This window comes from Acipenser ruthenus, chromosome 4, assembly GCF_902713425.1.
Source record: "Acipenser ruthenus chromosome 4, fAciRut3.2 maternal haplotype, whole genome shotgun sequence".
Classification (NCBI taxonomy): Eukaryota; Metazoa; Chordata; class Actinopteri; order Acipenseriformes; family Acipenseridae; genus Acipenser; species Acipenser ruthenus.
In genome coordinates this window covers 56,991,378-57,512,229 of record NC_081192.1, presented here as the reverse complement: position 1 = coordinate 57,512,229, position 520,852 = coordinate 56,991,378, and the positions used below count along the sequence as shown (strand labels likewise).

Sequence of the window (520,852 nt, the reverse complement as noted above, 5' to 3'; positions counted from 1 at the left end):
GACAAGACAACCTCGAAAAACAGGTTCAGTTCTTTCACACCTGAATATGTTGAGGTGTTGTTCAGAAACAATTCTACAAATTATAAGACACGTTCCCACTGGAGCCTTTTATAATTGCGCTGAGAGTGTAAATCTCACACTCAGAATGTCGATGACAAAGCATTGTAAACGTTTAAACCACAACAGGTTCTATATAAAATATTAAGTACTTTAATGACTTTCATCTGTTTTATTTAGTTTTAATGACTTATATGTTTATAAGTGTTTGGTAGCTACTAATCAAGTTGAGAGTGTACTTTCTCTTGCACTCTTTGTATTACAGACCCGTTTCGTCAATCAATTTGATACTTGGTATTTGCTAAGTAGGTCAACTGAGACAAAAATGAATCCTTCTGTTTTAATGCAGAGACAAAAATATAACACTCCCACCTCAGATTTTAATAAATTATGAATGATAATGAAGGGCCATTAACTCACAACTTCTTGGCTATAATGAGTCTCTCCTGAACAAGATTCACATCAATTTTGATAGCGGCTGATTTCATCTACTTGACATCATTCCAAATAAGACCTACACGGAAGCCAGAGCAATTTTTTTCTTAACCCACTGTCAGAGCCCTTTGTTAGAACAATATGGCATCTCTTACACTTTGCCACCCAGCTCCTCCAAGTCTTTCCAGGCTTGTCAAAATTACATCCTGCCTTATTGTTGGCCCAATGCTTTTGAGTATCTAAAAATAGAAATTGTAACTCCTTACTAAGACATTAAAAGATTATAATCTGCAACAAGCTATGTCCGCAGATTAAACAAAATGCTAATTTGAGTGAAAGTCATTCAGGTTGAGTGGCCAGATAACATGACTATCTGATTATCTTGTGATTTTAAATGTGAAAAAAGCTCACCACTTAGGTGTAAAAATGCCAAAGTAAACTATATTCTATTAGGGACTATCATGTATGCTGTCTATAACAGTGAGAGTTTGTTGTTTTCTCAGAAGCTAAAAAAATAAATAGGATCAATAGACCCCAGCAGCCCATCACCTTTAAAGATCAGAGATGCTGTGACCGAGCTGTTGTTGAGTGGTGTGTAGGTGGTGACGTCACGGACCAGGAAGTAACAGAAACCAAACAATGAATGGCTGATGTGAAACTGAGCACTACGGCGCTCAGCTATTTTATTAAATAAACAAAATAAACAAAACACCAACACTAAACAAAAGGGCACGTTGGCCAAACAAATAAATAAACAATAACGGAAACAAGTATATTTATATATAGCAATTGTTTCTTTCTTTTGCTCGCGCTCTCTGTCTACAAAACCCGTCTCGCTTCTGACATTCTCCACCTTGAGTCGAGAGAGTGGGTCTTTTATATTCTGGCCGAGGGGTTAACTAGCTGTTAATTAATTATTACCCCTCAGCCACAGTCTGCACGAGTTTAGTAAGGATGCGTGACTGTCAGCTAGTTAAATAATCAGTCGCTGATCAGTCACGCATCCTCACAAGGTTTTTAAAATACAAAAACAATAACAGATAATGGTGGCGGCTTTTATCCGCGCCGCAAACAATAATACAAATAATAATAAAACACTGCACATATATATATAGGGACGGGACACTCCGCCACACATGCCCCCCCTGGTGCGCAGCACACATGGCCTCAAAAGGCCACCTCCCCCCTTAGTCCCCAGTCCCGGTTTACAGTCCCGGCCCAGGAACGGGCAGCAACGGGCCAAAGGTGACGGCCACAGTGGAAGGTCCTCCTCAGACCCCAACAGCAGTAGCTGCCAGGCTGACAGCCGTAAGGGTGGTCTCCTTACCTTCCCCCCTACTCTCTGTAGCCGGCAGCTCCCTCTTCTGGGGCTCCGGCCACCGAATTTCCTGCAGCGAAAGTGCTGCGGGGGAAGGCGATCTCCTGACCTCCCCTCCCCTTCTTCATGGCCAGCAGCTTCCCAGGCGAAGCAGAGCCGGTGGTGACCCCATGCGGCGATGGCAGCAGCGGACCCTCGGGAGGCGACGGCAGCAGCGGACCATCGGGAGGCGACGGCAGCAACGGACCCTCGGGAGGAGACGGCTGCAGCGGACCCTTGGGAGGCGACGGCAGCAGCAGACCCTCGGGAGGCGAACTCGGGAGGGGAGCCCCTGGCCATGAAGGCGGCAGCAGGACCCTGCAACTGGTGGCTTCACAGGCAATGCGGAGCAGCAGACAACCCCAGGCGATGCGGAGCAGCAGGCAACCCCAGGCGATTCGGAGCAACAGGGAGCCCCAGGCGATGCGGAGCAGCAGGCAGCCCCAGGCGATGCGGAGCAGCAGGCAACCCCAGGTGATGCGGACAAGCAGGCAACCCCAGGCGATCCAGACGTGGTATCCCTGAGCAGAGAGGGCATGGCATCCCTGAGCGGAGCGGGCGTGGTATCCCTGAGCGGTGCAAGGCAGGCATCCCTGGGTGGTGCAAGGCAGGCATCCTTGGATGGTGCAATGCAGGCATCCTTGGGCGGTGCAAGGCAGGCATCCCTGGGCGTTGCAAGGCAGACATCCCTGGGCGTTGCAAGGCTGGCATCCCTGGGCGGTGCAAGGCTGGCATCCCTGGGTGGTGCAAAGCTGGCATCCCTGGGCGGTGCAAGGCCGGCATCCCTGGGCGGTGCAAGGCTGGCATCCCTGGGCGATGGCGAACTGGCATCCCAAGGCGATGGTGAACTGGCATCCCCAGGCGATGCACAACAGGGCAGTGGTGGTCCCTCAGGAGGCGACGGTGACAGCGGACCCTCGGGAGGCGATTGCAGGAGGGGAGCCAGGACCAGCGGTGGTGCTGGGGTTGGCCCTCTTAACAGCCGCTGCGACCCGCCAGTTTTCCCCCTTGCTCGGCTCAGCAGCCTATGCAAGGGTGGCTGCGGACCGTCAGCCTCCTGTCCCGGTCCGTCCTGTCTTGAAGGAAGAGGCAGCTCCTGCTCCTCTCCCTCGGGTGGTGGTGGAGGCAGAGGCAGCTCCTGCTGCTCTGCTCCTGGCGAAGGCGGCAGGGGCTCCTCCCCTTCTAGCTGCAAAGGCGGCAGGGGCTCCTCCCCTTCTGGTGGCAAAGATGGCAGAGGCTCCTCCCCTTCTGGCAGCAAAGGCGCCAGGGGCTCCTCCCCTTCTGGTGGCAAAGGCGGCAGGGGCTCCTCCCCTTCTGGCGGCGAAGGCGGCAGGGGCTCCTCCCCTTCTGGCTGCAGCGGGGGAACCAGCAGGCATGCTCCCTATGCTGGCAGAGGTGGGAGCAATACACAGTCCTCCCACGGCGGAGGAGGCGGCATCAGTAGGTATTCTCCCTCTGCTGGTCGAGGGGGGAGCGACAAACAGTCCTCCCAGGGCGGTGGAGATGGCACCAGCAGGTATTGTCCCTCTGCTGGTGGAGGTGGGAGCGACACACAGTCCTCCCACGGAGGTGGAGGTGGCACCAGCAGGTATTCTCCCTCTGCTGGTGGAGGCAGGAGCGACAAACAGCCCTCCCAGGGCGATGGAGGTGGAACCAGCAGGTATTCTCCCTCTGCTGGTGGATACCTGGGCTGTGGACGTTCGGCCTTCCCCCTCTTGGGCTGTGGATGCACCGACTCCCCCCTCTTGGACTGTGGACGCACCAACTCCCCTCTCTTTGGCTGTGGACGCACCGACTCCCCCATCTTGGGCTGTGGACATTCAGGGTTCTTCCCACTCAGGCGCAAGACGTTCAGGCTCCTCCCACTCAGGCACAAGACATTCAGGCTCCTCCCACTCAGGCACAGGACGTTCAGGCTCCTCCCACTCAGGCGTAGGACGTTCAGGCTCCTCTCTCTTGGGTGCTGGAGATGGCCGGGTCTGGTCTACTGTCCAGAACCACTCTGCAGCGTCCCCCACCAGACCCTGATTCCATGCCTCTTCATACTGGGGGTCCCCGTAAGGCGCTGCACATAGGAGCCCCCTCCTTCCTGCACTGCTCCTGTTCAGCTGCCCAGTCCGGAGGTCCAAATTGAGTTGGCACCCGGGACCACCACCTCTTGCTCAGCTGCTGCTGCTGTTATTGTTGCAGCTCTCTGCAGCTCTTCCTCCTTCCCATACTCCATTTTCCTCCCATCCTTCTTCACAAGTATTAGAAAAAAAACCGAAAAAAAATCTGCAGTACCCTACTCTGACCTGAGTCCAGGAGGCGCTGGTGATCCCACGGTGAACACCACGTGCGACAGGGTGGCTGGGCAGTGACGTCAGGTCAGAAGCAGGAACCAAACAAAACTGACACCAAGTACTGCAGATTCAAAACAAAAAGACACGGCGGCGCTGTGTATTCAAATACAAAAATAAAATAAAAGGTTTAAACAAAAACACTTGTTCACGAAGCAAAATAAAAGGTTTAAACAAAACAAAATCACAAACACAAAACAAAACAAAACACAGGTCAGGCTGGGCAATTGCTGTCACTGTTCCTGTATTACTATTTTTACTTTTAAGTTTCGTTCTCTCTCTCTCTCTCTCTCTCTCTCTCTCTCTCTCTCTCTCTCTCTCTCTCTCTCTCTCTCTCTCTCTCTCTCTCCTCCTCCTCTTGAACACCCACCATGAGTGCAGTGAGCTGCAGGCTTTTATGCAGGTGATCATCTCCTAGCAACAAATGAATCACTTAATATTAATTTGGGAGATGGCCACCTTCTACACAAGGTTTTTAATTTGAATGGGGCTTCCCATCCACGCTGCTAAACAATACAATAACATAACATTTGGCTACGCCGTCAAAACAATAACAAAACAACGATGCGGCTACACCGTCATATACATAATAAATAAATCATAATACAAAACAATAAATTACACAGGTGGAGGGGGAGACCCCATTTTAAAAATAAATAAACAAAATCCATGTACAGGGCTCCTCGTCCTGTTACATAAACAAAATAAACAAAACACCAACACTAAACAAAAGGGCACGTTGGCCAAACAAATAAATAAACAATAACGGAAACAAGTATACTTATATATAGCAATTGTTTCTTTCTTTTGCTCGCGCGTTCTCTCTATAAAACACGTCTCGTCTCTAACATTCTCCACCTTGAGTCGAGAGAGTGTGTCTTTTATATGCTGGCCGAGAGGTTAACTAGCTGTTAATTATCTTATTACCCCTCGGCCACAGTCTGCACGAGTTTAGTAAGGATGCGTGACTGTCAGCTAGTTAAATAATCAGTAGCTGATCAGTCACGCATCCTCACGAGGTTTTATAAATACAAAAACTATAACAGATAATGGCGGCGGCTTTTATCCGCGTCGCAAACAATAATACAAATAATAATAAAACAGTGCACATATACATAGGGGTTCCACAGGCAATGCGGAGCAGCAGACAACCCCAGGCGATGCGGAGCAGCAGGCAACCCCAGGCGATGCGGAGCAACAGGGAGCCCCAGGCGATGCGGAGCAGCAGGCAACCCCAGGTGATGTGGACATGCAGGCAACCCCAGGCGATCCAGACGTGGTATCCCTGAGCAGAGAGGGCATGGCATCCCTGAGCGGAGCGGGCGTGGCATCCCTGAGCGGTGCAAGGCAGGTATCCCTGGGCGGTGCAAGGCAGGCATCCTTGGATGGTGCAATGCAGGCATCCTTGGGCGGTGCAAGGCAGGCATCCCTGGGCGTTGCAAGGCAGACATCCCTGGGCGTTGCAAGGCTGGCATCCCTGGGCGTTGCAAGGCTGGCATCCCTGGGTGGTGCAAAGCTGGCATCCCTGGGCGGTGCAAGGCCGGCATCCCTGGGCGGTGCAAGGCTGGCATCCCTGGGCGATGACGAACTGGCATCCCAAGGCGATGGCGAACTGGCATCCCCAGGCGATGCACAACAGGGCAGCGGTGGTCCCTCAGGAGGCGACGGCGGCAGCGGACCCTCGGGAGGCAATTGCAGGAGGGGAGCCAGGACCAGCGGTGGTGCTGGGGTTGGCCCTCTTAACAGCCGCTGCGACCCGCCAGTTTTCCCCCTTGCTCGGCTCAGCAGCCTATGCAAGGGTGGCTGCGGACCGTCAGCCTCCTGTCCCGGTCCGTCCTGTCTTGAAGGAAGAGGCAGCTCCTGCTCCTCTCCCTCGGGTGGTGGTGGAGGCAGAGGCAGCTCCTGCTGCTCTGCTCCTGGCGAAGGCGGCAGGGGCTCCTCCCCTTCTAGCTGCAATACCTGCGACAAACAACTCCAATGTAACTAATCAGATAAACTAGATTTCCTATCACTGGGTTTACACAATCATTTGTTCTCATTAAATTGGAGACTCATTACATTTGTATATTCCAATACTAATTGTATGTTAGTGTCAGTGACATGCCTACTCCATGACCAAAAACAAGCAATAAAAGGCTTTGAGTTGTTATACTGATTGTCACAAAGACGGCCGGAGTGGGTGGCATCAGACCAGAGCCAGGAAATAAAATGACAGAGGTGTGGTTTGGTGGAGCTGAGCGAATGGTTTTGCTCAGCATTTAATAAATAAACAGAACAGCAAAATAAAAAGGTTGTAAACACAAAACAGGACACGGCACTTGCGCCAAAATAAATAGACAAACAAAACGTACTAAACACTTAACAAACGGTGCACGGAGACAAACAAACACGGTGAGTACAAAACACTTATTATTATTATTACTTATTTTAACTCCTTTCTCTCTCCCGTTCTCCACTCTCGAACCCCCAAACCCCGAGTGAGTGAAAACATGCTGCTTTTATGCAGTTGTACCGAGACTCGACTGCTAATCAATCATTCAATTGGAGTCGCGGTACAACTGCACGTGAATCAATAAAGTGCAATTCCCCGTGCTCACATATTACATTTTACTTGCACGTGAAGTGCTGTGCCACCCTCGTGCCTAAATACAAATATACATTTTAAACACTCGTGTTACACAGACCCGTTTATATCCCGTGTACCAATAACTATACACCAACATTTAACACACCACACGCAACATATAACAGAAAATACACACGGGGGGGGCACTTCGTCACATATACCCCGCCCTGTGCAAAGCACACATGGCCTCAACGGCCACCTCCCCCCTTAAAAACCCAGCAGTCCGGGCTGGGAACGGAGGCTTCAGTGGGCCCATGGCTGGCAATGCTGTCAGCACCTCTGCCGGTAGTGGCACGGCTGACAGCATGCTGGTCCACTCCTGCAGCGAAATTGCTGCGGGGGATGCTGGTCTCCTGACCTCTCCCCCTTTCTTCGTAGCCAGTAGCTCCCCTTTGTGGGGCTCCGACCACAGTACTTCCGGCAGCGAAGAAGCTGCAGTGGGAGCAGGTCTCCGGACCTTCCCCACGATCTCCGGCAGCGAAACTGCTGCAGTGGAAGCAGGTCTCCTGACCTCCCCCACGATCTCCGGCAGTGTAACTGCTGCAGTGGGAGCAGGTCTCCTGACCTCACCCACGATCTCCGGCAGCGAAACTGCTGCAGTGGAAGCAGGTCTCCTGACCTCCCCCACGATCTCCGGCAGTGAAACTGCTGCAGTGGGAGCAGGTCTCCTGACCTCACCCACGATCTCCGGCAGCGAAACTGCTGCAGTGGGAGCAGGTCTCCTAACCTCCCCCACGATCTCCGGCAGCGAAACTGCTGCAGTGGGAGCAGGTCTCCTGACCTCCCCCACCTTCTTCGTGGCCGGCAGCTCCCCTTGGTGGGGTTCCGGCCACAGTACTTCCTGCTGCGATACGGAGCAACTGGCAGCCCCAGGCGATGCGGAGCGGCTGGCAACCCCAGGCGATGCGGAGTGGCTGGCAACCCCAGGCGATGCGGAGCAGCTGGCAACCCCAGGCGATGCGGAGTGGCTGGCAACCCCAGGCGATGCGGAGCGGCTGGCAGCCCCAGGCGATGCGGAGCGACAGGCAGCCCCAGGCGATGCGGAGCGACAGGCAGCCCTAGGCGATGCCAGACAGGCATCCTTGGGCGAAGCGTGGCAAGCATCCTTGGGCGAAGCGTGGCAGGCATCCTTGAGCAAAGCGAGGCAGGGAGTCAGGACAAACTGGGGTGCGGGTGTTGGCCCTCTTCTCGACCTCTGCGCCCGGGCGGTTCTTCCCTGTGCTTCCCTCAGCAGCCTATGCAAGGGCTGCTGAGGACCGCCAGCATCTAGTCCTGATCCTTCTGGTGAAGGGAGAGGCAGCTCCTGCTCCTCTCCCCCTGATGGTGATGGAGGCAGAGTCAGCTCCCGCTCCTCTCCTCGTGATGGTGGGGAAAGTGATACCAGCAGGCATTCATCCTCTGCTGGTAGGGGAAGTGATACCAGCAGGCATTCATCCTCTGCTGGTGGAAAGGGACCCAGCAGGTATTCACCCTGTGCTGGTGGACGGGAACCCAGCAGGCATTCACCCTCTGCTGGTGGACAGGGACCCAGCAGGCATTCACCCTCTGCTGGTGGACAGGGACCCAGCAGGCATTCACCCTCTGCTGGTGGACATGGCGGAGGCAGAGGCAGCTCCTGCTGCTCTGCTCCTGCCGGTGGAGGTGGTGGAGGCAGAGGCAGCTCCTGCTGCTCTGCTCCTGCCGGTGGAGGTGGCGGAGGCAGAGGCAGCTCCTGCTGCTCTGCTCCTGCCAGTGAAGGTGGCGGAGGTAGAGGCAGCTCCTGCCGCTCTGCTCCTGCCGGTGAAGGTGGGAGCAGCGTGTAGTCTCCTGGCGACGAAGGTGGGAGCAGCGTGTAGTCTCCTGGCGATGGAGGTGGGAGCAGCGTGTAGTCTCCCTCTTTTGTAGGGGACTGGTGCTGCTCTGCCTCTCTTGCAGGGGACTGGTGCGGCTCTGCGTTTCTTGCAGGGGACTGGTGCGGCTCTGCCTCGGAAGGGGAAACCAGCAGGCATTCTTCCTCTGCTGGCGGAGATGGGGACAGCAGGCATTCTCCCTCTGCTGGTGGACATGGGGACAGCAGGCATTCTTCCTCTGCTGGTGGAGGTGAAACCAGCAGGCATTCTCCCTCTGCTGGCAGCTTGGGTCCTAGGGCTGTGGAAGCCCCAACTTCCCTCTCTTTGGGCTGTGGACGCACCGACTCCTCCCTTTTGGGCTGTGGACGCACCGACTCCTCCCTTTTGGGCTGTGGATGCACCGACTCCTCCCTCTTGGGCTGTGGACGCACCGACTCCTCCCTCTTGGGCTGTGGACGCACCGACTCCCCCCTCTTGGGCTGTGGACGCTCGGGCTCCCCCCACTCAGGCGTAGGACGTTCGGGCTCCTCCCACTCAGGCGTAGGACGTTCGGGCTCCTCCCACTCAGGCGTAGGACGCTCTGGCTCCTCCCACTCAGGCGTAGGACGCTCGGGCTCCTCCCGCTTGGGCTGTGGACGCTCAGGCTCCTCCCGCTTGGGCTGTGGACGCTCAGGCTCCTCCCCTTCAGGCATAGGACGTGGCAGCAAGGGCTCCTCTTCTTCATCCTGCATGGGGCATAGGGCCAACGTGTGCCCATATGCCCCACAGCCAGGGCACCACTCCCCCCATCCCAGTCTTTGGGCCATTGCCTGAAGGGTCCTGTGGACAGAGCAGGGTATGGTGGTGTGGCTAGTTTGGCCACAGTCGAAACACCACAGCCCTGCTTCCGCCTTTCTCCCTTTGCCCTCCTGTGCTCCTCTCCAGCCTCTTCTCCCCATTTATTTTCCTTTTGTTTTTTTTTGTTTTTTTCAACAAAAAAAAACTGCGGTTCCAGCTCTGGCCTGAGTCCTGGAGGCGCTGTAGATCCCACGCAGGACACCACGTGTCACAAAGACGGCCGGAGTGGGTGGCGTCAGACCAGAGCCAGGAAATAAAATGACAGAGAGGTGTGGTTTGGTGGAGCTGAGCGAATGGTTTTGCTCAGCATTTAATAAATAAACAGAACAGCAAAATAAAAAGGTTGTAAACACAAAACAGGACACGGCACTTGCGCCAAAATAAATAGACAAACAAAACGTACTAAACACTTAACAAACGGTGCACGGAGACAAACAAACACGGTGAGTACAAAACACTTATTATTATTATTACTTATTTGAACTCCTTTCTCTCTCCCGTTCTCCACTCTCGAACCCCCAAACTCTGAGTGAGTGAAAACATGCTGCTTTTATGCAGTTGTACCGAGACTCGACTGCTAATCAATCATTCAATTGGAGTCGCGGTACAACTGCACGTGAATCAATAAAGTGCAATTCCCCGTGCTCACATATTACATTTTACTTGCACGTGAAGTGCTGTGCCATCCTCGTGCCTAAATACAAATATACATTTTAAACACTCGTGTTACACAGACTCGTTTATATCCCGTGAACCAATAACTATACACCAACATTTAACACACCACACGCAACATATAACAGAAAATACACACAGGGGCGGGCACTTCGTCACACTGATATAGACACATTGAGTCACCTACTACTGTAGACAGATTACAAAAAAATGGTGTGCATGTACCCCCCCAACATTACAACCCCATAAACAATTTAAGAAAACAATCCAGTTTTACTTCCATTTTCTGGTACATTTTTGTACTAACCTAATAAGAGGTAAATAGTACACAGAACAAACCAAAAAATAAATTGGCAACACTTTACTGTTATATTTGTATGCATTTAAATGTTAATTACTTGTTATTTGGTCTTGTCGCAGTTATATAAAGATGTTTTGTTATGTTGTGTCTACCATAGTGAATGGTACAGTATGTCATTTATCAAGCCAAAACTACCAGGAGCACCAATTCTCGTCATACCACTTTTTATCACACATAAAAAATAATTCAAGCATGACAACATAGTGCATTTGGGGGAGGGAACGTACCATTTTGGCATTCTAAAAGTTTTTGTAAATATAACCAGTATTTACTGTATTTATAATTGCAGGTAATACAACATAGAATAGTGTATTAGTTTGATGAGGCTGTTTTACAGGCAAAATGATTATGTGCAGTTGTACTTTCAAAGATGCAATCAATGTTTTTTAATTGGGATGTCATTGTTGTTTGCAAAAAAATCTGCAGTGATGGGATGATTGTTTAATTACTGCTATTACACAGCCTAGGATGAGTCTTAACTGACATTTCTAAACACAATTCTAATTATTTTTATAATTGTATTCACACATAATGGATCATAACTCACCTACAGAATTTGTTCCCACAATATGTTACTCATTTAAATCAGCGCAGCAGTTTCCATGGCACCTTTTTCTCACTCTGTTTTGGTAGTATTTTTGGGTTGTGTGTGTTTCCATGTAGTTTTCTTTTTCTGCAGAGAAATCTACGACCCAACGTGATTTAACCCATTAAATGCAAGGCTACTTATTCAATGTAGATACATAAAGAGCAAATAAGAAGCTGAGTGATTGGCATATGTAGCATGTTTGCCCACTGTTCAGCCCCAGTAAACCACGTTGGGCCGGGTTAAATACATGTGTAGTTTGCAGTGGGGATGCCCCTCGCCAGGTATCTGCAGAGAAATCAGCGGCCCGACGTGATTTAACCTGTTAAATGCGAGGCTACTTATTCGACGTAGATACATAAAGAGTGAATAAGAAGCTGAGCGATTGGCATATTTACCCGCTGTTCTTCCTCAGTAAACCACGTTGGGCCGGGCTAAATACAAGTGGAGCTTGCAGGAGGGTTGCCCCTCTTCAGGTACCTGCAGAGAAATTGGCGGCCCAACGTGATTTAACCCGTTAAATGCAAGGCTACTTATTCAACATAGATACATAAAGAGTGAATAAGAAGCTGAGCAATTGGCATATGTAGCAAGTGTACCCTCTGTTCTTCCCCAGTAAACCACATTGGGCCGGGCTACAGACGTGCTCAAATTTGTTGGTACCCTTACAGCTCATTGAAATAATGCTTCATTCCTTCTGAAAAGTGATGAAATTAAAAGCTATTTTATCGTGTATACTTGCATACCTTTGGTATGTCATAGAATAAAGCAAAGAAGCTGTGAAAAGAGATGAATTATTGCTTATTCTACAAAGATATTCTAAAATGGCCTGGACACATTTGTTGGTACCCCTTAGAAAAGATAATAAATAATTGGATTATAGAGATATTTCAAACTAATTAGTTTCTTTAATTAGTATCAAACATGTCTCCAATCTTGTAATCAGTCATTCAGCCTATTTAAATGGAGAAAAGTAGTCACTGTGCTGTTTGGTACCATTGTGTGCACCACACTGAACATGGACCAGAGAAAGCAAAGGAGAGAGTTGTCTGAGGAGATCAGGAAGAAAATAATAGACGAGCATGGTAAAGGTAAAGGCTACAAGACCATCTCCAAGCAGCTTGATGTTCCTGTGACAACAGTTGCAAATATTATTAAGAAGTTTAAGGTCCATGGAACTGTAGCCAACCTCCCTGGGCGCGGCCGCAAGAGGAAAATCGAACCCAGAGTGAACAGAAGGATAGTGCGAATGGTAGAAAAAGAACCAAGGATAACTGCCAAAGAGATACAAGCTGAACTCCAAGGTGAAGGTACGTCAGTTTCTGATCGCACCATCCATCGCTTTTTGAGCGAAAGTGGGCTCCATGGAAGAAGACCCAGGAGGACTCCAGTTTTGAAAGAAAAACATAAAAAAGCCAGACTGGAATTTGCTAAAATGCATATTGACAAGCCACAATCCTTCTAGGAGAATGTCCTTTGGACAGATGAGTCAAAATTGGAGCTTTTTGGCAAGTCACATCAGCTCTATGTTCACAGACGAAAAAATGACGCTTTCAAAGAAAAGAACACCATACCTACAGTGAAACATGGAGGAGGCTCGGTTATGTTTTGGGGCTGCTTTGCTGCGCCTGGCACAGGGTGTCTTGAATCTGTGCAGGGCACAATGAAATCTCAAGACTATCAAGGCATTCTGGAGCAAAACGTACTGCCCAGTGTCAGAAAGCTTTGTCTCAGTCGCAGGTCATGGGTCCTCCAACAGGATAATGACCCAAAACACACAGCTAAAAGCACCCAAGAATGGATAAGAACAAAACATTGGACTATTCTGAAGTGGCCTTCTATGAGTCCTGATCTGAATCCTATTGAACATCTATGGAAAGAGCTGAAACCTGCAGTCTGGAGAAGGCACCCATCAAACCTGAGACAGCTGGAGCAGTTTGCTCAGGAAGAGTGGGCCAAACTACCTGTTAACAGGTGCAGAAGTCTCATTGAGAGCTACAGAAAACGTTTGATTGCAGTGATTGCCTCTAAAGGTTGTGCAACAAAATATTAGGTTAGCGGTCCCATCATTTTTGTCCATGCCATTTTCATTTGTTTTCTTATTTACAATATTATGTTGAATAAAAAATCAAAAGCAAAGTCTGTTTTCTATTAAATATGGAATAAACAATGGTGAATGCCAATTACTTTTGTTAGTTCCAAGTTATTTCAGAGAAAATTGTGCATTCTTCGTTTTTTGTGGAGGGGTACCAACAAATTTGAGCACGTCTGTAAATACAGGTGTAGCTTGCAGAGGGGGTGCCCCTCGCTGGGTGCCTGCAGAGAAATCAGAGATCCAACGTGATTTAACCCGTTAAATGCAAGGCTACTTATTCAACATAGATACATAAAGAGTGAACCAGAGGCTGAGCGATTGACAGTTGTAGCAAGTGTACCCGCTGTTCTGCCCCAGTAAACCACGTTGGGCCTTGATAAATACAGGTGTAGCTTGCAGGGGGGGGTGCCGCTTGCTGGGTAACTGCAGAGAAATCATCGGCCCAACGTGATGCTTTTTCCAGTGAAGAAGCTGTGCAATTGGCATATGTGGCATGTTTGCCCTCTGTTCTGCCGCAGTATACCACGTTGGGCCGGGCTAAATACAAGTGGGACTTGCAGGAGGGTTGCCCCTCGCCAGGTATCTGCAGAGAAATCAACGGCCCGACGTGATTTAACCCATTAAATGCAAGGCTACCTATTAAACATAGATACATACAGCGAATAAGAAGCTGAGCGATTGGTATATGTAGCAAGTGTACCCGCTGTTCTGCCCCAGTAAACTACATTGGGTCAGGCTAAATACAGGTGTAGCTTGCAGAGGGGGTGCCCCTCGCTGGGTACCTGCAGAGAAATCAGCGATCCAACATGATTTAACCCATTAAATGCAAAGCTACTTATTCAACGTAAATATATAAAAAGCGAGTAAGAAGCTGAGCGATTGGCATATGTGGCATATTTACCTGCTGTTCTTCCCCAGTAAACCACGTTGGGCCGGGGTAACTACAAGTGGGGCTTGTAGGAGGGTTGCCCCTTGTCAGGTACCGGCAGAGAAATCGGCGGCCCAAAGTGATTGAACCCTTTAAATGCAAGGCTCTTTCCAGCGAAGAAGCTGTGCAATTGGCATATGTGGCATGTTTGCCCTCTGTTCTGCCCCAGTAAACCACGTTGGGCTGGGCTAAATACAAGTGGGGCTTGCAGGAGGGTTGCCCCTCTTCAGGTACCTGCAGAGAAATCGGCGGCCCAAAGTGATTTAACCCTTTAAATGCAAGGTTACTTCTTCAATGTAGAGAAATACATTTATGCACTTAAAAGCTTGCGAATAAGAAGCTGGCGAATAAGAAGCTGGCGAATAAGCCAACTTCAGCCTCGTGTTTTACAGTGTAAATGTATGAAAAGATGACAGACGTAGCCATAATACAGTCACATTTAATGTCACGTCTGTTAATGTCACACTCTGCTTATTCTCATCAAATTGAAATGTCCCGGCCCGAATATAATACATGCTGTGACTCTGATGTTTTGTTTTTAAAATGTATTAATGTTCAATGCATTGCTGAGTTTGTTGCGCTCACGTATCAGGTGGTGTCTGGAATGATCCAAATGCATTTAAAACAGCGGGTGGAGGCGTGAAATAAATATATTTATAACTTCTCTTATGCAATTATTTCAATAGCGATGAATACCCTTTGCGGTCCATTTCAATAAATTAAAAGTAAATCAGCTCATTTTTGCTGTTTAATCTACTATTTGTTAATAATACAAGTAAAACTTAAAAGAAAAGTTTGAAGTATCTAGTATTGCCAGGCAGTCTCCCATCCAAGTACCAACCAAACACGCATATTATTATTTTTACACAACAAAGACAAACCAAGAGTGTCGAAACTGCAACAAGATGCACGATTATTATTATTATTTATTTCAGTACAACAGCTGTGTCCCCCACTTTGGATTGAACCCTCGATCCTCCGGTCAAGAGTCCAAAGCCCTAACCACTACTCCACACTGCTGCCCATGCTGGCCTTCAACAAATAACTAGTTTTCTGCTCACGGGCCAGATAATTTTGTGTGTTTCTGTGTGAGTGTGTGTTTCTATGTGTGTGTTTCTATGTGTGTGTGCGCGTGTCCGTGTGCTTGTGAGTGTGAGTGTGTGCACGTGCGTGTGTGTGTGTTTGTGTGCTCGCGCGCGTGAGAGAGCATGCTTGCGTGCGAGTCGTATATAATTTAGTGTGTGTAAAGAAAAACGGTTTTGTCACTTGCACTAAACCCTGTTTTTAACATTTTGTTTTTCAGTCAGCATAACGCTATACAACACAGTCCGTTTAATTACTGTATGAACATATCATACAAGTTTTAAATGTTTACAAAACTCGACAGTGTTGCCGAATTTGACATTCAAACTTGTTTTGTTTTAATCACTTTTGTCTGCTTGTTACTTTTTTAAGCTAACACATTCAAATGACCCTTGTTTGTTACATTTTAAAAGATTGATTTAAACGTTACAATGTAAATCTTGACTCAGTAGCTACCATTAAATGTTTCGGTGACTTTCTTTGATGCGCTATTAATTTTAGGTAACTTGCAATATATATATATATATATATATATATATATATATATATATATATATATATATATATATATATATATAATATATATATATATATATATATGTTTTTTTTACATGAAACTTGTTCTTTTATGTAGGTATATAAATGTCAATTGTTGTGGATAAGCATCAGCCAAATCAATTAATATGACGTAGTTTTCTAGCTTGCTATCTATTAATTTATTTATACATTGATAATATAAACATGTATTCATTTCTACATTTATTTAAAAATATTTATTTATAAATGTATTTATTCCTCTATGCATTTATTTAAATCATTTATTTATTTCTACCAAATAAATTATTCCTTTATTTATTTTTAATTAAACGAGGAACTACAATTTATCAGAGTTCAGAGATTTAGACAAGGAAGCTACATGACACTCTTGTGTGCAATTCAATTCTATGCCTATGGTATCTACCAAACTAGAAATTTTCAAACAGGAAATCGAGTGTTTCTAGAATCGAGCACCACCTTCAGGTTTTCAGCGAAAGCTGGTCAGGCTTGGATGTGTAAGGTTAAAAAATGAAGGTATTTCAACAACTGCTCGTTGCGCAGCGGCCTAAGGTCATGTGCTCTTCAAAAACATCATGGTTTAAGTTCAAACCACGGTATTTTTTTCTCCTGTGCGATATATGCTGTTTTAAAACATAAGTAATTTGTTTAATATAAATGGTGTGGATATCAAACTGCTTGCACACCCGGTATGTTTTGACGTTAACCAACATGTGGAATCACATGATTGGTAGATGTCTAGTTATTTAGCTTTTCTGTTTGAATAGTCACTACACACCGTTAAAAAGTCGACGGAAGAGGAAGAGGAAGAACAACAACAACAACAATTTTACCTTAGTTTGACGACTTACATCTCATTGTGTATGAGGTATGTACGTTTTTTTCACATTTGAGGTAAGAAAGTTTCAGACTTTTGATACTGATACAGATGGTAATTCTAAGTGATTTCGTTTTGCCGCTGCAACATGGTAAAAACAGCTAAACTCTTTGAGCTGTATAGAGACACTCGATAGTTTCAAACAAGTTTTTCTAACTTGTACGAGGAACTACCGTTCCTCTCAACATTTCTGTCTGAGTTCCTTGATATCGTACAGCTTTCTTAAACTGGGTTTCCACTAACTTTTTAGGTTGTGTTGAAGCACTGCAAGTGCAGCTTCTCTTTGTTGGCCACCAAAAACCGAGATAGCACTACACAAATACAAAAAACACTAGAGTTGCGAGCAACTTTACGGCTTCCAAGCAGTTAGCGTGAAAGTTAAGCGCTGGTTGTTACAGATGAAACGTTATCATCACAAATCATTTTGGACACAGCTGACTGTGTCAATTTTGGCAAAAATATTGTAATCACTGGTTAGTAGCAAATTAAAATGCTATTTGGATGCAAACAGTATTCTAACTAGCTTTTACAGTGAAATGCATTTAAGCAATCAGCTTCATTCAATTGCAGGCATTAGTTCCCTGAGGCTTGCACAACTCAGAAGTTTGAAGAATTTATATGCAGCGGTGTTTGTGTTACAGACAGTGCAAACATTTGGATAAAACATCTCTATGTCCATTATGTGACCAATGAGCACTATCTAGTGGTCATTTTTTGATAGAGCATATAAGTGTTTTTATATTTGCATATATCTGAAATCTTTATGGAGTAATAAGCATGTTTTAAAATTGAACTTTAGTAGAGGTCAAAGGTCATGGTCATTGAAACTTTTTGATAGAGCATAGATGTGTTCCTATATGTCTTCCATACCAAGCATGACTTTATCTACATTCTCTGAGCAGTTATTGTCCAGTTTTACATTTGACCTTTAGGAGAGGTCAGAGGTCACAGGCAACAACATTTTTTTTATAGAGCATATATGGGTTCCTATGTGTTACATAACAATCATGACTCTATCTGCAATCAATAAGCAGTTAGACCTTTTTATAACCAGTTGCGTATTCTGATGTTCCGACATGGCCATCATGTTTTTCACAGTAGCAGCTTCCCTTGATCAAGCATAACAGATGACCATAGTGAGATGTTTTACTCCCGTACAACCCTGTGAAATTTGAAGTGTTTATGTGTAATGGTGCTAGTGTTATGAAATGCGCAAAATGTGGCCAAAACATCAGTATGTCCATCATCCATGTGACCAATCAACTCCATTTAGTGGTGGAGATTACTTCCCATAGGGCTCTAGAACTGTGTAGAGTTTCAATGCAACAGTGTTCTTGTTATGTAATACGCAAAATGTGGGCGAAACGTCAATATGGCCGCCAACCATGTGACCAGTCAGCTTCATTAAGTTACTGACATTACTTCTCATAGTCCTCTACTATTATGCATATAGTATTATAGTTTCATAAGTCTACTGCATTGTACCATTGACATATACTGCAATATGTGCAAAATGATCAATGCTGAAATCTCATTGGCTCACAGCAGCCATGTTTTTTACTGTAGCAACTTCCCTTGAACAACCGTAAAAGATAATCATACTTAGATCATTTATGCTCATTTTTGCTTCAATCGGATAAGCGGTTTCTGAGAAGAAGATGTTTGTGTTATTGATGGTACGCAACATGGCTGCCATACCACGCAACCAATCAGCTTCTGATGCACGTGCCCCAATCTTGGACTATCCTTTAACATGTATAGCGAACTCTGCATGTTATACAACAACCATCTGCAGTCAATAAGAAATTATGGGAAGTTTCACAGCCAGCTTTAAATTTGACCTTTAGCAGAACTTAACCATACTATATAAACCTATTTTTGCATTACACATTCCACTACTTGCATTACCTATAGTGCTCATATAAACACACCAGTTTTTGTAAAACAACAAAAGTCAGATCTAATAAATCACAAACATACAAACCTTGCAATTCTATTCAATCCACAACGAATCAAAACCAATTTATATCAACAAACATCCTATATTAAATAATAAAACATAAACACATTATATAAATAGTTTGTATATAAACTATTTATATAATAATTATATATAAATTTGAGAGACAGTCTTATTAAACTCTGTAGGTATTGCGCGATCACTTCTAGAATTTATTTCAAAAGCATTGTCTGGGTTTGGTCTGTGGAAAAGCATACAGTTCTGTATATGCCTGCATGTCCACGAGGTTATTTTAAGTAAACAAACAACATTATGGCAGAAAATCTGATCAGCTCCAATTATACTAAAATGTCTGCTTTTTGGGGTGATTCTCTGTGAATAACCGTGCGATCTTCACAGTTACAATTGTATTTCATAGAGCAAGCAATTCTGAAGATTTCTGTCTATACTTTCCATTACCCAAAATAATTAGTTCAATGAAAGATACGCTCCCAAAGCTGCAACCCCTCTCATGCGTCTTTTAAATGGGTTACACGTGCAGCTTCATTGCAACACATTCAGGTTTTGTGATTGTTGTTTTACCAGTTCAGTCGTAAAAATAATTATATAACGATTTTTAAGCAAACTGTATTCGTGTGACTTGAAAAGACCACCTGGAAGTTGGTTACTTATTCCCGGTTCCTTATTCGTGGTATAGTTGACAAAGCAGTGTGTCCTTTTTTCTGTGTGTTTTAAATCATATACTTATTGCTCAATTAATATATTGCTACTATTTATAAAATAATCGCTCGATAATAATCGAAAAAAAAAAAAGATGACTATTAATAACAAATCTGTATCAGCAGCTTAGCGGTACCCTATATTACCCGCTTGTTTTGCCCGATTTACCCACTTAGAGGCTATCGACTCCTCTTTGCAAAAACACTAACGATTTTAGTGAGCAAGCCATACCCCACGAGCAGAAGCACCCCAAAGTGTAGCCCATTATAACCAATACAGATCGCATGGGGTCACGTCTTTTGATGCCCCATTTACCCCCTTAGACGCCTTGCTCACTAAATATCGAGGTATCCCTAAATAGGTTGTAGCCTCCTCTTTGCAAAACCACTAAATATTTTACTGAGCAAGCCGTACCCCATGAACAACAGCACCCCAAAATGTAGCCTATTATAAACAATACAGAACGCATGGGGCACGTCTTTGGATGCCCCATGTACCCCCTTAGACGCCTTGTTCACTAAATATCGAGGTATCCCTAGATAGGTAATCAGCCCCTCTTTGCAAAAACACTGGAAAGTTTAGTGAGCAAGCCGTACCCCACGAGTAGCAGCACCCCAAAGTGTAACCAATAAAAATGCATAGGAATCCCTTTGCTCTTACTTGTTGTTAAACAGGGTCCAAAGTATAATGCTGAAGTTGTCTTCTTATTTGCTAACTTCTTATTCAGCCAGCTTCTTATTCGCATTCCAGCTTCTTATTTGCATCCCGCAAATGTAACACAAATTGAATAAGTAACTGGTGTATTTCGGGGGTTAAATCGTTCTGGGTCACTTATTTCAAAGTTGATTCACACAGAGGGGGAACCCCTCTACATCACCCATTTGTATTTATCCTGGCCCAAAACAGATTTCCATACAAAAACAGCAAAAAGTAAAACAGTAATCCGGTAGGTCATCATTTGCAAAGACATTGACTCACTAAGAGTTTCTGCGCTCATCCAGTCTGTACTAATGAGGTGTGAACTCAAAACATGTCATATTGGTGCTCCAGAGTGGCGCATCCAGTAAAGGCGCTCCACGTGGTGCAGGATGCGCTCTATAGTCTGGACATCGCGAGTTCAATTCCAGGCTATTCCTTTGCCCACCAAGGACGGGAGCTTCCAGGGGGCGGCGCTCAATTGGCCATGCCAAGCTGAGGACACCCTGGCCGAGCCTAAAAATATAATTGGTGATTCCAAATTGGGAGAAAATAATAAAAATAATTGGCAACGACTAAATTTAAAAAAAAACATGTCTTATAGTAAGAAAATAAAATGAAATAACCTCGTGTACTTTTATTTCACATATAAGGCATTAAAACAATGACCTTTTCAACACAAGTTCTTCGGGTTAAGGCCTGGATCAAATCAAAACTTTGACCCACCCGCAAATCACAAATTACAAGCCCAGTACTAACGACGGCTTCCCTCTGGGGTAGAGTGGCAGCAGTGTGGAGTAGTGGTTAGGGCTCTGGACTCTTGACCGGAGGGTCGTGGGTTCAATCCCAGATGGGGGACACTGCTGCTGTACCCTTGAGCAAGGTACTTACCTAGATTGCTCCAGTAAAAACCCAACTATATAAATGGGTAATTGTAAATAAAAATAATGTGATATCTTGTAACTGTGCCCCCCTTGATAAGGGCGTCTGCTAATATTTAATAATAAAAGAAGCAATATCCCTCAGACAAGCAAAAGAGTCGCCATCAGTACCAGGTTTGTAAATTACGATTAGCGGTTGGGTCAAAGTTTAGATTTGGTCCCAGCCTAAGTTTGTCAAAGAGTTTGGAGTTTTCTTTCAATGAAAATGTTTCCTCACTCGGTTTAATAATATTTTATGCACGGAGAGTGTCTAGAAGGCCACTGCGAGCTCTAGCTGATCTGATCTCCCATATAAAATACCTAATGTAAATAAAAAGATTCAATGTGCATTTTACTGTTGTCTTGTCATGCTGCCTAGCAGTAATTAAGCAACAATATCAATTTGACAAAGGTTTAACACTTACTTTACAGATTCATTTACGGCTTGTTCACTAAAATCTTTTCTGTTTTTGCAAAGAGGGGGTGATAACCTATCTAGGGATATTTAGTGAACAAGATGTCTAAGGGGGTACATGGGGCATCCAAAGACGTGCCCCCATGTGTTCTGTATTGGTTATAATGGGCTATCTGACTCTTGCGACTCCAGACACGCAACACTACTCGCCATGATTTTATTCTGCTCTTTCTCAAACTCATTACTGTTTTTTAATTTATGCGCATTGTCCTGACAGAAAGTCATTTTCTTCTGTAGGACTTTCACCATACCCTGTTGACCTAATAAAACAGTAGTCAATCTGCCTTTTTTGATTTAGGTACCCTTTCACTAGTTTCAAACTGTTCTTTGCCCCATGTAATAGGGTATTTCTGCTTTTCTATACCTTCAAACGGGTCTTCTCGCGGCCCATGCTTTGCAATGAACTTCTCCACAAGTTCATCCATTGTACACACTCTAACTACAGCGTTCACCTAGTGGTTCACAGTAGTACTTTTTGTTACAGCGATTCCCTAGACTAATGGCTGCTTAAAAAAAATAGAGAAATCAGAGCCCTGCCTTACCCAATTACGCTAGGTGTACAGGAAATAAAAACAACGACCCAGTTCTACCAAGCCTGGTTTCATTCAAAAAGAAAACCAATACTGCCTGAATACTCAATTTCGTCTGAGATTACAGCAAATTAAACCAACAGCATTTACATAGTCTAGTTACATCAAAAAGAAAAAGATACTGCCCGAATACTCAATTTCGTCTTGAGATTACATTAAATTAAAAATCAAGTTTCCAGTCGGTACTGCTAGATTAAAAAAATAAGAGGAAAATAAAATAAAATGCATGATCTGTAACAGATGACTACAATCCATCCCACTCAATGTATACTGCAAGTCAAGAGTATTATCAGTCTCCAATAATCTATTCACTCAGGCATAAATGAAGTGATTAGTTTCAAAATATCCTGGTCCGTTTTTATCAATTTCCTAATTGTTTTTTGTTCTTTTAAAACGAGAAGAATCTGCCTAACTTTCCCTTGTCTTACGTCTTACAATCAACATTAATTTGCTTAATACGGGACCATCCCGATTTCTCTCCCTTTCTAAGCCAGAAAAACAATTTTAAATACACTCACCATTAATAGTATCATTCAGGAGTAGAAAACGACTGGACCTAATGGAATCCCTCCTGACCCTGTAGCAGTCTGCGACCCCCCCCCCCCCCCCCCACAGATGAGAATCTCGAGTCTACCCGGAGATTTCAGTTTCGTTCTCGTTATCCTGGACGAGCCCCCAACTGTAAGGAAAAATTGATACTGATAAACAGTATTAGTTGTCAATTATATATGTTTATTGGTACAGCGTAGAATAGACAATTGTATTGAACAGATTCGCGTCACTCTGGGCTGCAGTGAGATTGATAGAACTAAGCCCCACACAATGCATTCACTTCAGTTTTGTAGATTCCAAAACACACCCTTTTAATGATGTCATTTTAGACCCCTCCCCACTATTACCTGTGTACATGGCAAGTTTCCAAGCCTCACAAACATTCCTTTGCATCTGTTATCTCTAAGATTCTCCCATCCCCCCCCCATGCAACCAAACAGAGCAGAACAGAGGACCCCCTTCACAAATGCCCATAAATGGTCATATTTGCTCTCCCTCTAGTCAACCTGCAATTTATTGAGACAGATCCTGCATTCCAAAATACCCCACCTAAACTCTGGGCTCAATATCTCTCCATTGAAAGTACCATACATTCCAAATATTCTAACAGTATGAATATGGACTATCAAATTTGATATATATATATATATATGTGTGTGTGTCTATATATATATATATATATATATATATATATATATATATATATATACACACAGTGCCTTGCAAAAGTATTCAGACCCCTGACCAATTCTCTCATATTACTGAATTACAAATGGTACATTGAAATTTCGTTCTGTTTGATATTTTATTTTAAAACACTGAAACTCAAAATCAATTATTGTAAGGTGACATTGGTTTTATGCTGGGAAATATTTTTAAGAAAAATAAAAAACTGAAATATCTTGCACTGTGTATATGTATGTATAAAAAAAATACAAACTTTATCAAAAGTAGTGATTCATAAGGAATTGATTTAAGATTGAATTTAATCCCAGCGACAAGCTTCTGTCTTAGGTTGTGTAGATGCATTCTAGATCTTACCCGTCTTTGAATACCTGCCATCGATAGGGTTATTAAATCAATAATTCCTATAATAAACAACTCCTTAAGAAGTTTCTTTGTGCAAATTCGAATTATTTCACCATAATACTTGTGAATCATTCGACGAAGATATATAAACATCATCAGTGTTATTACAAAAATAGTTAAACTCAAAGTTATAGCACCCTTAAACAGATAATCCTAGTATGTATTCTTGTACAGAAATTCCAAATTTCCTTCATGTATGAATTCATCAATTTTGTCTTGATGAGCGTCCAACCTATATTTCTTTAACCTGTATTTCTGCTAAATGTACCTTTATCCCTTCTTCCTCTCCCAGTAGTTGTTTCAATCTATCTGTAATTTCTGGAAAGGGATTTACTTGAAGCTTATTGAAATCATAGATGTCAGCAGCATGAATAATCATTCTATTTGGCATAGAGGGAAAAATCATATTTCCCATGTACAGATGTTTAACAGGTGTAACACAAAAAGAAGCATTCTTAATCATACAAACTTGAGTGTCTATTACATAGTTCTTCAGATTTAGTAGTAAAACAATATTTACCATTACCTTGGTAAGCATAATTCAATACTGAACCATAATTCATTCTTTGGACAGTTATAATACAATTACCTTCCGTAGAGTTAACATGCGTATTAGACATGATACATCCTGGCAGAAATGCATTCACATTCACCACTGAACAAGTACACAGATATTGACCCTTCTTAATCACACAACAATCCAATCGTTCCACCTGTACCATGGTACCATCATTTTTCCTTATTATTTTTGATGGCATCTGAGTGTGTGTATATAAGATCCCATCTATCTAGAATCCAATATTCTGAACCATTTCATCTTTACCATGCACATCAGATTGATTAAAAACAGGGATGGATAACAAGAAAGCTATGGATTGATTAGATCCATGTTCAATAGGTATAGTTTCTGCTAAACTGACTATCAAGTTGTAGGGTAGTGGCAGCAGATCACAAGGGCCATTATCTCTCCATTGTGTGCACACACACACGTTTTAAAGGTATGTTCTGCTGGGTAGCACCTTAACCCACCCCCTGCTGTAGTTATCTTGTCACACCAGTGAGTTTGATTTTTCACACTCGGGCAAGAACATAACTCGCCTCAGGTTCAGCTACTTGTGATATAGTTCCATTTGAATAGTAAAAAATATGTCTTTGTAGTTGCAAAGTAAAGGTTAGGAACATTTTCCTTTCAAGAGATCACTCATCACATCGGACACTGTACTTGCCATATGCTGTCCTATCATATCACATGCTTGCTTAGCTGAACTTTGTTCGATGTAATTCATCAGCGTTGTCACAATTCATTCACTAGCATTTACCATATGGATCTGTTTAATCACATTTCTAATGAAACTATCCTGATCTTTCATTCCTGTTCCCAATCTCTCTTTTAATTTTACCAGGTATCTTTTAACTTCTTCAATCTGAAATGTATTATACAAAGAATTTCCTGACCCAAACATTCCCATAATGTCACCTAGTAGTTCTCTCTTCTTTCTTTGACTTTGATGTTGCTCATTGAAAAACATGCCTATTATATTCTTTTAACTGTCTCTGAATCAAGTCTTTGTATACACCTGTATCAACAAAAAAACTTTCACACAGTTTCTGATGTCCAATGTTCCATGAGGTGAAGTCCAACACCACTGGAATTCAAATCCATAATCGGTCGTCTGGGATCATCTGAGCTGAAGACCAAACCATTCTCCGGTCGCGGAGATTCAATAGGACAACTTCCAATCGCATTTCCCAGGATTCCCAGGAAACAGAGTAGTGTCTGCATTCTCGTTTACCTGCGAAGACAAGTGCAGTATCAGTTCTTTGTTAACATCTTTTCACCCCTATACCTTTCCTCTTCACCTGGATGATGTCTGCCCACATGATGCAGTCTGTGCGAGAGAAGAAATGTGTGTTTCTTTTATTTCAATTATCTGTTTCATCATAATAATTATGATTATAAATTCGCAAGATCTCTATTGAAACATACAAAGTGCAAATCCTCCCTTTATCTCTACACAAACAAATATCTTATTGTAAGCAGAACATCACCCAGAGTTGAAAAAGAAAACAAGTCGCAATACTTTTCCTGAATTAAAAATCTATTGCAATTGCAAGAATCACCACTAGATGTCAGTGCATAACATGTATTGTATACACACATGAAAAGCTTAGTTTTCACCAAACCCCTTTTTTTATGTCAAACAGAGTACTTTTATTCCACAGGCCTGTTGCCTATTCCAGTTCAAATGTCTTTTTTTCTTGGTACGCCCTTCAGCTGATCTACATGAAACCATTTGTCAGTTGGTTTCCTTCCTTTATCCTCTAGTCTCACTTTGTATATAGTACTCCCACAGGTATCTACTACAAAGTATGGGCCCTTCCAATTTACAGACCAAGGTCCTTTTTTATCATAATTCTTGACCATCACTTGTTCTCCAATTTGGAACTACGTTTCTTTTACAGTTCTATCGTAGTACATCTTGTTCTGCTGTTGAGATAATCCTATGCGTTTAGCTGTGTCTGCATAAATTTGAGGTAGTATCTTTTGTATTCTCTCTAAATACTCAGTGCGGTTCCACCCCTCTATCATAGGTCTACAAACCTCTAACCATAAATGTTTTGTTAATCTCATTAGTCTACCAGTCATAATTTCATAGGGACTGTAACCTGTCATTTTATATTGAACCCCCCTGATCATCATCAGAATAGCAGGTAAATGCCTAATCCAATCAGAACCTTGTTCTAATACCATTTTTTGTATTGCCATGTTCAAAGTGCGATTTCCTCTCTCAGCATTCTCAGAACTTTGAGGATGATGAGCTATGTGTAACAGATGTTGTATACCTAGCAAGTTCCCTGTGTACATGCCCCACAAAGTGTGTACCCCTATCACTCTCTACTGATATGGGAAGACCCCATCTGCAATATATCTGTTCCCACATTACTCTTGCTGTTGCAGCATCTGTACTGTTTTCAATTGGAAACATTTCAATCCACTTTGAGAATGTATCTATCACTACCAGTATGTATTGGTACTCCCCTTGTCCTTTAGGAAATGGCCCTACATAATCAATTTGTAAATTGGTCCATGGTCCTTCAGATAAACAAACAGATTTAAGCTTTCCTTTTTTCTTAACTGGTGATGGGTTCATTTGTAGACATACCACGCAGTTAACACAATAATATTCTACATCACTTCTCATCCCTGGCCATGATGTACTCACTCAAAAGGTTTCTCAAAATCCATATGCCCCCCCCCCTGGTTGTGGGCAAAATATAGACTATCAGTGTGCAACCCACTAGGTGGTACTAGGGTAAGGGCCCTCTGGTGAGGAGTATAGTAGTACACCATCGTTAACAATCAGATGCTGGTGATAGTCAGCATAAAGACCAATAGGTGAATATACCCCACAATCTGTTGGTCTTGTTGCTGAGCCGTTTTAAGATCTACTGGAGTGAGAGGTTGGAGCACATCTATAGGAGACGTTGGAGTGTTTTGTTCATGCCCCGGAGTATAAACATTACCATTTATAGCAGCTTGTTTTGCTAACAGATCTACTGTACAATTACCCTGTGCTTGAGGAGAAACTTTAGACTTCTGATGAGCTCTAACCTTTACAATGGCTACTTTAGTCCCTGGATCCCTCTTCTGCATTAAGTATATATATAACTGTATTACCTTTAATGGTCCTTCTTGCGCTAGAGGTTGACCATCAGCACTCACATATCCCCTTTTATGCCAAATATGAAGATACTCAGTGAGAATTCACTACAAAGGCTGAATCAGAATAGATGTTCAGGCTCATAGAGGGAAAGAGTGTAAGAGTTTGTAAGAGCCACAATTTCTGCTTTTTGTGCTGAATAAAGAGATGGACACTGATAAAGGTAGTTATCCTCTTCAGTATGGATAAGTGGGTTGGGGAATTTGCATACCACCAACGGTGAAAGCAAACTTGTACTGGCTATCAGGATGCACAGGTATGGACCAGAATCCATTAGATATGTCCAATGCTGTGTAAACCTTCGCCGTGGAAGACAATGCAGCCATTACATCAGGTGCTGAGGCAACTATCGGTGCACAGATGGTAGTGTATTTGTTCAATACCCTGTAATCAATAGTTAATCTCCATGAACCATCTGGTTTGCGGACTGGCCATATAGGAGCATTAACAGGAGATGAACAAGGTTTGATCACATGATGGAGAAGTGAGTCAATGGTAGTTTGTATGTGTGAGATCGCCTCTCTTGGGTAATTATACTGGCGCTGTGGAGGTGGATCCTTGCCGTGCACTACAATCTGTATGTTGTGAGAGCCCATGTTTCCAGAGTAGTCTTTGTGTGTTGCAAAAACTGCTTGTCTTTGCTGCAGTATACTGGAAAGATTTAAATTGTCACTATGTAACAATGTGTCTAAATCATATCCCTCAACCTTCTTAATTGCAAACACTGCGTGTGCATCTGATACATATGCTGTTTTCCCAGTGGTCCCACTAGTGTCCTGCCATATATACCTGTTGCAATAATCAATGATATAATTACGTTTCCCCATTATGTCAGAACCCAGTATGTTCCTGCCATCCCCTGTGGGACTTTCTCTTTAAATTAATGCCAATTTGAAACGATAACAACAAGGTTTTTGTTGCCAAAGATACTTTACCATTGAACCCCTCAAGTGCAATAGTATCTTCTCCTTCATCAGGAGGTGACGTGTTATGTTGAATAGTGAGGGAGGCCCCAGTGTCTACTAACCATGTGTTACAGTGGCCTCCTACTGTAACTTTGACAACTGGACGGCTCCACTCATCCCTACTCAATGGTGCCGCTGGCTTGATTGAGGCCAAACATCCCTATGCAGAGGCAACTCCTTTGGGTGCCCCTTTTGCTTCCAACTTCAAAATCTGCTCCTTCAAATCCTGAAGCTGTTTAACCAGGTCTTTGTAAGGACTAAACTGCCCCTTCTTTTCCTCCCCTTTTCCCTTTCCTCCCCACAAAAATAACATTTCACATCATCCATATTAAAAGGCGGCAGTCTTTCTCCTTTACGCTGTTTAACATCATCAGGCCTGTACTCCTAATTTTTCCACTTATCTGATTGAATCGCCAATACAGGCTTCTTTTTACTGCCTATGCCTGTCGGGGTATGAGCATTAAAAAGACGTGTCAATCCGTCCAACGCATTATCATAAACTGCAGTTGTTGGCAGTTGAGCTACCAGCTGTGCTCTAAAAGGGCCTGACATTAATTAACAGAGACACTAGCGCCTGATCATTTTTCTGTGGATTAGCAATGCCACTATAGGTCTTGTACACATTAAACAATGTAGAGGCATAGGCAGCAGGGTGCTCTCCTTGTGACACAATCGAAATGATTTTATTGCAATCGGTAGTTCTACACCCCATCAAAGTAATCAAATCATCTTTCCTGTTTGCTTTAGTAGCAGTTCCCCATTTAATCCTATTCGGTAAACTCACCGCTAGAGGCCCTGTACAAACAGTCATGAGCATGCATATAGCCTTATCAGACAAATGGTGTATATTACTATGCAACTCCAGACAACTCAAAAACTCAAAGGGCTCTTTTAATAGGATCAAAGGTTCCTATTTTAGATAGACTCAATCTCAGCCATGAATAGAGGTTGTTCAGTAGTAACTTCCTCCGTCCCTTGGTCCGCTCCTGCCGCGTCTCTAATTTGTTTATGCCTCCATGCAACTGGAGCCATTGGTGCAGAAGGCCCCACCCTTACGTTAGCTTTCCCGCCGTTATGCCAATTCCACTCCTCCTCTACGAGGCTGGGCTCATCCCCATTCTCTTCGGCCTGATCTGAGTTGTCATCTGTGTCGTCATCCATCATACCCTGTGGTAGAGGAACGCCCACAGCTGCAATGTGTCCCTCAAACACATTTTCTGTTTAAGTTTATCAATGTCGGTACTATCCAATCTGCTCTGAAAAGAGGGTGTATTGACACACTTTCTCACTAAACAATCATACACATTTTGCACTTTCTGCAGCTGCTCTTTCAAATCCCTATTTTCCATTTTGATTATTTACAATTGCTCTCCAGTAACTCCTCTCTCCTTACGCATCTGAAGCTGAAAGTCAGCGGCCAGCGCCCCTTGCGACTCCAGACATGCAACACTATTCGCCATGATTTTATTCTGCTCATTACTGTTTTTGAATTTACGCGCATTGTCCTGACAGAAAGTCATTTTCTTCTGTAGGACTTTCACCATACCCTGTTGACCTAATAAAACGGTAGTCAATCTGCCTTTTTTTGATTTAGGTACCCTTTCACTAGTTTCAAACTGTTCTTTACCCCATGTAATAGGGTATTTCTGCTTTTCTATACCTTCAAACGGGTCTTCTCGCGGCCCATGCTTTGCAATGAACTTCTCCACAAGTTCATCCATTGTACATACTCTAACTACAGCGTTCACCTAGTGGTTCACAGTAGTACTTTTTGTTACAGCGATTCCCTAGACTAATGGCTGCTTAAAAAAAATAGAGAAATCAGAGCCCTGCCTTACCCAATTACGCTAGGTGTACAGGAAATAAAAACAACGACCCAGTTCTACCAAGCCTGGTTTCATTCAAAAAGAAAACCAATACTGCCTGAATACTCAATTTCGTCTGAGATTACAGCAAATTAAACCAACAGCATTTACATAGTCTAGTTACATCAAAAAGAAAAAGATACTGCCCGAATACTCAATTTCGTCTTGAGATTACAGTAAATTAAAAATCAAGTTTCCAGTCGGTACTGCTAGATAAAAAAAAAATAAGAGGAAAATAAAATAAAATGCAAGATCTGTAACAGATGACTACAATCCATCCCACTCAATGTATACTGCAAGTCAAGAGTATTATCCGTCTCCAATAATCTATTCACTCAGGCATAAATGAAGTGATTAGTTTCAAAATATCCTGGTCCGTTTTTATCAATTTCCTAATTGTTTTTTGTTCTTTTAAAACGAGAAGAATCTGCCTAACTTTCCCTTGTCTTACGTCTTACAATCAACATTCATTTGCTTAATACGGGACCATCCCGATTTCTCTCCCTTTCTAAGCCAGAAAAACAATTTTAAATACACTCACCATTAATAGTATCATTCAGGAGTAGAAAACGACTGGACCTAATGGAATCCCTCCTGACCCTGTAGCAGTCTGCGACCCCCCCCCCCCACAGATGAGAATCTCGAGTCTACCCGGAGATTTCAGTTTCGTTCTTGTTATCCTGGACGAGCCCCCAACTGTAAGGAAAAATTGATACTGATAAACAATATTAGTTGTCAATTATATATGTTTATTGGTACAGTGTAAAATAGACAATTGTATTGAACAGAGTCATGTCACTCTGGGCTGCAGTGAGATTGATAGAACTAAGCCCCACACAATGCATTCACTTCAGTTTTGTAGATTCCAAAACACACCCTTTTAATGATGTCATTTAAGACCACTCCCCACTATACCTGTGTACGTGGCAAGTTTCCAAGCCTCACAAACATTCCTTTGCATCTGTTATCTCTGAGATTCTCTCATCCCCCCCCATGCAACCGAACAGAGGACCCCCTTAACAAATGCCCATAAATGGTCACATTTGCTCTCCATCTAGTCAACCTGCAATTTATTGAGACAGACCCTGCTTTCCAAAATACCCCACCTAAACTCTGTGCTCAATATCTCTCCATTGAAAGTACCATACATTCCAAATATTCTAACAATATGAATATGGGCTATCAAATTTCCTTACACCACCACCAGAGGGAGACTACGTGCAGCTCCCACCTCCACCACCACAGGGAGACTACCTGCCGCTCACATCTTTTTTAGTTTTTTTAAGATGCTGGGTATAGTGTTAACGGGGACTCCTCAGATCACTAGTGTCCAATTGAAACTGGTGGCTGAGGTAACTTCCCCCCTGTGTGTCTCTTAAAACATTTACCGTGAAAAAAGTATTATAAAAGAAAAAAATAATTACATTATTTTTGAAATCTGCACAGCTTCACAATACATTTCCAAGCATGCTCTCCCTGGGAAAAAAGCAGCCGCTCTACGATCAGCAAATAAACGTAAAACATATATGCCCCTTCTTATGTAGGTTTGTGACATAAATATTCTGGTTCTGGTTGTAAATCTCCCTCCCGACCTGTGAGGGCGCTAAGTAGCGAAAGGGAAAGTCTTTGGACGGGCTGGCCTAATAGTTCATTTCCTGGGTCGGCAAGTTAGTCAGCCTGGAAGAAGGCGAGACTCCATTGCAGGAACATACTGACCCGGAAGGTAAACGAGGTAGCAGCTGCAGGCAATAGAGACAGCTGAAATAGTTTACCAAGGGGTCATGCGTGAAAACATAAAGGGACCAGAGAATCGTAAATCTTTTCCTTTGCTTGGTTTAGAGATACGAGGAACTGGAAGGACCGGGAGATTTCCCTGAATAAGAAAGGAAGAGTTTGTGAGTGTTTTGTTTGTTTTGTCTGTTTAGTAACTGTCTGTGTTTTTGTTATATAGCACTAGACAGCTAAACACAAATCCAGAGCTGTTGCCAAGGGCCAGCACAAAACCTTATCAACACTGCACTACAGTCACAATTAACATTATCAGCACTTGTTCACAAGCATAGCACGTATTATATTGTACTTCACCACAAGCACTGAGAGCACTCACTTTGGACTTGTGATCGTGTGTGTGTCTAATTGTGCATGTTAGTACTGTGCTTATTGTTTACGGGACTGCAACCCTTTTTACTACTGTGCAATACACATTGTTGTGTATTTATTGCCAGCTCATTATTATTATTTGCTGGCTGGTCATCAGACCATTGGATTAATAATCCAACTAGATTTCCAGAAAGCTTTTGACAAAGTCCCGCATAAAAGATTAATTCTCAAACTGAACGCAGTAGGGATTCAAGGAAATGCATGCACATGGATTAGGGAGTGGTTAACAGGTAGAAAACAGAAAGTACTGATTAGAGGAGAAACCTCGAAATGGAGTGAGGTAACCAGTGGTGTACCACAGGGATCAGTATTAGGTCCTCTGCTATTCCTAATCTACATTAATGATTTAGACTCTGATATAGTAAGCAAACTCATTAAATTTGCAGACGACACAAAAATAGGAGGAGTGGCAGACACTGTTGAAGCAGCAAAGGTCATTCAAAATGATCTAGACAGCATTCAAAATTGGGCAGACACATGGCAAATTTAATAGAGAAAAGTGTAAAGTATTGCATGCGGGCAGTAAAAATGTGCATTATAAATATCATATGGGAGATAGTGAAATTGAAGAAGGGAACTATGAAAAAGACCTAGGAGTTTATGTTGACTCAGAAATGTCTTCATCTAGACAATGTGGGGAAGCTATAAAAAAAGGCTAACAAGATGCTTGGATATATTGTGAGAAGTGTTGAATTTAAATCAAGGGAAGTAATGTTAAAACTCTACAATGCATTAGTAAGACCTCACCTAGAATATTGTGTTCAGTTCTGGTCACCTCGTTACAAAAAAGATATTGCTGCTCTAGAAAGAGTGCAAAGAAGAGCAACCAGAATTATCCCAGGTTTAAAAGGCATGTCGTATGCAGACAGGCTAAAAGAATTGAATCTATTCAGTCTTGAACAAAGAAGACTACGCGGCGATCTGATTCAAACATTCAAAATCCTAAAAGGTATAGACAATGTCAACCCGGGGGACTTCTTTGACTTGAAAAAAGAAAAAAGGACCAGGGGTCATAAATGGAGATTAGATAAAGGGGCATTCAGAACAGAAAATAGGAGGCACTTTTTTACACAGAGAATTGTGAGGGTCTGGAACCAACTCCCCAGTAATGTTGTTGAAGCTGACACCCTGGGATCCTTCAAGAAGCTGCTTGATGAGATTCTGGGATCAATAAGCTACTAACAACCAAACGAGCAAGATGGGCTGAATGGCCTCCTCTCGTTTGTAAACTTTCTTATGTTCTTATGTTCTTATTAAACCAACCATTTCACCCGTACTTTGTCTGTTTTTTCTTGGGATTACTGCATCTGCATCACACCTGCTACTAATTACCACTTTGCCACAAGGTTACATTCATGAAATCATACAAAAAAGACTACTGTATATATTTATAAAAGAAAAAAGAATGAATTATTTTTTAAATCTACACAGAACAGCTTCACAATACATTCCTAAGCACCAATGTCCCTGGAAAAAGCAGCCGCTCTATGTTCAGCAAATAAAGAAAAAAAATCCCAGTAAACATCATAACGCTGGCTTTAGGTCGAATCAGTTGGTGTTGGTTGGCGTCAGCAAACTAACCAAATGCCGACGCTAGCCCAACACAAAATTTTGATCTCGTGCTCTCCTCTTAAGAAACGTTAACTAAACCCCTCAGTTCCAGAAAAAAATCTTTTGAGGGGGTGATTTGAGACGCTCTTATTGTGTTTTACTCATTATATCTATAAAGTACAGTGTGTGTATATATAATATATATATAATATATATATTGTAACAGATCCAGTAGTGTAGTGCTACTGATCACTGGTTTCCTGCTCCCACCACTGGCACAGACTCAATATGTTTGCAGGCAAGTATATTTTATTTACAATATTTACACAATAAGCAAGTTCTGCCAAAGGCTAATGCCCTGTACGGGCCACTGACTGACTCACTTCTTCAACCCTCTCTAAGCTACTTCAAGACTACTACACTTCTACAGGCTTTGGCCTGTGTACGATCCACTTAGATGGGACCGAGTCCACTGGAGCGAACCACACTGGCCACTGTAGACGTGGAGACAGGAGAGTAGTACAGAGAGTCCTTCCGCCAAAGTGAGTCAGTCCACAGGTAAGAACAGGGCCAGCTCTCTTCCTTTGAGCTGTCCTGGATCACAGGTAAGTACAGGATGGGCTCCTTCTGCTGGAGTAGTCCTGTAACACAGGTGAACACAGAGCTGGCTCCCCCTTGCTGGAGTAACTCTGCAACACAGGTAAGTATAAGACAGACTCCCTCTGCTGGAGTAGTTCCGCCACACAGGTAAGTATACAACAGACTCAAACACCAATGTAAAGTCACTTAATCGGGTGTTGGGCCACTATGGTATCCCGCTCTGTGGAGTTCTCGGTGGACTGTTTTTGATGAAACTGTCTGCTCGCGCCCCAGAATGAAATTTGCTGTCAATTGATCTGCAGTTGCTCGCCTGTTTTGCCTTGCACTTAATTCACGGATATCACGATCCTGGAGTATGCGCTTCCGCCCACTGTTGCCTTTGCTGATTATGTCTTTCCCTTGGAGTTCCATGCCGACATCACCTTAGACACCGTTGCTCGTGAAACATCAGCAAGTTGAGCTGTCTTGGTCACTGAAGCTCCTACCAAACGCGCCCCAACAATCACCCCTCTTTCAATCACCCTCTTCTGAGGTCTCCTTTTGCAGCCATGCTAGCCATAATTCTAGGCACCCAGCCCTGTCCAGCATTTTTATACATGACCCTAAGAAAGCTGGGATGTTATTTGCTTAACGCATGAGCCACACCTGTGTGGAAGCCCTTGCTTTCAATATACTTGGTGTCCCTCATTTACCCAGGTGTTCATTTTTTTGTACACTACCTATATATACAGTGCCTATAGAAAGTATACACCTTGAATTTTTTTCACATTTTGTTGTCAGTGAGTTTCATGCATTTAAATGATGATTTTCCCCACTTATCTACACACCATCCTCCACACTGTTAAGGGGAAAAAAGTTTTTATTGAGAAAAAAATTATATATTAAATACAAAACTGAAAGATCATAATTGGATAAGTCTCCACCTCCCTGAGTTAATACTTGGTGGAAGCACCTTTGGCAGCAAATACAGCTGTGAGTCTGTTGGGATAGGTCTCTACCAACTTTGTACACCCAGATTTGGCAATATTTGACCATTCTTCTTTACAAAACTGTTCAAGCTCTGTCATGTTCCCTGGGAAGCATTGATGGACAGCAATCTTCAAGTCATGCCACAAATTTTTGATTGGATTTAGGTTGGGGCTCTGACTGGGCCGCTCAAGGACATTACCTTTTTGTTCCTTAACCACTCCAGTGTAGCTTTGGCTGTGTGCTTTGGGTCGTTGTCATGCTGAAAGGTGAACTTCTATCCCAGTTTCAACTTTCTGTCAGAGTACAGCAGGTTTTCCTCAAGGACTTCTCTGTACTTTGCTCCATTCATATTACACATTCCCACCACTGGGGACAGCTGTTGCCATGAAAAACTGAGCACAGGCTTGGAAAAAAATATTTCTTAAAGCAGCCATTTTTTGCTGGTGTCTCGCAAGAACAGTTTAATTAACTCATGTAACTTATTACACTGTAATTACACTGGAAAGGCTGATATTATTTTACACACACACACAGTACAGTATACAAAGACACATACTGTAAACTAAGAAAACATTATTGTGAAGAACTGTTGCAGCTGTAACGACGTGAAACAAAAACAGCACCATGCTTTTTAAAACAGAAGACAATTGAAACAATAAAATGTATAATACATGAGCTTTACAAGTCACACGGATACAGTTTCTTTAAAAATCGGAATAAAATTATTTTTATGAGTGAACTGTGGTAAAACAACAATCACAAATCTTGAATGTGTTGCAACGAAGCTGCGCGTGTAAACCATTCAAAAGACGCATGGGGGGTGCAACTTTGGAAGTGTATCTTTCATTTAACTAATTGTTTTAGGTAATGAAAAGTATAGACATGACTCTTCAGAATCGCTTGCTGTATGAGATACAATTGTAAAGGTGAAGATCGCACGGTTATTCACAGAGAATCCACCCAAAAAGCTGACATTTTAGTATAATTGGAGTAACTTTTTATGGTCTTGTCCCTCCCTTTTCTCTGGTGTTGAGTAGCTTACTGTTTCAACCATAATCTTATACCTATTGCACCTTATCTTTTTATCTGTAGTATCCTGGGGTTCCGGGTGGTGGCAGCTATGCTATTGGTTAGTGATCCAGTGCAGTGGTTCTCCTACCATTCTACAGGCCCGGCGGGTCAAAAAAGGTAGCCTACAAAATTGGGGAAAAAAAAATTCATAATTGTGCGTGTGAAGTTAGTTTTCAGGATTGTTTTAGTGGAACAGGCTATGCAAGACTCCTGCGCCGCCTCGCCTCCCACAAGCGCCAAATTTAACTAGTATACAGTGCCATGAAAAAGTATTTGCTCTTTGTCTGATTTTCTGCATTGGCGACGTCACGTGACCCCTTCCATTAAAGGGGCAGGACAACTTTGCCCTGCCACATATCCTCCCCCTTGTGTGAACGCACGCTTGGCCCCAACGGCCACCTCCCCCCTCAGTCTCAAAGTCCCGGAAGAGGGGGAAGCAAGGTGTTTCTGGGGGCGGCCATGGTGGAATGTCCTCCACCCCCCACTTCTTTGTGGCTAGCTCCCTCTTCTGGGGCTTCAGCCACACTATCTCCTGCCGCGAAAGTGCGGCTGGGGGAGCTGGTCTCCTGACCTCCCCCCCCCCCTTCTTCATGGCCGGCAGTTCCCCTTTGTGGGGCTCCGGCCACCATACTTCCTGCCACGAAAGTGCGGCTGGGGGAGCTGGTCTCCTGACCTCCCCCCCTTTCTTCCTGGCCGGAATCTCCCCTTTTTGGGGCTCCGGCCACCCGATATCTGGCAGGGAAACTGCTGCGGGGGGAGCTGGTCTCCTGACCTCTCCCCCCTTCTTCGTGGCTGGCAGCTCCCTTTTCATGGGACTCCAGCCACAGTAGCGACCCCTGGCGAAGCAGGCGACAGGTAGCGACCCCAGGCGAAGCAGAGCCCCCGGCGACCCCAGGCAAAGCAGGACCCTCGGGAGGCGGCGACGGCAGCAGCAGCGGACCCTAGGCAGCGGTGATGGGGCTGATGCTGGCCACTCAGAGGGAGGCTGTGGCGGTGTTGGCTCCCTCTGCTGTGGCGGCTGGGCTGGTGTGCCCCGTGCTCCCTTCAGCAGCATAAATAGTGGCTGCTGGGGGACACCAGCATCCTGCCCTTCTCCCCCCCCAGAAAAATTCAGGGGGTTGAGTCTGTAACTCCTCCCCTTCTGGCCCTGGAGACTGCATTAATGGCTCCTCCCCCTCTAGCTCTTGGGACGGCAGCGATGGCTCCTCCCCCTCTAGCTCTGTGTTGCTCTCTTGCTGCGGGTGCCGCCATTGTGGTTGCTGTGGCCGGACCTTTCTTTGTTTTCTTCCCATTTTTTTTTTCTTTTTTTTTTTCCCTTGCCTGTGGTTGTTTTCCAGTACAGCGGGGCCGCTACATCCTACTTCTGACAACCATATGTGACAGGATGGCAGAGGATACTGGCGTTCTCAAGACTCAGAGGCAGAGTATTTTAGCAAATGGGGGTTTATTTCTAATAAACCAAAACATAAATAAAACAAAGAAATGCCACGGCAAAATAAAGGGCACAATGGCCAAAACAAAGATTTAAACAAAACAGAAATATCTTAAACTAAACATACAAAACTCACAGTCATGAAAACAGCAAACACACAGCCCCCAGCACTTCAGTGTTTCTCCTTTGTTCTCCCTCCCCCATGCTGAAGCATGGCCCGCTTTATATTGGCCAGCTTGGCCAATTAAACAATTAATGATATAATCCCCCACAGTCAAACAGGTTTAAAAGGCCCTGCACATCAACAAAGCACTCACTAGGCATCTCCAGCCCCGCCCCACCCTTTCGTTCGCTATAGCTTTCACATATGCTAAGAAATAAATAATAATAATATAATAGTCGTACATACCGATCAATCATCTCCTGATCACTCGTTTTATCACCAAACGCCTCAATAATGCGATCCAAGTCATTATTTTATTACTATAACATCTGAAAAAAGCTCTGCAAATGTCAGTGATATTCTCTGACCGCTGATGCAGTCACAGTCAGCTTGTTTCCTTATGGCCTCTGTTATCAGATGTCAGGGGCAAGTATGACTATTCATGACATGCCTTTTAACCACAAAGGGTTAAAAGGCATGTCATATGCAGACAGGCTAAAAGAATTGAATCTATTCAGTCTTGAACAAAGACTACGCGGTGATCTGATGCATTCAAAATTCTAAAAGGTATTGACAATGTTGACCCAGGAGACTTTTTCGACCTGAAAAAAGAAACAAGGACCAGGGGTCACAAATGGAGATTAGGTAAAGGGGCATTCAGAACAGAAAATAGGAGGCACTTTTTTACACAGAGAATTATGAGGGTCTGGAAGTTGTCGAAGCTGCTTGATGAGATTCTGGGATCAATAAGCTACTAACAATCAAACGAGCAAGATGGGCAAATGGCCTCCTCTCATTTGTAAACGTTCTTATGTTCTAATGTTCTTTTTCTTATGAATATATTAGCATTTCCACCCCATTTCTTCCAATCAGGATGGATCCACCCTACTATCACACACCTTCAACACATCTGGTAAGGGGAGAAACTCACCCAAATCTATCACATTCTATAGTGTGTTGCGTTTAAGCATTTTACAAGCTTAACCTAATCTGTTCTTTGTTTGTGGTGTTCTGTTTTCACACTGTGTCCACACATCTTGATTAGACTCCTGCTAACTTTGGCTATCTGCTCAGATGCCAAGATACAAGAGACTATAAATGTCTTGCTAGTTACACATGCTTTAAGCTATATCAAATATGAAATTAACATAGAAGTAAAGAAACTTATAATCAAATATATATTTAATACTTTATGCAGAATGTCATCTCCTACAAGGGTAAGCACGAAACTTCAATATTATAATGAGATTCATACATTTGCGTATGAAAGTAGCTGGAAATATATATATTATATATATATATATATATATTGTAACAGACCGTCAGTGATGAGCACACGAGGAAGGTATCAGAAACGTGGGGATTCTGATATCTTGCCCCTGAGCTCAAAACTAGAAAGACGGGTGTTACTGTGGTAGGGCGGTATTATACATTTAAAGAAACTTCAACTCCCATGATCCCGGTGGTCAATGGTCAGATGACCTGTCCGCGGGAATCCAAGGGGTTTTAAAAAGCAGGCAAGCAATTAGAGAGGGGACGTAATTGTGAAAGGTACTCTGTGTATAGCAGCAACTCTGAACTACCGAGCGGTGTTGTCGGTTTGTTTCGCTATTATAGCTGAGTATGGGTTGTACAGCAACTATTTTATTGGTGTGTGTATCAGTGGAACAGAGACAAGGGCAGCCATGCTTCGTTGGGCAGAAATACAGGAACAAAGAGATTAAAAGGGCGACAATGTGTGTGAGAACAGACTACATTATTCCAGAACCAAAGGTACCTGTGTGGAGGGACTGCAAAATATAAAGCGAGTAGGGCTTGTATTTTGGTCTTGCCAGAGGAAGCTGCAATGTGTCTGCAGTCAGTCACCCTCGGGAGGTACTCTCTCATGCTCTCACCAGCCAGTCCCACATCTTCTACAACCCCCAGCTGCTCCCCTGTCGTATTGTTGGGCAGGGGTACAGGGTATTCCGGCCGTGGCAACTGTGGCACTGGTGGTGGCAGTGCTTCTCCTGTGGTGCTGGAGCTTGTCCCGGCTTCTTCCAGGGATGGACGCTCCTCCGCTTTTTCCTCTTCAGTACAGGTGGCTGAAGGGGCCCGTGTATGAGGCCGCACACGGTGGAGCGCCCGGCCCGATTTGAAGTTTTCAAAAAGAGGATAGCTTCCAGGGAGCATTGGCCAATGAATATGATAATAATGAATATGATAATAATACATGAACGTGTATTAGAGATGTAACTGGATTCATTAATGAAACTGTGTGTTTTGAGAAACAGGGCAAACTGCTGTGTCTGGAGAAGGGGGCCTCAGGCTTGCAGACATACTGAACTATGTGACCTACTGATTAGAGGACCGGCGCCTGAACTGGATTAGGTTAAGCGGACAGTTGAATTATGTACAGATAATTCACACGTGCAACAACAATAGTTTTGATGCAAGGAAGACATAAACTAGTGATGTCCCAGTGGAAAAAGACATTAAAACATCAAAGGACTGGGAGTTTAAAGAGGCAAGATACACAAATGACCTCATGAAAGTAGCTACTCAGCAGAGTGAAAAAGACTATAAATATTCAAGCAAAACTAAACATTTTGCGCTCCACATCGAATGCTAAACAAGGTGCTTTCACTCTACTAAGCAAAGCTGCAACTCCGGGACTAAAAAAGACCCAAGAAGAGGAAGCAAGCTGCAAGCAAGTCAACGACCACAAGAAACGAGACAGAGGCCCGGCTGGAGGATGGCAGTAAAACTTACAGCGACTTATCAGACAAACCAGTCTGGGTCTGTTGTACACCTAAAACCACAGTATCCAAAAGAAACTGTGCTCTACTTCCTGCGTAGCTAAAGATTCAGCGAAGAGGACAGAGCGGACGGACGCTGTTGTGGATCCTATACTGAGGACTGAAGACTTTGTTGCAGCTGTTTGTTGATTCTATCAAGAATTGAAAGCTGTGTTGCCGAGTTTTATCAAATGTGGGATTGAAGACTTTGTTGCTGAGAGGAGAGCTTTTGTACTGGACACTTAAACATATTGAGTTTCCAAACCAGCGGACCAAAAGTCTAAGCTTCAAGGAACCGTTGAGTATAATTCCAGTTGCATTTTCCTTTCATGGAACTAAATTAATTAATTGTAACACATGCACATAGAATTGAACTGTTAATTATTTAGTTTGCCACTTTGTGTGTGAATTAACTTTTAGTGAAACTTGATGAATGTAACTATAAGTAATCCACCTCATATTGTTGTATGAAGAATTTTTCTAAATATAAACTTGCCATATACTTAATCTATATACCATTAATAAGCTTAATGTGATATATTCTAAGATTGTCTGCATCATTTCAGTTAGGCTGGGTGCGTGCAGTGTGTGGGTGTGGGTGTATGTGTGTGAGCAAGATACTAGCTACGTCACAGCCTGCTTGCTGTTGAAGTTGATGCCTTGTGTGTGAGGAGATAGGTGGTGTCATATTTCAATTGCCTGCTAGCCAGCATGAGTGCAGTGAAAGTTTTAAATTGTGTTTTGTGCTTAGAGATTAAGAGATTTACTTTCTGACTTTTCTGATTTCTGTTTATTATTTGTGTACTTTAATAAAATACTACTATTGATTAAACATTTCTTGTGTCTGTGTGTTCATAGTAAATCCTCGATCTTTGTAACACATCAATTAAATATTATTAATAAGATAACTAATCAACCCAGATAAACATTAAATGATTAATTATTGAATTGTTCCTACACAGTGGACTACAGCTTGCTTAACAAAAGCACTCCAGCAGCCGCCCAGTGGTAAGAGACACACCTACCGTACTATCCAGTGTACCTCCTGATGCTACCGAATTCTCTGTATTGGACATTTCTAACGGGTTTTGGAGTGTGCCATTGAAAGAGGACTGTAAGTACAAGTTTGCATTTACCTTTGAGGAGAAACAGTAAACTTGGACTCTGTTGCCATAGGGGTTTCATAACTCACCTACCATATTCCACAAATGAGTGGCTGCTGCCATACAAGGATTCAGCAAGCCAGACGCTTTGCTACAATATGTAGATGATCTGCTCCTGGCAACAGAAACACAGGAGGAGCATGATGAACTCTTGCCCAAGCTTCTGAAACCTGTGACACAGGTGGGGTTAAAGGTCAAACCCAAGAAAGCGCAAATAGCGCAACAGTCTGTCAGTTTCCTGGGTGTTACAAATTTGAAGGGAGGACGCATGCCAGACAAAGAAAAGATCAAACTAATCACACGCATACCACTACCTGTCACCAAGAGCGCTCTCCATGTCTTTTGGGTCTCATCAACTACCAGAGGGACTGTATGACCTCACTAAAAAGAGATCCCAGGTGACAAGTTACCATGGACACACTGCTGCCATGGAGGTTCTGAAAACAGCGGTAGCACAAGCAACATCCCTCATCACTCCCGATCCTTCAGCACTGTTTCACTTGGAGGTGACAGCAACTGCATGTGCAATATCGGCTGTCCTGTCACAAGAAAGATGGCAAGACCTATCGCCTTTGCATCCAGAGCTACAAGGGCCTGAATCCAAATACACAGCCTGAAAACTACATCTAAATGCCACCTGCTTGACTGTACAACACTTTACATGGGTGGTAGGCCTGAACCCTCTTGTAGTGCATACACCCCATACACCTTTCTAAGTGTTGCTTAACCAAAGCACCACTCAATTGTCATCCCAACGCCTTAGTCGATGGAGCCTAATGCTCATGTAAAAGGACGCGAGTGTCAACACACGAAACATCACTTTACTCGCTGCTACTCTCATAACAGAATGCACCCCCCACACCTGTCCCTTACCTCTTCCTCCCCTTCCCCCAAACCCTTTATTGATCCAACTCCTTCCCAATGTACATTGATGGCTCCTGTTATTATAGATATACTGGATTCTCAGTGGTTACCCCCACAGACACTCAAGAGGCACTCATCTCAATCAGCAGAAGTGTGTGTCTTAATGTACACCTTGCAAAATGTTTCCGGACCACTGCAGATATTTTCAGACAGTGTGTATGTAATCAACACTGCCAAGGCACTACCTCTCTACGCAGCCAATGGTTTTAGCCCCTCCAGAGGCGATGCACTGATTCATTGCTCATTGTGGGGTCAGGTGTGGGATTTACTCCAGCATCAAGAATGTAGCGATTGCCTAGGTAAAAGCACACACTCAAGTACAGGGTAATGAGCAGGCTGATGCTGCCGCAAACAAAGGTCCCATTTGGGAAATTCTGCGTGGTGTACCTGTATCAGGGGCTAAAGACAAAGAGCTACCAGACCTAGTTTCACCCCAGAGACAGTATGGCCCATATAATATTATTCTAGAATGGCATGCCATTCTGATCAACAGGGGGCACACTTACTGTTTTGGAAGTCACCAGATCTTCTGGGTCACTCCTTTTGTGTAAACCCAGAACACAAATAGCTGTTTGAGCTCTACCATATACACCCTACAGCTGGCCATTATTACACGGTTACTACTTTACAAAGGATGTTTAAGGTTGTTTGTTTGGTGGCCCTCTACAACTCAGGACATTGAGGGACGCACCAGACGTTGTATACCCTGCTTACAAACTAACCCCTCTTCCTTTTCTAACAAAGCTCCTTTATGTTTTGCTCCCCCAGCACAGGGCTCATGGACTTACATTCAGGTTGGTGAGGGGAGGAAAGAAACTTTGAACTACTGCACAATGCAAATTAGGTATCTTTCCTGTGTAGATAGTTTATTTTTTTCATTCCTTCGCCTTCCTGTGTGCAATGCACTTAGGCAAAAACAAAATTGTAGAGAAATGTAATTTTAAAAAAAAATAATACTCCAAAGCGGTTAACTTTCTTGTTTACTGTTCAGATGACAACGACGTTTTAATCAACCTATCAGGGCGTCTGTACTGGCTTTTCTGTGACCTGCTGTACTGTACGTAGCAGGTGGGGCAAATTCAGTGCTGCATTGTTATGATTTAGGTTGCTAAAATCTAGTTTTCAGCATTAGATGTAAAATACAAAAAATGGACGACAAAGCAAAACAAGCAAAGTATATTTCAGCTGAGGGTCGTGTCAAGAAATTTCCCAAAGAAACTGTACATACAGATGGAGGTAATTGTTTTGCACACCTTGTAATGTGACTTAAAGAAAATACAATTGATCGCTATAACTTCAGACTCGCACATTAAATAAAAGGCTACTACAGAGGCTTCTGAACAGAACGCAAAACAAACAACGGCTTTCAGAAAACAAACTGGAAAGTCAGCGCAGACAAAAAAGTATTCCAGTGTTGGTTGTACCCAAGTTAAATCAGCACTACAGGTACAATCAAGCACAGCTACCTCGGTTCAAACAACCTGCTGTTTACTTTTTAAATGCAGTTACAATTTTAGACAAGAATAGGCATGTTTTCTTTGTTTTGACTCGGTACTGATAAAATAAATCTATAACAAAAACATTGTCAATGTAAAAAAAAAACAAGTTAGAAAAACACAACAGCCATTTGAAGGGGTGACATCAAACACAAAAGTCTAAGTTAGGTGAAGCAATTAGGCCAATCTTGTCAAGCATCAAGCAAATAGGCACAATTGGAAAGGTGCTGGGGCCCAACATTCACACAATTCTTGCTTCTAACTTGGCACCTTTTTTTGATCGCTTCCCTCAACTTGAAATGCTCTTTGTATAACTTGAAGTGACCGAGACACACACACTCTGAGACACACACACATAAACTGACACACACATACACAGAGACACACACACACACTGACACAGAAACACACACAATGAGACACAAACACTGTGAAACACACACAGTCTCAGTGTGTGTGTGTGTCTCTCAGTGTGTGTCTGTGACAAAGAGCGAATGAATCTGAATCAGCAATCTCCCTCTCGACCTGTGAGAGCACTGTACAGCAGGAATTGTGTGCCCCGTACTGAATATTTCGTCAGTTTATTCCGGGGGCCATTCAGGAAAGGGATTGCGTCACGGTACCAGGAGTCCCCACCCTAGTACGGTAAGCAAAGTTTCATTCATGAATTGGAGGAGACGTGATTGAACTAGCTATCGGAGGGGGCGGGGCTGAGGGTACTTTAGGGGGACATGATGCCATAATCGGTTCCTTTGGTGTGGTTGATGGGAGGAAACGAGGACTGTTTGGTGCGAGAGTTAAGTGTTTTTTTGTTTGTTTTGCAACCGTGTGTCTTTTGTCATTGCCAGAATAATTAAGCACGGATCCGGGAGCTGCAGCCTGGGGCCAGCGATTCACCCGGACTTCACCGCACCTGCACTTAACGAAGCATCACTGTTTCCAGCACCGCACCTGCACTAAGAGCACGCACTGTCCGGAGACGTGTCTGTGTTTGAGGTTTTTGTAATTATTATTTCAGGACTGCAACCCCTTGTTTTGACGCTGGCAATACCCATTGCTGGGAAGAGCCAGCTATATTATTTGAGCCCGGTTTTGTGCTGGCAATACCTATTGCTGGTAGAGACAGCTTTATTATTTAAACATTTGGTCAAAAAATAAAAGGAACTTGAACCGTGAACTGTGTGTTTGTCCTTGTCTGGAGCACCTGCATCAGCCTTTCACTATGCAGTACAACCCACACGTTCACAGTGTCTCAGTCACTTCAAGTCATACAAAGAGCATTTCAAGTGGAGTTATAAAGTGGAGCGAAGCGTTCAAAAAAAGGCGCCAAGTTGTGAATCTTGGGCCCCAGCACCTTTCCAATTGTGCCTATTTGCTTGATGCTTGACAAGATTGGCCTAATTGCATCTCTTAACTTGGACATTTGTGTTTCATATCACCCCTTTAAATGGCTGTTGTGTTTTTCTAACTTGTTTTTTTTAAATGTGTTTTTGTTATAGATATCACTTCTTTTTTTTACTTCATAAAATAATAAATAAAGCGAGGGAAAGATATTCGAGAATGTGTATGGTAAATAGACAGACAGACATTACAAGAGAGTAATAAGTACAGTAATATAAGACAAATGAGAAAAGATTTGAAGGTAAAATAATGGTAGAAGGGACTTTTCGACAGTATTGAAAGTGTAAACATTGTATTTTTATAGTTGCATGAGTGGTGAAAATAATATGTCTATTTTGGTAGGTATTGATATTTACGTAGGTACAAAACTACAATGTTATGACTGGTTCAAAAGGTACATATGCATGTCCGTGCTAAAGGGTAGTATACTAACACATTTTAATGCTGGAAAAAAAACATTATTCTCCTTGATATAGTGGTCTTATGAACTTAGGCTAAGGCATTTGTAAAGCATTAGATCTCTTCATAAAAGGACACATACATTTTGTTTGCATTTCTTGACCATGGTTTGACTTCAATAAGTGCATCATTTGCATGCACCCATTTTCCAGTAGCACCCACACCTAGAACAGACACATTGTGTCCTGAAGTAACACACTGTCCTTGGTGTATGATAATGTGCCACTTTGTAATGGTTTGGTTTCCCAAAACGCAAGTTGGACTGCAGTCAGTCTCTCTGCTGATTGAATAAGTTCACGTTTCATGACTGGAGAAGTTTTGCATTGCCTACATTTGCTACCAGGAATCATTGCCCATTTGTCATTTCTATAAATGAGCTTTTCCAAACACATGGAATCTGTACCAGCAGGTACATGTAGAGGATAAACATGCAACACCTCTCGGTTTGATGAGCAGTAGTTACATGTAGTCCATAGAATGGCATGACTTATTGTGACTGAAACCATGCGAGATACTTCAGGACAAATTTCAGACAATTTGGTGAGAAACTCTGTAACATGTTGCTGCTCACATCTATTGAAAGGTTCTCCTAAGAAGTGACAAATATCCACAGTAGTTAGAGACGCAGTGGATGGCAAGTGATCCTATTTGTGAACAAAGCTCCTGATAGCCTCTTGTTGACTGTGTTTTAATGAGTCCTTCAGAGGTTGCAAGTGAAGAAGGCACTGCAATGTTGCATTTGCATAGCATGAGGTGAAATTGGGGTTGCTCAAGCCTCTGAATGGATGTGTAAGTGCAATGTTCTCTTAGAAGACTGAGGCTTTTGCTGTTCCTGAACATCAATGATGGCTCAGTGAATGAAATTCGCATGTTTTACCTTGTGTCCCTTGTGCGTGTTCGTCTCCTTCAAGCTTTTCAACTTCGGACAACAAATCCCTCTGAGCCGATGGTACTCTTCAACTGCAGTTTGACATGCGTAGATGCAGGTGGGGTCAAAGTTGATAAGGTGGATACCGCTTAAGGAAGTAAATGTGGAAAGTGCAACAAAACTTTGTCCATAGGAGAAAATGGAGTTACCACGATCCATCCTAACTGTTTTTAGAGTCATCCCCTGGCATTTGTGAATGGTGGTTGCATGAGCACCAATGACTGGGAACTGATCTCGAACAATGTAGACTCTATCCATGATTTCAAACTTTGAGTATAAATGTTGAAAGGTATGGATGACTCCATTGTTAGATTTGATGGTTATGGTTTTGAGCATACGTGTGTTTTCCAGATAGTAGGAAATTGATGAGACCAGTGGCAATGTCAATGTTCTTGCAAATTTGCTTAATACAAATGCAAATGTGATACATTTACTACCAAACTAAATACAAATGCAAATATGTGACAAATGCTAAAAGGACTTCAAATACTTTCCCATACAACAAATGTTAATTTATTAACATGAATTTGGCAGAGGCCTTTATCCAAGGTGACATACAAGGAAAGCAGTTTATATAATAACAACATAAACACAGTAATCATGTAGTTCATAATAATTAACAGGTATGTACCAATATATGAAGCAAGTTACATAAAACAGTGTTTCCCAGTCTTGGTCCTGAGGACCCAGTGTTTGCTGATTTATGTTCCAACTGAGCTTTAAATTACAAATTGAACCATCAATTTAATGAATAAAATGTCTAATCAGAGCATTTGAATTATTTGTAGAAATGGCTGGCTGCACAGGCCTCAATTAGCACTAATCTAGGACTGCCTAATGTTAACTCAGGTAAGGTAGTCCAAGATTAGTGCTGATCAGGGTTTGTGAAAGCAGCCAAAAGAGTTGGATATTTCAAGTTATTTCTAACATTGCATGAAGTCATTAATTATTAGTTCAATTGTGGGATCAATTTAATAATTGAGAACTCAGTTGGAACACAAACAGCAGACACAGTGGGCCCACAGGACCAGGTTTGTGAAAAACTGACATAAATAATGAGATATATGTATATATTTATATATGTGTGCATTGCACAATTATTATTTTTATGTGTTTTGATTGTTATGTTTAATAAACATGAAGTTCTCAAAAGTGTCCTTTTAGTTTGCATCTTTCAGGTTAATCAACTTTACCAGCAATACTGAAAAGTCTCTCTACTTTATTATGAGCATTGTTACTGAAAAGTGTATTTTTGAAGCTTTCCCATGATTTGAAATTCAAATGCAAATTCTTATATTTCAGAATATACAAATACCAAGTCAAATGCAAATAGTTCAGCAGATTGCATTTAAATTATTATTTATTTTTTAGCAGACACCCTTATCCTGGGCAACTTACAATTATCACAATTATATCACATTATGTTCACATACAATTATCAATTTATCCAGTTGTTTGTACTGAATCTAGGAAAATACCTTGCTCAAGGGTACAACAGCAGTGTCCCTCACCCGGGACTGAACCCACAACCCTCCGGTCAAGTCCAGGTATAATGAGGTATAAATGCAGCTGTTTAGGAATAGAGCACATGTGGTTTTACAGACGATGCTGAAGTTGGCCTCTTATTCGCCAGCTTCTTATTTAGCAGCTTCGCATTTGCCCAGCTTTTTATTCGCAGGCTTTTAATGCATAAATGTATTTGTCTCGGCCCAACGTGGTTTACTGGGGCAGAACAGAGGGCAAACATGCCACATATGCCAATTGCACAGCTTCTTCACTGGAAAAAGCCTTGCATTTAAAGGGTTAAATCACTTTGGGCACCGATTTCTCTACTTATTCAACATACACTGAACAAAAATATAAACACAACATGTAAAGTGTTGGTCCCACGTTTCATGTGCTGAAATAAAAGATCCCAGAAATTTTCCATACTCACAAAAAGCTTATTTCTCTCAAATTTTGTGCACAAATTTGTTTACATCCCTGTTAGTGAGCATTTCTCCTTTGCCAAGATAATCCATCCACCTGACAGGTGTGGCATATCAAGAAGCTGATTAAACAGCATGATCATTACACAGGTGCACCTTGTGCTGGGGACAATAAAAGGCCACTAAAAAATGTGCAGTTTTGTCACCCAACACAATGCCACAGATGTCTCAAGTTTTGAGGGAGCGTGCAATTGGCATGCTGACTGAAGGAATGTCCACCAGAGCTGTTGCCAGAGAATTGAATGTTCATTTCTCTACCATAAGCTGCCTCCAACGTCATTTTAGAGAATTTGGCAGTACGTCAAACCGGCCTCACAACCGCAGACCACGTGTAACCACGCCAGCCCAGGACCTCCACATCCAGCTTCTTCACCTGCGGGATCGTCTGAGACCAGCCACTCTGACAGCTGATGAAACTGTGGGTTTGCACAACCGAAGGGAAGCTCATCTGCATGCTCGTCGTCCTCACCAGGGTCTTGACCTGACTGCAGTTCGGCGTCGTGACCGACTTCAGTGGGCAAATGCTCACCTTCGATGGCCATTGGCATGCTGGAGAAGTGTGCTTTTCACGGATGAATCCCAGTTTCAACTGTACCGGGCAGATGGCAGACAGCGTGTATGGCGTTGTGTGGGTGAGCGGTTTGCTGATGTCAACGTTGTGAACAGAGTGCCCAAATGGTGGCGGTGGGGTTATGGTATGGGCAGGCATAAGCTACGGACAACGAACATAAATGCATTTTATCGATGGCAATTTGAATGCACACAGATACCGTGACGAGATCCTGAGGCCCATTGTCGTGCCATTCATCCGCCGCCATCACCTCATGTTTCAGCATGATAATGCACGGCCCCATGTCGCAAGGATCTGTACACAATTCCTGGAAGCTGAAAATGTCCCAGTTCTTCCATGGCCTGCATACTCACCAGACATGTCACCCATTGAGCATGTTTGGGATGCTCTGGATCGACGTGTACGACAACGTGTTCCAGTTTCCGCCAATATCCAGCAACTTCGCACAGCCATTGAAGAGGAGTGGGACAACATTCCACAGGCCACAGTCAACAGCCTGATCAACTCTATGTGAAGGAAATGTGTCGCGCTGCATGAGGGAAATGATGGTCACACCAGATACTGACTGCTTTTCTGGCTTGCAGAGGGGTTGCCTCTTGTCAGGTACCGGCAGAGAAATCGGCGGATCAGAGTGATTTAACCCTTAAATGCAAGGCTTTTTCCAGCGAAGAAGCTGAGCGATTGGCATATGTGGCATGTTTGCCCTCTGTTCTGCCCCAGTAAACCACGTTGGGCCGGGCTAAATACAAGTGGAGCTTACAGAGGTGGTGTCCCTCACTGGGTACCTGCAGAGAAATCAGCGGCCAGACGTGATTTAACCTATTAAATGCAAGGCTACTTATGCAACGTAGATACATAAAGAGCAAATAAGAAGCTGAGCGATTGGCATATGTGGCATATTTACCCGCTGTTCTTCCCCAGTAAACCACATTGGGCCGGGCGAAATACAAGTGGGGCTTGCAGGAGGGCTGCCCCTCTTCAGGTACCTGCAGAGAAATCAGTGGCCCAATGTGATTTAACCTGTTAAATGCAAGGCTACTTATTCAACATAGATACATAAAGAGCGAAGATGAAGCTGAGCGATTGGCATATGTAGCAAGTGTAACCGCTGTTCTGCCCCATTAAACTATGTTGGGCCGAGCTAAATACAGGCGTAGCTTGCAGAGGGGGTGTCCCTCACTAGGTACCTGCAGAGAAATCAGCGGCCCGATATGATTTAACCCGTTAAATTCAAGGCTACTTAGTTAACGTAGATACATAAAGAGCAAATAAGAAGCTGTGCAATTGGCATATGTGGCATGTTTGCCCTCTGTTCTTCCCCAGTAAACCACATTGGGCCGGGCTAAATACAAGTGGGGCTTGCAGGAGGGTTGCCCCTCCAGGTACCTGCAGAGAAATTGGCGGCCCAAAGTGATTTAACCCTTTAAATGCAAGGCTACTTCTTCAATGTAGACAAATACATTTATGCACTAAAAGATAGCAAAGAAGAAGCTGGGCGAATAAGAAGCTGGCGTATAAGAAGCCAACTTCAGCCTCACAATACAATCACATTTAATGTCATTTCTGTTAATGTCACACTCTGCTTATTCTCATCAAATTGAAATGTCCCGGCCCGAATATAATACATGCTGTGACTTTGATGTTTTGTTTTTAAAATGTATTAATGATCAATGCATTGCTGAGTTTGTTGCGCTCACGTATCAGGTGGTGTCTGGAATGATCCAAATGCATTTAAAACAGCGGGTGGAGGCGTGAAATAAATATATTTATAACTTCTCTTATGCAATTATTTCAATAGCGATGAATACCCTTTGCGGTCCATTTCAATAAATTAAAAGTAAATCAGCTCATTTTTGCTGTTTAATCTACTATTTGTTAGTAATACAAGTAAAACTTCAAAGAAAAGTTTGAAGTACCAACCAAACACGCATATTATTATTATTATTATTATTATTATTATTATTATTATATTTTTTTTAGCAGACACACTTATCCAGGCTAACTTACAATTGTGACATAAAATTACCCATTTATACAGTCGGTATGCAAGCGACGGATCACTAGTGTCTCGTTGTATAAGGCCACGGAAAATTCACGATTTCACGAATTTCAAGGAAATAGTGTATTTGACTGCCTACCGTGAAAAATGTCAAAATTGTTGATTTCTGGGTGAGGTATGAAATCAGATTCCTAAACAAAATTTGCACGCTGTTTTTTGTCAATTCCACCAAACACTCTGGATGCAGAACGAGTCGTTTCTGCATCTGGACAGACACCACAAAGACAAACCATGAGTGTTGAAACTGCAACAAGATGCATAATTATGATTGTTTATTTCAGTACAGCAGCAGTGTCTCCCACCTGGGATTGAACCCACGACCCTGCGGTCAAGAGTCCTGAGCCCTAACCAATACTCCACACTGCTGCCCATGCTGGTTTTTAACAAATAGCTAGTTTTCTGCTCACGGGCCAGATAATTTTGTGTGTGCCTGCTTGCGTGCGCACAACACGCTAGATGGCTAAAAAGTCGCATACGATTTCTTCTTGTTTTTCCTGTTCTTGTTCTTCAGATTATTTTGTATAGGTTGATTCGCTCAAGTAGCACGATGTTATGAGGTTTAAAACGTCATATATAATTTAGTGTGTGTAAAGAAAAACACCAACAAATTTGAGAACGTCTGTGTATATATATATATATATATATATATATATATATATATATATATATATATATATATCTATATATATATATATATATACAGACGTCCTCAAATTTGTTGGTACCCTTACAGCTCATTGAAATAATGCTTCATTCCTCCTGAAAAGTGATGAAATTAAAAGCTATTTTATCATGTATACTTGCATGCCTTTGGTATGTCATAGAATAAAGCAAAGAAGTTGTGAAAAGAGATGAATTATTGCTTATTCTACAAAATTATTCTAAAATGGCCTGGACACATTTGTTGGTACCCCTTAGAAAAAATTGGATTATAGTGATGTTTCAAACTAATTAGTTTCTTTAATTAGTATCACACATGTCTCCAATCTTGTAATCAGTCATTCAGCCTATTTAAATGGAGAAAAGTAGTCACTGTGCTGTTTGGTATCATTGTGTGCACCACACTGAACATGGACCAGAGAAAGCAAAGGAGAGAGTTGTCTGAGGAGATCAGAAAGAAAATAATAGACAAGGTAAAGGTAAAGGCTACAAGACCATCTCCAAGCAGCTTGATGTTCCTGTGACAACAGTTGCAAATATTATTAAGAAGTTTAAGGTCCATGGAACTGTAGCCAACCTCCCTGGGCGCGGCCGCAAGAGGAAAATCGACCCCAGATTGAACAGAAGGATAGTGCGAATGGTAGAAAAAGAACCAAGGATAACTGCCAAAGAGATACAAGCTGAACTCCAAGGTGAAGGTACGTCAGTTTCTGATCACACCATCCGTCGCTTTTTGAGCGAAAGTGGGCTCCATGGAAGAAGACCCAGGAGGACTCCACTTTTGAAAGAAAAACATAAAAAAGCCAGACTGGAATTTGCTAAAATGCATATTGACAAGCCACAATCCTTCTGGGAGAATGTCCTTTGGACAGATGAGTCAAAACTGGAGCTTTTTGGCAAGTCACATCAGCTCTATGTTCACAGACGAAAAAATGAAGCTTTCAAAGCAAAGAACACCATACCTACAGTGAAACATGTAGGAGGCTCGGTTATGTTTTGGGGCTGCTTTGCTGCGCCTGGCACAGGGTGCCTTGAATCTGTGCAGGGCACAATGAAATCTCAAGACTATCAAGGCATTCTGGAGCGAAACGTACTGCCCAGTGTCAGAAAGCTCTGTCTCAGTCGCAGGTCATGGGTCCTCCAACAGGATAATGACCCAAAACACACAGCTAAAAGCACCCAAGAATGGATAAGAACAAAACATTGGACTATTCTGAAGTGGCCTTCTATGAGTCCTGATCTGAATCCTATCGAACATCTATGGAAAGAGCTGAAACTTGCAGTCTGGAGAAGGCACCCATCAAACCTGAGACAGCTGGAGCAGTTTGCTCAGGAAGAGTGGGCCAAACTACCTGTTAACAGGTGCAGAAGTCTCATTGAGAGCTACAGAAAACATTTGATTGCAGTGATTGCCTCTAAAGGTTGTGCAACAAAATATTAGGTTAGCGGTCCCATCATTTTTGTCCATGCCATTTTCATTTGTTTTCTTATTTACAATATTATGTTGAATAAAAAATCAAAAGCAAAGTCTGATTTCTATTAAATATGGAATAAACAATGGTGGATGCCAATTACTTTTGTCAGTTTCAAGTTATTTCAAAGAAAATTGTGCATTCTTCGTTTTTTGTGGAGAGGTACCAACAAATTTGAGCACGTCTGTATATATATATATATATATATATATATATATATATATATATATATATATATATATATATTTACATGAAACTTGTACTTTTTATATAGGTATACAAATGTCAATTGCTGTGGATAAACGCATCAGCCAAATCAATTAATATGACATGTAGTTTTCTAGCTTGCTATTTATTAATTAATTTATACATTTATAATATAAACATGTATTCATTTCTACATTTATTTCTTTCAAAATATTTATTTCTAAATGTATTTGTTGAAATAATTTATTTATTGCTATCACATAAATTATTCCTTTATTTATTTTTAATTAAACAAATAACTACAATTTATCAGAGATCAGAGATTTAGACAAGGAAGCTACATGCCACTCTTCTGTACAATTCCATTCTATGCTATCTACCAAACAAACAGGAAATTAGAAATTTTCAAACAGGAAATTGAAAATTTCTAGAACCGAGCAGAACCTTCAGGTTTTCAGCGAAAGCTGGTCAGGCTTGGATGTAAGCTTAAAAAATAAACGCATTTTAACAACTGTGCAGCGGCGCAGCGGGTTAAGGTCGTGTTCTCTCAAGAACGTCATGTTGCAAGTTCAAACCATGGTCATTTTTTTTTCCCTGCGATATGTGCTGTTTTAAAACATAAATAAATTGTTTAATATATATTGAAATATTGAAATTGTTTAAAATAAATCAAACTGCTTGCATACCCTGGTTTGTTTTGACATTGACCAACATGTGCAATCACATGATTGGTAGATGTCCAGTTATTTAGCTTTTCTGTTTGAATAGTCACTACACACCCTTAAAAAGTAGACGGAAGAAGAAGAAGAAGAAGAAGAAGAAGAAGAAGAATAACAATTTTACCTTAGTTTGATGACTTACATCTCATTGTGTATAAGAGGTATGTACGTTTTTTTTCACATTTTATCTAAGAAAGTTTCAGACTTTTGATACTGGTACAGATGGTAATTCTAAATGATTTAGTTTTGCCGCTGCAACATGGTGAAAACAGCTAAACTCTTTGAGCTGTATAGAGACTCTCGGTAGTTTCAAACAAGTTTTTCTAACTTGTACGAGGAACTACCGTTCCTCTCAATTCCTGGATGGGACAAATAGCATGACAACAAACGTGCTTGACTTGACCATGGGCATATGATTGAATCCATTTTTTTCCTCCCCACTGAGTTTGGTACTCGTCTTTTTTGCTTTTTATTGACAAGCTCGTCAACACCAGCCATCATGACACTTTGCCAGTAAAACTGGACGCACAGACGCAAGCACCAAGAAAAACCTATGACTGCAGGTTAAGGTGATTGGATAGCCGCATAGATGCAATGCAAACAACTCACTCAAACAACACACCCTAAACCAGTAGAGTATGCTGTTGCACCGTGAGACAGTACAGCAGCCACATATACGAAATTTCCCAATGAGAAAATAAAAATTTCACATTTTACGCCTTGGCTTTCAACGTTTACTCTAAAAATCGGGACAAATGGTGTCCCGACAGTACCTCAATCGGGACGCGGGACAAGGCCCCTAATATCGTGATGATCGGGATGATTTATCGGGAAATCTGGTCATCCTATCTGCCACAGACAGCAGGGGGATACAGGTACTGCCTAGTTATTATGGATAAATTCACAAAATGCACTGAGACATTTCCATGGAAACATAACACTGCAGCCAAGGCAGCTAAAATTATGGTTAAGGAAGTGTTTTCTAGGTGGGGACTGTATAGAAATAGATGCTGACTAAGGCACACGCTTCATTGGACACGCTTTTCAGAATGCTATTTCCAAAATGCTAGGAATAAAGCATGGATTACACATAGCTCACCATGCACAATCAGAGATGGTGGAATGCACAAATCGGAAATGTCATAGTGAACATCCTCGCAGGTGGGCAGAAATGCTGCCACAGGTCCTGATGGCCATCATGTCAACACCGCACAGCACTACTGAGATAACGCCATATGATGCAATGACTGGTAGGGTAATGAAGATGCAAAGACATTTATTGTGACCACAAGCAACACCACTGGTACAAGCGGCAATGACTGACAAATGGTTGGAACTCATATTCAGACAGTCAACCAGTTTGTCGCGCAAAACATAGGTTTGAGTAAGAAGCAAATAATAAAAAAAGTACTTTGATTTGAAAGTAAGGCCCCGCCATACAATGTTGGAGATGTAGTCATGGTAAAGTATTACAGGGACAAATCACATTCCTTGGTGGGCATTGGAGGGGACCTTTTCTCCCTATGGACAGAATAGGTACAGTGGTATATATGCTCAAGGTCCCTGCCCGAAAAGGGCAATAATGTTGCAATAATTCAGGACAATCGTGTATCATATTCAAATAATGTTAAGCATGCCTGTTTGTATGCACCTCAGAATGACTTGCCCCTCACTGGTGGAATGTAGGATGTATTTCAATGACAGATAAGACCTGGGTCATCACCTAGGCAACCTAAGACAGATGCATCGCCATTAGGTGTATACGTGTAGTGCAGCAACAAGACAAAATAACGACTGTAGGTGATCTGACCTAATTGCAAGAAGCAATGGGCCTTCAAGGTCACAGAGAAAGTTTATTGGCTATGCATGGTGGGTGCAGATGGGGGTGCAGCAGAACAAAGTTTGGAACAAAGAAACTCCTACTGGGAATTCATTGCATAGCTCATACCATAATAAAGCAAAGGTTAATAATACTGAATTGAACCATATAGCCATTTTGTGACAAATCCAAATGATTGAAGCACAAATGGTAAACTGTGTAGCGGGACTGCAAATTGAGCTACTGTTGCTCCACCTACTGGCTGTTAGACTACACCAACCTCTAAGATTGATTTTATTCTATTGGGATAGAAAGAAACCCTATATACGCAATACATACAATATACAAATATTACCAGATTCCCAACAGGCCCACTCAATTAAATGAGAGTCTACAGACAATAATGCAGTTTAAAAGTTTTTATTGCAAAATATGGACTAAAGCCATGTGGCAAAGTGGTAATTAGTAGCAGGTGTATAGCAGGTGCAGTGCGGATGCATTCCAAATAACAAACAGACAACAAAGTACGGGTGAAATGAGGGTTTTAATGATTTTGAAATCCAATTGTCTGATGACCAGCCAGAAAATAATAATGAGCTGGCAATACACAGCAATGTGTATTGCACAGTAATGAAAAAGGGTTGCAGTCTCGCAAACAATAAACACGGTACAAAACACTCACAATTAGACACACACGATCACAGGTCTAAAGTGAGTGCTCTCAGTGCTTGTGGTGAAGTACAATATATTATGTGCTATTGGTGAAAACAAGTGCTGTGGTGGTCCGGCTTTGTGCTGGCCCCTGGCGACAGCTCCGGATTTGTGTTTCGCCATCTAGTGCTATTTAACAAAAACAAACACAGACAGTTACTAAACAGAAAACACCAACACAAAACTCACAAACTCTTTATTTTATTTTGGGGATGTCTCCCAGTCCTTCCAGTCTCCTCATATCTGTGAAACCCAAGCGAAGGAAAAGATTTACAATTCTCCGGCCCCTTTTATGCGTTTATGCATGACCCCTTGGTAAACGATTACAGCTGACTCTATTGTTTGCAGCTGCTACCTTGTTTACCTTACAGGTCAATACGTTCCCGCATTGGAGTCTCGTCTTTTTCCAGGCTGACTGACCACCCGACCCAGGGAATAAACTGTCAGAACAACCTGTCCAAAGCCTTTCCCTTTCGCTACTTAGTACCCTCACAGGTCGAGAGGGAGATTTACAACCAGAACTCATTATATTTCCGTCACAAGCCATTAACAAAAATCATTGATCAAAGAAATAAAGTTTTTACAAATAATGCAATGCAGTACTAAGAACTCTCCACTAGGGCGAATGCAGTCAAAGCATCAAGTACAGACTTTTGCTTGAATATATGTGTTGTTGCAAGTAGGGGGTGAGTTTTTTTTAGGTTACATGTGGAACCTTATGTGAAGCTCAGCACAGTTGGAAAATGCAGGAGAGGGCAAACACAGGTAGTTGCCCAGGGTTAATAGATAAGTATTTTACTTTATGTTGCTCTGTATCAGGGCTAATTTATAAACCACAGTAGTAGTGGATTTCTCTGTATAATTGTACCTGTATGTTGATAATAAAACCTGATTACTGTGATTTGAAATTGTTAGTTAGTTTATTTTATTCACATATGATATTCCTTGTTTTAGTTTGAACAGCACATTTAGTTGGAGGACACTATTGGTCTGGGCCAGCTGTTTCTTGGATACATGGGGCTGTCCCTCATATGTCCTGCACAGGCTGAGTGTATGTGTGTATGCTTCTATTCTTTTTAATTGATTAAATAAAGACTGGCTATTTTCTAACTGCTCTCTAGAGTCTCTATCTTCTTCCACCCCACTGGTCGGTTTTCCTGTGTAGCTCTGTTTAGGGACTTCTTACCAGACCTTCCTGGTTCTCAAACATGGTCGCAGCTCACACCTACTGGGTTCACATACCCATACAAAATCCAATGAGTCTGTAGTTTAGACGGTTGTTTATTACAATAGTAATGATTCATTTTTACAATGCGTTTTAACAATATTGCCAAGTAAATATATACTGAGACCATAGTAAAGTTTTAACAAATATTTAAAAACCTTGACACTAAGCGTTAACTACCAATAAAACATGACAAACCTTTGTATCTATGCACAATGTTTATCCAGATTTCAGATTTCCTGTTTAAGAGTTTGGATTTCCTGAGTTCCTGTGCTTTAGCTCCCAGATCCTGTCCACTGTAATGGTTTTTGTTCTGTTCACATGGTCTATTTTTCCTGTATTTCTTTGGACACATTCTGCAGTAAATTGACTTTTTTCACATTCTTTTGGATAAAATAACGTGCAAAATGAAAGCAATATGATGCCTCTTGGAGTAAATTTGGGATGTTATAATACACTTCTAGCTTTTGATTTACTGAATAAAGTACAGTGTAGGGTTCAAATTGAAGGTTGTAAATGATAATAATTATTTTACCTTTCAACTGCTTTTGATCGGCTTGTTTATATATTCTGAGTCATATTTATAAAACGGATCCTATTGACAAAGTGCTGTTATCTCTTTAAAAATCTGTTTCCTGTTAGTTTATTTATTTATGGCATTTATATAGCACTTTTCATACAAAAGTATCACAAAGCACTGTACAGTACATTGCAAAAAGCATTTACATTTACACAGTACAACTAATGTGTATAAAGATCCCCATGCATGTCACATACACACAACTGGTACATATTCAATAGCATAACAGTATATTTAAAAAAATAATGTTAAAAAACAGCAATTTAAAAGTTACATAAAACCCACTAAGATAAGAAAACCATTTTATAAAAGTCTATTGTTTATTTTCAGTCTTGACTTAAAAACTGTCACAGTCCCAGCTTCCCTGATGAAAGAAGGGAGGGCATTCCATTAGGGGCTCTGCATGAAAAAGCCCTTCCTCCCGTGTTAATTTTGTTGACCCAAGGTATAAACAGTAGCCCCTCATCCTGTGATCTAAGAGTGTGATTTGGATGACACGGGGTCAGTAACTCCTGCAAATAACTAGGTGCTAATTTATTTAAGGCTTTATACGTTAACAGCAAAATCTTAAAAGCAAATCTATACTGCACAGGGAGCCAGTGTAAGGAGGCTAAAACAGGGGTAATATGTTCACTTTTCCTGATTTTAGTCAGAATTCTAGCAGCGGTATTCTGAATGAGTTGTAAGCGAGACAGCACACCTTTTAGGATAGCAGAGAGAAGTGTGTTACAATAATCAATTATAGGTAAAACAAAGGCATGCATTAGTCTCTCAGCATCAGATACAGAAATAATTGGTCTAAGTTTGACTATATTGGTAAAAAGATACTTTTGTAACTTCCCTAATATAAGTCTCAAATGATAGATCAGGATCAAAGATGACCCCCCCACATTTTTCATTTTTAGTTTAAGATTTAATGAGAGATTACTAAGGTAGAGCTCATGTAATCCCACATTTTTTAGTTGGTTCTTAGCAGCCATTAGCATAACCTCTGTTTTATCTGAATTTAGCATTAAATAATTCTGAGACATCCAACACTTGATGTCTGCAAGACTAGCAGCAAGTAACCCCCCAACATAAGTATTTCCTGGCTTTAGGGACAGATATAGCTGGGTATCATCTGCATAGCAAAGGACATCGTGTGTGAGGATAATATCACTTAATGGTAGCATGTATAATGAAAATAACAAGGGACCTAGAATAGAGCCTTGTGGAACACCGCAGACAACTTCAGACCTTTCAGATTTTGCCTCCTCAATAGACAAACTGACATCTATCGGAAAGATAAGATTTGAGCAAGGACAGGACAAGGTCAGATAGTCATACTGGAGGCTGTGTGGTCCAATGGTTAAAGAAAAGGGCTTATAACCAGGAGGTCCCCAGTTCAAATCCCACCTCAGCCACTGACTCATTGTGTGAACCTGAGCAAGTCACTTAACCTCTTTGTGCTTTGTCTTTCGGGTGAGACGTAATTGTAAGTGACTCTGCAGCTGCTGCATAGTTCACACACCCTAGTCTCTGTAAGTCGCCTTGGATAAAGGCGTCTACTAAATAAACAAATAATAATAATAATAATAATGATTCAATAAGATGGAGTGGTCTACAGTATCAAAGGCAGCACATAGATCCAAGACCCCCATTCACACTACTATGCCAGCCCAGCCACGTCACATTTACGTCACATTTCTCACACTTGCGGTTTAAGGAGCCTTTGCGTGTTCAGATATGTTACTGAAAAGCAGACCTTAAAGGTGGTAAATTGTTTATTTATTTATTTATTTAAATGGAACCATAGCCTGCACACAGAATGGAAGTGCTACCGGGGTACAGCAGGCAGAGGAGCAAGGGGGGTCGGAGGGGCTGTAACACCCGAGAGCCCAAGCAGAGGGTGTTGGACAGGCGAGGGAGTGCAGGGAGATCCGTGTTGTGCCTGCATCAGAGTGGCGAGCGCAGCAGGAGGGAGACCAGGATCTAGCACTGGTCTTCCAGTGGCTGCGGGAAAACCAACGGCCGGTCTAGGAGGACGTAGCTGCTTATTCTGAAGTCACCAAGGGGCTCTGGTCACAATGGGACAGCGTGGCGCTTCGGGAAGGAGTGCTGCAGAGACGCTGGGTCACACCAGCATCAGGAGAGACAAGGTGGCAACTTGTGGTTCCTGAAGCCCTCCAGTCGGAGATCCTGCGGGCTGTCCATAGGAGCCCTGGAGTGGGGCACTCTGGAGTGAACAAGACCCTGCAACGCCTGCGGCAGAGTTACTACTGGAGCCGATGTCGGAGGGACGTCGAAGACCATTGCCGCAGGTGCGACCAGTGTGCTGCCCGCAAGGGTCCTCGGAGCAGTCCCATGCCCCCCTGCAGCAATGTCCAGTGGGCGGCCCAATGCAACGAGTGGGAGTGGACATCCTTGGGCCACTACCTGTGTCTGACAAGGGCAATAAGTATGTGCTGGTGGCAATGGATTATTTTTCAGATCAAGAGGCAAGCATGGTAGCAGAGGCTCTTATTGAAGGCTTCTTCTCAAGGTTCGGGGTCCCTCAGGAGCTCCAGATCAGGGCTGAAACTTAGAATCCCGGATCTTTGCGGAGATGTGCCGTCGCCTAGGGATAAAGAAAACCCGCACCACCCCTCTCCACCCCTCTCCACCCCCAGAGCGATGGCCTCGTGGAGCGCTTCAATAGGACCCTCTCAGCGCAACTTGGGTCTACAGACCCAAACGGAAGAAGGGCCATTGCTCCAAGCTGGACAGCCCCTGGGTGGGGCCCTGCCGGATTCTGGAGCAGCTAGGCAAGGTGGTGTACTGGGTCCAAATACACCTCAAAGGACGGCGTCTGGTCCTGCACCAGGACCGTCTCGTCCCCTACCGGGGAGACCAGGTACCCATCGCTGCCGCTGAACTAACCTCCCGCTTGGAACCCACAGCACGCTCAGTGCTACAATTATATATATATATATATATATATATATATATATATATATATATATATATATATATATATATATATATATTTACAGCTGTGCTGGGATTCAATTACTAATTAATCCCAGCACGTGAACTAATTTGTGCAATCCCCGCGCCCACATACAAATACACACTTTACTCTGCATGTGAAGTGATTGTGCCACCCTCGTGTCTAAATAAAATTATACATTTTAAATCACTTGCACCAATTTTATATCCCATACACCAATATATCTACATATAACAGACAACATGAAACACGCCACTTACAACATAAAACACAAAATACGCAAATGGCTAACAGTGTTTCAGTGGTTACCTTTTCGCAGGTTTGCGGAGTTGTTTCTGCTTATCAGACGGCAATCTTATTGCTTCCGCATCACAGCGTTGTGTGACTTGTTTAGGCTTGCCGATTTTTTGCACGCCCTTTTCCTACGCTACAAGCTATTCAGTGCTGCTTGTAATTGAGTTTTGGAGTAGTTGTGTGGCGTATAAACCGACATTTCTTAACAGATGGATACAAGAAGATTTCCAAGCATTTGAGTTTCTATATGTTTCTATTATCAAGAAGTACAAGACTCATAGTACTGTCACAACGCTCCCTTGGTCTGGAAGAAAGAAGATTCTTTCACCAAGAACAAGTAGAAGAATTGTGAGGAAGGTTAATAACAGTCCAAGATTGACTGCCAAAGATATTCAAAGTGAATTGGTTGCAAGTGGGACTGGGGTTTCCATTTCAACCATAGGTCAAGTATTGCATGGTGAAGGTCTCAATGGTCGCAGAACAAGGAAAAAGCCAATCAGGAAAACGTCACAAGGACAATCACTTAAAGTTTGCAAAACTGCATTTGAATGATGAATATGAGTTTTAGGTTTTGGGGAGTGATGAAACAAAAATTGAGCTATTTGGTCATGCTGATAGTCATTACGTTTGGAAAAAGTCTGGTGAGGCGTACAAAGAAAAGAACACCATACCTACTGTCAAGCATGGAGGTGGTAATATCCTTCTATGGGGCTGATTTTCTAATGGCACAGGAACTTTAGTTTCAATACATGGTAAAATGGATTCAATAGCATACCAAAAGATATTGGCCAATCATCTGAAACCATCCGCAACAAAACTTGGTTTAAAGCGCACTGAACGTTCCAACATGACAACGATCCAAAGCACACATCAAAATCTACTTCAGAATGGTTAAAGAAGAATAAAATCAAGGTTCTGGAATGGCCTAGTCAAAGTCCCGATCTAAATCCAATTGAGAATCTTTGGTATGAGTTGAAGAAGTCCTTGGAATTTGAATGAACTGGAACAATTTTTCATTGAAGATTGGTCAAAAATCACTAAAGAATCATGCGAAAATCTCATTGACAAATATCCTAATTGTATAAAAGTGGTTATTATTGCTAAAGGTGCCTCAACTAGCTATTAATTTTACTTTCCTTATCAGGGTATGAATACTTTTGAATTAACATTTTTGGAGTTTTGCAAAAAAGAAAAATGCTGAAATAAATAATTGTAGATAAATAATTGTATTATCTATTTCTTGTAATTTTTTCTTCATTCACAAAAGCAAAGCTTTTGCTACAAAAGATTTTTCCTATAATTACATGTTTTTGAGAAATTTCTAGAATTACAATTACATTTCCATAGGGGTATGTAAACTTTTGACTACAACTGTATGTGTGTGTGTGTGTGTGTACCCCCCACCCCACCCAGTACATAATTACAGTAATTGTTAGTTTTAAGTAAGTTTACGTTTAAGGAAGTAAACAAAAAACATGAAAAAATTGGGCCTTTTTTCGTACTTTTAAATTTGTACTTTGTCAAGACAGTTTACTCCATTCAAGACTGACAAGTTGGCTTAAACCTTTACCTAGGTAATTCCCTTAAGGTGACTGGTAAGACATGAGGTCCTCATCTTCTAGACTTTCAAGCTTTTCTTCAAAGGATTCTTTATGGAACTGATAAGAGGAAAGTAATTAATAACACTTATATGACTGGTGTATGATTCCCTTATGAATATTACAGTAATTGCACTAGGACACTAAAAGAGTATTTAAGTTATATAATGCATTTTTAACTCTTATTAGCACCATCAACTTCACCCCCCCCCCCTTCCATTATAAAGTATAGCTTTAGCAGCACCACCAACTTTGGTTTAATTTAGGTCATGGTTAGAAAATGGTCCTGGAATGGAATAGACTGAAAGAGCCACATTTCAGTACAAATGCTATTGATAAAGAGTTTCTGTTGCTTCCTAGTAGTACTTAATTACTTCATGTGTTTTAGTTTAAACTAACTCCAGTTGTCTACCTGCAATCAGACTGTACAACAAAGGTATAGGATGCAGCCATTTCTCTATAGAGTTTTATTTTATTTGCATATCCTGAATTAAGTAAGAAATCTTTCACTTTTTATATAGCCCTACTGTATGAAATTATTGTTTTCGGTTAATTTCCCCAAAAAAATTTTCTGTCACAATATGTATAGTAACTTGTGGCGGAGTGTCCCGCCCCTATTTATTATTATTTGTATTATTGTTTGCGGCGCGGATAACAGCGCTGCGTATTTCTTATTATTTATAATTTAAAACCCGTGAGGATGCGTGACTGATCAGCTACTGATTATTTAACTAGCTGACAGTCACGCATCCTTACCAAACGCGTGCAGACTGTGGCCTGAGGGGTAATAAGATAATTAACAGCTAGTTAACCCCTCGGCCAGAGTATAAGAACCTCCAGCTGTCCGTGCTGCAGGGTGGGTGTACAGAGAGGAGGTACGGGGAGATAGAGAGGAGACAGAAAATAACAATTGCTAAAACGTGCTGGATTAGCCAGCACGACACTTACTTGTTTGTCTGTTTATTCGTTTGGCCCTTGCGCCCTTTTGTTTCTGTTTTGTTGTTTGTTTAAATATTTTATTTTTGTTTTGTTTATTAATAAATCAGCTGAACACCGTTGCGTTCAGTTTCACCCGCCCATCCATTGTTGTGATTCAGTTACTTCCTGGTCCGTGACGTCACCACTGCAAGCCATCCTGCCACATATTGTGTCAGAGTGGGATAAACGGGGCTCCCGTTGCGTTCAGTTTCACCCGCCCAAAAAAAAAACAAAAAAAAACTTCCTTTCCTTTCCTGGTCCGGCTCCTGGAGGCGTTGTTTATCCCACTTCTTTTTTTTTTCTTCTTTTTTTTTTTTAAAAATTTAGTCGTTGCCAATCAGTTTTTATTATTTTCTCCCCAATTTGAAATGCCCAATTATTTTTAGGCTCAGCTCACCGCTACCACCCCTGCGCTGACTCGGGAGGGGCGAAGACAAACACACGCTGTCCTCCGAAGCGTGTGCCGTCAGCCGCCCGCTTCTTTACACACTGCGAACTCACCGTACAGCCGCCTCAGAGCTACAGCGTCGGAGGACAATGCAGCTCTGGGCAGCTTACAGGCAAGCCCGCAGGCGCCAGACTACAGGGGTCGCTGGTGCGCGGTGAGCCGAGGACACCCTGGCCGACCTAACCCTCCCGCCCCCCGGACGACGCTCGGCCAATTGAGCGCCGCCCCCTCGGAGCTCCCGTCCACGGTCGGCTGTGGAATAGCCTGGACTCAAACCGGCGACGTCCAGGCTATAGAGCACATCCTGCACTCTGGTGAGTGCTTTTACTGGATGCACCACTCGGGAGCCCCGTTTATCCCACTCTGACACAATATGTGGCAGGATGGCTTGCAGTGGTGAGGTGTGGTGACGTCACGGACCAGGAAGTAACTGAATCACAACAATGGATGGGCGGGTGAAACTGAACGCAACGGTGTTCAGCTGATTTATTAATAAACAAAACAAAAATAAAAGATTTAAACAAACAACAAAACAGAAACAAAAGGGCACGAGGGCCAAACGAATAAACAGACAAACAAGTAAGTGTCGTGCTGGCTAATCCAGCACGTTTTAGCAATTGTTATTTTCTGTCTCCTCTCTATCTCACCGTACCTTCTCTCTGTACACCCACCCTGCAGCTCGGACAGCTGCAGGTTCTAATACTCTGACCGAGGGGTTAACTAGCTGTTAATTATCTTATTACCCCTCGGCCACAGTCTGCACACGTTTGGTAAGGATGCGTGACTGTCAGCTAGTTAAATAATCAGTAGCTGATCAGTCACGCATCCTCACAGGTTTTAAATTATAAATAATAAGAAATATGCGGCGCTGTTATCTGCGCCGCAAACAATAATACAAATAATAATAAATAGGGGCGGGACACTCCGCCACATAACTCGACAGTACTTGCAGACTTCAGTTGTTCCTTCTTTTCTTTGCTGTCTTCCACAACGAAATCCTTATGGTCTCGGGCATATTCTTCTGGGTTTTTTGTGTCTTTAGGCATTTTTTACATTTCGCCACAATTTGCAATTCTGTTTAAAATTTCACGAGCATGTAAATACTCCTTATCATTTATGACTTTAAATAGCTTTCACCTCCAGAACTATTGGCACCCTTGATAAAGATGAGCAAAAATAAATAATACCAGTACTGAGCCATATTTTCTTAATGGAATCAACCAAAACTACACATGTCTCAAATTATAAATTTATTTCCAAAAAAATGAAATTTCACAATTATTGGCACCCTTGTTTTCAATACTTTGTGCACCCTCCCCTTGCAAGGATAACGGCACTGAGTCTTTTTCTATAATGTTTAATGAGATTGGAGAACACATTGGGAGGGATCTTAGACCATTCCTCCATACAGAATCTTTCCAGATCCTTGATATCCTTCGGTCTGCGCTTATGGACTGCCCTCTTCAATTGAAACCACAGATTTTCAATGGGGTTCAAGTCCAGAGACTGAGTTGGCCATTGCAACAAGTTTCAGCCTCCTGGCAGAGGCAACCAGGTTTTTGGCTAAAATGTCCTGGTACTGGGTAGAGTTCATGATGCCGTTGACCTTAACAAGGGCCCCAGGACCAGTGGAAACAAAACAGTCCCATAACATCAAAGATCCACCACCATATTTTACAGTAGGTATGAGGTTCTTTTCTGCACACGCATCCTTCTTTCGAAGCCAAACCCACCGCTGGTGTGCGTGGCCAAAGAGCTCTATTTTCGTCTCATCTGACCATAGCACCCGGTTCCAATCGAAGTGCCAATGCCGTTTAGCAAACTCCAGGCGCTTAAGTTTGTTGGGTGCTCTCAATAAAGGCTTTTTTTCTGGCAACCTTTCCAAATACCCTATTGGCATGAAGGTGGCATCTAATTGTAAATTTGGAGACTTGGTGACCCCAGTGTTTTCGCCAGACATAATGGGGCCTATGTCGGCCAAAAAGTTCCACTTTTGACTCATCTGTCCATAGAACATTATTCCAGAACTCTTGAGGATCATCCAGGTGCTTTTTGGCAAACTTGAGACGAGCATTCATGTTCTTCTTAGTGAGCAATGGTTTCCGCTTTGCTATTCTGCCATGAATCCCATTTTTGCCCAGTGTCTTTCTGATGGTGCAGTGTGGTCGAGCAGCAGTTGAGTGACGTGTGTATGGTGACGTCACGGACCAGAAAGTACCAGAAACAAAACAATAGATGGGCGGGTGAAGCTGAACGCAACGACGCTCAGCGTATTTATTAAATAATAAACAAAAGATTTAAACAAACAACACAAAACACAACAAACAAAAAGGTGCGTTGGCCAAACAAATAAATATCGTGCTGGTGTAAACCAGCAGACTTAGCAGTTATTTGTAAGGTAAGTTTCGTTTCGTTTTCACTCTCTCCCCGCTCTCACACCTAATACACTCTCCTCTGTACACTCTCCGCAGCACGGACAGCTGCAGGTTCTTATACTCTGGCCGAGGGGTTAACTAGCTTAATTATCTTATTACCCCCCGGCCACAGTCTGCACGAATTTAGTAAGGATGCGTGACTGATAGCTAGTTAAATAACACCGTGTAACAATTTATTTTTATTTTTTTTGGTTCCTGGGTAGTAAGTGTTATTTCCTAATTGCTTATGCCTCAAAAGTATAGAAAATGGCTATTATTCCCCACAAACTTTGCTTTTGTGACCAGGACAGTGATATTTTGAAATTTACCCATTTTCCAGAACATTCCAGATAGATTCAGTGCTGAGTAAACTTGGAGTAACTTCTAGAACTTTCTAGAACTTTCCAGTAATATAAATAGTAGTATACATACAGGGGCCTTAAGCCCACCAGTTCAGTTTAGTTCCAGCTGCCTAAATGGATACATATCAAGACCTTGCTGGACGCCTTGAAGTATGATGAGTACGGCTGGGAGGTCATAGGAGACTTCAAAATGGTGGCATTCCTGATGGGTCTCCAAGGCGGTTTTACCAAGTTTCCCTGCTATCTTTGCCTTTGGGACAGCAGGGACACCAAGGCGCACTACCACAGGCGGGACTGGCCACAGCGGACCGAGTTCTCTGTGGGGAGGAACAACGTCAAGTGGGAGCCACTGGTGGACCCCCGGAAGGTGCTGATGCCACCACTGCACATCAAATTGGGCCTTATGAAACAATTTGTCAGAGCTCTAGATAAGGAGTCGGCAGCCTTCAAGTACCTTCAAGACTTCTTCCCTAAGCTGTCTGAGGCAAAGGTCAAAGCGGGTGTCTTCGTCGGACCACAGATAAAGAAGATCCTGGAGTGCAATGAATTCCCCAAGAAGCTCACTAGTAAGGAGAAAGCGGCTTGGAACAGCTTTGTCACAGTGGTTCGGGGCTTCCTGGGCAATCACAAGGCCGAAAACTATGTGGAACTGGTTGAGACTCTGGTGAAGAACTACGGCACAATGGGCTGTAGGATGTCCCTCAAAGTCCATATCCTTGATGCTCATCTTGATAAATTCAAGGAGAACATGGGAGTGTACTTGGAGGAGCAAGGCGAGCGCTTCCACCAAGATATACTGGACTTTGAACGTCGCTACCAAGGACAGTATAACGAGAACATGATGGGAGACTACATTTGGGGGCTGATTCGTGAAAGTGATTTACAGTATAATCGTAAATCTCGAAAAACTACTCACTTCTAAATCTTTTGTAGTCATTTTTGTATTACTTTAGTATAAATACATGTTAATTTGGATTCATATGTTGTTTTTTTCTGACTTTATGTGAACGAAAAGACACAAATTCACCCGTTTTCTCATTGGAAATAGGTCAATTTCAAAATATCACTGTCCTGGTCACAAAAGCAAAGTTTGTGGGGAATAATAGCCATTTTCTATACTTTTGAGGCATAAGCAATTAGGAAATAACACTTAATACCCAGGAACAAAAATTGTGTTACATAGTGTAATCAGTAGCTGATCCGCCACGCATCCTCACAAGGTTTTTAAAATATAAAAACAATAACAAATACGCGGCGCTTTGACCTGCGCCGCAAACAAAAATACAAATAATAATACAAATACATATAGGGGCGGGACACTCTGCCACATGGAGTCATGAACACTTACCTTAGCCGAGGCGAGAGAGGCCTGCAGATCCCTGGATGTTGTTTTAGGGTTCTTTGTGACTTCTTGGACGATTTTACACCTTGCTCTTGGAGAGATTTTGGCAGGACGGCCACTCCTGGGAAGATTCACTACTGTCCCAAACTTACTCCATTTGGACAATATGGTTCTGACTGTGGTTCGGTGGAGCCTCAGAGCCTTAGAAATGGCTTTGTAACCCTTTCCATACTGATAGGCATCAACAACTTTTTTACGGAGGTCTTCAGGAATTTCTTTTGTTCGTGGCATGATGTGCCTCTAGAACCTGTGTGCTGACAACTTCACTCTGATGGTAAGGGCCAAAGTTAGTCAGGTTTATATTGGGCAGGGCTGGCCCAAATCAGGCCTGGTTGTTAACCAAAGTACTCAAACAGCTGACCCTAATTATCCCTTTAATTGGGTTGAGTTAACTAGCGGAGGCAATAACTTTTTCACACCTGAAGATTGCATGTTTGATTACTTTGCACACCAAACAAATGAAAGAAGCACCAAACTTTGGTGTCATTTTTTCTCTCAGACTCCCTCTATATGCTACTACAACCCACAAAAATATCTGACCAAATACAATGTGAAATAAATATATATATATATATATATATATATATATATATATATATATATATATATATATATATATATATATTATAATGCGTGGCAAGGAATGAGTTTAGTTGAGTTGCCACCACTCTATCTAAAGCGTTTGATAAGAAGGGGAGATTAGAAATGGGCTGAAAATTATTAAGAACTGCTGGATCCAAAGCAGGTTTTTTAAGCAGTGGTTTTACTACGACAACTCTACGACAATGTTCAGGCAGAAGAAGCCAGTACATCTCTGGCTGCAGAAACTGGCATTTGCAAAAAACTTTTGGCCTTCAAGCAACGGCAGTAAGACAAATGTTACCTGTGTGAAATGCAGAAAGTATCTGTATTTTATTTTAAGCATTTTATTTTGCATACAAAGCTTCATGCATACAAAGCTACATAAATACCTTGGGTTATATTGACCCCAACTTAGGAAGAGTCAAAAAATATTATAGGGTGAAATAGAAGTTACATTTAAGGTCAATGGAAACCAGCATGAGGTCAAATAGACCCAAAACATAATAGGAGGTTTAAGTACGTAGTATCTTACATATAAATAAGCAATATCAAAATAATGCATCTAGCGTTTAAAATTGATAAAATGCATTTCTGTCTATATATTTTCTATTAAATATTATATTTTATCATATACTGTATGGTACTTGTATGTGAACAATAAAGGGACATAAATAATATATGATCATATATTTAAAAATATATGCCCTGCTACTAAGTATATATTATTTCCATACATTACAACTATACGGATCATCTGTATGGAAAACACAATCCAGTATTGTAAAATCAAATGTATGGATTTGTAAAATCAAATGGATTTAAATTAAATATTGTGTAATAGATTATAAATTAATTGTATTTGATTTTAATTGTTACAAAACATTATAAAACATGTCTTATTCTCAAGGGGGTTGGTAAATTGAGTAAAAGGGACAAAACAGTATAGGTATACAATAAAAAAGGTAATAGAAATATATAATAATTGTTGTTATTGCCTGCAATACAAGCTGCTGACCTCATTTTAATTCACAATTACTGGTGTCAAGAACAGACCCGCTACAATGTTTTGCCTGTAGACTACACACTTGCAACATTGAAGCAGCAGAAATCAGTTTGTATTATCATTGAATGAAGTTAATGTTTACGTTATGGTGCAAGCAAATGTCATCAGCCTTCCGTGTGCATTAAAATATAGGACTGCACATTTCAAGACATTACAAATAATCAGTCACGAATCACAAGATATTGACAAAAAAAGAAATTACAAAAAAATGATAAATTGGTTACCACACATCATTATTTGCTTGACTGTTTGTAATAAAACATCAATTAAAGACACATGTGATAGATGCTCTTAATAATAAACACCTGCATGTAACCAAACACCCCATGCTGGCACATACTGGTTAGGTTCAAGCTTGTTATTGTAAGGTAGATTTCATTCCACAGAAACATCTTACCACTGTATATTTCATAATTTGGGCCAAAGCCAAATTGCCTTATAGAATTAAAGAAAATTGTGCTCAACTACAGTTTGGTATCTTAAATCACACACAGATGCAGAAAAAAATGCAGCCAGGCACCGAAAGACTGTTAATTGATACCAAGGCCAAAAGAGAATAGTGTTATTTCATTTGCAATGTCCATACTTGCCAACATTTGGCAACTGTTCAGCGGGACGCTCGTCTCCTGGGGGGGTGGGGGTGGTATACGCATCATACACATGGGAGGGGTCATACGCAAAAAAAAACAGTATCATGTAATAGACGTATCCCCTCAACTCAACACCACACGACCAGCATAACAGTAAACATAGACACAATGAAGCGTTCTTACCTTTGTATACGGGTAAGTTAGTTATCAGCAGATGTGTCAGTCGCACGAAGAGCACAGCGTGAGGTTTTCACTAACTCTACTGTGCAGAATAAATATCGGGACTTTATTCCTATGCATCGGGACGCGGGACATTTGCTAGGAAATCGGGACTGTCTCGACCATATAGGGACTGTTGGCATGTATGAATGTCTGGTGGTAGATCCATTATCTATTCCAAACATAGTTGGGAGTGTTACAAAGAAAATGAAAAGCCTTTTAAAAAATGTAAATGTACTTTTCTTCCCTTACATCTATTTCGGAGAGAATCCAACTTAGTACAACATGATAAGCGTAGCAAGATTCTCGTGAAACAAATAAGTCACGCCATTCAAAACTGGTTATGCAAAATTATATGTCATACATTTCTACTAAATAAAAACAGGATGGAATGGCTGAGGTCCCTGGCAATAGACAGCAGCAGATGGCTGAGAGAAATATAGGGCAATGCGGTTTCTTGAACGAATAACAAAACCAGGCAATCTCCAGAGAAGGACGAGAGGCAGAGGGTGAGCTCCTGTGAAAGAGCCAAATGACTGACCTGATTGGTGGGGCGAACGTTTTGTTTATGTGTTGGGCATGCGCAGTGCTCTTCCTTGTTTGTCCCGGTGACTTACTGTGGGTGAGAGAGTCAGCTCTGTCATTCTTGAGACCGTCAAGATAGAAGCGAGGAAAAAAAAACTGAGGAAAGAAAGGAAAACATTGGAAGCAGTTAGATACAATTTAGAGACCAACCCAACACCCAAAAACATTGGGAGGCGGAATGAGAACGTATACTGTTCTGACGTGAAGCTTGTGTTCGTGGAGCTAATTAAACCGCTGTGCTTGTGTGGAAACAACAAAATTAAACGAGACAGAGAAAAAAGAAGGCGAAATTGAGTGAGTGGAAATCGCACTACCAAGCGTGGCTCTTTGAAAATAAGTCTTTTTTTTTTTTTATAAGAAATCCAGAGGGAAAAAACGTTGTTTTTTTTGCAAGACAGAAAATCAGGTCCTCAACCACACGTATATATATATATTTTTAATGATTTAGACATCTTTTTTTTTCTTTCCATCCGTTGTTTTGGTTCTGTAGTAAAGGATGCCGGATCAGATCTCGGTGTCCGAGTTTCTTTCCGAGACTACGGATGATTACAACTCCCCGACCACATCGAGCTTCACCACTCGTCTACAGAGCTGCAGGAACACCGTCAGTGTGCTGGAAGAGGTAAGGACTCATCGTTTGGCTGTGGGGTGGGCTTGTAGAATTCACTGATAATGTACAGCGACCAGTGTGGAGTTACTATTTTAACAATTGTACTCTCTGAAAGGGAGTTTTCATTAAACTATGTAGGATCTATCTATCTATCTATCTATCTATCTATCTATCTATCTATCTATCTATCTATCTATCTATATATATATATATATATATATATATATATATAAATATCTATATATATCTATATAATATATATATATATATATATATATATATATATATATATCTCTGTATAAGTATTTCTGTATGCGATCCAACACCATACTCATTCAGCAAGTGGAAAGGAGCGAATGCATGCCAGTTTGCACAGAAAGTGTTAGAATTGTGATGAGTCTGCGTGGGAGCGTCCTGTCGAGAGGGAAAACAAATCGATTTGTATTATCCGCTGCATTTTTTGTGGTTGGAAAGAGTTGCAGGTCTGAACAATATACTGTGTACATCAAGCATGAGGGGGAGGCACACTGTGTTTCGTTTCTATTTTGCAATTCTACATTACGCAGTGAGATTGGCACAAGTCTGTGATGAGAATCAAATAAAAACCCAATGAAACCTACAGACTAAAACCCGTTACGATTTAATGTCAAGGTCAGTTTGATTGGTGTCATAGTGGGGCCATATTTTGGTTTTGATTTAAAAGAATGACGATATTCTGAACTAAAGCCTTTTCAGATGACATAGATATATGATGGATTACATGCAACGAAAACAAACGAAAATTAATAGAAAAAATTACAATGAAACTGTGAATTTTACAGGCAAACATGATTCTGCACGGTCTTAACATATTTAAATGCAGTACTGTATAAAGTGTTTTATACTTAGTGAGCAACTTCAACTGAGCATCTTTTTCAAATGTAATATACTGTTTTTTTTAACTACGTACTTATTTCCTAATGCAAAAGGCAGTTCATATTTTTGTATTTGTTATTTTAATGTCACACTGTACTTGTTTTCTCTGGGGTTTGCAGTTGTTATTTGATTGCTGTCAACGTTTGTCGATATTATGTAAGTTGTGACTGTTTCCCTGCTCCGGGGACACTGAGGCCGCGCCTATATATCACTCTCAGAACAAACACGAACATGGCTTTACTCGGAGGATTGCAGGAGGCAAATGTGGAATCTTGGGATTTGAAGTGCACAGACAGGGCTGCAGCACCACACATCCAATGAGTGGTTGTGGCGGCTGCTCGTTCATTGTTTTTGCATCTGTATGACCTCATCATGTTATTTCTGAATCACTGGAGCCACTAAATGTTTTACGGGAATCCTCTGCTTTTTAATCTAGTTTCATAGACCTCGATTAGCACTAATATTGGACTACTTTACCTCACGTAAGATAATGCAGTTTCAGTGCTTATCAGGGTTTGTGGAACCAAAGTGTACGTATTCTGCTATATCCTATGAACTCATTTTAACACCTACATCAGTTGGCTTCATTATCCTCCACGGTCCCCAATGCTAATTAGACATGGACATTAATTATGTTTTTCATTAAGGAATTCTACAATGTGTTTCCTCCACTTTATTGCATTCTAGGTTCCAGACCAGCACCAAAAACCTATTGTGCATTTTTTATAATCCATTGAATGTACACAGTGACTGAGGAGGATAAAGTGAGCATGGATGTCATGGGCACAAGTAGACAGTATAGGTAACAAATGTTTAAAGCCCCTTTCACACTGGCATGCTCTACCCAGGTCAGAACCTACCTAGGTCAGGACCCGGTGTCATGCGGGTCGTGTACGTGATTTCACACTGCTTTTGATAAAGCAGAGTTGATTTGGGTGACAGACGCAGGTAAACAATACGCGTATCAATGCCCTGGAACAGCTTGTTACGGACGCTTACATCCAAGCTTCCCTGGATTGAACCGTCGGCTCAAATGTTGATTAGAGCAAATGTTTCTTCATCCCTGCTGCAGTCTGGCTCATGCTGTGTCTCATTCAACAAAAATATGGCTAAACAGAAATGTTCCTTGCAGAAGTAAAACCTTCACGCAGGTGTGGCTCTTTGTTATTCCATCGGCTCACGAACGGCCGTCATGCATTTTTGTCTCGCTCAACCCGGGTCAAAGCGTGTCAACCCACATCCTGAGGTGGTTCGCCGGGACCTGGGTACAACCCATGTATGTGGTTTCACACTACGCAAGCTTGTGACCCGGGTAGCCAGAACCTGAGTCCGGACTGGATAGGAGTGCCAGTGTGAAAGGGGCTTAAGATAGAATACACATCAAAGAACCATTATTAATTAGGACTTTGCTTTTGATTTAAAATAATTTTGCAGCTACCATCCAAAGATGACATAATTTAACTTTAGATGCCACTGGCTAAAAATAATGCTTTCATAATACCAGAATTGAAGTTATATGTAAAAAAATAACAATTAGGCCTATTGTACTAATTTACAATTGTTCAATAGTTATGTTTATTAACTGGAAGTGTTATACAAGTACAGTATACATAAAGCCCAACTTATGCATAATTTCCAAACAGCAATTAAGGCAACATAATCAAGTACATATTGTAATGAATGAATACATTACTCAAATTTGAGGACCTTTATGGTGACTTAAATACTTACACTTATACACAAGCCAGCACTCAAATCCTAATTAAAAAATAAAGTTTTTTTTTTACTTTCATTAATTGAAGTGTTTTACAAACAGACATTTATTTACCAGCTAGTTTGTTATACGAAAAAAAGAATAAAAAAAATGTAACTACAATCTTTTCCTGCATTGTTATGCATCATGAAAACCAAACAAACAATATAAACTGTATATAATGTAGCATGACATAAGACACATTTGCACTCGAAGTAATGCATAAACAACTTACTGTGAGTTGTCGAGACACATCAGGATTAGCTCAGGGAAGCTTATTCTCAATTAATATGCAGTAGAGTCCTTTTTAATGTTTGTAAATCCAGTTCTATGGTTTGGTGAAAATATACCAATATGTTTTTTTATGTGATATTTATAGTTCTTGGATTTTGTTTTAAAAAAAAAAACAGTCCATGGCCATGATTGATTGATTGAAATTCAAAGTGTATAATAATAATAATAAATAAAAAAAAATGTAAATAAAAAAGTAAAAAACTTTTTTTTGTAAAGACGATGAAACTTCCCTTTTTTGAGTATTTGTGAAAGCGTTCACGTCATACACCGATGTTACAGGCAACACATATGTGTGGTCCAGTGGTTAAACTGGACACACACCCTAGTCTCTGTAAGTCGCCTTGGATAAAGGCGTCTTCTAAATAAACAAATAATAATAATAATATGTATGTTGTTGTTGTTCGCTTTACTTTGTGATCGCTGCCAACTGTGCAGTCTTTCTCTAGCTGACGTTTCTTGCCAGAAGACGTTTTGGTTATTTCCGACTTTGCTAGCTTACATCCAGAACACACTGGGATCGGAGCAACTTTCTCATTATCATGCACATTTTTGCAGAAGTCCTCAATAAGTGAGGCTAAAAATGTCCTTCTGCTGATCAGGGGCAAGTGTACAGCACTCGCCATCTGTTGGCGTGCCTTGAACAGGATGTTTTCAGAACTATTTAGCAGCAACCTGTTGATCACATTGAAAAAGATTTTAAAGTACCACTTATACAATCTTCTTTCATTCTCATAAGAGTAAATCTTCTGGTCTGCGAAATCCAAGCCTCCCATTTTCCGACTGTACATTTCAACAAACTTGGGTACGGTAACATCTTTGCCTGCACGTCACACTTTTACCTCAGTTGCTATGTTCCTGGTGCTAGCAAGAGAACTGGCTTCTTGTGGCTTGTCTTTTGTCTGAAAGCAGTATACAGCAAACTCCCAGACCTGTAAACCACCTGTTCACCAACTATGCATTTTGGAACCGAAGGCAAGTATTTTCTGTTGCCACACTGTTCCGACAAGCTGGGTTTTGTGCTGATAGGTAAGAGCTGAAGCGAGTGGTACAGACGTGCAGAAGTTCACTCTTCTGTGTAGGTACTGCGTAAGAGATGTTCGGTTTTTCAATCCTACCAGGCTTTGATTGATTGAAACAAATTCATTTAGAACACAGTACTTTGTAAGAAGAGACTCCACTTCATCAAGTACTGGTCACTCTTTGAATAAACTGTCATAACCAGGTTTGCCTTTCTTTTTTTGCTTTCTGTTGTCATTCAAGTGCAGGTTTGCAAGACAAAATAGAAACTTGTCGCGGGACATTATTTGCGCGAATCCTGGCGTTGCTTGCAGTGTATCTTTCGTATTCCAGTATTCTTTCATGTCGGGCTTCCACACTAACCCCATATTCAGCCACAAACCTAAAAAACCACCATGAAAAAAGCCTCTCGTACATTTTGGATTTAGCATTTTTTTCTGTACTTTTTGTTAATTCAAGATACACAAAAGGTTCCTTGTGACCCCACCTCACCTCAATAAATGTATAATATACTTTAAGTGCCTTTCAGTCCAGTTTGGAACACATTTGTAGTAAATTTAAGTAACATACATATATCTAGCTTCTCCTGTTTTGGAGTCATTTTTAAGTACTGTATTAAAAATATATGTCTCGCTGCTGTTTTATTTCTTTCGTTTTCCACCTTCTGTGGAATTTTCCTTTGACTCATCGTTATATGAACAATATTCTTCTATTATAGAAATAGAATGCTAATTCTGTGTTGTGGATATAATCACTGGACAATGATGAACAATCAATCAAAAATGAATGAATGCCTGCTGACACCTTGTTGAGACTGAGTGCGAGCAATTACATCACATAGCAATTGTCGCCGACTTCATTCCAGATCTGGGTTAGATTAGAAAATATTTATTTATTTATTTATTTTTAAATTTAGTAATCGGCTGACTCAGGAGCGTCTAAGACAAGCACACACTGTCCTCAGAAGCGTGTGCTGTCAGCCGACCGCTTTTTTTTCACACTGCAGACTTACCGTGCAGCCACCTCAGAGCTACAGCATCGGAGGACAATGCAGCTCTGGGGAGCTTACAGGCAAGCCCACAGGCGCCCGGCCAGACTACAGGGGTCGCTGGTGCACAGTGAGCCGAGGACACTGGCTGACCTAAGCCAAGACTGGGAGCTCCCGTCTACGGTCGGCAATAGAATAGCCTGGACTCGATTGCATATTATTGCTGATTTAAGGAACAGTCTCAAATGTGTCATGGAAAGAGATGTAAATAATTAACTGTTTTTAATCTGTGAAAATAACAAAGATGAATTGGATTGTAACGCACATTCTTATGCTAAGCCTTCCAAGATGCATTTCTTTCTGTAAAAAAATCAAGATGAGTTACTTTATTTATTTTGAACTGGAGCAAAAAAATGACTGCCTAAGTGACACTCTAAAGCTGTGGTTCTCAGACTGAGGGCACGCCCCTTAAGCAGGGTTTTCAATTACTTTTAAAGTATGTGGTAATTACAAGGTAGTCGGGGTCACCCAGCGAAGCGTGAATGGGGGAGAATAGTCTTTTTAGAATCTATTCAAGGTTTTTTTTTTTTTGCACTTTGAAAAACTAAAAATTGAACTGCTTATTTACTAGGGATGTGCTTTTGGTACATTTTTATGAACGTTTAAATGCTGTGCAGGTGTCAGCGTTTAAACCATATCTATGTAGTGAATTAGGTATACAATTTATTTAAATATAAATTAGTCTCTAGGTGCCCTGTTTAAATACGTCCAAATGTTAATAACTGAGACATACCATAATAGTTTGGCTTGATCATGTAGAACCTTAGACAATAACCGACATTCACACAACGTGTCAGAAATATAAAACAAGAGTTTATTTAAGAATAAAAAGGGGTGCACAACTAATCTAATATTACAGAAAGGAAAGGTTCTTGTTTATCTGTCTTAATCTGTTTTTAAATGGCCATTTAAAGAAATACACTCAAGTCAAGTCATTTTTTAACAAGAAGATTAAAGATTAATTCTCAAACTGAACGCAGTAGGGATTCAAGGAAATGCATGCACATGGATTAGGGAGTGGTTAACATGTAGAAAACAGAAAGTACTGATTAGAGGAGAAACCTCAAAATAGAGCGCGGTAACCAGTGGTGTACCACAGGGATCAGTATTAGGTCCTCTGCTATTCCTAATCTACATTAATGATTTAGATTCTGGTATAGTAAGCAAACTTGTTAAATTTGCAGACGACACAAAAATAGGAGGAATGGCAAACACTGTTGCAGCAGCAAAGGTCATTCAAAATGATCTAGACAGCATTCAGAACTTGGCAGACACATGGAGGATGTGTGGTCCAGTGGTTAAAGAAAAGGGCTTGTAACCAGGAGGTCCGCGGTTCAAATCCCACCTCAGCCACTTACTCGTTGGGTGACCCTGAGCAAGTCACTTAACCTCCTTGTGCTCCGTCTTTCGGGTGAGACGTAATTGTAAGTGACTCTGCAGCTGATGCATAGTTCACACACCCTAGTCTCCGTAAGTCGCCTTGAATAAAAGCATCTGCTAAATAAACAAATAATAAATAATAATAATAATGGCAAATGACATTTAATAGAGAAAATTGTAAAGTATTGCATGCAGGCAATAAAAATGTGCATTATAAATATCATATGGGAGATACTGAAATTGAAGAAGGAATCTATGAAAAAGACCTTGGAGTTTATGTTGACTCAGAAATGTCTTCATCTAGACAATGTGGGGAAGCTATAAAAAAGGCCAACAAGATGCTCGGATATATTGTGAAAAGTGGTGAATTTAAATAAAGGGAAGTAATGTTAAAACTTTACAATGCGTTAGTAAGACCTCACCTAGAATATTGTGTTCAGTTCTGGTCACCTCGTTACAAAAAGGATATTGCTGCTCTAGAAAGAGTGCAAAGAAGAGCAACCAGAATTATCCTGGGTTTAAAAGGTATGTCGTATGCAGACAGGCTAAAAGAATTGAATCTATTCAGTCTTGAACAAAGAAGACTACGCGGCGATCTGATTCAAACATTCAAAATCCTAAAAGATATTGACAGTGTCGACCCAGGGGACTTTTTGGACCTGAAAAAAGAAACAAGGACCAGGGGTCACAAATGGAGATCAGATAAAGGGGCATTCAGAACAGAAAATAGGAGGCACTTTTTTACACAGAGAATTGTGAGGGTCTGGAACCAACTCCCCAGTAATGTTGTTGAAGCTGACACCCTGGGATCCTTCAGGAAGCTGCTTGATGAGATTCTGGGATCAATAAGCTACTAACAACCAAACGAGCAAGATGGGCTGAATGGCCTCCTCTCGTTTGTAAACTTTCTTATGTTCTTAAGTTGCAGTTTTTTGGTTAGCATACTAGGCATTATTCTTTCTTTTACCAGTCTTGAGTCCAGTGACAGTCTTTTTTTGTTTGTTTTAACAACAAACCTTAAAAGGTCGACTGTAATACTACTTCTACTTAATATTAAAGTTAATAGATGATGTTGCTAATAAAATAATAATAGAAGGATTGGTATATTTTCAGAGAATAAAAAAGGGGGTTTCAATGAGGCGTTTCACTGTATGCTTTCGACATATAGGCGGCTGACTCAGAGCAAAACCCCAACATGCTTTCCCATGTTTTGCCGAGCTTATTGTCAACGGTAATTGCAATCAAGGCTGAATTGCATACATTACCTACATTTTAACACTTGTAAGCACAGTGCGCCTACCTTTGCTTCTGTGGGTGAGTAGTAGTAGTAGTAGTAGTAGTATGTGAAAAGAATCACTACTTCTGGTTTTCCATGCAGCACCAGGCTCTCGTCTACTGTCAGTGAGAGAGGGATTTCACTGATTTCCTCTCTGATTCGCTGTTGTTTCCCGCGTCAAAAAATCTCTAAGTATTTCTCATATATTGAGCCAGGTATAGTAGTGCTTCGGGACAGTGCCCTCTGAATGCATTTCAGTGGGGCCATCGGTCTGGTTTAATGGCACTCCAGCTTCACACAAGGCTCAGCAAAATGTATGTGGAATATCAGCCTGCATTTTGCGTACTCTAGTTATTGTGATGCAGAGATACTTTGTCATGCATTCATCTCCTCTCCACTCGACTCCTGCAACTCTCTCTATGATGGTCTTCCGTCATGCGCCATAAACTGATTGCAGCTGGTTCAAAATGCCGCTACTAGGATCCTTACCAGATGTAAAAAACATGATCACATTACCCCCTGTCTTGCCCAGCTGCACTGGCAACCTGTAAAGTTCAGGATTACTTTCAAAATTCTCTTGCTTGCCTACAAGGCCCTTCTTCACACAGGTCCAGAGTATCTGTCCAACCTGCTGATCCGCTATGTCCCTGCACGTAAGCTGAGGTCCTCTGACTCAGGCTTGCTTGTTATACCCAAGCAAAAGTGCACCACACTCGGAGAGCTCTCTTTTAGCTTCATGGCCCCGACTCTCTGGAACTCTCTCCCACTTTAGTGCGTGCAGCTCCCACAATCGCTCACTTCAAATCAACTCTCAAGACCCACAAGCTCTCACTTGCTTTCAATGCTCTTTAAGCCTGATATCTGTTATTAGCTGTTGTCTAAATTGCTATTTCAGGTTTTTCACTCCATCTTATTCGTATGATTATGTATGACACACACATCCACAATGTTTAGAATTCACATCCTGGCTCTGTATTTAATGTAACATGCCTGTATTTAATGTTTTTGCATTGTAATATGCCTGTATTTAATGTATTTGCATTGTTTTTTTACTATGTGTATTTAATGTACTATGCCCTGTTTTTCACTTTATTGAATGTATTATGCATTTTTCCTCACTATCTTGTGAAGCGCTTTGTGATGGTGGTCCACTATGAAAGGCGCTATATAAAATAAAGATTGATAGATTGACTGATTGTACACTGACACATTGTCGGTTGCTGTATTCTGTAGGGCTGCAACGAAGGGTACATTTTGACCTTCGAAGGTTCGGAACACATTACCGAAGGAAGGTTTGAAGGTTCAATGGTATTAATTTGCATAATTTATTGGTCACCATAGCAACTAGTTTAGATGTGATTGAAAATCCTATTATTTTACAGATAATCCATATAAATGGAATAAAACATTCACATGTAGTTTACAAATACTTGTGTGAGTGGTTGAGGGGTAGTGGAAACGTGGTTGGGAGTGACTGACTTGGAGTGCATGCTAGGAGCAGGAGGCAGGGTGTAGGGCAGGTATTTATTGATAAAAAACCAGAAACCTAAATCATAATATGCAAAACTTTTTTTTCATCTTCTTTTATTGGATGTCGATGGTATAAGCCATCTGTTAATTAATTATTTTTAATTTAATTTATTTATTTATTTATTTGTTTGTTTGTTTTAGACTGTTTTGCTGGTATGGAAAATACACTTGTCTAGGTGTTAGGGTAATTATCTTTATTATGGTTGCCGTAATGGACAGCAAAAAAAAAAAAAAAAAAAAAAAAAATATATATATATATATATATCTATATATATATATATATATATATATATATATATATATATATATATATATATATATATATATACACACTGTATATACAGTGCCTTGCAAAAGTATTCAGACCCCTGACCAATTCTCTCATATTACTGAATTACAAATGGTACATTGAAATTTCGTTCTGTTTGATATTTTATTTTAAAACACTGAAACTTAAAATCAATTATTGTAAGGTGACATTGGTTTTATGTTGGGAAATATTTTAAAGAAAAATAAAAAACTGAAATATCTTGCTTGCATAAGTATTCAACCCCCACACATGAATATTTGGTAGAGCCACCTTTCGCTGCAATAACAGCTTTAAGTCTTTTGGGGTAAGTATGTACCAGCTTTGCACACAGTGTCGGGGTGATTTTGGCCCATTCTTCTTGGCAGATTTGCTCCAGGTTGTTCAGGTTGGTTGGACGATGCTTGTGGACCGCAATTTTCAAATAGTGCCACAGATTCTCAATGGGATTGAGATCAGGACTTTGACTGGGCCACTGTAGGACATTCACCTTTTTGTTCTTGAGCCACTCCAGTGTTGCTTTGGCCTTGTGCTTGGGATCATTGTCCTGCTGAAAGGTGAATTTCCTCCCAAGCTTCAGTTTTTTAGTGGACTGAAGCAGGTTCTCTTGCAGTATTTCCCTGTATTATGCTCCATCCATTCTTCCTTCAATTTTAACAAGATGCCCAGTCCCTGCTGATGAGAAGCATCCCCACAGCATGATGCTGCCACCACCATACTTCACTGTAGGGATGGTGTGTCTTGAGGCATGGGCAGTGTTAGGTTTGCGCCACACATAGCGCTTTGAGTTTTGGCTAAAAAGCTCTATCTTGGTCTCATCTGACCACAAAACCTTTTCCCACATTGCAGCTGGGTCACTCTCATGCTTTCTGGCAAACTCCAGACGTGCTTTCAGATGGTTTCTTGCCACCCTCCCATACAGGCTAGTGTTATGCAGAGCTCTTGATATGGTTGACTGGTGCACCATTACTCCACTCCCAGCCACTGAACTCTGTAGCTCCTTCAAAGTGATTGTTGGCCTCTCTGTGGCTTCTCTCACAAGTCTCCTTCTTGTTTGAGTGCTGAGTTTTGAGGGACGGCCTTTTCTTGGCAGTGCATGGGTGGTGTGATGCAGCTTCCACTTCCTGATTATTGATCCAACTGTGCTCACTGGGATATCTAAACACTTGGATATTATGTTGTACCCTTTCCCTAATCTATTCATTTGTATTACTTTATCTCTAACATCTGTAGAATGCTCTTTGGTCTTCATTTTCCTTCAGATTCACAGCCTGACCAATGATCCTTCAACAGTGGGGTTTTTATCCAGAAAATGTGACAGCAACTTTAATGGTTCACAGGTGGAGGCCAATGGTAAGGTAACTGTGTCCTTGTTAGGGCAATTTCTTTCATCGGTGTAAACTGGGAGCTTCCACAGCACAGGGGTTGAATACTTATGCAAGCAAGATATTTCAGTTTTTTATTTTTCCTAAAAATATTTCCCAGCATAAAACCAGTGTCACCTTACAATAATTGATTTAGAGTTTCAGTGTTTTAAAATAAAATATCAAACAGAATGAAATTTCAATGTACCATTTGTAATTCAGTAATATGAGAGAATTGGTCAGGGGTCTGAATACTTTTGCAAGGCACTGTATGTATGTATGTATGTGTGTGTGTGTGTGTATATATATATATATATATATATATATATATATGTATATATATATATATATATATATATATATATATATATATATATATATATATATATATATATATAAATTATTATTATATATAAATTATTATTATTATTATTTTTTTAAGTGTAATTGGAGGTATGGAAGTACAGTAAATACTAAAAGTAGAGCTATTTTTTTTTAGGTGGCAATTATGATAATACAGTAGTTGCCTGATAACCTAGTAGGAGTGTTTTTTTACATTACTTGAAGAAGTTTTAGTAGTTGTGCTATAGTATATAGTTTTTTTCATGAGGGAAAGAAATAGTAGGTATTAGTCCCCATAGATTAAACTGGCAAATCCTTTACTTTATTATTTTACTGACAGATGTTTTTACAGGTTTCTAAACATATCTGTTGGAAGGTTTAGTTGTAACTGGGGAATGCCATAAATAACCTTTGTTTTCAAAGAACTGTACAGTAGTAGAATCACATGTGCTATGCAAAAATAATGGACCACATTAAAATGTTTTATTATGTGCTAGCGACTCCATTGTGTACTTTTTTCAACATCACTAGTGTTTTGTGCAGGATTGAAGGAGGACAGGGTATTGTCTTGTTGAAAGACAATACTGTTTGCCGAAAGGGGCAACAAGCCAGGGTGGGAAGTGCAGAGGGGGCATTTTCCCTTTTAAATTTCACATTTTTTTTTATTCACTCCTAGGGACTTACAACAGTATGTAAAATAAGTTATTCTGCACAAAGCAATACAAACTGTTTAAACGAATGTGCTTGTGTTTGAAAATATACATACAATGGTCCAGATCAATTTCTTACAGATCAGGAGTGACATAAATCAGTTTCAGGGCAGCAGAAAAAAATGCCAGGTTTGAGTGCCCTTCTATTAGAGAGAACACAGAAATAAACACCAGGTTTGAATGCCCTTCTATTAGAGAGAACACTGAGAAATAAACACCAGGTTTGAGTGCCCTTCTATTACAGAGAACACTGAGAAATAAACACCAGTGTCGTAGGAAATAAGTTGATCGCGCAAGCGCAGTAAGGCGGGCCTACAGTTTGGCTTTTTATTTTTATCTGGCCGTTTTATTTACTAGACTGTGTATGTTGGTGCGTGTTGGTGCGTGTTTGTGCCACTGTCTTTTCGTATGAACTTTAAAATGTGTGATCGACGACTCTTTATATGGTAAAATGTTTTAAATCCCTGTCTTTTTATGTTTCTATAACATCGTTGTCAATCAGATGTAGTTTATGTGTGATCGCGGAGATTTATTTATAAATTAAATGATTTTACACGTCAAAATGTTGTCAATCTTTAATCAAAATTAAAATGTTTCAGTAATATAATCTGATGACATGCTGCATCCATCATATTAATATGACAAGGTCGTATTTTTACATTTTAATATTAGTATAGCTGTAACTTTACTACGGTTTAGACGTGGCAAAACGTAGGCCTACCACTGCCAGTTAAAAAAAAAAAATGAATCGTATATATAGTACCTTGATTTGTCTGCATGTCTTAAGCATTAACGTTTATTGTTACACATACTACTATGTTTATTTAAAAAAGGTTCTAGGTTTAGGGTTGCGGTTTTTAAATTGGGATAGGGTGAAGAAAATTAACAACAAATAGCCAGATGAAAATTCTTTTTAGAAAGGAATTGTGTCGTGTACTCAGGTTGGAATTTAAAAAAAAAATCTCTCATGTTGTTTGCACACAATACATTAACATAAATGCCATATTCTTCGTAAACGTGAAAATTGTATTCCTTGCAGTAATATATGGTATTACTAAGGGATAAGATTTGTACTATGTAAAAAAAAAAAAAAAAAAAGTACCCTGTCAAATCCTCTTGATAGGACAAATACAGAAATGAAAAACATATGCCTCGTTATGTCTTATGGTTGTTGCACTACAGGAATTTATAATGAGGAATAGAGATATATAAAAAAGACATATATAATGAGGAAGAGAGATACCGTATATATGTGTATATCTACATGATTTTAAATCGTGATAATTCACTTTAATTCAATATACTGTATCTCTTTCTCGTTATGTATGTCTTATTGGTTGTTGCACTACAGGGATTTACCATTTTAAAATGATGCTGATATACAGTAGCCTACATATACTGTATGATTCCTCTCTCAACACAAAATCTTGGTTGGTATTGAACTACAGGTATTTACCACGGTTTAGCAAAGACGTTACTCTTTAGTTTTTAATTAATTAATGTATTGTTTCTTCCCAAACTTGTAATTGAAATACATGCACTATAATAACCAGTCTCCTGTTCGTTTTCTGTCCTAATTATACAAAGTACTGCAAGTAAAAAATAAATGAAAGAACAAATATAAAATAATAATACTGTATAAGCAACGTTTTTCAAGTACATCATGTAATTGATGTGCACTGTGGCCTAGTTAGTAATCGCAGCATGGAGCTTAATTTTTTCCACGATTGAAACTCATGCTTTAACTTTTGGACAATCACTCGCATACCTTCTGTCTATACTGTAGTGCTTCCCAAAACAAAAACACCTCCAGAAATGCAAAATAACGTTAATACGTAACACATTTCGCTAGTTAACGTTTGTTACACAAACAGAAACACAACCAGAAATGTACAATCATACAATTCATTTTAAATTATTTATTTGCTGCTAATATATATTACAGCGATATTCACATTCCCTTATCTAGAGTAATACTGTCGAATATATCCGATCTACATGTTAATGTAAATTATACGTACAAAAGTCATTTTAAATTATGCGTTTGTTAGGCTAATATATCAGATCTAAAGCGATATTCACATCATCTTATCTAGCAGCATACTGCCGAATAAATCCGATCTACTAATTGATATAAATTATGCTTACAAAATTAATTTTAAATTACTTATTGTTCATTAATATATCTGATCAACTTATTTCCTGGCTCGATCTACTTATTTCCTAGCCTAGGCTCGTTTACATTAGAAACAATGGAACCTCCCTTTTAAATTCTAGAGCTTGATCAAATGGTGATCTTCGTTGATGTTAATGGAGTTTCAGAAGCATAAATCGTCATCTCTTGTTGGATTAAGGTTTCCTTGGAAGTAGTGTTGTTGCTGTCCACGAAGTAACAATTCCATTGCTTGTTCGGTCTTCATTTTCTTTTTAACAGGTACGTCCTCTGTGCTGCACTCATTTGTACAGGCACAGTTTCCGTCATTTTTGAAGTCCTCCACAAGCCTCACTAGTTTGGAAGACAGTGCTTCAGACACATGGGCTTTGGCCTGTTCGTATAGGAAATCCAGATGGCGAAATCGTGGGGTCAAGAAATGACACAAAACGCAGCATTCCTTGGGTCATTCAGCTGATGTAAACAAAATCGCAGAGACAAATTACGCACTAGCTTATCTCTCAAACCGTTTTAACTGGAATTAGCAAATCAGTTGAATTTGAAGAAGAGGGTGTCTCTCCTTCATCAGGAACTTCAGTCAGTCTGTGTTTTATCCCTGTTGCAAGTGGGTACAAAGAACTAGCCATAAAGTTTTTCTCTGCACTCAAAAGTACTGTAGCCAGTTTGAATGGCTGTAGTAGAGGTAGTATCTCAGCCATTAGCTTTGTGAGATCTAAAGTAGCTGCGTCAGACATTTTGGTCAAATCTGGGTTTGACAAAACAGTAATAACTGGCCATTTTAATTCAAGATGGCGTTCAAACATATAACAAACCGTGTTCCACCTTGTTTGTACGTGCTGTATTAACTTGAGAGGTGCTTTTTTCTGTGTTCAACATTTCTGTTTGTTTCCTATTTAAAGCGCTTGTTGCCATCTCACTCTTTTTAAAATGTGCAACCAGTCTCCTTGCTGCTGCCACTAATGTATGGACTTGTTGTACATCCTCCAAGCTTTTCTGAATGCAGAGATTTATATTGTGCCCTGCACAGCTCACACTTGTCACACTACCAAAAAGTAACACAGCACTCTCTTGCAGAAAGCAAAGATATTGCTCTGCAGATGTTGGCTGCGTTGTCATGAACACAAGCTATTACTTTTGTAGCCACTTCAAACTCTGTGTTTATCTGATTGATCGCTTCTGCTAAATTCACAGCTGTGTGTCTCGTGTAATTTTCGTGTCGCTAATACTTTTGACCCGAGTTCCCAGTTTTGCTTAATGTAATGGCAGGTGACTGTTAAAAACGCTTCTTGTGTCATGCTTGTCCATACATCGGTAGTGATGGACATTGAATTACACTCCTGACTTAAATCCTGGCTAAGCTTTTCCTTTGCACGTTCATGATCCAGTGTAATGAATTTGGAGATTGTCTTTCGACAGGGCATTTCATAGCCCGGAGCAAGATTCGAAATTTTTAAACGCAGCTCCCTCTACTATACTAACAGGTCTGATATCTTGTGTGACAACATCCACTATCGGGCCTGTTACTTGTTTTGCTCTGACACTTTTTGGATCAACTTTCTTTCCAAAATAAGCTGTCACTGAAGACGTTGCTTCCTTTTGTTTTTTACTTGTGTTCATGCTGTCGTATTCTGTTGGGTGCTGTCTTACTAAATGATCCCGCAGGTTGGTGGTTTTGGCACAGAAGTTCATTAAAACTCCTCAAACAGCGCATTTTACCTTTCCATTTTGTTCTTTTTGTAAAAAAAAACACTTCCAAACATCTGACAGCTATTTAAAATGGAATTAAATTAAAAATTTAACTAGCAACATCTAATCCTGAAATGCAGCCTACCTCTAGTCTCTTCTCTAGGTTTATTTATTTATTTATTTATTTATTTATTTATTTATTTTTGCCACGCTTATTACTCTGAAAACGTACGTGCTGCATAGTGGGCAGGGAGGTTTTTTTTGGTTATTATTTAAAGGAACCAAAGGAAAGGCAAGGAATAAGAGTGTAGATTTAAATTTTGCCGGTCCTAATAAAAAACGGTCCTATTAATGAACTGATAGATGTGCTTTTTTTTCAACGATCGATGGTTATTCCAACGATTCGATGCATTGTCCCAGCCCTAATATATATATATATATATATATATATATATTTTTTTTTTGTGCAATGTGTTTCTATGGTGGAGCGCACGCTTGCAGATACTGGCAGCATGTTGTAGCTTTTGAGTTTTGAGTGTCCTGGGTCGTACTTTTAAAGGGGCAACGAACCCAAGTGAGTGCAATCTTTTTACAGTATGTATATATGTATGTATGACACGTGACACACTGTCAAAATGAAAGCATTGCAAAGTTAGTATCGGGTATGACCTCCCTGAGAATTAACACAATCCTGGCAGCGTTGACGCATAGACCTGATCAGCCTCTGGATAGACTGCTGTGGGATGTTCTGCCACTCTTCTTGTGCAGCTGCAGCCAACTGGCAAAGGTTGGCGGTCGCAGTTGTCTCCTGTGGATGGCACTGGCGATTTGGTCTCACAGATGTTCTATTGGACTCGGTCAGGAGAAAAAGCTGGCCATGGCAAGACCTCAACATTGTTGTCTTGAAGTCATGCAATTGTAATCCTAGCACTGTGTGGTCTTGCATTGTCCTGCTGGAAAATCGACACTTCCAGATTGGCTTGCAGGAACGGAAAAACTGTTGCCCCAAGGACTTTGTCAATATTTCGATGAGCAGTAAGGTTGCCCTCAGTCTGCACCAAAGGCGTTCTTGTGTTAACCCTTTGCAGTCCATTTATTAAGTGCGTGCCAGGCGCGTCAGGTCCAATTTATTTTCACACGCGCACTTAATTTTAGACGCGCTGTTTAAAAGTATTTTTTTTCCACAGACGAACGGGTTTAAAAGGCCCTGCATATCAACAAAGCACTCACTAGGCATCTCCAGCCCCGCCCCACCCTTTCGTTCGCTATAGCTTTCACATATGCTAATAAATAAATAAATAATAATAATAATAATAGTCGTACATACCGATCAATCATCTCCTGATCACTCGTTTTATCACCAAATATCTCAATAATGCGATCCAAGTCATTATTTTATTACTATAACATCTGAAAAAAGCTCTGCAAATGTCTGTGATATTCTCTGAGCGCTGCTGCAGTCACAGCCAGCTTGTTTCCTTATGGCCTCCGTTATCAGATGCCAGGGGCAAGTATGACTATTCATGAGATATGCCCCTTTTTTTTCGGCTTGTCTCGGCTCCTGTTGCTCCGACATTGGACCGGATAGGAATAATTGCAATGTCGGACCAGGTCCGACATAGGACCGCAAAGGCTTAAAAGAGATTCCTCCCCCCACCCAACAGTCAGCATAACGGTCCTGGGCCGGTGTGGTGACCCTCTGCCTTCCAGGACGTGGCCTGTCCCTCACAGAGCCGGTTTCCTGATTTCTCTGGACTAATCTGCTGATTGTTGAATCAGAACATCTCATTCTCCGGGCAACTTCTCTCACAGACAGGCCACCTTCATTCATGCTGATAGCAACCAGGTGATCTTCAATACTCAAGCGGGGCATGGTTGAATCTTTCGCTGTTTTTGCATTAATTAAAATCACGTCTTGTTTAATGGCTATTTATACAGATTTAATCAACTAATTTTGGCAATTTTAACTTAACTCAATTAACAAACGCAAAGCACCTGCCGTTTTTATGAAATCACATGACTTGAGCTCAGTATTTTGTTATCCCAAGGAACAATACTACACAAACAATCAACAAACCTATCTGTTCACTATTTAAAATGTAAATAACATTATGTACAGACGTGCTCAAATTTGTTGGTACCCATACAGCTCATTGAAATAATGCTTCATTCCTCCTGAAAAGTGATGAAATTAAAAGCTATTTTATCATGTATACTTGCATGCCTTTGGTATGTCATAGAATAAAGCAAAGAAGCTGTGAAAAGAGATGAATTATTGCTTATTCTACAAAGATATTCTAAAATGGCCTGGACACATTTGTTGGTACCCCTTAGAAAAGATAATAAATAATTGGATTATAGTGATATTTCAAACTAATTAGTTTCTTTAATTAGTATCACACATGTCTCCAATCTTGTAATCAGTCATTCAGCCTATTTAAATGGAGAAACGTAGTCACTGTGCTGTTTGGTATCATTGTGTGCACCACACTGAACATGGACCAGAGAAAGCAAAGGAGAGAGTTGTCTGAGGAGATCAGAAAGAAAATAGACAAGCATGGTAAAGGTAAAGGCTACAAGACCATCTCCAAGCAGCTTGATGTTCCTGTGACAACAGTTGCAAATATTATTAAGAAGTTTAAGGTCCATGGAACTGTAGCCAACCTCCCTGGGTGCGGCCGCAAGAGGAAAATCGACCCCAGATTGAACAGAAGGATAGTGCGAATGGTAGAAAAAGAACCAAGGATAACTGCCAAAGAGATACAAGCTGAACTCCAAGGTGAAGGTACGTCAGTTTCTGATCGCACCATCTGTCGCTTTTTGAGCGAAAGTGGGCCCCATGGAAGAAGACCCAGGAGGACTCCACTTTTGACAGAAAAACATAAAAAAGCCAGACTGGAATTTGCTAAAATGCATATTGACAAGCCACAATCCTTCTAGGAGAATGTCCTTTGGACAGATGAGTCAAAACTGGAGCTTTTTGGCAAGTCACATCAGCTCTATGTTCACAGACGAAAAAATGAAGCTTTCAAAGAAAAGAACACCATACCTACAGTGAACCATGGAGGCGGCTCGGTTATGTTTTGGGGCTGCTTTGCTGCGCCTGGCACAGGGTGCCTTGAATCTGTGCAGGGCACAATGAAATCTCAAGACTATCAAGGCATTCTGGAGCGAAACGTACTGCCCAGTGTCAGAAAGCTTTGTCTCAGACACAGGTTATGGGTCCTCCAACAGGATAATAACCCAAAACACACAGCTAAAAGCACCCAAGAATGGATAAGAACAAAACATTGGACTATTCTGAAGTGGCCTTCTATGAGTCCTGATCTGAATCCTATCGAACATCTATGGAAAGAGCTGAAACTTGCAGTCTGGAGAAGGCACCCATCAAACCTGAGACAGCTGGAGCAGTTTGCTCAGGAAGAGTGGGCCAAACTACCTGTTAACAGGTGCAGAAGTCTCATTGAGAGCTACAGAAAACATTTGATTGCAGTGATTGCCTCTAAAGGTTGTGCAACAAAATATTAGGTTAGCGGTCCCATCATTTTTGTCAATGCCATTTTCATTTGTTTTCTTATTTACAATATTATGTTGAATAAAAAATCAAAAGCAATGTCTGATTTCTATTAAATATGGAATAAACAATGGTGGATGCCAATTACTTTTGTCAGTTTCAAGTTATTTCAGAGAAAATTGTGCATTTTTCGTTTTTTGTGGAGGGGTACCAACAAATTTGAGCACGTCTGTATGTGCCCAATGAGCTATTGATGAAACTGTTGTGTTTTCATTGTGCATCAGTATGTATGTGTGTATATATCTCTCCCAATTTGGAATGCCCAATCGCTTTTCCCCTCAATTCAGCAATTCCCCACATGGCTCAGGAGACCCAAAGGTTCAGTGGATGTCCTCCGATCCCACGACCAATCCAGCTTCCTTTTTCACCCAGGAACTCGGGAGCAGATGTCAGCGAGCTACCGACCTCTGGAGGACAAAGACCAGCTCTGTCTGCTCTTAGCTCAGTCCCTGCCGGTTTTACCTCCCAAACCCACGGGAGCGCCAGAGCCAATGTGACACTCCCTTCAGAGTCCCCAGCAAAAACCGGCATACTTCAGCTAAAAGATATTTAGATAAAATCTACACTACCGTTTTTTTTTTTTACTGTTAAAGCGGAAAAGTTAATAATCTACCATTCTCAGTAAAACATTGACAAACTTGATTTTGGAAAACCAAAAAATAAACCTATTCTTACTCAGGGCTTTAAATTGGCAAAAAAAAGGGCAAGGCCAAAATGGCCTTCAGTTCAGTAAATTTGCAGAGGGCACCAAGGCCACTAAACCTAAAGTCAAGGCCAAAGTGTAGGGTGTTGTGTAATTTTGCTTAGGATTCATATATAAAGCTAATTATTGGCTACAGAAAAAAACTACGATATGAAAGTTGTATATCAATATCGTGCACATATTTCGATATCAATATTGATAATATTGAAGTCTTCCAAAACACAGAATAATATAATAACACAAATGCAATATCAAATAGACGTTAACAGACATTTACATAAGGAAAGCAATAACTTACTTTAACTTAGTGGTGCTTTGCTTCACATTTCTATACTTCACTGCACACAGACTAGGCAATCCGGAAGTAATTTAATCTTCTCTACGTGCTGACACAGCACCTCAAAAAGTATTACGTACGGTGTCATGCTGAATGTTGCATTATTTTCAGATGTGTTTTGATATTTTAAAAGTACATCTAATTTATAATACAGAAAGTTCACATTTTAAAAATACATTAATATTAGTGTAAGTAATCACATGGACAAAATGCAATGAATAACCAATAGTGCTTAGTGCAGCATTGTGGAAGGGTGTGGGTATTCACTGACACAGGAGAGAGAAGTGTATTTGACAACACTGCACAGATGCCCAGTTTTATTTATTACTTTTGTTTTTTGTTTCTTAGTTTAGCCCGCAGAGGGCGCTGTTGTCCGTGGCCTGAATACCAGCGATGGTAGACAGGACCACAGGTAAATAGACCCGCTGGTGCACTCACAGGTGCTCTCAAATAATAATAATTATTATTATTATTTATTTCTTAGCAGACGCCCTTATCCAGGGCGACTTACAATTGTTATAAGATATCACATTATTTCACATTGTACACATTATACATTATTTCACATTATACAGATATCATATATATATATATTTTACATACAATTACCCATTTATACAGTTGGGTTTTTACTGGAGCAATCTAGGTAAAGTACCTTGCTCAAGGGTACAGAGCAGTGTCCCCCAGCTGGGATTGAACCCACGACCCTCTGGTCAAGAGTCCAGAGCCCTAACCACTACTCCACACTGCTAATAATAACAAAAGGTGAAATCAAAAAGAGAAAATAAAACGCAGTAATCAAAACTACAAAGAAAAGGTGCTGCACTCGGCAGCGTTACCCCGACCGTCGCTACCCGCATGGCTCGGGTCCCCGTCCTACACTTGACCGCTCCCTCAGCCTGCTTCCTATACACTTATGGGGTCTGCCCAAGGTTTCCCCGCTATTGATATTTTTCTTTTCTTTGGGTTCTTTTGTTTCTTTTCCCGGCCGTTCTGGTCTTGGAACAGAGCTTCTGCTAGCTCGTTGTTTCGTCTTACAGGGTCAGAGCTGAGGGAACGTTATTTTATAGGGCCAGCAATCCATCCCCCCCCCCCCCCCCCCGCCCAAGGCCCGCCTCTCAGCCACTCAGAAAGAGGGGAAGCCCACACATCCTCTCTCACACCTCTCTGTGTCACTGCCATGACTGACTGACGGGCTGCCCTCTTCCTGCAGCACTATGAAGAGTCAGCACAGATCTCCCCCCTGTTACAAGCATACAAATAGCGTTTGGTATCTTGTGAGCACGTTCTGAATGGAAGAAAAAAATAAAAAATAAAAGTAATATATATATATATATATATATATATATATATATATATATATATATATATATATACAGTACTGAAGAAAAGTTTTAGGCAGGTGTGAAAAAATGCTGTAAAGTAAGAATGCTTTCAAAAATAGACATGTTAATAGTTTATATTTATCAATTAACAAAATGCAAAGTGAGTGAACAGAAGAAAAATCTACATCAAATCAATATTTGGTGTGACCACCCTTTGCCTTCAAAACAGCATCAATTCTTCTAGGTACACTTGCACACAGTTTTTGAAGGAACTCGGCAGGTAGGTTGGCCCAAACATCTTGGAGAGCAAACCACAGTTCTTCTGTGGATTTAGGCAGCCTCAGTTGCTTTTCTCTTCATGTAATCCCAGACAGACTCGATGATGTTGAGATCAGGGCTCTGTGGGGGCCATACCATCACTTCCAGGACTCCTTGTTCTTCTTTACGCTGAAGATAGTTTTAATGACTTTCTCTGTATGTTTGGGGTCGTTGTCATGCTGCAGAATAAATTTGGGGCCAATCAGATGCCTCCCTGATGGTATTGCATGATGAATAAGTATTTGCCTGTACTTTTCAGCATTGAGGAGACCATTAATTCTAACCAAATCCCCAACTCCATTTGCAGAAATGCAGCCCCAAACTTGCAAGGAACCTCCATCATGCTTCACTGTTGCCTGCAGACACTCATTCGTGTACCGCTTTCCAGCCCTTCGTTGAACAAACTGCCTTCTGCTACAGCCAAATATTTTAAATTTTAACTCATCAGTCCAGAGCACCTGCTGCCATTTTTCTGCACCCCAGTTCCTGTGTTTTCGTGCATAGTTGAGTCGCTTGGCCTTGTTTCCACGTCGGAGGTATGGCTTTTTGGCCGCAAGTCTTCCATGAAGGCCACTTCTGACCAGACTTCTCCGGACAGTAGATGGGTGTACCAGGGTCCCACTGTTTTCTGCCAATTCTGAGCTGATGGCACTGCTGGACATCTTCCGATTGCGAAGGGAAGTAAGCATGATGTGTCTTTCATCTGCTGCAGTAAGTTTCCTTGGCCGACCACTGCGTCTACGGTCCTCAACGTTGCCCGTTTCTTTGTGCTTCTTCAAAAGAGCTTGGACAGCACATCTGGAAACCCCTGTCTGCCTTGAAATTTCTGCCTGGGAGAGACCTTGCTGATGCAGTATAACTACCTTGTGTCTTGTTGCTGTGCTCAGTCTTGCCATGGTGTATGACTTTTGACAGTAAACTGTCTTCAGCAACCTCACCTTGTTAGCTGAGTTTGGCTGTTCCTCACCCAGTTTTATTCCTCCTACACATCTGTTTCTGTTTCAGTTAATGATTGTGTTTCAACCTGCATATTGAATTGATAATCATTAGCACCTGTTTGGTATAATTGTTTAATCATACACCTGACTATATGCCTACAAAATCCCTGACTTTGTGCAAGTGTACCTAGAAGAATTGATGCTGTTTTGAAGGCAAAGGGTGGTCACACCAAATATTGATTTGATTTAGATTTTTCTTCTGTTCACTCACTTTGCATTTAGTTAATTGATAAATATAATCTATTAACATGTCTATTTTTGAAAGCATTCTTACTTTACAGCATTTTTTCACACCTGCCTAAAACTTTTGCACAGTACTGTGTGTGTGTATATATATATATATATATATATATATATATATATATATATATATATATATATATATATATATAGATGTGTACATGTATATGTATATGTATAATCAAATTATTTCCTGTTTATTATGCTTTTTTTTAAAGTTTGTTTTTAGGTGTGTATCCATTTTAAAAAAGACGATCCAGTTTCTTAATTTGTTGATGCACGCATTTTTTTTTGGAAAACAGAATATAATTTCCGATAAGGGATTGGCCGGTGAGAGGAAACAGGAGTAGAGCATTCGAGAGAGGGTACACAGGTTGTGGATTTGTAGTTTTTCTTGATTTATAGGCATTGAATGTTTGAAATACATTTGTTACTCGGGTTCTTAGAAAAAGAAAAACACCTATCAATGGAACTAAGTGGTTAAATAATACTGATTATTTAATGTGTGGTGTTTCCCTACGAGACTAACAATGATTGGTATGCATTGGGTTTGTTGTATCTTAATATAAAATATAACAACAAAAACTATGGACATTATCGATATGGATATCATATCAAAATATTTATATTGGTGCCAACCCCTATTAATAACTATTTATTTATTCAAAAAATACATTTTTTTTTTGTCAACCAGCAGCTTAGACAGGGCTCCAGACTAACTTTTTACCCATAGGAGCCAATGGCTTCTAGACCAAAAAAAAATTGGTCGCCAAATCCAATTGTTGGGTGCCACTTTAAGAGCAAGCTGGTTGCTACCATATTTAACTGCTTAAAATATAACATCTTGTTTAGACACTAAGGTGATAGTAAAACAGTAACTTATGTTGGTACTCACTTGTTTGTTGCCTCATTCTGTTGAATAGGTAATCTGTGCAGCTGATGACTGCAATGAACTCGGCATTTTATACTTGAGATATTTTACAAGTGTTGTGTAGGGAATTGGTGTCCGCATCTTTATTTGTGTCCAGTTGTATGGGAAATGGCATGCTGCAGCTCGCATGCTCAGTGTAGTGGAGTCCTGCTCTGACAGCATGTAACACAGCCAGCTGCCATGTTTTTTACTGTGGTATGTAACCATTGTTTCAGTAAAACAAGTTTCAGAGAGTTTGTTCTGTTATTTATAATACTAGATACACCACAGTAAACACAGTATTGTATATTTTAGATATTTCCAAACTATACTTTTTCATTGTCACAATCTGAAAGCTATGTTTAATGAATGGCAGTTTGTCTACTGCAATCAAGTAATTTGCAGTACATTTAATTTAATTTGTTAAATGTTTTATTTATTTATTTATTTATTTATTTATTTATTTTCAGCAGTACACTTCCTAATTGGCACCATACATAATTTAGGCACCATACGATTTGAGTGCGAAAGACAACATTGGTTTATTGGAGTTCACAAAGATAACTTTTTTCGATAACGAAATACGATAACCTTTTCACTTCTGTTTTTTTGTTTAATGTACCTTTTATTGCGTTTCAGCCCTTCATTATAATAATTTTTCAGGGCATTTTGTTAATGACACGTGTGTGTTTTGTTTTTTGTTCTTGTTCTTGTTGTTCTACATTTAAGTGCAACATTTCATTTTAAACTAATGTAGCCTACTCACACATTTGGTCACCAACACAACTGCTGCATGAACCTGGGGTTACTGTATTCTGCTGGTGTTAATACAGTACCTCTGGACTTCCAAGTATTTGTGTTTGATCAGACTGCTATCATCCCTCTCAGGCTTCAGTTTGAAACATAACTTATTTTTCCTTTACAGACTGACGTCATGGCAAATTCTTAAGTATTGACACTTGTTGTGTATGGAATTGGTGCAACATAACCACGTAATCATGTTGCTGTTTGGATACAAACAATACCTAATACAGGCGTCTCTCTAGTTGCTGTAGAGGAAAGGGCCCTGCGGCCATAATGGCAGTGAATAGACATACATTTTGAGGGGCATTGCGACAATTGATACTGGCACCCACGGCAATTGCCGCATGGCCGACATTAATTTCGAGCCTTGCTTACAATTAGAAGCTGATTTATTACTTTGATTCGACTTCAATTTTGTAATGGCTCCAAATCATGTCTGTATCGTGTAAGACCCCCACCCCGCACATACTGTGTGTTTGTGTGTGTGTGTGTGTGTGTGTGTGTGTGTGTGTGTGTGTGTGTGTGTGTGTGTAGTAATGTAAAATGGTCTGCCGGTTTCTTAGTAAGGAATCCCAGATTGCCTCAAAGGGACTACAACTCCTAGCCAGCAGTCTGAAAAAGATGCCAAATGTTTCTGCCTCTCTGTTCAGGGAATGTAAACAAAATAAACAATACAGAATGTTGTTCTTTTGATTCAATAAGGTTTTATTACAGTGATTCAGAGATGGCCTTGTGTATTCTCTTTGTACTCCACAGACATTCCAGTACTAGAACTGCAACTAGACCAATTATAGGAAAAGTGAAACACAAACCTAATTTGGCGATGCTCTTTGGTAGATGGCAAAATGTGTGGATTTTGTTTACCTTCTACAGATAATTTTCTTTATTTAAAATTGAAGTTTAAGTTTTACTTTATGGGGATTCTGTTTAAGAGTTTCAGAAATCTGTGTAAACTAAAAACATCTGTTGGAAATTTGCCAGTAGCTATTTTAGAAACTGAGTAAAAGGGTCAGAAGACTTGATGCGCCGTTTGAGTAACAACCTGGTTTTTGGTAAACCAATTATAAAAAGTAAATTTTAGTTTTTAACCATTCAGCGACAGTGGTTTATTTAGATTTCCAGAAAGCTTTTGACAAAGTCCTGCATAAAAGATTAATTCTCAAACTGAATGCAGTAGGGATTCAAGGAAATGCATGCACATGGATTAGGGAGTGGTTAACATGTAGAAAACAGAAAGTACTGATTAGAGGAGAAACCTCAAAATGGAGCGAGGTAACCAGTGGTGTACCTCTTGGATCAGTATTAGGTCCTCTGCTATTCCTAATCTACATTAATGATTTAGATTCTGGTATAGTAAGGAAACTTGTTAAATTTTCAGACGACACAAAAATAGGAGGAGTGGCAAACACTGTTGCAGCAGCAAAGGTCATTCAAAATGATCTAGACAGCATTCAGAACTGGGCAGACACATGGCAAATGACATTTAATAGAGACAAGTGTAAAGTATTGCATGCGGGCAATAAAAATGTGCATTATAAATATCATATGGGAGATACTGAAATTGAAGAAGGGAACTATGAAAAAGATCTAGGAGTTTATGTTGACTCAGAAATGTCTTCATCTAGACAATGTGGGGAAGCGATAAAAAAGGCCAACAAGATGCTCGGATATATTGTGAGAAGTGTTGAATTTAAATCAAGGGAAGTAATGTTAAAACTTTACAATGCATTAGTAAGACCTCACCTAGAATATTGTGTTCAGTTCTGGTCACCTCTTTACAAAAAGGATATTGCTGCTCTAGAAAGAGTGCAAAGAAGAGCAACCAGAATTATCCCGGGTTTAAAAGGCATGTCATATGCAGACAGGCTAAAAGAATTGAATCTATTCAGTCTTGAACAAAGAAGACTACGCGGTGATCTGATTCAAGCATTCAAAATCCTAAAAGGTATTGCCAATGTCGACCCAGGGGACTTTTTTGACCTGAAAAAAGAAACAAGGACCAGGGGTCACAAATGGAGATTAGATAAAGGGGCATTCAGAACAGAAAATAGGAGGCACTTTTTTACACAGAGAATTGAGGGTCTGGAACCAACTCCCCAGTAATGTTGTTGAAACTGACACCCTGGGGTCCTTCAAGAAGCTGCTTGATGAGATTCTGGGATCAATAAGCTACTAACAACCAAACGAGCAAGATGGGCTGAATGGCCTCCTCTCGTTTGTAAACTTTCTTATGTTCTTAATAGCACTTCTGGATCACATTAAGCAAACTGCAAACATAGCTCTGCTGAATACTTTGCATGAAATTGGTATGTTCCCTTTTAAGTACGAAATGTAACCCTTACCATATGGGTGTTTACCACCTAAAGAACCCAAAACCTGGTGTGTGTGTGTGTTTTTTTTCTTTCTTTTTTTTATTTTACCAAAGCCACTCAGCCGAGCCTGTGATGCAGTCTTGCCCACCCCTGAAGGTATAAAGGACTGCATACACAGATCTCGGCGCCATTTTTTCTTTCACCTGACCTGACAGGAGGAGCCTAGTATCGGTATCTGTTGCTTCTGACTGTATAATTTTCGCTAATTATTGTTTTTATGATAATATTTATTTATATATTTATTTTCATAAATTTAGTCGTTGCCAATTATTTTTTTATTATTTTCTCCCAATTTAGAATGGTCAATTATTTTTTAAGCTCAGCTCACCGCTACCACCCCTGCGCTGACTCGGGAGGGCGAAGACGAACACACACTGTCCTCCGAAGCGTATGTCGTCAGCCGACCGCTTTTTTTCACACTACGGACTCACCATGCAGCCACCCAAGAGCTACAGTGTCGGAGGACAACACAGCTCTCGGGCAGCTTAGAAGCAAGCCCGCAGGCGCCCGGCCAGACTACAGGGGTCGCTGGTGCGCGGTGAGCCGAGGACACCCTGGCTGACCTAACCCTCCCTCCCCCCGGGCAATGCTCGGCCAATTGTGTGCCGCCCCCTGGGGGCTCCCGTCCATGGTCGGCTGTGGAATAGCCTGGACTCAAACTCACGACGTCCAGACTATAGAGCGCATCCTGCACTCCATGTGGAGTGCCTTTACTGGATGCGCCACTCGGGAACCCCCGATAATATTTATTTATGCTGTAATAATTCAAACAAGAAAATTAATTGGTATATTGTGCCTGACTTGTGTTCTTTTCACAGGCTGCTTTGCTCCGGCTGGAGTTAAATTAAAATTCTCGTTTTAAGTTATGAGATGTTTATATTCTATGTTGTGTTATTAGTGTTTTCTGTGGAGAAATATTTTCTCTTGTTGTATTACCTGTGTTTTATTTACAGAAATACACGCACAGCTGCTGCTGGTGGAGTGGTGGCTGCGTCCTCATTCCATGGCTCTGTGTCAAGGGAGAGCGGACGATGCCCCTGGGAAAGTAGCCCATGCAGGAAGCTGTCTTCACAGTCTTCCTCATCCTCCTCTGCATCTCCTTCTCCCCCAAGAAAGGAGAGGAAGAAGAAGACGAAGAGCCGCCATTCCAAGTGATTGGCAGACTCAAAGCAGATGGATAAGCTCTGGGCAGCAGTTTCCCACCAAGGAATGGTGCTCGTAGAGTTACTGCGTGAACGTTCGTTGCGTACTACCTGCCCCGCCTGTCCCCTTGGGGTCCCAGAGGGCTACGAGCACAGATTGGCAACAGGATGAGTACGTCGAGTCAGACAGAGCTTCTACCACTGATCAAGAGGGCCACTGCAGTCTTGCAAGTGCCCGGGCCTACAGTAGGTGGGACAAGACAGTCCATCTTTGATGATGAGCCTATCACCTCTCCTGTGTCCCCCGTCCCCCCCCAGTGCACCCAGACTTTCTTTTTGAGATCCAGTTGACCTGGGGTCACCCAGCTACAGCTTCTGCTGTTTCCCGTTCTATGGACACCCTATATAGGGTACACAATGCGGAGAAGCTGGGCCTGGCCCAATTTCTGCTGGTAGAGGGTTCAATTGCCACGCTGGTACAGGCGCCTAATTTCAGCCATTGTGTTCGCCGCGCGGCTGGGCAACTTAATAGAATTCTGGTAGCCTACCAGTCCTATTTGCTGAGGTCTCTCTTTGACAGTCACAGGCCATCACCACAACAGCTGGATGAGCTGCGCCTGGTTAATAAGAACCTGCTCCGTCTGTCAAAACAGAACGGGCAAGCTGTAGGTAGAAACCTGGCTGTGCTGGTAGCTGCATGCAGGCAGCTTTGGCTTTCCCAGGATATTGTCCATTTGAGCCTTTGCATTCATCTGAGCCGAAATTTTTATCGTGCAGAGTGGCTTTCTTGCTTGCAATCACCTCCGCAAAACGGGTGAGTGAGATGCAGGCATTTTCAATTGCGAAAGCTTGCTTAATTTATGCAGAAGCCAAGACAAAGGTTACGCTCCGTAAAAATCCTGCTTTTTTGCTGAAGACTATCTTGGCATTTCATGTCAACCAACTGGAGGCTTTCCATCCACCTCCTTTCCAGTCTGACAGAGAGCGGCAGCTCCATATGCTCTGTCCAGTGCGGGCTCTGGCGTACTACGTTGACAGGATGAAAAGGTGGAGGCAGTCTGATTTTTTTTTAAAAAAATATTTATTTTTTGTCTGTTATGGGATGAAGTCCCATGGCCGAGCCCTGTCTGAACAGAGGCTGTCCAAATGGATAGCAGATAGTCAGGATGGCCTATGAGAGTGCCAACTTGTCCATAAGCTCACTGCCCATTCCACCAGGAGCATGGCAACTTCGTGGGCTTTATTCCAGGGTGCATCTGTCAAAGACATATGCAATGCAGCGGTCTGGACTACTCCCCATACCTTCACTAGGTTCTACAGACTGAATGTCAGGAAGCCTCAAAACCCTGGCTATGGAACTAGAATGTTAAGGGAGGCTTCCGAGTCGACCCTTATAACACAGGCAAAGAGTTGAGTTTCTCCCTCAAGCATGACTGCGTCAGAAACTCGGCTGAGCGGCTCTGGTATAAAATATTCAGGTTCAGGGATCTTTAGCAGGTAATCACCCATCCCGTTTAGGAGGTAAACACTCATTTCTATTTCAGTGAACCAGGGTTATGATAATAACCTAACGTTTTCCAGCTTGTGTGTCTGCAGTTGCAGTTGCAGCTGCATCTAGCAACAAGTGGAAATCTAGTTTTCTAAATTCTGAATTGATTCAAGCCACAGAAATCACCAGTGTATATGGTGGTGTTTCAATCATGACTCAACACAAACATGTGAAGTGTTACTTTTGTTTCAGAACATTATTTTTAAACGCCCCCAATATCTTTTCTTTTTTTTCTTCATAAAGTTGCATTGTTAAATCCAAACCTACGTTTTTCAAATAGGCCAGGGTCCTGGACTGCAAATTTTGCCATTGGTCTCTCCTCACTCAAGACTGCCCGTATTGTTTAGCCACCCAAAAGTACCAGCTACTAAAGGAAGTATTGCTTATGCTGGTATTAATAAAGTTCTTGGAAAAGGTATTTCTGTGTTTCCTTTGAATATCCATTTAAAAAATAAAGGAATATGACTTACTTAAAAACTTATACTAAGTACTTTAATTTACTTTGTGTGAATTTTAGCAACGCAAGACCACTTTTAATGATCAGTACTAGATACAGTAAGTTTATGTATCAATGTCAGTTAATTCATTAACTGTATTTTGAACCTACGTAATTAGGCTACAGCTGGATTTGTGGAACATAAAATGTTTAATTATCAGACTATTGATCACTTTTTTTATTACAATATATTTAATAACAGTCTCTGCCACCAGGTGGTGTTTCACCATTTTGTTAGGGCACCTGCCATTTGCCTTTTTTTAATTATATTTAAACAGATAAGTAAAATTGAATGGGTGTGGCGTAACAGTGTAGGATTCCCGTTGTGTCGTGTAGTCAACTTTAGTTATAAATGGCCATGAGCTTGTGAGAACTGCATGGGACACAGTAAACATGGATCTCTGTTTTCCGTTGGAAAGGTTAAGTGGAACAGTTGAAAAGAAGCTGGATAAATTTGGGGATATCATCTATGCATATGGAAGCGAGAGGTTTGGAGTTGAAGAAAGGAAGGAAAAAGTACAAACTATTCCTGGAAAGTCTAGACGGCAGCAGGAGATTGAACGCTTAGTTAGAGAAAGAAGACAGCTGAGGAAGCAATGGAGAAAAGCAGAACAAAGTCAGAAGGAGGGACTCGCAGTTTACAAAGGGTCATAAAAGACAAGCTTGCAACATTGCACAGAGCTGAGCATCTAGGGAAACGCTACAAAAAGGAGCGTGCGAGAACTAACTTTTATGAAGACCCATTCAAATTTGTAAAGTTATTCACCAGAAAAATGGCACACTAAAAGCATCTAAGTTTGAGCTGCAGAGATATCTGGAGGTAACACATACAGATTCAAAAAGGCAGTAGCCTGTGTCAATTCCTTCAGACATCCCACCTATCAATCCACCAGAATACCAAATGGAGGACTGTGCACCTGAGTGGAAAGAAGTAGAGCAAGCTATGAAAAAAGCAAGGGCTTCATCATCACCAGGGCCTAATGGAGTTCCGTACAGAGTGTACAAGAGTGCTTCAGGAGTTCTACGAATCCTGTGGAAATTGATGAAAGTGGCATGGGAAAAACAGGTTGTACCAAGAGCATGGCGCCGAGCAGGTGGAGTCTTTATACCAAAAGAAAAAGATTCTACAAGCATCAGTCAGTTTCGCCCTATTAAAAGTAGAAGGCAAGGTTTTCTTCAGCATTATTGCTCAGATTGTCAACTTACCTATTAAAGAACTGCTTCATTGACACTTCAGTACAAAAAGCGGGCATTCCAGGTTTCCCAGGATGCTTAGAACACATCAATGTGATCTGGCAACAAATTCAATCAGCTAAAAAGGAGAGGAAGGAGCTCCATGTGACATTCCTGGATTTGGCTAATACATATGGTTCAGTGCAACATGAACTTCTTTGGGCAGCATTTGATTTTTTCAGTGTACCGATGACAATAACAAATTTAGTGAAAGCCTACTTTGGACATTTGCATTTTAGTTTTTCAACTTCAGAATTCAGCACTACATGGCAATGCCTAGAAGTTGGAATAATGGCAGGATGCGCCATTTCTCCACCGACTTTTACCATGGCAATGGAAGTAATTATTAGGGCATCAAAATGGGTAGTAGAAGGAGAGCGCTTGGCTTCTGGAATGTGACTGCCACCAATTCAAGCATACATGGATGATATGACTACCATGACTAGGACAGTAACCTGCACTAATTGGGCAAATTATACAATAACATTGAATGGGCACGAATACAATTCAAGCCCACTAAATCAAGGAGCATCTCTATAATTAAAACCACACACCTTCAGAGACCTGTCATTGGCCTCAGGATGGCTGCTGTAGTACACTTCCTGATGCGGCTGTGCTTGGCTCGAGTTGAGGACTGGCAGGAAAACATTCGGAGGATAAGGGCAAGACAGAGAAGACCCTGCGTATTCAATCCCAGGGTCACTTTGTTTGGGTTGGATTGTCCTCTCTGTTTGCCTCTCAAGTGGTGTCTGATTTGATGTGGATGGCTGTCCTCCTGTTCCTGTTTCATGCCTGTGCTGGGTTGCGAGTTTCGCTTTTGGTTGCCTCCCCAGGTTCTGCCACCTTTTCATCACCTGGTTGACTGTCCTGTCCGACAGCATTGACTTTCTCCAACGCATGCGCCAGATAGTCAGCACAGACCTCCCCTGTTAAACTGACCTTCATGGATTTTCATGTTAATGTGCAGCGTATCAGACTATTAGATGGAAAAAAAGACAATATTGTGAATTTCTTGAGAAATTATAATTTCTCAGTATATGATGATATGTGGTCTTACAGTATATAACCATAATGTGTTAAAATTAAATCTACAGGGCCATATTCTCAAAGCATTGACTCAAGTCTTCAATTATTTCCAGCCAAACAATTAATTAAGATCTCTTAAGCACTCTGTGTGTTTATCATTTTGTAACATTTATGTGATTTATTTTATCCTTTCAAAAAACAGGAATTAAAGGCTTGCAAAAAATATAATCCATGTTACCATTAAAAGGTGTACAATTATGTTTTTGTGAATTTACCATAGATTCATGACAAAAAAACTTTGTTCAAAAAGAGTAATGATTTGAGCTTGAAGTTAGGAATTTCTTTTAAAAATAGGTCTGCCAATTAAATTAACTTAAACGGTGCAGCTTGAAGCCACAAAAGTCAGGAAATGCCGTACCACCCGTAACTGAGCTGCATCCAGGTTAGACTTTTAACAGAGGCACTGAGATGTGAAGAGCAGGGCAGCATTCAGTGATAAGGGGAGCAGTGAAATTGCAGAGGCAAGAAAATACATTTTAAAACCTTAGCAACAGTAACTTTAACAAGGAAAGGTTCCAGTTAACAATGGTAAGGGTAGCAGTGAAAATGGCAGAGGTAAGAATATTTATTTTAAAACATTAGCAACACCTTGAACAAAGAAAAGTCCCATTAATCAGTGTCACTAATGGCAAGTACTGTATCTCCTGATGTATTTAAATAGCACTAATTCAAGCACCAATGGTATTAACGGCAAAAAAAAAAAAAATCTAGCCCAAAGTGTTTATGTTCCAAACGATATCACTTTAACCCAGGGCTTCTCAAACTCGGTCCTGGTGACCCCCCTGTGTTTGCTGGTTTTCATTCCAACCGAACTCTCAATTACTTAACTATACCCTTAATTAAACTGATAATTTGCTTAATTAGACCTTTTTACTTATTTTCAGTTCTTGAACAGTTGCATATTTCAAGTTTGCGGTAACATTTTATAAATAACTTGAACTGCAACTGAAAACAAGTATAACGGTCTAATTAAGCAAATTATCAGTTTGTTAACCACTTCAACTCCAGATGTAAAAATGAAACCCCTTCCCAGGTACTAGATTTTGAAAATAATAATAATAATGTTTTCAAACCTGTAATTGCTATAAAATGTAAACACAAATAAATGACTTAAACTGTGTTTTTCATTAACCCTTTATGCTGCTGTGTACTACATACCCATATTCTATATAGAGATAAAAAAGTTTTTTGGTTTTTTTTTTTAACAATGGAAACAAAAACGCTGCTAATAACAATAATAATCAGTAAACATTAATTATCAAATAAAAATCAAACAACATCAAAACGTGTGCCAGTATCTGTGCCATTTATTGAAATGTTCAATACAACAGAACCCGGGATTGCCTTCGCAACCACTGCACATTTTTCTTGTGTATTTTCTTTTGTTTTCATTTTTGTAGCAGACCCTGCACCTTTTTTACGGTGTCTGCTTCACGTGTTTGGAGGGATAGTCACAAATTTGTGTATACAGCTACTTTGCGCAGGCATTGTGATGGATCTGGCTGCCACATTGCCTGTACCCAGTGCTGTGTTTTGATAGTATTTCGTCACAGCACTGCCATTTCAAACCAGACAGATTCCCGTTTGCAGCTGGCCTTACCTGTAAAGTAGCTGCATGCTCTCCTGTTTGTACAGTTTGTATTGTTCTTGGCTCCACATCCTCTTCATCATAATCGCTGAGTGATAAGTCAGCATTACTGTCGCTGGTATCGAAATCCTCTGAACCAACTTCACTCCAGTTGCTCATTATAGAAAGACCACATATGTTGCCATGTTTAGCTTTCGCTAAAAACTATATAAACTATAAACAAGTAAAACTAATAATAAAACAAAAAATAATAATTTAAAACACTATATATATACTTGTAAAAGCTGAATGGCTTCCTGCAATATATCTCAGCCTTCTAAACGCCCACAGTTAGATTGGAATCGCAACATGACACGCAATTGGATAAAAATGTCACCTGACCCTCCCCCAACTTTCATTAAGAACATAAGTACATAAGAAAGTTTACAAACGAGAGGAGGCCATTCAGCCCATCTTGCTCGTTTGGTTGTTAGTAGCTTATTGATCCCAGAATCTCATCAAGCAGCTTCTTGAAGGATCCCAGGGTGTCAGCTTCAACAACATTACTGGGGAGTTGGTTCCAGACCCTCACAATTCTCTGTGTAAAAAAGTGCCTCCTATTTTCTGTTCTGAATGCCCCTTTATCTATTCTCCATTTGTGACCCCTGGTCCTTGTTTCTTTTTTCAGGTCCAAAAAGTCCCCTGGGTCGACATTGTCAATACCTTTTAGGATTTTGAATGTTTGAATCAGATCGCCGCGTAGTCTTCTTTGTTCAAGAGTGAATAGATTCAGATCTTTTAGCCTGTCTGCATACGGCATGCCTTTTAAACCCAGGGTAATTCTGGTTGCTCTTCATTGCACTCTTTCTAGAGCAGCAATATCCTTTTTGTAACGAGGTGACCAGAACTGAACACAAGAGGGGAATTTTCAAATAACTATGTAACTTGGTGTCCGGCTGACATATTTCTCAAAACAAATTTATTTCCTATTGAAAATTTATATATTTTTAGAAAGGTAACATTTTAATCTACGCTGCACAATAACTTATTAATACATTTAAAATATGTTTTTGCCTTTTTTTGTACTTTAATATTTTGAATCTCATAACCGACCTCTGTCCCAGAGTTCGATTTTTAAGTTTCAGAGTGAAATGTTATACATTTAATTATTATAATGTTATGTTTTTATACAAAAATCTGAAAGAAGTATTTAAGTTGTTTCAAAAACATATGTTAAATATGAGAAAAGCTATGTCATTTTCTATTTATACACCATTCTATGCATGTCCCAGAGTTTTGCACACAAAATCTCATAACCGACACCCGCTGACTTTTTGTGTTGAAATGATAACAAACAAGGTGAATAAGAGTGCAGAAAGGCCTTCTGTATCTGGAGCAGGCCAGGTCCAAACACATAAGTCACAGTGCATCTCTAGAAGAAGTCTTGGGAAGGGAAGACAAATAGAAGAGAATACTTCCAAAGAAGAAAGACTATAAAGGCCACAGAAAAAGCAAAGTTCCTTGAGGAAAAGATAAGAAAGCTGGAAAGACAAACTGAAAAATACAAATTCTGATGTAGACTTGCTTGTGTGTTTCGGATCATTGTCTTGCTGCATGACCCAGCTGCGCTTCAGCTAAGGGACGGATGGCCTGACGTTCTCCTGTAGAATTCTCTGATACAGAGCAGAATTCATGGTTCCTTCAATAATGGCAAGGGATCCAGGTCCTGATGCAGCCAAGCATCCCCAAACCATTTCACTACCACCACCATGCTTGACCGTTGGTATGAGGTTCTTACTGTGGAATGCAGTGTTTGGTTTTCGCCAGACATAACAGGGCCCATGTCGGCCAAAAAGTTCCACTTTTGACTCGTCTGTCCATAGAACATTGTTCCAGAACTCTTGAGGATCATCCAGGTGCTTTCTGGCAAACTTGAGACGAGCATTTATGTTCTTCTTAGTGAGCAATGGTTTCCACCATGCAACTCTGCTATGAATCCCATTTTTGCCCAGTGTCTTTCTGATGGTGGAGTCATGAACACTGACCTTAGCCGAGGCGAGAGAGGCCTGCAGATCCCTGGATGTTGTTCTAGGGTTCTATGTGACTTCCTGGACGATTTTATGCCTTGCTCTTGGAGAGATTTTGGCAGGACAGCCACTCCTGGGAAGATTCACTACTGTCCCAAACTTTCTCCATTTGGACAATATGGCTCTGACTGTGGTTTGGTGGAGCCCCAGAGCCTTAGCAATGGCTTTGTAACCCTTTCCAGACTGATAGGCATCAACAACTTTTTTCCGGAGGTCTTCAGGAATTTCTTTTGTTCGTGACATGATGTGCCTCTAGAACCTGTGTGCTGACAACTTCACTCTGATGGTAAGGGCCAAAGTTAGTCAGATTTATATTGGGCAGGGCTGGCCCAAATCAGGCCTGGTTGTTAACCAAACAGCTGACCCTAATTATCCCTTTAATTGGGTTGAGTTAACTAGGGAGGGCAATAACTTTTTTACACCTGAAGATTAGGCTATGTTTGATTACCTTGCACACCAAACAAATGAAAGAAGCACCAAACTTTGGGGTCATTTTTTCTCTCAGACTCCCTCTATATACTACTACAACCCACAAAAAAATCTGACCAAATACAATGTGAAAAATGTGCAAAAATGCAGAAAATCAGACAGGGGGCAAATACTTTTTACGGAACTGTATATAGTTTTTAAATGTATTTAAATAAAGGGCTCAAAGGGTACCATGTCAACTGGAATATGATATAGAAGGACGGCCTGCAGTCTGTAACCCTTTCTTCTGATGTTTTAATGAATTGCACCCAAGGATTTAGCTATAAGATGAAGTGCTGAGAAAGAAACTCATAACCAACACAGAGTTTTCATAACCGACACCCCACACTCATAACCAACATTGTAATTAAAATTAGAATTTAAAGAAATATGAAATAAACGTTTAAAAAACAAATGCTATAGTTGTTTTCTATTTGCAAAACACTCCACATCTGTCTAAGTACTGTTTGCTTAGGATTTAATTTTTCTTCAGGAAAAAAACTTTTATGAAAATGTTATTTAACAGAGTGTCGGTTATGAGGTAGAAATTTATATAATTTAAATTAAAAACAATAAGTTTGTAATTATTGGGTGAAATATATATAACAAAAAAATTACAATTCTAGAAATACCACTTTTATAAACCTATCTAACAACAATGTTCAGTTTTAACAAGTTTTCAATTGGGTGTCGGTTATGAGATTTTGAGGGGTCATGACAGAAAATTAAGAAAAAAATACAAAGAAATGAAAAATATTAACTGTGCCAATAGTAGGAAACAAAACTTCAAAGATTGCTGATTGAGTACAGGTTTAAAAAAACACATAACAGCAATGTTTTTATATCAACTTTTTATCAGTCCAAGTTACATAGTTATTTGAAAATTCCCCAATATTCTAGGTGAGGTCTTACTAATGCATTGTAAAGTTTTAACATTACTTCCCTTGATTTAAATTCAACACTTCTCACAATATATCCGAGCATCTTGTTGGCCTTTTTTTATAGCTTCCCCACATTGTCTAGATGAAGACATTTCTGAGTCAACATAAACTCCAAGGTCTTTTTCATAGTTCCCTTCTTCAATTTCACTATCTCCCATATGATATTTATAATGCACATTTTTTTTGCCTGCATGCAATACTTTACACTTTTCTCTATGAAATGTCATTTGCCATGTGTCTGCCCAGTTCTGAATGCTGTCTAGATCATTTTGAATGACATTTGCTGCTGCAACAGTGTTTGCCACTCCTCCTATTTTTGTGTCGTCTGCAAATTTAACAAGTTTGCTTACTATACCAGAATCTAAATCATTAATGTAGATTAGAAATAGCAGAGGACCTAATACTGATCCCTGTGGTACACCACTGGTTACCTCGCTCCATTTTGAGGTTTCTCCTCTAATCGGTACTTTTCTGTTTTCTACATGTTAACCACTCCCTAATCCATATGCATGCATTTCCTTGAATCCCTACTGTGTTCAGTTTGAGAATTAATCTTTTATGCGGGACTTTGTCAAAAGCTTTCAGGAAATCTAAATAAACCATGTCGTATGCTTTGCAATTATCCATTGTCAATGTTGCATCCTCAAGAAAGTCAAGCAGGTTAGTTAGACACGATCTCCCTTTCCAAAAACCATGCTGACTGTCTCCCAGGATATTGTTACCATATAGGTAATTTTCCATTTTGGATCTTATTATAGTTTCCATAAGTTTACATATAATAGAAGTCAGGCTTATTGGTCTGTAGTTACCTGGTTCGGTTTTGTCTCCCTTTTTGTGGATCGGTATTACGTTTGCAGTTGCACATTCCACAGTACTAGCACTGCTTTAGAGAATGAAACCTGAAACGCTAGACTGAGAAACCGATCATAGAATAGAACGGGAAACTTGACATACGGCATGGTACTGTAAGCAGGTTTTCAATTGACGTACGTGCGTACGTCATGGTGTTGAAGTGGTCAGGGGTTCAGTTAAGTAATTGAGAGGTTGGAATGAAAACCAGCAGACACGGGGTCCCCAGGACCGAGTTTGAGAAGCCCTGCTTTAACCCCTTCTATTGCCCAGATATTAATGGTTGAAAATCAGAGTGTAACATGAAAATGAAGTGTCGCCATAATGTTTTTTTATAAGATAAAACCTACAGTAGCACATCATACACATTTTTGGGAAAAGCAGAAGCAAAAGAAATACATGTTTTATAGTACTCCACTCCAAAGTACTTCAGATAGTAAAGCATTGAAGAAAAGTTATTTTTTTTAAAATGTTTTTATTGCTGATTTCCAGTACTATAGTAGTAGAAAACATTTAGACCTACAACATTGTTTGTTGTAAAGTAGAATTGAATCTATTTAGTCTTGAACAAAGAAGACTATGCAGTGATCTGATTCAAGCATTCAAAATCCTAAAAGGTATAGACAATGTCGACCCAGGGGACTTTTTTGACCTGAAAAAAGAAACAAGGACCAGGGGTCACAAATGGAGATTAGATAAAGGGCATTCAGAACAGAGAATAGGAGGTACTTTTTTACAAAGAGAATTGTGAGGGTCTGGAACCAACTCCCCAGTAATGTTGTTGAGCTGACACCCTGGGATCCTTCATTAAGCTGCTTGATGAGATTCTGGGATCAATAAGCTAGTAACAACCAAACGAGCAAGATGGGCTAAATGGCCTCCTCTCGTTTGTAAACTTTCTTATGTTTTTACACATTTAAAGTTTCATTCAAGTTTTACCAGTCGGGTGTTTTATTCATAAAAAGTAAATCCATACAGTATTTTTCATGCACACTGGAGTTGTTCCCGTATCGATATGAAACCCAGTCAAGAGCAAGTTTCATAAGATTCTCAACTGCCTTTACTTCCGTCATGCTTGTTTTATTAATGTGTTATTTTTTTTAGATATTTACAGATAAGTTACAGTAGTAAATTATTGAAGTTAAAATTTGAATCAGTGTTTAAAAACCAAAAACATATAAAAATGAACGGCTAATACCAATAAATCCAAGTGTTATAATTTCACATGTCTACACTGTACTGTGTGAAACGCTCATCTGTTTTCTGTGCATGCACCATCTCTGGTACTGCATTGAGAAAAGTGCATTTTTTGTATAAATTAGTGTGTCATCATTACTACCGGTTATATTTTTTGTCAAGACACCCTGGGCAAGAGTAAAATAGACTTCAGAAGTTTTTTATATTTTTAAACATTGATAAAATAAGCTCAAAGCAGCTCAATCTGACACTGCTCCATTGACTGTCAATAGAAAATCTTCTCCTGAGCTCTCTATGTCCCACAACCCTTTGCGTGCAGTGTGACAGATGTCCCATTGAGAATCAGTGGGGTTGAGTATCTTGGTGTAATACAGAGTATCTTTTGGAAGTGTATCGATATAAACCAGGTTAACACTAGAACCGCCAGATTTTTTTGAACTGCACTGTGTGTGACCCATACATTTTTAAACTGCTTTGTTATGAAAATTAAAGACACAGTATCGGATACAACTGAAAAGTTTTATTCATGAACATCATATCTAACATTTGCATCGTAGAAACACTGTATTTAAATGGAAAATTAAACAGAAAGGCTTTATTTTTAAAATGAGCGCACATACAGCACGACTACAAACAGTGAAAAAATATAATAAAATATACATTTCAAAAGAAACGGGTATGTACATATACCGTGTACAGGTGTAAACGGGTATATGTACACACAAAACTGTAAAACTGAAATAATTGTTTCTAATACTACATAAAAAGAAAATATAACACTACTTCCGGTATGACGGCTGCATTGTACTCTGTGGAGGAGCGTACGAGTCTGCCAGCTGACTGTGCCTGTATCCAGGAGCTGTGCTATAAATACAGACGCAGTTCCATTGAACACTATTGTGTAAACACGTGTAAACTGGTACATACAAACCTGTAAAACCATAATGTTTTTTTTTCTAATAGTAATATAAAAAAAAGAATAAATAACATATTTCATATTAGGCACATAAGTTGTTATCCTACCTGTCATTTCAGTTTGCTGTATGCATCTGAGTGCAGCTTGCCATATTCCAATCAAAATGACTACTTTCAAGATTAAATATTTCCTTCTGATATATTCTCAGTTGCATTTGTGGAACAAAATGAAGAATGGTTGTCTCCAGGTACATTGAAAAATAAGCAACTAGGCTTTCACTGAGTTTGCATCTTGACAAATCCACAGTCATAGCAATCTCTGTCTCATAGTCAGACTACAAACAAAGAAAGGCTTGAAATAAAGTGTGCTAGGAGGAGGGGGTGTGTCTTGTTTGCTGCATTTACAAAAAAAAAAGAATATCTTATGTTATATTAAAAAAAGACATGTATTGTAATGCATGGGTCACTGTGGCGGCGTGTCCCGCCCCTATGTATTATTATTTGTATTTTTGTTTGCGGCGCGGATAAAAGCGCCACGTCTTTTATTATAATATTTAAAAACCTTGTGAGGATGCGTGGCTGATCAGCTACTGATTATTTAACTAGCTGACAGTCATGCATCCTTACCAAACGCGTGCAGACTCTGGCTGAGGGGTAATAAGATAATTAACAACTAGTTAATCCCTCGGCCAGAGTATATAAACCTGCAGCTCTCTGCACTCGGGGTTTTGAGTGTAGAGAGGAGAGTACGGGAGAGCGGGGAGAGAGAGAGAGCGCGAGGAGAATAATACTACAGAATTAACAATTGCTAAAACGTGCTGGATTAGCCAGCACGACACTTACTTGTTTGTTTATTCGTTTGGCCCTCGTGCCCTTTGGTTTCTGTTTTGTTTGCTAAAATCTTTTGTTTGTTTATTAATAAATCCACGCTGAATGCCGCTGCATTCAGCTTCACCCGCCCATCCACTGTTTTGACTCAGTTACTTCCTGGTCCGTGACGTCACCACTGCAAGCCAGCCTGTCACATATGGTGTCCTGCGTGGGACAAAACAAACGCCTCCAACAGTCGGACCAGGAAGGATAAGAACGTTTTTTTTTTTTTTTTTTTTTTTGTCAGCTAGTTAAATAATCAGTAGCTGATCAGCCATGCATCCTCACGGGGTTTTTAAATATAATAATAAAAGACGCTGAGCTTTTATCCGCGCCACAAACAAGAATACAAATAATAATAAATAGGGGCGGGACACTCCGCCACAGTCACATTGACCCACGTGGCGGTTCTAGGTAGAACTGTTTGTTTATAACGTCATAATTTTTGCGATTCTGGCTATCAAACTCAGTCTGGATATTTAATTAACATTTTTAATCCAAAATGGGCCAAATTGACCCGCATGGCAGTTCTAGTGTTAAATGTGGACAGGTATATCTCAAGAGTATCAGTTTTGTACTTGTGTTGAAAAGTGAGTTAGGACAGAAAGTGGTATCGTAGCGGTATATTCAAAACTGAAACTCATTTTACCAGTATCGTTCTGATACAAGTATGAACAGGGTATTAGTTCTCCCATCGAAGTACTGACCAGGCCCAATCTCTTATGAGACTCCAGATGGAGTGGCTGTAAACTTATTAAGAATTTAGTCTCTTGTAAAATAGTATGTTTTCTTGTAACTAGACAAAAAGCCCCTCCCCCAAATCTAAGGCAGCGGTCCTACCTACTTTTGACTTGAATCCAACTTCCCCTGGATGTTTACGAAATAATGGCAGGCCAATAAATCCTTTCAAAGTGTAAAAATGAGTAATAGTCATGAAATTAAAATAATTCCCATATGGTATTTTAGGAGTATTGTGGTCGCATGTATTTGCCCTGAGATTATTGAATTACACCACAAAGGATATGGGTTGTTATATTTTAAATCACTGTTTTAAAGTGCTAGTTTAGTTCATATTTTTTTATATTATGGTACCAAGGTTTATTCTTATAGGCTTGGTTTACATGCAGTTTACAGACTCCAAATACTACATCCGTTGTCATAAGAATGTGACGTACATATCACATACATTCCTCACGCTGTAGCAAGTGCGCAGCAAAAACGGAATGGCTAAAACTGATGTTTCTTTTGCATGGCAACAAGTTCAAAAGCACTACCATTCAGCAGTGAAGATCCCATTTTCTATATCACTATAACTAAAGGCTGTATATTTTTTGTTATATCATAAACTTCAGGTATTGGATTTTAGCTCTGTTTGTAGACTACCATAAGGATCAGCATTGCTGAAGCTACCCTTCTGTATATATTAAATATGTATATGTGGTATTTATGTACATAAATTTATGTACATTTTTTTTATATTGGTGTAACACTATGTCTGGGTTTTTGTTTTGTTTCCCTTGGTTTTTTATGTTATTTATTTAGTGGTCAAAGAAGGCAGACTGCACTTGCGGTTCATAAATACATCCTACAAACTTCTTGTAAAGTAAGTTTAAGAAAACTGCACAATAGTGATACAAGTTGGACCGCACTAAACTGGTCCGGTTCTATACCGTCCCCGTACCGTGGTTCATATTGTACCAGCCTTGGAGAGTAAAAAAAAACCCCAAAAAACAACGGATTGCATTTCTGCATCAGTGGTCCATACCGGTGTTTCTCTATTGAGGTGTCCAGGGCAGGGCGGCCGTAAACCCCGGATCGGGGGCAGGTGTGACGGCAGAAAATTCCTCTCGTTAAAAATGCATCCCTCGGTCACATGAGCATGAGCAATAGCTCTGCCGCTCAGATGGGCATGTGCAATACCTGTTTTGGTAGTCCCGCCAGCTTATTGTTTGCATCCCTGTTCATTAAACTAACGATATTACTTTGAAATAGTTGAACTATATTCTGCTGTAGGATAGGATCATTTTCAATTATTTCTGTCAAGTTTTCTTATGTGATAGCTTTGCTAGATTATTGTGTTAACCTGTGCAATGTCTCTCCATGCTCTCAAGTAGATAGGGTCTGCCTGGAAACAGGGCAACTTTTTAAATTTATTATTTTGTATTTGTGAACTAACACCACACTGGATTAAAAACAAAATGGAATCATGCTGGACCACCAAGTATAATATAACAATAACATGTTTCAGTGGACCACATGAAGGCATGTGATTTCATGTCAATATAAATTCATATCATGTCCTGGTTATAATTGTGGAGGGGGCGTATTTCTATGTAATGTTTGTTACGTAAATAAATGAACTTTGCATAATAGTATGAGGGTGCATTTTCCAACGGGGATGCAAAATGTCATACATCAGAACAGGATGCATATTCTTGAGCTCAGTTTCGGGTCAGGATCTGGTCCTGTTCGGATCTCGCGTCGGAGTCGGATCAGAGCTTGATTAAATAAATATTGAAATTGACAAAGGCTTATTCGCAGACTGTAAGACGAGAGCTGGTATTTTGTGACTGGCAAAAGCCTCATCGGGTTTATTGGGTTATAGGTTGCTGCAATCCTTTTTTTGTTTAAAATACATAAATAAATGCTCTGGGTAATATAACATACAGTAAACTGAAACAGGATAAAACAGAATAGCTCTTCTTTTTTTATGCAGTAGATGTTTGCATGTCCTGTTGCAGATTAGGCCTGTTGTAATATTCATTTTCATGTTTTTAAAAAGTAGTTTCAGCTGCCATCCACGTGGTGTTTCAAAAGATGCAAATGTAGCTTGAACCTCAAGCTTCAGTGTAAATGTAAACAACACCAAGCTACAGCTATTGAGTTCCAAGCTTTAAACATATTCACGTTTACAGGTTACAGCTCAAATTGATTATGAAAATATTGTGTTATGTTTCTGGCAACATATTACGATAATGTTTGTTATGGTAATTGTTTACTAGTTTAAACATGTTTAGTAAAACGTGACCTAGAGTTCTTGGAACATTGATAAACTTTCATGAATGAAATTCAGATAGAGATGTGAGAGTCTGCAATGAATTTAAACACTATATCAATGTATAGTATAGGGATGGGAATTTTAAACGTTTAAACATATAAATTTCACCAAATGCATATTTTTTAATATATACATTTTAGTAATTTATCATCATATACAGCAGTCCGTCGCGTATCCTACTGCTGTGGTGCCAGAGTAAGGGCAGATATTATAAAAAGGAAGGGGTTTAGCAATTGCCTCTAAGTAGCTTTTCTAATTGGTGCAACAAAAAGATTGACATTGGGGTGGGTTTTATTCTCAGTCGATCTGGCGCTTCATTGGTGCACTCTGTTTTTCATACTGTAATGGGCGTGGTATGATATCAACTCCACGGTGTATTAAAGTTAATGACAAGCATTTTTTTCTGCAGTTTGTTATATATTTTTAAACAAAGGAACAAAACAAAGCCCAGTTTTGGAATTATTTTGAGGAACCGGACGAGAAAACCGTGGTATGTAAATAATTATGCCAAACAAAATTGACGTACCACAAAAACACGTTAAATGCTTCACCACTTGAAATGAAAACATTCAGAAATGACTGTGGATGGAGTTACTGATGGCAGTAAAAAGCAAACATCCATAATAAACAGAACGATCTAGGTGGTGACCTGACATTTTATTTAGCCCTTACATCCCTGTGAAATAGGTATAACGTGATTTCAAAAGGGCGTTTTTTTTTTTCAATATTAATTCAGAGAACGCATATTTCTAAATAATGTATAGGCTTTAATTTTACCCTTTTACTTTTTTACATAAAAGTACACTTTTATGAAAATTGTTTGTTTAAAAATAAATGCCCTTTAACAAGGTACTTTGTCAACAGAAGGGGATATTAAAATATATATATATATATATATATATATATATATATATATATATATGGATGAAGGCTATATCTGCATCCTGAGCCAATTCGAAAAAAAGGCATATTCGTCTAGAAGATTATACTTGACCTTTGACCCATATTTGATTCCAGTGCACCCCAAGACCACTTTCAAATGTCTCGTTTTCAATCACTCGACAAACCCACAATTCGTGTTTTTTAGGCACTTTTAACAAATCTGTTTCTGTGAAGATTTACAATCATCATCCAACAACGGGAGCAACAAACAAGCGAGCGAGACAAATAATCTTCGACTCTGACAACGATCTAAGAAGAAAAAAAAAAAACATATCCCATTGAAACACCTTTTCCTTAAATACATTATTTTTTGCAGTTCATTAACTACCCAGTTTAATTAACCGTTCCTGAATTATCAAAAAGAAAATTATATTTAAGATTCATTAATATTGACCTAATTTTATGTTGTTATTATTCGTTTTATTGTCTTTTTTTACTAAAATACATGTATTCTGTATTATTTTCCTGTATGAGTTACAGGACAATAATTCCATCTCGGGTTTCTGTGACTGGTTTATAAACTACTCGACCTAACTGTAAACCCTAGATGGAATTATTGTCCTGTAACTCACTGAAGCCCATCTATTATTATATAGTTTATTTTATTCACTTTGTGCCCACAGGGCCAGCACAGGTACATCTCAGTACAAAGACCGACATTTACTAAGATAAAAATAATCCAAATGCTTTTAAAAAGACCAAATTCCCATTTTTTTGTGATCAATTGTTTTTATTTTCAAAACAGCTTTTACAAAAGATCTTGAGAGAATCCGTACAGTTACAAATAAAGCAAAACAAAACATAAAATAACATCAAATAAAATGAACTATATACATTGGTGTCTCAGAGCGTGCGATAAAATAATCATAAAGAAAAAAAATATATATATATAATTATAAAAAAGTAAACAAAAGTACTATACTAAAATTATGCCATTGAGATGTTGGGAAAGTGCAGAGAGGGTCAGACCCCAAGCATGAAGTGTGGAAGCACTAGCTTTGTTAATGTGAGCTGTAGTGTTATTCCAACCTGACAATGTCCCTAAACATGCCCAGCCACATCTGCTGTGGTGCAGCATTAGGAGAGACCCAGTAGCAGACTACAGCTTTTTTTGCAGCTGTCAGCCCTGCAAGTAGAACTTTCCGTTGAGATGTGGTGAGAGAAAGAGAAGAGTCGTCATTTAAAAGTAGTAACGATGGGACATTAGGTATGTCAGATTCTAGAATGCGAGCCAGTGTACTGCATACATGGGACAAAAGTCTAGCTAGTACAGGACACTCCGAAAACATATGCAGCATGTTACTGTACCAGACCTACAGTTTGTGCAGGAGGGGTCTGAGATACGTTGCTGGGTTTTTAGAGGACATAAAAGTATTTTCCCATATTGTGTGCCAGTCAGGAGAACATCCTAGGTCCCTCAGTTCCTGCTCTCATAACTTACAAGCCCCAAGGATATTACATTTTTGGCATATAAGACGAACATAAATGTTGGACACAACACCACGTTAAGGTTGATCATGCTTTCACCACGTTGCCATGGGGTGCGAAGAAAGCTCTATATTCCGCGGCACTCCATGTGCTCGTAGTGCTGACCTAAGTCGAAGTATGAAAAACCTGGAGGGAGTAGTTATCTTTAAGATCCTGGAATGTGTGAAGGCCAGTGTCATTAAATATATCATTAAGAGTGTGAATACCCCTAGTGGACCAGGCTGTGTAAACAAAAGACTGATGATTAGTTAACAATTTATAATTATTCCAAACTGGAGATGATTTAGAGAAAGAAGGAATACCTAATATGTTTCTATATGATGGACCATATTCTTAATGAGTTGGCTATGATAGGACCAAATCTAAGGGTAGCTGTTTTAAGTTTAATGTAGGGCAGATCTTGCAATCTCTGTGGCTTCACTAATCTTTCCATCTGTCTCCAAGGTACTAAGGAGTTATAGTCCAACCAGGTTTTCAGTGCCTTCATCTGAAAAGCCCAATAGTACAGCTTCATATTAGGAAGAGACAAACCTCCAAGATGTTTGGGACGCTGAAGAGTAGTGAGACGAATATGAGGCCATCTACCTCCCCATATGAACCTGGTTAACATTGAGTTAATTTCCTCAAAAAAGTTTTTTGAAGGAGGTGGGATAGGAAGCGTAAAAAAACAAAAAGTTTAGACGAGGTAGGACATTCATTTTAACTATAGAAATGTTCCCTTGTATAGAGATTTGGAGTGAGGACCATCTCTGTAAGTCTGCACCTATTTTCTGTTTGAGCTTGGAGTAGTTGCTTTTACAGATTTGTGAAAGGTTAGGGACATGTCTATGCCCAGGTAAGTAAATCCAGTTGGATTCCAGTTTAAAGGTAACAAGGAGGGTAATGCCAAGCTTCTGGCTGCTGAGTTCAGAGGCAAAAGTGCAGATTTTGACCAATTAATTTTGTAGCCAGAAAATCTTCCAAAATGACTAAACAAATCCATAATTTGAGGATTTGAATTTGGAATGTCAGAGAGGTACAACAAAATGTCATCCGCATAAAGTAGGATATGATGCTTGGTCCCTTTGATGTTTATTGGAGATATTCTAGACTCTTTCGTGATGGCTTGTGCTAAGGGTTCCCCTGTCTAGTCCCTCTCTTTAGAGGGAATGGATGATTATGTCGATCCCCAGTTTGAATCACTGCCATGGGAGTGATGTATAATGTTTTAATCATATTAATAAAGTCAAGGCCAAATCCAAAGTGTTGAAGAACCACCCATAAGTAATCCCATTCCACTCGATCAAAAGCCTTCTCGGCATCCAAAGAAAACACAGCAGAAGGTTCATGATCCAATTCAGCAGCGGCAACTATGTGGAGTAAATGTCTAATGTTATCTGAGGCCAAACGGCATTTCAGAAATCCAGTTTGATCAAAACCAATCAAAGCGCCTACAATAGTTTCTAATCTCGCAGTCAGAGCTTTGGCATATAATTTAAGATCAGTGTTAATGAGGTTTATGGGCCGGTACGATGCGGTTTCTAGAGGGTCTTTACCTTTTTTAATTAGGAGAGATATCAATGCTGTCTGGTCTTTGTGGAACGAGCCTGTTTTCAGAGCATAATTAAATTCGTCAATGTTGTTGAAGCTGACACCCTGGGATCCTTCAATAAGCTGCTTGATGAGATTCTGGGATCAATAAGCTACTAACAACCAAATGAGCAAGATGGGCTGAATGGCCTCCTCTCATTTGTAAACCTTGTTATGTTCTTAAATGAGTCTCTAATGAGGGGGCCGACCGTGTCCCAAATTACCACCAGGAGTTCAGGTGGAAGTCCATCCACTTATCTACACACCATACTCCACACTGTTAAGGGGAAAAAAGTTTTTACTGAGAAAAAAATTATATATTAAAAATACAAAACTGAAAGATCATAATTGGATATGTCTCCACCCCCCTGAGTTAATACTTGGTGGAAACACCTTTGGCAGCAATTACAGCTGTGAGTCTGTTGGGATAGGTCTCTACCAACTTTGCACACCTAGATTTGGCAATATTTGACCACAATTTATATTACTGGAAAGTTCTAGAAAGTTCTAGAAGTTACTCCAAGTTTACTCAGCACTGAATCTATCTGGAATGTTCTGGAAAATAGGTAAATTTCAAAATATCACTGTCCTGGTCACAAAAGCAAAGTTTGTGGGGAATAATAGCCATTTTCTATACTTTTGAGGCATAAGCAATTAGGAAATAACACTTACTACCCAGGAACAAAAATTGTGTTACATAGTGCCATTATTATTATTATTTTTTTTTTTTTAAATTTAGTCGTCGCCAGTTTTTTACCCCGGTTTTCTCCCCAATTTAGTATGCCCAATTATTATCTGTATCCTCGGCTCACCGCTCGCAACCCCCCCCCCCCGCCGACTCGGGAAACGGCGGCTGGAACACGCGTCCTCCGAAACGTGCTCCTGCCAAGCCATCATTTTTCGCACTGCAGATCCACAGCAATGCCACCAGACCTATAGTGCCGGAGGACAACACAGATCTGGCGGCTCCACTGCAGAACCACAGGCGCCCTATCGGCCACAGGGGTCGCTGATGCGCGGTGAGCCGTGGATTCCCCTGCCGACCTAAGCCCTCCCTACCCGGGCAGCGCTTAGCCAATTGTGCGCCGCCCCCTAGGAACTCCCGGTCACGGTCGGCTGTGACATAGCCTGGATTCGAACCTGCGATCTCCAGGCTATAGGGCACATCCGCGTGGAGCGCCTTTACTGGATGCGCCACTCGGGAGCCCAACTTGACCATTCTTCTTTACAAAACTGTTCAAGATCTGTCTAGTTCCTTGGGGAGCGTTGATGGACAGCGTTGATTTTCGATTGGATTTAGGTCGGGGCTGTGACTGGGCCACTCAAGGACATTTACCTTTTTGTTCCTTAGCCACTCCAGTGTAGCTTTGGCTGTGTGCTTTGGGTCGTTGTCATGCTGAAAGGTGAACTTCCGCCCCAGTTTCAGCTTTCTTGCAGAGGGCAGCAGGTTTTCCTCAAGGACTTCGCTGTACTTTGCTCCATTCATTTTCCCTTCTATCCTGACAAGTGCCCCAGTCCCTGCCGATGAGAAACATCCCCATAACATGATGCTGACACCACCATGCTTCACAGTAGGTATGGTGTTCTTTGGGTGATGTGCTGTGTTGGGTTTGCGCCAAACAACACTTTGCATTTAGGCCAAAAAGTTCCATTTTAGTTTTGTCAGACCACAAAACTTTTTGCCACATGGCTACAGAATCTCCTGAGTGTTTTTTTGCATACTTCAAACGGGATTCAGGTGGGCTTTCTTGAGTAATGGCTTCCTTCTTGCCACCCTACCATACAGGCCAGATTTTTGGAGTGCTTGGGATATTGTTGTCACATGCACACTTTGACCAGTCTTGGCCATAAAAGCCTGTAGCTCTTGCAAAGTTGCCATTGGCCTCTTGGTAGCCTCTCTGATCAGTCTCCTTCTTGCTCGGTCATCCAGTTTGGAGGGGTGGCCTGATCTAGGCAGGGTCTTGGTGGTGCCATACACCTTCAACTTCTTAATAATCGTCTTGACCGTGCTCCAAGGGATAACCACTACTCCACACTGTTGATATATAACATTTCCGTCGGTTTTCAGTCATGGTATATCTGCAATACCTGTGTTGGTCCGATTCATTTTATATGTCTGAGTTCATTTTTAATTAATGAGTCGTCAGATAAATTAGTTGAAACCGGATTCAATACTAACAACAAGCCAACCCACCTGACATTTGAAAAACAATTTGGTCAAGAGCAGTAAAACACATTATAACCAAGCAGGCACAGGGTATTTTGCTTTACTAAAGCAGCTTAGATTCACTCGTGTACCAGTTCTCTGCACATGGAAACCACATTTTCACAAAATGTCATTAGTAATCTTCAAAAACAGCATGAGTACTTTACGCATAGCTAATTTACATATCAACCCCCACCTTTCTCATTCATTTGCATGACATCGGCATCGGGTGAAAAGCCGGTTTACTCGAGTAAAATAAACTGAGCGAATTGAAACCCAAAAAAGCATTTACACGAGACATTTTTCTCGTGTAAATGTCTCGAGTTTAAAAAAAACAAAAAACAAAAAAACAACTTGCATGGAAACCCCATGATTGTCAATGCTACCAGAAATCGACTGCTCCCAGAGACTCTTCATAGGCCACAGTACAAGTGTATGTGAAGTTCATGTGGTAGTTGCCACTGGAAAATACTTCTCAGAACAAGGAAGTATAATGAGAGTCTGCAGTAAAAACACATTTGGGGGAACATAAATAAACACATTATGGGGTTTTGCTGTATCAGCATCCTGTTGTATAATCTCGTTTACACACTAGAGATTTTGTATGCATTTTTTATTTTCTTTTTTTTACGCTTTTTTATTTTCTCTTTTTAAGCTTTTCAGAAAGTTAATGCATAAGGCTTCTGGAGTGTGCAGTGTTTTAAACACTGTGAATGTTTCTGACATTGCCTTTGTTTCAACCACTTTAAAACACAGAGAGAAAAAAGCCAGAAGGTGGACCAGCCACATACTGGTCAACTGTTTGGACCAGTCTTCCATAGATTTGGATCTGACCACTCATGGTGTCCAGTACACATTGCTTCTGCACAGAATCGCGCAAGGCCAAATTGGAACACTGACAGAAATGTAAGAAATAACCCACGACAGGGTGTGCAGTAAGACCATTCTTACCGCACGCCCTGGGTGCGTTGTGAGGCACGAGGCCACAGGCCGAGTACATTCAACCACCCAGGAAGTGCGGTAAGAATTGTCTTACTGCACACCCAGGAGTGGGTTATTTTGCTTATAAAATGGCTACATTTTCTTTTTTTAACAATTCCACAAACTAGCTTTTTTATGGAAAGAAATAGTTTAAAAGCCTAGCGGTTGTATCAGCAGAGAGCAGGAGATATTTTAATTTAGTTTTAAATGTTTCTGAAACTGGAGGGTAGTGGTGAGATGTATCTGTGTCGAGTTTAAACATTGCATACTCATTAGTCAGTTTCATAAGGTGATATTTAGTTTTAATAAGTACCTGCTGCTACTGCATATACAGTATATTAGATGCTGAGTGAGACTTGCATGGTGATTTCTCAGTTGGATTTTGAATAGTGTTACTGCTACTGCTTGCCTCAGAGTTCTCTTTGTTCTGTTCCTAAATAAATACCACAGTATATTTGCCAATTTTTCTGTAATTCTTAGTGGCAGAGATGAAAAAAAAAGATTGTTGAGTGATTTAAAATGCTGTTTTAGTTGTGTGTTGACATTTTTGCCTACAGAAACACTGTTTAGATAATTGTTACTTTTAAGACATAGTAATATTAATAGATTAGGTAAGTAAGTTGGTCTATGATGTCATAGCTGGGCGGTAAGATAATTATTACTGCACGGTCATGTGATCTTGTTTAGCCAGTCACAGCACTTAATTTATCCAAGCCATTTTATGAATTTAAATATAACCTCCCATATTTTAACATTAATTAGGCTATTTGAATTTTGAAGGAGAATTTTTCTCCCTGAAAGAAAACGACATGGAAACCCACATTACCCGAAAGGTACTACCAAAATAGCATGACAAAAAGCTGAGACTTATTTAAATTTTTTCATGTAAACCAAGCCATAGTTAATGCAGTTCCTTTCAGGGATGGATTTATCCACTACAATTTCTCACTGTATAGTTGTCATTAGGCAGTAAGAACTTTGTATCATTATCTGGTCAACAAATACTGATTGGTATGTCAATTTAAGCCACTTCTTGCTGTTAATCAATAGAAGAATGTAGTACAGGGTTTTACTTTTTTAACTGAAGTAGAATGTTTACCAAATTCAGTGGAACTGTTTAGTAATGCATTGAAGAACAAGTAAACACCTGATTTATATTCAAGAATAAAAGCTGTTGGGACTTGCCCTGTTTTCTGTTTCTTGTTGTTGTTGTTGTTATTGTTGTTTTTTTGTTTTGTTTTACTTTAATAAGTTTGTTATTTGCTCTATGTTTATATATATATATATATATATATATATATATATATATATATATATATAGACACAGACACACACACACACAGCAACAGAAAATTATTTAAGCTCTTGATGCAGCTTTTAATCTTGTCCTTGGACTAACATTGCACAGACAATGCGAAAATATCAATACAGGATAACTTGTGGCGACATTCCTGGCATTAATGTCCCTGATTTTATTCTGCTTGGGCTGCCACTACAATTTAGAAATCTCAAGAGGATTTAAGCCTTTAGCTACATCCCTAGAACTCATATGTTGTCCTAATATTACTGCTGGTTTGTGTATTAAAAACTAAAAATCATTATTTTCCACAAGTTTAATGGTAAAGTACTGTACAGATGTGATGAATGCTTATTCTAATTCATGCTTCTGTTTTGTTTTTGTGTTTGCAGTATATAGATTTTTTTTTATTTAATTTAGCATCACATTCTGTGTAATGTTTTTATCACTGTTTAAATACTGCTAAAATATTGCATGTTATTTTTAAAATGAGCTTATACTGTGTTTTTTTAATTTGTTTTAATTCTAAACTCTTGAAAACCTAGCAATCCCATGAGTGTTGTGCTTAAAGTGGATTTTATTACACTCTCTAATAGTATGTTTACACTTACAACTCAGACCTGAACTGGCTTCTGTTCGATCAGATTAAAGGATTCTTATCATTTGAGCCACCCGCTTACACTTAAGCACAGACCTAGGCTGGCACTGGCCCTGTATGAGCGCTCGTAGCCCCTGAACTGTAGTGCGTGCCCGATGATGTCATAACAACCACCCCTGCATGAAGACATTTCCCCTCCCCAAAGTCGGAAGTCTTTAAATCAACAACAGGCCATTTGTGTCCCTTGTGTGTTTCTACTTCAGGGTGGTCATTCCATGCAAATTAAGATTGAATTTAGAAATGGAGCGAAGCATTAAAAACATTTAAAGAAACAGGTGTTATTGTTTACATTTGCACAGCAGTGTGACGATGTTGTATGTAAGTGTAAACAATAACTCCTTTTGTTTAATAGCTTAAAAAAACATCTGTGACTGAATTGTGTATGTTCTCCCCCCAGAACTCAAGTTTATTTACTGTATACTAACACCGTGGTTTTTATTAGCATTTGGCAAAATCAGTTGTTTTCAGTTATTAAAAATAAAGACCACTGAAACCCATCAATTTTCAGTTTCTGTAATAAATTCCATGAATTTTAGGATTGAGACATAATAAAACAAAAGAAAACTATATTAACATAATTTAGATATTTTATTTAATGTCAGGTAATCAAAGAAACTACAAAATCATGTCATAAAAGTCTGCCGGCAGACATAGTACAGTGTTTCATGTTAGATTTAAAAATGTCATTTTTATATTTTTGTCAAAGCGGTATGTAATTAAATATGTTGACGTAATTTTATGTCTTCACACTGCCTGCCTTCTGAATGTCGTTTTCTTTATGTAGAAAAAGTGCATTATTTGACATTATTTAAAATATATTGCCAAAACCCAGATTTATCGGTTTAGAAAAAATCAAAACGTAATTTTCTAAATAAGTCTTTGGGGGTGCTTTTTCAGTTATCGGTTAAAACTGAAAACTTCAAGCACTAAACATATATTCACATGTAGGGTTACCAGATTTCCAGAGTGAAAAACTGGGATGTTTTTTTTTTTTTTTCTTCAATTCTCTGACACCGTTAAAAAACAGTATAATACAACATAATCATAATTTAAAAAATGTAACATTCAGTGTATTTATTGCAGATCATAACAACTCATTATTTTCTTTGCATTGTTATCTAATCAAAACATATTAATTGTACCAAAAAACAGATTAAAAAAATAGATCCACTATTACCATTTAAACATGTGATATACACATAATCAGAATTAATAAACATATAATGCAGAAGATTGTTTCTTGCCTCGTATGATGAACTCCACACAATGTGAACTCCTGGTCTCCATGTTGTTTGGGTCAGGAGAAAGAACCAGATCTCTTTCCCAGAGGTCATTGTTATAATCCTTGTTGGCGCCACGTACACGCTCCTCCTCCATAAAACCCACACACGTAACCAAGCCCAGTTCTCCAAATGCGTATGCCTGGGTAAGGACTAGTTTGTTTCGCTTACCGCTTTGCTGTTTTTGTTAAAAAAAACAAACAAAAAAGCTACTTTTTCTTCTATTTGTTCTAAGTGTGGCTGTGTGGTCCAGTGGTTAAAGAAAAAGGCTTATAGGAGGCTGTGTGGTCCAGTGGTTAAAGAAAAGGGCTTGTAACCAGGAGGTCTCTGGTTCAAATCCCACCTCAGCCACTGACTCATTTGTGTGACCCTGAGCAAGTCACAACCTCCTTGTGCTCCGTCTTTCGGGTGAGACGTAATTGTAAGTGACTCTGCAGCTGATGCATAGTTCACACACCCTTGTCTCTGTAAGTCGCCTTGGATAAAGGCGTCTGCTAAATAAACAAATACATATCTTGTGTCTCTTGCTATTTTTTTAATTTTGTTTTTCAACTGAGTTTGCTTGTAATTCTAGCCATTCTACTGTCATGCCTCCGAAAAGATCAAATGTGACGAAAGGAATGTAACTCCTTTTTAAAAACTTTAAAAGACCTCTCACAACAATGTTTATTGATAATTTGTTAATTGAACTGTGCTAAGGCAAAAATAAGTTCCTCCATTCATTGTACTATTTAACTGCAGGGTGTAAAAAATCCTCAACAGCCAATCAGCATGCAGCATCCGAGCATTCTGTTTTATGAATGAAGATTATACTAGCTAGAGATTCGCAGCTCCGACTGTGGTGCTACCTCATGGATCACAGATTATTAATTCACATAAATCAATTTCTGTTGTAATTATCACTTCAAAAATAAGTCAGTTTTTTCCCACCTCTTGCCAAATTTGTGTTAATGAAAAGTGTTAATGAAAAGTAAACTAAAACTCAAATTTTAAAATAACTTTGCTCACAGAAACTGGCCCACCCATTGCATTAAAACAAAGAAAGGTAAGTCTACGGTTACTCTTAGTATTATAGTGATTTTTTTTTTATGTGCTTATTTTTCAGTCAACTACACGTTTGTTTGTTTGTTTATTGTGTGGTCCGCCGAGATAAAAAAATAAATTGAGATGGTCCGTGAACAAAAAAGTTTTGAGAACCACAGGTCTAGATCATTGTCAGAGATGCTTTATAACTGTCTGTGATATAGCGTGATATGTTGTTTCTATTCATTGCCCAAGAGCAAACAACTAACCTTGTGGGACAAACCACAACACTGGACTTTTTGTAAAACTGCAGGGTAGATCTGTTTAATACAATAAACAGTACAAAATAAGAGGTCTGATAATCTGACTACTTGGAGCCCCTGTCATCTAAGACAGTGTTTCCTAAACTTTGAACATAGGAATAATGAACCCACGACCCACAACCCATAACGGGACTGCAGCCGATCGCACACATGAATTTGCAGGAGAGGCCCCATAGGGATTAATGGACTATGTGGGTGCACTGAGAGAATGCGGTGATGGGACGGGAATGCGTGCCTGTGGTTGGGGGAGCGCACGACACAGCGAAATGTAAGCCTGGAAGAGGCAGGGGCTGGGTGAAGAGTGTGAGTTTTGGAGCTGTGGGTTAAAACCTGCTGGTTTTTTTTTTTTTTTTTTTAAGTTACCGAGTCAGACACACAGAGACTTAGTTTTGTGTGTGTTACCTGACTGTTTGTTTATTAAACCCTTTTATTTATCCTGTGTTCATTATTGTTTATTGCATTTCAGTGGCAGCTCATGACTTTTTTGACAGGTGAGGCACAAATCACAAAATAGTTACTACCACCTCCACTCAATGGCTAACGCACTAAAAGTAAATGTACTTTGTTCAGCTGATTGCATATATGCCTCCACTGAGAGCATTTTAATGCATTCAAATAATAGACTGCAGTCGCTATGTAAAATATACCCCTGTGACAGGATGGCTGAGCAGTGACATCAGGCCAGATGCTTGAAGGAAAAACACTGACACCAGGCAGTATTGCAGTTCAAAGATGCGGCGCTTCGTTTATTTAAATACAAAAATAAAATAAATATTTAAACAAAAACACTTGCTCACAGAGCAAAATAAAACGGTCAAACAAAACAAAATCACGAACACAAAAATACAAACTGAATAGGTCAGACTGGGTTATCACCTTCACTGTTCCTATACGTTTTAATATTTTAAGTTTTGTTTCTCTCTCGCTCCTCTCGCTCTCTCCGCTTTCACTTCTAACACCCACCCAGAGTGCAGAGAGCTGCAGGCTTTTATGCAGGTGATGCAGGTAATCACTTAATTAATTCGGGAGATGGCCACCTTCTGCACGAGGTCTTTAAATTACTGTGGATGGGAAGCTCATCCACACTACCAAACAAAAACAAACAAACAAACAAACAAACAAACATTCGGCTGCGCCGTCAATACAATAACTAAACACGACTCTCGTCGTCATATATCTATACATAAATACAAATAAACAATAACAAAACACTGAAGGACGGCACCTCGCTCGTCCTATATAACAATAAACAAACAAATACAAAATAACACCGGGGCGGAGGGGGAGACCCCGTTCTAAAAATAAATAAATAATACATTTTACAGGGCTCCTCGCCCTGTTACAACCCCCAGCAATTAAAAAAACAAAGGACTGTAAACAACACACAATTTACAGAATTGAGGATACAAGTTTTTATAATCATTTGGCAAAGCAGACCCTTAAACCACGTAGTACTGTATAACAGGAATTTTTTGCGGGGAATTCATTTTGGCTTTATTGGCGGTTTTGATTAGATCGCCAATAATTCTTCCACCAATCAGAGTGTGGCATACAGCGCTGGGCAAGGGAAAGAATGTGTCAGATGTCAAAGTGAAGAATGAGAATGGCAGTGTGGTGAAGCCAATTTGCTTGAAAAAATTAAAAGCAGAACGGACATTTACATCAATGGATTTAGGAAATCTGGAATTTATGATGAAATCAGGAACTCCGAGACAGTGTAAACTGTACCTGCTGCTGTGGTACCTGTACGACTGTTCTTTTTTATGTTAAGCAGTTTTGTGGTATTTTTTTTTACAAGCGGTTAATTAAGTATGGTAACAGCCAAAATAGTTTTGTACGGTACCTGTTGTACGGTATTTAGTTCAACACGTCATTATGTGACACCAGCGTGGAACATTCGCTATAAGACACAAATACAGTATCAAAAAATCATTGATTCAAAACGAACAAGGCAGCTTGTCATGTCCTGGCAAGAAATGGACAGTTTTACTCCATTTAAAGAGATGTATCCTTGTCTTATTTAGTTGAAAGAAGGAAACATGGACAACAATAGTTTGTTCACAGCACTGCTTTCCATTTTAGGAACTTCATACCGTGTTCAGTCAACTTCTTTCTTCAAAATCTCCAGTGCTTGTGTTATTCTGCTGTCCTTAACAATTTTGAATGTCTCTCTTCTTGGGATTGTATTGTAAAATCTATGTTCCTCAGGTCGCATATATCAGATTCAACTAAAGCCATTGTTGAACAAATTAAAATCGTACAAATTCTAACTGCTCCAAATCCAGTAGGTGCCTCATCAAGCTGTGGTTACCATAGCAACGCCTTCAGAAAGGGACTTCCCGCCGTAGTGAGTTGCCATGGTAACAAGCAGCTTTGTAAGGCACTCAAGGTTTGTGCATCACGTGGCAGTGCGGTAGCACTACATTGTTCCAGCTTTCTGGTGTTGTGCTTTCGCTACTGGTGAAAGCGTGTTGAGACTTTTCAATAATGCCACTAGCGCTTCTGTGGACTTAAATGTATTTACTATGTTTTAAATGTGTTTTAATTTTCTCAATTAAATAATAAAAATATGCAAAATGTTTTTTTTAGCCATTGGGAGTTATTGGTGAGACCATGCCCCACTTTCCTCGGCTGACGACCCGCCACTGTTGCATTTATTTTATTGAACTGCTCTTTCTTGTAAAATAAACCGTGCATTTGAGACCAGAATACTTGCCTGGATTGCTTCCTTTACCTCCACATTACAATAGCAATTTAAAATTGTGTTGCAACATAATGAATACCAGTTTTAATTGTCAATTCAACATCAAGCATTACAAACATACCGACAACAGTCAGTTGTGCAGTTTTTAGTTTTTTGCAATATGCATTGTAACCAGGTAGGATACATTCATCTCCTTCTCCTGAGACAGTGACTGATTTTTTAAGAACGTCTTGCTGTTTAGTTAATTGATCAGCTTTCTTCTGGAAAAAAACGTGTTGTTTCCCAACGCAATGAGGATGCCATGCCTCAAGATGCTGACGGCTTAAGGCTTTCATGAGCCAGTACTTCACAACAAATGACACATGAGGACACGGATCATCCTCGTCACCAATGTTAGAAAAACTGAAGTTATTTGGTAATTGCCAGTTTTTTTTGTTGTTTCTTTGAGCTGCAAGTAGCATTAGACATTTTTTTGTTTTGCGTCTATTTTTCAAAATCCCAAGTAACCGCACATAAAATGTCACTTTGTACTTTATTTTTTTGGTTCATATTTAAAGCAGAAGACTGGTGATTAAACAATACATTCTTTACATAATTACTGCTAATGATTTGTATGCAAATTATATTTATATAATAAGCAGTTTTATAGTGAAACAAAATCTTAACAGTGTGCACCAGACGTCATATTTTTTTAGATTGTTTGGCGACCCATCAGAAACGTTGCCGCGATGACCCTCACTTTGGCAATGCTCTCTTTGCAAATCAAACATATTTTGTCTTTATTCTGAACACAAAAGTACTCTCCACTTTCTAGTAAATGCAGCACTCTGAATCTTTTTTCTCTTTCTTTGAAAGGGCCTGTGACAGGGTAGCGCCACGGCCCAGGCTGGTTACCGGCAGGAATTCGACCCAGAGGCAGAAAGCTGCAGTTGTAAAGCACTTTATTAAACAAAACAAAAAAACAGGAACAAACAAATTATATTAGCCTTCACTATCAAGTTACGAAACAATACAAAAATCACAGCACCGCACCCCCACCCATGTGCACTTTTCGGCAGTGGTGGAGGAAGAAAAATAACTTATTGTTCCCAAACTTTACTATGTTTATCAACATAAAACAACAAGTGTTCAGTGTACTATTTAATTCTCAGAATGTTAGCATGCATGACATAGCATAGGCCTACATGTAATAAGAAAGGTTTCTATCACCTACTTGCATTGCATTTAGCGTGCGTCTTACACCCAACACTACACTATTTTTAATCACAAGCTAAGTTTAATCACCAGTCCCTTCAAGGAAACTCAGTTTAAGTCAGTGAAGCAGTAGAACCCGAAGAGGGCCTTATCGTTTGGTAAGGCCTGCCTTGTGTTGTTAAATGTCCCGAGCCGAAGGCGAGGGCTGGCATTTAACATAATCAGATGATAAAGCCCTCTTTATGAGGGTTCTAGTGCTATTAGGAAATAGATACGTTAAAAAAAAAAAAAAAAGATATTCTGTTATTTTTTTTTCGTGATTTTATGCAGCACTCGTTGTTGCTAATGAATACAACATTTTCCTCATTGTTCTGTAAGCAATGTGGCTTCCTCAGAATTCCATCGGAGGTTTCGTAGGCCTGGCCTTCGGGCTTTATCCCATCCCTTATCTGCAGTATGTGTTAATCCTGATCATGTTTATCCCATCCCTTATCTGCAGTATGTGTTAATCCTGATCATGTTTATCCCATCCCTTATCTGCAGTATGTGTTAATCCTGATCATGTTTATCCCATCCCTTATCTGCAGTATGTGTTAATCCTGATCATGTTTATCCCATCCCTTATCTGCAGTATGTGTTAATCCTGATCATGTTTATCCCATCCCTTATCTGCAGTATGTGTTAATCCTGATCATGTTTATCCCATCCCTTATCTGCAGTATGTGTTAATCCTGATCATGTTTATCCCATCCCTTATCTGCAGTATGTGTTAATCCTGATCATGTTTATCCCATCCCTTATCTGCAGTATGTGTTAATCCTGATCGTGTTTATCCCATCCCTTATCTGCAGAATGTGTTAATCCTGATCGTGTTTATCCCATCCCTTATCTGCAGTATGTGTTAATCCTGATCGTGTTTATCCCATCCCTTATCTGCAGTATGTGTTGATCCTGATCATGTTTATCCCATCCCTTATCTGCAGTATGTGTTAATCCTGATCATGTTTATCCCATCCCTTATCTGCAGTATGTGTTAATCCTGATCATGTTTATCCCATCCCTTATCTGCAGTATGTGTTAATCCTGATCATGTTTATCCCATCCCTTATCTGCAGTATGTGTTAATCCTGATCGTGTTTATCCCATCCCTTATCTGCAGTATGTGTTAATCCTGATCGTGTTTATCCCATCCCTTATCTGCAGTATGTGTTAATCCTGATCGTGTTTATCCCATCCCTTATCTGCAGTATGTGTTGATCCTGATCATGTTTATCCCATCCCTTATCTGCAGTATGTGTTAATCCTGATCGTGTTTGATTGCAATATGCAGCCGACAACTGCTACCCGTGTACATCACCTGTATTTTACCTCAGACACGAGCAAAAGAAAAATTAGACGTGCCTGTGGGACAATCTCATTTTACACATGCGCAATGCACCAGGGGATACAGGTTTCTGAGGGGGTACTGAATTGGTTACAACACCTGTTAACTCACGATGGAACTCAGAAATGACTTAAGCTAAAACTTGCACCAATTCATAAATTTGCATAAATTCCCCTTGCCTCTGAATTAATCTAAATTTACATTTGATACATGAATTTAATATTTAATGCTAGTATTTATTATTTGGTGCTAAAATTCAACATTCAATACTTGCTTAAATTTAACATTTAATGAGTTGTCATTCATTATTTAATTTTTGTTACTTTCACCTCCCATAGGCGCTGCTTGTAAAAATTATATATATAAAAAAAAAGGCATGCAAACGGGAACATTCCTGACATGTTTTTAAAAAATTTGTACAGACAAATGATCAGAATCATGTACCGAAAGATGTAGCCCCAGGAATACCAGTGACCCACCCATGTACACACAACTAAAATATGACCGTGATAGTCACGGGGAGGTGAAACAGTCATGGTTTTAAACAACCCTCTGGTCCCAAACACGCAGCTTCAAAAGAGCACAGTTTGTTGTTGTTTTTTTATATCTCTTTTAAAATGTGCTGAAATATATTTTGGAAATAGTAGGAAGATTCAGAAGAGGAACAATTAATAAAATAATAAATACATTTATTATTTTAAAAAGAAGGATTCGTCTCACTATGATTTATTGAGTTTTAAAGTCTCGCCTTCTTCCAGGCTGACTGACTTCCCGACCCAGGAAATGACCTGTCAGGCCAGCCCGTCCAAAGACTTCCCCTGTCGCTACTTAGCGCCCTCACAGGTCGGGAGGGAGATTTATAACCAGAACTCATTATATTTCTGTCACACTATCTAAATTCCATTTTTAAGAAGTTCAAGTCAAATGGAAATGTATGTTCAAACGTATGTACAGTACGAATCTCTTCTTCCTCCTCTTCTGTTGATGTCACACTTTCCATGTCTTCCCAAAACACAGCCATATTTTCTTTGTATGTTAGGCAAGAGCAACAGTTGGCGGAGGGAGGGTATTTTTGCGCTAAATGCAATACTATAAAGTATTTTTTTTTTATCCGGGAAAGGGAACTGGCTCTTGGGTATAGACGCACTGGTGTGGCACTGTCTAAAAAAATAAAAAGCAAAGTGAAGCGACGCGAAGGCCAGGTGTGTCCTGGCCCTTTAGGGCAGTAAAAGGCATGGTGCAAACATAGGTATACAGTATAGAAATGTAGGCATTAGTGAATGGGTTAACTCTGCGTTTGCTTTCACTTTTTACTTTTTACTCCTACGCACTCACCAGCTGTGTAGTTGGCTCATCGATCTGAGTGCCTGTCATGGCGACACGTTCTGGCAAAACTGAGCTACAACAGTATTACGTTGAAAGTCTTAAATAGAGTGGGTACGTGTACCTTTTAAGCCCACCAAAATCTAAGTTGAGGCATTTTAAAGATACAGTGCCTTGCGAAAGTATTCGGCCCCCTTGAACTTTGTGACCTTTTGCCACATTTCAGGCTTCAAACATAAAGATATGAAACTGTAATTTTTTGTGAAGAATCAACAACAAGTGGGACACAATCATGAAGTGGAACGAAATTTATTGGATATTTCAAACTTTTTTAACAAATAAAAAACTGAAAAATTGGGCGTGCAAAATTATTCAGCCCCTTTACTTTCAGTGCAGCAAACTCTCTCCAGAAGTTCAGTGAGGATCTCTGAATGATCCAATGTTGACCTAAATGACTAATGATGATAAATAGAATCTACCTGTGTGTAATCAAGTCTCCGTATAAATGCACCTGCACTGTGATAGTCTCAGAGGTCCGTTTAAAGCGCAGAGAGCATCATGAAGAACAAGGAACACACCAGGCAGGTCCGAGATACTGTTGTGGAGAAGTTTAAAGCCGGATTTGGATACAAAAAGATTTCCCAAGCTTTAAACATCCCAAGGAGCACTGTGCAAGCGATAATATTGAAATGGAAGGAGTATCAGACCACTGCAAATCTACCAAGACCTGGCCGTCCCTCTAAACTTTCAGCTCATACAAGGAGAAGACTGATCAGAGATGCAGCCAAGAGGCCCATGATCACTCTGGATGAACTGCAGAGATCTACAGCTGAGGTGGGAGACTCTGTCCATAGGACAACAATCAGTCGTATACTGCACAAATCTGGCCTTTATGGAAGAGTGGCAAGAAGAAAGCCATTTCTTAAAGATATCCATAAAAAGTGTCATTTACAGTTTGCCACAAGCCACCTGGGAGACACACCAAACATGTGGAAGAAGGTGCTCTGGTCAGATGAAACCAAAATCGAACTTTTTGGCAACAATGCAAAACGTTATGTTTGGAGTAAAAGCAACACAGCTCATCACCCTGAACACACCATCCCCACTGTCAAACATGGTGGTGGCAGCATCATGGTTTGGGCCTGCTTTTCTTCAGCAGGGACAGGGAAGATGGTTAAAATTGATGGGAAGATGGATGGAGCCAAATACAGGACCATTCTGGAAGAAAACCTGATGGAGTCTGCAAAAGACCTGAGACTGGGACGGAGATTTGTCTTCCAACAAGACAATGATCCAAAACATAAAGCAAAATCTACAATGGAATGGTTCACAAATAAACATATCCAGGTGTTAGAATGGCCAAGTCAAAGTCCAGACCTGAATCCAATCGAGAATCTGTGGAAAGAACTGAAAACTGCTGTTCACAAATGCTCTCCATCCAACCTCACTGAGCTCGAGCTGTTTTGCAAGGAGGAATGGGCAATAATTTCAGTCTCTCGATGTGCAAAACTGATAGAGACATACCCCAAGCGACTTACAGCTGTAATCGCAGCAAAAGGTGGCGCTACAAAGTATTAACTTAAGGGGGCTGAATAATTTTGCACGCCCAATTTTTCAGTTTTTTATTTGTTAAAAAAGTTTGAAATATCCAATAAATTTCGTTCCACTTCATGATTGTGTCCCACTTGTTGTTGATTCTTCACAAAAAATTACAGTTTCATATCTTTATGTTTGAAGCCTGAAATGTGGCAAAAGGTCGCAAAGTTCAAGGGGGCCGAATACTTTCGCAAGGCACTGTATAATTCACTGTTTTCTGGAAGAGAGGTGATGAGAAAATGAAAGATTAATCTCTCATGTGAAGTTATATTAATCCATTTTTATATTTTCTAAATAAAAAATAGATATATTAGTGAAAATGTGAAAAGTCCCGACTGGGCTTAATGGGTACCTGATTTATTTATTTATTTATTTATTTATTTATTTATATTTATAGTTATATAGCGCCTTTGACCAAGGCGCTTTACAATTATTAGACTAAGCGGTACAATCAAGAGAAATGGCGGAAGGAAAAAGGTATGTTTATTGGGCAAGGGTGAGGAAATAAAGAGTGGTGCTACTGTGAGAACAGAGGCTAGGGCAGCGTTGGGCAAGCAAGCAGGGTCCTGACCGGGGGTTAGGGGCTAGGGCACGCAGTGGGATAGGCTAGGGTGAAAAGATATGTTTTAAGGGAGGAGCGAAAACTGCGTAGTGTAGGTGACTGTTTTATATGGAGTGGGAGTTTATTCCAATGAAGGGGAGCCAGGAGGGAGAAGGAACGGAAACGGATTGGGCACAGGGCGAGGGTGGGACCGAAAGGGACAACAGAGTTTGAGAGCGTAAGGGATGGGGGGGGAGCATAGTAAGAGATAAGTGCAGCCAGGTAGGGTGGGGCGAGACCATGGAGGGATTTATAGACTAGAGTAAGGAATTTGAATAAGCAGCGATAGTAAACAGGGAGCCAGTGTAGCTGAAGGAGAAGAAGGGAGGTATGAGAGGAGCGGGGGAGGTTGAAAATGATGCGGGCAGAGGCATTTTGAATTTGCTGTAGTAGTGTGAAGGCGTAGGAGGGAAGGCCAACGAGGAGGGAGTTGCAGTAATCGAGGCGGGAGAAGATGAGAGCATGAACCAGAAGTTTAGCGGCAGAGATTTAAGCCCATGTATGTTCCAAATAAGCCCACTACATGATTTTTGTCAATAAATCTATTTTAATTAATTAATTAATTAATTAATTAATTAATTAATTAATATGTCTAAAACATTAAAACGTCTATTGAATACATTTCCTTCACAGGAAAACAGTGTTAACATAAAAGTAATTTCAATTCATCATGCAAGCGGCCCACACCATTTCAAATGGTCATCATACAAAACACAGGTTTGCAACATCTTATAACATGTTAGTGTAGTCCAAACCAGTGAAAAAGAACAAGGTTAATCTAAAAAGTTTGATAGCCTACATTTTAAAACATAGACCCAAAATAACAGGTTCAGTAGAGTAACATTAAACTTTAATTATTCTTGGCCTACCAAGTATTCGATTCAATTTTGCCCACTTTTGTTTTGTCCGTCTTCTCTCAATTCAATCAGTCCCTTACTTCTGTTTCAGAATCATTTTGTGTTTTTCTACATCCTTCTTTGAAGGACTATACAGTTTTAAACAAACTTTAAAACTACAGTATATCACAATATGTCTAACAGTAGGCAGGCTTTGAAGTCACCTATCATTTAGACTACAGTCATTCTTTATCATTTGCACTACAGCATGTCTGCTTTTGTGGCAGCTTTTATTAGCATTGACTTGCCATTCTAGGCTACATCTTGACTTGCTCTATTTCATTGCTTTAAGCATATTTCTGTAGTGACTTTCAATCTCATGATGGTTCTTCAAGCCGAATGGTCCAGCACCCTCCAGTTCTGCCTTGCAGAGTATGAATCTTCTCTTCACATCTTCAATTTTGTCCCTTGGAGGCATAAAATATGTGTTGTCTGGCCCTTTGTTAAGAAACTTCATCACATATCTTTCTCCCTCGGGGTTGTGGACTCATTAATGGATCTTCCAATGTAGTAAGCTGCAGGTGATGTAAACATTACAGCATAGTATACATCTTTTTTGATGGTGAAGGGGGGGATCGTCATGTGATTTTGCATCTTCATTGCTGCCATCCTCAGTTGGTTCAACTGGTTTTGGCCCATCTCCTTTTTTCTGTGTTGTCGTCTTTCCTTTCTTCACCTCTTCTTTTTTTAAATTTTTTTTACCATTCTCTTCTTTTATTCTCAGCAAGCCTGGCCATGGATTGAATATTTTTAGAAACTTAAAATATGGGGCTCCCAAGTGGCGCATCCAGTAAAGGCAAGATACACAAAGGATCTCATGAAAGTGGCTGTTGAGCAGAGTATATATTGAGCAGAGTATATATATATATATATTATAGAAAGACTATAAATATCATATTTAGTGGTATAGCTTTAATAAAAAAAAAAAAAAAAAACATATGCAAAAGCCTTCACACATACTTGCCAACATTTGGAAACTGTTCAGCGGGATGCTCGTCTCCAGGGGGGAGGGAGGTTCATATGCGCCTGTGACAGGATGGCTGACGAGGTGACGTCAGGCCAGAAGCAGTAAGGAAACCAAACACGTACTGCAGGGCAAAAGACAAGGCGTGCACCGTTTATTTTTAAATGACAAAAATAAATAAAATATTTTAACAAAAACACTGCTCTCAGAGCCAAATAAAACAGGTATACAAAAACAAAATCACAAACACAAAATACCAACACACAGGTCAGGCTGGGCAGATCGCTTCACTGATCCTATGTTGATTTTTTTTAAATTATTTTCTCCTTTTTCTCCTCGCTCTCTCGCGTTCTCTCCTCTGAACACCCACTCCGAGTGCAGAGAGCTGCAGGCTTATATGAATTAACTCAGGAGATAGTCACCTTTTGCTCGAGGTTTTCTACTGCAGATGGAGCTTCCCATCCACGCTGTAAAACAATAACAAAATATACGGCTCTGCCGTCACATTTATAAAACAATAAGAAAACAACACGCTGTCATATTTATAAATAAATAAATTGTAATAATAATAATAATAATAATAATAATAATAATAATAATAATAATACAACAAAACAAATACAAAATAATAAATTGCACAGGGGTGGATGGGTACCCTGTTCTAAAAATAAATAATACATTTATGGCAGGGCTTTGCCTCGCCCCCTTTTCATGTGCAGGGCTTCTCGTCCTGCCACAGCATCATACACATGGGAGGAGTCATACGCAAAAAACACTCATTATCATATAATAGACTTATCCCGCTAACTCAATACGACCATCATGACAGTAAAAATAGACATAATTAAGCATTTCTTACCTTTGTATAAGTTAGTGTCAGCTGCACGAAGAGCACAGTGTGTGGTTTTCACTAACTTTACTGTGCAGAATAAATGATTTTTTTTTTATATGGGTAAATATCGGTTTGCAGCGGTGAACCGGGATAAAAATAATAATTGGGCATTCCAAACTGGGGAGAAAATCGGGGTAAAAACCATTGGCGACGACTAAATAAAAAATAAAAAAAAACTTAAAATATGGCTTGTTTTTGTTTTGTTTTTTGTATAAAATGCAAAGGAAAAAAATGGAAAGCAAAATGCAGCTTATGGCTTACCTTTTCTGTATTCAAATTTACTACCAATTAATACTGCTTCTTATCGTCTTTAACATAGAAATTGCTTCACATTTTTTCTCTTCTGTCTCACTTGGTATTATGGTATCTATATAACGTGACTTTTTTTTTTTTTGTGCCTGAAATATAATTTCTCTGTTTCATTGGTGTCTGGTTCTGTCTTTCTTTCATCACTTTCTTCTGTGTGTAATTATTGCATAACCAAACAGAGTTTGCTTAAATATGTGGACATTACTTACTTTGAAATTTATTGTGTGCCAAGACAAGTTTGTGGTTTTAAAATTCTAATATAGCCTAAATACATTATTTTGTAATTACTTTTCATAGACACAAGTAACTTTTACTTGCTCTTTAAATCTCGCCTAAAATCATAAAAATATGAACAAAGTTATACACTTATTTTGAATTTTGGGTCCCTATAAGGTACATATTTAGGCCCAGGATATGCAGAATTTAGACCCCTGCAAAACCCTAAAATTTGTTTTCGGTGGGGGGCGTTGCCACTTGCACCAGCGCTGGGGGAGGACTCCCTTACACCCCTGCCTTCTACTTGGGATTTCTAACCTCCTACTTTAAATAAAAAATGAAAAGACTGCATACAGGACCTCATTCACTACAGCGGGAAATGACCAGAATTACCGCTGGCAGGGGGAAGCCACACCGCGCGCAAAAATGAACCAGTGGTAGTTCTATTCACTAAGCTAATTATATGCACAAATAATGCAAGCTAAATGATTAATTAGCAAGTTGTCACATGACATGGAATTATGCACAAGGTTACACACACTTTTATTATGGTATATAAGGATGCTCGAAAGAAAAGGCAAGTACGGTTCTAAGCAGGGTTGTAAAAGTCACCAAAATTGGGACTCAAGTTTATTCACGGGGTTAAGACTCGAGTCGAGTCACTAATCTGGCTCGAATCAGTTCGAGTCATTAGTTCTGACTAGTGCTTAGTTTGTAAAGAAAGAAGATCAATGACAATAATACCATCCTTAAGAACCGCACATTCAAAATCATAACACGTTTATTTGAAATATTGAGTATTGTACGTACTAGTGTTAGATATTTACATTCATGTATTCTACATCATATACAAAGTATTAGTGCGTGCAGAAAAATTAATTAAAGGCACCCGCAGGACAAATAAATAAATTTAAAAAAAGCCTGTATACATGTTTTGTTATGGTTTTGCATTTAAATGGTTTAAAAAACAAAGGACGACATTGATTAAAAAAAAAAAAAGAAATACGCACCTGTGGCAACGTGCCCCGCCCCTGTGTGCATTTGTGTGTTATATGTTGTATGTTGCGTGTGTTAATGTTGGAGTATAGAGATGGCTGCACGGGATATAAATGGGTGTTTGCAGCACGAGTTATTTAAGATGTAGAATTGTATTTAGGTACGAGGGTGGCACATCACTTCACGTGCATTTAAAGTATTTAATATGTGAGCACGAGGTTGCACCTAATTAATTCACGTGCTGGGATTCAAGTGAATAATTAATTAGTAATTGAATCCCGGCTTAACAGTGTATATTTAGATGCACGTTTTACTCACTCGGGGTTGTGTGTTCAGGGCGAAAGAACGGGAGAGAGTAAAAGTAAGCAATTGCTATGTGGTGCTGGAGGACCAGCACGGTACGTGTTTGTTTAGTGTTCGTCCCTGTTTGTTAGTGTCTGTTCGTTTTGTTTGTCTGTTTATTTTGGCCGCAAGTGCCGTGTCCTGTGTTTTGTTCAAACCTTTTATTTTACAATAAACTGGCGCAAGCAAGCGTCTTCATCATTTCACCTCATCTGTCCTGTCTCTGTGTATTCATTTCCTGGTTCTGACGTCACCACTCAGCCAGCCGTGTGACATATGGTGTCCTGCGTGGGATAACGGCGCCTCCAAGCGTCAGACCAGGAGAGATGTTTTTGTGAAAAAAAAAAAATTAATAATTATTCTTTCCCCTTTTGAAAAAAAAAAAAAAGGGGAAATGGAAGGCTGGAGAGAACCTGGAGGACCTCCTCGGGGGCCTCGAGGACCAAGGCTGGTGCCTTGCCTGTGGGGTCTATGGACACACAGTGAAGATCTGCCCCTTCCAAGAGGAGGAGGAGGAGGAAACAGGCCAGGTAGGGAGGAGGAGTAAGAAGAGAAGGGGGAAAGGAAAGCTGCAGCAGCAACAACAGCAACCGCAGCAACAGCAGGTGTGGAGAGAGGTCCCGGAGCATCCACTCCCAGGAGGGAGGAGACAGAGCCTTTCCCATCCTCTGAGGAGATGCTGGACTGGGTGTCGGACCCAGAGTGGAACTGGGAGGACATCCCAAAGGTTGTTGACCTGCTGTGGGCCAGAGATGGGGAACATTGGGAACACTGGGAACAACACTACTACCCAGTGCCCTTTGTGAACCCGGCACCCGTGGTAATCAACTACTTGGCTGCCGATATGGGACTTCCCCAGCAGGTTGACTTCCAAGTAGGAGGAGCCACACCTACCTGCACCCTCACTGGGCTCGAGGGAAAATGCCTGCTGTCCCCATCTCCACCAGCAGAGGGAAAATGCCTGCTGTCCCCATCTCAACCAGCAGAAGAAGAATGCCTGCTGGTTTCCCCATCACAACCAGCAGAGGAAGAATGCCTGCTGGTTTCCCCTTCCGAGACAGAGCCGCACCAGTCCCCTGCAATAGGGGGAGAGCTGCACCAGTCCCCTGCAATAGGGGGAGCGCCGCACCAGTCCCCTGCAATAGGGGGAGACTACACGCTGCTCCCACCTTCGTCGCCAGGAGACTACACGCTGCTCCCACCTTCACCGGCAGGAGCAGAGCAGCCGGAGCTGCCTCTACCTCCTCCACCGCCAGGAGCAGAGCAGCAGGAGCTGCCTCTACCTCCGCCATTTCCACCAGCAGAGGGTGAATGCCTACTGGGTCGACTTCCACCAGCAGAGGGTCAATGCCTGCTGGGTCCACTGCCACCAGCAGAGGGTAAATGCCTGCTGGTATCACTTCCCCGACCGCCATCTTCACCCCCAAGAGGAGAGGAGCAGGAGTTATCTCTGCCTCCATCACCACCAGGGGAAGAGGTGCAGGAGCTGCCTCTCCCTTCACAAGAAAAAGTACCAGGACTTGATGCTGGCATTCCTCAGCAATCACTGCATAGTCTGCTGAGGGGAGCACAGCGGAAAACAGCCCGGCCGCAGCGGCTACGAAGAGGGCTAGCACCGCCGCAGCCACTGCCACAGTGGCCAACCACAGCACCACGACTGGTCTTGACTCCGGCACCGCCCAAGGATGCCAGCCTCGCTTCGCCCAAGGATGCCAGCCTCGCGTCACCCAAGGATGCCAGCCTCGCTTCGCCCAAGGATGCCAGCCTCGCTTCGCCCAAGGATGCCAGCCTCGCTTCGCCCAAGGATGCCAGCCTCGCTTCGCCCAAGGATGCCAGCCTCGCTTCGCCCAAGGATGCCAGCCTCGCTTCGCCCAAGGATGCCTGGATGCTTGCCTTGCATAGCCTGGGGCTGCCTGTTGCTCCGCATCGCCTGGGGCTGCCTGTTGCACCGCATCGCAGCAGGAAGTACTGTGGCCGGAACCCCACCAAGGGGAGCTGCCGGCCACGAAGAAGGGGGAGGAGGTCTGGAGACCACCAACCCCAGCAGCAGTTTCGCTGCCGGAGATCGTGGGGGAGGTCAGGAGACCTGCTCCCACTGCATCACTTTTGCTGCCGGAAGTACTGTGGCCGGAGCCCCACCAAGGGGAGCTGCCGGCTTTGAAGAAGGGGGAGGAGGTCCGGAGACCACCAACCCCAGCAGCAGTTTCGCTGCCGGAGATCATGGGGGAGGTCAGGAGACCTGCTCCCACTGCAGCACGTGCGCTGCAGGAAGTACTGTGGCCGGAGCCCCACAAAAGGGAGCTGCCGGCTACGAAGAAGGGGGGAGGTCAGGAGACCACCCCCCAAGCAGCCTTTCCGCTGCCAGGACTGCCCCGGCTGAAGGAGTCAGTCTGGGAGCTGTCAGCACGTCTGCTGACAGCATTGCCAGGAGCAACCTGGCTACTGGCAACATTGCCGCCCATGAACCCCTTGAAGTCCCTGTTCTTGGCCCAGGACTTTGAGCAAAACTTTGGGGATTTTAAGGGGGGAGGTGGCCATTGAGGCCATGTGTGCTGCGCACAAGGGGGGGGGGGGTATATGTGGCAATGTGCCCCGCCCCTGTGTGCATTTGTGTGTTATATGTTGTATGTTGCGTGTGTTAATGTTGGTGTATAGAGATGGCTGCACGGGATATAAATGGGTGTGTGCAGCACAAGTTATTTAAGATGTAGAATTGTATTTAGGCACGAGGATGGCACATCACTTCACGTGCATTTAAAGTATTTAATATGTGAGCACGAGGTTGCACATAATTAATTCACGTGCTAGGGTTCAAGTGAATAATTAATTAGTAATTGAATCCTGGCTTAACAGTATATATAGATGCACGTTTTACTCACTCTGGGTTGTGTGTTCAGGGCGAAAGAACGGGAGAGAGTGAGGAGAAAGTAAAAAGTAAGCAATTGCTACGTGGTGCTGGAGGACCAGCACGGTACGTGTTTGTTTAGTGTTCGTCCCTGTTTGTTAGTGTCTGTTCGTTTTGTTTGTCTGTTTATTTTGGCTAAAGTGCCGTGTCCGGTGTTTTGTTGAAACCTTTTTATTTATAATAAACCGGCACAAGCAAGCGTCTTCATCATTTCATTTCATCTGTCCTTTGTGTTATTCATTTCCTGGATCTGACAGCACCACTTAGCCAGCCGTGTGACAGCACCCCAACATGAACATTGGTTTGACCCACGGTCTGCACTATTACACTATGTAACACAATTTTTGTTCCTGGGTAGTAAGTGTTATTTCCTAATTGCTTATGCCTCAAAAGTATAGAAAATGGCTATTATTCCCCACAAACTTTGCTTTTGTGACCAGGACAGTGATATTTTGAAATGTACCTATTTCCAATGAGAAAACGGGCGAATTTGTGTCTTTTCGTTCACATAAAGTCAGAAAAAAACAACATATGAATCCAAATTAACATGTATTTATACTAAAGTAATACAAAAATCATGTTCTCGTTATACTGTCCTTCATTGACAGCTCATCCAGGAGCCTCAAAGCCGTGCTGCTCCATAATGGTAACAAGTACCCGTCTCTTCCCCTGGCTCACTCGGTGCACCTCAAAGAGGATTACAACAGCATCAAGACCTTGCTGGACGCCTTGAAGTATGATGAGTACGGCTGGGACCCCCGGAAGGTGCTGATGCCACCACTGCACATCAACTTGGGCCTTATGAAACAATTTGTCAGAGCTCTAGATAAGGAGTCGGCAGCCTTCAAGTACCTTCAAGACTTCTTCCCTAAGCTGTCTGAGGCAAAGGTCAAAGCTGGTATCTTCGTCGGACCACAGATAAAGAAGATCCTGGAGTGCAATGAATTCCCCAAGAAGCTAACTAGTAAGGAGAAAGCGGCTTGGAACAGCTTTGTCGCAGTGGTTCGGGGCTTCCTGGGCAATCACAGGGCCGAAAACTATGTGGAGCTGGTTGAGACTCTGGTGAAGAACTATGGCACAATGGGCTGTAGGATGTCCCTCAAAGTCCATATCCTTGATGCTCATCTTGATAAATTCAAGGAGAACATGGGAGCGTACTCGGAGGAGCAAGGCGAGCGCTTCCACCAGGATATACTGGACTTTGAACGCCGCTACCAAGGACAGTATAACGAGAACATGATGGGAGACTACATTTGGGGGCTGATTCGTGAAAGTGATTTACAGTATAATCGTAAATCTCGAAAAACTACTCACTTCTAAATCTTTTGTAGTCATTTTTGTATTACTTTAGTATAAATACATGTTAATTTGGATTCATATGTTGTTTTTTTCTGACTTTATGTGAACGAAAAGACACAAATTCGCGCGTTTTCTCATTGGAAATAGGTACATTTCTAAATATCACTGTCCTGGTCACAAAAGCAAAGTTTGTTGGGAATAATAGCCATTTTCTATACTTTTGAGGCATAAGCAATTAGGAAATAACACTTACTACCCAGGAACCAAAAGAAATTGTTACACGGTGTTATCAGTGATGTGTATGCAACAGAAGCCACTGGTAGATTACAAAAACGATTAATTAAACTTAGGCTAGGTAGTTGTTATCTTAGTATGTTTTTATTCTCTCTTAAATTATATTCATTAAAAAAGGCAAGAGAGAACCAGATCGCTATTATTATTATTTTTTTATTATTTTGGTTTAATATAATATAGCAGGCTAATGTTCCTATTGAAGTAGGCTACAATTTTTTTTTTCATTAAAAAGTTGTCATTGTTCTTTGTTGAAATTATTGTTCAGCTTTCATATTTTGTTCTGTACTACTCATTTAATCAAACCAAGTAGTGTAAGAAGTTGCTTGTATCGTTCATGACGTTTTTCAAATCAAGTAAGCTTATTTGTGTATAAAAAACGACAATAGATTTGCAGCCAGTGTCATCTTAATTAAAGACACTCAAGCTGAAATTGTAATTTAAAGTAGGCTACAAACGTGGCAGCGGACTGTCTCTCTTTAGCGTGTGCAAGAACTTGCAGAGTTAATGCAACTGTGTTGAGATTTTAAAATGAAAGCATTTTATGAGATTTTTAACTAGAGGCACCGGAATATGACTCTGCATCCAGAGGTTCCGGGGCTCTGCCCCGGCGTAGTACGCTCAAAACACTCACGCAAAAAAACACTATGGGGAGTGTTTTCAACATATGTTCAAAACTATGGAAGGCCATCTGGGTCAAAAACGTGTGCTGTTAGTACACGTTTCAAATAAATTACTACGTGTAATACTGTGATACACTACGTGTTCTATTTTGTTAACTACACATACTGTTTTTACTACACGTACAAATTGGGACCAATCAGTTCTTTAGAAATGAAGTACGAGTCAGTGAATTTAAAGAAAATTGTACGTGTACTAAATGATCCATTGAAAAGTCGCATCACATTTTCCATGCTCTTCCAAAAGTGATCAGGGAATCTGAGCGTTTGAATATTTTTAAAAACCTTCTCAAAACCATACTTTTTTAAACTTGCCTTTCCAATTTTGTAACTTCTGTTTGTACAATGTTTTTTTTTTTATATGCCTTTACTTTTCCTGTATTATGTTTTTTTTTATTTCTGTCATCATAAAACTTCCAATAATCGGCGGGTCTTTTTTAAATGGCGAGTTATAAATAATAATACAATGCGCGTGTCACAAAGACGGCCGGAGTGGGTGGCGTCAGACCAGAAGCAGGAAATAAACAGACAGAGAGGTGTGGTTTGGTGAAGCTGAGCGAATGCTTTCGCTCAGCATTTAATAAACAGAACAGAAAATGAAAGGTTTGAACAGACAAAACACAGGGCACGGCACTTGAGGCCAAAATAAATAGACGAACAAAACGGACTAGACAGACAAACAAACACGGTGAGCAGATACTGTAACTATTCACTTTTATAATTCACAATTACCTCTGTCTCCAATCCCGTTCTCCACTCACCGAACACCCAACGCCGAGTGAAAGAAATGTGCATCTATATATACTGTTGTGCTGGGATTCAATTACTAATTAATTATTCACTTGAATCCCAGCACGTGAATTAATTCTGTGCAACCCCGTGCTCACATACTATACTTTAAATGCACGTGCAGTGATGTGCAATCCCGTGCCTAAATACAAATCTACATTTTTAAATACACGTGAAACACAGACCCGTTTATATCCCGTGTACCAATGACTATACACCAACATTAACACACGCACGCAACATACAACACATAATATGCACACAGGGGCGGGGCACATTGCCACAGCGCGTCATACTGGATGTGGTCTTTTTTGTGGATTTTATTATTTTTATTATTATTATTAACAGTGGTAGATGCAATTCAGTTCAGTGCAAATTCGTTCTTCTGCTTGTTCATTTTCTACCATTTTGTATATCCTTGTTTACTTTCACTTATACTTTGGGGTGTACAATACAGCACTGCATTGTTATGAAATAAAACTGTTACTTAATACCCACTGACACAACCTTTTCACAATGTTGTTGGAATGTTGCAATTTAGTTATGTTAATGCTATGTGGTTGTATCATGTTAGTGGCTTCTCTGTGATTGCATCTGAAATATTTGAAGATGTTAGTGATGTTACATAATAAACGCTGGGTCTCAATAGTTGGCGGGGCTTCTGGCAAATATTGTAAAGCAACGCCCCCGGCGCTATACAAAATATTATTATTATTATTATTATTATTATTATTATTATTATTATTATTATTATTATTATTATTATTAATAATAATAATAATAATAATAATAATAATAATAATAATAATAATAGATTGAGATGACCCTTACTATTTTTGACAGTAAAGCAGGAGACAGAGATAACAATTATCAACAAATGTGTACTTGATAATAAACAAGGGCCTGTATACATCAAGCGTTTTCCGCAAATTCGGTGTTAGCATTATTTTTTCTGAAGGCTACAAATGTCCACATAAGACATTAAATATTTCAATAACGATTTGCTCATACACATCATCTATAAAATAAACCACATGCGCCGTGACTTACTGTATTTTAACTTTCGTTTGTATTTTATTCCATGTAGAAAAAGTGTCGGAAACAGTGAATTTCCGTAAAACGCTTGATGAATATAGGCCACATTTTCTTATTTTGAATTGATGTCTTCTTGTCTAAATGATACACCAAAGGTTATTGGCTACTGTGCCAATTACATTCTGAATAAGAAGCGATTACAAGCGAATACGTAGTCATAACAAGCCACTAATGTAAAAAGACTAGACACCAACGTAGGAAATACGTAGCTTGTGTCATTTTTTTAGAACACGTACCAGTTAAAATTGGTACATGTAGTCATTTCTGTTGTAAAAATAAAATCTATAGTGGGTTTTGAAAATACCAGTAGAATATCTGAAGGGGAGACAGGTTGAAATTAAAGATTAATATAATCTTTATCATATACCCCAAAATACTTTTTTTAGCTTTCTCAAAGCTACACCTCAGGGGTGGGAGAGTTCTGTCTATAGACAGTTTTCCATCTTAAAAATATTTTGGGAACTGTGAAAAATCAGTGTGTGTTTGGAATGTGTACTGTAGCAATGGCGGGCGTTGACGAGCCGAGAGCTGATTCCGTAAGCATAAACGAAAAGTTGTTTTCAGCTTCTTGCAATTTACCGTGAAAAATATGCATTTTATTTTTCTTACAACATTTTACACTGTGAAATCATACTTTTATTAGAGCTGTGCATTTGGGTACTATGGCAAAAGGGTCAAACAAATACCGACTTCATGATTGGTGTTCGAGTTATACTTATACTAGTCTGGTCATTGGCCTAGCGAATCAGTGGCATATATGATGTTACAATTTACTAATAATTTGAAGGTATCTGTGGTTTTAAAACTTCATAATTATTTCTACAAAATATTAGAAATGTTAAGAAAAATACAAAAACTTTGTCATTTAAGGTTTCCCTTCCATGTATACGATTTATTGATTTGAAGGGAGCAAAATATGGAAATTGCACGTTCCTTTTCAATAGTATATAGTAATACCTTTTAAAAGGTTTACAAAACTTGAAAATGTCGACGAATTTGCCACTCAAGGTCATTTTAAAAAAAAATCTGTTTTTGTCTGCTTGTTACGTTTTTTTGCAGCCAGCATATTTATAGAACATTGATACATTTTTTAAAGATTGTTTCAATAGCAACTTGAGTTTCAATGATTGAATGCCGTTTGACCTTTGACGTAGCGCAAATACTTGCAAGGTTAGCTCAAAGATATTCTATTTAATATAATAGAAATAAATAGAATATCTTTGGTTAGCTGTATCTGAGAAAATGTAGTATGTAGATATGAATCTGAAAATGCAGTGTAAGATTCTATTAACTATGTTTTTTTTTTGTTTGTTTTTTCTTCCCAGGCATTGGATCAAGACAGAACTGCACTACAGAAGGTGAAGAAGTCGGTTAAAGCAATATTCAATTCAGGGCAAGGTAAATACTGTACAATGCTTAATCGGGATAATATTTATCACACATGCTGCCTTCAGTGTCACTGTTCTTTCAACTGAATTTGTTTTATCAGTTGCTCCAAGGTTAGGAAAGCAATAACTAGGCTTGCTACTATTTGATTTTAATTTTTTTGCCAAATCGACGATTAATATCGACGTTTATTTTAGAAAGAATTTACCGTTTTTCGATCTTTATTTTTCAATTTAAACAGAGAATGTGTGAAATCGACCGTTATGCTTTAACCCCCCCCCCCAAAAAACAGACTTTTTATGCCATTGAAAAGCGTCCAATTTAGTGAAATCCTATTATCATATTCAACATGCAACAAAACCATGGTTACCAACATTCTAATTGAAATAAGGTTTGGTTACAGCGGAGCTATAACTTGTAAACATAAAGATCCTACACAAATTTAAAAAATGGTCTCAAATAAACCGTGGAAAACGCAGCATATAAAAGTGTATTACACAGGCTTTTATAGCATACATTTACGATTAAAAATATGCACAGAACAAAACATTAGATAGTTGAATAGAACTAACTTCCACTTATTGTTCTGAGCTCCACCCCTCTCCTGCTTCAGCACAACTCGACTCGGCCAGGGTATAGTGCACAATATTCGTTAAGTGTTTTTCTCTTGCGCCCCATTTTCAAATCAAACTAGTAACTGTCACTGTATACTTAAAGCAAAAGCTTACGTACACCTTACCGGCTAATTTCAAAGTAGGCGCTTTAAATGACAGGCGCTGTAGCTGGCAAATGAAAGTGCACAGTTGGTGCAGGTCTTGATGATTGACAGTCATTTAAACAAATGAGAGCATTCTAGCACTGCTTCAGGCAACAGGCTCTGTCAGAACAGGATGAAACTACAGTACTAACGGACCACTGAGATGACTGACAGCGACCCCCAGTCATTCAGAGTGGAACGGAGACTGGACAGACAGCAAGTATAAAAACTACACAAACTAGAGATAGGATTTCTAAATTATTATTTTTGGTAAGAAAATAAAAAATAGCGAGTGGTTTTACTGACGTTTATCCTATATAAATGTATTTCAGTTGAACTCATATTTTTGGGGAATTCGACTTTTAACGAGCTTTACCGATTTAATATCGGAAAGTAGCAAGCCCAGCAATAACACATTGTGTGTTCCGTACGCCTGGGTTGTTGTCAGCCTAGGCCTGCAGATTTAGGACCTTATTTGAACACCCACCAATGTATTACTGCACTTATAAAATTGCATCTCCACCCCTGCGCAGGTTGCAGTATCTGACAATTTTGCATGCAGAATCATCATGCTTAATGAATAAAACGACTATGTATTGAATGGATATTAAGTAAAGTTAATCTTAATGGATTTAATTGTTTTTACTTTTCATATTGTCTTAAATAAGTGTTTAATTATGCTTAGTGCACCCTGTTTACTGTGTATATTTGTGCATTGGTACCACTTCACTGAAAGTATTCTCAAAAAAAAAAAAAAACGTGTAATCCCATTTTAGTTTACAACTTAATGCCAATAAGTGAAAAGCTAAACAAGACACACCTAGTGCACAGGCCAGGTTCATATTTTTCCTTTTTACTTTATTATCCACTGCTGGGAATGTTCCCTTGCATACATACTGCTCTTTTTATAAGTTTTACTACTGTCTGTAGACAGCTTATCCAATTGTGATAAAACTTAGTTACAACATTTTTTACCATAAGTTTATTAAGAGTAGTTGAATCTCAGGATATATGGAGGAGCCTGTCCATCAACCCCTCCACAAATATTTATACAGCACTTTTTACACATACTGTAAGTGCTGAACGGTGGAAGTAGGACATGGTGAATTTTCATGATACAGCAGTCTCCACGTATAAGAACACCTCCTAACAGACATTTTTCCCATTGTAAATTTTCCGGCTAAAGGAACAGGAATTTCGCTTAAAAGAACACCTTCTTGGCACCGATAGCTATTCATTCACAACGGATACAGTACTGTTTCGTAACCTGATAACTCATCGTCATCAAACTTAAAATGATTTTTTCAGTCTTTTCAATAACGACTTGTCATCGCGAGAGTGTCTTGAGGCACACTGATTGGTTTATTAAATCCTTCCAGAACCGCCGTCATATCATTGACTCATTTTGTATTCTGATTTCCACGAGTGCAGCTCATCGCTACACAATGGCATGTAAACAAACGGCGAAATGCACCGCTGTTTCTCTTGCTACAAAAAGTTGGAAATTGTTCAAGCTGTTGAAAAAAACCTGAATCAGACAGAAGTCGCCAAGCAATTTGGTGTTTCCCGCCTTTTTACATATCCGCCCTTACTCGGGTCCCATTGCAGTCGGATATGTTTCGTATTACTGTACTTTATTACATTCATAGGTTTTAATTCATCTTTTTCATTAGTGTAATGAGTGTCTTAATAAAGATTTTTAACCGCGTACATGCTTGTTTGTTTTGATTACTGTACTGGTGATTGGGGGACATTTTGAATGTCAGGTTATTGTGTGGGAGTTTATACTGTACATCGCACAAACACGCCCGTTCTAAGTGGTGGCAACTGTAGTCAATATTAATGTCTTAATATATATATATATATATATATATATATATATATATATATATATATATATATATATATATATTATTTATTATTATTATTTATTTCTTAGCAGACGCCCTTATCCAGGGCGACTTACAATCGTAAGCAAATACATTTCAAGTGTTACAATACAAGTAATACAATAAGAGCAAGAAATACAATAACTTTTGTTCAAGCAAAGTACAAGTGTGACAAACCAAAATTCAATAATACAGCAGATAATAGTGATAGTTACTGCTCCCACCTTCGTCGCCAGTAGGCTACATGCTGCCTCTGCCTCCGCCACCTCCACCGCCATGAGCAGAGCAGCAGGAGCTGCCTCTGCCTCCACCATCTCCACCGGCAGGAGCAGAGCAGCAGGAGCTGCCTCTATCTCCGCCACCACCAGGAGCAGAGCAGCAGGAGCTGCCTCTGCCTGGGGCTGCCTGCTGCTCCGCTTCGCCTGGGGCTGCCTGCTGCTCCGCTTCGCCTGGGGTCGCTGCCAGCTCTGCATCGCCTGGGGTCGCTGCCAGCTCTGCATCGCCTGGGGTCGCTGCCAGCCCTGCATGGCAGCAGGAAGTACTGTGGTCGGAACCCCAGCAAGGGGAGCTGCCGGCCACGAAGAAGGGGGGGGAGGTCCGGACACCACCAACCCCAGCAGCCTTTCCGCTGCCAGGGGTACAGCGGGACGAGAAACTTGCCCCGCTGTCAGCACGTCTGCTGACAGCATTGCCAGTGGCAGCCTGGCTACTGGAAACATTGCCACCCATGAACTTGAAGTCCCTGTTCTTGACCCGGGACTTTGAGCGAGACTTTGGGGATTTTAAGGGGGCAGGTGGCTGTTGAGGCCATGTGTGCTGTGCACAAGAGGGAGGATATGTGGCAGTGTGTCCCGCCCCTGCGTGTATTTGTGTTAAATGTTGCATGTTGGTGTTAATGTTGGTGTATTATAGTTACTGCACGGGATATAAATGGGTCTGTGTAGCACGAGTTATTTAAAATATATTGTTGTATTTAGGCACGGGGATTGCACAAACACTTCACGTGCATTTAAAGTATGTAATAATCTGTGAGCACGGGATTGCACAAATTAGTTCACATGCTGGGATTCAAGTGAATAATTAATTAATAATTGAATCCCGGCACAACAGTATATATAGATGCACAAAGCACTCACTCAGGTTTGTATGTTCAGGGCAAAGGAACAGGAGAGAGTGAGGAGATAAAAATAGTTATAAGAAGAAGAGGCAGCAATTGCTACGTGGTGCTGAAGGACCAGCACGGTACTTGTTTGTTTAGTGTTTGTCCCTGTGTGTTAGTGTCTGTTTGTTTTGGTTATCTGCCTGTTTATTTTGGCGTTAAGTGCTGTGTGCTGTTTTTTGTTGAAATCTTTTATTTTTTTCATTAAACATACTGAGTGCCGCAGTGTCTCAGTTTCAACCACAGTACTGCCAGTCTGTGTTTGTGTTTAGTTCTGGCCTGACGTCACCCCTACAGCCAGCCTGTTCACAGCCCCCTTTACAAGCGAAGGCTCTCTGATTATTTCATGACAAGATGAGTCCGGATCCAAGAGTCAAAGAGAACAAGTTCACGCTTGTTTTTCTTTAAATATAGCACCCAAAGAGGAGTTTACTTTAGTTGTCCAATCAGTTCTGGGTAAAACAGGAAGCTAATCCCTGACCGAAATCAGTCCTTTCATTGGCTTACAGCATTTGAATGACGCTTCCTTTTACACAAGCAATGTGTGTCATTAACACAGGCAGCGTCCCCTCCTCCATAGAGAGATAGCAGTAAAAAACAGTAACATTTATGGAACAAAACTTCATATTGCTTTAACTTTAGTTATATTGATCTTAAGGATAAACATTTCAGTTTCATTCTCCTAACTAAATTAACGTTACAAGCATGGTTTAAAAAAAAAAGTAAGAATTATTTTCACTTTAAACTTCATTAAAACGAAATAAACATTTCAGTTTTATTGGGAAAACATACTTAAACAACTCTAAATTAATTATTCTAAAACCAATATAAATTGGTTAAGTTCTTACTTGTTATGTTTCAGTCTACTAGTTTTAGTAAACCTAAAACCCTGAGATTTTGTTAAACAAGTTAATATTATACCCTCGTAAAGGTATGTTTTTCTAATTAACTATTAGAATAAGGAAATTAGTCATTTCTATTCACTTAAACGTTCCATGTTTCATGGTAACAATTAATTTCATGGGAGAAAGTCATGGCACCTTGTATCCACCAGGTGTCATACTAATTAACAATTTAGAGGAAGAAAATGGTATATTGGTATTTTGGACAGACATTCTTAATTATTAGATAAGAATCAGCTTTGTTTGTTTAGACCAGTCTGTAAAGATCAGCACAGCAGGTAATCTTAACTATTCCCCAATTTAAATATTTATGCGCCTCTGTTACTAATATCTAGTCCTTTTGAAGTAGATCTAGAGAATGTTATGGGGGAAGGAAGGGGAAATACAAACTTAATTAACATCACAGCACCTCAAGTTTAAGATTTGAAATGTCATTTTTAAAGTACATTCAATTACAACTACAAATTTATCCTACACTAAAGAAGGGGAAAAAAGGCAGTTGATTTTCGACGAAGAGCCTACCGCCACTCCCGGATCCCCCCCAGTTCACCCGGATTTTCTTTTTAAATCCAGTCTTCTTGGGACCATCCGGCAACAGCTCTGGCTGTTTCCCAGTCGATGGATGCCCTATATAGGGTGCATGATGCAGAGAAGCTGGGTCTGGCTTCCATTGCTGCCTTGGTCCAGGCGCCCAATTTAGCGATGCTATCCAAGGACGCTACCTGCCCTAACAAGCAGTGCCGGGTCTCTGAGGTAATCCTCAAGAGAGTCTATTCAGCCAGTGCGTTTGCCGCATGGCTAGGGAACTACAACAGCATCCTCGTAGCCTAACAGTCACATTTGCTGCAGTCCCTTTCTGAGAACCACAGGCCCTCACAGGATTTGCTCCAGGACTTGCGACTGAGGGTCAGTGTGGCCCCCACTCTAAATTTTAGGGGGACACTTTCTTCAGTGAGGGGGTCAATATGTTTGATAATTCAGAACCAACCACCATTTCTTATTTTTGTTTGCTTTTAAATATACCAGCTGTTTATACTGACTTTTTGTTTCTCAAAAACAAAAAATAAAACTGTAAAGCTGTAGCTACAACCAAGTTGTCTCTACAATACTGTCACTTTTGGGGAAAATATTGGTTAATGTGTCACAGTGATGCTGGTGTCTCACTGAGTAGAGGACATTCATTGTACCAAATCACATTAGAATAGGGGTTTTCAATATTTTTAAGCTGCATGCCCCTTTCCAAAAAACGTAGTCCACCGCGTACCCCCATCTGAGATACAGTCATTATAAAATTAAAACAGAAAAAACGGTTTGTACAATAACATGATACAACAAAACACAAGCCTTGGAGTGTGTGATGGATACAATTATAAAAGTTACAGTATTATAATGGGAAAAATATATATTATATTTACTTTTGGATAAAACTCAGTCACTCAGAAATGAGACAGGACTATTCCATGATAGCAAATGGCAAATCATGTATTTTTATTGATAATAAAATTACAGAAAAGGCGGCAAAGAAAAGTTCACTGTCCACGCATCTCTACAGCTGATCTCATTACGAAAACTTATTGGCATTTTTTAATTCTTGGTGACTAAAACGTACAGTACTGATGCTAATTAAAAAACAATAATAAAACACTTACCTAGTTATCAGTGTGATGGATGTCCCTGCTTGTTACCACACAAATCACTGATGATGGCAGGGAAATTGGACAGAGCTTCAGTCGCAAGACATTTTTGGCGTTTTTAACGTTACCGTAGGCTACTTTTTTTTTTAATCGATGCGGTTTTTGTTTCACAAATCTACTGCACTTCATCTATAAACTGTATTTTAGTACGCACAAATTTAAATTTCTCCCATTCACTTGCTAGATCACTCCATATCTCCAAACAGACAGATATTTTGTCTAGCAAATAGATAAGTTAACAGCGGATGAATTTCACAGTATTTTTAAGCACAAATACAGTGCCTTGCATAAGTATTCACCCCCCTTGGACTTTTCCACATTTTGTAGTGTTACAACCTGGAATTAAAATGGATTTAATTAGGATTTTTTGTCACTAATCTACACAAAATAGTCCATATTGTCGAAGTGGGGAAAAAAATCTACATATTTTTCAAAATTATTTACAAATAAAGAACTGAAAAGTCTTGATTGCATAAGTGTTCACCCCCTTTGCTGTGACACCCCTAAATAAGCTCTGGTGCAACCAATTGCCTTCAGAAGTCACATAATTAGTTGAATGGAGTCCACCTGTGTGCAATTAAAGTGTCACATGACCTCAGATTAAATACACGCGTTTCTGGAGTTTGTTAGAGAGAGCATATCTAAACAAACAGCATCATGAAGACCTTGGAGCTATCAAAACAAGTCCAGGATAAAGTTCTGGAGAAGCACCAATCAGGGTTGGGTTATAAAAAAATATCCCAAACTTTGAACATCCCCCGGAGCACCGTTAAATCCATTATTAAAAAATGGAAAGAATATGGCACAACCGCGACTCTGCCTAGAGAAGGCCGTCCACCAAAACTCAATGACCAGGTAAGGAGGGCATTAGTCAGAGAAGCAACCAAGAGGCCAATGGTAACTCTGAAGGAGCTGGAGAGATCCACAGCTGAGATGGGAGAAACCGTCCATGGGACAACTATAACCCGGACGCTCCACAAAGCTGGGCTTTATGGAAGAGTGGCGAGAAGAAAGCCATTGCTGAAAAAAACCCATATCAAATCCTGTTTGGATTTTGCCAAAAGGCATGTGGGAGACACAGCAAACATGTGGAAAAAGGTTCTCTGGTCTGATGAGACCAAAATTGAACTTTTTGGCCTTAGTGCAAAACGCTATGTGTGGCGCAAAGCCAACACTGCTCATCACCCTGAGAACACCATCCCCACGGTGAAGCATGGTGGTGGCAGCATCATGTTATGGGGATGCTTTTCATCGGCAGGGACTGATCAGGATTGAGGGCAAGATGGATGGAGCCAAATACAGGGAAATTCTAGAGGAAAACCTGTTTCAGTCTGCAAGAGACCTGGGACTGGGGTGGAGATTCACCTTCCAGCAGGACAATGACCCTAAACACACAGCCAAAGCTACACTGGAGTGGTTTAAAAACAAGAACCTGAATGTGTTAGAATGGCCCAGTCAAAGCCCAGACCTCAATCCGATTGAGAATCTGTGGCAAGACTTGAAAATTGCTGTTCACCAACGGTCCCCATCCAACTTGACAGAGCTTGAGCAATTTTGCCAAGAAGAATGGGCAAAAATTGCAGGATCCAGATGTGCAAAGCTGGCAGAGACTTACCCAAAAAGACTCACAACTGTAATTGCTGCCAAAGGTGCTTCTACCAAGTATTGACTCAGGGGGGTGAATACTTATGCAACCAACAAATGTCTTTTTTTTGTTTAATTAACTTTTGTTAATATTTTGCACCTTCAAAGTGTTAAGTATGTTGTGTAAATCAAATGGTAAAAATCCCAATTAAATCCATTTTAATTCCAGGTTGTAACACTTCAAAATGTGGAAAAGACCAAGGGGGGTGAATACTTGTGCAAGGCACTGTATAATAGCCTACATTTCAACAGTCACTTCCGAAGCTGATTACTTATTCTTCCAGAAGTAATGGTCGGGTGTAACAGGGATACAAGGTTATATTTGCGTCGGGCCATGTTGTTAACAAGCCTGATGTCGTCCAGGCTTTACTGTGAAACTCACTGTAACCAGGGAGGGTGCTTGAGCATTCTACTGGACTGAAGAAAAAGCACGGGGGTTTAATTATGAAAACGCAAGTGTAAACAAACAAGTAAAAAAGATTAGCCTGTCGTCAGACATGTCATGTGAATTCAAAATGCATTAAATTACTGCATTTTGGTATTGCGTTTCATCTGGGAAGGGGGACATATGGGTGCTTTAAGAGAAATTCAGCGGGACATTTTTTTATTTCAGGGGGGCATTGGCGCAATGGCGCAGCCTAGCGTGAACACTGTCTCACCACAACAGCTGAATGAGCTGCACTTGGTTAACAAGAACCTGCTCCGTGTGTACAAGCTAAACGGACAGACTGTAGGTAGAAACCTGGCTGCGCTGGTAGCTGCACGTAGACACAATGATACAATTTCTGATTGCCATTTAATAATACAAAGCAAAGAGGAGTAATTATCGGAAGAAGATAAATAATAGTAAACTGTAAATGTTATGGAGTGTACTGACGCGAATGAGAATGAATGTGCAATGAGTGTGACTGAATTCTAGTTTAATGATTGAGGGTAGCTTACATACAGAGTGAGCTGTAAACAAGGAATGAGAAGGGTTATTACCATATAAAGTGCAGTGAACATTTGTTCCTGTGTTATGGTGTGTTGCCAATAAATATCGCTTGTTAGGGGACACAAATAGCCAGTATATAGCGGCGACATTTCAAATGTGCTTATCTGCAACAAGCATTTCTAATAACAGCTGACCAGGGCTGCCAGTTACTTTTACAAAAACCCACCATAATAAAAAATTAAAAAGCATGGCCCCAGGACTGTATTTATCACTGCTGTGTTGTGCAGCTGGATGTCATTAAGATCGGTGCAAGCAATCCACAGTGGAAATGGAGGTGTGATTTGCCACTAGAAACGCTAGTTTCAATTCCTTCTCTTTTTGTCGCTAACCTCCAACATGGGTGCTACTTGAAAACAGTTTGTTATTTTATTCAAGGCAGAATGTGGAGCAGTATTGTTAATATGTTTCGTTGTTTTTTGCATGTCTTATTGCAACTCAGCAATATTTACAGAAGCCATTGGCTTTGTCTCCTGGATCAGCAATTAGCCATCCTAACAAAAAAAAAAAAAAACTTTACTGAGCTATTTACTTTCATTGTTTAAAGATCGCTCTATTAAATTACTTATTTTCAAATACAATGGAAACTGAAATAAATATTTATTTGCAAATGAGCCATTTATAAGAGCGATCCTTTTAATTATGCTACATTTTAAGGGTTAATTTTTTTTTTCATTAACTGTGAACAAGTAGCTTTCTAATATATTAAATATTTCCCTTTTAGGGGTTAGTAAATATAACTTGAATATTATTATTATATTTAGGGTTGCTATTTTTCTGTGTTTTTTCCCCTGATGTTTTCTTCCTCGTTATGAATTCGAGTGATCCCTGCTAGCCATTAGTAGTAACATTGGTTTAATGTACGTGTTTTGGTGTGTGCAGAACAAAGAAACTGTATGCAAACGAGGGTGCAACATTTTAATAAGTGATGAATCTATAATTTAAAAAGAATAAATGCTGTACACACTTTATTATTCGTAGTTGTATTAACATTAATACAGATTAGTCATTTATTAAAATGTTGCGCTGTAGTTTTAGTGTTCTTCATTCTGCATTTAATGAGAGTAAAGACTTGGACAATTAAAAGCCTATTTAGTTGTTTCACATTAAAACCCGTAAATTAAAGTGATTTTACTGTGTGTGTGTGTGTGTGTGTGTGGGAGTGTTATGTTAATCATGTTGTGTCAGTCATGGCAGAGATTTCATGTATAAAAAACAACAAAAAAACCTGCAGCATTTTGCTAAAACGCCCAAAAATAGAACACGCAAAAACTGCCCAGTTGGAAGCACTGCAGCTGACATTCCACAGGCCAGACGGAAGGCTCTAGCGGGCCAGGATTGGCCCGCGGGCTGCCAATTGAAGAACGATGTTTCATACCATAGTGCTGCATTTGATACTGTTAACCATGATATTCTTTTTGGAAAGTTTTGTTGGTATTTCCGGCACTGCTTTTAGTTGGTTCAGATCCTATCTGTCTGTTAGAAAGAAATTTGTGACAATGGGATGTTTCAAGTCCAATAATTCTTTGGTTTCTTCTGGTTCCTCAGGGCTCTATTTGGGGTCTCTTTTATTTAGCTACCATTTGGCCAGATAATTATCGTCATGGTGTCACTATATATTTTTATGATGATGGTACTCAAATTTACCTGCAGACTAAACCTGACACTCACTGTCTTTGTAATTACAAATTTATTGACAGAAATTAAACTATGGATGGGCAGATGATACCCAGCTGTACCTGTCTTTATAAGCCAGGAAATACTTCTGCGGGGGTGTTACTTGCTGCTTGCCTTGTAGATATCAAGTGCTGGATGTCTCAAAATATTTTAAATGTTGAATATATATATATATATATATATATATATATATATATATATATATATATATATATATATATATATATACACTCTAAGCCCACTCTTAAACTTAGGGGAGATGTTTAGGAGGACATAAAGATGTTTCGGACTCCTGTAAGTGGTTCGTTCGTGCACTTTGCTTGCAACGTATCCAGATGACTTTTAATAACAAGAAATTCACACAGACTCATTCAATTTGAAGTTTTAATGAATCAGAGTAGTATTAGTACCCCGTCGGTTTATTGAATGCTTAAAATGGATTGAGTAGTTACAGACTGTCTCATCCTATCTGACAGGCATAATAGCATTAATACTTAAATTTATGGTTACAACATGTTTTGCCCTAAGGCTACGCATGCATAAAGCTAAAAATGCCCACTGCTAAGTCCTAAAACATCCAATATGTCAATCTCATATACTAAAACATAAGTCATATACCTTATAGCAATGCATCAATATAAAATAGATTTAGATTCAAATTATATGCTTACCTTCCAGTATATGGAAGTGTAGAATATAATGTAAGGACAGAAACTGTCTTCAAAGGCAACGACACCAACAGCAATCAGCTCGATCAGAGATCTTCAGAGCATGGATCACATCAGCTTGTAGTTAGCAAGTTGAGTGACACTTGACTAAGATTTTACTTCGGTTTTTATAGAGTTTTTGCTTCGCTTTTTACGTCAGAAGTCATAATTAAATCTTAAACATTAATATGCTTTGACAGCTCATGTCCTTCAAGTAAATAACATTTTCAAAACACCCAGTAACTCCTTCTATAAGATTAATTAACCATTATCCCATAGTCCACCTCCCCTATATTTCCTAAATATGTAAGGTGAACTTTTGAACTGATGTTGTTCTTTTTTGGTACCAGGGAGATCCTGAATACAGCGTGCATGTGAATACAGTGCGAGTATAGAAGAATACATATAAAGAGATATGTTCAATATGTAACACCTACTTTGGTGTAATTATCCCAATCCTGGGTCAATATATATATATATATATATATATATTGTAACACAGCAGGGAGGGGGTTAATCCTCCCTGCATGAAGAAAAACATGTGAGAATGCACATTTGTTTGATTGTTGGTTAATTGGTTTATTGTTAATGATCCCCTGCACCTGGTAGTTATTGTTAAATTAGGACCAGGTGCAGGGTATTTAAGAGAGGCAGCTAGTCTGCTCATTGCTGCTGAGTAGAAGGAGGCAGATGGTGTGCTCTGTCTCCGAGCAGTCATACAAAAGTTAAGTTCTGTGTCAAACCTGTGTGGTGTTAATTTGTTGGGTTTTTGTTTGGTGGGGAAACGGCTTAGCCGTCCTACTTATAGACAGGGTGTTCCTGAGTCTTAGTTAGCGCTCCGAAGGAGCTAGGTCTTTGTTTTGTTTTGTATTTTGTTTATTGTGTGTATTATTAAAAGTGTGCATAAGCGCTGAACCCCCAATTTTCTGTGTCTGGGTCTATTTGTAAAGGGGCAACGAACCAAAAGTGGTGCAAGTTATCACAATATATAATAAGTCCCTTTTAACATCAAAAGATGTTCTCCTTATTTAGTTGGCTTCATTACATATATAGATGTGGTTTAACAATTAACTAAAACATATTGGATAGGGGCTGGTAGAAGGCTCATAGCAAACTTCTATGCATGCAACTATATATCCAAGTATTCTCACTTAAATCCATTCTATCAGGAACATAGTCAAAATGTAACAGTTTTTCTCTTACAAAAATCCTGTTCAGGCAAGTTCCACCTGCTTCTCTGTCAAGGTCATCCATCATTAGTAGAAGAGTCTTCTGTAAGCATTTTCTCAGACGTATGGCATACCATGGGCCTATGCTATGGCTCCACCTCACTTGTTTTTACCAGGTCTTCATTATTTTTTATGATTTAGTGAAGCCATATATAGTTCACCACTGACTCCCCTTTGTTGTACCAAGAGGTATTTCTTATATGTAAAAGATCACTCATTATAGAAACCTTGGATATCAAACACCCAAAACATTAAAACTCTGTCTGGTACTGCAAACAAGCAAAGGTTACCAAGATGAATTGCCTTCTCTTTGGCAAGCCTACTGTATGCCTGACACAGACTGGTACCATTCTGTTTTGACTGCCGTTTTAACTTTAAGTTAATTTCTGCACTATATTCTCTTATTTTCAAACTTAACAATTATTCTGTTTAAATAAAACATTTATACTTCTAGAATACCTGTGTTTAGCTTAAAGACTACTTTCAGATCAAGCTAAATAAGAAACTTGACTGTGAACATTTTAGTTAATTAAATGAGATTCTCATTTCTGCCTTTCTACTCAAGGTTATAAACCTTGGCACCAGTAGCTCAGACAAAGACAAGCTTAGCTCATTTCACAGGTGTTTTTTGGTCAGTGTGACCCCAACCTAGCTTCCTTTTTACTCAGACTTAAAGATACAATAATATTTTTACTGTTATAACAGAATAAACAGGAATATAGACTGATCTAACATAACTATATGTCAATGCAGAGCATATTATAACTTTTTATATGAACAGTGTGTTTTAACAATTTGTTTAGTATTTCTACTGGCTTTATATTCTTTAAAACACAGTACAGTTATTACAATATTTGTACAAAGTTCAATTCGTATCCCAAAGATCAGCATGCTTCCAGCAGCTGTCACAGTCTTGGGTCAGTTTCTGCTCTCAGTGAGTCTGTCAAAGCCACCCCAGGTGTGTCTTTAAAAGCCTGATACCTGCAAAAACTTCAATCTTGTTAGCAGAGCTTCCATCCCTACATTCTCATTCCCATGATCAGTGGGAAGACTTCAAATAAATTAAATTGTTTCTATCAAAGAGACATCTATCTCTGCCGCATACACCTTTCACTCAAAAAAGGTGATCGCACCTTGTACAAGGGAAGACAGGTTTTAGATTTATTTGTGACAATACCATTTTCTATGTTACAACTATACACAATTAGAGGTGCCGTCACCAATTCCAGACACAGCACAATATTTAAAATATAAGCATGCTGAGCTCATTGCAGTCATCAGTGTATAATTCACAAATTAAAGTTTGTTATCTGACTTCTCTCCTTCGTGCATCCATAAGTAGAAATAATTGCGATTCTGAACTAGGTTGTAGATTTCAATTTTTTTTTTTTATTAGATACAGTAGAGCAGCTGGGTACTCTGTTTTCATTAAGCACACGTTATAATAGAATCAACAAGACAATATAATGTTTGAATTTATAGGCTTCCCTTGTGACATCACCCCTTTTTTCTTAACCTATCAGAAAGGACAATTACATACTGATGCAAGTTTTACAAGCCTCCTATCAACCAATAATATTTTTAGGTGTTTCACTCACGAGGCAATAAAACTAAGGGAGGAAGAAAGAATATTTGAAAATTTTAAGTTTAAACTGTGGGAAAGGAATGTTTAGCTAAAGGTGTCACTTCCCTAAGAATACAGAATATAGTGCAATCACCCTTTGTCATAACATTTAGGAACACATAAGCTTTCCTGCCATCTGGCTGCTTCACTTAGCATTGAAACCAAATTGCCTTCATACTAGTTGTCTATGTAACCTAGCTAACTTTTAAACTATCCAGTTTCTCTAAAGTATATGTTCATCCAACAGTAACGCTACATCAATATTATTCCTGCGCAGGAGATCCAGGACCATGCACGTTTATGTGGCGAATTCAACCCTCTAACATTAAGGGACAATACTGTAATATTAGCCATTATCAAAACACCCCGAGCAGAGTGAGAGAATCTGAACCCAGGCACCGCATGAGACGAGAGTTTCCCAGCACTTAAAACTGCAAAGACATTTAAGGTCAAACAAGAAAAAACCAAAGGCCCATGTATCTACTCCCCCCCCCCCCCCCCCCCTTCCAAAGTTCCACCTGCCCCCCCAATGCCTCCCAAATCCCCCTCGCTGTTGCAAACATCTGTGACAAGCACAATGCGATGTCAAGTATTAAACATTAAACACCTGCAACCCCCCTAAAATAAAATAGCAAGAATAAGGTAACCTTCCTTTTTAGTTCCAAGATAATACAATAGGTGAAGAAGCGCAATGAAGAAAGTAATTAAATGACCTTGGAGAAGATTACATATCCTGTAGTGTTGCGTTCATGTCACTTCAACAATGCAATAACAGGTCCCTTTGCTCTAGAATAACATGGGTAAATACAGCCAAAGCAAAAAAAGGAGCATTTAAGGGATCTGTACTGTTATCTTTTATATATATATATATATATATATATATATATATATATATATATATATATATATATATATATATATATATGTGTGTGTGTGTATATATATATATATATACAGACGTGCTCAAATTTGTTGGTACCCTTACAGCTCATTGAAATAATGCTTCATTCCTCCTGAAAAGTGATGAAATTAAAAGCTATTTTATCATGTATACTTGCATGCCTTTGGTATGTCATAGAATAAAGCAAATAAGCTGTGAAAAGAGATGAATTATTGCTTATTCTACAAAAGATATTCTAAAATGGCCTGGACACATTTGTTGGTACCCCTTAGAAAATATAATAAATAATTGGATTATAGTGATATTTCAAACTAATTAGTTTCTTTAATTAGTATCACACATGTCTCCAATCTTGTAATCAGTCATTCAGCCTATTTAAATGGAGAAAAGTAGTCACTGTGCTGTTTGGTATCATTGTGTGCACCACACTGAACATGGACCAGAGAAAGCAAAGGAGAGAGTTGTCTGAGGAGATCAGAAAGAAAATAATAGACAAGCATGGTAAAGGTAAAGGCTACAAGACCATCTCCAAGCAGCTTGATGTTCCTGTGACAACAGTTGCAAATATTATTAAGAAGTTTAAGGTCCATGGAACTGTAGCCACCTCCCTGGGCGCGGCCGCAAGAGGAAAATCGACCCCAGATTGAACAGAAGGATAGTGGGAATGGTAGAAAAAGAACCAAGGATAACTGCCAAAGAGATACAAGCTGAACTCCAAGGTGAAGGTACGTCAGTTTCTGATCGCACCATCCGTCTGTCTCAGTCGCAGGTCATGGGTCCTCCAACAGGATAATGACCCAAAACACACAGCTAAAAGCACCCAAGAATGGATAAGAACAAAACATTGGACTATTCTGAAGTGGCCTTCTATGAGTCCTGATCTGAATCCTATCGAACATCTATGGAAAGAACTGAAACTTGCAGTCTGGAGAAGGCACCCATCAAACCTGAGACAGCTGGAGCAGTTTGCTCGGGAAGAGTGGGCCAAACTACCTGTTAACAGGTGCAGAAGTCTCATTGAGAGCTACAGAAAACGTTTGATTGCAGTGATTGCCTCTAAAGGTTGTGCAACAAAATATTAGGTTAGCGGTCCCATCATTTTTGTCCATGCCATTTTCATTTGATTTATTATTTACAATATTATGTTGAATAAAAAATCAAAAGCGAAGTCTGATTTCTATTAAATATGGAATAAACAATGATGGATGCCAATTACTTTTGTCAGTTTCAAGTTATTTCAGAGAAAATTGTGCATTCTTCGTTTTTTGTGGAGGGGTACCAACAAATTTGAGCACGTCTGTATATATATATATATATATATATATATATATATATATATATATAAATTTAATCTCTTTGCTTTGGAAACAACAAGACCTTTAGCATTATAATATTAAAAGAACAGAAACACAGTACTCGGCTATTTTTAAAATAACACGATTTGTTGTATTATTAATAAACAAGACCATGTTTGCCCTCGGGGAGTTTTGAGAGGGGACGCTGAATTATTTTTGTGCACTGCCATCAGTAGAAAGGGATTAGACAATGTAGTAAATGCAATTAAGCAAATCATTTATAAGATTCACTAAAGTGGGTAACAGACAGCCTGATGTAGCGCGACCATCTTGCTACACTTGTCACCAGAAGTCCTAGTCTCTCTTTACTTAAGTATTTTTTGCGTTACTCTAAAATGCAAATAATATTTGGTCAGTTTACTGCAGTTGAAGTATTTATTTGGAGTACAAGAAAAGACAATGGCAAAACAATAAAAAAATTGGAATTATTTGTGTAGTTTGATCCTGACTAACAAAGGAGGGAAATGAATACTATCCTTTCAAAACTAAATGAATAAAGAAATAATAAACCCACTTAAAATAAACAAGAAAAAAAATATAAGAATATGAAGTGAATGCCAATTGATTTGAAACAGACTTTTTCAAAGAATACTAAAGATTTATTTTATTAGTGAACACATTCCAGCTGTTAGAACACTCAAAGCACAACTCACTGAAACCACTTGACTTAACTGCCCATAACATACAGAATCCTCAGCCAATCACAGCCCTCTAGGTTCATGCTTCCTTATCTAAGCACGCTTGCATCCTTAATTTTCAGCACAGTGCATACCTAGGAAATGCAGCTCTTTACTGAAATTCACATAATGACTCACTCAATTCTTCATTCACCAGAGCGGCGACTTAAATGATAATTTTAATCACCAAGAGTTTCTTTTCGGTCAGAGTGTCTTTTCTTGGTGACCTTGGTGATGGTCTTTTTCATATATTTCACACAAATTTCCATGCACATTTTAATGTCATCTAGCATCTTGCAGAGCAGTTAATAAAATAATTCTTAAATGCAGTAATTATATTTTAAAATTGGTCATCAGGCCACCTGCTGGCTTTAACAGACAGTGGCACATGTTAGGAAAAAAGGGGGGATAGATGACCTAATAATGTTATTGTGCCAGGGGAATTCAATTAAATCCATATGAGGTTGGAAAATGAAAGACAACTGTATCTTCACATTCTTCACAGTTGTTTGTCATATGATACAATTATGAAATGGAAAATGTGAAACTATGTCACTATGTTTGAGTCAGGATATTTAATTAAAAACAGATGACCTGTTTTATTTATTTCACAAGTTTTTCAGCTGATAGCATACAACTATTTTTCAATGTTTGGAGTGTCTACATGAAATAAATCAGCACAATGCTTTAAAATATATTTTGAATAGTAGTTATTTTTTAGCCATGACTGTAAATAAAACAAGATGTGATGTGACCCTTCCTTCCCTCCCACAATGAAGTTTCTACCAGTTTTTTTTTATATTTCCTAGCCTTAAGAGTATCCTCAATTGTCATCCTAGTAGCTCCTGTTTCTTTAATCAAAGTATATTTGTTAGCAGAAGATGATAGTGTCTTCTATTAAAACCACATTCTTGATGACTTTTGAAGCTTGTTGTGTCAGTTTTCAGTGGAGCAATGGTTCAGTTATCATCTTTTTAAAATGTTGCATTAAATGTTTTTGTTTTACAGATCACGTTCAAAATGAGGAGAACTATGCACAAGCTCTTGATAAATTTGGTAGTAATTTTATAAGCCGTGACAACCCGGATCTTGGCACAGCTTTTGTAAAATTTTCATCTCTTACCAAGGAGTTATCAACTCTACTGAAAAATCTGGTAAGTGTTAAAACTCTGATACACCTATATGTTAAAACTCTGATACATCTATATAACTATAACTATATATATATATATATATATATATATATATATATATATATATATATATAGATATATATAGATATATATATATAGTGCCTATAGAAAGTCTACACCCCTTTTAACTTTTTTCACATTTTGTTGTGTCAGTGCCTCAGAGTTTCATGCATTTTAATGAGGATTTGTTTCCACTTGTTAAGGGGAAAAAGTTTTTATTGAGAAAAAAAATTATATATTAAAAATACAAAACTGAAAGATCATAATTGGATAAGTCTCCACCCCCCTGAGTTAATACTTGGTGGAAGCAGCTTTGGCAGCAATTACAGCTGTGAGTCTGTTGGGATAGGTCTCTACCAACTTTGCACACCTAGATTTGGCAATATTTGACCATTCTTCTTTACAAAACTGTTCAAGATCTGTCAAGTTCCTTGGGGAGCGTTGATGGACAGCAATCTTCAAGTCATGCCACAGATTTTCGATTGGATTCAAGTCAGGACTTTCAAGAACATTAATTCTCTTCTTGTTCAATTACTCCAGTGTGGCTTTGGCTTTGTGCTTCAGGTCATTGTCCTGCTGAAATGTGAATTTCCTCCCCAGTTTCAGGGTCTTGGCTGACTCAAACATGTTTTTCTCAAGGATTCGTCTGTACTTTGCACCATCTATTCTCCCGTCTATCCTGATAAGCTTCCCAGTCCCTGCTGAAGAAAAGCATCACCATAACATGATGCTGCCACCACCATGCTTGACAGTTGGGATGGTGTTGACTGGGTGATGTGCAGTGTTGGGCTTGCGCCAGACGTAACGCTTGGAATTTAGACCAAAAAGTTAAATTTTTGTCTCTTCTGACCACAAAACCTTTTTCCACATGTATGCAGTATCATCTACATGCTTTTTCACAAACTCCATACGTGCTTTAAGATGAGGCTTTTTGAGTAATGGCTTCTTTCTTGCCACCCGTCCATACAGGCCAGCTTTGTGTAGGGACCGGCTTATTGTTGATGTGTGAACACTGACTCCCATCTGAGACACAGAACTTTGCAGCTCTCTCAAGGTCATTGTTGGCCTCAGAGTGACATCCCGAACCAGTTTCCTGCTTGCCCAGCTGCTCAGTTTGGGAGGGCGACCTGATCTGGGTAGTGTCTGGGTGGTATGATGCATCCTTCACTTTGCTGAGAGGGATAATCTGTGCCTGCAGTGGGCTGCAGTAGCAAAGGGGTTGAATACTTATGCAACTGAGATTAATCTGTTTTTCTGTGTAAATCTTATTTATTTATATTATATATGCATTTTTTTACTTTATCAATGTAGAGTAGTTTGTGTAGATTCTACATGTAAAGTCTAATTTGAAAGCGTCGTCGAGTACGCTCAGGTGCCAACAAAATGTGAAAAATTGGCAGGTCTTCACATTGCAAACCATTGTGTGTGTAAAGTATATGTAAATATATATACTGTATGTATGTGTGTGTATATATATATATATATATATATATATATATATATATATATATATATATATATATATGTGTGTGTATATATAGTGTTTTAGATCTGGATAAGACTGTGTGTCAAATTCTGACTCCCTGTTTTAAATTAAATTTATAATATTTTATTATTTCAGTGGCTTGGTTTAAATGCACAAATAAAACTAAGTTTCACCTTTTTGCCATGTTATTTCTGTAGTACCTTTTGGCAATTTTGAGTTTACATGTAGTTTTCTTTTAGCAGGAGAAATTCTCCTTCAAAAATCCTAATTAATATGTGAGAGTATGTGGCAGGGCAAAAGCCCTAAAATGTAAATAGTGTGGGAATGTAAGGTTTGCAGGGATGGGGTTAAATCAGTCCCTACCAACAATCACAAGTGTGGCCATTCTCCAATTAGGTAATTCAGTGCTAATTGTGGAGTGGCCAAAAAAAAGGGGGGGTGGGGGTGGGGGGGTTTGTGCTATGATTTTTGTATTGTTTCGTAACTTGATAGTGAAGGCTAATGCCCAGCCTACAAGTTTTTTGTTATTTAGTTTTCTTACTAGGTTTAATATTGTGTTGAAGAACTACAAGTGCAGCCTGCTTTGTCACAAAAAAAATTATAATACTGTAGCGACCCGGTCAGTTGAGGTTAGCAGGACTTCTGTTTTGTCTTGTTTTGTTTATCTTGTTTCGTCTGGTCCTGCGGCTTCACATTATCTGTATTGTTCCGGGGAGGGACCATACCACTAGTTTTGGTAGTGTGTGTGCATGTGTGTGTGTGTGTTGTGAGCGCTGTTGGGTGTGGACCATGTCATCTAGAGCCTCTCCCACCTAGACTACTGCAACTCCCTCCTGGCTGGCCTCCCTGCGTCCGCCACCCATCCGCTCCAGCTCATCCAGAACTCCGCTGCTCGCCTGGTGTTCTCTCTGCCTCACTTCTCCCACGCAACTCCACTGCTCTGCTCACTCCACTGGCTCCCAATCACTGCTCGCATCCAGTTCAAGACTCTTGTACTAGCCTACAGATGCCTTGACCAGACTGCACCCAGCTACCTGCAGACCCTCATCTCTCCGTACACCCCCACTCGACCTCTCCGCTCCTCCTGCACTAGAAGACTGGCTCTACCTCCTTTACGCTCCCCTGCCTCCAGAGCCCACTCCTTCTCCACCCTCACCCCGCAGTGATGGAATGACCTTCCTACAGATGTCAGGACTGCCCAGTCCCTGACCACCTTCCGGCGCCTCCTCAAGACTCACCTCTTCAGACAGCACCTGTAGAACTCCTCTGTTCTTCCCCCTGGACACTAAACACTCTTCCTTAAATGCGCTTTACTTGCTCTTATCTGCCCCCTATTTTACTGCATTTAATCCTGTACTTTAGATTACTGTAATCTGTCAAGTGTTATTTAATCTGTAGTATTTTGTATTTAATTATATCCTGATGCAACTATCACTGACACTTATCTGCTCCATTATTTAATCGTATTTTGTCATACTTGTACTTGCTAGAACCAAAAGTCATTGTATTTATCTTGCTCTTAATTGTATTATTACTTGTACTGTGATTCTTGAAATGTATTTGTTTACGACTGTAAATCGCTCTGGATAAGGGCGTCTGCTAAGAAATAAAATAATAATAGAGCCCTTGCTCTGCCCCCATGAGAGTAGTGGTCGGCTCTGTGTGTGGGAGGGGACTAAAGACAGCTGGAGCCTTCATGGGTATGTGGTGTTTAGAGGGAGAGAGTGTGCGAGTTTGCAGGATAGTGACAGGAGAAAAGATTGATTGTTTTATTTTGTTCGGACCAGACTTTTTTAACAGGTCTGTAAGCGGGGCCGCAACGCTTGAGAACTCGGGAACAAATCTCCTATAGTATCCCGCCAACCCCAGGAAAGCTCGTACCTGTTTTTTTTCCTTTGGGGTTGGCCAATTGTCAATGGCCTCTACTTTGCCTATCTGTGGTTTTACTTCCCCCCCCCCCACTATAAACCCTAAATATTTAGCTAGGCCTACAAAACATTTATCAGGGTTTGCTGTGAGGGACGCCTGTCTCAACGCTTGTACCACCGCCTCAACTTTTTGTAAATGGTTCTCCCACCCTTGCGTAAAAATCACTATGTCGTCGATATAGGCGGCGACGTATGCTTCATGTGGCTTCAACACCCGGTCCATCAGACGTTGGAAAGACGCCGGTGCACCATGCAACCCGAACGGCATGACCTTATATTGAAATAAGCCCCGTGGGGTGGAGAACGCAGTTTTTTCTTTAGCCTCTTTGGTCAAAGGGATTTGCCAGTATCCCTTTGTGAGGTCAAGTGTCGTGATGTAATTGGCCTGTCCTAACTGCTCAATTAACTCATCTACCCTGGGCATGGGGTAGGCGTCAAACTTGGATATATTATTGAGTTGTCGGAAGTCATTACAAAACCTCCACGTGCCGTCCGGTTTTGTAACCATAACAATGGGGCTACTCCAAGAACTATTAGACTCTTCCATTACTCCTAATTTTAACATTTTATCTAGTTCCTTGTGAACATCTGCTTTTTTTGCTTCTGGTATCCTATACGGTCGTACTCTAACGCGTTCCCCTGGGGCCGTTATTATGTCGTGACAAATGACCGATGTCCTCCCCGGCACAAATCGGAAAAAACGTCTTGGTTGGAACGGACCAAATCACAGACTTCCTGAACTTGACGCTCATTTAGTTCAGGTCCTATATTTACCATATGTTCCTCAATCCCTATTTCTGCTAGAGCATTTTCAGCCTCCCGATCCACCCACGGTTTTAATAAATTAATATGGTAAAGTTGCTCGGGCTTTCTCCGATTGGGCTGATGTACTTTATAATTAACCTCCCCAACCTGTTCTAATATCTCATACGGCCCCTGCCAATGGGCAAAAAGCTTACTTTCCGGGGTAGGGACCAAGACCATCACGCGATCCCCTGGGCTGAAGGTTCTAACCCTGGCGGTTTTGTTATATTGGTATGCCTGGTTCTCTTGTGCATCGGTGTGACGGAATCGATTCGGTCCTGTAACTGGAGTATATGCTCGCCCACATTACGGCCCCTAAGTCCCTGGTCTTCCCACGTTTCTTTCGTGAGGTCCAAAATGCCTCGGGGGTGGCGCCCGTATAATAATTCGAACGGGGAGAACCCCGTAGACGATTGTGGGACCTCACGAATGGCGAACATGAGAAAGAGCAGCAGCAGGTCCCAATCCCTGCCTTCCTTGTCAGCTACCTTCCTCAACATGGACTTTAAGGTTTTGTTGAATCTCTCAACTAGTCCATCGGTCTGAGGGTGATAAATGGAGGTGCGTAATGCAGCGATGCGTAGAGTTTTACATAAGTCTTTCATGAGTTTGCTGACGAACGGGGGCCCTTGATCTGTTAAGACCTCTTTTGGGATACCCACTCGGGATATTACCTGAATTAGTTCTTTTATTATGGTTTTGGAGGCCATATTACGTAAGGGAATGGCTTCCGGGTACCTGGTTGCGTAGTCCATAATTACGAGTATATACTCATGACCCGCGCTGACTTAGTGAGTGGCCCCACTATATCCATGGCGATACGTTCAAATTGAATATCTATAATAGGTAGGGGCATTAAGGGCGCCCTTAAGGAGGGCCTTGGGCTAGCAAGCTGGCACTCAGGACAAGATCTGCAATACCGCTCTACAGCCTTTCGAATGCCTACCCAATAAAACCGTCTTAATATTCTCTGTAAGGTTTTCTCTACCCCTAGGTGAGCTCCGAACAGATGGGTGTGTGCCAGTCGCAATACTGTATTTTGATATACTTTGGGTACTAAAAGTTGTTCAACTGGGGTTCCCTCTAGCGGTGCACATCGGTATAGCAAATCATTTTTTATTATAAAATGTTCAAGGGGGTTTATTACCACATTTTCTACCGCTACCCCATTCACCTCGGTCACTCTGGTTTTGATATTAGCTAAGGTGGGGTCGTTAGCCTGTTCAGTGGCAAATCGGGTCCCCTCTGGACTAAATGATGTGGCCCAATCCTCCGATCTATCTACAGGATCAATGGAGGTGGGGGTGTCATCAGTTTCCCCCCAGATTTCTGCTTCCGAGCACTGAGTGGCAACCCCTTTCCTTTGTCGTTTATCCGATCCCCCTATTAATGCTATCTGGATGGGAGCCCCTCGCTGTTTGTCTGCCCTCTTTTGTTTCCTTGACTTCCGTATTTTCTCAGACGGTGTTTCACAGACCTCTAAATGAGTAAATGGGAAACCTTCGGTTGGGCTCTCTGTGGGCTCCATATTCACCCTTAATTTTGTTGCGGGGGTTTTCAACTCCCTTTTGTTTTGTACCAGGGTTTTAAACCCTGGGAAGTCTCTACCCAGGATTACCTCATGGGGTAGTTTAGGTACCACCCCGACTCGGAGGGTAATAGACTGAGCATCAAGGGTGAATTTAACCCTCGCTGTGGGGTAATATTTATTATCCCCATGGATACAGGTAATCCCGGTCTTGAGACTATAGTTCAATTGGTTGGGCCGCACAAAGTTGGGTGTCACCAGTGTTAATGCGCTACCTGAATCCATTAGGGCCTCAGCATTTTTCCCATTTACCCTAACCTGCATCAAGTATGGGTATTTATTCTCCCCCAACCGTTTAACAATAATGCTGCCAACAAATGTTTCACTCAGGCTACAGTCCATGTCCTCGGGCTGTTTACAATACTTGGCTATATGGCCTATTTTGTTACATTTATAACACCTAAAGCCTATTGGTTCCCCAATCCCAGGACTAGGTACAAATTCTTTATACTGTCCCTTCACGGTCGGAGACCGCTCTTCACCCCCTCCCAGCATCGCCGGTTTCTTACCCACCCGTTGCGCCGGTCGTGGTCTCCATGTATTCTGGGGGGGGGCTCCGGGATGCTGTTGTGGTGGGAGTGGGACGAGCTAGTTCTTCCGCGGCCAGCTGTCGTTCCACGAGGTCTATGAAATCATTAACTGTGGTGGGGTTTCCTTGCTCCACCCACTTCCGCAGGGGTGCTGGTAGGGCCCGAAGATACCGGTCCATAACCAACAGCTCCACTACTTTCTCTGCAGGGTTCACATCGGGCCGCAACCACCTGGTTGCCAGATGAATTAAGTCAAACATTTGGGAGCGAGGTGGAGTTCCAGCCTTGTACTCCCAAGCGTGGTACTTTTGTGCCCGGACGGCTGCTGTTACCCCAGCTCTGGCCAGAATTTCCGCTTTGAAGTGGGTATAGTCGTCTGCCACGTCAGCGGCCAGGTCGTGATACGCCTTCTGTGCTTCACCTAGAAGGAAAGGCGCCAAAATTCCTGCCCACTTCTCTGCGGGCCAGCCCCCCCGGGTGGCGGTTCGCTCAAAGGCCAGGAGAAAGGCTTCCGCGTCATCCTCCTTTGTCATTTTTTGGAGAACATGTGTGGACCTGATTGCGTAGGTGGGAGTCGGGGTGGTGGCCATCTTCTCTAGACGCTGAAAGATGGCGGTCCGCTCTTCTCTTGCGGCCTCAAATTGCTGTGCCTGTAGTCGGTTGGTCTCCCGCTGTTCAGCGGTGGCGGTTACCAGAGCCATCAAGAGTTCACTCAGGTCTGCCATGTTGTTGTTGTTTTTGTTTTAAGTGGGTGGGTTGAGTTTCCTGATCAATCCCATCATCCCACTTCTGACACCATATGTGACAGACAAGTAAGTGGGAGAGACCCAAAAACCGGAGATCCAGACAGGAGTTTCTCAAAGAATGGACTGTGTGGACCAGGTAAGTTTTATTATTTACACAAAAATAAACAAACAAACAAAAATAATATGCCTAGCCCTGTTCGGGCCTAACTGACTTTCTTCTTTGTCCCTCACTACACAGTGAAATCAACAAACACCGCTCCACAAGGTCCAAGACTTCCTGCGTTGCCGAGATGACCGTTCCAGACCTCCCAGATGTGAAGAAAGCGGGGTTTCTGGTTTCCCCACCAGAAATAGTGTTCAACAACATAAAGTTTCTTTTTTTAAAGTCTCTCACGTGTCCGTGTGGTTATTTTTATATTCAATCACAAAGTCACATGCCTTCGGGTTTACCTCTCACTCCCAGGATCCCTATTTGGCTGGCTATATTAGTTTAACTTTCCCACACTGTAGCAAATTAACATTGGCGATTTCATTCACCCGCCAATTTAACTAAATGAAAAGAAAAACACATTGCATAAACTGCAGCAGTCCTGAATCACATACCCCTTTCAAGCTTGCAACAGGCTGTGGTATTCCAGTTTTATTCCAAGCAAACTGGAGTCTGGAGTCTGTTCCCTGCGGCAACCTCCCACGAACTGCCCAGACTCCCTCCTGTCTCTGCCACGGAGGCTCCTGGGACATGTAGTTTTTTTTTTTTTTTTTTTTTTTTTACTCTCGGACAGCCATTTTAAAAAGCGACAAAGTCTAGCTTCATCACAATATATATATATATATATATATATATATATATATATATATATATATATATATATATATATATATATATACACATACACACACACACACAAACTAAGCTTTATTAATAATATATTAAAGTTGTTATAATAATGGAAAACACTAGTGGAGCCTTTGAGTAAGTTGTTGATGGTCATAACATCGATATATATTGTAACTCCTGAATGTGTCTAAGACTTTTGCACAACAGTGTGTGTGTGTGTGTGTGTGTGTGTGTGTGTGTGTGTGTGTGTATATATATATATATATATATATATATATATATATATATATATATATATATATATATATACACACACACACACACAGTCACCTCCAAAATGATTGCCACCCTTGATAAAGATGAGCAAAAAAGACTGTATAAAATAAATAATACCAGTACTGAGCTATATTGTAATTTTCCAACATGTGGAATATATTTGACTTTATTAATGATTCAATGGAATCAACCAAAATTACACATTTCTCAAATTATAAATTTATTTCCAAAAAAATGAAGTGTCACAGTTATTGGCACCCTTGTTTTCAGTACTTTGTGCACCCTCCCCTTGCAAGGATAACGGCACTGAGTATTTTTCTATAATGTTTAATGAGATTGGAGAACACATTGGGAGGGATCTTAGACCATTCCTCCATACAGAATCTTTCGAGATCCTTGATATCCTTCGGTCAGCGCTTATGGACTGCCCTCTTCAATTGAAACCACAGGTTTTCAATGGGGTTCAAGTCTGGAGACTGAGATGGCCATTGCAAAATGTTGCTTTTGTGGTCAATTAACCATTTCTTTGTGGATTTTGATGTGTGCTTGGGGTCATTGTCTTGCCTCCTGGCAGAGACAACCAAAAATGTCCTGGTACTGGGTAGAGTTCATGATGCCGTTGACCTTAACAAGGGCCCCAGGACTAGTGGAAGCAAAACAGCCCCATAACATCAAAGATCCACCACCATATTTTACAGTAGGTATGAGGTTCTTTTCTGCACACGCATCCTTCTTTCGACGCCAAACCCACCGCTGGTGTGCATGGCCAAAGAGCTCTATTTTCATCTCATCTGACCATAGCACCCGGTTCCAATCAAAGTGCCAATGCCGTTTAGCAAACTCCAGGTCCTTACATTTGTTGGTTGCTCTCAATAAAGTTTTTTTTTCTGGCAACCCTTCCAAATAGCCTATTGGCATGGGGGTGGCGTCTAATTGTAGATTTGGAGACTTGGTGATCCCAAGATGCAACCAAATTCTGTAATTCTCCAACTGTGGCCCTTGGATTTCCCTTTGTTTCCCGAACCATCTGCCTCACTTTGTGTGTGGTCACGATACACTTGCGTCCTCTACCAGGCAAGTTTACCACTGTTCCAGTGGTTTTGAACTTCTTAATTATTGCCCTAATAGTGGTAAGTGGTATATTTAGTTTTTTAGCTATTGTTTTGTACCCTTTGCCTGATTTATGAAGGTCAACAACTATTTGTCTCTCTTCATTTATGAGTTCTTTGCCTTTCCCCATGGTGATGGATGACAAATGGATTTCATATGCGTGTTACCTCATTTTTATACCTCAGTGAAACAGGAAGCCATGGAAGACCAGAATTCAGTTCCTTAAGACTGAGATGAACTTAAAGAAATATTATTATTATTATTATTATTATTATTATTATTATTATTATTATTATTATTATTTATTTCTTAGCAGACGCCCTTATCCAGATTTAATTTTGTTTGATTTTATTTATGAGAATCTTTAGGGGTGCCAATAATTCTGACATCTATCCGTTTGGGAAAATGTTTTATTACTTGTTAATAAAAAACTTTTTCTCTGAGCAATTGTATCAGAATAAAAGAATATGTTTTTCCCATATATTTGAGCATAAAATATAGCTCATTACCTGTGTTTATTTTAATAAATAACACAGGGAAGTGTTAAGGTTTAAGTACGAAAAAAATGTAATTGTAATAATCAATTAATCTCTAAAAATAAACATTCTTAACATTCACATGAAGTTATAAGTTTGTTTTTTGGGCAGTTTTATACGTCATGTCCATACGTGTTTCTTTAGTGGGAGTTTCGATCTGTATCACTGACCAAACCCTCACTTCTAATTGGCTACCGAGCAGCAATGATGTCACCGATTTAGTATGAACCGCTCTTATTGATAAACTAACAAAATATTGTCTTAAGTACGTGTGGTGCAACTGAAATAAGTTATAAACTAACTAGTAACAACTAAGGACTTAGAGACTTTACGTTCTTATTTAGGAATTAACTTACACATAGCTGATGCAACCCAGCCCGGGTCCTTATTGCAGCCAGGTCCTAAATTTAGTTAATTGCCTCTTAGAAGCTTCAATTAACTACATTAGAACCTGCTTGTTGTAAAAACCTGGACTGGATTGGATCTCGAGGGCCAGAGTTGAGTACCACTGCCCAGAAGAATGTGCCCATGCCCATAAGGATTTCGTTGTGGAAGACACAAAAGGAAAGAAGGTACTAGTGTGCAAGTAATGTCAAGTTACTATACATATTCTGACAGGAAAAAACAAATTTCGGAAAGTAACCGAAAATAACAATCTCATACAGTATATAAAAAACCTGTCAGGGTTTCTACATAAAACTTGAAAATAGCTAAAAAATAAACACAAAAACAGCAGCCATTGTTAAAGTAGAAAGTTGCGCAAGGTTACGCCACAAATGGGACCTTCACCGCTGAAGTCTAGTAAACATAGTTGATTTACCCACCCTTTTAGCCGTACCCTGTTTTGGTAGCACACTTTCTATAGCTTGAGGAATGGGCATGGTATTTGCATGCTAAATCATATTCTTATGACCAATGGATAGAAAATTTGAAATTTGAACTGTGAAAGCCAAAAAAAATGCTCCAGCCCAGTATACATATGTAAACCTGTTAAGTCTACTGAAATGATGCCAGTATTAATAAGAAGATGCTGGTTTAAACACATTTATGTTTTTCATTATGAGCTTCATTATGGCAAAAAATAAATGTAAATTGAGCTACAACAAATGTAGTACATTTTATGTGCAGTATTACTGCGAAATGGGGTGAAGGTGTATTACAAGGTTCACATGCCTACAGAACTCCACAGTAGGCAAACATTGACAATCAAGAGGTTACAGTTCTCTGACTTGTTAACGATCATAGAGTGTCTCTGAAGCATGGAATACAGTCTCCCTCACTATGTCACGATCCAGTCATTCAGAAATTTGGGTAATTCACAGTAAGGCCATGTTGACAGTAAATTATTGTATACTGTACATAGACCCTTCGTTAATTCACTTATTTCAGAATGTCATGAATTTTTTATTTGCAATTGAGAGTGTGAAAAAGGAGAAAGCACTGTATACAGTTTAGTTAACTTTCAGCCTGTACAGATCTAGGAACAATCACCACTCAAAACACACAACAGCTATGATCAAAAGTTTAGCATCGCCTAGAATTTTAGGATTGAGAGATAATAATAATAATAATAATAATAATAATAATAATAATAATAATAATAATAAAGATAATAATAATAATAATAATAATAATAATAATAATAAATAATAATAATAATAATACAAAAAAAACTATATGAAAATAATTTCGATATTTTATTTAACATTGTACAATGAAAGAAACTATAAATGATATTGCAAATGTCTACCGGATGCTATAATAGTAGTACAGCATTTCATGTTAGATTTCGAAATGTCACAGTTTTTCAATTTTTGACAGTTTTTTGTTAAGTATATGTGTCTTAATGTAACATTATTCAGCAGGTTTCATTCGACTTCATGAAGCAAAATGTGTTAATTCTATAGGGTGATGCAAAACCTTTGGCCATAGCTGTGGTAGTATTGGAAAGATAAATCCACACAAAACAGCAAACCAATAAACTACTGAAATATGTACAGTATATCTGCCATTTTATAATGACCATGTATTTCCTAACAATAATGATGTTTTTTTCTTTTTACTAGCTTCAGAGTTTGAGCCACAATGTCATCTTTATCTTGGATTCTCTGTTAAAAGGAGATCTGAAAGGAGTCAAAGGGGTAAGTTTCAAAAACATTCGTTTTGTCTTGTCGTTTGTGGGGTTGTGCTGTCAAAACATAGCCTGATCTATTCTATTTCATTCCACAATAGTATATGACTCAGAACTGTTTACTCAAGGTTGTAAATCTTTATGAAGTAAACTCATTTTCCTGTAGATTGCAAAAATTGTTTCCATGAAAGGCACTGTTGACCACCGGAGGGAGAAGAAACATCAGGAGATCAGATTGGAAGAAAAGAAAACGGCCCTTATTTTTTAAATAAATGTTTGAACAAAATGAAAAGTCCAGGGTTTTTCTTTTTTAAGGATGAAAATAAGCCAGATTGATATTTACAATATTTATTTACAATGCTAAAGACAGTTTGGAGCCAGTATTTAACTCGTAGCAGGTACAGGTCTATTCAGCTCGCTTCAATAGACAGGCGTTTCTTAGCGTTTCCCTGACTCTCAGCCTTCCCTTTTATCCCTGCAGTCCCCACTCAAGCAATCAGTTATCTCCCAATGAGAAGTGTACAATGGCTTCTGAACAGTGAACACAGCTGTGTGCTGTTTAAAGCTTGATTACTTGAGCGGGCATGTAGAGACGGGCTGAGAGTGCCCTGCATAAAAATGGTGGATCTTAAAGCGATCTTGCGCATTTTCATGCATGCAAGGCCAGCAAAGCAGCTGCTTAAAGTGCTTCCTTGTGTCGGGAGGGTGGCTTTATGCTCCTGTAGAGCATACTCGCTTTGTCATGAATACTAAAATGGTTAAGGCAGTCAGTCATTTCATTTTGCATCTCGTAGTAAAATGTTTGGTTACTATGTGTGTGTTAAACTTTACATTTTTGTTTCTCCTATGTGTACAACCAAAGTCTAAGCCAAATATGGAAGAATGCTGCAGTTTATATTTCAATGATTAGAACCTTTTTTTTTTTTTTAGGATATAAAGAAACCGTTTGACAAGGCTTGGAAGGATTATGAGGCTAAGATGTAAGTTTTATTATATTTGTAATAATACAAATTTAGTTTGTTTAGTAATTTTTTTTTTTCATCAATATTGCCAACTAAGGTATAAGTGCTCTTGAAATATACAGTACTTAAGAGTTGGGTGTAAAATTGGAAACACCTAACACTTGCAATCTGTCACTGGGCCGTCCATCCCTGGTTAACTTTAATTCAAACTAATTGAAACCTGAAACCTGAATCTCCCTAAAAGTCAGCTTTAGTCATGGTGGCTTTCTCCGGGAGACGAGGCGCTTCAATTTTGCTTCAGCCCCGCTCCGGCAGCCGAACCTCGGGCGAGCCCATTCCCTCTTCCCCTCTCCCGACCTCCCGACCCGCTCTCCTTCTTGCACTTAGTTTGCTTGTCTGTTGCGTCGAACTGAACTCCTCCCAACCGCCGTTTAGCGAGGCTATTTATAGTTTAAAAACTGCTAATTAAAATGATCCATGAGTGGGAATGTTGCCTTTTTTTTTACATGCTTGATGCTTGATGCATGGTTAATTCACGTAAAGTTACATTTTTGCTTCACTATATGTGCATTATAGAGAGGGAGTTATTTTATTTTGTATTTTAGTTAGTTGTGTGTTATGTGTCCCCGCGGCAACCCCTCCCCCTCCCTCTCCCCCATTTATAATGCTCATATTGTGTGTGTCCGGAGACTCGCGTTATAGCGAGGGAGCACTGTACTTAACAAAAAAAATGTGACATTTGGTAATCTAACATGAAATACTGTACTACTATTATGGCTTCCAGTAGAAATTTGCAATATCATTTTGTAGTTTCTTTGATTGCATGATGTTAAATAAAGTGTCTAAATTATGTTCATATATATTTCATTCTTTTAATTCTGTCTCAATCTTAAAATTGTAGGTGATGCACAACTTTTGGCCATAGCTGTAGAGAATAGATACAGAGACAACCTGGTTCAACATATAGATAATTTGTTACTCTGATTTATATCCACTTAAGTTCAAATAATGGAAAAGTTTTGCAGTGTGTTTTTCTGAATATTTTATAGTACAAAAATTGAAAAGGAGAAACGAGAGCATGCCAAACAACACGGCATGATTCGAACAGAGATTACAGGAGCAGAAATAGCCGAAGAGATGGAGAAGGAAAGACGGCTATTTCAGCTTCAGATGTGTGAGGTAAGAGATGTTTTTCCAGAAGTATTTTAAAATATTTAGAGAATGAATGCCAGACACTTGTATCACAACATTTCAATGGGGTTTAGGTCATTCCAAAACTTTAAATTTCTTGTTCTTCAACCATTCTGATGTAGACGTGTGTTTCGGATCATTGTCTTGCTGCATGACCCAGCTGCGCTTCAGCTTCAGCTCATGGACGGATGGCCTGACGAGCATTCATGTTCTTCTTAGTGAGCAATGGTTTCCGCCTTGCTGCTCTGCCATGACTCCCATTTTTGCCCAGTGTCTTTCTGATGGTGGAGTCATGAACACTGACCTTAGCCGAGGCGAGAGAGGCCTGCAGATTCCTGGATGTTGTTCTAGGGTTCTTTGTAACTTCCTGGAGAGAGTGGAGAGATTTTGGCAGGACAGCCACTCCTGGCTAATTGGGAATAATTGGTCCAATTAAGTAATTTAGGGCTAAGTTGTAACAAAAGCCAGGAGCGACACCGGCCCTCCAGGACCGGAATTGCCCACCGTGCTCTATATAGTACTACAACCCACAAAAAAATCTGACCAAATACAATGTGAAAAATGTGCAAGAATGCAGAAAATCAGACGGGGCAAATACTTTTTCACGGCACTGTATTATTCATTCTCTCTCTCTCTCTCTCTCTCTCTCTCTCTCTCTCTCTCTCTCTCTCTCTCTCTCTCTCTCTCTCTCTCTCTCTCTCTCTCTCTCTCTCTCTCTCTCTCTCTCTCTCTCTCTCTCTCTCTCTCTCTCTCTCTCTCTCTCTCTCTCTCTCTCTCTCTCATATATCAGGGCTAGAAGTTAACTTTATAAGGCAGTAGTGACGGTGTGCTACCTGCCTGGAAAGTAGGTAGCAAAATGGTCTTATTCGCTACAGGTTAATTCGACTAATAATTATATATATATATATATATATATAAACACCTACCTATTGTTTTAAGTAGACTGAATATCCCAAACTGTCACATAGTAGACCTATATTTAAATCAGAAAGTATTTATTGAAACCACCTTGTGCTCAACTAAGTAATGGAACTCGTGCAATTCCTTGTCAAAATGTATTTTGTTTTATCCTCAAGTTCTACAAGAATGCAATCGTATCTGTCATCTAAGCATTTGATAGGCCATCAGTATGGTTAAGCAGGTTATGTTTCATCGGTGCAAATTAAGTGGTACGAAATTATCCTCTTATCTGTTTTCAGTTGTTGACTGAGATTTCGTTAATCATACACAACTATAAAGACAACGATTAAAACAAATATGTATACTCGCACCTTGTCTTTTCACTGCATTTTTGCTATGTGTGTAAGTTATGGTTTGACAGTGCAATATATATATATATATATATATATATATATATATATATATATATATATATATATATATATATATATATACAGTCAAACCTGTTCATGTGACCACCTTTATTAAAAGATCACCTGGCCTAAGTGACTACTTTAAATTCCTCCCAGTGATATCTGTGCTTTTAAATGTACCTGTATTAAGAGACCACCTGTCTAACGTGACCAGTGACCACAATTCTCTTACCCAGCAATGTACTCAAACCTGTATTAAGAAACCATTTTAGCGGGCTTTTATCTGTAATCAATAAAACTATTAAAACAACACTTTCTTGTAAAGGAAGAGAAAAAACACAGAGAAACAAAAGGTCCTCCTCACCCTAGATGACAGAATTAAAGTTACTGAACTTGGAGACAGAGTAGTAGAAGAATTGATGAAAAATTTGGCGTTGGAAAGACGCAGATACAGAAACATTTTGAAACGGAAAGTAGAACTGGGCATATTCATTGCTTAGACAAAATCATTTATTTGTAAATGCGTTATTATCTAAATAAATGTAATTCAATGACAGTAATTCCTTTTGTTCACATTCCATCTTGGAGTCTTTTACAGTATATTTTAAACATACAAACAGAATTACAGGAAGGCTTGTCAGGGACACATATAAAATGTATGGGCCCTCTTTTAAGAGACCACCTGTGTGACTGTCACATAAGTGGTCTCTGAATACAGGTTTGTGTGTGTGTGTGTATATATATATATATATATATATATATATATATATATATACATACACACACACACACAAGGCTCAAAGTTAACATATTTGGTAGTATTTTGCTACCCAAAACTCTTAATTTGCTACTAGTTCCCTTTCAAGTAGGGAGTATTAACCATTACAAATGGGTGTTTCCCCTGTAAGACGCCTGAACCTGAATACCAAAGACACTCATCAGAGAAGGGTGTCGTAGTGCTGCCCCGCCCCCGCGAGCATAAAACTCACTACTCACCCTGACTATCGCCATTTTCCTTTTCAGCCTAACCTGATTAACATCAGAGAGTTGATAATCCTCCTGTGTATTTTCACGCTCCTTTTTAGCAATTGCTTAAAGTGCAGAATTATTAAAGAATCGCTATAATAATTTTTTATTATTTCTAGTGTGTTTTCTGTATATTTTCTGTGTATTTTCAGTATATTCTGTTTTCAGCTAGCGCTGGTTAAGTCCCAATGCAGCCTTGTGTGTTGTGGGAAGCCTGCGGCTCTATTGCCATCCCTACCGGGATCTTAGCGCACCAAGTCCATAACTTGTTCAGCTGAATTGTATATATTTTAGAATATTTTGAAAATATATTATTATTTAGTAATTGTCTAATTATTAATTTACAGTATTATTTACAGTGTGTTTTTGCTTTGCGTTTACTTTCGATAGGTTATTGCTGTTTTAGTGCAGCTATCCAAGCTACTATTACAAAGGCTTGTTCACAAGCAGGCTATTTCTAGTCTTGTGTTTACTGACTAAGAAATTAGCCAGTGGCTTGTGCAGGTGGGCATCCCTGCTACTTACTAGCGACTTGTCGCCCCCCGATCCTAAGGGACTGAGGTTTCTGTTCCAGTGCAGGCTGCTGCTAGTCTTGTGTTTGTACTGACTAGTAGTTTAGACAGTGGCTGACTTGCAGGTGGGCATCCCTGCTAACGTGCCACTAGCAGTGACTGCATTTATCGCTCCTGTTCTCGCTTGCGAGTTCGAGGTTACTGCTTCGGTACCGAGGGTTGGTTCTGAGGCTCCGTGTCAGTACTGAGTGAACTGGGTCTGTACCAAGTGCCGGTACCGAGTGCAACCGGGTCAGTACCAAGTGGTGGTCCCCAGTCCTGTGTAGGTACCGAGGGTTGGTACCAAGTGCACTCAGTGTCAGTACCTAGTGTCGGTTCTCAGCACATAGAGTGTAAATACTCCACAGTGTGGTTTATACACTGTTGTGAACACAGCACTATTAAATTGTCTGGGTTCCATACATGTGTCTCTTGCAAAGCTAAACTGCCTGCAAGTGACGGACACGAAAAATGCACTGTCTGTCTAGGCCGCGAGCATGCGCATAGCACCTTGACTAACATCACTTTTTGTGATTTGTGTGCTCCATTCTCCAAGCGTATGCTAGAGAACCGGGTAGCACTCAAAGAAGCATTCCTCCACGCCTGCGCGCCATTCAGCGTCACTGATCAGTGAGGCTGGACCCTCCCCCCAAGGTTCTGGGCCGGATGGATAAGATCTGGGCAGTTGTGTCATGCCAGCAGACAATTTCAACTGAGCTACTACAAGAGCGCTCAGTCCCACCAGTAATACCGGTTCCTCCAGCACCTACTCCCCCTGCACCCTTGCAGGCAGTAGCTAGTGGGCTAAAGAGTGACATACTGTCTATCGCCACCTCCGAGGAGGTTGACAATCAGGACATGGGGCTCCTTTTGGATGATGCAGTTACACAGCTTCCGCTGTCGTCAGTTGCTATGCCCTTAATGCAGCAAGCTCCTGCGGCGTTACAGGTTCCTTGGCCTGAAACAAGGGACGAGAGGCGCTCAATTTATGACGAGCAGCCCTCTATCACTCCTGCTGACCCTCCAGTTCACCCGGATTTTCTGTTCAAGCTGCAGTCTACTTGGGCTCACCCAGCTACGGCTGTGGCAGTTTCCCGTTCTGTAGACTCACTGTACAGAGTGTTCGAAGCGGACAAGTTGGGTCTCACCAACTTTCCGCCAGTAGAGGCCCCCATTGCTGCGCTTGTTCAGCCTACCAACCTGTCCTTGCTGGCCAAGGACACAGCATACCCAAATAAGCAGTGCAGAGTGACGGAAGTCATCTTAAAGAAAGCATATGCAGTTAATGCATTTACCCCACGCCTGGCTAACTACAATAGCATACTTGTAGCTTACCAGGCTCAACTTATGGGGGCCCTCTCTTAGAACCATAGGCATTCGTCTCAGCAACTGGGAGAGCTGCACCTAATTTCCAGGAACCTGCTTGTCCAAGCTTGTCCAAGCTTGTCCAAGCTTAGCGGACAAGCAATAGGCAGAAACCTGGCAGCATTGTTGGCTGTGCGCAGACAGCTCTGGCTCCTTCAAGCACGCGTGCTTGATGCTGACTAAACGGCACTGCTGGACGCTCCGGTCACTTCAGGCCACACATTTGGTCCCGCGGTAGATGGGATGCTACAGCAATCTCACCGCTCAAGGGAGTCCACCAAGGAATTGGTGCGTCTCCTCCCTAAGAGACCACCTCCACCATGTAAGCCTACAGACCAAACCTCAATTTCAGAGGAAACCAGTACAACAGGGTGATCCCACCTCAGGTGGCACCGCCAGGAGGCAGCCCGCAACCGCGTTCCACGGAGGCAAGCGTCCTTTCAAGCACCCTATGCCTAGGCACCAAGTGCAGGCTGTGCCTCAAGCGAAGCAGCAGCCCGAGGACATTGCTGCCACAAGCCCAGGGCTCCTTCTCCAAAAGTCAATTTGACTACTGGAAACAGTGCACCACAGACCCCTAGGTGCTCAATACTGTGCAAACTGGTTACTCTCTCCAGTTCCACCACGGCCTCCCTCCTTTCCAGGGCGTGACAAATACATGTCACAGACCTGCAATCCCCTGCTCAGGTGGCTCAGGAGGTAGCAGCTCTTCTACATTTGCATAGTAGACCCCCCTAGCAAGAACGGAGGGTTCTACTCCAGGTATTTTCTGGTGCTAAAACAGGATGACGGCCTCAGACCGATCCTCGATCTCAGGCAGGTGAGCCTGTATCCGAGTCGGAGACTGTTCAAGATACTGACTTCGCAACGACTGTTGCAGTCCATCAGGCTAGGTGACTGCTTCACCACGGTGGACCTGAAGGACGTCTATTTCCACATCCCAGTAAAACCAGCGCACAGGAAATACCTTAGGTTTGCCTTTCAGGGAACAGTGTCCAGTTCTGTGTTATACCATTCGGTCACTCTCTAACCCCACGCGTTTTTACAAAATGCATGGAGGCTATACTAGCCCCATTGAGACCGAGTCCTCAACTATCTGGACGACCTGGCTCATTTGCTCAGAGTCTCCAGCAAGGGTGCACAAACACTTAGAGCTAGTCACCAACCAATTACATCGGTTAGGGTTGAAGGTAAACCATAAAAAGATCCAGCTAGCACCCACCCAGATGGTGACCTATCTGGGGGTGTGCCTGGATTCGGACGACAGAGTGCTGAGAGTAACCGTCTGCTTGGAGCTCGGCAGGGCACTACCAGTAGTGGTCTTCCATAGGCAGCAGCAGCATCAAACACCCTCCCACCTTTGCATATGCGCCCTCTGCAGGTTTAGTTTAACAGCATGGCTTGTTAGCCGGTGTTGAACTGCAACCTCCTATTGACAGTATCTCGACACTGTCTACAGGCGCTGTCTTGGTGGAAACAGCCAGCTCATCTACGCCTAGGCGTAGCGCTGGGCAGCGTCACCAGGAGAGAGGTCATCACCACAGATGCGTCCAACATGGGTTGGGATGGAGTGTGGTATGGCCGAGGCGTACAGGTTGTGTGGCAGCCCCCGTGGGAGGGTCGCCACATCAGACCGATCCTCGACCTTAGACATCTCAATCTGTACTTGAGAGTACAAAAGTTCAAGATGCTGTCAACAACTCTCTTGGTGGAGACAGCTGGCCCATCTACGCCTGCGAGGAGTGACTAACTGCGCTGCGGACCTCCTCTCGAGGGGGGTCCCCAGCGGCATGGAGAGGAGACTCCATCCCGAGGTCGTGAGCCTCATTTGGGAGAGAGAATTTTTGCCTCTCAGGAGTCAACATATTGTCCCCTGTGGGGGACCTCTAGGGATAGATGCACTAGCACACCTGTGGGCAGCTCGTCTACTCTGTGTTTCTGCTGCTACCTCTGTGTTTAGAGAAGATCAGACAGGATCGGGTCAGGGTGCTCTTAATAGCTCCATACAGGCCCAGGAGAGTTTGGTTCTCCCCTCTGATACAGCTCCTGAGCAGCCAGCTGTGGGAGCTGCCGATGTGCCACGACCTGCTCAGTCAGGTGCAGGGTACCCTGTGGCACCCCAACCTATCGAGCCTACAGCTCTGGGTCTGGCCCTTGAACAACTGCATTTGAGCCGTCTGGGGTTATCAAACAGGGTGACTGACAACTTGGCAAAACGCCAGGGCAGCCTCTACTCGTTCCCAGTATGGTTACAAGTGGGGTGTGTTCCAGACGTGGTGTTTGACTCGTGGGTTTCAACCCACAACATGCCCTATGGCAGTTATACTGCAATTTTGTTGAGGGAAATCTCCCTCTACTCTAAAGGTCTATTTGGCAGCCATCTCGGTGTGCCATATAAAAATCTCCCCAGGAGCTCACTTCCTGGCCGGGGCAACCACTGGAGGTTAAATGTGGTGCTTAATGCACTAACAAAACCTTCATTTGAGCCCATGCATTCAGCAGAGTTCAAATTTGTGTCTTTCAAGACAGCTTTCTTGCTTGCAATCACCTCTGCTAAGCGGGTGAGTGAGATGCAAGCATTTTCAATATCAAAAGCTTGTCCAATTTTTTCAGAGGCCAGAATGAAGGTTACACTTCATAGTAACCCGGCTTTTCTGCCTAAAACAATCTCGGCTTTCCGTATTAACCAGTCGGTGGAATTGGAGGCTTTCCATCCCCCTCCTTTCCAATCTGACAGGGAGCGCCAGCTCCATACGCTTTGCCCAGTGCGTGCATTAGCGTATTATGTGGACAGAACTAAAAGCTGGAGGCAGCCGGAACACTATTTTGTCTGTTACGGAGCGAAGTCTCAGAGACAGGCTCTGTCTAAACAGCGTCTATCCAAATGCAACACAGACTGCTTATGAACTTGCCAATCTGCCCCCGCCTGAGAAGCTCACCACCCATTCCACCAGGGGTCAGATGACTTCATGGGCTTTGTTAAAGGGTGCATCTATTCAGGAGATATGCAGTGCAGCAGGGCTTCTTCCCATACATTTGCCAGGTTCTATCGGCTGAACGTCGTGGACCCACAGAATCCTGAATTTGGCACGAAAATATATAGAGGGTGGCTTCCCAGGCCATCCTCGCGATAGAAAATTAGAGGCGAGTCCTTCTAATGTTTTCAGTTGTAGCTCAAGCAGCTTTGCTTGGCTTGTAACTCAGTGTTGTAAACCATGTCTTGTGACAGTTATGTATACTCATATACAGTAAGATGGGACCTTACTTGTTTTATTCCACCTATTCTGATAATTAATTCAGGCACAAGGTGGTTCAGCTTGTCCTCTGCAGTTGTGTTATGTATGCTTCATGTCCTTGCGACAGCTTGGGTATACTCACCCATTTTGTAATGGTTAATATTCCCTACTTGAAAGGGAACGTTAGGTTATTATCATAACCCTGAAATGTTCCCTGAAATAGGAATATTAACCATTGACTTTGAGGTTGCGGCGTCCTTGGTCGCAGTTCTCGAAGGAAAATGACGATGCTGTCAGGGTGAGTAGTGAGTTTTATGCTCGCGGCGGTGGAGCAGCACTACGTCACCCTCCTCTGACGAGTGTCTTTGGTATAAAGTTTTCAGGTTCGGGTGTCTTAAAGGGGAACACCCATTTGTAATGGTTAATATTCCTATTTCAGGGAACTTTTTTTATGCAGTAGCATTTTTCTGATACCTTATGCTGCAATTTATATGACCGACCCAGAGAGAACACGTACATAATTACCAATATTAGTTTTTTTAAACACGTACATTATTAGTAGCTTTCATAAAGCGGGAAACCATTGCTAATACAGCTTCCCGATTTGTAGATGACTGAGTTTTGTACCGCCCCATGCAAATCGTATTGGACAGTGGAGTACAAATACCTACAGTACAGAACAATGTGGATACAATTTCAAGTTATTACGTTTTTTTATAGACCAAAAGTACAATTAAATAACTGTTGAAAACATTACGATTTTATAAGATAACAGGCAGTGACCTAACAATATATTACATTTATTCATGGTCTATAAAATGCTAATTTAATCTGTCATGGAGAATGGCATGGAATTTGTTATAATGTTAACCCTGGTTTCACCCACACTAAAAATAAACACACAATAGGTAGATAATTATTACTTTATCAAAATTCTGACTTCGAAAAAAAAGGAGCAAATAGCTATCTACAACGTTACCATTATGCAAGTAACAGCTTCCTTGTTTTATCAGTACGAATAATAGACGAAATGCAATCTTGAGATAACATTCATGTATCTATCTGTTTTCTTTTTATAATAATTTTTACTACCTCGCATACTTTTCCTGTTTAACTGTGCTTTAACACAACATTTAATATATGTATTGCACCGTCAAACTATAACTTGCACACATAGCTAACTAATGTCACTCTTTAATTAGTCCCCACGGAAATCCGCTGTAATTTCCTAAAATCTGCAAAGAAAAAAGTGTTTTCTGCAAAATTCTGCGGCAATGACTGTTTAATGAAAAACAGTGTTAATGATTATAAATAAATAAGAACAAGTAAGTTACAATTAGTTAAATTATTTTTTTTATTAAATTTTATTTTAACTAAAATCTGAACAAACATGTTTGCCATATTTTATGGAAATCAAAGAAGAAAAAAAAAACCCACAAACACAACAAAGCAAAGAGAGTTCATAGAATATAACAATTGTTAAATAAACTGTTATACATTTATTAAATACATTTATGGCCAAAACATTTGTCTGTATTTAATCATATTAGTAATAATAACATTTGCCTAGCAGAATAAGATTGTAGTGGTGCACTGGGATTCAGATTCGCATTGGTACATTTTACAAATGTTTTACAAATGTGTACCAGGCTTGGAGCATTTTTGTACAAATGTAACACTGTATTTTTAGAAACATGTGTTGTTCACCTAAATGTTGTAATTTTAAAATGTATCCACATCAAGACAGCATATAGAAATAGTTTGGAATCTGTGACAAGTGCTTGGAAACAGTGACAGGCAACACTTTTTTATTTCTTTGACCAAGGACACAATGTTAAAGTGCTGCTATCACATACCATCACATATTATTAATAATCACATACCATTACATATTATTATTATTAATAATAATAATAATAATAATAATAATAATAATAATCTTACCTTATTTCGTTCTTGAGTCGCCACTGTTTGTCCATCCATGGTCATTGACACAGTCTTCTGCCATTAACAGACGCTATGACGGTGAGCTATTGGAAATACTGGACTTGCGTTTTGCATTTGTGCCGTATCTTTTGTCATTATATTCGTCTTTCTGGAGCTCACAGAGGGTCTTAGGAATCTCTCCATGGCTGAACTAAAGCTCGCACTGAAACCCCGCCACACTTCTCACTATACAAATAGCGTGTATGCGCTCCAGTGACATGTACAGTGATAGTAGGGAGCAAATGTTTTATTTTTTATTTTTTTTTTGCAAAAAAATGAAATTCAGCGAGAGAGCAAATTCCGTAACTATTTCCCGCAGTCGAGGAATCTTGGAGGGACAATTTAATAAAACAAACCCAGTGTTTTTTTGTTTTTTTTTTTCTTGATTGATATCCCTTGTTCTGTTATTGCTTCTTAGTTAATTTCTTCAAACTTGTACAGCATTTAAAAATGCAGTGAAAAGGCAGGGTGCGAGCATACATATTTATGAGCAAACCAGTTACTATAACTAGGGCTGCAACGAAGGGTGCATTTTGACCTTCAAAAGGTTTTTGAACACATTACTGAAGGAAGGTTCGAACCTTTGATGGTACTAATTTGCATAATTTACTGGTGATGTCACCATAGCTACTTGTTTATATTTGATTGAAAATCCTATTATTTTACAGGTAATCCATATAAATGGAATACAATGTTATATATATATAGAACAATAATAATGTTTTTATAATTTTAAATAAAAATACATGTTGTTTATTTACATGTAATTAAGGCTGCTTGCGATATATTCAGTAAGCTTGCATTGCAGCAGCACGAACTGCAGCGGACTTAGGCAAAACAAAGTTTTATTTAACAGTCACCTTTCCAAGCAGGTTATCAGTCACATTTTACTACTAATAAAAATATTAATAATACTAATAATAATATGAACTTACGCTTGTCAAGCAGAGGGCTTCAACGCTTTGCTGTCAAGATGGCGAATGAAGAAATTAAAGATTTGCCTCTGGATAACACGAGCTGGAGGGGGAGGGGCAGACGGTGCTCAGTTTTCGAAATTAAAATTATTAGTGTTAGCATATGTTTCAAACATATTCTACCATAGCACTTATCTTACTCTGTCTTGTACACTAGGTACTCAGTACATATTTTATTGAAGCAATACAGCCACTAGAGGTACCTGCCCACTGCTTTGGATACTATACCCTGCTCGTAGAGGATTTTAATGACAACTTTATTTACATAATATGCATTATAGAAATCAAAAGATCTAATTTTGCATGTGGGTGACATTTAATGTGTGATTTATAGTATTCACACACTGTCAAACAGTTTCTGTTAACAGGAAGAAACAAAAACACATACAGTGTGAATGGCGTCTGACGAGACTTCGAAGGCTTAAAACAATCTTCCAATCCCTGGCTAGCGAACAAACCTCAAACCTTGGGACACAGCCCTATAACACATTGCATGCATCTTTTAAATGTAGCGGTACCATGCTGGAATGAGCTTTCATTATCAAAATTATACTTTATAAGGTCATACAATGCAGGATTCAGCGATAATGTGGCACATGTTACTTTTTTTAATCGCTGTCTTTGTAGGTGTGTTTGATTTGTTAGTTACCTAAATTTCAGTCACCAACTTAAGACAGATAAGAGGATAATTTCGTAACACTTAATTTGCACCGATGAAACATAACCTGGTTAACCATACTGATGGCATATCAAATGCTTAGATGACACATATAGTTGCATTCTTGTAGAACTTAAGGATAAAACAAAATACATTTCAACAAGGAATTGCATTAGTTCCATTACTTAGTTGAGCACAAGGTGGTCTCAATAAATACTTTCTGATTTAAATATAGGCCTACTGTGTGATAGTGTGGGATATTCGTCTATTTAAAACAGCAGGTAGGTGTTTATTTAAATATATATATATATTATTAGTCAAATAAACTGCTACTTTCCAGGCAGTTGAAATTGGGATACTTAAATGCTTGGAAATTTTGTATCCTTCTCCAACTTTATGACAATAAATAATTTTCTGCCTAAGGTCTTCAGATAACTCTTTACTTTTCCCCATATTGACTTATTGGTAATGACAGCAATCATCCTATGCCTAACCCTTTTATACTCTCTAAGAATGTTCACCTACAATCCAGCATTTTGTAGACTTTTCTTGAATTAGGTTCTGCATCATACATTTCTAGCACCTTGTAGACAATACATAGCATCAAAGGGTATGAATACTTTTTAATTAGCATTTTTGGAGTTTTGCAAAACAAATGCTAAAATAAATAATTGTAGACATCGATTTCTTGTAATTTCTGTAAATTATAAATTTCCATTGGGGTATGTAAACTTTTGATTACAACTGTATGTATGTATGTATGTATGTATGTATGTATGTGTGTGTGTGTATATATATATATATATATATATATATATATATATATATATATATATATATATATATATACAGCTCTGGAAAAAATTAAGAGACCACTGCAAAATTATCAGTTTCTCTGGTTTTACTATTTATAGGTATGTGTTTGGGTAAAATGAACTACTGACAACATTTCTCCCAAATTCCAAATAAAAATATTGTCATTTAGAGCATTTATTTGCAGAAAATGACAGCTGGTCAAAATAACAAAAAAGATGCAGTGTTGTCAGACCTCGAATAATGCAAAGAAAATAAGTTAATATTCATTTACAAGGTTGTCCTGGTAGAAAACTTGCTTCCTTCTGCTCTGACAATGTTCCCCAACTCTGAGGATTGGTTTTTCCAGCAGGACAATGCTCCATGCCACACAGCCAGGTCAATCAAGGTGTGGATGGAGGACCACCAGATCAAGACCCTGTCATGGCCAGCCCAATCTCCAGACCTGAACCCCATTGAAAACCTCTGGAATGTGATCAAGAGGAAGACTGATGGTCACAAGCCATCAAACAAAGCCGAGCTGCTTGAATTTTTGCGCCAGGAGTGGCATAAAGTCACCCAACATCAATGTGAAAGACTGGTGGAGAGCATGCCAAGACGCATGAAAGCTGTGCTTGAAAATCAGGGTTATTCCACCAAATATTGATTTCTGAACTCTACCTAAGTTAAAACATTAGTATTGTGTTGTTTAAAAATGAATATGAACTTATTTTCTTTGCATTATTCAAGGTCGACAACACTGCATCTTTTTTGTTATTTTGACCAGTTGTCATTTTCTGCAAATAAATGCTCTAAATGACAATATTTTTATTTGGAATTTGGGAGAAATGTCAGTAGTTTATAGAATAAAACAAAAATGTTCATTTTACCCAAACACATACCTATAAATAATAAAACCAGAGAAACTGATAATTTTGCAGTGGTATCTTAATTTTTTCCAGAGCTGTATATATATTTCCATAGAATTTTGATAAAGTAATAATTATCTACATATTATGTGTTCATTTTTAGCACGGGTGAAACCAGGGTTAACATTATAACAAAACCGGAGCCGCCATTCTCCATAGACACTGAATAAACACAATATCCTGTTCGGTCATTGTCTGTTATCTTATAAAATCGTAATGTTTTTAACAGTTATTTAATTTTACTTTTGGTCTCTAAAGTAAACTTCATACCTTTTAAATTGTATCCACATTGTTCTGTACTGTAGGTACAGTATTTCTACTCCACTGTCCAATACAATTTGCATTGTGGGCCTCGCACGTATCTACATGGGGTGCTACAAACCTCAGTCATCTACAAATCGGGAAGCTGCTTTAGCAATAGTTTGCTGCTTTATGAAAGATACTAATAATGTACGTGTTTAAAAAAATGAATACCGGTAATTATGTACGTGTTCACTCAGGGTCAGTCATATAAACTGCAGCAAAAGGTATCAGAAAAATGCTTCTGCATAAAAAATTAAAAATTTTTATTCGAGGCACTGCTTAGGCAGGTCTAGTAGGAGACAGATACGTAATAGTGGCACCAACAACACAGTGTACATGTATGAATTCCACTGCCATGGTCAGTGTCTAGTGTGGCATCCACATGTTTGATGTGATGTCAGTTTGTTTGGTGGGTGTGGGGAGGTGGATATGTATGGCCGATCGCAAGACACAGGTGCATGACAGGAGGACTACCAACAGTGCTATAATATGGATCTCTCTCTCTCTCTATAATATATATATATATATACATATACACAGTTAGAACCTCAGTTACAAACACCTTGGGAATGGAGGTTGTTCATAAGTCTGAAATGTTTGTAAATCTGAAAACTGAATTTTCAATGGTTTTATTAAATGTGGAAACCTGCTGTCTACACCCTCAATCTGAAGAATAATACAATGATACAGCACAGTAATGCAATACTCATATTGTTATGGTTCTAAAGTCTTTAAAACAGTACTGTAAATGGAAATAAGGCTACATTTAAGTTACCATTGAAAATGTAACTGTAGACATAGTGCTTGTTTTAAACAAAATGCATTCATGCAGCTTGTCTCCTATGGCTTGAAAAAAAAAAAAAACTGTGCTTTGTTTAAAACTAAAATGTTCCCAGTAAAATTGCCCGTACTTGCTTTGAAATCTGCTTCACCTTTCTGGATACATTTGTTGGTACAGTAATTTTTGCCTTCTCCGTGACCAGCATGCGGCTTATACGAGCGCCTACGTGGTTGCATTGCACTCAAGTGGTTGAGTGGTTGTGTACTTCCGGTTGAAAGTGGGGTGTTCGGTAGACCGGTCAGGTCGTAACTTTGGTGTTCGTAACTCTGGGGTTCTACTGTGTGTGTGTGTGTGTGTGTGTGTGTGTGTGTGTGTGTACAGTGTTTTGCAGAAGTATTCACCCCCCTGCAAAGTAATCACATTTTGTTGGTACCTGAGCATACTCCACGAATTTAAAATTACACTTTACATGTAGAATCTACACAAACTCCACATTGATAAAGTTAAAAAATGCACATAGCATATAAATAAGTAAGATTTACAGAGAAAAACAGATTAATCTCAGTTGCATAAGTATTCAACCCCTTTGCTGCTGCAGCCCTAAATCAGTGAATGGTTTCAGTCTGTGTGTACTCAAAGTGTATATAAAGACTTTCAAGCTGCAACTCACATAGTGATCCAACAAAGCAACCATGAAGACCAAGGAGTTTTCGAAACAAGTCAGGGATAAAGTGGTAGAGAGGGACAGAGCAGGAGGCGCTGATTATCCCTCTCAGCACAGTGAAGTCCATCATTAAGAAGTGGAAGATGCATCATACCACCCTGACACTAGCCAGATCAGGTCGCCCTCCCAAACTGAGCAGCCGAGCAAGCAAGAAACTGGTTCGGGATGTCACTCTGAAGCCAACAATGACCTTGAGAGATCTGCCAAGTTCTGTGTCTGAGATGGGAAACAGTGTTCACACATCCACAACAAGCCGGTCCCTTCACAAAGCTGGCCTGTATGGACGGGTGGCAAGAAAGAAGCCATTACTCAAAAAGCCTCATCTTAAAGCACATATGGAGTTTGCAAAAAAGCACATAGATGATACTGCATACATGTGGAAAAAGGTTTTGTGGTCAGACGAGACAAAAATTTAACTTTTCTGTCTAAATTCCAAGCGTTACGTCTGGCGCAAGCCCAACACTGCACATCACCCAGTCAACACCATCACAACTGTCAAGCATGGTGGGTGCAGCATCATGTTATAGGGATGTTTCTCTCCATAGAGGGGAGAATGGATGGTGCAAGTACAGGCAAATCCTTGAGGAAAATCTGTTTGAGTCAGCCAAGACTCAAACTGGGGAGGAAATTCACATTTCAACAGGACAATGACCCGAAGCACAAAGCCAAAGCCACACTGGAGTGTTTGAACAAGAAGAGAATTAATGTTCTTGAGTGGCCCAGTCAAAGTCCTGACTTGAATCCAGTCGAAAATTTATGGCGAGACTTAAAGATTGCAGTCCATCGACGATCCCCAACAAACTTAACAGAACGGGAGCAATTTTCCTATTAAGAAGGGTAAAAAATGTCACCATCCTACTGTGCAAAGCTAGTATTATTATTTATTTCTTAGCAGACGCCCTTATCCAGGGTGACTTGCAATTGTTACAAGATATCACATTATACATTATTTCACATTATACAGATATCACTTTTTTTTTTTTTTTTTTTTTTTTTTTAATACATACAATAACCCATTTTTACAGTTGGGTTTTTACTGGAGCAATCTAGGTAAAGTACCTGGTCCGACATTGCAATTTTCCCTTTCCGGTCCAATGTTGGACCCTGTCCGACATCATCAAAAAGACGCAAAAAACAGGTCTCTAGTTGTTTTTTCTCCGGAAAAAGCCGAGAAAACCATTCAATGGCCGAGTGAGACCGATAGGAGCCGAGAGAAGCCGAAAAAAAAAGGGGCGGATCTGAGCAATACACTTAGACCCGGCACCACAGAGATAACACGGACATAAACAAACAAGATAGCTGCTTCTGCATATACATATATATACACACACTGCTGTGTAAAAGTCTTAGACATGTTGCATTTTTCTACTCTGATGCATTGTGAGCATCAACAATTTACTCAACGCCTCCACAAGTGTTTTCTACTATAATAACAACCTTGACTTGCATAAAGCATCACTCAATTTTCAAGGTGTGGAATCCGAAGCATAATCAAGTACAGAGAAACATCACCTGTAATTGACAAACCCAGGACTGGAAGACACAAAAAGTTGCCCAACAAGGATGAACAATACTTGAAGATAATATCCTTAAGGAATAGAAAGAAGACAAGCGTTCAATTGACAACAGAACTGGCAGAAGGCACAGGTGATGTTGTCCAAAAAAACAAAAGTACGAAGGTCACTCTTGAAATCAGGACTTAAAGGATGTGTTGCAGTAAGAATACCTCTGTTAAGAAAGGGGAACAAGACTAAAAGGCTAACATATGCACAAGAACACAGAAATTGGGCTATGGAACAATGGTCAAAGGTGCTTTGGACTATTGATGGATTTTTTTTTTTTTTTTAACAGGCCGTTCAATTTATATCCGATTTTTGTCTCTTCAATATTTGTTGGTACGATTTTCTAGGAAATACACAATATTTTGATTAAAATGCTCTTTTATTTTGACTCTGACATTGTAATAAGCAGCCCTACACTGTATCCTAGGATACAGCAGACATTTAGATGTCAGAGGATCAAATAACGTTCAAACGTAGCTCTCTGTAACTTCAGAAACACATTATCACCTGATTATGTTGACCAATCAAAGTCTGATTATTGTGGCAATTGCAGGGTGTGGTAACTACTAGCTTGATCAAAAACTAAATTGAAATGCTTACACGAAAATATAATATTTTTAGTGGTTGAGGAATGGGGAGAAAACGTAAATCAGTTTATGAATATTTAAAAGAAAATATAAAAGTATACAAAAAGAAAAATAACAGAGGTGGGTCAGATGAGGCAGAAGACGCATATCACTGCAAATACTGTTGCATTGAGGTAGATGTTCGCGCTGACAATAAAAGAAAATACAGAAAAATAAGCAACACATTAAACTAAAACAATAAAGTGAACTGAGAGACACGCAATCAGTTAATGAAGCTTTTACACACGCTTTAATAAAAAGAGAGCGCAGAATGACTGTATTAATGAGTTTGTCAGAGCGCTGTGCTTTGCTGAACAGCCACTGTTTATTGCAGACTGCAGAGAGGTATGTATTGGTGACTTCGTGTGACGGTACTGTCCATCAGCTAAAACACTGTCTAACAATGCCAGTCTTAATCGTAAATATTTGACAAAAGATGGTGATGCTTTAGTTGGTAAACCTTTGGAACGATTTGATGGAAATGTCCAGTGTGATTTTTGACTCATCTCCCGATGGCTTGCACCGCCCAGTTCTGTCAATATACTTTTATTTTTATGATTTCAAGGTGAATAAACCTGGCTTGTTTTGTGCTGATGTCATGTTCGTACCTTCTGTAGATACTATTTCTGTCAGCACAGCGATTGCCTAAACATTCACAAAGTACCAGCTAACATCGGAAAATGCATTTGGCCTTGACTTGCAGATTCTGCTTCATCATACATGCCAGGGACATTAAACTTAATCAGAAACTAGAACTGCTACGCATCATATTCCACGTGTAAAGTGTGTATACTGAGATTTTTCCCCCCCGATTTGTTTAAATGATTTTATCCCTATTTTAATATATGTAAAATATTAAATGTTGCAGTCAATCAGGCCAGGCGACTGGTTCACCATGGTGGACCTCAAAGAAGCCTATTTCCATATCCACATAAAAACCGGCACACTTAAGTTCCTGCGGTTCACTTTCAGGGAACAGCGTATGAGTTCATGTTTTGCCGTTCGCCTCTCTCTAGCTCCCCATGCCCTTTTGAGGTGCTTGGAAGCTATGCTGGCCCCACTGAGACTCAAAGGTATCAGAGTACTCTGTTATTAGAGGACTGGTTAATTGTGCCCAGTCTCCACCTTCTACAGTTAGGGCTTACGGTGAATCATGCAAAGAGCCAGCTCACACTTTCTCAGACAGCCTCCTATCTAGGAGTGTGCTTGGACTCCGGGTCCATGCTGTCCACTGTTTCGGATGGCAGAGTGCAGAGAATGGCACTCCACATTATGGTTTGGAAGTGCAGGCAGTTTAACTGGCCTTGTAGCATTGTTGCAGAGGGTTCGAGGGTTTAACTGGCCTTGTAGCATTGTTGCAGAGGCATATGCTTGTCCATGCAGTTACGATTGTATTTCATAGAGCAAGCGATTCAGAAGAGTTCTGTCTATACTTTTCATTAAACCCTGCAACCCCTCTCATGCGTCTTTTAAATGGGTTACACGCGCGGCTTCGTTGCAACACATTCAGGATTTGTGATTGTTTTTTTTACCACAGTTCAGTCATAGAAATAACTTTATTCTGATTTTTAAACAAACTGTATTCGTGTGACTTGTAAAGCTCATGTGTTATACATTTTATTGTTTCAATTGTCTTCTGGTTTAAAAAGCATTGGTGCACTTTGTGTGTGGAGTTCACCATCCTACGAAGAAACCATATTACGGGTAATTTTCGTATTCTTATTATTTTCCACAAAAAAACACTTTAAACCCTAGATTTACCTTGAACTTGTAATGATTTGTTGGGTAGCCTTCCCTGAGAATTTTTTTAGGAAAATAGTCCCAAAAATATTCATAAAGGATCACTGTGGACAGGATGGTTGAGTGGTGATGTCACAGACCAGGAAGTAACCACACACAGCAAGGTACTATGTGGCAAGTCGCAAATGTGTGTGTTTTACTTTTATTATAAATAAAATATTTAAACAAAAACAAAACACTACACAAAACAAAATGGCACAGTGGCCACAATAAACAGACAGTAAATCAAACAGAACAAGTACCGTGCTGGTCAAAATCCAGCACGAGTAGCAATTGTATTTATATTTTCAGTTCTTACTTCTTAAGTTCCACCTCTGAACAACCCCAACCCCGGTCAGCAAAAGCTGCTCGTTTTTATAGGGATTAACTGACTATCAATTTATCCCTCGACTACGTTCTGCACGGGGTTCTCATATGTGTGGTCAACAGCCAGTTTGTTAATAAATCATTAGTTGCCGACCACGCTTTCTCATGAGTTTAGCTGGATGGGGAATTTAACCCAATCCATGCTGTATAACAACAATAACAAAACATTGTTTAAAACAAACACAAAACAGTACATAATAATAATAATAATAATAATAATGAAAAAAATAATACAAAATAAACACAGGGGTGGGGTATACTCCATCACATCACATACATAATTAGAGAAAAAAACAAATTACTTTATTAAACAACTAACTTTTTACTTGTCAGTGGTGCTCAGTTATCTGTGACTGGCGTGGTGGGTCATACTGGGGTGCAATTCCGGTCAGTTACCTTTTCTTAAAATCATGCATCAACTGCATTTGTGAAAAATCCCCTGAAGAACCACCAGGCAGCGCGTTTACAAATAAGTTCAACAAATCATAAAATCAGTTTATATGCAGATTATATCCTACTTTTTCTTTAACAACCAAAAGTAAAAACTTGTCAACCACTGTGGCCAACTTTCAGGCATAAGATTAACTGGTCTAAATCTGAAGTTCTGCCTCTATTCCACTTCAACTATGATGTTACAGCCAAGGCATCCCTCTGAGATGGTCCTCAAAAAGGCATCGATTATTGCTCATCTGTCCTTAAATTTCCAGAGCTTCGATTACATATTGGTGAATCGATGCATCAAATTAGAACCCAATTTGCAGTCTCCTGTTGCTGGTTTTCATTAAAACCTTGAGTATGTGAGAGTGCGCTTGTTTTTGTGCTAGTACGGTAGGTTAGCGCATTGCTAGGATACACACTTAGGCCTCTACATTCGAGTTGGACAAACCAAATCAAAAGCAGGCCTATTGTATTCACGTTTTCTTGATTAAAAAATTACGGCAATACATTTGTTTGTTTGTTAAATCTGTTAAATCTACTGATTTACCTTCTTTTGTTTCAAGCATGTTGTGTTTGGATTATATGGCAATATTATATAAAAAGAAGCTGAATTTAGTACGATAGTCAAATTAGTCAGGATTTGTGAGATTAATTCAAATGTTTTCCTTTGATTTTGGATATAAAATGTTAACAGTAATGAACAGCCATAGTTCAGATTGAAATTACTTGTATTAAAATATAGTATTTATTATTATAACAATGTTAAAGGGACATCTGATGCAGACGCATGCATAGTCTTTTCAGTTGTTAAACTCAAGTCATTTGTATTTTTTTTTTTTTATAATTGGAAGTGTTCTAATTTGAATATGTTATGCCTTAAAAATAAAACGTCAGATTATTGTTGATAAATGTCTGTACGATAATCGAATATGAAATTAGGGTGCCGATTGCACCTTTAATATATTTGCAAGTCATTTATACTCCTGTCTAGCCTTTCATTTTTATTCTCCAATTCCTTGTATTTCTGGTCCTTTTCAGAATCAATCGATTAGTTTCATTCACCTCTCTTCCAAGATGCACATTCTTCTGTCTGTCAGTCAATTTTTTTATTTATATTCCTGATGCTTGTGTGAAAGATGCCCTCCCGAGGGCACCGTATTTCTGGCAGAAACTGGACGTGTAATTACACCGGTGAGTAACTTTATTAAAATACAAAACAAGCTTTGTTTCCCACCACCCAATGAACATGCCCTGTACGGGCCTCTAACTGTCTCACTTTGCTTCCCTGTCTAGGCCTACCCCAGGAAGATACTTCGTCGTGCTGGAACAGTCTTAGTATGCTTTCCTGTCTGCTGTCCCTTGGTGAAGCAGTGCTCCTCCTAATGGAGTACCTGGTACAGGTAAGTAAGATCGTGGGCAACGGCTCCCTCTGCTGGCACACGGTATGCCCACAGGTAAGTATGCTGGAACTGGCTCCCTCTGCTGGAGCATGGCGAGCACACAGGTAAGTATACTGGAACTGGCTCCCTCTGCTGGAGCACGGAAACAGTACAATAGCTGCTGCTATCGTAGAACAGTCAGTAAGTAAGGCAAGGTGACTGGGAGCATGGTAACAATACGATAGCTCCTGCTATCGTAGCGAAACTGTATCCCAGGTAAGTAAACTGGAGTGCGTTGAAACAGAACAATAGCTCCTGCTATCAAGGTGAACTGTATTCAAGGTAAGTAACTATTGAAATAATACGATAGCTCCTGATATCGTGGTGCAGTGGTAACAACAGTAATAAAACTGGTGTGTGTTTAAACATTAAACAAAGATCCAAAAACGTTGTCCCGTTGTCTGTGTATTTTGTTTGTCCAGTTCCGCATAGTACACAAACCCAAATAAACGTTTATAAATTCTGTCCAGTTGGCTGAGTGTTTTGTTTGCCAAATTCCAGACAGTACACTTTAACAAAAATCAAACGTGTCCCGTCTCTAAACTGTATCACAGGCGCCGGCCCCGCCAGGATCAGAGATGGGTTCTGTGTACTTTCTAATATGCAGAGTTTATACTCACTCTCTGCTACAACTGAACAAATAAAGCGGCATGTTTTCACAATATTAAACAGTACTACTGCAGTGCATCGAAAACAGCAAATAAATTAAACTGGTTCTTTTTTTTTTTTTTTTTTTTTTTTTTAATTTAGTCGTCGCCAATTATTTTTACCCCGGTTTTCACCCAAATTTAGCATGCCCAATTATTATCTGTATCCCCGGCTCACCGCTCGCAACCCCCCCGCCGACTCAGGAAACGGAGGCTGAAACACGCGTCCTCCGAAACGTGCTCCTTCCAAGCCGTCATTTTTCTTACTGCAGATCCACAGCAATGCTACCAGACCTATAGTGCCGGAGGACAACACAGATCTGGCGGCTCCGCTGCAGAGCCACAGGCGCCCTATCGGCCACAGGGGTCGCTGATGCGCGGTGAGCCGTGGATTCCCCTGCCGACCTAAGCCCTCCCTACCCGGGCAGCGCTCAGCCAATTGTGCGCCGCCCCCTAGGAACTCTCGGTCACGGTCAGCTGTGACATAGCCTGGATTCGAACCAGCGATCTCCAGGCTATAGGGCACATCCTGCGAGGAGCGCCTTTACTGGATGCGCCACTCGGGAGCCCCTAGTTAAACTGGTTCTTAACATAAGAGACTTACTTTTTATAACAAGCGAATTAGCAAGAAAACTTCCAACAACGAAAACCTTTCACGCTGGGATTTTCAGAAGGCTGTAGATCTCTCTCTCTGGTGGTGTATACCCCACTGTTACCCACCACGAGTGATCTGCTGGCTTCCTTATATGTCAGCAGACTCCTCCCTTAATTCATTAACCCCAGGGCTTCTGGGAAACGTAGTCTTTGAAGCCCGACAGCCATTTCTTAAAGGTCCTACGCCCTATAATCACACTTGTTTTACTAAGTTTCTCTGTAGTCCTATTTAGCTCTTTCTTTATTTTTAAAATTTCAACTTCTGCATCATACAACTTCAGCCCTCTTTCCTTACTTTCATCGTAAACCCTCTATTTTGTAACAGCTAAATCTGTGCATTGCAAGGTCATGTCTTCCCATATTGGCACAATCAGATCAACTGTGAATTGTATCGATGCTACTAGCCCTGTGACTCAGTGTCTGCACTGTCTGAGAAGTCCTGTGACGTTTGACCAGTCATACAGTCTCTGTCACTGTCAATTACTCGTTGCTTGCCAGGGGTGAAGTAAAAAACGTGTTTTTAAAATATAACCCGCATATTCTTTGGAGTTTTTACACACATTACATTTTAATTATATACTGTATTTACTCGAATTTAAGTCGCACTTTTGTGGCCAAAATAAAAGTTCAAATTTGGGGGGAGCGACTTGGATTCAAGGTTTTTAGTTAGGGTGCCAATTTACATTTGCGCATATCAATTATTCTGGTACGCTTGAACAAGACCAACTGTACACAGTACTGCCCACTACAGTAATTACTCTTGGTACAGTACCGGTATATTAAAATGGCTGCACAGCGAACTACATGAACATTTTTTTAATGCAGCTTTTAAAAGAAATGTAATTTTGTTTGCTGAGAAAAAAAGAGAAACTGCGGCATCTGAGACTTGTCAGAAGATAGAGACGCAATCGAAAGGCTATGCAATACTATAATATTACCAGTATAGTACTTGTTGAAATGATCAACGCGGGGTCTGGCTTCAGAATGAACAATCATTTATTTATATACATATATCTTTCTTTCTCTATCTGGAGGAGCACAAGAAACAGGAACACTAAGGTATGTACTGCTTAATGGCGGATTCTCCATCGCTCTCTGATTCTCTTACTCACTGTTATTATGTTCTGTGCCTGGTTTAACTACGGGAACTCCACTAGTGAAAACTCCAAAGTCCTAACTCAAACCTAAAATGAACTACACATTTCTGTCTTGAACCTATTTTGCCTTCGAACGTGACGGAGTCACGTTGGCCAAATTAAACAAACGAGGAAAATAAAGCAGACTGAAATAAAGTTCAAGGTAATTTAACCTTTCCCAGTTACCATCAACTGCAATGACTGTCGTTCAATACTGAAAGTACTGTACTCTGTACATATTTTCTTTTCTCATTTGCATTTGTAATATAGTAGGTGACGTACTCGGATGCTTTAATGTACAGTAATACAGTGTTCCCTGCTGGCACCTAGAAATTAAAAAGTAATTTAAACGTTAATTATTGTGTTTTTTCCATTGAGTTAAATGTGACTTGCATTCAGTTTTCTTTTTTTGGTGTCCGTATTTGGGGGTGCGACTTGAATTCAGGGGCGACTTAAATTCGAGTAAACACGGTATATAAGCATATAACACGTTTTGAAATACTGTTCTTCCTCCAAAAGAACTGAGTTACGATTTAAGATGTTATAGACTGCAAGGCATACACATAGGTCCTCATCCCATTTGTTAATAATGACACGTCTAGTTTAACTTTTGATTTGTCTGTATTTTTGTCCTTAAGATCAATTCCTAATTCTGCACAAAAAGCAAATTGCTGCTTCCCCCACTATTTGGCGCCTTCTCAACACTAACAATCGCACTCCGCTCGCATTGTCTCAGAGCAGAGAATGAACTTGACTTGAAACCTCCAGTGCGCACCACTTAATCCAACCTCTATATCTCATAAAACCTCACAGGATAGGAAAAGAATGAAAAGAGGGATGTCTTCCTGACACATAGCACTAACCAATAATGGACTTTTTTGTCGATTGGTAGGTGGTTCTAGCTACAAATTACCACCTCAAAATATTTAAATTACTTTTAATGTTCTGCGTGTCAGAGTTGCTGCCAGTCAGGTCTGCAGATAGCACATGACGATATTAATAGTGTTACGTGATTTAAAAGCATTTTGTATGTGTACTATGAAGTGGGCCATGAGGCCAGGTCAACCGAGAATGGCAGTGCCACATACATGGCGATGCGGCAGTCACAAAATTGACTGTGACGCTTATCTGAAAAACAAACTGTTATATCATTAAAACCACTTAAAACAATTATAATTTTTTGTGCCGAATGTAATTTAGGTGAACAGTACAATCAAAAGAACGATATTTTGTGAGATTGATATTATATTTTGAGAAATGTATTATACTATTAATATAACAGGTTTTGTTGTTTTTTACGATTTGTAACGATTTTAGAGCTCTGTTGAACATATAACCACACAAACATACTTAAATGTGTTAGGAAAGATGTGTAGCAGACAAAGGGCAGCATTCTGATCACAGCACAAATGTGAGTGCAAGCGTGAACAGCGCCTGCCCCCGATTCTGTGGTGCATAAATAGAGGAAAGATGTAAAAAAAAAAAAAAAAAAGAAAGAAAGAAAAAAACCCACTGCGCTGAAATGGTAATTTGTAGACATGTAATGTGCCGTTATAGAGCGCCTGCCCCATTGCCACGGGTCGGCACCAATTCAGGGCATGTTATCATTAACATATTCGCCGAAGCAATTCTGATGATAGCGCAACGGGGTCCCAAATAGACCTGCTGAAACCAGATTATTTAGTGGCGCAATCAGAAACTTTAACAATTGAATACACTATAAAAAGCAAAGTAGTCATAAGTTGCAACTGCGTTTGGACTGACAGAGGAAATCAAAGAAAGAAAAATAAAAGAAAAGAAACGACAAAATGTAAGAAACTAACAATATTATTAGTAAATTAACAATAAACAAATATATGAATTAAACATTGTTTGCTGTCAGTGGCAATACAGTAACCACAATACCATAGCAACTATAATACTATACTATAGTCTCCGGTTTGAATGTCGAGTTGAAATCAAACACCTGCATGCAGTCTGATTAGTTTGAACAACTTTATTTAAGCATATCACAGTTGGGCTCCTGGAAATATTCCATGAGAATTTAAGCCCTGGTTATATTGAAACTCTGGTACATTACAAGCTCATACGTGATGCTGCTCTTCATGTCCTGCTAGAAAATTAATCAGCTGCTGCTACTGGTAGCAGGTCAGGGAGGGTAATAAGTATTTTACACTTTACATGTAGTAATGTCAATGCCATGAAATAATGTACCTTGTATAATTATTATAAATAATACATTATTGCCCTACGTGCCTCTACCTGTTCTATTAATATAGCAATCTCCGGTGTCGTGAAGGGTGATTTATGTATTCTCTCGGCGAGTGACCTGCCACTTGCCGTTGTGACTTGCACTGGTTGTTCTTGCTCTGTGCTACTGCCACTCGACATCGACATGATCGCTACTTCTACATTCAAAATCAGAGCCTTGCGGTGACACAAGCACATTCTGTCTCTTAAAAGGATTGTTGCCTGGCCCTGATTGGATAGCAGATTCCCCAACCTACTCAGCATTGATTGGCTGGGCACTGTCAATGCGCCACAAAACGCGCTTGCGCTGGGTTTTTAATTTCATCAGAATCACACTTTTGGAGGAGCCGCTCCCTGCGGGGCAGACGCGATTGACTTTCACCACTGCATTTGCGATTCCATTCATTTCATCAGAATAGATGAATATATGAATATTTATATGTTTTGCGATTGATTACTTGGATAATCTTACATCGATTTCAAAACTGCTGCATTGACGATACGCACACTGTCCTTCTCATAGGGGATGAAACTGATCATGCTCTGTTAGCCCACCCTACTATCTATCAATCTACATATGTATGTATGTATCTGTCTATTTTTTAATGTAGTAATTTTTGTATTTGTTTGTTTTCAATATTAAGTTTGATATTTGTAACCATTATTATAATCATCTTATTATAGATTGTGTACTTGGATTTTACAGCAGGAGGGTTGGGATGAAGGGTGGGATTTATTTGTTTATATGTAATAAAAAAATACATAATTATATTAAAAAAAACAATATAGTTAATCACAGGAAGATTTCTTCAAAATCAACACTGTAAATATATATTTTTAGCATTTTATTTCGACATATTAAGAGTCTGACATATATTTTTCAAGTAGCTGCTGTATCTAGCATTATAAGCTGAATTGTACCAATACAGGACACAGCCCAGGCAGTGTTGAAGGAAATTTATGATGCAGAAACATTACATAACATAAAGTAGGACAGTTTACCAAGAGAAGAGCAACGCTGGAAAAACATCACACGTACCCTGATATACAGTAACTCTTAATGTAGGCCATATGGTATGTGGTTGTAATTAAAGGCTTGCTTCAAATGCAGTACTGTTTTTAAAATTCCTGAGACTTTTGGGAACTTGATTAAAAAATCTCTTTAATCAAGGAACACACTAATTAAATGGTACTACCTTTATATAATGCAAAATAAATGTGAATACATTATTATTTTTATTATTTGTTTGTTTTTTTAATAATTCTTCAAAGGCCACTAGTATTAGCAGTGTACAATGTAATAAAACTGCTTGTTTCAATTTGCCTAATTCTGCAGTTCTTACTTAATGATTACTTAAGTGTATTTTTTTTATATTAATATTATTATTTGTCTTCCATCTAATACATATTTTCAATGGTATGTTATGTATTTCTGTCCATAGTATCTGATTAAAGTGAACGAAATCAAGACAAAAAAGGGGGTGGACCTTCTGCAAAACCTCATAAAGTATTACCATGCACAATGCAAGTGAGTAAAATGTTTATATTCATGTGCATAGTATTTTAAGGTATTATATGGCACCTGTCTTAAATCCCTTTAATCTCTTTCCTCTCCTTCCATGATATTTCAAACATTTTAAACAGTAAGTAAATTATAATTTTCCTCTGTTAGAAAAGTTAAAAAACGTCCTCTAATACAACATCCTTGCTTTGAGTTTACAGTATAATATTTCAATAACCATGACATATTTGAAATCAACTTGTTGTCTCTTGGGCTACTGTAACTAGAACATTTATTTTCAGGTTAAACAGAACAAGTTCAGTAAGAATTCATAATGAACAATGAAAGGGCCACCGGCTTTGATGTTACACTGAAACAACAGTCACTAAATTACCTTATTTATTTGCCAGCTGTCATCTTCAATTAATACTTTTTTAATTATAAAAATGTAAGTCACTACCAAAACGTGTGTATGTGTGTGTGTGTGTGTGTGTGTGTTTTGTTGCTTTTTTCAGTAGCAGTTACCAATTTTAATTAGCATCATTTCCCATGAGTTCAGGAAGAGATATTTGTGAGAGAATTTAAACAGCAAGCTTGTAGTCTGTAAATGGTATATGGTTGATTGTAAATTACCAGTGCTTCCTATTCTCTGTTGAAGAGGTGTTCAAAACGTTCAAACTTCATGTTGTGGTATGTAACGGAAGCTTAATATGTTAAAACCTCATATGCATTTTTGATCAAGAAAAAAAACACAGTGTGAAACATTTGATTCTCCATGAATATTCAGGTGCGGTATATATCTGCTTTCAGCTTTAGTGCCAAGGAAGACGATACATCTTGAGAAGTACAATATACACTGTTTCCACAATTGCATTTCTACGCAGGCGGAACAGTAAGAGATTCACTTGGGGATATAGATGTAGTGTCATGATCCCTGGTTGGTCAAGTGGTAGGAATAAGCAAGCTAGATTTAGATCCTCATGTACTGTAACATTCTGGGATCTGCAGAAAGGAGGCATTGTTACTACTGTTTTATAGGCTTAACATGAACATTCTATGGGGAGGGGGTGGGGGGTGGTGTGGTACAGTCATAAGGTGCAGTACTTATCTGCTTTATATGAATAAAAGGTCCAAATGGATAACCAACATAGTACATATGTTTTACCCAACTATTGGAATGTATCTGTACTCCTTTTGCATCTATTGTAATTCAAACCCATTGTACATATTATAATTGTGCTGATCTTGTCCAACAAGCAGATTATAAATGACGCCTATTCTGGGTTACATTATTTGGAGACCCTTTGTATATTTATGATTTCTTTTTTTTTGGTACATAATTATATTTTTATATTTAGTAATATTTCAGATTTTTACATGTACTGTAAATACATACATTTAGGTCATGTACCATGGTTGTTCTTTTTCATGAAACTGATGGCTCTAATCTTGTCTTAAAATTGAATGTGGGCGTTTTTTAATATAACCCCAGTTTGTTTGAGAATGCCCCTTGGATTTCAGTGCACCAAACTGAAAATAGCCTGCTCCAAATAGTGTTTGTATCCTAAATTAGCATGTAGGGTAGCGGAAGATAGTATTTTTTTTTTAGTACAGTCGGAGACAAATGTATTGACACCCTACACTTAATATAGGATAATTAAAAAAAAAAAAACATGTTAAATACAAGCATTTAGTGAACATCAGCCACTAATTAATATGACAAAGACCAAAATACACAATTTCTAGTAGTTTAACAAACAATAAACGCTTAAGTCATTTCAAACATTTGTTCATGACAAGTATTGGCATCGTTACATTAGAAGTCTGTAAAAAATGAATAGAAGTAATAAAAATATATATATTGATTTAAAACCATTACACTGTAATTACAAATTAGCCAGAAAAGTGGTAATTATTTCCAACATCTGTTGAAGAACATTTTTGCAAAACAGGAGATGATGGTCAAGATAAAGGAGTTGGATTCACGTTTGAGAAAAGCACTCGTAGCAAACTACATCAAAGGAAATGGCTGCAGAACAGTCAAAGAAATATGGGATACCAAAATCCATGATCAGAGCAATAATCAAGAAGTATCACAGAACAAATGTGATGGAAACGCTTAAAAGAAGTGGAAGTCCAAAAAGAATTACGGGTAGGTAGCAGGTAGGAGAATCGTTCGAGCAACTAAAAGGCAGATGTAGAAGCATCAGGCGTAATAGTGGACGAAAGAACTGTACAAAGGTACCTCAACACAGAACAGTTGTGTGCAAATTTGCCAAGAAATATGAACAGGAATCTGAAGCATTCTTCAGCAAAATTCCAATAAGACTAAAATAGAAGTATTCCCCAAATGGACCACAGTATGTTTGGAGAAAAAAATGGGAAGTCTTCAATGAAGAAAACCTTGTACCTACAGTTAAAATTTCTGGGATCCCAGTAACAATGTTGGATGTCTAAATAAAAGCACAACGTTTTGATGTTATGGTACACATTTTTTTTCTTCATTTATTAAAGTGTTGTCCAATTTTAAACAATAAGAAACAAACACTAAAAGGAAAATCTAAATTCCATAAAGATCAAAGCACAACCAACTGTAGGAACAATTCAATAATTGATAATGTAACGTTTGTCTGGGTTGATTAGTTGTCTTATTAATAATATTTAATTGACATGTTACCAAAATCGAGGATTTACTATGAACACACATTCACGCGCAGACACAAGTAATGGTTAATCAAGAGTAGTATTTTAAGTATAAAAATAATAAACAGAAATCAGAAAAGTCAGAAAGTAAATATCTTAGTCTCTAAGCACAAAACACAATTAAAAAACTCTCACTGCCTCAACTTGATTAGCAGGCAACTGAAATATGACACCGCCTGTCTCCTCACACACCAGCAGCACTCGAGCAAGCAAGAAGCAGGCTGTGACGTAGCAGCTTGCTCAAAAACACACACGCCCACATCCAAGCACACAGCCTCAACTGAGATGATGCAGACAATCTGAGAATATATCACATTAAGCTTATTAATGGTTGTGACAGGGTGGCTGGGCGGTGACGTCAGGACAGAAGCAGGAAGGAAACTGACACCAGTACTGTAGTTAAAATAAATGACACGGCGCGCCGTTTTATTTTTAAATATCAAAAATAAATAAAAGGTTTAAACAGAAAACACTGTGCTCACAGAGCAAAAATAAAAGGTTTAAATAAAACAAATCTTGAACAAAAAATGATAAATACAGGTCAGGCTGGGCAGTCGCTGTCACTGTTCCTGTATATTTTAAAGTTTAAGTTTCGTTTTCTCTCTAATCTCCCGATTAGCAAGAAATGAATCACTTAATTCATTCGGGAAATGACCACCTTCTGCACGAGGTTTTTAATTATTCCTGGCAGAGGACGAGTACCCACTCTCGCCTCTGCCAAAACACACTTTAAATAAAACAATAAACAAACAAAACGCACGGCTACACCGTCATATTTAAATACAATAATAAATGACACGGTGCTTCGCCGTCATATAAATACAATAAAATAAATCATAACAAATACAACAAAACAAATACAAAATACTGAAGGACGGCACCTTGCTCGTCCTCTATAATAAATACATAAATCATAAAACAAATACAAAGTAACACGGGCGGAGGGGGAGACCCTGTTCTAAAAATAAATAAATAAATAAATACATTTTACAGGGCTCCTTGCCCTGTTACACTGGTATATGATTAAGTATATGGCAAGTTTAAAAGAAGTTTTAAAGAAATTCTTCATACAACAATATGAGGTAGATTACTTATAGTTACTTTATCAAGTTTCACTAAAAGTTATTTCACATGCAAATAATTCAATTCAACAGCTCAATTCTAAGTGAATGTGTTACAATTAATTAATTTAGTTCCATGAAAGGAAAATGCAATTGGAATTCTACTCAACGGTTCCTTGAAGCTTAGACTTTTGGTCTGCTGGCTTGGAAACTCAATCTGTTGAAGTGTCCAGTACAAAAACTCTCCTCTCCGCAAAAATGTCTTCAATTCTACACTGAATCAAACTCGACAACAAAGCTTTCAATTCTCGATAGACTCAACAAACAGCTGCAACAAAGTTTTCAGTCCTAGGATCCACAAGAGCGCCCGTCCGCTCTGTCCTCTTCGCTGAATCTTTTAGCTACGCAGGTAGCAGGGCACAGTTTCTTTTGGATACTGTGGTTGTAGGTGTACAGCAGACCCAGACTGGTTTGTCTGATAACAGTCTATGTAAGTATTATGGCCGTCCTTCAGCTGGGCCTCAGTCTCATTGCTTGTGGTCGTTGACTCGCTTGCAGCTTGCTTCCTCATCTTGGGGTCTGTTTTCAGGCAGAGTCCCGGAGTTGCAGCTTTGCTTAGCAGAGTGACAGCACCTTGTTTAGCATTCGATGTGGAGCGCAAAATGTTCAGTTTGCTTAGATATTTATAGTCTTTTTCACTCTGCTAACTAGCCACTTTCATGAGATCATTTGTGTATCTTGTCTTTTTTTTAAACTCACAGTCCTTTAATATCCTTTTCCACGGGACATCACTAGTTCATGTCTTCCTTGCGTCAAAACGATTGTTGTTGCACGTGTGAATTATCTGTACATAATTAAACTGTCCGCTCAGCCTAATCCAGTTCAGGCGCCGGTCCTCTAATCAGTAGGTCATGTAGTTCAGTATGTCTGCGAGAAACCAAGGGCCCCCTTCTCAAGACACAGCAGTTTTATTAATTAATCCAATTACATTTCTAATACATGTTCATGTATTATCATATTCAGGGAATATGTCCCACACAACCATTCTACTCAACCGGGTATCCACCACTGCTTTCAATATTAAAGGAGACCAAATGCTCCAGAACTATCAATAAGGCTGTATTTTATCACGGTTATCACAGATTTCATGATTTCTGTGAAATGTACCCATTGCCGAGTAATATGCAGTTCCTTGTGAAAATTCCCATTTCTGAAAAAATAAAATATACATATGTCTTATCATTAACCCTTTGCGGTCCTATGTCGGACCAGTTCCGACATTACAATTTTCTCTTTTCGGGTCCGACATCATCAAAACGACGTCAAGCACAGGTCTCTAGTCATTTTTTCTCCGGAAAAAGCAGAGAAAACCGTTCAATGGCCGATAGGAGCCGAGAGAAGATGAAAAGAAAAAAAAGGGGGCGGATCTGAGCAATACACAGTCCCTGCACCACAGACATAACACAGACATAAACAAACAAGACATCTGCTTCCACATCCAGCGCCCAAAGAATATCACAGACATTTGCCAAGCTTTTTGAGATGTTATAGTAATAAAATAATGACTTGGATCGCATTATTGAGGTTGGTGATAAAACAAGTGATCAGGAGATGATTTATCAGTATTATTATTATTATTATTATTTATTTATTTCTTAGCAGACGCCCTTATCCAGGGCGACTTACAATCGTAAGCAAATACATTTCAAGTGTTACAATACAAGTAATACAATAAGAGCAAGAAATACAATAACTTTTGTTCAAGCAAAGTACAAGTGTGACAAACCACAATTCAATAATACAGCAGATAATAGTGATAGTTACATCAGGATATGATTAAATAGTGATAGTTACATCAGGATATGATTAAATACAAAGTACTACAGGTTAAACACTTGGCATATTACAGTATTCTGAAGTACAGGATTAAATGCAGTAAAATAGGGGGCAGATAAGAGCAAAATAAAGCACATTTACATGAAGGGTGATAGTGTCCCAGGATACAAACAGAAGAGTTCTACAGGTGCTGTTTGAAGAGATGAGTCTTAAGGAGGCGCCGGAATGTGGTCAGGGACTGGGCAGTCCTGACATCTGTAGGAAGGTCATTCCACCACTGCGGAGCAAGGGTGGAGAAGGAGCGGGCTCTGGAGGCAGGGGAGCGTAGCGGAGGTAGAGCTAGTCTTCTAGTGCAGGCGGAGCGGAGAGGTCGAGTGGGGGTGTAGGGAGAGATGAGGGTCTGGAGGTAGCTGGGTGCAGTCTGGTCAAGGCATCTGTAGGCTAGTACAAGAGTCTTGAACTGGATGTGAGCGGTGATCGGGAGCCAGTGGAGCAAGCCAGGAGGCCAGCCAGGAGGGAGTTGCAGTAGTCTAGGCGGGAGAGTACCAGGGCCTGGACCAGGAGCTGGGTAGCATAGTTGGTGAAGAAGGGTCGGATTCTTCGGATGTTGCTCTGGAAGAATCGGCAAGTGTGTGCCAGAGTGGAGATGTGTTGGGAATAAGAGAGGCAGGGGTCCAGGGTGACTCCAAGGTTCTTAGCTGAGGAAGAGGGAGAGAGTGTGGTAGATTCCAGAGGAACAGAGATAGAGAGATCAGAGGAGGGGGAGGAGGAGGGAAAGAAAAGGAGGTCAGATTTAGAGAGGTTGAGTTTGAGGTGATGCGAGTGCATCCAGGAGGAAATAGCAGACAGACAGGTAGAGATACGGGAGGAGATGGTGGAGTCAGAGGTGGGGAAGGAGAGGAAAATCTGAGCAGCATCAGCATTGAAATGGTATGAGAAACCATAGGATACGATGAGGGGCCTAGGGAGCGGGTGTAGAGAGAGAACAGGAGAGGACCCAAGACTGACCCTTGGGGGACTCCAGTTAAGAGAGGGTGAGGTGTGGAGGTTGCTCCACGCCAGGTTACCTGGTAAGTGCGGTTGGAGAGGTAGGAGGAGAACCAGGCCAGAGCAGTGCCAGAGATCCCCAGGTCAGCAAGAGATAATAGTAAAATAGAGTGATCAACAGTGTCAAAGGCAGCAGAGAGGTCAAGGAGAATTAGGACAGAGGAGAGAGAGGCAGCTCTGGCACACTTAAGTGAGTTGGTGACAGACAGGAGGGCAGTTTCAGTGGAGTGGGCAGAGCGGAAGCCAGATTGGAGAGGGTCAAGCAGAGAGCTGGCGGTGTACAGTCCGCTCGAGGGTTTTGGAGAGGAAGGGTAGGAGGGAGACAGGACGGTAGCGCTCGAGGGAGGTGGGGTCGAGGGTAGGTTTTTTGAGGAGGGGAGTGATAGATGCTTTTTTGAAGGCAGAGGGAAAGATACCAGAAAGTAGAGAGGTGTTGAGGAGGGAGGAGATGAAGGGGAGTAGAGCAGGAGCAGCAGCTTGAAAGAGGTGAGTGGGGAGGGGGTCCAAGGCACACGTGGTGGGTTTGTGACCCTAGAGCAGGGAGGAGAGGTCAGAGTCTGAGAGGGGCAAGAAGGTGGAGAAGGAGGGCGAGTTAGTAGGGGATGGAGTGGGTGTAGGGGTTGGAGCAGGAGGGGGTGCGGGGGAGGGAGAGGTGTTAAAGAGTTTGCGGATATCTGAGATTTTAGAAGAAAAGAAGGAGGCAAAGTCATCAGGGGAGATAGAGGAGGGAGGAGGAGGGGGGGAGGGTTTAGGAGGGAGGAGAAAGTAGAGAATAGTTTACGTGGGTCATGCACGACTATGAAGAGGTATGTGATAAATACAGTGAACAAGGGGTGGGGCGGGGCTGGAGATGCAGTACTGAGTGTCCTGTTGATATGCAGTGCCTTTTAAACCTGTATTACTTTGAATAAAATTACTTTTAAACATCATGTGTAAAATAAACAGCGTGTGTGAAAATAAATTGGACCTGACACGCCTGACAGGTGCTGAATAAATGGACCACAAAGGGTTAAAAAATAAATACAGCAAACGTTTGCCTTATTAGAACATAAGAACATAAGAAAGTTTACAAATGAGAGGAGACCATTCAGCCCATCTTGCTCGTTTTGTTGTTAGTAACTTATTGATCCCAGAATCTCATCAAGCAGCTTCTTGAAGGATCCCAGGGTGTCAGCTTCAACAACATTACTGGGGAGTTGGTTCCAGACCCTCACAATTCTCTGTGTAAAAAAGTGCCTCCTATTTTCTGTTCTGAATGCCCCTTTATCTAATCTCCATTTGTGACCCCTGGTCCTTGTTTCTTTTTTCAGGTCAAAAAAGTCCCCTGGCTCGACACTGTCTATACCTTTTAGGATTTTGAATGTTTGAATCAGATCGCTGCGTAGTCTTCTTTGTTCAAGACTGAATAGATTCAATTCTTTTAGCCTGTCTGCATACGACATACCTTTTAAACCCGGGATAATTCTGGTTGCTCTTCTTTGCACTCTTTCTAGAGCAGCAATATCCTTTTTGTAACAAGGTGACCAGAACTGAACACAATATTCTAGGTGAGGTCTTACTAATGCATTGTAAAGTTTTAACATTACTTCCCTTAATTTAAATTCAACACTCCTCACAATATATCCGAGCATCTTATTGGCCTTTTTTATAGCTTCCCCACATTGTCTAGATGAAGACATTTCTGAGTCAACATAAACTCCAAGGTCTTTTTCATAGATTCCGTCTTCAATTTCAGTATCTCCCATATGATATTTATAATGCACATTTTTATTGCCTGCATGCAATACTTTACACTTCTCTATTAAATTTCATTTGCCATGTGTCTGCCCAGTTCTGAATGCTGTCTAGATCATTTTGAATGACCTTTGCTGCTGCAACAGTGTTTGCTACTCCTCCAGTGTTTGCTACTCCTCCTATTGTCGTCTGCAAATTTATCGAGTTTGCTTACTATACCAGAATCTAAATCATTAATGTAGATTAGGAATAGCAGAGGACCTAATACTGATCCCTGTGGTACCCCACTGGTTACCTCGCTCCGTTTTGAGGTTTCTCTTCTAATCAGTACTTTCTGTTTTCTACATGTTAACCACTCCCTAATCCATGTGCATGCATTTCCTTGAATCCCTACTGCGTATAGTTTGAGAATTAATCTTTTATGCGGGACTTTGTCAAAAGCTTTCTGGAAATCTAAATAAACCATGTCGTATGCTTTGCAGTTATCCATTTTCAATGTTGCATCCTCAAAAAAGTCAAGTAGGTTAGTTAGACACGATCTCCCTTTCCTAAAACCATGCTGACTGTCTCCCAGGATATTGTTACCATATAGGTAATTTTCCATTTTGGATCTTATTATAGTTTCCATAAGTTTACATATAATAGAAGTCAGGCTTATTGGTCTGTAGTTACCTGGTTCGGTTTTGTCTCCCTTTTTGTGGATCAGTATTACGTTTACAATGTTCCACTCTGTCGGTACATCCCCTGTGTCAAGAGACTGTTGCATGATCTTGGTTAGCGGTTTGTAAATAACTTCTTTCATTTCTTTGAGTACTATTGGGAGGATCTCATCCGGCCCGGGGGATTTGTTTATTTTAAGAGCTCCTAGTCCCTTTAACACTTCTGCCTCTGTTATGCTAAAGTTATTTAAAATTGGATTGGAACAGGTCAACATGTGGGGCATGTTGTTCGTGTCCTCCTTTGTAAAAACCTGTAAAAAGTAATCATTTAATATATTTGCTATTTTTTTTTCTTCATCTATGATTTTGCCATTTGTGTCTCTTAGACATTTAGCCTCCTCTTTGAATGTTCTCTTGCTGTTATAATATTGGAAGAACATTTTGGAATTGGTTTTAGCCCACTTAGCAATGTTAATTTCTATCTCTCTCTTGGCCTTACTAACTTCCTTTTTGACTTGTGTTTGCAGTTCCAAGTAATCTTTCTGTGTACTTTATTTTTGGTCCCTTTTAAACGCTCTGTAAAGTGCCTTTTTTCGCTGAGTATTTTTTTAAATTGATCTATTAATCCATTTTGGCCATTTTGTTTTAGATTTAGATTTGTCTACTTTTGGGATGTAATAAGGAGACGCTCTCCCTATTACTGTACACTGCATTTAGGAACCTGGCAGTCGGTTTAGTTTGCTTCCAGTAAATGATTGAACACACTGCATAGAGCTGCACAACTTCTTTCAAATGCCTTCAACAAAAGAGACACCAGCTGCATCAAAGATTGAAAATATTTCTAATAAAGCTTGCTCTGTCCAGTACATGACAAGACCTAACACATGCACGCAGTGCTTAATTTGTAAAGAGGTGCCGGGACGCAAGCAATGACAATAATACCGACCCTAAGAAGAGCATATTCAAAATCATAACATGTTTATTTGAAAGAGTATTGTACGTACTTGTGTTAGATGTTTACAATCACATATTCTACATTAAAAATAAAAAAAGTCCAGAAGGACGATTTTGACGAAAAAACGCACCCCAACACGAACATTGGTTTGACCCACGGGTTGCACTGTTATCAGCGATGTGTAAGCAACAGAAGCTGCTGGTAGATTACAGAAACGATTAATTAAACTTAGTATGTTTTATTCTCTAATAATTAAATTATATTCATTGAAAAAGGCAAGAGAACCAGATTGTTATTATTTTTATTGATTTGGTTTAATATAATATAGCAGGCTAATGTTCCTATTGAAGTAGGCTACAATATATATTTTTTCATTAAAAAGTTGCCGTTGTTCTTTGTTGAAATTAATGTTGAGCTTTCATATTTTGTTGTATACTAAAACCAAGTAGTGTAAGTATCGTTCATGACGTTTTTCAAATCAAGTAAGCTTATTTGTGTATAAAAAACGAGAATAGAGTTGCAGCCAGTGTCATCTTACTTAAAGGCACTCAAGCTGAAATCGTAAAGTAATTTAAAGTAGGCTACAATTAACATGGCAGCGGACTGTCTTTCTTTAACGCGCACGCAAGAATTTGCAGACTTAATGCAACTGTGTTGAGATTTTAAAAAGAAAGCATTTTATGAGATTTTTAACTATAGGTACCGGCACTATGACTCAAGCTCAGGCACAAATTAAGCACTACGCTATAGTGACAAGGCATGTTGACTTTGAAACCACACCCACTATAGCGCTTCAGTGACGGTATAGCCTTTCACACAGGCAGTTATGACGGTTCAGTGCCGTCTCTGAACTACCTCGCGAGGTGGTTCAGAGACAGTATAAAATATGACGGTTCTGTGGCGGTATAAGCAATTCACACAGACCTATAAGCCGCTACAGTGGCGGTTCTGAACCGTCATAACTCCTCTGTGTGAAAGCACCTTTTGATATGTACTGTTTTTCAAGTGAGAATTTAAATATTTAGAAACATTTTGTTAAATATATAACCCGAAAGTAGATGACGGTACTTACCGTGTTCATGTTTTCCAGTTCTCCACAGCAGGAACTACAAATGACGTTGAGGCCTGTGTGCGCAGTAAATTTATGTCCTCAGGGGCGGGCCATGCGTCTCAGGTTTGTTGAGCAGTTTTGATATAAATGATTCAGGTTTCCGGGTCTTTAGGAGGTAAATACTCATGCAGTAATGGTTACATTTCTATTTCAGGGAACCAGGGATATGATAATAACCTATTGTTTTGTTGGCGGGTGCATGCGTACCTGTGGGTTTGCAGGAACCCTTTACCCGGTGTCCCTGCTGTCACTACAGGGGTTTTTAGCAGCTTGGGTTGCTTCGGTGTGTTCATGGCTTGTTTGGTGCTTCCAGGGGAAAGAAGGTTCACCACCTTGACGTGGTTGGATAGAAAAGGGTGCTCAAAAATAAAATACTCTGGTGGATAGATCTGTAACTGTGCCAGCCTCTTCAATGGTAATCGCCGAGCTACTCACAGTATGACTCTGATTTACGAATTAAACGTACACCACACTTAGGAGACAGTGAACAATTCATGTATTTATTTTTCTTTTTAAAACTGGTGAATTGAATAATAATAATAATAGCAACAACAACTATAATAATGCCATACTATAATTATTGAAATTCAAACTCAAACTGAGTCATTATAAATATTATTTACAGTAAACACTCTTGGTCCACCATGCTTATGCTCCCAATGTCACCTCTCCACCATCCTGAAAGAACAACTACAAGAACTGATAAAGCAACTCTCCTCTTTGACTGGTCAGCATCAAAAGAACTTGGGAACTAGACCCCGCCTGGATACCCCTTGAGAGTTATTTCAACAAAACTATTAACACAGAACTGGCAAATCACCTTCTGCCACCATGAGACCCACTTTCAGGTCTTACTGCTATCGCTGTTTACTGGATGGGCATATAATAAGGGGATGTGTCAACTCTGGGAATGCCAACCTGGTTGCTGAGTTCCTACAAATTCTTTAAGGAAAGCAGACAGAAAACCTAGAGGGACCCAGTGAAGGAGTGTCCTGGGCCCCGGCGTTTCAACAATTGCTCCAAGCTGATGAAGAACGTAAACATGAAAAATGCTATGACGGGAAATACACAGGCAGAATCTATACCTACTGCCTTGTATGGCCCTAAAACTGAGATAACAGTGAAGTTGGAAGGTGAATCCTGCTCTGCAATTCTTGACACTGGCTCACAGGTGACAGTGATATTTGAGCAATATTATATGCAACATCTTTTGCATTTGCCCCTGCAACCCCTTTCCACTCTACCTGTGTGGTGATACGGACAGTACCTGTATCTGTGATACATTATGGTGTGTCCGGAAATTCCCGAAGACGCTGTAGGAGTCTGACACCAGTTCTCCCAGCGAGAGCCCATGTTTTATTGGGACTAATTCGGATTGTAAGCACGCCTCTGTCATGATCTTGCTTTGAGTACTCCAAAACATTGAGAATTCACAATTTGTGTTTAGAAGCATAGAGCAAAAAGTAGAAGGAGCTCTCATGTTAAGTCCTGGAAGGACCTATTGGAGCCATTCAGCTGACTGGAACACAGCCTGTGGTTATAAACCCACAGTACAGCTTGTGGGATGTAGAGCAAGAGTTTCCGAGGGAAAAAAAAGTGATTTTGGTTGAAACACCAGAGAATGCCTTGTGGTGTCTTTGTGAAAACAGTTGCTACAACATCCCATAAGACAACTGCACACTCCACACCAACTAGGAGATGCCTATCTGTTGAATTTTGGTGACTCTGCTGGCGGTCTGGAAAGAACGACTCAAGAGCTGAGCTGAGAAGTTTTTTCCACTTGTGAATGGGATGTGTTTAAGGGGTAGAGCATTGCATACGCCTGAGGGACAATCCCCCTTTCTAGGCAAGGTCTATACACCTTGTCCCTGCCAATGTTGAAGACTTGAAAAGAACTGGGATTATACAAGAATCCAGGAACCCAAATACATTGCCGATAGTGGTGGCTCGAAAGAAGAATGTGGATATCAGAATGTGCATTGACTACCGCACACTAAATAAGGGGACAGTGCCTGACCAATACACCAGTCCAGACAATATGAAGAATACAGACTTCATATGCCCTCTCGGGTTCTGTGAATTCAACAGTGAACTTCCGGAGCTCCTGCAACCTTTCAAAGTTTAATGAAAAGGACTGTTGGGGATATGACTCTTCTGCAGGTTTTAGTCTATCTAGACAGTCTCATAGTGTTTGGAAAGACAATGGATGAGTATGAGGAGTGTCTGCTAAACGTGCAAGACCGTTTGAGGGAGCAGGATTTAAAGCTATCATTGGATAAGTAAAAGTGCAAGACTGTTTGAGGGAGCAGGGTTTAAAGCTATCATTGGATAACTACCAATTCTGCCAAAGCAATGTAAACTATATAAGTGACATAGTCTCTCAACAGGGCATTGCAACGCACCCATGTATAATTCAAGCGCTTACCACTTGGGCTTGGCCCAACATTAAAGGTGTTGCAAAGCTTTTGGGGGTATTGTGGGTATTTATAGGCAATTTGTACTGGGCTACTCTTCCATCTGTAGACCCTGAAATGATGTGACGAAATGCTATCCACCTGCCAGAAGAGACAAAGTCCACATCCCACTCATGACTTACTTCAAGATCACTGTTGGTGCACTCTGGACAGAGGCGTCTGAACAAGCTTTTAAGACCAAGACAGAGAAGCTCATCAACACCTCAGTTTTAGCATTCACTGATGTTCTACACTAGATGTCTTTATGGAGGGACTTGGAGCTGTGTTATATCCAGAACACACTGAAGGAGTGAGACCTGTAGCCTATGCGAGTAGGAGCCTTTCCACTTCGGAGAATAACTACCCGGTCCGTAAAGTGATGTTTTTGGCACTTAAGTGGGAAGTAGTGGACCATCTGCATGATAATCTGTATGGAGTAATGTTCACCATATGCACAGATAGCAACCCCCTGAGCAATATCCTGAAGTCAGGTCAATTGGATGCAACCAGGCATACATTGTTTGCAATGCTAACTATATACATGCCCTTTCAAATACGAAATGTAACCATTACCTAATGGGATTTTACCTCCTAAAGACCCCGAAACCTGAATAGATATACCAAAGCTGCTCGGCCGAGCCTGTGACGCAGTCATGCCCGCCCCCGAGGGTATAAAAGGACTGCATGCACAGATCTCGGCGCCATTTTTCCTTTCAAGATCTGACCTGACAGGGAAGCCTGGTATCAGATAAGTACTTGTTGCTTATGACTGTATAATTTTCACACATTATTGTGTTTTTCATAATTTATGCTAGATTTTATTTACGTTTTATAGTTGTTTTTTTTTTTAATTAATTATGGGTGTATTGTGCACTACAGCCTGTTGTTTGTTACGTCCAGCAGTAGCCTTGTGCCCTGCGTGAAGCCAGTGGATTGAGTCACTCCTTCTCAGGGATCAAGCAACGTAAGTCAGCTGACTTCTGCTTTCCTCACATGCTGCTTAGCTCTGGCTGGAGTTAAATTAAAATTCTCGTTTTAAGTTACGAGATGTTTATATTCTGAACTGTAATTGTGCTATTACTGTTTTCTGTGGAGTTCTTTTACAGAAATCCACACACAGCTGCTCGGCATCGAGATACATGCTTTGGATTGATGTTGCTTGCAGTCTCATTCCACAATATCTCACTGCCGTTTTGGTGACCTGTTTTGCATCACCATTACAAGGGCTGTTAGTACCTCTAACAAGCAGGCTTCCCTCAGTTTTGTGTGAGTACTGACTGTGTGGTTTTGGCAGTAGCTTGTACAGATGGGCATCCCTGTACAGGGATACCCACGGTAACTGCGAACCGGTGGACCCGTACCGTACCAGTACCGAGGTCACCGACCTGTACCGAACCGGCACAGAGGTTACTGCACCGGTACCGTACCATACCTACCCAGTGCTAAAATCACCAAACTGGTACGGAACTGTCCCTGTTCCAACCCGATACCATACCGTATTGACCCGGTGCCAAGCCGGTCTTGTTCGGGTCTTGTCTATAAGCTGACTGAGGCGGCACCTGTACATTGTTTACTGTACACTGCATTGCTACTTGCATAGTGCCTGGGTTTTATCTCTGTGACACATTGTCACAAAGACGGCCGGAGTGGGTGGCGTCAGACCAGAAGCAGGAAATAAACAGACAGAGATTTGGGGTTTGGTGAAGCTGGGCGCGTGATCGCGCTCAGCATTTAATAAACAGAACAGAAAATAAAAGGTTTGAACAGAACACAAAACAGGACACGGCACTTCACGCCAAAATAAAGAGACAAACAAAACGGACTACACAGACAAACAAACACGGTGAGCAGATACTCTAACTATTTACTTTTACAATTTACAATTACCTCCGTCTCCAATCCCGTTCTCCACTCACCGAACACCTAACCCCGACTGCAAGAAATGTGCATCTATATATACACTATTGTGCTGGGATTCAATTACTAATTAATTATTCACTTGAATCCCAGCACGTGAATTAATTCTGTGCAACCCCGTGCTCACATATTACATTTAACCAGCACGTGAAGTGATTTGTGCTCTCCTCGTGCCTAAATACAAATCTACACTTTTTACACACACGTGAAACACAGACCCGCTTATATCCTGTGTACCAATCTATACACCGACATTAACACACGCAACATACAACACATAACACACAAATGCACACAGGGGCGGGGCGCATTGCCACATATACCCCCCCTTGTGCGCAGCACACATGGCCTCAACGGCCACCTCCCCCCTTAAAAATCGAGCAGTCCAGGACAAAGTCTCGGGCTGGGAAGGGAGGCTTCCGTGGGCCCATGGCTGGCCATGCTGTCAGCACCCCTGCCGGTAATGGCACGACTGACAGGATGCTGGTCCATTCCTGCAGCGAAATTGCTGCGGGGGATGCTGGTCTCCTGACCTCTCCCCCTGTCTTTGTAGCCGGTAGCTCCCTTTGGTGGGGCTCCGACCACAGTACTTCCGGCAGCGAAGAAGCTGCAATGGGAGCAGGTCTCCGGACCTCCCCCACGATCTCCGGCAGCAAAACTGCTGCAGTGGGAGCAGGTCTCCAGACCTCCTCCCCTTTCTTCATGGCCGACAGCTCCCCTTTTTGGGGCTCCGGCCACCGTACTCCCTGTGGTGGAGGTACGGGAAGCAGAGACAGTTCCTGCTGTTCTGCTTCTGGCAGTGGCAGAGGCAGAGGCAGCTCCTGCTCCTCTGCTCCTGGAAGTGGCAGAGGCAGCTCCTGCTCCTCTGCTCCTGGAAGTGGCAGAGGCAGCTCCTGCTCCTCTGCTCCTGCCGGTGTAGGTGGCGGAGGCAGAGGCAGCTCCGGCTGCTCTGCTCCTGCCGGTGAAGGTGGGAGCAGCGTGTAGTCTCCTGCCGATGGAGGTGGGAGCAGCGTGTAGTCTCCCCCTTTTCCAGGGGGCTGGTGCTGCTCTGCCTCTCTTGCAGGGAACTGGTGCGGCTCCGCTCCTATTGCAGGGGACTGGTGCGGCTCTGCCTCTGAAGGGAAAACCAGCAGGCATTCTTCCTCTGCTGGTTGTGCTGGGGAAACCAGCAGGCATTCTTCCTCTGCTGGTTGTGCTGGGGAAACCAGCAGGCATTCTTCCTCTGCTGGTTGTGATGGGGAAACCAGCAGGCATTCTTGCTCTGCTGGTGAAGGTGGGAACAGCTGCCTCTCAGGCTTCGGATTCCTGCGGTCCCCCCGTCTGGGCGCTGGACGCTCGCGGTCCCCCCGTCTGGGCGCTAGTTCCTCCTCTTCATACTGGGTGGGGCATATGGCTAACGTGTGCCCATAAGCCCCACAGCCAGGGCATAACTCTGCCGCGAGATTCTTTAAAAAAACCTCCCAGCCATCATCCCCGACCTCCCCCCTTTTGGGCTGTGGACGTTCGGGCTCCTCCCACTCAGGCGTAGGAAGTTCGGGCTCCTCCCGCTTGGGCTGTGGACGCTCAGGCTCCTCCCGCTTGGGCTGTGGATGCTCTGGCTCCTCCCGCTTGGGCTGTGGACGCTCAGGCTCCTCCCGCTTGGGCTGTGGACGCTCAGGCTCCTCCCGCTTGGGCTGTGGACGCTCAGGCTCCTCCCGCTCGGGCTGTGGACGCTCAGGCTCCTCCCGCTCGGGCTGTGGACGCTCAGGCTCCTCCCGCTCGGGCTGTGGACGCTCAGGCTCCTCCCGCTCGGGTACTGGCGAGCTGGCATAGGGGCATCCCGACCAGTCGTGTCCCCCTTCCTCACATCGCCCGCACCAGCTTGGTGGCACCTCGGAGCAGTCCCTCCAGCGGTGATCCACCTCTCTGCACCAGGTGCACCAGGGGAACAGGTTCTCTGGCTCCTCTGGCCGCTGTTGCAGTTGTGGTTGGGGCGGTGGGAGCAGCAGTCTACCCCCCCCTGCTGGTGGTGGAGACTGAGGCGACCCCTGCTCCTCCCTCTCCTGATGGACAGGGCAGTGGGCCACGAAGTGCTCACCTCTGCAGATGGGGCATAGTTGGGGTAGCTGTCCGAGGGGGTACCAGGGGCAGTTGGTGCTGGAATGCCCAGGCACAGCGCAGCAGTAACATCCGGGCTGTTGTTCCTCCGGCTGGTGTTGTGGTTGCTGTTGCTGCTGCAGCTTTCCTTTCCCCCTTCTCTTCTTACTCCTCCTCCCCACCTTCCTCTCCTGGGCCGGTTCCTCCTCCTCACCTTGGAAGGGGCAGATTGCCATCGTGTGTCCGTAGACTCCACAGGCCATGCACCAGCCTTGGTCCTCGAGGCCCCCGAGGAGGTCCCCCAGGTCCCGGCAGCCGTCTCTCCAGCCTTCCATTTTCACTTTTTTTTTTTTTTTTTTTTTTTTTTTTTTTTTTGAAAAACAGTCCTGTGTTTTTTTTTTTTTAAAACACAATATGCGGTTCCTGCTCTGGCCTGAGTCCTGGAGGCGCTGTAAATCCCACGCAGGACACCACGTGTCACAAAGACGGCCGGAGTGGGTGGCGTCAGACCAGAAGCAGGAAATAAACAGACAGAGATTTGGGGTTTGGTGAAGCTGGGCGCGTGATCGCGCTCAGCATTTAATAAACAGAACAGAAAATAAAAGGTTTGAACAGAACACAAAACAGGACACGGCACTTCACGCCAAAATAAAGAGACAAACAAAACGGACTACACAGACAAACAAACACGGTGAGCAGATACTCTAACTATTTACTTTTACAATTTACAATTACCTCCGTCTCCAATCCCGTTCTCCACTCACCGAACACCTAACCCCGACTGCAAGAAATGTGCATCTATATATACACTATTGTGCTGGGATTCAATTACTAATTAATTATTCACTTGAATCCCAGCACGTGAATTAATTCTGTGCAACCCCGTGCTCACATATTACATTTAACCAGCACGTGAAGTGATTTGTGCTCTCCTCGTGCCTAAATACAAATCTACACTTTTTATACACACGTGAAACACAGACCCGCTTATATCCCGTGTACCAATCTATAACCGACATTAACACACGCAACATACAACACATAACACACAAATGCACACAGGGGCGGGGCGCATTGCCACACACATCCAAGGCCAGTCTGCCTGTTGAAGACAAGCACGGCAGATGCTCTTCCTTCCTGGGACCAGAGCATGCCAAGGAGGAACTGACTAACCACAGTTTCTGTGAGTTTTGTCTCTCCTGCGTCTCTACAGAGCGTTCTGCTTCCCTTACGCCTGCACAGCACTCTTTCACCCAGGAAAGTAGCCCATGCAGGAGGCCGTCTTCACGTTCTTCCTCGTCATGCTCTGCCTCTCCTACTCCCCAAGGAAGGAGAAGAAGAGTTGCCATTCCAAGTGATCGGTGGACTCGGAGCAGATGGAGAAGCTCTGGGCAGCTGTTTCCCACCAAGGAACGGTGCTTGCAGAGTTAATGCATGAATGTTTGGCACTGCATGCCCCACCTGTCCCCTTGGGGCCTCATGGGGCTATGAGCAAAGATTGGTGAGGAGGTGGGCAAACAGGAGCTGGCATTCCCGTCTGAGGACCTGAAGTCAGAAAGCACATCCCCTGAGATTGAGCTCTCCCTGTTGGCAGAGCTTCTACCGCTGATCAAGAGGGCCATTGCAGTCTTGCAAGTGCCCTGGCCTACAGAAGGTTGGACAAGACTGTCCATCTTTGATGATGAGCCTATCACCTCTCCCAAACTGGTGCCCTAGGCCCCAATAGCCTCACATCCAGCTACACCTGCTGGCAGAGGTGGTGATCAGAACCGGCCCGCGGCTATAATAGGTTCCACCACCTGGCGCAGAGACAGAAGCCTCAGGCCAAGCCATAAGCCCTGCAGCAGCCCTAGTTTGCTGCCACAGGCCGAGGACATCTTTTCAGGGAGCCATCTGGAGTATTGGCGTCAGTGCACCTTGGACATCTGGGTGCTTACTACTGTTCAGACCGGATACTCGCTGCGGTTCAAGCATGGTCCCCCTCCCTTTTGGTGTGTGAATGTAACAGCAGTCACGGACCCTCAGGACGCTGCGGTGGTGTCAGGTAGCAGCTTGCTGCAAAAAAATGTGCATAGACTGTTGGAGGCAGGTTCTACTCCAGGTACTTCCTAGTGCCCAAGCGGGATGGCGGCCTCAGACCAATACTCGACCTCAGACAAGTCAACCTGTGTCTAGCCGAAGGCAGTTTAAGATGTTGACAATGCAACGGCTGTTGCAGTCAATCAGACCAGGCTGCCATGGTGGACCGCAAAGATGTCTGTTTCCACATCCCCATAAAACCAGCGCACAGGAAGTACCTGCGGTTTGCCTTTCAGGGAACAGCGTACAAGTTCCGTGTCTTGGTCTCTCCCTAGCTCCCCGTACCTTCTTGAAGTGCATGGAAGCTATCTTTGCCACACTGAGACTCAAAGGCATCAGAGAACTCAATTATCTGGACGACTGACTAATTTGTGCCCAGTCTTCAGCACAGGCAGAGGCCCACACGGAACTTGTCAGCTCACGCCTTTCTTATCTTGGAGTGTGCTTGGACTCTGGGACCATGCTGTCCACTCTGTTGGACAGCAGAGTGCACAGAATAGCCGCCTGTTTGGAGCTTTCTCACTGTAGTAACGCTCCAGAAACTTCTGGGCCTGGTGGCAGCAGCTTCTCAGACCCTTCCATTGGGTCTCCTGTGCATGCGCCCTCTGCAGGCCTGGTTCAACAGCAGGGTTTTTCAGCCCATGTTAAACTGCGACCGTCTATTGTCCCACCACTGCCTAAAGGCACTCTCTTGGTGAAAACGGTCGGCCCATCTATGCCTAGGCATAGCGCTGAGCAACGTACGTCCAGCCTGGGCTGGGACGCTGTGTGGAATGGCAGGGCTGCGCAAGGTGTGTGGAACCCCCCTTGGCAGGGTCTCCACATCAACACTTTAAATCTGCAAGCAGTTTACCTGGCCTTGCAGAATTTTGAGTAGGAAGTCCGAGGGAGACACGTGCTTATTCGTACAGACAACACAACAGTGGTGGATTACATTAACCACCAGCTCAGGTCGCACAGTCTCTATCGTGTGGCCCGCAAGCTTTTCCTCTGGGTTCACAAGAACTTCCTCTTACTGTGGACGTTACATTTCTGTATATAATAGAAGAAAACCGAGACTTAACACAGCTTTTTTTAAACTAAAGGGTTGGGATGGCAAAGCTGTTTCTCCAACAAAAAACAGTCTTTACTTTGAACCACACTGGACAGCTACATTGTTTACCGGTCACACACATTTACTTAAGGTATAAACACACAATACCTTTTTCTTTGACACACAGTATTCCTTGGCTGAACACACACTATCAGCTCCCTGGCATCCTCTTCCTAATGGAGCTTCAAGTTCTCTTTTTAATCTCTATCTTATTTGGGAACAGCCACATTCTCACATATTTCGCAGGGCTAGGGATTAACCCCATCCCTGCCAACCACCACCAAAACACACAAACCAACACTTTTTTTTTTACAGGCAGTGCTCTGCCCTGCCACAATGCTTAACCACCAGTGCAGCCTCATTGTTGATAAGACGAAAAGTTGGAGACAATCCGAACATTTTTTTTTTTTCAAGTCCCATGGCCAAGCCCTGTCTAAGCAGCAGCTGTCCAAGTGGAGAGCAGACATGGTCAAGACTGCATATTAGAACATAAGAACATAAGAACATAAGAAGGTTTACAAACTAGAGGAGGCCGTTTGGCCCATCTTGCTCGTTTGGTTGTTAGTAGCTTATTGATCCCAGAATCTCATCAAGCAGCTTCTTGAAGGATCCCAGGGTGCCAGCTTCAACAACATTACTGGGGAGATGGTTCCAGACCCTCACAATTCTCTGTGTAAAAAAGTGCCTCCTATTTTCTGTTCTGAATGCCCCTTTATCTAATCTCCATTTGTGACCCCTGGTCCTTGTTTCTTTTTTCAGGTCAAAGAAGTCCCCTGGGTTGACATTGTCTATACCTTTTAGGATTTTGAATGTTTGAATCAGATCGCCGCGTAGTCTTTTTTGTTCAAGACTGAATAGATTCAATTCTTTTAGCCTGTCTGCATACGACATGCCTTTTAAACCCGGGTAAATTCTGGTCGCTCGCCTTTGCACTCTTTCTAGAGCAGCAATATCCTTTTTGTAACGAGATGACCAGAACTGAACACAATATTCTAGGTGAGGTCTTACTAATGCATTGTAGAGTTTTAACATTACTTCCCTTGATTTAAATTCAACACTTCTCACAATATATCCGAGCATCTTGTTAGCCTTTTTTTATAGCTTCCCCACATTGTCTAGATGAAGACATTTCTGAGTCAACATAAACTCCTAGGTCTTTTTCATAGTTCTCCCATATGATATTTATAATGCACATTTTTATTGCCCACATGCAATACTTTACAATGTCATTTGCCATGTGTCTGCCCAGTTCTGAATGCTGTCTAGATCATTTTGAATGACCTTTGCTGCTTCAAAGTGTTTGCCACTCCTCCTATTTTTTGTGTTGTCTGCAAATTTAACAAGTTTGCTTACTATACCAGAATCTAAATCATTAATGTAGATTAAGAATAGCAGAGGACCTGATACTGATTCCTGTGGTACACCACTGGTTACCTCGCTCCATTTTGAGGTTTCTCCTCTAATCAGTACTTTCTGTTTCCTACATGTTAACCACTCCCTAATCCATGTGCATGCATTTCCTTGAATCCCTACTGCGTTCAGTTTGAGAATTAATCTTTTATGCAGGACTTTGTCAAAAGCTTTCTGGAAATCTAAATAAACCATGTCGTATGCTTTGCAATTATCCATTGTCAATGTTGCATCCTCGAAAAAATCAAGCAGGTTAGTTAGACACGATCTCCCTTTCCTAAAACCATGCTGACTGTCTCCAAGGATATTGTTACCATATAGGTAATATATGATGGTCAACTTGCCCCCTCCAGAAAAGCTCACTGTCCATTCCACCAGGGGCATGGCAACTTCGTGGGCTTTATTCCAGGGTACATCTGTCAGAGACATTTGTATTGCAGCAGTGTGGGCTACTCCCCATACCTTTACTAGGTTCTACAGACTTAACGGTGTGGATCCTCAATACCTTGGTTTTGGAATTAGTGTTAAGGTCGGCTTCTCAGTCGACCCCTACAACACAGGCATAGAGGTGAAACCCTCCCGCAAATGTTTTCAACCATTTTAGCAGCAGAAGCTGTGTGCGTAATACACCACATGTAATTCATCATGTGATTACAGGTGCGTTCGGTTGATTAGACAGTATGGTTGATCAAAGTTCAGATAATTAACTCTATTTTCAAATGATGATTAAAGATCGCTTTTCAGAGCAAGACGGGCCTGTTTCATAAAAGCGATTTGTGCTGAATTACAGTCACAAGCACCTTGCAGATTAAAATTAGTGTTTCATAAAACATTCGCAGGCTGCACCAGACAGCAGCCGCAAGTAGCAATTTTCATCGCAAATCCTGATTTAGGACATACCGTGGCGCTCATACTACTAGCTGGCCATGGATATGACAGAGAAATCAGTGAGGAAAGTATTTAGGGACCCGTCACATTTTTTTATGCATATACAGACTCAGAATTCATATCAAAGTACCAAGAAGGGAGATAATTAATCTTAAGGTGGTCAAACCTTAGATTGAAACAGAAAACAATTTAAATTGATTTTATTAATCAGTTTTAATCTGATTAACTTAGATAAAAAAAATAAATAAATAAACTTAAATTTAAAAAAGTATTTTATTGCCAGAAAATCAGCTCATTATTAACCTGGAAGTCTATCTTGAATTTAAGATGCACGCTAAACTTACTAAGTTTCAATAGTAAAAAAATATATAAATATTATATTAAATTAACATCACAGTTTAAATAAAAAAAAATGTACATGTGCTGCATTTTGTAATCTGCGTGATTTATTAGATCAAGAAATTTGTCATAGATGGATCTCAAATACCAATTTTGCTCCCTGCTGTGAAAGAGCATCTGTACATATGCAGGAAAGGTTTTAATTCTGTTCATATTCAAGCCATCTCAGATGCCAAAATGTCTGTGCCCTGGGAGTACAAATGGCAGTTTCATTTGGTCAACCCAGTGGAGATATTGGTGATGGATGGCTTTTGGGTAAGATAATAATAATTATAATTCATTTTATTAACAAGTTGTGTAACTTTATCTATTTTCATTATTGCTTACTTAGATGGACAACGACATGTTTACTTATGTTGGGTTAAGCAGCAGAAAGCTTCGCTATCTGCTTTGCTTTTTTTTTTTTTTGCTTATTCCAATCCTCTCTCAATACCAGCGACAGCTATTTCACCAATTATATTTAGACAATGTTTTCCTCTTGTTTGAGGTCTTTTTCATCTCCCTTCTTCTTTTCCATTCTTTAAATTTTGTTCTGCTCACTAGATCTATCCATTTATTTCTACTGTTCTCTGCTGCACCCTGACAGTTTACTGCGTCCGTGATCATCTGCCACTTTTTTCTTTGTGACTAAACGTGCTGACAACTTGCCTAATACAAATTGCCTAATTTGAACAAATTTGTGTTGACCAACCATTTCAATAATTGTATCAATTTATTCTTTCGAAAAATTGGCTTTCCTTGGCATACCTGCCATTGTATGTAATTACAGAATCGATTACTGAGTTACGCATTTTTCTCAACACAGATTCAAAAGAGTGATTGCAAGCGACAGCAGTTGCTATGTGTTTTATGAAACGCTCACAGCGACAACCTCTGTGTCCTCGCAAGCATATCGCAAGCACATCGCAATCGCAGGATACAGTGAAGAAAGCCCCCAAACTTGATGGTATTAATTACACGTTCTCCAGAGCTCTGTGTTTGATGGAAACTTATGAGGGCCATCTGGAGGATAGCAAATGTACAAGGATGATTAGCAGAAGTCAAATATTGAGTAAAAAAATATGCTTTGTGGAAACTCAGGAGAGCTGTGTGGATGACAAGAAATGTACAGGATGTTAGGAGGCAGATGGCTGCTTTTTGCCAAAGGAAACAAGTTTACTGTTTTTCAATACTGGTTTTTGGTGCATATTCCATACATTAGCATACTATTATGGATATCTCTTAGTAATTACATATTGGCTGATATAAGACTTACAGTAATGCAGCATGCAACTTATTTCCTGTGGGAGACTTTTTTGCATCTCAAAAAATATGCATCGCAGAGCAATGGAATTCAGCAGAACCTATTTTTACTGCAGTGGACCACGAGGGGAGGCGGTACAGTTGCCGCCTTTTGTTATAAGGGGGACTTAATTTTAGTATAAAGAAATAAAATGTAAATGGTCTTTTTGGAGAAGAAATACTGACAAAAATAAGTATGACCTACTTAGTCATCTGTCCCTATTAGGGCATGTATTATGTGTGGAGTTATTTGGACAAACTTGCTTTTTTTTTGTAAGTTTTTTATAGTATTGTGATTTTACAATGTAGACCTGTAGCTGTATAATATAATACATTCAGAACGTAAAATATATAAATACCAAGTGTATTTTTATCAAATACAGTATGTGTAGTTTAACCACATAATCTGTTAAATATAGATTTACAAAATGTCAGGCAGGCATACCTCTATTAAAAAATGATCAATTAACCTATTTATGTTTTTAGTTTTTTTCAGGATGGATTGAAAACGGCAGACAAACTCAAACAGTACATAGAAAAACTGGCTGCTGACCTTTACAATGTAAGTAAAACAACAGAAAACTTTACAAACGTTCTCAGTGGTTCTGATTTGCTAAGCTATTGAAGGCTATGAACCATATTTTCAAATGCAAAGATTATACTGTATGCTTTATAATTTAGTTATATAATTTAGTTAATTTAGTATTTCTGGGTTATAGAAATCTCTTGGGCAAAATCAATTGGTACCCTAGATGGCTACCATATTGTCTAAAAATAATTTTCAACAAACATGGTAATACTGTTACAAATGCTTTCTGTCTATACAATTGGGTATAACTGCTGTATGCAAAAACTAATTATTAATTATTCCCTCCAGAAAAAATGTGGTTCCACAATTTCAGAAAAAACACTGAATAAGCCTGTATTTGCAGAATTGTTAATGCATAGTACTGCTATTAGGTGCCACTAGAGTAGCGGGTTAACACTATCTGCAGCGCAGAAATGTATTTGCTTGCGATTGTAAGTCGCCCTGGATAAGGGCGTCTGCTAAGAAATAAATAATATAAAAGTGTGGCGGGATTCAATGTAAGCTTAGCGGGAAGCAACTTATTATATAGGCCGTACAACCTCAAATCAGTAAAGTTATAAAATGGCTTGGATAAATGAAATGCTGTGATTGGCTCAATAAGATCACAAGACCGAGCAGAAAGATTTGTCTAAAAATCGTTGATCTCTTTGGACACGGCGAAAGCTTCTGAAAAGCCTCGGGCTTAAGTACTAAATTCCACCGGTCTGCAGCATCTATAATCAGGGTGGAGATCGGATGCATTGGATCTTAACAACGGAGGCATGGCATATGTCAAAAGAAAACAAAAAAAACAGGTTCATATTTTCAGGATTATGGTATAAAAAGTGACATACATTCGGGTAATGGCAGACATCAGTGTGTAATATAATGGTGTGAGCAGTTTTGTTCAGATTGACTGACAGTCTGGGAGATTCTGGAGAGGTTAAACTAGTGTTCAGAAGAGACGCAGGCAGCGTGTTTGGAGGAATAAAATAAATGTGCAGCGCATGATTATTATACTAAGGCAAGGGTGCCCAAAGCACAGCCTGACAACCCCTTTAATGTGGCCCGCAGCGTCTCTCCTTTTGAACCTTATATGTGGCCCGCAATGAACTGAGCAGCTACCAAGCACTTGATTTACAGCAGCCTTTACAGCAGAGGTGCCCAAAGCGGTTTGTTGATATTAAGCAGCATGTAGACAGGAGAGCATTCAGAAAAGAAAATAGGAGGCACTTTTTTATACAGAGAATTGTGAGGGTCTGGAACCAACTCCTCAGTAATGTTGTTGAAGCTGGCACCCTGGGATCCTTCAAGAAGCTGCTTGATGAGATTCTGGGATCAGTAAGCTACTAACAACCAAACGAGCAAGATGGGCTGAATGGCCTCCTCTCATTTGTAAACTTTCTTATGTTCTTATGTTCTTATGTTCTTATGTACAGTTTATTAGTGCACAGTGGTGAAGTGTTGTCCAGGATGGTGCTGGCCTTAAGCGACAGCTCCCGGTACGTGTTAGCCGTTTATAAGAACAGAAAAGTACAATTAGAAACGACTAAACAAACAAACACTAAACACTCACGGTTACTTTTTATTTTGCTTCAGAGGTTCTCTCTCAACCATAACAAAGGAACAGATCGCTTAGCCACGTCCCCTTTTGTACCGTCAGTCACAGCGCCTTGGTTAGCGAGTGCAACCATTTTTCCTCTAATCCGCGGTTGCCACATCACTTCCCGTCTGGAGCAATGACTTGGTGTACCGTGGCTTCACCCCCTTTCTAGATGGTCGACTTGCACCTTTCCCTGGAATGAATTGTCAGACCATCCAGTCCGGGGCACACTGTTCACTTTACACAGCGTCCTCACAGATCGGGAGCGAGATTTTATAACCAAGATTCATTCTTTCTCTGTCACACTGACGCAACAGTTTTTATGTGCAAGCCAGTTTGTGAGATAGTGAACTCTGCTACGCAAAGTGGCAGCAGCAGGAAATAAACGAGAAAGTGCAAGAAGAGTTTTGATCATTTCAGGACCAATGGACAGAAAAATATTTTGTAAATGAGAAGGAGGACAAATCTATAATGTTAAACGCCACTACAAAACAGAACACGCAGCATATGCTCAATGCGTGGGTGAGCAGAGGAAAAGGTGGGCTGGGAGTCTGCAAAGAATTAACAACGCAGCAATATTTTATTCTGAAATAATGACATAATTTACTCTCCTTTAAAGTGTAAGATACAATTGATTATTGTTGTGGGTATAACATTGTTTATTTGAGATTAACTCAACCCTAGCCAGAGACAATTTACTTGACTGGAAATGTAGAATACCCATCGCCTCAATAGTAATCGATTGAAGATTAAAGGAGCATAAAAAACTTTTTTTTTTTTAGTCCACCCCACGTACCTTCGACATTCCCAATTATTTTATTATGCTCAGCTCACCGCTACCACCCCTGCGCTGACTTGGGAGGGGCGAAGATGAACACACGCTGTCCTCCGAAGCGTGTGCCGTCTGCCGCCCGCTTCTTTAGACACTGTGAACTCACCGTGCAGCTGCCTCAGAGCTACAGTGTCGGAGGACAACGCAGCTCTGGGCAGCTTACAGGCAAGCCCGCAGGCGCCCGGCCAGACTACAGGGGTCGCTGGTGCACGGTGAGCCGAGGACACCCTGGCCGACCTAACCCTTCCCTCCCCCCGGGCGACGCTCGGCCAATTGAGCGCCGCCCCCTGGAAGCTCCAGTCCACGGTCGGCTGTGGAATAGCCTGGACTCGAACTCGCGACGTCCAGGCTATAGAGCGCATCCTGCACTCTAGCGAGTGCTTTTACTGGATGCGCCACTCGGGAGCCCCCTTACCTTCAACATTCTTAACAATATACTGAAGTGTTATAGTCACTGACAACATGAATAAATGCGAATCATTTTAATTTACAATTTATTAAATTGGCTGTTACTGTCATTAGCATTGTTAATAAATGCCAAGAATGTTTTTGTATGCATTCAATTAACTCAAGCGACTCGACCTGCTTGGTATGTGGATTCTGATGCTGTTTGCAGTTAGATGGGACAAAACTAAATAGTGATCGTTGATTCAAGTGACTCGACCTGCTTGGTACGAAACTAAATAGTGATCAGTAAGTAAATCAAAATGCTAGTTTGGTAATGTAACTACATCAGCTGGTTGAGGTAATTAATTTTCTAAAGTGTTTAGAGCTGTGGTAGATTGAAGTGAATTTTGATAGTGTGTAAACTGGACCAGCTCTAGACCTGCAGTACAGTATAAATTGGCAAACAGTATCTTAGAACATTTTGTTCTAAGGGCCACACGTCCAAGGGCAGTCTGAGCTGTGGCAGTCAGAGCGAGGACCTTTTCCAAATCTCTCCCAATGGCTACTAGAGGCCTCATTTCTACTCTGACACCAAACGTGTGGATCCCCTGGACAAAATGTTTTCACTCTTTCTCCCCTCCTAGAATAAACACTGGTAAGTACTTGCTTCAGATACCACTACTAACTCCCTCTCCCCCTACACTGCCTGTTACAAATTTAAAAATCTCCTTTTTCAATAAGCATACTCTGACTAACAAATCTCTGCTTCTCAGCGAACTTATAACTGATGCCAATCTTGGTCTTCTATGTCTAGCTGAAACCTGGCACTCTGTAAACGACATGCACTCGCTGCATCTAGGCACCCCAAATGGCTATTACCTCCTTGACAAGCCTCCTTGACAAGCCTCGTCTCACTGGCACTGCTGTTATTGCAAATTCTGTGCTCGCTTCCACAGTTGTTCCTTTTGCCAGCCTTTTCTTCATTTGAGCATCTCGTTCGTCAAGCTCCCCTCTCCCATATCCCTCACCCTTGCTGTTATCTTCCATACACCAAAGAATAACTAAGCTTGTATTGCTGAGTTTTCAGAATTCCTCTCCCTCGTCTGCACTCCTACTGACAAAATCCTACTCCCAGGTGACTTCAACATTCATGTTGACTTGCCTTCTTCCCCCCTAGTGACCGACTTCAACACGCTCCTGGACTGTCTTGGGCTCTCTCAATCTGTCAATGTCCCCACTCACACCCGAGGACACACCCTGGATCTGCTCATCACCAGGGGTCTTGACCCCTCAAATTTCTCCATCTCAGATATCTCTCTCTGACCATTTCTTAATCACTGCTAATGTTAATCTTCCTGAAGTATTTCTCTGAAATCATAACTATGGGACACGGTAAGCCCAATATTCTCTTTAAGACCATTGTCCAAATCCTACATCCAGCCACCGATAGATCCACCTCCCGTTCATACTCCTCTCTTACCTGTCATGATTTCTCCTCTTTCTTTCGGAGCAAAATTGACAAAATCTATTCTACGCTCTCCTGCCACAAACCCTGTTTACTACGTGACCACCTTGACTCTCATCCGGTTGCCCCTCCTGCTCTCTCCTCTTTCCTCTCTCCAGTACAGATGTCTCCGGCCTACTGTTGAAATCAACTACTGCCATGTGCCCCTTGGACTCCTGGCCGACTAATCTTGTCCGTCTCTGTACCAGTGATATTGAGAGCTAGTTCAGAATGCCACCGCAAGGATACTTACCAGAAATGTGAACACATCACCCCTCTTGCCCAGGTGCACTGGCTACCTGTGAAGTTCAGGATTACTTTCAAAATGTTCCTGCTCACCTACAATGCCATTCATCACACAGGTCCTGAGCACCTCTTCAACCTGTTGACCCGTTATGTCCCTGCTCGCAAACTGAGGTCCTCTGACTCTGGCCTGTTTGTTATCCCCAAGCAAAATTGCATCACATTTGGAGACCAACTCTCTGGAACTCTCTCCCAGCTTTGGTGCATGATGCTCCCACCGTCACTCGCTTTAAATCATCTCTCAAGACCCACTTGTTCTCTCTTGCTTTACATGTTCTTTAATCCTGATATCAGTTATTAGCTGTTGTGTCTTTGCTACTTCTGATCTTTCACTGTATCGTCTTATGATTCTGTATGACATACACATCCACAATGTTTTAGATTTTTCACACACTAGCCTTGTACTTAATGTATTATGCATTGCTTTCCACTGTATTTAATGTTGTAACAGGGCAAGGTCTGTGCTGGCTGTCTGACGCAGGCACGATTCTGCAGGGGGAGATCGGGAGCCCCGTAGGACCCGACCTGTCAATCATGGCAGTGACACGGAGAGGTTGGGTGAGGGTGTGTTGTCTCTCCTTCTCTCTGAGTGGTTGGGAGGCGGGCGACCTATAAAATAAACACTTTGCTATTCCCTCTGGCTGCCCTTCCAGATGAAACACAGTGGTGCTGGGTTTAAAAATAAAAGGCCGGTGTAAATAATCCCGAAATTGAATGCCAGCGGCTGGAGCAAAAGAACGAGCCAGGAAAACCAGGCTGAGGAAAGCAGCCGATACAAAAATAAAAAAAATATGTATATTTATTATTACGTACCCGAAGGGGACGTGTAGGTAACGGGGACGAACCTGGGCACCCTGACAGTATAGTGAGGGAATAGCAAAGCTTAGGCTGAAGACCCGAGCCTTAAGGGTAGCGGAGGTTGTGTGATGCTGCATAGGGAAGCCTTTTGTTTGTAGTTTTAGTACTGTGTTTTATTTTCCCTTTTTCTTTTGCTTTCTGTTTTGATTATTATTTCAGCACCTGCGCGTGCTTCATAGCGCAGCTGAACCGAGGAAGCTTACCATCGTTGGTATTGTTCTTCCACGGTGCAACAGTGCCCTCTTGTGTGTGCAGGGAAAATAAAAATTGGACGCCAGTGAGTTGGTCTCAAAAATAAACTTTCTGTGTTCCGTGTCAGTGAATAGCCCACACCCTCCCACAAATGTATTATGGATTATTACTGTATCTTGTAAAGCGCTTTGTGATGGTGGTCCACTTGAAAGGTGCTATATAAAATAAAGATTGATTGATTGATTGATTGATTGATTGGTTATCAACAATAGTAATATAGTCAATTATTTGATACTTTTCATTTATTGAATTGAGTGTTATTGTCACTGGCAACAGGAATACATGCTAATGTCATGGGTTAATGTTTTTACAAATTATTGACAGAGAGAGTAAATACTAAGAAATGGTTTACATTTCTTAAGTTTGTGATTTATTAAGCTGAAATATTGAAATGGCTAGCAACACAAATACAGACCTGTCAACTCTCCCTTATTTGCTGGGACTCTCCCATTTTGTTAACACTTTTCCTGGACAACTCCCGGGACAGATTTTCTCCCATATGTTGCTGAAATCTCTACCTGTGTCAGCAAACCTTTAATTTCTGCAACAGTCATGTACGGTCTGCAGTTACTGCAATCCCTGTCTGTACCTAGCAGGGTTTAGGACCCAGGAGAGCCCTGTGGCAAGCATGCATTCAATGCACGAGGCAAGCTCATATATTATACCTTAGGATGTGGGTCTACACATGTTGACCCGGGTTGAGCGAGACAATGCAATAACAAACAGGCACGCCTGCGTGAAGGTTTCACTTCCGCAAGGAACATTTCTGTTTTTTCTGTTTAGCCATATTCTTGTTGCTTGAGACACACCATGAGCCAGATTGCAGCAGGGACATTTGCTGTAATCAAAATTTGGGCCTACGGTTCAATCCAGAGAAGCTTGGATGGAAGCTTCAGTAACAAGCTGCTTCCGGGGCATTGATACACACATTGTGTACTTGTGTCTGTCATCCAGATCAACCCTGCTTTATCAAAAGCAGTGTGAAATCGTGTAGCTGACCCTCATGACACAGGGTCCTGACCCAGGTAGGTTCTGACCCGTGTAGAGCATGTCAGTGTGAAAGGGGCTTACGATGGCTGCGTATGCGATCAGCCCCCCCGATTTAAATTTTTTAAAAAAAAAAAAAGGCAAATATTGATGCAAATTTCAAGTTTATTGGACAACAACATATTCTCACATAATCCTAAGCATGACACAAATAGTGAAAGGCATTTCTATTACAATTTCAGCATCAACATTGCTTTAGAAGTTCAGATTGATTGATAACATGTTGTTTATATACAGCAATAGTGTGTGCATTTAAAATTAAAGATAGTTGACAATTAAATGTTATTCACAGTGGTATTATTGATCTGCCACATATGTGCAGTGTAATGAATAACGTTATATTTTAATATATTTTTTTTTATGATGGACTTGTTGATTTTAGAGGTTTTTTTATTTTTTCTTGTTATAAAGTAGGTGCCATAGCTCATCCTTTAGGTTTGTTTTGTGATGAAAGTAACAACGGCAACTGTGTATGCTTTGCTGTCGTTCAAAAGCAACTATAGTTGACCTGTTTACAAAGTATTGGCTACTGCCAAATCAGCCACCTACAACTACAGCACAATAAGAACCACAGGGGCCAAGAGAGAATTGGATTGTGAGGCATGTCACGGTTGTTTTTCTGTTTTGATATTTTTCCTTTTTAAAAGCAATTAGAAGGAGCACCTTATCACAGTCTATCATTCCACCAAGTAATAAAGTGGAATAGTTGTATGTCTTATGTAAATGTAAATATTCACTTCAATTCTGGCCACTAAGATTTCAGTTTACAAACGCTCCCTTATTTTGAAAAGGTACTTGAAATTTGCAATCCATGCAATTTGGTCATATTGCAGCCAATGGTCCCACAGTAGCCTTACTATGCGGCCCTCTGCTCTGTAAACTTTGGGCACCCCTGTACTAAGGAAACAGTGATGTCAAATGTCAACTTTACTTACCAAAGTGTATAAATAAGCAGTTATATTTTTTTGTTTTTCAAGCTGCACTTAAAAAAAACAGCCTTGAATATCTAAAAATAATAATCCAAAAAGATGAAAAATTACTCAGCAGAAATAAGTTTTTCCAGAAAATATGTATCTTCTAAAGACAAAGTATAGGAACTATTTTGCACTGGCTGAAGGATACATTACATAAAACATAAAACTTAGTTTAAAATGTTGTTTTTTCTGTTTTCTTTTTATAAGTACAATAAACTACTCCACGGTGTGCGGTAAGACGTATCTTACAATGGTCCAGTGGTTAAAGTCCAGGGCTTGCAACCAGAAGGTCACCGGTTCAAATCCCACCTCTGCCACTGACTGACTCACTTGTGTGACCCTGAGCAAGTCACTTAACCTCCTTGTGCTCCATCCTGAGGATGAGATATTAAATCAACATCCTATTTTAAGTGACTCTGCATAAAATGCACAGTTCACAGCCTACCTCTGTAAAGCGCTTTGTGATGGTGGTCCACAATGAAAGGTGCTATATAAAAATAAAGATATTATTATTATTATTATTATATTACACTTCTGGGTGGTTGAAGGCGTACATAAGATAGGCCTATGTCTTACCGCACACCCTGTCTTGGGTTATTGCTACTTAACTAACTGTGACTTGCTTTTTCTTATTTATTAATACTCATTAATACTATTTTCCATTGAAAAGCCGTTTCCACAGATTTGGAGAAGTTCTTTGGAGAAAATAAATTTTCTCTTTGCAGATTTTAGGAAATTTTACTGCAGATTTCCATGGGGACTAATTCATTGTCTACCCTGTTCAGTAAATAAAACAAAGCTGTAAAATGCCATTACATAAATACATGCATCACATTCATCATTCGATTGATTTAAGGTGTTGAAAGTTAGGACTTTCATTGTATTAATTTTTATTTAACAGGTTTTAGTGAATTTTAACAAATTTTTCAAGTAAACAGTTCTTGTCGCACAGGTAGCTTCCCTCTGAAACTAACAGAGCTTTAGTTAGTGTATAATTACACATGCTGTTTAAAAGTAATTTTATTCACAGTAAAACGGGTTTAAAAGGCACTGCATATCAAAAGGACACCCAGTACTGCATCCCCTGCCCCACTCCTTGTTCGCTGTATTTATCACATATCTCTCCATGGTAGTGCATACTAATAAATCATCTCCTGATCACTCGATTCATTACCAAACTCCTCTATAATGCTATCCAAGTCGTTATTTTATTACTGTAACATCTCTAAAAGCTTGGCAAATGTCTGCTGGATGCAGAAGCAGCTATCTTGTTTGTTTATGTCTGTGTTATGTCTGTGGTGAAGGGTCTGTGTATTGCTCAGATCAGCCTCTGTTTTTTTTTCAGCTTTTTTCGGCCTCTCAACCATTGAAAGCTTTTCTGTTTTTCCAGAGAAAAAACGACTTGGGACCTATGATTTATGCCTTTTTGATGGACCAGAAAGGAAAAATTGTAATGTCGGACCTGGTCCGACATAGGACCACAAAGGGTTAATAGCGCAGTGTCATTGGTGTACTTAGAATTTCACCAATATCCCATATATATTTGCATGATTTGGGGCGAATAAGAACATAAGAAAGTTTACAAACAAGAGGAGGCCATTCGGCCCATCTTGCTCGTTTGGTTGTTAGTAGCTTATTGATCCCAGAATCTCATCAAGCAGCTTCTTGAAGAATCCCAGGGTGTCAGCTTCAACAACATTGCTGGGGAGTTGGTTCCAGACCCTCACAATTATCTGTGTAAAAAAGTGCCTCCTATTTTCTGTTCTGAATGCCCCTTTATCTAATCTCCATTTGTGACCCCTGGTCCTTGTTTCTTTTTTTCAGGTAGAAATGCCATGGCCATGGCTGTGCCTTGGATTTGTAAATAGTATTTGTCATTAAATGAGAAATTATTTGAACCCAATATTAACTTCCAAAAGGAAATCCATGGGAAGATCATTTAGCTTTGCTTCAAAATAAAATGACATTGCCTCTAAACCAGCTTCATGTGGTCTGATAGTATGCAGATTCTTCACACTTTAGATGGAAATGTATATTGGGAAAGAAGCTTGATCACGTCATGAGTTTCTGATAAAAAAATGCTCTCGCCAGGTGGAGCTGTAAATAACTACGTCATCAATATACGCTGCTGCATATTCATGATATGGGTGTAAAACCTTGTCCATCAGTCTCTGAAAGGCAGCGGGCGCACCATGTAGCCCAGACGGCATGGTTTTAAAGTGATACAGCCCTTCTGGTGTTGAAAATGAGGTTTTCTCTCTAGAACTGCAAGTTAAGGGGATCTGCCAGTATCCCTTTGTCAGGTCCAGAGTAGAGATAAACCTTGCCTTTCTCAGTCTATCTAAAAGTTTGTCGACCCAAGGGATAGGATACGCATCGAACTTGGCAATAGCGTTTACCTTCTGGAAGTCTACACAGAAGCGGTAGGTGCCGTCTTTCTTGGCCACTATGATAATAGGACTGCACCACTCGCTCCTGGAAGGTTCAGTCACCCCAAGCTCGAGCATGTCCCATACCTCTTTGCGAAGGCCACTTCAGATCCGATAGGGTCTCTCTCGCACTGTGACACATGGTGGAGAGATAATGTCATATTCAACCAAGTTAGTTCTGCCGGGCAAGTCAGAAAAAACATTGCTGAACTCCTCAATAAGCTTACGCAGCTCCCGTTGCTGATCTGGAACCAATTGTTCCCCCATTGAAATTATTTGTGTGCTAGGAGTCTCTGGACAGGGGCCTAAATCATCCTCTATATTGCCTGGGGCTATAAACAAGACCTCCCTTGCCTGCCAGGGCTTTAATAAATTTACATGACAAATTTCACGTTCATTACGGCGATTGGGCTGTCTAATTTCATAATTCACCTTCCCTGTAGCCCGAATCACTTCACATGGCCCCTGCCATTTAGCACACAATTTCGATTCTGATGAGGGAAGTAGCAGCATTACCTTGTCTCCTGGTCGAAAGGTTCAAATTAATGCATTTTTGTTGTAATGCTGCTGATGTCAGTGCTGAGCCGATTTGAGGTTGTCCTGGGCCAAACGACCAACCAAATCTAGGCAATCTCTTAGTAGGAGCACATGCTTCACTACATTTTTGGACAAGCCTTTGTGCGCCTCCCACCCCTCTCTCAACAGATCGAGTATGCCGCGAGGCTGTCGGCCGTACAAGAGCTCGAAGGGGGAGAACCCTGTTGAACTCTGCGGCACCTCTCTCACTGCAAAAAGGAGGTAGGGAAGAAGCGATGCCCAATGTTTTTGCTCTTGTGTTACAAATCGTCTCAGCATCGACTTCAAGGTCTGATTAAAGCGTTCCACCAAACCGTCTGTCTGTGGATGATAAACAGACGTCCTGATGGGATGTATTTTTAATATTTTATATACCTGCTGTAACATGTTAGACAAAAAGTTGGTCCCATGATCAGTCAAAATCTCCTTGGGGATCCCTACTCCAGCCATAGTCTGTACTAACTGGCTATTGCAGCGGCACTAGTGGACCTCAATGGAACTGCCTCTGGGTATCGCTTTGCATAATCTACCACTATTAATATATGCGTATACCCAGAGTCAGAAGGTAGCAAAGGGCCCACTATGTCCATTGTAATGCATTCAAAGGGAGTGGAAATAATCGGCAGTGGAACCAAAGGGGCGGGGCGCACTCGACCCGGCGCTACTCGCTGGCAGTCTGGGCATGTGGCTACATATTTCGACACATCAGTATGAAGACCTACCCAATAGAATAAAGCCAATATCCATTTCCTTGTCTTGTCAGCTCCGAGGTGCCCCGCAAAAGGGAAATTGTGTGCCAGCCTCATGACCTCGGTCCGACAAGACGGGGGAACCAATAATTGTGTTACAGGCTGTCCTGTGCCCGCGGCTAGATTTACCCGATACAGTAATTGCCCCTTGATATGAAGTGTGGATATACTAGCGCCCCAGCTCCATCAACATCCTTACCTTCAATAGACCGGACCTGCCCCCAAGCGTGCACTAGTGACGGGTCATTATGTTGGCCCCACACTATGTCCGCACTTGAGTACCACATGTCCGGTATATTGAGAGGGGCTGGAGTAGCATCTGCCCCGGATGGCCCAGTAACCACGCCCTCTCTGTCACAATTGCATTCCGACTCCTTTTGACTGGCGTTTGTTAACATTCAAACATTCTCCCACCAGACCCCAGCCTTGTCTCAGGGATGCTCCCTCCCATTTTGCAGTCCGTCTCTCCTTATTTGTCTTTCTAGGACGGAAAATAGGAGAAAACATTTCAGCTTGAAAAGGAAACACATCACCAATTCGTTCCCTTTTCTGTTCTTCTGCCACATTTACGTGTGTGGTTGAGACTGCCATTATTTGCATTAATTCTTTAAATTTTGGCCAGTGTCGGCCCAGAATAACAGCTATATATAAGAAATAGTCTTGAAGCCCAGGTGTTAAATCTGGACGAAGGAAACAATGCCTAATCAACTTGGTCAGAATAATGGAAAAAAATTCAAAGGGCATGATAATAGGAGCATGCTATAGACCGCCAAATTCAGACGCCATGCAAAATAATCTGTTCTACACTGACATTAGAAATGTGTGTAGCAAAGGAGAAGCGATTTTAATGGGGGATTTCAACTTCCCCCATATAAAATGGGAAAACCCGGTGGGAGCACGATGGACGAAATTAAAATGGTGGAAATGACAGATGACTGCTTCCTAATGCAGTTTGTCAAGGCACCGACTAGAGGGGAGGCATGCCTTGATTTAGTCTTTTCAAATAACGAAAACAGAATAACTAAAACAGAGGTCAGAGAAACATTGGCAAACTCAGACCACAACATTGTCTCATTTGAAGTGATTTTTAAAACCCAAAAAGTAATGATGAAAGCTAAGGTGTACAATTTTAGAAAAGCAAACTATTAAGGTAGAAACAGAGACTAACATAAGTAGATTGGAGTAAAATAGAGAAAACACCCACAGAAAAAGGATGGCTGTTTTTTAAAAATGTAGTACTACAGGCGCAAAACAATTACATCTCAAAAGTAGACAAATCTAAATCTCAAACAAAATGGCCAAAATGGTTTCATAGATCAATTAAAAAAATATTCAGCGGAAAAAGGCACTTTACAGAGCGTTTAAAAGGGACCAAAAACAAAGTACACAGAAAGAGTACTTGGAACTGCAAACGCAAGTCAAAAAGGAAGTTAGAAAGGCCAAGAGAGAGAGATAGAAATGAACATAGCTAAGTGGGCTAAAACCAATTCCAAAATGTTCTTCCAATATTATAACAGCAAGAGAACATTCAAAGAGGAGGTTAAATGTCTAAGAGACACAAATGGCAAAATCATAGACGAAGAAAAAAAAAATAGCAAATATATTAAATGATTACTTTTCACAAGTTTTTACAAAGGAGGATATGGACAACATGCCCCACATGTCAGCCTGTTACTATCCAGTTTTATATAACTTTAGCATAACCGAGGCAGAAGTGTTAAAGGGACTAAGAGCTCTTAAAATAAACAAATCCCCTGGGCCGGATGAGATCCTCCCAATAGTACTCAAAGAAATGAAAGAAGTTATTTACAAACCGCTAACCAAGATCATGCAACAGTCTCTTGATACAGGTGTTGTACCGACAGACTGGAAAATAGCAAACGTAATACCGAGCCACAAAAAGGGAAGTAAAATTGAACCAGGTAACTACAGACCAATAAGCTTGACTTCTATTATATGTAAACTTATGGAAACTATAATAAGATCCAAAATGGAAAATTACCTATATGGTAACAGTATCCTGGGAGACAGTCAGCATGGTTTTAGGAAAGGGAGATCGTGTCTAACTAACTTGCTTGATTTTTTTGACATGGACAATGGATAATTGCAAAGCATATGACATGGTTTATTTAGATTTCCAGAAAGCTTTTGACAAAGTCCTGCATAAAAAGATTAATTCTCAAACTGAACGCAGTAGGGATTCAAGGAAATGCATGCACATGGATTAGGGAGTGGTTAACATGTAGAAAACAGAAAGTACTGATTAGAGGAGAAACCTCAAAATGGAGCGAGGTAACCAGTGGAGTACCACAGGAATCAGTATTAGGTCCTCTGCTATCCCTAATCTACATTAATGATTTAGATTCTGATATAGTAAGCAAACTTGTTAAATTTGCAGATGATACAAAAATAGGAGTGCCAAATACTGTTGCAGCAGCAAAGGTCATTCAAAATGATCTAGACAGCATTCAGAACTGGGCAGACACATGCCAAATGAGATTTAATAGAGAAAAGTGTAAAGTACTGCACGCAGGCAATAAAAATGTACATTATAAATATTATATGGGAGATACCGAAATTGAAGAAGGAATCTATGAAAAAGACCTAGGAGTTTATGTTGACTCAGAAATGTCTTCCTCTAGACAATGTGGGGAAGCTTTAAAAAAGGCCAACAAGATGCTCGGATATATTGTGAAAAGCATTTTATTTAAATCAAGGGAAGTAATGTTAAAACTTTACAATGCATTAGTAAGACCTCATCTAGAATATTGTGTTCAGTTCTGTTCACCTCGTTACAAAAAGGATATTGCTGCTCTAGAAAGAGTGCAAAGAAGAGCAACCAGAATTATCCTGGGTTTAAAAGGCATGTCGTACGCAAACAGGCTAAAAGAATGGAATCTATTCAGTCTTGAATAAAGAAGACTACGCGGTGATCTGATTCAAGCATTCCAAATCCTAAAAGGTATTGACAATGTCGACCCAGGGGACTTTTTCGACCTGAAAAAAGAAACACGGACCAAGGGTCACAAATGGAGATTAGATAAAGGGGCATTCAGAACAGAAAATAGGAGGCACTTTTTTACACAGAGAATTGTGAGGGTCTGGAACCAACTCCCCAGTTATGTTGTTGAAGCTGACACCCTGGGATCATTCAAGAAGCTGCTTGATGAGATTCTGGGATCAATGAGCTACAAACAACGAAACAAGCAAGATGGGCCGAATGGCCTCCTCTCGTTTGTAAACTTTCTTATGTTCTTATATGTGTGTGTATGTGTGTATTTCTCTCTCTCTCTCTCTCTCTCTCTCTCTCTCTCTCTCTCTCTCTCTCTCTCTCTCTATATATATATATATATATATATATATATATATATATATGTATGTATAGATAGATAGATAGATAGATATACACAGTCAAACCTGTATTAAGAGACCACTCAAGGGACAGTCTAATAGTGACCTCTTAACACATGTGGTCTCTTTTAAAGAGGGCCCATAACTTATGAATTTTCTGTTTGTCTCTGACATGCTTTCCTGTAATTATGTATGTCTTACATACACTGTAAAAGCCAGAAGATGTAATATGAACAAAAGGAAGTATGTAATCTAATAACATTGATTTAGATAATGCATTTACAAAACAAAAAAAAATTTGTGAAAGTAGTGAATGCTTGCCTGTCTCAGGTCACACAAAATGTTTTAAATTATTTGCAAATTTCAATGCCTGTGTCTGCCTTTCAGGTATGTGTTGATTAATTGCATCCTGAAACCAACACCAGCTAAGCATAAGATATTTTTGGATTACCGCGCACATTGTTTTCATACTCTTATAAGTATGGCTTGAATTTTTCAGTGTTTATTTTCTTTTTAACGGTTTGCCTTTAAGTCTTAAGCCGCTACATCCTAATTATAAGAACATTCTGTTAAATTAGCGGGAAAGAACAACACAACACGAAACGGACATATTGGAAGCTACCTAGTTCCCAGGCAAGTGTGAGAATGAAATGCAAGATAAAGTAGCACCTGGGGGAAGCGATTAATGTCATTGATTGCTCGTGTTCGAATAATGAAGAAGGTGAAACAGAATCAGCAAGTCAATCAGGACATCAAGGTAAAAAGAAGGGACTTTGTTTAGTAATTAACAGTAATTAAAATGGTTACCGTATTCCTTTGAATTTAGGATGTACCATTTAAAACGATAGGTTGCGGATGCAACCCCGGTTCCCTGAAAGAGAAAATAACCATCAAGGTATGGGACATTGCAGTAGGGATTGGCTGAGCTTTATGTCAAAGCTGCCGATAGGCCTCCGCGCAAGCTGCCGTGTAAGCCCGCCCCCCTGGGAGCTTACTATATGCAGCGCGCGGAGAGTCACTTCCTCTTTTGCCCTTCAGGCCGTGAAGGCCTCCAGAGCGACCTCGCGGCTTGATGGTTATTTTCTCTTTCAGGGAACCGGGGTTGCATCCGCAACCTATCGTTCCCTTTCAAGTCGAAAATAACCATCAAGGTATGGGAACAGTGTACCCAAGCCGTCGCGAGGGAGGATTCTCGGCAGTAGGACAGCCTTACATCATAACGCAACTGCGTAGGCAGTACATCTACACATATGCGGAGCTGCGCCTCAGCGTCTATGCTCGCAATGACACCTGTCCCAAGGTGGAATAGTCCATGAATCATATGCTAACTGAATAGCATCCACTATCCAATGAGAAAGGCGTTGCTTAGACAACGGCTGACCCAAAGTTTTAGAACCATGGCATATGAACAGCTGTTCTGTTTGCCTCACAGTCTTTGTGCGATCAGTATAACACCTCAATGCCCGCACAGGGCAGAGCATGTGTAACCGCTCTTCCTCTGGGGAAGAAAAAGGAGGAGGATGGAACGCCATCAACTCGACTGGTTGGTTCATGTGAAACGGGGATATGACCTTGGGTAAAAAGGCCGGATTTGGACGCATGGGGACCTTAGAACCGTCTCCTGTGAAACGAGTACATGATGGATGCACCGAAAATGCATGTAACTCGCCCACACGTTTTGCTGATACCACTGACAGCAAAAACGCAGTCTTAATAGACACAAACTTCATATCCACACTGTGGAGAGGCTCGAACGGTGCCTTGGTAAGGGCTTCTAGCACCACATCAAGGCTCCATGACGGTAAACTGGTCGACCTTGGAGGCCGCAAACGTCTTGCGCCCTTTAGGAACTGAGACGCCAGGAAATGGCAACCAGGTGATAACCCGTCAATGCGTACATGGCAAGCCGAAATAGCGGCCAAATACACCTTAAGTGTAGAGGGAAACTTTCCCTCATCTAACAGCTTCTGCAGAAACTGTAATATCACTGCCATAGGGCAGGAGACCGAGTCATGGCCCTCAGCCAGACACCAACTCTGAAACAATTGCCACTTATACGCATATTGCGACCCAGTAGAGGGCGCTCTCGCACTGAATGGTGGATATAACCGCCGTCGAAAGCCCTAAGGCTGACAGGCGCTCCCGTTCAGGGGCCAAGCCCATAACTGCATGAGTTTGGGGTTTGGGTGCCATAGCCCTCCTTGGGCCTGGGACAACAGGTCCGCTCGCAGAGGGAGCTCCCTCGGGCGACCGTGCAACAACTGCACTAGACTCGGGAACCATATCCTCCGAGGCCACCGAGGAGCGATCAGGATCACTGTCGCTTGCTCTACCCTGACCTTCTCCAAGAAGGCAGGGAGCATCGAAATTGGTGGAAATGCGTACAGGAGCCCAGGCGGCCATTCGTGAGCCAGTGCATAGACTCCTAGGGGGCTGTCGAGGTCCTTCACCGAGAACCATAGGGGACAGTGCGTGGTCTCTCGCGAAGCGAAGAGATCGACTTGCGCTGTGCCGAACCAGTCCCAAATGCGCTCCACCACCCGAGGGTGAAGACGCCATTCGCCTGCAAGAGGACCTCCTCTGGACAGGAGGTCCGCTGCATAATTGACTCTGCCCGGTAGGTGAACCGCCCGCAGAGAGGCTAAACGCGGTTGAGCCCAAAGCAACAGCCGTGTTACCATCCGGTGAAGACCGGGGGACCGCAAGCCGCCCTGGCGGTTGATATACGCCACTACCGTGGTGTTGTCTGACCGCACTAACACGTGCTTGCCTAGAAGCAATTGCAAGAAGTGCCGAAGGGCGAGGTCCACCGCTCTGAGTTCCGAGCATTGATGTGGGCCGACCTCCAGGGTCCTGACCACACTCCGCGAGTCCCCGATCCGTTCCAGACTGCTCCCCAACCCTGGTTGGAAGCGTCGGTCATAATAACCTCCCTTCGGAAGATGGGACCCAAGCGTACGCCCTGGCGGATGTTCGACGGAACTTTCCACCAGTGCAGTGCTTCCCAGCAGGTTCGGGATACCCTCAACCTGCGGTGTTTGTCTCTACGCGGATGCAACGCGAAGGCATTGAACCAGGCCTGCAGAGGTCTCTGGTGTAGTAAGCCCAAAGGAAGGGCTTGCGAGGCGGCAGCCATCAACCCCAGCATGCGCTGACACAGCTCCATGCTGACTGTTTCTCTCAACCTGAATAGGGAGAGACACCGCTCCAGTGAGGCAACTCTTTGTGTCGACAGGGTCGCTTCCATGGACACAGAGTCCAGATGCAGACCCAAGAATTCGGTCTGTTGGCAGGACACAAAACTCGTAGACCCTGCTCTGAAATGCGAATCGTAGGTACTTCCTGTGACCCGGACAGATGGGAACGTGAAAGTATGCATCTGTGAGGTCTACGGTGGTAAACCAGTCGCCCTGCCGGACAGACTGGACAATGTGCCTGTGCGTAAGCATCTTGAACGACAACACCCGTAGGTATTTGTTCAGTAGTCGCAGATCTAAAATAGGGCGGAGCCCGCCGTCCTTTTTTGGCACTAGGAAGTACTTGGAGGAAGTACTTGGAGTAGAACCCCTGGTCGGGGGGGGGGGGGGGGGGGGGGGTTTAACCGGAATTGAAGGGTGTACCCGGTGAGTATAGTTTTGCGCACCCAAATGTCGTTGGTGCATTGTTGCCAGAACAGGAGCTGTGGAACAGTGTAGGGGTGGGTTAACGGCTGCCGGGGTTTCTCAGGGCTGCTTAGGCTGCACTCGCTCACGAGGGGCCTGGCCAGAGCCACGAGGACGTGGTCTGCTACCTCCTCTGGGGCGCCACCCTCCGCGCTGCGGTCTTGCAAACGCGGGTTGGCTGCGTGCTGAAACCCCCAAAAGGGCGGTTTTACTGCCCTGTGGGTGCGCTTGCTGCTGCGGCGGTGCCCTGCGCCATTGGCGCTCCTGCGGCCGCCTTGGCTGGAAGGGCTTGCTTGGCCACATCTTAGCCAACTGCTGCGACGCCTCACGCACCTTGATGGAGCGTTGCAGCATCTCCTCCACCGCTGGGCCAAACGTGTGCCCCGGGGATATAGGAGCATCTAGCAATGGGGCCTTATCAGGCTCCTGTACCCTGGCCTGTGAGAGCCAGAGCTGCCTCCTTGCCACCACAAGGGAAGCAATGCTCCTGCCCTGTGCTCGCGCATTCAGCTGAGCCAGAACCAAAAGCTGCGCAACTGCACCCAGCTCGGTTCTAAGTCCGACGGATGGGGACTCAGGCAGATCGCGAATCAGCGCCGCCTGGTAGACTGTCAGGAGGCTGGCCACGTTAGACAGCCTAACTGCCTCTGTAGCCGTGGCATAACCCTTTTTCAGGTTGGCTTCCGTAGTCCTACACTGCCTGTTAGGGCAGGAAGGGTCCTTAGCCAGCCCCGATAATGTCGGCGCCTTTACTAGCGCGGCGAACGCGGCGCCCACTGGCGGAAAAGACGCTAACCCAGCTTCGCTCGCCCTGTGCATGGTGAAAAACGAAGCCTTGCGAGAAGTCGCAGGGGCGGAGGCCGGGGCTCCCCAGGTGGACTGCACCTCCTTAATAAAATCCGGGAATGCCGGGAGCATCCTGGACTGAAGGGGCCTAAGTGACGGGCTGCCCTCTCCACCACTGACCAGATAGGGTCATTAGTATCCAGCACTTCAGGGTCGTCCTGCCCAGAGTGCTGGGATGCCACCTCAGGCTCTGTGTCTTCAAAGAGCGGGTCTGCGTCAGATGCGTCCCTTGAGACAGCATCGGCGTCCCACTCTACTTCCTGGGGCACTGGTGGAGGAACCATCGGCTGACAAGCGCTGGGTCCGGTTACTAGCTCTGGGGCCCGAGGCGCCACATTTGCTAGGGTCATGAGGAGGGATTGTTGTCCCATCATGAGCTCCATAAACTGTGACATCTTGGAGGTGAGCTCAGCCACCCCAGATGTGTCCTGATAACGCCTACCCTTTCGAGGGGAGCGAGAGTGCCTTCTCCGGCGAGGCGATCGAGACCTGGATCGAGACTCCCGACGGGGGCGAGCCCCGCGAGAGGAGAGACTGCGGGAACGTTCCCGAGCACGTCTGACTGGAGACCTCTGACCAGCTGTAAGCTGGGAAGATGGGCTCAGAGGGAGCTGAGACGTCGCCGGCAGCGACACGACAGATGACGGTGGGGCCGAGATGGTGTGGGACGAGCCCGAGGATGGGGAACGACCTCCAACCGCCTTCCTAGCTCTCTGGCGAAGGGTGCGTGTCTGAAACCCCGCACATAGCTGGCAGTATGCCCTAGCTGCCAGGGCAGATGCGGCATGGTCCGACCCCAAGCATGCGACGCAGTCCTCATGAGGGTCGCTGGCAGGCAACTTGGCCTGGCAGGTCACGCAACGGTGGAACCCAGACATGGTAGAACGCCGAAGCGTCTAGAATTGACGGCAAGCACCAAAGAGCTTGCTTCGAGCACTGTCGCGTCAAACGCCGAGGTGCGCGCGTCGAACGCCGAAGCTTCGGACACCAAGCGTCGAGCACCTGAAGTGCGTGTGTCGAGCGCCTCCGCGTCAAGCGCCGAGGTGCGTGCGTCGAGCGTCGAGGGTGCGTGCGTCGAGCACCGAGCGCCGAAGCGTCAAGCACCGAGGTGCGTGCGTCGAGCGTCGAGGCGCCGAAGCGTCGAGCACCAAGCGTCGAGCGCCGAGCGTCGAGCACCGAGGTGCGTGCGTCGAGGGTGCGTGCATCGAGGCGCCTAAGCGTCGAGCGTCGAGCACCGAAGCGCGGAGCACCGAAGCGCGGAGCACCGAGGTGCGTGCGTCGAGCGTCGAGGGTGCGTGCGCCGAGGCGCCAAGCATCGAGCGTCGAGCACCGAGCGTCGAGCACCGAGCGTCGAGCACCGAGCACCAAGCACTGATGGAACGTGCACCGAGCGTCGAGCACCGAGCGCCGAAGCGTCGAGCACTGAGCCCCAAGTGCAGAAGCACTAAGCACCGAGCGCAGAAGCGCTGCACAAAGCGCCGAAGCGCGAACGCCGAAGCGCGAGTACCGAGCGTGGAACGCTAGCACAGACGCCTAAACGTCAGCTGACCCGCCAAGCGGAGACGCTAAATGCTGGTACGGCATCTGATGCTGTGCAATACCTACCTGATGGTGCTGGGGATTTTGCACGTTGGTGGTTGTCTTCCTCTGTATAGTGAAGGGAAAATGTATTTATTTTTTTCAGGACGCTACAGAAGGTAAGAGGGTGTAGTACAATACCATGTGGTGGGACGCGCCGCGGTGGGGAGGAACACTGCAGAGCAGACTACACGCACATACACGGTCTAGCCTAAGCTAGACCGAGGATGCAAAATGCACGTGGGCCAAGGCCAACGCAACACGCGTCCGAACAAAATAATAACAATATATATATAACAATATATATACACACACAATAATATACAAAAACCCAACAATATAATAATAGAACAGAGGAAAGACGGAGAGACCACGAAGAAACGCGATGCCGAAGCAAAGCGAGAAGGAAATATATAATGTAAAAACAATATATAATCCTAAAATAATAATAATAATAACAATAATAATAATAATAATAATAATAATTACTCCGAAGAGTATAACTGAAATGAAAACTCGGAGAAGGGGATAAACCAGCTTCTCAAGCCTAAGCTTATTGAGTACAATCAGTTTAAGAGCTCTAAGTCCTACCGCTACTGAGGCTGAAGGCAAAAGAGGAAGTGACTCTCCACGCGCTGCGTATAGTAAGCTCCCAGGGGGGCGGGCTTACACGCCAGCTTGCGCGGAGGCCTATCGGCAGCTTTGACATAAAGCTCAGCCAATCCCTACTGCCTGACGGCAATGTCCCATACCTTGATGGTTATTTTCGACTTGAAAGGGAACCATATTTTTATTATAACAATAGCCCTGTGTAAGGGTGCTTAAAACAGGTTTGAGTGCATTGCGGGGTAAGAGAATTGTGGTTGCTGGTCGCGTTTAGACAGGTGGTCACTTAATACAGATAAATAAAAGCACAAATATCATTGGGGGGATTTAAAGTGGTCACTTAGACCAGGTGGTCGCTAAATAAAGGTGGTCGCATGAGCAGGTTTCACTGTGTATATATATATATATATATATATATAGAGAGAGAGAGAGAGAATACATATAGAGAGATGTTTTCCAATATACAACACCCACTTTGTTTAATCATTCCAACCCAGGTTTTTAAAATATATTTCCCCCCATAGGTTGGATTTGCTTCATGTATAGATGTGTGTCAACTAAATAAAATGGGATAAAGTCTTAAAAGGTTCATGACAAACCTCAAAGTCTGCAATTGTTGATCCAATTATTATCATTTAAATGAACCTGGCTTATAATGAACCTGTTAAATATAATAGTCTCATATCACTGTACCATGCTTGGACTAAGCCTGACCTCTCTCTGTTTCTAAAAAATCCCCTGTGCAAGCAGGTTTCAGACACACCGTTTACCTGCCAAGGCTAGTTTTTTAATTAATATGAAACTCCACTGTAAGCACTTTTCCAAATTCACCGCATGAAGTCATTTTTTGGCCGGATTCAAGAGACGCCTCAGACCGGTATCTTTTCAAATAAAAAAAAAAAGCTTACATCCTAATTTTCTATAACTAAGCTCTCATTATTTTCTTAATATAATGAGGTACATACTCCTGTTTTTCTTAAAGCACCTTCCATTGGTTATCATTCAAGGTTGTTTTAAGAGCCAACAACAAAACCCTGCTTTGAGGTGCCAAAGACTAAGCCTTATCTCTTGAAGGTCTAATGTCCTTCCAGAAGTATACTGTGTACTACAGTCTACAGTCTCTCTGTAAATAGACACCTCTGTTTATTACTGCAGTAAAACAAAAAAATAAATGCAACACTTTGTTTTTAAGTTTTTAAATGTAATTCTGTCCAACAGTTGCTTTTTCTTTTGTAATACAAAAGCCTCTGTATTTTTTGATTCACAAACATCATCCCAATTAACCCTTTCCGGTACGATGTCGGAACCTGTCCGACATCATCAAAAAGATGTCAAGCACAGGTCTCTAGTCGTTTTTTCTCTGGAAAAAGCAGAGAAAACCTTTCTATGGCTGAGTGAGACCGATAGGAGCCGAGAGATGCCGGAAAAAAAGAGGGGGGGGGGGGCGGATCTGAGCAATACACACAGTCCCTGCACAACAGACCTAACCCAGACATAAACAAACAAGATAGCTGCTTCCGCATCCAGCGCTCAAAGAATATCAAAGACATTTGCCACGCTTTTGGAGATGTTATAGTAATAAAATAATCACTTGGATCGCATTATTGAGGAGGTGATAAAACTAGTGATCAGGAGATGATTTATCAGTATGCACGACTATGAGGAGGTATGTGATAAATACAGCGAACAAGGGGTGGGGCAGGGCTGGAGATGCAGTACTGAGTGTCCTGTTGATATGCAGTGCCTTTTAAACCTGTTTAACTTTTAATGAAATTACTTTTAAACAGCACATGTAAAATAAACAGCGAGTAAATTGGACCTGACACGCCTGAGATGTACTGAATAAATGGACCACTAAGGGTTAAAGTCGCTACCTTCCTGAAAAGAACTGATACTGTAGACAACTTTTCTAATTTAAATTAAATGCTCGCTTCAGCTGCCAAGTTTTCATTACTATCTATAATAAAGAGAACAGACATTACACCATAATACACTCCCTTATTCTGTTACAATGGAAGGGTGGTGGGTAATTCACTGACACAGGGGAGACAGAAAGGTGAACTTGAAACACTGCACAGGTGCCCAGGTTTATTAATGGTGGGTGCTACCACATTTTAGCCCGCAGAGGGCGCTGTTGACCGTAGTCTGCCTACCAACGATGGTAGACAGGACCACAGTAATACCAGAGACGGTACAAAGTTCAAGGGCGGGCGCACTCACAGGTGCTCAAAAGAATAAACAAAAGGCGAAAGAAAAAAGGAAAATAAAACACAGTAATCAAACTACAAATAAAAGGTGCTGCACTCGGCAGCGTAACGCCCATCGGCGCTACCCGCACGGCCCGGGTCTCCGTCCCACACTCGCTGCTCCCTCAGCCTGCTGTAAAAATACTTATGGGGTCTGCCAAAGGTTTTCGCCGCTACCGCTACTTTTTTTTTGTTTTCTATTCTTTTGGATTTTTTTCCCGGCCGTTCTCGGTCCTGGACCAGAGCTTCCGCACGCTCAGCACGTCTCAGAGGGCAGAGCTGAGGGAACAACAGAATGTTATTTTATAGGGCCAGCAATCACCCCAAGACCCGCCTCTCAGCCACTCAGAGAGAGGGAAAGCCCACACACCCTCTCTCCCACCTCTCTGTGTCACTGCCATGACCAACAGGCGGATATTGAACAGCTGCTGCCCTCTTCCTGCAGCACTATGAATACACCAGAAGAGTCAGCACAGATCTTCCCGTTACAGCTACCTAAAGGTATTTCGTTAGTTCATTTTTACAATGATTGCACATTATAGAAAGACCTTGAATTTAAACTGCTGACAACCAGCGAGTCTTGCTTCAACTGCCAAACAGCATGTTCCATGCCCAGCACCGCTCTGCTACAAGCAGGTAAAGAGGAAGTCACTTTCCATGCCCAGCACTGCTCTGCTACAAGTAGGTAAAGGCTTGCTCACCAATTTAATTATATTTCTTTAGTAGGTCCACTGTATACTACAGTTATTAAATCCAGTTTACACTTTATTGACCTATATTCAAACTTAACAGTTCCTCTGTTATAATAAAACATTTACACTTATACTAGATTAAAATACTTGTGTTTAGCTTAGAGACTACTTTCAGATCAAGCTTACTTCTTTTCTAAGTAAGAAGCTTGACTATGAATACACTCTCAAGCAAAGCAGATACTCGGTTCCTTTCTTTTTTTACTTGTTACAATAAAACTCAAATAGATGCAATACTGTTTAAAATATAGTCATGTCAAAAGGGTTGCTTTTTTCTTTTACTATACTAAAATGCTCTGTGTTTAGTTCTTTAAAAACTATGGCTTCATCTTCAAGTTAATTAAATGAGATGCCTGCTTCGGCAAGGTTACAGGCTTTTGTGTGCGATAGTCTTCATTAATTTAAAGATAGGGGAAGCCTTATTTTTGAGTCTGACCAGCTTCCAAGAGAGTATGCACTCTAATAACAAAGGCACACAGGCAAGCTTTTTTTCTAATATTAACATTTGTTCAGTTCTATCAATTCAAATTGTGTTATCCTGCTCATAATGTGCTACAATAGTATTTCTACTGGTTTTATATTCTTTAAAACATAGTACAGTTATTACAATATTCTGACATTGTCAGTACTGAACTCTCTTATTTTTAACTGTAATGTTCTTTCAACAATAATTATTTTATTTATATAACAGTTTAACTTTAAATTATTTTATAACACATTTCTAATTCAGATTCTTCAATATATCAGTCTCTTTTATAAATTGTAATTTTATCTTACTCCGTTGATAACACAGAAGGCAAGAGGTTCATTTTAATTAGGCACCTGCTTGGTGGCAAATCAAACACTGAATATTAAAACTTAGGACTGCTAGACTTGGATACAGACTAACATCCTCATGCATTTACTAAAGTTATTATATTAAGTTTCTTATTTTAAAATCTCACAGTTTTCTATTTATTTAAATATTTTTTTTTTTCTTACTATAGTAGAACCACAAACCTATTTTATTCTGGCATATTAACTGTGCTCCATAGAGTTTGCCATTCTGTTCTCACTGGATCTAATTAAAAAATATGCTTTTTGCCTGATAAGGGAGGTTTGGAACTTTAAGCAGGTTGACCTGACCTTTTGATACACAAGGAGCCCTCTTTTCAGACCTCACATTCACTAATAATATTCTTCTACTGTTATACTAGAATAAACAGGAATATAAAACCCTACAATGTTATCATAGACTAATACAGAGTACATTATAATTTTTTTTCTGAATAGTGAGTTTTAACAATTTGTTTAATATTTCTGCTGACTTTATATTCTTTAAAATACATTACAGTCATTACAATATTTGTTGCAGTTTCACAAATATTCAATTTGTATCCCAAAGATCAGCCTGCTTCCAGTAGCTGTAAGAGTCTTGGGTCAGTTTCTGCTCTCAGTGAGTCTGTCAAAGCCACCACAGGTGTGGGTGACAGTCTTTAAACCTACCTGCAAAAAACTTAAATCTTGTTAGCTGGGCTCCCATCTCTAAATTCCCATTCCCATCATCAGTGGGAAGACTTCAAATAAATTAAGCTGTTTCTATCAAAGAGCCATACATCTCTGCTGCATTCACCTTTCATTCAAAAAAGGTGCTCGCACCTTGTACAAGGGAAGATGGGTTTTAGGGTCACTCGTGACAGACAGAAGCAACGAATGTGCAGTATTTACGTAAATAATATTAGTACGTAGAGCCCATCAAGTGTTAATGTCGAATTCTGATAAAAATAGGCATTCCACTTTAGTTTAGTTTTAGACTTGATATTTAGATTTTCATTTTTTTTTTTTTTTTTTTGCATGTAGGTTTTTTGGAAATGGCACATATCATCAAAATGTGTCTAAAGTTCACTGGTGGAAGAAGGTTGTATACATTTTAAAACACTTTTTTAACCCCCAACATATTGAGGTCTTTAGATATTGGTATACTTACACAATTACAATATCTGGAAGTTCCACAAGTGGCACAAGTGCATTCAGACAGCTGTTTGCTATTAAGTGACTGTAGACATGTTAGGGTTGCCACCTTTTCCACAGACCAAACCCGGACATATTTCTCAGTCAGCCTAGCTCTATCAAAACTGCAGTATACTGTAATACAGTCTAACACAATACCACCAGATCTCGGTACAAATCAATAATCATGCAGTATACACAGTATTGTGCTCTTGATATTTCTAGCAATCGAATGTGCAAGCCAGAACAATAGTAGCTATATCATGGTAGGTTAGAGGCTAATCTTATCTGAGACAAGTAGCTGTGGTGATGAGTAACTCTGTAGTAAATCAATGCAATTTCTGAAGCAACAATCCTGTCTACGTGTTTATTTATTTATTTTTTTTACAAATAATTTCTGAGTTTGTGGCAGTCAGAATTATTTTACAGCTATTGTGTCATGGCCCATTTTTACCCCCCCCCCCCCCCCCCCAATAATAAATATTAACAAACATTATTGCATGCAGGCAATAAAAATGTGCATTATAAATATCATATGGGAGATACTGAAATTGAAGAAGGGAACTATGAAAAAGACCTAGGAGTTTATGTTGACTCAGAAATGTCTTCATCTAGACAATGTGGGGTAGCTATAAAAAAGGCCAACAAGATGCTCGGATATATTGTGAAAAGTGGTGAATTTAAATAAAGGGAAGTAATGTTAAAACTTTACAATGCATTAGTAAGACCTCACCTAGAATATTGTGTTCAGTTCTGGTCACCTCGTTACAAAAAGGATATTGCTGCTCTAGAAAGAGTGCAAAGAAGAGCGACCAGAATTATCCCGGGTCGTATGTAGACAGGCTAAAAGAATTGAATCTATTCAGTCTTGAACAAAGAAGACTACGCAGTGATCTGATTCAAACATTCAAAATCCTAAAAGGTATAGACAATGTCGACCCAGGGGACTTTTTTGACCTGAAAAAAGAAACAAGGACCAGGGGTCACAAATGGAGATTAGATAAAGGGGCATTCAGAACAGAAAATAGGAGGCACTTTTTTACACAGAGAATTGTGAGGGTCTGGAACCAAGTCCCCAGTAATGTTGTTGAAGCTGACACCCTGGGATCCTTCAAGAAGCTGCTTGATGAGATTCTGGGATCAATGAGCTACAAACAACGAAACAAGCAAGATGGGCTGAATGGCCTCCTCTCGTTTGTAAACTTTCTTATGTTCTTATGTTCTTATGTTATTAATAGATGTTAAAACTGCAGCACTATTGGTTGTGTGTCGGTAAAAAGAGACAAAATTAGTCAAAATGTACTTACTGTTCAGGGTTTTCAATGTTACTAATGGCTACCGCTAAATATGCAATGTTTATACATACACACATGCATATATGTGGTTTAATTACCATTATATATCGTAAGTAACCCATATTTTACTGTAAAGGTTATGTATTTAATCACATGCAGATCAATGTAATATAAAGCATTATTCAAATGCCGGGGGTACAGTAGAATGCACAGATCAGTGTTAAACTACATTTCTAATAAGATAGTGGAAATCCTTTAAGCAACTAATGTACCGTATAACTGGAAATTTTAGCTGGTATTACATTTGCAGATTTGCTACCTTGGTAGATTTTGACGGTTTTTGAATTGGCATTCATCACTTAGCACGTTTACAAAGAAAAATGTCAGTTTTGTATTTCTACTTTTAATTTAAAAAACATTCAGATACATGTTTACTTAATGAAACATGTCTGCTAAAACAGTATCTCATTTACAGTAACTAGTTATAGCATCTACAATGTCACTGCAGCAACTTGGAGAACAACAAAGAAGGCCTTCTAAAAATGAGTTACAATATTTATTGTTCTTATGTGGCCCTTCAGTTTTAAGATGTCAGTAATTGGAAAAGATTACTAACTGCAGTACACTTTAACGATAGACATTTACTATCTCTCAGTTTTAAAACTTAGCTATGGTTCATTGACATAACACAGAGGAATGATCACAGTATCATGTAGTATTTGTATGACTGTATTGCCATGCAGAACTAATTTATTTTAACATATTGTTTAGGGACTTTGCGATACCTGCACGGTGGATAGTAGTATCTACACGTATCGACAATAACAATCCAAAGCAAATTTGCACCATTGTTACAGATTTTCTAACAAGACTGGTATAAACAATTTTGGCAGCTACTTAATTAACCCCTTGTAAAAAAAAAAAGATAATCATAAAAAAAGAACACAAAACTGCTTAACCTAAAAAAGAACAGTCCTATAGATACCACAGTAGCAGGCGCAGTTTACACAGCCTCAGGGTTTCTGATCGCATCATGAATTCCAGATTTCCTAAATCCATTGATGGAAATGTCCGGTCAGCTTTTAATTTTTATAAGCAAATTGGCTTCATCACTCACTGCCATTCTCATATTCACTTTGACATCCAACACATTCTTTCCCTTGTCCAGCGAGCGCTTCTTTAACCTGTGCTGCATACCACCTGTCTGTCAGAGGGCAGGATCACACACTGTATGCTATACAGTGATTGGTGGAAGTATTATTGGCGATCTAATCCAATAAATTCCACTCCAAAATGTCCCGTTATACAGTATGTCAAAGAAAATATTAAAGGAAGGTTGGTGTTTCTTGTTTATTTCACTTAAAATCGGAACATTAGGGCGTCCGGGTTTGTTAATTCCTGCCACCCGGACTGTCCACGTCAAACCCAGACAGGTGGCAACCCTAAGACGTGTAGTTTCTTGTGTGGGGGTTGGCATCTTTCGATTTTCTGTAATCAGTAGTTTAATCTATAGATATTTTCCTGTTCAGTATGTTGAAGGTACATTTTGAATGTCAAAAAAACAATGTACAGCTTAAATGTAGTTTTTCTCTGCAGATAAAACAAACACAAGATGAAGAAAAGAAGCAGCTGACAGCGCTTAGAGACTTGATTAAATCGTCACTGCAGCTTGACCAGAAAGAGGTAGGAACATTGAAAATGTTTGCATCACAGCATTGCAAGGAGTGGCATTCTTTGAATTGAATTTCAGGTATGCTAGATTTACATGCTGGATATGGATGAAGGTGGAGTGTGTGCCCACTAGTTTTTGTGAATTTGGCTAGAAAAATCAGTATTTTTTTAAAGTTGTGTATGAAAATGTGTGTAGGGTTGTGCAGAAATTGAGTCTAAATGGTATTTTTTTCAAAAATAATGTCATAATAAGGCAACTTAAAGGGGAAGTGATGTAAGCCACAATATATTATTATTATTATTATTATTATTATTATTTATTTCTTAGCAGACGCCCTTACCCCCTAAAATAACACTTACCATGATGAATATTTTGGGCCAATTAAAGTAGCAAGAGTATACTTTCATACAGATTTGAAGTTGTTTTTAAATTTGTGGCACTATATAGAAAAAAATATGTTGTTTTTGTTTATTTTTATTTATTTAAAATGTGTTTGTTTATTTTACCTTTACTGTATATGCCCTTTCCTATTGGTTACATTTCTCTTAGCTATTTTTGCATGCTTAATATTACTGGATGTTCAAAGAGCAATCTGAACAGAGGCATTCCTGGTTAATAATATATAGTATGTAATGTGCAATGTGACAGTGCATCCCTTTCTTAGGTATACAGTGTGAGACATTTTAATCATTTTTACAAGGTGTATAAGAAAATGGTTGTATTCTGACATCCATTTACAAACACTTATTTAAAATAGTAAGAACAGTAAGTGGAGTATTGCTATTTCCTTCATGCCATTTGAGTTGCCAGTGATGTACCATGCTGGTAGCCAGTGTTAAACAAGGCCTTGCTGGCAACCAGTGTTGTACCACACTGACTGCTCAGTGTAATACCACAAGGTATCTTTGTCTAAATGTTAAAATGGCAATATATTATTTTAAAGCTTTCATTTTATTTAGTTTATATCTCCTTGAGATATATAGCCTACTGTATAATAGACTACAACCTTGCAGTTGTTAAACACATGACATAGGAGATCAGTGAAACTTCAACAAGTTTTACTAACCTGTGGAGACAAGCAGACCATTGCTGAAAACAGTTTATAGGGCCGCGCAGTGTGTGCGTGGTGCACATTGTCTTGCATTAATATCAATGGCTGGGTTTCCATGCAGTTTAGAAACTCCCAAGTTCTCTCTCCACCGTTATGACCTGTGACGCAGCACACACATACCACGCACATTCCTCATGCTATATGAAGTGTGCGTCTAAAACATTGTGTGAATTTAAAGGTAAATCACCTTCTCACGCTAAAAAGCTGTACAATTGACCAAAGGAGACAGTGCCATTTTTCTTTCAGACTGCCTGAGTAGGAGTGAACTCTGACTTTTAGTCAAAACTAAGGAGATAAGTTTGATATTTTCACTTTTTCTCTCTCTATTAAAAAATGTCGCTTAAATTTTAAGCATATAATTCTATCTTAGCCTAGGTTCTGATTAAGTGCCACCGTGGCATTGTGTGCTGTGTGAAGCCAGGGTTCAGTCCTTTTCTGCAGCTAAGTTTTCCTGCTCTTTCCCTTGCTGCTCAGCTCTTCGAGAGTTGATATATTTTCTTGCTAGCCCCTATATATATATTATAATAATAATCTTTATTTTGTAAAGTGCCTAAATGCACGCATCTCAAAGCACTGTACAAACACAAAAAACACAAAGAACCATATACATACAGCATATTAAGAGTATACGTAATATAAAAAGAAATTACACAAATCAAAAATCAAATCATGATAATAATCCCTGAACGTAAAAGTGTGTCTTTAACTGTTTTTTAAAAGCATCAACGGTCTTGGCATCCCTGATAGATTGAGAAAGGTCGTTCCAAAGTTTGGGCGCATAGCGGCAAAAAACCCTATCGCCCATGGAGCGAAGCTTAGTTTTGGGTATTGCCAATAAACCTGAGGATGAAGAATGTAGATTACGTACAGGTGTGTAACGTGTAAGTAATTCAGCAATGTAACATGGAGCTAAACCATTCAGAGAGTTAGAGAGTAGGTTAACAACAGTATTTTAAAATCAATCCTGCTCCAAACCGACAACCAGTGCAAAAAAGCAAGAACCTGTGTAATATGGGCACCCAGTTTAGTGCCAGTTAAAATGTGAGCAGCGAGCAGTTCTGAATATATTATAGCCTGCTAATAGTAGCCTTGGAGACACCTGAATGAATGAATGATCCGTTTCCAGTCATATTGTGATATTTTTTTATGTGATACTTTCTAACAACTGTAAGTTGCCCTGGATAAGGTAGCCTGCTAAGAAAAATATATATATATATATGTGCATCTTGCCTCTATTTTAATTCAACACCATGCTTTACTCGTAACTCAACACTTATTACTGGTACCGAAGGGATAAAAACTTTTAAAAAGACTAGTGGATAACTCGACACTGTCTTTTCACGTGACTGATCTACTTGACAATCTTGTTTCATGTGACTGACCTCTGACTGGAAATGGATAGTTCATTCATTCATTTGCAACTACCAATTGCAGCTAGTTACAGTATTAGTTCACAATGAGTGAGAATCAAGAAATGTTTTCCCTTTCAATTTGAAGATGACCACCAACCAATACTTTTGGGATATGCCTGTCTTTAGTAGGTATTCGCTGAGCATTTTATGTCAGAGCTGCTGATAGGCCCCTCCGTGGAGACGGAGACTGTGCTCCACTCCGGTATACACTATGCGCTGCCCCGTTGTGTGACTGCACTCTGTCCAGAACCAGGTTATCACCACGTTGCACCCTGGTGCAGCACCGTGCGCTCCCCTGTACTGCTCTCCTGATTACCTACCACAGCCACTCAAGCCTGTGTATCCACCTCAGTGTATTCTTTGTGCTACCCTGGGTTGTGTTGACTACATGCGGTTAAGGCTAGGTGCCTCGGTGCTTCTGCGCCCTCTGTGCTTAAACACTCCATGCCTCGGTGCTTTAGCGCCCCAGCATGTCAATAACACCTGCACTTGGTGCCCCCGATGCTTCGATGCACCACTACTGTATTCTACACAACCATCAATTGGTGATGACAGATGCATCCAACTCTGGTTGGGGGGTGGTCTGGGCAGGCAGAGGAGTCAGCGGGTCCTGGACAGGCCGCTGGACATCCCTGCACATAAATATGCTGGAGCTCCGAGCAGTGCACTAGCCAACGAATGGCCCAAAGCGCTTTTGTACGCTTTCACGCCAATACCGCTGCTCCCTGCCTTCCTCGAGAGGGTCAGGAGAGAAAAAGCGACAGTTCTCCTGGTGGCCCCCAGATGGCCCATGAGAATCTGTTTTTTGAACCTTTGCCAGCTGCTGCAGGGCTAGCCCTTGGAGATCCCGCTGCGTAAGGATCTCCTCAGTCAGGCGCAAGGCACCCTCTGGCACCCAGAACTGGGCAGACTCCAGCTGTGGGTCTGGCCCCTGAACGGGACCGTCTGTCCGCCTTAGGGTTCTCAGATGCGGAACTATAGGGCTTCCTCCACAAGAGCACTATATGCTTAAAAGTAGAGATATTTTCAAAAGTGGTGTATGACCAGAGGTCATGACCCCATCTATTGCCCCATGGCAGTTAATTTACAGTTTCTGCAAGATTTTCTATGGGCGGGCAGGTCCCCCGCTATGCTGAAAGTGTACCTGGCAGCTATAGCTGTATGCCATAGACTCCATATCCCCAGGCACCCATATTCTGGCGACCCGTTTTCTAAGGGTGCTCGGTGGCTGCGTCACCCTAGAAAGGACGTCCTCTCTGAGTGGAGTCTGGACATGGTATTGGATGATCTCACTAAGGCCCTGTTTGAGCCTATACATTCCATATAGCTGAAATATCTCTCTATGAAGACAGCCTTTTTATTGGCCATCACCTCCGCTAAGCAGGTCAGTGAGCTACAGGCTCTGTCTGTGCACAGTTCCTGTATGCGCATCTGGGATAATGGAAACAAGCTATCGTTGTGCACGAATCCTGCATTCCTCCCGAAGGTGATTACGGCTTTCCACTTGAACCAATCAATGGAACTAGAGCCCTTCCATCCCCCTCCCTTTGATTCGGAGGAGGATAGGAAACTGAATTCCCTCTGCCTAGTGAAGGCATTGATAGGTTACATGGATTGGACGAAAGCGCTGCGTCAGTCTGACCAGCTCTTCGTTTTGCTATGGTAAAAGGACACTGGGTCAAGCCCTCTCGAAGCAGTAACTGGCCACTGGATTGTGGACACAGTATCGACTGCGGATAATAATGCTGGTCTACCCCCACCTGGGAGGATTGCCGCGCACTCTACCAGATGTGTGGCTGCGTCATGGGCTATCTTTAGAGGTGCCTCATTGACTGACATTTGTACTGCGGCTAGATGGGCTACGCCGTATACATTCACCAGGTTCTACCGACTTAATGTGGTAGATCCCTGTAAGCCTTCATTAGACACATGGGTCCTTGAGGTTGTACGCTCACACCACCAACACTAGTTGGCAGTAGCGAGGCGTCCCTCTTATGCTGTCCGCTCACGCATACTCGCAACGGCTTTGGTACACTTTCCCAAAAGTATTGATTGGTGGTCATCTTCGAATTGAAAGGGAACGTTAGGTTACTTACTGTAACCCTGGTTCCCTGAAAGAGAAGACGACCACCAAACCTTGCGAGGTCTAATCACTCACATTCGCAGGTTCGATGCAAAAGAGGAAGTGAGCTCCGCGGAGCGACTACTTATTCCCTCAGCAGACGGGACAGAGGACATCACTCCACGGAGGGGCCTATCAGCAGCTCTGACATAAAATGCTCAGCGAATACCTAGCTAAGGCAGGCATATCCCAAAAGTATTGGTTGGTGGTCGTCTTCTCTTTCAGGGAACCAGGGTTACGGTAAGTAACCTAACGTTCTTGTTCAATTGCCTTTAAAGCTCTGGTTATTTGGGATAACAAGTTTGTTAGCAGAACTTTCAAAGCGCGTGTTTTTGCATGTCAAACAATCGACAATGCTTTATTTCTGTGTGAAACTGTAAGTTGTTTATTATTGTTTTTGTTATTGTTTTTGTTCACCTAGTTAATTCTGTATATGTACATTTGTTAACTTTTGCTATTTAAGACGTCAAAATAGACAGTACAAGCCAATATCTAAAAGTATAGTCAACAGTTAGTGCAAAGTTTGTGGTTGGATTGTTTTCGTAAATATAACGCTGTATATATACAGTAAACCTTAGTTAACTCAACATCCGACGAGGGGTTCCATTTAGTGTTGACTTATCCGAGGTGTCAAGTTAACCATGGGTGCATGAGCAATGGCATTAACATGCATATACAGAACAGAACTCACACCTTTGCAGTATTACAGTATTTACAAGTTTATTTTTAGTGAAATGTCCTTATGAAAATGGAACTGCAGTAACATAACATAATAGGTAGCGAAAGAGCCTCAAGGGATAGGTCAGGCTGGGGGCCAGACACGTCGTATAATTACAGTATACAGTACTGTACAAACTTGGTACAACTCGCCAATGGCTGACTTGCAGGTGGGCATTCCTGCTAACGTGCCACTAGCAGTAACTGCGTTTATCGCCCCCTTTGTCAATTGCGAATTCAAGTGTCGATACCGAGTGCATCGCAGACAAGCGATAGGCAGAAACCAGCATTGGTGGCTGCGCGCCGGTAGCTCTGGCTCTCCCAAGCACGCGTGCTTGACAGAGATAAGACATCACTGCTGGACACTCCGGTCACTCCAGGCCACACATTTGGCCCGGGGGGTAGACAAGATGCTACAGCAATCTCACCACATAAAGGAATCCACCAAGGAATTGGTGTGCCTTCTCCCTAAGAGACCACCTCCACCACGTAAGTCTGCAGCTCAGTGGCATCCTAAGCCGCAGTTTCAGAGGAAACCAGTACAACAGGGTGCTCCCACCTCAGGTAGTACCGCCAGGAGGCAGATTGCAACCGCGTTCCGCGGTGGCAAGCGTCCTTTCAGGCGCTCTGTGCCTAGGCAACAGGCACAGACTGCACCTCAGGCAAAGCAGCAGCCCTAGGATATTGCTGCCACAAGCCCAGGGCTCCTTCTCCAGAAGCCTTTTGGACTACTAGGAACAGTGCACCACAGACCCCTGGGTGCTCAATACTGTGCAAACTGGTTACTCGCTTCAGTTCCAACACAGCCCCCCTCCCTTCCGGGACGTGACAATAACAACTGTCACGGAACCGCAAGCCGCTGCTCCATTTGCATAGTAGAGGTTCGGGGGAGACACGTGTTCGTCCGTACGGACAACACATCTGTGGTGTCCTACATAAACCACCAGGGTGGTTTATGGTCACCCAGTCTTCACCGTGTGGCCCACTAGCTTCTGCTGTGGGCACAAGTGAACTTCCTCCGAGAGCCTGATTTGAGAGAGATTCGGGAGAGCAGAGGTAGACCTTGTTGCCTCTCAGTGCCTCCTAAGTCCTACACATTTTCCCCTGTGGTTCTCCATAGTAGGCAATGGGCACTGGCATGCATTTCCGATGCTTGTGCTGCTACCGCTGTGTTTGGAAAAGGTCAGACCAGCCGTGGGAGCTGCCGATGCGCCACGACCTGCTCAGTCAGGCGCAGGGTACCCTGTGACACCCCAACCCATCGAACCTGCAGCTCTGAGTCTGGCCACTGAATGGCTGCATTTGAGCTGTCTGGGGTTATCAAACAGGGTGACTGACACCCTACAAAACACCAGGGCAGCCTCTACTCTTTCCCACTATAGTTACAAGTAGGGCATGTTTCAGACATGGTGTTTGGCTCATGGTTTCGAACCAAACACCATGAAAGGCACTTAGGAAGGACTTAGTTCCTCATTGGAGATTAAATGTAGTACTTAATGTACTGACAAAACCTCAATTTGAGCCCATGCATTCAGCTGGGCTGAAATTTTTGTCTTTCAAGACAGCTTTCTTGCTTGCAATCACCTCCGCTAAGCAGGTGAGTGAAATGCAGGCATTCTCTGTATCGAAAGCCTGTCTAATTTTTAAGAGGCCAGAACGAAGGTTATACTTCATAGTAACCTGGCTTTTCTGCTGAAAACAATCTCGGCTTTCCATATTAACCAGTTTGTGGAAATTGAGGCTTTCCATCCCCCTCCTTTCAAGTCTGTCAGGGAGCGTCAGCTCCATGCGCTTTGCCTTTGTTTCAAGGTGCATCGATCCAGGAATATGAAGTGCAGCAGTTTGGGCTTCCCCCCAATACATTTGCCAGGGGCCAGTTGTACTAAGGAGATTAAAAAAACAGGCTTGGATCCGGCCAGATCATGAAAAGGCATTGTACTAAGCGGATCAGGATCAAGCTCCAATGATCCGAAATCTTGACCCAATCCTGGAGCTGCGCAACTGTAACTAGGGAAACTGACCAATGAGAAGCGAATATGCGTGGCGTAGAGATTGACGATTCTGAATGTCAGAAAATGAAGTGCATTTAATTTAAACGACATAAATCAGAAGCAATAGGAGCATGCTATAGACCGCCAAATTCAGACGCCGAGCAAAATAATCTGTTATACAATGACATTAGAAATGCGTGTAACAAAGGAGAAGCCATACTAATGGGGGATTTCAGCTTCCCCCATATAAAATGGGAAAACCCGGTGGGGAGCACGAGAGATGAAAAATGACAAATGACCCCTTCCTAACGCAGTTTGTCAAGGCACTGACTAGAGGGGAGGCATGCCTTGATTTAGTCTTTTCAAATAACGAAGACAGAATAACTAAAACAGAGGTCAGAGAGCCATTGGCAAACTCAGACCACAACATGGTCTCATGTGATGTGATTTTTAAAACCCAAAAAGAAATGACTAAAGCTAAGGTTTACAATTTTAGAAAAGCAAACTATGAAGGTATGAAACAGAGACTAACAGAAGTAGATTGGAGTAAAATAGAGAAAAGATCCACAGAAAAAGGATGGCTGTTTTTTAAAAATGTAATACAAGAGGCGCAAAACAATTACATCCCAAAAGTAGACAAATCTTAATCTCAAACAAAATGGCCAAAATGGCTTAATAGATCAATTAAAAAAATATTCAGCGGAAAAAGGCACTTTACAGAGCGTTTAAAAGGGACCAAAAACAAAGTACACAGAAAGAGTACTTGGAACTGCAAACACAAGTCAAAATGGAAGTTAGATAGGCCAGGAGAGAGATAGAAATCAATATTGCTAAGGGGGCTAAAACCAATTCCAAAATGTTTTTCCAATATTATAACAGCAAGAGCACATTCAAAGAGGAGGTTAAATGTCTAAAAGACACAAATGGCAAAATCACACACGAAGAAAAAAAATAGCAAATATATTATATGATTACTTTTCACAAGTTTTTACAAAGGAGGATATGGACACATGTCGACCTGTTCCTATCCAGTTTTAAATAACTTTAGCATACCAAAGGCAGAAGTGTTAAAGGGACTAGGAGCTCTTAAAATAAACAAAACCCCTGGGCCGGATGAGACCCTCCCAATAGTACTCAAAGAAATGAAAGAAGTTATTTACAAACCGCTAAACAAGATCATGCAACAGTCTCTTGACACAGGGGTTGTACCGACAGACTGGAAAATAGCAAACGTAATACAGATCCACAAAAAGGAAGACAAAACCGAACCAGGTAACTACAGACCAATAAGCCTGACTTCTATTATATGTATACTTATGGAAACTATAATAAGAGCCAAAATGGAAAATTACTTATATGGTAACAGTATCCTGGGAGAAAGTCAGCATGGTTTTAGGAAAGGGAGATTGTGTCTAACTAACCTGCTTGATTTTTTTGACATCGACCGTGGATAATTGCAAAGCATAGACATTGTTTATTTAGATTTCCAGAAAGTTTTTGACAAAGTCCTGCATAAAAGATTAATTCTCAAACTGAATGCAGTAGGGATTCAAGGAAATGCATGCACATGGATTAGGGAGTGGTTAACATGTAGGAAACAGAAAGTACTGATTAGAGGAGAAACCTCAAAATGGAGCGAGGTAACCAGTGGTGTACCACAGGGATCAGTATTAGGTCATCTGCCATTCTTAATCTACATTAATGATTTAGATTCTGGCATGGTAAGCAAACTCGTTAAATTTGCAGACGACACAAAAATAGGAGGAGTGGCAAACACTGTTGCAGCAGCAAAGGTCATTCAAAATGATCTAGACAGCATTCAGAACTGGGCAGACACATGGCAAATGAAATTTAATAGAGAAAAGTGTAAAGTATTGCATGCGGGCAATAAAAATGTGCATTATAAATATCATATGGGAGATAGTGAAATTGAAGAAGGGAACTATGAAAAAGACCTAGGAGTTTATGTTGACTCAGAAGTGTCTTCATCTAGACAATGTGGGGAAGCTATAAAAAAGGCTAACAAGATGCTTGGATATATTGTGAGAAGTGTTGAATTTAAATCAAGGGAAGTAATGTTAAAACTCTACAATGCATTAGTAAGACCTCACCTAGAATATTGTGTTCAGTTCTGGTCACCTCGTTACAAAAAGGATATTGCTGCTCTAGAAAGAGTGCAAAGAAGAGCAACCAGAATTTACCTGGGTTTAAAAGGTATGTCGTATGCAGACAGGCTAAAATAATTGAATCTATTCAGTCTTGAACAAAGAAGACTACGCGGTGATCTGATTCAAGCATTCAAAATTCTAAAAGGTATTGACAATGTCGACCCAGGGGACTTTCGACCTGAAAAAAGAAACAAGGACCAGGGGTCACAAATGGAGATTAGATAAAGGGGCATTCAGAACAGAAAATAGGAGACACATTTTTACACAGAGTATTGTGAGGGTCTGGAACCAACTCCCCAGTAATGTTGTTGAAGCTGACACCCTGGGATCCTTCCAGAAGCTGCTTGATGAGATTCTGGGGTCAATAAGCTACTAACAACCAAACGAGCAAGATGGGCTGAATGGCCTCCTCTCGTTTGTAAACTTTCTTATGTTCTTAAAACTGCCAAAATGACTGCCGCGGGGCTTCTAGTGTTAAACATTATTTTAGCAATTTTAAAAATGTTTCAGTTATGTATTTTGATGATGCATGGTCCATTTTAAAATGTTTGATCAAGGTCTGATCCGATTCTGATCTTGGTCTGAAGCAAGATCGAAATAAAATCAGATTTTGAGCCGAAACTGAGCTCAGGATCGGCGCTGATCCTTTTAATGCAACCCAATATGTTATAGGAGCAAGATCGGAGCCTGGATCCAGGATCGGATCCGTTTAGTACAACTGGCCCCAGTTTCTATCTACTGAATGTCGTGGACCCGCAGAATCCTGGATTTGGCACTAGAATATTCATGGCAGAACATTAGAGGAGTCCATTGTAATGTTTTTTCAGTTCACTGGAATACTGTTTGTAGCACAAAGCGGTGTTTGGTTAGCTTTGTAGCTCAGTGTTATATACCATGCCCTTGTGACAGTTGGTTATACTCATAGAACATTAGGGTGCATCCAGATTAATGTTTTTATTCCAGCTATGCTGATAATTATTTCAGGCACAAGGTGGTTCAGCTTGTCCTCTGCAGTTGTGTTATGTATGCTTCATGTCATTGCGACAGCTTGGGTATACTCACCCATTTTGTAATAGTTAATATTCCCTACTTGAAAGGGAACGTTAGGTTATCATAACCCTGGTTCCTTGAAATAGGAATATTAACCATTAACTTCCAGGTCGCAGCGTCCTTGGTCGCAGTTCTCGAAGGAAAATGATGATACTGTCAGGGTGAGTAGTGAGCAGCACTACGGGTGTCTTAAAGGGGAAACACCCATTTGTAATGGTTAATATTCCTATTTAAGGGAACGTTCTACAATTAGCGCTTGCATTTTTTGGAAGATTCATTTATATAGCGCACTGCTGTTTTGTCCCATTTAGCATACTGTTTATTTTTTTAAAAACCTTCTGACGGTTCATTGGATAGAAAGAGGGTTACCTATTGTCAAAGTGAGTTCCAGTATCACAGAAGTGTTGTACCACCTGCATGCTAAACATGCTTTCACTTCTCAAAACACACTAGTAGTTTTTCTGCTACAGACAATAACAATACAACAACAAATGAAACCCGTCCGTTTCAACAGAGTACTCTTAGAAATTCAGTATCTCTGTAAACCCATGAAGTACAATACTATAACCAGTGCTGTTGGATTGCTACCAACTGCAGACCCGTTAACATTGTAGCTTTGTTTTATTTCAATAACCACATTTATTTTTCAATAGTATTATTTACAAATTATGGAGGATATAACCATTACTCAGTGAGTATTTTGTTTTATTTAGGCAATTTCAAGTTATTAATAAAAGAGAATTTAAAATTATTATTATTTAAACGGCAATGAAAAACAGTAACAAAAAGTTTGAGTAAAGGAAACTGATAATTGTAAATGCAGTAAGGTGAATAATAAACTGACTCCATTATTATTATTATTATTATTATTATTATTATTATTATTATTATTATTATTTATGTATGTATCTATTTATTTATTTATTTCTTAACAGAGAGGGAGAGGTCAAGGGTGACACCGAGGTTCTTGGTGGATGAAGAGGGAGAGTGGGTGGTGGATTCGAGAGGAATAGAGATCAGCAGTGGGGGAGGAGAGGTTTGGAGAGGTTGAATAAGATGATGCGAGTGCATCCAGGAGGAGATGACCAAGAGGCAGGCAGAGATACGGGACGAAATGTCAGAGTCAGAGGGGGAAAAGGAGAGAAAGATCTGGGCATCTTCAACATAGAAATGATATGAGAAGCCATGGGAGGGGATGAGGGGACCCAGGGAGCGGGTGTAGAGAGAAAACAGGAGGGGTACCGCGGTTGGTACCAATGACCCGTTTGGTACCAGAGCCGGTACCAGAGCCTGTACCAGTGACCTGGTCAGTACCAGAGTCGGTATCAGTGACCACTCTGTACCAGAGCTGGTACCAGTCGGTACTAGAGTCGGTACCAGAGCCTGTACCAGTGACCTGGTTAGTACCAGAGCCAGTACCAGTAGGTACCAGAGCATGTACCAGTGACCTGGTAAGTACCAGAGTTGGTACTAGTGACCTGGTCATTACCAAAGTAAGTACTAGTCAACTTTATTGGTACTAAGGTCAGTACCAGTCATCTGGTTCATACCAGAATTGATACCAGTAACCTGGTTCAGTGCGGTTCGGCACCGTTACCAGTGCTCCATTCTTGTGCACTCTGTGTACACAACAGTTTTCAGCACTAGTCAGTGTTGCTGTCTGTTTCTTGTGCGCATACATTGCATGGCTGAACTGCTTTCAACCTTGCACTATGCCTGGGTTTCACCTTTGTGCTGTTTGCAAGACAAACAATCCGGCAGAGGATAAGCATGACAAGTGCATCCACTGCCTGGGAAGCGAGCAGGCAGAGGGAGCAGATAAAGACTGCAGCTGTTGTACGTCTTGTGCTAATTTTTCTAAGAGGACACTAGGAAATAGACTGGCCCGCTGTTCTAAAGACCATTCTGCATCACTGACGTCCCCTGCAGTGCGGTCAAAAGAATCTCCACTCACTGTTACACCAGCAGCCAGGAAGCGATCCTCTAGGGGTAGGAGCATGACTAAGAGCCCACGCTCCTCTAGATCCTCTCCTTCATCCTCCGTCAAGGAAGAGGGACAGAAGCTGGCGTTCCGGCAATATGGACCAGGTTGTGGGGCAATAGAAAAGCTTTTTGAAGCTATGAACCTTTTGACGGAGCTGCTGCGAGGACCCCCTAGAGTTCAAGCTCCATTGACTGACCCAGAACAACTGCAGGAGGACACCTTGTCCCTTGCTGCATCTGCCCCCCGGGTTCTCCAGGATTTTTGGCATAAGGTATAATCATCCTGGGCATGTCCAGCGACTGCCCCTGTTGTCTCAAGGTCTTTGGACAGCCTATATAGGTTGTACGACACAGATAAACTGGGCATTGGACAGTTTCCATCACCTCTCTGGTGCAGATGCCCAATCTGGCCATGCTGCAAAGGGACATCTCATGTCCCAACAAACAATGCCGTATCACAGAAGTGATGCATGAAGAAGGCTTATGCTGCCTCAACATTTTGCAACAGTAGCATACTGGTGGCCTACTAGTTGAGGCTGTTGCAGGCTTTGTCCACTGACCACAGTCCCTCGTCCCACCAGTTGGATGAGTTGAGCTTTGTCAATAACCACGTACTCCAGTTGTATAAGTACAATGGGCAAGCACTGGACAGGAGCATGGCCACGTTGGTGGTGGCACAGGCTTATACAGCCCCTGCTAGAGCTAATGCGCAGAACCACTTTCAGGATGCGCAGCTTGGAGGCCGCTGCAATGACCAGCGTCATGCTCACAAGCAGCAGCCACAGGCGCAAGCCTCTGTGAGCCAGCAGCCCTAGGGTTTTGCTGCCACAGGTCCAGGGTCCATTCTTTCAGGCCCACCTGGTTTATTACTATCTAAATCTTGAATGAGTATCCGAACATGAAAATTCAATGTTCATCCCAGCATAAAAAAAATTGCAAAACATAAATAGATACGGATCAATGTTTTATTTAGCACTCACCAAAAGATAAAGACAAAGGATATTAGTGACTGCTACTGTTGCTCCCTGATACCTGGGACCTTTGCTTGAACCAGCGCATCAACATCTGGAGTAAATGACTGGGCTGAGGATATCTTGAGAATCAAGTTAAATTGAGAATTTAACTTGTTGATATTCATGGTGGAGAAAGTTTGCTGCTTCTCAGGACACAGTATTTCAGCCGCTTTTAACAGCATTTATTCAAAAACTATCCATCAGAAAATGGTTTTGAAGAAACCTATTTTCTGAGCAATGACAAGCTTGCCTTAACAGCACTTACTATGTTTTGCTTCATAGCATCTTTTAATGTTGTAAAAATTCTCAACAGACACTTGTTGCTTACAAATTATGCACATTGGCTTTCCATTCATGTCCACAAATTTCTCTTGAAACACCCAGCACTCTTGTTCCACCTTTCTCTTCATGGATAAAGACATGTCACTACAGAACTTACAAATCAGAACTGAAAACCTTTTTCTGATATCACTGGTGTTGTAACTCAAATCAGCTGATGAACTGCCGTCTCACCCATGTGGTCAGTGATTGACAGCAATCACAGCAACATGATAATTTGTGTTGCTCATGCGAAGGAACTCGCTGGAGGCATGTTTGCACACGTGTTCTAAGAGGCGACGGTGAGTAAAATAATCAATATGTGTTATTTAGGGGAATGTAAATATACAGTGTATGACCATTTTTGTTAAATACAATAGTTTTGAGGTTTTGGGTTTGTCTTTGTATTTTTTAGAACTGTCACTCGGCCCGCATCAAGCACCAGGGTATCAGATCAGGCCCGCCAAACGAAACGAGTTTGACACCCCTGTGTTACAGAATGTCAGGATTTTTATATAACCTAGAACTTGCGGTTTTTTTCTTGTGTGATCTGTGTTATTGTTATTGTTTTGTTTTACAATAAGATATTTCACAGATATGTAAAATGGAGGTTCTGGAGCAATACCCAGAACAGTTAGTCAAGGGACTTATTTAACACATTGGTGATATGCCTGCAAGAAAACTGAAATGGGAAGAAACCTCAGTAAAACACTACCATTATAAGTATTGCTTTGGAACCTTGGCTTACTTAAAAGTACTATATTTAAAAATGAAACTATAAAATAAAGATTGCCCAAGGAAGTAAAAGTAAATGTATTACTGAAAACAAATTAATGAATTATGTGGTAGATTTTTACTATGTCAACTAATGTTGTACGAAGCAGTGACTCTCACTCACTAGCAATCTTGTATATTGTATTTACACATTTATTTAATTAACAAGAGCTGAATACAAAAAAAGAGATAATTTGAGGTTAATGCGACATGTTTGATTAACCCTTAAACCTGGAGCTGTATCTTTTTATATTGTATGAATGGTATATTTTTATATTGTATGAATGGTATCTTTTTTGTATGCAGCTCTTGTTTTGAACTTTCTAATTAAATACATTTTTGTAAATAAAATATGAAAGCATGATTGCTAGTGTTTGGTAAGTGCTTGGCATTTTTCTACATTTTTGTCAATATCTTGTACCTTTAGCACCCCAACAAATCTTTGTATACAGTTTTTACAGTGTGCGCTGTTTCTTAACTCATGACATTCTCTCTAAGCAGGGGCATAGCTCTACCTTTTACATTCTGCTTCTTTTCTTCTATTGCCTTTCCTGATTGAAGTCTAGGAGAGTAAGTTTTAGCTTTTGTTACCTTCCATGTTTGTGTGAAGTATTATAGTTAATTATAATTGTTTTGCTTTGTATACATCTTTATTCTCTAGGTGAACAGTGAATATACTAAATATTTAATTGTGATTATTAAATCTTTCTTAAAATGATTTAATTGTATAACCCCTTACATATGTAGCAAAACTGCGTGTGTGTGTGTGTGTGTGCATGTAATGTTGGAACAAAATCATTGTTTGATAGTTCATATGTAAATCTTCTGAACTGCAGCAATTAAAATGTTTTTTAATCTTCATGTGTTCTTTTTTTTTACCAGGATTCTCAAAGCAAGCAGGGGGGATACAGTATGCACCAGCTTCAGGGCAATAAAGAGTTTGGCAGTGAAAAGAAGGGATATCTCTCAAAGAAAAGTGACGGGTATGTGGCAGACGTTATTACATTACTCTAACCTCACCAGAGCAGTTCTATGAAGAATAAGCAGTACACAGACTAACTTAGTTGAGGATTGTTGGAGTTAGGTAATATAAAGTCACTAAAGCATTACGGCACGACAAGGGATTGGTTGACATGATATAACCGTACACTTAAGGCATTATAAGGTGCGGCATGAAGCGGAGTGCCTTTAACCTTTAATTGTGTGGCTCCCTATCAAGTATGAAATGTAACCATTACCTAATGGGTATTTAACCAATACACTGAATAAGATATATCAAAGTTGCACGTAGTGCCTGTGACGAAGTCATGCCCCGCCCCCCAAGGGCATAATAGATCTGCCAACACAAACATCATCATATGTTCATCCGAACTGAAAGTGGGAGAGATCTATGAACGGATAGGTGTCATTACTTATATCTGCTCCCTCTGTGTTTCATTGCTGCCATGGTATCTGCTTGCAGTGCCATTGCGAAGGCTGTCAGGGCTCTGCTTAAGTGATAACTGTAAGTCCAGGCCTACCCCACTCCCACCGGTACAAGTAATGTACAATGAACAAAGTTACCACTCCGATTCATTACGCAGTTGCTAGGCTTGGCTCTGCGTGCAGTACTTCCCTCAGTGTTTCTTTGCTGCTTGGTCTCTGCTTGCATTACCATTGCGAAGGCTGTCACGGCTCTGACAGCGGGCTTTCCTCAGTTTTAGGGCTGTGTTGGTTTGCTTGAAGCTATGTAGGTGGGCACCTTATATATCGCTTCTGCTGTAGCTGTGAGTCACAGACCTGTCCCGTTTCTAAACAGAAAACAAGGTTACTGCACCAGGGTACCCAAACCGTACCGTACCAAGTGTACCACCGAACCGGACAGTACCAAAGGTACCGTAACAGGTGTATCACCACCAAGTGTACCACCACCAAACCGTACCATGCAAGGGTACTGTACAGTATAGTATTAGTGCTCAGGCACCGTGCGGCTGTTTAACCGATCGGTTCATCTCGGTTTATTTTGCTGTCTGCTCGGTTCAACCTTGGTTCAAAGTGGCAGAGGGAGCAGATAAAGACTGCAGCTGTGTACGTCTTGTGCTAATTTTTCTAAGAGGACACTAGAAAATAGACTGGCCCGCTGTTCTAGAGACCATTCTGCATCACTGACGTCCCCTGCAGTGCGGTCAAAAGAATCTCCACTCACTGTTACACCAGGAGCCAGGAAGCGACCCTCTAGGGGTAGGAGCATTGCAGTCGAAAACACTGATACCATCCCTGGTCCAGTACCAGCGGCCCCGGTTTGAGTCCCGACTTGCGCTGTTTTTATTTGGTTACAGTACTTTTGTCTGCAGCATTGTTGTGCGTGCTGTCTGACATAGCTGCTTTGGTGGCAAGTACTGTGTACTGCACCTTCTACAAAGTACTGTATACAAGCACTTGAGCAGATTGAGGCAGCAGCTGTTAAAGTGTGCACTGCTTGCGTCATGCCAGGGTTTTACCCATGTGACATTTGCAAGGCCAATCTCCCAATAGAGGATAAGCACGGCAGGTGCTCTTCCTGTTTGGGACCGGAGCATGCAAAAGGAGCACTCGCAGACTGCAGTTGCTGCGGGTTCTGTGCATCCTTCTCTAAGCGTATGCTAGAGAAACGGGTGCATCTGTCAGGGACATTTGCAATGCAGCAGTTTGGGATACTTCCTGTACTTTTGTGCAGTTCTATCAGCTGAGTGTCAACAAAACCCTGATTTTGGAACAAGAGTGTTAAGGGCGGCTTCAGGGTCGACCTCTACAACATACACATAGAGGTGAGTTCTCCCTCAATTTTTTAGCCCTAGCTACTTGTACTGGGGTGCCTAATGGTAACGCGGAAGATATCCTTGCTTAACCTTGTGGCATTCCGGTTGGTCTGCAATATTGCCTTGCGACAGCTTTGGCATTCATACCCATTTGATAATGGTTCAATTTCATACATGATAGGGAATGTTAGGCTATTATCATAACCCAGGTTCCCTGAAATAGAACTGTAACCATTAACCTTCAAGGTCGCAGCGTCCATGTTTGCAGCAGTCTTGAAGGAAAAATGATGATGTTTGTGTCGGCAGTCCTTTTATGCCCTTGGGAGCCAGGCATGACTGTGTCACAGGCACTACATGCAGCTTTGATATATCTTATTCAGGGTATCAGGGTCTTTAGGTTAAACACCCATTAGATAATGGTTACATTTCTATTTCAGGGAACCAGGGTTATGATAATAACCTAACGTTATAATATGTCAACCCATCTCCTGGAATGCCTTAATGCTATCTATTATAAAACAATTATACAATTATAAGATTTTTTTAAAGAACACAGCAAATAAAAAATAAATAAAAAAGATTTCTAATAATAATAAATATCACTGCGCACAAGAAACTATTATTATTATTTATTTCTTAGCAGACGCCCTTATCCAGGGCGACTTACAATTGTTACAAGATATCACATTATTTTTACATACAATTACATTATTTTTTTACACATTATTTTTACATACAATTACCCATTTATACAGCTGGGTTTTTACTGGAGCAATCTAGGTAAAGTACCTTGCTCAAGGGTACAGCAGCAGTGGCTCCCACCTGGGATTGAACCCACGACCCTCCAGAGCCCTAACCACTACTCCACACTGCTGCCCTAGTTCCAATGAAAAGTAAACATTTGTTTAAAACTGTTTTATTTTAATAAATGGACACAAGTTTATTCATAAATATAATACATATTGATTAAAATGTGTATTAAGTAAATAATTTCTGTATACCAAGTATATTACATGCTAATTTTCTATTTCATTAATGGATATACATATTTAAACTTAGTAAATTACATAAATAAATCTGAGTAAACTTTAATTAACTTTAAGTATATATCACTGATTTTTGGAATACATTTCACTTGAACATTGCCGTGCTGTGAATGAACTGTATTGACTGCTATACTGCCAGAAGGGGAGCTGCAGGTGAAAGCAGTTGTGCCTGTGAGTGCTCTTTTTTTTTTTCTTTTTCTTAGCTTCTCCAATTCTGCTGCTGTTACTGGGGGATGTGTGTTGTTTTGTCTTTTACACTTTGTCTTAGTTTTTTTAATTACTGTTAAGAATACATTGTTAGCATTGTTAAATGCTGCGTATTTCGCTAAATTCACGTTTCTGCGGTATGGTACCAGCTCACAGACATAAGCTTGATATGCTGTGTCTGTATTCCTCATGGAACTAATATAAAATGATTCAACTCGTCCTTAGAAAGTACATTAAATGTAAGTCTGCCTTTTTCATGGAGCCCGTTTTGTAGGATACTCACAGCCCAATGGATGAGATGGGAGAGTGTGGAACAACGCAAGATTGGCTGGAAAGACCTATGGTCAATGGAACAGAGCAGGATCAGTTTCCTCATCAGGTCAACATATGATGTTCTCCCATCACCACAGAACCTAAACCTCTGGGTAGGAGAGGATCCCTCATGTCCTTTGTGTTCATCACCTGCAACATTAAGGCACATTTTGACAGGATGTAAGGTGGCTCTTAGCCAAGGACGGTTTACTTGGCGCCATGACCAGGTGCTGCGATGTTTGGCCTTAGCATTGGAAGACAAGCGTAACATGACCAATAAGTTGTCACCTGTTCCATCAAAACATTACACACAAAAGACAACATTCCTCCGCCCAGGAGAGCAACCACCAAGAAAAGGTGTTAAAACCAATTCTCGCCCAGGACAACTGGAAGCTGCTAGAGACTGGAAAATGCTGGCAGATGTTGGTCAACGGCTTATTTTTCCACCTGAGATTGCCACCACTAACCTTCGACCAGATATTGTCTTGTGGTCTGGATCAGCACGCCTTGTTCACCTGGTAGAGTTAACAGTGCCATGGGAGGATGCTGTAGATGAGGCGTATGAGAGGAAGAAACTGCGGTATGCTCAACTAGCCACTGAAGCGGAACAGCGAGGATGGAGAGTTCGGGTTTACCCAGTGGAAGTGGGTTGTCGAGGATTTGTGGCACACTCTACAACCCGGTTTCTCAGAGACGTCGGATTCAGTGGCCAAGAGTTGCGTCGCACAGTGAAGAACTTATCTGAAGCAGCAGAGAGGAGCAGCAACTGGCTGTGGTTGAGACGGAAAGATTCTGGCTGGGGACAGGTAAGTAAGCTGGGCTGAGTTGAGTGGGGGACGGAGGGGGGTGATGCTGGGACGCCAGAATCACCGTCGAGCCCTCTTGAGGTGTCGTGGGCTAGTCGACGAAACACTGAGGATGGAAGGTGCCCACTTGAAAACCCCAGAGATGTACCCTACTTAGCTCAATCCAGACGGTTGTCATGCTGATGCGCTGGGGAGGCCGCACTTTGGTTGATCCCCGGAGCCAGCATCGCAGCCGTTGTGTGTGCTGATGCGCCAGGGAGGCAAAATAAGCTGATCCCTGGAGCCAGCATTACACTTCAGCCATTAACACCAGACAGAAGGATATCTACATCACCATATGGAAGGAAACGTAAATGGATGGAGACACATATGGATCACATTAGTTTACTGTAAAGCTACGTCTTAGTTGGTGCTTATCTTGGCGAGAGCCGAGTTCAAATCAGCATGAAGTTTTAACATCTACTCTCGTGTAATGGAAATCAGAAGCCTTTATGTTTTTTGTTTTTTTTCTTTGTTGTTGTTTCGGTCACATTTGAGTTGATTCAGTTCTGATTCTGTTATTTCACTATGCCGTTTTTCTTTTAAATACATTTTAATTACTGGTACATTGTCCGTAGAGAGTGACACGGGAATGTAACTTCAGTCATGTCCCGTCCTGTCATAAATGTTCCTGTCCCATCCCATCCCATCCCATGAAAGAGTCATAATTTCCAATCTTGTCCAAATTTTTCCCGTCCCATCCTGTAACTTTTTTTAATTCCCGTCCCATCCTGCCCTGTCAAAAAAAAATTCCGTCCCATCCCATCCCGTGATAAACAGAGATCAACTATTATTTGGAGGTACAGATATTTTCGTATTCATGTATAAAAGTTGGGTTTATAGAGTTTTACATTAAACACTACCGGTATACTACTAGTAATTTGTTTTTAGTTTTTGTTTTTTCAGAAAAAAATACAGTGCAAGCATAGAGTCTTTATAAGCACAATGTGAAATATAATGATGTAATATATAAATTCAGTAATATGAAAACAACTGTTTAGAGTTTTGTGCGGCAGTTTCAATTTCTAAATCGGTTACTAAGCAACCCGGCTCAGAGATTTTAGTATGTCAATGCCACAATAAACTGTCATTGAAATACAGTATTACGAACCATTAATTCATTAAAAAAAAACACAAAAAAACCCCACAAAAAAAAACATGGTATAATATTTCATAAACGTTCAGGGAGTATCCATCATGTATTTATTTATTTAAAATCGTAGTATTATACATACCCCTTCAACGTAGCGCCGAAGAAGTACCTCCAGAAAATAGTAGCTGCTACGGCCAAATCGTAGCCTTTGACATCTTTGCATTATGCATTATGATTTGCACATCGAGAGAGAGAGATATGTTAAATACATGCCAGTAGCAATCCACAGCGTTCGGTTATTCTGCTAGTATCAATAATTCATGTATCAATATTGTTAACTAAAGGACTGACATAACTATACAATTATGGGTAATATGAAATATTTTAAGTATCAATCGATGTTAAACGTAAGGGTTTTTATTAACCATTCCGTGTTGCCAAGACGCTGATTCTCCGCGGACATCTGCTGTCCCTGGTTCGTCCACGTTGGTGTTGTCGGAGTCTCTGTCCGACTTTGAACTGATTCGGAGGCATACGACTCAAATTGATACAGGAGACAATCCCTGTTTTCTTTCTCTACATCAGATCCATCACTACATAATTCACATTCATAAGCACAGGCCCACCGAGAGAGCGGGCAGGACGGGGAAATTTCCCCGGGGCCCTGATGAAGGGGGAACTTTTTTTTTTTTTTCTTTTTTTTTTGTGTAATATATATATATATATAAAATATTTTAAAACAACTAGCCCTGCACAAGACACTTTGCGTTCCCACCACCACATTAAAAAGTAAAACTCGTTCTGCACACCGAGCCGATGTGCTTCTGTTGTGTAATGATTGTGTATCCAGGCGCTGTCAAACACTTCCTTTCACACAATGATTTGAACTTTCGCATTTCATATTTTACTACGCCAAAAAGCTGAAAAAAAGGCATAGCAATTTAATCTATTTTTAAAGACTTTTAAAAACTTTAAAAGAATCCTAAAGTTGCACAATATATACCACAGTATGAATTATTCTATTATAAAGATCTATAATTTGCTCAAAACAACGTGGTGCAGCAGTTTGTTAGAAAAATTGTATTGTGTAAAATAAATAAAGTGCTTTCTTCAGCAGGTGGTAAACACAATTAGAGAATGATCGGTTATATTGCTTAAAATACAAATATATTTACCAATACAGGCTATTAGTTAAGAGCAGAGATGAGTGGTTTATTTTTGGCACGGGATAAATAAAATAGTGTATAGCAACACCATTAAAATGTTGTTTATGCTAAAAACGTTTGTTATTTGATGTTAAGTAAGCTTCCAATTAATGACTATTAATTAATGACTATTACACGTGTAGTTACCTAAAACAAAAAGTTTGAATACTGTAAATAACTTAAACATAACTACTTTGAGAGAGTAAACTATCCTGCTGCAGATTTTAATTGAGATATTGAAACTTCTACGCGTCGTTGACAGATTCCTTCAAACTCATTATCAAAATACTGTATCGGTTGAAATGATCTTCCTCAGACACTGCTAAGATTGCAAGTGTCATTGCTTGGTTTAGACTACAGTATACTACAAAGTCGGGTGAATGTAGTGCCATGGGGGGCGTGGGCGGCAGCGGGACATACAAATCCTTCCCTGGGGCCCATGACGGCTCTCTGCATAAGAGGTGTCTGAAACTGATAAAATTAGGCTACTCTCACTTTCACTGTCGCTGTTAACCATACTGGCAGATGCAAGGAGCCTGAAGTCACAGTCTCCTGGCCCCACACCAGGACATGGAGATCGCCCTCTGTGTATTTCTGGGTATTATTTGATTCATTGTAGCGCGATTAAACATAATTTGGTAAAATTAATTTGATTATATGTTCAAGTGAGACCTGTTCATATTATTTTGTTTGTTTATGGTAACAGTCAAGTTCCATGTCATAGGCTCTTTTACGACTTTAAAGAGCAAAAAAAACACTCTTCCAGCCTGCTGGTGGCAGAGTAGTCCCGTTCCTTCCCATTCCCAGAAGCTTAAATCCCGTTCGTGCCCGTCCTGAAAGGTGTTTTTTTTTTTTTTTTAAATTTCCCGGTCCCGCCTGTTCCTGTGAGCTTCACTCCTGTACCATCCGTCCCGCAAAATTGAACACCATTTTTTTCCCGTACCGCGGGAATCCCGTGGGTCACCAGGGGTCCGGTGGGAGTCCCGTCTTCATGAGACTCTCTATTTATTATCTAGTTCCGGAAATTCATCTCATACTGTTCTTCCACAGTTTTCCATTAAAAAGATTCTAATTTAATTCTGGGTCTGACATTATTTTTTAGCCAGCGGTTACTTATAGATATTAAATGTTATAGAATTAGAACAGGTAAGTGGTGGAGGAATTTGAATCAAAGGTGATCTGTCTGTTGAAACTGTGTATGAACTTCAATTTTTTTTAATTTAAACCCACAACATGAAAGTAGTTTTCACCCACCACAATTAAAGTGCTAGTTTTTAAATAGAATAAACCATCATACTTGGAGAGCTGAGCTTTTAAGCTATTCTTTTTGTGCTTGTGATTCTTATAAGATTATTTGTAAATGGTTAAAATTTCACAAAAAAGGTAGCTGAGAGTTTTAATAAGTTAATATGTGTTTTAATAGGTTACAGTCCTAGAGGGGAGATAGTTAGGTGGCTGTATGTTTTGGAAACAAATACATATTGTTTTACTTAAAATATACACATTACTTGCTGCTAATATTTCCTCTGCATTCCATTTCTATGAAAAATGTTGTTCCTCTACTCACATTTTGGAAGTAATAATTAGCCAGCATGTTCCCTGAAAATCGCAAGCTAATATCCATGGCAACCATACAAACTAATATGAGATATGTGTGGGTACCAGTTGTTTATTCTCTGTGTCAAAATGATTCAGTCATTCCTTATGGCTTTTATTTTAACTAAAGACAGCATGCACGTAAAACAACAATCTGCTGTAGATTTGGCTTGGCTGCGTTAACAGAAGCATACAGTATTTGAGGTGTGAGAAAGGAGAAACAAATACCAAATTGTTTATGGAGTATAAGTTTAGGTTTTTGATTTGTTAATTGTGGGTGAATTTCTGAAGAAACTGAAACTGTATTACAGTACATTAGTTTATGTTGTGTAAGCTGATGCTCAAAAAGTCCCTGTGCGAGAGTTCATATTCGAGATGTATATAAAATTTGCATAATGTTTTAAAACATAGGCCAGAGGTAATACAGTATAAAACAGTGTATTTCCCTTTCAAGTACGAAATGTAACCATTACCTGATGGGTGTTTACCTCCTAAAGACCCTGAAACCTGAATATTACAGACGTGCTCAAATTTGTTGGTACCCTTACAGCTCATTGAAATAAAGCTTCATTCCTCCTGAGAAGTGATGAAATTAAAAGCTATTTTATCATGTATACTTGCATGCCTTTGGTATGTCATAGAATAAAGCAAAGAAGCTGTGAAAAGAGATGAATTATTGCTTATTCTACAAAGATATTCTAAAATGGCCTGGACACATTTGTTGGTACCCCTTAGAAAAGATAATAAATAATTGGATTATAGTGATATTTCAAACTAATTAGTTTCTTTAATTAGTATCACACATGTCTCCAATCTTGTAATCAGTCATTCAGCCTATTTAAATGGAGAAAAGTAGTCACTGTGCTGTTTGGTATCATTGTGTGCACCACACTGAACATGGACCAGAGAAAGCAAAGGAGAGAGTTGTCTGAGGAGATCAGAAAGAAAATAATAGACAAGCATGGTAAAGGTAAAGGCTACAAGACCATCTCCAAGCAGCTTGATGTTCCTGTGACAACAGTTGCAAATATTATTAAGAAGTTTAAGGTCCATGGAACTGTAGCCAACCTCCCTGGGCGCAGCCGCAAGAGGAAAATCGACCCCAGATTGAACAGAAGGATAGTGCGAATGGTAGAAAAAGAACCAAGGATAACTGCCAAAGAGATACAAGCTGAACTCCAAGGTGAAGGTACGTCAGTTTCTGATCGCACCATCTGTCGCTTTTTGAGTGAAAGTGGGCCCCATGGAAGAAGACCCAGGAGGACTCCACTTTTGACAGAAAAACATAAAAAAGCCAGACTGGAATTTGCTAAAATGCATATTGACAAGCCACAATCCTTCTGGGAGAATGTCCTTTGGACAGATGAGTCAAAACTGGAGCTTTTTGGCAAGTCACATCAGCTGTATGTTCACAGACGAAAAAATGAAGCTTTCAAAGAAAAGAACACCATACCTACAGTGAAACATGGAGGAGGCTCGGTTATGTTTTGGGGCTGCTTTGCTGCGCCTGGCACAGGGTGCCTTGAATCTGTGCAGGGCACAATGAAATCTCAAGACTATCAAGGCATTCTGGAGCGAAACGTACTGCCCAGTGTCAGAAAGCTCTGTCTCAGTCGCAGGTCATGGGTCCTCCAACAGGATAATGACCCAAAACACACAGCTAAAAGCACCCAAGAATGGATAAGAACAAAACATTGGACTATTCTGAAGTGGCCTTCTATGAGTCCTGATCTGAATCCTATCGAACATCTATGGAAAGAGCTGAAACTTGCAGTCTGGAGAAGGTACCCATCAAACCTGAGACAGCTGGAGCAGTTTGCTCAGGAAGAGTGGGCCAAACTACCTGTTAACAGGTGCAGAAGTCTCATTGAGAGCTACAGAAAATGTTTGATTGCAGTGATTGCCTCTAAAGGTTGTGCAACAAAATATTAGGTTAGCGGTCCCATCATTTTTGTCTATGCCATTTTCATTCGTTTTATTATTTACAATATTATGTTGAATAAAAAATCAAAAGCAAAGTCTGATTTCTATTAAATATGGAATAAACAATGGTGGATTCCAATTACTTTTGTCAGTTTCAAGTTATTTCAGAGAAAATTGTGCATTCTTCGTTTTTTGTGGAGGGGTACCAACTAATTTGAGCACGTCTGTATATACCAAAGCTGCCCCAAGGGTATAAAAGGACGGCATGCACAGATCTCGGCACCATTTGTTAAATTCTGTTTCAGGGAACCAGGGTTATGATAATAAACTAACATTCTCTAGTAGGCTCTTGTCAGCAGTTCAGGTCTGTAAGGAATCGGTGATCTCTAAAGCTAATAAGATTTTAGAGTCTGAAATTGCTTTTAAAAGGTGACATCAATTTAATCTGCCTAATTAACTCTGTCCAAATTCTAATCTAAAAACAAGTGTTAATAGTGTCTTAAATAATATTTTCTACAGATGTAATTTCCTGTAGACAATTGGACATACTTAATGCTAAAGTAAACTTTAAAAGAAAACACAAAAAAGCTGAAAGCTGTAGACTTCAGGGTTTATTTTATTCTTTAATTATTTTTCTGTGTGTGTTTCGGGGTTGGGGGTGGAGGGTGCAAGACCTAATAAACATGCTCACATGAAGGATTCTGAAGTGTATGAAATATATACTGAGACTATATTTGAAGAATATTGAGAAATATACTCCTTAGCATCATATATGAATGAAAAGTTAGGGGAAATGTCTTCTGATGTGTATCATCCTTTTTTACAGGTTAAGAAAAGTTTGGCAGAGAAGAAAGTGCTGTGTTAAGAATGGCATACTTACAATCTCACATGCAACAGTAAGTTTTATTTTAGATCTTTTAAACCCTGAAATCTTTTCATGTCCAGGGTGGGGTTGTCTTGTGAATGACCCCATCATGATGCAGAAAATTCACTTAACCCGAAACCGATTTGAAGAAGAACATCTGAAAACACAACCTAACTGAAGCAGTGAGCAGCAACGTCCCAGTGCGCGTCGGTCTTCCAATTAAAGTTACAGTTACCACATTAGCTGTGCAGTACATAAGAGAGTAATGCTGTATGCAGAATTAAATAGCAAATAGCAATCAAATAGCAACCTAAATATTCTACATATGTGCATTGTGGAGATTTTGTTTAGACAAAAAGTTCCAAGCAGTAGTTACATCATATGTAATTAACTATAACATTAATATTATGGATCAAATATATAAACACATCTCGCTATACAGTACAGACCATTGTAAATCAAGGCTACGTTTATTGTATTTTGCCAGTAATTCTTGACAGTTGTAATGTATCTATTAGAATACAGTGAATTAGCAGTACAGCTATGGCCAAAAGTTTTGCATCTCCCTATATAATTAAATAATTATATAATTGTCTCAATCCAAAAAAATATATATTTATGTGATGCAAAAGTTGTGACCATAGCTGTACCACCTCTCTCAGCAAAAAAAAAAAAATTGTAAAAACTTAATAGTTGATAGTTTTCCAGCAAGGATGTTTAATTTTACTATAACCATTAAAATATTTAATATATAAAATGTAATACACTGTTAGCATTTTGAATGTTTGCACACATGAACAAAAACTAATAGATTATGTTAGTATAAAACTATTTAAAATATAATTAATATTAAAAAAAAAAGTTTTTGATCCACTGATCTTTGGCATGTTAGGCAAATGTGCTAACCTCTACGCTATAGTGATGTAATCACCTCACACACAGAACTGACAGGCAGGCAGGCAGAAAGCCTGTGTAGTGAGAGATACAGAGCAAGCATTAACACAAGAGCACAACCACACACATTCAACTAAAAAATAACGGATCCCTAGGTTCTCCCACCCCCTTCCCTCCCCAAGTCAGTCAGTATAGTTCATTGTCCCTGGTCTCCTACATGGCCACCCAGCCGCTACACTATAATGCTTTTATTATTAGCCAAGGACCCGGACCAAAATGAGAACGAAAGAACCTCACGAAAGAAGATCCCCTCACCACAAAAGAAATGACATTCTAAATTCGTCAGAGTACTTTTTTGCCAGAACAGCTGCTTTTTTTGTGAGAGGAAAACTTTTTTCGTGAGATGTGTGACGATAAAAGACTTTAAAAGATAAAATAAACACATTTCCCACTCACAAAATGAAAAGGCAATGTTACAGTCAATCTTATGGAGTCCCAATTATATACAGACATGTCATGGTTTACTAAAGATATATGATTTTCAGGCAGTTTCAGTTTTTTTTCTGATTTTTTTCTGATGAAAGAAGATTTAGACCCTCGCGAAAAAGTATATTTCGTCATGAGGCCATGTGGCAGGATAGCTTGTGATGATGTCAGACCATGAAGAATATGGACACAGAATGGTGAGTGAATTGCACTGGTGCGCAAATTTATTAAACAGAAAACAAAACACTTTACAAAACAAAATGGCTCGTTGGCCAAAACAAACAGACAAAACACAAAACAAACCGAACACTAAATAAAACAGGTGTAAAGCCAGCACGCCTAGCAATGTTCTATTCTTTTAGTTTCAGTTCTTACTGTCTCGCTCTCTCGTTCCACCTCTGAACACCCTCCCCAACCAGCCAAATCTGCGGGTTTATATACATGTGACGTCTCCAAATTAGTAATAAATTAATCAATCAATCAATCAATCTGGAGGGTCACATTCTGCACGGGTTTAGCATGGATGGGGAAGTTTAACCCCATCCATGCTGCAATTACAACAATAACAAAACATCATGTTTTATACAAATTAAACAATACAATTTAAATAATAACACAAATACAAAATAATACGTAACACACACAGTGGAGGGGGGTACCCCGTCACAGGCCAATTCCTTTTTTCGAGATCAAACATCTAACTGCAAGAGCTGTACTGTGCATGCTCAGAACCAAAATTTCAAATCCCTATAACTCAGGAACAGATTCATATTTATCCACCAAACCAGAAAAAAAGGCACTGGGCCTTTCCCCTTGTTCCCTAAAATTGTCAAACAAAAATTCCAAACTGTTTTGGAGCTGGAGACTTACAAAAAAAAACCTGGCAAAAACCACAAATTATTTATTTTTTTCACAATCCGGATCTCTGAATCTGCATATCAGAGCAGAACGAAATGGCCCATTTCCAATTAACAGATTAATCAGACCGATTAATCAACTAAAGAGTTGATCGCAGATTAAGCTTGTATAAAAAGGGTTAAAGTTGTGTAAAAATCATAATTGTTGTCTTGTTTTGTACAAGGATTGCTGATAGTGTGCTGCGGATGTACATATGTAGTTGGAACTGGAATGTTTATCAAAGTTGATTTAAATTATGAACCTGTATTCATACAAAGGGCTTGTTGCCAGGTTGATCCTGTCAGGGGGGGTGTTAGCCATATGACTCTTTGTGCAGTCATTAGTTCTCATTTTCTGCAATCTGCACAAAAGCTAATGCTTTGCATTGGTTCAGATTCCTGTTAAAAAGCACCATCTATCTGGCTGCATTTTTTAAATACAATGTTATATTATATACAGTAGAATAAATGGCAAAGTTATTTGTGAATTGTGTGGTGCTTTTAAAAATGTGCTTAACTAGCGATTTACATCTGAATAAAATTAGGCAAACTTTATCAATCAGTACGTTTACATGACAAAACTGAATCAGAAAACTAATTTTCTTAAAGCGTTACTTTTCTCTATTTACATGATTAACGATAGAGAATCTAATTAGAATTCAACTGTATACATGGATTTAAGTTTTCAGAAAATGCAGGATATTTTCACATGCAAAGTACTGTAGTAGCTTAAATACGATTTGAACAGACCGGACATTTCTGCGACAGAACGGAGACCAATCCAATATGTTTTATCGAAGTGTCAGGTCTTAAATTCAAAGATTACTATCCTATACCTCTATTCAGATTCCCCACAATGAGCAATCTGCCTTTCCAACAGTTCACCCTGTTCTATATTACCAGATTCTTTTGCAGACATTATTTTAAACTATCATGTCATTTTAAAACTGGAAAACATTTGCTGCTTCAGTATGGGCTATTAACAAATACATACAGACTTTAACAAATGTATTACTTTATCCCTAACTTGACAAATGGATGCATGCAGACTGACTACAGATTATTATTTTCTCTGTTTTCTAAAACCACATGCAGGAGAAAAGGGTCAAAGTGTGCACATGTGCAGTGTGCTATTTCAATAAGTTTTCTGAAATGTGTGTTTACATGTTATACATTTTGTTAGTTTTCAGAATTTAATCAGAAATTTCTAGGTGCTGTTTTCCGAAAACTGACTTTCGGAATATTCTGATACATTTTCCGAAAACTGTGTTTACATGACTTTTGATGTCAGAATTAGTTTTCTGAAAACGTAGTTTTCCGAAAAATATCGGAATTCTTATGCTCATGCTGAATGTTATCAGGAATGGAAATAAGACTCTTAGCAGTTTCACCCATACCACCCATAACATGCTTGATTAGTCACAGTGTACAGGTAAGCTCAGGTGAGTCTTACTAAGCTCTTAGTAAAACCAGTAATGGATCAAACTGCTATGTAATGGAGTCTTATTTCCAACCCTATAATTACTTATTTCCAAGGTGTGTACATGGTTGAGAGCACTGTGTATGTTTTATTACTGTCTGTACAAAGAATTTTTAAATATAAAAAATACCACTGTTGACAAAACTTGTTTTTTTTATATCTTTGTTTAGTCCAACAGACAGCCTGTAAAACTGAACCTTCTCACCTGTCAAGTAAAACCAAGTGGAGAAGACAAGAAGTGTTTTGACCTGATATCCCGTAAGTGTATTTCAATATTAATGTGTCATGTTAAACCTAACTGTATTTAAACAAAAAACGGAATGTCTGCAGTGACAATATTACTTGTGTTTCAGAAAGTGTTGACATATTTTACTGCATAACCTAAGAAAAGTTTTCACTGATTTTAGTAGCTAAGATAATGCTCCTTTATCGCTTTTCTCTAATTATTTTAATTGTATTTCAGATAACCGAACATATCACTTCCAGGCAGAAGATGAACAAGAGTTTGTAATGTAAGAAACTTTTATATAATGAAAAAAAAAAAAAACTCCTGTCACTTACATCGATTTGCTGTGACTATACCAAGTGTCCGGAATTAAAATAAACACTTTTTATAGCAAACGTATATTTTATTTTTAAAGAATATTTTATGATTGGTTAACTGAAGGCTTACAAGCAGAGATTTCTTTAACCTACAGTAGTATAGTTCCAGTTGTCACTTTCTGCGAGTTTGCTATATTTTTTGCTTTAAAAACTTCACATATGAGACATGACAAGCAAATAGAAGTGCACTAAAGGTTAGATCTAAGGAATTTTTTTTTTTTTTCTACAGTATAACAGACTTTCTGATAACACTTTAAAAATGTGGTTTTGTCTGGCACTGTGGAACATATTTCTATTTAACTAGTTGGCAGGCATATATTGCAATTTAAATAGGACCAGACAAACATGCACTCTATAGATTTGAATAATTGAAAAAGCATCACAAAAGAAGCTGTTAGTTCATCAGCACATCCTACTTTCATTTCATTTATTAATTTCTCAACAATCTTTTATCCCTAAACCTCTGATGACAAAACAAATATGAGTCAATTTAAATAAAATAAAGCTGTTCCGTTATTAAAACGAACAAAATAATCAGTAGCTCTAATTCTGTATTAACAGACATTACTTACAGAAATGCTAATTCTTTGTAGATGATTGTAGGGGTAAACTACAGGTAAATGTAATCCATGGTCCTTAAGCAGGGGTCAATTCATATTCAGTATTTCTTAATAGTTTTTATTATTGCCTATACAGCAGATTTTCATTGAACAAGGCAACTCTTCTGCAAAGAGTTTTACTTCACAACCATCATAGTTAACTAATTCAGTGTTTAAAGTCTAGCAGATCAAGTCAGCATTCAGTCAAAGGATTTATCTAGAAGACACCCTGCTGGCATGTGTTTATGCGATCACCTATGTGATTTTTTTTTTTATTTCAGTGCCTTCATTGATACCATTCTCTGGGCAAAGCACATATAGTTCTTCATTATCTGTTCCAAAGGCATTTTGTGATGATAGTGCAGCAGTAAAACACTGACATCAAAAATACTTATAAAATAGTTCCTTATGAATACCTGATAAATAAAAGAAGCACATGTCACAGCAAGACTGTTTTTTTATTTGTTTGTTTGTTTGTTTGTTTTTTTTATAAATAATGCTTTAAGGAATCTCAACGTTTTCTTGCTTATACATATACTGTAGTTCTAAGAGGTAAAACCTTCCCACAGTGTATTCCAAGGCAACTTATTGATGTGTATGAAACAGCTGTTTAAATCTGCTGGTGTTTAGCACTACGTATCTCACTCTGTACTGTAACTGATTTTAAGAGCAACATGTCTAATATCATGAGAAAATACATTTGTTGTAAATAAAATCAGATATATTTGTACAGATATACTGAAAGCAAATTTACAGTTGACGTCTGCTTTTTGACAATAGTTATGGTCCTTGCATATCTTCAAAAATTCTATTTCACATCTGGTATACATTAAGTCGACAGTAGATTTTGTTAACGCACTGATGTATCGGTAATGTTGCTTTTTTTTTTTTTTTTTTTTTGTAAATGTATTGGCTTATAGTGTATTGGCTTATATATTGTATTGGCTTATTTGTAACATTATTGCTGTGCAAGTCCAGGCTCTATAATGCTGCTGTCCCCTGGTACACCTTATTGATCTCCAAAGTTGTATTATTCTGGTTTAAATAAATGCACATTTTTGAAAGATAAGACCGTAGTTTTTAGTGAGTTATATGTAGGGGCTGGAAAAATGATTTTAATGAGAACTGCTCATCTGTAATGTAATGCTATACCCACAAGATGTCCGTTTTGGCTCAACATATAGCCTAGTTATTAGCAATAATTAAATAAGCGCCATAACTACAGAATATAAGCAAACATCTATGACCGTAGTACTCACCTGTGGCTCTTTCAGCCATTTGAACGCTGTTCCAACCAGGTCCTAATGGCTTGATTGAAATCAAACAGGCTCTGGACTGTTCAGTTGAGTAATTAAGGACATGGTTGGAACAAGGCCTTGGACTGGAATGGATTAAAAGCCACAAGTATCATTAATGTAAGACATGATTGATTCTCAAAAACACACACACACACACACACACACACACACACACACACACACAACATTTTAAAGAGCTATGTTGTAGTTCTACAACTCCCTAACCTAGCTTTTGGCAATAAATATGGGCTTTTAAATTGTTAGCTATTTTTGATGATGTAAAGTTAAAGCATTACTGGTATATAAGGAAATCCTTTATGAAGTAGGACATTTATAGCAATTTTGTATCCATTTATTTAATTATATTCTGTTTTTTTTCTTTTATATAGTTGGATATCAGTGTTAACCAACAATAAGGAAGAAGCTTTAAACATGGCATTTCGTGGGGAGCAGAGCACTGGTGAGAACAGCTTAGAAGATCTTACTAAAGCCATTATTGAAGATGTTCTGAGAATGCCTGGCAATGAAGTCTGCTGTGACTGCGGAGCACAAGGTAGGAAGTCATTTGTTATTAAATTCTGTTCGTAAAACTATAAACCAAAGAGAGAGAGAATGAATGAAAAATAATCCTCATTTGCTCATGTTCTCAGTATGTATATTATTGACCCTACTATGTCTGAAAAACATCTCATCTGTATTAATATTAAGTTAATACACAGGGTTCTCCCCAGGCCTTTTCAGCCAGGCCACCTAGTTGAAAACCCCTTGCCTTTTAACGATAAGGATTGATTGTGCTGCTAGCAGACTAGATCAGTTGCGCGTTGCTGGGTGAAAAAAAAAATCAGGGAACTTACTACATTGAACCAATTATAGAGTTGAAGGGGTGGGTTTTCCATTTGAAGCACTTTGAGAGGCTGAAACGATAAAATGACTGCTAAAAAAATAAACGATTATTTTCGATGCAAAATCGTTACAATAAATGTGGAAATTACCAAACCAAAATGCATGATGAAAAAGAAAAGTGAATTGGAAGAATTCTTTGTCTTATTGTATATTTATTGTAAGGCCATTTTATTTTTCTGTTTAAAAGTGCATACAAAAAAAAAACATTGTGATGGTGGGCATGATGTTATGTTGGGGGGGAAAAATGGAAATGTCTTTTTTATTATTATTGTTATTATTTATTTCTTAGTAGACACCCTTATCCAGTGCGACTTACAATTGTTACAAGATATCACATTATTTTTACATACAATTACCCATTTATACAGTTGTTTTTTTACTGGAGCAATCTAGGTAAAGTACCTTGCTCAAGGGTACAGCAGCAGTGTCACCCACCTGGGATTGAACCCACGACCCTCCGGTCAATCCAGAGCCCTAACCACTACTCCACACAAGGAATTGGGCGGTATGATGTGCATGCTCTGTCAGAAACATAAAAAAGATTGCAAAGGATCAGGGGGTAAATGGAGCAGTGTAGCCTGTGTACGAATTAGGGTGGATTATTATTCATTATTTGATTTCTTGTTATTATTGAAATTCTCTGTCTTATTATATATTTAAGTTAAGGCCATTTTATTTTTCTGTTAAAAGTGCTCCCGGCTATAATGCCCTTCCCAGGGACCCAGCATCATAAGGCTGTTTTTGTTGCTTTTGCCAATACGAGACCGGGACTGAGGTTACCGAACTGGTACCGACCCGGTGCTAAAGTCACCGACCCGGTAACTACCCGGTGCTAAAGTCACCGAACCAGTACCGAACTGACCTGGTGCCGACCAAGTTCCAAACCGGTACTGAACCAGTGCTAAATTCACCGACCCAGTACCTACCCGGTGCTAAAGTCACTGAACCAGTACCGAATCGACCTGGTGCCGACCAAGTTCCAAACCGGTACTGAACCGGTTCTGAACTGGTACCGACCCGGTGCTAAAGTCACCGACCCGGAACCTACCCGGTACTAAAGTCACCGAACCAGTACCGAACCGACGTGGTGCCGACCAAGTTCCAAACCAGTACTGAACCGGTTCTGAACTAGTACCGACCCGATGTTAAATACACTGAACCGGTACCGAACCGGTCCCACTTGGGTCTTGACCCACCCGGTCGATATACAAGCAGATTGAGGCAACAACTGTATACTTTACATTACATTGCTTGCTCCGTGCATCATGCCTGGGTTCCATCCCTACGAGACATGCAAAGCCAATCTGCCTAAGGAGGACAAGCAAGACAGTTGCTCTTCCTGCCTGGGGCCAGAGCATAAGAACATAAGAACATAAGAAAAGTTTACAAACGAGAGGAGGCCATTCAGCCCATCTTGCTCGTTTGGTTGTTAATAGCTTATTGATCCCAGAATCTCATCAAGCAGCTTCTTGAAGGATCCCAGGGTGTTAGCTTCAACAACATTACTGGGGAGTTGGTTCCAGACCCTCACAATTCTCTGTGTAAAAAAGTGCCTCCTATTTTCTGTTCTGAATGCCCCTTTATCTAATCTCCATTTGTGACCCCTGGTCCTTGTTTCTTTTTTCAGGTCAAAAAAGTCCCCTGGGTCGACATTGTCTATACCTTTTAGGATTTTGAATGCTTGAATCAGATCACCGCATAGTCTTCTTTGTTCAGGACTGAATGAATTCAATTCTTTTAGCCTGTCTGCATACGACATGCCTTTTAAACCCGGGATAATTCTGGTTGCTCTTCTTTGCACTCTTTCTAGAGCTGCAATATCCTTTTTGTAACGAGGTGACCAGAACTGAGCACAATATTCTAGGTGAGGTCTTACTAATGCATTGTAAAGTTTTAACATTACTTCCCTTGATTTAAATTCAACACTTCTCACAATATATCCAAGCATCTTGTTGGCCTTTTTTATAGCTTCCCCACATTGTCTAGATGAAGACATTTCTCAGTCAACATAAACTCCTAAGTCTTTTTCATAGTTCCCTTCTTCAATTTTAGTATCTCCCATATGATATGTGAGGTAACCACTGGTTACCTCGCTCCATGTTGAGGTTTCTCCTCTAATCAGTACATTCTGTTTTCTACATGTTAACCACTCCCTAATCCATGTGCATGCATTTCCTTGAATCCCTACTGCGTTCAGTTTGAGAATTAATCTTTTATGCGGGACTTTGTCAAAAGCTTTCTGGAAATCTAAATAAACCATGTCGTATGCTTTGCAATTATCCATTGTCAATGTTGCATCCTCAAATAAGTCAAGCAGGTTAGTTATACATGATTTCCCTTTCCTAAAACCATGCTCACTGTCTCCCAGGATATTGTTCCCATATAGGTAATTTTCCATTTTAGATCTTATTATAGTTTCCATAAGTTTACATATAATAGAAGTCAGGCTTATTGGTCTGTAGTTACCTGGTTCGGTTTTGTCTCCCTTTTTGTGGATCAGTATTACGTTTACAATGTTCCACTCTGTCGGTACATCCCCTGTGTCAAGAGACTGTTGTATGATCTTGGTTAGCGGTTTGTAAATAACTTCTTTCATTTCTTTGAGTACTATTGGGAGGATCTCATCCGGCCCAGGGGATTTGTTTTTTTTTAAGAGCTCCTAGTCCCTTTAACACTTCTGCCTGTGTTATGCTAAAGTTATTTAAAATTGGATAGGAACAGGTCGACATGTGGGGCATGTTGTCCATGTCCTCCTTTGTAAAAACCTGTGAAAAGTAATCATTTAATATATTTGCTATTTTTTTTCTTCATCTATGATTTTGCCATTTGTATCTCTTAGACATTTAACCTCCTCTTTGAATGTTCTCTTGCTGTTATAATATTGGAAAACCATTTTGGAATTGGTTTTAGCCCCCTTAGCAATATTGATTTCTATCTCTCTCTTGGCCTTTCTAACTTCCTTTTTGACTTGCGTTTGCAGTTCCAAGTACTCTTTCTGTGTAATTTGTTTTTGGTCCCTTTTAAACGCTCTATAAAGTGTCTTTTTTCGCTGAATATTTTTTTAATTGATCTATTAAACCATTTTGGCCATTTTGTTTGAGATTTAGATTTGTCTACTTTTGGGATGTAAATGTTTTGCGCCTTGTGGCAATGCGCCCCACCCCTGTGTGCATTTGTGTGTTATGTGTTGTATCTTGGGTGTGTTAATGTTGGTGTATAGTCATTGGTACACAGGATATAAACGGGTCTGTGTTTCACGTGTATTTAAAAAGTGTAGATTTGTATTTAGGCACGAGGAGAGCACAAATCACTTCACGTGCTGGTTAAATGTAATATGTGAGCACGGGGTTGCACAGAATTAATTCACGTGCTGGGATTCAAGTGAATAATTAATTAGTAATTGAATCCCAGCACAACAGTATATATAGATGCACGTTTCTTTCACTCAGGGTTGGGTGTTCGGTGAGTGGAGAACGTGATTGGAGACGGAGGTAATTGTGAAAAGAAAGCGTAAATAGTTAAATCTGCTCACCGTGTTTTGTTCGTCTGTCTGTGCACTGTTTAGTTCGTTTTGTTTGTCTTTTTATTTTGGCGTATAGTGCCGTGTCCTGTTTTGTGTTCCAACCTTTTATTTTCTGTTCTGTTTATTAAATGCTGAGCGAAAGCATTCGCTCAGCTTCACCAAACCACAAATCTCTGTCTGTTTATTTCCTGCTTCTGGTCTGACGCCACCCACTCCGGCTGTCTTTGTGACACGCCTTTAGTACTACATTTTTAAAAAACAGCCATCCTTTTTCTGTGGATGTTTTCTCTATTTTACTCCAATCTACTTCTATTAGTCTCTGTTTCATACCTTCATAGTTTGCTTTTCTAAAATTGTAAACCTTAGCTTTAGTCATTACTTTTGGGGTTTTAAAAAATACTTGAAATGAGACCATGTTGTGGTCTGAGTTTGCCAATGGCTCTCTGACCTCTGTTTTGTTATTCTGTCTTCGTTATTTGAAAAGACCAAACCAAGGCATGCCTACCCTCTAGTCGGTGCCTTGACAAATTGTGTTAGGAAGCAGTCATTTGTCATTTCCACCATTTCCATTTCGTCCGTTGTCCTCCCCACCGGGTTCTCCCATTTTATAGGGGGGAAGTTGAAATCCCCCATTAGTATGGCTTCTCCTTTTCTACACGCATTTCGAATGTCATTGTATAACAGATTATTTTGCTCAGCGTCTGAATTTGGCGGTCTATAGCATGCTCCTATTATTATGCCCTTTGAATTTTTGTCCATTATTTTCACCCATATTGATTCTGCATTGTTTTCTTTGTCCAGATTTAACACCTGGGCTTCAAGACTATTTCTTATGTATAGCGCTACTCCTCCGCCTCTTCTGTCCTGCCTGTCTTTCCTATACAGTGTGTACCCACTAATATTATATTCGTCTCCATCACTCTCAGACAACCAAGTTTCTGTAACACCTATCACATCGTAGTTACTTGTTAGTGCAGTAGCTTCAAGTTCTAACATTTTGTTTCTGAGACTTCTAGCATTAAGATAAATACATTTAATAGCTGTCTTACCTAGGTTGTTGCCCTTGTTTTGATGTGGTCTCCCTTCTGTTTTTTTATTTTCTCCCCCCTTCCTTTCTAGTTTAAATGCTTCTGGACCTCCTCAAGGATCCTTTCTCCGAGTAGATTGGTTCCCTTTCTGTTTAAGTGCAGTCCGTCCCACCCATATAGATAGTCCTTGTTGTAGAATGTGTTCCAATGTTCAAGAAAGGTGAAGCCTTCCTGTGTGCACCACGATTTCAGCCATGCATTTTGATTTTGTATTTCCAGCTGTCCATATGGTCCTTTGCAAGGTGCCGACAGGATCCCAGAAAATACCACAGTTTTGGTCTTGTCTTTTAATTTCCTTCCTAGCTCTCTGAATTTGTTTTGCAGGGATCTTGGCCTGTCTCTTCCAATGTTGTTTGTACCGATGTGGACGACTACTATCGGGTCGTCTCCTGTTCGTTCTAGGAGCCTGTCCACATTCTCAGTGATGTGCTTGACAGAGGCTCCTGGAAGGCAGCACACTGTTATAGTAAGGGGGTCCAAACTGCGAACTGAACTTGTTGTGTTTCTCAATATGGAGTCCCCAACAATCATGACCTCCTTTCTTTTTGCTGCCTGGCCAGCACTGTTTATATGGTCCTGGATGTTGTTCCTTTCATTCTCTTGATGTTGGTTTTGGTCATCTAAATGTTGAAGTGGCTCAGATTTATTGGATGTTTGTATTTCTGGTGGTTGTGTGTGACAAAGTTTCTTTTTTTCCCTGCTTCTGCCTATCTGAACCCAGCTGTTTCGACTCTCTTCCATCTCCCTGGTGGCTTTCAGTCTGCTAGGGGTGCAGACTTCCATGAATTGTGGGTGTGTCAGCTCCTCAAGCTCCTGTTGCTGTCTCATTTCCTCCTGCTCCATTTCTAACAGACTTACTCGTTGAAGCAAGTCCTGGATCGTGCAGCACTTTACACCAAACTTGGTTGAGCTCCTTTGGGTTTTCTCGGATTTCCCACATCATGCAGTTGTCACAGATTACTGGCTTGAAGACCATGTTTTTTTTTTTTTTTTTTTGGAAGTTCAGTTTAGCTTCTGCAGCTGTCAACCTGCTTTCAAACTGCTTCTAACTGCGCTGTACTTGTCCACGACTGTACATCTCCCACGCTGTCGCTTCCATATGCTGTCGCTCTGAAAAGAGCGACAGCTCTAAGGAGGCACTGTTTAATCACATTTTCTACGAATTATGAGCCCCTTTCTCCAAGTGCAAGCTTGAGAAGTGGTTATCCCGCAGCTCTAAACGTTCTGCATCCCTTACTCCTGCTCAGCGCTCTTCCCCATCATCCTCTCTAAGAGAGGTTGGTGCATCCTTGCCCCATGGCTCTGCACCAAGGGAGAGTGGACGACTCACCCGTGAAAGTAGCCCAGGCAGGAAACTGTCTTCACAGTCTTCTTTATCCTCCTTGAGTTCTGCCTCTCCTTTTCTGGCTTACAGCAGCCCCATATTGGCACAGGAAGATCTGGTTTTCAAACCTGATGCAGCTGAGTAGCCAGCCGTGGAGACTGCCCGAGCACCGCGACCTGCTCAGTTAGGCACGGGGGACCTTATGGCATCCCGACCCATCGAACCTGCAGGTCTGGGTCTGGCCCCTGAAGGGCTGCATTTGAGCCGTCTGTGACTTTCCACAGGGTTATTGACACCCTACAGAATGCCACGGCAGCGTCCACGCATTCCTAGTACGGGTACAAGTGGGGTGTCTTCTAGACGTGATGTCTGCCTCGTCCCATCACAGTTATACTGCAATTTTTGCAGTACCTTTTTGACGAGGGGAAATCCCCCTCCATGTCTCTGTTTCCTTATGAGCTCACTTCCTTTAGGGGCAATTTTTGAAAGGGGTTTGACAGCTTTGTCCACCTATGAAGGACATTTCCTCGCTGGAGGCTAAACATGGTGCTTAATGCACTCATGAAGCCTCCATTTGAACCCCTGCATTCAGCTGAGCTGAAATTGTTATAATTTAAAGCAGCTTTCTTGCTCGCTATCACCTCCGCAAAATGGATGAGTGAGATGCAAGCATTCTCTATCCCATGGTCAAGCCCTGTCTAAGCAGCGGGCGGTCCAAGTGGATAGCACAGTCAGTTTATGCGGCATATTGAAATCAATACAATATAGCCCGCAATTTAGTCTGGGCTTTGTAATAAAATCAACGTCATTGTGAAATAACGTATTATAATCCTGTTGAGTGCTTGGAACACTGATGAAAGTCATTCTACACATTATATATTATTATTATTTACACTACATTTTTCAGGCAGAATGACTGTGCCACCCTGAGTGTGACAGTACAAAAAACAAAAAACAAAAAAAAGGTGCGTATTCTAAGCTCTGCACAGATCAGTGACCTTCGGGACTGATGCTAAACGAAAGCCAGAGACTGTTGCATTTTACAATGCAACGAAGTACGGTGTGGATATACTGGATCAAATGGCACAGCTGCATTCTGTCAAAGGTGGTACTCGCAGGTGGCCTGTGGCTGTTTCTGTGTTAATATTTTCGACCTGGCAGCCATCAACGCTTTGGTTTTGTATAAGGAGTGCACTGGCAACACAATCACTCGGAGGGACAGCATTTTGCAGCTAGCCCTGGAGCTACGGCAGAAACATTTTGATAAGAGACATGAAAGCCGGCTGGCAAATGCCCCTCAACCTTCAGCCAGCGCTGCGCCCACTGGCACATGGAATAAAAGACAATGCCAGGTTTCTAAATGCAATGAAAACAGAACGTTTGATGTCTGCGCCCGTTGTGAAAAGGCAAGTCGTGGCAAATGTACTGGTACAGTTGAAAAGCGTGTTTTCTGCGTAGATTGTACTTAGAAAGCTGTATTAGAACTCTGAACAGAGAGACAGCCTTTGAACTCTGTTTCACTCAAAGTGCTTTCACGTTGCATAAGTTATGTTATATTTTTGTTTTATGCTATTATTATAACTAGTTATTTATGTTTTATAATTGTATATGTGCAACAGCTTTCTACACCTGTTTACACAGAAGTTTATTGCTTAAAGTTTATTTTATTACAGTTTTTCATGTTTATGTGCGCTTTTTGAAAAAAATAAGAAAACAGTTTAATTTTCAATGTAAATACAGTGTTTCTGCGGTGAAAATGTTATGTGTGATGTTCATAAATAAAAATATGAAGTTGTATCCGATTGTTTGTTTTTAAATGTTTTATAATGGAGCCGCATACTTTGCCGGTGCGGCGGTTGTATGTAGTCTGAAATCTCGGTAGTTCTAGTGTTAAAATGTATTGTTTGTTTATTTCAGAACGGGGTACTACCGCCCCTGTGCATATTTTGTATTTCTCCCCATTTTATTTGTTTCATATTTTTGTTATGAGTTGTTTATTTATAAATGCGACGGCGAAAAAGACGTGTGTTTGTTATTGTGTGGTAGCATGCAAAAACTTGTGCAGAATGTAACCATGCCCGAACTGATTCATTGAGTGTTAATCTGGAGATGGTCACAGGTATAAAAGCCTGTAGCTTTCTGCATTGTGGGTTCGGAGAAGGAACGCATGCGTGAGTTAGATGGGAGAATATCGAAATAAAAAATGAACTAAAAATAAAACTGGAGTAGCCTACAGGATCAGTGAAAGAGATTGCCCAGCCTGACTGAGGTATTGTTTTGTTTTTATGTGTTTGTGATTTGTTTTGTTTACCTTTTTTATTTTGCTCTCTAAGAGTTGTTTTTGTAAAAATATTTTTGTTGCAATAAAAACGGCGCACAATAGCACTTTCACCGCAGTACCTGTCTGGGTTGTCTGTCAGCTGTCTGGTCTGGGTACTTCATCACCCTCAGCTATCCTGTCACAGTAAGAAATGTACTTTTTGGTATAATCAAGTGGATACTACTGTCTTTTGGTGGAAAAGTAATAGTGAACTACCCTATCTGGTCATAATCTGGACAGATGCATTCTACGTTGTTGTGTTATTTTCATTCGTTTACAAAAATGCATACTCCTTTATGATGTTTCTGTTCTTTCCTTCATTCCCTTTTTGTGCTGCAGATCCTAAATGGCTGTCAACTAACCTGGGCATTTTGACATGCATAGAATGTTCTGGAACACACAGGGAAATGGGGGTGCACATTTCAAGAATCCAGTCTATGGAACTTGATAAACTAGGAACTTCTGAACTCTTGGTAAGTTGCTTTACTATATTTCATATTATATTCATTATCAAAATTATTGTATTATTGTTTGTGAAGTTGTGTATCAAAAGTAAAGTATTGCATACAATATGTGTTGGTGGAGTAAAACACATGCCTAAAATATTTAATTACATAGGAATACTTTTATATCACATATCTGGGCTTTGATCGATTAAAAAATAATTGATCTTGTCTACCTGATTTTTCTTTTTATTCAATGTATTTCTTTCTGACAGCATACTTTTTCTTCAGCTAATTAAAGTAAAATAGCCCTCAATAAATTACATTTCTCTTCCACTCGCCTAAATATACATATATATATATATATATATATATATATATATATATATATATATATATATATATATATATATATATATATATATATATATATAAATGTTTTGCTTATCTTGCGGTATCTTTACATGCTTAATTACTATTCCAGTAAAAGTACTGTACATCTGAACAAACTCAAAACCAAGTCTCTCAAGTAAGCTGAGGAAGCATATCAGTGTTGCACATCATTTTTTATTTATGGGTTTCAATGCACAGGGCAGCACTAATATACTTCCCCACCTTACTTCAGAAAAACTTTTCAGTCTTTTCAGAAGTACTTTTTAGTAAGTATGGAAACAATTACAAGGTTACAAGCATATATAACAGATGCTCATATAGAACACACACACACACACACACACACACACACACACACACACATAATAGAATATTAAATAGGAAAAAAGATTATATAAATTATCCCTTTAACCCCATTTAACCACAGCATGCAGTTGCTATTGTATTACTTACCTTAAATTTCATTAGGTGCAATTATCTTGGCCTTTGGACAATATATTTTAAAGTATACATTTTTGAAGTGCATTCAGTTATGTTGTGTAACAGCATGAGCTGTATTGCTATGTCAGAAAGAGATAATACTGAAGTGTCTTTCTTTTTACAGCTAGCCAAGAATGTAGGAAACTGTAGTTTTAATGAAATTATGGAAGGAAACCTCCCTTGTCCTTCACCAAAGCCCACTCCATCAAGTGATATGTGAGTAAAATAAGTTTAAAAGTACATTACCTTTAAATGCCAATCAGATAGACTTACCGTATTCCTTTGACATTGCTTGGCATGTCTAAAAATACGGGGGTCTGATCAGCATTTCTGATCTGTCCAAGCTGGTACTGCTTGTTAGAACGGAGCCTAATAGTGAAACGTTGAAAATGTAAAAGCTTCTCTTCGAATTCCTCAGGAAGCTAATGATGCTTCTTTGAAAAAGGCTGCCTGCTTGTCAGGGAGGATTCGAGATCTGCAATGACGTTTGTTTGTCTTTTCTCAGCAGTAAGTCATGTTGCTGTTTGTGTACTCGGGCAGTGATGTCTTTGTTCGTCTTTTGTTGGCGATTTTAATACATGCATCGCTGTACTCGAATTTAAGCTATTTTTGAAAATAACATTTCGGTTTAAAATCTCTGTCAAATTCGAAGAAATACAGTAATTGGAAAACATTTGAAGCTTTTCGTTTTACATTTAAATAATAAATTCACACACAGTATATTTTAGTTTTTGATACAATCAAAGCCGACACCTGTGTCTTTAGTAGTGTAAAAGTGTATAACTTAAAGATATTCAGGAACACCAGTTCCCTTTCAAGTACGAAATGTAACCATTACTGAATGGGTAATGGTTACATTTCTATTTCAGGGAACCAGGGTTATGATAATAACCTAACGCTGTTTACATAATATGTTGCATACCTTTTACCTTTATTATTTTTTAAGTATTACAAACTTTTTTATATTGAAAGAATATATAGAAAAAACAGTTTTGCATACAAGAGAATACTGAATTATCCCAGTTGATTATAGTCAGTATATGTTTTCTTTTCCAGGACTGCACGTAAAGAATTTATTAATGCTAAATATGTAGATCATAAGTTTACAAAGAAGACCTGCATATCGGCAGCAGCTAAAATGAATGAGCTGTTTGATGCTGTTAAATCCAGAGATTTACTTGCACTAATACAAGTCTGTGCAGAGGGGGTAGAGCTGATGGAGCCACTGCCAGAAACTGGACAGGTGAGGCATCCGATTTCTAAAATGTTGAATGAATGAATGAACAGTTGCCTTTACATTTCTGAAGAAGGGTAGCAAACAGTTTAAATGTACACAATGTAAATGTAATAACGTCAGCCTCCCGTAGCATATGTTACAATAATAATTAATTGTTGTGAATAGGGGAAATCTGTGTCTATGGCTGTCTATCAAACAAAACTTGTAAATGATGTCCCTCTGATAAGGTTTCCAGAACTGCAAGTTGACAATGTTTGAGAGATTTCCTTTGCCACTAATGCCATCTTTGTATCCTGTTTGCTTTTCTCAACATTAGTGAACAGAAAAAACAATGTTGAGCCCCTCTACATTGAAGCTGTATATAGCACATATATACAGCACATATACGTGCACATCTACTCATTGCATTTGAAATTCTTGTTTTCCAGGAGCCAGGAGAAACAGCACTTCATTTCTCAGTGCGGACTGCAGACCAGACTTCACTTCACCTGGTTGATTTTCTTGTACAAAATAGGTAAGAGCAAACAGATGGCTTCTCCATTGATCTTCATTTGTTGTTTTGTTCAAAATGTCAGACATGAAGTCAGTAGTTTAGCATTTTAAAATATTGTTTCAGGTTTTTAAACAACAGATCACATAACAAGTAAGGGTTGTAGGAAAAAATATATATGTCCATTGAACTCAAATTGTTAATAAACTTATGTTCTAAGTGTTAAATGCTGTTAGTTTCTCATTTATTTGACAGATTTACAGCAGTGCCTGCTCCTAGTGTGGCCCATACAATACATCCTTGCAGTTTCAAAGTATCCAAGAAAAGTGCTAGAACTTGAGCTGCATCTAGGTCTCAGTAAATAATGATTATGGTTGCTCAGCCACTCCAAGTCAGATTTTAATATCTAGATTTGTATTTAAGTGTCTTTCATGAAATGTTATGTAATTTCCATCTGATGGATATATTATGAAAGTAATCTGGTAATATGAATTGAACCATACTTAAGCGTTCATGGGTGTGGAAAAAGGGTTAGAAATATGATTGATTATTGGTAAACTGTGGGTAAATGTTTGTTTAAAATGACAGCGAAATAAAAATATTGCCCCTCAATTCTAAAAGTACATCAAGTTTTATACTACGTCACAATTTGAATGTAGCCTCTTCAGCGGGTATATTCAGTATATGCCCTGTTTAAACAAGTGTACTGTTTTTACAATAGGTGTTCTTGTATTCATGTTTAGTGGTAATCTAGACAAGCAGACTGGAAAGGGAAATACAGCTCTACACTACTGCTGTATATATGAGAAACATGATTGTTTGAAGCTGCTTCTGAGAGGCAAGCCAACTACAGATATAAGTAAGTAAGCTGATTATACAAAACAAAACACAGAAATGAACTGATCTTTGGAACACTTTACATAAACAGTATTCTGTTTCTTGTTTTGTTTCTTTTAAAATTAAAACCAGATATGTTTCCATCTGTCTTCACCAATAAATCACAACACATCTCTTACTGCTTTAGCTAACCAGAATGGGGAGACTGCATTAGACATATCTAGAAGATTGAAGAATACACAATTGGAAGAGCCAGTAAGAACTGAAATTGTTATTGTAAAAGAAAATGTGCCTGCATGTTTTTAATTGTGACTCAAGCTGTATGAGCTCTATTTCAACCAGCTCCTACCAATGGTTTGCACCAGCAGCTATGCTGTTCCATATTAGGAGTTACATTACAGTAGTCTAATTAATAATTCACAGGAATTAATGGCCTAGAGCAATTTGACCATTAAACATGTAAAGGAGGGGGAAAAAAACATGAATATTTATACTTGAGCCCAGAAAAAAAGCAGGAGAGTGGATGCTGTTCCAATTTAAATCACATAGTGGCACTTGTGTAGAGAATTTTTTAAGGTTGAGCTTTTGGCAGCTGTACTCAAAATGTTACTGTATGGTTTTCTATAACCAGATTGTAGGTATTTAAACATATATATTTACAGGCAATTTGCTTTACTTGTTCGAATGTTGCAGATGTGTTTTGCAAAAGTTTGTTTGTAAATTATTATTATAGACTCTGTTAATAGCAATGTAATGTCACTTGACCCACCCCCCGGCATTAATTGTACATTATTGATTCCCAAGTCTTATATTTAAATCTAGATAACCTTATTTAATAGTGACAGCAGGTTATTCTCCAAAGAAAGTTACTGTAATTTAGTATTTCATTAAAAGTGTTCTAATAAACCTGTGTTTTATTTTATTTATCATCTCAGCTTGTCCAAGCGTCTGCTGGAAAGTTCAATCCACATGTTCATGTAGAATATGAATGGAATCTCGGGCTGGAGGAAATCGATGAAAGCGATGATGATTTAGATGACAAGGTAAGACAGAAACAGAATTGAGTGGTTGTCAAATAGAATCCTTCTTGCCCCACGCAATTCAAATAGAATCCTCCTTGCCCCACGCAATTCAGATAGAATCCTCCTTGCCCCACGCAATTCAAATAGAATCCTCCTTGCCCCACGCAATTCAGATAGAATCCTCCTTGCCCCACGCAATTCAAATAGAATCCTCCTTGCCCCACGCAATTCAAATAGAATCCTCCTTGCCCCACGCAATTCAGATAGAATCCTCCTTGCCCCACGCAATTCAAATAGAATCCTCCTTGCCCCACGCAATTCAAATAGAATCCTCCTTGCCCCACGCAATTCAAATAGAATCCTCCTTGCCCCACGCAATTCAAATAGAATCCTCCTTGCCCCACGCAATTCAAATAGAATCCTCCTTGCCCCACGCAATTCAAATAGAATCCTCCTTGCCCCACGCAATTCAAATAGAATCCTCCTTGCCCCACGCAATTCAAATAGAATCCTCCTTGCCCCACGCAATTCAAATAGAATCCTCCTTGCCCCACGCAATTCAGATAGAATCCTCCTTGCCCCACGCAATTCAAATAGAATCCTCCTTGCCCCACGCAATTCAAATAGAATCCTCCTTGCCCCACGCAATTCAGATTTTCACAAATCAAGAATACACACATCGATTTGGTTCCATCTGTTGGATATTGTAACTTGCAGGAAATCTACAAGGTTGATTTGACACAGAATGACCCTTATGCTTGTTTTTTGCCTTGAAGCCAAGTCCAATAAAGAAAGAGCGATCTCCAAGACCCCAAAGTTTTTGCCACTCCTCCAGCCTTTCTCCTCAAGACAAACTGGCACTTCCAGGCTTTGGAAGTCAGCGAGACAAACAGAGGCTGTCTTACGGAGCATTTACAAATCAGATGTACAACTCAGCTACAGACTCTCCCACCTCCCCGGTCATAGATGCCCCTCCTCTTCCTTCAAGAAATACAGGCAAAGGTATGCTTTTTGGTTTGGTTTTGATCTTGATCTGGTAAACACATACATCTGCGGCATGTAGTTGTTTGAATATGGTTTGTTCTTTAGCAAAGTATAGGTGTAGTGTTATAGTTGGCCTAATTAACCCTGCAACATAAATGTATGCAAACTTTTTAAATGTTTGAAGTTGCCTTGCACCCTGTATCAAAGAAATGTCAAGCAATTTTCAAATTCAGATTAAGGAATACATCTAAATAGAACTTAAATTGACTGAGTTTCAAATTACTATGTAGAATACATTTATAAAAAGAAAAAGTAGACATGTTGCAGATATGCTTTTTAAATAATTTTGTAAATGTAAACTACAAAAACATTGTAGAAAACTACATGATGTTAGATGTTTAATAGCTTTGGCTGCTGAAGTCCAATATCAGTGCATATGTACTGTTGTTCTCAATACCGTTTTTAGTAACTGAAGAATAGTAGTAGCTACTGCATACCAGTAAACAGTATGCTTACAATTGTGACAATGGACATAAGCACTCTTTCACAAAATTGGTTTACTTTGTATATTTTTAGAATTCTGCCTAACGATGTTAATCACTAACAATTGTTCAGTTAATAATTTTGTTAAATGTACATGTGTATTTGTGCAGACATGGGACAGTGCTGAACATTTCACTGTTATTTCAGAGAACATATTACCTTTCCTTACAGTACCTGTTCTGCCATTAACTGGAAAACTGACTCTGCCATACCTCACATTCAGTGGTAAATGATTGTACAGCAATAATGTCACAATGTAATGTTACACACATCAAACCTTTCAAACTTTTACCAATTCTAGTGCTCTACTAACTGCACCAATCAAATTGTTAAACATAAAATGCATTGCACTTGCACAGCTGATATGTCCCATTATATTTATAAAAAGCAACATAAACTGGAATCTCCAATATTATCTTGAACTATTATGGGTTATTGTGTTGCTTGTGCTCGATACTATAAGGATGCTGTTGCTGTTTTCTTTTTAATTTAGTTAAATCATAAAATTACAAGCTGAAGCATTATTTATTATATCGAAGGTTTTGAAAGTTAAATTAAAAATATGAAATTGGAAGGAATGATGTACAGTATATTAAAAAGTAAATATGTTATGTTTGTAGTTCAAATAGTATTAACTATATTAAAGAAATATTTTTAACATTTAAATATTGTGACCCCATCTAAATATTTAACAGTACCTCTTTTTTACAGAAACAAATGTGAGTTTCAGAAGATTGCACACTTAAAAAAAAAACACAAACTATGTGTACCTTAATATACTGTATGTGTGTGTGTGTATATATGTGTATGTATGTATATACAGTGCCTTGCAAAAGTATTCAGACCCCTGACCAATTCTCTCATATTACTGAATTACAAATGGTACATTGAAATTTCGTTCTGTTTGATATTTTATTTTAAAACTCTGAAACTCAAAATCAATTATTGTAAGGTGCATTGGTTTTATGTTGGGAAATATTTTTAAGAAAAATAAAAAACTGAAATATCTTTCTTGCATAAGTATTCAACCCCACACATTAATATTTGGTAGAGCCACCTTTTGCTGCAATAACAGCTTTAAGTCTTTTGGGGTAAGTATGTACCAGCTTTGCACACAGTGTCGGAGTGATTTTGGCCCATTCTTCTTGGCAGATTTGCTCCAGGTTGTTCAGGTTGGTTGGACGACGCTTGTGGACCGCAATTTTCAAATAGTGCCACAGATTCTCAATGGGATTGAGATCAGGACTTTGACTGGGCCACTGTAGGACATTCACCTTTTTGTTCTTGAGCCACTCCAGTGTTGCTTTGGCCTTGTGCTTGGGATCATTGTCCTGCTGAAAGGTGAATTTCCTCACAAGCTTCAGTTTTTTAGTGGACTGAAGCAGGTTCTCTTGCAGTATTTCCCTGTATTATGCTCCATCCATTCTTCCTTCAATTTTAACAAGATTCCCAGTCCCTGCTGATGAGAAGCATACCCACAGCATGATGCTGCCACCACCATACTTCACTGTAGGGATGGTGTGTCTTGAGGCATGGGCAGTGTTAGGTTTGCGCCACACATAGCGCTTTGAGTTTTGGCCAAAAAGCTCTACCTAGGTCTCATCTGACCACAAAACCTTTTCCCACATCGCAGCTGGGTCACTCTCATGCTTTCTGGCAAACTCCAGACGTGCTTTCAGATGGTACTTTTTGAATAACGGCTTCTTTCTTGCCACCCTCTCATACAGGCCAGTGTTATGCACAGCTCTTGATATGGTTGACTGGTGCACCATTACTCCACTCCCAGCCACTGAACTCTGTAGCTCCTTCAAAGTGATTGTTGGCCTCTCTGTGGCTTCTCTCACAAGTCTCCTTCTTGTTTGAGTGCTGAGTTTTGAGGGACGACCTTTTCTTGGCAGTGCCTGGGTGGTGTGATGCAGCTTCCACTTCCTGATTATTGATCCAACTGTGCTCACTGGGATATCCAAACACTTGGATATTATTTTGTACCCTTTCCCTAATCTATGCATTTGTATTACTTTATCTCTAACTTCTGTAGAATGCTCTTTGTCTTCATTTTCCTTCAGATTCACAGCCTGGCCAATGATCCTTCAACAGTGGGGTTTTTATCCAGAAAATGTGACAGCAACTTTAATGGTTCACAGGTGGAGGCCAATGGTAAGGTAATTGTGTCCTCGTTAGGGCAATTTCTTTCATCGGTGTAAACTGGGAGCTTCCACAGCACAGGGGTTGAATACTTATGCAAGCAAGATATTTCAGTTATTTATTTTTCTTAAAAATATTTCCCAACATAAAACCAATGTCACCTTACAATAATTGATTTTGAGTTTCAGAGTTTTAAAATAAAATATCAAACAGAACGAAATTTCAATGTACCATTTGTAATTCAGTAATATGAGAGAATTGGTCAGGGGTCTGAATACTTTTGCAAGGCACTGTATATACATACATACACATATATACACACACACAGTGGTTTGCAGAAGTATTCACCCCCTACCAAAAATGTCACATTTTGCTGAATTACAACTAATGTGTGCAGAGTTTTTCAAACAAACTTTTTTTATTCAAAGCTGTAGTGGTTAAACTGAACACTCACCAAAACTTGCAAAGAAAATGTACAAAATGAAATTTACTAGTTGCATAAGTATTCAGCCCCTTAAGTCAGTACTTGGTAGAAGCACCATTTGCAGCAATTACTGCTATGAGTCTTTTTGGATATATCTCTACTAGCTTTGCACAGTAGGATGGTGACAGTTTTGCCCATTCTTCACGGGAAAATTGCTCCGTTCTGATAAGTTTGTTGGGCATTGTCGATGGACTGCAGTCTCGCCATAAATTTTCGATTGAATTCAAGTCAGGACTTTGACTGGGCCACTCAAGAACATTAATTCTCTTCTTGTTCAACCACTCCAGTGTGGCTTTGGCTTTGTGTTTCGGGACATTGTCCTGCTGAAATGTGAATTTCCTCTCCATTTTCAGAGTCTTGGCTGACTCAAACAGGTTTTCCTCAAGGATTCGCCTGTACTTTGCACCATCCATTCTCCCCTCTATCCTGACAAGCTTCCCAGTCCCTGCTGAAGAGAAGCATCCCTATAACATGATGCTGCCACCATGTTTGACAGTTGGGATGGTGTTGACTGGGTGATGTGCAGTGTTGGGCATGCTTTGTCAAAAACTCCATACGTGCTTTAAGATGAGGCTTTTTGAGTAATGGCTTCTTTTTTGCCACCCGTCCATACAGGCCATCTTTGTGTAGGGACCAGCTTATTGTTGATGTGTGAACACTGACTCCCCATCTCAGTTACAGATCTCTCAAGGTCATTGTTGGCTTCAGAGTGACATCCCAAACCAGTTTCCTGCTTGCCCGGCTGCTCAGTTTGGGAGGGTGACCTGATCTGGGTAGTATCTGGGTGGTATGATGCATCTTCCACTTCTTAATGATGGACTTCACTGTGCGGAGAGGGATAATCAGCGCATTCGAAATTTTCTTGTACCCTTCTCCTGTTCTGTGCCTCTCTACCACTTTATCCCTGACTTGTTTCTAAAGCTCCTTGATCTTCATGGTTGCTTTGTTGGATCACTATGTGAGTTGCAGCTTGAAAGTCTTCATATACCTGAGGGAAATTATCTACGTTAAACCACTTTGAGTACACACAGGCTGAAACCATTTCACTAATTTTGTGACCTTTCAAACAAATCATTTGCACCTGAGATGATTTAGGGCTGCAGTAGCAAAGGGGTTGAATACTTATGCAACTGAGATTAATCTGTTTTTCCCTGTAAATCTTACATATTTATATTCTATATGCATTTTTTTTAAATTTATCAATGTGGAGTAGTTTGTGTAGATTCGAAATGTAAAGTCTGATTTGAAAGCGTCCCACGACACTCCGGTCAAGAGTCCAGAGCCCTAATCACTACTCCACACTGCTGCCCCATATATATATATATATATATATATATATATATGTATATATATATATATATGTATATGTATATGTGTGTGTGTGTGTATAGTGACGCGGGTTGAATAGGCAGTTTAATGTCAAACCCCAATTTCTGTACTTTAATAACTTTGACCCCGTTGAATGGATTTGCACGAAAAATTTGGATGTGTGGTCCCTTTGGTTAGATCTCTTGATGTAGGCCATTTCGTTCTGCTCGGACATGTGGATTAGAACATAAGAACACAAGAAAGTTTACAAACGAGAGGAGGCCATTTAGCCCATCTTGCTCGTTTGGTTGTTAGTAGCTTATTGATCCCAGAATCTCATCAAGCAGCTTTTTGAAGGATCCCAGGGTGTCAGCTTCAACAACATTACTGGGGAGTTGGTTCCAGACCCTCACAATTCCCTGTGTAAAAAAGTGCCTCCTATTTTCTGTTCTGAATGCCCCTTGATCTAATCTCCATTTGTGACCCCTGGTCCTTGTTTCTTTTTTGAGGTCAAAAAAGGCCCCTGGGTCGACATGACCTTTGCTGCTTCAACAGTGTCTGCCACTCCTCCTATTTTTGTGTCGTCTGCAAATTTAACAAGTTTGCTTACTATACCAGAATTTAAATCATTAATGAAGATTAGGAATAGCAGAGGACCTAATACTGATTCCTGTGGTACACCACTGGTTACCTCGCTCCATTTTGAGGTTTCTCCTCTAATCAGTACTTTCTGTTTTCTACATGTTAACCACTCCCTAATCCATGTGCGTGCATTTCCTTGAATCCCTACTGCGTTCAGTTTGAGGATTAATCTTTTATGCGGGACTTTGTCAAAAGCTTTCTGGAAATCTAAATAAACCATGACATATGCTTTGCAATTATCCATTGTCGATGTTGCATCCTCAAAAAAGTCAAGCAGGTTAGTTAGACACAATCTCCCTTTCCTAAAACCATGCTGACTGTCTCCCAGCACTTCCTGGGGCAGCAGTGTGAGGTACCTCCCTTACATTTTAATTGTTGATATCTCAGTCTCTATTTGGGTTAGAAAGACAAGAGACCCCTCATTTTGTTCCTCTACTGTAATATTTTTTTCCAGTGAAAACCACAAAAACAACCATTAACTGCTGTAGGGTCCTTGGCTAATAATAAAAGCATTATAGTGTAGCGGCGGGGCAGTCATGCAGGAGACCATGGACAATACTGATCGATTTGGGGAGGGAAAGGGGGTGCAAGAACCTAGGGACCCGTTAATTTTTTGTTGAATGTGTGTGGTTGTGCTTGTGTGTTACTGCTCGCTCTGTGTCTCTCACTACAGTAGTATTTAAGTCATATTGGATTTCAAAATGTCACAGTTTTTCGTTAAGTATAGAAAACTACAAAGCGGTATGTCGTTTAGTATGTTAATATAGCATTATTCCACAGACTTCATTAGACTCCGTGATGCAAAATTATTTAATTATATAGGGAGATGGAAAACTTTTGGCCATAGCTATACTGCTAATTCACTATATTGTAATAGATAAATTACAACTGTACATGCAATACTGGCAAAATACAATAAACCTAGCATCGATCTGCGATGGTCTGTACTGTATGGTGAGATGTTTTTATATATTTGACCCATAATATTAATGTTATAGTTTATTTCATATGATGTAACTACTGCTTGGAACTTTTTTGTCTAAACAAAATCTCCACAATGCACAAACAGCATCCCCAAAAGGCTAAAATCTGTTTATGTTCCACATAGAACAAGCTAAACGTGTCGCAGTCTTCCTGTCTCACAAAATTCCATCAACATATCGTAGCACCGGCACAGGGTGGGGGGTGGGACTAATATCACTAAACACTTTGTGTGAATAGGTGAAGAAAAACTAATCATGTGTATTATATATAAACCTGTGTCAGTATTTATCATATTTACACCTGTGACATGTTTAATCAAGTTTACAAATGTACTCAGTTTTATTTTTGTGCTCTATAATAGAATATACAGGCTTTCTAGCTATAAATATATTCTCAAAAAGAAAGGAAATAATATACAAAAGGCTTTGTTAATGCATCAGTTAGGGTTGATATTAAAATGACAAAAGTAGGGAAATGCAGTGTTAGGGTATTTAATCCTAACTCTGCATTCCTTCCCACCCCCTTCCAAACAGTGCAAGGGGCAAGGCAACACAAGCAACCACAGGGAGTCACCATCAGTTAAGACCAACAACATACGTCACATAAACCCTATATGTAATTATTTTCCTGTAACTCACTGAAGCCCATCTATTATTCTCTCTCTCTCTCTGCGTGTGTGTGTGTGTGTGTATATATATATATATATATATATATATATATATATATATATATATATATATAGTGTTCACGCTAGCCATTGCGCCAGTGCCCCCCTGAAATAAAAAATGTCCCGCTGAATTTCTCTTAACGCGCCTGTGTGTCCCCCTTCCCTGACCAGACGCAATACCAGTACACAGTAAATTAATGTATTTTGTATTAACATGACGTCTGACGACAGGCTAATCTTTTTTACTTGTTTGTTTACACTTGCGTTTTCATAATCAAACTCCAGTGATTTTATTCTGCAGTCAAGTAGAATGCACTCGCAACCTCCCTGGTTACAGTGAGTTTCACAGTAAAGCCTGGACGACAACAGGCTTGTTAATGGCCCGGCGCAAATATAACCTTGTATCCGTGTTACACCCGACCATTACTTCTGGAAGAATAAGTAATCGGCTTCGACAGTGACTGTTGAAATGTAGGCTATTATATTTGTGCTTAAAAATACTGTGAAATTCATCCGCTGTAAACGTATCTATTTGATAGACAAAATATCTGTCTGATATTTGGAGATATGGAGTGACCTAGCAAGTGAATGGGAGAAATGTGTACTTCTGTGTACTGCAGTACAGTTTATAGACAAAGTGCAGTATATTTGTGAAACGAAAACCGCTTCATTGATTAAAACAAAACAACATAAAAAAGTAGCCTACGGTAACATTATAACATATGTGAATTTGTCTTTTCTATGACAAAGAATGTTAAAATTCAGGGCCAAAATAATTCAGTATGTGTTAAGCACCAACTGTCTCTTGGCCATTTTGCCAATAGGCCTATAACGGCATGATAAAAACATATATATAGAGTGTATGCGATTTTATACAGCACTGTATATAATACGTTTTGCATTGAGATAACCCCACTAGAATCAGAATAAAGGAAATTATTATGTAATACAATGCACGTGCAGTCACGTTTTTGGTAATTAGCATTTTCAAAAACATATCATATGTGCAGTATTAAAATATGTTAAAATATAGCAAAACCACGAAATACATATTGTATATTTGACATTTTATTTTTAGTGTTCTGTGTATGGGTGTGGCAAAGTGGTTGCTGATTATGTACAGGTGCAGAGGTGATGCAGTGCAGGAATAAACAGACCGAGATTTGTAATCCGGTATGGAAAAATATACGTTTTATTTTAGTTATAATCCAGGTCTGATGACCAAATAATAAACTCTGGTTATACACAGCGATGCGTAAAACACGGAGAACAGTAACAGGGATTGCAGCCCTAAACAATAAACACAGTATCTCTCCCACAATATACAAACACGGTCACCATTCCTGGGTGCGTGCTGTAGTGCTTGTGGTGGGTGATACAGTTTAAAGAGTGACAAATAGTGCAGTGCTGTTCCGGGTTCAGTGCTGGCTCTTAGCGACAGCTCCGGAACGTGTTAGCCGTCTACAAACACACAAGTAACAATTATAGACAAGACAAACAAGCAAACACTCACGATACTCTAAAAACACAGTGCACGGGTTCTTCCAGGTCTATTTCGAAACCAAAAGCGAAGGAAAAGATTTACAATTCTCCGGCCCCTTTTATGCGATTATGCATGACTCCTTGGTAAACGATTGCAGCTGATTCTATTGCCTGCAGCTGCTACCTCGTTTACCGTCCAGGTCAATACATTCCCGCACTAGAGTCTCGTCTTTTTCCAGGCTAACTGACTTCCCGACCCAGGGAATGAACTGTCAGGACAACCTGTCTAAAGCCTTTCCCTTTCGCTACTTAGTACCCTCACAGGTCGAGAGGGAGATTTACAACCAGAACTCATTATATTTCCGTCACAACGGCCATCGTTTAACCTTGAAAAAAAATTAAATACAGAGTACCTGAAACAGATATACGCGTTTATCATATCAACAACATCAACATCTTTGGGATAAAAAAAAAAAGTACATATTTTAAAAAACTGAAAGCCTAGTGTTTAATTTCATTTGATTTCCTGTGTGCATTCGTGCCTGCAAATCGATATTATTTTTTTGCAATGACCCGATTAAAGTTCTTTGTAACTTAAGTACTATTGGTTCATTTCAAAATACAAAATGTATGGCCAATCAGAAACCGTATTGCCATGCAGTCTTTTATGACAAGCCGTTACCTCTGGTGTCAGAGTTTTTAGTTTTCAATCCAGTGAAAAATATGGATGTTGGCTCGATGCTAGTACATTACTAGCAAAGGGTGATCAAGACGAAATACCGTCAGATTAAAAACGTCAAAAATGTCTTGCGACTGAAGTGCTCTCCAATTTCCCTGCCATCATCAGTGATTTGTGTGGTAACAAGCAGGGAGGGACATCCATCACACTGACTAGGTAAGCGTTAATATTATTGTTATTTTTTTTAATTAGCATCAGTATTGTACGTTTTAGTCACCAAGAATTTAAAAATGACAATAATATGTTTTCGTAATGAGGTCAGCTGTAGAGATGCATGGATAGTGAACTTTTCTTTGCCTTCTTTTCTGTAATTTTATTATCAATAAAAATACATGATTGCCTTTTGCTATCACGGAATAAGTAGTCCAATGTCATTTCTAAGTGATTGAGGCTAGCTCGTTGACTCTGTGGATTTTAATTAATTAGTAATTACAATAAAATGATGTTGATGTTTCCAACAACTAGAAACTAGAGGGACTATTTTTTTTATCCAAAAGTAAATAATATATTTTTTCCGTTATAATACTGTAACTTTTATAATTGTATCCATCACACACTCCAATGCTCTTGTGCGTTTTGGTGTATCATGTTATTGTTCAGATCTTTTTTTCTGTTTTCATTTTATTATGACTCTCAGATGGGTGTACGTGGTGGACTACATTTTTTGGAAAGGGGTATGCTGCTTAAAAAGATTGAAAACCCCTGTTCTAATGTGATTTGGTACAATGAATACCCTCTACTCAGTGAAACACCAGCATCCCAATATTTCCCCCAAAAGTGACAGTTAGTATTGTAGAGACACCTCGGTTGTGTCTACAGCTTTGCAGTTTTATTTTTTGTTCTTCAGAAACAAAAGGTCAGTAAACTCTGTTGGCATATTTAAAACAAACAAAAATAAGAAATGGTGGTTGGTTCTGAATCATCAAACATATTGACCCCGTGGGGGGCTCCCGAATGGCGCATCCAGTAAAAGCACTCGCTAGAGTGCAGGATGCGCTCCATAGTCTGGACGTCGCCGGTTCAAGTCCAGGCTATTCCACAGCCGACCGTGGACGGGAGCTCCCAGAGGGCGGCGCTCAATTGGCCGAGCGTTGCCCGGGGGGAGGGAGGGTTAGGTCGGCCAGGGTGTCCTCGGCTCACCGCGCACCAGCAAACTCTGTAGTCTAGGCGGGAGTCTACGGGCTTGCCTGTAAGCTGCCCAGAGCTGCGTTGTCCTCCGACGCTGTAGCTCTGAGGCGGCTGCACGGTGAGTTCGCAGTGTGTAAAGAAGCGGGCGGCTGACGGCACAAGCTTCGGAGGACAGCGTGTGTTCATCTTCGCCCCTCCCGAGTCAGCACAGGGGTGGTAGCGGTGAGCTGAGCCTAAAAAATAATTGGGCATTTCAAATTGGGGAGAAAATAATAATAATAAAAAAGAAACTAATTGGCAACGACTACATTTTAAAAAAAAAGAAAAAAAAAAACAGATTGACCCCGTCACTGAAGAAAATGTCCCCCTAAAATTGAGAGGGGGCCACATTGACCTTCAGTCTGTAAGTCTTGGAGCAAACACTGTTCATGTTGCTGCAGGGCCATGAACAGTTATAAAGCTGAGGGGACAAAGAAAACTATAGAAAGGGAGATACTTCTGTAGAAAGTGACTTGCAAACCACAAGAGAGTTCATTTTGTAGAAGCAACATTACATAATAGGATTAGTAAACCAATGAAAAGTCACAAGGAAAGTCATGTGACTGGTGTGGCAATGTGGTTAGTTGGGTACAGCTCTAGGAGTGATGTGGTGCACAATGAAGAAACCGATTCCAATCAGAAAATAGATTTAATTTGTAATCCAGGTCTGGTGACCAAAACCATGCATTTTGATTTTGTATTTCCAGCTGTCCGTATGCTCCTTTGCAAGGTGCCGGCAGTATCCTAGAAAATGCCACAGTTTTGGGCTTGGAAGGAAATTAAAAGACAAGACCAAAACTGATATTTTCTGGGATACTGCTGGCACCTTGCAAAGGAGCATACGGACAGCTGGAAATACAAAATCAAAATGCATGGCTGAAATCGTGGTGCACACAGGAAGGCTTCATCTTTCTTGAACATTGGAGCACATTCTACAACAAGGACAAACTATGTAGGCGGGATGGACTGCACTTAAACAAAAAGGGAACCAATCTACTCAGAGAAAGGATCCTTGAGGAGGTTCAGAAGCATTTAAACTAGTAGAAAGGAAGGGGGAGAAAACAAAAAAACAGAAGGGCGACCACATCAAAACAAGGGCAACAACTCAGGTAAGACAGCCATTAAATGTATTTATCTAAATGCTATTAGTCTCAGAAACAAAATGTTAGAACTTGAAGCTACTGCACAAACAAGTAACTACGATGTGATAGGTGTTATAGAAAGTTGGTTGTCTGAGAGTGATGGAGACAAATATAATATTAGTGGGTACACACTGTATAGGAAAGACAGGCAGGACAGAAGAGGCGGAGGGGTAGCGCTGTACATAAGAAATAGTCTTGAAGCCCAAGTGTTAAATCTGGATGAAGAAAACAATGCCGAATCAATATGGGTTAGAATAATGCACAAAAATTCAGAGGGCATAATACTAGGCGCATGCTATAGACTGCCAATTTCAGACGCCAAACAAAATAATCTGTTATACAATGACATTAGAAATGCATGTAGCAAACGAGAAGTCATACTAATGGGGGATTTCAACTTCCCCCATATAAAATGGGAAACCCCGGTGGGGAGCACGACGGATGAAATTGAAGGAAATGACAAATGACCGCTTCCTAACGCAATTTGTCATGGCACCGACTAGAGGGGAGGCATGCCTTGATTTAGTCTTTTCAAATAACGAAGACAGAATAACTAAAACAGAGGTCAGAGAGCCATTGGCAAACTCAGACCACAACATGGTCTCATTTGAAGTGATTTTTAAAACCCCAAAAGTAATGACTACAGCTAAGGTTTACCATTTTAGAAAAGCAAATGAAGGTATGAAACAGAGACTAACAGAAGTAGATTGGAGTAAAATAGAACATACATCCACAGAAAATGGATGGCTGTTTTTCTTAAAATGTAGTACTAGAGGCGCAAAACAATTACATCCCAAAAGTAGACAAATCTAAATCTAAAACAAAATGGCCAAAATGGTTTAATAGATCAATCAAAAAAATATTCAGTGAAAAAAGGCACTTTACCAAGTGTTTAAAAGGGACCAAAAACAAAGTACAAAGAAAGAGTACTTGGAACTGCAAACACAAGTCAAAAAGGAAGTTAGAAAGGCCAAGAGAGAGATAGAAATGAACATAGCTAAGGGGGCTAAAACCAATTCCAAAATGGTTTTCCAATAGTATAACAGCAAGAGAACATTCAAAGAGGAGGTTAAATGTCTAAGAGATACAAATGGCAAAATCATAGATGAAGAAAAAAAAATAGCAAATATATTAAATGATTACTTTTCACAGGTTTTTATAAAGGAGGAAACGGACAACATGCCCCACATGTCGACCTGTACCTATCCAATTTTAAATAACTTTAGCATAACCGAGGCAGAAGTGTTAAAGGCACTAGGAGCTCTTAAAATAAACAAATCCCTGGGCCGGATGAGATCCTCCCAATAGTACTCAAAGAAATGAAATGAGTTATTTACAAACCGCTAACCAAGATCATGTAACAGTCTCTTAACACAGGGGTTGTACCGACAGACTGGAAATGTAATACCGATCCACAAAAAGCGAGACAAAACCGAACCAGGTAACTACAGACCAATAAGCCTGACTTCTATTATATGTAAACTTATGGAAACTATAATAAGATCCAAAATGGAAAATTACCTATTTGGTAATAGTATCCTGGGAGACAGTCAGCATGGTTTTAGGAAAGGGAGATCATGTCTAACTAACCTGCTTGATTTTTTTGAGGATGCAACATCGACAATGGATAATTGCAAAGCATATGTCATGGTCATGACACAAAAATAAGAGGAGTGGCAAACACTGCTGCAGCAGCAAAGGTCATTCAAAATTGTTATTATTATTATTATTTATTTCTTAGCAGACGCCCTTATCCAGGGCGACTTACAATTGTAAGCAAATACATTAAGTGTTACAATACAAGTAATACAAGTAAAATGATCTAGACAGCATTCAGAACTGGGCAGACACATGGCAAATTACATTTAATAGAGAAAAGTGTAAGGTACTGCACTCAGGCAATAGAAATGTGCATTATAAATATCATATGGGAGATACTGAAATTGAAGAAGGAATCTATGAAAAAGACCTAGGAGTTTATGTTGACTCAGAAATGTCTTCATCTAGACAATGTGGGGAAGCTATAAAAAAAAGGCCAACAAGATGCTCGGATATATTGTGAGAAGTGTTGAATTTAAATCAAGGGAAGTAATGTTAAAACTCTACAATGCATTAGTAAGACCTCATCTAGAATACTGTGTTCAGTTCTGGTCAGCTCGTTACAAAAAGGATATTGCTGCTCTAGAAAGAGTGCAAAGAAGAGCAACCAGAATTATCCTGGGTTTAAAAGGCATGTTGGATGCAGACAGGCTAAAAGAATTGAATCTATTCAGTCTTGAACAAAGAAGACTACGCGGTGATCTGATTCAAGCATTCAAAATTCTGAAAGGTGTAGACAATGTCGACCCAGCGGACTTCTTTGACTTGAAAAAAGAAACAAGGACCAGGGGTCACAAATGGAGATTAGATCAATTGTATGTAAAAATAATGTGATATCTTGTAACAATTGTAAGTCACCCTGGATAAGGGTGCCTGCTAAGAAATAAATAAATAAATAAATAATAATAATAATAATAATAATAATAATAATAAAGGGGCATTCAGAACAGAAAACAGGAGGCACTTTTATACACAGAGAATTGTGAGGGTCTGGAACCAACTCCCCAGTAATGTTGTTGAAGCTGACACCCTGGGATCCTTTCAAGAAGCTGCTTGATGAGATTCTGGGATCAATAAGCTACTAACAACCAAAAGAGCAAGATGGGCTGAATGGCCTCCTCTCATTTGTAAACTTTCTTATGTTCTTATGTTCTTATGTTCTTATGATGGAACTCTTTGTTCTTCATGTTAGAACGTTTATTTGAGCAACAACTTGCTGTCCTGACTGATGACACTGTCACAAAAGCGGCAGTTCACAAGTCACTGTTGTTGAAAAGTCACGTCTGGGACCTAATAGAGCAGTTGTTACCTGTGCTAAGACCGCTGACAAAAGTAACCACTGTTATGTATGCAGTTTCTACAGAATGACGTGAGAGAGGCTGCTGCCACCTGTCAGCGCTGTGATGGTGACACCTTAAAAAGTGCTGCTGCAGAGCCACAAACTAAAACGTCAAAAATTGAAAAATGACTTGTGGCAAGGCGAGGAGCCCTGCACATGAAAACGGGGCAGGGCAAAGCCCTGCCATAAATGTATTTGTTTATTTTTAGAACAGGTTACCCCTCCTTGTGCAATTTGTTTTGTTGTATCATTATTATTATTATTATTATTATTATTATTATTTATTTATAAATGTGACCGCGAAGTCGTGTATTTTGTATTGTTTTATAGCGTGGATGGGAAGCCCCATCTGCATTTAAAAAACCTTGGCCATCTCCCGAATTAAGTGATTAATTTGTTGCTAATCGGGAGATGGTCACCTGCATATAAGCGTGCAGTTCTCCCTGCTCTGGGTGAGTGTTCTGGATGGAGGAACAAGAGCAAGGTAAACTGAACAGAAAACGAAACTAAAAGAAATCTGTGTCAGTGAAGGCTACTGCCCAGCCTGACCGGTTTTATGTATTTTTGGGTTTGAGATTTTGTTTTGTTTAACTGTTTTATTTTCGCTCTGTGAGCAAGAGTGTGTTTTTTTGTTAAACCTTTTATTTTATTTTTGTGCCTGAAAATAAAAACGGCGCATGCCGCGCCTTTTGCACTGCAGTATTTGTGTTTGTTTTGTTCCTGCATTCTGGCCTGGCGTCAGCACTCGGTACCCTGTCACAGGACTATATAGAAATGTTTGGAAGTCACTTTGAGGAAGGAAGAAAACAAAGTTTAGCAAGTGAGGATAATGAAATTAATGATTACATTTACTTGACCCCTCACATTCCAACAATGGACAACCCATTACTGTGGTAGAAGAAAAAGAAAGACTGATATCCCAGTCAGGCAGCATTAGCGAGGTAATATCTCGCTGTCCCCTGCACCAGCACTCCGAGCGAGAGAATATTTTCTCTTGCTGGAAATCCCGTCAATAGACACAGATCAAGTCTCCACCCGCATCATGTTGATGTACTTTAAACAAGGCTTTAAACAAACGAATTACCGGCTTTGTTTGTTTAAAGTCTTGTCAAACGCAAGTGAAAAGGAATTTACACCAGGGAATGATGTGTCTGAGTCTAAGTAAATATGCCTTGATCAACATTGAGAGTGTTTGCTACACGCAGAAAAAAAATTTATCTCGCACAACATAGGCCTATCAGTTAAATGTAAAGACTAACCGTTATTTATAAGTTCAATGCCAGCATTATAATAAGTTGTTTTTGATTTTGTTACCTAAGTTAAAAAAATCATCTATAGGTAAGTGTGACAGGATGACTGACGAGGTGACGTCAGGCCAGAAGGAGGAAGAAACCAAAGGAAAAAATACTGTGGTGCAAAAAGGCGCTGCGGCACCGTTTATTTTAACACAAAAATAAATAAAGTATTTAAACAAAAAAAGGGCTCACAGAGCGAAAATAAAAGTTTATAAGTAACCTTCCAGAAACTTCTGGGCCTGATGGCAGCAACATCCCAGATCCTCCCCTTAGGGCTCTTACGCATGTGTCCTCTTCAAACCTGTTTCAACCACAGAGTCTGGCACCCGGTCTTAAAACGCCACCGCTTGCTCACAGTGTCTCATCACTGTATGGAGGCTCTCTCATGGTAGAAACAACCAGCACATCTGTGGTTGGGAACAGCTCTGGACTGTGTCACAAGGAGAGAGGTGGTGACTACAGATGCTTCCAACCTAGGTGGGGGCGCTGTCTGGAACGCTTGGGAGTACAGGCAGTTCATCTGGCCCTATAGCAATATTTCCCAGAGATACAAGGGAGACATTTGCTGATGCGTACAGACAACAGCACAGTGGTGGCTTATATCAACCACCAGGGGGGTATCCTGTCTCTCAGTCTCAATCATGTTGCCCAGGAGCTTTTGCTATGGACTCACGACCACTTGCTTGGACCTAATATGGCCCAAGACTGCTCTATGCTTTCCTACCATTGCCACTGCTTCCACTGTGTGTGGAGAAGATCAGGCAAGATTGGGCCCGGGTGCTCTTAGTAGCCTCGAAGTGGCCCATGAGGACCTGGTTCTTGTCACTGGCACAGCTCTTGTACAGTCAGTCATGGGAGCTGCCAGCCCGTTGTGACCTGCTGAGTCAGGCACAGGGGAATCTGTGGCATCCAGAACCAACAGCTCTGCAACTTTGGGTCTGGCCCCTGAGCGGAGACATTTGAGCCATCTCGGGTTATCTGACAAGGTCATTGAGACGCCTCAGAATGCCAGAGCAGCGTCTACACGCTTCCAGTATGTCTATAAATGGGGTTTATTCCTGACGTGGTGTCAGTAATGTCATTAAAGACAGCTTTCCTGCTTGCTATTATCTCCTCTAAGTGGGTAGGTGAAATGCAAGCCTTTTCAACAGCAAAAGCCTGTTTGTTTTTTGCAGAGACTAGAACTAAGCTATTTATCTCCTAGGGGCGGAGATGACATCTGACTCATACAGGGCTCTTAAAGGAGCAGCTTTCTAATAAGCGCTGAGGTGATTCAGGCTATAAGAGGTTATATCCCACTAGGTAATGGTTACATTTCTATTTCAAGGAACCAGGATTATGTTTCAACTATAGAAGCACACTGTGCCCTGGTTTGGCACCCTGTTTAATCCTTTGCCACGCCTTTAACTCAGGTCTGATGCTCTCGACTGCTGTCATTAGTATGTTGCATCACATTTCCTGCTCTTAGTAAGTGTGTGTTTATGCTTTTCTAGCTCCACCTGGCCCTGTTTCTACCCTCCCTCTTGGCACTCAACCGCCTAGTGGCAGCTCCACTTTGTCCAAGAAAAGACCACCACCCCCTCCCCCTGGACATAAACGCACCCTGTCTGACCCGCCAAGCCCTTTACCTCATGGCTCACAGAATAAAGGTGTGACTCATTGGGGTGAGTTGGTAAAAATTGTAAAAAAAAAAAAATATATACATTTTTTAATAACTTATAACAGTACAGGAGAAAGATAATAATAATATGTCATTAATTTCAATAAGAACACCAGCATTGTTGCAGGGGGAAGCGTAAAATTGATACACTGCGGTGCTAAATGGAGAAATTCTCTTTTCTCCTGGTGAACGCTCCCAATTTCAGTTTAATAAATGTATTCCACATCGAATTTATATTTAAAAAAAATATATATATTTACAATCAGGATTCTCTTTAAAAATATATTGCCACAATATGGACGACACAGGATCCGGAAAATATATAAAGTAATGTGGTTCTTGTAAATCTGTAACATCAAATGGAATGCACTTGTATAGGTTGTCTGAGCTGTATCTAATTCCAGGTCCTAATTCTCTTTGTTTACAATATGCATCCCGGCATAGGCCAATATATTACTTTTAACCTGGATGTCCTGATTACTTGTTAATTCAAGTTTGTGTGGACTTTTCATGTATAGGTTTTGATAACTTAAGAACAATGTGGTAAAATAGTTGTAAAAATATTGAAGTTAAACTTAACTAGTAATGCTATTTAACCCATTGAAAGATTTGAAAAAGTTGCTGGATTTAACAAACTTGCTGTTACCTAGGTAATGATCCTGGTCCAGCTTCTACAAACAAAACTTCAACAGGGAACAAGTTTGAGGGAATTCCTCAGCAGCAAAGGTATGACAAATAATAGTTCTGTTAGGGTTATAATAATGTAGACATCATTAAATGGTAGGATACCTGTTGTACTGATTTTAAGATTTATTTTCCCCTTGTTAGCACTGGGACCACAAAATCCACTCTGGGCCCAAGAGTTCTTCCCAAACTACCTCAAAAAGGTAGATTTGTTTTGCTGTTCTTGATTTTTCTTTTTTTTTTTTTTAATAACAATGATTAATGCATGTGTAATTCATTTTTAAAATACACTAAAAAAAATCAACTTTTGAATTTAAAATTTAAAATGTACTCTGATTATGATCAGAAACAAGTTAATTGTTTAGATATGTGGATAGATATTTGTAACAAAAATACTCTACTCTTAGCCAATAATTTTCATCCAATGCCTTTGAAAAGAGGTTTACCTATCCTTTAACAGGCAAAAAAATTCTCATCAAATATATAATTACGTGTACTATAATGAATGTTATTTATATGATAAGGTGCCCCTGTGGATTGGCATACATAGGCAAGACATAAGCAAAGTAAAGCATTGGTGAACGTAAAAGCTCAATACGTAGAAATGACCGGAACTATCCCTTAGCAGTTCATTTTAATGATCATGGCAACAACATTTCTACTTTGAGATTCAATGGAATTGAAAAAGTTAAAATTAATAATAGGAGGAAATACAGATGAGATGGTAAAGAGCAGAGAAACTTATTGGATTTATACCTTACAGACTTTAAAACCCAAAGGCCACAATGATGAATTTGATCTGCGAGCTATGCTGTAAAATATCTTCTTACTGTTTCATTTAATTAAGACCCTATGAAATGTATTTTTAGATTATTTTGTAGCTACACTTTATTGTCTCATAAAGAAACTTTTTCGAATCAACGAATTATAATTTGTAGGCATGTAACTTTTATTTTTAATTGTTACTAATTGGACTAACTGTTACCTTGTAATGTGTGGTAATGTTTTTGAATTTTTACAAATAAGTATTTATACTTATATTTACTAAATAGGCATTTTCCTGGTAATTTCTCATTAAGTTATTACTTTATTATTGCTGATCAGTTAGCAACAGGTGCATGGCTTGGATAACACTTTGTCAATGATATGTTTATTTTACTATTTGCCTTTTGGAAATTGTGTACTTATTAAGCACATCGATTGATTTGTAACACATGTATATCCTCTTAAAAAACGTCATTTGGTTATACTACGATAATTGGAAGCCTGCGACTAGTTTTCATATGGTTAAGTGCCAGTTAACTGTGATTGTTAACGTGTGACACACATGCATGTCCTTTATTAAGATGTGTCTACAGCTTCTACAAGTTGTGCTCTGACAAAGGTCTTACAACCGAAACATTGGCTTCTATAAAAATAATATAGTTATAATAGAATAAAAAGTTATATTTTTCATTGTGACATGCTATGATGAGACTAATCAGGAGTGTAGTTGTTTAATGTATTAAAATATTTCCCATGCAATATATACTGATGGATTTGTACAAACCTAAGGATATATTCCAAAATGAGATGAGGCTTGCCAAATAATTTAGTGAAGTAGCTTAAAATATGTTAAGAAAAATATGTAATAAGTATTGTGATTTCAATCCAAAAGGGGCAGGCAAAATGGTAATACTTTATATTGTGATAATATAAAGAAATAGGTACACCTTGGTGCAATTACAGACATTTAAGTCATATAATATGTTTTACTTAGTGTGCTTATAGATCCCTATATTATTTTTTTGTTTTTATTTCAGTGACATTAAGAAAAATCGATACCATTCATCACCCTTCAATAGAGAAACCCAGTCAGCCCCCTGAGGTTTTCCAGAAGTCTCCCCAGCCCATTGAAATACCCCAGAAACCTCAGTTAGGAGAAAGGCCCCAGTCGGTAGATCTGCCCCCCAAGCCTCTGATTGGAGACTTGCCCCTAAAACCAGGAGAACTTCCCCCAAAACCTCAGCTGTCAGATTTACCCCCTAAGCCCCAGCTTGGAGATTTACCTCCCAAGCCACAGGTCAAGGATCTTCCACCCAAACCTCAGCTTACAGAGGTGCCCCCAAAACCACAATCTGGAGAGAGTTTGCAGAATCCTCCACCACTGGAAGTGGCAGCAAAACCCCAACCTGTAGAAATACCTTCAAATCTGTCTGGGGATGCTGTGCAGAATCAGCCCTCGGAGGATACCAACGGTACAGCCCCTTGTTTAACAGAGATGCCAGTTCCTCTGCCTAGGAAAATAAATGCAGTAAGTAGACTTTTTAAAAAAAAATGTATTTTCACCCTGTTAAGCAGTTTTTATTCAGTTTTAAATGGTATAGAAACACAGCTGTGTGTAACAGCCAAATGCATTACCCAGTCTTTATCAAATTCCAAATGTTGTGTGTTTGGGTTTTCTCAGAATGTAGTCTTCTTACAGCTGCTGTACTGGTTTAAATATTGTAAACACCTTGATATCCACTGTCTCTTTTTTGTTCAGGGAGTTTTTATAAACAAAATTAGACGGCATTAACTGAAAGATAATAATATTGAATTGTATACAGTACAGTGCACACTTAGCAGCCATTAAAGTTCATTATTAAATTGATATAGCAAAATACAGCAGGAACCTCATCAGCACTTTGTTATTTTACTGCCACCAAATAATAGCAGGGGCTGCTAATACAAAAATTACCAAGGCTACATAAAAAATAAAAATGTTTAATAAGGGAACATACTTGTGTACATTTATTGAAAAAAAGTGTTTCAAACATTTCCTTAAACTCAATCATTTGTCATATTTTGTTATTTTTTTAAAACAAGATTCTTTAACCTTTTCTCATTAATCAATTAAGAACATTTCTTAGTATTTGGCATTTTCTGAGTAGAACAAAAAAAGAAAACTTGACAAGGTTACATTTCACATTAAATGCCTTTAATCATTACTAATATTATGATAAATCACTTTGAGCTACCATATTGCAAGAAAGAAAAAAATACTAAGCTATTACTGGACTATTTTTTGTCATATTTCACATAACAATTTGTACTTTTACGAAATAAGATCAATATTAAATACTGTGAAAATAGGGGAGGAAATCTATCACGGTAGAACGGTCTTGCTTGTTTATTTATTTACATTACTAACAAAAATGGCTGGAGGCAAGAATGTTGAAGTTGTGGCAAAAAGCATAAAATGTTAGATACAGTGCCTATAGAAAGTCTACACCCCCTTGAACTTTTTTTCACATTTTGTTGCGTCAGTGCCTCAGAGTTTCATGCATTTATATGAGGATTTTTTGCCACTTATCTACACACCATACTCCACACTGTGAAGGGGATAAAAAGTTTTTATTGAGAAAAAAATTATATATTAAAAATATAAAACTGAAAGATGGATGTCTCCACCCCTCTGAGTTAATACTGGTGGAAGCATCTTTGGCAGCAATTACAGCTGTGAGTCTGTTGGGATAGGTCTCTACCAAATTTGCACACCTAGATTTGGCAATATTTGGCCATTCTTCCTTACAAAACTGTTCAAGCTCTGTCAAGTTCCTTGGGGAGCGTTGATGGACAGCCATCTTTAAGTCATGCCACAAATTTTCGATTGGATTTAGGTCGGGGCCCTGACTGGGCCACTCAAGGACATTTACCTTTTTGTTCCTTAGCCACTCCATTGTAACTTTGGCTGTGTGCTTTGGGTCGTTGTCATGCTGAAAGGTGAACTTCCGTCCCAGTTTCAGCTTTCTTGCAGAGGGCAGCAGGTTTTCCCTCAAGGACTTCTCTTTACTTTGCTCCATTCATTTTCCCTTCTGTCCTGACTAGTTCCCCAGTCCCTGCCAATGAGATACATCCCCATAACATGATGCTGCCACCACCATGCTTCACAGTAGGGGTGGTATTCACAGTAGGGATGGCTACAGAATCTCCTGAGTGTTTTTTTGCATACTTCAAATGGGATTCAAGGTGGGCTTTCTTGAGTAATGGCTTCCTTCTTGCCACCCTACCATACAGGCCAGATTTGTGAATTGCTTGGGATATTGTTGTCACATGCACACTTTTGACCAGTCTTGGCCATAAAAGCCTGTAGCTCTTGCAAAGTTGCCAAGGCAGTGTCTTGGTGGTGCCATACACCTTCCACTTCTTAATAATCGTCTTGACCATGCTCCAAGGGATATTCAAGGATATTCAGGGTATTTTTTTATACCCAATGAAAAAAAAAACTATTTTAATGCATTTTAATTCCAGGCTATAAGGCAACAAAAGGTGAACATTTTGAAAGGGGGTGTAGACTTTCTATAGGCACTGTATATTCGCTCATCAAGTCTTTGAATTAAAGCTGCAACACGAGGTATACAAAACAATGTTGCAGTTCCAGTTTATTTCCAGTAAGTAACGTTGCAAACATACAATGTGTTCGGTTTAACTTTTAGTGAATATATACAAAAGCTGAAACACCAACAAGGTTGGCTTTCTAATAAACTGAAATAATGTATCCATAAACAAAATTGTGAAGCCCATTAGAGGCATTACCATGGGAGACACAATTTAATACAAAGATATGATAGCCACATATATTCTGCTAACTTGACCAACTCAGTGATTCACACTGTGGGGGATGGTATGTGGGGAATGGCTTTTTGTTTTATGAGAATGGATCAACAAGAAACCTGAAGGACTCCGAAGTCATAAGCTGGGTGAGTAAACTGTAAGAGATCAACAACCTTTTAACCCAACTCTTTCAAAAACATATGCACGCATTCGCCAATGCTCTTCTATATATTGTGGGAGCTACCACGCCTCCTTAACTTTGCATTAGCCTATCTGTAATTGTCAAACCTAGACATGCCTAGTGTAGTTTCACTCAAATATATCTTTGATTTGTTTGTATATATTTTTTCTCGAGATAGCAAATCGTGTAGATGACCCTTTTAAATGACCACACATTATTTTACAGCATATGCATGGTGTAAATAAATTAATTCCACTTTTTAAACAGCAGTTAATTTGAGTCGATAAAAGAGAATACAAAGGACATTTATACATAGCTACAGTTTACATAACACTCACTTCAATAAAATAATAGCATGTTGGTATTACAACGACTAAATGTGCATTCAAGTTTGATTTTGTTTGTTTTTGTTTTAACCAAAACTAATAAAGATGTGGATTTAGCAGTTGCACCAACAATAATGCATCAATTTAATATTTATGTGATACTTTTGCTTAAAATATTATATTGATCAGTTAAAATTACAAATGCCAAAAGACGCCAGGCAGCAGAGCAAATGGTAAATATAGGCTTATGGTTTTATGTTCTCACAGGGTAAAACATAAATATCAGTACTTTTATAAAGCCAGTGTACCTCCTCCATAAAACCCGTCATATCTGCTCATTGTAGCAAGGATTTTGAAAAAAATCTTGGGATTATAGTGGAGTCATCATTAAAAGTATCTCACCAATGTGATGAGGCAAATAAAAAGGCAAATAGAATGTCAGGCTATATTGCAAAAGGCATGGAATACAAGTCTAGAGAGTTTATTCTAAGATTATACAATGCCCTAGTTAGACCCCACCTAGAATACTGTGTGCAGTTTTGGTCACTTCACTATGAAAAATACATCATTGCACTTGAGAAGGTACAGAGAAGGATAGCATGACTGATCTCAGGGTTTAATGACATAAGCCAATACAGCAAGTTTCAAAAAGAGGGACTTCCCAATCAGAACGCATTTCACTAAAGAGGGACGACTTCCCAATAAGAACGCATTTCACTAAAGAGGGATGACTTCCCAATCAGAACGCATTTCACTAAAGAGGGACGACTTCCCAATCAGAACGCATTTCACTAAAGAGGGACGACTTCCCAATCAGAACGCATTTCACTAAAGAGGGACGACTTCCCAATCAGAACGCATTTCACTAAAGAGGGGTGACTTCCCAATCAGAACGCATTTCACTAAAGAGGGACGACTTCCCAATCAGAACACATTTCACTAAAGAGGGACGACTTCCCAATCAGAACGCATTTCACTAAAGAGGGACGACTTCCCAATCAGAACGCAATTCACTAAAGAGGGACGACTTCCCAATCAGAACGCATTTCACTAAAGAGGGACGACTTCCCAATCAGAACGCAATTCACTAAAGAGGGACGACTTCCCAATCAGAACGCAATTCACTAAAGAGGGACGACTTCCCAATCAGAACGCAATTCACTAAAGAGGGACGACTTCCCAATCAGAACACATTTCACTAAAGAGGGACGACTTCCCAATCAGAACGCATTTCACTAAAGAGGGACGACTTCCCAATCAGAACGCATTTCACTAAAGAGGGACGACTTCCCAATCAGAATGCATTTCACTAAAGAGGGACGACTTCCCAATCAGAACGCATTTCACTAAAGAGGGACGACTTCCCAATCAGAACGCATTTCACTAAAGAGGGACGACTTCCCAATCAGAACGCATTTCACTAAAGAGGGATGACTTCCCAATCAGAACGCAATTCACTAAAGAGGGACGACTTCCCAATCAGAACGCATTTCACTAAAGCCCCAAGCCATTAGAGATAATTTTATGTGGTGCAACATTTCAGTATCTAAGGTTTCGATTACTTTTGATTCGATTATACCATGGATTCAAAGCGCAGGCATTGTCAGAGCACACACTAAATTGCTTTAATAACCAAAGAATGCTTACCGACCCAAAAGAAAAAAGATATTAGGTGTTGATGAGTTGACAGATCTCTCTGATGACGAACTTCTTCAGACTGATTCTAATAAAGAATCTGAAGTAGATGAATCTGAAGTAGATTAGCGGTTTACAAAATGTACTTGTGTTTGCAAATGCCACTTTGAAATATGATATTGCTGTGCTATGTACCGTTAAAATCAGTTAATATTTGATTGATGATGTCGGTAAAATATTTCAGGGATTTCAGTAAAAATAAATGTTATATTGTCTTATTACATACATTTTATTTGGATGGAAACATAACAACTTATCATATCCTAAATAACAAACAAAAATGTACCATTACTTTTACATGTTTTACAAACAGTTCACCAACCATGTTCACTTTTGTGTAAGTAGAAGGTTTTTTTTGTTTTTTTTTTTTTAGTATTGAGGTATTATTTAGGCTATTGAAAATATTCAGGATGCAACATGTTCCACTGCTGGATACTGACGTCTGAAGGCTACCAGACCACAGATGGAATTCTGAGCAAACCGCATTATTCATGAAATATTGAGGAAAGCATTTGTATTCATTTGCAACAAAAACTAATGCTGCATAAAAATATTAAAAAAAACAAACAGAAAAACATCAATTTTCTAATAGCAATAAGAGGGATTTATTGAAAATGTTTCAGTAGCATCAGCCAATCAACTTTAAGGTCTGGCGGGCTTCTATCAGATGGTAGATGCTTCAGTTTGCGTCACTTGCTGGTGAACAGATGTGTTTCAGTTTAAGTCCTTGAAATTCTAATTTCTAGCCATGTAGCATCCTCTGTCATTCAAAACATGCAATGCCCGGTAAAACAAATTGCACATCGCAGCAAACTCAAATGTGCTGCAAACTCTGCCGGAGGATTTTGTGTCACTAAAATCAATGGCACAAATACAGGTAAAAGGGGGTTAACAGTAGTGTCTTGCAATATAGGTGACTAATAGGGAAAAATGCAACTTGATCATTTTAGATATGTGGTCCTTCTGTAGGTATGAATGCTAAAAACAGCGTAGTAATATTTGCTGTCTTCGCAGGGGAAAACCAAGGTGCGGCGAGTCAAAACGATTTATGACTGCCAAGCTGACAACGATGATGAGTTGACATTTGTGGAGGGTGAGGTGATTATTGTTACTGGTGAAGAGGATCAAGAGTGGTGGGTGAGTGTCCCTGTGAAGCTTTTAACGTTTATCTGAAATAATATCACAATTTCAATAAAAAGGATTGTAGGGATTAGACATCTGAAGCAGTAAACAACCTCTGTTGTATTTAGGTCAGTTGACATTTCTCTTGAAGTTCATCACATTTTCACAAGTTGTATTTGAAGTTTACTGGCTACTGGTGTAGTATGGTAAAAATGGCATTTATTGTATTGTATTATTTTGAAGCAAGTGCAAAAGATGGGTACCTATAAGGTGGCAAAAGGGAGACATTTAGATTTTATGGTAAACAACCATTACTGGAATTATATTTCTGGATACCCACAGGTAATGATATTCATTTCTGGATTCCCACAGGGTCATTATGGCAACATCTAGATTTTTTCCCCCATTAACAATATTTTATGCAAATGCTATGTTGTCACGGATAGAGAATGTTACATTGAAAAAAATATATACTTATATGTAATCTTCATTTACATACATAAGTTCTAGGGGTGGACCGGTGTAACATTTCCATGGTATGATATCCGTCAAAAGAAAAAAAAAAAAACATGGTAAACTTAATATCAACATATAAATCATGGCGGTTCAAAATGAGAACTTACTCAAAATGGAAAAATACTTTAAAAATGTCCAGAGATGATAATCAAAGAGAAGGAGATGTGATACCCGTAGACTCTTGGACTGCAGTCCGGTAGGCCAGGACCAGGGGCAAGTACTGATCCCAGTCACATTGGTGCTGGGAGGTCCATATAGCAAGCTAGGTGGCAAGTGTCTGGTTAAACTGCTCCACCAATCCGTTACTCTGCGGGTGAAGCGGTTTTGTTCGAGTTCCCTATCAAGTACGAAATGTCACCATTGCCTAATGCGGTATTTATCCCTAAAGACTCTGTAACCGGAATAGATATAACAAAGACTGCTCGTCAGAGCCTGTGACGCAGTCATGCCCGCCCCCGAGGACATATATAGACTGCACTCACAGATCTCATCATCATTTCTCCTTTCATCTGACCTGAGACGAGAGAGACTGCAAACAGATAAGTATCAAATATACTTATAGCTACTTATTCACTTGTGTAATTACACTATGCGATTTATTGTTACGTGCTTATAGTAATTGCAGTCAGCACACGGATATCCGTTACACAGATACACGTCAGTCGCGTTTTACTGCCCTTGTATTAAGAATAAAATCAATTCCCATTTGTAGAAGGGTGGTGGGTAATTCACTGACACAAGGGAGACAAAAGTGAACTTGAAACACCGCACAGGTGCCCAGTTTTATTAATGGTGGGTAGTTCCACTTTTCAGCCCGCAGAGGGCGCTGTTGACCATGGTCTGCCTACCAACGATAGTAGACAGAACCACAGTAATACCAGAGCTGGTACAGAATACAGGTGCAGGCGCACTCACAGGTGCGCAACAAAAAAATATACAAAAGGCGAAAGAAAAAAAGGAAAATAAAACACAGTAATCAAAACTACAAATAAAAGGTGCTGCACTCGGCAGCTTCACCCCGACTGTCGCTACACGCACGGCCCGGGTCTCCGTCCTACTCTCACCGCTCCCTCAACCTGCTAAAAATACTTATGGGGTCTGCCCACGGTTTTACCCGCTACCACTATTCTCTTTTTTTGTGTTCTTTTTCCTTTTTGGGATTTTCCTTCCCGGCCGTGTCTCACCCTCTCTCCCACCTCTCTGTGTCACTGCCATGACCAACAAGCGGATATTGAACAGCTGCTGCCCTCTTCCTGCAGCACTTTGAATACACCGGAAGAGTCAGCACAGGTCTCCCCCTGCTACACCACTATATATATTTAACAGATTAATGCACTTACCCGTCACATGGGATTTCCCAAACATCACCAGTTTTCTGATACAAAGCTCATCTCTTCAATGTTACAATTAATTTAATTATCAGTTTTTTCTTACATGTGCAAATCGGTCTGTCAGTATTGAGCATTTAACGCTTCCTCCAGTTATCACCTGATGAAAATGCAGCCAAAACAAAGTGAACAAGACAAGCTAGGGTAATGTAACAGTTAATCATTAAACAGTTTTAGATACTGTGATTGCTTTTGTGCATTTTCATTTGCAAGTGAACTGTGACATTAGGGCCTTATCAAGCACTATATTCTGCAATTTTGAATACTGACTTTGGATACTGTTTTAATTCTGGAAACTGTGTTTGTTTTTTGTTTGTTTTTTAATCTTTTGCTAAATTGCATTACCTTTTATGTTGTACGCAGTTCTGTGCATGGGTAACATTTTAATTTCATTTTGCTGTTGGGTCATTAATGAGGAATTTTACATAATGCTACTAAAGGTACCAGATTTAAAAGTATGTAGTGTATTACAGTCCACATGTTGTCTCTTTTGGCAAGTGATATTTTCAGAATCAAATTGTTCTGAATTGTAGTACAGTACCAACAAAACCAACTACAGTGCATCTAAATGGAAGCCTACTTTCAACTGTGTATTTTTGACATTTATCTTTTTTGTGTTCCCTGAAAAAACAGACAAGTGTTTGTCTTTTACTGCTGTGTTATTCCCCCAACTTGTGCGCTAACAAATTTCAATGAAAGAATCAATGAAAGACCCCTCTGGATGAAAAACTAAACTAACAGGAGGACCGTCTTCAAATAGTTAAACATTCGAGACCCTGCTGAATCAAATCTTCCATGAACGATCTACCATCATCATGAGCCATCTCTTGTGATATGTCAGATATAAGAAAAAAATAAGAAAGAAAACGGCAGCCTTGCCAAAGAAAAGACAAATACGTGCTACAATATATGTCTCCCTGTACAGTTCCTCAAATCCAAGTCATATTTTCTATTTTTGTACGAATTGTGTGTGTGTGTGTGTGCAGAGCAGGGGGTTGTTTGGGTGGTAGGGGGCTGGTTACAATGTGCTCACCTACATACACGTCAAATCAGATGAAATAATCAGATATGCATCACACTCGTTTAACCGGCACTGAAGTGCGAATTTTATAGTGTCGGATATGTGAGATAGGGTCGGGCCGTAGTTTTCGTTAGTCCCACAGCGGCCTTGTGCCCCGCGTGAAGCCGACGGCTCTGTCGCCCCTTCCCCTGGATCAAACAACTTTCAGTCGACTACTTGTGTTATCAGACTGATAGCTTCGTTTGAAGTTTAAAAATAAAATGTAGTTTTTTGTTATGGAAATTATGAATTAACTTTAACCGAATTGTTAGTGTGTTGTGTGAGATTTTGTTTCTTTTTATTTTTTTTTCAGAAATACGAAGGACCGAGACGCGCACTTTGGGTTAAGCTGCTTGCAGCCTTCCCCACAGTGTCATGTTGCCACTTTAGTTCTGTTTGCAGAATCAGTTTTTGGACTATTGGTTAGTAAGAAGCTGCTTGATGCGATTCTGGGATCAATAAGCTACTAACAACCAAACGAGCAAGATGGGCTGAATGGCCTCCTCTCGTTTGTAAACATTCTTATGTTCTATATAAGCGGACATCCCTATATATTGCTTCTTGGGTAACTGTAGGTCCAGGCCTGCTCCCGTTCCTGCCGGTACTTTGTACTACGAACGAGGTTACCTTTTCCGATTCAGTAGCAGTCGCTGGGCTTAGCTTTGCTTCGGGTCCGACTGTTCGCAGTCCTTCCCACAGTGTTTCGTTGCCGCTCTGGTGTTCTGTTTGCAGTGCCATTGCGAAAGCTGTCAAGGCCTGACAGCAGGCTTCCTCTAGTCTTTGGACTGTGTTGGCTTGCCATAAGCTATATAGGTGGGCAATCCATATATATTTCTTGTTCAGTAACTGTAGGTCACAGACCTACCCCGTCCCCAGCGAGCGAGGTTACTGCACCGGTACTGTACTGTGTGTACCGTGCCATGGGCACCACGTCTTGTGCACCGTACGGTGCATGCCGTACTGTACTGTACCCGGGTTTAAAAGGCATGTCGTATGCAGGCTAAAATAATTGAATCTATTCAGTCTTGAACAAAGAAGACTAGGTGGTGATCTGATTCAAGCATTCAAAATCCTAAAAGGTATATATAGACAATGTCAACCCAGGGGACTTTTTTGACCTGAAAAAAGAAACAAGGACCAGGGGTCACAAATGGAGATTAGATAAAGGGGCATTCAGAACAGAAAATAGGAGGCACTTTTTTACACAGAGAATTGTGAGGGTCTGGAACCAACTCCCCAGTAATGTTGTTGAAGCTGACACCCTGGGATCATTCAAGAAGCTGCTTGATGAGATTCTGGGATTAATAAGCTACTAACAACCAAACGAGCAAGATGGGCTGAATGACCTCCTCTCGTTTGTAAACTTTCTTATGTTCTTATGTACCGTGGTACCGTGTAGGGATGGGAATTTTAAACATTTAAACGTATAAACTCTAAAGAAGTGGTAAAACGTTTAATAATATGCTAGACTTATAACTAGTCAAGTGATAAATGTCACCAAATGCATATTTTTCTATGCATTCATTTGAGTAATTTATCATCATTAGTCCGTCGCGTATGAGACTGCTCTAGTGCCACAGTAGAGCGGATATTATAAAAAGGAAGGGGTTTGGCAATTGCCTCCAAGTAGCTTTTTTAATTGGTGCAAACAGAAAGATTGACAGTGTGGCAGGTTTTATTCTCGGTCGATCTGGCGCTCACTTTATGCACTGTGTGTGTTGATGCCTGTAGTAGGTGTGGTATGGTATCAATTCGACGGCGGAATTAAATAATGTTAATGACAAGCGTTTATATTAGTAAGCAAACATTATATGAATTAAATATATTACTTTATTGTGTGTTAATTTGGCAAGTACTGATTAGAGGAGAAACCTCAAAATGGAGTGAGGTAACCAGTGGTGTACCACATGGATCAGTATTAGGTCCTCTGCTATTCCTAATCTTCATTAATGATTTAGATTCTGGTATAGTAAGCAAACTTGTTAAATTTGCAGACAACACAAAAATAGGAGGAGTAGCAAACACTGTTGCAGCAGCAATGGTCATTCAAAATGATCTAGACAGCATTCAGAACTGGGCAGACACATGACAAATGACATTTAATAGAGAAAAGTGTTGCATGCAGGCAATAAAAATGTGCATTATAAATATCATATGGGAGACACTGAAATTGAAGAAGGGATCTATGAAAAAGACCCAGGAGTTTATGTTGACTCAGAAATGTCTTCATCTAGACAATGTGAGGAAGCTATAAGAAAGGCCAACAAGATGCTTGGATATATTGTGAGAAGTGTTGAATTTAAATCAAGGGAAGTAATGTTAAAACTTTACAATGCGTTAGTAAGACCTCACCTAGAATATTGTGTTCAGTTCTGGTCACCTTGTTTCAAAAAGGATATTGCTGCTCTAGAAAGAGTGCAAAGAAGAGCAACCAGAATTATCCCAGGTTTAAAATGCATGTTGTATGCAGACAGGCTAAAAGAATTGAATCTATTCAGTCTTGAACAAAGAAGACCACGCAGTGATCTGATTCAAGCATTCAAAATCCTAAAAGGTATAGACATTGTCGACCCAGGGGACTTTTTTGACCTGAAAAAAGAAACAAGGACCAGAGGTCACAAATGGAGGTTAGATAAAGGGGCATTCAGAACAGAAAATAGGAGGCACTTTTTTACACAGAGAATTGTGAGGGTCTGGAACCAACTCCCCAGAAATGTTGTTGAAGCTGACACCCTGGGATCCTTCAAGAAGCAGCTTGATGAGATTCTGGGATAAATAAGCTACTAGCAACCAACGATATATACACACACTGTGAATACATTAAAAAAAAAAAAAGAAAATTAAAAGAAATACCTCATTTGCGTGAAGAAATTCTTGGTTTGCTAATCTGTTGCACAAGGCGCTTGTAATGTGGTTGAAAGGACATGGTGGCAATCCTGATACAATCTGTCGCATCCCAGGCGATTCCGCAGTTTGTTTTTAACCACATTCATCACGGAAAACGTAGCTTCACATAAGTATGTGTTTGGGAACATACAAAGTATTTTTATGCTTGAAGATGCCAAACACGGGTACTTCTCTCTTGGAACCTGCAGCCTAAAGTCCACACTTTTGTTGCTGAATTTGTAGCACTGTTGCAAAGAAAGATCATATTGAAACTCTAACAGCTCTAACTGCACAGCTGCCTTGTCAGAATAAAACAGCTTCAGACTGGAAACTGTTTCTCTCACATTCTGTTGGAAAGGCGCATCCAAAAATGTGAAAGCTGATTCAAACTGCAAAATGTCAGTGAAGCGACTATCAGATTTCTTCTCCAGCTCGGTTATATGCTCCGTGTACACATTGGTGGGAAACTGTTCTTTTAAATCCCGATTTTCACTTGTTACACACAACAGCTGGGGGAAATGTGTGAAGTCTTTGTTGTGCACACCAACTTTAAAAAATTGTAGTTTTGCTTTAAATGTTTTTACAGCAGAAAGCATTTCCATTGGGGTTTTGTCCTTTCCCTGCAGAGTAAGATTCAAGGCGTTGAAGTGAACAGTTACATCAGTAATGAAAGCTAAATCCAAGACGAACACAGCTTCCCCCAGCATATGTTCAGGCCTTCCCTTGCTCTCCAAAACCCTCCGAATATATGGAAGAAGATCCAGAAATCTCACAAATAACCTGCCTCTTGAAAGACCAGGTCTGCATAGTGAGTTTTGTATTCCTCAATGAATGATTGGAACTGCCGGTGATTGAGAGCAAGTTCTTCCTCAAAAGTACCAATAACATGTTCTGTACAATGTGGATATCTTATCCAAACTGCAAGTTCAGCAACATCCCTGATGTCTGTGCTTTCGTCAAGCTGCAAGCTGAAGCACTCTGTTTGTAACAGGTTTGTCTTCAGTTGATGAAAACAGTCTTTCTCCAACATCTCTACACAGCGAGCAATTGTATCATCAGAGAGTTGCAATGACTTTATTTTATTTATTATTTCAGTTCTGTTCTTGAACCCGTCATATAAAGATTGCAGAAAGCATTCTTTGACCATTTCTCCATATTTAAACGCTTTTTTCCTTCTGGCAAGTACCCATGCAATTCGGAATGATGCCTCGGTGACCACTTTGGCCTGGCTCTCGGTTCCCTTTCAAGTCGAAAATAACCATCAAGGTATGGGATATTGCCGTCAGGCAGTAGGGATTGGCTGAGCTTTATAGCAAAGCTGCCGATAGGCCTCTGCGTGAGCTGCCGTGTAAGCCCGCCCCCTTGGAAGCTTACTATATGCAGTGCGCACTCATTTCCTCTTTTGTCTTCAGCATCAGTAGTGGTAGGTCAATAGAGCTTAAAGACTGATTGTACTCACTAAGCTTAGGCTTGAGAAGCTGGTTATTGCCCCTTCTCCGAGTTTATTTCAGTTACACTTTTCTGAGTAATTATTATTATTGTGTTTTAAGGATTATATAATTGTATTTTTACATATTTCTATATTTCCTTCACGCTTTGCTTCTGCATCACGTTTTGTTTAATTTCGTGGTCTTTGTCTTTCCTGTGTTTATTAATAATTATTTTATAATTATTATTTGTGTTTTGGGGTTTTTTGTAAATAAAAATTATATATCTTGTGTATATATATTTATGTAGGACGCGCGTTGTGTTGGCCTTTGGCCACGTGTGCATCTGCAGCCTCGGTCTTGCCTCTGGCTAGACCACGTGTGTGTGAGCCTGCACTGCAGTATCCCATATATTACCACTGCGGTGTGTTCTATCTTACCGTGTGGTAGCTGTACTGTGCCCCAGTCACCAATCACTATATATAGTGTTGCTGCAGCGTCCCCAAAAAAAAAAAATAATAATTTTTTCCCTTTTCACTATTGAGGAAGACGACCACCAAGCACATATTCCCTTAGGCACCTAAGGTAAGTATTGCACAGCACCAGACACCGTACCAGCACTAACATCTCCGCTCTGCGGGTCAGCTGACGCTTAGGTGTCTCGTGCTAGCGTCTTTACGCTTGGTACTCCGGTGCTCAGCGCTCTGGTGCGTGGTGTAGCGCTTCCGCGCTTGGTGCTTAGTGCTTCAGAGCTTGGGACTTGGTGCTTCAGCGCTCGAGGCTCGACGCTTCGGTGCTCGACGCTTCGGTGCTCGACGCTTCGGCGCTCGATGCGTCGACGCTCGGTGCTCGACGCTCCGTGCTCGATGCGTCGACGCTTTGGCGCTCGGCGCATGCACCTTCGGTGCTCAGCGCTCGACGCTTGGTGCTCGACGCTTCGGCGCTCAGTGCTTGATGCTTCGGCGCTCCATGCTCAGTGCTCGATGCTTCGGCGCTCGACGCTCGGTGCTTCGGCGCTCGGTGCACGCAACCTCGACATTCGGTACTCGTTGCGTCGACGCTCGGTGCACGCGCCTCAATGTTCGATGCTTACACTCGACGTTCAGTGCGCTTCAGCGCTCGGTGTCTCAGCGTGTCTGGGTTCCACCGTTGCGTCACATGCCAGGCAAGTTGCTGGCGAACGATCCCCACGAGGACTGCGTGGCGTGCCTGGGACCAGAGCACGCTGCTTCTGCCTTAGCGGACAGGTCGTTCTGCGCATTGTGCGCCAATTTTCAGCCGCGCACTCTTCGCCAGAAGGCAAGGAAAGCGTTTGGGGGTCATTCCCCCTCCTCAGGGTCATCTCACACCCTGTCTGCCCCGCCAGCGGCGTCTCCGCCTGTAAGGCTGCAGCTGTCCAGGAGCCCGTCCTCCCAGCTTATAGCTGGTCAGAGGTCCCCAGGCAGTGGACACGCTCTGCAACTCCGCAGCCCGTCCATACAACCGCGAGACCCCTCTCCTTACAAGGGATGCTCCCGCCAGACATCGCGATCCCGCTCCAGGTCACCTCGCCGAAGGGGACGCTCCCGTTCCCCTCATCGTGAGAGGCACCATAGGGATAGATCGGGCGTCTTAGAGCTCACCTCTAAGATGTCCCAGTTCATGGAGGTCATGATGGGCCAATAGACCCTGCTCGTGACCCTGGCCAATAGGGTGCCTCGGGCCATGGACTATCTACCAACCCCAAGAGGTTTGGGACACCGACGTCATCTCCAGGGATGCATCTGAAGGGGACCCTCTCCTTGAAGAGGATAGCGTGGAGGCAGAACTGGTGTCTCACCACTCAGAGCAGGAGTCTGAGTTGGAGGGTTTGGACACCAATGACCCACTTTGGCCACTAGTGGAGCGAGCAACTTGCCATCTGGGGATCGAGTGGCCAGCTGTTGAGCAACCTCGGCGTTATGTTTTTGAGTCGCCTTCAGCCCAGTCCCATCAGTCCAGGATGCTCCCGGCATTCCCGGACTTTATTAATGAGGTGCAGTCCACCTGGGGAGCTCCGGCCTCTGCCCCGGTGACTTCTCGCAAGGCCTCGGCCTTTAATATGCAGGGGACAAGCGAGGCTGGGTTGGCGTCCTTTCCACTGGTGGACGCTGCGTTCGCCGCGTTGGTGAAGACCCCAAAGTTATCAGGGCTGACAAAGGATCCTGCATGCTGACGGTCTACCAAGCGGCATTCATAAGAGACCTACCTGAGTGCCCTTTCGCAGCCCTCAGGACCGAGTTGGGGACGGTCACTCAGCTGCTGGTAAAGCTTGCCCAGCTGAATGCGTGGGCTCAGGGCAGGAGCATCACGTCTCTGGTGGTGGCCAGGAGGCAGCTCTGGCTCTCGCAGGCGAGAGTGCAGAAGCCCGACAAGGCCCCATTGCTGGATGCCCCAATCACACCGGGGCACACATTTGGCCCGGCAGTGGGGGAGATGCTGCGACACTCCGTCAAGGCGCATGGGGCGTCACAGCAGATGGCAAGGATGTGGCCAAATAAACCGTTCCAGCCAAAGCGGCCACAGGAACACCAGTGGCGTAGGGCAGGACACCGCCACAGCAGCAGGCGCAACCACAGGGTAATAAAGCCTCCCCTTCACATGCATCAGCGCGCGGCCAATTCGCGTTTGTAAGACTGCAACGAGGAGGGTGGCGCCCTAGAGGAGGTAGCAGGCCATGCCCTTGTGGCTCTGCCCAGGCCCCTCGTGAACGAGCGCAGCCAAAACAGCCCTGAGAACTCCAGGCAGCTGTTATCCCTACCCCTACCTCAATTCAGAAAAGAGTCGCCTCGTGCCGAGCCAACAGACCGAATTCTTGGGTCTGCATCTGGACTCAGTGTCCATGGAAGCGACCCTGTCGACACAAAGAGTTGCTTCGATGGAGCGGTGTCTCTCCCTATTCAGGTTGAGAGAAACAGTCAGCATGGCGCTGTGTCAGCGCATGCTGGGGTTGATGACTGCCGCCTCGCAAGCCCTTCCTTTGGGCTTACTACACCAGAGACCTCTACAGGCCTGGTTCAATACCTTCGCGTTGCATCCGCAGAGAGACAAACACCGCAGGTTGAGGGTATCCCAAACCTGCTGGGAAGTGCTACTCTGGTGGAAAGTTCCGTCGAACATCTGCCAGGGCGTACGCTTGGGTCCCATCTTCTGGAGGGAAGTCATCACGACCGACGCTTCCAACCAAGGTTGGGGAGCAGTCTGGAACGGGACAGGGACCCGTGGAGTGTGGTCAGGACCTTGGAGGTCAGCCCACATCAATGCTCTGGAACTCAGAGTGGTGGACCTCGCCCTCCGGCACTTCTTGCCAGTGCACGGTTGTGGCGTATATCAACCGCCAGAGTGGCTTGCGGTCCCCTGGTCTTCACTGGATGGTAACACGGATGTTGCTATGGGCACAACCACGTTTAACCTCTCTGCGTGCAGTTCACCTACCGGGCAGAGTCAATTACGCAGCGGATCTCCTATCCAGAGGAGGCCCTCTTGTGGGCGAATGGCGTCTTCATCCTAAGGTGGTAGAGCGCATCTGGGAATGGTTCAGCACAGCGCAAGTAGATCTCTTCGCTTCGCGAGAGACCACACACTGCCCCCTATGGTTTTTGGTGAAGGAACTTGACAGCCCCCTAGGAGTCAATGCACTGGCTCACGAATGGCCGTCATTGCTCCTATATGCATTTCGACCGATTCCGATGCTCCCCGTCTTCTTAGAGAAGGTCAGGGTAGAGCAAGCGACAGTGATTCTGGTCGCTCCTCGGTGGCCTCGGAGAATATGGTTCCCGAGTCTGGTGCAGTTGTTGCACGGTTGCCCGAGGGCGCTCCCTCTGTGAGCGGACCTATTGTCCCAAGCCCAAGGAGGGCTATGGCACCCGAACCCCAAGCTCATGCAGCTATGGGCTTGGCCCCTGAACGGGAGCGCCTGTCAGCCTTAGGGCTTTCGATGGCGGTGATTTCGACCATTCAGAGTGCCAGAGCGCCCTCTAGTAGGTCGCAATATACGTACAAATAACAGTTGTTTCAAGATTGGTGTCTGGCTGAGGGCCATGGACTCTTGACCGGAGGGTCGTGGGTTCAATCCCAGGTGGGGACACTGCTGCTGTACCCTTGAGCAAGGTACTTCACCTAGATATAATATAAAAATAATGTGATAACTTGTAACAATTGTAAGTCGCCCTGGATAAGGATGTCTGCTAAGAAATAAATAATAATATGGCCCTATGGCAGTGATATTACAGTCTCTATAGAAACTGTTAGATGAAGGGAAATCTCCCTCTACACTTAAGGTGTATTTAGCCGCCATATCGGCTTGCCATGTACGCATTAACGGTTTATCACCAGGTTGCCATTTTCTGGCATCTCAATTAGCAAGACGCTTGCAACCTCCTAGGACGACCAGTTTACCGTCATGGAGCCTTGACGTGGTGCTAGAAGCCCTTACCAAGGCACTGTTCAAGCCTCTCCACAGTGTGGATATGAAGTTCGTGTCTATGAAAACCACGTTTTTGCTATCAGTGGTATCAGCCAAATGCGTGGGCGAGTTACATGCACTATCAGTGCATTCATCATGTACTAGTTTCGGAGGAGACGGTTCTAAGGTCTCCATGCGTCCAAATCCGGCCTTTTTACCCAAGATCATATCCCTGTTTCATATGAACCAACCAGTCGAGTTGATGGCGTTCCATCCTCCTCCTTTTTCTTCCCTAGAGGAAGAACGGTTACACATGCTCTGCCCCGTTCGGGCATTGAGGTGTTATATTGACCGTACAATGACCGTGAGGCAAACAGAACAGTTGTTCATATGCCATGGTTCTAGGACTTTGGGTCAGCCGTTGTCTAAACAACGCCTTTCCCTTTGGATAGTGGATGCTATTAAATTAGCGTATGAATCTGCAGGCATTCCGCCACTAGGGCAGTTGAAGGCGCATTCCACTAGGGGTATGGTGACATCCTGGGCCCTCTTTAGAGGGGTGCCGGTGTCTGACATTTGCACTGCAGCCAGTTGGGTTACACTGCATACTTTTACGAGATTCTGCCGTTTAAATGTACTGGAATCCTCTGCTCCGTCATTTGGAGCATCCGTGTTACACTCTATGACACCCTAGTTGGCGGTCATATTGAGTATTGTCACGATATGGTGTTGATTTCCACCTTAGGACAGGTGTCATTGTGAGCATAGACGCTGAGGCGCAGCTCTGCATATGCATAGATGTATTACCTACGCAGTTGCGTTATGATGTAAGGCTGTCCTACTGCCGAGAATCCTCTCTCGCGACGGCTTGGGTACACTGTTCCCATACCTTGATGGTTATTTTCGACTTGAAAGGGAACAATAGGTTGTGGATGCAACCCCAGTTCCCTGAAAGAGAAAATAACCATCAAACCGCGAGGTCGCTCCGGAAGCCTTCACGGCCTGAAGAGAAAAAGAGGAAATGAGTCTCTGCGCACTGCGTATAGTAAGCTCCCAAGGGGGCGGGCTTATACGGCAGCTCGCGCAGAGGCCTATCGGCAGCTTTGCTATAAAAGCTCAGCCAATCCCTACTGCCTGACGGCAATATCCCATACCTTGATGGTTATTTTCTCTTTCAGGGAACCGGGGTTGCATCCGCAACCTATCATTTTGCGCAGCGAAGAACAGCTATTTTTTTCTTTCTGGCACAGCTGTTCATCGGATATGCATCTTCTGTATGATTTGTACTGTGATGCCTGTTTAAGTTGTAACTTTTATTAGGGAGAACTTTCAGACAAATAATACACAGCCAGCCCCATCTTCACTCGCAACTACAAAATAGTCATGTTCCCACTGTGGTTTATTTTTTGATGGTGCTGAGCACTCTGCTGCCTCCATGCTCATTTCTGCAGTTGTTTCTCAGGGCTTGAATCCGATTCTGACCCTGCGATTGTTTCCAACGTTGCTCTTGCAGGAGAAACCTCATGGCCATCTTTTCTTTCTCTGAACCCGTGTGAGTTGTTTCATTAATGTCACTAGTCCTATTTAATTTGGGCTTTTTAATTAGCCACTTATCCATTTTAATGTCCGTAAACGCTCGCCCATATCCCGTAATGCAATTGCAATTTGACGACAAATCTCGTGATAGAAGCCAGGTCTGATCCAAGTTACAAGGGGGTACGGACTGTTTAAAATATATTTTGTGAAACGAATTTAAAGTTACCATTACCTTATTATGAAATTTAAAAAATACAATTACATAAATAATATTATGTCACCTGTTCAAACCAAATATTGGAAATCACACAGAGTAGGCAATGTATCCCCCCCGTTAAAACATGAATGTTGTCCATGTATACAAGCACGAGACCAGCTACCGCGGGCACGGTGGCCTGGCTTCGTGGGCACGGCTTTGAGGACCGCTGTGCTAGATAAAGATGTTAGCATTGATGAGAGTTTGAAGTGCGTCTGCTTTGAAATCTATCACACAAAAAAGAATTTCTGAAAAGTGATATGCCTGCACAAGTATTATAATGTTATTATAATGCTGCCATTGGAAAAAAATATATGTTATGTTGTGATCTATATTATAATGCTACAATTGTAAACACATTGTTGTTATTTTGTTAAGAACATAAGAAAGTTTACAAACAAGAGGAGGCCATTCAGCCCATCTTGCTCGTTTGGTTGTTAGTAGCTTATTGATCCCAGAATTTCATCAAGCAGCTTCCTGAAGGATCCCAGGGTGTCAGCTTCAACAACATTACTGGGGAGTTGGTTCCATATACTCACAATTCTCTGTGTAAAAAAGTGCCTCCTATTTTCTGTTCTGAATGCCCCTTTATCTAATCTCCATTTGTGACCCCTGGTCCTTGTTTCTTTTTTCAGGTCAAAAAAGCCCCCTGGGTCGACATTGTCTTTACCTTTTAGGATTTTGAATGCTTGAATCAGATCACCGCGTAGTCTTCTTTGTTCAAGACTGAATAGATTCAATTCTTTTAGCCTGTCTGCATCCAACATGCCTTTTAAACCCGGGATAATTCTGGTTGCTCTTCTTTGCACTCTTTCTAGAGCAGCAATATCCTTTTTGTAACGAAGTGACCAGAACTGAACACAATATTCTAGGTGAGGCTTTCCTAATGCATTGTAGAGTTTTAACATTACTTCCCTTGATTTAAATTCAACACCTCACAATATATCCGAGCATCTTGTTGGCCTTTTTTTATAGCTTCCCCACAGTGTCTAGATTAAGACATTTCTGAGTCAACATAAACTCCTAGGTCTTTATCATAGATTCCTTCTTCAATTTCAGTATCTCCCATATGATATTTATAATGCACATTTTTATTGCCTGCGTGCAGTACTTTACACTTTTCTCTTTTAAATGTCATTTGCCATGTGTCTGCCTAGTTCTGAATGCTGTCTAGATCATTTTGAATGACCTTTGGTGCTGCAACAGTGTTTGCCACTCCTCCTATTTTTGTGTTGTCTGCAAATTTAACAAGTTTGCTTACTATACCAGAATCTAAATCATTAATGTAAGAAATAAAAATAATGAAATAAATAATGTAGATTAGGAATAGCAGAGGACCTAATACTGATTCCTGTGGTACACCACTGGTTACCTCGCTCCGTTTTGAGGTTTCTCCTCTAATCAGTACTTTCTGTTTTCTACATGTTAACCACTCCCTAATCCATGTGCATGCATTTCCTTGAATCCCTACTGCGTTCAGTTTGAGCATTAATCATTTATACGGGACTTTGTCAAAAGCTTTCTGGAAATCTAAATAAACCATGTTGTATGCTTTGCAATTATCCATTGTCGATGTTGCATCCTCAAAAAAATCAATCAGGTTAGTTAGACACAATCTCCCTTTCCTAAAACCATTCTGACTGTCTCCCAGGATATTGTTACCATATAGGTAATTTTTCATTTTAGATCTTATTATAGTTTCCAAAAGTTTACATATAATAGAAGTCAGGCTTATTGGTCTGTAGTTACCTGGTTCGGTTTTGTCTCCCTTTTTGTGGATCGGTGTTACGTTTGCAATTTTCCAGACTGTCGGTACAGCCCCTGTGTCAAGAGACTGTTGCATGATCTTGGTTAGCGGTTTGTAAATAACTTCTTTCATTTCTTTGAGTACTATTGGGAGGATCTCATCCGGCCTGGGGGATTTGTTTATTTTAAGAGCTCCTAGTCCCTTTAACACTTCTGCCTCTGTTATGCTAAAGCTATTTAAAACTGGATAGGTACAGGTCGACATGTGGGGCATGTTGTCCGTTTTCTCCTTTATATAAACCTGTGAAAAGTAATCATTTAATATATTTGCTATTTTTTTTCTTTATCTATGATTTTGCCGTTTGTGTCTCTTAGACATTTAACCTCCTTTTTGAATGTTCTCTTGCTGTTATAATATTGGAAAAACATTTTGGAATTGGTTTTAGCCCCCTTAGCAATATTGATTTCTGTCTCTCTCTTGGCCTTTCTAACTTCCTTTTTGACTTGTGTTTGCAGTTCCAAGTACTCTTTCTTTGTTTTTGGTCCCTTTTAAATGCTCTGTAAAGTGCCTTTTTTCGCTGAATATTTTTTTTAATTGATCTATTAAACCATTTTGGCCATTTTGTTTTAGATTTAGATTTGTCTACTTTTGGGATGGGTACGTGTACCTTTTAAGCCCACCAAAATCTAAGTTGAGACATTTTAAAGATATAATTCACTGGTTTCTGGAAGAGAAGTGATGAGAAAATGAAAGATTAATCTCTCATGTGAAGTTATATTACTCAATTTTTATATTTTCAAAATAAAAAATAAAGATATATTAGTGAAAATGTGAAAAGTCCCGACTGGGCTTAATGGGTACCTGATATACAATTTAAGCCCATGTATGTTCCAAATAAGCCCACTACATGATTTTTGTCAATAAATCTATTTTAATTAGTTCATTAATAGGTCTAAAACATTAAAAAGTCTATTGAATACATTTCCTTCACAGGAAAACAGTGTTAACTGTTAAAATCAATTCATAAAAGTAATTTCAATTCATCATGCAAGCGGCCCACACCATTTCAAATGGTCATCATACAAAACACAGGTATGCAACATCTTATAACATGTTAGTGTAGTCCAAACCAGTGAAAAAGAACAAGGTTAATCTAAAAAGTTTGATAGCCTGCATTTTAAAACATAGACCCAAAATAACAGGTTCAGTAGAGTAACATTACACTTAAATTATTCTTGGCCTACCAAGTATTCTATTCCATTTTGCCCACTTTTGTTTTGTCCATCTTCTCTCAATTCAATCAGTCCCTTACTTCTTTTTCAGAATCATTTTGTGTTTTTCTACATCCTTCTGTGAAGGACTATACTGTTTTAAACAAACTTTAAAACTACAGTATATCACAATATGTCTAACAGTAGGCAGGCTTTGAAGTCACCTATCATTTAGAATGTAGTCATTCTTTATCATTTGCACTACAGCATGTCTGCTTTTGTGGCAGCTTTTATTAGCATTGACTTGCCATTCTAGGCTACATCTTGACTTGCTCTATTTCATTGCTTTAAGCATATTTCTGTAGTGACTTTCAATCTCATGATGGTTTTTCAAGCGGAATGGTCCAGCACTCTCCAGTTCTGCCTTGCAGAGTATGAATCTTCTCTCCACATCTTCATTTTTGTCCCTTGGAGGCATAAAATATGTGTTGTCTGGCCCTCTGTTAAGAAACTTCATCACATATCTTTCTCCCTCAGGGGGTGTGGACTCATTGATGGATCTTCCAATGTAGTAAGCTGCAGGTGATGTAAACATTATAGCATAATATACATCTTTTTTGATGGTGAAGGGGGGATCGCCATGTGATTTTGCGTCTTCATTGCTGCCATCCTCAGTTGGTTCAACTGGTTTTGGCGCATCTCCTTGTTTCTGTGTTGTCGTCTTTCCTTTCTTGACCTCTTTTTTCTTATTTTTTGCCATTCTCTTCTTTTTATTCTCAGCAAGCCTGGCCATGGCTTGAGCAGATGTCAGCGATTCCCTATATTTAAGGGTTGTGATTCTCTGCTTCTTGATATTTTCTTTGTTGCGTGGTGTGATTCGTTTTAGAAAGAAATCCTTGATGGTGTCTTTGTCAATGACAGACAAGCTTGAGTGTGCTGAAGTTGATGGCTGGGGTGCTGACATTTGCTCATGTGGACGACTTGCCACTTCAATGTTAGTAATGTTTAGAAAGTTGGAACCAGGGATGGTTTCTACACTCAGGATGATCTGGGACATGGATTCCTCATTGGCAGTTGTCTGCAAGGGTAATGAACATGATTGTGCTGGGGGAGACACAACTGAGGTGTCAGGTGTGCTCCTCCCTGGCATGACTTTGAGAAGGGGCAGTTGTATGGTAAGATCCTCCAGTGAATCAGCGTTGCCAGCAGCCACTTCAGTGTATGGTGTGTAACTCTCTGTCACCTCGCTGCTCACTCGATCAGGGTTCAAGGGATAAATCCCGGTGCTCCCAAAGCCACTCTTCAGGTTCTCGGACTTCATAGCTGTCTCTAAGACATCACTCAACTTCGAAGGAAAATATTCTTTCCTGATTTTGTCGCTGGAGACTCGTGAGTGACATCGTAGTTTCTTTCTCCACTGCCTCTTCACCTCCCCAAACACTGCCTTGTCCAAAGGTTGCAGAATGTGGGTGAGTTGAGACGGGAGTCGCAGGAACACCACATTGTTTTCTTTTGCCATTTGAGCAATTCTCAGGGAGATGTGGGAGGCGTGGCCATCAAAAATGAGGATCCGTGGAGAGCTCATGTCAGACCATTTTGAGGATTCTTTCAAGAAGAGGTTTTGGAAGTAGTCTCCATCCACCCATGATCAGACACCGGATACCTGGCTGATTCAGGACCATCCTTACACCAGGTGCTGTAAAGGTTTTTTCCTTTGTACACTACATAGGGGGGTAGGCTCTGGCCTGCAGCATTCCCAGTAATGCACACTGTGATTTGCTCTCTACCACTCCCTCCTGTGTTTTGGTAGACATTTTTCAAGCCCTTAGGGGCTAGGACCTTCTCACAGCTGGGGTCAGTCATAAAGCCTGTTTCATCCACATTATATATGTTTTGTGGTTTGTCATGCAGCTTTGTGTCATCCATTGCCTTTCCAAGCACTTGGTTGAACCAGTGGGCATGTACTGATGAGTCAGCAGATGCCTTGGCTCTTGCTTCTGGAAACTGCTCAGACTTTTGCACTGTAAGCTCTGGGTGGTCATAAACCTCTCAAACCACTTCCGTCCAGGTCTCCCATTTGTGAATGGGGTCTCCATATCCTTAGTCTTCACATACTCTTCAACTAGATCTAAAAGATCTGATTTTGTGAAGCCCCAACCCCACTGGCAAAGGACCTACAAATGATAAAGAGGGAAAACAGGTAAATTTAAAACAAGGGCTTTAATCAATTCATATTTCTAATTGGTATTTAGTGCCTAATTTCTTTATACACTGCCTAACAACTGCCTTACTCCTATTCTTGTTTACCTAGGCTATATGGTTTAACTTAGCTTACTGTAGGCTATCCTACCTGAAGACAGCCTGAAATCTCCCTCTCTGTCTCTGTATTAAGGTAGGTCTTATGTCCCTGATGTGCCTCAACCCTTATGTCATTCTTCACTCTCTGCCTCAAGGATTTCCTGTCCACTCCAAACTTCTTGGACAGTGTAGACAGGTTGCTAACTGTAACCTCTCGGTAAAGGCGACATGCCTCTAACATGCGTGGGCACGAACTGTAGTTTCTTCGTACCTTAGCCATCTTAAAGCTGTAAAAATAACATTTTAGCTATTTTTTTAGATTAACTCTACATGTTTCCAATCTAAATATGATTATATTCTGTTAACATACATTTTATATACACAGTCTATGTAAGTGGGCTTAAAAGGAGTGCACTGGCCTTAATTGGAACAGCAGCAGTTTTTGGTAAAAAAAGACTCTACCTATTATGTATTTAGAAACCAATTGTCTGGGCTATAAATAAATACTGTAGACTACAACATTATGCAAATTAATATTGATCATAATTTAATAACTTAATCTTATTTTCATTTACATTCTACTCAGAGGCACTGTTTTTGGTGGTACTGTACCCTTTAAGCCCACCTGAGAAAATTGTGCATTTTACAAAAACTACAGACATGTACTATTCAAGGTTAATTTAAGATTAATATAGAACAAAATGCTTTGGAAAATGCAAGCCAATAATACTTCTGATGTATTATATTGGTGTCGCACACTACCTTATGTCCCTAGCATGTTGACTGTGACATGTGGTACTATCGCTACCTCTAAAGCAATCTTTTGATTTAGCTGGAAACTATTATTAATATCATTGTTCTCAGTTTTACTATGCATATTTAAGAACATTGATCTCTTAAATTTACATTAAGTATTGGTACTTACCCCAAAAGAAACTCAAAAGATGTGAAAAAAGTGTTTTTCTGGGGGTCGCCTCCACAGCAAAGTTTTTTCTTCACTTTCAAAATGCCTACTAGGAAGTGATGGCACATGGTAAACCATATCTTAATAAACACACATCTCATTGGCTTAAAATAAAAACTGGTATGGAAATAACAAATGCATGCATTGGTGGAGAAATCAAGCAGCAGAACATATCATATTTTTTCTTTTTTATTTGAAGTCAAACATGGTAGTGGGCTTAATGGGTACATGGGCTTAATAGGTGCACTTACCCTAATTGTTTTGTGTCTCTAGTACTACATTTTTAAAAAACAGCCATCATTTTTCTGTGGATGTTTTCTCTATTTTACTCCAATCTACTTCTGTTAGTCTCTGTTTCAACCCTTCATAGTTTGCTTTTCTAAAACTGTAAACCTTAGCTTTTGGGGGTTTTAAAAAACACTTCAAATGAGACCATGTTGTGGTCTGAGTTTGCCAATGGCTGTCTGACCTCTGTTTTAGTTATTCTGTCTTCGTTATTTGAAAAGACTAAAATCAAGGCATGCCTCCCCTCTAGTCGGTGCCTTGACAAATTGCGTTAGCAAGCAGTCATTTGTCATTTCCACCATTTCAATTTCGTAAGTCGTGCTCCCCACCAGCTTTTCCCATTTCATATGGAGGAAGTTGAAATCCCCCATTAATATGGCTTGTCCTTTTCTACACGCATTTCTAATGTCATTGTATAACAGATTATTTTGCTCGGCGTCTGAATTTGGCGGTGTATAGTATGCTCCTATTATTATGCCCTTTGAATTTTTGTCCATGATTCTGACCCATATTGATTCGGCATTGTTTTCTTTGTCCAGATTTAACACCTGGGCTTCAAGACTATTTCTTATGTATAGCGCTACTCCTCCGCCTCTTCTGTCCTGCCTGTCTTTCCTATACAGTGTGTACCCACTAATATTATATTCGTCTCCATCACTCTCAGACCACCAAGTTTCTGTAACACCTATCACATCATAGTTACTTGTTAGTGCAGTAGCTTCAAGTTCTAACATTTTGTTTCTGAGACTTCTAGCATTAAGATAAATACATTTAATAGCTGTCTTACCTTAGTTGTTGCCTTTGTTTTGATGTGGTCTCCCTTCTGTTTTTTTGTTTTCTCCCCCCTTCCTTTCTAGTTTTAAATGCTTCTGGACCTCCTCAAGGATCCTTTCTCCGAGTAGATTGGTTCCCTTTCTGTTTAAGTGCAGTCCGTCCCACCTATATAGATAGTCCTTGTTGTAGAATGTGTTCCAGTGTTCAAGAAAGATGAAGCCTTCCTGTGTGCACCACGATTTCAGCCATGCATTTTGATTTTGTATTTCCAGCTGTCCATATGGTCCTTTGCAAGGTGCCGACAGGATCCCAGAAAATACCACAGTTTTGGTCTTGTCTTTTAATTTCCTTCCTAGCTCTCTGAATTTGTTTTGCAAGGATCTTGGCCAGTCTCTTCCAATATTTTGTACCGATGTGGACGACTACTACCGGGTCGTCTCCTGTTCATTCTAGGAGCCTGTCCACGTTCTCAGTGATGTGCTTGACAGAGGCTCCCGGAAGGCAGCACACTGTTGTAGTAAGGGGGTCCAAACTGCAAACTGAACTTGCTGTGTTTCTCAATATGGAGTCCCCAACAATCATGACTCCCTTCTTTTTGCTGCCTGGCCAGCACTGTTTATAAGGTCCTGGATGTTTCCTTTCATTCTCTTGATGTTGGTTTTGGTCATCTAAATGTTGAAGTGGCTCAAATTTGTTGGATGTTTGGATTTCTGGTAGCTGTGTTTGACAAAGTTTCTTTTTTTCCCTGCTTCTGCCTATCTGAACCCAGCTGTTTTGACCCTCTTCCATCTCCCTGGTGGCTTTCCATCTGCTAGGGGTGCAGACTTCCATGAATTGTGGGTGTGTCAGCTCCTCAAGCTCCTGTTGCTGTCTCATTTCCTCCAGCTCAATTTCTAGCACATTTAATGGTCTAAGCAAGTCCTGGATTTTGCAGCACTTTACACATCATGCAGTTGTCACAGATTCCCACGCTGTCGCCTCACATGCTGTCGCAGTGAACACTGGCTGCCTTTTGTTTGTTTTCTGTGCTGCGGGCTCCGCCCCTCCACCGTGTCTCTGAACGGCGGCGAATTTGAATCAGCTGCTCCGAGTTTCAGCTCGTTATCAGAAAAAGACACGCAGCTGTTATTTAATTTCTTTTGAAATACTGTATTTCCATTTATCATAATCACAATAAAAGTGTGTATTTAACAAAATATAGCAAAAATTGTTTTGAAAACTGTCCAAATTGCTTATTTGAGGGCTAAGAATGAAAAATCTGCAAAAAAAAGAGCATTTTTAACATGGGCAGCTAGGTGGTTAAGTCGTCCAGGTGCGCAATGCAATCGGACCGTGGAACTCCGGCGAGCACCCGCTCCATCAGGCACTTGAACGTCGCTGGAGCATTGCACAGTCCAAAGGGATACTATAAACTGCTACAGACACTGGCCAATAGAGAGCATTGTCTTTGGCTGTGCCTCAGAGGCCAGCTCGACCTGTCAGTAGCCACTACACAGGTTGAAGGAGCTGAACCAGCGAGAGCCTGGGATTCAGTCCTGGGCCTTGTCGATTTCAGGGCAGGGGGTACAAGTCTTTATGGGTCACTGCGTTCAGATTGCGATAATCCACACAGAACCGCAGTGACCCTTCATTTTTCTTCACCAGCACAAGCCGGTGCGGCCCAGGGGCTGGCCGACGCTCCGATTACCCTAACAGTGATCATCTCAAGAATTGTGCCTGTCTCCAGCTTTGCGAAGGGTAATCGACGCGGCCGCTCGTGCTGATGCTTTGCCGGACTAATCCTCCACTTGCAGCGAAAATGTCCAGGTACCCCCTCAGTAGGTCTTATAGCTGGTCCTGCCGGCTCTCAGACAGGCCCTCCTTGCTCCACTGCCACAGCGCTTCCACCACATCTGCTGTTCCTGGAACAGCCGGTGACATCATGCAGTCCTCCACTCTGATTGCTGTTGCGCTGTCATCTGCTTCTGGGAGGGGCTGGGTCCTGCCCCTTTGTGTCCGATGAGCCCTCCTCTTCCGCTGATGCCGCGATGTGGCCTCCGTGTGACAGCTCCCCAGTTCCTACTACTGACCTGGGGTCAATCGCAGTTGGTTCCGGCTGATACATAGGATTTCTCTGGCCAAGTCAAGGATGGCTCCTACTTTTGCAAGGAGGTCCATGTCCAAGATGCAACAATCCTGTATCTCCGCCAGCCAAAACTTGTGCTGTGTCGTGCAGTCCCCGAGCTGGACCTTCAAGCACCGTCGCTACCAGCATGGAAGAGACCTGGCCGGTGGCAGTGCGGAGGCAGCCCTGGGGTGGCACCCAGTCTTCCAGCAATCCGCCACAGCTTTCAGGAAGGACCCCGTCGCAGGATGGAGATGGTAAAACCAGTATCAACCAGGGCTTTGCACTGGACCCCATTGAGGAGGCAGGGTGCGTGCAGGCTGTTACCCTGGCCAATATGGCCCACCAAAGGGTGTTGAAGTTGCACAGCTCCTCCCAGGGTGACACACACTAAACAAGGGCAAACACAGAACTGATTCAACAATTATACAACACAACAATCATGACAATAAATTCAGTTATTTTTAATGATAATTAAAACAGTGAAATAACAATTAACATTTTCCCCAAAACAGTTCCCAATCCCAGCGTCCTCTGTTGTCATTTGCATGCCAGCCTTTTACGACGAGAGACTCACTGCCCGCTACAATATATTCTGACCCATACATTATTATTTTTTCTGTTATGTGTATTAGGAAAGGTCTACCAAAGTATATCCACACAAAAAAAATACGATTAGTTGTACATTTAACATCATCCTTGTGGCTGAAAGTGGTTTGCAGTGCGCAGGTGTACAGGTGATGCAGTGCTCAGGAATAACAGACCCAACAACAGTTCACGGTGAAAAAAAGCTTTATTTTTGCTTAAATAATAAGACTGGCTATACACAGCAACATGTAAAGCCCAGTCAAACCCCACGGGGTTCAATCGAAATAATACTTAATACTAACATGGGCAGCAGTGTGGAGTAATGGGTCGTGGGTTCAATCCCAGGTGGGGAACACTGCTGCTGTACCCTTTAGCAAGGTACTTTACCTAGATTGCTACAGTAAAATCCCAACTGTATAAATGGGTAATTGTATGTAAAAATAATGTGATATCTTGTAACAATTGTAAGTCGCCCTGGATAAGGGCGTCTGCTAAGAAATAAATAAATAATAATAATAATAATAATAATAATAATAATAATAACATGCACTTTAAACACATACATAATCCCAATTAATATGTGAGTGCTCCTAGTGCAAGTGGTGAAGTATATAATAATGGTGAAACAGTAGTGCAGTGTGATCTGGGTTTGGTGCTGGCTTTTTAGCGGCAGCTCCCTGATTTGTTTGCTGTCTATAAATGACAAACGACACAGTTATTGAGACAACAAAACATACAAAACAACATGAAACACTCACAGTTATATCACAGTTCTCCTTTACAGGTCCTTTCATAACCATAACAATGGAACTGATCGCTTCGCCACATCCCCTAATATACCCTCAGTCACAGCCCCTTCAGTAGCGAGTGCAATCGCTTTTCCTCCAATCTGTGATTGCCACTTCTTGTGAGAAGTGTTGAATTTAAATCAAGGGAAGTAATGTTAAAACTTTACAATGCATTAGTAAGACCTCACCTAGAATATTGTGTTCAGTTCTGGTCACCTCTTTACAAAAAGGATATTGCTGCTCTAGAAAGAGTGCAAAGAAGAGCAACCAGAATTATCCCGGGTTTGAAAGGCATGTCGTATGCAGACAGGCTAAAATAATTGAATCTATTCAGTCTTGAACAAAGAAGACTACGCGGCGATCTGATTCAAACATTCAAAATCCTAAAAGGTATAGACAATGTCAACCCAGGGGACTTCTTTGACCTGAAAAAAGAAACAAGGACCAGGGGTCACAAATGGAGATTAGATAAAGGGGCATTCAGAACAGAAAATAGGAGGCACTTTTTTACACAGAGAATTGTGAGGGTCTGGAACCAACTCCCCAGTAATGTTGTTGAAGCTGACACCCTGGGATCCTTCAAGAAACTGCTTGATGAGATTCTGGGATCAATAAGCTACTAACAACCAAACGAGCAAGATGGGCTGAATGGCCTCCTCTCGTTTGTAAACTTTCTTATGTTCTTATGTTACTGTATGTGGTGAATCAACAGGGATGCCCACCTGCGAATCAGCCACTGGCTAATTCTAAATTTGTGCACGAAAATAGAAAAAGCCTGTTTCAAAAAAGCCTTTGTAATAGTACTGCAGAAGCAGAACTAAAACAGCATCGAGCTGCTATAGGAATGCCTACAAGCTGTTCGGAATTTTTCAATACTTACCTCTGTAAAAATGAAAAACATATACACACCAGTGGAAATGAAAGTGAACCCACACGGTTCACAAAATATATTTAGATTTATTTACATGTAATAAATACACGATAAAATTTACCGAATTTCTTTTTATTTTTTATATATACTTCAACTGGAGCAAGTTAGTCAAATGTACTAGGATCCTGGGAAGGAACAGCTAATCAAGCCGCAGGCTTCCCATGGCACTGTAGTGAATTAGTCGCCCTCTCAGGGACGTCAAAATGTAAGAAATGAGACATACCATATTTAAGTTCTGGATCATGTAGAACTCAGATTCCCTTGACAATAACCGACATTCACACAACGTGTCAGAAATATAAAAGAATAGTTTATTTAAGAATAAAAAAGGGTGCACAACTAATCTAATATTACAGGAAAGGCTATTGCTACAGGAAAGGAAAGGCTATTGGTTAGAGAGATGCATGAATAGTGTACAGTTCACTGATTTATTTCATAGTCAGATGATTACAATGACCATAACTTCGTTAGCATACATGGTTAATATGCTAATATTAATTATGGCTTAGACAAGTGTCTACTTTGCATTAGTATTTTCAATACCCGTTTCTCATTGTAATCGATCATATCAATATGCACAAGAATTAATTCAACTTCCCATTCAGAACGGAATCCAACATTCCATTACATTCCCCATCGCTGAATGAATCATTTGGCGCCGGCAGTATCTTGCAAAAGGCAAGCTAGACAGTTTTGGGTGCTTTGACACCTCAGACAGAAAACAGTCCATCTCATAATCCAGCCGTTTAGCGGGCGAAATAACTGTCCAATTGAGAACAAGGGTCCGTCTCGGAACGAGAACAACCAATGAGAAACACCCCACGTGGACTCGGGCACAGCCCAAAATAAACAAACTGACCAATCACAGGATGGAACTGAGAATCACAAAGCCGCACGACTTTCAAAAGAGGTGCTTCCCATACAGCGAGCTTCCCACATTAAGCAAGCTCCCCACAGGAGAAACCGGTTCCCTGTAGGAGAAACGGCGTGCTCCCCACAGAACAGAGCTCCAGGCAAGAGAAAGAATGCTCCCGACATGAGACCTAAGGCTCCACACAGAGAAACAAGTCTCTGAACTTTGACAATCAAACCCGGGATAATTCTGGTTGCTCTTCTTTGCACTCTTTCTAGAGCAGCAATATCCTTTTTGTAACAAGGTGACCAGAACTGAACACGATATTCTAGGTGAGGTCTTACTAATGCATTGTAAAGTTTTAACATTACTTCCCTTGATTTAAATTCAACTGCGACTCGTCGCCCCCAATCCTTTGGGACCGAGGTTACTGTTTCGGTGCAGGCTGCTGCTGGTTTGGTGTTCACACTGACTACGCAGTAGAGCGTGACATGAAGACGGGACTCCCGCGGGACCCACGGGATTCCCGCGGTACGGGAAAAAAATTGTGTTAAATTTTGCGGGACGGGATGGTACCGGAGTGAAGCTCATGGGAATGGGCAGGACCGGGCAATAAAAAACCAGCAGACAGGAAGAGTGTTTTTTTTGCTCTTTAAAGTCACTAAAGAGCCTATGACACAATTTGACTGTTACCATAAACAGAAAACATAATATTAACAGGTCTCACTTGAACATATAATCACATTAAATTTACCAAATTATGTTTAAATCGCGCTACAATTAATCAAATAATACCCGGAAATACACAGAGGGTGATCTCCATTTCCTGGTTTGGGGACAGGAGACTGTGACCTCACAGAGGGAGATACCCGCAGGCTACTTGCATCTGCCAGTATGGATGACAGTGACAGTGACAGTAGCCTAATTTGATTACCCATAACTGTACAGTTATGTCAGTCCTTCAGTTAACATTATTGATACATGAATTATTGATACTAGCAGAATAACCGAACCCTGTGGATTGCTACTGCCATGTATTTAACATATTTCTCTCTATATACATATGTACAGTATATTAAGGATGTGCACATTTTTGTTTTTTATGAATATTACCCCTAATCATAATGCAGAGATGCGAACGGCTACTATTTGGCTGTAGCAGCTACTATTTTGGAGGTTCTGCAACAGTGCTACGTTGAAGGGGTATGTATAATACTCCCACCATGCAAAGCCTGCAGCACAATGGCACCCTAGGCCACAGCTATGGAAGAAGCCAGCGCCACAGGCTGCTGCTTCTTCGGGTAGCCCCGTCCGGAGACAGCCTGCTACCACTTTCCGCAGGGGCTGGCGTGCTTTTAAGCGTCCTGTGCCTAGACAACAGAAGCAGGCGAAGCAGCCCTAGGATATTGCTGCCACAGGCCCAGGGCTTCTTCTCCAGAAGCCACTTAGACTCCTGGAAACAGGCAGAGTGTGGAATGGCAGGGGCATACTAGGGGTGTGGCAGCCCCTGTGGGAGGGTCGCCACATCAATATTTTAGAACTGCAGGAAGTGTACCTGTCCTTGCAGAATTTTTGGAGCAGGTTCGGGGGAGACACGTGCTCGTCCGTACGGACAACACGACTGTGGTGTCCTACATAAACCACCAGGGTGGTTTATGGTCACCCAGTCTCCACCGTGTGGCCCACAAACTCTGGACCTCTGGGGATAGACGCCCTGGCACACCTGTGTCGAGCACGTCTGCTGTCGCATTGTGTCTGGAGAAGATCAGACAAGAACGGGCCAGGGTGCTCCTGATAGCCCCTTACTGGCCCTGGGGGCCTGGTTCTCCTCCCTGATGCAGCTGCTGAACGGCCAGCCATGGGAACTGCCGATTCGACATGACCTGCTCAGTCTGGTCTTATCGAACAGGGTGATTGACACCCTGCAAAACGCCAGGGCATCCTCCTCCTGTTCCCAATACAGGTACAAGTGAGACGTGTTCCAGACGTGGTGCTTGTCTCGTGGGTTTGAACCCACGACATGCTCTATGGCAGTTATACTGCAATTTTTACAGGACCTTTTTAATGAGAGTAGAAGGAAATATCCTTCTACTCTATTTGGCAGCCATTTCAGTGTGCCATGTAAAAATTATTACAATATGGGTGAGTATACCCAAGCTGTCGCAATGACATGGCATACAACCCAATTTACAAGCTAGTAACCCCTTCTGTGACAGCAATGTTCCAACACAACATTAAAATGGAATCGCCTCTAATGTTGTGACGTGAGGGTGGACTGGGAAGCTGCCCTCAGTACTCTTGTGCCAAAACCAGAATTCTGCTGGTCCACGACATTTTGTAAACAAAGGTCACCCTTCGTACTAACCCAGCTTTCCTGTCGAAGACCATCTCGGTTTTCCACATTAATCAGTCGGTGAATTGGAGGCTTTTTATTCCCCTCCTTTCCAATCTAACAAGGAGCGCCAGCTCCATATGCTTTGCCCAGTGCAGGCGTTAGCATACTATGTGGAGAGGACTAAAAGCTGGAGGCAGTCGGAGCAGCTTGTTTGCTCTGTCTAAGCAGCGTCTGTCCAAATGGTTAACAGGCACAGTACAGACTGCGTATGAACTAGCCAATCTGCCCCCGCCTGAGAAGCTCACCAGCCATTCCAACAGAGGTGAGGCGACATCATGGCCGTTGTTCCAGGGTGCATCTATTCAGGACATATGCAGTGCAGCGGTGTGGGCTTCCTCCCATACGTTCCCCAGGTTCTATCGGCTGAATGTCATGGACCCGCCGAATTCTGGTTTTGGCACAAGAGTACTGAGGGCGGCTTCCCAGTCCACCGTCATGTCACAACATTAGAGGCGAGACCATTTTAATGTTATGTTGGAACATTACTGCCACAGAAGCGGTTACTAGCTTGTAAATTAGGTTGTATGCCATGTCCTTGCAACAGGTTGGTTATACTCACCCATTTTGTAATGGCTAATATTCCCTACTTGAAAGGTTATTATCAGTGGTGTAGTGGTAAATAAAAAAGTGGATAAACCGCTGTTTGGTGGAGTTGAACAGATATATTGAACAGATAAACATGAACAGATGCATTATTATTAGCCCTCAGCCAACCAGAGCCCCCCGTTGTAGATGGCATTTATAAACGATACATAATCCAGCCACAAACCCAATATTTGTTTGTGTGCAAACTAGGGATGGGTTATAGTACTCGAGTACTCGAAAAAATCTAAATATCTCTTCATGAATGTAAGTTCAATATATTGTAGCAACCCGGTCAGTTCAGGTTGACAGACTTTTGTTTCATCTGGTCCTGTGCATTTATGTTATCTGTATTGTTCCGGGGTGGGACCATACCACTAGTTTCGGTAGCATGGGTGTGTGTGTGTGTTGTTGTTGGGTACGGACCATGTCATATAGACAAATTGCTCTTGGCAATTCATTCCAGGTAAAGTCGGAAGTCGGCCATCCATAAAGTGGGCGGAGTCACAATACCAGCAGTCATCGTTGGCCTTTTTTATAGCTTCCCCACATTGTCTAGATGAAGACATTTCTGAGTCAACATAAACTCCTAGATCTTTTTCATAGTTCCCTTCTTCAATTTCAGAATCTCCCATATGATATTTATAATGCACATTTTTATTGCCTACATCTATTAAATTTCATTTGCCATGTGTCTGCCCAATTCTGAATGCTGTCTAGATCATTTTGAATGACCTTTGCTGCTGCAACAGTGTTTGCCACTCCTCCTATTTTTGTGTCGTCTGCAAATTTAACGAGTTTGCTTACCATGCCAGAATCTAAATCATTAATGTAGATTAAGAATGGCAGATGACCTAATACTGATCCCTGTGGTACACCACTGGTTACCTCACTCCATTTTGAGGTTTCTCCTCTAATCAGTACTTTCTGTTTTCTACATGTTAACCACTCCCTAATCCATGTGCATGCATTTCCTTGAATCCTTACTGCGTTCAGTTTGAGAATTAATCTTTTATGTGGGACTTTGTCAAAAGCTTTCTGGAAATCTAAATAAACCATGTCTTATGCTTTGCAATTATCCATTGTCAATGTTGCATCCTCAAAAAAGTCAAGCAGGTTAGTTAGACACAATCTCCCTTTCCTAAAACCATGCTGACTGTCTCCCAGGATATTGTTACCATATAGGTAATTTTCCATTTTGGATCTTATTATAGTTTCCATAAGTTTACATATAATAGAAGTCAGGCTTATTGGTCTGTAGTTACCTGGTTCGGTTTTGTCTCCCTTTTTGTGGATCGGTATTACGTTTGCTATTTTCCAGTCTGTGGGTACAACCCCTGTGTCAAGAGACTGTTGCATGATCTTGGTTAGCGGTTTGTAAATAACTTCTTTCATTTATTTTACTATTGGGAGGATCTCATCCGGCCCAGGTGATTTGTTTATTTTAAGAGCTCCTAGTCCCTTTAACACTTCTGCCTCTGTTATGCTAAAGTTTTTTAAAATTGGATAGGAACAGGTCGACATGTCGGACATGTTGTCCGTGTCCTCCTTTGTAAAAACCTGTGAAAAGTAATCATTTAATATATTTGCTATTTTTTTTTCTTCATCTATGATTTTGCCATTTGTGTCTCTTAGACATTTAACCTCCTCTTTGAATGTTCTCTTGCTGTTATAATATTGGAAAAATATTTTGGAATTGGTTTTAGCCCCCTTAGCAATATTGATTTCTATCTCTCTCTTGGCCTTTCTAACTTCCTTTTTGACTTGTGTTTGCAGTTCCAAGTACTCTTTCTGTGTACTTTGTTTTTGGTCCCTTTTAAACGCTCTGAAAAGTGCCTTTTTCCGCTGAATATTTTTTTAAATTGATCTATTAAACCATTTTGGCCATTTTGTTTTAGATTTAGATTTGTCTACTTTTGGGATGTAATTGTTTTGTGCCTCTAGTACTACATTTTTAAAAAACAGCCATCCTTTTTCCGTGGATGTTTTCTCCATTTTACTCCAATCTACTTCTGTTAGTCTCTGTTTCATACCTTCATAGTTTGCTTTTCTAAAATTGTAAATTTAGCTTTAGTCATTACTTTTGGGGTTTTAAAAAATATTTCAAATGAGACCATGTTGTGGTCTGAGTTTGCCAATGGCTGCCAGTTCTAGCTCAGGAGCAGGCAGCTCCGGTTCCAGAGCTAGCAACTCTGGCTCTGGTGCGGGTACAGGCGACTCTTGCTGGGGTGCCGGCCACACCACCTTGTGAAGCACCAGCTCCAGCTGTGACACGGGGAACTCCAGTTTCTGTGTGGGCAACTCCCACTTTTGTCTCCACTGCTGGTTGCACTCCCGGTGCTTGCGGGTCGCCTCCTGCGTCTCCGTCGTGGACTTTTCTAAAGTCCTTATCAGCTCTGCAATGTCAATTTTAATTTTTCCTTCTGGGTCAGTTGGGGAGCTCACAACCACTGCCACCATATGTAACAAATCTGCCTCTTCAGGTTCATTTACCCCTTTAAAAACTTGACCCAACACAGAAACTTTGGTTTTTAGCGCGGTTGCGCACTTTTTATTCAAACACAAAATAAACAAAATAAACACCTAGCTCCTTTGGAGCGCTGACTAAAGTTACAGGAACAACCCTGACTACAAAGTGGGACGGCTAAGCAATTTCCCCACAACACAAAACAAAACACACAGTTTAACAAAATACCCAGGAGTACACCCAGTACCTGTCTTGTGACTGCTCGGAAGCAGGGCACCCACCTTCCTTCTTCCTTCTACTCAGCAGCCCCAAGCAGACTGGCTGCTTCCTTCAAATACCCTGCATCTGGCTCTAATTTACAATGATTGCCAGGTGCAGGGGATAATTAATAATAATACAATTAACAAATTAGTTTGGCAGGGAGATTGTAACTCTCTCCCTGCCACAAACATACATTTTCCTTGCACTGGGCTAGTTGCCATGCCACAATATATATATATATATATAGATATAGATATAGATATAGATATAGATATATATATACAGTACTGTGCAAAAGTTTTAGGCAGGTGTGAAAAAATGCTGTAAAGTAAGAATGCTTTCAAAAATAGACATGTTAATAGTTTATATTTATCAATTAACAAAATGCAAAGTGAGTGAACAGAAGCAAAATCTACATCAAATCAATATTTGGTGTGACCACCCTTTGCCTTCAAAACAGCATCAATTCTTCTAGGTACACTTGCAACACAGTTTTTGAAGGAACTCGGCAGGTAGGTTGGCCCAAACATCTTGGAGAACTAACCACAGTTCTTCTGTGGATTTAGGCAGCTTCAGTTGCTTCTCTCTCTTCATGTAATCCCAGACAGACTCAATGATGTTGAGATCAGGGCTCTGTGGGGGCCATACCATCACTTCCAGGACTCCTTGTTCTTCTTTACGCTGAAGATAGTTCTTAATGACTTTCGCTGTATGTTTGGGGTCGGTGTCATGCTGCAGAATAAATTTGGGGCCAATCAGATGCCTCCCTGATGGTATTGCATGATGAATAAGTATTTGCCTGTACTTTTCAGCATTGAGGAGACCATTAATTCTGACCAAATCCCCAACTCCATTTGAATAAATGCAGCCCCAAACTTGCAAGGAACCTCCACCATGCTTCACTGTTGCCTGCAGACACTCATTCGTGTACCGCTCTGCAGCCCTTCGGCGAACAAACTGCCTTCTGCTACAGCCAAATATTTCAAATTTTGACTCATCAGTCCAGAGCACCTGCTGCCGTTTTTCTGCACCCCAGTTCCTGTGTTTTCGTGCATAGTTGAGTCGCTTGGCCTTGTTTCCACGTCGGAGGTATGGCTTTTTGGCTGCAAGTCTTCCATGAAGGCCACTTCTGACCAGACTTCTCCGGACAGTAGATGGGTGTACCAGAGTCCAACTGTTTTCTGCCAATTCTGAGCTGATGGCACTGCTGGACATCTTCCGATTGCGAAGGGAAGTAAGCATGATGTGTCTTTCATCTGCTGCAGTAAGTTTCCTTGGCCGACCACTGCATCTACGGTCCTCAACGTTGCCTGTTTCTTTGTGCTTCATCAAAAGAGCTTGGACAGCACATCTGGAAACCCCTGTCTGCCTTGAAATTTCTGCCTGGGAGAGACCTTGCTGATGCAGTATAACTACCTTGTGTCTTGTTGCTGTGCTCTGTCTTGCCATGGTGTAGACTTTTGACAGTAAACTGTCTTCAGCAACCTCACCTTGTTAGCTGAGTTTGGCTGTTCCTCACCCAGTTTTATTCCTCCTACACAGCTGTTTCTGTTTCAGTTAATGATTGTGTTTCAACCTACATATTGAATTGATGATCATTAGCACCTGTTTGGTATAATTGTTTAATCATACTCCTGACTATATGCCTACAAAATCCCTGACTTTGTGCAAGTGTACCTAGAAGAATTGATGCTGTTTTGAAGGCAAAGGGTGGTCACACCAAATATGGATTTGATTTAGATTTTTCTTCTGTTCACTCACTTTGCATTTAGTTAATTGATAAATATAATCTATTAACATGTCTATTTTTGAAAGCATTGTTACTTTACAGCATTTTTTCACACCTGCCTAAAACTTTTGCACAGTACTATATATATATATATATATATATATATATATATATATATATATATATATATATATATATATATATATATATATACAGCAGTTAAACAATAGGTATATATAGAAGAAAGATACACTTATCTGACTCGGGAGTAATCAGCATGGCTGAAAAATGAAAATGGTGATGATTGTAGGGATCGCTGCTGTCTTATGGTTGCGGGGTGGAGCCTCAGCAGCGCCACCCTGCTCTAGCGAGAATCTTTGGTATAGTTTTCAGTTTGGGTGTCTTAAAGGGAAACACCCATTTTGTAATGGTTAATATTCCCTACCAGAAAGGGAACACATCCTTTTTGAAGACAAATGGATAAATAGCAAACAAGAAACTACTCATCACAATCATTTAACTGCTTTTTCTTTTTGTTGTTTAGCTTTATACCAAATTTTTATTGCCTTTGCACGTTTTTCGAAATAGGGTCAATAAAGTTTGTGTCATATTGTTAAATGTTTTTTTGTTTTTTGTTTTTTTTACAGATTGGACACATCGAGGGGCAGCCAGATAGGAAGGGTGTCTTCCCAATGTCCTTTGTTCACATCTTATCTGACTAGCAACAAACTGACTTGTGCATTGCACATCTTCATTAATAAAAGCAATAGGCTTTAGTGAATGACTGCTGTCTCCTCTTAACCATGTGCACAACTATGTAAATAGCTGCTGTTAAAAAATGATTCCTTTAGGTCCACCGTATGAGGTGTAAAGTATATATGTATTTTAAATATACTGTGTTATCCTGCCTTTGCCAGTATTACCATAGCCTTGGAACCTGGCACGCCTTACTGGGTTTGCTGTAACCATCCTTGGTAACTAGCACTTACTTACATCTCTGTCTGTGATGTTAAAAATATATATCTACACATAATACCCTGCCTGCTTACTGCTTATAGGCAGATTGTTCAACTGTTATCTTTATAAACTTGACTGGTCAAAGGTCATCTCAGTATTCTCAGTAACAACAGATCGATATAGAATAGATAATTGCTCCAGAATGAAAACGTGGTTACCCTAAAAGTGCTAGTACAGTTGAGGATGAAATGAAATATATATTCATTGTCTTTTATTCCTTATCCTTGCTTGCTTTTATATATATATATATATATATATATATATATATATATATATATATATATATATATATATATATATATATATATATAGATAGATAGATAGATAGATAGATAGTTGTATTAACAATCCATGTTGTCTTCTTTGAAAGTTATGAGACTTGATTATTAACCTTCATGATTTACCAATATGTAGAATATATTTCTCAGTTTTTAGAATGTTAGTCTAATGACTGACAAAAATAAAGAATCGTGTTTTATCACATAATTCAGTACACCTCAATAATTGTTGGATTGGAGATTAGAACATTAAAGGACCTTGATATTATATAGGGACAATGTAATACCATATAATATATTCTAGTATAAAACAATGTTCATGGTCTGTGAGTTTAACAATGCAGGAGTAATTCTTTTTTTAAACTTTTGCTTGTCAATTCACTTGACTTTGTATTAAAATTATCTTGACGTTTTACTGTTTTGTCCAGTATTGAAATATTTTAGCACATTATAATAACTAAAAAAGTTGATTTCAAATCTGAATTCAGCACACCCTAGTATAAAAAAATAATTGCAATTTCATTTGAGTTAAATTGAGGATTTTTCTACAGGTGTAGTTATTTTACAAGAAAAAGAGTGCAATTATAGTTAAGTGAATATTTATTTCATCCAGGATTTACTGAAGAGGATGTATAAATGCTTTGGGTTACAGTAGTCTGACCACCTTTTAATTTAAAATTCTGCACAAAAATTGTAATTTTGGAAAACAGCTATGGAGATGGTTTAAATTGCTTTGTCATGCTTATTTTACAGATTAACTGGATTAGACTGGATTTGATTTCCATTATGTTGGCTATTTCAGTTCTAGTGTTTTAGTTGTGTTGTTTTCATAGAACAGTCAGGAAGGAGTTGCTTTCTTTCATTCTATTTTATCCATTAATAAAAGTGTTATGTTGAATAAAGAGTTGTTGCCTTTTTTTCTGTCCTTGATTGGATGGTGGATGTCTGATATGGTTACTGCCAAGTTTGCATGTTTTAGGGGTTGCAGAAAAAAATCAATCTGATGTTGATTGATTGAGGCATCTGCTGACAGCTTAAGAATTGTGCAAGGTTAATTTACATCTAGCTTTACATTTGCATACTGCAGTTGACACACTGGAGCGGCGTGTATGCTGAATTAAATAAAATGCATTCTCAGTGGACATTCACAGCTGAACTTTTGCATCACCCAAAGATACCCTTCAACAACTATTGGGACAGGTGAGTCAATGTGGGATTGTGTTTTACCCCGCTTACACTCTGATTGTTAAATACTGTCTCTGGGTAACCCTACATACATAGTTTCTTTATTCTAAGATATGCAGACAGAACAAGCAGGACATTTGTCTAAAGCCAAATTACCAGTTTTGGAAATATATGATTCTATGTTTAATTTTCTTTTGCATTTCTAATAGTCATAAATGAAAAAAGCACAGGAGAGTTTCCTGTTGATCTCTGTCTAATTAGAAAAACAATCCCTATTGTTAGAGGGTTGGTAAAATAACTACCCTGAAGCTTATATGCCCTTGTAATGTGTGTAACATGTGGAAATAAAAGCTTTGGAATTACAACTCTGCTATGCCTAATTTCTCCAAAGGTTTTAAACAGCAAAACTAAATATGTTCTCAGTATCGTTCACAGCCCCTATAGTCAGTTCATGGAGCACTAATATCAAGTAACCAACTATAGAAAAAAAACTTTCAAAGATAGTCCACCCTTACCAAGTTTACTTTGGAAGAGAGAGCAAGCAAATATCCACTAGTTGCAGATTTGCTATACAGAAACTTTTGTACAAGTGGGCTATGGAGAATGTACAGTATATTACAAGTAAAGTTGGTTTAATTGGATTTTCAACTGTTTGTTTCAGACAGGAGGTAAAGCTAGTTACATACTGGAGACAAAACCTTTATAGCACGTTTCCACTGTTGTACCCGACCCGTACACAAGCTGCCCAGGTATGGGTATGTGTCGGTATTGTTGATGAGCTGACGAAAATGCATAGGCCTACATTATGACGTGTTTCAAGGCGGACAACTCAAAACTCACGATGGAAAAAGATGGAAGGAATGCATGATTGATAGAATTCAGGTGGAGCAGCAAAGAAAGTACAACAGTAGAAGATGATTAATGCACCGGGACGAAAGAAGAGCGTGACGAGGAAGCTCTTAAAACAAGTAACCTAGCACTCCTGCCATGTTAATTTGTAAGGGCCGTGTGTAGAATGCTGGTACACAGTGCATACAAACAAAGGCCAATACAATAATGCAAAATAATTCTCAGTTTATTTCATCAGTATCCAAGAAATCTTGCTCATGAAAATGACACTTCCAGTGTAGTAATGAATTAATAGAACTGAAGTGAGAGAAAAGGGGTGATGGGAGCACGCTGTCTCCCTAAAACAAATCAAATCACTCTCAAATATATTTCAAATCACACATAAATCTCAAATAATACATAATAGAACGCAATAATATCAATTCATAAACTTATCGTGGAAAACTAAACAAAACAAAAGTGCAAAAAGCAATGCATCTTTACCACAGCTATTTTCATGAATGTAACCTTTATTTCCCCATCAAGAATGGAATGTAACCATTACCTCATGGGTATTTAACCTAAAACCCTGAACCCTGAATAAGATATGTCAAAGCTGCACGTAGTGCCTGTGACACAGTCACGCCCACCCCCAAGGGCATAAAAGGACTGCTGACACAAACATTGTCATCGTTTTTCCTTTCATCCGACCTGAACGGGAGAGATCTACAAACAGATAAGTGTTTTTACTTATATCTGCTTATTCACTTGTGTAATTACACTATTATTGCGATTTATTGTTACGTGCTTATAGTAATTACTTACACGTATTGTGCACTCAGCCGTGGTTTTCATTAGTCCCTCAGCAGTCTAGTGCCCCGCAACCTTAAGTCGGCTACTTGTGTTCTCTCTCTCAGGCTGCTAGCTTCGTCTGAAGTTTAAAAATAAAATTCTGTGTTTTGTTACGAAAATTGTATTAAATTAACGGTAATGGAATTGTTACTGTTTTGTCAGGGATTTTTCACAGAAATATGGGTTTGACCGAGACACACTTCGGGTTAAGCTGCTTGCAGCTTCACCCAGTGTATCGTTGCCACATTAGTCCCGAATGCACAACCAAGCGCAGTTCTTAAGGGCCGAGCAATTTCCCAAGGTCCGCCTCTCAGCCACTCAGAGAGAGGGAAAGCACACACACCCTCTTCCCCACCTCTCTGTGTCATCGCCATGACTGACAGGAGGATCCTACGAGACTGCTGCCCTCTACATGCAGTACCATGCATGTGCCAGATAGTCAGTCCAGATCTCCCCTGTTACACATCCTCCCCCTCAGAATGGCACCACCGGTCAATTCGAAAATCCTACAACCCCATGCCTTCCCGAGAGAAAAAATCTGCGTTTTGATGCATAAGAAGAACAACATAAGAAAGTTTACAAACGAGAGGAGGCCATTCGGCCCATCTTGCTTGTTTGGTTGTTAGTAGCTTATTGATCCCAGAATCTCATCAAGCAGCTTCTTGAAGGATCCCAGGGTGTCAGCTTCAACAACATTACTGGGAAGCTGGTTCCAGACCCTCCACAATTCGCTGTGTAAAAAAGTGCCTCCAATCTTCTGTTCTGAATGCCCCTTTATCTAATCTCCATTTGTGACCCCTGGTCCTTGTTTCTTTTTTCAGGTCAAAAAAGTCCCCTGGGTCGACATTGTCTATACCTTTTAGGATTTTGAATGCTTGAATCAGATCACCGCATAGTCTTCTTTGTTCACGACTGAATAGATTCAATTCTTTTAGCCTGTCTGCATACAACATGCCTTTTAAACCCAGGATAATTCTGTTGCTCTTCTTTGCACTCTTTCTAGAGCAGCAATATCCTTTTATAACGAGGTGACCACAACTGAACACAATATTCTAGGTGAGGCTTTCCTAATGCATTGTAAAGTTTTAACATTAATTCCCTTGATTTAAATTAAACACGTCTCACAATATATCCGAGTCTCTTGTTGGCCTTTTTTTATAGCTTCCCCACATTGCCTAGATGAAGACATTTCTAAATCAACATAAACTCCTAGGTCTTTTTCATAGATTTCTTCTTCAATTTTAGTATCTCCCATATGATATTTATAATGCACATTTTTATTGCCTGTGTGCAGTACCTTACACTTTTCTCTATTAAATGTCATTATGTGCAGTACCTTACCAGATTTATTAATTTGTTGCTAATCTGGAGATGGCACTCATTTTGCATAATTTACTAGAGACGTCACCATAACTACTTGTTTATATTTGATTGAAAATCCTATTATTTCACAGGTAATCCATATAAATGGAATAAAACATTCACACGTAGTTTAAAAATATGTTATATAGAACAGTAATCATGTTTTTATAATTTAAATAAAAATACACGTTTATTTACATGTCATTGAGGCTGCTTGCGATATATTCAGTAAGCATGCATTGCAGCAGCACCAACTGCAGCGGACTTAGGCAAAACAAAGCTTTATTTAACAGTCACCGTTCCAAGCAGGTTATCAGTCACATTTTACTACTAATAAAATATTAATAATAATACTAATAATAATATGAACTTATGCTTGTCTTTCAATACAGCTTATGCCTTACGCACGCTACAACGCTTTGCTGTCAAGACGGCGAATGAAGAAATTAAAGATTTGCCTCTGGATAACACGAGCTGAGGGGGAGGGGCGGACGATCAGTTTAAGAAATTAAGATTGTGAGTGTTAGTGTATAGTTTGTATGTTTCAAACATATTGTACCATCGCACTTCTCTTACACTGTCTTGTACACTAGGTATTCAGTACATATTTTAGCGAAGCTATACAACCTCAAGACAGGTACCTGCCCACTGCTTTGGATACTACACCCTGCGCCACACACGGCAGCGGCACTTTGTAGAGTTGCTACATATAACAATTTGGTAGCGGATTTTAATATGACAACGTTTGTTTACGTAATATGCATTATACGAATAAAAAAATTCTAATTTTGCATGTGGGTTTCATTTAATGTGTGATGTATAGTATTCACACACTGTCAAACAGTTAACTGGAAGAAAAAAAAAAAAAAAAAAAAAAAACACATACAGTACGTGAATGGCGTCTGACGAGCTTTCAAAACAATCTTCGAATCCCTGGCTAGCGAACGAACCTCAAACCTTCGAACCTTCGGACACAGCTCTAACATATTGTGACAGAAAAAAAAAAAACGCTCGCCCAAGAATTTTGGAAAGTAACCGAAAACAATAATTTCATACAGTATATAAAAAGCAAAAGCCCTGAAAAAAAATCATAAAACTCGAAAATAGCTAAAATAAGCACCAAAAAATGTATAAAAACAGAAAAACAGAAGCCCTAAATACGGTATATTTATATTTGCCCTGATTCAACAAGCTGAAAGTTGTGTCTACCTCAAAAGGTAGAAGGGTTAAAGGAGCATCTTCGACATAAGTGCTCAGGTAATTCAGGCTATAAGAGATACTGTACATTTTTTCAAATCATGTTCCTAGCCCCATCAGTAGTAACACACTTCAGCTTACCCTATTTCAGATTATAATGTAAGATTGTATTTCACACTTTCAAAAATATGTCCTCCCTTCAAACTGTGCAAGTCAGCTAGCTCATGTGATGTTTAACGCTTCAGCAATGCCTCGAATAAACACAAGGAGCTGAGCTGTTAGGCTCTTCTTTCAAACTGCAAGTTTTTCCTTCCCGGGTTCAACCGATATATTCACCGTACTTTGTGCTTTGTCTCATAATGCCTGTGTGTTGTATTCCTTGAAGACAGCAATGCATTCCTTACAAATTAAACACAATACTTTGTCTTTGCCCGAGACGCAGAAATATTCCTCACTCCTCGTTAAACTGGCGACACTCTGTATCTACTTTTTGTTTCTTAGACAGGGTTGAAGAAGCCCTTGTAGTAAACAAATCAAATGCACAAAGCACCTCACATGGATGCAACAGACAGTGGCTACAAAGATCCAAAGGTGAGTGAACAATCAAAGGCATAAGCATTAAACAAAAAAATGATGGTGCCAATCATACCCTAGCTCACATGGTGCCTTTCCATAATTATGACACAGTTTTTAGTTCCTTCAAGCGCAATATTTATCTCTAATTTTCAGAACTCGTGAGGGCCGGTCCTGTGTGTGTGTTCCGGGCTGTATGTTGGGGACTCCTGATATATGACAATATAATAAGATTGCAGCCTTTTTTTCAAATGGCATCATCAGAAGTGGGCAATGGACCAACTTTCAATCACTCTCTCAGTTGCAGATCTTGGAGAATCGCATGTTCAAAGGAATGGTCTGCCATCTTCCTCCCAGATGTTTCAGTTACTCAGCATTTGCTTTTAAACTGAAGTAACAGTGGGATGTGGGAAAAGGAAGGAAAATAATTTAAAATCTGAAACACACAGACACACAAATTATAAGTCATTTAATTCCCTTTACCAGAACAATAAATGTGGGTAAGATATATATTTTCAACATAGCTGACTACAGAAACACAGGCCAAACAATAATAAATATTATTATTTTAAAAATAAAGAATGTTTATTCTGTTAAATATTTTAAACGCTTGTTTATACTGTGGTCTGGCTATTTTAAATGATGGTGTTTCACAAGCTGTATTTTAACACTGACAAAACAGTCAAGAAAAGTTCATACTCTTTTTTGGTTTTGTATTATTTGGATGAATCAAACCAGAGCAAAATCTTCATTAAACACCAACAACGCTTGTATATAGAAGGATAAGAGCACCCCCTGCCTGTGTTTCAACAAATTTAACAGCAATTGCCCTCTAATTTAATGAAGTATTATCACTTCTACAAATTTTCGGAAAGTGTATGTTCTATGCTGATTTTTTAAAAAATAATTTTAATTTAGTAGGTTTTTTTATAATGAACAAACAATAAATACCACAAGTATGAATACTGATGTTGCCAGATCTTCTATTTTCTCTTGCACTTTCTCATTCCGGTTATGACACCAGTAGTGTTCCCTGCAGTTTGACCCCTTACTTTGTTCTGAAAGTGTTGCCTCTGCACATTTTTTACTGCAGGTTTATTAAGAGTAATACTTAGAGGGGCTCCCGAGTGGCGCATCCAGTAAAGGCGCTCCTCGCAGGATGTGCCCTATAGCCTGGAGATCGCTGGTTCGAATCCAGGCTATGTCACAGCTGACCGTGACCGAGAGTTCCTAGGAGGCGGCGCACAATTGGCTGAGCGCTGCCCGGGTAGGGAGGGCTTAGGTCGGCATGGGAATCCACAGCTCACCGCGCATCAGCGACCCCTGTGGTCGATAGGGCGCCTGTGGCTCTGCAGTGGAGCCGCCAGATCTGTGTTGTCCTCCGGCACTATAGGTCTGGTAGCATTGCTGTGGATCTGCAGTGCGAAAAATGACGGCTTGGAAGGAGCACGTTTCGGAGGACGCGTGTTTCAGCCTCCGTTTCCTGAGTCGGCGGGGGGGGTGCGAGCGGTGAGCCGGGGATACAGATAATAATTGGGCATGCTAAATTGGGGTGAAAACCGGGGTAAAAATAATTGGCGACGACTAAATTTAAAAAAAAAAAAAAAAAGAAAAAAAAAAAAAAAAAAAAAAAAGAGTAATACTTAGAAGTGTCGACTGATGTGGTGTTAAGATAACACTATGTTTATACAATCTAATTTACTCTGCAGTCTGTGTTGTACTTAGATTTATAGAGAGGTCTCTGAGGGTCAAGGGTGCTACAGGTAGCCATAGGAATTCAGTACCAGAATAGTGAAGTGCAAGCAAAAACAGAAGTTCTGGCAGCTTCTGTAAGTTGTTGGGCTTAAAGCACTTTCCAGGTCATATGAAAAACATCAATGCCACTTTGGACTACCAAAACAGATTTTCTATTTTCAATACAAGTACAATGGCTCTCAAAAGTATTCACCCCCCTTGGACTTTTCCACATTTTATTGTGTTACAACATGGAATCAAAATGGATTTAATTAGGAGTTTTTGCCACTGATTAACACAAAGAAAGTCCAGAATGTCAAAGTGAAAAATAAAATCTACAAATTGTTCTAAATTAATTACAAATATAAAACAGAAAATAATTGATTGCATAAGTATTCACCCCCTTTGCTATGACACACCTAAATAAGCTCTGGTGCAACCAATTGTCTTTATAAGTCACATAATTAGTTGAATGGAGTCCACCTGTGAATAATTAAGGTGTTTCACATGATTTCAGGTTAAATACACTTGTCTCTGTTGGTTAGTACATTTCCTAACAAAAACTACATCATGAAGATGAAGGAACATTCAAAGCAAATCCAGAATAAGGTTCTTCAAAAGCACCAATCAGGGGTAGGATATAAGAACATTTCCAAGGCATTGAATATCCCCCGGAGCACAGTAAAGTCCATTATTAAGAAACGCAGAGAATATGGCACAACTGTGAATCTGTCTAGAACAGGCCGTCCTCAAAAACTGAGTGTCCGGGCGAGAAGGGCACGAGTCAGGGAGGCCACCAAGAGGCCTATGGCAACTCTAAAGGAGTTACAGTCTTCCACGGCTGAGCTGGGAGACACTGTGCATACGGCAACAATAGCCCGGGTGCTTCACAAAACTGGCCTTTATGGGAGAGTGGCAAAAAGAAAGCCATTGTTGAAAAAAACTCACATCAAATCTCAGCTAGAGTTTACCAGAAGGCGTGTGGGAGACTCTGAGACCAAGTGGAAGAAGATTCTATGGTCTGATGAGACCAAAATAGCGCTTTTTGGCGTCAACGCTAAGCGCTATGTTTGGCGCAAGCCTAACACCGCACATCATCCTGAGAACACCATCCCTACCGTGAAGCATGGTGGTGGCAGCATCATGCTATGGGGATGCTTCTCTGCGTCAGGGCCTGGAAAGCTCGTGAAGATAGAGGGCAAAATGGATGCAGCAAAGTACAGAGAAATCCTGGAGGAAAACCTGCTGAAGTCTGCAAGAGACCTGGGACTTGGGAGAAGATTCATCTTCCAGCAGGACAATGACCCCAAACATACAGCCAAAGCCACACTGGAGTGGCTTAAAAACAAAAAGGTCAATGTCCTGGAGTGGCCCAGTCAAAGCTGTCAGACCTCAATCCAATTGAGAATATGTGGAAAGAGTTGAAAATTGCTGTTCACCAAAGGTCCCCATCCAACTTGATGGAGCTTGAGCAATTTTGCAAAGAAGAATGGGCAAAAATTGCAGTGTCCAGATGTGCAAAGCTGGTAGAGACTTATCCAAATAGACTCATGGCTGTAATTGCTGCCAAAGGTGCCTCTACCAAATATTGACTCAAGGGGGTGAATACTTATGCAATCAATTATTTTCTGTTTTGTATTTGTAATTAATTTAGAACAATTTGAAGATTTTATTTTTCACTTTGACATTATGGACTTTTTTTGTGTTGATCAGTGGCAAAAACTCCTAATTAAATCCATTTTGATTCCATGTTGTAACACAATAAAATGTGGAAAAGTCCAAGGGGGTGAATACTTTTGAGAGTCACTGTAAATGACAGAGGAACCCTGAATAAGCCTTGAGCTGCCACAAACGTTCAGTCCTTTAGATGATTGTTTAATTCAGGTTACAATGTTCTTTACTTTTGTTTGAGATTTTGTATTCAAATTGCTAAAATAGATCCTTTTCCCTTAATTTCCCTTAAAAAATGTGACGACAAACTTTAGAAAAACAAAAGCTATTTGTTTTTTTATTTGTCCAACAGCCATTCGTTGCACATGTACATGCAAACACATTTTTTCCTGTTATGCACACATCACAGTTTTAAAGTTAGTTTTCAAATGAAAGATAAACTTACAGCATACACTCGTACAAAACTCAAACTTAAAAAAATCTCTAAATAAAAACAGTACTATTTTATCCTCAATTCTTATCCACATTGTGCTGGGTACCTTTTGTACAACAAAACACATTATAGAATTTTTGCTTTCTCAAAATGTTCACACAATTAAGCAGAAATAGAAAAAATGAACATGTATTAGTCCTTAAATAGCAGAAATAGGCAATTCTGTCATGCAGAATAAGCATTATTAAATATTAGTTTAAACAAAAATAATGATTATTTTTTTTAAATGTTCAAGTCAATTAACTCCCACTTGCATTGACAGACCCCCCAAAACAGTAAGCAGTATTAGCTGCCACTTGTTCTACGACCATTCTGAAACATCAAATCATTTTTATGGTTTAGAATTTTCTTTTTACAAGACATTGGCACAGAAGACTGATCTTATTTTAAGAGCAAGAACATGTTTTTTTTTTCTTCTTAAAAAAAGAAAAGAAAAAAGAGAAGAAAAAGCAGTTGCATTTTTTAAAATCTGTTTATCTCAGTCGTTCATTTCTGCACCCAGCTCAGATTCCAGGGGGTTTGGTTACTGCAACATGATCCTAATTTGCTTGGAGGTAGTCTCATCATTCAAATGCTTAGTCGTGTACCTGAGGCATAGAAACTGCATTTAATAAAATGTTTATTATAAAGGTTTACTTTATTTGCAGTATAGGTCACTTGCACGTCAGTTCTTGGATCCATAATGAAAGGTACTTTTGGGTAAAACCAAAGTAGACAGACATTTCAACTGCCTTCATCAGTTTATGGAAAGGTATATTACTAATGATCAATGTATTTTCTCATTCTCTGTCAATCAATAACTATAACAAACCTGAGAGCATTGAGGAGGCCTTCTACACTGTTGGGAGGCTGATCTCTAAGGACTTTTATACAACCTTTCATCTGGAAATAAAGCAAAGAAATAAATTAGAAAAAAACAAACAAGAAAAACAGTTTGAGTTAGTTTTGTCCACTCTTTTGCTTAGATTGTGATACATCCATCTGGGTGTTTTTAATTCACAGTACACTTACATCCATTTTTGACGTCTTTGCAAATGCCCCAACAGGATGCACATAGTCATAGAGAATGATGACCCCCACCATGACCCGTAGGCAGAATGACGCCGTCTCTTCACTTGCAAACCTGCTTCGATATTCCCTGATTAAAACAAATACAAATAAAAAAATATAACTAAAAATGCATGATATTTGAGATGTTTGTAATCAAATGTGTAACTTTACAGATAAGACTGGTGTGGAAGAGATTATGACAATGTTTTACAATTTATAAAATATTTCTGCTTCTGATAGTTTGGTATCAATTCACTTGAATCTTTTATTTGTCTGACTTAAACAAGTTTTTAATAGAGACAACTTTTTATTGAACCCTTTCAGTCCATTTTTGAATAATATCAACAAATAATTACTTTTAAGACTTATAATACGAAGATGATTCAACTTACGGAGTTTCCAACATGACTCTGCATACACTTGCCATTGTGCTTAAGCAATCTGTGGTATTTTCTATTGGTAAGTTCTTGTGCTAATAAAAAGAAGCGATAATAGCATTAGTTGCTTGTGCGTTACAATCATGAACACTATGCAAGCATTTTAAAAGGACCCAATTTTATTGACAGTGAAGAACTAGGGCACCCTGAGTTACAGTAGGTCCCATTTGACATCCATGCTAACATACTAAAAAATAATATAAACAAACAAATAAATAAATAAACATGGTCCATCCTTATATCCCCAGGTTCTGATTCTCTCATTACATTGTGCTAAAGAATGTTCGAACCAAGGACCATTACAATCAGATAAGGGCTTCTCCAGATCAAATTAAAAAAAAAACATGAAAGCGTGTTGTACAGTACATAAATACTGGCACCTAAAATAGATGATGTACAAAATCCTCTGTAGCAGATATACTAACAAATTAAATCCAAATATCAAAGAGCTACAATGTTTATTTGCATGAAGTCTAAATAGCTTATTTTAGAAGTAAATGTGTGTGAATGAACCTACAATAGGTATATGTGTTACTCTGTACAGTTGTCATCTATAACCATCTACTAAACTTATAGTATATGTAAATACACTGTATTCATTCACTATAACACAATAGACATGAAGCCTTCATATGAGATGCATATGTTGTTACCTATCATTTTGATGTGTTAACAATGCATGGTGGTTTATCTATTTTAGTACCAATAATACAAGATCATCTTTTTAAACCCATTATATATTGAATTAAATAACAATATCTCTTATTGAAAAGACATAGTAGTTTCAGTGCAAAGTCACATGAAATGAGTATGATAATTGTGTCAACATTATATTTTAATATGGCATTAAACACATGAATGTAGAGCCTGTTAGTAATGCACTAGCATTTCCACCTGAACTGGATCTGGATCCATCAGTTTCTTTTGATAAGTTCATGCCTTATGTGTTCTTAATTTTATCCACTTATGAGAATTTCAACTTTTATTTAACCCCGAACCTGGGATCAAGAGCAAACCAATTCAGTAATGCTGCAGCAGGATCAACAAACACTTACTTCTGATACAAATTTCGTTGTAGCATCGCTTAAGGTTTTCAGCATGGGTGTTGCTTCAGCATAGAACAAAGACATTCGGTTTGCCAGTTCATTATTTACTTCATTTTCTCCCTCTGCCTGTAAAAGTAGAAAGTTTAGCTGGCTAAAGCAAAATGCAAGACATTCATTAATTAGCACTGTAACATATTTACATGTAAACACATCTTAATTACATTTATATAAGGGCACCATGTTTAGTCATGGCCTCTGTACTAATAACAACACATATTAAATGACCCCTAACCCCAGTTGTCAAATCAGTGTATAAGGTATGAAAGGTAATCATTGTTTTGTACTTGCTCTTGACTAGTAGACACTTGGAAGGGCTGTTATGAGAATATTTTATTTAAACAATTTTAGCAGCTAAAAGCTCTCTGAAACATATTTTCCTTGAAATTTACGCAGTTTAATGTCTCAATGTACTCTGAAATTAAAGCATAGAACAAATAAACAATTGGAGGTAAAAAAGAAATCATGGAATCATTTTGTTTAACAAAATTTAATCTAAATTTTTGACTCATCAAAGTAGCCACCTTTTGCAGATATAACAGCCAAACACACTCGTGGTATTCTTTCTACAAGGGAAATCAAATATTGTTCGGAAAGTTCTTCCCAACACTGTTGCAGAAGTTCCCACAAATGTGTTGCACTTGTAGGTTGCTTTGCTTTCACCCTTCTGTCCAGTTCATCCCAAACCAGCTCGATGGGGTTTAAGTCTGGAGACTGTGCTGGCCATTCCATGATTTGAAGCCTACCGTCTTGTTCTTTTCTTCTAAGGTAGTTCTGACATAGCCTGGAGGTATGTTTGAGGTCATTATCTTGCTGTAGGATGAACCCCTGACCAACTAGGCGTATACCAGAGGGTATTGCATGGCGCTGCAAAATGCTGTGGTAGCAGTTTTGGTTCAGGGTGCCACTCACTCTGTGCAAGTCGCCGACTCTGGATCCAGCAAAAGAGCCCCAGACCACCACGCTTCCTCCTCCATGTTTGACAGTTGGTGTCACACACCGAGGAACCATCCTTTCGCCTACTCGACGACATACAAAAACCCTGCGTGATGAACCGAAGATTTCAAATTTTGATTCATCGGTCCATAAGACCTTCTTCCAGTCTTCAGTAGTCCACTGGCGGTGCTTCATGGCCCAGGCAAGCCTATTTTTCTTATTTTGCCATCTTAGCAATGGCTTTCTTACTGCCACTCGACCTGTCAAACCTGCAGCTTGAAGTCTTCTCTTCACAGTTGAAACTGAGACTTGCTTACTTCGACCAGTGTTAAGCTGTGCTTGAAGCTGTTGTCCTGTGAGCCGCCTATCACGCAAGCTGTTGACTCTCAGAAACTTGTCTTCTGATTCTGTTGTGGCTTTGGGTCTGCCAGACCTCTTCCTGTCAGAGTTTCCTCCAGTTTCCAAGTGCCTTTTGATGGTGTAGGAAACTGTACTCACTGACACCTTGGCTTTCTTTGCAATTTCTCTAAAGGAAAGACCTACACTTTTAAGGGTTATAATGGTCTGTCTGTCTTCCTTTGTTAATTGCCTTTTTCTCGCCATTATGAGAGCAATATACTACTTCCTGCAGTACAATACTGTCCAAATAATGCTTAAGAGGGTGTAGTAACACAGTCTGTTCCAACACTGCTTTTATACAGACGAGGGTTTGTAAGTAATCAACAAAAGTTGGGACACCTGTAGGAATTGTTAGCATCAACTTTCAAGGCTTAATTTACTTCTATTGCTGCAGAACAGCTATAAGTTGTTAACCCATTACTTGTTCCCTGAAAAAGGCCTTTTTGTATAACTCTGAAATGTACATTATTTTTCAGTTTTTGGTAACCTAAACTTTTTTTTTTAACCTCTGGCAGTTTACCGCTTACCTTTGTACCATTTCAGGTTATTCACTGGACTTGAACTGCTTAAATTTCAATAAAAACTGGAAAAATGGGGGTGTTCTAAAACTTTTGACCGGTAGTGTATATATATATATATATATATATATTTTTTTTAATAAATTGAATTAGTAAGTTGAATCAGTTAATCTTAAAGAGTAAGTAGCTGGGGTTCCTGAAAATGTTGCGTTATATGTCCCCATGTGTTGCTACAACTGTTTAAATAATGTGCCTGTAATTCTTATTTTCATTGTTAACATCCTGACAATGTTTTAAAGTCTGTTTCAAAGCTCTTTCCAAAATGTCCGCTCTAGTGCACTGAGGTTTGAGACCTGTCCTCTAAATCAGGGGTTCTCAAAAGCGGGTCCACGGCCCCCTAGGGGTCCTCAAAAAATAAACCATAGAATGTTTTATTTTCCCTGCATGCTTATGACACGCTGAAACCTGACTTTGCCATACAACTCAATAAATCCACAGACATTTCTAATGGGGCAGCAGTGTGGAGTAGTGGTTAGGGCTCTGGGCTCTTGACCCGGAGGGTCGTGGGTTCAATCCCCGGTGGAGGACACTGCTGTTGTACCCTTGAGCAAGGTACTTTACCTAGATTGCTCCAGTAAAAACCCAACTGTATAAATGGGTAATTGTATGTAAAAATAATGTGATATCTTGTAATAATTGTAAGTCGCCCTGGATAAAGTAAATAAAAAAAAAAAAGTCCAATTTACTAGCCTGTGTTCAGTATGTGTGGAATAAGGGAAGAAAGGAAGACTTATGCGAAACCGGATTTTCAGCCATGACATCAATGAAAACAAAGTACCGAGCCATATATATATATATACATATACATACACACACACAGAAGCAAAAAGGTTGAGAACCCCTGCTCTAAATCACTGCAGGAAGAGGCTTTTCTGTTCCGTACCACATCATGAATCATTATTGCTGTGTTACCTGTTTGACAATGTGGGCAATAATCCTTACACTATCAGTGCACTAGAGCAGACATTTTGAAAACAGCTTTGAAACAGACTTTAAAGTTGTAAGTGTAGAATGTTGTCAGGATGTTAACAATGAAAACAGAAATTACAGGTACATCATTTAAACAGTTGTAGCAACACGTGGGGAAGTTTAATGCTATATTTTTCAAAACCCTGCTACTTACTCTTTAAGATGGTACCAAGAGCTGTTGATTGCTTTTGTTCAAAGAGACACGTTTGGTGGATATTATTATGTTATGGTCTAAGGCGTCTGTAGATGCTACATTTGCAGAGGAACTCTTCAGGCTGCTGAGTGAAAGGCAACAGCACACAGTCTAAACACTGGCACATTCACTTTTTTTATTACCTGCACACAACAAATTATAGCAGGAAATATACTTTATCCCATAAAAGGATAGCAAACAAACATACATTTAGAAAGTGTGCAAATTAAGTGACTTTACAAAAACGTATTATGAAAATTGTAATCACTTCGGAAGTAATGATGAGGGATTCCACTGTAACTAATAGGTTTATTATATAACAAATAGAAACCATGTTCTGCATCACTTGCATGTCCCCTTTTTAAAGCTTACTTGAAACACAAGAGGCTCATTTTTGGAAATAAAAATTACATTGATTCAAGTGAACCATGAAAGGGATATGTAACAGATGTTATATAGTTGCTATTTCCCCCCTCCCCAGAGAGCAAGCAGGCACAACCAGATTATCATATTAAAATCTGCAGTTTTGCAATTTGATTTCCATGCCAACCAGTTTCAAACTTACAAATGTTATCATTGTATAAGGCAACTATATCCAGACAGTGAACATTATTTAAATCTATTAACATCACTTAGTCTATATCATGTTGCAGCCCTCATTATAACAACAATCCTTGGCACCCAAGGGCCATATTATAATTGGGGTGATGCACATATTGAAATGCAATATTCAAAAACTGTGGCATACTGGAACATTGTTAATCCTCATGCGATTCAATGTTCTTCTGTAGTAGCTAAAGTCATTCTGTATGGCAGGATTTGTCATCTGTTAGAAAGAAAATAAACACAGTATTTATTAGACCAATAGTAAATAACTTAAATGAGCTACCATATAACAATTAATATTTCTTTGTTACAACTCTTGTGAATTAAAAACTTTCTATTATCTATGTCATTTTCTATTATAAACAAAGTATTTCCCAGTGTTTGATTTAGTGGGCTAAAAATAAATGTATTACATCAAACTGAAAAACAGAAACACCTGTATAGAAGGCTGTTAAACAAATCTATTACAGGCAAGTCTTCACTTGGGCATTACTTCACCTTTGAAGTGTTTGTTTCCATGTGATCATTTTTTTTTTTTTGTTTCACTACAAATTCATTATACACAAAACGTCAGAAAAAAAACAATCTTAGGAGGGAGAGTTGTAGTGTTTTGACAGAAATCTTAAATAGTTTTACATTTTAAAAAGATCAAAAAGGAAACCAATTGTGCATAATAATCAATTCAACACTTTAACCTGCAATCCTTATCCACCTAGTGATTCTAGTCATATTCATACTTAATTAAATGTAGTCATTAGAAGGCAAACATAAAGACAATCACATTTTGTTCTCTAACAACAGTGTAAAAATAGTTACACTAAGGTAGTGGTTATTCATCGCTAGTTAAAATGACCATGTAGCAGGGCGATTGCCCTGCACATGTGTATTTAGTGTTGGTATCATTTGTATGGGGAAATGGGTTTATTGTGTGTTGTTTTGGAGTTGATTTATGTGATTACATTATTGTTTACAGACGGGCGCTCGATTAAGACTTGCTGCCTGCTAGGCTTGGTTGAGGGGAAGGGCAGCAAGTGATTGGCTGTGCTGGACTTCAATCAGCAGGTGGGCGGGTCTTGACCGAGTGTCCGTCAGTTTAAAAGCATCTGCGGGAGATGGCTCGGGGCGATTGCAACGCCATGCCAGAGGGGAGTGGCGTGTACTCGGGAGGAGAGGGTCTGCTCTGCAGGAATGACAGCTACGCAACCCTGAGACTGCAAGCGGTGCTTGTGAAGGCAATGCCCAGCCAAGTCCGTATGAAGCATCACGAGTCGTTGTATGAATACCGGCTCATCAGTAGGTTAGTTTAGGCGATAGTGATCCCATGTAATGTATAGCAAGGGTTACGTAGTGTAGCCGGTTCCTGGAGCGGGACGCCTCATTTTAAGGCTAGCACTCGCCCTCTGGGGCACCTTTTATTTGTAGTTTTTGTACTGTGTTTTATTTTGCCTTTTGTACAGCTTGCTGTATGGGTCCTCTGTGCGTTACCATGGCTGGTAACGTCACATGACCACCTCTATTTATTTTCGTTTCTGTTTTGCGCGCCTGTGCCGGTGTTTCAACTCCACCCCTGAATGTCTCTCTGTATTGCTTGAACAGCGGTGACCCACGCACGTGACATGAGACCCTATCACAGACCACTATAAAAGACTTGGTGTGACAGGTAGGACAAATACAACAGCAACCTGAAAATGTATGAACAATGTCCAATTCAAATAAAATGGGTGCTTACCTTGAGCTCATCAAATCTGAGAGTAAAGTGGAGAATTTCAGCAAACTGCTTGGCAAGAGCCTGCTCTCGCTCCAAGTGCTGAGTGGGGCTGTATGGAGTGCTGGTCAAAGCTCCCAGGAGACCATGCAATGCTGCCTCTGTCGGAAACAAAATAAATAAATAAATAAATAAACAAACCACAGAATATTCCTTGGTTTTCTAAAGCTCATCCTAACGTGGGGAAGCTATAAAAAAAGACAATGTGGGGAAGCTATAAAAAAGGCCAACAAGATGCTCGGATATATTGTGAGAAGTGTTGAATTTAAATCAAGGGAAGTAATGTTAAAACTTTACAATGCATTAGTAAGACCTCATCTAGAATATTGTGTTCAGTTCTGGTCACCTCGTTACAAAAAGGATATTGCTGCTCTAGAATGAGTGCAAAGAAGAGCGACCAGAATTATCCAGGGTTTAAAAGGCATGTCGTATGCAGACAGGCTAAAAGAATTGAATCTATTCAGTCTTGAACAAAGACGACTACACGTGATCTGATTCAAGCATTCAAAATTCTAAAAGATATTGACAATGTCGACCCAGGGGACTTTTTCGACCTGAAAAAAGAAACAAGGACCAGGAGTCACAAATGGAGTTCAGATAAAGGGGCATTCAGAACAGAAAATAGGAGGCACTTTTTTACACAGAGAATTGTGAGGGTCTGGAACCAACTCCCCAGTAATGTTGAAGATGACACCCTGTGATCCTTCAAGAAGCTGCTTGATGAGATTCTGGGATCAATAAGCTACTGACAACCAAACGAGCAAGATGGGCTGAATGGCCTCCTCTTGTTTGTAAACTTTCTTATGTTCTTATGACTATTTAACAATATAGGATGGATAGTGTTCCGTATTTTCGGTTTTTATCTAAAATAATAGGGATAAAAATCGGTAAAAAGAAAATGTTAATGAAACATTGGTAAAAATCGGGGGAACACTTTACATGTAGAATATGATGCACAGCAGTTCTGGTTTCTGATTAAGTTTAATGTCCCTGGCATGTATGATGAAGCAGAATATGTGCAAGTCGAGGCCACATTTTCCCAAGTTAGCTGGTCCAATTTCTGGCCCAATTTCTATTTGAGTAATGCCAGAACTGATTCTTTGCAACAGGATAACATTGCTGGGACTAAAACAGGGGTGAAATTCTCAACAGAAAAGGTACTCATATACACAGCCGGTTGTAGCAGACCTGTGGTTCACTTTTTTTTTTCTACAGGTAAACATAGTACATGATTTCCATTACACGAGAGTAGATGTTAAAACTTCATGCTGATTTGAACTCGGCTCTCGCCAAGATAAGCACCAACTAAGACGTAGCTTTACAGTAAACTAATGTGATCCATATGCGTCTCCATCCATTTACGTTTCCTTCCATATGATGATGTAGATATCCTTCTGTCTGGTGTTAATGGCTGAAGTGTAATGCTGGCTCCAGGGATCAGCTTATTTTGCCTCCCTGGCGCATCAGCACACACAACGGCTGCGATGCTGGCTCCGGGGATCAACCAAAGTGCGGCCTCCCCAGCGCATCAGCATGACAACCGTCTGGATTGAGCTAAGTAGGGTACATCTCTGGGGTTTTCAAGTGGGCACCTTCCATCCTCAGTGTTTCGTCGACTAGCCCACGACACCTCAAGAGGGCTCGACGGTGATTCTGGCGTCCCAGCATCACCCCCCTCCGTCCCCCACTCAACTCAGCCCAGCTTACTTACCTGTCCCCAGCCAGAATCTTTCCGTCTCAACCACAGCCAGTTGCTGCTCCTCTCTGCTGCTTCAGATAAGTTCTTCACTGTGCGACGCAACTCTTGGCCACTGAATCCGACGTCTCTGAGAAACCGGGTTGTAGAGTGTGCCACAAATCCTCGACAACCCACTTCCACTGGGTAAACCCGAACTCTCCATCCTCGCTGTTCCGCTTCAGTGGCTAGTTGAGCATACCGCAGTTTCTTCCTCTCATACGCCTCATCTACAGCGTCCTCCCATGGCACTGTTAACTCTACCAGGTAAACAAGGCGTGCTGATCCAGACCACAAGACAATATCTGGTCGAAGGTTAGTGGTGGCAATCTCAGGTGGAAAAATAAGCCGTTGACCAACATCTGCCAGCATATTCCAGTCTCTAGCAGCTTCCAGTTGTCCTGGGCGAGGATTGGTTTTAACACCTTTTCTTGGTGGTTGCTCTCCTGGGCGGAGGAATGTTGTCTTTTGTGTGTAATGTTTTGATGGAACAGGTGGCAACTTATTGGTCATGTTACGCTTGTCTTCCAATGCTAAGGCCAAACATCGCAGCACCTGGTCATGGCGCCAAGTAAACCGTCCTTGGCTAAGAGCCACCTTACATCCTGTCAAAATGTGCCTTAATGTTGCAGGTGATGAACACAAAGGACATGAGGGATCCTCTCCTACCCAGAGGTTTAGGTTCTGTGGTGATGGGAGAACATCATATGTTGACCTGATGAGGAAACTGATCCTGCTCTGTTCCATTGACCATAGGTCTTGCCAGCCAATCTTGCGTTGTTCCACACTCTCCCATCTCATCCATTCTCCCTGTTTGGCCTGGGAAATGGCCTTTATACACCTCATCCTCTCCTCCTGCTTTTGCAACTCGTTGACTACCAGCTTCCTTCTTTGAGCTGGGGCCGCCTTGTGCCATGTAGGAGGAGTTGAACTGAAACCAAGACCCCCTCTTCCATGCTGAACTTGCCCCATGATATCACCAATTCGAAGGGCAGCCTTTGCATCTTCCACAGCTTTCTTTGCCGCCCACTTTCTTCCAGTTTTCAACACAGGTGCTGCCTCCCTTACGCATTTATCACGTGACTCTACTAATGTCATTTCCAGTCTGACCTTGGCGCACTTAAACTCCTCGGTTAGAGCAGAGACTGGTAGCTGCAGTATTCCTTTACCATAAAGTCCCACTCTGCTGAGGCAGCGTGGAACTCCCAACCATTTCCTGATGTATGAACTGATTAAAGCTTCCAGCTTCTCTACTGTTGTCAAAGAAACCTCGTACACAGTCAGTGGCCACAGCAACCTCGGCAGTAGACCAAACTGAAAGCACCAGAGTTTTAGTTTACCTGGTAGAGCGCAGCTGTCTATGCTCTTCAACCCTTCCACTGCTTGTTGTCTAACTTCTCCCACACGAACTGTGTCCTTTAGATCCCCGTCGTACCATCTCCCAAGACTCTTCACTGGCTTCTCAGACACTGTTGGTATTGCCTCACCATTAATGAAGAATGTTTTATCTACTACTTTGCCTTTAATTATAGAGATGCTCCTTGATTTAGTGGGCTTGAATTGCATTCGTGCCCATTCAATGTTATTGGTTAATTTGCCCAATAATCGATTAGTGCAGGCTACTGTTGTAGTCATGGTTGTCATGTCATCCATGTATGCTCGAATTGGTGGTAGTCGCATTCCAGAAGCCAAGCGCTCTCCTCCTACTACCCATTTTGATGCCCTAATGATTACTTCCATTGCCATGGTAAAAGCCAGTGGAGAAATGGTGCATCCTGCCACCAATACAACGCTCCCAGTCCAGCCCAGGCCAGCCCAGCCCAGCATAGTTAGTTAGGTGTCATGAATGCTTTCCCCAGTAGCTCGACCTGAAAGTGGACGACAAAACAATACATCCTCCTGCACGGATCTGTCGTGAATGTATCTTACAAAAGCTAAGAGCTGTGCAGCCCCTGACACATCAGCCAATTCATTGCATAGCAAAAAAGTCACAGTTTTGAATGCGCTGCAACCAAATCATTTGAAAGGGGTATAACTTTGAATTGACTTGCAAATCAGGTCCCAGCATAATGATTGTCATGTCAGCAGCACAAGGCACTATACTGATTCAGCAATGGTGTGGGGCTTACCAGTTTTTGCTATCCTTAAAGATGCACAGATGTAGGATGCATGGAGAGCTTTAGTATTCACAATGCTTGCTTGAAAAATGACATCCTGTTGTTTTTTTTCAAATTCGTTAAATTCCTCTTAAAAAAAATCAACTGGTTTGTCCTTCAGGGAAGGATACTTGGTTTCTAAATAATGGTGCATTTTTGAAGGGTTCATACTTTCATGAGCACGTATTTCACCACAAAGAACACACTGCAGTTGCACATTAGTCACAGATCCAGCATATGTAAACCTCAGCTCAATATATGTTTGAACATGACTTCTATGCTCACATTCCTAAGACGGCTTTTTCAAAAACGATCGATATTACAATGTAGTTTGCTAATACTGAAACTCATCCACAAAAAAGCTTGTCTGTAAAATGGTCACTTAGCTTATTACGTTTTCATGAGATGAATTCCTCTCTTTTATAGTTACCAGAATAATCGGTGTGAAATATCAAGGAAAGGACCACATAATTATCATATCCAATTCTAAAGAGACTCATCCATCACATTTTAGCATGTAAATTCCAAAAACGGCGGTATATCTGTAACTAAGTAACTTCTAGTTACGTAAAGATATAAGCAGGACCCACAGATATGAAAGAAGTGGAATGTGGCTGGGTCTTGATTGAGTAACTGATTATCAATCAAGTCCCAGCCACATGGTATTAACACTAGCACCGCCATAGCCGCTTTTTGAACGGTTTTTGCAATTCTTTTTAAAATATCTCCGCGTACGTGAACATCTTGTGCATGTCCATTCTTAAATGTTACTAAATATTTGAATTAAATACCCATACTGTGTTTCAGCTGCAGAATCGTAAAAATGAATAAGTTATAAGCACTTGCTTTTTCAACCGCCAGACCCGCAGTTTATGTGGCATATTGAAATCAATACAACTTAGCTGATAATTTAGTCTGGGCTTTGTAATAAAATCATAGTCATTGTGAAAGAACATATTATAATCCTGTTGAGTGCTTAAAACACTGATGAAAGTCGTTCTACACATCATATACAGGGTTCATACACTTTTTCAACATCAAAATTCCATACTTTTTCCAGACTTCCATTTGTTTTTCCCAGACTTTTCCAGACTGGCTACTACTATGTGAAATTGGGGGAGTTTAATTATTGTTAATTATTATAAAAATAAATGTAATGATTATTTGAGATGTTTTCCAGAAATAATTGCTAATAAAATGTATTTTCAAACCTTTGTCAAAGTCTTGAATTCAATATTATTTCATTGTGATACATCAACAAAATACATATAAATTTATAAATATCAAATTGCTATACTATTGAAAAACACCATTACACCTTAAAGCACCATATCTTGTTGATGTTTGTATTATGACTGTGAGATCCGTGGTGGCTCTATGAGTTTATTGAGATGAAGTAATCAACCTCAATCCAGAGGTCTGGGTTCGCGTCCGCCAAGTCATATATGTAATATGCATTTTTTTTTTTTTAAATAAAAATATATATGTATGTATATGTAGAAATCTTTGCATTCAAGTATGTTTTACTGAAATGTAATAAATAATTATAAAAACAATGATGTTATGTTTCTATGCATTATGCACTTTAAAAACACTTTTTTTTTTAAATGACCAATAGGTTTTAATTGACTTGGGGTTACACTTCAAGTAGCCTATGTTGTATGCTTAAAAATAATCTGCAATAATCTAGCCATCCGAGAGACACTGATGAGACACTAAACTATGCCTAATACTAGAATGCCTATGAGTTTTGGAGAGGGGTTTCAAGTGATTCAACTACATTAGTGCGAAGCTTCAAATCATTCACAAGGTTCATAGAGGCTTCAAATCATACACAGGGTTCATTGCCTCAATGAGGCTTCAAATCACTCACAGGAGCTAATTGAGGCTTCGGATCAGTCACATGATTCAGTGAATCACTACTTCAGGTGATTCAAATGACCACTGCTTCATGTGAAGCAAACAAATGACGTAACCCGTCTCGAACCATATGAAGCAAACAGTGTTCCGCATGAAGCAACACATCACGTGATCTGACTGAACCAGAATCAATACAATGCTTCGCTGAAATATAGCCTAGATTACTCCTGAGAAGAAGCATTTATTATTTCTTTCTCTTTTTTTCAATTAGTTTATTTAAAAAAAATATCAGCAAATATGATTCTTTTAGTTTTGCATTTTGGAAAATGTAATTATTATTTTTTTAAATCTAAAACAAGTTCTCTACACGCACACTTCCTCAGAGAAGCAGGGATTCTATCCTGAGCTTGACAAGCTTTTCTAATTACACGACTTACTAACTTGTTGCGCCACCGGGAAATTGGCTAACAAATGAAGTATCAAATATCTTACTTGTTTACACACTCATTTCCCAGCCGAGTACATTTCCTGAGGTCAGATATGCTTCCCTTTCTAAAGCAAAATTATCGTGTTTTTGATTGTACAACAATTTTAAATTTCAAGTATGATAATGCGTATGCGTGACTGGCTTTTTTGTTGGGTAATCATATGTGTGGTTGATATATAAACAGATAGCAGAGAAATTGTAAAATGTAACTTCATTTTGTAAGTCACAAATGACACTGCCAGAGCCTGTAAAAAGCATGCTTTACAGTGTATTTCGTGTACAGTAGGCTACAGATCATAATTTCTAAATGCCAAGTTCCAGACGTGTAACTCGTATGTTCAAGTTCAAGTATGTTCAATGACTCGGCTCTACCAATAGATGTCACTATGGAGCACGAAGCGCTTCAAGTGATTCGGCTCAGTGAATCGTTTATGAAGCAAATGGTTCAGAGGGTTCAGTGGTTCAAGAGGCTTCACTTTTCCCACCATTAATTACTGGGGAGTAGGTTCCAGACCCTCACAATTCTCTGTGTAAAAAGGTGCCTCCTATTTTCTGTTCTGAATGCCCCTTTATCTAATCTCCATTTGTGACCCCTGGTCCTTGTTTCTTTTTTCAGGTAAAAGAAGTCCCCTGGGTTGACACTGTCTGTCCCTTTTAGGATTTTGAATGTTTGAATCAGATCGCCGCGTGGTCTTCTTTGTTCAAGACTGAATAGATTCAATTCTTTTAGCCTGTCTGCATACGACATGCCTTTTAAACCCGGGATAATTCTGGTTGCTCTTTTTTGCACTCTTTCTAGAGCAGCAATATCCTTTTTGTAACAAGGTGACCAGAACTGAACACAATATTCTAGATGAGGTCTTACTAATGCATTGTAAAGTTTTAACATTACTTCCCTTGATTTAAATTCAACATTTCTCACAATATAGCCGAGCATCTTGTTGGCCTTTTTTATAGCTTCCTGTGGAAGGATGGCTTGCAGTGGTGAGGTGTGGTGACGTCACGGACCAGGAAGTAACTGAACCAAAACAATGGATGGGCGGGTGAAGCTGAATGCTACGGCACTCAGCGTGTTTAACAAATAAATAAACAAAACAAAAGATTTGAACAAAACAACACACTAAACAAAAAGGCACAAGGGCCAAACAAACCAGACAGACAAACAAGTAAGTGTCGTGCTGGCTAATCCAGCACGTTTTAGCAATTGTTATTTTAAATTCTGTCTCCTCTCTATCTCCCTGTACTCTCCTCTCTACACACCACCCTGCAGCACGGACAGCTGCAGGTTCTTATACTCTGGCCGAGGGGTTAACTAGCTGTTAATTATCTTATTACCCCTCGGCCACAGTCTGCACGCGTTTGGTGAGGATGCGTAGTTAAATAATCAGTAGCTGATCAGCCACGCATCCTCATGGGTTTTTAAATTATAAATAATAAGAAATATGGGCGTGCCGCAAACAATAATACAAATAATAATAAATAGGGGCGGGACACTCATACCCCCCCTTGTGCGCAGCACACATGGCCTTTTCGGCCACCTCCCCCCTTAGTCCCCAAAGTCCCGGCTAGCAGTCCCGGCCCAGGAACAGGGGCAGCAACGGGCCAAAGGTGGCGGCCACGGTGGGATGTCCTCCTCCCACCCAAACAGCCGTAGCGTTCCGATAGCCCGAGCACAGGCCGGCTCCTCTGGCCAAAAAAATTTTGGGGGTGGTCTCCAGACCTACCCCCCCTTCTTCATGGCCGGCAGCTCACCTCCGTAGGGCTCCGGCCACCCTTTCTCCTGCAGCGAAATTGCTGCAGGGGGAGCTGGTCTCCTGACCTCCCCCCCCCCTTCTTCATGGCTGGCAGCTGCCCTTCATGGGGCTCCAGCCACAGTATTTCCTGCCGCGAAAGTGCGGCTGGGGAAGCTGGTCTCCTGACTTCCCCCACCTTCTTTGTGGCCGGCAGCTCCAATTCATGGGGTTCCAGCCACAGTATTTCCTGCCGCATGGCAGGACTGGTAGCGACCCCAGGCAAAACAGGACCCTCGGGAGGCGACGGCAGCAGCAGCGGACCCTCGGGAGGCGACGGCAGCAGCAGCCGACTCTTGGGAGGCGACGGCAGCAGCAGCGGACCCTTGGGAGGCAAACCCGGGAGGGGAGCCCCTGGCCATGGAGGCGGCAGCGGGGGCTCCACTTCTCCCTCGTACCCTGTAACTGGTGGCTCTCCAGGCGATGCGGAGCAACAGGCAGCCCCAGGCGATGCGGAGCAACAGGCAGCAGCAGGCGATAAGAACATAAGAAAGTTTACAAACTAGAGGAGGCCATTCAGCCCATCTTGCTCGTTTGGTTGTTAGTAGCTTATTGATCCCAGAATCCCATCAAGCAGCTTCTTGAAGGATCCCAGGGTGTCAGCTTCAACAACATTACTGGGGAGTTGGTTCCAGACCCTCACAATTCTCTGTGTAAAAAAGTGCCTCCAATCTTCTGTTCTGAATGCCCCTTTATCTAATCTCCATTTGTCACCCCTGTTCTTTGTTTCTTTTTTCAGGTCAAAAAAGTCCCCTGGGTCAACATTGTCAATACCTTTTACAATTTTGAATGCTTGAATCAGATCACCGCGTAGTCTTCTTTGTTCAAGACTGAATAGATTCAATTATTTTAGTCTGTCTGCATATGACATGCCTTTTAAACCCGGGATAATTCTGGTTGCTCTTCTTTGCACTCTTTCTAGAGCAGCAATATCCTTTTTGTAACGAGGTGACCAGAGCTGAACACAGTATTCTAGGTGAGGTCTTACTAATGCATTGTAGAGTTTTAACATTACTTCCCTTGATTTAAATTCAACACTTCACAATATATCCGAGCATCTTGTTAGCCTTTTTTATAGCTTCCCCACTTGTCTAGATGAAGACATTTCTGAGTCAACATAAACTCCTAGGTTTTTTTCATAGTTCCCTTCTTCAATTTCACTATCTCCCATATGATATTTATAATGCACATTTTTATTGCCCGCATGCAATACTTTACACTTTTCTCTATTCAATTTCATTTACCATGTGTCTGCCCAATTCTGAATGCTGTCTAGATCATTTTGAATGACCTTTGCTGCTGCAACAGTGTTTGCCACTCCTCCTATTTTTGTGTCGTCTGCAAATTTACCGAGTTTGCTTACTATATCAGAATCTAAATCATTAATGTAGATTAGGAATAGCAGAGGACCTAATACTGATCCCTGTGGTACACCACTGGTTACCTCGCTCCATTTTGACGTTTCTCCTCTAATCAGTACATTCTGTTTTCTACATGTTAACCACTCCCTAATCCATGTGCATGCATTTCCTTGAATCCCTACTGCGTTCAATTTGAGAATTAATCTTTTATGCAGGACTTTGTCAAAAGCTTTCTGGAAATCTAAATAAACCATGTCGTATGCTTTGCAATTATCCATTGTCAATGTTGCATCCTCAAAAAAGTCAAGTAGGTTAGTTAGACATGATCTCCCTTTCCTAAAACCATGCTGACTGTCTCCCAGGATATTGTTACCATATAGGTAATTTTCCATTTTGGATCTTATTATAGTTTCCATAAGTTTACATATAATATAAGTCAGGATTATTGGTCTGTAGTTACCTGGTTCGGTTTTGTCTCCCTTTTTGTGGATCGGTGTTACGTTTGCTATTTTCCAGTCTGTCGGTACAACCCCTGTGTCAAGAGACTGTTGCATGATCTTGGTTAGCGGTTTGTAAATAACTTCTTCCATTTCTTTGAGTACAATTGGGAGGATCTCATCTGGACCAGGGGATTTGTTTATTTTAAGAGCTCCTAGTCCCTTTAACACTTCTGCCTCTGTTATGCTAAAGTTATTTAAAATTGGATAGGAACAGGTCGACATGTCGGGCATGTTGTCCATGTCCTCCTTTGTAAAAACCTGTGAAAAGTAATCATTTAATATATTTGCTATTTTTTTTTCTTCATCTATGATTTTGCCATTTGTGTCTCTTAGACATTTAACCTCCTCTTTGAATGTTCTCTTGCTGTTAAAATATTGGAAAAACATTTTGGAATTGGTTTTAGCCCCCTTAGCAATATTGATTTCTATCTCTCTCTTGGTCTTTCTAACTTCCTTTTTTGACTTGTGTTTGCAGTTCCAAGTACTCTTTCTGTGTACTTTGTTTTTGGTCCCTTTTAACGCTCTGAAAAGTGCCTTTTTTCGCTGAATTTTTTTTTTAATTGATCTATTAAACCATTTTGGCCATTTTGTTTTAGATTTAGATTTGTCTACTTTTGGGATGTAATTGTTTTGTGCCTCTAGTACTACATTTTTAAAAAACAGCCACCCTTTTTCTGTGGATGTTTTCTCTATTTTACTCCAAAACTACTTCTATTAGTCTCTGTTTCATACCTTCGTAGTTTGCTTTTCTAAAATTGTAAACCTTAGCTTTAGTCATTACTTTTGGGGTTTTAAAAATTATTTCAAATGAGACCATGTATTTGTATTTGCAAATGAGACACTTGTATTGTAAGTCGCCCTGGATAAGGGCGTCTGCTAAGAAATAAATAATAATGTTGTGGTCTGAATTTGCCAATGGCTCTCTGACCTCTGTTTTAGTTATTCTGTCTTCATTATTTGAAAAGACTAAATCAAGGCATGCCTCCCCTCTAGTCGGTGCCTTGACAAATTGCGTTAGGAAGCAGTCATTTGTCATTTCCACCATTTCAATTTCGTCCGTCGTGCCCCCCATCGGGTTTTCCCATTTTATACGGGGGAAGTTGAAATCCCCCATTAGTATGGCTTCTCCTTTTCTACACGCATTTCGAATGTCATTGTACAACAGATTATTTTGCTCAGCATCTGAATTTGGCAGTCTATAGCATGCTCCTATTATTATGACCTTTGAATTTGTGTCCATTATTCTGACCCATATTGATTCTGCATTGTTTTCTTTGTCCTGATTTAACACCTGGGCTTCAAGACTATTTCTTATGTATAGCGCTACCCCTCCGCCTCTTCTGTCCTGCCTGTCTTTCCTATACAGTGTGTACCCACTAATATTATATTAATCTCCATCACTCTCAGACAACCAAAGTTTACAAAGTTTCTGTAACACCTATCACATCGTAGTTACTTGTTAGTGCAGTAGCTTCAAGTTCTAACATTTTGTTTCTGAGACTTCTAGTATTAAGATAAATACATTTAATAGTGGTCTTACCCGAGTTGTTGCCCTTGTTTTGATGTGGTCTCCCTTCTGTTTTTTTCTTTTCTCCCCCCTTCCTTTCTAGTTTAAATGCTTCTGGACCTCCTGAAGGATACTTTCTCCGAGTAGATTGCTTTCCTTTCTGTTTAAGTGCAGTCTGTCCCTCCGCCTGTTGCGGAGCAACAGGCAGCCCCAGGCGATGCGGAGCAACAGGCAGCCCCAGGCGATGCGGAGCAACAGGCAGCCCCAGGCGATGCGGAGCAACAGGCAGCCCCCGGCGATGCGAAGCAGGCATCCTTGGGCGGTGCAAAGCAGGCATCCTTGGGCGGTGCAAAGCAGGCATCCTTGGGCGGTGCGAGGCAGGCATCCTTGGGCGGTGCGAAGCAGGCATCCTTGGGCGGTGCAAAGCAGGCATCCTTGGGCGGTGCAAAGCAGGCATCCTTGGGCGGTGCAAAGCAGGCATCCTTGGGCGGTGCGAGGCAGGGCAGGAGCAATTCTTCCCATGACGGTGAATGTGGAACCAGCAGGTATTCACCCTCTGCTGGTTGAGCTGGGAGCGGCAAGCAGTCCTCCCACGACGGTTGAGGCGGAACCAGCTCCTGCTGCTCTGCTGCTAGTGCTGGAGACAGTGGTGAGGGCTCCTCACCCTCTGGCGTTGGAGATGTCAGCGATGGGACCTCTCCCTCTAACGCTGGAGACGGCAGCAATGGCTCCTCTCCCTCTGGCACTGGAGACGGCAGCGATGGCTCCTCTCCCTCTGGTGCTGGAGACGGCAGCGATGGCTCCTCTCCCTCTGGCGCTGGAGACGGCAGCGATGGCTCCTCTCCCTCTGGCGCTGGAGACGGCAGCAATGGCTCCACTCCCTCTGGTGCTGGAGACGGCAGCAATGGCTCCTCTCCCTCTGGTACTGGAAACAATGGCGAGGGCTCCTCTCCCTCTGGCGTTGGAGACGACAGCAATGGCTCCTCTCCCTCTGGTGCTGGAGACGGCAGCAATGGCTCCTCTCCCTCTGGCGCTGGAGATGGCAGCGATGGCTCCTCTCCCTCTGGCGCTGGAGATGGCAGCGATGGCACCTCTCCCTCTGACTCGCTCTCCATCTCTGGCCCACAGGAGGTTGATCACATCGGGGAGGGCCTCTTCGGCATTCCTCCCAGGCTCCACCAGCCAGCCCCAAATTCCCTCAGAGGAGACTGAACTCGTCTGCCTCTTAGCCAGCGGGACCTCTCCCCCTGACGCCGGACACTCAGGCTCCTCCATCTCCTGCCATGCGTGGCTCTGGCTGAGTGGAAGATACCTGACCTTGCCACACAGGAAGCACCACCCTCCCTCATCCAGACAGGCAAGGCAAACATCCAGCGCAGTAGATACGCGACGGGACCTGTGACCGGGCCCGCGCTACTCTTGATGCGCCTCCTGCTGCTGTTGCTGCTTTCTTCGGCCGCTTCTTCCCAATTTTTTTTTTTTTTTTTTTCAAAAAAGACAAAAAAAATACTTTTTGAAAAAAACAAAAAAAAACGTCCTTTTCCTTCCTGGTCCGGCTGTTGGAGGCGTTGTTTTGTCCCACGCAGAACACCATATGTGGCAGGATGGCTTGCAGTGGTGAGGTGTGGTGACATCATGGACCAGGAAGTAACTGAACCAAAACAATGGATGGGCGGGTGAAGCTGAATGCTACGGCACTCAGCGTGTTTAATAAGTAAGTGTTGTGCTAGCTAATCCAGCACATTTTAGCAATTGTTATTTTAAATTCTGTCTTCTCTCTATCTCCCCGTACTCTCTTCTCTACACACCACCCTGCAGCACGGACAGCTGCAGGTTCTTATACTCTGGCCGAGGGGTTAACTAGCTGTTACCCCTCGGCCACAGTCTGCACGCGTTTGATAAGGATGCGTGACTGTCAGCTAGTTAAATAATCAGTAGCTGATCAGTCACGCATCCTCACAGGTTTTTAAATTATAAATAATAAGAAATACGCTGCGCTGTTATCCGCGTCGCAAACAATAATACAAATAATAATAAATAGGGGCGGGACACTCCGCCACACTTCCCCACATTATCTAGATTTGACATATACCGGTGCGCTGATTGGATAGGATTGCTTGAGTTGTCAGGACGTTGTCAGGGGTGTTACACGGGGCAATCCTCGCGGGATTTGGTCCCAAGCAATATAGTTGCTAATAGTAAATTGCCTAGACAGTTGCCGTTAGCACTGCTGACCCGCTTTCGAGATCAATTATTATGAATAATAAATTTCTGAATTATTTTTATTCTCCTGTGAAAATTCCAGACAATTTCAAGACTTTCATAATTGACACATGGTTTTTCAAGCATTTTCAAGTCCTGGAAATCAGTTTGGCATTTTTCCATACTTTTTCCAGACTTCCAGACTAGCGTACGAACCCTGCATATATTATTATTATTTACACTACATTTCTCAGGCAGAACGACTGTGCCACCCTGAAAAATGTGCGTATTCTGACCTTTCTGCACAGATCAGTGACCATCGGGACTGATGCTAAACGAAAGTCAGAGACTGTTGCATTTTACAATGCAATGAAGTACGGTGTGGATATACTGGATCAAATGGCACGGCTGTATTCTTGCAAAGGTGGTACTCGCAGGTGGCCTGTGCCTGTTTTTTATAATGTTTTGGACCTGACCTGAACGCTTTGGTTTTGTACAAGGAGTGCACCGGCAACACAAGCTAGCCCTGGAGCTACGGCAAAAAACATTTTGATAAGAGACATGAAAGCCGGCTGGCAAATGCCCCTCAACCTTCAGCCAGCGCTGCACCCACTGGCACACAGAATAAAAGACAAGGCCAGGTTGGAAATGCAATAAAAACAGAACTTTTGATGTCTGTGCCCGTTGTGAAAAGGCAGTCTGTGGCAAATGCACTGGTACGGTTGAAAAGTGTGTTTTCTGTGTACATTGTACTTATTTTTCATTTTCATATCGAAGTCATTTTAAAATGCAGCCGCACATTTTGCGGGTGCGGCGGTTGTATGTAGTCCGATATCTCGGCGGTTCTAGTGTTAACAGCCAAAAATCCTTTGTTTGGGAGGAGAGTTCATTGAAGGCGCTGCCCATCTTGAACAGGAGCAGTTTGTTGGTGAAGTCCAGTGAAGGCACTGCCCAGCCTGTGCGATAAAGCAGGACTGCTTAACAGTAAGGTTTTGTTTTAAACCCTTTATGTTTGCTCCTGTGCCTTGTTTGTTTGTTTGTTTTTTTTCTGTTTCAGTAAATAAAAGTGTGCCACATCGCTTCCACTGTAGCTTCCTGACTATTACACTATGCAGTAACTGCTATAGAGAGGGGGCTTTGTTTCAAGATATCTTAAAAACGGGGTGATACACATACACCTTCTTCAATTGATTTTTTATCATGGCATGATTTGGAGAAATTTAAGTTCAACAAATTATAATGCACTAATGTTAACTAATAACACTATGTGCGATCATGACAAAAAAGTGGTATCATGTATCAAAAGTCAATAACAACAACTGTGATCCTGTATTGTGAGGTCATTTCAAACTTGCATGCTTTCAAGAATTCAAGTCTTTTTGCGGCTCTGCTGAAACAAGTACAGTCTGGCTTCTGAGGGAAGAACTCACTCACGTCTGAGAAGTAGCTCAATATGTGGAGCGGAACAAGCTGCAATATAATCTAAATAGCAAAGTAAACCCAGAAGAAAAAATACTAGGTACACAATATCACTCTTAATTTAGCCACTGATTATAACTCCAGTTAAATATGAAAGCCTCCTGCTTAATGGAATCAGAGAAATGGGCTAAGGAAAGGTTGATGATGGACAGAGAAGAGCATTGGGAATCAAACTACAATAAGCTGTGAGCTCAGTCTCTTTAACAGCTGAGCTTTGACTTTGACACCAAAAACTGAGCCCACAGTATCTCTAAGGAAAAGGCTGTGTGTGCGAAAGTCTGGGTAACATGCTCAGTCACATTAAAAGCCACTAGCCTTGCATCATGCATAAAACACTTAGAATGAAGTGCAGGAAAGAGGTGACCTAGATTTGGTTATATGTAACCAGCAGTGACAGCAACTGTTTTTTTTTTTTTTTTTACTGCAGTTACCACATTGTCAACTAGAGAGTAGGCAATGATCCACTCAGGTGTCACTGCCTTATATATGTTTTAAAACAAATACATACTTAGTTAAGCATAGCATTACCATTACTGAGCATGATTTAATTAGTTGCATAGTAAATAATAATAAAAAAAAACATTTATTGAAGCTGTGTTTAAGATCATATACATAAATGTTTTCTCTCACATTGGTATTGCAGAAACATATCTTACCGCAATACAAGAAGCAGATAACATTTCAGTCAGTTACTGGAGGTATATGAAGCTAATTTTACTCCTACCAGACAACCGACTAAATTTTTCTGATGGACAAGGACACGGTCCTGACAGGAACCATGGGTGCATCCCCTTTAGATCTCTACTAGTGTTCCTCAATCCTGTCTTGAACATCCCTTGTTTTTCAGTCCCGGGGCTCTACAGCAGAGGCTGACAAATGTGGGAGTTTATAGTCTAAAGTCTATTAGAGTTGCAGGTGAGACTAAACACAGATTCCAACCAAGACTCATATGTTACAGATGAAAGGTAGCCCATAGGGCCTCATAGCTTCCAGACAATTGTCTTCCAGTATGCTTCTACTTACCTAACCGCTGGGAGAATTCATAAAATTTCTTAAGTTTTCCCACTAATGGAACCACAGCACTCCATGCCTTCTCTTGTAAATTTTCATCATTTGGGTGTTGTATTGCCTACGGGACAATAATCAATTGTTACCAAGACAAACAACATACAAAATCAGTATCTATATCTTTTTTAATTTTTATTTTACAGAAATTACTCTAACCTTGGTTAAGGAATAACAGTCAGAAACTTGATTTTCTGCATATTAATTAATCTGGAGTGCAAAAATCATGAATTAATGTATCACCCTTTAGAATATGATCTACAGTGCCTATAGAAAGTCTACATCTCCTTTCAAAATTGTCACCTTTTGTTGCCTTATAGCATGGAATTAAAATGCATTGAAATATATATTTTTTTCATTTATCTACACATTCTGCACCACAACTTCCAAATGAAAAAAATATTTGTAGAAAATTAATTAAAAATAAAAACTGAAATAGCTTGGTTGGATAAGTGTCCACCCCTCTTGTAATAGAAATCCTAAATTAGCTCAGGTGTAACCAATCGTCTTCAAAATCACACACCAAGTTAAGTGGCCTCCACCTGTGTTAAATTGTAGTGATTCACATGATTTCAGGATAAATTCAGCAGTTCCTGTAGGTTCCCTCTGCTGGGTGGTACATTTCAAAGCAAAGACAACCATGAGCACCAAGGAGCTTTCAAAAGAACTCCGGGACAAAGTTGTTGAAAGGCACAGATCAGGGGATGGGTATAAAAAAATATCAAAGGCCATGAATATATCATGGGCACGGTCAAGACGATTATTAAAAAGTGGAAGGTGTATGGCACCACCAAGTACTGCCTAGATCAGGCCGTCCCTCCAAACTGGATGACCGAGCAAGAAGGAGACTGATCAGAGAGGCTACCAAGAGGTCAATGGCAACTTTGCAAGAGCTACAGGCTTTTATGGCCAAGACTGGTCAAAGTGTGCATGTGACAACAATATCCCAGGCACTCCACAATTCTGGCCTGTACGGTAGGGTGGCAAGAAGGAAGCCATTACTCAAGAAAGCCCACCTTCAATCCCGTTTGAAGCATGCAAAAAAAACACTCAGGAGATTCGGTAGCCATATGGCAAAAGGTTTTGTGGTCCGACGAAACTAAAATGGAACTTTCTGGCCTAAATGCAAAGCGTTATGTTTGGCGCAAACCCAACACGGCGCATCACCCAAAGAACACCATCCCTACTGTGAAGCATGGTGGTGGCAGCATCATGTTATTGGTTCACCTTTCAGCATGACAACGACCCAAAGCACACAGCCAAAGCTACACTGGCGTGGTTAAGGAACAAAAAGGTAAATGTCCTTGAGTGGCCTAGTCACAGCCCCGACCTAAATCCAATCGAAAATTTGTGGCATGACTTGAAGATTGCTGTCCATCAACGCTCCCCAAGGAACTTGACAGAGCTTGAACATTTTTGTAAAGAAGAATGGTCAAATATTGCCAAATCTAGGTGTGCAAAGTTGGTAGAGACCTATCCCAACAGACTCACAGCTGTAATTGCTGCCAAAGGTGCTTCCACCAAGTATTAACTCAGGGGGGTGGAGACTTAATTGGAGACAATTATGATCTTTCAGTTTTGTATTTTTAATATATATATATATTTTTTCTAAATAAAAACTTTTTTCCCCTTAACAGTGTGGAGTATGGTGTGTAGATAAGTGGAAAAAAATCCTCATTTAAATGCATGAAACTCTGAGGCACTGACACAACAAAATGTGAAAAAAGTTCAATGGGGTGTATCCTTTCTATAGGCACTGTATAAATACTAAACACTCAACAGTGCTGAATTAAAAAGTACTAAAATAAAATAAAAATTCAAATACAAACATTTCTACTAGAAGTGTTTTTCAAGGTCTCAAAAGACACTGACTTCTAGTCGAAACATTTGTTATTGAATTTTAGTACTTCTTCCTGAATAGCAATGATTGCTGCTAAAGAAAAGGCTCATTGCATTTGAGCTGTGTAAGCCTTCAGTTCTGACAGATTTAAAATATCTCCCTACTGTGACCTCCCAGCCTACATAGACACAGTACAGTGCAATTATTAGATGACTGTAATAATGTGCTACTATCATAGTTATTACACATCTAGCCAGAATAAATCTGGCTATATGTTTTGGGGACATTTTTCTTCTTAAGCACTGGATGTTTGTTTAGTCAAATAAGTTTGCTTTGGCACACCAGCATGCAAAGGATAAAAAAAATATCAGCATGTATGCATTGACTGCAGAGTTTCTTAACTGCCTTTGTGTGCAAAACTGGTTCAGGCAAAGCAGAATTTGGAAAACGAAGTTCCAAGTTTCTGTCATGTTACAATTGTCATTCATCAAGATGGTGTTTCAACAATATTGTAAAAGCAGACCTGAAAGCTGAACAATAACACAAGCTTAAACAAGAAAAACTCCAGTTAAAAAGTGTATGCTATAACTCTAGAACATACCTCTCGTATTTCTTCTCCTGCTCCTCTGTATGCCTGGAGTTCATCCAGGATACCCCTTGCATCCTTTAATACTACATTCACTTGGTCCCACACCTCCCGCTCTGAGTCAGTGGGCTGTGCATCTAAACAAAAGAAGTTTTTTTAGGGGGGGGGTAAAATGACACCATATGATTTTTTAAATTTTTTTAAATCAAGAATATTGCTGCTTTCCAAAACTTTTTATTTTTTATTTTTTTTTATGCATTAATGCAGAATTGCATTTCTGAAAAAATTAAAAATAAAACAAGATTTTTTTTATTTTTTTTATGAACTTGTGAATCAAGTTTCCTTTTTTTTCTACAGTAGTTGTGCACTACATTGCACTGGCTCTGACCACTCTGTTCCCTTTGGTCTATTCAAATACTTCATAATACTTTATATGCATTGTTTATTATTGTCATATTGAAGTTGAAAAAAAGTCAGTCGAAAATGTTTAGCTCAGTGAAATTATACTTTTTTGGAAAGTCAGATCAACCAGTCATATGTATGCACACCAACCAGATATTTCTGCTAAAGATTGCCAGTGCAAGAAGGTGCCATTTCATGTGTTGTTATTTTATATTTTTATATTGTTTGATAATTCACTGATGGTGAAAATAGAATGTCTTCAAAAAGGTGGATATAAAAAAAACTAAATATTTTACAATTTAGCATTTACTGTTTTTCATGTAAGCATTTCAATATTTAGGAACATTTGTTGTATAGTAACTCTGCATCTGTATACAACAGAAAGAAGGAGAATACACAGTATCTCCTTGAGATTATGGTAAATTTAATGAAGAAAATCTATTAAATATTAACATATTCTCGAAGAACCGCTGTGATATTAAGCATGCACCTCATGCTATGGCACTTCAATTTAATCAGCAACACTATGTGCAGTGAGCTCAAGTACAGTAGTTGTATGTTTACATTCATCAGCAGTGGAGATTTATTTCTGAACATGATTTTTTTTTTTTTTTACGAATGAAAATATACATAAGCATAAAATAGCTTTAAAATGATCTAATTGTATAATACATTAGGAATCCCTGACTCCTGGAGTGCATGGTGAGTGCTGTGGAATACAGTATTTGTATGGCAGTTGGTGGCAGACCTGGTCTGAAAGACTGGACAGCTTTCCACTTGAAAAAAAAGGTAACTATTAAAGCACTAGTAGTCTTTTCCAAATATACTTCTACACAAAATGTTTGTTTTCAGTGTCAGCTTAATGGAAAAAGACTATTTGAAACGTTTGTAATTTAATTTTAGTTTCTTTTAGTATTTTTAAATTCAGCACTCTTGGGAGTGTTTAATAGCGATAGATGAAAAATTAAAGCATGCAAAAGTTTGCACTCAATATGTATATTGATGCAAGCTACCGGCCCCTGCAGGGATAAGGCCAGTCCTGCAGCTTCCACTTTAACTCAAAAGATGCCTGTTCAGTTGGGGTTGCTGTAGCGAGGCAAGGTGAAACAGTTCATGCCAATCCGTGGGAATGCCAGGCCAATGCAACGCTCCCTGTGGGATCCCCAGGTAACCAATCTAATAATTAATGGTCTAGTAAAAGCCTAAAGACTCTACTATTAAAACTTCAGAAAAAAAGTCAGATAGAAAGGGTACATCCAAGCATTGTTCTGGAAAATTAATAAGACTGTTTAAAAAAGCATAATGTGAAATGCTAGGTAAAGATTAACAAATTGTTCAACTTTTTTTTTTTGTAACTTTTTCCAGTACTGTGATGTCAGCTGCCATAACTAGTCATCCCACAAACAAAAAGCTCCAAAAAGCAGAACCTTACAACCCGTTTCGTTGATGCTGATGCATCCCCTCTGTTGCAATGTTTATTGCAGCAGTTTTAGTTCTACAGTGTTGAAGCAAATTGCCTGCCACAAACAGCACACACAGAGATTGTATGAAAAGCTCATTTAACATTTAGTAAGCTCTTAGCAATTGGAAGAAATGAATAAATACAACATCAGGATTTGTAGCTTGATACCATACATTTGCTTATACCACCTAAATATTGTTTTTGTATTCAATTCTTTATAAATGTTAAGTATGTAATGTATCACATTCAAATTATGTTAAAATAAATAAATAAATACCAGAGAAAATATTACTACTAACTTTCACAGCACAAAGACTGCTTTTTTTTACTCAAAACATTTACACAAACAATTTGACATGCAACAAATTCAACATACACAACTACAGGGAAGGGGATTATGCAGTCAACAATAGGCAAAAAGAGGGTGGGGTGGGACACACACACACACAAAAAAAAAGATGATCTCACTTTCAAAATCAAGGAAAAAATTTGGCCCCTGCTCAAGGTCTGTGCAAGTCAAAACTTTAAGAAGATTCCCCATGTTAAGGTACCTGTCAAGACAAGAAGGAGAGAAAAGAGAATTACACTTTATATGAAATGAACATCCCAAGAGTTTTATATGAGGGAGCGAGGAGAAAAACAGGGTGGTTATCAGCTGCAGATACCTGTTTGCCCAGATGCACCAACTGTTGAACCTGAAGACACTATGTGGCTTTCCTGTTAGTGGTGACACTTACCAGATGTTATCAAAGTCCATCCCACTCTGGACCCCCTTAAGATACCAAGTGGCGATCAGTTTACAGGAATAATCCAATTTTTATCAAGAATTCTAACAGTGTTCTTCTTGTACAACCTTACAAAGATATTCTTGGTAGAAGAGATTTGGGGAAACGCACACAGTAAAACACAATTTTCTGAAACTAATTTTAATTAATAAAAGCATTAACTACTGTTTTATACACAAAATATGTATGTGTACAGCGTGCGTCTACACTTTGACTAATACAGCAATAATTACAGGGCTATTTTAAGGAACATTTCAAATAAAAATTCAAAGCTACTAGACATATTAGAACAGAAACAGTCTGTAATCCAAGTCACCAAGAGCAATTTTTTTTTTGTCCTGCTAAAAATAACTGACCTACTACAGGTACTGCAGGTTGATGAATGATACGTACTTTTTTACATGCCCTTCATTATACACAACTGAATGTTGCTACAATAGGTAAAACACGTAAAACAGCCTCAAGCATGCTCTCCAAATTCTTCATTAAACTTGAGACTTACTTTCAAAATCCCAAAACAACTTTCAGCATTGTAGTTTATATCCCTGGTTAGCACCTTAATGATATTACCGCTACCATGAGTGGAAAAAATTTATGGCAATGTTACCGGTATAGAAGGTATTTATAAATTCTTGCAATATAATAATTAGCTTCTTGGATAAGCCATATTCAGGTGATCAATATGAGGAGGCTGTGCGGTCCGGTGGTTAAAGAAAAGGGCTTGTAACCAGGAGGTCCCCAGTTCAAATCCCACCTCAGCCACTGACTCATTGTGTGACCCTGAGCAAGTCACTTAACCTCCTTGTGCTCCATCTTTCGGGTGAGATGTAGTTGTAAGTGACTCTGCAGCTGATGCATAGTTCACACACCCTAGTCTCTGTAAGTCGCCTTGGATAAAGGCGTCTGCTAAATAAACTAATAATAATAATGAAATAACAGGCAAACCTCAAACAAACCTTCACTGTCAATGTAACTAGTTCTGCAGATCACTATGAAATAATATACCGTACAGTATACTACACTGCTAATTCCTTAATTGTTCAAGCACCTTATTTGGCAGCACAGCAGCAAAATCAGATTCTTTTTGGAAACATTTAATGCAGGTATTTTAAAGAATGGTTCCCTAGGATTTTGCACACTTTCAAATTGGCATTCTGTGCTCGAGAAAGAAAAGCAGGTGCAGCAAAGTACAACTGAAAAACCATTAGCTTAAGCAGTGTCCGTCATTTACTGTTGCAGTAGTAGCATAACTGAAGCAAGCTTATTAAACTAATTTATATACAGTTTACAGTGACCGTTAGCTTTTGCATTTTTCAAAGACAAACAGGAGTTGACTGGCTTCAAACCTTACCACTTACCTGATGGGGCTGATCCAGTTGTACTGAACTGTACAATATTAAGCTAAATTTAGTAATTTAACAGCCTTTTATGTATTAGGGATTAGGGATGACAGTTCAAAAACATATTTTGAGCGCCATCTGCGTGTATAGAATCTTTCAAGATAAGCTTAAAAAGTAGTACATTTAAGCATTCACACATTTATAAATATGAACCTAATATCAGAGGAGATTTTTTTATTAATTAAGGACTGCTTTTGTCCAACCAGTTACTCAAATGTTATGCTGGCTCAGGCTTGTTCCTAATTGCTCTTAAATAAATGTATTTATCCTCAAAGACATTTATGTACCTTCTGCTTTATGGTGGTGCTTATTATACAGGTACTGTACTACATAATGACTATTTTCTGTGTGGGGTGTACCACTTGTGAAATGATTTTTCACAAGTCTTGATTTAAAAGAAAAAAAGAAATTGGCATGGTGAAAGGAAAGGGTTCTTCTTATTGATGTTTGCATGGCATAGTATTTTGAGGCAAATCTCTAAAACATCATTTAGGCAAACTGTGGCACATTCCAGGAATCACATGAATGCAAATTGACTTTTCATCTATAATTTGCATAATACATCTAAACATTGGCTTAAATGATGGCTTTGATATTCCTTACAGTATGGCTATTGCTTACAATAGCTGTGCATTTATGCCTGAAGGCTCTATTACTCCAAATTTGTCTGTCAAAGTTTTTCACCTGCCCTTTTTATTCATATTAAGGTAAATCCATCAAGACACTTGACAAGCTGATAACAAAGTGAGGTTCCTATAGCCATAATCCAACCACTTTTAATAAAGCACAGTATATTATCAGGAGAAACCTTTTAACAGAATAATACAAATTGTCCTCAATCCTCATAATACAGAGAAATGTGAAGGGAATGGTTACTCACATTGATTTGACGTTCAATTATAAGAGATGACTGCTTCAGCAAGTGTCCCAAGATGCATAAAGGAGTGCTATACAATGATTTAAAATATATTTTCTTACATACTGGTGACTTTAATGTTATTCTGGTCTGACTTTTATTGTACCATATTACTTAACTCACTTTGATAACATGTAAAGACTATAACAGTGTTGTTATTGTTTGACTGTTTCATTTTCTGGATCTTGTGCTTGGTTGGAAGTAATTGATAATTAAGAGTGCTAATTAATTAAAACCATTACACATGTCAGCTAGTTACTCTTGATTGGGTACTGTAAATGTATTTAAATTCTTCCTACACTATAATTAACATGTCATTCAAAGGTTAATTACCACTTAGGCAATTATTTACCACAAAGGTTAATTACTACTTAGGCAATTCTAACTATAAGACTACTGTTGGTAAACTTGATATTGAGATTCATACTGTTAATTTCACTTGTGCTTTTGTGGTACTTCGCTTGAACATGCATTGCTGTTACAGAGTCACGGCTCTAAAGAGTTTTGAGTTTTTCCAAACTGGGGAGCTTTCAATGCTGAAATATTTATTGACCCGGTTAAATAACATTTAAATAGTTTTTGGGTCAGTTTATGCCCCTAATGAATATATTATATATATATATATATATATATATATATATATATATATATATATATATATATATATATATAGTTTGTTTTTGTTGCTCATACAAAATAAAATGTAAAAAAAGATCAAACTTGTGTTTGTTTTGCTTTATTGAATATGACTACTCTAGTACACAGGTGCCTAAAGGGTTAATAAAAATGTTACAAAATGTATTGACTTTTTTCCAAATATTATTACTTTATACCAATTTCAGGGGTAAAAATACCAATTACCATAATTTCAAAATCTGGTACCTGGAGTGCACATTCATTTTTGCATCTGGAGTTGAAGAGGTTAAGCAGTGCTCCCGCCGACTTCCACTCGCTAAACAGGGAGTAGCTGAGGAGATTATCCAGGAGATGAGAGGCTAACATCAATGAACCATCGGACAGCCCGTGGGCCTCTCTAGTCATCCTCATCCCCAAGAAGAGTGGAGAGACGCCATTTTGTGTGGACTACCGCCACCTCAACGAGGTTACGAGGAAAGACTCATAAGTCTCATGAAGAGGGTACTGGCCGGCTTTCCACTTCAAGGGTGCCTGGTGTATCTCGATGACTGCTAGGCACGCCCCCACCTTTGAGCAGGAGCTGGAAAACTTGTGGACGGTGTTGCAGTGACTGGAGGCGGCCGGACTTAAGCTGCACCCGGACAAGTGCCGCTTTATGCAAGCAGGAGGTTTACTTCCTGGGCCACATTGTGGGGCAGGATGGGATCAAGACCAACCCATCAAAAATCAACGCAGTGAGGGAGTGGCCCAGGTCGGCTGACCAACACCTGCTGCGAGGGTTCATTGGGTACTACATCGCCTCCCCTCTCCAACAGCTCTTGAAGAAGAGCCAGCCCTTTGAATGGGATGAGGCCTGTGAAGAAGCTCTCGCCACCCTGAAGGAAGCAGTGAACCAGGCACCTGTCCTTATGCTGCAGCAGCCAGACCTCCCTTTTGTGCTAGACACGGATGACAGCGACCGAGGTCTTGGCTCACACCACCCGAGAGCCCGAGCAGAGGGTGTTGGACAGACGAGGGAGTGTGTGGAGATCAGTGTGGCGAGCACAGCAGGAGGGAGACCAGGACCTAACACCGGTCTTCCATTGGTTGGTGGAGAACCAACAGCCAGCCTAGGAGGACGTCGCTGCTCATTCTGAAGTCACCAAGGGGCTCTGGTCACAATGGGACAGCATGGTGCTTTGGGAAGGAGTGCTGCAGAGACGCTGGGTCACACCAGCATCAGGAGAGACAAGGTGGCAGCTGGTGGTTCCTGAAGTCCTCCAGTTGGAGAACCTGCAGGCTGTCCACGGGGCCCCTGGGGTGGAGCACTTTGGAGTGAACAAGACCCTGCAAAGACTGCGTCAGAATTACTACTGGAGCCGATGTCGGACAGATGTCGAAGACCATTGCCGCAGGTGCGACCAGTGTTCTGCCTGCAAGGGTCCTCTTTGGGGGCGGTGACAGAGATTACGCTTTCCGGGGGCAGTAAGCAGCAAGAGGGGGGCAATGTAACTATGGGGCGGTTATCAAAGTCTGATGGGGGGGGTGGGGAGGGAGCGATGGATAAACACAGTTAGATGTCCCTTGTATTGTGTAGTGTATTAGTGTAGTATGATTGGGGCGTGAGGCCGACTGTATACAGCTGGGATTGGGTGGAAGTATAGTTAGTTGGGCATGCTAATTAAGGGAAACCTTAGCTGGCCAATTACTGAGCCCATTTGGGCTATATTAGGGCAAACAGCGCCGCTGCTCGGATGGAGTTTTTCGAGATTCATAACAGAGCAATAAACAGTGCTTTTCAACCTCAAGCTTGGTCTGCCTCATTATCCCTCTGCAGCCACCTCTGAAGCAACCTTCCACTTGGAACCCACAGCACGCCCAGCACTACAGTATCATTGTACTCCTTATAGCAATCACTGGTGTTCATGGGTCTTAAATGTAAAATATCAGCACACTAACAAAGAAATCATGCAATCTTGTTAACAAAGCAAGTCACTGACAGGCCACTGTCACTTTATTGAAGAGCCGGACACAGAAAGTTTTCTTTGAAAACGCCGCTCAGGCATCCAAGTTTTAATTACAGGTTTCACAAACTGTTGTAGCGGTCTTTGGCCACCACTAGGGTACTAGCGATGGTAATGCTAGGGCGGAGTGAAACAGAGTAGGTAAACCACATAACAGTACCAACATTGTTAGGGCCCAGGGCACATACACAAACAGGAGTGTAAACAAGGAGTGGAGACAACAGCATCAAAAGATACAAAAACAGTGAAAACAAATCTACGAAACAGTGGACGAGAACTACGCCCACTAGTAGGGTCTCGCTACCGGAGTACGTGCGCTACAAACTAACCACTCTCTACAGCAGTGGTGCGCAAACTTTAGATGTACCACCCCCCTCCCCCCAGCCCGACACTATATTTTAACAGGTGTTTGTTTTCCGGATTTAATGTAAATTGTGTATTTTTTCCTAGATTTAACCACCAGCTAAATACATAAATGTTAACAAACACATTCTTACAAGTTTTCAAAATTGCACTTTCAGTTATAATTAGGCTTTTTATTTTTTTGCCAAATTGACGATTAATATCGACGTTTATTTTTGAAAGAATTTACCGCTTTTTTCTATCTTTACTTTTCAATTCAAGCAGAGCATGGGTAAAATTGACCTTTATGCTTTTTATGCCATTGAGAAATGTCTCATTTAGAGAAAACCCTTTACTGTATTTGACATGCAACAAAACCCAGGTGGGGGACACTGCTGCTGTACCCTTGAGCAAGGTACTTTACCTAGATTGCTCCAGTAAAAACCCAACTGTATAAATGGGTAATTGTATGTAAAAATAATGTGATATCTTGTAACAATTGTAAGTCACCCTGGATAAGGGCATTTGCTAAGAAATAAAGAAGAAGAAGAAGAAGAAGAAGAATACTGAACAGCAGATCGGTATTACTGATTTGGTTGAGAGAGTGAAGGTGATATATTAATAAAAGATTAAAAAAGAAACAAAAAAAATGAAGATGGCAAAAAAACTAAACACACATACATCTTCTGCTATCCAGTGACTATCCCTGTTCTCTCTTTTAGATAAATAAAACATGTTTGCATCAAACTGCAAGGCAGACGTACTTCAATAATAATATTTTCTGGGATACTGGCGTCACCTTGCAAAGGACTATATGGACAGCTGGAAATACAAAATCAAAATGCATGGCTGAAATCGTGGTGCACACAGGAAGGCTTCATCTTTCTTGAACACTAGAGCACATTCTACAACAAGGACTATCTAAACAGGCGGGACGGACTGCACTTAAACAAAAAGGGAACCAATCTACTCGGAGAAAGGATCCTTGAGGAGATTCAGAAGCATTTAAACTAGAAAGGAAGGGGGGAGAAAATAAAAAAAGAAGGGAGACCACATCAAAACAACTCAGGTAAGACAGTCATTAAATGTATTTATCTAAATGCTAGAAGTCTCAGAAACAAAATGTTAGAACTTGAAGCTACTGCACTAACAAGTAACTAAGATGTGATAGGTGTTTCAGAAACTTGGCTGTCTAAGAGTGATGGAGACGAATATAACATTAGTGGGTATACACTGTATAGGAAAGAAAGACAGGACAGAAGAGGTGGAGAGGTAGCGCTATACATAAGAAACAGTCTTGAAGCTCAGGTGTTAAATCTGGACAAAGAAAACAACACAGAATCAATATGGGTCAGAATAATGGACAAAAATTCAAAGGGCATAATAAAAGGAGCATGGTATAGATCGCCAAATTCAGAAGCTGAGCAAAATAATCTGCTATACAATGACATTAGAAATGCGTGTAGCAAAAGGAGAAGCCATACTAATTGGGGATTTCAACTTCCCGTGGGGAGCACGATGGACGAAATTGAAATGGTGGAAGTGACAAATGACTGCTTCCTAACGCAATTTGTCAAGGCACCGACTAGAGGGGAGGCATGCCTTGATTTAGTCTTTTCAAATAATGAAGACAGAATAACTAAAACAGAGGTCAGAGAACCATTGGCAAACTCAGACCACAACATGGTCTCATTTGAAGTGATTTTTAAAACCCAAAAACGACTAAAGCTAAGGTTTACAATTTTAGAAAAGCAAATTATGAAGGTATGAAACAGAGACTAACAGAAGTAGATTGGAGTAAAATAGAGAAAACATCCACAGAAAAAGGATGGCTGTTTTCTAAAAATGTAGTACTAGAGGTGCAAAACAACTACATCCCAAAAGTAGACAAATCTAAATCTAAAACAAAATGATAGATCAATTAACAAAAATATTCACCAAAAAAGGCACTTTACAGATAGTTTAAAAGGGACCAAAAACAAAGTACACAGAAAGAGTACTTGGAACTGCAAACACAAGTCAAAAAGGAAGTTAGAAAGGCCAAGAGAGAGATAGAAATGAACATTGCTAAGGGGGCTAAAACCAATTCCAAAATGTTTTTCCAATATTATAACAGCAAGAGAACATTCAAAGAGGAGGTTAAATGTCTAAGAGACACAAATCGCAAAATCATAGACGAAGAAAAAAAAATATATTACATTTTTAATTTTCACAAGTTTTTACAAAGGAGGATAGGGACAACATGCCCCACATATCGACCTGTTCTTATCCAGTTTTAAATAATTTTAGCATAACAGAGGCAGAAGTGTTAAAGGGACTAGGAGCTCTCAAAATAAACAAATCCCCTGAATCTCCTGGATGAGATCCTCCCAATAGTACTCAAAGAAATGAAAGAAGTTATTTACAAACCGCTAACCAAGATCATGCAACAGTCTCTTGACACAGGGAAATGCATGCACATGGATCAGGGAGTGGTTAACATGTAGAAAACAGAAAGTACTGATTAGAAGAGAAACCTCAAAATGGAGCGAGGTAACCAGTGGTGTACCACAGGGATCAGTATTAGGTCCTCTGCTATTCCTAATCTACATTAATGATTTAGACTCTGATATAGTAAGCAAACTCGTTAAATTTGCAGACGACACAAAAATAGGAGGAGTGGCAGACACTGTTGAAGCAGCAAAGGTCATTCATAATGATCTAGACAGCATTCAGAACTGGGCAGACACATGGCAAATGACATTTAATAGAGAAAAGTGTAAAGTATTGCATGCAGGTAATAAAAATGTGCATTATAAATATCATATGGGAGATACTGAAATTGAAGAAAGGAACTATGAAAAAGACCTAGGAGTTTATGTTGACTCAGAAATGTTTTCATCTAGACAATGTGGGGAAGCTATAAAAAAGGCCAACAAGATGCTCGGATATATTGTGAAAAGTGTTGAATTTAAATCAAGGGAAGTAATGTTAAAACTCTACAATGCATTAGTAAGACCTCATCTAGAATATTGTGTTCAGTTCTGGTCACCTCGTTACAAAAAGGATATTGCTGCTGCTCTAGAAAGCTCTAGAAAGGTTTAAAAGGCATGTTCTATGCAGACAGGCTAAAAGAATTGAATCTGTTCAGTCTTGAACAAAGAAGACTACGCGGTGATCTGATTCAAGCATTCAAAATTCTAAAAGGTATAGACAATGTCAACCCAGGGGACTTTTTCAACCTGAAAAAAGAAACAAGGACCAGGAGTCACAAATGGAGATTAGATAAAGGGGCAATCAGAACAGAAAATAGGAGGCACTTTTTTACACAGAGAATTGTGAGGGTCTGGAACCAACTCCCCAGTAATAATGTTGAAGCCGAAACCCTGGGATCCTTCAAGAAGCTGCTTGATGAGATTCTGGGATCAATAAGCTACTAACATCCAAACGAGCAAGATGGGCCAAATAGCCTCTCTCGTTTGTAAACTTTCTATGTTCTTAACCCTTTTCAAAACATGATTTTTTCTAATTTGTCAGTACTTCTTTATTGTTATTATTTTACAAGCAGCAGCACAGTCGCAATATTGTTTAGAACCTCTATCTTTTTTTAAACCTCTATCCTCACGCTATAGCCTACACAATGTTGTTGTTACATTAGCAAAGTGCTTTCACTGGGCGAAAAAGCAAATGAAACGAAACAAAACAAAACAGTCTGAAAAACCTTTTTGTGGCGACATGTTGAGAGTGGCAAGCAGAAACACAGCAATATGGCGGATTCACATAGCAAGACTGTTAGTACAGAAGACTGGAGAAAGAAAAGGAGTTCGGAAAGTGACGGAAGTGGGAGGCCTCCATTTTTCCAGTTTTTATTGAAATTTACGCAGTTTAATGTCTCAATGTACTCTGAAATTAAAGCATAGAACAAATAAACAATTGGAGATAAAAAATAAATCATGGAATCGTTTTGTTTAACAAAATTTAATCTAAATTTTTGACTCATCAAAGTAGCCACCTTTTGCAGATATAACAGCCAAACACACTCGTGGCATTCTTTCTACAATGGAAATCAAATATTGTTTGGAAAATTCTTCCCAACACTGTTGCAGAAGTTCCCACAAATGTGTTGCACTTGTAGGTTGCTTTGCTTTCACCCTTCTGTCCAGTTCATCCCAAACCAGCTCGATGGGGTTTAAGTCTGGAGACTGTGCTGGCCATTCCATGATTTGAAGCCTACCGTCTTGTTCTTTTCTTCTAAGGTAGTTCTGACATAGCCTGGAGGTATGTTTTGGGTCATTATCTTGCTGTAGGATGAACCCCTGACCAACTAGGCGTATACCAGAGGGTATTGCATGGCGCTGCAAAATGCTGTGGTAGCAGTTTTGGTTCAGGGTGCCACTCACTCTGTGCAAGTCGCCGACTCTGGATCCAGCAAAAGAGCCCCAGACCATCACGCTTCCTCCTCCATGTTTGACAGTTGGTGTCACACACCGAGGAACCATCCTTTCGCCTACTCGACGGCGTACAAAAACCCTGCGTGATGAACCGAAGATTTCAAATTTTGATTCATCGGTCCATAAGACCTTCTTCCAGTCTTCAGTAGTCCACTGGCGGTGCTTCATGGCCCAGGCAAGCCTATTTTTCTTATTTTGCCATCTTAGCAATGGCTTTCTTACTGCCACTCGACCTGTCAAACCTGCAGCTTGAAGTCTTCTCTTCACAGTTGAAACTGAGACTTGCTTACTTCGACCAGTGTTAAGCTGTGCTTGAAGCTGTTGTCCTGTGAGCCGCCTATCACGCAAGCTGTTGACTCTCAGAAACTTGTCTTCTGATTCTGTTGTGGCTTTGGGTCTGCCAGACCTCTTCCTGTCAGAGTTTCCTCCAGTTTCCAAGTGCCTTTTGATGGTGTAGGAAACTGTACTCACTGACACCTTGGCTTTCTTTGCAATTTCTCTAAAGGAAAGACCTACACTTTTAAGGGTTATAATGGTCTGTCTTCCTTTGTTAATTGCCTTTTTCTCGCCATTATGAGAGCAATATACTACTTCCTGCAGTACAATACTGTCCAAATAATGCTTAAGAGGGTGTAGTAACACAGTCTGTTCCAACACTGCTTTTATACAGACAGAGGGTTTGTAAGTAATCAACAAAAGTTGGGACACCTGTAGGAATTGTTAGCATCAACTTTCAAGGCTTAATTTACTTCCATTGTTGCAGAACAGCTATAAGTTGTTAACCCATTACTTGTTCCCTGAAAAAGGCCTTTTTGTATAACTCTGAAATGTACATTATTTTTCAGTTTTTGGTAACCTAAACTTTTTTTTTAACCTCTGGCAGTTTACCGCTTATCTTTGTACCATTTCAGGTTACTCACTGGACTTGAACTGCTTAAATTTCAATAAAAACTGGAAAAATGGGGGTGTTCTAAAACTTTTGACCGGTAGTGTATGTATGTTGTAAACTGATGTCTGTTCAGAGGTTTATTTACTTACATTTTTTTGTTTTGATTTGTAAAATAAATGTTCACGTGTGTGTGTGTGTATATATATATATATATATATATATATATATATATATATATATATATATATATATATATATTATATGTATATGCTTTGGTTTTTCAGATGTTTATGTAACATACTCAATAACAAAAAAATAAATAAACTATTACATCGGACTGTTTCTCCTTTCGTTATACTATTTATAGTGTTTTGAATACAGCCGTCAGAAAGACTGCTGCGGGGTATGAGGTATCTCCGGTCCTTCTAGTGTTAATGAATATGAAGCTATATTCATGTAAGTTATGAGAATGTATTTTAATATTAGCTATTAAATACACTAATATGGGGACATGCATTTTGGTTACGTTTTATGAACGTTTAAACCTTAGGCAATGACATACAGCTATGGCCAAAAGTTTTCTATCACCCTGTAGAATTTACACATTTTGCTTCATAAAATCAAATGAAACCTGCTCAATAATGTTAACATATTGAATTACATACTGTTTTGTAGTTTTCCATATAAGGACAAAAATGTAAAAATGTGACACTTCGAAATCTAACATGAAATACTGTACTACTATTATGGCTTCTGCTCGGTAGACTTTTCGATATCATTTTGTAGTTTCTTTGATTACATGATAAATAAAATATATAAATTATGTTCACATACAGTGTCTATAGAAAGTCTACACCCCCTTGAACTTTTTTTCACATTTTGTTTTGTCAGTGACTCAGCGTTTCATGCATTTAAATGATGATTTTTTTCCACTTATCTACACACCATACTCCACACTGTTAAGGGGAAAAAAGTTTTTATTGAGAAAAAATATATATATTAAAAATACAAAACTGAAAGATCATAATTGTCTCCAATTAAGTCTCCACCCCCCTGAGTTAATACTTGGTGGAAGCACCTTTGGCAGCAATTACAGCTGTGAGTCTGTTGGGATAGGTCTCTACTAGGGTTGTAAAATATTAAACGGTTAAATGTTTAAAAGAGAAGTATTTATCTTAACGTTAAGTATATGTCTTACAGTTAATCCGTTAATATATTTTAGTTGCTATCTTTAAACTCAGTACCATTAATTTCTGTGCACCAGCGCACCAAACTTTAAACTGAAACTACAGAAACGTAGCTTTCAAATGGTGTCTTACTTGTTTACTACCGCGTTTCGTAGCCTTAGCAATAGCCTTCCGCATCTCAAATCACGTCTCATCTTTCAGGGTGCAGGTGGATAGGTTGCTTTACATGTCCATCACTCATTTAAAAAAAAAAAAAAAAAACACTACAACCCCTCTCATTATCGCGATTTGGTAAATACTTTTCAAGGGTAGAACGGGCACCCATAGTTTGAAGATGGAGCGATCGAAAAGAAGTAATGCCTGGAATTATTTCACAAAAATAACACCTGTCACAGTTAAATGTAAACTGTGTAATACAGAGCTGAGTTATACAAGCAAGCACTGGAGCAATGCTGAACCATTTGAAGCTGAAACATCCCTCTGTTTCATGTGAAGAAGACAAAAATCAAACAACCGGACAGCGTTTGTTTCTGGCAGTGAAAGGAAATGCAACACACACCATGCCGAAAAACTGAGTTGCTTTGCACCATGATCACTACAGATATGCTGCCTGTAGGTTTCGCTGAGGGTATTGGTTTTCGTGCATTGATAAGTTTTGTAGAACCTGAATACCGTGTTTCTGTGAGACAGACTAACCTCTCGACTAGAAAAGTGTTATGAAGACCTTGTGAAGTCGTTCCGGGAAAAATTGTAGCTTTCACCACAGACTACAGAAAGCTACATGACTGTCACTTGCCATTATATTGACAATTGGGAGCTTCGATCTGCAGTTCTACAAACCGAAAGTATGCCAGAACGACATACAACAGCAAACCTTGCTGAAAAATTAAACACAACAGTGGAAAGATGGGGTATGACAGGCCGTGTCTTGGCGTGCGTACATGATAAGGCAAGCAACATTGTGCTCGCCAACACACCGAGGTATGTTCCATGGGGATCTGTCAGTTGTTTTGCCCATACTTTGCAGTTAGCCATAAATGATGTTTTTTCTTCAAGTGGTGTGGATCGTGTTGCTGCAGCTGTAGACTAGTTGCACACTTCCACCACAGCACCGTGGCTGCAAAAGCACTCGAAAGAAAACAAACGCATCTTCAGGTGGCGTGACACCGCCTTATCCAGTCGTGTAAAACTCGCTGGAATTCGGTATATGACATGTTCGAAAGACTCAGTGAGCAAAGGTGGGCAATAACAGCTGTGCTTTTAGATAATTCTGTTACAAAACAATCTGATGCCCGAATGCTTCAGCTGCAAGATGAGCACTGGCAATTAAAAGAGGATATCTTACCACTACTTTCCACTTCAAAATGCGCTACAACTGCCATGTCTGCTGAACAGTCAGTTTCAATTTCAAATATTCATCCCATTTGCAACAGTCTTTTCCAAACTCACCTCAGCTTCAAAGCACCAGTCGAAAATGGAAAAGTCGCTGATTTCAAGGCTGCGGTTCGTCACTCTCTGGAGCATCGCATGAAACCCAATGATCTTGCCATAAAGGCACAACCTGCACTTATTGCCTCTTTGTTAGATCCACGCCATAAACACATGCTGTTTCTTTTGCCTGCTGTCCAGATAGCTGCTAAATCAAGGTTTATGCAACTTGAGTCGATGTTAGAATTAGAAGAACTTTCAAGTGCTGTGGCTGAACCGAAAAGTGCTGAAGGTCAATGCACAGCGTTTTCCAAGGCTTGAAAAACTGGCAAAGTGTTATCTTTGCATTCCAGCACCGTCTGTGCCTTCAGACACACGCTGGCCTTACTGTTAATCGTCTGCGCACAAGACTGACACCAGAGCATGTAAACATGTTAATTTTTCTGAACATACAACTATACAAATTCATTTTCCAGTGACTTTTTATTAGTTAAGTGGTCATGTGACTCATCTGGTGGTATCGTTAGTATTGAGTATCACAATACTAAAATTTGTATCAGCATCGTGGGGCAAAATTTTGGTATCGCCCACCAGATTAACTCCTTAATGGTTAAACGGTTTAACGTTATAATTTGAATAGTTTAAACAGTATTTTTTTTAAACGATATTTACATCCCTAGTCTCTACCAACTTTGTACACTTAGATTTGGCAATATTTCACCATTCTTCTTTACAAAACTGTTCAAGCTCTGTCAAGTTCCTTGGGGCAATCTTCAAGTCATGCCACAAAGTTTTGATTGGATTTAGGTCGGGGCTCTGACTTGGCCACTCAAGGACATTTACCTTTTTGTTCCTTAGCCACGCCAGAGTAGCTTTGGGTCGTCGTCATGCTGAAAGGTGAACATCCGTCCCAGTTTCAGCTTTCTTGCAGAGGGCAGCAGGTTTTCCTCAAGGACTTCTCTGTACTTTGCTCCAATCATTTTCCCTTCTATCCTGACAAGTGCCCCAGTCCCTGCCGATGAGAAACATCCCCATGACATGATGCTGCCACCACCATGCTTAACAGTAGGGAAGGTGTTCTTTGGGTGATGCGCTGTGTTGTGTTTGCACCAAACATAACGCTTTGTATTTAGGCCAAAAAGTTCCATTTTAGTTTCGTCAGACCACAGAACTTTTTGCCATATGGCTACAGAATCTCCTGTTTTTTTGCATACTTCAAAACAGGATTCAAGGTGGGCTTTCTTGAGTAATGGCTTCCTTCTTGCCACCCTACCATACAGGCCAGATTTGTGGAGTGCTTGGGATATTGTTGTCACATGCACACTTTGACCAGTCTTGGCCATAAAAGCCTGTAGCTCTTGCACTTGCCATTGGCCTCTTCGTAGCCTCTCTGATCAGTCTCCTTCTTGCTCGGTCATCCAGTTTGGAGGGACGGCCTGATCTAGGCAGTACTTGGTGGTGCCATACACCTTCCACTTTTTAATAATCGTCTTGACCGTGCTCCATGGTATATTCAAGGCCTTTGATATTATTTTATACCCATCCCCTGATCTGTGCCTTTCAACAACTTTGTCCTGGAGTTCTTCTGAAAGCGCCTTGGTGGTCATGGTTGAGTCTTTGCTTTGAAATGCACTGCCCAGCAGAGTGAACTTACAGGAACTGCTGAATTTATCCTGAAATCATGTGAATCACTGCAATTTAACACAGGTGGAGGCCACTTAACTTGGTGTGTGATTTTGAAGGCGATTGGTTACACCTGAGCTAATTTTGGATTGCTATTACAAGGGGGGTGGACACTTATCCAATCAAGGTATTTCAGTTTTTTATTATTAATTAATTTTCTACAAATTTCTATAATATTCTTTTTTCACTTTGTGGGGTAGGATGTGTAGATAAATGAAAAAAAACAACTATTTTAATTCCAGGCTATAACGCAACAAATGGTGAAAACTTTGAAAGGGGTTGTAGACTTTCTATAGGCACTGTAATATATATATATATATAATTAGGGCTGTTCCGATTAACAAATTAATCTGTTATAGAATTGATCAGAGATTAATTTTTTCACAATTTAAAATCAAGCAGAATGGCTGCTTACCCGCCCTGATCAAAGTTTCATCAACGTCAGTCATGTGGACAGCGCCAATGCAAAAGGCATGTGTGTTTACAAATTTTTTTTAAAAGAGAGATGTCTCTATTCACTGCTGGAAAGGGCGTAAATTGGAATGAAATAGCACACAATTTCAATATAAGCCAGTACTTGGAAGATTTTGTTATGGAAGTAGAGTGGAACTTCTTTGCAACATCTCATGGCAAAGGACCCCATGATGGTGTAGGAAGAACCATTAAACGAATGGCAACAAAAGCCAGTTTGCAGGGTCCATACCATGACCAGATCCAGACTCCACACCAATTGTACAGGTTTGCAAAAGACAACATTTCTGCTCTTGAAGTAGAATGCTTCACGACAGCACAATAGCTAGTGGAGCAAGATTTTCTGGAGCAACAATTTATCAAGGCAAGAACTGTGCCTGGCACTCGTCATCTCCACTTCTTCCAACCAGTTTCCAAAGCAAAAGTCCTTGTACGAGAGTTCTCCCAGTCAACAAAACAAAGAGAAGAATCAATCACAGTCGAAGAGGATGTCCTACCATTTGACCAAGTGAAAGATATGTTACTGTTCCGTATTAGTCACTGGTGGCTCGGGCTGGTGGTGTTTGCTGATCAGAAGAAATGGGAGGCTGAAATTAACTTCTTGCACCCGAATGGACCAGCATGGTCATTCTGTTTCCCATGCTGTCCAGATCAATTTATTATAGACATGGGGGATGTGATGACATCAGTGGAGCCAACAACTACAACAGAAAGGTCATACACCCTGAGAGACAAGGAGATGCCAAAGCATCAAAAGCCTTGACAGAGTGGCTACGAAGGAAAAGGGTAACTTCAGCATAGGTGAGTGGTAAATTGTGTTGCATGCAGAAATGTAAGGACAGAGACCTGAAAATGAAATATCTACAATTCCACCACTTCTAACAATAAGTTTTCTTTCCCAGGCTCATTGATTCATTGTGTAACCACTTCACTTGGAAGATCCACCTGACACTCTGCATTCAACTCTCTGCTGTGCCTCATGCAGTGACAGGCACAAAATGAAACTTGCAGGAAATGTAGATAAGGGTCTAGGCTACAATCTATCAAAAACTGACAAAAATCCAAGGTTACGCGATTTGTATTTCACATCAATTTTGATATTAGATAGTCCTATTTGACAGCTTTAAAATGAGACCAACACCAGCTTTCTATGTCAATCATGGAGGAAGTTATGACCATGTAAAGGTACGTTGGGTGCGTGTCCAAATCAGGTCAAGCTTTGATGACCTGTATCTCATGAATGGGAGGTCACTCAGGCCTACAATTCACAGCGTAACCAGGTGATTCTCATGAAACTAACCTTGAACCATGGTGGTGATGCTTTGAATGTAAAAATCATTATGAAACTAAATGGTAAAACCTTAATCCAATAGATATACATGTATTCTGTCTTGCACATAAAGATATTAAAACATTTCAATGGGTTACTTAAGATTTTTTAATGCATTTTCCAGTTAATTTCTCATTACCGCAATGTGTCCCGATTCAAAATGATGGTCATCTAATGTATTACAAGTAAAATAAACTCTTAAAAAAAAAATCAATCAATGTATGTTGTGTCTAATGTCCAATAAAAATAATTAATTTAAAAATCTAGACATCATCATATGGATAATATAATGAAAAAACATGGTGTCCATCAACCCATTTCTCATTACCGCAATATTTGTTCGCTGCCCTGTCAAAATCACAACAATATTGTCAATAAAGTTTCATTCTCCCATGATGCATCAGCAAAAAGAGCAGTTCAAAGATGGACACAAGGTATGCTAGTCTCCTCACTTTTATTCACTAAAAATGTTGTACTTGTATCTATACCCCCTGTTCCCGACATTATAGATTCTCATTACCACTATTGATGATAAATTGGTATCAAAATGATTTTGATCAATTTTTGATCAATATGACAGTCTGTAAAATTGCTCTACAAGATGATGTAATATTTTTTGCTGAGTCATAATGGCTGCCCCTATTGTTAGCATTTTTCACGAGGCCTCCTCATCACCGCAGTGTGCTTTCTCATTACCGCTACTTTATGATACCCGTTTCGGTGATGAGAACCTCAGTTTGCGGTAATGATAAAAGGCATATTTCTCAGTATTTTAACTTTAACTTGTCTTTTTATCTGTAATATTAACGTATAATATTATTAATATTAATGTATTACGTTGTTGCCCAGTTTGACAGGTAGTGAGAATAGGAGAGCTGCTACAAAAGCTAGCTTGGCAAAGCATAGGGAGAAGATCTACAACAACCCAGAACTGTTGGAGGAAAGAGAGAGGTAGCTTGAGAGAGGAATTTCAAGTATTTTAGCTGGTATTAACATATTTGTGCACAGTTCATTCTGACATGACGTGTTACGAGTCAGTGAGTGTTAAGGGGGCTAGGACTTAATCCCTCCATCATTTGAAGAGCCAGCCCTAGATTATCCAGCAGTTGATCGACCCAGGCAGCCATTAGCACCACTAGGCCTAAATGTCTCAAATCCAAACCTCACATCCACACCCAAGTCAAAAAATAAAAGAAAGTGCACAACCTCAAGACTGAGGACAAAGCTGAGAGATGCAGAGGCGAAGCTTCAAAAAAAGAACACAGAAATGAAAAATTTGAGAAGAAAGCTGAACAGACTGCAGCAAAGAAAACAGAGAAGAGAGCCGGTAAGTGTGGCGGAGCCAGGAACGCATCCAAAACGTTAGAGAAGATGACCAATGTCCGTGTTTTCTGTGCACTGATTCAGTCAGCCAACTTGTTTACTTAAGACAGCCCCGTATACCAGATACCATGTATGACTATTCATGAGATACGCCTTGTTTTTTTTTTTCGACTTGTCTCGGCTCCTGTCGCTCCCACTCGGCAATTGAATGGTTTTCTCGGCTTTTTCCGGAGAAAAAACGACTAGAAACCCGTTTTTTGCGTTGCTATAATGATGTCGGACCCAGTCCGACAAAGGACCTGTGAGGAATAATTGCAATGTCGGACCCAGTCCAACAATGGACCGCAAAGGGTTAATGTGTGCTGTTATGATGCAACACTGAATTGTAATTATTTAATATGATTCCACTGTTCCAATGTGGCAAGATTCTGGTGAGCACGGAAAAAAGTGATTCGTTGGATAAATTATTTAAAGTGGTTAGACCCAAATGAGTTGTGTTTTTTGAGGTTAAATAAATATTACAGATGAACAATTACATTGTTATGATACTTGATACTTATATCATTATCTAGGTTTTTAAAGTCATATTATCACCTATGGATATTATGTTGCCTTTGATATGAGACATAAAATAAAGTTTTTTTCACTTCTTTTTTTGTTATTATACTAGTACTATTAATTTCAGGGCTGGCTCTAACTTTTATGGTGCCCTTGTCGAGATTTTGGATTGGCAACCCCAAATACCAACTTTAAGTAAAGGCGTGGAATGAGATTTATTATGAGAGTCAATGGTACTGAGGGGGGTCTAGGGGTCTTCAACTTCTACATCCATTATCCTGTAATTATACATATTTAAATGAATTCAAAAGTAGGCAATATTAGACATAAAATCGAGTAATATTTTTTTTAATCTCAAACCCCCTGGATGGATGTCGACCTAGGTGACAGCCCTGATTAACTTAAATTCAAGAAACATTTCCAGTGCTTTATGCTTTGATATTGCTATGCTATTGATGCTGCACCATATCTATACATTTTACACTGCCTTTTGATTAACATGAAACATGAAATAAAATACAATTGCTCTTTACATAGGCCAGTTCTTCCAAAGACAATAATATGTGCAAAGGTTTATCAAAATCAGAGGAGATCAAGTGAAAAATGGCAGTTTTTTGATTGATTTCATATGGAATGATCCAGAGTGGAACACTAAGGTGCCACACACCCCTGCCGCTATGCTGTCTCTGCCTGCGTTCCGAGCAGTATAATGGCTTTTATTACTTTTTGAAAACAAACAAATATCCGAACGAATATTTAAATTATGTGCAAATATCGTGGCCAATAATTAGCTTTATATATGAATCCAAAACAAAATTACACAACAGCCTACACTTTGCCCTTGACTTCAGTTTAGTGGCCTTGATGTCCTCTACAAATTTATTGAACTGGCTTTAAGTAATCATACAAGTAATCATACAAGTTCAAACAAAATAATTAAAAAGGAAATCTAAATGTCTACAGTAACTACACGTTACAACATAGCAAACCACTGAAAAGCAGTACAAGAATCCACCCTTTTACTCAGCATGTAACACAAATGCCATGAGGTTACTTTAAAATCCTATCAAAATATTTACAGTATCACCTTTTCTCCTTGGATAAAACAATTGCCAAATACTACACATTCTTCAGCACTGGTCTAGTAGGAAATACACAGTACTAGCAAATAGTTACTGTAGCATATGTGCTGCACTGAAAGAGTAGTGGTTACTGTAGGCTACTACATGTCCAATAATAAGTAGTACTGAGACAAATATTCGAACGAATATCATTCGCAAAGGTATAAAAAATACCTTGCACTTATTTACCGCCTCTGCTAAGAAATAAACAAATAAATAACATAAACGTTTTAGACAGCAAAAAGTAAACAAACCAGATTATGTATGCGCACACAGTGGAAAGCCATGTGGGACAAAAATGCATTGTGCTGCTCATGGGACAGAAATAAGGCAAACACGTCATTCTGAAATGCCTCATTTAAACAGTACCCAACTTTCTGAAAATGTTGTGTGGTGATTTTTATATAGACTGTATATATTTTGTTGTAATTTTCTGTTATGTGGAATGTAATAAACAAGCACCAAAACAGTGAGTTTTTTTCCCCTTCACTTTACAACGCCATTTCCACGTGTGTTTTATTTGAAGTGTTTAAAATTAAACTTCAGTTTTCGTTTGCTTGTTCAGCTACAAAAAGGCAACCTCATGTTATTATTTTATGAAAACGTGTCAATGTCCACTGTTTACTGTGAAGAAACAGCAATGGCAAGGAATGAAAAAATAAATAAAATGCGTTGTCAACTTCATGTACTATTTATTTCGGGAATAAACAAAACAACGTTTAACTTGAACTGCTATTTGGCATCCTTTGTTTTTTAGGTAATTCACTGGGGTAAAGCAAGGCCTACACCACTTACTTTTTTACTCCTGGGATATTTTTCTATTTTAGGGCAATTCCAGCGTTATGGATGTGACATTTGCACACAAAATACAACTTTGTTACCATATACAAGAGCTCATTTAAATATTTAACTAAATATGATACACTAGAAGATAATGTGCTTTTTGAACTGTGTCATGTTAAAATTAAACTAAGTCTCACCATTAGTTTTTTATCGCCCAAAGAAACTTGCTTTATGGATGTGACAGAAATGGACAAGCATTGCTGAGTCACTTAACATGTTCTCAAAAGTCTGTGATTTGTGGAACTTACAATAAAAATGTAAAATGTAATTTTGTAAGAACAACTTGGCAGCTCCCAAAAATCATATTAAGTAATAACTCCGGTTTTTAATATTTTCACAGTATAACTCTGTCACCGGGCTGAGTGTCTGGGTTTGGCTTGCCAAAAAGGATGATAAAAACACCAGAATTAAATTGCAAAAAAAACGATTTATTTATAAAGTACAAACTATTCCTGGAAAGTCTAGACGGCAGCAAGAGATTGAACGCTTAGTTAGAGAAAGGAGACAGCTGAGGAACCAATGGAGAAGAGCAGAACAAAGTCAGAAGGAGGGACTCAATCTCTTACAAAGGGTCATAAAAGATAAGCTTGCAACATTGCGCAGAGCTGAGCGCCTACGGAAACGCTACAAAAAGAAGGAGCGTGCGAGAGCTAACTTTTATAAAGAGCCATTCAAATTTGTAAAGAAGTTATTCACCAGTGAGAAGAATGGCACACTAAAAGCATCTAAGGTTGAGCTGGAGAGATATTTGGAGGAAACACATACAGATTCAAAAAGGCAGGAGCCTATGTCAATTCCGTCAGACATCCCACCTATCAATCCACCAGAATACCAAATGGAGGACTGTGCACCTAAGTGGAAAGAAATAGAGCAAGCTGTGAAAAAAGCAAGGGCTTCATCATCTCCAGGGCCTAATGGAGTTCCGTACAGAGTGTACAAGAGTGCTTCAGGAGTTCTACGAATTCTGTGGAAATTGATGAAAGTGGCATGGGAAAAACAGGTTGTACCAAGAGCATGGCGCCGAGCAGGTGGAGTCTTTATACCTAAAGAAAAAGATTCTACAAGCATCAGTCAGTTTCGTCCCATTTCCCTATTAAACGTAGAAGGCAAGATTTTCTTCAGCATTATTGCTCAGAGATTGTCAGCTTACCTATTAAAGAACTGCTTCATTGACACTTCAATACAAAAAGCGGGCATTCCAGGTTTCCCAGGTTGCTTAGAACACATCAATGTGATCTGGCAACAAATTCAATCAGCTAAAAAGGAGAGGAAGGAGCTCCATGTGACATTCCTGGATTTGGCTAATGCATATGGTTCAGTGCCACATGAACTACTTTGGGCAGCATTTGATTTTTTCAGTGTACCGATGACAATAACAAATTTAGTGAAAGCCTATTTTGGAGATTTGCAATTCAGTTTTTCAACTTCAGAATTCAGCACTACATGGCAATGCCTAGAGGTTGGAATAATGGCAGGATGCACCATTTCTCCACTGGCTTTTACCATGGCAATGGAAGTAATCATTAGGGCATCAAAATGGGTAGTAGGAGGAGAGCGCTTGGCTTCTGGAATGCGACTACCACCAATTCGAGCATACATGGATGACATGACAACCATGACTACAACAGTAGCCTGCACTAATCGATTATTGGGCAAATTAACCAATAACATTGAATGGGCACGAATGCAATTCAAGCCCACTAAATCAAGGAGCATCTCTATAATTAAAGGCAAAGTAGTAGATAAAACATTCTTCATTAATGGTGAGGCAATACCAACAGTGTCTGAGAAGCCAGTGAAGAGTCTTGGGAGATGGTACGACGGGGATCTAAAGGACACAGTTCGTGTGGGAGAAGTTAGACAACAAGCAGTGGAAGGGTTGAAGAGCATAGACAGCTGCGCTCTACCAGGTAAACTAAAACTCTGGTGCTTTCAGTTTGGTCTACTGCCAAGGTTGCTGTGGCCACTGACTGTGTACGAGGTTTCTTTGACAACAGTAGAGAAGCTGGAAGCTTTAATCAGTTCATACATCAGGAAATGGTTGGGAGTTCCACGCTGCCTCAGCAGAGTGGGACTTTATGGTAAAGGAATACTGCAGCTACCAGTCTCTGCTCTAACCGAGGAGTTTAAGTGCGCCAAGGTCAGACTGGAAATGACTTTAGTAGAGTCACGCGATAAATGCGTAAGGGAGGCAGCACCTGTGTTGAAAACTGGAAGAAAGTGGGCGGCAAAGAAAGCTGTGGAAGATGCAAAGGCTGCCCTTCGAATTGGTGATATCATGGGGCAAGTTCAGCATGGAAGAGGGGGTCTTGGTTTCAGTTCAACTCCTCCTACATGGCACAAGGCGGCCCCAGCTCAAAGGAGGAAGCTGGTAGTCAACGAGGTGCAAAAGCAGGAGGAGAGGATGAGGTGTATAAAGGCCATTTCCCAGGCCAAGCAGGGAGAATGGATGAGATGGGAGAGTGTGGAACAACGCAAGATTGGCTGGAAAGACCTATGGTCAATGGAACAGAGCAGGATCAGTTTCCTCATCAGGTCAACATATGATGTTCTCCCATCACCACAGAACCTAAACCTCTGGGTAGGAGAGGATCCCTCATGTCCTTTGTGTTCATCACCTGCAACATTAAGGCACATTTTGACAGGATGTAAGGTGGCTCTTAGCCAAGGACGGTTTACTTGGCGCCATGACCAGGTGCTGCGATGTTTGGCCTTAGCATTGGAAGACAAGCGTAACATGACCAATAAGTTGTCACCTGTTCCATCAAAACATTACACACAAAAGACAACATTCCTCCGCCCAGGAGAGCAACCACCAAGAAAAGGTGTTAAAACCAATTCTCGACCAGGACAACTGGAAGCTGCTAGAGACTGGAAAATGCTGGCAGATGTTGGTCAACGGCTTATTTTTCCACCTGAGATTGCCACCACTAACCTTCGACCAGATATTGTCTTGTGGTCTGGATCAGCACGCCTTGTTCACCTGGTAGAGTTAACAGTGCCATGGGAGGATGCTGTAGATGAGGCGTATGAGAGGAAGAAACTGCGGTATGCTCAACTAGCCACTGAAGCGGAACAGCGAGGATGGAGAGTTCGGGTTTACCCAGTGGAAGTGGGTTGTCGAGGATTTGTGGCACACTCTACAACCCGGTTTCTCAGAGACGTCGGATTCAGTGGCCAAGAGTTGCGTCGCACAGTGAAGAACTTATCTGAAACAGCAGAGAGGAGCAGCAACTGGCTGTGGTTGAGACGGAAAGATTCTGGCTGGGGACAGGTAAGTAAGCTGGGCTGAGTTGAGTGGGGGACGGAGGGGGGTGATGCTGGGACGCCAGAATCACCGTCGAGCCCTCTTGAGGTGTCGTGGGCTAGTCGACGAAACACTGAGGATGGAAGGTGCCCACTTGAAAACCCCAGAGATGTACCCTACTTAGCTCAATCCAGACGGTTGTCATGCTGATGCGCTGGGGAGGCCGCACTTTGGTTGATCCCCGGAGCCAGCATCGCAGCCGTTGTGTGTGCTGATGCGCCAGGGAGGCAAAATAAGCTGATCCCTGGAGCCAGCATTACACTTCAGCCATTAACACCAGACAGAAGGATATCTACATCATCATATGGAAGGAAACGTAAATGGATGGAGACACATATGGATCACATTAGTTTACTGTAAAGCTACGTCTTAGTTGGTGCTTATCTTGGCGAGAGCCGAGTTCAAATCAGCATGAAGTTTTAACATCTACTCTCGTGTAATGGAAATCATGAAGATCTGGATACGTCCAGTGACTGCTGTGAATAGTGCAGCTGGCAACAAGGGAAAGACCTTGTAACAGCCTGGAGAGACAGCTGACAGGAGGAAAGAGACCCCATTGGGGCTGGTAAGGGTTAGCTACCCTTGTCGGCAGTATCCAGCTCTGTGTTTACAGGATGCTGGAGACACCCGCCCAAGGCTTCTAAGAAATTAAAGAGAAAAATACCCCTAGAGTCTGCGAGAGCGGGGGCGGAAGATGACTCAACGTTGGACAACACGGTTAACGACTTAGGAACGGAAACGGATATGAGTATGGAGAGTACTTCACAAAAGACTAGTTCAAGATCTGCAGTTAATAAAGACATGGAACTCCAGGTTTGTGTCTGCGGCTGGAGCAAGGCGACAACGGTCAGGGGTTTGAAGATTCATCAAGGGAGAATGAAATGCTTGAGGGAGAAGGGACAAGGGCCTCGCATTGATCAGTACTTCTTACGAAGTCAGTCAAGTCAGTCGAATGAAATCCAGCGACAGGAAGCAAACCACAGTTCGCAGGATATCAGCACCCCTGTCATAGATGTGAGGAGGACTTGCATGGACACAGTTAGTGATGAACCTAATGATCCTTGTGAACCCGGTCAGACAAACCAGCATAAGAGAGAAAAGAACCTCAACGGGCACAAGCCTGGAGTTAAATGGCCAAGAGCTTGTGAGAAAACTGCATGGGACACAGTAAACACAGATCTCTGCGTTGCATTGGAAAGATTAAGTGGAACAGTTGAAAAGAAGCTGGATAAATTTGGGGACATCATCTACGCATATGGAAGTGAGAGGTTTGGAGTTGAAAATAGGAAGGAAAAAGTACAAACTATTCCTGGAAAGTCTAGACGGCAGCAAGAGATTGAACGCTTAGTTAGAGAAAGGAGACAGCTGAGGAACCAATGGAGAAGAGCAGAACAAAGTCAGAAGGAGGGACTCAATCTCTTACAAAGGGTCATAAAAGATAAGCTTGCAACATTGCGCAGAGCTGAGCGCCTACGGAAACGCTACAAAAAGAAGGAGCGTGCGAGAGCTAACTTTTATAAAGAGCCATTCAAATTTGTAAAGAAGTTATTCACCAGTGAGAAGAATGGCACACTAAAAGCATCTAAGGTTGAGCTGGAGAGATATTTGGAGGAAACACATACAGATTCAAAAAGGCAGGAGCCTATGTCAATTCCGTCAGACATCCCACCTATCAATCCACCAGAATACCAAATGGAGGACTGTGCACCTAAGTGGAAAGAAATAGAGCAAGCTGTGAAAAAAGCAAGGGCTTCATCATCTCCAGGGCCTAATGGAGTTCCGTACAGAGTGTACAAGAGTGCTTCAGGAGTTCTACGAATTCTGTGGAAATTGATGAAAGTGGCATGGGAAAAACAGGTTGTACCAAGAGCATGGCGCCGAGCAGGTGGAGTCTTTATACCTAAAGAAAAAGATTCTACAAGCATCAGTCAGTTTCGTCCCATTTCCCTATTAAACGTAGAAGGCAAGATTTTCTTCAGCATTATTGCTCAGAGATTGTCAGCTTACCTATTAAAGAACTGCTTCATTGACACTTCAATACAAAAAGCGGGCATTCCAGGTTTCCCAGGTTGCTTAGAACACATCAATGTGATCTGGCAACAAATTCAATCAGCTAAAAAGGAGAGGAAGGAGCTCCATGTGACATTCCTGGATTTGGCTAATGCATATGGTTCAGTGCCACATGAACTACTTTGGGCAGCATTTGATTTTTTCAGTGTACCGATGACAATAACAAATTTAGTGAAAGCCTATTTTGGAGATTTGCAATTCAGTTTTTCAACTTCAGAATTCAGCACTACATGGCAATGCCTAGAGGTTGGAATAATGGCAGGATGCACCATTTCTCCACTGGCTTTTACCATGGCAATGGAAGTAATCATTAGGGCATCAAAATGGGTAGTAGGAGGAGAGCGCTTGGCTTCTGGAATGCGACTACCACCAATTCGAGCATACATGGATGACATGACAACCATGACTACAACAGTAGCCTGCACTAATCGATTATTGGGCAAATTAACCAATAACATTGAATGGGCACGAATGCAATTCAAGCCCACTAAATCAAGGAGCATCTCTATAATTAAAGGCAAAGTAGTAGATAAAACATTCTTCATTAATGGTGAGGCAATACCAACAGTGTCTGAGAAGCCAGTGAAGAGTCTTGGGAGATGGTACGACGGGGATCTAAAGGACACAGTTCGTGTGGGAGAAGTTAGACAACAAGCAGTGGAAGGGTTGAAGAGCATAGACAGCTGCGCTCTACCAGGTAAACTAAAACTCTGGTGCTTTCAGTTTGGTCTACTGCCAAGGTTGCTGTGGCCACTGACTGTGTACGAGGTTTCTTTGACAACAGTAGAGAAGCTGGAAGCTTTAATCAGTTCATACATCAGGAAATGGTTGGGAGTTCCACGCTGCCTCAGCAGAGTGGGACTTTATGGTAAAGGAATACTGCAGCTACCAGTCTCTGCTCTAACCGAGGAGTTTAAGTGCGCCAAGGTCAGACTGGAAATGACTTTAGTAGAGTCACGCGATAAATGCGTAAGGGAGGCAGCACCTGTGTTGAAAACTGGAAGAAAGTGGGCGGCAAAGAAAGCTGTGGAAGATGCAAAGGCTGCCCTTCGAATTGGTGATATCATGGGGCAAGTTCAGCATGGAAGAGGGGGTCTTGGTTTCAGTTCAACTCCTCCTACATGGCACAAGGCGGCCCCAGCTCAAAGGAGGAAGCTGGTAGTCAACGAGGTGCAAAAGCAGGAGGAGAGGATGAGGTGTATAAAGGCCATTTCCCAGGCCAAGCAGGGAGAATGGATGAGATGGGAGAGTGTGGAACAACGCAAGATTGGCTGGAAAGACCTATGGTCAATGGAACAGAGCAGGATCAGTTTCCTCATCAGGTCAACATATGATGTTCTCCCATCACCACAGAACCTAAACCTCTGGGTAGGAGAGGATCCCTCATGTCCTTTGTGTTCATCACCTGCAACATTAAGGCACATTTTGACAGGATGTAAGGTGGCTCTTAGCCAAGGACGGTTTACTTGGCGCCATGACCAGGTGCTGCGATGTTTGGCCTTAGCATTGGAAGACAAGCGTAACATGACCAATAAGTTGTCACCTGTTCCATCAAAACATTACACACAAAAGACAACATTCCTCCGCCCAGGAGAGCAACCACCAAGAAAAGGTGTTAAAACCAATTCTCGACCAGGACAACTGGAAGCTGCTAGAGACTGGAAAATGCTGGCAGATGTTGGTCAACGGCTTATTTTTCCACCTGAGATTGCCACCACTAACCTTCGACCAGATATTGTCTTGTGGTCTGGATCAGCACGCCTTGTTCACCTGGTAGAGTTAACAGTGCCATGGGAGGATGCTGTAGATGAGGCGTATGAGAGGAAGAAACTGCGGTATGCTCAACTAGCCACTGAAGCGGAACAGCGAGGATGGAGAGTTCGGGTTTACCCAGTGGAAGTGGGTTGTCGAGGATTTGTGGCACACTCTACAACCCGGTTTCTCAGAGACGTCGGATTCAGTGGCCAAGAGTTGCGTCGCACAGTGAAGAACTTATCTGAAACAGCAGAGAGGAGCAGCAACTGGCTGTGGTTGAGACGGAAAGATTCTGGCTGGGGACAGGTAAGTAAGCTGGGCTGAGTTGAGTGGGGGACGGAGGGGGGTGATGCTGGGACGCCAGAATCACCGTCGAGCCCTCTTGAGGTGTCGTGGGCTAGTCGACGAAACACTGAGGATGGAAGGTGCCCACTTGAAAACCCCAGAGATGTACCCTACTTAGCTCAATCCAGACGGTTGTCATGCTGATGCGCTGGGGAGGCCGCACTTTGGTTGATCCCCGGAGCCAGCATCGCAGCCGTTGTGTGTGCTGATGCGCCAGGGAGGCAAAATAAGCTGATCCCTGGAGCCAGCATTACACTTCAGCCATTAACACCAGACAGAAGGATATCTACATCATCATATGGAAGGAAACGTAAATGGATGGAGACACATATGGATCACATTAGTTTACTGTAAAGCTACGTCTTAGTTGGTGCTTATCTTGGCGAGAGCCGAGTTCAAATCAGCATGAAGTTTTAACATCTACTCTCGTGTAATGGAAATCATATGAAACAAAAGAAAAACAAGAGAAAGTAATATGCCATGAGTCTCTCCAGCATCCACCTTCAAGGTTAGAGCTCTCTCCCTGAGCATTCCAAGGCCTTTATATATAGAATGAATTTCCCATAAGGCAACTCTCATTTAAAGATACAGCTCTCAAAAAAAAAAAAAAAAAAAAAAAAAAAATACAGATGCAAAAATGCTTCATTAGCATCATCAAAAAAATATTTTGTCCAGATCCACACACATAAGGTTAACCATACACATATATAAGACAAATAACATAAAGAAAAGTGCACTTTTAAATATTAGCTATGACCTTTAACCTCAGCAACCATTTTGTTTCTGCTGATGTGGCACTATCAGTCATCTTTATATGCTGAGGTATCACTGGCGGCCATCTTTTATACACTGCTGATCAGCTACTACCAGCAACAAGGATTTTTATACACAGGTATGAATAATACAAACTTTGTTTTTTTTAATTATATTTTCTCTTTGCTTGTGTTGTTCTCCAAGAATGGGGATACCACTGCAGTGATTTGGGGAAAATAGGGGAAATGGTAAGTCAGAATTCATTAATCATGCATATCACAAACACACACACATTCAGACATGAAGGGAAGTAGGAAAGGTTCTTGGAGTCAACAAAAATACCTTGGTACAAAAATAAATTAAAAAGCCACCCTGTCACAAACTCGAAGTGCATTGCTATGGATGTGACGCCGTCTGAACTGTATTAAAGAAATTAATTTAAATATTTTAAAAAAAACGCTTTAAATTGACATTTGGGCAATTCCACGGGAAGGTCAACCCAGGGGTTAATTTTTAAAAACCATCCTATCATGATGAACTTACACTCATTTTACAGGAAATTGTCAACTTTTAGGATTTATAAGGCATTACCAAAAAAAAGTTTGGATTATAGGAGTAAAAATACTTTTTATGGCAGTAGTCTATTCGGCAGTTACAAAACTTGATGCGAAACGTATGGAGTCATTAAAATTTGTACAGGTTACTAAAGAATAATACATTCATTTTAATATTTCTTTCTAAAGCATACTGTGTTAGCTTAATGATGAGGGCAAACTGCAAATTTCATCATCACTCAATTTTGTAAAATGAATAATGTTAATAACGACACTGACAACCAGTACGTCTGACACCGAAATTTCATATTTTTTTAGTTTGCTCCAGCTTTGAGTTTTGAAATTATTTTATACCATAGATTCTCTGCACAAGGGGTCCCCCTAACATATTTACCATATTGATTGCTCACCACAATCTACAGTTTAGCAGAAATCCTGGTGTCGGACGTACATTTTTGTGTACGTCCGACACCCGTACGTCCGACACCATGTTTTAAGTCCTGCCACCTGTTGGTCACATGCAATCATAACTTCCTGTTGTATCATAACTGCAATCATAACTTCCTTGTTTAAGCACATGGTTGAACTGGTGGTGTGATAATCCGCATTCATCCAAGAATACACCTTCATGACCCATATCCTTGAATCATTGAAAAACAAATACCCTGCAATCACAGAAGTTAAGATCTGTTCAGATGGAGCCAGCTCACAATTAAAACCTGCATTTGTGGGAGGAGTTCAGCTTCAAAGTTAGCTGGCATTTTTTTGCAACATCACATGGCAAAGGAGTTGTTGATGGGATTGAAGGAACAGTTAAAAGATCAGTTTGGCGGTATGTTCTTAGTGGTAGGGTCAAACAGCAACACAGAGTAGCTAAGGAGAGAAATCCAGGAATAAATATCCTGTATGTCTCAAGAGAACAAATTGAAAAGGAGAGGAATATGCTTGAGACTCACTGGGAAGGCACACTAGCAATTCCAAATACACACCAAGTTCACAGCATTAGGCCAAAGGGAAAGTTTGCTTTGATTGTAGCTGAAACTTCTGACTCCCCTCATTTCATGGAAATGCTAATTGAAGACAAAGATCTAGATGAGACCCTCGATGAGTCCAGTCAACCAAATCAAGAAGAGGATATCTCTGGTAGAGAAGTCTTCTTGGTAGGGGATTGGGTCCTTGTTAAGTATAATGGCAACATATTTCCAGGAGAGATCACCAAACAGAGTAAAGAGGATGGTCAGCAAATCTACAATGTGAATGCCATGTGCCCATCTGGAACAAAATGTAAATGGCCCGAAACTCCTGACCATATTACGTACTTTGAAAAGGATGTCATTAGAAAGATTGAAGCTTCGGTAGTTGCAGGAAACAGGGGACAGTTCATTTTCATTACCTAATTTTAGGCTCTATGCATACTGTAGTTTTGTATTTTGATTTAGATTACAGTACTCCAGTAGTTGCAGTAAATCGGGGAAAGTTCTCTCTCTACTCCTTGGTTAGCATGTTAGTCATAAGGGTGCATTGCAGTTTTGTTATCTAGAGTACACTTAAGAGATTAGTGTTCATATTGATGTTTCTGTGTGTTGTAGGCTGTCTTTTTTCCCATATTAATGTGTGTTGTTTTTCTCTCAAAACACTTAAGATTATATCAGGTTACTACATTGTTCATGTATCCTGCATGTAATAGTTCAGAATAAAATTGTGAATTTTGGGCATTTAAATACATCTTGTGAGTTTTCATTTCTAGCTTTATTTGTTACACCTCATTTCAATTAAGATTGTGGTGAGCAAATGAAGTAAATAAGGTCTGCTAGAGGTTAGCGGTTAGCGCTGCAGGGGCCTGGGTTCGATTCTGGTCTATGTGGAGTTTGCATGTTCTCCCCATGTTCACATGGGTTTTCTCCAGGTACTTGTGTTTCCTTCCACAGACCAAAGACATGCTGTTCAGGTTGATTGGTCACTCTAAATTGCCCTCTGTGTGTGTGTGTGGTGCTCACTGCCACCCTATGGTGGCAGTGAGCACAGGGTACTGTAGCTGCACAAAAGGCTTAATATATAGAATTAATCACTTGAAATATTCCTAAAAGTTAAACCTTCCATTGACAGCTTTGGTAAATTGATGATATTTGGAAACAATTTTTTTTTTTTTTATTAAAATAGTACTTGTACGTCCGACACTTTCACAAATGTATGTCCAACACTTGAAACTGTACGTCCGACGCTGAAGAAAACTCTTTCCTATTTCAGAAATAATGCATGCAATTTGAAATACTTAATATACAATTCACTACTTTAAGTCTTACCTAAAAGATCAGCATAGAGTGTATTACCAGAGTCCTCCTAATTCAGAGCAATCTGAATGTTTCTGACCAATGCTGGAAAAATACACATAAACTCTGATTACGTCCGACACCGACTGTTTTTTACCCCCCCTAGATAGGATATTTAGTATTTGACAATTTTGATATGATGGAACAACTATACTAATAGGGGCATCTACCATGCCATAAAAGAAACCAAGCAAGTTAAGAAGCTACAGATCAGCAAAGTGTCCAAAGCGTACGTCCGACACTGTGGAACTGCCCATTTGTCATTGGAAGTCCAGATACATTTAAATCAAGGAAGAATTTTCTTTCTTCCCATCTGCCAAGAAAAAATAACTTCCTTAGGAAGTACAGAGCATGATGGGGATTTGTTTATTTTATGCAAATAAACCTGTTTCCATTTAAGTTTATGCGAATTAAGGCACCTAAGGTCTAGCGTTTTCGAAAGTTCTTTTTTTTCATTTTTTGCAAACTACACCTGTTTTCATTGAGCTTACAGCATTTTTTAAAACTTTTTATAAACACCATTATTTAGAATTACTATAAAATAATTTTCGTTTTTCCAATAAAATGTAATATTATTAACTTGATATTACATACCCATCGAGTTCAAATGGCGCATAATTACAAATGTATAACTAAAACATTTATCCTACAATTGAAACCTAAAAATGTATGAAAGTCAGACTTCTGAAAAAGTTGCTTTTTTATTTTTTAACAGTAACTTTAAATGGCTGTAAAGTAAAGGCACAAAGTGAACAAAAATAATACAGCATGCACAAATATACACCTTTTAGTAAAAATTGAGAGATATTTTTACATAAGAACATAAGAAAGTTTACAAACGAGAGGAGGTTGGTTCCAGACCCTCACAATTCTCTATGTAAAAAAGGGCCTCCTATTTTCTGTTCTGAATGTCCCTTTATCTAATCTCTATTTGTCACCCCTGGTCCTTGTTTCTTTTTTTAGGTCAAAAAAGTCCCCTGGGTCAACATTGTCAATACCTTTTAGGATTTTGAATGCTTGAATCAGATCACTGCGTAGTCTTCTTTGTTCAAGACTGAATAGATTCAATTCTTTTAGTCTGTCTGCATACAACATTTCTTTTAAACCCGGGATAATTCTGGTTGCTCTTCTTTGCACTCTTTTTAGCACAGCAATATCCTTTTTGTAGCGAGGTGACCAGAACTGAACACAATATTCTAGGTGAGGTCTTACTAATGCATTGTAAAGTTTTAACATTACTTCCATTGATTTAAATTCAACACTTCTCACAATATATCCAAGCATCTTGTTGGCCTTTTTTATAGCTTCCCCACATTGTCTAGATGAAGACATTTCTCAGTCAACATAAACTCCAAGGTCTTTTTCATAGATTCCTTCTTCAATTTCAGTATCTCCCATATGATATTTATAATGCACATTTGTATTGCCTGCGTGCAATAAAGCAAAAAAACACGTTTCCAGGGAGAAACGACAGCAACACATGACTGGCGGTGGACCTCCACCGAACAGCAATAGATAGCATTTCTAAGAAATGTGTTCAGTTTTTGCGCCAACAATTTGACAGTCTACCAAATCCATACGATGATGATGCCTGTTTCAACAAGGAAGCTTCCACCAGGGTAGGCTTCGGACAGTTGTAGAAAACAAACAAAATAATATTTATTATATTCCGCATCAATAGCCTAGATTATACATTTACAAACTAAATATTGTTATTTACCGTGATAGCAAGTCCATGTGCTGATTAACTCATTTATGTTTGTGTTATTAAATAGAAAAACCAATCAAGAACTGAATTAACTAAAACATTTATTTATTTACAACACATTTCCTTAGGTAGTTGACGATCTGCCAGATAGCCTGGTTTGACGCTGCTGTCTGTACTACTACTAGCTCAGCCACTAGCTCGCCTCCGTTAGAACAAGGCCCGCCCACTGTCACTTCGACGCCTGTAACAAAGCGATGAAGGGAATCAGCTGACCCTGGCCCAGCCCTCCTGGAGATGGCTCGTAAAGACCACACATTGAAAATGTGGATCTACACACTGAAAGAGGAGAAATTAATGTTGCAGATAGCTGCATTGAAAAGGAATGGAAAGGAATACATGTACATAAATGTGTACAGAATAATAAATACACTATTATATCTTACATGGCATCTGTTTGTTTTCTAAACCTACTGTTGAACTTAATTGTTCTGTTTATAATAAATACCACCCCAATAAATTGCTACTGCAATAGCTAAAATCCACTGGTATCTACTGGTGGTGAAATAGTAATCAGTTAGGCTATTTTACCAGTGTTTAACTGGTGAAAAACTGTGTTAGCCTGTCCGCCTTGATGCCTTTCGTGCACAAGAGGCACGGGGTCATCAGGAAGAGCGTCTGTTTCAAAATCCCGAAGCCCCGCTAGTCTACTGAAATTATGCAAAACTGCACATGCATCTATGATCACGAGTGACCTTTCCAAGTTAACAAGTCCAAATGCTAAACATGGAAATCTCTTTTTAAGAACGCCAAATGTCCGTTCAGTAACATTTCTCATCTGTACATGAGCCTTGTTAAAACGTCTTTCAGGACCAGTTGCAGGGTTTCAAATTGGGGTCATTAAATACTGCCTACAGGGGTAGCCATTGTCACCTAATAATAAACCTCCAATCTCCTTATTTTCAAACTTGGCACAAACAAAACTGGTATCAAATATTCATGAATCGTGTGTGGATCCAGGCCATCGAGCAACTACGTTGGTAATATTTAGCTCTGTATTACAAATCATTTGCACATTGATTGAAAAAAACCCTTTACGATTCCGAAAGATTTCAGCACTATCGCCCCCTGGTGAAATTATTGGCACGAGTGCAGTCTATAGCACCTACTACAGCAGGAAAACCTGCTCTAGCAAAAAACAACTGCTGTATACGATGGCTAGTAATGCGTTCTCCCATTGGAAATTTAATATATACCCGGTGGCACAAAATCTCAGAGTAAGTAGCACTTGAATGAGTGGAGGAAAAGTCTTTTTTGTCTCTGTATCTAACTATTTGTGGTTTTAATATATTAACCAATTCCGTTATGCTTTTTTTCTCATTCTGAATTGCTGTATAAAACTTTCATCATTAAATTCAATAAAAGAATTGTTACGATCACGAACAACATAACATCTAACCATTCTTGCATCCTGAATTTGCCTAACACGTTCAAAATAACCATCCATCTTCGCAAGAATACCAGACTCAATGCACCTAACACCAGGATTGGAATGTAATCTGGATTGAATCTGAATCTCGATCTGCGCAAAGGAAAAAAATATCAACCCAGGATTCAATCCGGGATCGAGTCTGATCCAGGCTTAATCTTGATGTGCTCAATCCACTCTTAGAATGTTACGTTTTGTTTCTGATAAATATACAGGATATTTAAAATATACTCAGGAAGTCATTGTCTACAAAAAATAAAAACATTCTGAATTGTTTTTCCTACAAAGGCATAAAACTCCCAGAAGCAACTCATGTGTTCCTTCAATAGGACATGTAGCAGGAAAACCATGATCGCTAGTTTTATTGTTTACAAATGCTATGAAAAAAATACTATTAAAAATCAAATACATGTAGTTTATATTACTGTAATGTGTGCATCTTTCATATACAGTAGAAAAATGTGAGATCTACAAAACAAAGTAATACGTCAGATTTATTTTGTTAACTATACAGTATGTACTTAACTAAACTTTAGAAGTGTGTTTCTGATTAAAAAGAAGCCTTGGTCAAACCAAACTAGAAACTTGACAATCTGTGTTGATCGTAGGCAGCAGCATGCAGTAAGTGCACACTTGGGGAGCTATACCAAGAACGTAAAAGCTCTTTTACCCTTACTGTAAGCCATTCATTAATAGCTTACCAAACTGATGCCATCCTTTTTTACCCCTTTCTGTTGCGCTTTAAGTACTTAGAAAGGGCACAATCGCATCTGGGTTTAAAAAAAAAAAAAAATCTCTACATTAGTTTCATTTAAACTAAAATAGTTTGTCTAAATTTTAGGATCCAAGAGCTGTTAAATTTCTTTCAATTGTCTGTTCCATATAGCTACTGTATCCCATCACCAATATCAAGCTCCTCTACAATCCTGGTGCTACTGTATGGAAGCCGTGGGTTGAAATAAACTCAGTTTAAATCAACATTAAGTAACAGGAAAGTAAATAAATTAAAGTAATGTAGATTCAGTTAACGAAAAAGCCACATTAGCGGTCAAAATGTATAATAAAATAAGCTGACTGTTAATTTTGGCAGATATGCTGAAAAAAAATAATACACGCACTTTAATTAGGCAATTTTATTCTGCTAACGGAAACTCAGCCAGGCATTAACATTTCTTGGCTGTCTAATTCCCCAAAGGAGTCCTCAACCTTAATGGGAACCCTGAACGTACGTATGGTTAGTAAAAGTCTTTAAGGCGTAGCAAACTAAACACACAAATTGAACGGCTTTAAAAATAGGGTCAAAAGTCAATCACCTTCTAAAATTACATTCTATTGAAATGTCATTATGTATTGCAAGACATAAGAAACCTGCCAAGGCCAGGCACTATTGAATACCCAAAACCAGGAGCTTTTTTTTTTTTTTTTTTTACAAAATGCCTTAGGAGATACATACTGTGAGGGCCCAATAGTTCAAAGTGGTTACCTACGTCACCTATAATTAAAACCTTCAATGTCATGGTGATCTCCATACTAAATGTCATCTATAAAATATTAACTGAAGTTAAAATATCTAGTCAATATATTTATTTAGGAATTCATATGACCAACTATATATGAATCACTTTTTCTTTCCAATACCTTACCATATCCAGTGAGAAGATGAAATCCACTGGTATTTAATTTTATTAGTAAAACATTAGTACAGTTCACATAGCAGGAATTGTACATTGCCAAGACATTGGGAGCAGATTATATTTTCTGTGTCCTATTCTGCCAAATACCAGACCCCAAACATTATGATGCTCAGTTGCAAGAATAATGAACTACAGTAGCTACTGATCAGCGTGTTAACAAACAATACACTCACTGTACTAGTATTATTTTGTTTACATTTAAATGAATGTTATTCTCTGAAACCAGTTATTTATTGGGCGTTACCTCTCCTTTGCCAATGGGTAAACGATGTTAAATGTAAAACTATTAATATAATAATAATAATAATAATAATAGCAAACATCTCCAGTGACAACACCAAGTATACGTCATTTATGTATCACTATATCCACTCCTAGAAACCTACAATTAAAAAAATCATAATAAAATCTGCACATTTGCAAATAAATATTACCAAGCTTCAGATTCTCAAGCACATTTAGCCCAAACTTAAGGCACCTCCCTAGGCGAAGTTCCTCACTCTAGTCCCCTGCTCCGCGAGTTACCGAACCTAACAAAACGAAATAAAATGCTAAACACGGTTGGAAATAAGGGTTATCCATCCTTACCTGATATTATTTAGTGGCCAGTATTCTAGAATTAAATATCCTGCATGACGTTCCTTTATTTGTTTAATTTTAAAATAAGTTAATTAATAAATACATTGCACAAAGTACTTCCTTTCAAAATTACAGAACGTGAACTGAAAACACTTCCACCTTCAACATCAGCTACTCTCACTCACACACACGCCGTACTAGCCAAGACGGATTCCTCCGGGTCCTACTGCCAACCTAATACAATTCGCAGCTCCTTCCTCACAAGCATGCAGAGGCGCCGCGTGCATACAACATGCTGAATCTCATTCGGCATGGAATTCAAAGATTTACCCTGGAAATTCTACAGTTATTTCCAACAATTTTAAAACAGGCTCTGGCATTGAATATAGTACTAATGCCAGCAGTTCCCAATGCCTGTGCTGTACTTCTCCAAAAATTCTACTTGCTTAAATTACTGTGTTATTGATTCATTTTATGCAATTGGAAGGAGCCCTCTGGAAATCCCCCAAATCACTTTTTATGAATGATTAATTATTATATTTAGTTGTAGAAGCTCGTGGTCATCCTAATTAGCTACAATAACACATTGTGGGAACCATAATCTCCCATCTGTGTGTCATGTTTACACTGTGTGTACACCTGGAGAACCGCTCATCCAATCATTTCTCATGAAACTTGGTATTAACATCATTCAGAATAAGCCATTCCGAGTATCACATTCCAGGGATATCTGTAGCTGTCTGTCTATCCATACAGCCATGTTTGCATATATCTGGAGAACCACTTATTACTTTGGGATCAAACTTTCTGTTGCCATTTCTTATTCTACTCTACTATTCTGTAAATAATGTTAATATATGTCATGGTCATCAACTATCTTATCATACTGAAAGCACTCATTTCAATTTTCAGCAATGGTGGGAGGTGTATGTTACCAATATGCTTGTTTCATAAATGCATTGGATGTTTGAATGTAATTTACACCACCAATACAAAAAGTAGTGGCTCCTGACTAATAAGTGGGGAGGCTATATATATATATATATATATATATATATATATATATATATATATATATAGATATAGATATATATATATAGATATATAGATAGATATATATATATATATATATATACACAGTGCCTTGCAAAAGTATTCAGACCCCTGACCAATTCTCTCATATTACTGAATTACAAATGGTACATTGAAATTTCGTTCTGTTTGATATTTTATTTTAAAACACTGAAACTCCAAATCAATTATTGTAAGGTGACATTGGTTTTATGTTGGGAAATATTTTTAAGAAAAATAAAAAACTGAAATACCAAATTTTCACGGACGCGTCGTTTATGACTTAATGACGTAAACGTAATGACGTAATTACTAATATGTGTACTGAGGACACTCTATCAAAGATCTTTATATTAACTAGAAGATCTTTGACTCTATACTGTCAGAAATAGCACCATATTCTCCAAGAATGCACACTCTACCAAAACATTTTGACAATCAGAAATCCGATTTACTACCAACAGGCATAGCAGCACAAATTTCATAACGTTAGCGTCTGACAAAAGCTCTCACACATGTTTCAACTTCCCAAAGTCAGCTTAAATTTAAAAAGCTCTCATACATTGACTAAAATGATAATGTTAATACTTCCCTTTGAGCTTTAAAAAAGTGTCAGATATATGGGAACAAAAACAAAACAGGCATGAGTTAAGCATAACTCAAGTTGATAACATTAAATGTAGGTACTTACATTACTGGCGCATTTGTTGATTCGTCAGTTAGTTTTCTTTTTACAAAATTTGTCGGGACATAGCTAATCCGTAAGACACAAACATAGCTATGGTTTACTGCAAAGTTGGCTAAACATTCTGTATTATTATATTTCTTAGCATATGCCCTTATCCAGGGCGACTTACAGTTATTACAAGATATCACATTATTTTTTTACATACAATTTCCAACTTATACAGTTGGGTTTTTACTGGAGCAATCTAGGTAAAGTACCTTGCTTAAGGGTACAACAGCAGTGCCCCCTCACCTGGGATTGAACCCACGACCCTCTGGTCAAGAGTCCAGAGCCCTAACCACTACTCCACACTGCTGCCCTGTGTAGGTATTTAGATAGCTAATTGCAAATGTAAAAAATAACTAAACAGCAGCTGCACAAGCTGGTTGCTTGCGTGCTTCCTACATGTATGCTGCCGACGCTCTGTAATTTCGATACTATAGTATCAAAGACGTAAGATCTCATATCTCAGCCGTCCAATCACCAATCTTTTTTTTTCATAACCATGACAATGGTGCTGAGGTGGGTGGGACGGATATATGTAATATTAGTGGGTACACACTGTATAGGAAAGACAGGCAGGACAGAAGAGGCGGAGGGGTAGCGCTATACATAAGAAATAGCCTTGAAGCCCAGGTGTTAAATCAGGACAAAGAAAACAACACAGAATCAATATGGGTCAGAATAATGGACACAAATTCAAAGGGCATAATAATAGGAGCATGCTATAGACCGCCAAATTCAGACGCTGAGCAAAATAATCTGTTGTACAATGACATTCGAAATGCGTGTAGAAAAGGAGAAGCCATACTAATGGGGGATTTCAACTTCCCCTGTATAAAATGGGAAAACCCAATGGGGGGCACGATGGACGAAATTGAAATTGTGGAAATGACAAATGACTGCTTCCTAACGCAATTTGTCAAGGCACCGACTAGAGGGGAGGCATGCCTTGACTTAGTCTTTTCAAATAATGAAGACAGAATAACTAAAACAGAGGTCAGAGAGCCATTGGCAAATTCAGACCACAACATTATTATTTATTTCTTAGCAGACGCCCTTATCCAGGGCGACTTACAATACAAGTGTCTCATTTGCAAATACAAATACATGGTCTCATTTGAAATAATTTTTAAAACCCCAAAAGTAATGACTAAAGCTAAGGTTTACAATTTTAGAAAAGCAAACTACGAAGGTATGAAACAGAGACTAATAGAAGTAGTTTTGGAGTAAAATAGAGAAAACATCCACAGAAAAAGGGTGGCTGTTTTTTAAAAATGTAGTACTAGAGGCACAAAACAATTACATCCCAAAAGTAGACAAATCTAAATCTAAAACAAAATGGCCAAAATGGTTTAATAGATCAATTAAAAAAAATATTCAGCGAAAAAAGGCACTTTTCAGAGCGTTTAAAAGGGACCAAAAACAAAGCACACAGAAAGAATACTTGGAACTGCAAACACAAGTCAAAAAGGAAGTTAGAAAGGCCAAGAGAGAGATAGAAATCAATATTGCTAAGGGGGCTAAAACCAATTCCAAAATGTTTTTCCAATATTATAACAGCAAGAGAACATTCAAAGAGGAGGTTAAATGTCTAAGAGACACAAATGGCAAAATCATAGATGAAGAAAAAAAATAGCAAATATATTAAATGATTACTTTTCACAGGTTTTTACAAAGGAGGACACGGACAACATGCCCCACATGTCGACCTGTTCCTATCCAGTTTTAAATAACTTTAGCATAACAGAGGCAGAAGTGTTAAAGGGACTAGGAGCTCTTAAAATAAACAAATCCCCTGGGCCAGATGAGATCCTCCCAATTGTACTCAAAGAAATGAAAGAAGTTATTTACAAACCGCTAACCAAGATCATGCAACAGTCTCTTGACACAGGGGTTGTACCGACAGACTGGAAAATAGCAAACGTAACACCGATCCACAAAAAGGGAGACAAAACCGAACCAGGTAACTACAGACCAATAAGCCTGACTTCTATTATATGTAAACTTATGGAAACTATAATAAGATCCAAAATGGAAAATTACCTATATGGTAACAATATCCTGGGAGACAGCCAGCATGGTTTTAGGAAAGGGAGATCATGTCTAACTGACCTACTTGACTTTTTTGAGGATGCAACATTGAAAATGGATAACTGCAAAGCATACGACATGGTTTATTTAGATTTCCAGAAAGCTTTTGACAAAGTCCCGCATAAAAGATTAATTCTCAAACTGAACGCAGTAGGGATTCAAGGAAATGCATGCACATGGATTAGGGAGTGGTTAACAGGTAGAAAACAGAAAGTACTGATTAGAGGAGAAACCTCAAAATGGAGCGAGGTAACCAGTGGTGTACCACAGGGATCAGTATTAGGTCCTCTGCTATTCCTAATCTACATTAATGATTTAGACTCTGATATAGTAAGCAAACTCGTTAAATTTGCAGACGACACAAAAATAGGAGGAGTGGCAGACACTGTTGAAAGGTCATTCAAAATGATCTAGACAGCATTCAAAATTGGGCAGACACATGGCAAATGACATTTAATAGAGAAAAGTGTAAAGTATTGCATGCGGGCAATAAAAATGTGCATTATAAATATCATATGGGAGAGAGTGAAATTGAAGAAGGGAACTATGAAAAAGACCTAGGAGTTTATGTAGAAATGTCTTCATCTAGACAATGTGGGGAAGCTATAAAAAAGGCCAACAAGATGCTTGGATATATTGTGAGAAGTGTTGAATTTAAATCAAGGGAAGTAATGTTAAAACTCTACAATGCATTAGTAAGACCTCACCTAGAATATTGTGTTCAGTTCTGGTCACCTCGTGACAAAAAGGATATTGCTGCTCTAGAAAGAGTGCAAAGAAGAGCAACCAGAATTATCCTAGGTTTAAAAGGCATGTCGTATGCAGACAGGCTAAAAGAATTGAATCTATTCAGTCTTGAACAAAGAAGACTACACGGCGATCTGATTCAAACATTCAAATTCCTAAAAGGTATAGACAATGTCGACCCAGGGGACTTTTTAGACCTGAAAAAAGAAACAAGGACCAGGGGTCACAAATGGAGATTAGATCAAGGGGCATTCAGAACAGAAAATATGAGGCACTTTTTTACACAGAGAATTGTGAGGGTCTGGAACCAACTCCCCAGTAATGTTGTTGAAGCTGACACCCTGGGATCCTTCAAGAAGCTGCTTGATGAGATTCTGGGATCAATAAGCTACTAACAACCAAATGAGCAAGATGGGCTGAATGGCCTCCTCTCGTTTGTAAACTTTCTTATGTTCTTATGTTTTGAACCACAAGGATGAGCTAGACTCGCCGCAGCAGATTACAGTCTGATACGGTTTGGCATGAAATGTTTTTAATTGTCAATCGCGCCATAACTGGGTGGGCCCATGAGCAAAATGGGTGGGCCCAGGCCCCTCAGGCCCAAGTGTGGCGCCGCCCCTGCAGTAGACCTTGAAAAGCATGACGTAAGGTTAACTTTTACAAAATTACATGCAGGCTTAGCCTACGTAGCCTCTTATGACGAGCCGTCACTGAATACAAATCAGTTAATGACTTAAAGGAGTTTAGCTAATGAAAGAAGTGTGCACATCTTACTTGTCAGTCCACATCAGCAATTTTAAAAGTAGCACATGTTACAGTAAACATGCATTTTTATTTTTTTAAATAAATAGTTTGCATGCTTTATTTTCAGATTGTGTTTTTTTTTATACTTGTATTTCCTGCACAGTTGCATATGATTAAAACTATGCTAGTGTGGTTATCTGTTATCTGTTTTATAAGGCTCTGATTTGTGGATCATTTTACAGTTGATATTAAAACACCCACATGCATGAGAAAAAAATGGGTTGCTTAATGTAGTAACTGCTTAGTTTGTTGCAGTAGGTCAGTACTTTGCCAGGCTCCACCCAAACCTTTCTTATAAGTATTGCATCAGCAGAGGGCCTGAGGAGATCGACTGTTGTACTTTTACCCTGTGGTCTGCTAAACCTTGTTTAGGGCTGTTTTCTAATACAGCACTTAAAACATATTTTCATGGTTTTTTTTTCCAAGTTACCACATGTTTTTAGCGGTGAAGATGGGATAAACCTTTCCTGTCGAAAAAAATAAAATAAATAATAATGAAACGTAAAAGAAATAATTTAAAAAAAGGACATGGCTACATACGGGACAATGAGTGCGTTTTTTCAAAAACGGGGACTGGACTGAATACATTAGGAAGTTAGAACACTTTTTCTTGGCAAATTATGTTACTGTGTAAAGTAAAAAGCTTGCAGTCCTTGTAGAGTCCCTTTCACACTGGCACTTTTACCTCGGTCCGGACCCGGGTTCTGGCTAATTGTATAGAGGTTCAGTTTCATAGCAGTTTCCGTAAGCCAGGAGAATCTTTGTTGCTGAATTATGTCAATTATCAGAAACACTGCGAGTTTGGAAATGTTTTGGATGATATACTGCGCGACAGGCTAGTGGTGGAATTAATGAAGACCGGATACAGTCTTCATTAAAGTCTAAAATACATTTAAAAAGGTGTTTGAAATAGCACAAGGAATATAAACTGCAGCTAAAAACACACAGGATTTACAGAAGGCCAATACGGAACCTAGCAAAGTGCACCAGGTGAGTAAGCAGGCAAGCAGCAAGAGGCCCAGGGCAGCCTCAGGGTGTTACAGGTGTGGAGGCACACACCATGCAAGATGCTGTAAATTTAAAGAAACAGGTATGCCATAATTGCAATAAGAAAGGACATGTTGCCAAAAAGTGCAGAGGGAAGAAGGATAAAGCAAAGTCTCGACAGTTTAACACTAGAACCGCCACGGCAGTCATTTTGATGGTTTGAGGTTTTCAAATTTAAATTTCTCTGCGTGTCTGAAAGTTATGCGGTTGTCCGTTTATGATTTTTCCTAAATACATGTATTAAATACCCTGATGGCGTTTGAAAGGCAGGATCGCGAAAATAAGGACGTTATAATCCCACCCACCTAGAACCGCCAAAGCAGTCATTTTGACTGCCTTTTACAATACATGTTTTTATTTTGAATATAACCAACAATATCATATATTTATATACAAGCCTGTTGTTATCTCTACCCCCACTGAGCTTACCTCTGCAGTGCCAGCCGCTTTGCCTGTATCGTCTCCTGCAGCAGCTGCAGGCGTGCCAGCCATGCCAACCTCTTCACCCGCAGCAGTACTAAGGACAGCGACTCCAGCTGCATCGCTAGCATTAACAGGCATTCAGGAGACTGGGAAGGATGGCACTATTTGGGAAATTATAAATCCTGGTGTTGACACTGTGGGAAGACGGGCTGCACAAAACTGATATGCGAATGGTACACCACATTCAACACTGTACTGTAGCAGAGGCACATAGGATATAATGTCGTTGGAGGAATTAGAAGCGTTTATTGCAATCCTGTATGTTTGTGGAGCGAACATACCACTGACATTTTTTTTTACTTCTGTAATTGGCAAAATAATTGAATAAAAAAATAGCCTGGTTGGAACAGTGAACAAAGCAAGAAGACAGCTTCCACCACCTGTGCAAAACTTGCAACCACAGCTGTACTCCAGTACAATTTTGAAACACAATGACTGTGCTACGCTAACTTTTTACAAGTGTAAGCCGAAAAAGAATGTAATTATTCTCAGGTCCCTTCATTTGTTTGTTGCCTTCGGGACTGTTGCCAAGAAAAAAACGTAGAATGTGGATTTCTACAATGACACAAAGTACGGAGTACAGACCAGACGTGTATTTTACAATGTACTGGACCTGGCAGCCATCAATTCCTTCGTTTTGTACAAGGAATACACCGGGGGAAATATCAGTAGGAGAGATTTAATCTTGAAGCTAGCCACAGCGCTTCAGCAGAAACATTTCAATCAGAAAACTGCAAAGCAGCAGGCAAATGAAGCTCAACGTGGATTCAGTGCTGCACCAAGTGGCACACACATGAGAAAACAATGCTGGTAGCTAAATGTAATAAAAATAAAACTTCTGATATCTGTGCCCAATGTGAAAGAGCAGTATGTGGTAAATGCACAGGAAAAGTTGAGAAGCGTTACATCTGTGTGGATTGTGCTTAGGGTGCTACTTTTAAGTCTGTTTCCCTGAAAGCACATTCACGTTACATAATGGGAGTTATTTTCTTTTTTTATGTCACTTTTTAAGAAGTTTTTACAGTTTCCTATGTACATATACCTGTTTACACAGTAGTTTCTTTTGAAATGTTTATTTTATTATAGTTTTTCATGTTTTTAAGTAGTGCTCTTGTGGTGTTACAAAATAAACCCTTTTAAGTTTAATTGTTCATTTAAATACGGTGTTTCAGCTGTGCAGATGTTTGATATGATGTGCTTGAATAAAACCTTTGAGTTGTATTAGATAGTTTGTCTTTCATTTTAATATTGATGTTGTTTAAAATCTAACTGTCATAATGATGCTGGCGGCGGTTCTAGGTATGAGTATAACCACGGCAGTTCTGTTAAGTCAAGAAAGCCCCAGACAGCAACATGGTGTAGAGCCAATGTATGCCAGGGTTAAGGTTAATAATAAAGTTAAAAATGGAGATTGATACAGGACCTCAGCATCTTTCATAAGTGAGCACACATACCGTGAAACCTGGAGTTTCAGTAAGGCACCAGCACTTACAGAGACACATGTATAGCTACATACAAACACAAGAGAAGCCATTAAACTGCTAGGAGCACTGGATGTTAACGTAAATTACGAAGACCAGCAGGCCAGATTACCACTTCTAGTAGTCCAAGGTGAAGGCCCAAACCTCCTGGAATGCAATTGGTTGTAGAAAATAAAGTTCAACTGGGGTGGAATAAAGCATGTTCAGTTACCAGGATGTCCTGCAGAGTTTAAAGAGGAGCAAGGCACACTTTGCGGAGTTACTTGTGGACTCAAGTTTCACCACGTTTTTTTAAGCCCAGGCCAGTACCATATGCAATAAAAGGCAAGATTGAAGAAGGGCTGAATAGGTTACAGCATGCCGCGATTATTGAACCTGTACAATTTTCACATTGGGCAGCCCAAATTGTACCCGTACTCAAAAGTACTATTCACATTTGCAAAGATTATAATTTGACTACAAACCAGGCATCAAAGTTGGACGCATCAGCACCAGCGATTTGACAGGTGATAACTTTTTACAAGGAATAGCCCACGTTGCTGTTTACCTGGATGACATTTGGTTACTGGAACCAGTGAAACAAGAGCACTGTGACAATCTGGACCAGGTTTTAAAAAGACTGTCTCAAGCAGGACTGATCAAAACTCAGCAAATGCACCTTCCAAGCACCAAGTGTGACCTACTTAGGGCACAAGACCACTGCCCAAGGTCTTTGTCCCATGGAAGACAAAGTGAGAGCTATCAAAGAAGCTCTACCACTCAGAAATATCAGAACTCAAATAATTTCTGGGCTTGGTTAATTACTACTGGAAATTTCTGCCAGATTTGTCAACTGTCCTAGCCGCACTGTACCAGCTTTTGCACAAACAAACCCCATGGCACTGGAGTGTAGACCAAGAGAAAGCCTGCATCGAGGTCAAAGAACTATTACAGTCAGCTTGTTCATACAGCGACAGCAAGCATCCACAGCGTGGGAGAAGTACAGTTGTGGAAAAGTACAAAGCAGTTAGAAGCAGTTTGAAAGCAGGTTGACAGCTGCAGAAACTAAGCTAAACTTACAAAAAAAAAAAAAAAAGATATTGACATGGTCTTCAAGCCAGTAATCTGTGACACCTGCATGATGTGGGAAATCCAAGAAAACCCAGCAGAGCTAAACCAAGTGTGTGTAAAGTGCTGCATGATCCAGGACTTGCTTAACCCTTAGCGGTCCATTTATTCAGTGCGTCTCAGGCGCGTCAGGTCCAATTTATTTTTACACACTCAGTTTATTTTAGACCCGCTGTTTAAAAGTATTTTTTTCACAGTAAAACAGGTTTAAAAGGCACGGCATATCAACAGGACACTCAGTACTGCATCTCCAGCCCCGCCCCACCCATCATTCGCTGTATTTTTCACATACCTCTTGATAGTAGTGCATACCGATAAATCATCTCCTGATCACTAGTTTTATCACCAAACTCCTCAATAATGCGATCCAAGTCATTATTGTATTACTATAACATCTAAAAAAAGCTCTGCAAATGTCTGTGATATTCTTTGAGCACTGGATGCAGAAGCAGCTATCTTGTTTGTTTATGTCCGTGTTATCTATGTGGTGCCGGGGCTATCTGTATTCATGAGATACACCCCCTTTTTTTCGGCTTCTCTCGGCTCCTATTGGTCTCACTCGGCCACTGAATGGTTTTCTCGGCTTTTTACGTCTTTTTGATGATGTCGGACAGGGTCCGACATTGGACTGGAAAGGGAAAATTGCAATGTCGGACCAGGTCCGACATAGGACCGCAAAGGATTAAACGAGTAAGTATGCTAGAAATGGAGCTGCAGAAAATAAGACAGCAACAGGAGCTTGAGGAGCTGGCACACCCACAATTCCTGAAAGACTGCACCCCTAGCAGACAGAAAGCCACCAGGGAGATGGAAGAGAGTCGAAACAGCTGGGTTCAGATAGGCAGAAGCAGGGAAAAAAGAAACATCGTCAGACACAACCGCCAGAAATCAGTACATCAAACAAATTTTAGCCACTTCAGGTCCGACATAGGACCGCAAAGGGTTAAATGTATTTATCTAATATGCTAGAAGTCTCAAAAACAAAATGTTAGAACTTGAAGCTAATGCACTAACAAGTAACTATGAAGTGATAGGTGTTACAGAAACTTGGTTATCCGAGAGGGATGGAGACGAAAATAATATTAGTAGGTATACACTGTATAGGAAAGACAGGCAGGACAGAAGAGGCGGAGGGGTAGCGCTATACATAAAAAAATAGTCTTGAAGTCCAGGTGTTAAATCTGGAAGTAGAAAACAATGCAGAATAAATATGGGTCAGAATAATGGACAAAAATTCAAAGGGCATAATAATAGGGGCATGCTATAGACTGCCAAATTCAGATACCAAGCAAAATAATCTGTTATACAATGCGTGTAGCAAAGGAGAAGCCATACTAGTGGGGGATTTCAACTTCCCACATATAAAAAGGGAAAAACCAGTGGGGAGCACGACAGACATAACTGAAATGGTAGAAATGACAAATTACTGCTTCCTAACGCAATTTGTCAAGGCACCGACTGGAGGGGAGGCATGCCTTGATTTAGTCTTTTCAAATAACGAAGACAGAATAACTAAAACAGAGGTCAGACAGCCATTGGCAAACTCAGACCACAACATGGTCTCATTTCAAGTATTTTTTAAAACCCCAAAAGTAATGACTAAAGCTAAGGTTTACAATTTTAGAAAAGAAAACTATGAAGGTATGAAACAGAGACTAACAGAAGTAGATTGGAGTAAAATAGAGAAAACATCCACAAAAAAAGGATGGCTGTTTTTTAAAAATGTAGTACTAAAGGCGCAAAACAATTACATCCCAAAAGTAGACAAATCTGAATCTAAAACAAAATGGCCAAAATGGTTTAATAGATCAATTTAAAAAAAATTCAGCGAAAAAAGGCACTTTACAGAGTGTTTAAAAGGGACCAAAAACAAAGTACACAAAAAGAGTACTTAGAACTGCAAACACAAGTCAAAAAGGAAGTTAGAAAGGCCAAGAGAGAGATAGAAATCAATATTGCTAAGGGGGCTAAAACCAATTCCAAAATGTTTTTCCAATATTATAACAGCAAGAGAACATTCAAAGAGGAGGTTAAATGTCTAAGAGACACAAATGGCAAAATCATAGATGAAGAAAAAAATAGCAAATATATTAAATGATTACTTTTCATAAGTTTTTACAAAGGAGGACACGGACAACATGCCTATCCAATTTTAAAAAACTTTAGCATAACAGAGGCAGAAGTGTTAAAGGGACTAGGGGCTCTTAAAATAAACAAATCCCCTGGGCCGGATGAGATCCTCCCAATAGTACTCAAAGAAATGAAAGAAGTTATTTACAAACCGCTAACCAAGATCATGCAACGGACTCTTGACACAGGGGTTGTACCGACAGACTGGAAAATAGCAAACGTAATACCGATCCACAAAAAGGGAGACAAAACCGAACCAGGTAACTACAGACTAATAAGCCTGACTTCTATTATATGTAAACTTATGGAAACTATAATAAGATCCAAAATGGAAAATTACCTATATGGTAACAATATCCTGGGAGACAGTCAGCATGGTTTTAGGAAAGGGAGATTGTGTCTAACTAACCTACTTGACTTTTTTGAGGATGCAACATTGAAAATGGATAATTGCAAAGCATACAACATGGTTTATTTAGATTTCCAGAAAGCTTTTGACAAAGTCCCGCATAAAAGATTAATTCTCAAACTGAACGCAGTAGGGATTCAAGGAAATGCATGCACATGGATTAGTGAATGGTTAACATGTAGAAAGCAGAAAGTACTGATTAGAAGAGAAACCTCAAAATGGAGCGAGGTAACCAGTGGTGTACCACAGGGATCAGTATTAGGTCCTCTGCTATTCCTAATCTACATTAATGATTTAGATTCTGGTTTAGAAAGCAAACTTGTTAAATTTGCAGATGACACAAAAATAGGAGGAGTGGCAAACACTGTTGCAGCAGCAAAGGTCATTCAAAACGATCTAGACAGCATTCATAACTGGGCAGACACATGGCAAATGACATTTAATAGAGAAAAGTGTAAGGTACTGCACGCAGGCAATAAAAATGTGCATTATAAATATCATATGTGAGATACTGTAATTGAAGAAGGAATCTATGAAAAAGACCTAGTAAATGTCTTCATCTAGACAATGTGGGGAAGCTATAAAAAAAAGGCCAACAAGATGCTTGGATATGTTGTGAAAAGTGTTGAATTTAAATCAAGGGAAGTAATGTTAAAACTTTACAATGCATTAGTAAGACCTCATCTAGAATATTGTGTTCAGTTCTGGTCACCTCGTGACAAAAAGGATATTGCTGCTGTAGAAAGTGTGCAAAGAAGAGCAACCAGAATTATCCTCGGTTTAAAAGGCATGTTGTATGCAGACAGACTAAAAGAATTGAATCTATTCAGTCTTGAACAAAGAAGACTACGCAGTGATCTGATTCAAGCATTCAAAAAGGTATAGACAATGTCGACCCAGGGGACTTCTTTGATCTGAAAAAAGAAACAAGGACCAGGGGTCACAAATGGAGATTAGATAAAGGGGCATTCAGAACAGAAAATAGGAGCCACTTTTTTACACAGAGAATTGTGAGGGTCTGGAACCAACTCCCCAGTAATGTTGTTGAAGCGGACACCCGGGATCCTTCAAGAAGCTGCTTGATGAGATTCTGGGATCAATAAGCTACTAACAACCAAACGAGCAAGATGGGCCGAATGGCCTCCTCTCGTTTGTAAACTTTCTTATGTTCTTATTAGGTGACTTCATCATCCACCTCTCCAACCCTAACCACTCTGTTGGATTTCTTCCCTTCTTCACTTCTTCGCCTTCTATTTCTCCATGTCCCCGTCCCCCCCACACAGCAGGCTGTCAACTGGACCTCGTCTTCACCACGGACTGCTTGCCCCCCACCCTCTCAGTCACTCCTCTCGGTATCTCTGACAACTAATTTATCTCCATCTCTTTGTTGCTCCCATCCCTTCCGTGGAAACCTCCATTCCCTCTCCCCCTCTGTTACCGTCCATCGAAACCTCCGTTCCCTCTCCCACTCTGTCACCTTCCACGAAAACCTCTGTTCCCTCTCCCCCTCAGTCACCTACAGTGGAAACCTCCGTTCCCTCTCCCCCTCTGTCACCTTTGGTGGAAACCTCAGTTCCCTCTCCCCCACTGTTATCCTTCCATCGAAACCTTCCTCACCTCCCTGTGTACCCTCATCTCCTCCAATGGCTAATCGTATCATCTCTATGCTGATGATGCCCAGATTTTCCTCTCCTCTCCCCTTCTGACCCCGATGTTTCCTCCCGTTTCTTGACCTGAGTCTCGGCCATCTCCTTCTGGATGCACTCGCATCATCTCAAACTCAACCTCTCCAAGTTAGACCTCCTTTTCTTCCCCCCATCTTCTCCCACCGCTGATCTCTATCTCTTTTCCTCTTGAATCCACAACCCTCTCTCCCTCCTCATCCACCAAAAACATTGGTGTCACCCTCGACCCCTCCCTCTCTTACTCTCAGCACATCTCTACTCTTGCACAGTCCTGTCGCTTCTTCCTCAGCAACATATGCAGAATTCACCCTTTCTTCACCAACTACTCCACGCAACTCCTAGTTCAGGCCCTGGTACTGTCCCGCCTTGACTACTGCAATGGCCTCCCTGCCTCTGCTATCCATTCCCTTCCTCATTTCTCCCATGCTACACCGCTGCTCCGTTCTCTGCACTGGCTCCCTATCGCTGCATGCATCCAATTCAAAACTCTTGTACTCACCTATCACTGCCTTGACCTTTCTGCTCCCTCCTATCTCCAGACATCATTTCTCCCTACACCCCCTCTCACCCCCTCCACTTTTCCACCACCGGCAGATTAGCTGTACCCCCCCCTCCGCTCCCCCGCCTCCAGAGCCCGCTCCTTCTCCACCCTTGCTCCTCAGTGGTGGAACGACCTAGCCACGGATATCAGGACTGCTCAGTCCCTGACCACCTTCCGGCGCATCCTCAAGACACACCTGTTCAGACAGCATCTGTAAACCTCACAACCTCAGTGTGTGGTCCTTTCACTAGACGCTGAAAAAGCTTTTGATGGCCTGGAATAGAACTATCTCTGGTCAGTTTTAGAATAAATGGGACTGGGGACAGAGTTTATCAAAATGATAACTATTTTATATGCGAATCCTTCGGCGATGGTGCTCACAGGTACCAAATGTTCTCCACAGTTTGCCATTTCCAGAGGCACTCGTCAGGTGCCCTCTCTCCCCGTTGTTGTTCGCTCTCTCAATTGAACTGCTCATACAAGCAGTCTGCCATCCTGCTACTTTCACTCCTATCAGTATCAAGAATATGCAGCATCGCATCTCGCTTTCTGCTGATGTGTTATTTATTAAAAATGTCTCCTAATCGCTCCCTCACTTACTTGCTCTTTTTAACCCTTTGCAGTCCATTTATTAAGTGCGCGTCAGGCGCAATTTATTTTCACACACGCAGTTAATTTTAGACGCGCTGTTTAAAAGTATTTTTTTCACAGTCAAAACGGGTTTAAAAGGCCCTGCATATCAACAAAGCACTCACTAGGCATCTCCAGCCCCGCCCCACCCTTTCGTTCGCTATCGCTTTCACATATGCTAAGAAATAAATAATAATAATAATAATAGTCGTACATACCGATCAATCATCTCCTGATCACCAAACTCCTCAATAATGCAATCCAAGTCATTAATTACTATAACATCTCAAAAAAGCTCTGCAAATGTCTGTGATAGTCTCTGTGCGCTGATGCAGTATCAGCCAGCTTGTTTCCTTATGACCGCCCATATGGGATGCCAGGGGCAGGTATGACTATTCACGCCTTTTTTTTTTTTATCGGCTTGTCTCGGCTCCTGTCGCTCCCACTCGGCCATTGAATGGTTTTCTCGGCTTTTTCCGGAGAAAAAACGACTAGAAACCTGTTTTTTGCGTTTTTTTGATGATGTCGGACAGGGTCCGACAATGGACCGGATAGGAATAATTGCAATGTTGGACCAGGTCCGACAATGGACCGCAAAGGGTTAATGATTTCAGAGCCTTTCGGGATATAAAATCAACTGGTCTAAGTCTGCCCTGTTGCAGCTGAGTACTGTAATGACTGATATAGTTTTGCCTGCAAAAATACAGGTAGTCAAGCATTTTAAATATCTTGGTGTGGAAATCCACCCCTCTTTATACTTGACTGTACTCACTAACTTTAATACGATTTTCAGGCAGGTTGAGGGGGACTTAAACAGATGGATGCAGCTGCCTAACTCACTCCAAGACTGTATAACCATAATAAAAATGAATGTCTTCCCACGTATCAATTCTTTCAGTTCGATGCTTCCACTCCCTCCTCCTGTTGGATCCTGGGGTAAACTGCATTCGGTAATCTCTAAGTTCGTGTGGAGAGGAAAGTGGCCACATCTCAAATTCTATACATTACATCGTGATCCTCAGGAGGATTGTCTCTACCAAATTTAAAATTTTAATTTTGGTCATTTGTGCTGTGACCGATCAAAGTGTGGTTTCACGGCGACAGCTATAAGAAAATTTAGTATCTCCATACAAACTTAAAGATTTGGTTTATTCTGGTATTCCCCTTAAACAATGCACATTACATTTTGGTCCTATAATCTCTTATTTGATCACAGTATGGTGATTGGTGGAAAAACACACTAAACTTCAAACAAAATGGTATTATTATTCACCTATTTTTCACAACACTGCGCTCTTGTCAGGCGGCCGCCCCTTTGCTATCCCTCAGTGGAGTAATAGAGGTGTTCACACTGTGGCAGATGTTACTAAAAACATCTACCTTTGCACATTCCAAGACCTACAATAGCAGTATAATTTACTAGGTACTTCCTTTTTTTCTATTTACGTCTTCATTCTGCAATGTGTGCCTGTGTTGTTCTCTGGGGGACAGAGTTACCATCTCATTCTTTGCATGATATACCGAGGAGTTTAAGTGCCAAGGTCCGACTGGAAATTACATTAGTAGAGTCACGCGACAAATGTGTAAGGGAGGCAGCAACTGTGTTGAAAACTGGAAGAAAATGGACGGCAAAGAAAGCTGTGGAAGATGCAAAGGCTGCCCTTCCAATTGGTGATATCATGGGGCAAGTTCAGCATGGAAGAGGGGGTCTTGGTCTCAGTTCAGCTCCTCGTACATGGCACAAAGCAGCCCCAGCTCAATGGAGGAAGCTGGTAGTCAACAAGGTGCTAAAGCAAGAGGAGAGGATGATGTGTGTAAAGGCCGTTTCCCAGGCCAAGCAGGATGAGATGGGAGAGTGTGGAACAACATAATATTGGCTGGCAAGAGCTATGGACAATGGAATAGAGCAGGATAAGTTTCCTCATCAGGTCAACATATGATGTTCTCCCATCACCACAGAACCTAAACCTCTGGGTAGAAGAGGATCCCTCATGTCCTTTCTGTTCATCACCTGCAACATTAAGGCACATTTTGACAGGATATAAGGTGGGTCTTAGCCAAGGATGGTTTATTTGGCACCATGACCAAGATGCTGCGATGTCTGGCCTTAGCATTGGAAGACAAGCGTAACATGACCAATAAGTTGCAACCAGTTCCATCAAAGCATTACACACAAAAGACAATATTCCTCCGCCCAGGAGAGCAACCACCAAGTAATGGTGTTAAAAACAGTCCTCGCCAAGGACAACTGGAAGCTGCTAGAGGCTGGAAAATGCTGGCAGATGTTGGTCAACGGCTTGTTTTTTCCATCTGAGATTGCCACCACTAATTTTCGACCAGATATTGTCTTGTCATCTGGATCAGCATGCCTTGTTCACTTGGTAGAGTTAACAGTGCCATGGAAGGATCCTGTGGATGAGGCGTATGACAGGACGAAACTGCGGTATGCTCAATTAGCTGCTGAAGCGGAACAGCGAGGATGGAGAGTCCGGATTTACCAAGTGGAGGTGGGTTGTCCAGGATTTGTGGCACACTCTACAACCCGGTTTCTCAGAGACGTCGGGTTCAGTGGTCAAGAGTTGCATCGCACAGTGAAGAACTTGTCTGACACAGCAGAAAGGAGCAGCAACTGGCTGTGGTTGAAATGGAAAGATTCTGGCTGGGGATCTCAAGCACAACAGAAAAAAAGCAACGCTGATGTACAGGAAAGTAAGCTGGGCTGAGTTGAGTTGGGGATGGAGTGGGGTGATGCTAGGACGCCAGAATCAATATCAAGCCGTCTTGAGGTGTCGTGGGCTAGTCAACGAAACACAGAGGACGGAAGGTGTCCACTTGAAGACGGTTATCATGCTGATGTGCTTGGGGGGGACCGCAGTGTGGTTGATCCCCGGAGCCAGCATCGCAGCAGTTGTGTGCTGATGCGCTGGGGAGGCAAAATAAGCTGATCCCTGGAGCCAGCATTACACTTCAGCCATCAACACCAGGCAGAAGGATATCTACATCATCAGATGGAAAGAAACGCAAATGGATGGAGACGCAGATGGATCACATTAGTTTACTGTAAAGCTATGTCTTAGTTGGTTCTTATCTTGGCAAGAGCCAGTCAGCATGACATTTTAACATCTACTATCATGTAATGGTAAAATCATGGAATAGGGACATATCTTCTGCAAATGTAGACATCTGCTGGGATACTGTTCGCGATAATCTGTGCTGTGCTTCCAAGATATATTCACAGAATATATCTAACCTCTCGGAGACGATTCCAAATGAAACTCAGCGATACCCCGTTGTGTGTGCTTTGTCCCCAGGGAGACATGGCCACCTTTTTTCACATGATTTGGGAATGTCCGGATGTGGCTGTATTCATCACTTGATCTGTCTCTACAGCAAAAGCGGATTTGGGTGGCTGGCCTTACTGCTGCTAAGAAAATGGTGGCCCTGTGCTGGCAGCCTCCGCATTCCCTGCCCTGGCGTTAATTGACCCTTGCATTCCTTGACATTATTTATATTGAGCTTTCTATCGCTGGGGTTCATGGGGCCAGGGAGGGGACTGTACAGCCCTGGGAAGTGGCCGCAGATAACATTAGTATTATTATTTATTTCTTAGCAGACGCCCTTATCCAGGGCGACTTACAATCGTAAGCAAATACATTTCAAGTGTTACAATACAAGTAATACAATAAGAGCAAGAAATACAATTAACATTAAACATTAACATTAAATCACTGATAAACCAGTCCTCAGCTGTCACTGTCTGATGTGGATTTTCATGGTCCTTTGTGGGTGGGTGGGGGGGGAAGGAGGGTATGGGGCGAAAATGGGAATGTGCTTTTGTTTTGAATTATGTTTTTTCCCCATTTTCAAATAAAAATTTGATCACAAAAGAATGTATAAAAAGTAAACATAATACAATAATACATTTGTAAATTTAAAGACTTTGAATTTAGTTATAAATTGCAAAAAGCCTTTTTTTGCAGACACTAATAACTAGAGTGTTTTTTTATTTTTATTATTATTTTTTTATACAACTTTCTTGAGTTTTTGTTTATTATACAGTTACAGTAAGTACTTGTTTATTACAAATGCAATTATGAATAACTTTAAGGTGACAAAACTGCCTCTGAATGTCCCTGCCCAAAATAATGTGGAATGCCCCATTGGTAACAGTATAAAAAAATTATGTAGTGCATATTGAATATTGATTTTCTATGGGCCAGTCACATTGGAAGATTGCAGGGACTTTAACATCCAGAATATCAAAGATATTCAATCTTGCTTTGCAGATATTCAGAAGTAGTTGAGAAGATCACCATGATTATTCTCACTGAACTCTAATGAAGCATTAAGGCACGACGGGATGGGTTTACATGATATAACCGTATACTTAATGCGTTATAAGACACGACACGAACCCTAAAGTGTGTGGTTATATCATGTCAATCCATCACCCTGGAGTGCCTAAATGCTATTATAAAATCATTATAAAATTATTAGATGTATTTACTTTTTAAATTAACACAGCAAATTAAAAAAACATCTTTCCAATAACAGTAAATATCACCATGCACAAGAACACACATGGGGTTTCCATGCGGGGCAATTTACAACGTGAAATGGCGATGCACGTGCATGTTTGGGAGAATTACTCATTTAAATCAGGTTTGTGGCCGAAAAAAAACTGCCAAAGAGAGGGATAGCATAAATCTTATTTACTTGTGTAAATGACAAAAACACAGTAAAATCTACGCCCAGTTTCGCATGGAAACCCGCATTTCATGTGTAAATGTGAATGAGCTTGTTTACCCTTACGTGACATCACTATAAATATTGCAAAGGATCAAATCAGTTGTTAGTGTGGATTCCAAGACAGCAGAAAGTAAGTGGCTGATGGGCGGTTTTATGGTTAGCAGTGGTGTAGTTTACCTTAATGATAATGTGGGCGGATTTTTCATTATTGTTTTTTGCTGTGTCTGTCCTATCATGTTGTATCTCTCTTGTGGGTTAACAGTTCTGTATAAAACCACTTACCATGAACTGCGTTATGCCCTTGTTATAGTATTAAAGCAGCTGTTTGAGAATACCCTTGCTGTAAAAACTACGCTAAAGTTAAACACGAAGAGCAAGTGAGCTGCTTAAATGTCTAACTGAATTAATTCCTGTCCTTTCTTTTGATCCTAGCTATGTCCAACTACAACTCGTGGCCGCCCTCCACGTTAATAAATATAACTGGATGTCAAGAGCCAGCTCGATCGCCCTAAACAGCACAACATATATACCAACAAGTTGTTGATGCCCTCTTAGAACTGACCAAATAAAATTGCAAATTAATGTATTGATTGTGTTTTATCTGTTTGCATCACTAACATTTAACACAACAATAAATCCAATACAACTTAAAAGGAAGGAGAGAATCTCTGACATGGGTTGCGCTTGTTTCTCACAGGCAGCGACTGATTCCTGAACACCTAATTTTGTTGTTGACAAGTTTGTGCAGGATACAACAGGCAGTGGCAATTTTGGGAATGAACTAATGCTGCACTTCAGTCCATTTCATCAGTATCCGCCACCTCCCTTTCAAATGCCCACTACTTGTATTTGTCCAAGCGTGGTGTTGAATGCTTCCTCAGCAGCTGTCAGCCGCCCGGACAGGTAGGGTTTCTAAGCCAAGGTAGTATACGCAGCATCACCTGATCCCCTATATGCTGTATTGCCGGAATGAAAGGGATATATACAGTGCCGTGAAAAAGTATTTGCCCTCGTCTGATTTTCTGCATTTTTTGCATATTTTTGACACTGAATGTTATCATATCTTCAACCAAAAACTAATATTAGATAAAAGGGTCCCTGAGTGAACAAATAACACAAAAATTGATACATATTTAATTTATTTATTAAAGAAAGTTATACAACACCCAATGCCCCCATGTGAAAAAGTAATCACCCCCTTAGACTCAATAACTGGTTACGCCACCTTTAGCAGCAATAACTGCAACCAAACGCTTCCTGTAGTTATTGATTAGTCTCTCACAGCGCCGTGGAGGAATTTTGGCCCACTCCTCCATGCAGAACTGCTTCAACTCAGTGACATTTGTGGGTTTTCGAGCATGAACTGCTCGTTTCAGGTCCTGCCACAACATCTCAATGGGGTTTAGGTCTGGACTATGACTAGGCCATTCCAAAACTTTAAATTTCTTGTTCTTCAACCATTCTGATGTAGACTTGCTTGTGTATTTCGGATCATTGTCTTGCTGCATGACCCAGCTGCGCTTCAGCTTCAGCTCATGGACGGAAGGCCTGACATTCTCCTGTAGAATTCTCTGATACAGAGCAGAATTCATGGTTCCTTCAATGATGGCAAGGCATCCAGGTCCTGATGCAGCAAAGCATCCCCAAACTATGACACTACCACCACCATGCTTGACCGTTGGTATGAGGTTCTTACTGTGGCATGCAGTGTTTGGTTTTCGACAGACATAACGGGGCCCATGTCGGCCAAAAAGTTCCACTTTTGACTCATCTGTCCATAGAACATTGTTCCAGAACTCTTGAGGATCATCCAGGTGCTTTTTGGCAAACTTCAGACGAGCATTCATATTCTTCTTAGTGAGCAATGGTTTCTGCCTTGCTGCTCTGCCATGAATCCCATTTTTGCCCAGTGTCTTTCTGATGGTGGAGTCATGAACACTGACCTTAGCCGAGGTGTTTCACATGATTTCAGGTTAAATACACCTGTCTCTGGGAGGTCCCACAGTTGTTTAGTACATTTCCTAACAAAAACTACATCATGAAGACGAAGGAACATTCAAAGCAAATCCGGAATAAGGTTCTTCAAAAGCACCAATCAGGGGTAGGATATAAGAACATTTCCAAGGCATTGAATATATCCCCCGGAGCACAGTAAAGTCCATTATTAAGAAATGGAGAGAATATGGAACAACTGAGAATCTGTCTAAAACAGGCCATCCTCAAAAACTGAGTATCCGGGCGAGAAGGGCACTAGTCAGGGAGGCCATGGCAACTCTAAAGGAGTTACAGTCTTCCACGGCTGAGCTGGGAGACACTGTGCATACGGCAACAATAGCCCGGGTGCTTCACAAAACTGGCCTTTATGGGAGAGTGGCAAAAAGAAAGCCATTGTTGAAAAAAACTCACATCAGATCTCAGCTAGAGTTTACCAGAAGGCGTGTGGGAGACTTTGAGACCAAGTGGAAGAAGATTCTATGGTTTGATGAGACCAAAATAGAGCTTTTTGGCCTCAACGCTAAGCGCTATGTTTGGCGCAAGCCCAACACCGCACATAATCCTGAGAACACCATCCCTACCGTGAAGCATGGTGGTGGCAGCATCATGCTATGGGGATGCTTCTCTGCGTCAGGGCCTGGAAAGCTCGTGAAGATAGAGGGCAAAATGGATGCAGCAAAGTACAGAGAAATCCTGGAGGAAAAACCTGCTGAAGTCTGCAAGAGACCTGGGACTTGGGAGAAGATTCATCTTCCAGCAGGACAATGACCCCAAACATACAGCCAAAGCCACACTGGAGTGGCTTAAAAACAAAAAGGTCAATGTCCTGGAGTGGCCCAGTCAAAGCCCGGACCTCAATCCAATTGAGAATATGTGGAAAGAGTTGAAAATTGCTGTTCACCAAAGGTCCCCATCCAACTTCACGGAGCTTGAGCAATTTTGCAAAGAAGAATGGGCAAAAATTGCAGTGTCCAGATGTGCAAAGCTGGTAGAGACTTCTCCAAATAAACTCATGGCTGTAATTGCTGCCAAAGGTGCCTCTACCAAATATTGACTCAAGGGGGTGAATACTTATGCAATCAATTATTTTCTGTTTTGTATTTGTAATTAATTTAGAACAATTTGGAGATTTTATTTTTCACTTTGACATTATGGACTTTTTTTGTGTTGATCAGTGGCAGAAACTCCTAATTAAATCCATTTTGATTCCATGTTGCAACACAATAAAATGTGGAAAAGTCCAAGGGGGGGGTGAATACTTTTGAGAGCCACTGTATATATATATATATATATATATATATATATATATATATATATATATATATATATATATATATATAATATGTCTCTGCCGGTTTTCAGCCATTGTGATCTGCAATATTTGTTGGTCAGTTTCATTTTATACCTCCGAGTTCATTTTTAATTAATGAGTATGTGGCAGAGCAGGGCTCTGCCCTTGTAAATATTGGCAGGGATGGGGTTAAATTCTCCTCCCTGCCCAGGTTTATTGTGTCAGGTGGGAGCAATTATCAATCAATTAGCACCCAGCCACCTGACATAAAAGGAGGCCTCAACTCCCAATTAGAGAGAGGTAGCTGAGGAAGCAAGGTTGTTTTTTCTTTGTGTGCTGTTTTTGTTAATTTTGCAATCCAGTGAAGGCAAAGCTCAGCCTGGAAGCCTTATTTTTTCTGTTTAAGAACCTTTTTGTTTGGCCCTCGTGCCTGTTTATTTTGTTTTTTTTTATTTAATAAAAGTATTTTGTTTGAACTGCTGTCTGTCTCTGGGCCTCATCCCTTGCGCCATCCTGTCACATGTGGTGTCAGTGGTGGGATATAGCGCCTCCGGGAGGTTCAGAGCAGTACTGCAGGATTTTTTTTTTTGAATATCGAATTTGTTTTGTGTTTTTTTTTGTTGAAAAAAAAGAGAAAGATGGGCAGAAGAAGCAAGCAGCGACAGCAGCAACAAAAGCTGCTGCCACCCCAGCTGGAGGACCCAGCCAGCCTTTTTCCCTGGTGTTCCTGGTGTGGGAAGGAGGACCACTGCTGGAGATCATGCCCAGAGGTGCCACCAGCGGACTGGTGTGGCCGCTGTGAGGTCTATGGCCACAAATGGGCAGGATGCTCCTACGCCCAGGCCCAGGAAGAGGAGCAACTGCCACCCCGGGGGAGGGGCGGAGCCCGCAGCACAAACACAAACAAACAAGAGACAGGCAGTCTTCGAAGCGACAGCGTGTGGAAGTGACATCGTGGGAGAAGTACAGTCGTGGACAAGTACAACGCAGTTAGAAGCAGTTTGAAAGCAGGTTGACAGCTGCAGAAGCTAAACTAAACTTCCAAAAAAAAAAAAGGTCTTCAAGCCAGTAATCTGTGACAACTGCATGATCTGGGAAATCCGAGAAAACCCAACAGAGCTCAACCAAGTTTGTGTAAAGTGCTGCACGATCCAGGACTTGCTCCAATGAGTAAGTCTGCAAGAAAAGGAGCTGGAGGAAATGAGACAGCAACAGGAGCTTGAGGAGCTGACACACCCACAATTAATTGGAAGTCTGCACCCCTAGCAGACTGAAAACCACCAGGGAGATGGAAGAAAGTCGAAACAGCTGGGTTCAGATAGGCAGAAGCAGGGAAAAAAAGAAACTTCGTCACACACAACCACCAGAAATACAAACATCCAACAAATTTGAGCCACTTCAACATTTAGATGACCAAAACCAACATCAAGAGAATGAAAGGAACAACATCCAGGACCCTATAAACAGTGCTGACCAGGCAGCAAAAAGAAGGGAGGTCATGATCGTTGGGGACTCCATACTGAGAAACACAGCAAGTTCATTTTGCAGTTTGGACCCCCTTACTACAACAGTGTGCTGCCTTCCAGGAGCCTCTGTCAAGCACATCACTGAGAACGAGGACAGGCTCCTAGAACGAACAGGAGATGACCCGGTAGTAGTCGTCCACATCGGTACAAACAACATTGGAAGAGACAGACCAAGAACCCTGCAAAACAAATTCAGAGAGCTAGGAAGGAAATTAAAAGACAAGCCCAAAACTGTGGTATTTTCTGGGATACTCCCGGCACCTTGCAAAGGACCATATAGACAGCTGGAAATACAAAATCAAAATGCATGGCTGAAATCGTGGTGCACACAGGAAGGCTTCACCTTTCTTGAACATTGGAGCACATTCTACAACAAGGACTATCTATATAGGTGGGAGGAACTGCACTTGAACAGAAAGGGAACCAATCTATTCAGAGAAAGTATCCTTCAGGGGGTCCAGAAGCATTTAAACTAGAAAGGAAGGGGGGAGAAAACAAAAAAACAGAAGGGAGACCACATCAAAACAAGGGCAACAACTCAGGTAAGACAATTATTAAATGTATTTATCTTAATGCTAGAAGTCTCAGAAACAAAATGTTAGAACTTGAAGCTACTGCACTAACAAGTAACTATGATGTGATAGGTGTTACAGAAACTTGGTTGTCTGAGAGTGATGGAGACGAATATAATATTAGTGGGTACACACTGTATAGGATAGACAGGCAGGACAGAAGAGGTGGAGGGGTAGCGCTATACATAAGAAATAGTCTTGAAGCCCAGGCGTTAAATCAGGACAAAGAAAACAATGCAGAATCAATATGGGGTCAGGATAATGGACAAAAATTCAAAGGGCATAATAATAGGAGCATGCTATAGACTGCCAAATTCAGACGCTGAGCAAAATAATCTGTTATACAATAACATTCGAAATGCGTGTAGAAAAGGAGAAGCCATACTAATGGGGGATTTCAAATTCCCCCGTATAAAATGGGAGAACCCGGTGGGGAGGACAACGGACGAAATTGAAATGACAAATGACTGCTTCCTAACGCAATTTGTCAAGGCACCGACTACAGGGGAGGCATGCCTTGATTTAGTCTTTTCAAATAATGAAGACAAAATAACTAAAACAGAGGTCAGAGAGCCATTGGCAAACTCAGACCACAACATGGTCTCATTTGTATTTTTTAAAACCCCAAAAGTAATGACTAAAGCTAAGGTTTACAATTTTAGAAAAGCAAACTATGAAGGTATGAAACAGAGACTAACAGAAGTAGATTGGAGTAAAATAGAGAGAACATCCAAAGAAAAAGGATGGCTGTTTTTTAAAAATGTAATACTAGAAGCTCAAAACAATTACATCCCAAAAGTAGACAAATCTAAATCTAAAACAAAATGGCCAAAATGGTTTAATAGATCAATTAAAAAAAATATTCAGCGAAAAAAGGCACTTTACAGAGTGTTTAAAAGGGACCAAAAACAAAGTACACAAAAAGAGTACTTAGAACTGCAAACACAAGTCAAAAAGGAAGTTAGAAAGGCCAAGAGAGAGATAGAAATCAATATTGCTAAGGGGGCTAAAACCAATTCCAAAATGTTTTTCCAATATTATAACAGCAAGAGAACATTCAAAGAGGAGGTTAAATGTCTAAGAGACACAAATGGCAAAATCATAGATGAAGAAAAAAATAGCAAATATATTAAATGATTACTTTTCATAAGTTTTTACAAAGGAGGACACGGACAACATGCCTATCCAATTTTAAAAAACTTTAGCATAACAGAGGCAGAAGTGTTAAAGGGACTAGGGGCTCTTAAAATAAACAAATCCCCTGGGCCGGATGAGATCCTCCCAATAGTACTCAAAGAAATGAAAGAAGTTATTTACAAACCGCTAACCAAGATCATGCAACAGTCTCTTGACACAGGGGTTGTACTGACAGACTGGAAAATAGCAAACGTAATACCGATCCACAAAATGGGAGACAAAACCGAACCAGGTAACTACAGACCAATAAGTCTGACTTCTATTATATGTAAACTTATGGAAACTATAATAAGATCCAAAATGGAAAATTACCTATATGGTAACAATATCCTGGGAGACAGTCAGCATGGTTTTAGGAAAGGGAGATCGTGTCTAACTAACCTACTTTACTTTTTTGAGGATGCAACATTGAAAATGGATAATTGCAAAGCATACGACATGGTTTATTTAGATTTCCAAAAAGCTTTTGACAAAGTCCTGCATAAAAGATTAATTCTCAAACTAAACGCAGTAGGGATTCAAGAAAAGTACTGATGAGAGGAGAAACCTCAAAATGGAGTGAGGTAACCAGTGGTGTACCACAGGGATCAGTATTAGGTCCTCTGCTATTCCTAATCTACATTAATGATTTAGATTCTGGTATAGTAAGCAAACTTGTTAAATTTGCAGACGACACAAAAATAGTTGTGGCGGCAAACACTGTTGCAGCAGCAAAGGTTTTTCAAAATGATCTAGACAGCATTCAGAACTGGGCAGACACATGGCAAATGAAATTTAATAGAGAAAAGTGTAAAGTATTGCAATAAAAATGTGCATTATAAATATCATATGGGCGATACTGAAATTGAAGAAGGGAACTATGAAAAAGACCTCGGAGTTTATGTTGACTCAGAAATGTCTTCATCTAGACAATGTGGGGAAGCTATAAAAAAGGCCAACAAGATGCTTGGATATATTGTGAGAAGTGTTGAATTTAAATCAAGGGAAGTAATGTTAAAACTTTACAATGCATTAGTAAGACCTCACCTAGAATACTGTGTTCAGTTCTGGTCACCTTGTTACAAAAAGGATATTGCTGCTCTAGAAAGAGTGCAAAGAAGAGCAACCAGAATTATCCTGGGTTTAAAAGGCATGTTGGATGCAGACAGGCTAAAAGAATTGAATCTATTCAGTCTTGAACAAAGAAGACTATGCGGCGATCTGATTCAAACATTCAAAATCCTAAACGGTATAGACAATGTCGACCCAGGGGACTTCTTTGACCAGAAAAAAGAAACAAGGACCAGGGGTCACAAATGGAGATCAGATAAAGGGGCATTCAGAACAGAAAATAGGAGGCAACTCCCCAGTAATGTTGTTGAAGCTGACACCCTGGGATCCTTCAAGAAGCTGCTTGAATACTGTAATCTGCCAAGTTTTTAACCTGTAGTACTTTGTATTTAATCACATCCTGATGTAACTATCACTATTTAATCATATCCTGATGTAACTATCACTATTACCTGCTGTATTATTGAATTGTGGTTTGTCAAACTTGTACTTTGCTTGAACAAAAGTTATTGTATTTCTTGCTCTTATTGTATTACTTGTATTGTAACGCTTGAAATGTTTTTGCTTACGATTGTAAGTCGCCCTGGATAAGGGCGTCTGCTAAGAAATAAATAATAATAATAATAATAATAATAATGAGATTATGGGATCAATAAGCTACTAACAACCAAACGAGCAAGTTGGGCCGAGTGGCCTCCTCTCATTTGAAACTATAAGGGCCAAAATGGAGGAATATTTATATAGTAACAACATTATAGGTGACAGCCAACATCGCTTTAGGAAGGGTAGATCTTGTTTAACTAATTTACAAAATTTCTTTCAGGAGGGAACTGCTAGAGTAGACAAGGATAGTGCGTATGACATAATCTACTTAGATTTTCAAAAAGCATTTGACAAAGTACAGCACGAAAGACTGTATCTAAAGATTAAATCAATAAGAATAAATGGTAAAGTAGCAGCATGGATTCATAACTACTTACAAGATAGGAAGATTGGGTACCACAGGGATCAGTATTGGGACCATTTCTATTCTTAATCTAAATAAATGACTTGGACCAAGACATAATTAGTAAACTATGCAAATTTGCATACAACACAAAACTAGTAGGGGTAGCCAACTCCCAATCAGCAACTAATACAAAGAGATTTACACAAGATTCAAGCTTGGGCTGACACACGGAAGATGAAATTTAATGTGAATAAATGCAATGTCTTACACATGGGGCTCTAAAACATTAGAGGCAAGTACAGCATGAATAGTAACGAAATAGAGGAGGCTATGTATGAAAAGGACTTGGGGCAGTAGTGGATGAATCTCTTAAGCCAACGAGTCACTGCGGAGAAGCTATAAAAAAAAGGCAAATAGAATTGACCCTTAGCGGTCCATTTATTCAGCACGTCTCAGGTCCGTCAGAACCAATTTATTTTCACACGTGCCGTTTATTTTTCACATACCTCTTTATAGTCGTGCATACTGATAAATCATCTCCTGATCACTCATTTTATCACCAAACTCCTCAATAATGCGCTCCAAGTCATTATTTTATTACTATAACATCTCAAAAAGCTCTGCAAATGTCTGTGATATTCTTTGAGCGCTGGATGTGGAAGCAGCTATCTTGTTTGTTTATGGCCATGTTATCTCTGTGGTGCCGGGGCTATGTGTATTGCTCAGCTCCGTCCCTTTCTTTTTTGTCGGCTTCTCTCAGCTCCTATCAGTCTCACTCGGCTATTGAATGGTTTTCTCGGCTTTTTCAGGAGAAAAAATGACTAGACCTGTGCTTTACGTCTTTTTGATGATGTCTGACAAGGTCCGACATTGGACCGGAAAGGGAAAATTGTAATGTCGGACCTGGTCTGACATAGGACCGCTAAGGGTTGAGGCTGAGGCAATGCATCAACTATCGATAGTCAAGCCTGTGCAAATGGTTTAAGCAAAGGAACGTTTTTTGTTTTTTTACATTAAATTTGGAATCTGCAATTATTTTTTGCATTAAGCGCAGAGCTTCTCTGCTCCCCTCAGGTCTGACTCACTGAATCTGCATGCGATTGAGCTCACCTTTCAGAACATATTCAGAACCGAGGGGAGAAAGAGCTTTTTCATGGAAAGGGTGGTGAACCATTGGAACAGACTGCCAGACAGAGCTGTTGAAGCAGAGACTATCAGATCCTTCAGAATAGACTGGATGCTGCCATGAACAATACTGTATGACCCTCTCTGTGACCATAATAAGACCTTTAGCTAGCCGCCTGGAGGAAGGATGGTCCGTAAATATATGTAAGTAGGTTACTGTAAGCTATACTATGAGAACCTCAACAATGTGAGTTAAAAATGTGTTTCTTAACAAGAGGTTCTAAAGATATACTGCAGTCAAAAATGTAATGAAAAGGAATAGAAATAGAGGCACCATGGTCACCATGATTCACTGTATCTCAATACTTGGAGGCAATAAATGTCAATACTGAATTTGATAACAATTATAATGCCTGTTCCAATTTTTTTAGTATTATTAGCAATGTTAATTGTTAAATGGTATAAACTATTAACTATTGGTATTAAAAATGAATGAAAGCAGGGAACTTCCTATAGGAATTCAACAAAGAGCCTGTTATATTTATTTAATTTTTTATTTAATTTTATTTAATTCACTTCTAATTTACAGTTAATGATTATGCTACGCATACTGGTTAATATGTATACTCCTGAAGACATTAACAGGGGTGAATTGATAAAAAGAGAACTTTTGTATAATTAAGTCATATTATTTTACTGTGCTAAATGCTTATTTTATATTGTATGTTATTTTTGATGAATGAATGCTTGATTTCAATACAGACTCTGAACACAGTTTCCTTAGTATTTACAAATAACATAACACAGAACATTGGCAGTGTTGATTTTAAAACACTGACATAATTCAGGCCTGAGTTAATTCTTTATTCTGCCTTCTGTCAATTATCTTTTGTTACAGTGTTGAACACCATTCTCTAGTGGGAAAAAGTGTGTGTGAGAGAGAGAGAGAGAGAGAGAGAGAGAGAGAGAGAGAGAGAGGTTAATAGAAGACTCTGATCCTGACACTATACTACAGCATTAAATAATTAAATAATTAAATATTCTAGAATATTTTATCATTGCTATGGATAAAGGAACGGTCATTCAAATAAAATCTATGTGCGACAATCTATAAATAAAATAGAGGGGCCGTTTATACTATGAGGAAGTGTCAGGCTCTTCAGTTTTTAGGCGTTGTATTTTTTTTTTTTCTTGGACTGCTTTCTTTTGTGCATTGATCAGTTGGACAAATGGACACAATTCATTATTTATGATTAATTATATGCGGCGCGGTAATGTTAGGAAAAGACCGACAACTACATCTTTGCTTTTTAAAGTGTATTATACACCTTTCTTGTTTTAGAGTCAGTCCTACAGCGTATAGGTCCTATAGCTTAGTTATAATAACAAAACAATGTTGCCTTTGACTTTCAATTCTACATGTCTGAAAATACTTAAGGTTACCATAGTAGATTTCATTTTCATCACTTTCATAAGGCGTATTACACTCATTCACTATGCAAAATGTCAGTGTTTTAATATTTAATGAGTGCATTCATTTATCTCAACCTTCCATGCATGCATTTCCCAAACCATATTTAAATAATGCCATTATGTTAAGTATTAAAATAGACATCGAAACATGAAAATATTGCTAGTATGAATTGTTGTGTCACTGCCAATAGAGTATCAAATTATGTTATTGGGTAGGCTACATCATAAACGGTAATACATTAAAAAAATAAAATAAAATAAAGCAAGTAAATAAGAAATCTAAATCCAGTGTTGTTCCAAAACCACGTAAAAATTGATCTGCTAGTTTAGATTTTACCTTAGCTGTAGCGCCACGCATATCATACCTGTGAATCAAGATGGAAAACAGATACTGTAGAGAGATAACTACACACTATCCTTAACCAAGCACTTATAAAATAAACATACACAAATGTAAAATAAAACAAAAACATACCTTGTAACCAGGGCCAAAGCAACTAACACAGCAAGAGAATAAAATGTGGAAGTCGATTCCGAGACACAGGCAGGTTTACAGAAACTCAGTTGCTGCGTTCGACTGCCTGTAGTTTCCTGGTTGGCTAATTTCAAACGTCATGTTTACAGGTTCAGGCAAAGCTATGACAAATCGAGGCTAGCGATAACTATAAAAGGAATAGACACGTTCAGAGAGAGAGAGAGAGAGGAAGTAGAAAAGTTGTCACCCTTGAAAAGATAAACCGCCAATTTTTACATAAATGTAAATGAGAGTAAATGAGGAAACAACTTGACATATTAAAGTTTGCAATAGACTGCTCCATTTACTTGGTTATGTTTTTTATATATATACTTTTTGCTTGAAAGTACACAGTGAATGAACTTTGGAGACCTAATTGGTGCTATTGTAACTTACAATGTACTGTGTATTGTATGAATGTACATTTGATTGTCCTGAAAATAAATTCAGTGAGGTGGGGGAGGGGGGTTAATTCACATCCACCTGTTTCTGAAGCAAATAATCAAACATTTACCACTGACAATAAAATGGCATGGGCAACGACCCCAGAACCTTTCTAAAAGTGGGGTGACAATATTACCGAGAACCACACATTCAGAATCATAACAAGTTTATTTGAAAGAGTACTGTACTAGTCATACAAGTGTACAATCATGTATTCCACACTTTTAAAAGTGGGTGTGGGGGGCATGACCCCCACTGTACAATACACTCACATTAACCTCTCCCCTTAAATACACTCACATTAACCCCTCCTTAAATACACTCACATTAACCCCACCCCTTGAAACCAAAGAAGCTTCTGCTGCTATTTGCAGAAGTCAAGGTTAGGAGTATGCAGCTTCTTTATTATACTAATATCAAAATAAACACATACAATAATATTTCCATTAATCTATTTTTACATTGTTATAGGGCACCACACTTTAAATGAATCTTGTACTAGCCTACAGATGCCTTGACCAGACTGCACCCAGCTACCTCTAGACCCTCATCTCTCCCTACACCCCCACTCGACCTCTCCGCTCCGCCTGCACTAGAAGACTGGCTCTACCTCCTCTACGCTCCCCTGCCTCCAGAGCCCGCTCCTTCTCCACCCTCGTCCCGCAGTGGTGGAATGACCTTCCTACAGATGTCAGGAATGCCCAGTCCCTGACCACCTTCCAGCGCCTCCTCAAGACTCACCTCTTCAGAAAGCACCTGTAGAACTCCTCTGTTCTTCCTCTGGGACACTTATCACCCTTCTTTAAATGTGCTTTACTTGCTCTTCTGCCCCCTATTTTACTGCATTTTATCCTGTACGTCAGAGTACTGTAATCTGCCAAGTGTTTAATCTGTAGTATTTTTTTGTATTTAATCATATCCTGATGTAACTATCACTGACACTGTTATCTGCTGTACTATTGAATTGTATTTTGTCACACTTGTACTCGCTTGAACCAAAGTCATTGTTTTTATCTTGCTCTTAATTGTATTATTACTTGTACTGTGATACTTGAATTGTATTTGCTTATTATTGTAAGTCGCCCTGGATAAGGGCGTCTGCTAAGAAAATAATAATAATAATAATAATAATAATAATAATAATAATAATAATAATAATAATAATAATAATAATAAATGAACAAAGTACATTTTTGTTCTTGAAAACATTCAATTACACCATATATCCTGCTACATGTTTTTCCCTGGACTGAAATGTAAACTAAACTAAAGACTTTTCTTAATTTGTCACTTACAATGTAATGTACTGAAGTAACCAATTTGATGGGAAAAAAACTGCAAGGCAGTTACATGCTTTATAAAAAGCTGATTAGCTCACCAGCTTACTGTATGTAACATAAGGAAATCCTGATTTGAATAAAGCAGTGTGGTCCATAAACCACAACACAGCAAGACTGCTCCAGGAGTTTAAAAAAGCAGCCTAATTTGAAACGTTCCATTAAAAGATTTCCTATGAAATTCCTCATAGCCTCCAAAGATACCATTAATGTGAATGTGAACAGAATATGATAATGGATCTATAATGCTTTTCACTACTCTCTAAAATATCCATGTTGATGAAGTTAACATGGGAGATCTTAAAAATTAAAATATAGTGTGCTGGACAACCCTGGTGCAAAGGGGGCAGTGAAAAACTTTCCTCAACCCCACCAGCAAACTTTATTTGCAGTATAGGATTTCTCCAACCACACTTACCAGGTAACCCTGCGTGGAGCAACCTCCACCCCTCGCCCTCTCTCAACAGGAGTCCCCCAAGGGTCAGTCTTGGGTCCGCTCCTGTTCTCTCGCTACACCCGCTACCTGGAACCCCTCATCGCATCCTATGGTTTCTCATACCATTTCTATGCTGATGATGCTCAGATTTTCCTCTCCTTTCCTCGCATCACCTCAAACTCAACCTCTCTAAATCTGACCTCTTTCTTTCCCTCCTCCTCCTCCCCCTCCTCTGATCTCTCTATCTCCGTTCCTCTGGAATCTACCACACTCTCCACTCTGGCACGCACTTGCCGATTCTTCCTGAGCAACATACAAAGAAACTGACCCTTCCTCACCAACTACGCCACCCAGCTCCTGGTCCAGGCCCTGGTACTCTCCCGACTAGACTACTGCAACTCCCTCCTGGCTGGCCTCCCTACGTCCGCCACCCATCCGCTCCAGCTCATCCACAACTCCGCTGCTCGCCTGGTGTTCTCTCTGCCTCGCTTCTCCCACGCAACTCCACTGCTCCGCTCACTCCACTGGCTCCCGATCACCACTCGCATCCAGTTCAAGACTCTTGTACTCGCCTACAGATGCCTTGACCAGACTGCACCCAGCTACCTCCACACCCTCATCTCTCCCTACACCCCCACTCGACCTCTCCGCTCCTCCTGCACTAGAAGACTGGCTCTACCTCCTTTACGCTCCCCTGCCTCCAGAGCAGTGGTGGAATGACCTTCCTACAGATGTCAGAGCTGCTCAGTCCCTGACCACCTTCCAGCGCCTCCTCAAGACTCACCTCTTCAGACAGCACCTTTAGAACTCCTTTTCCCTCTGGACACTTATCACTCTTCCTTAAATGCGCTTTACTTGCTCTTATCTGCTCCCTATTTTACTGCATTTAATCCTGTACTTTAGAGTACTGTAATCTGTCACAAGTGTTATTTAATCTGTAGTATTTTGTATTTAATTATATCTTGATGTAACTATCACTGACACTGTTATCTGCTCCGTTATTCAATCATATTGTGTCATATACTTGTACTTGCTACAACCGAAGTAATTTTATTTTATCTTGCTTTTTAATTGTATTAATACTTGTACTGTGATTTGTGAAATGTATTTTTGTTTAAGACTGTAAGTCGCCCTGGATAAGGGCGTCTGCTAAGTAATAAATAATAACAGGATTTACAAAACAGCAGTAAACATTGGCTCGTCCACCACAATATTTTATTTGACACATATATCCTTGGAAACAATGAGAGGTTTCAATATGAATTAAAATGCGTGTATTATTAATTGAAAATAGGCCCTGCAAAACATGAGTTATTTAAAGAATGTTTTCTTTTTAAAGTGTGCACCATGAATAAAATTAAGTTGTATATTGATTAAACTGTTCTAGCTACTGTTAAACTGTGTTTTATTAATAAAACTAGACATATAAATCATTCTTTTAAGAACATAAGAACACAAGAAAGTTTACAAACGAGAGGGGGCCATTCGGCCCATCTTGCTTGTTTCGTTGTTAGTAGCTTATTGATCCTAGAATCTCATCAAGCAGCTTCTTGAAGGATCCCAGGGTGTCCGCTTCAACAACATTACTGGGGAGTTGGTTCCAGACCCTCACAATTCTCTGTAAAAAAGTGCCTCCTATTTTCTGTTCTGAATGCCCCTTTATCTAATCTCCATTTGTCACCCCTGTTCTTTGTTTCTTTTTTCAGGTCAAAAAAGTCCCCTGGGTCGACATTGTCAATACCTTTTACAATTTTGAATGCTTGAATCAGATCACCGCGTAGTCTTCTTTGTTCAAGACTGAATAGATTCAATTCTTTTAGTCTGTCTGCATATGACATGCCTTTTAAACCCAGGATAATTCTGGTTGCTCTTCTTTGCACTCTTTCTAGAGCAGCAATATCCTTTTTGTAACGAGGTGACCAGAGCTGAACACAATATTCTAGGTGAGGTCTTACTAATGTATTGTAAAGTTTTAACATTACTTCCCTTGATTTAAATTCAACACTTCTCACAATATATCCAAGCATCTTGTTGGCCTTTTTTATAGCTTCCCCACATTGTCTAGATGAAGACATTTCCGAGTCAACATAAACTCCTAGGTCTTTTTCATAGATTCCGTCTTCAATTTCAGTATCTCCCATATGATATTTATAATGCACATTTTTATTGCCTGCATGCAGTACTTTACACTTTTCTCTATTAAATGTCATTTGCCATGTGTCTGCCCAGTTCTGAATGCTGTCTAGATCATTTTGAATGACCTTTGCTGCTGCAACAGTGTTTGCCACTCCTCCTATTTTAGTGTTGTCTGCAAATTTAACAAGTTTGCTTACTATACCAGAATCTCAATCATTAATGTAGATTAGGAATAGCAGAGGACCTAATACTGACCCCTGTGGTACACCACTGGTTACCTCGCTCCATTTTGAGGTTTCTCCTCTAATCAGTACTTTATGTTTTCTGCACTGTGCACTCTCCAGTAATAATATTGTAGCGATCTTGGTTAACGCAGGCAGGCACATCATACAGGGCAAGGCAATCCACACACAGGCGGAGGGCGGGTGTGAACCTGGGACCTCTTACATTGAAGCATAGCGCCAATACCGCTGTACAAAAAGAGACGATGTTACAGGCTAATTCTCACCCCAGGCTAATTCTCACCCCTGTAAGAGTTAGCCTAGCCTAGGCTAATTCTCACCCAGGTGAGTTCTGTCCTAGGCTAATCATCACCTTGTCAGGTCAATTCTCACTCCAGGGCTGTGAAGATTTTTTGAGATTTTAGCAATCAGAAAGATAAGAGGATATGTGTCCTTAGTGTGTGTGACAGGGTAGCGTTGCGGGCCCAGATGTTATCGGCAGGCAAAGAGACTCAGAGGCAGAGAAAATGCAGATGAAGCGCTGCTTAATCAATAAACAGAAAATAAAATACAAAACAAAACACTACTGCTCACAGAGCAAAAATAAAACTGTTCAGGCTGGGCAGAGCCGAACTTGAACTTGAACTTTGTCAAACAGTAACAAACTGTTCACTCACCAAACAAAGGATTTTCTCTTTTTATACCATGTGGCTGGAGCCTAATTATCAATTATTCAATTAGCTCCAGCCACATTCTCACATGTATTTTGGCAGGGATAGGAAATTAACCCCATCCCTGCCAACCACCACCAAATCACCACACAACAATATTATTATTTACAGGCAGGGCCCTGCCCTGCCACAGTGTGATTTAACCTTTTTGTTACGTTAATTTAAATTAAGATTTATTATTTTTATTAATTTACTTAGTATCCTTAATTTTACGTTTGTATGTGTCTGTGTGTCATTTGTTTTATTGATTGTTATGTTTAAATTGTTATAGTTTAATAAGTAGTATATTTAATCTATATATATATATATATATATATATATATATATATATATATATATATATATATATATATATATATGTATACAGCTCTGGAAAAAATTAAGAGACCACTGCAAAATTATCAGTTTCTCTGGTTTTACTATTTATAGGTATGTGTTTGGGTAAAATGAACATTTTTGTTTTATTCTATAAACTACTGACAACATTTCTCCCAAATTCCAAATAAAAATATTGTCATTTAGAGCATTTATTTGCAGAAAATGACAACTGGTCAAAATAACAAAAAAGATGCAGTGTTGTCAGACCTCGAATAATGCAAAGAAAATAAGTTTATATTCATTTTTAAACAACACAATACTAATGTTTTAACTTAGGAAGAGTTCAGAAATCAATATTTGGTGGAATAACCCTGATTTTCAAGCACAGCTTTCATGCGTCTTGACATGCTCTCCACCAGTCTTTCACATTGATGTTGGGTGACTTTATGCCACTCCTGGCGCAAAAATTCAAGCAGCTCGGCTTTGTTTGATGGCTTGTGACCATCCATCTTCCTCTTGATCACATTCCAGAGGTTTTCAATGGGGTTCCGGTCTGGAGATTGGGCTGGCCATGACAGGGTCTTGATCTGGTGGTCCTCCATCCACACCTTAATTGACCTGGCTGTGTGGCATGGAGCATTGTCCTGCTGGAAAAACCAATCCTCAGAGTTGGGGAACATTGTCAGAGCAGAAGGAAGCAAGTTTTCTTCCAGGACAACCTTGTACTTGGCTTGATTCATGCGTCCTTCACAAAGACAAAGCTGCCCGATTCCAGCCTTGCTGAAGCACCCTCAGATCATCACCGATCCTCCACCACATTTCACAGTGGGTGCGAGACACTGTGGCTTGTAGGCCTCTCCAGGTCTCCGTCTAACCATTAGACGACCAGGTGTTGGGCAAAGCTGAAAATTGGACTCATCTGGGGGTGCTTCAGCAAGGCTGGAATCGGGCAGATTTGTCTTTGTGAAGGACGCATGAATCAAGCCAAGTACAAGGTTGTCCTGGAAGAAAACTTGCTTCCTTCTGCTCTGACAATGTTCCCCAACTCTGAGGATTGGTTTTTCCAGCAGGACAATGCTCCATGCCACACAACCAAGTCAATCAAGGTGTGGATGGAGGACTACCAGATCAAGACCCTGTCATGGCCAGCCCAATCTCCAGACCGGAACCCCATTGAAAACCTCTGGAATGTGATCAAGAGGAAGATGGATGGTCACAAGCCATCAAACAAAGCCGAGCTGCTTGAATTTTTGCGCCAGGAGTGGCATAAAGTCACCCAACATCAATGTGAAAGACTGGTGGAGAGCATGTCAAGACGCATGAAAGCTGTGCTTGAAAATCAGGGTTATTCCACCAAATATTGATTTCTGAACTCTTCCTAAGTTAAAACATTAGTATTGTGTTGTTTAAAAATGAATATGAACTTATTTTCTTTGCATTATTCGAGGTCTGACAACACTGCATCTTTTTAGATATTTTGACCAGTTGTCATTTTCTGCAAATAAATGCTCTAAATGACAATATTTTTATTTGGAATTTGGGAGAAATGTTGTCAGTAGTTTATAGAATAAAACAAAAATGTTCATTTTACCCAAACACATACCTATAAATAGTAAAACCAGAGAAACTGATAATTTTGCAGTGGTCTCTTAATTTTTTCCAGAGCTGTATATATAAAATTATATTATATAAAAATATCTGGACAGTATTAAACTTTTTATTGCGTATTTCCATTGGAATATGATATCCCAGTTAGATCAAAGCATTACACTCAAAAGAAAATATTTCTCCGTCCAGGAAAGCAACCAAGTAATGGTGTTAAAAACAATCCTCGGGGGCTCCCGAGTGGCGCATCCAGTAAAAGCACTCGCTAGAGTGCAGGATGCGCTCTATACCCTGGATGTCGCTGGTTTGAGTCCAGGCTATTCCACAGCTGACCGTGGACGGGAGCTCCAGGGGGCGACGCTCAATTGGCCGAGCGTCGTCCGGGGGGAGGGAGGGTTAGGTCGGCCAGGGTGTCCTCGGCTCACCGCGCACCAGCGACGTCTGTAGTCTGGCCGGGCGCCTGCGGGCTTGCCTGTAAGCTGCCCAGAGCTGCGTTGTCCTCCGACGCTGTAGCTCTGAGGCAGCTGCACGGTGAGTCTGCAGAGTGTAAAGAAGCGGGCGGCTGACGGCGCACACTTCGGAGGACAGGTGGTAGCGGTGAGCTGAGCATAAAAAATAATTTGGCATTTCAAATTGGGGAGAAAATAATAAAAACTAATTGGGAACAACTAAATTAAAAAAAAAAAAAGAAAGAAAAAAAAAACAATCCTCGCCCAGGACAACTGGAAGCTGCTAGAGACTGGAAAATGGTGGCAGATGTTGGTCAACAGCTTATTTTTCCACCTGTGATTGCCACCAGTAACCTTCGACCAGACATTGTCTTGTGGTCTGGATCAGCACGCCTTGTTCATCTGGTAGTTAAGCGCCATGGGAGGATATGTGGATGAGGCGTATGAGAGGAAGAAACTTTGGTATGCTCAACTAACTGCTGAAGCGGAACAGCGAGAATGGGGAGTCCAGGTTTACCCAGTGGAGGTGGGTTGTCGAGGATTTGTGGCACACTCTATAACCCGGTTTCTCAGATGTCGGTTTCAGTGGTCAAGAGTTGCGTTGCACAGTGAAGAAATCTGAAGCAGCAGAAAGGAGCAGCAACTGGCTGTGGTTGAGACGGAAAGATTCTGGCTGGGGAGCTCGGGTATAATAGAAAGAAAGCAATGCTGATGTACGGGTAAGTAAGCTGGGCTGAGTTGAGTGGGGGATGGAGTGGGGTGATGCTGGGACACCAGAATCACTGTCGAGCCCTCTTGAGGTATCGTGGGCTAGTTGACGAGAAACCAAGAACGGAAGGTGCCCACTTGAAGACCCCAGAGATGTACCCTAATTAGCTCAATCCAGACGGTTGTCATGCTGATGTGCTGGGGGGGCCCGCACTGTGGTTGATCCCCAGAGCCAGCATCGCAGCCGTTCTGTGTGTTGATGCTCTGGGTAGGCAAAATAAGCTGATCCCTGGAGCCAGCATTACACTTCAGCCATCAACACGAGGCAGAAGGATATCTACATCATCAGATGGAAAAAAACGCAAATGGATGGAGATGCAGATGGATCACATTAGTTCACTGTAAAGCTACATCTTAGTTGGTGCTTATCTTGGCAAGAGCCGAGTTCAAATCAGCATGAAGTTTTAACATCTACTCTCATGTAATGAAAATTATGATGATCTGGATACGTTTATTGACTGCTGTGAATAGTGCAGCTGGCAACAAGGGAAATACCTTGTGACAGCATGGAGAGACAGCTGACAGGAGGAAAGAGACCCCATTGGGGCTGGCAAGGGTTAGCTACCCTTGTCGGCAGTATCCAGCTCTGTGTTTACAGGATGCTGGAGACACCCGCCCAAGGCTTCTAAGAAATTAAAGAGAAAAATACCCCTAGAGTCTGCGAGAGCGGGGGCGGAAGATGACTCAATGTTGGACAACATGGTTAACGACTTAGGAACGGAAATGGATATGAGAATGGAGAGTACTTCACAAAAGACTAGTTCAAGATCTGCAGTTAGCCAGGACATGGAACTCCAGGTTTGTGTCTGCAGCTGGAGCAAGGTGACAACGGTCAGGGGTTTGAAGATTCATCAAGGGAGAATGAAATGCTTGAGGGAGAAGACAAGGGACTCGCACTGATCAGTACTTCTTACGAAGTCAGTCAAGTCAGTCGAATGAAATCCAGTCACAGAAAGCAAACTACAGTTTGCAGGATATCGGCACCCCTGTCATAGAAGTGAGGAGGACTTGCATGGATACAAATAGTGATGAACCTAATGATCCTTGTGAACCCGGTCAGACAAACCAGCGTAGAGAGAAAAGAACCTCAACGGACACAAGCCTGGAGTTAAATGGCCAACAGCTTGTGAGAAAACTGCGTGGGACACAGTAAACACAGATCTCTGTTTTACGTTGGAAAGGTTAAATGGAACAGTTGAAAAAAAGCTGGATACATTTTGAAAAAAGGAAGGGAAAAGTACAAACTATTCCTAGAAAGTCTAGATCTCAGCAGGAGATTGAAAGCTTAGTTAGAGAAAGGAGGCAGCTGAGTAAGCAATGGAGAAGAGCAAAACAAAGTCAGAAGGAGGGACTCAATCTGTTACAAAGGGTCATAAAAGATAAGCTTGCAACATTGCACAGAGCTGAGCATCTAGGGAAACGCTACAAAAAGGAGCGTGCGAGAACTAGCTTTTATAAAGACCCATTCAAATTTGTAAAGTTATTCACCAGTGAGAAAAATGGCACACTAAATCATCTAAGTTTGAGCTGGAGAGATATTTGGAGGAAACACATACAGATTCAAAAAGGCAGGAGCCTGTGTCGAGAATACCAAATGGAGGACTGTGTACCTAAGTGGAAAGAATTAGAGCAAACGGGGAAAAAAGGTGTCATCATCTCCAGGTCATAATGGAATTTCATATAGGGTATACAAGAGTGCTTCAGAAGTTCTACGAATCATGCAGAAATTGATGAAAGTTGCATGGGAAAAACAGGTTGTACCAAGAACATGGCGCCAAGCAGGTGAAGTCTTTATATCAAAAGAAAAAGATTCTACAAGCATCAGTCAGTTTCACCCTATTTCACTATTAAACGTAGAAGGCAAGATTTTCTTCAACATTATTGCTCAGAGATTGTCAACTTACCTATTAAAGAACTGCTTCATTGACACTTCAGTACAAAAAGCGGGCATTCCAGGTTTCCCAGGATGCTTGGAACACATCAGCGTGATCTGGCAACAAATTAAATCAGATAAAAAGGAGAGGAAGTAGCTCCATGTGAAATTCCTGGATTTGGCTAATGCATATGGTTCAGTGCCACATGAACTTCTTTGGGCAACATTTGATTTTTTCAGTATGCCGATGACAATAACAAATTTAGTGAAAGCCTACTTTGGAGATTTGCAATTTAGTTTTTCAACTACAGAATTCACCTCTACATGGCAATGCCTAGAAGTTGGAATAATGGCAGGATGCACCATTTCTCCACTGGCTTTTACCATGGCAATGGAAGTAATTATTAGGGCATGGGTAGTGGGAGGAGAGCACTTGACTTCTGGAATGCGACTACCACCAATTCGAGCATACATGGATGACATGACAACCATGACTACAACAGTAGCCTGCACTAATCGGTTATTGGGCAAATTAACCAATAACATCAAATGGGCACGAATGCAATTCAAGCCCACTAAATCAAGGAGCATCTCTATAATTAAAGGTAAAGTAGTAGATAAAAGGTTCTACATTAATGGTGAGGCAATACCAACAGTGTCTGAGAAGCCAGTGAAAAGTCTTGGGAGATGGTATGACGGGGATCTAAAGGACACAGTTTGCAAATTATTATTATTATTATTTATTTCTTAGCAGACGCCCTTATCCAGGGCGACTTACAATCGCAAGCAAATACAAATACATTCAAGTGTTACAATACAGGTCATACAATAGAGCAAGAAATACAATATTTTTTTTTTCAAGTGCGACAAAAAACAATTCAATAATACAGCAGATAATAGTGAAAGTTACATCAGGATATGATTAAATAGTGATAGTTACATCAGGATATGATTAAGTACAAAATACTACAGGTTAAACACTTGGCAGATTACAATATTCTGAAGTACAGGATTAAATGTAGTAAAATAGGGGGCAGATAAGAGCAAAATAAAACATATTTAAATGAAGGGTGATAGTGTCCCAGGATACAACAGAGGAGATGCAGATGAGTCACATTCATTTACTGTAAAGCTACGTCTTAGTTGGTGCTTATCTTGGCAAGAGCCGAGTTCAAATCAGCAAGAAGTTTTAACATCTACTCTCATGTAATGGAAATCTCTGTATCAATGAACTTGCAGTCTTCTTGGATGTGTCTGTCTTTGCATAGAATATGCAGAGTGCTTTCCCATTATTTAGGAATATATATATATATATATATATATATATATATATATATTATGAGCAGGGAGAGGGTTAAATTCCTCCCTGCCATTGTAAATTAGAACCAGGTGCAGGGTATTAAAGAGGTGCAGTCAGGCTGCACTGGACTGCTGAGTAGAAGGAGGCAGAAGGTGTGCTCTGCTTCCGAGCAGTCATTGAAAAAAGTAAGTGTTAAGAACTGGGTGTTTTGTTTTTGGGAGGTAAACAGCTTAGCTGTCCTGTTTTACAGTTTAGTGTGTTCCTGTGTGTTTTAGTTAGAGCTGATGAAAGCTAGGTTTTTATTTTGTTTTTGTTTGTTTGTGTTTTGTTTATTAAAAATAGTGCAACCGTGCTTGAAAAATCAATTTTTGTGTCCTGGGTCTGTATTTATTGGGGCAACGAACGTGAGAGAGTGCAGTTCGATCACTATATATATAGCTAATTTTATACAAGTTCTTTAAACTTAGGTGCACACTCGTCAGAAACTTCTTTTTATAAGGCCATCTTATAATGAAAGAGTGATCCACTCCATATTTCATTTCAAACAAAAAGTTATTATCTTTATTATTTAAAACATTGCTGTCTATATTATATCAAAAAACCTGTCACGACAGAGCACCTGATATACATATATATATATATATATATATATATATATATTGAGAGGAACCGTAGTTCCTCGCGCCAAGTTACAGTGAAGCGCGAGAACTGCCAGTGACTATCTTTCCAGTAGAGTCTCATGAAGACGGGACTCCCGCGGGACCCCTGGTGACCCACGGGATTCCGTCGGTAGTGGAAAAAAAATTGTGTTAAATTTGCGGGACGGGATGGTACAGGAGTGAAGCTGATGGGAACGGGTGGGACCTGGAAATAAAAAATAAACCTCTCAGGACAGGTAAGAACGGGATTTAAGCTTCCGGGAATGGGAAGGAATGGGACTACTCTGCCACCAGCAAAAAGAAAGAGTGTTTTTTAACTCTTTAAAGTCGTAAGAGCCTATGACATGGAACTTGACTGTTACCATAAACAAACAAAATAATATTAACAGGTCTCGCATGAACATATACTCACAATAATGTTACCAATTAATGTTTAATCGCGCTACAATTAATCAAATAATAGAGGTATGACACAGGCCCGGTTTTTGGGATGGAACCGCATAACAGTCTCGCATTTTAATTGGTCCATGTCTGTCACATGAATATGTCGTCACACAAGTGGAAAAGCTTGCAGGCATTTTGAACATTGTGATCAGAGAGAGAGTGATCTGCTTTCCACAACCTTAGCATTACAATATAATGTGGTATTACGCTGTACTGATATAACAAACTATGGGTAATTACTTTATATGAATTATCATGTTATGCACGAATGTAAGAATCGGCTTTCTGTAATGGCGTACCTTTTAGCATATATCTATAATCGTTTACGTGATATATTTTAATATCAAATATATGTCTTCCACACTATTACAGTTTTGTTAGAGGATGTATTAGTTCTAATGTAATCACAGTTGTACATATAGACTGCCCATGTTTTCATTCACGTCCCAAATTCTGGTCCGATTTGGTTTGCAGATAACGTCCCAAATTCTGGGCCGCTTGGTTTTTAGATAACGTTCCAAATTCTGGGCCACTCTGATAACATCCCAATTTCTGGGCTGCTCTTTAGATAACGTCACAAATTATGCATTTTCGAATTCAGGCCAGTTTTTGAGATATTCTGCTTAGCTCACAGCCGAGTTTCTAAGTCATGCATGCACAGTTTACCATAAACTGGACCGTTAATTCATTTAAGAGTAACCCTTAGTACATGAATCAAAGTTAATGTATTTTTGACTCTCCCAGAAAACATTTAGGAACATGGTATACCAAAAAAAAAGGACATTTAATTTGCTTATGTAATGTCCATCAATATATAGTGAGGTGTAGGGGTTTATCAGAACTTCTGGGTTTAAGAGACCAGTGCCCTTCAACAACTTCAAATAAATCCTATTGTATTGTATTAGTCAACATTTCCCTTATCTATTCCTGATAGTTTATACTGTAGGTCAGGGGTTTTCAACCTTTTTTTGAAACTGTACCTCTTCTATCTGGAGGTTTCAACTCCAGTACCCCTTTACAATTTTCGCTCAACTGAACGGTACCTCAGTTACAATAAAATGGAGAATAATTTGATGCCCCCCCCCCCCCCCCCCATTTATTTAATAAATCTGGGTGACAAACTGCTGGTTTAGGACAGAACAACTAACAGTAGGCTTAATTCTTAAAACTTTTAACTACAAGTATTTGGATGCACAGAATTAAAAAGACAAGTATTGGGTTAGGAGCACACCCATTTGTTTGTAACTGATGGCCTTTTTGAAATTTTGACAGCCTTTTGTAAAAGTGAAGGCCGTTTGATACCCAGCATTCACTGCAATACCTAGCAAAGTTATACACTGATATTCTGATAGCATAGCAATTCAAATGAAGTTTGTAATTGGTTGTGTTCCTCAAATACACAATAAAAAGTGATATTTATAGGGTATACAGTTATACAGCGATACAGTGGTTTCGAACATCTAAGAACAGGTACTGCGAGCATCTGGATTCATACCCAGAGGTACTCTGTAGCCTCCTAGGACATTCACAGTTTGTTTGACACCCTCTTGTAGTTGCCTGTTTCTGCATATAAAGCAAAATGCTGTTTGTCAATCTCTCTTTTTTCTTATAAATCAGTCTTTGCAAGAATCATTCCAAAAACACTTGAATCAGTTAGGGACTACCAGTCTGACACTACAGGCCTTTAAATTGCAGTACCAATTTGCAAGTTGCTAAGTGGTTGCGTTCCTCAAATTTGCACTGCAAAGTGATATTTTAAAGAATAGGGTATATAGTTCTTTTTTTCGCCTCTGCTCGCTTTTGGTGCAAAACTATGAACCGATACACTCAAGCTGATGCTCAAAATGTGCACATTTCAGGTCTTATATATAATGGACATTTTTTGTATGTATTTTGCTATAGGAAATCGCGGTCGGGGGGGGGGGGGGGGGGGGGGGGGTCCTCCTGTCGTACCCCATGAGTCCACAAATCCTGGGCCAACAAACTTGCTAGTACTCTCTTTAGATGCACAACAGTCTTCGCTAAAGAAAATGGGCTCCTTCGAGTTCGTATGACCCACGACCGCCATTGGTCAAGCTTTACCCCAATGGTGTTTTTATAATGGGATTTGCCATAGGGAAGGGGGTGGTCTCTTATCGTACCCGTATCTCCACGACCCCTGGGCCAAAGAACTCAGAATGGCACTCTTTGCGTACACAAGAGTCTTAGCTAAAGAAAGACATCGGCCACGGGTTCATACGCCACCCCACCGCCAGCGTTGCCCCAAAGGGGTTTTATAATGGGATTTCCCATAGACATTTTTCAGGGTGCTATATCTCAGGTTCCGGGGGTCCCCGAGACTTGAAAATTGGTCTGGAAGTCCACCTCGGGGCCTCTGTCGATCCCTCCAAGCGACGTGTCCCCAGCTAGAAAGGACACCAGTTTAGACTTTTTTTGCCAACCTGGAGCTCAAAAGCTATTGGAAATGCAACCTTCCCCTCTGCCTTCAAAAAGCCTCGATCACTCCCCTCCTCAAAAAACCTACCCTCGACCCCACCTCCCTCCAGAGCTACCGTCCTGTCTCCCTCCTACCCTTCCTCTCCAAAACCCTCGAGCGGACTGTACACCGCCAGCTCTCTGCTTTCCTGTCCAACCACTCTCTGCTTGACCCTCTCCAATCTGGCTTCCGCTCTGCTCACTCTACTGAAACCGCCCTCCTGTCTGTCACCAACTCACTTAAATGTGCCCGAGCTGCCTCTCTCTCCTCTGTCCTAATTCTCCTCGACCTCTCTGCTGCCTTTGACACTGTTGATCACTCTACTCTACTATCATCTCTTGCTGACCTGGGGATCTCTGGCACTGCTCTGGCCTGGTTCTCCTCCTACCTCTCCAACCGCACTTACCAGGTAACCTGGCGTGGAGCAACCTCCACACCTCAACCTCTCTTAACTGGAGTCCCCCAAGGGTCAGTCTTGGGTCCTCTCCTGTTCTCTCTCTACATCCGCTCCCTGGGCCCCCTCATCGCATCCTATGGTTTCTCATACCATTTCTATGCTGATGATGCTCAGATTTTCCTCTCCTTCCCCACCTCTGACTCCACCATCTCCTCCCGTATCTCTACCTGTCTGTCTGCTATTTCCTCCTGGATGCACTCGCATCACCTCAAACTCAACCTCTAAATCTGACCTCCTTTTCTTTCCCTCCTCCTCCCCCTCCTCTGATCTCTCCATCTCTGTTCCTCTGGAATCTACCACACTCTCTCCCTCTTCCTCAGCTAAGAACCTTGGAGTCACCCTGGACCCCTGCCTCTCTTATTCCCAGCACATCTCCACTCTGGCACGCACTTGCCGATTCTTCCAGAGCAACATCCGAAGAATCCGACCCTTCCTCACCAACTATGCTACCCAGCTCCTGGTCCAGGCCCTGGTACTCTCCCGCCTAGACTACTGCAACTCCCTCCTGGCTGGCCTCCCTGCGTCCGCCACCCGTCCGCTCCAGCTCATCCAGAACTCTGCTGCCCGCCTGGTGTTCTCTCTGCCTCGCTTCGCCCATGCAACTCCACTACTCCACTCCCTCCACTGGCTCCCGATCACCGCTCGCATCCAGTTCAAGACTCTTGTACTAGCCTACAGATGCCTTGACCAGTCTGCACCCAGCTACCTCCAGACCCTCATCTCTCCCTACACCCCCACTCGACCTCTCCGCTCCGCCTGCACTAGAAGACTAGCTCTACCACCGCTACGCTCCCCTGCCTCCAAAGCCCGCTCCTTCTCCACCCTTGCTCCGCAGTGGTGGAATGACCTTCCTACAGATGTCAGGACTGCCCAGTCCCTGACCACATTCCGGCGCCTCCTTAAGACTCACCTCTTCAAACAGCACCTGTAGAACTCCTCTGTTTGTATCCTGGGACACTATCACCCTTCATGTAAATGTGCTTTATTTTGCTCTTATCAGCCCCTATTTTACTGCATTTAATCCTGTACTTCAGAATACTGTAATCTGCCAAGTTTTTAACCTGTAGTACTTTGTATTTAATCACATCCTGATGTAACTATCACTATTTAATCATATCCTGATGTAACTATCACTATTACCTGCTGTATTATTGAATTGTGGTTTGTCAAACTTGTACTTTACTTGAACAAAAGTTATTGTATTTCTTGCTCTTATTGTATTACTTGTATAGTAACGCTTGAAATGTTTTTGCTTACGATTGTAAGTCGCCCTGGATAAGGGCGTCTGCTAAGAAATAAATAATAATAATAATAATAATAATAATAATAATAATAATAACCTTGACATGCCATCATGCTGAAAATGTGTAAATTTGTTGAAAATTTAGCATTTGAAAACGGGTGGCTCCCTGTGAAAGAGGGCCCCCAGACATGACCCTAGGAAGTTCAACCCGGTTTCTAGGCCCCGGGGTCATGGAGATATGACCCCAAAAAGTGTGTGCGTGCAGGGGTTGCACATTGGTGTGTGCATGTAGAGGTTGCATGGTGGTGTGTGCATGCAGGGCTTGCATGGTGGTGTCTGCATGCAGGGGTTGCATGGTGGTGTGTGTGTGCAGGGGTTGCACAGTGGTGCGTGCGTGCAGGGGTTGCTTGGTGGTGTGTGCATACAGGGGTTGCATGGTGGTGTGCATGCAGGGGTTGCATATTGGTGTGTGCATGTAGAGGTTGCATGGTGGTGTGTGCATGTAGGGGTTGCATGGTGGTGTGTGCGTGCAGGGGTTGCATGGTGGTGTGTGCGTGCAGGGGTTGCATATTGGTGTGTATGTAGAGGTTGCATGGTGGTGTGTGCATGCAGGGGTTGCATGGTGGTGTGTGCATGTAGGGGTTGCATGGTGGTGTGTGCGTGCAGGGTTTGCATGGTGGTGTGTGCGTGCAGGGGTTGCATGGTGGTGTGTGCGTGCCGGGGTTGCATGGTGGTACATTGGAGTGCAGGTTTTGCGCAAAAGAGGGGCAGGGAAAAGACTGGGAAGGGTAGGGTAAAAGAAAAATTACTACAATCATTTATTTCCCTCACTTTATGATTTTATTTTGTGATTAATTATTGTCAAAATAAACGGCCTTCATCTACTCACAGTTGCAGTCTCATTTCTGTCCAAAAAGAACCTGAAACAGGTTGGGCAGCAGTGTGGAGTAGTGGTTAGGGCTCTGGACTCTTGATCGGAGGATCATGGGTTCAATCCCAGGTTGGGGACACTGCAGCTGTACCCTTGAGCAAGGTACTTTACCTAGATTGCTCCAGTAAAAACCCAAATGTATAAATGGGTAATTGTATGTAAAAATAATGTGATATCTTGTAACAATTGTAAGTCGTCCTGGATAAGGGCGTCTGCTAAGAAATAATAATAATAATAAACGCTACAATATATTGATGGACGTTACATAAGAAAATGAGATGTCCTTTTTTCGGAATACCATGTTCCTTCCAAAAATGTGTTTTAATATTAGCCTTTAATAAAGGAAAACGACTGCTTTAATTAATTTTCATGTATCTATTTCAGTGCAACGTAGTTTCTTCACGTAATAAGAAATACGTTTTTTTAACATTTACATTTTATTTCTGTTTTTTCATTAAAAAAAAAAAAAAGATTTCTGGGGAGAGTAAAAAATACATTAACTTTGATTCATGTACTAAGGGTTACTCTCAATCGATCCAGTTTATGGTAAACTGTGCATGGATGACTTAGAAACTCGCTGTCAGCTGAGTCCCCAAAACTGGGCTGAATTCAAAAATGCAAAGCGGCCCAGAATTTGGGACATTATCTGAAAAGCAAAGCGGCCCAGAATTAGCGACGTAAATGAAAACAGGGTAAGTCTATATGTAAAACTGTGATTACATTAGAGATAAACTAATGTATCTTGTAACACAACTGCAATAGTGTATACAATTTATATTAAAATATATCGCAAAAACGATTATAGATATATGCTACTTGAAAGAAAAAAGTACACCACCACAGAAAGCCAATTCTTACATTCGTGCATAACATGATAATTCATATAAAGTAATTACCCCTAGTTTGTTATATCAGTACAGCGTAATACCACATTATATTTTAATGCTAAGGTTGTGGAAAGCAGATCACTCTCTCTCTCTGATCACAATGTCAAAAATGCCTGCAAGCTTTTCCACTTGTGTGACGACATATTCATGTGACAAACACGGACCAATCAAAACGCGAGACTGTTATGCGTTTCCATCCCAAAAAGCGGGCCTGTGTCATACCTCAAATAACCCGGAAATACACAGAGGGCGATCTCCATTTCCTGGTGTGGGGACGGGAGACTGTGACCTCAGGCTCCTTGTATCTGCCAGTATGGATGACAGTGACAGTGAAAGTGAGAGTAGCCTAATTTTATCCGTTTCAGACACCTCTTTGAATGTGAATTGTGTAGTGATGGATCTGATATAGAGATAGAAAACAGGGATTGTCTCCGGTATCAATTCGAGCCGTTTAATCAGAAGGTTCAAACTCGGATAGAGACTCCAACAATCAGCGTCTTGGCAACACGGAATGGTTAATAAAAACCCTTACGTTTAACATCGATTGATACTTAAAATATTTCATATTACCCATAATGGTATAGTTATGTCAGTCCTTTAGTTAACAATACATGAATTTGTTACTAGCAGAATAACCGAACGCTGTGGATTGCTACTGGCATGTATTTAAAAGAGATGTCAAAGGCTACGATTTGGCTATAGTAGCTACTATTTTTTTTTAATAAAAACTCCGATTTTAATAATACTACAGTTTTTAATAAATAAATACATTATGGATACTCCCTGAACATTTATGAAATATTATTTCATAAACGTTGCCGGTTGCATAGTAACCGATTTAGAAAATGAAACTACCGCACAAAACTCTAAGCAGTTGTTTTTATATTACCGAATTTATATATTATATCATTATATTTCACATTGTGCTTATAAAGACTCTATGCTTGCACTGTATTTTTTCTGAAAAAACAAAAACTAAAAACAAATTACTAGTAGTATACCGGTAGTGTTTAATGCAAAACCCTATAAACCCTACTTTTATACATGAATACAAAAATACCTGTACCTTCAAGTAATACTAGTTGATCTCTGTTTATCACGGGATGGGATGGGACGGGATTTCTTTTGACAGGACAGGGTGGGACCGGAATTAAAAAAAAAAAAAATTACGGGACTGGATGGGACGGGAGAAATTTGGACATGATTGGAAATGATGACTCTTTCATGGGAAGTGATGGGACAGGAACATTTTTGACAGGACTGACGTTTCATTCCAGTGTCACTAGTACTATACAGCACGGATAGTTTACGTGTTTTCAGGGTATTGACGCAGCAAAAGTAAATTAGCCAAAAGCACTGTTACACATTTAGTTTGCAGTTCCCAACACTCTTACGTGAAATGTAGAAAGAAAGGAAATACCTGCCATACAGTAAGATAAATAAGTCACCAAAGGAAGGTAAAAATGTCCATCTCTTATCTTTTTCTCCAGATTTCTCAATTTTTTTGCAGATTTTTGCAGACCCAGGCACTTTTACCACGCATATGTGTATTACAGGACATCCGAGTTTAATGACAATTAACTTGTTTTGTCAACATGGAAATATACTAGGGAACCAACTTATTGTGACGTCTATATTTATATTTAATTATTTATTTCTGTTTTAAAATGCAACATTTGCCTACAAATTTTTTTTATATAAATAAAGGTCTGGTATACATGGGATCTGAACCTACAACCTTCAGGTTACAAGCGTGTTGTGTTAATTGCTACACGATTAGTTTAAGACAAGCAGAATTTTGAAAGTCAGGCAGCTGAGAATTCTCCAGACTACACCTTCTTACACCATCATACAACATCATCCTCATTCTGAGATTTTGAGCGGGAGCTCTGAAAATTTTTGGTTTCCTTTGAGAGTAACGCTATTTGTTGTCCCCGCTGGACAAAAAAGGAACATCATTTTTGAGAATTAGCTATGCTGAAGGATAGCATATATATTTGGTAAAAGTAAAATACAAATAATACATACATTAATATAAATATTGAAATAAATGAATACATAGACATGTATTTATCTTGATATGTATTTATTTATTTTTCACTATCATATAAACAATGACAGGAAACGAAAATAAATATTCAGCAGTTCTTGTTCAATTGTATATTAATGAAGATTTTTGTACATAAGGTCGTCATGCTTTCATATGTTTTTACTTTCAAATTTAAAAAATATATTGTAACAACCCGGACAATTGCTTTGTTGCAGGACTTGTTGTCTGTTCAGTTTGTTTCGTCTTCCCAGCGACAGCGTGGGAGAAGTACAGAGCAATTAGAAGCAGTAAGGAGAAATTACATCTTTAATTGCTTTAATCTGAAAACACTGCAGCTTAAAATCTAACAGCTGCGTGTCTTTTTCTGATAACAAGCTGAAGCTCAGAGCAGATGATTCAAATTCTCCGCCGTTCTGAGACATGGGGGAGGGCCGGAGCCAGCAGCACAACACAGATACAAACAAAAGCCAGGCAGTCTTCCCAGCGACAGCATGGGAGAAGTACAGTCATGGAAATGTAGAGAGCAGTTAAAGAAGTTTGAAAACAGGTTGACAGCTGCAGAAGCTAAACTAAACTTCCAAGAAAAAAAATAATAATAACATGGTCTTCAAGCCAGTAGTCTGTGACACCTGCATGATGTGGGAAATCCGAGAAACCCAGCACTTAAACAAAAAAGGAACCAATCTACTTGGAGAAAGAATACTTGAGGAGGTTCAGAAGCATTTAAACTAGAACGGAAGGGGGGAGAAAACAAAAAAACAGAAGGGAGAACACATCAAAACAAGGGCAACAACTCAGGTATGACAGCCATGAAATGTATTTATCTAAATGCTAGAAGTCTCAGAAACAAAATGTTAGAACTTGAAGCTACTGCACTAACAAGTAACTACGATATGATAGGTGCTACAGAAACTTTGTAAACTTTGGTTGTCTGAGAGTGATGGCGATGAATATAATATTAGTGGGTACACACTGTATAGGAAAGACAGGCAGGACAGAAGAGGTGGAGGGGTAGCGCTATACATAAGAAATAGTCTTGAAGCCCAGGTGTTAAATCTGGACAAAGAAAACATAAGAACATAGAAACATAAGAAAGTTTACAAACAAGAGGAGGCCATTCAGCCCATCTTGCTTGTTTGGTTGTTAGTAGCTTATTGATCCCAGAATATCATCAAGCAGCTTCTTGAAGGATCCCAGGGTGTCAGCTTCAACTGGGGAGTTGGTTCCATACCCTCACAATTCTCTGTGTAAAAACGGCAAATCCATATGGGTCAGAATAATGGACAAAAATTCAAAGGGCATAACAATAGGAGCATGCTATAGACCGCCAAATTCAGTCGCCGAGCAAAATAATCCGTTCTACAATGACATTAGAAATGCATGTAGCAAAGGAGAAACCATACAACTTCTCCCATATAAAATGGGGAAAACCCAGTGGGGAGCTCGACGGAAGAAATTGAAATGGTGGAAATGACAAATGACCGCTTCCTAACGCAATTTGTCAAGGCACCGACTAGAGGGGAGGCATGCCTTGATTTAGTCTTTTCAAATAACGAAGACAGAATAACTAAAACAGAGGTCAGAGAGCCATTGGCAAACTCAGACCACAACATGGTCTCATTTGAAGTGATTTTTAAAACCCCAAAAGTAATGACTAAAGCTAAGTTTTACAATTTTAGAAAAGCAAACTATGAAAGTATGAAACAGAGACTAACAGAAGTAGATTGGAGTAAAATAGAGAAAACATCCACAGAAAAAGGATGGCTGTTTTTTAAAAATGTAGTACTAGAGGCGCAAAACAATTACATCCCAAAAGTAGACAAATCTAAACCTAAAAGAAAGTGGCCAAAATGGTTTAATAGATCAATAATAAAAAATAAAAACAATTCAGCGAAAAAAGACACTTTACAGAGTGTTTAAAAGGGACCAGAAACAAAGTACACAGAAAGAGTACTTGGAACTGCAAACACAAGTCAAAAAGGAAGTTAGAAAGGTCAAGAGAGAGATAGAAATGAACATTGCTAAGGGGGCTAAAACCAATTCCAAAATGTTTTTCCAATATTATAACAGCAAGAGAACATTCAAAGAGGAGGGTAAATGTCTGAGCCACAAATGGCAAAATCATAGACAAAGAAAAAAATAGCAAATATATTAAATTATTACTTTTCACAGGTTTTTACAAAGAATGACACGGACAACATGCCCCACATGTCGACCTGTTCCTATCCAGTTTGAAATAACTTTAGCATAACAGAGGCAGAAGTGTTAAAGGGACTAGGAGCTCTTAAAATAAACAAATCCCCTGGGCCGGATGAGATCCTCCCAATAGTACTCAAAGAAATGAAAGAAGTTATTTACAAACCGCTAACCAAGATCATGCAACAGTCTCTTGACACGGGTTGTACCGACAGACTGGAAAATAGCAAACGTAATACCGAGCCACAAAAAGGGAGACAAAACCGAACTATTATATGTAAACTTATGGAAACTATAATAAGATCCAAAATGGAAAATTACCTATATGGTAACAGTATCCTGGGAGACAGTCAGCATGGTTTTAGGAAAGGAAGATCGTGTCTAACTAACCTGCTTGATTTTTTTGAGGATGCAACATCGACAATGGATAATTGCAAAGCATATAACATGGTTTATTTAGATTTCCAGAAAGCTTTTGACAGTCCCGCATAAGATTAATTCTCAAACTGAACGTAATAGGGATTCAGGGAAATGCATGCTCATGGATGAGGGAGTAGAGGAGAAACCTCAAAATGGAGCGAGGTAACCAGTGGTGTACCACAGGGATCAGTATTAGGTCCTCTGCTATTCCTAATCTACATTAATGATTTAGATTGTGGTATAGTAGCAAACTTGTTAAATTTGCAGACGACACAAAAATAGGAGGAGTGGCAAACACTGTTGCAGCAGCAAAGGTCATTCAAAATGATCTAGACAGCATTCAGAACTGGGCAGACACATGGCAAATGACATTTAATAGAGAAATGTGTAAAGTACTGCACGCAGGCAATAAAAATGTGCATTATAAATATCATATGGGAGATACTGAAATTGAAGACGGGATCTATGAAAAAGACTTAGGAGTTTATATTAACTCAGAAATGTCTTCATCTAGACAATGTGAGGAAGCTATAAAAAAAAATGGCCAACAAGATGCTCGGATATATTGTGAAAAGTATTGAATTTAAATCAAGGGAAGTAATGTTAAAACTTTACAATGCATTAGTAAGACCTCATCTAGAATATTATGTTCAGTTCTGGTCACCTCGTTAGAATTGCTGTTCTAGAAAGAGTGCAACGACGATTGACCAGAATTATGTCGGGTTTAAAAGGCATGTCGTATGCAGACAGGCTAACAGAATTGAATCTATTCAGTCTTAAACAAAGAAGACAACACTGATTCAAGCATTCAACATTCTAAAAGGTATTGACAAAAGAAACAAGGACCAGGGGTGACAAACGGAGATTAGATAAAGGGGCATTCAGAAAAGAAAGTAATGTTGTTGAAGCTGACACCCTGGGATCCTTCAAGAAGCTGCTTGATGAGATTCTGGGATCAATAAGCTACTAACAACCAAACGAGCAACATGGGCCGAATGGCCTCCTCTCGTTTGTAAACTTTCTTATGTTCTTACTTGTTTTTTCTTTGTTGCATTATTTGTTTCTGCCACTGCATATTCACCAAGGCTGAGACAAGGAAGTCCTGCTCTGAGTACAGTTTCGTTTTAACTTCACTTTTTCTCCCATCTCTCTGTCTCACACACATTTTCCTCTTCCGAACACCCTCTTCCAACAGGGAGAGCTGCAGGCTTTTTATACTGGTGACCATGGGAGATGGTCACCTGCTGCAGAAGTTTTGTGTGGATGGGGCTTCCCCATCCACGCTGCCAAACAATAACAAAAGATCGTATTTTAAATCAACACAAAATACATTCAAACCAACAATAATAAAACAATCAGCGTTTCACCATCATATTTAATCAAATCATAATAATAATAAAACAAATGCTTTGACCTGCCCCCTTTTATAGCGTGCAGGGCTCTCTCCTGCTGCCCTGCCACAAGAATGTTTAACCATTGATGGCTGATTCTGTTCAAACATTTTAGAATACAGTGTGTAGACTTCAACCAGCCTGGTTGAAAAAGACCAATCATGCCTATGCAGTCCAAGGTCAGGTCTAGATTTATTACTCCCCCCAAGCATTGAACTGGGGTCAGTTCACTGAGGATGTTAATTGAGCCATAATCTTGTTCTGTGCATGCTTGATCACACTAATTGTGATAAATAATGTGACTTTCAAATGACTAAGGTTTTAATAGAGTACAAAATACTTGTCTATCAGCCATTATGCTTAAGCAGACAGTAAGGAAAGTGTATGGTTAAAACATTACAGCAATAACTTGTTTAGATGTTAGTTTTAAAAACATTGTGTAATGTAAACATGCATTTACATTGCAAAATAACAGGGTTACTGAAATAAGGGAAGTCCAATCAGCCCCCCCCCCCCCCCCCCCCCCAATCCCTGAACTGTTTAAGACCTTAATTTTGCAATGTTATGAAATTTCCAACAGCAAAATGAAATGTTACTTTACTTGAATAGAGTAGTTGATTTAGCCACTGGCAATTTCATATCCGTAATAAAGATGACATTTTGAGATGTTGTCTTCATTTTGGGTTGTTTATTTGTAGCCGTGTGTGTCATCAGTTACAACCACTACTTAATTTGTACATATGCCCATTTTAATGGCATCTGAGGTGCCATTGCCTTTAAAACATTCCCTGGAGTGTTATCACAGGCTATTCAACATTGTGAATGCTTTTTTGGTATCTTAATCATAGGAACACTATCACTTTTTGCTAGCTGGGGCTGATCTATTTCAAGTATGCCTGGGTCTTGAGTAAACTGAAAGCAAAAAGAGATATCTTATCTCCTATTGGAAGTTTACTACTCAAAAATACATGGACTACACTCATATATATGCTGTTAGGACACAATCACAGGAGGCATCACAGGTTTGGAATACACAATGCTACTCTATGTAAAGTAGTTCTAGATTAGTGCTAATCAGGGTCTCTGAAACCATCCATAAATGTGATGTGTACATACAAATGTGGTCATATCTGAAACAAAAATGCATTGGAAATGTGAAGAGAGGCACAACTGTCAAAGCGGTGGGGGCCAGGGTTGCCCCAATTGTTTCTACTAACTTGGCTTGTGTTTTTCATGCATTTGATCTGCTTTTATTGTTCCTGAAAAACACAAGCCAAGTTAGTAGAAACAATTGGGGCAATCTTGGCTCCCATCGGTTTTACAGTTGTGCCTTTTTGCTTTGTGCTGGGCAAGGTTGCCCCAGTGGTTTCTTGAAACTTGGCTTGTGTTTTTGATATCTCTACTGTAAATGGCTGGGCACTTTTGATAACTTGGCATTTTTTTACATTTCCAATGTTTTTTTTGTTTCAGATATCACTTCTTTTTTCACTTTATAACAGACAGACACACACACACACACACAGCAGTGTAGAGTAGTGGTTAGGGCTTTGGAGTGGAGGGTTGTGGATTCAATCCCAGGTGGAGGACACTGCTGCTGTACCCTTGAACAAGGTACTTTACCTAGATTGCTCCAATAAAACATACAATTTTGTAATTGTATGTAAAAAATAATGTGATATTTTGTAACAATTGTAAGTCGCCCTGGATAAGGGCGTCTGCTAAAGAAATAAATAATAATATTAATAATAATAATATTAAGGTAATGTATTGCCTTTTGGATAGGGTAAATGTAAATAGTAGCATAATCTCTTGAAAGGGTCAAGATGTGAATCTGTGTAGCATAGCGGTTATGTAGTTGGAGTGAAAGTATGACTAGTCAGGGCTCAAATCCTGCCTTATATATACGCAACAGTCTAAGTTTTACATCAATAGCTCATCGGGCACATACATAATGTTGTTTGCATTTTAAATAGTGAGCAGATAGGTTTGTTGATTGTTTGAGTAGTATTGTTCCTTGGGATAACAAAATACTGAGCTCAAGTCATGTGATTTCATAAAAATGCCAGGTGCTCAGTGTTTGTTATTTGAGTTGAGTTAAAATTGCCAAAATAAGTTGATTAAGAATCTGTATAGCCATTCGAAAATATATAATTATAATTAACTCAAGAACAATGAAAGATATGACCGTGCCCCGCTTGAGTAGTGAAGATCGCCGGGTTGCTATGGGCATGATTGAAGGTGGCCTGTCTATGAGAGAAGTTGCCCGGAGAATGAGGTGTTCTGCTTCAACAATCAGCAGACTAGTCCAGAGAAATCAGGAAGCCAGCTCTGTGAAGGGCAGGCCACGTCCTGGAAGGCAGAGGGTCACCACAGTGGCCCAGGACCGTTATGCTGCATTCAAGCCAACCGGTGGGGCAACTGCGACCAGCAAACCTTCACCAGCTGACTGCAGCTGCACAGGAGGAGCGGCGGAACATCCCACAGCAGTCTATCCAGAGGCTGATCAGGTCTATGCGTCAACGCTGCCAGGATTGTATTAATGCTCGGGGAGGTCAAACCCAGTACTAACTTTGTAATATTTTCATTTTGACAGTGTTTCACGTTTTATACTGAAAACTGGTCATGATTCTTTGATCTGTATTTTTGTTCACATTTTCTGTGATTTTGTTTGACACCTCTGTTTAAAATATTTGATTAAATCCATTTTACAGCAAATATACAGATTCTAGTTACTGACGCTTCGTAGAATACATTTTTTATTTATTTTTTTATACCCGTACAAAGTTATGATATTCTTATACCAAATATGTCATATACATTGTTTTAGTTGTGAATATTTAACGAAAGATGTTAAACGTTTATATACGAACAACATAGAAATACTGTATGTAATTCATATTAGTACTGTATTTTGTAACAAACTATTGAAAATGTATTTGTATTTTTTCTTGGATTAAACAGTTTTATTGAATTAACATGTACAACAACAACAACAACAACATAAAAAGTTACAAACAGAATTTAAATGAAAAAGTGTAAAATTAGTTCAATATATATGTAGATGTGAAGACATAAAATAAAAAGATAAGATGAAAATAATAATAATAGACAAATTGATGGTTCTAAACATCAATCTCCTTCACAACAATTTCAATTTAAACATGCAAGCTTTCACATGGTTAGGGCTGTCATCTGGTATGATTAGGTTTTCAAGGGAGTTTGAAAAGTGCCATATATTTAAACCACCTTTGCTCAAATTTTTCAAGTTTGTTAACCAGCTTAAGGCTGAGATATATTGCTGAAAGCCATTCAGCTTTTACAAATATATATATATAGTGTTTTAAATTATTATTTTTTTGATTTATTATTAGTTTTACTTGTTTAGTTATACTTTATATAGTTTTTAGTGAAAGCTAAACATGGCAACGTACGTGGTCTTTCTATAATGAGCAACGGGAGTGAAGTTGGTTTGGAAAATTTTGATAACTTATCACTCAGCTATAAGAATATAATAACATAAGAAAGTTTACAAACGAGAGGAGGCCATTCAGCCCATCTTGCTCGTTTGGTTGCTAGTAGCTTATTGATCCCAGAATCTCATCAAGCAGCTTCTTGAAGGATCCCAGGGTGTCAGCTTCAACAACATTACTGGGGAGTTGGTTCCAGACCCTCACAATTCTCTGTAAAGAAGTGGCTCCTATTTTCTGTTCTGAATGCCCCTTTATCTAATCTCCATTTGTGACCCCTGGTCATTGTTTCTTTTTTCAGGTCAAAGAAGTCCCCTGGGTCGAAATTGTCTGTACCTTTTAGGATTTTGAATGCTTGAATCAGATCACCGCGTAGTCTTCTTTGTTCAAGACTGAATAGATTCAATTATTTTAGCCTGTCTGCATACGACATGCCTTTTAAACCCGGGATAATTCTGGTTCCTCTTCTTTGCTCTCTTTCTAGAACAGCAATGTCCTTTTTGTAATGAGGTGACCAGAACTGAACACAATATTCTAGGTGAGGTCTTACTAATGCATTGTAAAGTTTTAACATTACTTCCCTTGATTTAAATTCAACACTTCTCACAATATATCCAAGCATCTTGTTGGCCTTTTTTTATAGCTTCCCCACATTGTCTAGATGAAGACATTTCTCAGTCAACATAAACTCCTAGGTCTTTTTCATAGATTCCTTCTTCAATTTCAGTATCTCCCATATGATATTTATAATGCACATTTTTATTACACTTTTCTCTATTAAATGTCATTTGCCATGTGTCTGCCCAGTTCTGAATGCTGTCTAGATCATTTTCAATGACCTTTGCTTCTGCAACAGTGTTTGCCACTCCTCCTATTTTTGTGTCATCTGCAAATTTAACAAGTTTGCTTACTATACCAGAATCTAAATCATTAATGTAAATTAGGAATAGCAGAGGACCTAATATTGATCCCTGTGGTACACCATTGGTTACCTTGCTCCATTTTGAGGTTTCTCCTTGTCACAAAGACGGCCGGAGTGGGTGGCGTCAGACCAGATGCAGGAAATAAATAAACAGAGAGATGGGGTTTTGGTGAGGCTGAACGCGTGATCGTGCTCAGCATTTAATAAACAGAACAGAAAATAAAAGGTTGGAACAGACAAAAACACTGGACACGGCACTACACACCAAAATAAAAGGACAAACAAAACGGACTACACAGTAAACAGACAGACAGACAGACAAACGAAACACGGTGAGTGAGACAGTTATTCACTTTTATATTTACGTTCTTTCTTATTATTTAATTTCTCCTTCTCCACACTCGTTCTCCACTCACCGAACACCTAAACCACGACTGAGTGCTACGTGTCTCTATATATACTGTTGTGCTGGGATTCAATTACTAATTAATTATTCACTTGAATCCCAGCACGTGAATTAATTCTGTGCAACCCCGTGCTCACATATTACATTTAACCAGCACGTGAAGTGATTTGTGCTCTCCTCGTGCCTAAATACAAATCTACACTTTTTAAATACACGTGAAACACAGACCCGTTTATATCCTGTGTACCAATGACTATACACCAACATTTACACACGCACGCAACACACAACACACAAATGCACACAGGGGCGGGGCACATTGCCACACTCCTCTAATCAGTACTTTCTGTTTTTTACATGTTAACCACCCCCTAATCCATGTGCATGCATTTCCTTGAATCCCTACTGCGTTCAGTTTGAGAATTAATCTTTTATGCGGGACTTTGTCAAAAGCTTTCTGGAAATCTAAATAAACCATGTCGTATGCTTTGCAATTATCCATTGTCGATGTTGCATCCTCAAAAAAATCAAGCAGGTTAGTTAGACACGATCTCCCTTTCCTAAAACCATGCTGACTGTCTCCCAGGATACTGTTACCATATAGGTCATTAGCAAGGTCAGAGGTTTTTTATTTGTTCAACATCAAAGGAAACATCTCCATACACCCTCAAAACGTGCGCTGGAGTAATGGAGACAGAAGGGAGAAGAGCAAATGGCTACCAAGTAGAAGTCATTTATGGAAAGACAATCCTGACTCTTCCTACCCTCATTGAGTGTAACCAAATGCCAAACGACAGGTCAGATTCCTACATCTGCAGTAGCACTTCATCACCCCCACATGATGTCTATAGTGGCTCAGATCCCAGAACTAGATCCCCAAGCTCAAATTCTTCTTCTGTTGGGAAGAGACCTTGTGAGGCGTGTGAGTAACAATGGAATGTCCAGACAGTAATTTACGTGTAACAAAATAAAAGTTTTTATTAATATTATTCATTACACGGTCAAAATAAAACAAAACAAAAAAAGAATAGCGTGAGGGAGGGGTGCTGGAATAATGGTAAAATGAAGGGTTCTGATAGTTCCTTAGTCCTCTTCACGATATCCCCGGACATACAAAGGGGATAAAACAGAAAGAAAATGTTAGTGTGTATTTCGCCCCCGTGCCGACAAAATGAAAACAAACAAGCCAAATTCTTCGTCTCTCCCTCCGCCTATTCACCCCGCCTATGCTTTCTAGGACCAACCCCGAACACAGTAGTACGTTCCCTTTAGTATGCAACCCCCGCCCCTGTAGTCAGTGGAACACCAATCCCCAACTGACAAGTGTCCTTATAACTCACTTGACTCCAGTGGCTGGAATTTACATACTCGTACTTCCGCCCCTCACCAAGGTGCCGCCCCTTATAAAGATGACTTTCGTCATGGTCACAAGACCTTGGTAAGGGAAGTCCCGAGTTGGTTTAATGCCTTCTACTGTCGGGAGGCTGAATTACAGACCGAAACCCCTTTGACTCATCACATATCCCACCCCTCAGAGTGGAACCGAAGGAACACTCGGAAACCTCTAACCCCTCCTTTTTCCCTCCCTCCCGGGAAAAAAATCAGCATTTTTGTGTTACTTACCCGCACATATTTGTGAACCCTCAAGAGGTCTGTGATGAGTGTAACCCCTTTGACTCATCACAGACCTCTTGAGGGTTCACAAACAGCTCAATGGCCCTGTGGCAATGTGCCCCGTCCCTGTGTGCATTTGTATGTTGCGTGCGTGTGTTAATGTTGGTGTATAGTCATTGGTACACGGGATATAAACGGGTCTGTGTTTCACGTGTGTTTAAAAAGTGTAGATTTGTATTTAGGCACGAGGAGAGCACAAATCACTTCACGTGCTGGTAAAATATAATATGTGAACACGGGGTTTCACGTAATGAATTCACGTGCTGGGATTCAAGTGAATAATTAATTAGTAATTGAATCCCAGCACAAACAGTATAAATAGATGCACGTTTAGTCACTCGGGAGTTAGGTGTTCGGTGAGTGGAGAACGGGATTGGAGACGGAGGTAAAGAGAATAGTAATAATAATAATAATAATAGTTAGAGTATCTGCTCACCGTGTTTGTTTGTCTGTGTAGTCCGTTTTGTTTGTCGTTTTATTTTGGCTACAAGTGCCGTGTCCTGTGTTTTTGTGTTTCAAACCTTTTATTTTCTGTTTATTAAATGCTGAGCGCGATCACGCGCCCAGCTTATACCAAACCACATCTCTCTGTTTATTGTGTTCCTGTTTCTGGTCTGACGCCACCCACTCCGGCCGTCTTTGTGACACGTGGTGTCCTGCGTGGGATCGACAGCGCCTCCAGGACTCAGGCCAGAGCAGGAACCGCAGTTTTGGATTTTAAAAAAAAATAAAATAAAAAAAAAATGGCAGAAGACGCCATCAAAGTGCGGGACTGGATGCTGGAAAATGCTGGGCTGGAGGCCCAGTCTATCCCAGTAGTCGTCCAGTTCCTGGAGTTTATGGACAGAGAGCGATGGGAGGCATATGCAAGGGAACAGACTGTAAGCACCTGGGAGGAAGGTGTGGGGTTGGTCCTCAGCTACCTGGAGGCAATTATAAGTGGAACAGCAGCCCAGGTAGCAGGTCCACCAGCAGAGGAAGAATGCCTGCTGTCCCCGTCTCCACCAGCAGAGGAAGAATGCCTGCTGGTGTTGCCTCCACAGCCCAAATGGGAGGAGCCTGAGCATCCACAGCCCAAATGGGAGGAGCCCGAACGTCCTACGCCTGAGTGGGAGGAGCCCGAACGTCCTACGCCTGAGTGGGAGGAGCCCGAACGTCCTACGCCTGAGTGGGAGGAGCCCGAACGTCCTACGCCTGAGTGGGAGGAGCCCGAACGTCCTACGCCTGAGTGGGAGGAGCCCGAACGTCCTACGCCTGAGTGGGGGGAGCCCGAACGTCCACAGCCCAAAAGGGAGGAGTCGGTGCGTCCACAGCCCAACAGGGAGGAGTCGGTGCGTCCACAGCCCAACAGGGAGGAGTCGGTGCGTCCACAGCCCAACAGGGAGGAGTCGGGGCATCCACAGCCCAAAAGGGAGGAGTCGGTGCGTCCACAGCCCGAAGAGAGGGAAGTCGGGGCTTCCACAGCCCTAGGACCCAAGCTGCCAGCAGAGGGTGAATACCTGCTGGTCCCACCTCCACCAGCAGAGGGTGAATGCCTGCTGGTTCCACCTCCACCGCAGTGGGAGGACTGCTTGCCCCTCCCACCTCCACCAGCAGAGGGTGAATACCTGCTGGTTCCACCTCCACCGCAGTGGGAGGACTGCTGGCCCCTCCCACCTCCACCAGCAGAGGGTGAATACCTGCTGGTTCCACCACCGCCAGGAGCAGAGGAGCTGGAGCTGCCTCTGCCTCCACCACCGCCAGGAGCAGAGGAGCTGGAGCTGCCTCTGCCTCCACCACCGCCAGGAGCAGAGGAGCTGGAGCTACCTCTGCCTCCGCCACCGCCCGGAGCAGAGGAGCAGGAGCTGCCTCTGCTGCCCGTACCTCCGCAGGGAGTACGGTGGCCGGAGCCCCAGAAAGGGGAGCTGCCGGCCACAAAGAAGGGGGAGGAGGTCTGGAGACCACCACCCCCAGCAGCAGTTTCGCTGCCGGAGATCGTGGGGGAGGTCAGGAGACCTGCTCCCACTGCAGCAGTTTCGCTGCCGGCAGTACTGTGGTCGGAGCCCCACCAAAGGGAGCTACCGGCTACAAAGAAGGGGGACGAGGTCTGGAGACCACTTTCCCCAGCAGCAGTTTCGCTGCAGGAGTTCTTGTGGCCGGAGCCCCACAGGAGGGAGCTGCCGGCTACGAAGAAGGGGGAGGTCGGGGGACCACCTGCCCCCGCAGCTTTTTCGCTGCAGGACGGGACCAACAGGCTGTCAGCCGTGCCACTACCGGCAGGGGTGCTGACAGCATGGCCAGCCATGGGCCCACTGAAGCCTCCCTTCCCAGCCCGAGACTTTGTCCTGGACTGCTGGATTTTTAAGGGGGGAGGTGGCCGTTGAGGCCATGTGTGCTGCGCACAAGGGGGGGTATATGTGGCAATGTGCCCCGTCCCTGTGTGCATTTGTATGTTGCGTGCGTGTGTTAATGTTGGTGTATAGTCATTGGTACACGGGATATAAACGGGTCTGTGTTTCACGTGTGTTTAAAAAGTGTAGATTTGTATTTAGGCACGAGGAGAGCACAAATCACTTCACGTGCTGGTAAAATATAATATGTGAACACGGGGTTTCACGTAATGAATTCACGTGCTGGGATTCAAGTGAATAATTAATTAGTAATTGAATCCCAGCACAAACAGTATAAATAGATGCACGTTTAGTCACTCGGGAGTTAGGTGTTCGGTGAGTGGAGAACGGGATTGGAGACGGAGGTAAAGAGAATAGTAATAATAATAATAATAATAGTTAGAGTATCTGCTCACCGTGTTTGTTTGTCTGTGTAGTCCGTTTTGTTTGTCGTTTTATTTTGGCTACAAGTGCCGTGTCCTGTGTTTTTGTGTTTCAAACCTTTTATTTTCTGTTTATTAAATGCTGAGCGCGATCACGCGCCCAGCTTATACCAAACCACATCTCTCTGTTTATTGTGTTCCTGTTTCTGGTCTGACGCCACCCACTCCGGCCGTCTTTGTGACAGGCCCTCACAATGCTCCCTTCACACAGAGGCACGACCTTGGGTGGGTCATTGTGGGTGAAGTATGCCTAGGGAACGCTCACAAACCTTCGACCATAAATACCTTTAACACAAGTGTGTTAGTGAATGGAAGTCCATCCCTCTTCAGTCTATCTCCGAATCACATTCATATGAAGGAGAGATTCAACAGCAAAGGCCAGCAACCAAGTTGTTGTCCCTTCACCTTTAGAGACAGCTCTACTCATGGAGCAGTTGAAGATGACCTCGGAAGCACCATCTTCCACAGAACAAGGGATGATGACAAGCCAGCTCCTTCAATTGAAGTCTTTTTAAAAACTATGGACAAAGAGTTTTTTCAAAGATGATGCCAACATCTGGGTTGCACCACTCCCATTCAGAACACCCAGATGCCGTCTTCCTAATAACGAGAACAATGGCACTACGTTCGCACCAACCTCAACCCAGCTGATCTTGCTACGAGATCAGTTCAAGCAGTTCGACTCATGCAGACAACTTCGGTAACAGGACCTAAATTCCTGTCTGAACCGGAAGAAGACGACTCATCAAATGATGCGTTTTTTGAGCTCGTAGACCCTGTTTCTGACTTGGAGATCCGCCCTCAAGTAACAACCTTCATCACCAGCATCACTGAGAGCCAGCTTGGGTATCGACGCTTTGAACGTTTCTCCAACTGGAAGTCACTCAAACGCGCTACTGCTTGCCTCATTCACATTGCTCGCTCCTACATTAAAGCTTCTTGTGAAGAGGCAGGTCGGTATAGATTGGCTGGCATCATTGTAAGAAACCCTACTCCGTGACTGAAATTGTCAAGGCCAAGAACGTCATCATTCGTAGTGTACAGAGTGAGGTCTACTCAGAGGAGCTCAAGTGCATCATCAACAAAGAAGAACTGCATAAGAATAGCCCACTTAGGAAGTTGAATTCATTCATTGATGAGGTTGGCCTCATGAGAATTGGAGGCCAAATAATACTTGCAAACCTGGACAGAGACAAAAAAAACCTCTAATAATTCCTGGTCATCATTATGTTGCCACTCTACTCGTACGCCATTATCACGAGCTAATCAGGCACCAGGGTCGTCTCTTCACAGAGGGAGCAATCCGCACTGCAGGATTATGGATTGTCGGGGCAAAAAGATGTATAAACCGTGTCATCTACAAGTGCACCACTTGCAGTAAGCTCTGAGGCAGACAGGAGGAGCAGAAGATGGCTGCCCTTCACTTATGTCAGACTAGACCCCTTTGGACCTTGGAATGTTGCCTTTCATCGCACAAGAGGATCTCAATCAAACAGAAAACGGTGGGCAGTGTTGTTTACATGTATGACTACCAGAGCTATTCACATTGAAGTTATTGAGTCTATGGACTCTTCTTGCTTCATCAATGCTCTCAGGAGATTCTTCTCAATTCGAGGACCTGCAAAACAACTGCGTTCAGACTGTGGAACCAATTTCATCGGAGCCTGCAAGGAAATGAAGTTTGAGTCAACTGACACCGACAGCACCAGTGTGAAGAAGTTCTTGAGTGACCAAGGTTGTACTTGGGTCTTTAACCCTCCTCACTCTTCACACATGGGTGGAGCCTGGGAGCACATTGATCGGAGTTGCTCGTCGTATCTTGGACTCAATGCTACTTCAAATAGGCCCCTCTTGAATCAAACATGAAGTCCTCACTACTCTCATGGCTGAGGTTTCAGCTATTGTGAACGCAAGGCCACTTGTTGCAGTGTCTTCCGATCCTGAATCTCCTCTCATCTTGACTCCCGCAGTGCTCCTCACCCAGAGGTAGGGCACTTCACCGGCTCCTCCAGAAGAATTCAACAGAAAAGACCTCTTCAAACGGCAGTGGAGACAAGTACAAAGCCTCACCAACACCTTTTGGGTCCGCTGGTGGCGCGAGTACCTTGCCACGCTTCAGAGCCGCCGTAAATGGCAATCTGAGAGGCCTAACATTAACCCTTTGCGGTCCATTGTCGGACCTGGTCCGACATTGCAATTATTCCTATCAGGTCCATTGTCGGACCCTGTCCTACATCATTATAGAAACGCAAAAAATGGGTTTTAGTCGTTTTTTCTCCGGAAAAAGTCGAGAAAACCATTCAATGGCTGTGTGGGAACGACAGGAGCCGAGACAAGTCGGGAAAAAAAAGGCGTATCTCATGAATAGTCATACATGGCCCTGGTATCAGATAACGGGGCGGTTGTAAGTAAACAAGCTGGCTGCCTGTGAATCAGCGCACAGAGAACACGGACATTTGCAGAGCTTTTTTGAGATGTTATAGTAATAAAATAATGACTTGGATCGCATTATTGAGGAGTTTGGTGATAAAACGAGTGATCCGGAGATGATTGATCGGTATGTACGACTATTATTATTATTATTATTTATTTATTTATTTATTTATTTCTTAGCATATGTGAAAGCTATAGCGAACGAAAGGGTGGGGCGGGGCTGGAGATTCCTAGTGCGTGCTTTGTTGATATGCAGGGCCATTTAAACCTGTTTGACTGAAAAAAAATACTTTTAAGCAGTGCGTCTAAAATTAACTGCGCGTGTGAAAATAAATTAGACCTGGCGTGCCTGACGCTTATTTAATAAATGGACCGCAAAGGGTTAAAGTAGGAGACCTTGTCCTCTTAAAAGACAGTCAAGTCAAGAGGAATGAGTGGCCAATGGGACTAATCACTAAGACCGTCCCCAGCAATGATGGAAAAGTTCGCAAAGTTGAAATCAAGGTTGCCAAACAAGGAACGGTGAAGATTTTCTTGAGACCTGTCTCTGAGACAATCCTTCTATTTTCTCAGGATGACTAGACAGGTGAACTCAGGATTCTTACATGGTCATTAAGTTTATTGTTTTTCCGATATGTAAATGACCATAGTGGTATCTTTGATACCAGACGGGGAGTGTTCTGTGACTGGTTATCAGGAAATCACCCAACATGTCTTCCCAGCTCTTCTGCAGCTCTTCTGCAGCAATTCCCAGAGATGTAGGTCACTTGTTGGTAGCTTTGCTTTGACTCTTCTGTCCAGTTCGTCCCATACAAGTTCTATGGGATTGAGGTCTGGAGACTGGGCAGGCCAGGTCATTAGATTGAGTTGTCCTTCACTTTCCTTCTTCGCCAGATAGTTCTTGCACAACTTTGAGGTGTGTTTCGGGTCATTATCTTGCTGAAGAATGAAGGACTGCCCAAATAGCCGTACTCCTGATGGAATGGCATGCCTCTGAAGTATGCTATGATAGCCATGCTGGTTGAGCTTGCCATGGACTTGGTAAAGATCACCAACTCTGTCACCAGCAAAGCAACCCCAGACCACGACACTGCCTCCTCCATGCTTGACAGTGGGAACCACACATGCAGAACTCATGCGCTCACCCTCTCTGCGTCTTACAAATACTCGGCGGTTGGACCCAAATATTTCAAATTTTGACTCATCGGTCCAGAAGACCGACTTCCACTCCTCAAATGTCCAGTTTCTGTGTTTTTTGGCCCAGGCAAGTCTCTTCCTCTTATTCTGCACTCTTAACAATGGTTTCTTTGCAGAAATTCTTCCAGTTAGGCCAGCTTCACGCAATCTCCTCTGAACAGTTGATGTTGAAACATCTGTACTTCTAGTAGCATTTAACTGAGCTTGTATTTCAGGAGCAGTTAATCGCCAGTTTCGCAGAATTGTGACTCAAATGAACTTTTTCTCTGATTTTGAGGTCAACCTTGGCCTGCCTGACCTTGTGGTCTTGGCCACAGCAGTTACAGACACTTGCAAAGTTCTTGCGATTTGTCTTAAAGATTGACCTTCATTTCTTAAAGTAATTACAGACTTTTTTTCTTTGCTTAACTGAGCATATTTTGCCATTTTTCTGCTCCCTTACATTCAGGAATGACAAACTTGTGCCTATGCTACCTATATTTATAGTAATCATGGACCCCCACCTGTTAACAATAATTGGTGACTAAAGGTTAATTAGGTAACATGCTAGTTAACTCGGAGAACATCTAACAAAGACACTTTTATACTTAGGCCAGTGTTCTAACACCGTGTTATACAGAGACTTTTAACTGACTTGGGCTTCAGACTGAAATCCCCTTGCTTTGGGTGACCACTTCATTGAAATTGACAAGATTTACATTTTCATTTAAAAATAAATTTTTTGAATGCAATTCACTTATGATTATCAGTTTATATAAGTACACGTATCATATAATGAAATAGTGTTTATAGACAAGTTTATACAGTTAAAAGCATAGATTATCAATATAATAATCATGTCAGGTTTTTCATGATTATGTGCTTTATTTCGCTATTT

At 40.6% G+C, this 520,852-nt stretch overlaps 2 protein-coding genes across 9 annotated transcripts; one reads left to right on the top strand and one right to left on the bottom strand.

Moving 5' to 3' along the window:
- Window positions 1–64,137: 64,137 nt before the first annotated feature.
- On the top strand, window positions 64,138–375,508 carry LOC117400265 (arf-GAP with SH3 domain, ANK repeat and PH domain-containing protein 1-like). Of its 4 annotated transcripts, none has more exons than XM_059022596.1 (29): window positions 64,138–64,220; window positions 73,296–73,424; window positions 151,815–151,887; window positions 170,090–170,235; window positions 182,183–182,257; window positions 183,178–183,227; window positions 184,259–184,388; window positions 211,399–211,484; window positions 236,646–236,721; window positions 266,160–266,246; window positions 281,777–281,877; window positions 292,725–292,794; window positions 296,690–296,777; window positions 296,983–297,031; window positions 299,409–299,572; window positions 308,517–308,650; window positions 309,618–309,709; window positions 310,550–310,736; window positions 311,159–311,244; window positions 311,964–312,079; window positions 312,245–312,312; window positions 312,993–313,100; window positions 313,856–314,081; window positions 331,093–331,248; window positions 331,910–331,985; window positions 332,088–332,146; window positions 333,746–334,236; window positions 339,735–339,857; window positions 373,959–375,508. In XM_059022596.1, exons 1-29 carry the CDS (start codon window positions 64,164–64,166, stop codon window positions 374,031–374,033), a joined length of 3,378 nt encoding a protein of 1,125 aa, XP_058878579.1. In that variant the 5' UTR covers window positions 64,138–64,163; the 3' UTR covers window positions 374,034–375,508. The 4 variants fall into 4 exon arrangements, with proteins under 4 accessions (XP_058878579.1, XP_058878578.1, XP_058878576.1 ...); XM_059022595.1 differs by having other exon boundaries at window positions 331,093–331,263; XM_059022593.1 differs by lacking the exon at window positions 64,138–64,220 and adding an exon at window positions 72,730–73,096 and having other exon boundaries at window positions 73,293–73,424; window positions 331,093–331,263.
- An 8,809-nt stretch (window positions 375,509–384,317) lies between these two features.
- On the bottom strand, window positions 384,318–482,400 carry fam49bb (family with sequence similarity 49 member Bb). 5 transcript variants are annotated; one of them, XM_033998362.3, is made up of 12 exons: window positions 482,254–482,372; window positions 482,116–482,143; window positions 413,438–413,520; window positions 411,121–411,242; window positions 408,638–408,743; window positions 392,502–392,638; window positions 390,915–390,992; window positions 387,044–387,160; window positions 385,944–386,023; window positions 385,513–385,639; window positions 385,313–385,383; window positions 384,318–385,088 (listed from the first exon to the last, which is right to left on the bottom strand). In XM_033998362.3, exons 2-12 carry the CDS (start codon window positions 482,139–482,141, stop codon window positions 385,025–385,027), a joined length of 1,011 nt encoding a protein of 336 aa, XP_033854253.1. In that variant the 5' UTR covers window positions 482,142–482,143; window positions 482,254–482,372; the 3' UTR covers window positions 384,318–385,024. The 5 variants fall into 5 exon arrangements, with proteins under 5 accessions (XP_033854253.1, XP_033854254.1, XP_058878575.1 ...); XM_033998363.3 differs by lacking the exon at window positions 482,116–482,143 and having other exon boundaries at window positions 482,254–482,400; XM_059022592.1 differs by lacking the exons at window positions 482,116–482,143; window positions 482,254–482,372 and adding an exon at window positions 451,081–451,102.
- Between the last annotated feature and the right edge of the window lie 38,452 nt (window positions 482,401–520,852).

Bases quoted from the DNA above. Each gene is read 5' to 3' on its own strand.
- LOC117400265 (XM_059022595.1), top strand. From the start codon at position 64,164: ATGAGGTCCTCATCTTCTAGACTTTCAAGCTTTTCTTCAAAGGATTCT. The intron at 308,651-309,617 runs GTAAGTTGCTTT...TTCTTTTTACAG, and splicing joins TAGGAACTTCTGAACTCTTG to CTAGCCAAGAATGTAGGAAA. The intron at 339,858-373,958 runs GTGAGTGTCCCT...TTTTTTTTACAG, and splicing joins AAGAGGATCAAGAGTGGTGG to ATTGGACACATCGAGGGGCA.
- fam49bb (XM_033998362.3), bottom strand. From the start codon at position 482,141: ATGATATGCGTGGCGCTACAGCTAAG. The intron at 411,243-413,437 runs GTGAGATCATCT...TCTTTTGTTTAG, and splicing joins TTTTTTCCTTGATTTTGAAA to ATGCACAGCCCACTGACTCA. The intron at 385,384-385,512 runs GTAAGTGTACTG...CTTTATTTCCAG, and splicing joins CAAAGACGTCAAAAATGGAT to ATGAAAGGTTGTATAAAAGT.